General features: G+C 38.6%; 4 protein-coding genes across 7 annotated transcripts; 2 read left to right on the top strand and 2 right to left on the bottom strand.

The window, feature by feature from the left end:
* The first annotated feature begins 216,197 nt into the window (after nt 1-216,197).
* LOC145998703 (putative transporter YutK) lies at nt 216,198-393,185 on the top strand. 4 transcript variants are annotated; one of them, XM_083135187.1, is made up of 14 exons: nt 216,198-216,334; nt 219,710-219,746; nt 263,428-263,522; nt 307,352-307,456; nt 310,730-311,088; nt 318,927-319,080; nt 322,154-322,348; nt 325,260-325,421; nt 340,744-340,837; nt 352,640-352,799; nt 375,186-375,351; nt 385,747-385,905; nt 391,462-391,642; nt 393,074-393,185. In XM_083135187.1, the coding sequence occupies exons 3-14, from the start codon at nt 263,430-263,432 to the stop codon at nt 393,094-393,096; spliced, it is 1,851 nt and encodes a 616-aa protein (XP_082991313.1). In that variant the 5' UTR covers nt 216,198-216,334; nt 219,710-219,746; nt 263,428-263,429; the 3' UTR covers nt 393,097-393,185. The 4 variants fall into 4 exon arrangements, with proteins under 4 accessions (XP_082991313.1, XP_082991315.1, XP_082991314.1 ...); XM_083135189.1 differs by lacking the exons at nt 216,198-216,334; nt 219,710-219,746 and adding an exon at nt 255,582-255,691; XM_083135188.1 differs by lacking the exons at nt 216,198-216,334; nt 219,710-219,746 and adding an exon at nt 256,527-256,628.
* An 87-nt stretch (nt 393,186-393,272) lies between these two features.
* Nucleotides 393,273-507,032, bottom strand: LOC145998303 (cilia- and flagella-associated protein 221-like). Its single transcript, XM_083134706.1, has 10 exons — nt 506,767-507,032; nt 504,529-504,716; nt 502,718-502,914; nt 498,665-498,768; nt 498,133-498,292; nt 496,077-496,288; nt 493,506-493,708; nt 403,073-403,162; nt 396,897-397,036; nt 393,273-393,801 (listed from the first exon to the last, which is right to left on the bottom strand). Exons 1-10 carry the CDS (start codon nt 507,002-507,004, stop codon nt 393,741-393,743), a joined length of 1,593 nt encoding a protein of 530 aa, XP_082990832.1. The 5' UTR covers nt 507,005-507,032; the 3' UTR covers nt 393,273-393,740.
* A 3,954-nt stretch (nt 507,033-510,986) lies between these two features.
* Atg8a (GABA type A receptor-associated protein autophagy-related 8a) lies at nt 510,987-518,965 on the top strand. Its single transcript, XM_083134843.1, has 3 exons — nt 510,987-511,196; nt 516,262-516,459; nt 518,525-518,965. The coding sequence occupies exons 1-3, from the start codon at nt 511,107-511,109 to the stop codon at nt 518,591-518,593; spliced, it is 357 nt and encodes a 118-aa protein (XP_082990969.1). The 5' UTR covers nt 510,987-511,106; the 3' UTR covers nt 518,594-518,965.
* Nucleotides 518,966-532,911: 13,946 nt separating this feature from the next.
* Nucleotides 532,912-569,927, bottom strand: LOC145998702 (type-1 angiotensin II receptor-associated protein). The gene is made up of 7 exons (XM_083135186.1): nt 569,765-569,927; nt 564,605-564,715; nt 562,721-562,755; nt 556,632-556,743; nt 553,194-553,266; nt 547,537-547,677; nt 532,912-538,982 (listed from the first exon to the last, which is right to left on the bottom strand). Exons 2-7 carry the CDS (start codon nt 564,650-564,652, stop codon nt 538,840-538,842), a joined length of 552 nt encoding a protein of 183 aa, XP_082991312.1. The 5' UTR covers nt 564,653-564,715; nt 569,765-569,927; the 3' UTR covers nt 532,912-538,839.
* Nucleotides 569,928-576,716: the final 6,789 nt, after the last annotated feature.

Here is a 576,716-nt window from a genome sequence, read left to right as displayed (position 1 = left end):
TGTTGGGAATGATTCCGTAAAAGATGGATTTTGGTCAGTTGTTAGACCTCTACTAGAAGAAAAAAATCTCAAAAGTTCACGTCCTTCTCCCCTGTGCTTCCCCTCAAGCATCGGATTCACAGACTCTTAGTTACTGGCTTATATCTAAGCAGTTATTTTTCTATTAAACTTTTGATCCTCATTAGATAGACTGAAGAAAAGGTAATGTTTCGTTGTTCAATAATGCGTAACGATCTGTAGGATTTTATGTTTTGGTAATGAACGATACCCCTATAAGATTGTATCACATGTAAAGACGAATTCAAAGGAATTATTTTCCGGAGAGGGGCATCGTAACGATCTGTAGAATCTTTTAAATGTAACGTACAACAAACTCTAAAATCCCAGACATTTAGCCATCACCTTTCCAATCAGGAAATTGCTAGAACCATCATTAGGAATGAATGTCTTGTCAGACATTGCCGAGCTTCCTTGATCGCCATCGTTGCAAACAGGTGTAAACGATCGCAATCAAGGAAGAGTCTACAGATAACTGAGTCGGCATTACTGAGTAAATTCGATTGGAATAAATGTCTGGAAGGAGAGAGGTCAGTGGTCAGTTCTAAGTCAGTCAATCGAGGAGCGAGTACGAGGATTACGAAGAGAGATAAGAGGACGCCTTGGGGAGATCGTGTCGAGACGAGTCGCAAGTCAGACTCTTTGTATAGTCTCGAGCGTAACCTCTCATCGCATATCTTCAGTAGTGCAGAGACAAGTATACCCTTTCCAATAAGCCATGTTGATCCAGTCTTTGGGGGTTTAAAACTCAAGTGGTGTGTCTTGCCACACGTAGGGTTACCAGACGTCCGGTTTTTCCCGGACATGTCCTACATTTTAGCCTTATGTCCGGCGTCCGGGAGGAATTTGAAAAATATCATAAAAGTCCTACATTTTGAGCGTCACAAAATATTAATTAGGAAAATAGGTAACAGAAAGAAATCATGCAAGTTACAAGTCTATGGACTACGCTTCCAAACTCAATAGTGAAATTTATTTTGCTTCAGACATTGATGTCCGTGTGCACGAACGAAGATCAAATTTTAAACTCGGATCGGGAAAGGATCACTGGAAAATTCCATTGCACGAAGACGGTTCAACACTTTTTATCTTCTGATCGGCCATTCGCGACCGTTTTGGTGTGTGATCCTGGTTCACGATACTGACGCTTCGACTGCAGGCAGTTGTTTTTTAATATAAAAAGAGCGGAAAGGATATCGAGGGCGTGCAAACGCTAGAGATGTTGGATGTACAATGCTGATAATTCGAGAACTATGTAAACTAAAAACTGCCAAAATAATAATAATAATAATTTGTGGTTCTGTGGTGCAAAGTTGTAATGTTTATAAATACTGTACTTTCTATCCCAGAACACAAAACATATATAAATGTCATATATTACGTACAAGGTATATTAGAACACAGCAATGTTTACGATATTGCTACATGGTGTTGGAAATATGATTGTATAAATTTACGAAAATACATGTTACTGGCTATTTACACGACACGACAATATAAATATATAAGAATTAAGAAATGAAAAATTCAAATAGTTACCACAGTACAGTAATAATAGAAATAATAATAATAATATATCTCTATTGCGGTCGAGGTTCAGCGTACACTGTTCTCTCAAAATCGAATGTATTTCGTAAGGCATTAAAGTCCCGTAGAAGGTTCCATGCTTTCTCCTCATTTTGTGTTGTGCCATCAGTTCTTTTTTAATATCATTATTTCTTTACACTCCACTACATCCTTGTACATATTGACAAGGTTGATTAGTACATCTCTCAAATTCAGAGAAGTTTGCAGCCCGAATTATCTTCTTCTCCAACATGTTGATACTTTACCACATCACATTATTCTATGGGGTTCTTGGTTGTAATTTGTGTTAGCCAACCAATCAGGTATAGCCTTACAAATTAATCTCGGATCAGTTGAACGGAATCTCCTGAACGTCGTTTTTCGTTGGTGCAATGCAAATCCTTAAACCAAGTTCATTTATAGTGGATTTAAATTGATCTCGTTCATCTGAACTTCGAAATAATCGGCGTTGGTGAACGCGGCCATGAGTCATTGCCCTTCCCCCCCCCCCCAAAAAAAAAGTTTGTCCTGCTATTAAACAAACAGGAAAACGGAAGCACTTAATGAACAAAGTTTTGGGACCACTTTCTGATAACGTCACTGTTCAATGCCTGAGCAGAATTTCTTGCCTTAGGGTTTATACTGATGGAACAAGGTCTTGCCCATTCTGATTCAATATTCAATACAATTTGATTGTAAAGCAGGTGTATAGATAACAAAATTATTCATGGTGTCTGCCAGTCAAGAAAGTCATGGTAGTCAAGAAAAAGTAAATATATTAACAAGTAGGTCAAGAAGTCAATAAAAAGGCAATAAATTATTCTTGTGGTCAAGAATTTTTGCTATCATAATGACTGATTGGTTGATTTATTTTATTTTACTTCACTTTTTTCTGTCCCTTTGGCTAATCGCGAAGATGAGGATGAATGGTGGTAAGATAAGATGGATGAAGGGACAGTCACAAACATATAGGGACAACCGACACAAGCCCCACATAAGTTTATACTGGCTGTGAGTAGACGCCAAAGCCTCGCTTATCTGCCAAACACAGTTCAGGCTCTTTAGTAGGGTTTTCAATTAAATAAATATTTATTTTCTTAATTACTAATTTTCAACTTTACCTAAGTAGGGGTCGAATAAATAAACAATAATAAAAACGGAAAAAGGTATAGAAAAGTCCAGAAAAAGTCAAGAATTCTGGATGTGTTATTTTGGTAGACACCCTGGACACTACTCAAGATGAAACTTCTCGAACCATTTTCAATTACGGTAACTGCTGAATATTTGTTTGCCATTACAGGTCATAATTCAAATGTTGAGAGAGTACTTTCATTACCATCAGCACAACAGACTCACGAGAGAAATTATTTTTTCATGAAGTCTGTAAAATGTTTATTTGGTACTGGTCCCTATAATTTCAAAGAGTTTGACTGTCCACTCTAACATAAATATAGTTTGGCTAAACCTGAAATTTTGATAAAGATTGTCTCCTCTGAGAAGTACCGCTTAAATCATGTAGTGAGAGGTGCATTGATTAGTATGATTGCAAGTTTTGAAATTTTGCATTTAAAAATTAATTAAGAATTCATTTTTTTAAAACTGAAAAGTGTTACTTTTCAACTACTTTCTAAAGTGTTCTATAGAAATATCTATTATTTATTGAGAATGTTTTGTGTCCTACCTATATTTTGGGACAGCATGTCCTACATTTCCCTTACAGCGATCTGCTAACCCTAGCCACACGTATGTGGTTAGTCAGTACCACTTGCACCTTACCATCAGGTTTGCCATGAACAGCGAGTATGCCAATTGTTGGGGTGATGAATGAGCTACATTACCCGTAGTACGATCCCACGTGGTGATAGATGCGGGATATTCATTTATTTCAATTCGAAATAAATGAAAATTGGAAGGATAGGCAATGATACGAATGTAAGTGGTTTTCGCGTTATGTAAGAAATCATCTTTTAAAATAAAGACAAGTCTTGTCTTCCCCTGTAAAATGGACACAAGTCTTCCTGCACTTTTAGAATTTTCTCGATTGTAACTATCAAATAAATTATGCGACAGAAAATTATTTGGAATAAAAATTATAGCCTAATTTATAAGCGTTAAACTGATATAAGTTTTAATGTATTTAATCAAAGAATCGCCATAAGATGTGTCTCCAAATAGAGGACTCGTACCCACCATCGTGATCACTGTCCAGCGGCTAAGTCCCTAACGATTGACGAATTGTTACACTTTTTGATAAAAGCAAGAGACTTGGTAGTATAATTGTTATGCCATTTAAGGAATTTTCAGTCGAGGAGCCAATCGCTATGTGCGTGCCGATGCCTCCCATGTTCAAAATAGTCCACCGTATTAGATTTATTTTGGTTTGATATTTCTCGGGAACGGTGACGCCTATGAATGTCTGGTTTTCTCAGAAGTGCTCCAAATAGTATAAACTTTCACACTAAATCAATAAATCTATTTTTAAAAAATAAACGATTATTTTGTGAAATACTCATTTTTAAAGTATTTTGTGAGAATAACTGCATATTGAAAATTTTGTTGATGGTTATGTTCTTACATTTTCAGTCATATAAATTAGAGCTCATTCCAACATCTCGAATTGAGGTCTCAAGCAATAAAATGTTGTATAACTGTCATTTGTCCAGTAACTTTATAAATATAAAAATAGTATTTTAAGAGGAAATCATGCCCCTCGCCCGAGCGCGACCGTCTCCCCCTCCCTTTCCTAGAAAGACGAGTTTTCCCCGTTTATTTGTAAAAGAAGTAATCAATTCCAGTCCTCCGTAACTATTGGACTTACGACCTTCATATTTTTATGGGGCACTTTTTAAAGGTTTATTTCATAATCTATTCACTCAAATTCACTGTAGCAATAATGATTTCATACTTGATTTTAATTATATTGAGTTTGGTAACAGCGTACAATTGCCTCGCTAAATGGTCGGCTTCTCACTTTCCGATTTCGTTTTCTTCCTCATTTTCAGCGAGGGTAAACAAAACAGGTTTCGGGAATCGACGGGACTGAGCGGGCAGGTTTCTAGTGTTTCGCCCGATGGGAGGGATTGGGAGAGAGGGGAGGGGGGAGTGAACTGCCTCATCCAGAATAAATAGCCTCGGCCTTTTACCATAGCCATGGGCAGGGGCAGCGTGACAAAATTCGCAGCAGCTTCTATTCTCCACTTGCTTGTATCCATAGGAACACAGAGCAGATGGTAGGTTCTCAACCTTTTCGAGACCTCGGCCTAGTATTTTTTTATTTTATAGGACGATGCCCAATCCCAACGAACTTATTCGTAAATACTTTTCAATTTTTTTTATAGTTTATACTAACAATTGGAAAGTGTGGTATAATCATAAAGACTGAGAAATATAAATTTAAATTAGTTACCGACCAATGCAATATTATAGCATATAAATTCCTCAAGCCATCATCATTAAATTAATTTCTGTTCATTATTATTGACAAACCCCTTTCTGATAAAAAATATATAATATTATTCCGTATAAAATTGATTATTGTATTATTAAATTGATTGATTTTAATTGTGTAATTAAAACGGCGGAGTGCTTAGCACATCGCGCTACGACGACAGGGGTCCTGGGCTCGAATTCCGGCCTGGGCATGGATGTTTGTGAGTGTCCATTTATCAATTTCATCATATCATTCCTCATCACCATCCTCGCAAATTAGACAAAAATGGCACAAAAAGCGAAGTAAAAGAAAGCAAATCAAATCAATAATTTTAATTAAAACTGTACTCACTATAGAAGTCAATTAAGCAGGAAGCCAGCAGAAGAATGACAGCTTATCGGCGAAACCCTGTCCTATCATATACACACAACAAATATGTACATGCGAAAAATATGTAATTTAGTCAATAAACACTAGTTCAACACTAACACCAGGCTGTCCCAGAAGTCCTACACCATCAGCACACTGAGCCCCAAGAGATGAAGTTTGCGAGGGTAGGTGGCGCCACCGGTGAAAGGCTGTTGGCAGGCATAGAGGACAGGTTCGCGGGATCAAGTGAAGGCACGCGCAGCATGTGTAGCGAGTGTTCCTTTGAAATTAAAGTGCGCACGATGAGTGAGGACCAAATTGCACTTCGTGCAGTGCTAGTTATTTTATGGAAAAAATGTTTAACAGCAAAAGCGGCAGCGGAGGAAATTTGTCGTGTGGAGAACGAAGAAGTGGTGAATCGATGGACAGCTTCCCGTTAGTTTAAAAAAATCGCTTCGGGTGATCTACGCCTCGCGGACAAGGCCCGCACGGGGTGACCTCCGATGGACATTAACGAGTCTCTGCAGGATGCTGTGCATGCTACACCACAATCCAGCACACGTGTTAGCCAGAGTGGTTGGGGCATCCAAATCGACAGTAAAACTTCGCTTGCATGACATGGATTACACCAATAAACAGTATCGACAAAGTCCACACGAGCTGACAGAGGTGCAGGCCCAGCGCAGAGTTGCAATTTGACAGACATTGCTACAAAACCCGCATGATCTTCGTTTTTGGAGGAGAATTGTGACAGGAGACGAGAAGTGGGTGTTTCTGAAAACCCCGATACACGTAAACAGTGGGTGAAAAGAAGACAGGAGGCCATCGCCCATGTGAAACCGGACAGATTTGGGAAAAAGCTCATGCTGAGTGTGTGGTGGAATATTGACGGGATTGTCCATTATGAGTTTGTTCCAGAAGATGATGCTGTAACAGGTGAAATGTATTCTGAACAATTACGCCGAGTGTATGCCATTCTGGACCGGAAATACCCGGCATTAACGAGGAGGAAGAGGTTACTGCTGCAAAATGACAATGCTCCCAGTCACCGGTCTCGAAGAGTGACCAACACACTAGCTGAGCTTGACGGATTTGAGTTGTTACCTCATCCCGCCTATAGTCTGGAAGTTGCACCATCGGATTACGGTTTGTTTCGCTCTCTCTCATTTCCTGTGTGGTCGGCACTTCAGTTCATATGATGAGGTAAATTCTGCCTGTCGTGAGGTTTTCAATTCTAAACCTGCCACCTGGTATCGCCATCGGATTGAACTGTTGTCGCAGAGGTGGGTGAAGGTAATTGAACATGGAGGCCTGTACTTTGCTGAATAAAGTCTCTCTTTGTTTCTGATATTCTGTGTTTCGTTTTCGTTTTAGTATGGTGCAGGTCTTCTGGGACAGCCTGGTATTTTAGTTTGAATCTGCAAACTCGCTGAAAAAAATAGTTGGCTTATTATATTACAACTGAGCTTCTTTTTTTGTAAATTATTCTAGTGAAACTTTTGCTGCCGTTTTCTGTCCGCAAGTTTGTTAATTCAGGAATGAATTAAAGTGATATCGAAACGAAGACAGTCAAAAAATTGCAGGTTTTTACCTTGGAACACTAAAACACTTCTATCTTCATTTAACTTCTTGGATTCCATTTTCTAATATTCCTGTGAAGAGCATGTTCCAATGTCACTTCGGGTTCGGGCCTATTATAATAATTAATGCACTGTTACAGAAATTGAATTACATGTTTAAGAGATGATAATTAACCTATCGTTAATGTCCAGGTTGAAGAGGTCCTCCATTTCTTCTCTTGGGATCTCGTCAAAGAAGGCGTCATTAGAAATATTATGCTTATTTCTGTGCTTATGTCAGAAATTAGTTTTTAGATTATATTTAGTCCCGTCTTCACAGAATTGCTTCCACATAAAAAAAACATCCACTGTGAAATGAGATTTGAAAAGCCTCAATTGCGTACAATTTATACGAATCAACGTTTGAAAGACAAATTGAACGACAGCCAGACAGCGCAAATTTGTAATTTATATTTTCAACAGATAGTTTCTAATTTATATGATCAGCGATCAATATAAGTCGTGGGACAGGGACGGCGACAGGGGTGGGCACGGGTGGGCAAGCGCCCACCCAAAAATTCCTGTGCCCACCCGATTGCCCACCCAATCAAATTCAATAAGTACCTACATATACTTGATATGAATGGTTCGTTAAATAAGTGTATTCTGGTGTTCATAACATGTATATTTTACTTGTGAATATTATCTATGCTAGAAATGTTAACATATTATCAACCCATAAAAAGCCAATTTTGTCATTAGAAAGTGAAAGCAATTACTAGAGATATTGAAACAAAAACTGTGATCAAATGAATACTTCCATGTTTAAAAGCAGTTAGTAGGCTTAGGAGGCTCAAAATTATTATGCTGGGTATGATCAAGATTAGATCAGAATTTAGGGTGAACTTGAGGGCTGCAGCTCCGGGCCTCCACATACGTATATAAATCCCGGCCTGGGTATGGTTAAAATAATCTCCAAATAAACAAATAAAAACATCATCTTAGCGTTACTTCCTCCGGTAACACAATACATTATTTCAACTTTTTAATTATTATTATTATTATTATTAGAATAATTTAATCAAGAAGACTTAATTGGCCATGTGACACGAATGGTAGAGGAAAGAAGAGTTTATAGGATTCTTGTTGGGAAACCTGATGGTAAGAGACCATTAGGAAGACCAAGACGAAGATGGAGGAATGACGTTTAGATGGACTTAAAAGAAATCGACAAGGATGGGAAAGATTGGATTGATCTTGCTCCGAATAGAGGCAGATGGAAGGCTTGTGTTGCTGCAGCCACAAACCTTCGGGTTTAAGTATGCTAGAGAGTATAATATAGTTTTAATTAGCTCTGCATTGAAATTCCAGAAGTGTCCTTTTTATTTCATTACAATTTTTATATATCTGTTGTCTTCCAATATCAATATGGTATGCGAAATATCAACTTTATATATATTTATTCTACTAATAAGAAGGAATCACAATAATCACTACAATACTGAAGTGAATAAATTTTAATAAACAAGTTATGTATGGAAAAAGCTACAGAATTATTCAATTACTAATGAGTGGCTTATCCTATTTAGAAATCCTCGTCCCACACATAAATTTTGCCACATTAAACAGAATCTGTAGATACAGTTGAAGTAAAGAAAGAAAGTTATGTCACGAAGTATCCAGAAGACGATTTTGTTAGTTTTCGTTTTAAGCCTACTTTTATGCTCAGATAGGCTAATCGGGACTAAACCTACAGTTTAACGTGTAGTCTGAACCTGTGTGTATTGTGCTTCCACCAGAGGAGGGGGAAGTCGAACACAGGACCTCTTCATTATAATGCGACAGCGTTATGCCATTGGGGAAGAATATACAGAAAGAACTCGCACCAAACGTGGCATTTTATCACCACAGAAGATGCGTCCATTTTAAGAGGGTGATTGCCTGAGACAAATATTTGAGACTTTCGGAAAACAACGTCATTGTTCACGGAATTAGCTGCCTTGATCCACTAATGAAACGCTGTGCAATTGAAACTACCACCTCAACTTTCTAAGAGCTATGGCCTATTGAAATTCCATTTTTTGAAGAGTAAGTTCTGGTTGATTTGTTTTATTTAAAGCCATTTTTCTGTTAATTTTGATAATGGCGACGATAAGGTTCAATGGTAATTAGATGAAAATAACGAAGGGGCGAAAACAAACACATACTGACACTCAAAATACAAATCCTCATAAATTATTACTTTGACAGTGGTTCCAAGCGCTAGGGACTCGTTGCCCTGAAAGAATAAAGTTTCCAGGGTATGCTGCACAGGGTAGAGGTTGAAATTCTAGTGTGTTCGAAATGGTCACACCATACAACCCAAGCCATCTATGAAAAATAGATGAATTATTTCTGGCACGGTGATCAACTTCGATGAATTCCCTGTGTCCTAAATCATTTTGTTACCTCAAAAAATATGTTCATGTGACCATACGTGTATTGCTTCTCCCGCATTAGTAACATGACAGTTCAGAAAACGAATAGCAACTTAGGTAATGATCTATTCAATTCTGAACAGATTTTTCAATCTTACTTGTTTATTACTTATGAGTGATATTTTGTCAAAATAACCTTTCATTAGCCTAGGAATACTTCCATGGACAATGAACAAAGAATTTGTTCTCCGTGTGTGTTTTAAATCATTCCTAATAAGACGTTAATTTAATCCAAACATTCAGTGGCGGCGATTAGGAGAACCGGGAAGTGGGGATGCAGTTCCCCCGCCACATTTTGCCACTTTTGCCCCCGCACTATGGTCTCTTTATGCTAAGCCTTTTCTACCAAGAATAAGTATATTGTCCTTGCCCCTCAAATGTTGGCACCCAATCGCCGCTACTACAAACATTCAGATAGATTTCTCAGTTGTACAAACCTTGTAAGCTAAGAAAAGTGACCCCCAAGGAGTAAGAAACTCGTTCAGTCAAAAACTCATACGATGAAAATACTATGCTCAGGAACATGCATTTACATTACGAGAAACTTCACGATGGTCTACCATCGCACTTTCTGTCATAGTCGCCGAATACATAAAATCAAGTATGTGACTTGTATTTGCAACACAAGCTTAAACCTAATTCACATTTATTTCACTGTATTAACATGCATGAAAGAATGTGATTAGAATGTTTGGTTGGGGTATGGGTGCGCATGTGTAAACACTTCCTTGAAATAATTGTGTCCATCCGAGACAAAACGAAAGGAAATGGAACAAGATGCGAGAATAGATTAGAAAAGATAAAGAGGGAAAACAATAAAAGGAAAGGGAAAAGAAGTAAGAGGGAATTCGCGAGTTGTAGAGAGAGGGAGATACATACGTCTTACATACACATATATACTATATATGGTTTTACATTTATACTGCCCACCCTAATTTATCAATAAGGAGCTTCTGCCCACCCGGTCGAAAATTTCTGGCACCGCCCCTGATATACACTAATGAAATCTGTCCGAAAATCTTACTGATTCAAACATTAATAGAATTTTAAAGAAAACGTGTACATTACCCAGGGCGAAGTTCGAACCTGGAATCTTCGGCGGTGAGATTTTGAGTCGATAACTCAAATCATTTGGCCACAGAGGCTGTCCATTAAATGTAGAAAATATAGGTACGTGTATCAGTTTATACTTAATCACTCCGGATAAATTCAAAGATGGTACCATAATGGAGGCTCTTCCTCCCAGTTTCATATTTTTATTCCTCCATCTCGTCTTTCTTAATCTAATGATATAAAGAGCAATATATTTAAGTTTATTACACTTATATTCACCTCACCGTTAGATCAACTTTGATGGGAAAAAGTTTCAAGATAAAGTAAATTGAAAGAAAGCATACGAGGTCTTTATGGAAAACACAGTCCTATAATTCACATAAACTGACTGTATTTATTATTTTCGTTGCTTTTATAACTCTTAGTTTAATCGCGACGATGAGGATGATGAAGCGTATACAATACGATTTCTCTCTCCGTGTAAACAATAATTATAATTATAACCCATGGCGCAAAGGTCCAAGCAGGTCAAGATAATGCCGGCATCACTCCCACATGCCTCAGAAGAGGGAGATCATGCAACAGTGGCGCAACTACAGGGGGGCATTGCCCCCCACCCCAACCTTGGACGGAAATGAGTTTTGGGGGGGAAACATTGACGGCCAAGTGCATCTGCAAGGGGCAATTACCGCCCACAACTTCAAATTTTATGTAAATAAAAATGCTTTTCGTAAAATTTTCTTCCTCGCTTCGCTTGCAGTACCTGCTTTTCTTACTATTATCAAGTCCCGAAACATAGCTGGGGATGGCGAAAGTCGGCCTTGGGCGTCGAACGATCTAAATGAAAAGAGATGAATTGTGGTTTTAAGTCCACTTTATGCACAGAAAGGCTAATAGGGACTGGACATACAGTTTAAAGTGGGATCCGAAGCACTGTCATGTGCCTCCGCCGGGTATCAAGCCCGGGACTCCATCAAAAGGTGACGACGTTACCACTACACCATCGGGGAGGCTAAAAAGTTGTAAAAGAGAGAATTAGTTGGCGCCCCGTGAAATTATTTGCGCCCTATTAAATTAAAAAAAAATGGATCTAAAAATATTCTTGCTCGCAGGTTGTTTTCTGTAATGCATTGTAAATTACCAGAGAGAGAGTAACACTTTTATTAATTGATTTTGTTTTAAATGTATGAGAAATTGTTGAGGAAAAGGAGCGTGCACAATTTATGTAATTTTTGCTGTTGGTTTATTGTGAGATGGATGCATTTATTGTGTAATGTATTTAAATAATATATTATATTGTATATAATATGCATTAAAGAAACTTTGAATACGTACACAATTTAGTGTCCACGTCGCTCCATGTTGCATATGTGCGAAACATATATCGTGCATGAGTTATACATGTTAATGTAAAAGGGAATTATATTTGGAATGCATTTATCAAGCATTACTATCTTTCAAAAATAGTTTGAGTACTTGTTTTCCATTATTAATGTGAAATTGAACGTGTTGAAAAATAATTTAGATCGTTTGTTCGAAAACAAATGCTTTAGTACCAACTTCTACCCCTTTTTGCATAATTTACGAGGGTAATAACGTCTTTGATACTACTACTACTACTACCGCTACTACTACTACTACTACCAATAATAATAATAATAATAATAATAATAATAATAATAATGTTGGTCCCGGGTTCGAATCCCGGCTTGAGTGTCAATTCATCAATTTCATCATATCATTCATCCCCATCTTCGCAAATAAGTCAAAAGTGGCACAAGAAGCAAAGTAAAATAAAGAAAATCAATAATAATAACATTATTATTATTGGTACGTTTATTATGGTACTTGCCCCCCCCCCCAGACAAAAATTTAAAAAATTCGTGGTTCCGCCTCTGTCATGCTACCAGTTACGGGATGACGTGTGATTAGCACGACGAACCCTCAGTTGTTGTTATAGGTTTCCACGACCTGATTACGCTAATCGTTCGTAGCTCCCCAATTTGCTCACGATGGTGAGTGGCCTCCGGCCTCATACCCTGGCCAAAATTTTCGGGAGAAAAGTTGTTACTAAGTAGAAATATTTTCCAAGTATAATAAGTAAGAATTTGATATGGTTCTACTAGAAAGTTTGTATTACTAGGAAGCTAGCAAAAAGTCTATCACTGTTTTGCAATTGCAAGCCGAACGACACTGATTTTATATGACCAGGGGTCAATCTAGAATTTTACAGAAGTGTAAGGGTAAATTTAGAGCCGAAATAATCATAAATTTGACTTCAGTGAAAAATTTTAGGTGAGAGTTGAGAAATTTTGTAGTCGTTAGGGGTGCGTGGATAAATTTCTGTATAGGACGTCATTACTTTCACAGGTAAGGTAAAGCAAAGTTCCCCGTGCATATAGCACCGTGCCATAACACACATTTAGGGGATGTGAGGTAGGGCCCCACACATTCTCGGTCTCGGTCATGTGATCAGCACCACGATCCGGCCGCCTTTATCCCAAGGGTTGCCTCCAGATACACATTGATTAGAGGCTAGGTGAGCCTCAGAGCCGCTTTATGAGGGGACAATGCCCACCTCCAGAATCGAAACTGTGTCTCCCACGTGGCAGTCAGACGCCCTACCGAGTAGACTACCGAAGCCGTATTCTTTATTTTTATTTAATTTTGTCTTTATTTTTTTTATTTTTGGTGATCTGGTGTCCCTTGCTATCACTTCGCTTAAGAATGATTTAATACACAAGGATTCTCTGTTTATTTTTAATACACCAAATCGCCGACCTACATGACGCTGTGGTTAGCACTGTGCGCAACAATGCCAGGGATGCAAAGTTCGAAGCCAGGGCTTTGCATGGTTGTTCTTTGTGAGTGTCGGTTCATCAGAACATCAATCATCCTCATCTTCACGATTAGCTAAAAGTGGCAGAAAAGCAAATAAAATAAACCAATTCAATCAAACCACAAAATCGAAATTAAATATTTGTTTTTACCCGGACATGCAAACAATTTTCATTGTGAACTCAGCCGGCTCCCGTGGCGGAGTGGTTAGCACATTGCGCTCCAAACGCCAGGGGTCTCGGGTTCCCGGCCTGAGCATGGATGTTTGAGAGTGTCCATTCATCAATTTAATCATATAATCACTCATCCCCGTCTTCGCAAATTAGCCAAAAAGTGAACAAAAGTTGAAGTAAAAATAAAGCTAATAAAAAATATTGTGAAATTTTACGTAAATAAAAATACTTTTCGTAAAATTTTCTTCCTCGCTTCGCTAGCAGTACCTGATTTTCTTAGTATTATCAAGTTCCGAACCGTAGCTGGGGGTGGCGAGAGTCGGCCTTGGGCGCCGAACGATCTAAATGAAAAGAGAAGAATGGTGGTTTTTCCATTAATTCCGAAGAAGAGCACCCTGCCGAGATTTCTTCTTTGGAACCTTTGAATATGGTATTCTGCGCCTTTTCTCTCTTCGATCTTCCATTTCTTGAAGGTTTACTCTTCCAACGAAGGTTTGGCACTTGTTACAAATAACACAAACTCCCGTTGCTTCGTAAAACACACTGAAAGGAGGTTCATGCATTCCGTGGTCAAAAGCAGGCGGGCCATTAGCAGCACCCCTCCCTTCCTTCGAGGTCCTGCCGAAATGAGGGGGAAAAACTCCAACCGCCGGGAAAGACCCCGTTCCGTGTAAAGGGTCGATTTTGACTTCGCCTGTTTATGGCATTTGGAATGAACATTGACAAATTTAATGTAAATAAAACCAAATATCAAACCATTTGTGATAATGAAAATTTGAATGAATAGATTATGAAATAAACCTTTGAAAAGTGTCCCATAAAAATTTGAAGGTCGTAAGTCCAATAGTTACGGAGAAGTGGAATTGATTACTTCTTTCAGAAGTAAACGGGAAAAACTCGGGAGACGAACGCGCTCGAGCGAGGGGCATCATTTCTTCTTAAGTATTCAGTTAATCTAAAATTTAAATTAAAACTTCTAACAAACATTGCCCAATATTACAATATATATAATACTATCGTTTGATTCGGGAATATTTTTAAGACTGCTAACTAGTAGTGGTGATCGGCACAAGAAGAGAAGTAAAATAAAGTAAATCAATAATAACAATAATAATAATAATGTTACAATAACATTATTAGTAACATTATTATTAACATTATTATTATTATTATTGGTACGCTTATCCTGGTACTTGCCTCCCCCCCAGACAAAAATTCGTGTTTGCGCCTCTGGTCCCAACCAAGACAAAGCCTACATCACGCAGGATGTCACAGCACGGAGTTTGCGGGTTGTTTTTAAAGAAATCGTTGACGCACGACATCAAACTCTCTCCCCCAACCTTCCCTCGCTCAAGGACGACTGGTCCTCTATGCCTCCCAAGAAGACATCACTTCTGTCCCGCAGTCAAGTTACGTTGTGTTCTCTGCCCACTGCCTGAAGGTCCCCTTTTGCAGGGATATAAAACCTTTTTCGAGCAAGGCCTCATCCCCTTTTGCAAAGAGAATGAATGGGATTTTGTCAACCCTCGCGGTCTGAAAATTCTGTGACGTCATCGTCACATCGGCTCGAAGAACTTGCCTTCCTGTGATGTGTTCACGTGGAAGCGTATAGAAATATGAACATCAGTGGAGTGTACTGAGTGTACCGAGTTTAAGCCCATTCTTGAGCTTTGATTATATAATGGAAAATTTGGAGAGCGGTATTGGAGGTTTATCACGAATCTTTACAGTGTCGTTTGAGAACTTTCGATTTGTCTAAACCATGTAAGCTACCGCCATCGCAAAATTCAATTTTGCATTCCCGCTCCCCGCCCCCAAAAAAAAGTCACGCGGTGACTCTTGCCAGAATTGTGAAAATTCCTTGCCTCGTCGCATTGAGTCGTCGTTATTGCGAACGTTCTTCCCGGTATTGATTTCGTATCCCCTTGTGAACTCTCAAGTGGTACTGAATCTACATCTACATCAGTAAATAATGTTGATGAAGTGCTTTCTGAATAGCCTAGAAGTGATTAATGCGTTGCAATTTTTAAAAATTTACTTTTGAACGCAAAAATACTCAGTGGAATTTAGAAACATGTATTCTGGTGAGTTCCATAGGTAAAAAGGTAAAGTGTTCCCCTGTGCATAGCACCACGCCATAAAGGCGTATAGGGGGTGTGGGGGTAACGCCCCACACTTTCTTGATCTGGTCGTGAGTGGGGTGATGTGATCAGCATCACGCCCCTGACCGCCTTTACCCCCCAGGGTTTCCCCCAGGTACCCATGTTATTCGACGCTGGGTGGGCGCCGGGGCCGCTTCCATCCTTAGAAAAGTTCCCGGATTGGCCGGGGATCGAACCCGGGACCTTGAGCATGGTAGTCTGAGCCACCGCGGTTCCATAGGTAAAGGTAATGTAAATTTTCCCGTGCATATAACACCGTGCCCAGGGGCGCCGACTTGTCAAAATTATTGGGGTGGCTCTGATCACTGAAATAAATGAATGAATGACTCACTCCCTCCCTTTTTTAAAAATAAAAATTACGTCTTCGTGTAGCAGATTTAAGCAGCTAAGCAGTTATTCCTCATGCAAATGACATGTAACATGAAAAACGTGTGTCTGCTCATTTGTTTTTTAGATAACAATTAACATTTTTATTTAAAAGTAGGCTATGTATTTACATTAAGAGGCGAACATAACAGTTTTATGCCGGCCTCGGTAGCCGAGCGTGTTGGGTGGTCGGCTCAACTCGCTTTGATCCGGAGGTGTCGGATTCGAGTCCCGGCGAGGGCATGGGTGTGTTTTAATGTCCGCAACAGACTTGTAAAGAAAGGACATGTGACGGGTGCAAAGAACCTTAGTGTTGACGTACCCATAAAAATAGCGAATATTTACAATATTTAACAGTTTTATTTAACTATTTACATAAATGCTAACACAAATCGCAGGCAAATAGTTTTACTTTTTTGTTCTTGCTACAATATTTTACTTTTTAAATTTAATTTTGCAATAATAAATAAACACATAGCACGCCGTGCTTTAGCAATAATGCCTTTGATCATAGCCGTTCCCGCTTTCGCAATACAGACTTTTCATAAGCTTTCCTTGCGTATTTTACTGCAAGCGAGTGTTAAATAAACTCAAAGACTTTAGAATTATTTTCCCCTTATTCTTTGGACTAGATTTCGAGGACAACTAAATATCGTACATATCAATATTAGTAGTTATGTTCCCGGATATGGGTCGATAAATCAATTGATTGGAAAAGATCGATGAAAGATCAATTGATGATAAAGGGCAGTGGACAAGCAAGCATTGTTTGTATTTGGAGAGAGGCCAGAAATGGGCGGGGTTTGAGATATGGGGATGTGTTTTGATTGGTTTTTGGGGTATGGGGAGATGGTGGCGTGGGATGGTGAGTGAGAGTGTTGTTTGTGAAAGGTGAAAGGTTACAGATGAGCGGTTGGAATGACGAAATCAGGATGTGAGTGTGGGACTGTTGGGTGATATGGAAGTGGGGTAGAACAAAGGAGGTATTGTGGACGGTGTAAAGGTTGGAGATAAAGTTCGTTGTATGTTTCCGGGAGATGTTTTTGCGTGTTTATCGATAGTGGCGTGATTGTATGTGTGGTCGGTATAGGGTAACGACCGTATAGGGTAACGACCGATGGAGGGAGAAGTGAAAAAGGAAAAAGTTGTGGAGAAACAGGGAGTAAATAAAGTAAATAGAAAAAAAGTACAATTTGCGGAAGGGGATAGTGTGTATAGTATTCCGGGGTGGGAAGAGGATAGGAGGGGTACGTGGGCGTTGGACGCTTTGCGCGAGAGGATGCGCAGAGAAAATAGGTGCGTGATAAACAGGGAGGATGAGGTATATAAGGACGATTGATCTGTTTATGTTTACATCACAGTGAGCACCCTGTGTGACCATCGTCTTCTTCCAGAGATCCAGAGACTACCTTTCAGAGTCGATTTCGAAGTGATTTACCAGGTATATAACGGTATCCGGAGGTAAGTATAAAATGGGTATAGTATCGTGGATGATGAAATTTATTGGAGGAATGATCGGGATGACTTCATCTCCTGATCGATCAGAGAAACCGGTAACTAGACAGAATTCTCGTCCGTTACCGACTCCTCCACAATCACCACGATCATCGATACGGTCAGGAATGTTATCGAAAAAAGAGACATATGTGAATGTCCCTAAATATTTTACGGAGAATGAATTTCGAAAGTTGTGGGAAGAAAAGAACGCTGCCCAACACGGGTACGAAAAAATTAAACGTTATAGAAAGAACAGTATCGATGATGCTGGTGAATTGTCGAGGAAGAGAAAACGTGATATGTATAATGTAAAGTGTAATCCTATGTATGGGTATACAGAGTGTTCTCCCGAAAAGACTGTGTATCAGACATATCCTGTAACAGTTAATAGATCAAAGAAATTTAAAAGTTGTAAATCGGAAATATTTGGACATCAGAATACAAAATTGATTATTTTTGACGCCCCTGTAAGATTCAGAGAATCCTTTTTAATTACCGTCTACAATCAAAATTTAGTGTCTGAAACGTTTTTGGAAGTTGAAAATAACGGTTTTCCGATCAGTATGCGTTTTATTAATAATCGCAGAGCCGGTTTATGTGAGACACACTATCTGTTCGAAAGAGCACCTGTATACGGGCATTTGTCGTACGGTATATGGACGAGTCGTGTAGCTAGTGAAATAGCGACACACGGATACAATGCAGGACCTTTTATTTTAGTATCAGGGCTTTCCTCATTGGATTGCATCTGTATAGAAACAGAATCGGAATTAAATTCGGAGTATTTAGATACATCTGAGTTACATGCTCCTCCACGTTGCCGGGCAACAAAATATATCATCATGGCAAATGAAAGACTGAATTGCGACCGTACCGATGTCGAATTGACACGGTACGAAAATTTGGAAGATCTGCCGAATAACGAAATTCCTCAATTATATAGGGTCGGCTGCCACGGTAAGTATATGATGGTAGATCATTGCGATGTTGCAACGTTAATGCAGATATTTCGGAGAGAATACCGAGAATCTGTATTAACACTGGGGGAGATATTCCGGTGGTTTCGATACAGTGTGTCCCCTGAGGACCTGATAGGTGAAATATTAGGAGTAAAAGGCCCTACATTGGATCTGGAAGAATTATCGGATTATTGTTACAATCCATTACGACGAGATGATGTAAGAAATAAATATTTTTTTATTTCTAGCCTTCACAAAGTAGAAGAAAAATTTACCAGAACTTTGACCCCACCTCACCGTGAATTCCCTAACATCATCGAGGAGACCGATACATCAGAAGTGGAAGACGTGTAAAAATAAAAGGTAAGAAAAAATATTACCTATATTTATTGATAGATTATAAATCGCCGTCCTCTTCATCCGTGATATCTATAATTGAAGGCGTAACAGGAGGAGACGGTGACGCCACAGCAGGAGAAGGTGGCGTAGCAACACGAGGGACCGGCACAACAGCGGGAGGAACAGGCACAGCGGCAGGAGGGGGTGGCACAGCAGCAGGAGGAGGTGGTGCAACAGCACCATTCCGGACGAGTTCCAGGAGAGGCTCCGGCACCAACCCGAAGAACTGAACGCCTCGTTCTTCGTGAATACGACGGAGCCTGAAAAAAAGAAGGGAGTTAGAATAATAATATTTCATATTCACACATAAATCGGAAATTGTATAGATAGGGGTGATGATGTAATAGATATAATTGAAAAAATATATTACCATTCCTGGATCTCACCGATCTCTGCCTCCAACTCTCTCCTAAACTCTTCCCGCCTGGCTATGAATCCGTTGTTCGCGGTAACGGCACGTTGGAGTGTTTCCACCAAACGGTGTCCGATACCCTCTAATTCAGCGCCTAAACGGTCACCAGTTGTCTGCGCCTCCACATCGACTCCTGCCACTCTATCCGTGTACCGGCGAAATGCCCTCTGCATGTTTTGGATTTCTTCCTGCACATCGGCGTTGGCCATATACAGAAGGAAGGCCTCTAAAAGAGCCAACCCCCGATTGTTCTAAAACAAAAATGTATAACTGTAATCAAGGTGTACGTGCGATATATCTAACATATTTTCTTTATATTTTCAGATATGGCATCCCTACCATTTGAATTCAATGTATTGCATGGGAATCTTAAAGATGCAGAACATTCCGGGGAACGAAGGAATCTGTGGAGCAAGGTCCAAGCTCGCCAAGTGGAGAGACAGATCGCATGCTACATAGATTTCTGCGAGGAGAACGGGTTAGCAGAGAACCTGATGAAGAACCTGGAGGAGGTCTGCCGTGATATGGAAGTCCAAATCGACACGCTCACTAAAATGTTTAGTTACATATCAGAAAAAAAGAACACGTCCCCAGTATTTGGGGATTTTTTGGAAAATGTAAAACAGGCACAGTATGTGCCATCTCATTTATCCCTTCGTGTATGTTTCGAAATGATGGAGGTTTTCAAAAATATTAGAAAACAAAAAACTGAGGAGACAAAAAAGAACGATGAAAAGGAGATGGAGAGTAAAATGTCAGAACTTCTAAAGAAAAGAAAATTGGACAAATAAATACTAACACCACTAATACACTAACACTTTTGTCCGATTTTCGTTTGTCTACACCCGAAAAATTAAATGAGAAAGTGTATAGGTGATTTAGTAAATGAAATGTATATATTTTAAAATATAACTAGATGGATATGAAATGTTTGTAATAAAATATAATCAGAAAATATGTTATTTTTATATTAATATGAAATACCTGTATGTTAATTACGTTTTTCTCATAATACATTGGTGACATAGCTGTTTTATAATCAGAGTTCCGGATCTGCTATTCCATAAAAATGGTTCGAATCCGATTTTACTATGGTGACATGTCTCATAATTAAGGTCCCGGGTTCGACACCTGGTAAAAATACACAGTAATTCGAACTCTTGATTTTGATCGGTTGTTTAAAGTCCACTTTATGCACATTAAGGCTAATCGGAACTAGACCTACAGTTTAAAGTGGGATCCGAAATGTGCCTCCACCGGGAATCGAATCCGGGATCCTTGATTACAAGACGACGACGTTACCACTGTGTCATCGGGGAGGTCTAACAATTCGAACCCCGGTGTAAACTGGAGGTCTAGTTGTGATTAGTCTCTTTACATAAAATAAGTTAGAAACAGACAAACATGCAAATTACTTACCAAGTTTCCGTTCTCCATTTCTGTTCTGTTGCAGACGGTAAAATGTGAAGAAAGACTGCTATAAATATTCCATATATTGGCGGTATAGTTTGATCCAAATTTTGTAACATCCTCCGTGTATCATTTAAAGGTTAGCGGTCAAATTATAATTGGGAATCGGAAAACATATTTTACAAGTCGTTTTGACATTCTAAAGGTTATAAAGGTTACGTAGCAATTAGTGGGAAACATATTTCACAAGCTGTTTTGACGTTCTCTGAAAGTATCTCTATGTATCATTCTAAAGGTTAGAGGTTACGTAGCAATTAACAGTCTCGAGAAGAATTCCACAGTGATTCTCTGTTACATTTGAGAGTATTGAGAAATAATGAAGGAGTCGATAAACTCTCGAGTCTTTTTCATTCTCCGGTGTTTATAAATTCTGTGTTTCAATATGTCGGTAGATGTAATGTTTAAAAGTTAAGGATGAAATTGTAATCAACAGTTTTGAGATGAGGGTTAAAGGTTTACAAGAAGAATAAACCCTAAGGAGGTTATTTGCGGTCGATCTTTTACGAAACTACACAGAACAGACACTTTAAAAATATGGAACAGGGTTCTGTGTCAAATGATGTTTATTGAAAACCAGGGCCGGCCCGGACCCCCTAGGAAATGATGAATAACGATTCCTGAAGTTATCACTGCATGTTAAAACCAGGGCCGGTCCGGACCCTTAGGAAATGGTGAATAGCCATCGTAACGTTATTTCTGTATGTATATCGAAAACCAGGGCCGGCCCGGGCCCCCTAGGAAATAATGAATAACGATTGGTGAAGTTATCACTGCATGTTGAAAACCAGGGCCGGTCCGGACCCTTTGGAAAATGGTTAATAACCATCGTAATGTTATTTCTGTATGTATATCGAAAACCAGGGCCCGACCTGGGCCCCCTAGGAAATGATGAATAACGATTGGTGAAGTTATCACTGCATGTTGAAAACCAGGGCCAGCCCGGGCCCTAGGAAATGATGAATAACGTTTGGTGAAGTTATTACTGTATGTTAAAACCAGGGCCGGCCCGGGCCCTTTAAAAATGGTAAATAACCATCGTAACGTTATTTCTGTATGTATATCGAAAACCAGGGCCAGCCCGGGCCCTAGGAAATGATGAATAACGTTTGGTGAAGTTATTACTGTATGTTAAAACCAGGGCCGGCCCGGGTCCCTTGCAGAATGGTGAATAACCATCGTAACGTTATTTCTGTATGTATATCGAAAACCAGGGCCAGCCCGGGCCCCCTAGGAAATGATGAATAACGTTTGGTGAAGTTATTACTGTATGTTAAAACCAGGGCCGGCCCGGGCCCTTGAAAAATGGTGAATGACCTTTGACCCCAAACTTTGATTTTTTATTTTGAACCATCGTAATGTTATTTCTGTATGTATATCGAAAACCAGGGCCGACCTGGGCCCCCTAGGAAATGATGAATAAAGATTGGTGAAGTTATCACTGCATGTTGAAAACCAGGGCCAGCCCGGGCCCTAGGAAATGATGAATAACGTTTGGTGAAGTTATTACTGTATGTTAAAACCAGGGCCGGCCCGGGCCCTTGAAAAATGGTGAATGACCTTTGACCCCAAACTTTGATTTTTTATTTTGAACTTTTTTTTTTTTTTTTTTTTGAATTTTTGGCAAATTTCCAAATCGTTATATCTCCGTGCCTAATTGAGATAGAAGGATGATCGATAGGTCGTTGAACTCGGAATGAAGTCCTCTTTCTATTGGAAAAGGTTTCATCATTCTAGGATCAACAGTTTCTTACTTCCTTTATTACCAATCGAAGACTCCCCTTCCGACCACTCTACTAAAAGGTCTCGATGTGCAGATTCCGAATCTGTAACGGTTTTCAGGCTAACTCAATCAGCAACACGACTATGTCCCTTTGAAATGTTTAGGTTTTCTGAAATTTTGCCAAGTTTTAGGTTATCAGGCAATTCGACCTCTACAATTGTTGTTCTATTTATTAGAAATATCTTTTCATTATCGAAGACTTTAACCTTGTTTATTGATAAGAACCAGGAAACCGTTACACATTTCTAGAAAGTTTACAATACAACCAGGAAACCGTTAGATAAATCATTAAAACAAAAGGGGTCGTAGATACCGGAAAGATTGTTACTTATTTCCTGGAAACCTATAAATCAGACAGTAAAACCGTTAGAATCAGTATTGTGATGCTGAGGTATATAACATAGACACCCTCTTTCGTGAGTAGTTTCTGGAATACTATTATCCTCCTATTATGGACTTACAGTTATCTGCTGACGAATTGTTAGTGTTATATCGTAACGGGTATTACAAAACAGCTGACCAGTTACGAAAACTGCTGGCGTACATTGCACAAAGGATAATTGAAGGAGAGACTGTCTCTTTAGTTGAAGAGTATGATCAATTACTACGGGCAGTAACAACAACAACAACAACACCCGAACTTTTCGGAAAAGGAGTATCATCGCCACCGAATATTCACACATCCGATACTGCATCATCTCAAGGAACTTCAAGGAATGCCGTATCCAGACCAGACCCGGAACCTCTACCTGGACCGTCTTGGAGAGAGGACCCCTTACCGACAGTTGAACAGTCACCTCAGAATATTTCTGAATCACATAGAAGAGGTAAGAAAAGAAAACGTGATACAATACCTCGTGAACACATAGGAAATATATTGTTACACAATATTCAGGAACGTGAATATCCTAAATTTCGTTCCAAGGGACAACGTGTGGAATTCAGTTTCTCACATCCTCCAGAAAATGTTGACCCTCATAGTTGGATTCGTCAAGGTGTTGAAAACCTTCTCACCTATGTGAAAAAGAATGCTAAGGACGGAGATAAAATAGGTTTAACACTATCTAACATATCCGACCCAAATGTAAAAGATATTTATATCGGATGGCATAGAAGTGATCAGTTACATAGTGATATGGTATGGACTGTTATGCATAAAATACTACAAAGTGCAAAAACATTTTCAAGTACAGACCGTCTAATTTTACGGGCTGACCGTGTTGATATACCCGTCGGAGGAGGAGGAGACGGTAAGCGTGCCTATTGTTTACCAAATTATATCCTAAGTACACTGAAGAGAAGTGTTGTCAGTGTACCAAATAGAAAAAAACCTCTTTGTTTAGCTGAAGCTCTGGTTATAGGGAAAGCCCATGTAGATAAAGATCCATCGTATACACAATATAAAAGAAATAGAAATCTTCTTAGACCTGTTTTTGAACTAATGCGAAAGGCAGGTGTAAATCTAACAGACAATACGTGTGTCGGAAGTGGAATTCCTGAACTCAAAAAATTTCAACAAGTTCTTACAGAATATAAAATCACTGTGTACAATAACCTTCGTGATGTTAAAGATATTCTTTTTGAAGGAGAGGTCGAGAATGTCTCCAAATACATATATCTTCTATACGACAGTACTCGGCAGCATTACGATGTTATTGTGAACCGTGTTGGAGCTTTTGCAGCAAAACAGGAATGCCAGGGATGTAACGAACTTATATTTTGTAAACCACATATTCATCAGTGCAAACAAATGTGTTCCATGTGTCGCGCAATCCCTCCTTGCGTACCTGAAACGAGTTTATAAAACATGTCAAACATGTCACAGAATTTTCAAAAATGAGAAATGTTTTACAAATCATGTTTCTACACTATTTCGAAACGGTACAGTATGTAGTGAAATCCAACAGTGTCCTCGATGTTTTAGAATTGTTCTCACAAATAATTCGTATGAGAAAGTACATAGGTGTAACATGAAATACTGTACTGTCTGTAACTGTGTGAAACCTATAAATCATATGTGTTACATGTCCATTCCAAAAGCTAAACAGAATTCGAAATTTCTATTTGTGTTTTATGATTTCGAATGTTATACTGATATTCCGTACTGCGATAAAGAAAAAACTTTTCTTCATGTTCCGAATCTAATCGTGGTACAAACAGCCTGCCATGCATGTCATAACGAAGAGGATTTAACAGTTTCGTGTTCTGTCTGTGGTACAAGACAGTTTATATTCTGGGATGATCCTGTAGAAACATTTCTCTCCTATCTCGAACTGCAACATAAGTTTTCCAATATAACTATTTGTGCACACAATGCACGAGGTTATGATTGCACGTTTATATTGAGAAAAATGTTGGAAAAAGGGATGAAACCTCGTATAATCTTGGATGGAACCAAAATCATCAGTATGACGTACCAAAATCTCTACTTTATCGACAGTCTTAATTATGTTCAAACGAATCTTGCAGGGTTTTCAAAACTGTTCGGTCTTCCAGTGCAGAAAGGATATTATCCGCATTTGTGGAACACATACAAAAATCGAAATTACATAGGACCTACACCTCCTCCTTCTGCATACGGATATGAATATATGAAAACAATTGAAGATCAGACAAATTTCATGTCTTGGTATGATACTGAATGCAAAAAAAATATGCCTTTCAACAACAAAACAGAACTACTCCAATATTGTATTAAAGATGTTACTTTGTTAAGACAAGGATGTCTGAAACTGAGACAGAATTTTCTGGATATATGTAAAATAGATATTTTTAGGAATTGTATCACTATAGCATCAGCGTGTTCATTAATTTACAGACATAAATTTATGCCCGCTAACACTATAGGAATAATTCCTAAAGGAGGTTACCATCATGCAGATAAAATGTCAAAATTTGCGTTGAAATGGTTGACCTATGTTGAAGAACAAAATCACATAATACTTCTCCACGGCGGACGTACTCGTGAAAAATATGTTTTAGGAGGACGTTATAAAGTAGATGGATATCACGAGGAGACAAATACAGTGTACGAAGCGCTTGGTTGCTTCTGGCACGGCTGCAGACGATGCATATCAACAAACAGGGATATGTATCCTAAAGATATCACGGAAGATGAAAACACCCAGGAAAATGACGGTCAAACCAATAGTGACATGTTAAACACTGCAGCTTTTAGATACGAAACAACATGTCGTAAACTTGCAGCTTTACGTTCTGAAGGTTACCATGTTGTCACAATGTGGGAATGCGATTTTGATAGAATATTAAAAACTGATCCTGAACTCGATAGACATCTATCTACACACCCTATTGTCTGCTGTATTCCTTTAAATCCGAGAGATGCCTTATATGGCGGAAGAGTTGAAACAGTCAGAACTTATTACAGAATCAAGGAAAATGAGAAATTACAATACAACGATTTTACAAGTTTGTACCCTTATGTGAACAAATATTGTACCTATCCTGTAAGCCATCCTACCATATTTTTAGGAAATTCTATTCCTCCAGTCGATGAAGTTTTAAACATGGAAGGACTTGTTAAATGTACAATTCTACCCCCTACAACCCTTCTCCACCCTGTTTTACCCTCCAAAATAAATGGAAAACTGATGTTTGTATTATGTAAAGAATGTGCTATCACACTAAAATGTGAAGGTATTTGTGAACATTCAGATGAACAGCGTGCACTTTCAGGAACTTGGGTTATCGCAGAAGTACGTAAAGCTTGCAGTTTAGGTTACAGAATGTTGGAGATGTCGGAAGTGTGGAAATATGAAACATCTATGTACAATCCTGTTACACAAACTGGAGGACTGTTTGCTGAGTATGTCAACACATTTTTGAAAATAAAACAGGAAGCCAGTGGGTGGCCTACTTGGTGTCAAAACAGAATGGATAAAGAAAAATACCTACAGGACTACTTTGATAAAGAGGGGATTCTATTGGAGGAAGACAATATTGAGATCAATCCTGGAAAACGTACTTTGGCTAAACTTTGTCTTAATTCTTTATGGGGCAAATTTTGTCAACGAGATAACCTTTCCCAAACATCTATTATCAAGGAGTCGAAAGATTTCCTCGATAAAATGACCGATCCTAATATAATTATCGGAGGAGTTATATTTATCAATCAGGATACTGTTATAGTAAACTGGAAATATGTTGAAGAGGCAATCACCCTGAACAGAAAAGTAAACGTTCCTATTGCAGCTTTTACGACATGTCATGCTCGTTTGAAACTGTATGAACTTCTTGAAAAATTGGATGACAGGGTATGTTATTGTGACACAGATTCGGTGATTTACATAGATAGTCCTGAAATGGAATATCATCCCCGAACAGGTGATAAATTAGGGGATCTCACCGATGAATTAAGTGATTTCGGTCCCGATGCAATTTGTGAAGAGTTTGTCTCAACAGGACCAAAAAGTTACAGTATGAAAATTAAAAAACCTCTTTCTGAACCCCGATATATCTGTAAAGTTAAAGGGATCACTTTAAACACTTCCACATCAAAATTGGTCAACTTTGATACTATGTGTGATATGATGAACAATGAAAAATCTGACGTTACAGTAGAAAATATCTTTAGAATTAGAAGAACAAAACAGTTTCAAGTTATCAGTACAAATGAAAAGAAATTGTTTCAGCCAGTATTAATGAAACGTTTTTTTGACCACCGACATTTATCATTTCCTTTCGGATACCGTACAGATTAGGTTATAAATATGTCTGTAATCCTAATCTGTAATAGGTATTGTAATAGGTTTTAGGTCCAAAGTTCAAATTTTGTTTCAGTATTTTTTATATTGTATACTTGTATTATATAATCTTGTACAAAATAAATATAAAATGTAGTAATAGTCTGGTAAACCGTCATTTTCTTTCAAGTTCCTGGATACAAATCTGTAAAATTTTTGCTTAATATAAAATGTTTCCTAAACTTATCCATCCTTTTACAATGATGGTTTGTGGAGCATCAGGAAGTGGAAAAACTACTTTTGTAACAAAACTTGTCAATTCTATTTTTTCTTTTGTCGAAAAACCTGTTAAAAAAATAGTGTGGTGTTACGATCAGGAAAATAGTATCCCAAAAAATATTGGTGATGTGGAATATCATAAAGGAATTGTTAATTGGCAATCATGGAACGGAAAAACTCCTACCCTTATAGTGCTAGATGATCTTATGATGGTTGCTGAAGGAGAAAAAGTTGCAGATCTTTTTACGAAAGGTAGTCACCACAAAAATATTTCAGTTGTTTTTATAACACAGAATCTTTTTAACCAAGGAAAAAATTGTAGAGATATTTCTTTGAACGTAAAACATTTTGTTATATTTAAAAATCCACGAGATATGAACCAATTTACTGTTTTTGCACGACAACTTCAACCTCATCGCATGAAGGAACTTGAAAACGTATATATAGATGCAACAATAGAACCTCACAGTTATTTGTATATTGATCTTTCCCAGTCAACACCGGATCCTTTACGTTATCAAACAGATATTTTTAATACAGATCATTCAACCATATATCTTCCTCAGGAATGCCTGAAACCTCGAGATGAAGAAAACGAGGAAGAGACGTACCAACTTACGTTCTAAACAGAATATTTCTTTTAAAACACATTCACCTTTTTTGCACATATTGAAAAATTCCCCAACAAAAGTTCGTAAAACATTATTGAAAAGTGCTCCCAAAAAAACAATCCGTTTTATCAGTGAATGTTGTCTGAATGTTTTAAAAGGCAATATAAAACTTCGTCCGTCTGTAAAGAATCGTCTAACACCTTACAAAACTGTTTTACGTAGACTTGTAAAACCTAAAATAAATATCGAGAAACGAAGAAAAATTCTTGTTCAAAAAGGAGGGTTTTTACCCCTACTTTTAGGATCTCTATTATCAGGTCTTCTCGGAACTCTCATTCCACATTAAAAATGACACCTGTTTACAAAAAAATGATTGTTCTTTCACCAGAACAATTGACACGTATTCGCGGTTCCGAACAGTCTATAAATCAAAAATTATCTGTTCTGGATAAAAAAATGAACGAAATTTTTAAAATGAAAAATATACCAGATGACCAAAAATGGCGTCTTTATAGAAAAGAATTGGATGAGTATTTATGGTTGAGTCGAAAATCGAAAGAACCATTAGAGATTCCTATTATCCAGGATAATGGTGATTCTAGTATTTCACCAGGATCAACATATTTTCCTCCAAACCTGGTAGAAACATTACCACGTAATACAAGACAGCAGTTAGAAAATATTATTGATGAGTATCAATCTACAGCCCAACGTCTAATCGAAAAAGATCAGGAAAAAACGCTTCCGGAACCGAGATCTTTAAATTTTTCATCGTCATCATCACCAACGGGGGTTCCTGGTCCGTCTCGTAAACGAAAACCTGCGAAAAAAAAGAAGAAAAATGTTGTCTTACGTGTTTCCAGAAAAACTTCACCATTTTTGAGAACACCTGATGCATACAAACTCGTTCCTTTAAGAAAAAGTCGTAGACAGAGAGACCAATCATGGGAGTCCCTAAAGTAAAACATGATAAAATTCTTGCTAGAATATATTACGATCCTCAACACAGAGCCTCATTTTCATCTGTGGATCGTTTATGGAAAGCTGTACGAGATAGGAATATATCTCATGATACAGTAAAAAATTGGTTAATGCACCAGGAAACATACACTCTCCACAAAAGTGCACGAAAAAGGTTTCCTCGAAACCATTACAATGTATGGAACATAGATATGCTCTGGGAAGCCGATCTTAACGATATGACATCGATACAAAAACATAACGACGGATTTAAATATCTCCTAACAGTGATCGATGTATTTTCAAAATATGCTTATGCATTACCCCTAAAAAATAAAACAAGTAATTCTGTAACCGAAGCTTTCAGAACCATTTTTGAACAAAGCAAAAGAAAACCTGCCACATTACAGACAGATCAAGGAACAGAATTTACAAATTCTGTGTTCCAGAATTTTCTGAAAAATGAACAAGTAGACTTTTCGATCGCAATTAACCACCCTGTAAAAGCAAGTATAGTGGAACGTTTTAACCGAACGTTAAAAGAACGAATGTGGAAATATTTTACAGCAAAACAGACAAGACGTTACATAGATATTTTACCTCAACTTCTTGAAGGTTACAATACTGCGATCCATCGTTCCATAGGAATGGCACCTCAAGATGTAAACGAAACTAATGTTTACACAGTGTGGAAACATCTCAATAGACACAACAACCGTATCTCACACACAATTTCAGATTTGAAAGTTGGGGACATTGTGCGAATTTCTGTTGTTAAAGGACATTTCGAAAAAGGATACGAACAATCGTGGTCACGAGAACTTTTTAAGATTCATTCCGTCGTTCAACGGCAGCCGGTACCTGTTTACATATTGGACGACTTAAATGGTGAACCTGTAAAAGGAACATTTTACAAACAGGAGGTTCAGAAAGTATATTCGAATCCTGACGAAGAGTATAAAATTGATAAAATTTTAAAAACACGAGGTAAAGGTAAAAATTTAGAATACCTTGTTCGTTGGCTGGGTTATCCCTCCAGTTTTGATTCATGGATCAAGGCATCATCGCTGAAACCGATAGCAGACAACTAAACCTCAATATATATCGAAATATATCACCATTTCGAATCAGTGAGTTCTTCTTGTTCAGTCAGAATGGATGATAATTTCTACATCTACCTCCCATCGTCTTCATCAGAAAAATATTTTTCAAACAACACATTAACTCATTTTACTGTAAAATTGGCAAAACGTATCGATCTGCCTCCAGATTTGTGGGAAGTCGGTTTAGCAGAATTATGTCATTCAACTCTTTATGATAACGTTCTGGAAACAGATTCAGGACAACTATCATTTCCTGTTCGAACATACACAAATGTTGACGACTTGATTTCGTCGATCGTAACTTCCCTTCCCGATAATCGAGAAATACGAAAATCTGTGCTTTACAAATTCTGGCATCTTCTGGCTGACCCGCAATGGAGTTCATTCGAGTCATCTGTTTCTACAGATAACACACTATATATTAACGATCAACCGTTTTATTTTCCTGCAGCTACTTATACAATAGATGATCTTATTTTTTTCCTGAAAACCAACCCTGCAAATGTAGCTATTCCTACTCATCTTCGATTCTATTTTAAAGCTGCCGTATATAAACACTTGTCCGAAACAGGAATGCTCGACCCTGAACCCGATGCCTCTGTAGACAATACAATAACACCGATAGATTTAACAGACGACTATGCTAAATTTCGATATGATATATTAAAATCTATCTACTCTTCGCACGTAATATCTAATAACGTTGTCGATAAAAATCCTTACATATTTGTATATTCAGATATTGTAAAACAACAGTTGGTCGGTGAAGAAATGATACGTCTTTTACGTCTTACTCGAAAACAATGTTCAGAAGTAGATACCACATGTACGATACCTGTAGCTCATCACACATTCAATCCGATTCACTATGTTTCTCTGGATAAAAGTTCTTTTGAAACAATAGAAATTACTTTGAACGATCAAAAAGGAAACTTTTTACCTTTAAGAAACGGTTCCGTTCCTACTATCGCTGTTTTACATTTTCGTAAAAAAACAAAATCCTTTTAAAAAACCGACATAACACTATTTTCTCAGTCTATATTGGTAAACGAATGAGTCATCATGAATTCGCAAGCAGAATATTACACAACCCAAATACATGGAGGAATCGGACCCATTTTTCGTTCTAACAGAATTCAGAAAGGAAGAGGATTAGGTTCTCTTTTTGCTGGACTTTTCAGAATGGTGAAACCTCTTCTCTGGAGTGGTGCAAAAGCTATCGGAAAAGAAGCTTTAAAAACTGGTGCTAATATTGTTACAGATATTGCAACAAGTCAGCAAACCCCGAAAACTATTGTTCGTCAGCGAATACGTGAAGCTGGTCAGAATCTTAAAACTAGAGCACAACAAAAAATCGATTCTCTGACAGGTTCGGGTATAAGAAGAAGAATTGCAAGAAAAAATACCCATTCGGTGTTAAAACGTTCAGGTATCCGTGCTAGAACCTCGAGAATCAAGAAAAAACGTACATCCGTAAAACGTCGAAAAACATCATCGAAATCTAGGAAAACACGTAAAAGAAAAATCAGACAAAATATCAAAGTCAGAGATATTTTTACATCATGATACAGAACAGCACCTGGGTAATTTCACAGTTCGACCTTTTTCAGAAAAAACATACTATTCCGTACAAACCTATTGCTTCCTTCGATAACCAGAATGTAACTTCGTTTCTCGTACCTGTCTATCTTCGTTTACAGCGGCCGTCTGATAATTTTTTTTACTGGACTCTTCAGAATGATAAAACCTTTTCTCTGGAACGATACAAAAACTATCGAACAAAAAGCTTTAAAAACTGGTGCTAATATTGTTACCAAGATTGCAACAAGTCAGCAGACTCCGAAAACTATTGTTCATCAGCGAATACGTGAAGCTGGTCAGAATCTTAAAACTAGAGCACTACAAAAATCGATTCTCTGACAGGTTCGGGTATAAGAAGAAGAATTACAAGAAAAAATACTCATTCGATGTTAAAACATTCAGGTACCTGTGTTAGAACCTCGAGGATCAGAAAAATCAAAAAGAATATCAAAGTCAAAAATATTTTTACACAATGATGCAGGACAACACGTGTATGATTTCACAGTTCGATCTTTTTCGGAAAAAACCTATTCAACAAAATGTCGAAAAAACCTACACTGTTACCTACAAACCTATTGCATCCATCGATAACCAGAACGTGATACCATTTCTCATACCTGCAACAGCAACAGATTTTCTGGATCTTGCATCTGTTTATCTTCGTTTACAGGTGGAGATGGTCAAACAAGATGGGAGTCGTATGAGTGCTTTGCCGACCGATAATGCAACCACAAAAAATTGTGGGGTAGTAAATTATCTCCTCAATACTCTATTTTCACAATGTAACGTTGCTATCAACGGTATATCTGTAACAAATGCTGACAACAATTATGCATACAAATCGATTTTTGAGGTACTTCTCAATTACGGTACTGATGCTGCAAATACACATCTTACTAATGCTTTATGGTACCTGGACACACCTGGAAACCAAGATAAAATCACAACCAATAACGAAGGTTTCACCACCCGAAAAAATTTTTTCCAGTACGTTCCGTCATCAGGAAATCCTATGGAAGTAACAGCCGAAATGGAACTTATGGGAAAACTCCACATAGATTTTTTCAATCAGCCTAAATATCTACTCAATGGTGTGGAAGTACGTATCGAACTTATCAAGTCACGTGATGCTTTTTATATCTGGGGAGATCAAGATTCACCTAGCGTACAAATAAAAATTTTAAAAGCTGCTCTCGAAATAAATCACGTCATTCCTACTCCTAGTACCAGTTTGGCTATAGACAGAGCACTTTCTTACGCTCCTGCACATTATCCGTTCACAAGAAGTATTATCAAGGCATACTCTTACGTTGCAGGAACGCAACAGATTTCTATCGACAATGCTTTTCAAGGTCCTTTTCCGAATGTTATTCTTTTTACTATGGTATCCACCGCCAGCTTTCTCGGAGACAGTAAAAAAAATCCGTTCGACTTTAGAAGTTTTAACCTATCTTCTTTCCATCTTGTAAAAAATGGAGAGCTCACACCTTCTGAACCTTTACGAATCAGTACAGGAGGAAATGGCGGTTTAGTAACACGTGCCTACCAAACTCTCTTTTCCGGCACAGGTATCCATCACAATAATTATGGACATCAGATAACAAGGAAGATGTTTGAAAACGGATCATTTTTTCTGATTTACGACATTACACCAGATTTTTCAGGAAACGATACACACATGAGTCTACAGGAACAAGGTACCTTAGGAGTAGAAATGCAGTTTTCTCCACAACTGTCGGAAAATGTTACCTGTCTTCTCTATGCTGAATTCGAAGTGGCCTTGGATGTGACAAAAGACAGAGGTGTTATCCTTCACTAATAAACATAACAATTTTACTCTATAAATTTGATGTGTTCCTGTTTTCTGCCACAGAAACCTACCTGTATCGTAATAGAAAAAGACTACCGTGTTTGTGTACTTTATTATAAACGTATCCGACATGAACACATCACAGATCAGACATATTTTATCTCACAACTGTTCCACCAAAATAATTTTTTGTGGTGTTTACCCGAGAGATCTTCTGCCTCGAACGTTCTCCACCCCTGCTTTGATAATCGCAAACACGGATACTTCCGATTCCGAAGGAACACACTGGGTTGCTTTCTATTTCGACAAAAACAATAAGGCAGAATATTTTGATTCATACGGTTTCCACCCCTATTACCCAGAATTCATAACATTCTTGAACCGTCATTCCTCTATCTGGACTCACAATAATACCCCCTTACAAGGAATATTTGCTACAACTTGCGGACATTACTGTTGTGTATATGCTTATTATAAAGCGCATCACGTCACAACCAGGGATTTCATCCGGATATTCCCACCGGGTGTCAGTAAAGATGAATATATTTTACACCGTTTTCGTCAGATCTTCAAATGTTTACCGCATTCAAAGTGTCCTAAAGGAGCACAAGTGTGTCGTTCCATCAAACCTGTTCGGGAGTGTATAAGGTGATTTCTATATAAAATATGTATGATGATTCTGCTCACTCTCAGTATCATCTTGACACCTTTAGTGAAAACATCATGGAACCGGTCAAAAATTCTACAATGGAAAAACATGATCAACTTCTAGACCGTATTACTCATAAGGATGGTGTTTCTAGATGTAGAAAACGTAGACGTCTGCCCCCTACCAAAATTGAGATTCCTGTTATAAAAACTGAACCGATTGAGAGTGAACCGGATGTGACAAAGGATTGTGATTTCATGAAAATACGTCAAGAAAACAGTTCTTCCCAAAATAAAACCGAATGTTCGGAACTGCACAACATAGATGTCTGTTTGGATCTTTATCTTGCAAATATATACTTTCTGAACACAGAAAAAAACAAATATGTAGCAGTAGGATTCGAAAAACAAACACCTTTCAATCTGGTATGGGAGTTTTCGCAACAAGGAAGATTACCCGTACGAATTAATTCTTCACAGATTAGAGAATTGTGTGTTTTGAAATCTGATGTACTTGATTACATCGAAACAGGTCGACGATTTAATTATCTCGTCACAGGAAATATTACTGTCAGTGCTGTAAATTTTTTCGGAAAACGTTGTATTTCCATGTATCAACATTCCTCACCGGATGCTTTTATTTTTACACCCCCGGAACTACATTTATTTTTTTGTGAACTTTTCACACCCTTAAGAAAATTAACGAACGAACGTTATCATAAATTACAGCCACATATACAGACTTTTGTGCATTGTATCGAAAAGAATATGTTTTCAGAAAGAAAAGAAGTACCGGAAAACCTGATAAGCCATTTTCACGTTCTCTGGTACAACGAATTGATGATTGAAATATATCTTCAACACAATCTTGGACATTCATTGATATTATAAATAACTTTATTATCCATTATGTATTTTTTACTGTAAATGTATATCTTTATATGTATATTATTAAATTGTAAATAAAACATTTGAAAAAAGGTTATACAGTTTTTTATTTTTCTCTATTACAGTAGAAATGGTACATTTTCCAAACATTTTCAACTGCACAGGTTTTGTTCACATTTTTTGATTCACTATGTTCTCTACATTTCTTTTTCTCTACCGAAAGTTTCACACTCTCCAATTTTGGACACCCAAATTCTTCAATATTATCTACGGTTAACGTACTCATACGTTTTTCTCCGATACATTTTTCCAACCATTTAGTTTTTTCAGTACCTTTAACATACACATTTTCATTTACAAGTACAGAATATAAAAGATCTCCTAACTTCTCATACGGTACCCAACCATTTTCCCAGGAGAGTCCGTGTTTGTTTGCACGGAGCCAATAATTCACACGACGATATTTTTCGCTTAACAAATGTAGACCGTATGGAGGTTTTACTAAATAATCAAATGTACATTCAAAAGGAGACTTCAATATTCCGACTTCTTTCCACACAAATTCACCGTCTTTTCCTCGTAAACCTTGAACGTCCAAAAAACATACATCCATTGTTCAACAGGTAAAAACTGTCAATGTATTTTTAATAGATCCACGACATATAGCACACTTATCGAGTTGTGAGGCACAGGATCGACAACTGACAAAATGTCTGCACGGGAGAAACACTATATCGCAAACATTCAAAAAACAGATTTTACAAATCATTACAGAATCTGCATTTTTTTCAATAACTTTTTTTGCAGACTTTTCTCTATTAGCACAATATTTACATTCGACCTTATAATGTAGTAATGCAACACTTTGTATAAAACTACAATGGGGCACTGCTGCCAGATGTCTTATAACAGGACAATCTTCCGGTGTCCAATCACAAAATCCATAAAAACAATATGAACACAGTACTCTATCACCGTGGCCTGAATAGTAACATCCTGCAGTCACTAACTCTTCAGGTGTCTGTTGTAATCCTACAGGCCACTTTTCGTAAGTTTTGTATCGAGAATCGACTGATAGGTAGTTATTACAATGCCCCGAAAATCGGTAGCAGGGGTAACTGAACACTTTCATAAATCAGCCAAAGAAAAACAATCTGATACAATAGGTGATGGGGTTCCAGGTATTGGTGATAACGGTACCGGCACAGTATCTTCTACATCACTATCGAACAGGACTCTGGAAAAACCAAGACGATTCGAAGATACCGCTGGAAAACAGGGATGTCCTTCTAATTTACGTAGTAGAGAACGGTTGCAGGTAGTACACCACAAAATAGTTTTGTTCACTAACACGGCAAGCCACTCTTTCACTCTTTGTTTTAAAGCTTCAGCAATCTCATCTTCATCCTTCCTCTGAATGAGTTCACACGAACATTTGTGACTGGGAAATCCTGTTCTCCCATCCGTAAACTTTTTTCTTTCCACTATCTCCTTCAACGTCTCGCAGGAATGATGGACTGCTTCTCCCGATCTATTGAACAGGTAACATCCGCACCATGGAGCTTCACGTAGTGCTACGTACATAAACGGGAACTGTTTCAACACTCGCTGTACAGCCTCACGATCGGTATCGATATCGCCGCAGGATTCTATGACTTCCCAAAACTCTTCGTAACTTATCTCGTAGAAATTCAGAGCTTTCTCCGGAAACGTTATGTAATACTCTGCCATTGTGACACACTCTCGTTCTTTTTATACCGTCTACATATATATACCCTTCTTCCTATTACGTCATTTTCCTTAAACATGTCCAAATAAATACTTTTTGTATTCTTAAATTAATACAACGATCTTTGAATCAAATGAGTCAGCAACATTTTCCCGGCTTCTCAAAGACAGGTTGTCGACCTCTATACTGAATGCGTCATTAAATTCGAAAACCTAAATCAACCTCTGTACCGAAAAACAAACATAATAAAATAAAAAACAACAGTAAAACATTCCCATCCATTATCTATAACCTTTTAACCTCTATCTCAAACTCCACACATTTTTGGAACCCTGCCAAATAATAACATTGTCTGCTTGTTCACTCGAACATTAACCCGAGCCGGGAATTTCCGGTCACGTGACTTTCACGTGATTTTGGCGGGAAATTCTCAGAATCGACCCGAATCAACAATTTCCTATCACGTGATTTTCACGTGATTCACACAACATTTTCTAAACCTCAACCTCTTATCTATAACCTTTCACCTTTCTCAGACAACATTTTAATCATCATTCAACTGACTCAGTAATTTTCTGTTGAAATCAAACTCGGGAATTTCCCGTTCCGGGGTCAAAAAACTCTTCAACCAATCAAAACTCAAAACACCTATGACGTCATCATCTCCTCATCCAAACAACCAATCAAAACACATCCCCATATCTCAAACCCCGCCCATTTCTGGCCTCTCTCCAAATACAAACAATGCTTGCTTGTCCACTGCCCTTTATCATCAATTGATCTTTCATCGATCTTTTCCAATCAATTGATTTATCGACCCATATCCGGGAACATAACTACTATATTGCCTGAAAGTCGTGTTTACGACCTCAAATTGTTTGGAATTTACTAAACAAGAAACCTACTGGTATAATTGTCATATCACCTCGTTATTTTGAAACTCTTTTTAGTAAAAATGTTATCAATACTCATAATTATATACTTAGTATATAGTAATAAGTCATGTGTTTTGCTGTCTCCGTTCATAGCCCCCCCCCAAAGTTGATGGTTTAGCGGTCTCAGCCCCCGAATTTGACGGTCTAGAACATTTCAAATGTGTATTTTAAGTTAAGTTCATGTTGCACAATTCAGAGTACATTAACATTGGGGGGGGGGGCTCGAGCCCCTCCAAGCCCCATGGAGTCGGCTCCTATGACCGTGCCATGATGTCATATGCAAGGGTGGGGCCCACACATTCTCGATCTCGACCATTTTGGAGGTGATGTGATCACTACGCTCGGGCAGCCTTTACCACGTTGATTTACTCTCGGGTACCCATTGATATAAGGGTGGGTGAACCTTGGAGGCACAAGGCCGGAAAAGTACCAACCTTAGATAACCCATCCCGAGAATCAAAGCCAGAAAAACACCAGCTTTGGGCCTCTCTGCAGAGCTGATTAACGGAGTCCTTTATAAATCGTGCTTCATAATGTTTCCCACTAGTTTCCAGTATGCAAGATTTTTACTCACAAAGGAATCTAACGAGAAACCAACAACACCATTTTGTTGTGTTTTGCAAGAAAAATCGAATTAATTAAATAATAATGGTTACATATTATCTACGCTTTTATGATAAATTATGTAAAACTTTGTAATTTCTTTTTCTACTTGCTAAAACATGGGTCCCTTAGTCCACCACGGTTTCTATTTCCTTCAAAGGGCAGAGACTCTTGCATCACAACAGACAATGTTTGCCTCCTGGTTACGTTAATCATTTTGCAAAATGTTGTGTGAATTTTGTTATTTTATTGTTGAAATACATGTGCTTGACACCCAACAAACAATTTGGAATCCCTTGATTGATCAGTTACTTCTTGGATTACAGTGGCATCATTAATATTTCATATGAAGTTTCATAGAGAGAAATTTAATTAAAAGGGTGCAAATAATTTTACGGGGCTCCATGGCATTTTCTTTAACATTTTTTCCCCCACATAGATCATTTGGCTCCCAAGGCCGACTCCCGCCGCCCCATGGTATGGCTCTGAATTTGGACTATAAGTGCGAAGATATTGCGAGCGAAGCGATCAAGAAAATTTTACGAAATGTATTCTTATTTGTATAATATTTGAAATCCAGGGGGCAATTTCCACTCTGTGCCCTCCTGCAAGTGCCCTCGGCCGTCTGAAAGATAAATGCATGGAACACGTGAAAACTAATTCCATCTTGAGTATCCATTTGTCCTTGTTTTTCTTTCTTCCTCAATGTTTGCTTCCCCTAGAATGAACTCAATCCAAGGTCGGGAGGGGGGATGGACAATGCCCCCTTCACCCCTGTAGTTGTGGCACTGTTTGTGAGTGTCTCCTTATCAATTTCACGTCATCACTCATTTTTGCGATTAGCTAGAAGTTGCACAAAAGCAAAGCTAAGTAACAAAAATTAAATATCCACTCCCTCTCTCTACCATATGATTCATATGATATGAATCAATATTACCAAAAGGTAGACTTGGGAATCAAAAATTTAAGCAGTTCGAAGTTCATACCAACACATCAAAGAAAAACACATTAGGGAACTTTAATACAACACTACTCAAAATGCCACAACTGTTCTAGATATTGAAAATTGCGAAATCATTTCCCGAAGTCTGAATCTCGAAGAGAATCCCCCCTTGCATCAATGATTGTAAAATAGAACTAAAAATACACAATATTACAGACTGCAAACTTCTGATGTCTGCCTCTCTACACAACAAACACATTCATTTTTGCAAGAAGAAAATTGGAATTTTACAAATTTGAAAAATCGTCGATGTTATTTCCTAGCTTATTGTAAGTTCACATTTAAATATGTCATAGTTCGAGGAGGGGCATGCCCACCGTGGCCCCTCCCCTGGGTACGGGCCTGCCCATATTATATAATATTGCCTAAAATACCAATTTTTCTATTATTTCTTATTCATCTTTATTTCTTCAACTCAGGTTTAAGTACATTGTAAATGCATTTATGACCTAATACATGCAAGAAAATGCCCTATAAACTTAGAAAAATGACCTAAAAATTCTGAAAGATTTTTAAAACAAATTTATAAACTACCAAGAGAAATTCAAATTACAAATCAACGTTACAGTATCTATTACATGCTCATTGCGTATGGTGGTAGTACAAGTAAGAAAGTTCACTTTTTGTCATCTTTTACACTTTAAGTACTGAGTTGCAGTACACAACGCATGATTGTCGGTTTTTGGACAAGAGAGCCTTGTACACGGAAATTTTTTTCTCGACTTCCACCTACACAAGAGTAGCTTACTTGAAATGAACAATATCACTTCCTGTTAAGTCACTTTCAATTCCATAGAGTGCAAATTGCTCCCTGACAAAATATCCGATACAGAGTACAAAACTTTGTACCCTTTGTTTATTTACAATAATCCGTCTGGCGACAATATATTTACTGATATAGGGGAAATCACATTGTTTGAGCTGAATTGTTATACAACACCTTGTGTCAACAATCCTGCACAGAATTTCTTTGTTTCTTCAAACACAGTCATTCAGAACTGCGCTGAAGACAATGAGACGCGAGTCGGAAACCTCTCTCCTTCAAAGGGTTACATTTGCATGTAAAATGTCCCTTCTTTCACCAAAATGTAGAAAATTCATAAAATGACTTTAAAAAAGGCCGAAAAATGACAAACGGTTTAAAAAGTCTAAAAAATTACATTTACTTCAAAAAGGTTCAAAGAATTGCAAAAAAATGCCCAAACAATGGCGTTCCCATTTATTCACTTACGTGTAAAATACGTTCCTATCTACTTATGCAATGTTTCTGCCTTACCAAAAAAAATATGCATTTGCATCAAAATCCTAGCCCTAGTTATAACATTACAAAGGATGTAATATTATTGAAATTCCAATTTCTCACTACCAGAGTAAAGAACCGTGGATAGCTATTTAGTGACTCGGACAGAACGACACCAATCAGATGTCAGCCCACCCCTTCCTTTTTTTTTCAGCTCCACATTTATAGTAGTCAATCATTATTAACCAGACACACGGCCTGGGCATGGATGCTCATTGTGAATGTTCTCATATGAATTTCATCATATCATCACTCATCCTCATTGCCGTGATTAGCCAAAGTGGCAGAAAACGACGTAAATAACCTAATTCAATCAATTAAGCATTCAACACTTTCGAATCTGCCCCCCCCCCCACACAAATGCTTTGTGTGAGCCTGACATACGCCCCCCTTCTTCAAATCAACATGTTTTCGTTGCTGAAATGGCGACCCTCGGAAGAAGTTTCACCTACGTAGGTGACGTCACAGCAGGCCTGTAGCTATAGGGATTGGAGGGGCAACTGCCCCCCCCCCTGTAAAAAATACAGAATACATATCTACCTGGAATTCTCACTTATCTTTACAATTTGATCCTGTATTACTCTAGCAACATAACAAAGACATTTATTGATTTTGTGATTTATGAAGGTGTGTGGGATTCCGTATAATGTCGGATCAGGATTTGGGGAATAAAATCTCTTCCAGATTCAAACTTCGGGAAATGATTGATCAATTTTCAGTATGTAGAACAGTTGCGATATTTTGAGTAGTCTTGTATTAAAAGTGCCTAATGTATTTGGATGTTTTTCTTGGATATGTTGCTAAGAAGTTTGAACAGCATATTTTTTTGTTTCCCAAGTCTACCTTTTGGTAATAGCGATTCATGTGATAGAGAGAGGGAGTGACGTGAAATTGATGAAGAGACATTAACAAACAGTGCTGCAACCACAGGGGGTAGGGGCATTGTCCCCCCCCCCCCCAATCTTGAATGGAAGTCCAATCTGGGAGGGGGCAAACATTGAAGTAAAGAAACATGACTAGCAGAATCTAAGAATAGTAGAACAAAATGGATACTCAAGTTGAAATTAGTTTTCAAGTGTTTCTTGCTATTTTCCTCCAGACGGCTAAGGGCACTTGCAGGGGACAAAGAGGGGCAATTGCTCCCTCGATTTCAATTTTTTTTTTACAAATAAAAGTACATTTCGTAAAATTTTCTTGCTCGCTTCGCTCGCAAGGTCAATATCTGCTATTCTTATAGTCCCACGTTCAGAGCTATAGCTAGGGGGCGGCGGAAGTCAGCCCTGGGAGCCAAAACGATCTAAATAAAAAAAAAAAGGTTAAGGAGAGTGCCATGTTCCCCGTGAAATTTGTTGCGCCCTATTAAATAAATATTGTTTTCAGTTTGCAAATATTTGATCCTAAAGATTTTCCTGCTCGCTTCGATCCCAATATGATTATTTTCTGTAACGCATTCTAAATTACCCGAGAGAGAGGTAAGGCCAGATATATACTTCAGACTGTTGCTGCTTAAATGCATGAACAATTCTTTTGAGGAAATGGAGCGTTCACATTTGAGAGACAATTTGCCGGATGAATTGACCATGTAATGTATTTAAATTATATATATATATATTAAAGAAACTTTGAATACGTACACAATTTAGCGTTAACATGTTGCATATGTGTTTTCTTATTTTATGTCGCTCTATGTTACATATGTTTAAAATATATATTGTATACATGAGAGTTATACTTGTCATATGTACAAAATAATAATGTTCGTCATTATTCTGTCCTTGAAAAATACGGTTTGGTGCTTGTTTTCCATTATTAGCTAATATGAAATTGAACGTGTTGGAAAAATATTTCAAATAATTTGTTCAAACACAAATGCTTTAGCACCGACTTCTATCCCCTTTTGCATGATTTACGACGATAATAACGTCTTGTAATGCTACTATTATTACTACCATTACCACCACTATACTACTATTATTATTATTGGCACGTTTGTCCTGGTACTTGACCCCCTCTCCAGATAAAAAAGTGTGGTTTCGCCTCTGCTCACAAAGAAGACTCATGCCCAGGCTCGAACCTGGAACCCCTGGCTTCGCAGTGTGTTATGTAACCATCCCACCATGTAGGTCGGCTAGTGAATGTAGGACAGCTTACTGGCTCAAATTATTATCAAACACGATGAAAATGTGATAGTGTTTCACAATTATTATTTCGGTTAGAAAGCGATAAAATTTGTAGTTCGATAGGGTTACACTAAGCATCTTATGGAGTGTAAATATCAATTTCAAATCTTATGAATCATTTCTCTATGCAAACGCATCAAATATGGTAAGCAACATAGGTGTGTGTTATGATATCCATTTTATAAAGGAAAAGTTAAGTTTTAATCCTGACTGTTTGCATGATATCGTTTCAATAGCATGTTATATATTGCTCTCAGAATTTTAAACGGCAGTAAAAATAAATGACATTTGCAACTACGAAGCTTACAATGGGATTGCATCCATTAAGGACAGAAGATGCCTATTTTGATTGCTTGTAACATCGAAAGATGAATTAGAGGCGCAAATAGTGACTGAGAAAAGTTGCTTGCCTTGATGTCCTGCACACACTGTGAAAGTTGTCAATGTTATCAGGCGGCACCTTATGAATATAGGTTCAAGAAAATGACAAGTAGAAAAAAGCTGCAGTGAAATAAATACAATTGAAAATCTCTCAAATTACATTCTATTTATTTTCTTATATTTATAATAATAAATTGTGTCTGTAGCAGAAGTTGTCTGTTAAACCTACCTCAGGCACAACCTAATTTTTTGACAAATAATTATGTCAACTATTCTGCTATGTAGTGGATTCTCCTAATTTTATTCATATATCTTGAGCCATTGTGTGACTGGTAAAAGTTAGTATCAGAATAAAAATCCCTGATATTTGGGGTTTGTACTCTTCTGCTCAAAAAGTGGTGACGATAAGCTGCTCAGAGACTTCGTGCCGCGGAAATGGGGTAAAGCGAAGGAGGCCCCTTATATCTTTCGGTTTCGTATCATAGTCATTAAGGAAGGTATTTTTCAAAATGTAAAGAGGATACAGCATTTACCTCGATAAAACTTGATAAAACATGAAATATTAAAACTTGATAAAACATGAAATATTAATGATGACAGTGTAATCCAAGAAGTCGCTGATCAATCAAGGGATTCCTATTTGTTTGTCACGTGTCAACACAATATTTTGCAAAATGGTTAACGTAGGCAAAGATTGTCTGAAGTGATGCAAGAGTCTTTCATTTGAAGCAAATAGAATCCATGGTGGAGTAAGGGACCCATTTTAATGTTTTAGCAAGTAGGCATAAAATTTTTTAAATGTTTACACAATTCATCAAAGTGTAGATAATATGTAACCATTATTATATAATTAATTTTATTTTTCTTGCCTAACACAACACAATGATGTTCTTGGATTCTCGTTAGATTCCTTTGTGCGTAAAAATCTTGCATACTGGAAACTAGAGGAAAACATTATGAAGCACGATTTATAAACGTCTTCCTTAATCAGTTCTGCAGAGAAGCCCAAAGCTGTTGGTACATATTAATCGTCTATTAACATTATTGACCTGTAAATATAACGTAGATACAGTCCCGATTAGCCTATTTATGTTAAACTTTATCTTTGTATTCTTTGGTAGTCCGGAAAGGTCATTATCGAAATACTGTTATTTGATGTTGCTCGAACTTTTTTGTTCGTTGGAGTTTCAAGATATCATCCCTTTCCTGTTACTTATCACTTTTGGAGAAGGGGGAGGGGGACATCTTCCAATGCAACACAATATATTAAAAATTTGCCCCCTCTAGGATTGACTTCGCCCCCCTACTAAAAATTCCTGGCTACGGGCCTGCGTCACAGAGAAACTGGCTCTGGCGGGATTGTAAACACGAGAGTTGGGGGAAGAAAATGCCTGTAGGACCTTCAAAAGCGGGCCAAACCTGAATCAGATCCACGAGCAGTTTGGGCATCGGGGTAATGGTTGCGGTCCTAAACTTGGGAACATTATGACAGTGAGTGAATCCTAACTCAAGGTTACCCCCCCCCCCCCTCCTCCTCGAAGCCAATGCGTCGCTATTTTTCCACAGAAGATTTGAATCTGAAACCTGCGAAGATTGACATAACAGCTACTGAAGGGAGCCAAGAAAGCTCAATTGATCATGATAATTAGAGACAGTGGCGTAGTGGCCGCCCGGCAGTGCAGGGTGTGGCGAGGTGTAGAACCAGCCCCGCAATATTCTTTCTCTCTCTCTGCTTCTGAAATTTTATATAGCTTAGAAATTCAACAGGAAGTGTCGATTATGAAATAATTTAATTTACAAGACAGAAATCTGGTTTCCAGTAACATATGATACGACATCTTCGATAATAAGCAGGGGCGTTCTGGTTCGGCCAGAGGGGCCCGGCTAACTTAACATATGTGTCCCCTCCGAAATGCAGAATTAACTTCCTTGCTCGCAGGTGGACATCTATAGGAAAAATCCCATATCTCATAACTAGACCTCGGATTTTTAGATTCTAAAAATCCTGAAATAGGTCCTAAAAATCTTAAGTTAGGCTCAAAAAATCCTAAAATAGGTTCGAAAAAACCTAAAATAGGTTCTAAAAATCCTGAAATAGGTCCTAAAAATCTTAAGTTAGACTCGAAAAATCCTGAAGTAGGTTAAAAAAAACTTAAAATAGTTCAAAATTTCTGAATACTGCTGATTAGGTATAGTCACCGGCAATGAAAATGGGACACATATATCCTGAAATATGCACTATCTTGCATAACGTTATGTGTGTTGCCTAACCCTACGGTTATGGCAGAACTCAACATTGGAAATTTGCTATTAAAATCCACTCATCGCCGTATAGTTAGGCACCAATCTGTTTTCATGTTATCCACAGTAAAACTCCGCAATTTTGTCTGTGAGGATCATCTTATATTCTGAAAATCTTACAACAAAAATATAGTGAGTGGTGCAAACTTCAATGCTGAAATGTTAGTTTGCAAGGCGTGAATGCCACAAAGCATGGAAGTGACACCAAAGTGAGCAAGACCACACAGATCAGACCACTTTGTATTTCACAGGTAACAGTGGAACCTAAAATAGGTTCTAACAAGCAAAATAGGTTTTTAGGCACTAAAAAACTTTTCTTGCGTTTTTTAACGAAACGCTGACATAACTTATTATTTCTTGCATGAATCCAGTATAGAAAGATCCAGTTACTCAACCAGTCGTTGCTTTGTTGCTGCTCAATATAAAGAATTAAATTTGATAAATCATGAACTTTTATCACTAATTTTAATTTTACGTGTGGTATTTGAATGTAACTTCACATCAAATATTTTCAAGATGGCTCTAAGCCGTTTTATATTCAAATAAGAGCTGAAAAAAACTCTAAAATAGTTTACACCTGTTCCATGTTACTTCAAAGTGGTCCCAAAACTCAGTTTGATGTGGAGTCGAATTATCCCTTTGCCCTAAGGGTTCACAGCGTATGAGTTAAATGTTACCATTATTTGGGGGCATTTTGTGAAGTTCATTTTTCTTCCATATTGAAATTCTGTGGACATTTCCTTCTTTCCAGTGTGTTTTTATTTTATGATCTACAGTGCTCGAAGTGGAAACTCCTATAGCTGGTATGCTTGGTCGAGGAGGGTCTTTGTGTAGATCAGCATGGAGACAATGAAGAAGTGGGGGGATGCTTATGCAAATTATCCTAGCAGGAGGGGATGGTTAATGGAAATTTACATAACTGGGTGAAAAGTACCCCTCTGCACTCCTTCTCCACACCCACAACTCCAGCACTGATGATCTATTAATATAAAAAGGTTTTGTTTCATGAAATATATAAAAAAGAAATGCTATTGTTGAAATTATTATTAATAATGTCCACTATTATTAAAATTGAAATCCTTTTCGGAATTCAGTCTTTCCGATCGACTTTCATTGAGTGACGAATTTTCAGTGAATGAAGTCCCATCACCGCCCTATTACCCGTCTTTCAAGGCTGGAGTTCCGCCATATTTCCTTCTACTAGATTTCAATTGAACTTGTGATGCTGGGTTAACACTGGAAATCCAGAGGTCCAGTTCAACCCCCAAAACAGAAATGAGCACATTGTTGAATACATTAGTTACTATTAGTATTAGAAGGCTAATGTGAGGGGATTACTTTATATCATACATTTTAGTCCGATGAGAAGGTCCGTAAAAATGCAGATAGATACCTCAAAAATTTTTAGATCCAATTTGTGCAATTGAAAACAATATTGATTTATTAGTGCGCAATTAATTTCCCTGGACGCCATGGCATTCTCTCTTTCACAACTTTTTTTTAGATCATTCGTGCCCAATGGCTGGCTCCCGCCGCCCTTCTGAACTTGATGAAAACAAGAATAGCAGATAATGCGAGCGAAACAAGCAAGAACATTTTACAAAATGAATTTTTATTTGCATAAAATTTGAAATCGAAGGGGTAATTGCTCGCATTAGCCCCTGTCCCCCCCTGTAGTTGAGTCACTGTATAATGCAGACATATTTAAGCAATATATGTTTACTTTGGATACTTTAGGCTCACTGCCATTGTTAGTCAACCTTATTCTGCACAGTTGCTCGACTAACCTTGTGTTAATGCGAATACCACGCACCCTTCCCCCTTCCATCCAAACCGATTCTAAAGGCATAAGAGATAATGTTTTATTTCAACCCTATCGCCGCGATCACCCACAGGTAGGTAGAAAACCTATACATAATAACCAAAACTAAAAATCAATAACAAGTCAATCAAACGATAGTTTAAAGTGGGATCCGAATCACTATGTGCCTCCACCAGGTATCGAACCCGGGACTCCTTGATTGCAAGGCGAAAACGTATTCACGGCGCAATCGAGAAGGCAGTTATAAATATCTGATACATAAAAAATATCAAATAAATTCCCTTATATGTATTAAATACTAATGTATTTTTACATGTTTAGTAATTTACTTTTATATTTAATAACATTATAAATATTAATCATATAGGCTCTTTCTTCTCAGTTGCTTGGTAGAAAATTTGAAAAGTTTCATGCACATACATAATATATATGTATCTTTTTGTGTGTGTCTGTGTAGACCACAATCTTCTTGCGCCCCCCCCCCGAAAAAAAATCAATCTTCAATGATTTCGCGCCCTGGTAAGGTATGTAGCTGCCTGGCAAAGTCCTCATTCCGTAAATTCACGAACTGCATGAAATCAGAAAAAGACATATATTCCCCCCTCGTTTTCAGAAAACCTGTTTCACAACCCACCCCTGTCCTTTCTGTGGTGAAGGACACTCCAGTGGGACAATGAATCTCCCCCCCTATTTACTGCGAGCAGCAAAAGAAGACGGCCGCGCCATCTACTGGCCACCGATGGAAATGCAATTTCAAAGCACAGCGAGGTTTAAATGTAGCTTCCACTTCTATTCCCTAACTTTTCTATGATGAAATGTTCCATTTTCTCGTCTTCATGAATTTATTTCCATCCCTCTCTAACAACTTGGCTGTTTCCAAACTTAGCGTAGAAGCTGAAGCTCCCGTATCTGCAAATAATACAAAGCGTTTGTTGTTAATTTTACATTGAATGAGAGGTTCGAGGTCTTGCTGAAAACAGCCTTCTCCATTCAAAAAACGGCCTTTGTTTCTGCGTTTTCTCCCGGCGGGTGACAGAATGTTTATTTGGGGGCGCTGCTGACCCCCCTTTCCTGAGGGTTGGCTCCTTTTATTGGTCTGTTGACATTCCTGAAGTTTATGGCCCTCACAACGGCATCCCCAACAAATTAACTTTGCAGAATTTTTATTGGCCCCCGCTTGTCCAAAAGTTGCATCAAAAGAGGGCCTCCTTTGCCCTACGGTCGCGTCACCGCCAATGCCCCTTCTTGGTAAAACGGTTGTTTCACAGCACTTGATCCTTTTTCCTAAACCTGGATTGAGAGAGCATAAGGGTAGCTGGTCACTCTCGGTTCCACCTTTGCTTGTCCTCGCAGACAAAGCCAAATGTTTTACTCCTGTTCTTCGCGAGGTGTCCTCTTTAGTGTTGCAAACTTCCGAAAAAGATAATTCCGTCTCACCGGCGAGCGGTGAAAAATAAAGCCTTTCTGAATACAACCTTCTCTGAACAATGGCTGCTTCAGATTCCAACTCCTTCAAAGTCTGAAATTGCATTCCATACAAATGCCTTCGGAAACTAGGGTGTGCATGAGATAGAATATGTTCGATTACTTCACATTCGTCTGTCTCTTTCTGCCTCATAGAAAACAGCTTTCTCATTCGGCGAATAAACAATACAAGAGATTCTTCGCTCATTTGGAAACGATTCTGAATTAATCTGTCGATCTCATTCTTATAATCTACAGAATAATATTCTTCTAAAAAAGCATTTTTAAAGCTCTTGAAATCTTCAAACGGGCGTGAAAATCTAAACCAATCCCCTGCAGCCTTCCTTAGCGAAAACGGAAGAATCTTGTCAAACAATGCCCTCTCCGAAATGTCCATGACATCTTTATAATTCCGCAACTCCTGCAAATAATCATGCGGCGAAATCTTGTCATCGCTCCCTGTGAAGACTGGAATCGGTAAATTTGACTTATCGAGAATTTTCTGAACTTTTTTCTCCTCTTCCTTAGCACTCTGCTGTTCAGTGCGAGATAAAGCAAGATTATTTAATTCCCTAATAATTTCCTCCTGAGATTTATCCCTTATATCCTGATTACCCAATAGCTGTCCAAGCAAATCTCTATCAATTTGTACTGCCATTTTTTCTACTTTACTTTTTCCACTACGTAATAACATTCACTTCTGTACGATCTTCGTTGTAAAAATTTAAAAAAAATCTATCCGTCCGTCAGTCCGTCTATCTTTCAAAACTATAGACCTGACGACAATTTATACAACAAGATATATCCTGGACAATAGAGCCCCCATATGTGAAAGCTTCGGCCCCCCCTATCCCTTGCTTCTATCCGGCCCTCTGGACTACTTCCTTTTTATAGTCGGGGTAAACGTCCGTGGACGTGGACCCCGTAGCATTGGAAAATTCCACTACAACGGTCTCTTGAAAGACTGCTAGCTCCCCCAACCGGGGAGGTAAGAAACAGGGGAATCTAACATCCAGCAAAGCACAATTCAATAATATACACTTACATGCAATAATAACATAAAAGTACACTCATGGATACATATTACTTAACCCTACACCTTGTAGCTGGCCAGCAGTTAATTATTACAATATACCAAAACCAGTAATGGTCAATCCGACCGTTACAAAGTATGTGCCAGAATTAATAAAATGGACTCAGAAATGGAAAATAAAAATGAATCCAACAAAAAGCAACACCATTGTTTTTGCATCGAGTGGAGCTAGTGAGAAAATCAAACTCCAAATATTCCAGACGCCAGTCCCTACGGTCAATAAGATAAAGTACCTAGGAATAAGCCTTGATACAAGACTGACTTTTGGCCCACATCTAGATGAGGTGGCAAGAAGGGCAAAACAAGGAACAGGATACCTAATGCCTCTACTAAGATCACCAGCGTTGTCAATTGAAACAAGACTCCATCTGTATCAAATGATGATTAGACCTATATTATTACTATATGCCGGCCCTACATGGTTACAGGCCGCTAGAACACATTTACAGAAATTGCAATATGTACAAAACAGAGCACTCAGATACATTGGTCATTACCCGTTAGCGACACGTATACAACAACTCCACGAAGACATGGACCAGCCCAGGATTGAAGATTTACTACGTATTGCCCGGAATAACCTGTGGAGACGGATTACGATGCATCCAAACCCATCAGTGCAAGCTATAAGTCAAATAAAACCCAGAGTAGAGAGGGTTTAACTTCCCCTTCCATGACTGTTTATATGAACCAGATAAATGAAATGACAATCAAGTTAATGTAATGATTGTGATTGTGAATGTTCATATATATGTAGTAGTGAGTAGATTTGGGGGATTTTCTGGGAACATTGTATATTGTACTAACTCGACAGTTGCGTTAGTTTTTGTAAAATATTGATGTAAAGAAAAGTAATTATTGTAACAGTATTGTAAATTATTGTCGATTCCAGTTAATGTTAAATAAAGAATATGCTGGGATACACAAATCCTGACGTCAAATCCAAAAAAAAAAAAATCCCGGAGCTCAGTTGGGTACAAATACAGTAGTAAGATTAGTGATCGGTTAGTTCGTATGAACTTTCCAGCCTGATCATTACCAGTGCGTAGTTAGAGATCGGCTAGTTCATTGAACTCTCCAGCCTAATTATTGCCTATTTTTGTGGGAGCAGGAAAAGGTTTATTATCCGGAGCTCAGTTGGCTCCCGGATGTCAACTGGCAAACATCCTGGGAAAAACCGGCCATCCAGCCTAGGAGCCATCCCAGAAGGGAGGAAGAAAGAAGAGGAAGAGCCTAGCCGCAACCTATGTACCTGGTCCAATCGCTTCAGCTGATAGGTGCCAGGTTCTACCTGCCGTCCTTGTACAGAGGACACCGGTCGGCTTGCCGATTCCTCTAGCTAGCGCCGGAATAAGAATAAGAATAAGAAATTTTTAAGTTTTCCCGGCCCCCAAAGGACACGCCGGGGTGAGTGGGGCTCAGCACAGGTCTGCAGCAACGCTCGTCTTGTTTGCGTCCCCCTAAGGATCGGGGTTCTCTGAGTGAGTTCCCTTCCCCCTCGGGGCCCTCCAAAGCATGCTTGTTAGGGAATACCTAAGAAAGCACACCTAGTTGTGTATTTATCAAACGGTGTCTGCCTGGTGTGGCACTTACCGGAAATGTAATTATAGGCGAAAATGAAGGTGAAGATAGAAGAGAGGAAAGATACAAAGAGCTTTTTGCGTAATAGAGGAAAAAACCTGCCGCATGCATAAATTGGCAGTAAAAACCTCCTAGTTTAATTAATTCGCAACATTCGTGTGCGGGTATACTTTTAGATTAATTATTCCAGTAAAAACCTCCCGAAGAAGGGAGGAAAACCTGGGCGTGACAGTGACAGTGGCTTTATATTTGGATGGTATTATTTGGTTAGGTGGTGGTTTTTGGGTACCAGATTGTTTACCTCTGCGGGTTTCCCCTGGTAAGGATGGGTTGGGGTAGGTTTTGGTAGTGGAAGTATCCTATTTAAGAAAGATTCTAATTATTTCAAACTAATTTGGGCATGTTAGTGGGGAAATTTTTCTAACTACTTAACGTTGACTCGCCTGAAACTAAAGTATTATTAATTGGTTTGGTTAGGTTGGTATGGTATAATTTGGGATGGGTTAATGTAAATATGAGATAGACGTCTTTGTCGGAGTTAGAGGAGTCTGGGTCAGGTCAGTCTGGGTATTCGTACCCCTTCGGCGGACAGTCAGGAGTGACTGGGTGGTCCGCAGAGCTATCCCGACCAAGGCCGGCCTCTCCCGGAGACCAGTTGGGGTCGCCTCCCCTTCCCCCGACACCTCGCCTCAGTAAAACATCGGAGAAAAAGGGGACTTGCGCTCCTACCCGGGGGAACCACTAGTAGTGCCCATGTGCTTGCCTATACCCCTTGGACAATTTCCGATGAGGTCAGTAATTATCTTCCAAAATTTGGTCGACGCGGCGCGCACATGGTCCCCGTTGCCCCCCCCCCCAAAGAAGGCAGTAGGAGAGCGGTGCTGTTAGGGCTCACAGCTGGTTCACGGGTCGGCTGCTTTATTGCACGTGGAGAACCCCCCCAGGCCTTCCAGTGCTCACGACTAACGCCAACCCGGTCACCGCGTTCCTTCCGACTTCCCCGCTGAATCGGCCCATAGCCGCCCCTTGCTCAGCGTTCCCCGACTCTTCAGCGGGATGCGACCTCGAGGGCCGCGGACAGTATACTTTTTGGGTTTTCAGAGAGACAGCGGATTAGCTTCTGGGATCCCAACTCCAGAGAGCCGCACCGGCTTACGTCCCCCCAATCACCCGGGGTGCTTCTGAGTCAAGTATAGCTTTGCGCAGGACGACCAGGACTTCCTCGAACGGAGTCCTCTTCTGGAACAGGGGAGCTCCTCAGTTAAACTTTGGAAAGGTATCAGGTGTTGGCTTGGCTTCCCCTCCCGGCCCCCGGAAGGGCCGACCGAGGCCGATCTCACTCCGCGCGGTCCCCAGTCGGACCAAGCGGCCCTTCTAAGGACCACCAACTCACCCCGTGCAGGCTTGGTATAACACCGCAAGGTATCCACCTGCACGTGTAGGCTTGGTATAACACCGCAAGGTATCCACCTACACGCCCCTCCTAGCTGCCCAGTCTGGCTAAGCGGCTCGTTGTCTGGGTGTGTCGTCTGCTTCGGTCTCGTATCCTGGGTGTCTCTGGTCCGTCCTGGATCTCTCCCGACTGCCATCCAGCCCTTGCGATGCTCGCCGAAGACGGATCCACTGCTTACATCCCACGAGCCTGGTGAAGAGGGTTGAGATCGTTCCGCTTTGCCGTGAAGTCTGGTACTCGTTCGGTCATGTTCCCTAGACAACGATCTTGAAGAGAAAGTTGCCGTAGACAATTGCTCTTTTCTAATATGGCGCCGGTCGTTCTAAGAAGAACGCCCGGCGAGACCAGATGCTCTGAAAAGAACACCCAGTCAGACATTCCGTTCCTTCCTAAGATAGGGAGCATGTGCAGACCCGGCACGCGCAGCCACGAGCCCATCAGGTCCAGCTAGCGCCGGGGGTGTCGCGGCATCCTTTACCCAGCGTCCGCTTGTAGGAGGTGCCGGCTGGCTACGGCCAGTTCCCAGCTGTGGTTGGGGGTACCATGCACATGGTACTTTCTCTTACAGGGGAGCTCGTGACGTCGGCCGCGAACAACGCCCTAAATAAAATTAGGTCCCTATACTCCCCCTGGCGCCTCACTGCGAGGAATAAATTGAATGGTCCCTTCCCCCCTTTTGAATCCAGAATTGGTGAATGCACGTGTATGGTAAATGTAAATACACGATAGTAATAAAGGTTAAAGACTAGTGTGCTAACAAACTTTCTTTTGATAAGTTTATCATAAACATATATATATATATATACAGGGTGTCGCAAAACTCTTTCAACAACGTTTGGGAGCTGGTAGATATCATAAAAACAAGTAACTTTTCCCTATAAAGTTTACCTCGAAAGCGCTTAGTTTCTGTGCTATAAGCACTTAAAGTCTATCCTGTACGTATGCAACCCAACACAGCAAACGCTTGCTCTGACATAACTAGCAGGGACGCGTGGCAGGGTTGCCACTTGCGTTCCTCGTTAAGAGAGACGAGTCTTGCTTGAGCAAAATCCAAAACATTAATGATACTTGCGATGTTGTAAGAAGGATTCACAGTATTTATAAACTGACCAAAACAAATAATGGGCAGACTGAAATTCAAGATTACTCATTCTAAAATATCTCCATAATTGATTGATTGATTTGGTTTATTTTAATTCCTTTTTCTGCCACCTTTGGCTAATCGCGAAGATGAGGATGATATGAAATAACAAATGACACCAATGTCTAGACCAGGATTTAAACCCGAGACACCTGGCGCCGTAGCGAGCTGTGCTAACCACATCACCACGGAGTGTTTCGTGCATCATGCAATATCAACAATTGCAAGGGACACGTGATATAGGGGAAATCCACGAACGAACAAATGTAAGCATGATGTGTTTGCTGCCTCGTTTCGAACACGCAGACTGAAATGTAGAAATTTTCAGCGAAAAATGCAGGCTCGACCAGGACTCGAACCCGGGTTATTACAATTTATTTGAAAATTATTCATATCTGTAATAGCGTTTTTGCTAATCGTGTTTGTCTCATAAGGAAATAATTGCGAGGCTCTTTTAGTTTAATGATTGATTGATTCATTGCTTGATTGATTTGCTTTATTTTACTTAGCTGTTTGTGCCACTTTTGGCTAATTTACGAAGATGATGATGAGTGATGATATGATTAAATTGATGAATGTACACTCACAAACATACATGCCCAAGCCGGGATTCGAACCTAAGACCCCTAGCTTATTTTAGAAAACAGTGGCAACCTATAAATTTTACCGACAACTGATATGCATGTAAGAAAAATTATGTGTTTCAAAAATTGGTATCAAGAAAATTCCAAGGATTATTTGCAATACTAGGAACATGCGAATTAAAAACTTTCTCTCCCCCCTCTCTCTCTCTCTCTTTCTCTCTCTCTCTCTATCTCTCTCTTTCTCTCCACTCGAACTGGTTAATCTTGAATGCTCTATTAAAGAAGTTGTAGGAAGAAATTAATATTTCACTGAAAGGAATTACATTGAGTTCGGTGCATACTTACTGCCTGTACTAGTTTGTTCTGCACTTCACGATATCGTTTGATATTGGTACATCAAGAGAAATCCTCGTAATTTACACTCTTATCATGTGTGCGAATTAGTTTTCTCATTTTGTGTCTTTGCTTAGCACTCTTATCATGGAACGTGAAAAAAAAATAATCAAAAGGAAACCATTGAGTACACGTCATAAATTGTACATATTTATCATTCATTGTAGCAACTTGATATCAACATTGAAATGTAAGAGTAATATTTTCGGAAGGCACCAAAATTTCAACTTTTAGTTCACCCTGGAAACAACGTTTTTTAGCAAACGAGCGAGATTCTGACATCTAGATGAATTTCCGGAATAATTCGTGTGAATTTATATTATTCTCATTGTACGTAATTTTCCTACACTTTCGGGCAAATAGTAAATACGAAGACTTAAGATTCAGTGACATTTTTATCCAGGTCGAAACTCGTGTCCGGAACATTCGGTAGAGAGGGATCATGTGTTGATCACTAAACGTACTCAGTCACCGAAATGGCTCAAGAATATTCATCTGCCGGAGATTTTTGTTTCTTTTCAGCCTGCTTTTTATAACGAACTCGATTTGCAATAGCGCTAGTTCACTTTATTTGTAATAAATAAATTGTAATTACATTACAGTATGCGTGTTCGAAACGAGGCAGCAAACACATCATGCTTACATTTGTTCGTTCGTGGATTTCCCCTATATCACGTGTCCCTTGCAATTGTTGATATTGAATGATATACGAAACACTCCGTGGTGAAGTGGTTAGCACAGCTCGCTACGGCGCCAGGTGTCTCGGGTTTAAATCCTGGTCTAGACATTGATGTCATTTGTTATTTCATCATATCATCCTCATCTTCGCGATTAGCCAAAGGTGGCAGAAAAAGGAATTAAAATAAACCAAATCAATCAATCAATTATGGAGATATTTTAGAATGAGTAATCTTGAATTTCAGTCTGCCCATTATTTGTTTTGGTCAGTTTATAAATACTGTGAATCCTTCTTACAACATCGCAAGTATCATTAATGTTTTGGATTTTGCTCAAGCAAGACTCGTCTCTCTTAACGAGGAACGCAAGTGGCAACCCTGCCACGCGCCCCTGCTAGTTATGTCAGAGCAAGCGTTTGCTGTGTTGGGTTGCATACGTACAGGATAGACTTTAAGCGCTTTTAGCACAGAAACTAAGCGCTTTCGAGGTAAACTTTATAGGGAAAAGTTACTTGTTTTTATGAAATCTACCAGCTCCCAAACGTTGTTCAAAGAGTTTTGCGACACCCTGTATATACAGGGTGCTCGGAAATTCCCCTTACAAACTCCTAGGGCTAGTAGAGGGGACTGAGTAGACAATATTTGGAATAGGAACCCATGTCCGGAAACGTTCCGTTTCCGTGCTACAACCATGACAATGTGTCGGATGTGCCTGTGTTGGTATGCAACCGGGTAGGCAGTACAGATCACCTGATGACCTAAAGTGTAATCTTTTATTGCAACCATGTCAAATAAGGTGTTACGTAAGGTACAGAAGTAAATGACGTGCGACTCAGTCCATAATACAAGCAAATTTATGTGGTAACAATGCCAAGGAAACAAGAAATAAACGTACTATTCATTGCTCACAATAACACCTGTGTCGACCGTGGAACGCAACAACTTGTTTCTGTCTTCTGCACTAGATGTGTCGACCACGAACGTCGTTGCACACATTGTACCGACGAATCATGTTCCGGTACACTCGCTCCATCACACCTGGTGTCCCGTCAATCTCTTGTGCAGCGATCATAACTCCTGCCAGCAGTTCGTCCTCTGTGTCTACAAGAGTCTCCTACACCATACTCTTCAAACGACCCCACAAGAAATAGTTCAATGGCTTTTAAATCCGGCGATCGTGGGGGCCACACGGTTGGACCACCTTGGCCTATCCACCTTTGCCCGAATCTTCGGTTAAGATGTCTCCGAACATCACATGTAAAGTGAGGCGGTGCGACATCGTGCTGAAACCAAAGTTCCTGACGGACGTCACGTGCCATCAGGTGATCTTCTGACGTCATGTACTACCTACCCGGTTGCATACCAACATAGGCAATTCCGACACATTGTCATGGTTGTAGCACGGAAACGGAACGTTTCCGGACATGGGTTCCTATTCCAAATATTGTCTACTCAGTCCCCTCTACTAGCCCTAGGAGTTTGTAAGGGGAATTTCCGAGCACCCTGTATATATATATATATATATATATATATATATATATATATATATATATATATATATATATATATATATATATATATATATATATAAGCTCTTGTCCACGTTTTACCCAGCAAGCCCTGAGATATCTAGAGTCTGTGTCCACCGATTGAATTAAGGAAGTTAGCACTTATGGGTGCCTTTGCCGTCCTCCTAATTCAAGTGTGGCGATTACATGGTAGGACGTTGTAAAAGAAAAGCGGGAAAGCCGGCTCAGGGATGAAGCAGAGGTTTATTCAGAATTTTCTATGTGAGGAGTGTATGAGGATGAAAAGGTATACTTAGAGCCAATATGACCACAAATTTGTCCTTTTTAAAACATTGTGTGGGGTGTTAGGGCGGAGTTGCTGGATAAATCACTGGGGCCGAGACATTACAACTTGATATTTCATAATCCAAAAGTTGCAGAAAAGCGATGTTACGTACATACCAAAATGTAAATACAAATTAGAGAAAATGTACTACCATGCACAAGTTAAACTTAATTGATAAAAGTGACTTACCATGTCCAGGAAAGAAGCATTAACAAGACGCCAGGAAATACACAAAAAGCACACACACTGCACTGCGCACATGGACTTCCGCAGATTTTTTCCACTGAAGGACAAGCAAGGTATTTTTCCATTGGGCATATTACCCCGATAATGGTGTTGCCCCCTCAAAAAACACCTCTTGAATTTGAAATTATCGCATTCCTGCATCCCCATTATAATAATTTATGTAAATTATTATGACTGAAATCAAATTATACGTGTGAAAATGTACTTTTAGGTTGACATTCGGTGTCTAAGGGGAAATGTGGCCATCCTTACCCCCCTTGCATGGCAACCAAAGTAGTTCGATACCTAGTAGTGATGGGTCGTTCGTGAACGAGTCGTTCCTTTTGAACGACTCCCTCTTGGGAGCTGTGAACTGCCCGCTCCTTCGGGGTCGTGAGCTTTGCGTGTGTTGCCAGCCGCTCCGGCAGTTCCCGCTCCCAGTCGTTCACTCCCAAGTACCTGCGAGAGAGAGAGAGCGACCGTGTTTTGTTTCTGCTTGCTGTATTATTGTTGTGGCGGTTTTCCACAGAGAAATGCGCGCCACTCTATTTATAACAACAATACAGTAGCGGAACAACAAGGGAGTGGGGGATGGGCTGGTTATTCACTTTTAACATTTACTGTGACATGTTTTCGCAACGTGAGAATAACTGTAAAAGGAACTTCGCAGGTGGAAACAAGCTCCGATTAAACACACAGGGTTCCTTTTTTGTGCTCTTTTTTATTGAAATGTCTTTCAATCGGCAGAACGCCCCCAACTACTATCGTAAAGAAAAGGTGGGTCCGGGAGGACTGGGGAGAGCGTGTGAATTAAAGTGCTATTATTTGCAATCCAAGTATTAGCGTTGTGTCCTCCATTCTCTTATGGGTGTTTGTTTGACCGTTTGTCCAAATGCATGGACATCAGTAACTGGATGGGCAAGGGGGCGACGACCCCCTGGAAAATGATTTGCAAAATACAATTGTATTCAACAGCGGCGTGCATTCAGGATACGCAAGGTACTCACTGCGTACCCACAACACAGTAAGAAAAAATAAATATTTTTTCGTCTTCCCCGAACATGAAAATTCAACAATTATCGCTCCGAAAGCAGTTCCACTGCAAGAAATTCCGATTTCCGCACGAACACGCTGCTGCCTTCCTGAAGGCAGTCCCGAATGATCCCGATTGTGACCGACACTCACCCGATCCGCGTTCCTGCCGATTTCCGCAGAAAGACGCTGTTTCTTCTGCTTGGTACCCTAGAAATTCGGAAGGTAACCCCATTGGCTCATATCAGCCCGACCACGTGTTTGGGTCTGCCCGCGCTTCCCTCTCTCCCACTTCTTTCCAGGTTCTAAGCATCGCATTTTGACAGCGTATGCAGTGTTGACAGTAGTCAACATATTTTTTTCTGGAATGCTTAGCTTACTAGCATTTAGCAGCCACGCGTAGATAGATCACTGTTGGGTTGCAATAAAAATACATTATAAAAAGTGATACAGGAATCAGACAGGAGGACAAGAATATGTAGTGGTGGAAGATCATATTTAATATACGCGTAAACTATCACATATAAAATATTTATGTGAGGTTAAAGTTACACTAGCAAGTTTTTATTTTTTTTTCGTATAGGGAGGTGAGGACCAGAATGGACTGTCACTGTGTCGAGGGGAAAATATGTGAACAATTTGCAAGTTTCGCACAATTCTCAGAGTATCTCCTTTCGGGATCAACATTTCCTTTGAGTTCCATAGCATGGGTGTTGATTGTTGACCCAACGATATGAATGAATGATAAAAGAAAAACATAATAAAACACAATGCTTACAATGGGATTAGAATGAGCCCCCCCCCTTCTTCCGCCAGACATTGCAAAGTGATGTACGGTAGTTTAGCTTTTGAAGTGTTCTGGGATGTATGCTGACGTATTTTCTACTTGTCCTTAATTATCTCCCTTCTACAAAATACTTTGTCGACTGGCAACTCCGATTCATTCGTCCACAAGAACGCGTGATTTTCGGGCATAGCGGACCGGACACAACGTACAGTGGGAGGTTGACTTTTGCTTTCTTCTGTCGTGTGAAATTTGCAGCGAGTGTTTCGTTCATATTATTTACATTACAGGATCTCTATTGTTTGTCGGTGCTGTGAAGTGATAAAATAGGGGGACCGGGAGTTATTGATGACATACTGGAGAAGGGATTTTCGGAATTTACGAAAAAAGTGTAAACAATCCGAAATGGAAGGTCTGTTCCTGATTTGGAAAAATTGTTTCAGGCAGGAGTTGTGAAGGATGGTAAGCAGTATATTAGTCATTTTGATTTTTGAGAAGAAGAAAAAATATCTCTACAGAGTGATTGACTGAGTAGAAAAACAGTGAAACTTTATTGTTGGCCTTATTCGTTGGTTTCCTCTGCGAAAGATGTTGTGAAATAGTACAGGATACTGAGATTTATCAAATTTATTACATGAAATTTGAAAGGACGGAAAATGATTGAGCCATTTCCTTCCCGTTCAATGTTCATCGCACTGCATGAAGGAAATAATCAAAGTTGAATTGTTGGACTCTACGTAGCTACTATCAGAATATATTTGCGAATATAAAATATCATACATATATTTTACCTCGTTACATTTGGATATTGATACAAGGATGAGAAATTTCCCATTATAAAATTGTAGAAAAAAGTTATTTTCTGAATAACATGATGGCCAGGGAGGGGGGGGGGGTTCTGGCCCCCATAATTCATTTCGGTTGACCACTTGTTGCGTACCCTAGTTTAAATGTCACCGCACGCCACTGGTATTCAACACATATTATTTTATTTCAGTCGCAGTAACTTGTTCATTATTAGAATGGTGTAAAAGGAGCATGACGATTTCAAACTGAAGGACTGTTCCACTATTACGTGGATAAATATGACTCGTTTGCTTCCCTCCAGAAAAAGATACTGTGTACGTCCATGTTTAATTGTCACAGTTAATCTAACGGTACGAAAATGCATGTGACGCAACGTAAGCAACGAATCCAACCAGACACGTAGCCAGAAATTTCATTTCGGGGAGGGGTTCATCTCTTATCAGCAGCCGCCATCTAAAGGAGAAGATAGGGGGGTGTAGATGCTATGAAGATGTATTTCTCAGTATATTACAACTTATTATACAAGGTGTTTAATCTTGTGGGGTGTAAAATTAATTACCATAGTACACTAATTAAGTTACACATTTGTAGGATTTCGGGGGGGCTTCAGTCTCCCGAGCCCCTCCCCTAGCTACGTACCTGAATCCAACAAAGAAGACTCAGAACTTATCTAACACAAAAATATATATATATAAGTTGAAATACATTAAGATCTTCTTCCCCCCTCCCCATCAGTCTTCAATGATTTCGCACCCTGACCAGTACATTGTTTCCTTCCTGCTGTGTATGTTCTCTTCTTTTTTTTTTCATGTGGAGTAGTAGGCGAAGTTCCCTCCCTCTCTAATCCTTTTTCACTCAGAATAACTCCAGCAACAATCCTCTCCTCCCCCTTCGCTCAACTGCACGAAAAAATACCCTACTAGTGGTATCGGTCGTTCCATGGAACGACTCTCAGTGAGCAAGCTCCAGTGAACTGCCTCGCAAAAAAGGAGCTGCATCGTTCCTTTGAACGACTCCTCGTGAACGACTCCTTGCGGTGAGCGAGCTCCGGTGAACTGACTCCCTAAAAGGAACGGCCATAACCCATCACTAATACCTAGACGGCGGCAGCAGCACAGTCGCCTGCCTGTTCCTGATTGGCCAGTTTGTTTCAAAATTTCTGACATTCTCTCAAGCCGTCAAGCACGGATCTCCAGCGTGCATATATGCCAATCCCACTCAGTTCAGCATAGGCGATTTGATTCTCCTCTCCGATTGGCTAATTTTGCGGATGTGACGTCACACCAACACAAAACACAATTGAATGGATAATGCGAATTGATGAACAACGAAAATGTGTAACTGTGTGCTTTAAAAATAGATATGCTAGTAGAGTAGTGTCCCGGGTTCTGCAACCGAAAATGAGGCTCGGTGAGGCTCGCCTTAATGAATTTCTCTCGTAAGGCGAGAGCCTCATTTTCTTGCAGTGTTGCCAACTCCTCACACGAAAAAATCACCAAGGTTTTTTTTGGGTCTAACCTAACCTCAAGCAAGGAGCTGGCAACACTGCTTGAGGCTTGCTTTAATGGTCTGCTTTTGTAAGGCATAAGCTCTATTTTCTCGCAGTGTCACCAATACCTTACTCGAAAAAATCACCAAGGTTTTTATTTGGTCTAACCTAACCTAAAGCAAGGAGCTGGCAACACTGCTTGAGGCTTGTTCTGCAGTATTGCCAACATCTTACTTGAAAAGTCACCAAGGTTTTTATTTGGTCTAACCTAACTTAAAGAGTAGAGTAGTGTCCCGGGTTCTAAGCCCGAAAATGGGGCTCGATGGGGCTCGCAGTGTTACCAACTCCTCACACGAAAAAATCACCAAGGTTTTTGTTTTTGGGTATAACCTAACCTCAAGCAAGAAGCTGGCAACACTGCGAGAAAGCCTCAAGCAGTGTTGCCAACTCCTCACTCAAAAAATCACCAAGGTTTTTGTTTTTGGGTATAACCTAACCTCAAGCAAGAAGCTGGCAACACTGCTTGAGGCTTTCTCGCAGTGTGGCCAACTCCACACTTGAAAAAATCACCAAGGTTTGTTTTTGGGTCTAACCTAACCTAAAGCAAGGAGCTGGCAATACTGCTTGAGGCTCGCCTTGCAGCGTGGCCAACTCCTCACTCGAAAAAATCACCAAGGTTTGTTTTTGGGTCTAACCTAACCTAAAGCAAGGAGCTGGCAATACTGCTTGAGGCTTGTTCTGCAGTATTGCCAACATCTTACTCGAAAAAATCACCAAGGTTTTTGTTTGTGGGTCTAACCTAACCTAAAGCAAGGAGCTGGCAATACTGCTTGAGGTCTGCCTTACAGCGCATAAAGCAATTTGCCAACCTACTGGTTTGCCATAGCTTTTTTACAAAAAAAAGAGAGAGAGGAGAAAAAGAGAGAGAGGGAAGAGTTAAACAACCGACAGTATTACCAACACCTACCTACAGCCCCTTTTTTTTACTTGGCAAGGGCTATTTTGCTTGAGGCTTAGCCAATTTATACACTGGCGCAACATACACACACACTGGGCAATAGAGCCGGCAACAAATATATACTGCCGTAAAAGAGAGAGAGAGATGGATGGATGGCAACACAGTATGTGTGTGCGTGTGTGTGTATAATATGTAGCATTATTAACTAGAGTGTGTTGGCAACCCATCTACAACTAAAAAAAAAAAGATAGAGATACCAACATTGCCGTAAGATAAAGAAAGAGAGACCTATCGCGATTTTTGTAAACCTCTCTTGGGGGAAACACGATGTGCTATACACACGTGCGCGCTGGCGCCTCTCATTATTTTTCGTATTGTGAGGCAAACAAACAAATAAATAATTGTTGTTTTTTAGGATGCCTGGCCCCTATAACCCCGCCAGGGTGCGTGGTGCCCAACCCAAAAAGGTTCTAACGGCTGCGGCTGTAGATAACCGCACCTCTGTAGGGTTTCACGTGTTTTTTTTTTCTATCTACAATCATATTTTTCTTATATATTTTTTTTATTTTTTTATAGGGTTGATTAAAGCACATATTTGAGGAAGACAGCACTACCCATATATAAATAAACCCCTCAAACTAACACCAATTAGAATTAACTTACAAAATTTTTCTCATAAGGCATTTTTTGTTTTGTAAACACTCTACCACCAACAGATCACATATAAATAAACATACCCCGAAAAAAAATGCGCTCCATGAAAAGTTGCCCTGTGTGCAAAAAAAAACTATATCGAGCAAAAATTTTGCAAGACATTGTCGCACCTGCGTGCAAGGCAAGCATTTGGCTGCCACCGAACTGTGTTCCGGATGCAATAAACACATTACAATTGCATATGCCAAGAAGCATAAGCTTACTTGCCTAAGCAAAAATACATCTGGGGCTCAACCGTCGACCAGCTCAACCAAGAGGATGGCAGAAGCAGCCTCCATCAATGCACCACCTGCTAAACGCGTCAAGCCTGCGATAAAAGCAGACCGGTCTGCTTTCGGAGGAATATTAGAAGATTACGTCCAATTGTCGGATGGCTCTTGCGATGTTTGTAGCTTTTTAGAGGAGAAGCGAGCAGAGATAGTTTCTATTCTTAGTAATACATTGGCTACGCACTCCTCCACCAAATTCTACGCATCGCTACGTTGCTGGTACAAAAAGCCGTCTGATGAAATTTACAGCTTCTGCCACAACACCAAGGCGAAGACGCTGCATTTGGCGGATGTCGAAAACCTAGAGGACATCTACAGCAAGTTTGTCGAGGAGCTGCTGGCAAAGCAGGAGGAACATGAAGCTAAGGGCTCGGGGGGTTCGCTGTGTGGCGAGCCTCACGAACTGCGCGTCAAACTTTGCAAGTTTGTGCCTCTCTCCGCCTCCAGCTACGTCCCCTTACCAGAAGCGATTGTGGAAAAAAAGGCTGTCCTGAACATTCAGAACAGTGACGCCAAGTGTTTCGTTTGGTCTGTGCTTGCAGCGTTGCACCCTGTCGACCGGAAAAAACAACCACACCGAGTTAACCACTACCTACCCTACGAGCCAGAGCTGGAAGATGCGATGGCTGGGATTGACTATCCGGTGGAGGTCTCGGACATTTGCAAGTTTGAGGAACGTACACACAACCCTCGGTTGGCCATCAACGTTTATGGCCTCACTGACGAAAATGTGGTGTACCCTATCCGGGTGAGCGACGTAGACGATGATGGTGTGCAAGAAATTCATCTTCTGCTCATCAAGGACGAGACCCACCACCATTACACCCTCATCCGTTCCCTCTCTCGGCTTGTTTCGAGTCAGCTGAGCAAAGACAAAACCCACATAGAAGTTTGTCCCAGGTGCTTGTCTATATTTCGTAATCGAGAACGGCAGGATTACCAGCGCATCAGAGGTCGCAACATCGCTGCCGAGAAGCTCGCTAACCACAAGCTCTACTGCAAAGCCAACGAACCGGGGGTGGCAGACTTGCCCGAACCTGGCACCGTGGAGCGTTTCCACATGCACGGTGCCATGGTGGAGCACCCCGCTATCATCATCGCGGATTTCGAGGCCTTCCTCAAACCCCTGTCCACTTGCGATCCCGATCCCGAAGTTTCCTCCACCACCCCTTACCAACTCCACGAGGCATCCAGTTTCGCATACGTTGTGGTGCGACGGGACCAACACATTGCCCCCGAGCCCTACGTGTATCGCGGTCCCGACGCAGCCAAACACTTCCTCGAGAGGATGGTTGTCGAGGCCATCGAGATAGGGAAGGTGCTGTTGACTCCCAAGTCTATGCTCCCACTGTCCCCCGACGATCAACGTAGACACGAGGAGGCTACTACCTGTCCTGTGTGCACCTGTGAGTTTAGCATCAACAACCGTAAACACGATCACTTTAACGGTAGGTACGTTGGTCCTTGGTGTAATGATTGCAACCGTATGGCCCGGGACCCACGCTTCATCCCTGTGTTTTTTCACAACGGCTCGGGGTACGACTTTCACCACCTGATCAAACATCTTGGATACGACAATGCAAGAATCAATGTCCTGGCACAAAACGAGGAGCGTTACATCAGTGTGAGCAAGTGGGTGCCGATCCCCAACTCAAAAAGCAGGAGCATCGAGCTTCGCTTCCTCGACTCCCTGAGGTTCCTCCCGGCCAGCCTCGATGCTCTTGCAGGGAAGCTGAGCAACGAACAAATGCGCATCACCTCTGCAAATTTTCCAAACTTGGACGACGGTCTCTTCAGGCGTAAGGGGGTCTACCCCTACGAATACATCACAGACCCTACCAAGTTTGCGGAGACGTCGCTACCTCCCCAGGCGAAGTTCTACAGTCAGCTACGAGGCTCGAACATCACCGACGAAGAATATCATCATGCCCAGTCCATGTGGCACGAGCTGGGTTGTCGAACTCTCGGAGACTACCACGACGCCTACCTCAAACTTGATGTGACGCTCCTCGCCGACGTGTTCCGGACGTTCCGGGCGACCGCAATGAAAATCTACCACCTGGATCCCGCCTACTTCTATAGTCTCCCCGGACTGGCGTGGTCAGCCATGTTTCTGGTGACGAAGATCGAGCTGGAGCTTCTTTCGGACGTGGACATGATGCTGTTTGTAGAACGTGCCGTGCGGGGTGGAATGGTCCAGGTGTCGCAACGGTACGCGTGCGCCAACAACCATCACATGGCTACTGGCTACGACTCCACCCAACCGTCGAGCTACATCATGCACACGGACGTGAATAACTTGTACGGGCACTCCATGATGCAGCCACTCCCTTTTAGAGGGTTCGAGTGGGCTGATCCTTCCCAATTCGACATCGAAAGCTTCACCGATTCGGAACATGGGTTCTTCGCCGAGGTGGACCTTGAGTTCTCCGAGAAGCTGCAGGATTTGTTCTGCGATCTTCCCCCTGCACCCGAGTTCAAGTGTCCACCCGTTTCCAACCAGAAGAAGCTCGTCATGGATTTCGAACCCAAGAAGAATTACGTCCTACACTACCAGAATCTCCGGTGGTTGATGCAGCAAGGGGTCACGGTCCACGCAGTTCACCACATCCTCAAGTTCGAGCATTCTTCATGGTTGCACCCATATATCGAAGTCAACACCAAACACCGTACCGCAGCCACGTCCGAGCTTGATAAGGATTTCTTCAAGCTCATGAATAATGCAGTGTTTGGCAAGACCATGGAGAATGTACGGAATCGCGTGGACATAAAATTGGTGACGAGGAAAGAGCGATGTCGCCAGCTTGTCGCGAGTCCATTGTTCAAGTCTCGAACAATCTACCACGAGCAGCTGGCTCTGATTCACATGAAGCAAGGTGTGGTGAAACTCACCAAGCCCATCTACGTCGGAGCCACGGTTCTGGATCTGAGCAAGCTCCACATGTTCGAGACGTACTACGACATATTACGTCCACACTACGGCCACAACATCTCGCTTCTCTACACGGACACGGACAGCTTGGTGTACCACGTTCGCACAGCCGACGCATACGGGGATATAGCCACAGTTCCATCTTTGGTTAAACTCTTCGACACCTCGGGCTATCCCCAGCCCAACCGATACGATATTCTTGCCCGCAACAAGAAGGTGCCTGGCAAACTCAAAGACGAGAAGGACGGAGACGTGATTCTCGAGTTTGCAGGTCTTCGCGCCAAGGCCTATACCATCAAAGCCGAGGGTGGCGTTACCAACAAGGCCAAGGGTGTCGGCAGACAGGTGGTTCGTGAGCATCTCACATTCGAGGACTTCGTGGATTGCCTCAAGACCAGGTCGTCGGTTCTAAGAGCAGAACAGCGCATCCAGAGCGTCGACCATGTGTTGACCACCAACAAAGTGAGGAAGATTGCTCTGGATCCCATCGACGACAAGAGGTGCGTTCTCCAATGTGGAATCCACACACTGCCGTGGGGGCACTATCGCTTAGCAGAAAGCAAAACCTGCAACATGTGCCCATCTTCAACAGAAGATTCATAAAACAAAACAGAAAAAAAAACAAAAAAAAACAAAACAAAAAAATTATTTTGTTAGTTATTACAAAAAAAAAACACTGACTGTCATTACAAAAAAAACTTTGACCGTATTTTAAATAACCAGCATACCTATGAATCTTTTTGGTTTCCGAAAACAAACCAACATGGAGACTGTACACCGCGCGACGACAGATCATGAATTTCTACCTTCCATGTTAACTAAACTCAATGGTCTACTGATTGTTCACCTTAACAGCATTTGGACGAAATTGGATGACGATGTGGGCAAGATGTTTTACGTCTTCAACAACAATTTACATTTTTACAAAATTCCGATCGATGGAAAACTTCAAATCACCGTGAATCCGAAAAACGTAGGTGAAATCAAAATATCTACCGGCAAGAACATTTTTCGAATCAAGCACGACAAGATGCTTTCTAACATTACGTACGATGTTTCCGCAGGAGATTGTTTATACGTGGAACTCCTAGGAGATTACGACAAACTCATTCCTCTCTTCGTAGAATTACGAATCGTCTATCCTATTATAAATAACCGTTAACCAAAATGCCTAACGATATTTTCGGCCACACCAAACGTGTAGACCACGCAGAAGAGATTCTCATGTTGGACGTCAGAATTAAAAAGTTGAGGAGCGATTTGATCGCTTTGCAGGAGACCTTAAACAAAAGTTTAGAGTCGGAGATCGCTACGCTCCAAACGCAATGTCTCGACCCCATTCTGAAAATCGATTCCGAACTGAAAACGCTCATAAAAAATTATGTCGACGTACCTTCTTACGACAACGTTCAAAATATACAGTTGAGCGTGGATAAGCTTCAAAATGATTTGGCCAAATTACAACAATTTCAATCGAAAAATGAAGATTTGGAAAAATTGAAACTCGAAATCGAAGAACGAACTTCGGCAATCGAAAAGAATTTCTCTGAACTTCAAACCGTCGTGAAGGATATTGATGTAGAACGCTTGCATGTTGTTGTTTCCAAATTACAAGAAGAATTCGCCGGCACGTTGGAAGAAATTAAATCCAAGTTACAGACTTTGGAAGATACCATGACGAACCTACCATCGTCAGACGAACTGCAGGTCATCAGCAAAAGCGTCGCGAACATAAAAATTCAATTGGAGGCTTATCAAGATTTCGAACACATTCAAACCACCATCGCTACGCTTCAGGCGTCTCTGGAGTTGATCAACGAAGAAATTAAAAATATTCACGCTGAAGCCAGTGCGTTGACGAGCATACAAGACACGTTGAGCACGGTTCAGCAGAAGATCGAATATTTAGAAAATTTGAACATCGAAACAAATCTTGCTCATTTTCATCACGTACTGGACAACATACAGGGTGACTTGGAATCGTTACGGACAAGCGTACCTTCGAGCGAAGATTTGGAAAAATTGAAATCGGCGGTGAGGGCACTATCCGATTCGAGCGACATCAAAAGTTCATTGAGCGATCTCGAGAGTAGGGTGGCCAATCTCCCCACCTCAAAAGAATTACACGCTTTGAAAAGGAACATATCACGTATGCTGAAACGACTAGAAACAGAAACGGCGAACGTGGAACAGATTCGAGACGAACTTGCTTCGCTGGTGTCGACGCTGCCCACTTCGCAGAGCGTCGCCGACCTTCACACGCAGTTTACCGAAATGCGAAGCATCGTGAACGATCTTACCGAGAAGAGCTCGAAATTGAATCAAGTCGAGAACCTTCAGAACATCGTCGTCAACATCAGAGATCAAGTTGGAGTGCTGGAATCCACGCAGGAATCGACGCTGGCCTCTTTCGGTGCCAAGTTGCAAGAACTCAACGAAAGCTACAAGCAGTTGAACGTGGAAGTGAAAATCAAACCGTCATTTTCTACAGTAACGGATACCATAGTCGAATATTTGTTGCCCGTACAAAATACACTGGGACAGCTTCACAGCAACCTCGTTAGCGTCGATACTAAATTCGCTAAACTGCATTCTCTGCAAGCCATCGAAATTAACAGCGTTCCCAATCAACAGAGAATCTCCACGTTCGTCGAAGGTAACAAACTGTACATGTTACATCCTTATCATCCGTACTACAAGTTTCTCCTCGATGGTACAATTCAGATAAATGAATTTTCGTACTGGTCTCACGGCAGAAAAGCTAGCGTTCCCACCATGACCTTGATATCGAATCGTGGTGTCCAGAAAGCAGGAAACATTCCTCTGGCTCGTTGGAACGAAACGCGCAACATATATGAAATACACGAAGACGAAGATCTCACCGTTTTTGACGTGAGTGCCGGCGATAAGCTGATCATTCAAAACACGAGCGAAGTACCACCCTCTTTGAATCCCATCACGCTGGTGCTTCTCTTCAAACGTAATCTCTAAAAAATGTCTAGGCAAGCCATCGTCGAAGAATTGCATAAACCTGCACGCCGCAACTACGAACGTTTGGCGGTGGTGACCAAGGGCATCGACGACCTCGTGGAGATGAGTAGCGGCAATCTAAAAAATGTGCATAAATTGAACAAGGGCAACAAGTACCTCCTCACCGTCATAGACACGTTTTCGAAATTCGCATGGGCTCTACCTTTGAAAGCCAAAACAGGAACGTGCGTCACGGAAGCATTCAAGACAATTTTTCGCGAAAACGACAGACGACCTCGGTTTTTGCAAACGGACAAGGGGAAGGAATTTTACAATGCCGTATTCCAAAAGTTTATTCGGAAACACGACATTCGACATTACTCGACCTTCAGTCACATCAAAGCCAGCATCGTGGAAAGATTTAATCGAACCTTGAAAACACACATGTGGAAACGATTCACGCTTCGAGGAAATTACAAATGGGTCGACATACTGCCGGAACTCGTCGACACCTATAATAATACAGTACACAGAACGATAGGCATGAAGCCAGCTGACGTTACGAAATCTGACGAGCAGCGTTTAATTTCTACAGTTTACTGTCCAAAGTACACTCCCACGACTACCAAGAAATCAAAATTCAAAATTGGAGACCAGGTGAGGATCAGCAAATTCAAACGCACCTTCGAGAAGGGGTTCACAAAAAATTGGAGCACGGAACTTTTTACGGTGGTTCGAGTTTTACCCGGAAACCGACACACGTATATAATAAAAGATAGTAGCGGCGAGATTTTGAAAGGAAGATTTTACGAAGAGGAACTCTCTAAAACAAAACATCCCGACACATACGTCATCGAGAAAGTATTGCGTAGAAAAGGCAACAAACTGTTTGTCAAATGGCTGGGACTTCCGGAAAAAAGTTGGATCAACGCGAACGAAGTGATCTTGTAAGTACATGGAACGTGGTGAAACGTCTACCGGATTCGGAAAGTCAAACGAGAAAAAAGAACGGTGAGTTGCTTCCCGACAGCATCCGCTGTCTGATCGTAGGTCCTTCGGGGTATGGGAAAACAACACTGCTCGTGGACAATTTTCTCCTCGCACCGAATTGGTTAGATTGGAAGAACAGGCACCTCTACGTATTTTCGAAAAGTCTCGAACAAGCGAAATACAAGCAACTGATGAAACTGTACGATGGTCTGGACATTGCAACGTTCGCTTCGGAAATAAAGCCACTCGACGATTGTCGTGAAAATTCAGTCGTTGTGTTCGACGATGTCATCCTGGAAAATCAAAATGAAATTCGCAATTTTTTCACGCAAGGTCGTCACAAAGGAATAGATTGCTTCTTCCTAGCTCAAACGTTTTCCAAAATTCCAAAACAGTTAGTACGCGACAACGCTAATTTCATATGTTTGTTTCGTCAAGATCACACCAACCTCAAGCACGCGTACGATGACTACGTAGGCGGAGACATGAACTACAATCAATTTTCGGAACGCTGCTGCTCCCACTGTTGGAACAGTGACGATTTCGGATTCGCGACGATCGACATGACGAGGAAACCCAACGACGGAAAATACAGAAACAAAATCAACGACTTTCTAAACGTTGCAACGTTGTGAGAAACGACGTGTATAAATAACGTTATGACGAAACGAAAAATCGAAGACGAAAATCTCAAGCTTCGCGATTACCTCGCGAAACGCTTCAAAGGTTGGAAATCCGAGAATCGCGGATTCTACGAAGAGAAGAAACGTCAAGATCAACCTGTGATCGACGCCATCAGCGATCTAGGTAAAGAAATTAAAGGCGTCACGGAACAAAATAAAAATTTGATCAACGAACTCGTACCACTTGCAGCTAAAAGTTACACCGTACCCACGCCCATTTCGAGCATTCCTTCGACGCCGTTCGAACTAAGAGACGTACCGGCACGACGTCGAGCCATAGGTAGCACGTCGTCGTCTTTGGATAAGATCGAGTTGGGACCTTTGGCACGAGACTACCTGAGCACGGGAAAATTCGACAAAGATGAAGTGTTCGGATTGTATCCGAGCATGGAGAGCAACGAAGGCGGCGGTGTGGTTTGGAAGATTGGAAAATCGAAGGTGACCTTCGAAGGCAACGACATTAAAGTTAATTTAGGCGAGAAGGATAGTTGGAACAGGTACCCGGGTACGGTGGGACTGTGGGAACTTGTTGCCAAAAAGCAGCCGAAAGATTACACCGACGAAGATTACCAGAGTTACAAGGAAATTTTGATCATGACGGATGCCTTGTACCAAAACAACGACGCCTCGCAGAATAGGGTCAAATCCAGCAGCGGCGAGAAGTACAGAAATCTCATCAAGCCGATATGGAACCAGGTGAAAACAGGCAGCGGCGTCAAACTCTACAACACCCTGCCCAAAGAGTTTGTGTGGGTGGACGACATGCGCAAGCTCATAGACAGGTTGTTGGTTATTGCAGGAGAGGAGAATGCAGGCAATCGTAATTTCTACAACGAGAAGGTAGGAATTGTGGACATGATCAGCACAAAATTTTCCAACTTCATCGTGAACGACGACAAGGGCATAGGTTACCTCATTAAAATTATCAACACGCTGCCTCCGAGATTCTGGAACGTGGCCGAAGGAAAGGGACTTGTGAACGACATCATCAACAAGTTACCTTTCGAGATGCATTTACCCGGCTACCAGTACTGCGGACCAGGTACCAAACTCGAGAAAAGATTGAAGAGAGGAGACAAGGGTGTGAATCCGTTGGACGCCGCATGCAAAGATCACGACATCGCTTACAACACCACTCGCACCGATCTGGATGCACGTCACGAAGCAGACAGAAAGTTAGAGCACGCAGCTTTCGAAAGATTCGTCAGCAGAGACGCTTCGCTGGGAGAAAGAGTTGCAGCACTGGGCACCACCATCGCCATGAACACAAAACAAAAACTTGGGTGGGGTATATAAATAACATACAGTAAAAAAAACACATCATGTCTGGTATAACCAACTTGCCACACGAACTGCTGTGTAAAATATTCAAACATGCAGTAAACGGAGATTGTGAGGATATAAGAAAATTTTTGATCATAGCGAGATCAACGCCGGAATTTCGCATCCCTTGTGAAATGGCTGTTAAGGATTATCTTCGGGAAATTAGCGGCATGAGGTGCGGCGATCTCGACACTCTTTTTTCGGTCGCAGGGGAAAAATTAAACAATAGGTTAGATGAACTGCACGAGGCGAGGCTGGGGAGAAGACGATTCACAGATGATTGGCATAAGTCGAAACAAGAGACGGAAGATATCATCACGCACATTATCGCATTTTCCGAAGCACAAACTTTCTTCCTCTAACACAGACAAAAAAAATCTTCGATACAAAAATCTCGTGAAAAAAAATATATATAAAATAACACACATCGTGAAAAAAAAATAATCTTCAGTGTATATAAATAACACACATTGTGAAAAAAATTAAATTTCTCTAACACACACACTGAAAATTTCTCTTCAATATGACGACTGAAAAAATGAGTGACTTTCAAGCATTAAAACAAATGCTAAATTTGTCAGTAGAGTATGTAAAAATTCAGGAATTGGAAGTGGACAAACCTTACACGATAACTTCCGGTTCAATTGTTTCCACCCAGTATGGTCCCAAGGCGCGTTTGTTGCTCAACGCACAATACAGTCTATTTTTACCAGATCGATACGCTAACATGTTATCCGACGAGAAGCTAGCTATTTTAATCGAGAACAAAACTCAAATCGTGTACAAGGGTACAAATGAACTTCTTGGTAAGAAAACAAAGCACGTAATAGAATTTGTGTAACGGCTCTGCGCGGAGTATATCCTTGAAAAAAATTTACACAGAACAAAAAAAATCTCAGAACATTTATATATAAATAACATACCGAAAAAAATTACACAAAACAAAAAAAATCTCAAAACATATATATAAATAACATACCGTGAAGATAACATATAGAGCATCAACATGAAGCCCAAAGGTGTCGTGTACCAGATACCATACTCCAATCTGAAAAATCTAGGTACCCTCGATGGTTTACTCACCAAAAAACAACGCGAGAAGAAACGTTCTTGCTTGACGAAAGGACACGGAATGAAATTACTTCTCAGCACACCTCAATTGAGACGCTTGCAGCGTTCGCGGAAACAGCAAAAAATCGGAGGTTTCATATTCAGCATCCCAGCCATCCTGGCAGCATTGGGGGCCGTTGGAAGTGCCGCCATCGCGAAAACCGTCATCGACTCGAAGAAGAACAAAGCCGAGTTGGAAGAACAGAAACGTCACAACTTGGCCATGGAGAAGAAAGGGAAAGGTATAACCAAAAAACAAAAAAGCAACCTCGATGCTTTGAAGAAATATAAAAAAAAGAAAAAGCCCTGTCCAACTTCGATATTGAATCTCTAATCGAACTGTTGGGAATAAAAAACTTCAGGGGTGTTTTCATGTCCGATTCTCTACCCTCTGCTGTGAAGAAAAAGGAGTATGGCGTGGTCAACCTGGACAGTTACAAAAATCCTGGTACACATTGGATATGCTACCTCAAAATTGACGATAACAATGCATTTGTTTTCGATTCGTTCGGTGGCACACCGCCTGCCAGGTTGGTGAAGTATCTCAGTGTTGCCAACCTCTACTAAAATGACAAACGCATCCAGGGTTTCACCGATGTTAACTGCGGCCACCTATGCCTTTCAGTTCTCGCATACATGTCTAAAATAAATAACCCGTCGGTGGAACATTTTCAGAAAGCATTGTGGAACCTGAAACACGATGGGCGTGTTCCATCTCACGAGCGAATCTTCGATCCTGAAACTCACGCTGCACGACGACATCGTCTATCCTAAATCCGTAGCTCTGCGTGCATTCTACAGCATGTACCTCATACCTAACGTCACGCAGCACAATAATAAAATTAGTGTCGGAAGCGAACACATCGTCGTCACGCCAGGCCAATACAATCTTTCCACTTTGCAAGCTCAGTTACCCAAAGGCACGTACCTTTCTCAAAATTCGGTCACGCACAGAGTGGAAATCGTGTCGGCGACGGAGACCGTGGACCTGGGCACCATGGGAGAACTTTTAGGTTTCGAGAACGACACCAAACTCGAAGCTGGCATCAAACATACGGCAACCAACATTCCTAAATTTCTAACCATAGAAACTCTAAACGTTCACTGCAACGTGGCGGAAGGCATGATCACGAAATCTTCGGACGGATTGTTAGGAAGTCACAAGCAGACAGGAATCATAGCCACATTCAAACCCAGTTCCGAATTCATGGAACCGATCATCTACACACCCTCTTCGCCGATCTATTTTCCAGTATGCCGCAACCGCATAGACGACATAGAGTTGGTGGTGACAAACGAGAAAGGAGACGTGGTGGATTTCGCAGGTGCAACGACCACTGCCATCGTGGAGATCAACGTATAATAAATAACACGCATAGTAAAAATGGAGCAAATCGAAAGTTACGAATTGCAATCTTTCCCTCCCAACCGTCGCACGTTCGCCAATCTCAACGAAGCGAACAGGGAGATCGAATACGACGTGGACGTAGGCGACGGGTTTGTTCATCCTCACAGAGCGGACCTCTATCTTCAATTCGACGTGGTGAAGAAGGAAAGCGGAGACGCGTTTCCCGCAACAGCAAATTTGATACTCGTGGACAACTTCGTGCCTCACCTGTTCTCGCAGGTGGAGGTGAGGAAACACAACACCGTCATAGACAGAATAGATTATCCAGGCATCACGTCGACGGCAGTGGGAACATTGAAATTATCCAAAACTGACGCAGCATACTACCAGGCGGGAGGATTCGAAGCGGGGACCAAAATATCGACTAGAAGTCACACGGTGCTCTTTCCCATGCGTCTGCTGCCGGGATTCTTCTCGGACTACAAAGAGATCATGTGGAAGGGGGGATTGCGCGTCACGTTTCGAAGAGCGGCCAACGACAACGACGCACTGATGCGATACACCAACTTGAACGCCGACGGCACGCCGATAGCCAACACATTACCCGAAGCGGCCAAGTGCGTCATACGGAGCATGGAATTGAGAATGCCGATCGTGGAATACGAGACGAACTACGCCCTCAAGTACAAAGCAGAGATCTTGAAGAATCCGCAGGTGCCGATTCACTTTCACGGTTACCAGTGCGTGCAGAAGATGGCATCGGGAAGTCACATGGAATTCGACGTGACGACGCAGTTCAACAACATACAGTTCGACATGCCAGATTTCGTCGTAGTGTTCTTTCAAACCGGGCGCGATAACAACCAGGAAAAAGATTCCAGCAAGTTCGACGACTGCAAGATCAAGAACGTTTATCTCAAAAATGGACGCAACGAAGTGTTCCCGCGCGAGAATTACAACCTCGACATGACCAAAAACGATTACCTCAAACTTTACGAAGCTTACACCTCTTTTAAACGCGTGACCGAGGGAAGCATGGACATGTACTACACGCCCAGCGAATTCAAAACCCGCAGACCCATGTTCGTCATCAACACATCTAAGAGAAAGCAGGTGGTGGTCAACGATCGCACCAACATCAAGGTCGTCTGCGAGTTCCACGAAGCCTTGCCCGAGGACACCGTATGCAGTGTGATCCTGGTCGCCGAGAAGTCCTTCGTCCACGACGTGAAGAACGAGAGGGTCACAGAGCAGTTTTAACAAGTTTTTAACATTTTTTCTTGCACAATAAGAAATTTTTGTACTAGCACAATCAGTTTCAATGGCACAATACGAAAAATTTCACTAGTTCAAGATTAGTTACAATATCAATTTCATCACTTATCAGTTACAATATCTTTTTTTGCACTATAGCACGAGACAATCAGAAAATTTGCACAAAAAAATTTGTTGTTGTTTTTACACGAGAAAATTAACAATAAAATTTTTTTTTATCGTTTCAGATGCTGTCGAAACATCAAAAACACATACACATACAAACACACTAAAAAAATAAGCATGCAACTTTATTTGTAACACACACACATACATTCTCCATCTTCATCAAAAAAAATATTATAATAAACATAATTATTTTTATCTATCACACAATAAAACTCTATATCCAAAATATTACAACATCAAATAACACTAGAGTCATTAGTACACGTTGCATGCATTACGGAGGTCCTCTGTAGGGTTTTATGGAAGTTTGGGGGAAAAAAAAACACGTGAAACCCTACAGAGGTGCGGTTATCTACAGCCGCAGCCGTTAGAACCTTTTTGGGTTGGGCACCACGCACCCTGGCGGGGTTATAGGGGCCAGGCATCCTAAAAAACAACAATTATTTATTTGTTTGTTTGCCTCACAATACGAAAAATAATGAGAGGCGCCAGCGCGCACGTGTGTATAGCACATCGTGTTTCCCCCAAGAGAGGTTTACAAAAATCGCGATAGGTCTCTCTTTCTTTATCTTACGGCAATGTTGGTATCTCTATCTTTTTTTTTTAGTTGTAGATGGGTTGCCAACACACTCTAGTTAATAATGCTACATATTATACACACACACGCACACACATACTGTGTTGCCATCCATCCATCTCTCTCTCTCTTTTACGGCAGTATATATTTGTTGCCGGCTCTATTGCCCAGTGTGTGTGTATGTTGCGCCAGTGTATAAATTGGCTAAGCCTCAAGCAAAATAGCCCTTGCCAAGTAAAAAAAAGGGGCTGTAGGTAGGTGTTGGTAATACTGTCGGTTGTTTAACTCTTCCCTCTCTCTCTTTTTCTCCTCTCTCTCTTTTTTTTGTAAAAAAGCTATGGCAAACCAGTAGGTTGGCAAATTGCTTTATGCGCTGTAAGGCAGACCTCAAGCAGTATTGCCAGCTCCTTGCTTTAGGTTAGGTTAGACCCACAAACAAAAACCTTGGTGATTTTTTCGAGTAAGATGTTGGCAATACTGCAGAACAAGCCTCAAGCAGTATTGCCAGCTCCTTGCTTTAGGTTAGGTTAGACTCAAAAACAAACCTTGGTGATTTTTTCGAGTGAGGAGTTGGCCACGCTGCAAGGCGAGCCTCAAGCAGTATTGCCAGCTCCTTGCTTTAGGTTAGGTTAGACCCAAAAACAAACCTTGGTGATTTTTTCAAGTGTGGAGTTGGCCACACTGCGAGAAAGCCTCAAGCAGTGTTGCCAGCTTCTTGCTTGAGGTTAGGTTATACCCAAAAACAAAAACCTTGGTGATTTTTTGAGTGAGGAGTTGGCAACACTGCTTGAGGCTTTCTCGCAGTGTTGCCAGCTTCTTGCTTGAGGTTAGGTTATACCCAAAAACAAAAACCTTGGTGATTTTTTCGTGTGAGGAGTTGGTAACACTGCGAGCCCCATCGAGCCCCATTTTCGGGCTTAGAACCCGGGACACTACTCTACTCTTTAAGTTAGGTTAGACCAAATAAAAACCTTGGTGACTTTTCAAGTAAGATGTTGGCAATACTGCAGAACAAGCCTCAAGCAGTGTTGCCAGCTCCTTGCTTTAGGTTAGGTTAGACCAAATAAAAACCTTGGTGATTTTTTCGAGTAAGGTATTGGTGACACTGCGAGAAAATAGAGCTTATGCCTTACAAAAGCAGACCATTAAAGCAAGCCTCAAGCAGTGTTGCCAGCTCCTTGCTTGAGGTTAGGTTAGACCCAAAAAAAACCTTGGTGATTTTTTCGTGTGAGGAGTTGGCAACACTGCAAGAAAATGAGGCTCTCGCCTTACGAGAGAAATTCATTAAGGCGAGCCTCACCGAGCCTCATTTTCGGTTGCAGAACCCGGGACACTACTCTACTTATGCTATATATTATAATATTAATGTAACAACGGTGGAAATTGTGTGTAGTGTGTGTAAAAAAAGAGTCACTTTCGTACTGTAAACAGGAGATATTACAAACTATAGTGCTAGTTAAGAGCAAATCAAAGCGAGAAGGATATCTGTATGAATTTTTAACATAATTAGTTTACAATAATGAGAATAGGGAAAAATTGCAGCATATATCAGTTTTTTTTAAAAAATTCAACACAAGAGAAAACGTAGACATTTGAAGTGAACTATGAAATTCTTTATCACCTGCTAAATTTTCGTTTCGTACAGCAGAGAAATATTATAATGGTGTAATGTGCAGAAAATAAAACAACGTTGTTAAGTAGGAAGCAGTATTCTTGGTAACTTTAATTTTATCCTTTAAATAGTCTTTCGTGCTATTTTTACATTAAAATGCGTCTAAGTTTTGACTGTAGTCATTTTAACAATTTGTATAGAAGGGTGGAAAATGCATTTAGATATGCCGCGACTATTTTCACCAGGTGGTGAGAATAGTATATGAGGCTACTGTCACCAGGTTGTGAGGATAGCATGTGGAGCTATTTTCACCAGTTTCTGACTAGCATATGGGACAGTGGAAAGTGCTGAATACCACAAATCACATTATGATTATCAGGTATTGGAAGTATTTACAGAAGTATTTTTAACGCTAATAACTGTAAACCTGACTTGTCGAACCTAACAACAAAAGAATTTGGGAATGTGTTAAGTACACGTTTGTGCCTACGTCAAGTGACATATTAGCAGTAGCAGTCAATGTCGGAACACCTTGTGGTAATTTTTCGAAACCCATGGTGTGCAGAAGTAGTAGTACTTGTCACCCAAATGAAAATAAATGCAAACTGACGTAAGCTTGATTCATGCTAACAACTAAAGAGTGCACGTATACATATAACAGGCCAGGTTGGTAACAGTTTCATACATCGGAGACACATTTCTTCATTTTTACAGAAGAAACTACTCACAGAAATGAGTTTCTCTAAGGTTTCCAACGTTAGTTGAGGTATTTTCTTTCATCGTAGTATCTATTTGATCGGGAAATCATGTCAGCGTTTCCAATACCCTTTTTTTTTTAAACTATGCTTGCCTAACCTAACCTGACCTTATCGGAAATGGTTTGTGGGGCTATCCGTCAGCTACCTGTGCATTGTACAATTTGCACACCTGACGAACACGATAGTAGGTATTTTTCGGTGAAGAACATTGGAAACAATGATATTCGAAAACAAAAGAAGCGATATCGCACCGTTACGTGCGTTCGGTAGCACTTAGAAAAATGCATTATTTTAGTAGAAAAAGTTTTTGTTTTTGTGTAAAAAGCATAATGACACCTTGAACTATCTTCCGCAATACAGAATTGGTAAGTACGAACCATGTGATACACAAAATATCAGATTTTAATGTGTCTCCGATCTCTGAAACTGTTACCGGCCAGGTTAGATAGATTATGCACATGTGCAGTTTAGAAACCTGGTCACTTCATTTAGAATATTGGAAATGTGTGCAGAAGTAAGCTTCAAGTTTAGAAAAAGCAATTTGCAAATTTGTTCAGTATATGCCTATTTAACTGATAGGTGGTTTTAGCTTCAGTTCATGCATGCGTGTGGGGAGCTTTGTTATTTAATTCTAAGTAAAAAAAAATAATAATAAATAAACATCACTGTTGGGTTTTGATGTGAAAAAATTGTACATGGAAAGTTCTTCTGATACGCAGTGTAGCACACTATGTAGAAGTGTAGAATGGCTAGCCATGTGCGTGTGTTTATTTAATTTTGATGTAAGCTTGAAAAAGTTCTGGGAAAAATAAAAAAACACTAAAAAATGTTATATTATTATGCATAAACAATGCCCATTCATATTGTGTTCATGTCTACAATGTGAAACACCATGAAATGGTGCATAATAAGAGTTTTAAGATTAATGGTGCACTACCAAATCCCATTAGGAGAGTCGTTTCTTCCACTGTGGGCTGTGAAGCCAGGAATTCTTCCTTACAATTCTCAACAAATATAAGACATGATTGTTTATTGATGTGTGTTCATTGTGTATTTCAGTATTTAACATTTATTGGTCACAGTCACAATACAGATAGGGAACATAAATACATTGTAGTTTTATTTTTCTCACTTGACAATGATTTTCTGTCGATTTTGGCTAATAGTGGTGATGAAGATGAAATGGTGATCACATGAAATAGATTAAGGAATACAAAGTAACTTTCATCTGCAGGCTAGATCTCGAGCAAGGGAAGTTTGGTAGTGAGGCTGTAATTTGACTGCTCACCATGCATAGCCACCTAGGTGGTAGGAAATATAAAGTACAAAGTATAAAATAGGATGAAGGTTCAAACAGCATTCCATTCATTCCATAGCCATTGCCGCAAAGGATAAATTTATTACACACATACCAGTTCTATCCATTATCTGTTTTAACAGTGTCTGGTTAAATTTCTAAATTAGGCATTCTCTTAATTTTGAATATTATGGTTAAATATATCATACCAAACTAACATTAGAACAAGAATGGTATTTTGTTTACAAACGATGTCATAAATTGTGCAAATAAAAAAGCAGTCATACAATTTATTTTTAGCTAGTTAAAAGATTATTATAAGTGTTACCATTGGAAAAACTAATCTATTTCCAAAAATATTTATATATATATAAAAAAGAACTACATTTGACAGATCTCATTAAATCCACTCAATATTTTTAAATTAACAAAGACAAGAACTTTAATTTTCAATAAACTTCTGATTTAAACAGCAGTGGCGAACACTCCATATATCCAGGGTTAGTGTATGCTAACCTGGTGTAATGGTTGGGTGTTTAACATGTTGAGTGTGAAAACAATGATAATGTATTATGAGATGAATAGGCTTTCTCCCGGAACAGCTGGGAGTCTCCCAGAATTGAACTCTCTCTCCTGGTCTCCTTGACAAAATTTGTTATCTCTTAAAATGACGAGATGTAGTATTATATTTTTTATTATATATTCATTATTATCTTTTTAATTTCATTTGGTATGCATTTGCCGAGTGAAGAAATTCGTTATTGCAAACCAAACAATTAAACTTTACAATATGTGATAACAGGTATGTGTTTCCAGGAGTTTGTTTTTCTGTCATCCATATGTGTTTGTGGCGATCCCTTCATCGCTCTCATCTTATCATCATTCATCTCCACCTTCGTGATTAGCCAAAGTTGCTGATTAAAGTGTCGTAAAATAAACAAAGTGAAACCAAATCAAGAAATAAAGATAAGTCAGTTAAAGGGTTCCTTCTCGTGTTCTTTGGGTGTGTTAATTAGGATGGTCATTTGTCAAGGGGTGGATTAAAATATTTACATTTCAGCTGCTTTGGTGATTGTGTCTATGTCTGTTAGAATTTTAGTATAAGTGTATATCTAACTTAAAATGCTAATTTTTGTCACCTTGAAATTTCTTATGTTCACACTTTGCTAAATATAACCCAATAAAATAATTAATTCCCCATACCCTTATTCCAATTCACACTAACAAAAATAAAAAAACAACCAAAAATAAGTGCAACCTGAAGTGTGCTACTCTTGAGACTTTCACTTATGCATAAAATGTACGTACATCCACTCTTCTTAAACATTATAATATTTTTGGGGAAAAGTTTACTTAGTTCTACATCTTTTTGTTCTTTGCTTATATAGCATGTGGTCGCAGCTGGTAGATTTGTTACTAACGATACATATACATTACATGTACAGTCAATGGCAAAGATAATGGTAGGCAAATTGTCCACTGCCATTTTCATTACTTCTTTATTCTACATCCTGTGTTGTTTTAAGGAATGAAACTACGTTGGTTCGAAGCAGGCATTGTTCTCTGCTTATTGAAGTCATTATTTCAATTCGTCTTCATCACATTGTGTAATTCAGACCGAATGAAAATGGTGGTGGACAATTCGCCTACTGTTTCTTTCGCCGTTGGGTGTACATGTATATATGTGTTCTGTATAGGATGCCAAATTAGAAAATAAAAATAGGGAAAATATCATGAAAATAGTTATATTTCACATATATGTAAGCAGTAACATCTCCCATTTATGTATGAAAAACAATGTCGGGCATATACCCACCCCTACTGAGTATGCATGCATTTTTTATACTCTCCACAAAATTATTGATAACCCTCTCACAGATGTCTGTCCTGATGCCTCCAATCACCCGTATGATTTCCGCCTTCAGTTCCAAAAGGGTTTGTGGTTTGTTGGTGTACACCTGTGATTTCACAAACCCTCATAAGAAGAAATCACATGACTTTGCCGGCCATTCCTGGGCACCGTGCAAAGAGATCACTCGTTGCGGGAATTTTTCATGAAGTTCCATATCGTAACCAGAACAAACTAGTCAAAACAATTGAGGCTACATTAATCGGCATAACAACAGATACCAACATTGGTAAGAACAGGTCTGCCAACCTCGAAACAAAACAATAGCATTCGATTCAAATTCGGCATCCTATACGGAATACCCTTTATTACCTTCAAATTATTGTATTGTTATTTAATTTCTCTTCTTGTGTCATTTTGGCTAAAAATGATGAGGATAAGTGATTATTGGATGAAATTGATGAAGACACACCCATGAAGAACATCTATGAACAGGTTGGGACTCAAACCTGGGAATTTCAGTGACACTTTTGAAATGTGATCACCTAATATATTCAGCAATTGAATCAACTATAAATTGCCGTTTATTCCCATTCATAATAATTGTAATCATAGGAACAAAGATTGATGGAAAATAAGATAGAAAATATCTTGCCACTAGTGGTCCTCCCGAGTCTCCCTATCATTAATGCTTGAAGTGGAAATTCCTAGCTGGGCTGGTGGAATGCTTGGGGATAGAAGGGTGCTTGTATGAACCAACATGAAAACAATGCAGTGGGTGGGAAGATGCCTGTGCAAATTATACAAACTGAGGGATGCTTTATGGAAAATTTTCCATGTTACCCGCCACTTTGAGCACTTGTAACAAATATAGACACAAGTGATCCTGGATTAAATACACTCATGCAACAGTCTTGTTAGGTTGTAAATGAAAGTAGTGCAAATGATCCTCTTTTGTATTGAGTTAGAGAAACATGTGTTTTTCTTACTTAAGCATAATGCTTCAAATTTGAAACCAATGATGGATGCATACAAATCTAGAAAGTCCTTTACAATGCCATGTCATGAACAGGGCTTAAAGTGAGCTGGATCCGTTCTGGTAAATTACTTTTGTGCCAGAACTCAGTTCCTGCCGGTCATCCATTTTATTTATTTACTACACTACAAAAGTCTGTCCATTGTTACATTATTTTTTGCAAACAATAGATGAAGAGAAAGTTCTTGTACTAAATTTGTCTTTCGCCAGTGAGCAGTGCGGAAATTTTGAAAAAAATATTATACTTGGGCAAGTGCTCTCTTTTATAATCCAAATGACAACTTAAATTTTCTGAAGTAACAGATGTGATAGTTTGTTTCTATTTACTTTGTATGCAATAATAATAACAATACCAATCACCATTATTATTTTCATCATTAGTAGTAGTAGTACTCATGTTGATTCATTTGTGGTTGACATTCTGGCTATTGACTGAAACCACTTAAAGCACTGGTCATGAAGGGTCTACAAGCAGCACTAGAAATCAGTGCATTAAAAGAGCAAGCAGTTAAACAATACATAAGTTTGTAATACCAACAAATTGTATTTGGCATGCTGTTTCTTCTTGACGTTGTGGGCAAGAATATTCACGACTAGATGATGTGCTTTGAGATGGGCACTATGACCTTTTAGGTTACTGCCCTGTGGAAAAGGGCATTCAGGATGGATAGGCATTGTTCCTTGCGATGGAAGCTACGGACGGGTATGGGGAATTTATTTCAGAAAGGTTGTATTTTACATCACATATTAACACCATAAAAACAACCAAGACAAAGTTCGTTGTGACTTTGCATTGCTTGTTTTTTTAGGGATATTTTTTACACTGAAGCAACATGTGTCAATTGAGGATGAGACAATCCAATGGTGGCTTGTGCAGTGGATCAGTGTGAATTGTTGCTATTCATTCCAAGTGACACATCATTTTAGTGTGAAGTCTCTCTTTAGTTTCCATATGTGCCAATGTTTCAGAAACTGGTTCTGCTCCCATTTTCTGGGTAGTGTACTGTATTTGCTTCCATGTTGTCCCATGTAAGAGTGAGACAGAACCAGTCTCTGAAACATACGCACATACAAACACTAAAGCCAGTGGTTACATGTAGAAACAATTCAACATGCCACTCCTGACCACTTGACTGGAACGTTTGGTGGTGAGATCATGAGTCAACTTAATTTAGCCTCTTCATGAAGCAAAGTTAAGTCACATGTAAATATATGAAGAATGTATAATGAAGTTTATTGGTCTGTACAGCATGTTATCTCTTGAAGTTTCTTAATATAAAATCTTCTGTGCTCTCCATCCTCATGCCTTTTCTGCATGGCTTAGTATTTTCAAGAAGTTCATCATTAACACACACATTATATTACCATTGAAAAAATGCAATTTCTTTGCTATTTTCTTTTTTAAACTTTAGGTGGGGTTTTTCAGTTAATGAACAAGTGTAAAAAAGAAAATAGTAGTGAAGACAGCAGAACCACTTGAAGTATCACATTAAAATCAATCATTTTTATCCAAGATAAGAATCATTTCTAAGTTCACGTCTATGAAGCAGGATATTTTAATATTAACATTCGTTACCATTAGCATGCTTCTTTCCATGGTATTATTGGTCTCACTGCAGAACATGGGCTGCTTTTTTCCTCTAAATAGACGAACAAAATTTATATCCCCTGAAAGTACGTACCTTCTACTTCCATTTTCCGGTGTTACTTTTCCGATTACTATTATATTATTGAGCGTAAAAAATGTTTTCCTGCTACTAAAAGCAATGCATTTCTCCATTTGTTCGCGTCCATATTGTTTACGCACTCAAGCGTTGAGCGATAAGTGAGACCCTTCGTTTCGCGGCATTAGAGTTGATTTGTCGCTCTGGATTCCACCCACACACGTACAGTTTCTTTCATTATTTCAGTCGAGGAAAGTTTACAAGGTTAAGTTAGGCCTGTTAGGTTGGGTTCCAATATCGTAAATACAATGAAAAATGTTTTTCCTGCTACTAAAAGCAATGCATTTCTCCATTCGTTCGCGTCCATATTGTTTACGCACAGTTTCTTTCATTATTTCGACGAGGAATGCCTACAAGGTTAGGTTAGGCCTGTTAAGTTAGGTTTCACTAGCATAAAAACAATGACAAATTATTATTTAGGCTAAGAGAACTAAACCTAGCTACCTAACAACATAAACATTTTTTGCTTTCACTAGATTTGTGCAGGAATGTGCTTTTTCCTTCGTTGCTATGATTTCAATAGCACCCAACCTGGACACATATTTGTTTTTTTTTAAAGAAAAAAAGAATTTCCGCACCTTAAAATATACTTTTCCCGATTACTAACTACAAAACGTTACCAAAAAATTATGAACCACGTTCCTCCTAAGCAGCCCATATTCTGCAGTCTTACTGTATTATTTGTTCACCAAATAGATAAGACTCCATATCAGTTTTTTTATTTACGAACAAAAATTTATGAAGTGCGAAGGTAATAAACCTCCAGTACTAATGGACATTTTGAAATTATATAGTTGCAGTTGCAAACTAGAAATCAACAGTGGCATGTCAGACACACTGGAGAAACCATTCTCAAATCTTGGAATGTAAGGTAATGGTGTGTACAAATTCTGAATAAGAATTCGCTAAATAAACTTCATTAAATTTTAGGAACATTTTTATACAAGGTTTCTATAAATATTTTGAAGGGTACTACTTTACTATACCGGAGACACCTATCAATGATATATTTCACAATTTTTTACGTTGCTAACGTACTATTTTGCATTGCGGAACATTTTTTTAGGTGAAATAATGAATTTCTAACGAAAATTATGTCTATTTCTTACATTAACGAGTACTTACTCTTGTTCCTTATTTCCCACAAACCATCCACGGTTAGCGCCAAAAGCATTGACGTTAGCCCAAAAATTCACGATACCCCCACGAACCATCATGGGGACGAGGTATGCCTACTAGGTTAGGTTAGGCCTGTTAGGTTAGGTTCCATTAGCACTCCTTTCGTTCAATTTAGCATATACGGACAACATCGGTTTGTAGCAGCAGCAATAGCGCGTATTGTGCTCTCGTGCAGAAAGCAAATGGCGGCAGCAGCAATAGTGCGTCGGAAATAGATTTTCGTAGAAAACCACATGTATTCGCATTAAAATGGATCAAAACTACATTCCCGAACATCAACAACGCTACAGAAAATTATTTGCGTAATTACTTTCTCCTGTAAATTTGAAGAAATCCGTCTCCGGTATAGTAAAGTGTTACACAAACTTGTAATCAAGTTATTTCATTTATGTGTCTTGGCATGGGAATTACAAATTATTCAAATTTGCCAGAAGCAGGCATTATTCCAGTAATTTACAGTACTACTCATTGATAAAATATTCCAAGTATACCTATGTTGATATCTCTCTCGCAGATAGAAAAATGAAACTCAAATCAAAGAATTATTTTGCTTACAAAGCTTCACTAAGTTGGAAAATTTAAAGATTAATTTTACGATTTAAATGAATGGATTTTATTTTCTACTAGCTACAGTTACCTTCCGATGAACGCACCATCAGAATAAAAATACGTATTTTCATTATTTTTTTTAGAAAATAGTGTACATTTTACAATTCTCATTAGGCCATAGAGGACTCTATGATTAGGCTACATTTTCAACAAATACATCGTGTGGCAACATAATACGCAGGCCCGTAGCCAGGAATTCTTTGCAGGGGGGGCAAAGTCAATCCTAGAGGGGGCAAATTTTAAATATATTGTGTCACATTGGCAGATATAGCAGGGTACACAGAAAATTGATGATATCTTGAAACTGAAAAAAAAAACACCTACTTCGAGCAACATCAAAACATCAAATAGCAATATTTCGATGATGACCTTTGCAAATTGCTAAAGAATATAAAGTTTAACATAAATAGGCTAATAGGGACTGTATCTACTTGATATTTACAGATCGATAATGTTAAAAGATGATTAATATGTACCAACAGCTTTTGGCCTCTCTGCAGAACTGATTAAGGGAGCCCTTTATAAATCATGCTTCATAATGATTCCCTCTAGTTTCCAGTAGGCAAGATTTTTACGTACAAATGAATCTATCGAGAATAGTTGAAATACATGTTTTGACACCTGACAAACAAATAAGAATCCCTTGATAGATCAATGAGTTCTTGGATTACAATGTCATCATTAATATTTCATATTAAGTTTCATAGAAAGAAATTGTTTTAATAGGGCACAAATAATTTTACAGGATGCCATGGAGAACTTAAATTTCTTTTTTCATATAGATGGTTTGACTCCCAGGGCCGACTCCTGCTGCCCCATAGCTATGGCTCTGGACTTGGACTATAAGAATAGAAGGAAATGCGAGCGAAGCGAGCAAGAAAATTTTAGGAGATATATTTTTTTATTTGATTTGATTTAGTTTATTTTACTTCGCGTTTTGTGCCTCTTGGCTAATTTGCGAAGATGGGGATGAGTGATGAAATGATGAAATTGATGAATGGACATTCACAAACAACCAAGCCCGACCGGGATTCGAACCCGGGACCCTTGGCGTCGCAGCGCGATGTGCTAACCACTCGGCCACAGGGTCGGGCGAGATGTATTTTTTATTTGTATAAAATTTGAAATCGAGGGGGGGTGCAATTGTCCCTCTGTTCCCCTTGCAAGTGCCCTTTGCCGTCTGGAAGAAAAATGCAAGAAACACGTAAAAACTAATTTCATCATGAGTATCCAATTGTCTTGCTTTCTTAGATTCTCCTAGTCTTGTTATTTTACTTCAATGCTTGCTTCCCCTAGAATGGATTTCCGTCCAAGATCGGTGGGGGGGCAATGCCCCCTGCCCCCTGTGGTTGCGGCACTATTTATGAGTGTATCTTCATCAATTTCACGTCATCACTCATTGTTGCGATTAGCTACGTGGCAGAAAAGCAAAGAAAAGTAACAAAAATCAAATATCCACTCCCTCCTCTCTCTACCATATGAATCACTATTACCAAAAGGTAGACTTGGGAAACAAAAATTTAAGCAGTTCCAAGTTCATAGCAACACATCCAAGAAACACTTCCGAACACATTAGGCACCTTTAATACAAGACTACTCAAAATGTCACAACTGTTCTAGATACTGAAAATTGCGAAATCATTTCCCGAAGTTTAAATCTGGAAGTGAATTTTCCCCCCAATCCTGATACGACATTATACGGAATCCCATGCACCCTAATAATGATTGATTGATTTGGTGTTTTAAATCCACTTTATGCACAGTAAGGCTAATCGGGACTGGACCTACAGTTTAAAGTGGGATCCGAACCACTATGTGCCTCCACCAGGTATCGAACCCGGGACCCCTTGCTTACAAGGCGACGACGCTACCACTGTGCCATCGGGGAGATCTATATACACCCTAATAAATCACAAAACTAATAAGTGTCTTTGTTATGTTGCTAGAGTAACACATGATATAATTTTAAGGATTAGTGCGAATTCTAGGTAGGAATATGTTCTGCATTTTTCTCAGGGGGGGGGCAAGGCAGGCTCTCAAGGGGGGGGGGCAGTTGCCCCCCTCTAGCTACGGGCCTGATAATACGTGTGTTGCTTTCAAAATACCAGCAGAAGACAAGTGTTAGGTCACTTCCGCAAAGTCGGCCAATCAGGAGCAAGAATTGTTCCTCCTATGCTGAACTGAGTGGGATCCGCAAATATGCCTCCAGCGTTCGCAAAAAGCCCGCCTGCGCATGCGAACAAGTGCCGTTCAACGAAAGCAGACGACGAGAACGGGAACCGTCGCGTACAGCGCCAAAACCCCGATGCGCGGTAAAAGAAGGAAACTCTACATCCACACGATAACGACAGGCAGTGAAAGTACCGCGTCAACTAGCGTCGCCACGAGCACAAGCGGAAGAAAGAGAAACCACGCCGCCTGCAGCAAGACCCAAGACAAAGTGATGGGCATAATCAAATTATTTGAATAATCGAATTACAATTGATTGTTATATATGAATAATCGAACGATTTTTTGGAAATGAGTGATTTTGAAGCGAGTTATGGAATATGAATGATTTTAAAGCGATTATGGATGATGAATGATTCTTAGGCGATTATGGAATACGAGTGATTTTGAACTGAATGAATCGATTGTGCTTGCGCATGCGCAGTGATCGAAACTATATAAGGAGCGGATTGGTGGGATGAAATCAGAGAGAAATAACTCCCTATTCTTCTTCTTCTTCTTCTTTTTCTGACCCTATCAATGGTAGTCGATTTTAGTCATCTTCCTGAGTTTTTTTTTTTAAAGTATTTAGTTCGCTATTCACTTATATTTCACAAGAATGAAAAAAAAAACATCTATTGATATTTATTTATACTGTTTGTTAGATCGTCAAATTACATCTTCTTGCATATCCATAAAGAAGCCATATGGTGGGAGGAGTAGGGTCCGTGAGCAGGGCAGTAAGAGATGTAGGGAATGGAATTCTATTTCGACGTAAACCACTATATAATTTATCTCGTTCTCTGTCGAAATTGGGACATTGTAAAAAGAGATGTGTAGCATCTTGATTATCTTCTCCACATGCGCAGGCTTGTTTTGTTGTAATATGTAGTCGTGATAAATGATCATTAGTGCGAACATGACCTGTACGTAGACGTATTATAAAAGTAATAACTGATCTTGGAAAATTATATGGGTAGTACCAAGGTTTGTTTTGTGAATGTTCTGCAAACCATTTATATGTGTTGCCCGTGGATTGAAATTGTTCTATACACCACTGTTTCCATTTATCTTGAAGTTTATATTTAACTCTTGGAAGAAGGTCCGTGTATGGAAGTCTCGCAAGTGAGGTAGATTCCGATGATCGAGCGGCTTTGGCATATGTGTCCACACGTTCATTTCCCGTGTTTACTTGGTGAGCCTTTACGTAACTAAACTGGACGTTGATATTTCTTCCATTAGCATACTGAGTTTGTTGGATTATAAGTATGATGAATAAAGGATGTTTACAAATCTGAGGATATGAGGAACTCAGCGCCATTAATACGCTTAAAGCATCTGTTATGATGAGAATTTTTGTATAATTATTATGGATAGCGTAAGTGAGAGCTTTATATATTGCATAACTTTCTGCAGTGAAAATAGAAGTGTCAGGTGGTAAACGGAATTGTTTGTTTATATTTTGATCTGGAATGAAATAAGCACAACCCACACCTAGGCGGTCTTTGGATCCATCAGTATATATGATTAGGTGTGTTGGCCATTTCTCTTTATACATGATATGTCTTCCTAAATCCCTGAAATGGATATTGCATTGGGTATATAAGGGTATGTCTAATTGATAAATTAAAGGATGTTGGAAGGTAAAAGACTTTGCACGTGATTCCAGGTCTATGTATTGGCAATATACAAAATAAAAGAATGTGTGTTTAGGATCTATGGCTTTATTTTCTGTCCATTGTTTTTGTATTTCAAATAATTTATTGAATGGGTGCGTATGATTTTCCCAGGTTTTGAGCAGAAATTTTATTGTTAATTGGATCCGTCTATGTGTCAAACTAGTTTCTCTGCTTTCCATATATACACTGACATTAGGACAGGACTGCATGACACCTAAGCAGGTCCTCAAAGCTTTTCTCTGTAGTATGTCTATTTTGTCTAAGAGACTTAATTTTGCACCCCCATAACTAAAGGCTGCATACCAGTGGCGTATGCTGGTTTTAACTAGTGGGTAATCTCCGACACTTGATTCATCCACCCACTCCTGAAGTCTCCCTGCAAATTTACCTCAACATCCATACAGGATTTATGAATATATGTGTGAAAAATTTTACCTTATTGTTGCGACCACTGTCGAATAATTGTTGTGATTGCACTTGCAGTTAACCTACGTTTAGAATTTCAAATGATAAAACAAGAGAATATAATAAATCTATAAGAAAAAACCTGTAACAAAGAATATGAAAGGAATGCGGTAGTGAAATAAAAACCCTCAATATTAATTTAAGTGTAAAATTCAAGTTACCCCAGTACCCAGTCACTCGTGCATTCCCGATTTTTGTTTTTATACACGGAAGTTTAAGTTCAAGATCTATGGTACAAGAGATGCTACTGACCTACCTACATTAACTATTTGAAATTTCTCCGGAAAAGATCCCGTTCCAAATATTTTCGCACGCAAATATTGTATTATATCCATTCATTGCCTTTAACTTCAGTGAACACAGCACTAGCACAAATACTAAACCACTAACAGCTAAACAAATATTAAATTCTCGAATCGCTACAACACGCATTCAATTACCTGCGCCAATCTTCTATTGTGGTTCCTTCCTGCTTGACACAGAATTAAATTCCCTACGGATGTTGAAAAATTCCCTTTCCCAGCTTTATATTCCCTGCGATGCGCGAGGTTCTATAAGTTGGAATCATTGCGTTTTTTGTTTATATATTTTACATTCAAACATCTTTTATCATTATGATCATTGTTAATCTAAAGAGGGGGGAAAAGCAACTTAAATTACCTAATATATGTGTACATATATATATAATTTATTTCTGATAGCCACCCAGCGTCGAATAACATGGGTACCTGGGGGAAACCCTGGGGGGTAAAGGCGGTCAGGGGCGTGATGCTGATCACATCACCCCCACTCATGACCGGAACAAGAAAGTGTGGGGCGTTACCCCCACACCCCCTATACGCCTTCATGGCGTGGTGCTAAGCACAGGGGAACACTTTACCTTTTTTTTTTTTTAGCTTTCCCTTTTAAAAATTATTCATTTCTGTGAAAGAAGTACTCTCACTGGTTTTGAAGGCTACAAAGAAAGTAATCACGCATTTTAAAATACAAAAATGAAAAAAGTAAGCATATAAATAGTTTAATTACTTCATTAATCGATTGATTAAACTGTTATTTGACGTCGCTTTTCTGCCACTTTTGGCTAATCACTACGAGTGATGATATGACATTGATGAAGGGACATTTACAAAGAACACCCATGCCTAGACCGGTATTCGAACCCTGGAGCTCTGGTGTCGTAGGGAGCTGTGCTAACACTCCGCAATGGAGGTGGGTGTAATAGTTTTTTTTTTCCTTTGACAATATCTGTTGAAATAGCAGAGATCAGGAAGACAGAAGCAAACGTAAAATGAGAATTTTCATAGAATTGGTTCGCAAATGTTGTTCAGATTTCTCTGTTTCTCGCGCATTTTCAGATGTATTTTCTCTTCTTTCCTTTTCAGTACGTAATTTGTGAACCCAAAACCTGTTTCCTGATAAATTTCCCTGTCGTAAACAACACAGCTCATACGATACAAAGGCCATCGGGGAAGAATGGCAGAAGAGGGTGCCAGCCAAGGGAACGGCAAAGGCTCTGGGGTGGAGAGTGCGACCGATGGACTCTTTCCAGAAGGAGCTTACCCTTGCCACGGAATAACCGCGCCTGAGAAGCAGTGTTTCCTTCCCCTCCCGTCAAGGGTTTTAAAGGGAGCCGGTGGAATCTCACCCTGACGTCACCAGATTCCACCAGCTGGAGAAAAAGCCTCACGGACATTCCGCAGCAAACGGTTGAAAACATTCGCGCGCTGGAAGCAAAGAAATATGTGATTCAAAGATTGGTTCGGAAGAATATTGCGAAGAAATAAAAAACAATTTTTTAAAAAATTATAGCCGGGTCATCTCCGATTACCTAGGTGACCCAGAGTATACGCCGCTGCTGCATACTCAAAGTTTGATCGAAAACAATTCCTATAAAATAGCAGTAAGATTTTGGGGTGGCCACCCCATTTAATTGTTGTGATACTACGGAGTATATTTATTATTTTACGGCCTTTATTGATTAAATGCGTGATGTGTGTATTCCATGTGAATCGCCTGTCAAAATGTATACCTAAATATTTATGTGTTTCTATTACTGGGATATTAGAAATGTGTGGTATATTGTTAGGATGAGTATCCAATCGTTTATTATTAAAACAAATAATTTTTGATTTTGTTTCGCTGATGGATAATCCTTCTTTGAAAAACCACGCTCTTATGATGGCGATTAAATTCTGCATTGCTATTATACCTTGAGTAGCATCATCTGTAATGTTATAGAAACAGAAATCATCTGCATACTGAAGGGGATGAAATGGTAGAATTGGTAATGCATGTATCTCATTCGTATAGATATTAAATAAGAGAGGGCTCAGAGGTGAGCCTTGAGGTATGCCGATTGAAGTGGAACGAGGATCGCTTAGTTTGTCGGCGAACCATCCGAATATAATCCTGTTGGAATATAGATTCCACACAATTGTTGAAAGTTTTGGGTGTATATGAAGATTCTCTAATTTATGACAAAGATTATTTAAATTTATAGAATCATAAGCTTTTTCAATATCTATAAACAAACTGAAACAGTAGGAATGTGTAATTTTACTATTTTGAATTGCTGCTGTTAGAGTGGCTATAGCATCTTGACTACTAAGATTAGTTCGAAATCCAAATTGTGTGGAATGAAAAAAATTTTCACGTTCTAATAACCAGGATAGTCTATTTTTCATTGTGCGCTCAAATATTTTTTCCAAAACTGAAATTAGTACTATTGGTCTCTATGAGGATGCATGGTCCGGAGATTTGTTTGCTTTTAAAATTGGAACAACTACATGATTTTTCCATTCTAACGGAACTATGCCGGTTTGATATATATTGTTGTAATGTGAAACAAGAATATCTGTTCCGGTATTCGGTAAATGTGTTATGGCCTGGTACGGAATACCATCAAGACCTGGTGCTGTGTTTCTCACATTTTTAAGAATTGTTGTTAATTCCTCTCGGGTTACAGGTGGAAAATCTTTTTGTAAATTTTGAAGGGAGATTCTCGTTATTATCATAATGTAGGTGAACAGATGGTGGAGTTAATTGGGAGAGAAATTGATGTTGCCAACTGTCATCTATCGGTCTTTTTTGAGGAGAACGTGGTTTGCGTAAAGAATTGAATTTATGCCAAATATTTCGGGATGATTCCTGCATGTCTATCGAATTGCAGTAGTTAATCCATGCTTGTCGTTTGGTTTGTAAGTATATTTTTCGTGCTTGAGCTACGGACTTTTTCCATGATATGAGGTTTTCAGGATTGGGACATGAGGCATATTGTTTTTCTCTGATTTTTCTATTTGATTTTGCCTCTTCACATTCTGTCGTCCACCAATGTATCTTTGGAAACATTGTTTCACAATGAGTATTTTTCCGCGAGGTTAGTATATCTAAAGCTTTAGTAATATATTGAAGTAGCAGTGAATAAGATATAGGCTGGGAGGAAGTAAGATGTTTACTTAAAATAAAGGAATCTATTAATATTTTATATAATTCCCATTTTACATTGTTAGTTTTCCAGCGGAGAATTGGTAATTGGACGGGGGGAAAAAGTTGGCTTGGTAAAAATTGGGCACGAATATATATGGGAAAATGATCGCTACCATGGAGCTCATCCTCTATGAACCACTGAAATTGAGGGAATAATGAGTCCGATGTTATAGTTAGATCAATTGATGTTGGATTACTTCCATTTCGAGGTATATGTGTTGGTGATCCATCATTTAAAACGATGAAAGAGTTGTCGTCCATCCAATCCACTATACTAGTGTACGGACGCGATAAGAAGCGGCGTGCAATCAGAACGCAGAACGGCAGAACGTGACCAAATTCTGTCTCCTCGTTGGTTGCCATGTGGCTGGGGGATTTCTACGTTGCCACGTTCGCACAAACACACGGACAGGCTAGTCAGCTGTTGGCAAGCTCGGGCATTCTGGCAAGCATGAAACATTTTATCTTCCTGCTCTACACAGCAACCGAAAACCTTCACTGAAAGAACCTTTGTTGTGTTTTTATTATGGTACATTGCAAGCATCAGCTACCGGCATCTTTTTACTTATGTTGTATCGTATCACAATTACCAACAAAAGAAAATGCGTCTTGTGTTATGAACAACACTGTGGCAAATCGTTCTCCTTTGATTTCATGCCGCCTCTCTTTGCCTTCTTTATCACGCCGCGATTGTTGAAGCTTCAGAACGTACAAATGGAATGTATTTCTTGAAAATTAGGGCAAATTACGTATAAACAAATTACGTACAACTTCGTTTCGTTAACACGTTTTTAAATTATATTTTGAGGAACCTACAAAAATTCACCTCCAAAACAGAATTTTACAGAACTGAGTTACTGTATTAAGGAGAAGAATTTATCAAGAACAAATCAATTGTGTGTGAATTGATTGATTGAGTTGGTGTTTTAAAGTCCACTTTATGCACACTACGGCTAATCTGGAATGGACCTACAGTTGGAAGTTGGATCCGAACCACTATGTGCCTCGACAGGGTATCAAACCCAGGACTACTTGATTACAAGGCGCCCGACCCTGTGGCCGAGTGGTTAGCACATCGCGCTGCGACGCCAAGGGTCCCGGGTTCGAATTCCGGTCAGGCTTGGTTGTTTGTGAATGTCCATTCATCAATTTCATCATTTCATTACTCATCCCCATCTTCGCAAATTAGCCTAGAGGCACAAAACGCGAAGTAAAATAAACTAAATCAATCAAAAATCAATCAATTGATTACAAGGCGACAACACTTACCCTACCACTGTGCCATCGGGGAGGCACATGTGGGTGTGTGAAGTGAGATCATTTGGGAGCTATATGAGAATACAGGCTCTGGCAATGCAGAGTTCAATAAATTACAACGAAACGCTTGGCAATTGCTCGATTTCCTTAACATTAATGATACATTTGGTACATGTGTTATATTGCTTTGAGCTACCTGTATGTAAAAACATAAAAAAATGAATGAAAGAACAGAAGTAGTAGTTAAAGAATCAGTTGTTTTTGCTTACCGGCTACCATTGCAGTGGCGCTATCCCAAGATCATCTTCATTGTTGGTTGGTGAAGGAACATCTTCATCTGAGCTACTACTGTACTGATGTCTTCCCGCCCAAGTGAAATTACAAAATCCTCCATTTGCTGCTCTTCAACTCCCTCCTTTTCCCATGCTTCGGAAATAATCTTCCTTGTGTGTTCTATAGCCGAACGCCACCTATCTGCTGTCACATCCTCGATAGCCCGTTCTGTCAATTGCAAAATTTTAGACGGTGTAAAAGGTGGCAAAGTGTTCCTCTGTGCTACCAGCCCTTTGACCTGTGCCCAAATAAGTTCGATTGCATTGTACATACAATGATAATGCGGGAGACAGACCACCGTATGTCCCGCTTCTTCTGCAAGCTTGTCTATTCGATATATGGGGAACTGGGGTTTGTGTAACATAAGGAGCTGCAGTAGTTCAGCCTTCCTCATGTTTCTGTGGGCTCGCGAGAATCCTGAAGTAGGTAAATCCGGCAACAGCGCGTCGCTACCAGAGTGGGTGGTCCTACGCCGCTTGCTAGCGCGTCCCGACAATAGTGCCCATGGTGTAAAGACTAAAGAGGTGGATGCAAGCCGATCCTGAAAACTCTCCCTTCCGGCGCATGACGTCATCATCGTTGCAGAAGAGGACTGAAAGGAGTCCGTTCGCTTTACAGTGAAGCGTTCTTCGTGAGACAAATTTCAACTACAGACTCAATATAACTTCAAAACACGCGGAATAACCATAACCATGGTGTACTGAGCCAGGCACGTATCCAAGGAGAGGTCTTAGTGGGCTCGAGACCCCCCCCCCCCCGAAAGTTTTCGGTTTACACTAGAGAAAATGAGGTTTTTGGTTTCTTGTGGTGTGAAATAAGATAATGTGACGATAATTTAAGGAGAGAAATAATTATCGAGGCAATACGGAGAATGTTCTGTATCCTTGTTATTGTTAATAGTGCGTATCCAAGTTGGAAATCAAGGGGCTCAAGCTCCCCCCCCCCCGTAGGATTTTTTTCTGTTTATACTACATAAAATTAGGATTTAGGCTTCTTCAATAATGTGATGATAATTTGAGAGAAATAATTATCTAGAAAAGACGGAGAATGTTCTATAACCCTGTTATTGTTACTAACGCGTATCCAAGGTGGGGATCGGGTGGCTCGACCCCCCCCCCCCCCAGGAAATGTTTCAGTTTACACTAGATAAAATTAGGTTCTTGTCTTCTTGAATAATGTGATGATAATTTAAAGAGATACAATTATCGAGGCAAGACGAAGATTGTTCTATAACCCTGTTATTGTTAATATTGTTAATATAGTTAATATTGTTAATTCCAAGGTGGGAATCAGGGGGCTCGAGCCCCCCCCCCACACACACACACCTTCAGGAAATATCTCTGTTTACATTAGATAAAACTAGGATTTTTGGTTTTTGAATAATGTGACGATAATTTAAGGGGAGAAATACTTATCAAGGCAAGACAGAGAATGTTCTATAACCCTGTTGTTGATAATATTGCACGTAAACTTTTCTTGAGCTTTCAGTATTGTCGCAGCAAACTTGAGCACTATGTAGAGACTTGTCAGCATTTGGAAGCTGCACAGCAAAGGTATCGCCACACGTAGAGAGATTCGTTGTAATTTTTAATCTCTGGAAGGCGCGAGAGGGAATGTTCTTCAATAAGTGGAGTCGAACTACTGGCAATATTTATAAATCATTTATCTGCGCAACGTTCTAGAATATACTGAGGATATAAATGCGCGTTAATTAGAACCATTCCTAAATAGAAATTCTTTGACCGAACCTTGGATCCAAGAGAAAAATGGCGTTGTCTCTGACATCATTTCCTTTTAAGCGTTCAATTCAAGGACTTGTTCATGATTCATTTGATCGTGTTAAAGGTGCATTACTTCAGTCTGTAATACGAAATTATAAAACTTTCTGGTGAGTTGTTTTTAAAAATGTGTCCGAGATAAAGAGTGGCGTGCCAACGATTTTCGGCAGGGAGAGGGGTTACGCATACTATTTTTGGTGGTCAGTCCTCATTTTGCCATATTTTCCTGTTTTTGACGTTCTTTTTTTTAAGGACTGTGTCAAATGGGGTAATGACCCCACCAACCCTCCCTTGGGCACGTCACTGGAGATACCTAAATGAGTAAGCATTTGATCATATTGGGAGAAGAAACATTAGATGTGTTGGGAACGGAAGGGTTTTCACTGTGCAATAATTGTTTCGCGATCCAGCTGTATTCTATAGAAGACTTCTTTCCACGGGGGAGGGGGGAAGGCTGCCGGAGCGTGGTAGGGATTACATCACCTCCTACAGGGTCTGTATTTTAAGTAATGAGAATATTTTTTCTGCCGCGACTAGACGTCAGAGCCCGCTGGGACCGGTTGGAGTTGGTAGTGGGGTGTGTGACCTTGAAAACGCTCCAAGCGGCAGTTGCCTGCTGGCGTCCGTTGAGGCATGATCACGCGTGGCGTGGACGTCTGCAAAGTAGTGTGTGCAAGAGCAAAATGCAGCAAAGCATGGAACAGCGGTACGCGATCAAATTTTGTGTGCGCCTTGGAAAATCTGGTGCAGCAACGCTGGAAATGATTCGGAAAGCGTACGGCAGTGACAGTTTATCACAAGCGCAAGTGTTTCGGTGGCACAAAATGTTCAAAGAAGGCCAGGAGAGCGTGGAGAACCCCGCGCAGGGCGCCCGTCAACCTCAAGAACCAGAGACAACGAACAACGTGTGCGAGATTTGCTGAACGCGGACAGACGTGTCAGTGTGCGGTTTATCGCGGATACGCTAGGACTCGATAAAATGGTTGTTCTCAAAATCATCACCGAGGATCTTGGGATGAGAAAAATTTGCACCAAGCTCGTCCCGAAAGTTTTGACGAACGAGCAATTGCACAACCGCTCGGTTCAGACAGGTCAACCGAGTGCGACCAGAAATTTCCGCTGATTGGAAGTTCCATCATGACAATGCGCCATGTCACACGTGCTTCGTGGTTAGAGAGTTCCTGACGAAATCTGGCATCACAACGATTCCTCAGCCTCTCTACAGCCCGAACCTTGCCCCTGCAGATTTTTTCCTCTTTCCCAGAGTGAAAACAGCCCTCAAAGGACACCACCACTAGTGTTGCCCACGAGACGAGACTTTGGCCTGTCTCGTCTCGTGGAGTCTCGTGTAAATGCTGTCTCGTCTCGAAAATATTCGTTTGTCTTATGGCACATGGTCAATCTCGTCTCGTCTCGAATTTTTAAAAGCCTGTCCCGTCTCGTCCCGTGGGCAACACTGACCACCACGGAACCCTGGATGCTGTCAAAGCGGTTTGCACGCGTGCTCTGAAGGCTGTTTTAGTTGCTGGCTTACAGGGAGCGTACGACGCGTGGAAAACTCGCCTGCAGAAGTGTGTTGACGCTCAAGGGGCATACTTTGAAGACTACTAAAGATTTGTAGCGATATCTGTAATAAATTTTGTTTTCTGGATTTATTCTCATTACTTAAAATACAGACCCTGTAAATGGCCGAGATCTAGAATGTGTGGGTCCCTACACCTAAAACCTCTAAAATGTGCCTTCATGGTACGGTACTATATGCACGAGGAACTTAGAAATAAATTTGAGGCACGAAAGAGCATATAACACAGACTGCATTAATAACCCTATATATACACATATGTATAGTACGTATAATACATATACGTAAATATACACACACCCAAGACTGCATATATACGTGAGTCGCTTCGGTGACTGAGGGCGCCCGGTTCTTGACTCGCGATATTGCCACGGAAGTTACCGGGTTCGAATCCTGAATTGGGTAAGAGTATTTGTGTTGGGCAATCAGCCCAAGTAGGCAGAAAAGCAACGTAAAATGTGATACGTGAAAGCACACAATACATGCACATATATATTATATGTATGTGTATATATATATATATATAAAGAGAGAGAGATATATAAAATTGTTTATTTTGTTCTTCCGCCTGCAAGCCAATACCCATTCGTAACAAAATTCTTCTTTTTTAACTGGAAACCCGAAATACTTGATATTCGTTTCTTTCGTCTTTTTGTAATGATTGCTACAGCCGTAAAAGGCACAGTTAGGCATATTTTCTTTCGCAATGCACTTAGATTCTTCTCACTAGAAGTGAAACGAAGACAACAAAAAAGAAACACCAGTTCAATGGTCTACAGAAAAGAACAAACCCGGAAACTCCCTTGTTACCCTCTGAAAAGCACCCCCTTTCCTGGCTGTGGCCACTATGTTGACGTCAGAGCTGTGACGTATGGCTGAGAGCCATGCGCGTGCATCCACCTGTTTGTCATTCCATCATGACTAGTGCCAAGTCTATCTGCTGTATGCATACCCCAAGCATCGTGATGCCCATTAAAGTCCCCGACAATTAAATAAGGACTGGGTATGTTGAATGTTAAAGCTTGTAAATCAGTTTGTTTTATATTTTGAGAATTGTAATTGGAAGGAATATACACATTGATTATCGTAATTTTATATCCTGCTATGTAAATTTGGATTGCTCTTGCTTCTACTTTATAATTCTGGAATAGTTTTTTATGTTTATATAATTGTATTTCCTGGTAGGCTACCTTTTCATGGACATATATACCAATTCCCCGTTCCGTATCTTTGTATGGAGGTCCTATACAATGATAATGGGAAATTCTATATATTTCTTGCTGACGACCCTTAGTTTCTTGGTAACATAGTATTAAAGGGTGTCTTTCCGTCACTAGTTTTAGTAGATCTGGTTTACGTGCAGAGAAACTATTGACATTCCATTGAAGTAATAATGTCATATTAGTCAACTTTTATATAATTGATTTATTATGAGGTGAGATTCTGTAAAACGGCCAGCAGGTTTGTAGATAGGGTATTAATATGTTGTAAAAGAAGTTTCTGTTGCTGTAATTCTTTTATTTGCACAAGAGTAGACCATAGAAGCGGTATTGTCTTTAATAATGAGGTGTAAACCTCTTGAATATTTTCAGATGGGAGATAAGAGGATGATTGTTCTAAGTTTTTATCTATTGAATTAGCATGCTGTACCCTTGAGGAGCTAGAATTAGAATAAGCATTTTGTGCTATATTTAAAGAGGTCTTGGGTTCTGACTCAGCAGAAGAAGTATCTGTAATTGATGGTGTGGAAGGGTTGGAATGAGTATGTATCCTTGGTTTCCTAGGATGTTTCCTTTTTTCTTTTGGTGTCACTCTGATATTTTTATGTACTTCTACCGTCTTCCCTGATGTATGTGGAATAGGATGATGAAACGTTAAAGCAACTGGAGTTAAATTTGATCCAACAGAATGATTTTGCCATTTATTAATGTTGGGGCTGTGATTTGCAATTATGATAGGTTTAGATGTAAGGGTAGGTTGTGCATTATGATTTGGAATTTTTGAGCCTCTAGGTGAAGTATTTAGTCGGGCACGAAACTGAATAGGAGGAAAATCTGTTTTGTTTACAATGGGATTCAGAATTTCCTCTATAGATGGTGGTTGTATATATGTGCCTTCAATAATTTCTCTAACCTCACGGTAAGAGAGATTATCGTTCGCCATTCGCTCCTGTATTTGTTGTTCTCTTTGCCACATTGGACAATTTTTATCAAGAGCTGAATGAGCTCCTTGGCAATTAGAGCATTTTGCTGGTAGGTTACAGGAGGAACCATGCTTATTGTCTCCGCAGGTTGCGCATTTTGGTTGGGAACGGCACTGAGTTGCCGTGTGTGCATATCTGAAACATTGTCTGCACTGAAGAACAGCTTTTTGCCTTGGATTAACTTCATATTTCATGCTATTTATGATTATTTTTTGGGGAATTATACGCCCCAAAAATGTCAGACATATAAGTTTTGTATCTCGTAGCAAAAATGTTCTATCATTTTTCCACAACTTCTTTTTCATGCGTTTGACTTCAGTGACTGGGATAGGCGATTGAACGCCATCAAGTACATCCTGCTCGCTAACATCATATTCTATCCCGTAAACTAGTCCTTCTCGTTGAAGTAAAGATTGCGGTATACGAGATTTGATCGAGAGCTCAGCTTGAAATTTTGTATTTTTGACGAATTTGTTTGCCTCCAGAGCAGATTTAAACGTAATTCTAACTCTATTACGACCACATTGATCAATATGTTTCACTGGTATTTCTGCCTTCCTAAATTTATTTCCTAGGCTTCCCCCAGCTAGATTTCCAATATTTTTCCCTATACCCTCTATCAAGACAATGTATGGGCCAGAGCTGTTGAGTTCATATAAATTCTGATAGGAGATCCTTCTGTTCTGAGATTTGATACAATTTTCTGTGTTTTGAGACATTGATCCTTCTTGTGAATTATTACATTGATACTCCTCACTATTGATGTTATCCACTTCGATATATTGCGCCGGAGAAGGAGGAACATCGGGATCCACATAACTAACTTGAACACTAGCATTTTCATGCATTAATGCAGCATTATGACAATCGTTTGAGTCTTCTTCCATTTGGACTCTGTTTGTAGACTTTAAACGGCCTTTTACTTTACTTCTTACTTATATTATATTCTTATATATCGCTCGAAGATCACACACGCTTAATTGACACAAATTAAACACAATTTCAATCAAGAACATTCGCCTTGTGCAGCAAACAGTCTGCGCAACAATGGGCGCCTCCAGGATCACTCAGCAACCCAACATTGTTGAGTAGCAAGAACCCTGGAGGCGCTTGCTACCTGGTTGTTGAGAAGGAGCGACCGCGGCTTCACTAAACATAAAATTCTCTCGCTGCCTGCGGTCAACTGTCGTCTGCAAGTCTGTGGTAGTCTGCTTTGCAACATGGCGCGGCGGAACTCAGATGCGTGGAGTGAAAAGTATATACTTGCAAGTTTGATTATGTAGCCCAAGTGCACCTGTAGGTCGCGCATCCGATAGATTTAAATAGTAATAACTATTTCGCCACTATATTCTCGGAGAATGAGTCATCTGTCAACGGATAATTATGCACTGGCTTCACCTGAGGTATATTTAAAAATTCCAACCGAATAACGCAGTTAAAAAAAGTAATAAGTCCAAGTAATGAACATTAAGTTTTTTGGCAAAACGGGTGAGCATGCTCTTGCAAACACGTGTCCAGCTTGAAGTCGAGAGCACCTTTTATATCGCTACCTAAGTTCAGGATTCGAGTTCCGGTATAAACATGGATGTTATTTGATTGATTTAATTCATTTTACTTTGCATTTTTGCCACTTTTGGCCAATCACGAAGATGATAATGAGTGATGATATAGTGAAGGAACAGAATGCCCAGGCCGGGATTCGAATCGGATCCCTTGGCAACAAGTATCGAGGCTATTTCCTACGTGAAATATATACTTTTTAAGGAAGCGTGATATCAAGAAATGCATCGTTTAGGAAGTGTGATATTTGAAAATCCATTGGAAGGAGGGTGGTATTAAAAGTGAAAAAAGTAAAATGCTCCCCTGTGCATAGCACCACGCCATGAAGGCGTATAGGGGGTGTGGGGGTAACGCCCCACACTTTCTTGATCCGGTCGCGAGTGGGGGTGATGTGATCAGCACCACGCCCCTGACCGCCTTTACCCCCCAGGGTTTCCCCCAGGTACCCATGTTATTCGACGCTGGGTGGGCGCCGAGGCCACTTCCATCGTTAGAAAAGTTCCCGGATTTGAACCGGCCGGGGATCGAACCCGGGACCTTTAGCATGGTAGTCAGACGCGTTACCGACTGAGCCACCGCGGTGATATTACAATAACTTAAACGATGATCATGCAAAGTTAATCACCAATACAACTAAACATATTGTGGCATATTCATGTATAAACGCCAGTTCGTACCTGTTTATTTATATTGCTTTAATTTACATTTTCTTTTGCAGCTACGAAAGCATAATCAGTAATTCATAATTTAAACTATATCAAACATTATTGCGTGAAAACAACGTGATTTCTTATGGACACAACATCGTTATACAATTTTGCACACATTTTGCAACTTATACTCACTGTTTAACATTTCTGTTCGCAAGCCGACCTCCGTGGCTACCACGCCAGGGTCACAGGTTTGAATCCCAGCCTGGGCGTTCTTTGTGAGTGTCCTTTCATCAATTTCATCATATCATCACTCGTCCTCATCTTCGCGATTAGCCAAAAGTGGCAGAAAAGCGACGATAAAAAACAAAATTACTGTTCTTAAATCATATTTATTATTGTCCTATTAACAATGGCAGATTGATTGATTTGTTTTATTTTACTTCGCTTTCGTGCCAGTTTTGGTTAATTTGCAAAGATGGGAATGAGTGATGATGATATGATGAAATTGATGAAAGGACACTCGCAAACATTCATGCCAACCACGGGGGCCTATTAGCAATGGTATGAAACTATTTAAGGAATAATGATCTAATTTAAAAGCACATTCTCGAAATTAATCTTTCTTTCACTTATAGTGTAGCGTATGTTATAAGTGTTTTAACAAAGGTTTACAACCAATAAGGTCACACGCACACAAAAAAGCAGAGTATTGTGTCGAACTTGCGCTCCTACACGAAAATAATCTTTAATTTAATGTTGTAAGCCCGTTTTACCTGGGCTCTGAGGTCACAGGGAAGTTTCATTTAAACATTTAGGTAGAGCTTAATAATGTTTGATGGCTGAACCTGCTCCGTAGGAGGGTAGAGATATGGAAGTTGGTGTAAAAGGTTATTCACGCTTGTTCATACCTGGTAGATGTGTGTGTTGTCTTGTCCTAATGCTTCTCGCAGACCGAATCGTGACAGTTCCAAGGTTCTATCCAGCGACCCTCAGTTCACCAAGCCAAGCGATCCCTTGCGCCTTGTAGCATGCTAGGCAGCGGTAACTCCGTGTTCCATCGTCGTAGTTAGCAGTGTAACGTGTTGTAAAGTAATCGGACTAGTTATCCATGTAGCGTCGATGAGTGTCAGAATCAAAAGAGAGCTCACTCCGGGTAGGAGCTTGCTTTTATCATTCTAGGCGTCGAAAGGTTGTTAAACCTTTCAAACGCGGTAGATCCAGTTTAGATCCACGCGTTTGCCTTTCCAGTTCCTGGTTTTTACGGAAGTTACAAGTTAGCGCATTCTTGGGATCACTCGCTGGTCGGACAAGTTCAGGAAATAAACAAGTGTGAATATTAACATGACGAGGTTTTCTCGGTCTAATGGTCTCCATATCTCTACATTCCCCTTGTTGAAATAATCGAACCACTCTGTGATGGTCGACTACCTCGTCCGGAGTAGGTTATATTTAAAAATTATGATTTATTAACATATCAAAACTCGGAGAAATCAATACAGCAAACCAATCAGTAGAAAAATCGCATCACCGTAAAAAAAAATTGAAATCACCAGAATAGTCATATCATATCGTGGCACCAAACACCGTTGAGAAAAAAAATATAAAAACACGTAGAATAATAAAAAAAAAATGAAAACTGTAGGTTATAGCCTCATATAAACTCAAAAAGTACGAGCACAATAACTAAGTCTTGAGGCATGGAGAAAAATAATTACATAAGTGTGACACTGAACTAGTTTTGGTTGAGTGATGACAGCACAATAATAATAAAAAACACATGTCAGCACAGTGTGAAGAAACGCCGGAAACCGCAAGCGGTTGTATTTACTGTTTGCTGAGTTCAAAGTACACTCGGCGGAACATACACGATGCTGGGTGAAGCCTTGAGGTATATTACCTATGGCAACTCTGTAAACTGCATGCCGCCATAGGCTGGACGTGCTGTGCAACTGACGATAAAAAAAAAACACAAAAGAAAGAGACGTATCTCTAATCCAATATGGGTAGTACCCATGGGCACTAACTTTGGCACTGTAAATGACATATGTTTGTGCACTAATTGCGTGTGCCTTACGGTACTTGAAGCAGCTGAGCACCGGAACACTTTGAGCCGATGAAAAATAACAATAAGGATCATGTGTCGTCAGTAAACAAGAGCAGGATGCACTCAGTGGGCGGGGCCTGTCGATGAAGATCGCCGTGACGTCAGCGAAGTTGAGTCTGGAAGTCAAATTTGCGATGGCGCTTTGGGTCAAGAGACGTCCTGGGTAAAGCGCTCCACGTCTGGGTCGCGGCGTGGGAGATGGAAAAATCAGCCATGGGTCCAGACGGGAACGAGTCCTTGTTGGTGCTGGAACTCCACAAGATCGTTGTTGGTCTCCGCGATGAGCCTAGGCCTGTCGCTCGATGGTACAAGCCGGTGGTGTCATGGGTCCAGTAACATCCGTGGCGATGAGAATGAAACAAGCGTAAAGGGAAAAATTAGGAAAAAGCAAAAGGTAGTGGAGCAGAGTTACAATAAATGATGACGGGTTATAAAATCGATTGAAAAGGGACTTTCAGTTAAAACTGGTGAATTATTTTGGGGGGGAGGGGAGGTAATATCTGATTTGAATGACGGCGAAGGGGCGTTCTTACTTATATGATATACATACTTATATATCCTTAAATAAAATTGGCCACAACCTTTCTACACTCAATGTCACTCCTCCATTGCCACTACGTATTATTTTGGTCGGAGAAAGAAAATTGTAACCACAGAGAATCTGTTGTAGCTAACCAAAGTTCTCAAATCAGGAATATCAAATTTCCCCCCAATTGTATCTCTAGTCACAGATCTAGATCTACTCATGCTTTACTTCGAGATATACCACACACGTTCATTTGGAAAATAGCATCCGATATATATGTCATCATCCATTCATAATCCATGAATAGTGGCACTGTATTCAACAGCCCAATACGTCCTGCCATTTTCGCTGCAGACGCCACAAGGCAACGCAATGCGATTTTCGATTGTTATCGGCTGGAACGTCGCTACTTCTCAACTCTGCATCCAGGAAAGGCCATAAAACTGTGTGACGTAGCAGGTCAACATTTGCTACCATGTTGAGCGATCCTGGAGGCGCCCAATGATGTACCCAGGGCTGTTTCAGTCTTATGGGGGATTGGTTGACCGTAGTTAGTATTCTGTGTTTCTACTGTTCCTCGCGAACCGGCTGAAGTCAAATTCGTGTCCATATTCACGAACCGTTTCTTCTACTAAATTTTATTGTGAGAATGTGAGTAGAATACGTGTAATATTTACAAATAGTACCAGCAATGTACGTATTCTACAACTCTTTCATTTACACAATATTTAATTTCTAATTTGGATAAGTAGTTTCATCCGGTCGATCTGCTTCCGTAAATTTTGAATTTCTGTCGTCTGATACTTGTGAATATGTTTGTGGAGATACGGTAAGTTTTACCTAATGTAGTTAATGTGAACGTAATTATCATATACACTGTATGAAATCAGTGCGTAAAATCACAACATTTTTCAAAAGAAATATCGCCAACCAAATTCCGTTCATTTCGTATATCAGCACAGACTGGTTTTCAATATCGAAAACGAACTTTGTAAATAACTGTAAACCATTCGTTGTTTAAAGATAATAATATTATGAACTGTTCAGTGTCGTCGTTTTGTAAGACCCAAGTTCCATGTGTATAAGTTAATCTGCGATGTTATGTTTTCTCGTATTAGATTAGGTAGGTCAGGTTTGGTTCTCTTACTTTTATACTTATACACACGCGAGGAAATAATAAGATAATTAAACCTAATGATTCTAACCTACTTAAAACGTATAAAAATTAAGTGTATGCTCAGGGGGCACTAATTTCAATGTTGTTTTTTTTATGTACATATAATACTTAGGATCACTTGAGGTAAATGCAACTTTGTATTGAAAGCAGCATATTTTCAGTTACTATTTTCACCAAGTGGTCAACCTCGTTTTTGTGCTATTTTCACCTAAATTCATGATTCCTCACAATGTGGGAATTATTGTATACACATTCACGTTCTCTTGTAAGATTTTGTTTTGCATTGCTTGTTAGGTTCTATGTCTCAAAAAATAATCATCTGTACCATGTGATGGTAAAAATTTGATATTCCCCGGACACCTATAACTTCTTCGTTTTGTCAATTTTTGACATTTGTACTTACCTATCTGCTTCACGGAGCATTCTTTAACGTGTATTCACGTTTTTTGATCAAAGTAATTGCATTTTTTTGGTAAAAATCTGATATTCCCCGGACACCTATGACTTCTTAGTTTTGTCAATTTTTGACATTTGAACTTACCTATCTGCTTCGCGGAACATTCTTTAACGTATATTCACGTTTTTTTGATCAAAGTAATTGCATTTTTTTTTTTAAAAAAAATGTTGTAACTGAAGAAGGTACGTTTCTGCAAATGGTTTGTGAGGCTATGTGTCAATGGTTCGTGGGGCTATGCGAGAATGGTGTGTGGGGCTACGCATATTTTTTCTAAACAAATTTTTAACTATTGTAACCTATACGTGACCCAACCTAACCTAATCTTACCAGAAATGGTTCGTGGGGCTATGCGTTAATGGTTGAATTTGCGCTATGAAACATTCCCACTTCACACAAAATACCTTCCAGATGTTAGACAATGCTACAGGAACTTATTACCGTAAGTAGTTTCTTCTGTAAAAATGAAGAAATCTGTGCGGGGAATATCAGATTAGTACCCATGTGGTATGACTGCTCTCTCTAAAAAGTGGTAATAATAATCATCATTTTTAATTTGTGTTAAGCTCTAATATGGTTAGTTGAGTGATTTAACTTGCAAAAAATGACAATGTGTGAAATGTAATAGCATTTGTACTTAATAATAAAAAAAAACTGGTGAAAATAACTTGTTCTGCTAGTCTCAACACTTCATGAATGTAGTTGCACATTTTTTTTTATTTTCAGAATAATTACTGAAAATCATGGTTCCCATTGTGTGATTCTTTTTTAGAAGCTATACGAGAGAATGATAAGGTGGTTTCAGTATTGCAAACAACTGTGAGAATAACTTTGCAGTTCGGAGAAACCTTTCTGTGGAAAAAAAACAACGCTTCAAAGTATGATCATTTCCACAATTTATCTATTTCAAGATGATCATTTTTGTATTGAGTAACATGCATGTATCATGATACACAAAGTACAGTAGTTACTGATATAACAGGTTAATCAAGTCCAGTGAGAAGTATGAAAGTAAGTAGTCTATGCTGCACACTGTTTATGCTGTACTTCATTATATACTAGTTGATCATGTTATAAAACTATGCGTAATAACTACAGAAAGGAGGTATGGAGTAGCAAGGTCCAATATGAATTTTTCATTTTTGTAATGGTGCTCGTATGTCCTTAGGATAAAGCAACCAAAGTTGATAATGAAGACTTGCATTTCTTAAAGTGAGTACATTAAGTACATAATTTTTGTTTGCCATAGCTTCGGTCGACTTTATTTTTGCAAAGTGTACTCTCATTTATGTGGTGAGCACTCTAGCATGTTGGCTACTGAAATGTTAGTGTCATCAGGGAAACAATGTTACCTATTGGGCAGTTCCTAGTAGATATTTTTTTTAATAGTATTTGAACATGAAAATGCAAGAATATTAATCCCACTGTACATATTTGGAATGAAAGGAGTAGTATTTTTTTATACATAATAGAGCATTTATTTAATTTCTAGGAATTATCCACCTGTGTGCATGTTTCATGCACGCATCAAGATAGAAGAGATACAAATGCAAAGTCCGGTATGGGACTTGGACGTGGGAAGTGAAATAAATATGGCACTTCTCTGTTTAAGTCTTGTATCAGCTGGCACAAAGTTCATCGTGGCGAGGGAAATAAATCAACATTTCTTCATTCATGTTCAGCTATTTAGTTAATGATGAGTATTTGGTTTTTAAATAAGCTGTTTTATGTAAGAGATATTGTAGATATTATTTTTAACATTTTCTGTGTATTATTAAAGTAGAAATATTAATTTTCAATATTAGGGGTTTTAATTCTTTCAATTGCTTTAAATGCTGAAAGAAGTCTTCAAGGAAAAACAATCAATTTTCCAAAATTCATACTTTTCTGTCAGTATAAAAAGCATATATGTATAGTAGGTGCTGCTGCACTTGATAAAATAAGATATGAAATTTCACTTCAACTTAATGGTCAGTGTCATGACAGTAAATTTGTGTTAAAGGCTGAACCTTTTCGTAGCATTCAACCTAGTACTTCTTATTTATTTGATTTTTTAGAAAACTTCCGAGCATTCTCTTAGTAATTATTATATTTTTTCTATACAGACTAACCTATTTCTAATAAGTGCCTTAAGGTATGTGATCTGATCAGTGGCGTGCCCAGGATTTCCGAAAGGAGGGGGTTAGGTATACATTTTTTAGTAGTCAGCACTCATTTTGCCATTTTTTCCTGCATTTGATGTTCTTTTTTTTAGGAATACTGGGCCAAAGGGTTTTTTTTAACCCCCACCAACCCCCCCCCCCCCTTGGTCACGCCACTGGATCTGATCCCTGACAGTATTGGAATTTTTATTATCGAATGGAGCGTAGTTGCTGTACGCAGTCATTTTTTTCCGTTTTAATGTGTGGCAAAGAAAATATTTTTTATTCATCTGTGTAAAATCTTGCAATACAATCCTGTATAGCCGAAGGATCAATCAGGAACATATTTTTTTTGCAAATATGGATTAACATGACATAAATCATTCTGAATTCTTGTATACTTATTTCATTCCATTTCTCCACCCAAGAAAAAAAAGTTACCTATTTTAAGACTGTCATTTTCGTATGATGTAGATTTTTTTTAAAAAAAATGCTTTTAGAGGATATTATATATTTCCGCTCAAAGTAATAATGCAATTTCAGGAAGTTTTGGTAATACTACGTTTTCCATATAATTTTCGTATACTTTTATTTTTGTTTGATAGAAATCAATTTTAATGCGAAAAGTTTGTAAATAAACGAAAGCATTGCATATAATTAATTTCCGCCACTTCTAACTACGTTTAGTCAATTTGCGCGTATAATTTATTATACGCGCAAATCGGCTGAACGCGGTTAGAAAGTATCGGAACGCGAATGGTACGGAACACGATAGTGTTTTGTCGTTTCGAGCAATCCGCGGGTCCTTGCGCATAGCGTTCGTCTTCTGTTTTTTCCCCGACGGTGCTGCCGTCGGTGGTCGCGAGGAAACGACCTTCCAGTGCCGCCATACTGTCAACCATTTTTAACCCGCAGCTGTAACATCTTGTAGTAGTATGTCTATGGATGTACCAATCAACTCCCTATGCTCACAATGGAAAGGTTTTAGCAGACGGCTTGGATGACGTCAGAAATTTTAAAACGAACCGACCAATCAGGAACAGGCAGAGAGACGTGTGCTGCCGCCGCCGACTAGGTACCGAACTACATCGGTTGCCATAGCAACGCGGGTAGCTACGCACAGACGCCCATAACGTGAAAGTACTTGCCGAACTTTGGTACTTAAGAGATTGATGGCCGCGTGCACCAACGCCGATTATTTCGAAGTTCAGATGAACGAGATCAATTTGAATCCACTCTAAATGAACTTGGTTTAAAGATTTGCATTGCACCAACGAAAAACGACGTTCACGAGATTCCGTTCAAATGATCCGAGATTAATTTGTAAGGCTATACCTGATTGGTTGTCTAAAACAAATGACAATCGAGAACCCCACCGAGTAGTGTAGTGTGTTAAAGTATCAACGTGTAAGAAAAGAAAGTAATTCGGGCCGCAAACTTATCTGAATTTGAGAAATGTACTAATCAACCTTGTCGACGAGTACAAGGATGTAGTAGAGTGTAAAGAAATAATAATCTTAAAAAAGAACTGACGGCACAAGACAAAAGGATAAGGAGAAAGCATGGAACCTTCTTCTACGGGACTTCAATGCCTTACGAAATGCATTCGCGAGAGAACAGCGTACGCTGAAACTCGCCCGCTCAATAAAGATATATTATTATTATTACTGTATTGTGGTAAGTATTTGAATTTTTCATTTCTCAATTCTTATATATTTATATTCTCGTGTCGTGTAAATAGCCAGTAACATATATTTTCGTAAATTTATACAATCATATTTCCAACACCATGTAGCAATATTGTAATATTGCTCTGTTCTAATTTACCTTGCACTTGCACATGTTTTGTGTTCTGGGATAGAAAGTACAGTATTTAGAAACATTTCGACTTTGCACCACAGAACCACAAATTATTATTATTATTTTGCCAGTTTTCAGTTTACTTTACACATTTGTCGAATTATCAACATTGTACATCCAACATCTCTAGCGTTTGCACGCCCTCGATATCACTTTCCGCTCTTTTTATATTCAAAAACAACTGCCTGCAGTCGAAGCATCAGTATTGTGAACCAGGATCAGACACCAAAACGGTGGCGAATGGCCGATCAGAAGATAAACTCGTTTTGATGTTCCTAGATCGCGATCAAGTGTTGAACCGTCTTCGTGCAATGGAATTTTCCAGTGATCCTTTCCCGATCCGAGTTTAATATTTGATCTTCGTTCGTGCACACGGCCATGAAATTCGCAAAGTTTAAGTCTGTTCGGCAATGCAAATTACATACGGACTTAAATATGTTGCTCAATAATAAAAGAAAAATTATCAATGCAGCGCATTAAAAAGAAAAAAAAACGTAATTATGATAACTTTCAAATTTTGAGTAAAAGGAATTTTGCTGCTGTTTGGGAATTTTTAAGGGAGAAGGGAGTAAAATTAGTCCAGTTTAGGAGTTTGTTTTACTTCGGGCGATAATTCGAGTGGGCAATCTGTTATTTGTGCTTTCTTAATGCTGTAACCACTATTATATTACGTAAAACATGGAATATTTTAATTTTCATTATCGCTCCCGCAAAGAGCCTAAATTTTTTTCTGCGTCCAGTGTAGCCATACAACCGCTACTGCAACAAGATTGGCACAAATATAATTCTAAGAATTTTCCGATAAAAAAAAGTCCATACAGCAATATGCATGCTGGAACTCATGTCCCCTTTCTTTCAGTTGTGTAAAATATCCGAGCACTACACAAAGTAAGAAAAGTAGGAAGTACAAAAAAACAGGTGTACTACCACAATTGTATAAGCTTTTCTTTGCTCTGTGACAGTGGCGGCGATTGGGGGGGGGGGGGCTGTTACAACCCACCTTTTTGCCGCGTTTGCCCCCGCACTATGCTAAACCTTATCTACAAAGGGAAATATACTGCCTGCCCTTCCAGTTTTGGAACCCAATCGCCGCCACTGTCTATGAGCAATTACATTAGTTTGATGTAAATATAAGTTAACGCTAGTTTTTGCAAAAGAACATTTATTCCAAATTGAGATTTGGAGAAACAAAACTTGGCAAATTCCTGAGAAAGTGTGTAAATATAATCTCTATCTATCAATTACTAATTTCACCTGACCAAATAAATATTTGCAGTAAAATTCAATGATTTGTTGCACCTGAGGTATCTTTTTCCATGACACTATTTTCCTGTGTGTCATAATATTTACAAACAAAATATTGAAGATAAACAGAAATAATAGCCTGGACTTACCTGGGACTCGTGGTTTTGCAGTGCATCGTACTTCGATCTTACGGAATTTTTAACAGATTTTCAGTACATTGGCAAACACATATTACGTCTTACCTGTGGCACATATCATGAGACTGATGAGAGAAACCAAATCACTGCTCAAGTAAAATACTGATACTTACAATTTCTAAATTTACATCTCCAGCCAACCTCCATGGTAGAGTGGTTAGTACAGTGTGCTACCTTCCCAAGGGTTCCAGGTTTGAATCCCTGCTTGGGTGTTCTTTGTGAGTGTACCTTCATCGATTTCATCATATCATTTCTCATCCTCACTTTCGTGATTAGTTAAATGTGGCAGAAAAGCAAAATAAATAAATGCAATCAATCAATCACTTACATCTCCAGGAAAAATGAAAATGGTTGGTAGAACCATTTACTGATTTACTGTATGAAAGAAATGTTTATGTACTTAATGTGGTGCCCCGCTTTGTTTCAATGACACATGAGCAGAAACATCATCCCACCCAAATTGGACAAGTACAGAAAAATCCCCTTTCATATCCAACGGCTTGTGTTACACAGACAATTAGTAAAAACTTGACATGCAAATTGCACACACATACTGTATGGAGAAGAATGACAAATAAGATTTTTTAGTCTTTCCTGGTGACATATGATGCAAAGAATTTAATCAGATATCAACATTTTGAATTCAATATACATTTTCGATATCAACATTTTGAATTGAATATACATTTTCAAGCTTTACAAGCTGGTGACACTGACAAGTTCAAAGAATCCGCTTCCAAACCTTGGAATATTTAATCTAACTTCTTTTGCCAATGTCTTAAGAAAACCGCTTCATCAAGAATAACCAATGAATTATTCCTGGTGAAGATACAAATATCAGTACTGTCTTCCTAAGCCAAGAAGCCTAAATTTCATTTCAAAAAATGAGCTGATTACAATTTGTCTTTAAATAAAATTTAGGAAGGCATGGAACTGTGATCGTTTTACGATTTCCTAAATTTAGTTTCAATAAAATCCAAGCCAAACCTATTTTGCTCATTTTTTGAGTTTTTTTATTCTTAGCTGGGCAGATTATAGAAATGTCTAGTTACCATGTGTTGATGTTCATGTTGAGTGTTCTGGATATGAAAGAAAGTACCAATGCTAATATTATTAGACTTCAATTTCAGTTGGTTGTCCGTTAAAAGAAATCAATATTTTAAAAATACATTCTTTTTAATGATGAAAAACCAAGCTTGCATCCATTGCCACATGACAATGTGGACCAAATGTATCATTCTTTCATTCATTACCACAGTACACTCAACCTGACAGCAACACTATATGAGAGAAGGCTTCTGACAAGCACTTCTTTAGCAGATAAAGGCAACTAAAGAACAGGAATATTATAAAGAAAAATAAAAATGTAAAAAGTCATTATTTTTCTAAATTATACAGTACTAAAAATATGTTGAAGGTAACAATGTAAATCTCAACTACACAAATTTAATTTCTCTTAACAAAACACCACTTCAGCTGATTTGAAGATTCCATTAGGAGTTTAATAATTAAGCACGCACTTCAAATCATACCAACATTTCTTTCTATCTATGTACAAGCATTGTCATTTTACAGTAGTAACGTTTCCTGTTGGCAGTTTCAACTAAAACACACTACTAGAAAGTTGTTTCTGAAAATTGCAAGAACACAAAATGGATACACATATTATGATGATGTGCTCTTCGGTATTCAAACGATAAGTACTATGCTTGACATATGTACAATGTACCAAACATATATAGCAATATAATGTATAAAATCCCTTCTTATTTGGTACATACTTTTTATTCTTTCTCTTATAACATGTCACAAAATTCTTTCCTCCACTCTATCTACGTCTGTTGACCTAAAAGCAGGGGTAGACAAATACAGGGCATCTGAACTTTCCAAATTAGTACTAAAAAATATGTTATTACTATTTTTAGTTCATTATAGAAATATTCATTGCTTGTTATAAAACAATTAGCGAGTGCAGTACATGTTTTTGTTATCCAGTGCATTTCTGAATCTGGGTGAAAAATCAAATGCACACACACACACACAGTGCAGTTTCTTGAGGATTACAGAGCTGACTGATGGCTATTTGGACAAGTGTCTAAAAAAATACATATTTTCAATCCAATCTGGTTTTACTTAAAAAATTAGATGATTTAAGACCACTTTCAAAATTTGTAGCTTTATCTTACATGCAGAGGGTAAGGCTTGGGAAACAAATTGGTACCCTATAGGTATTGGTAAAAAAAGTAAAGTGTTCCCCTGTGCATAGCATCACGCCATGAAGGCATATAGGGGGTGTGGGGGTAACGCCTCACACTTTCTTGATCCGGTCTTGAGTGGGGGTGATGTGATCAGCACCACACCCCTGACCGCCTTTACCCCCAGGTACCCATGTTATTAGAGGCTGGGTGGGCGCCGACAGAGTGTTATTTGTAGGGGGCATGAGGGGGATTTCCCCTTCTCTGGTTACTTGTGTCCCCCGTCTGCTTGCTAAATTTTATGCATGGGAGGATATGTTATATGGCATGAAGTCATTAGCCCCGTCTACTTGGCTGCACTTTTTGACACTCGGTGCAGTGCAGGTGTATCCAGTGTCAATGGTGGTGCAAGGAAATGACGTTCAATCAAATAGACTGAAAGCGGTGTTCAAGTACAGAAGATTCAACAAATGCCTGTCTGCTGCTTTAAACGGTCATTTGATTAGTTAGTACGCACCACGTGACCATACACCAGTCCGGAAGGTAGTGCAGACACCAATTACACTACTTGACTCCAAATCAATGAACTAGATGATTCGGTGTTGCACCGTGCAACCAACTAGACGCTTTGGTGCAAAGAGAGTCAACAAGTGCAGCAAACTAAATGGGGCTATTATCTCATGCTGTCCCTGGACAGTCAGTAGAATTTCCCCCCACTTGAAATTTCTTAAATACCACACTGGGTATTGACATGCCAAGGCACTATCATGCACTAGCCACCATTTCCGAGAAAAGGTAATTAATTGACCTTTGAATATTCTAGTGGAGTTGAGGGCAAGTGTATTTTGAGGGACATGTTCAACCACCACAATCTATCTGTGCTCTTGGGGGTTTATAATTTCAGATTACTTTTTTTTTTGGTAAAATCTTTTGATATTATTTTTCAACATGGCTCAACAGATCTACAATTGTCCATCTGGACACAAAGTTCTTGTTTGTATGCAATTATTATTATTTGAAGTATGTTTACAGTTAAGCTTACCAATTGTATTACATTGGCTGTAACTATAAAAACTGCTTTTTGCTGTGTATATATAATTTCCTGCCTTGATTTTAGCACCTCTAATATGTAAGGAAATTCTCCCTACATATAATGAAACTCAGTACCAATGAAAATCCTTGAGATTAAGTGGGGGGGGGGAAAGAATCATGGAGTTGACTAGAAATGGAAATACAACCTTCTTCCTTTTTTGGTCCAGAATTAAGTGATTCACCCTTGTGAAGCATATACATAATATTGCAACAAAAATAATCATTATCACATAAAACTGTGTGGAATAGAAAAATTGACTTTATATTTGAATTCAATATATTGACCAATGATACCTCACCCTCACCATTGGCAATTGAGTATGACTAATTTCAAATTCAAAGATGATATATTATTCCAACTATGGATGTGACTAACAATAATGTGTAATTATATCCAGCAGGCAAAAAGTGGTTTTTGATTTCTTACTTTCATGAAGGGATTTTATACATAAATATCATCAAAAAAGTGTGAAAGCAGTTGCCTTCATTGAATTATCGTGGAATTGCCATCAAGGACTGACACTATTTTGCAGAATGCACAGAATTCTTTGTGCACTGATCTGTACATAAAATGTCGCAAACAAATGAAGAAACTTTCTAAAGTTCTCCAGAGCGTTTCACATGTAATCTTACTTCTATACAAACACACTACGATGCAAAATAATATAATACAGTTATTTTAGTTGTTTTTTTTATTTCGCCTGCAACATTCCGTACCAGTTTCCCAGAACTTTCTCAAGCAGACACAAAGATAAATGCACACACGACACAGCCTTGCATCACTAGTCATTCTACACTTCTTAATGTGTGTTTATCTTGGTGGAAGCTTGAGAAAGTTTTGGGACACCAAAATGAATCGTCGCAGGAAAAAAAACACTTAAAATAACTATATTATATTACTTTACAACAAAAAGTGGTTAGGCAAACCTTTAACAACAACACACACACATATACTACTAAATCTTTTCATAAATTACAACACTTCTGAAAAACTTATTCCAAAAATATTAGTGCAATATAGCTCAATGGTGGAAGAAAAAATATGTTGACATGCAAATGGTAAAAATATAGATACTAGGGTCACTAAAGCAGGAAGTTCAACATAACAACCAATGCTATAATAATTTCTCCTCTACATTGTACCTTTGCAAACACCTAAAACAGGACCGGACCATAACGCACTCTGTGATTACATAGTCCAGTGGTTCCCAAAATGTGCACCACAGCACCCTGGTGCTGGGTTACACGGGCAACACAAAATCTTCCATTATTTTCACTGAAATGATATGATTGTTCCAAATATTTGCTTATTAAGTACTTTTTACATGTAAAATGTTTCTGTATTTGAAATGTGTGAATATTTTTTAACTTAAGGCAAACAACCTAACCACAGTAACTGAGTAATGCAAGTGTTAGATAGGCCCACATTCTGACTAGGGCGCTGTGGAAAAATCTTGAAACACTATGGGCACCCTGAAAGAAAAAAGTTCGGGAACCCCTGACATAGTGTGTAACAAAACATGGAAAAAAATAGTCTGACCCTTTAATATCTTTTATATGCATACATGCAGCCTAAAGGCTGTTGTGGTAAGACTGCAGAATATGGGCGGCTTAGGAGGAACGCGGTTCATAATTTTTTGGTAATGTGGGCGCTCTTGGAAGAAAAAAGTGATATGGTGGCGCACATTACTGCACAAATCTAGTGAGAGCAAAAAATTCCTACGTTGTTAGTTCTCTTATACTGAATAATAATTTGTCATTGTATTTATGCTAATGAAACCTAACCTAACCTTGTAGGCATTGCTCATCGAAATAATGAAAGTAACTGTGCGTAAACAATATGGACGCGAATGAATAGAGAAATGCATTGCTTTTTGTAGCAGGAAAAACATTTTTCATTGTATTTATGCTAATGGAACCTAACTGGCCTAACTTAACCTCTTAGGCATTCCTTGTCTGACGTCGGAAAACAAGGTAGCAAAACCCTGGTGCGGAGAGGAAGACCCCGAAACAAATGACAGCAACTGTGCGTAAACAATATGGACGCGAACGAATAGAGAAATGCATTGCTTTTAGTAGCAGGAAAAACATTTTTTATGTGCAATAATATAATAGTAATCGGAAAAGTAACACCGGAAAATGGAAGTAGAAGGTACGTACTTTCAGGGGATATAAATTTTGTTTGTCTATTTAGAGGGAAAAAGCAGTCAATGTTCTGCAGTGAGACTGCTGTTGTTTATAGTATTTGCATTCAAATTTTAAATTACGTGCCATGTTCAGCATTAGGTTCCTTATTATTACGAAAGAAATTTTGACAGCCTAGATGTCATCACATTCACAATTATTTAAGCATCTATCAATGTAAACCACACACACCACCCAAAACAATATAATAAATTAAAAAAACCAAAAAATAAAACAAAATAAAAACAACAAACCATAAAGAAGTCTTACTTCAACAAACCATAAAAACAACAACAAACAAAAACAAGACAAAACAAAACTTCACTGGTTAAAAATGTTTCACATGCTTTAGCTGCCTCGACTGACCCCTTTTGTGTGCTGTCCTCTTGATTTCCTCATTTATATCTTTTACACACTTATATATAAACATTTAACAAAAACACCAATTAAGTAGTGTTTTATGTTATGGCAAGTATGACCCTCCAACCATGGATTTAGGATGGAGGAAAGGATGGTGTACAATGTCCTGCCAATACCTTCTTGCTTTAGCACATGATCTGATTGTTGTGGCTTTGTAGAAAATTCATTAATAGTGTCACACAGAGCCAATGGTGGATACTTTAACTGGCAACTTTCATATTCCTTAAAATCTATTAACATTCCCTTAACAAGTAAATCATCTTTAGGGCCTGTTAATAACTGGAGACAAGTAGGGCATTCCTTAGTGATTGCTACTGCTTTGTGCACAAGGTATCCAGCAATATACACTATGGCATTTTGTTCTGGTAGACTGCGATCAACGTCAGATACAGGAGGGATATCTACAAAGATGTCTTGGCAAAATCCTGTCTCAGAATTAGCACCATTGGCAGCAGTTTCATCAATCACTCCTGCTCTTTGAGCATTGGGAACCAAAGAACCTGCAACCTTATGAACCTCATTCTGACACATGGAGGCCAAAAGGACATCTGATTCAGCCTCGCAGTTTGATGAATCAGAATGTCTCAACAAATTGTGTGCAACAGCAGCCCTCATGGAGTACTGAAACTGCAAACAATCAGGATTGTCATTGTTTCCACCTTTTCTTCTTAAAGAAGAAAAAGTGTTTTCAAGACAATCTTGATTGAGACGTTTTGTCATCAAGAACTTGAGGCCTTCACTTCTCAAGCCCTCCCATAACTGAATGACAGCATTCAAAGTCAACAACCAGCCTTTTTTACAAGGTGGAGTTAATTTACTGCCATCTGCTTTAACAAACTGCCAAGATTGTATCCATTCTAACTTTGTCACTGCCCTTCCCAAAATTTTGACATTGCTCAAAGCAAAGTTTTAATGAGTCCCACAAATCGTCCATTTCTGCACAAAATTCAGCCATAAAGGCAACTTCTGAGGCAGTTGGCCAATGGATGTCAGCAGACACAGACCTGCTGCCACAGAATGACTGAAGACCTGTGCCGTCAAGGAGACACGCATTGCCACAAACCCACTGACATCTATATGGCGCTTTGAAAGCTTAGGACAAGTGCGATATTTTAGCTTTGAGTCTACTTCATAGAGTTTCCTAATGAAACTCCATGTAGCAGACTTCTCTTGTCTCCCGCCAAAAAGTACTTTGTACTTTTGGAGATTGTTTCTTACAGATTTCAGCAGGTGTGGGGGATCATGCATGGCAAAAAATTTTCGACCCTCATACTCAAAAAATGGGCGATCTGGAGACACATTTAAATCTCTAAATAGCCCTTGATTGTGAACACCTTGATCACAGACAACAGCCACTAATGTTAATCCAGCTTCAGCAATCTTTGAGCATGCCTCCTTCAAAAGGGCTTGCAGAACTGAAGCGGGAGCACCATTACCACTGAAGAAATAGCCTATAGGTTGCTTCCAGTTACTACAAAGGACTCTTGACCATGAACACAAGTGCATTGGATGCTAACTTTGGTTCATGATCAGACTTTACAGATGGGCCATAATTTTCATATCCATCTATAACATCATACTTCTGATTATATACAACACTGGTTTTAATGGCCATTTCATCAAAGGACAGCACACATAATCTGTCTCTCTGAGGCAATTTCTTTGCAACTATTGACATTGTTTTCAGAAGTACTGGGTAAAAACCGGGACGTTGAGTCAGTCGATACATCGATTTAATTAGTGTTTGCTTACTGGGCAGTGTAATGATCTTTCTTAAAGCTTTGTATGCAGCAGGACCATGAAGGTAAATACTTAAAGCAACTGATTTGTCTTTTATGGTCCACCTTCGACCACGAGGTGATCGATTGCATACCCTTAATTGATTTTCAATAAAGGTATACAAATTCACTGGGACAAGTTTTTTCAACTCCTCCAATACAAATGTTTTACTGTTTGCTTTGGGTACCGTAGCATTTAATAATTTTTTCTTCGGCTTGCTTACGGTAACCCTGAGCCGCCTGATTCTCTTTGTTTTCGGAGTCACTTCTATTGTTTTCACTGGGGTAGTGGTGATGTCTGCCTGGCAGACACCACCTCCGCAAACACTGGGATCTTTCACTGGTGATTTGGTGATGTCTGCCTGGCAGACACCACCTCCGCAAACACTGGGATGTATCACTGGTGATTTGGTGATGTCTGCCTGGCAGACACCACCTTCACTGGTCTTTCGACGTTTCACTGGATGAGGCACTGCCGACACGATGAGTCGTTTGTGAAATGTTGAGGTGAAGCACCAGTCCTGGAAATGTAGTGCACATATACGATATTTATCGCTACTGTGCACATCCAGGCCTGGTCTCCTAACTATGCTTAGCCACTGGGAACATCTGTAAAATGAAAGCAGAAGTTAGGGGAAGTGTACTTTCAGAATTAATCATTGCACATTACATACTACATTCTACATGCACAACCACAAATATATTTGCCAAATCTAAAAAAATGTCTGCACGTTTAATTTAAAATCTGTATATATAAAAAATTTAAATTTATTTGTATGATTTTTTACAGGGCTTGAATTGAATATTGTAATCTTATACTAAATTATTACAAGAAATTTTAGATTATTAGGTAGCATTATAATGCCTTACATTCTTCTATACTTTTCAGGAATTGGAGTGCAGCCAGGCAACACAATGTGAGAATATTTACTGATTTTATCTATAGGATGCCATTATTATATGGCCGCGACTATTTTCACCAGGTGGTGAGAATAGCATGTAGGGAGGGCTATTTTCACCAGGTGCTGAGAAACAGCATATGTGTGCACCAGCAAAAGTAATTACCTAAATCATACCATGACATTGTATTTTATCTTATTTTATTACATTCATTGGCAGTGTTGCGGAACTTACGCCTAAGAAGTTATTTTAAATTGAAAATGAGTGCGTCACCAGGTAGAGAGAATATCCTAAAGTGCTCAACCAGAAATTATATGATCAGGTGTTGGTAAGTATTTACAGAAGTAATGTTAATGCTAATTGCCATCAACCTGACCTGACTAACCTAACAATGAAAGCAAATGCACATCAATGTAAGCTTCATACACATCAGCAATTAAAGAATACACACATCCATTTAGTAGGCCAGGGCAGATTGTAGATGATGCACATGCTTAATGTCTACCAGTCAAGAAATCAACAGGTACCAAGAAAAAGTCACGAAATTATGCATGTGGTCAAGAATTTTTGCTATTTTTTACACTACAGTGAATTTACATTGACATAGGTAGGTATACCTCTACTGGTGTTTATGATAAAATTGAAAATCTAAAATTGCCTTGAGTTGTGGTTTTTTTCGATTTGTTTCTTAAGAATTACATTGTTGCATGCTTAAAGGTTTGTAAAAATATTTTAAAGTAATGTGGCCATTCCCCATCCAGGATGAAATCTGAAGCATTAATATTTACATGCATTAATAACTAAAGCAAGTCTAAATCTCTTGTTAAAGTACGGCTTCAGTTTTCATCTTAACCAGCCTCGTGGTAGACGTTTTTCATTGAATAAAAATATGGAGCGATTTTACAATACCGGGAATTTCTCCATTTTGTTTGAAATTCGGAATACTCACTAATTTTGGCCCCCTAATCACGAATCTGCAGTTAATATTTGGCGCTCACACGTGGAAATAGCAAAATAATCTAAATTAAGTTCTTATTTCTACACCCTCGATTTCCAAATTTCCCACCGATTCCGGGCTCTGCCCCTGGGGTAATTGACCTACCGCCCCCAACCGCTAACATGGCCCCGCCTCCGCTCCGGCTCCCTCTATAGAGTCCCTGTTTAAGGCATGTTAGACATTGACCGGATTCACTGCCCCCAAATAAGCACCAAATTTTAAGTGCATATTTGTGATTACGAGTACCAAATTAGTAAGTATCCCAAATTTCAAACAAACTGGATAAATTCCCTGTATTCTTAAATTATACCAAAAATATCTACTTTTCTTAATTTCCAACCATACGTAAGTAGGGGGTGATTAAATACATGCTAAGAAAAAGGGAAAAAAGGTCAACAATTTTGGATTTGTTATTTTGGTAGACACCCACCCTGACTTGTAGCTTAAAATCTGGTGAAAATAGTCACTCCGTTATTATAAATACCAATAAAACTGAAAAAGTTGAAAGAACAGCAACATTTTTTATATCTGGTGGGTGAGAGAGGTGAAGCATCCAGGATACAGATGCTAATAATTATTGTTGATGAAATATGCAAATTATATGCATTAACCAACATTAAAATCTTAATGCAATTGATACTAATCAGATATTCCCCGGACAGATTTCTTCATTTTTACAGAAGAAACTACTTGCGGTAATAAGTTCCTGTAACATTGTCTAACATCTGGAAGGTGTTTTGTGTGATGTGGGAATGTTTCATAGCGGAAATTCATGTTCTTTGTTGAAAATTAATACTCCGACCCACGAACCATTGACATGTGGTTAGGTTAGTTTCGGTTAGGGTAGGCAAACATAGTTAAAATTTTGTGTCATGGTAGTATCAGGATCTAGAAATTGCAAAATGGTAAAAATTTACTATCCTTCGGACACCTCTAATTTTTTCGTTTCGTCAATTTTTGACATTCGTACTTACGTATCTGCTTCGCGGAATATTCCTGAAGGTGTATCAACGTTGTTTTGATGAAATTTGAACTATGTTTCCTAACCTAACAGAACTAACCTAACCACGCGCCAATGGTTCGTGGGGCTAGCGCCAATGGTTCGCAATTATTTCCAATTTCTAGATCCTGATACTAACACGACACCAAATTTTAACTATGTTTCCTAACCTATCCACGCGCCAATAGTTCGTGGGGCTAGCTATTCTCCATCAGAGAATTAATTTTCAACGAACAACATTAATTTCAGCTATGAAACATTCCCACATCACACAAAACACCTTCCCTATGTTCGACAATGCTACAGGAACTTATTACGGTAAGTAGTTTCTTCTGTAAAAATAAATAAATGTGTCCGAAGGATAGTAAACAAGTACCTGCAAAATAATTGTTAACCATTGACGCTAGCCTCACGAACCATTGATGTGTGGTTAGGTTAGTTATGGTTAGGTTAGCCAAACATAGTTAAAATTATGTGAAAAATTGCAGCATGAGTTTACAATACCGGACCACTCTCCAATTTCTATAAAATTTCGCCTACTTACTAATTTCGCTGTCCTGATGACGTATCTGTAGTTCATATTTGGCGGTCACTTGTTAAAATTGTACATTTACGTGTAGAACTTGTAAAATAACCTTGCGATTTACCACGTTGATTGTCCATACACAGCAATTCGGAACCATCTTTTTTCGCAATTCATTAATGGTCTTCCTTTACGCACAACAATCTTGCAACCTTGAATATTGACGTTAGACGAGTAATGTCTATGAGGTTAGGTTAGGTTCCATTAGCAAAAATACAAAGAAAAATTAATATTTTGGCTAAGAGAACTATACCTTGACTTGCCTAACATGAAAAAGCTCTCTCCCGTGACGTCAGAACACACTGTTGCTAAAGTGTTGTGCGATAAGTGACACCCATTCGGGGGAAATGGCATGTTCCGTGGAGCTACTGTTCTTATGGTAGGTTACGTTACGTGAAGAAAACCTAGTTTATTTAGTTTTTTTCTCGATTTCCATACTCGACCGCCAATTATTACATGCAGATTCGTGATTAGGAGGTCTCAATTAGTGAGTAAGCGAAATTCATAGCAATTGGAGAGTGGTCCGGTATTGTAAACTCGTTCCAAAATTGCAATTACTTTGATCAAAAAAACGTGAATACACCTTAAAGAATGTTCCGCGAAGCAGATAGGTAAGTACAAATGTCAAAAATTGACAAAACGAAGAAGTTATACTACGTGTCCGGGGAATATCAGATTTTTACCATGCAATTATCTCCAGATTGATTAATTTTGTTATTTATAGGGTAGGATCATTTTTCGTTGAATGGCCCACTATCGCATACGAGAGGTGCTGGCCAAAGAAACAGCTGCTTCTTAGTTAATGCCAGTGAACATCACACTTTCACGTTGTGAAAAATGCGGTATGAAAACCGAATTAGGACGTATGCATCATGCAATCATACTGTTCCCTTCCAAACTATACATACATTCATTTACAGCCGTTTCAAGATTAAATGCGGAGATCCGTGCCGTGATACAGTAGTTAAGATAACGTGTAACGAAGTCAGTGATTCTAGTTTCGAATCCTGGGTGAGGCATGGATGTGTCGCAGACACACATCCTTTTAATTAATAAAAAAAAATCTTTCATATGGTCACTAGGTAATTTCTAACAACACTGCTCGTTGCAGGCTTTTAAATAATGTTTACACTCACACACAACTTTGTCAATTATTGCACTGGTGTTACTGTACGTACCTGTTTGGTTCCTTCGGAAAATTAAAAAACGAAACTCCTAAGTCTCGCTGACTTCTCCCACAAACCAAACACAGTCGACGTTCACTATTGCTCTTGCGAGGCATATTTAATTCTTCCTTTGAAGCTAAGAGAAGAACTAGCACAACACGCCTTACAAAAAAACCACAACGCAACCGCCAAGAACAACCCGCGCGCGTTCCAAACAGTGTTGCCACAATATGAGGGCACAATTTCCCTTCCCATGGGGCAAAATTTACCTTTTTGGAATAATTTTTCCCTTCACCTAAGCAAATTATGTAATAATAATAAGTAGTAGTAGTAGTCATGGACGTCCGCAGGATTTTTTCCAGGGAGGGGCAAGGAAGATATTTTTTCCAGGGGGGGCCAACATGGCATATTTTCCCCAATAATAGTGTTCATCCCTCAAAAAACATTGCTTAAATTTGAATTTATCATGTTCGTGCAATAATTAACACACATTATTGTGGCTGAAATTAAATTATATGTGTGAAATATGTAATTTTAGGTTGACTTTCATTTTCCAGGGGGGGGCCACGGCCCCCCCTTGCCCCCCCTTCCGGACGCCCATGGTAGTAGTAGTAGCAGCAGCAGCATTATTAGTGGTGGTGGTGGAAGCGGTAGTAGTACGTAGTAAAGTATTCCTTTGAATTCGATATTCTTTTGAATAATTATTTTTTTAAAAAATCACATTTCAGTTTCATCACTTCCTGACCAGATGTCCCAGGTTTGAATCCTGGTCAGGAATCCATTTAATCGTTAATTATCATCGTTACTATTTATCCAAAAATGCATAAAAGCAACGTACATTAAACTTAAAGGAGCAGAAAGAAGTAGGAATAGCAAAATGAAAAAAAAAACATGAACATTTGGATATGAAATTCGAAATTAACACAAATTGTAATAATGTAGTCAGATGACCTGAAAATTTCCCTGCAATTGTGGCATTTTTCATCGAAATTCTCTTTTTCCCTTTTGGCTTAAATTTCGGTCCGAATTTCCCTGCAAAAGGGAAATTTCCCTTTATGTGGCAACACTGGTTCCAAACGACAGTTAACTTCAAATTCGAAATTTGACGCATATCGCATTCATTTGTCAACTGTAGAGCGCTTGTTAGTTTACTGAGGGGGTGCTTTCCGGCTTCCCGCGCTACGGCAGCACGTAAAGGTCTTCTGCTTGAGTGACGTCAAAAAGGGGACCCCTCAGCTGCGGGCCGCTTAATAACATGTAAAGTCATACAAGTTTATCGCCTCATAGAGGCGATTATAACTCTTGGGGAGCAATGTTTATAACATGTAGTTCTTCACTGCTTTCCCGTACCTTTTCAAGTTAACTGAGGATGTAATAATAACAAGTTCATGCTGAATTCACCAAAAAGGGAATCCATGTCTTTGGTTTTTTAACACTATCTTTCTACACGCAGCAATAAAGTTGGTTGGTTGGTTGATTGGTTGATTTGGTGTTTTAAGTCCACTTTATGCACAGTAAGGCTAATCGGGACTGGACCTACAGGTTAAAGTGGAATCCGAACCACCATGTGCCTTCACCGGGTATCGACCCCGGGACCCCTTGATTACGAGACACAGCAATGAAGTTAAATGATTATTAGATGAGAGTCTCACCTTGAGACGAGCACGATAGATAGAACACCCGAAAAATCGTAAAGTGAAACAATTTAAAATGCTTGTGTGTGCTGGGGAAGGGGTAGTCTCTCGTGCGCATATTTTCATGCAAATAGATTACTAACTTAATTAATTATAGCATGGACATAACTGCAACAGGATCGAGAGAGTAAGATTGAACGGAAAGGATTAAGTAAGTCCCCCTACATGTATACCGGTCTCCATGACAGCATAACGCTTTAGGAAGCCAGAGGCCCCAATTTGAACCATAGTAAGGCCTATAGCAATGTTTGTCTCATTCTCCACTCATTAGTTCATCATTCATCCTCATAGTAGCGATCAACCCAGTAGAAATTCGTCTTTAAATGAACGACACATACATACAGTACATATTGATTTGTTATTATTTCGCTTTTCTGCTACTTCTGGCTAATCGCGAAGATGAGTATGAATGGTGATAAGATGAGGCGGATGAAGGGACAATCATAAACATGTAAGGACAACACAATACGAGCTCCGCCAAGGATTATACTGGCCACGAGTCCAGACGCCAGAGCCTCGCCAGTCACTAGTACGCAAAATGCAGTCCAGGGTGTACTACGTGGAAATTAATACAATTGGGCTGTCCTCATACCTGTGTGTGTATAACGACCCTATTTAGGTGTTTTGTAGTCTTTGGTATGAGTCTTGTCGAGTTGCATCCACGGGAAGCTCCGAAATTTCGGTGTTGTGTGCGTGTGAGTAAAACTATTATTATTATGAAGTTACAGTTACGCAATAATAAACTTCTAAGCCGTATGAATGCAAATATTGCCATCAGTTTCAATAATACGAATGCCTATAACAGTATCCTTCTTACATTTAATTTTTATTTAACACGTAGTGTTCTCTTTTTTTTTTGATACGGAAGAAACATGCATCAAATTATGTCAATATATTGTACATATACAGTGTTGTATTTTAAAAATTTCCAGCAGTAGAATTTCAGCAACTTCTTTGCAGGGGTGACTTATTGTTGACAAGAATTAATTGAAGTTACTGAACATAATAAGTACGAGTATATTGCAAAATCATAGAGAAAATGCAGTGGGTGGGGGATGTGTATGCAAATTATCCTAGTGGGGGAATTTTCTTTAAGAGGATTTTCTTAACTAGAGAGAGAGCATTCCAAAACCTTTCCCTCTTTGAGTACTGCTGCCTCTCCTGTGAAAAAATCTTGCGGGCGTCCTTGTCAAATTGCGTCATTACGAAGCAAATATTTTTTTCTTATTTTTAGGTTGCTTTCCTGTAACTTTTGCCTAATTGGAAGGCGAGGATGAGTAAGGAATAGATGAAATTGATGGACACCCGCAAAGGGACACAATGTCCAGGCGGGACTCGAGCCTTAAACTTTCGCTGGGCAGCGAGATCGTTACTGAACCAATTAACGTTTTCATCTATTTCTATTTTGAGGGCCTCCCCGATGGCATAGTGGTGACGTCATCGCGTTATAATCAAGGGATCCCGGGTTTGATACCCGGTGGAGGCACATAGTGGTTCGGATCCCACTTTAAACTGTAGGTCCAGTCCCAATTAGCCTCAATGTGCATAAACTGGACTTAAAACGCCAATTCAATCAATCAATCAATCTGTTTTACTATTTCACGTCGCTTTTTGACCTATAGAGCAAACTAGGGCAATGAAATGAAAATGAAAGATGGAATAGATAAGACACACAATGATACACACCCATGCCTCAACCAGGGTTCGCTTCTGAGTTCATAGAGCGTTACGCTAGCGATTCCTTCAGGTAAGGGATATACGATAGACGATTTGACGTACACCGAGGGGGTTCATACCTGCAGTTGGGAACATTCAAATGGCAAGTAATTGCTTCCAGTTTCCGAAAGCGACATGGCTTTCATTGTTCGGTATAAGCCAACTTCGAGGCACAGATTTCTCCCAGATGTCAGAAAAATCTGCAGGTCCAGTTACAGTAGAAGCGTTCCGGTATTCGTTTACAGAAGTGCTTGTGCTGTTTGTCTTGAATATTGAAAGCGAGTAATTTTAGGTCGTATTACGTTTTTTCGGTGTCTGTACCATGAATAAGCGTGCCAAAGGTAAACATTCTTGTGCTGTTGCAGAGTGTACCAATTGGGGCTTTAAAGAATCTGGTACCACATACCATACGTTTCCAAAAAATGAAGAGTTGAAGCGCGTGTGGATTTCTCGCTGTAAACGATCTGATGAATTTAATGTAAATAATACTCGAGTGTGCTCTAAACATTTTCTTACTAGTGATTATGAAAGGGATATGAAAAACGAACTACTTGGTTTACCGACAAGGCAATTTCTGCGTTCAGATGCTGTGCCATCTCAATGTATTCCAAATTGGCACGGAGATGCCTCTGCATGTTCAAGCTCAAGTGGAAACACGAATCAGGTACGTGAGTTTTTTAGAGTACTATACACTTGTTTAACTGATAAATTGCTATTTTTTTAAAGACGATTTTTCTCTCCTGCTCTTCTGTAAATTGAACGCGAGAACAGTATGACAAAAAATCACATTCATCAACATTATTTTGGATACTTTAGTATTTCACTCAAATATTACTGATATATCATATCAACACTATCTCTCAATACCTCTTCTGGGTGTTATGGTCATGGACGTCTGGAAGGGGGGAGGGAAGCCACGGCCCCGCCCTGAAAAATTAACGTAAGCATACAATTATATATTTCACACATATAATTTCATTTCGGTCACAGTAATTTATGTTAATTATGGAAAGAGTATTACCGGAACATGATAACTTCAAACTGAAGGGGCGTTTTTGAGGATGCTTGCTTGAGCCCGTCCCTGTTTATGCAATTTGTAGTGATTATCCGACTTGGTACTCATTTACCTGTCTGCAAATAAAAAAAATCTCTCTAGGAAATGAAATCACTTAAAGGGATGTATTAAATTGTCTGTAACTATTCATATTACACTAATGCTGGGAGCTCTGCTTCGATTGACCAATTTAAGTCAAATAAATTGCGAGACCAATACTTCAAGGTAAGGAAAGTAGACTTCAAGTATCTGCCGCACTAAAAGTTTCAGCAAAAAGTATCTACATTTACTGAAGTGATATGGCAGTCAGAATATTTATGACTTGGTTCCGTGGCCGTGCGGTCTAAGGGGCTGATCTTTGGGCTCCGACTGCGAGACGGCATGGGTGCGATTCCGCCTGGGTTCAGTCTCTGAGTTTTCGGCCTGTGTATAGGACCGGTGGCAACCCAACATCGTGAGGAAATTGAGGAGCTACGAGTGAGTAGCGTAACCCGGTTTCAGAAATCTCCTATAACAGCTGAGGGCGGCTCGACGTGCTGACCCCATTACCGGTTGAAGAACTCCAAACCTCTAGGCAAGATTGTGGGAGGGAGACTGGCAGTCGGGAGATCTGCCTAGACCCTTCAAGGGCTGTAGAGCAAAGGTTAATTTTTTTTTCGCACTTTCTAAATAATGAATTATGATTTTTTTTTTTTTTTTTTGCAGAAAAGTGTTCTAAAATTAGTATGAGTTAAATTCTTTATGCTCAGACAAATTTTGATACATACACACATACATACATATACGCTGGCTGCCTCTGTTGACAGGTCAGCGTCACTCGCTGAAAACCAGAGATGCCAGGTAAGGAACTGGGTTAAAGCATATATCGAACATTTTGTTTGTTCTGTCATATATTTCATCTGTTTGAACTGATCAACATTCATCCTCATCGTTGCGGTTAGCCCGAGAGCTGTAACAGCGACGAAAAATAACCAGCATACACACATCCAAATCTGTCGAGACGAAACAGACCCGTGTACAATCGAGACTACACAATATTCGGCGTGTTAATCTCTTGATATCGTTGTCGTTATAGTTGAGACTTCAGTACACGAAAATATATACGTATGTGCGACTTATTCACATGTTGTCTTGGCGCAACAAGAGTGTACTTGGTCATGTCCTTCAAGACGAAACGGGTGTGATAAAGGTTTAAATAATAAGTCGTTGTACAGATTTCTAATTCTTTGAATTCGTTTCTCGAAATAGCGACGAGTTTGACTCGTAATCATTGCTCAGACCCTCTCACCCTTGAATTTACGGGGTGATCCGGACGCAACCCGAGAAGGTCGATGGCAGGTAAAGGATGTTCAGACTCCCGAACCTCCGCTAGTTACGCATATGCCTTTAACTGATTTGGTATTGGACTGTATTTTTATCAGTTAACCCGGAACAAATAGCGATTATTCCTTTGACGTCTAATGAAACTACCATCCAGCCATACGTCTAAATCTTAACTATAAATCATCAATTAACATACGAATAAAAAGGCCGTCAAAAATTAAGCAATCACCATTAGAAACGACTTCTGAAACAAACTATAAACATTCAATAATCCAGCTGGCAGCAGTTGGGAAAACTACCTATATATCCACTCCTACGAGATAGATTGATTGATTTGCTTTATTTTATTTCACTGTTTGTGCCACTTTTGGCTAATTTACTAAGATGGGGATGAGTGATGACATGAAGAAATTAATGAATGGAGGCTCACAAACATCCATGCCCAGGCCTGGATTCGAACCCGCGACCCCTGGCCTCGTAGCGCGATGTGCTAACCCCTCCGCCACGGGAGCCGGCCTGCTCCTGCGAGAGAATAAGACGATGGACAATAGCGTTCTGTAGTTCTTTAAAAAAAAAAAAGCATAAGAAAATGAAGAATTAAAATCGCTTTAATCTGAGGGTATTGTGTACTTCGGCTATAGTTTTCCAAAAAAAAAAAAAAAAAAGTAATTGTAATGCGTAGTTTGCAATGGGAGTTGAGGCCAAATCACAAATATTTTGACTACGTTAATAGCCAAAATTTTAAGCTGAATTTTTACAGAAGCTACATACCTTAGAGGACTGGTCTATATTTGTATCTTTCACGCCGCCTTTCTGAATCCTTTTGTTAACCCTAGCTTACCCGTACCGGGCGAGAAGCTACATAGAGGGAGGGGGTATGGGCTCACATGCAAACAACTCTTCTTGCCATAAAAATTCAAGAAATCTTTTTCTTATGGAATCAGTACTTTCTTTGTTGATATATATATATATGCAGTTATTTATTAATTATAATAATTACAAATATTACCATAATTAATCTGAGGGTATTACTTCGTATATAAGCCTTCACGGACGGTGCTATACGCACGGGGAGCTTTTCCTGTTACCATAAATAATAATAATAATAATTAAAAAATAATAACAACAAATTTTTGCATGAGTCACACACATATTTTACCAATCACTAGAACTCACAAAGACCAAAATAATTCCCATTAGTGCATTTTATGTTTATAGAGGTGGAATTGTTTATTAAGTATAATAATTACAATAATTACCATCATTACCAGCCAATTGTACACTGTCACTGACATGAGTGTCTCGAATTACACGCATGCAAGGATGCGCCTGATTGGCGTACCAAGTGCATTTTGCTTACACTTATACATTACATGTATGCTTTTACGAACAAAAGTAATACAGAAATATTGGCAACACTCAGTGAACAATAATGTAATTTAGTTTCAATTCTTTATAAAAAAATCACATTTGAAAAATAGAGGTAGTGGGCCTGACAATTCCCCCCCTCCCCTTCGGTAAGCTAGGATTAAACTTAACAATAATGATGAGGAAGATTATCTGAGGTATAATTCATGTTTCCACAAACATCCATCACATTGCTGATGAACGCTTCATTGGTTTGTTTGTGCGTCCTTAGTAAATATACTAAGAGTCTAAATGCGATTTTAAAGTGCCACCTAATCAACATCAAAGCAATATTTTCACTTGAGCCCTCGCATTAACGACCGATAGAGATTGAAGATTATATACCTATCTGGCCATTAATTGGTTTCATTTGAATGTTGTATTTCTTGCTTATATGCTGTGTACAAATGTAGCGTTTCTTTGTCTTCTACAGGACTCCTGTGCTCGACAAAGACGTAAGGAAGCTAGGAATGTTAGGAAAAGGGCATTGTCAAATATAAATACCTTGTCCCCTAAAAAAGAAAGGTTGATCAGCAGACTAATACTGTCCCGTATTTAGACGACAAGGATGAAGAAATAGCGAAACTTAGAAAAGAAATTGAGCTGCTTAAAAAGAAAAATGTCACCAACTTAGCTGCTCTACGACGGAAAGAAATTGCGTTAAGAATCGCTAGGGACACAAACTTGTTGTGCTAAATCAGCCTAAGATAAAACATACAATTGTTAAAGAAAAAGTAAGAAAAGTGCTTTCAAAATGCTTCACACCAGGCCAAGTTCGACGCCTTTTGGAAGGCAATAAGAGGGTGAAATGGTCCTCTGAAGACATTGCAAATGCCTTAACATTAAGAGCAGGCTGCCTCCACTCTTCGAAAATGGACAAGAAATTTTAAGTGCAAGCGCGGCATCATTAAAGAAGTTCTCTGCTTACTCAAGGCTAGGGCCACTAACTTTGATTCCCGCGACAAAGTAGCAGTGCTCTCTTTCGACGAAATGAATATTGATGGTCGGATTTGCTTTGATTCTTCGGAGGATGCCATACTGGGGCCACATAGCAATGTGCAGGTCGTGATGGTGAGAGGCTTGTTTTCCTAGTGGAAGCAGCCTATCTATTATGATTTTGATGTGACAATGACAGCAGAATTGTTAAAGGACATCATAAGTGAAATTGAAAATTGCGGTATTCATGTAGTGGCTGTTGTTTGTGACATGGGGGAAAGAATTCCAAAGTGTGGAGGGAGTTGGGCGTGAATACTGAAAAAACTTTCTTTGTGAATCCCGTTCTAAAGTTTGGGTTTTTAATGATGTGCCTCATCTCCTAAAGTTATTGAGGAACCATTTTCTCGACGAGGGTCTGTTCCTTCAAAACGGCACAGAACTTAGGAAGGATATGATACTTCAAATGCTAGACCATCAAAGAGGAGATTTGTCAGTGACATATCACATCAATGAGGCCCATGTCAGTGTAAGCGGACGATCACGACAAAATGTAAGAATGGCCGCCCAGTTGTTTTCTCGGCGCACAGGACTTGCATTGAATCACATACTGAAGCGTCAAAGAGAAGCCAATTTATTCCTATTGGTAAATGACGTATTTGACGTATTAAATTCGCGAATACCAAAAGACGAGAAAACTCCCCTCCGAAGTGGATATGGCATGAATGAAAAAAGCCAAAAAAATACTCTGAAAAGGTTTCTTGAGGTAATAAAAGAATTAAGAGTGGGGAATAAGAAAGGTTTAATGCCTTTTCAGAAAGGCTTCATTATGTCCATAAAGTCTCTCTCTTGGACTTATATGAGGCCATGAAAGGAATGCATGGTGTGAAATACATTCTAACTGCCAGGCTGAACCAGGACTGCCTGGAAAACTTTTTTTCGTGTATTCGCGGATTAGGGGCTTTCTATAACAACCCCACCCCCTTTGAAGTACGAAATATGATTCGCCTATTGTTGCTAACCAGGAACATAGACGACATCCCCTTGTCTGGAGGTGTCTCTGTGGTTCAAGAAGGCAACAATATTTCTCAGGGTGATGTAGAGAAAATGCAAGCAGCTGATGGGGACAACTTGATGGAATTTGTAACGAACCAGTTATGCATTGATGTAACAACCACGGTCATGCACATCCAAGAAGAAGATTATCTACTCGACACGCAGATTTCAGATCGTTCTGTTAGTGATAATGACGTATCGCAAGATGCAATTAAATACTTGGCTGGGTACGTGGCCTTTAAATGCCGTCAAGTTGAAGAAACTTTAGGTGTTAGAGGGGGAAATTAGATATTCCAGAACATTGCAGCGATGACTGGATATCAATCATATCAAAAGGGGGGCTTACCCATCCAACACAGGAGTGGATGGAAAAAGTTATTCAATTTGAGATTGTGTTTGCATCCTTCCATGGGTCAACTGTTTCCAAGCAACCTAAAGTTATGGACACTCTAAAGACAGTACTGCAGTCAAAATTTCCTGAAGTTAACGAAATGATTATTTCCCTTTACGTCAGAACAAGAACTTTTATTAGAATTCGACATTTGAATAAACTAATGAAACTCAAGTCCATGGAAGCAAGTGCAGTCAGAAAAAGACGACAGTGGGTAGCATCGTCTTCAAAATCATAAGTCTCCAGGAAGGGTAAGTTGTAATGATTTTTTATTCTTACTGATATTTATTTCCGCCTCGGCCTCCACCGTATAGTGATTAACAAATCACATTGCTAAACCAAGACAGAGGCCAGACCTGTTGTTCATGTATTTGTTATTTGACGTCGCTTTTTACCACTTTTGGTTAATCGCGGCGATGAGTGATGATCACATGAATTTGATGAAAGGGCAGGCACAAAGAACATCAATGCCCACGACGTGACTCGAAGTCGGGAACTTCAGTGACGGGATTTAAAGTCGAACACGCCGTTAACCAGATTCCCCATCGAGCTGGCACGAGTTTCTTTGAATTTATTAAGGGATTACGCTTTCCCACGACATTGCATTTTATCCATTTATTATTTATTTATTAATTTCTAAAAAAACATATTTTGATGTTACGGGTTTTTAAACACAAATCAGTGTGGGTAGAATATTTATGCAATTTTACCATAGTGTAAACTTTAATGTAAGCGAAAGCATGTGTGCATCACTAGTTAAAGATTCTCACGTCTACAAAAAAAAAAAAAAAATCCAAAACCCATTTCCACCTCACTGAAGGATTATGTTAATTCAATTCAAATTGTACAAATATTTACAGCTGAATATGAACGCGGGTTCAGGGCCATGAATCTAACCTTTACTGAACAGAATTATATTGGTTCATAGAATGTATCGCCGAAAATCAATTTCGCTGATATCCCGTTGTCGCTGTTCTATTTTCATTAGATGCGAGCTCCAATTACCATTTTAATCCTTCGTTTTAAAAGTTATTCAAACACAAAAATAGTTATCGGGGTTCATTTTAAGGTCTTATTTTTACTTCATTACTGTCTTCATTTGATTTTTTTATTTTCTAAGAATTTCGGCGGGCTGCAGCCCCTTAAGCCCCTCCTGCGTACACCAGTGCTTGCCACACTCATCTAACCTACGCTCCCATCAAATTTATCATTTCATCATTCATTTTTATTGTTGCGGTTACCCTAAATACGTAGGAAAGCGACGTCATATAACAACAGCGACAGCGACATCATTATATAAATTATAATGAACAAATTATTAATAACAAACATCTGTGAAAATTTGAAGGTATGAAGGATAATAAGTATTGGTGTGGTAGCGAAATATTTAATACGTAAAATTGTATTTATTTACCCATACGCAACTTCAGATTTCAATGTAGCGGTGATATAAGAGGATAGTCGTGATTACTTTTTGTTTAATTTGTATAACGCCATTTATTGTAATTGCGTGCTGTAAACTTCTTCATGTTATTGCCTAGGTCTTATTCCTTGCGTTTTGCTTATTATTTTGCTGCAAATGGTTAATAGAACCAAGATATGGACAATTAAAAATGAAAATATTTCCCGTAAGCTTCCATTGCTACGCGAGCCTCGCCACTTGACAGATCCCCTTGGTCACGTCAGAGCTCGTTGCGGCTTCTGGCCAATGGGAGAGCTCCGTGTCTCGGATATTCCTTGCGTTGCGAGTCGAGTGGAAGCTCTTGTACTTATAAGAGCATGCCGCTTACAAGTGTGACAGCTGTACCGTGCTGTTACTTACTGAAACGTCGCCTCAGTGGTCGAGTCCAGTCACACGTGTGGATGTTCCCCACAATCTGTAAATCAGTTCAATGTAATCATCCTCGTCGTCACAATTGACCTAAACGGAGCAAAACGACGTAAAGTAGATAACATTAATGGACCCAGCGGCGGCGATTAGGACAGTTTCTCCCACTCTTTGGTCCCGCACCGTGGCCTCAAGCCTTGAACACCAAGAGAAAGTGAACTGTCATTGACCCCACCCCCCAGTGTTTGCATCCAATCACCGCTACTGACAAGACCCATATGCCCATAGTATTGAAATCATATCGTATATTGCCTCTTGATTTTTTTATATGACCATGTACCACAGTGATAGCGCGACCAAAAAAAAAAAGCTAGGGGGCAAATTGGCGATGAATTCTGGTAGTGTCAGTAGGATCTTCGTTCATAGCTTCGGGACTTAATTCTACATGTGTATGCCTTGACGAGTTACAGAATCACGACTACAAGAAAGTGAAAAAGTACTTTTTCTTTAAAAAAATTTATTAGCCAACTACCCCCCCCCCTCCCCAATTGATGTTCTTCGGTTGAAAAGCGTTAAAATAAAACAATTCCGCCTTACTCCATCGTAATATAGATTACAGAATCACAGAGCAATGCCAGTACTAGTCTACAATCCCACCCACGCATGCAAAAGACAACAGTAATCCTTCCCACGTAAATTGCGACGAGGAGCACAAAAGAACCAGAGGAGAGCACACCGCGTAGCAACCCACACGCACCTCTAGTTCAACCTCAATTAACTGAAAGATAATCGTTCACAAACATTTAACCGCTGTCATTTCTCTCCTTAACTGCATGGAAAATGAACCTTATGTACCATATAGATTTGAACCATACGATTTCACACATTCAAATCACTCGATTCGGTAACTGAATGAATCGGATACTCTTTCTTTGCTGTAGCCGATTAAGGTGAACCGATTAATATGTTACAATTCGGCTACGGGCAGTTTGAAATGTTCTCAGAATAATCGCGAGAAAGATAGAATATCTCGAAGTATTGAAATAATCCAATTTTAATCGATTATGCGCATCACTAGCAAGACAGTACACGCCTGATGAAGCCACCAGACGGGTGGCGAAATCGATGGCGAACAAAAATTACGCGGAAAAATGAAAAGTAAGCTTATCTGAGTTAATTACCTATCTCCGTGTAACCATAGTGTAACCGACAAACAAATATCTTTACATACAATGTAGAAAGCTAAGTCAATGAAAGACATAGTACAATGAATAAAAAATAGCACACACACACGCACACACATATCAACTCAAACACTACACACCAGTCATTCCAAAAAAAGAGCACACACATTCACACACAATGCATTTATTTACTTATTATGTATGTGGTGATTTAATCAAAAAGCAAGCATTGTTATGGAAATCTCACAATATGAAATTTGTACTAAATAGACAATCGTTTGCATAAACTGTCATGTCATGATAGCAAGTAGATCTATTTTTGTAAGTTCTATTATATCTCTACTAAGCACATCATTACAAAATAGATCGACGAGGCATTACTTGTGGTTTTCTTACCTGAGACCCCATTAATAGAGGAGAGAGCGTCATTAATGTTGGCTTAGGATGCTTGGTTTTGCATACAAAGCTTACTGCCAGGCCTACAAAGAAAGTAGTTACGATGGCAATGAGGGAGTACCATAGGAAGGACACTTGGTACAAAGCGAAAGCTTACACCCTGAAAAATCAAAATCAGATACTTTACTATGTGTTGCATTTATTGAACAATTAATATAATCACATTAAGATTAATGACTTTCAATTTGTTGAATAATCTTGGCCAAATAAGCTGTGACATTGAAAGTAAACCTTTGTTAGACTCAACTACGTATATTGGAGTTACATATGTATTAAATAATATGTTAAGAGTGTGTAAATGTTATTGTTTAGGTGTAATATTTAAATATATGTTCAGATTTTCTCTACTTTTCTTTTTATTGAGTTTCAAATGCTCTTTGTACTATCCATCATTTATTGGTGCGGTTATCAACTCCTTAAAGAAATTTTACAAATAAATAAATAAATAAATAAAAATTAAAGCATATTGTTGTTTATGTTCAGACGTTTTACCATGAAAACCTTTTATTATCTAGTTGTCACGCGCGCTTTTTAATAATATTTTCTAGACATTTGAGACCTTTAAGACAGAAAAATCATTTGATATTTTTAGCCCTGCACTTATTTCCATACGTAATCTCTTAAACCGTTTCACTCCCACGCGAGAAATCCGTGTTCGATTCCCGGGGCAACGATTCGTAAGTCGGCCCTAAGGTTCATTTCACTTCCAAACAATGGTGCCTGGTGACGGGGAAGGCAGCTGGAGCATAGTGTTGGCCACAACACCTCATGGCACAGTGCCGTCCATGCTGGAGAGATTTGAACTTTTTGCTCTAAGGGTGTGCATTAGACAATATAGATAAATAGATAAACAATTGAATTCTCAGTCGTAAGAAGTTACGTCCGGGACCAGAGTTTCCATCGCAAGAATGGGTGCAACCGATTGCTGCTCGAAGTGGGGCATGTGATCAGTGGCGAAGCGTGATGTCGCTGTAAGTAATTGGTAGGCACAGGCATGATACTAAGAGACATGGTAGGCTCATGCGCATCGCCGGGACCGCTGTGACGTCAACTGGTGAGCAACTCGAGATTTCGCCCGCTACATCTGGCAGTGAATCTTTGTCTCTCGCTAACAAATAGACGTTTCTTTTTTTTAGTGAGAGTTTTCTTCAAAATGGCTTGTACTGTGTTCCGATGTAATCACTACAACCGTAAGACTAAAGAAGAAGCTGTTAGGTATTTTAGATTTCCGAGAGATGAAAATGTACGAAAACAGTGGATTTGGCTTCGTAGAAGCGTGTGTACTTCACACATATATGTATACCTAGGTAAAATGTGGAGCATGGGGAATTCCATTTTAGACGCGAATATAGTTTTTTTAATGCAAAATTTGCCTAAATAATTTTTATTTATTTATTTATTATTATTTAGCTTTTACAATTTATGACTATTTCAAAACAGGTTTCAAGACCAGATAACAATTCCAAAACATATAAAGTTCTGGAGCTTATTCTGAGCTCATTTTGAATTTAATGGGATGGAAAATCAGCAGTTTGTAATATGAAAATTGCGAGCAAAGTTACATGTATTCATTTTAATGCAGATTGCTATATAAAGGGGGTGAGGAGCATTCCCCCTCCTCTAACTTGATTCATCCCAAATCAGGAATAATCATTTCCCACCCACTGAATATGAAAATCATATTTTTAAATATATCGTACTTTTAGAACCCCATAGCTATATATAAAATATCATTAAACTAATTTTTGACAGATATGTACCGTATGCAGTGCCCTTTAGAAGCCATGTATTCGGTATTTTCTCAGACTTCTAGAAGGTGTTTTACAAGTACTTTTCTATCAAATACGAAAACTTTGACGTATGTTAACAACACTTTTCGAACGCTTGTTGACAGCTATAGCGTTGTCTTGCCTTTTTTAAAAAAAATACTGAATCGAGATGATTCCCGATCAACTCGCAACAGGTCTAACTTTGAAGTATTTGTAAAACATTTGACATAGTAATTATTTGTAATGTAATTAGCTGTACCTTAATTTGTTCTTCAAACGCTGAAAGTACTATCATTGCATATGCTAAACCGAAATCCTTCATATCTCAGAGCAAGCAAAGTTAGAGGAAAACCATACGCTTGAAATATTTTTTTCAATGGTTAGTGGACAATATGAAGAGCCGGTTTCAAAAGCTAGGTTTACTTTCGGGTGTAGTCGTATTAAATGCAGATACATATGTGTGTTTTATGGTGACATGTTAATTCCTCCTTTATATCAAAAAGTGAACTTTAATGTAAGCGAAAGCATGTACGCGTCACCAGTCGAAGATTTTCGCATCTACAAAGAAAATTCAATAGACATTCCCACCTCACTCAAAGACCTTGTGAATCCAATCCAAATTGTACCAATATCGACAGCTGAGTGTGAAAGCGGGGTCAGTGCCATGAACTTTACCTTAACTGATTAGAGAAATCATTTAGAAGTTTAAACCTGATTTTTCTTTCAATACTTGTAGACTCCCAGTGCATTGTTTTAATGCAGAAAAATTTACAACAAGATGGATCAAGTAGCAAGCATTACAGTGTCCTTGACAAGCCAACTGGCAAATCATCGAACCTGCAGTGTCTCATTAATTTCGTGCATTCAACTGAATAATGTAATTTTCTTACAGTTTGACTTTAGAATTTAACTTGAAATGGTGTTGTGTTTCTGTTGCATTCAATATCAAAATGAGATTTTAAGCAATTTATGTCCAATTCTAAGCATATCTAATTCATAGGTAATGTCTCCTTCTGATAAAATCACAAATCGCACCCTGTTTTAATGTCTAGGAAATATCGTACTTTTCTATCAAATACGAAAACTTTGACGTATGTTAACAACACTTTTCGAACGCTTGTTGACAGCTATACCGGGTAAAGCATTTCTGTTACTTGCCTTTGCGAAATATAGAAGAAAAAAGCAACAGCCATGGTGAAAATGCGAAAATATTATCACATTGTCCAAACACAAGGATCAATGCAACATGTGTTAACTTGAGATACAGACGAAAAAGCGACTAAATTAGCTACAGATTTTCTTCCGTATTCTCCTCCCCTAAGCTATTGTAGAGATATGGAGACCATTAAACCGAGAAAACCTCGTCATGTTAATATTCACACTTGTTTATTTCCTGAACTTGTCCGACCAGCGAGTGATCCCAAGAATGCGCTAGCTTGTAACTTCCGTAAAACAAGGAACTGGAAAGGCAAACGCGTGGATCTAAACAGGATCTACCGCGTTTGAAAGGTTTAACAACCTTTCGAGGCCTAGAATGATAAAAGCAAGCTCCTACCCGGAGCTAGCTCTCTTTTGGATTCTGACACTCATCGACGCTACATGGATACTAGTCCGATTACTTAAACAACACTTTACACTGCTGAACTACGACGATGGAACACGGAGTTACCGCTGCCTAGCATGCTACAAGGCGCAAGGGATCGCTTGGCTTGGTGAACTGAGGGTCGCTGGATAGAACCTTGGAACTTTCACGATTCGGTCTGCGAGAAGCATTAGGACAAGACACCACACACACCTACCAGGTATGAACAAGCGTGAATAACCTTTTACACCAACTTTCCATATCTCTACCCTCCTACGGAGCAGGTTCAGCCATCAAACATTATTAAGCTCTACCTAAATGTTTAAATGAAACTTCCCTGTACCTCAGAGCCCAGGTAAAACGGGCTTACAACATGGTGGAGGTGCGGGGCAACGGGGGGGGGGGGGGGGGGGCGGAGTTTGAATAGTCGGCTTAGCCGGGAATGAAATGAGAAAAGAAAGGGGAATTCAGCGATAATAGAACGAACTAAGTGATTACGAGACATTTCCTTCTGTAATATGTGTAAATGTCGTTTATAAAAGCAATTGCAAGAATTTTACGTGTCTTGTGGACAAAGGTTTAAGCGCCTTCGATTCGCTGCTAATAAAAAAAAAATGAAAAAGAAAGAGTAAGTAATAGATTTGTGTAATAGTTCATTGAAAAATAGAGTAGGTTTTTAATGTCATGGGATATGAGCTATACCATGTTGTATGCTATCAATATTTGAACTCTAAAATTAAAGAAGAGAGTGGGAACATTTGCCTATATGTATTATATGCTTTATTAACATATTTAGTGCATTGCAGCTTTCAAAGAAGCAGTTCGCGGTACACCTGAGCGTAAATAAAAAAAAATTGCTATGGCCAAAAAGCCAATTGTTCAAGCAAGTTCTACGCAGTTCATTTGTTCTTTAAATCATTGATCTTGTTCTATCTTAGTTCATTCGTTCTTTATTTCTTTGTACTTTTTTCTTCATTTGAGCGTATATGTACCAGCAAATGGGGAAAAAAAATATTTGCTAGTTCGGATCATAAACACACTAAGTACTTATTAGTCAAATCAGCTAAGTGATATGTTCTGACTATTACTATGCGTTTAAACGCAAAATATAAAATAACATTAAAATATCTGTAAAAAATTAATTATTAGGCAAGAGATGTATTATAAATGTTCCGACGATTGAGATAGCATTCTGTAATCCTGATCTTGTTAAAAATAAAAATAACCTTGTTGTATTAAAAATAAAATGAGTTCGTTCTAACGCAGAAATGCAGTGCGAGGACGGGAAGTGGAAAGAGGGGGGGGGGGGTCGATGAGCGTGAGAAAATGCTGGATCATGGTATGCTAGCATGTGCAATGTACGCAACGAGGAGCGAGGAGGCTAAAGAGGAGGCTAAAGCGAGTGACAACGGAATGGTGTGTTAATGAATGCTAGTGGGGTTATCATGGCACTAGTCGTAGCGGGCTTTGAGTCTAGAAATAGTAATAGTATCAGTCTTTTGTTTATTCCTGCCGTCGATGAAAGTTACTTCGTAGGAATTCTCGTTAACTTTGCGAAGAATAGTTCCTTTGTACTTATAAGAGGACGTAAAGGCTTTTGACACGCCTGGAGTTGGAGTGGCATCTAGAATCCATACATGTTGTCCTGGTGAGTATTGTATTTTCCTAGAAGTGCTGTCTACGTACTTTTTCTGCTGTTCGTAACGCTTGTTCAAGTTGTCGTGTGCTGTCTTACGTATGGAGGTCAGGAGTTCAAGTCTCTGTGCGTTCGTCTGGGAAACATTGTCGGGGTTCGAAGGAAGGACAGCGTCAGCTAAGATCCTTGGGTTGTAGCCAAATAAAGTAAAATACGGGCTCTGGAGGGATCCAGAATGGATTGTAACGTTGTGGCTAAACGCTGCGCTAGCTAAATAGTCACACCACGAAGCTTTCTTTTCTAACATAAAGACTCTCATAACTTTCTTTAAGTAACTAAATGAACTCTCAACTAATCCATTCGTGAAATGGGCACAAGTATCTACATATTTTAGTTGTACACCTGTAATATTAGCTAACTCTCGTAAGAGTAAACTTGAATTGGGCGTTGAACGATCTAAATAGATCATTTCCGGGATGCCATGAACTAAAAAGACTTTCTCAACTAGGGCTGTTGCTATGTTTTGTGCATCGTGATTAGCCAAAGGAGCTGTAATTACATACCTTGTACAACTATCAACTACCGATAGGAAATATTTGTATTTGTGCGTTTTTGAAGAGACTAAAGGACCACATACGTCAATATGAATTCGTTGGAAAGGGATTTGGGCTGGTTGAAATGTTTGCAGCGTATGCGGTTTAGAACCTTGTGGTTTCTTTGAAATCTGACAAGGGATGCAATGTCTAACCTTATCGTACACAAATTTCTTCATATTGGGGAAAAAGTAGCGCATAAGCATTAAATTATATGTCTTTTGTGCACCTTGATGACTTCCATTCATTTTGTGTGCATGAATAAGGTCGAAAACTTGATTTCTTAATGCATGAGGAATACAAAGTCTATCCCTATTACCAGTTTTGATTTTATTAGTCCTGTATAAGACTCCATTTTTGAGTACATAAGAATACGAAAGCTTTTCTAGTTTAGGGTCACTAGCTTTATCTTTGTTTTCTAATACATCAATAATGTCTCTGAAATAGGGGTCTTTACGTTGTTCTGAACTAATATCAAAATCTGCTGCTTGTGCATGAAATACTTGATGAAAAAATAAGTCATCATCATCATCATCATCTTTCTTGTCATGATTAGTCTTGTCAAGCGGTAAACTTGCACGGGAGAGTGCATCCGCAAGTTCATTTTTACTAGCGCTGACATGCCTTATTTCGAAATCAAAATTCTGAAAATAAAGGGCTCTTCTTCCTAAAATAGAACTATGGTGTTTAGTTGAACGAAGATAGGATAAGGCTTTGTTGTCTGTGAGAACCACAAAATGTTGATTCATAAGAAAAAATTTGAAAGTTTTCAATACATAATATGCACCTGCAATTTCGAGTGAAAATGTGTCAGCTCTTTTCTCTGTGTCTGTTAAGGCTCGTGAACAATAGGCACATGGATGTAAATTTCCTTCGTCATCAGGCTGTAACAAGGCTCCTCCAATGCCAATTCCGCTCGCATCAATGTATACATATGAGGGGCGTTTAGGGTCATAAGGGCGGAGGATAGGGGCGGACGTGATCATTTCTTTCAGTGTTTCGAAGCTCTTCTGGTGTTCATCAGTCCATTGAAACTTAACATTCTTTTTAAGAAGCTTAAATAAACATTCTGTTGGTCCTGCAAAACCTTGCACAAATCGTCGAATGAAATTTACAAGTCCTAGAAAACTACGAAGCTTGCGTTTGGTGGTAGGGGTGGGATATTCCAAAATAGCTTTAAGAATGTGTTCTGAAATCTTAACTCCCTTTTGAGATACCAAATTACCAAGGACTTTTACTTCGGTAAAAGCTAGCCTACACTTAGAGGGTGATAATTTAAGGGATGCTGTTCGTAACTTTTGAAACACTCTGTCCAGTATGTTAAGCATGTGTGGGAGATTTGAACTGTAAATAATAATATCATCAGTGTAAACAGAAAGTTCTGAACTGTCTATTCCGCTAAGGGCAAGTTCGCTTACGCGATTCATTACACCGGGGGATGTTTTCAATCCCTGGCATAACCTAGCATATCTAAAACTACCAAGATTGTTAATAGAAAAGGCGGTAATGTCTTTAGAACGTTCTGTTAATGCAACCTGAAAAAATGCACTGGACATATCTAAAATTGAGTAATATTTCTTTCCAGCCATCTCTGTCATGATGGTTTTTATGTCTGGGGATTGTAAGGAAATCGGAGCTATTATTCTGTTAAGGTCGCGGAGGTCAGAGATAAAACGGTAAGTCCCATTGGGTTTCTTAACTAATAGGACTGGGTGTCGATAGGGACTCCCTTCACAGCGCTCTATAACACCTTGGTCTAGTAATTTCTGAACTTCCTGTTTCATGGGTTCTCGGTAATGAAAAGGAATAGGGTAGGTTTTGGCATACACTGGGGTGTCATCTGTCAGTTTGATATCATACTCCAAAACATTAGTTTTAGTCAATTTATCCCCTGGCCAGAGAAAAATATCTGCATACGTGTATGCGAGCTTTAGGATTTTTTCTCTTTCTTCTCGGGGAATATCAGGGTTAACTGTGAGGAGGGAGGGGTCAAATTTCTTTTGACTTTCACTAAGTTGTTGCTTTACTGTAGTATTTTCAATACAAGAGTATGAAAATGCAACATCTTCACTTTTATGTTCCCAAACGGAAGTAACGTCAGTTAAAATTTCACAGGTCGATATTTCGCCTAATATTGTGTCACTTTCCAAAGTGATTGTGGTTTCCGTAGGGTTATGTATGTGAATGACAGGTGACTGCGGGTTTACTGCAGCATTGGGAAGGACTACTGGATGCTGGCTCATAAGGGAAGCAGATGATGTAAAAAGTACAGGCTTATGGGTATTAGGTGTCGTAGTGGTAATGTTCAAATTGATATAAGTCTTGGATCGTGGACTTAACTGAACTGTGTTTGAAAGGGTAGCTTTTCCCTCATACACATTTGCATTTTCAATCTGGGTAAATATGTCATGGGACAGTTGGTGAGTCTTGTACTTTGATCTTAAAATACTATAATTAGGAGTACGTCCTAAATGACAAAGAGTTATTGTGTTGTCTTTCAACGACATTTCGCACCTCTGCGTTCGTAAAAAGTCATTTCCTAAAAGAGGAGGGACGTTAGTTGAATCTACTATTCTAAATGGGTGCGAATATTTACGCTTTCCAATTATGATAGGAAGAACTACAATTTCAGACACACTCAGTTTCGATCCGGACACACCTTGGATTGTGGATTGTACTTTGTATGTTTTTCTTTCAGTAGGGAGAGGATGGGAAGGATAAATTGAGATTTGGGAACCCACGTCAATAAGTAAATCTACCTGTTTTCCTTGTATGCTACTATTAATAAAGTATAGGCCATTTCTCTCAATTATAGGAACTTTATCTAATCTGGTATTATCTTCGATTTCGTTCCTGCAAGTCGAAGACGATTTTAGTTTAAAACACTGTCTCGTTGTGGCTTGTAAAAGCAGTTGTCGCTCTCGTGATTATAACGACCACAGAACTTACAGGCTGAGGTATTTGCATCGTCGCGATTAGCCTGATCTCGACGTTGAAACCTCTTGTTACTATTGCCTCTGAACTGGCCTCGTGAGTTCGATCTATAATTACCTCTGTGATTAGCTCTAGAATTATTATTATTTCTGTAGGAAGAGGACTTATTATTCCCCTTGTTGAAACCTCTGTTATGTGCGTTTTGATTAGCCGTTTTCGCAAATTCCAGCACATTTGAGCAAAGATTGAAGAGAGAACTTGTGTTTATCTCTTCGGTTGAGTGCAGAGCTAACGTCGAGATTTGTGACGAAAGTTTGTTTATTTCGTCACCAGAGGTAGCACTTGGAGCGTGTTCTACTCTGGGTACGGCTTGTGTCGCCGCGCAGCGGGCACTATCAGAACTCGGTATATGATACATTCCTTGATACACTGTGTGGGAATTATTTACGAGAGCCGGATTGGACTGTAGACTTTGGACTTGATGTGTCAATGGTGGGAGAAAAGGAGATGGACACTGGTTGTATGACACAAACTGCTGAGCTGGGTTGTGTGCACTACTGGGGAGGGGGGAATAGACCTGTGCATGCGAACAGCTGTGAAGTGGTGACGGGGTGAATGTCTGGGGCAATCTCGCCTGAGCGACTGCCTGATCAATTTCCAATTTCTCTTCCAACATACGGGAATTAATTAATGACTGCTGGCGTTCGAAATTCTGTAGGTGGGCAATTAATTCTTCTGTTCTAGCAAAATGCTTGTTGGTTAAACAGCCAATGTATTTGGCTCGCAGTCCCGTGATGATGTAAGAGAGAGTTTGTTCTTCAGTGGCGTTCGGGAAGTATTGCTGGACTAATGCTTTTTTAGCAATAACGTAGGTGTGAATGGGTTCGGTTACCACCTGTTTTCTTTGGAGTATTATCTGTACAGGATCTGCTGACAAGTATGATCCCTTGAATAGCGTACTTAGCTCGTCTTTGATATGGGTGTATGTCAAGTCTACAAAATTGGGTCGTTTCTGTATGTCATGAAAATAAGTTAAAGCGGTGTCCGTCAAAAATAAAGGTAACATCTCTTTACGCTTAGCTTCCGTCAATCCTGCGGCGTGTGCTACATTTTGAAACTTAAGGAAAAATGAATCAATGTGCTTAGGGTCATTTCCGCTAAATGGTGCCGGGTATAACGCAGTTGGAATTGAGGTGGCCATGTTAGTCGTGGGAATTTCTACAGTTACGTTACCAGAACAATTAATAGTGTTAGAGGAAGTTGAAACGGGAGCCGGGGTACTCGCTAAGGGTTGGGGTCGGTTTCTGTCTACACTATATTCATTCCTACTTTTACTGACTTTGTGCACAAAGAAATACCAGTCCTTTTAAGCAGTAAATAAGGTTTTAAACCTTCCCCGGAAAACTTCATTCAATGAAAAAGAACCCCTGCTATGCGTTTTCTACCCGCTGGCTGCGACATTTGCTCACCAGATGACGTAATGCGCTGGAAGGAACGAAAGTCGTCCGCCGGATGAGCCAACCTACTAGTCTTAGAACCATGGGCACAGGCGTGTGAGTTCGTGTTGTTATGGGTGCGACTTTTTTAAAATATGAAAAATATAATCTTAAAGTTATTTTTCAAAATGTAACAACATATTCTTGCATCTATCAACGTACCTGAATAGTAACGCTTGATGTGTGCTAACTCGTAAATCGTATTTCTTGATTTTATTGTAAATTGATGCTTTAGATGTCATTCGAGTGGCAGTCCTCAATGTTCCGATGCACCTTCTTTCTTCCTATGCCCGGTAATAGGCTTTTATGCTTGTTTTTGCAGCAATTCAGAGTAATACAAGTCATTATTCCCCTTGCTCACTTCACTCTCACAACAATTAAAGCCGGCCCCCGTGGCGGAGTGGTTAGCACATCGCGCTACGACGCCAGGGGTCCTGGGTTGGAATCCCGGCCTGGGCATGGATGTTTCTGACTGTCCGTTCATCAATTTCATTATATCATCACTCATCCCGATCTTCGCAAATTAACCAAAAGTGGCACAAAAAGCGAAGTGAAATAAAAAACCAAATCAATCAAGCAACAATAAATAAAAAAAAATGAACGAAAAGAAAAATATAAAATATAGCAATAAAACAACAACCACAACGCAACAGGAGGAAATCGAGAAACTAACGAAAACGCAGAACACTATGATAGAAACATTTTTCCGCCCTCGGAACAAGTTGTCTTTGACTTTCTACCCTCACCTTCCTTCCTGGACAAGAAACAGATGTGAAGCCCAGTTTGTACCGTGTGTCCAGCGTTGCCAACCTCCCAATCAGGAAAAGTGTGCTGATTAAACTCTTAAATTTTGCTAAATGTAACTAAATTGTGCTCGGATGACTTAGGTCTTAAGTTCATTTTATGCAGCTATTTTGGGGGGAGTTGTGATGTGAACATGCGTTGTTGATTAGTTAAACAATATTGGTAATTTCCCCCATTAAATCAATTACAATGGTTTAACCAATATAATTGGTTCATTATAACGCTTGAAAAAGTTTGAGAAAATTCGACGACTACAAAAGGCGGCGGCTTGTTTTATCTGTGACCCCAACTTTCTACCAATTTCCTTCAATAAAATGTTCGTCGTGAACTAAGTAATGAAAGACAAAGAAAAGACGAAAATAAGACGGTGGACCAGATGTGGCTGGATCGGCATGCTACGTTTTGTTTGAAACAATAAGATCTGAGATTTTTTTTATTGATTTATTGAGTTGAGTTGGATTGAGTTGGTGTTTTAAGTCCACTTTATGCACAGTAAGGCTAATCGGGACTGGACCTACAGTTTAAAGTGGGATCCGAACCACTTGTGCCTCCACCGGGTATCGAACCCGGAACCCCTTGATTACAAGGCGGCGACGCTACCACTGCGCCATCAAGGAGGCCATATTGATTTATTGATTTTTTTTTTCAAAATATATTCCTCTGAATTCAATTTATCTGTCTCCCAGGAACGCATGTTTGTAGATGATGCTATATTTTACCATTATGTCAAACCCAGGGTGCTATAGTCGTTTTCACGTTCAGAAGACACAATGGGCTCTTATGGACAATGCTTTTCTTATGGGAAATACGAGCACGCTGTTGTGAAATTTCTGCATTTACAAATTTAGCTTAAGTAAAATCGGTACCTGCAGTTTTGCAGGAAATTTTGTAGAGAATACGATGGTGAGCACAAAAAAGTGGTAACTTGTTTACATATTTTTAGATAAATTAAAAACTCAAATTTTCTGTGAAAACAAAATTTTTACATTGTTTTCATTCCTAACGTTGAAACATGCCGTAAAATTGAAGCATTCATTATTAAAAAAATTGACACTGTTTTTTAATTGTCATAGGTGACGGTGGTACTCAGAATTTATCAATACTTTAAAGCATATTTGCATTAAAAAATATTCAAATAAAGTATGTGGAGATTTTTTATATTCGTGCAGTAGAAAATGTCGTCGCTGGCCATTTTTTGTTCTGTAATTCCAAGTAAAAACTTCCAGCGACAAAGTTGTGAAGAAAATAATGAAATTATTTTTTATAACCACTCAAAGGTTCCCAGAAATATTACTTCCATGCATTTGGAGTTTCTTTTTAACCCGAACCGCGCGCGAAGTAAGGAGACGTTGTCTGGCCATCTTGAGCCGACTCATCGCAGCATTCCGGCTAATCACCACCAAGTTTTCGAGTTGTTATTTTATTTCCATTCAGTAAAAATATTAACTTCATTCAGTTTGTTATAATAGAATTGCAATTACTTTAATTTAATAATTGACAATTATTTCCAATGCTGCTGTTGTGAGCAACATTAGTGCTGTAGCAAATACACGTTGTTTTTGTTTACATTACTGTCGACATTAATACTGAAATGAAGATCACCTTTCAGTTTCCAACGTACACATAAATTCATAGACAATAATGAATTTATATATATATATGTATGTAACACATTACCATATCTCAATGTTATTCTATGAAATAATTACAGAGAAAGGCGAATGAATATTAAATGTGCCTGTGTATTAAATTAAATCTAATGGGAAAATGAGATGCTAATGAACTGTAATGTTCACAGTATAATATTAATATTAATAATTACATATAATTATCATTATATATATAAAATATGTAACACCTACATTGTGAAGGAAGCTCATCATTTCCCGGCGACATGAGCTAGCGCTGTATTGGCAACACTGTACGGTTTCTCCATAAGCACCGTTGTGTCTTCTGAACGTGAAAACGACTTTAGGTACCAACAAAGTTCAAATTGTACTACGTTTAGCACAATTATGCTTGGGTTGGCACCACTGCGTGAGGCCGGACTCATTGTGTCCATTTCGGGCGAACGCGCCCCTAGAATTATACTTTCCCGCATGAATTACATAGAATGTTATGGGACCAGCTGAGGCCCTCGGAGAAGTGACTCGACATGTGACGGTAGAGCCCCTGGCAGGGATGGAAATTTGTGGAAATTATCGTAAGGCCTAGAATTTTAGTTTTTTTGAATTAAGGCGTCGTTTAATGAAATTGTAAGTAATAAAATAATCCGTAATAGCCAAATATATTAGGGTAGGCCCGGCCTCCGGTCATCTTATGACGCTTCGCCACTGCATGTGATATCCACAACTAGGAAAAAATACGCAAAATTTTCAAAGGGTAGGCATACGCTTTCGTGAAACATTAAACGGAGACCGTGTTTCCATCAACTTTTTATTATGTTACAATTAAATATATGGATGAAATCATTTAACTAGTGGTAGAATACTGATGATAACGATATTTTATTTATTCATGTATTTATTTACCAGAGAATTCCAAATACAGCTTTAGCGATTTTACATCGGAATACAAAAACAATGCGTTAGCCATTTTACATTGGAATACAAAAATAATGTAAAATAACAGCAAGAATAACAACAAAGTAAATTACATATATGTGATAAAGTGATGTACATATTATTACACAATAACCTTCTAAAACGTGCCTGGTTTCCACAAATGTCTATTCGGTTTGCTAAAGCGTTGTTTTGGTTGGGTAGTCTGTGGAAGAGAGAACGCTGGATGAGGCTTAATCTTGGTTTCTGATAAGTGAAAAGCTGAATGCTCCTTGTGGTGGGAGACTGCACTCGAAAGTGAATTTACTCGAGAAGTCACTTCTAATGTTCCCATTGGTTATTTTATGGAGGAATATATGGTCTGTAAGTTTGTGTCTATCGTGAGGAGTACAGCGCCTTGAATACGTAGTGTGGAAAACGACCCAAGAAACAGGTTTTCGAGACGGATGACAACATAGATGGCAGTGCGATCAGTATCGCGACTAATTTTCTTATGAAAGTAATGCGGCTAAGTTAGTTGGAATATAAGTTTGGAATATATTGTGTAGATTTGTTTGTCTTGAAAGGCGGTAAGTGAATTGATGGAAACAGTTATATTTGTGGAGTGATTTGCAGTCACGAAATGGGATTAATTTGGAAAGAAAAGTAAAATAAAATTAATAAATAAATAGCATGCGTAACACAAGAACAAACATCGCAATGTGATTCCAGACGTCAGGTGTTGGATTGTGTACTAGAGTGTATTTTTCTTATTTTTCTATGTTATTAGAAAAAATAGTATCCTGAGAGATATTTCATACCAAGGCGACAAACCACAAGTGTCGCTTGGAAGCGAGCAGTCGGTAATCAATGCAGCCTTTTGGAACCGTAGGGACACAAGCTCTGACTGCACCGTTTCTTCAAGGATACATTAGACCAAAGCGGAACGCGACAAACGATACGGGAATTTCACACCAAAGCGACACGGGAAGGTAGCTTTCAGATCGAAACGACACGCGACACATGTCGCTTGGAAACGAGCCAATCAAGATCAACGTTTCACACCGTAGCGGCATGACGGGCAGCACAGGCCAGCCTTCGGTTGGTGAAATCCTCAAGCGATGTGTCACGTGCCGCTTGTCGTTTTGGTGTGCAATCTCCCTAAAGCAAGACACTCATTGCATCGCGCATGCGCGAACAATAGTGTTGCCCACGAGACGAGACTTTGGCCTGTCTCGTCTCGTGGAGTCTCGTGGAAATGCTGTCTCGTCTCGAAAATATTCGTTTGTCTTATGACACATGGTCAATCTCGTCTCGTCTCGAATTTTTAAAAGCCTGTCCCGTCTCGTCCCGTGGGCAACACTAGCGAACAACAAACCACGGTAACACGTTGCAAGCTATTGAGGAAATGGCCCAGTTTGAGCGACACGTGCAGTTTATCGTGTCGCCTAGATCTGTTGTTCTAACGTGTGGTTTATCGTGTCTTTGTTGTTCGCACAATTAGCAGCAAACGCTTGCTAATAGACTGAAGGCACCAGTTGTGAACTTGTGACACGTCGCTTCGATCTGAGTACCCTTCCTTTAAGGAGCTTTCCGACCGAAGTAACAAGTAGCACGCGAATACGACATATGGAAATGTGCTGAACGTGTCTTTTGCTGAACGGTTTGCTGTTTGGACCTTCATGCGCAATGAATGCTATTTTACAGTCTGGAAGTGTCTGTGTCACTAGTCACATCAGTGTGAACATCCCGTGTCGCTTGCCCCATTGGTCTGAAAGTTTCCTTACACTCATGTATATAGATGGCACTAAGGAAGTTTTGTTGGTTTCGGTTTGTCGTTTCATGCAATCATCAGTTATCATCATCGCCGCGATTAGTTTCAAGTGGAAGAAAAGAGACAGTAAATATCAAAAATACAAATGCTTCAGTGCGTATATCTTTAAAGGAAATGATGATTATGATAATAATAATAATAATAAAAATCAGGGTGCGAAATCATTTAAGACTGGTTGGGGAGAAAGATCTTAATCTACAAACCCTCCTCCCCACAAACATACATATTTAAATTATGCGATAGCTATACATATTTTTAATGTTATTAACAGTAAAAATAAATTACTAAGTTAAATTACTAACCTGAAATAAATAAATTTGTTACTTTTAAATATCCTACTTTGAAGGTGAATATGTAAACGTAGCCTTATGTTTTATCATAACAGTGGCACAATGCCGGGAACTTTTTGACCGCCACTTGAAGTTACCTTACACTACACATACGTTGCTTCTTCTTCACTACGTTACACATGACGACGAGATGAATGGTGAATTCAGTGACGACGCCAGAGGGGGTAGGAGGGGCGGGCGCCCCCCAGTCAGACACTTCGCCTTCCCCCCGGTCCGACCCCCAACTAAAGTTAATGAAATATCGAATAATAAGAGAGTTCATTTCTAAGAGTATGACGATTTTCACTATTTCCAAGTGGTGTGCATGATATCACTTTTCCTGCTTATAATACCAACTTGACTAACAAATATTAATTTGTTTTAGTATATATATAATATATATATGTGTGTGTGGGAGGGGGTCATTGTGACTTTCGTTAAAGATTAGAGTACCAACCTGGCCGTAGGCCATTTCTCATTCATTTATGTCCTGTAATCGTCGCGATTAATCTAAGTTTTAACCAGTTCTAAGAACTGGAAAAAAGCGTTGAATGTGGATGGTTTTAAAACATCACGAACATACTGAGGCAAATTATTCTAATCGTGGGTCGTTAGTGACAACGCTATTTAGTAAAATACAGTAAAACAGTCTGCTTCTATCTTGCTCAGACTTTTTCCAAAATCCCCAAGCAGCTACTCCGAGACAATGCTAATTTCATTTGTTTGTTTCGTCAAGACTACACCAATTTAAAACACGCTTACGATGATTATGTAGGTGGGGACATAAACTACAATCAGTTTTCCAAATTTTGCTCTTTATGCTGGAACCAAGATGATTTCGGATTTGTCACAATAGACATGACGAGGAAACCCAATAACGGAAAATACAGAAACAAAATTAATAATTTTCTGAACGTTGCAACGTTACAAAAAACGTCTTGACCTATTATAAATAACTACATACAATAAAAAAAAAATGAAACGCAAACTTGCAGACGACAACCTGAAGCTGCGTAGCTACCTGGCAAAACGGTTTAAGGGGTGGAAATCCGAGAATCGCGGAATTTACGAAGAGAAAAAGCGTCAGGACCAACCTATCATCGATGTCATCAGTGGACTTGGTAAAGAAATCAAAGATGTCACCGAGCAAAACAAAGAGTTAATCAATGAGCTTGTGCCACTCACTGCTCGAAATTATACCATACCCACACCGATATCCAGCATTCACACTACTCCGTTCGAACTTGCTCCGGCTCCGAGACGTCAGCGAGCTGGGTCCGTTAGCGAGGGATTACCTAAGCACTGGTAAATTCGAAAAAGACGAGGTATTCGGATTGTACCCGATCATGGAACCCAACGAGGGTGTGGTTTGGAAAATTGGAAAATCGAAAGTCACGTTCGAGGGCGACGTTGTAAAAGTTAATTTGGCCGAGAAGAACAGCTGGACTAGGTATCCCGGCACCGTGGGACTGTGTGAACTTATCACTAAGAAGCAACCTAAAGATTATACAGACGAGGATTACCAAAGTTACACAGAAATTTTGATCATGACGGACGCCCTGTACCAAAACAACGATGCAACACAGAATCGCGTGAAATCTAGCAGTGGAGAAAAGTACAGGAACCTCATCAAGCCAATATGGGCCCAGCTCAAGACTGGCAGCGGTGTCAAACTCTACAATACCCTACCTAAAGAGTTTGTTTGGGTAGACGACGTAAGGAAGCTTGTGGACCGTTTGCTGGTTATCGCAGGCAAAGAAAATGCAGGCAATCGCAACTTCCACAACGAGAAGGTGGGCATCTTGGACATGATTAGCACCAAGCTTAGCAACTTTATTGTCAACGACAGCAAAGGCATAGGGTACCTCATCAAAATCATCAACACCCTGCCTCCTAAATTCTGGAATGTAGCCGGGGGTCGAGGTTTGGTGAACGACATTATCAACAAGCTGCCCTTCGAGATGCACCTGCCGGGTTACCAGTACTGCGGCCCCGGTACCAAACTCGAACACCGACTGGAAAGAGGAGACAAGGGTGTGAACCCCCTGGATGCTGCATGCAAGGATCACGACATTGCCTACAATACTCACACCGATCTTGACGAACGTCACGATGCCGACAGGAAGTTGGAGCATGCAGCTTTCGGGAGACTCGTCAGCAGAGATGCCTCGCTAGGTGAACGGGTTGCCGCATTGGGTACGACCATCGCCATGAACACAAAACAAAAATTATGGTGGGGATTGTAACTAAATAACCCTTGTGAAAAAAAGCAACTTGTATAACCAACCTATTATCACTTTATTGCATTAGAGGGCAAAGCCTTACCCTCTCACGATATATAAATAACATACTATCACCATGAAGCCCAAAGGTGTTGTTTACCAAATACCCTACGCAAACCTCAAGTCTCTCGGAGCTCTTGATGGACTGCTCACCAAAAAGCAGCGCGAGAAGAAACATTCCTGCCTGGCAAAAGGTCATGGAATAAAATTGCTGCTTAGCATTCCTCACTTGAGGAGGTTACAAGGTTCGCGAAAGCAGCAGAAGACTGGAGGTTTCATATTCAGCATCCCGGCTATCTTGGCAGCTTTGGGTGCTGTAGGCAGCTTGGCAGGAGGCAGTGCCGCCATTGCCAAGACCGTCATCGATGCGAAGAAGAACAAAGCCGAGTTAGAAGAGCAAAAACGCCACAACGTGGCTATGGAGAAGAAGGGGAAAGCTGTGACCAAAAAGCGAATGAACAACCTCGAAGCTTTGAAAAAGTTTTTAAAAAAGAAGAGTCCCTGTCCAACTTCGATATTGAATCTTTGATCGATCCGTTGGGGGTCAAGCACTTCACGGGCGTTTTCATGTTTTCGTTCTCTACCCTCTGTTGTGAAGAAGAAAGAGTGTGGTGTGGTTAACCTAGACAGTTACGAAAATCCAGGTACACATTGGATATGCTACCTCAAAGCCAACAACAAAGCATTTGTTTTCGATTCATTCGGAGGCATGCCACCTGCTGGGTTGGTAAAGTATCTCAGTGTTGCCAACCTCTACTACAATGACGAACGCATACAGGGTTTCAGCGGTGTGAACTGTGGCCATCTCTGCGTTTCCATGCTTGTCTTCCTCTCGCAATTAAATAACCCAACAATCAAGGATTTCCAGACAGCATTGTGCCACCTGAAGCACTATGGGGGTATTCCATCTCACAAGCGAGACTTCGCTTCTGAAACTCGCATTGCATGACGATATCATCCATCCTAAATCTATTGCTCTTCGTGCATTCTACAGCACGTACCTGATACCTAATGTGACGGTACAGAACAATACCATCAAAATTGGCAGCGAAAAAATCAGCATCACCCCTGGCCAGTACAATCTGTCTACCTTGCAGGCTCAACTGCCAAGAAGTGTGCTGCTGTCGCAAAATTCTGTAACTCACAGGGTGGAACTGGTGTCTGCCACGGAAACCGTAGACCTGGGTACCATCGGAGAGCTTTTGGGATTCGAGAACAACACAAAGCTCGAACCTGGCGTCAAGCACATCGGTGCTAACATTCCTAATTTTCTAGCCATCGAGACTCTTAACATACATTGCAATGTGGCAGAAGATATTATCACCAAATCTTCGGACGGCATCCCAGGGAGTCACAAGCAGACAGGTATTATCGCTACGTTCAAACCAAACTCTGAGTTCATGAAGCCAATTATCTACACACCCTCCCCACCGATATATTTTCCTGTATCCCGTAATCGCATAGACAACATAGAATTAGCAATTACCAACGAGAAGGGAGAGGTGGTTGATTTTGCAGGAGCCACGACCACTGCCGTCGTGGAGATTAGCATATAATAAATAACCATCATGGAGCAAATCGAAAGTTACGAGTTTGCAGTCCTTCCCTCCCAATCGTCGCACGTTTGCCAACCTTAACGAAGCGAATCGAGAGATAGAATACGACGTGGACGTCGGGGATGGATTCATTCACCCTCACAGAGCTGATTTGTATATCAAGTTTGATGTTGTGAAGAGAGACAACGGCGAAGCATTTCTTGCCAATGCAAATTTAAGACTTGTAGATAATTTTGTGCCGTACCTATTCTCGCAGGTGGAAGTTAGAAAGCATGGCACCGTCATCGATACGGTTGACTATCCCGGGATTACCTCTACAGCAGTGGGAACACTGAAACTCTCCAGGACCGATGCAGCATACTACCAGGCAGGGGGATTCGAAGCAGGTACAAAAATCAAAACTCAAAGTCACACAGTACTGTTTCCCATGCGCCTGCTTCCTGGCTTCTTCTCCGACTACACAAAGATTATGTGGAAGGATGGTTTGGGCGTCACTTTTCGCAGAAGCGCCAACGACAACGATGCGCTGATGCGTTACAGCACCTTGAGTGCAGACGGTTCAGCACTTCCCAACACACTACCTGATCCTGCAAAGTGCATCATCCAGTCCATGGAGCTGCGCATGCCCGTAGTGGAATATGAAACTAACTACGCTCTCAAGTACAAAGCAGATTTTTTGAAGAATCCCCAAGTACCCATCCAATTTTACGGTTACCAGTGCGTGCAGAAACCTGCTTCCGGCAACCATTTTGAATTTGACGTGACCACACAGTTTAACAGCATCCGGTACGATATGCCAGAGTTTGTGGTCGTGCTCTTCCAGACGGGGGAGAACAACAACCAAGAAAAAGATTCGACCCAGTTCGACAACTGCAAGATCAAGAACATCTACCTCAAAAATGGCAGGAACGAGATATTCCCGCGTGAGAACTACAACCTGAACATTGCAAACAACGACTACCTGAAACTGTACGAGGCATACACACCTTACAAGAGAGTGACCTCCGGCAACGTGGACGTGTACTACAACCCCAATGAGTTCATAGCTCGCAGACCCATGTTCGTCATTAACACATCGAAGAGAAAGCAGGTGGTTGTTAACGATCGCACCAACATCAAGATTGTCTGTGAGTTCCACGATGCCTTGCCCGCCAACACCCTGTGTATGATGTCAAGAATGAAAGATTGACCGAAAAGTTTTAAGTACAAGAAAAAAATCGCATAATTCTATAAAAATTATACTGACCGTAGGTTCAAACATTAGATTTTTTTGTTAACCTGCAACGCAGTGTCCAGGATGTACTGCGAAGAGTGGAGGTTGATAATTGAGCATACTTCGTTGAACATCTTCTTACATTTGTGGAGAACATTTTTTGAGAATAATCTGAAAATAATAATAATAATTTTGATGCATTTTAGAAATAATCACACTTGAGCGCTCAAAAGAAACTTCCTCTTTTGGCCCTGCGTGTGCCCCTTTTTCGCCCCGTAGGACACTGCAGGGAGTTAGTTCCGTAACAAAATAATCCCAAACCTCCACCTGTTTGCATTTGAAGATAAACACTATTGTTCTAGTATCTTGGCTATATTAAATTGGAACTTCTGTTACATGAGTTTTTTTTTTTTCATACATACTATCTACTACATTTGAGGCATGTCTTACTAGTTTTTAGACGATGGTGGCCCCACGGGAGCGTGTGAATCCCACATTTCAGAACACACCTCTTGTCGTTGTGTGCGTCCAGGGCAACCTTTCTCACCTCGTTGGTTGTCAACACATGGTCGACACTCTTGATGCGCTGCTCCACTCCTAGAATTGGCGTCCTAGTTTGAAGAGTCTCGACGTAATCCTCGAACTTGAGGTGCTCTTGGACGACCTGCCTGCCCACACCCTTAGCTTTTTTTGTGATGGAACCCTCTGCCCGAATAGCATAGGCTTTGGCGCGAAGACCGGCAAACTCAAAAATTACATCTCCGTCCTTCTCGTCTTTAAGTTTGCCAGGCACCTTCTTGTTGCAAGCCAGGATTTTGTATAGGTTCGGCTGGGAATACCCTGACGTGTCAAAAGGTTCACAAAAGTTGGTACAGTGGCTATATCCCTATATGCGTCGTCCGTGCGAACGTGGTACACCAAACTATCTGTGTCCGTGTAGAGTAGGCTGATATTGTCGTTATAGTGCCGGCGTAGTATCCCATAATATATTTGAAACATGAGCAGGTTGCTCAGGTCTAATACTGAAGCACCAACATAGATTGGCTTGTTGAGCATCACCTCGCTCTTCCTCATATGCACCAGAGCAAGCTGCTCATTGTAAATAGTACGTAAATAACGGGCTTGCTACAAGCTTGAGACATTGTGCTTCTTTTGATATTAGCCTCACATCCACACGATTTCCACATTCTCCATGGTTTTCCCAAACACTGCATTGTTCATTAACTTGAAGAAATCGCGATCGAAATCAGAAGTGGCGACTGTGCGGTGTTCGGTGTTGAGCTTGATGTATGGCCTCTCAACCATAGAGAATGCTCGAACATAAGAACTCGATGTACTGTGCGGACGGTAACCCCTTGCTTCATCAAACACCAGAGGTTTTGGTAGTGCAGAACATAACGCTCTTTGGGCTTGAAGTCCATGACGAGTTTTGGTTGGTTCGAGCCAGGCGGACATTTGAATTCCGGGACTGGCGGAAGGTCGCAGAACAAATCCTGCAGCTTCTCGGAGAACTCAAGGTCCACCTCGGCAAAAAATCCGCATTCCACATCGGCGAAACCTTCAACGTCAAATTTGGAGGGAGGGTAGTGGTAGCATCATGGAGTGTCCGTAGAGGTTGTTGACGTCTGTGTACATGATGTAGCTGGACGGTTGGGAGGGATCGTAACCGGAGGCCATGTGGTGATTGTTGGCGTGCGAGTGTCGCTGCGACACCTGAACCATTCCACCCCGGACGGCACGTTCTACAAACAGCATCATGTCCACGTCCGAAAGAAGCTCAAGCCTGACTTTTGTAACAAAAAGCATGGCCGACCATGCCAGTCCAGGAAGACTGTAGAAGTATACAGGGTCCAGCTTGTAGATGGTCTTCGCAGTTGCACGAAACGCCTGGATCACATCAGCGAGGAGCGTCACATCGAGTTTTAGGTAGGCATCGTGGTAGTCCACAAGTTTTTGGCAATCCAGCTCGCGCCACATGGACTGAGCATGGTTGTAGTCGTCCTCAGAGATGCCCGAGCCTCGCAGCTTGCTGTAGAACTTCGCTCGAGGAGGCAGCGACTTTTCCGCAAACTTGGTAGAGTCGGTGATGTATTCGTAGGGGTAGACCCCCTTACGCCTGAAGAGACCGGCGTCCAAGTTCGGAAAGATGGCAGAGGTGATGAGCATTTGTTCGTGGCCGAGCTTTTTCGCCAGGGCATCGAGGCTGGCCGGGAGGAACCTCAGGGAGTCGAGGATACGAAGTTCGATGCGAGAGCCTAATTCTGGGGTTCGCATCCACTTGCTGAAGCTAATATAACGCTCCTCGTTCTGCGCCAGGACGTTGATTTGCATGTCGTCGTACCCAAGATGTGGCACCAGATGGTGGAAGTCGTACCCCGAGCCATTGTGGAAAAACACGGGGATGAAGCGTGGGTCCCGGGCCAACAAATTACACCGGTTGCACCAAGGATCAATGTATTTGCCGTTGAAGTGATCATGGTGTTGAACTTTACGGTTGTTGGTGCTAAACTCCCGGGTGCACACAGGACAGGTAGTAGCCTCCTCGTGCTCGATTTCGTCGTCAGGAGACAGCGATTCTATAGACTTGGGGGTCAACAGGAAGTCCCCTATCTCGTTGGCTTCCACAACCATCCTTTCTAGAAAATGTTTGACTGCGTCGGGACCGCGATACACATAGGACTCGGGGTCAACAAGTTGGTCTCGCCACACCACAACATAAGCAAAACTCGAGGCCTCGTGGAGTTGGTAAGGGGTAGTAGAGGAAACTTCGGGATTGGGAACGCATGTGGACATAGGTTTGAGGAAGGCCTCGAAATCGGCGATGATGATAGCAGGGTGTTCTACCATGGCACTGTGCATGTGAAATGTTTCTACAGTGCCAGGTTTGGGCAAAACTGCCACCCCTATCTCGTTGTTACTGCAGTAGAGCTTGTGGCGAGCGAGCTTCTCGGCAGCGATGTTGGAGCCTCGAACATGTTGGTAACTGCGTTGATCCTGTCCGTCGAACATTGACAAGCACCTGCGACATACCTCGACGTGGTGACTATCACTGCTCCGTTGGCTCGAAACAAGTCTGGAGAGAGAGCGAATAAGAATGTAGTGATGGCGAGTTTCATCCTTGGTGAGTAAAAGATGGATTTCCCGCGCACCATCGTTGTCTACATCACTTACCCGAATAGGGTACACCACATTTTTCTCAGTGAGGCCATAAACATTGATGGCCAATTGCGGGTTGTGTGTACGGGCCTCGAACTTGCGAATATCCGAGACCACCACCGGGTAGTCGATCCCAACCATCGCATCTTTCAGCTCTGACTCGTACTGCTTGTAGTGGTTAACTCGGTGTGGTTGTTTTTTCTAGTGGACAGGGTGCAACGCTGCAAGCACCGACCAAAGAAAGCACTTGGCGTCACTGTTCTGAATATTCAGGACAGCCTTTTTTGTCGCAATGGTACGTGGTAAGGGGACGTAGCTGGACGCGAAGAGAGGCACAAACTTGTTAAGTTTGATACACAGTTCGTGAGATTCACCACACAGCGAACCTCCTGAGCCCATAGCTTGATGTTCCTCCTGCTTGGCCACCAGCTCCTCGGCAAACTCGTTGTAGATGGCCTTTAGGTTGTCGACATCCGCCAGATGCAGCGTCTTCGCCTTGGTATTGTGGTAGAAGCTATACATTTCATCAGACGGCTTCTTGTATTGGCAGCATAGCGATGCGTAGAATTTGGTGGAGTGCGTTGCAAGCGCATCGCTGAGGATGGAAATAATTTTGGCTTGCTCGTTCTCCAAAAAGCTACGCACGTCACATGAGCCCTCCGAAGTGAGGACAAAGTTCTCTAACAAACGCTCGAAAGCAGACTGGTTTGCTTTCGCCACAGGCTTGACACATTTGGCGGATGGTGACGAGTCGGCTTTCGCTTTTCTCTTGGTCGAGCTGGTCGACGGTTGTGGGACAGGTGCTCCGACGACTTTGCATGTTGTTATATGTCTTTTCAGATTACCAATAGTAATATGTTTATCGCACCTGGGACATGGTTCTGTAGCGGTCACATGCTTACCAGGTACACAGGTACGGCGGTGTCTTTCGAAATTTTTACTTGAAATACTAGTTTCACACGTAGGGCAAATTTTCACAGATTGCATCTTGTTGAAAATATTTGTGGGGTATGTTATTTTTATATATTTAGTGGAGTGTCACAAAATAAATACTTTGCAATAATAAAAACCTTGGAAGGCTAATTCACAATGGTGCTGGTTTGGTGCGTGTTATTTATGTATATGCTATTCTTGCTCCTTAATCAATCCTGTAAATAAATTTAAAAAAAAATTATGTTTGTGTATAGAAAACACAAAAAATATTATGTGTACATAATTCTATTTAAGTTTTTTCTACCAAACAATCTCTTTTTCTAACCCTCAGTCCTCTTGGCGTATGAAGTATAAATCATAATTTCAGAAAACAGAATTATTTCCGGTCGCCATTTTTTTTAAATCAAACCATAAGCATTATTTATGTTTATAGTATTCGTCGAGCAATAGCAGATAAAACAAGAATCGTTTTCCTACAACCCATAGTTTATGAATTACAAGACATCTTAGAAATTACATCTTGAAATTTTAATCCAAAATAACTCGAAAACAGCAGGCACTAGTCATCATCCCTCCAATAGGTTGTAGAGTACTTCTAATTTTTTATCGAATGCTATTAAAATTTTCGAATTAGGGTAAAAACAGCCAGCAAATCAAGTTTCTCAAAAAAAAAAAAAAAAAAATTGTCTGTATTTCCGAAACTTGAGGGGGTAGAATCGATTTTATTTGCTAGTCGAATAGTTCTCGTCGAATCCTATCCAACAAACCTAAAATCATCATCCTAGCTCAATTAGGAGCCAAGAAAATCAATATCTTGGAAAACGTCTTAAGATATTTGTCTTAAGAAAATTTTCTTGACAGACCGGAAGTAACATCTTGAAATACCGGAAGTCGACTTTCTTAAAGATTAAGATATTTGTCTGAAGACGTTTTCCAAGACATTGATTTTCTTGGTTAGTCAGTGTTGCCAACTCCTATTTGTAGGTTAGCTTCGCCTGTAAAATATCATATGGTGAAATTTTCTTGGGGTGGGTTGGCAACACTGAGACCCACTTGAAGTTTGTCAACCGGGTTTTTACCATTACTCATGACAGGATTGTTAAGTATCGAAAGAGGTATTCCACACGCTATAAATGTCCTTGCTGTCTCACTGAAAAATTCATTTGTATTTCTGGAACTCGAAGATGCAAGCGCCTCACCAATGAATTGCTGTCGCTTCCCACCTTTACCATCTCGTAGTTCTTTATTCCTGATGTGCTTCCCACTTTGTAGATGCTGCACAACCCGAATGCGTTGGTGTTTGTCATCAACAGCAATAGAAATATCACACCTCAGAACAGATCCATCACTCTGAATGCCGTCACCGCTAAACTGTTTAACAATGTCCTGCAGTTCCCCAACATTTACTTTATGTTTTGGCATGGTGAACAAGCAAATCCGATACATCGATCAGTCGATCACAGACTCCAGTTACCTTGCTCGCTGAGACGGGAGAAGGAAACGAAAACAAAACAGCTTTCCTACAACAATTCGTAAAAAATACAGCATAGGACAAAAAAGAGCAATTGTAACGCGTCATTGTTGGCACTGTTTAAAGTCCGCGCGATTACTACATTAACGTCCAAGACCTGAAGAAAGCCGATTCATTGTTTATTTATTTATTTATTTATTTACTCAGAGTTTCAGATACAGTCTTATTTGGCCATTTTACACTGAAACAACATAAAGTAGAAATAAAAAATAACAAAAGATAAAAACAATAACAAGATGGGATAGATTTACACGTTCTTCGTCAGTAATATACAAAAATTACGTTCAGGAAGGAATATATCTACATTCAGGGGAAGTTTGTTGTAGATTTCTGGGAGCCTGTAAAACAAGGAGCGTTGTAGAAGGGATAGCCTAGTGGTTGGGTTATGGAGGAGTTGCAGGTTGCGCGTTAGCTTTTGGGGTACCCTAAGTGAGAATTCACTGATTAGGAGATCTGTTCTGATTTTGCCATTTATTATTTTGTATAAAAATTTCATGTCAGCTAGATCACGACGAAAGGATGGAGTGTGAATATTCAGAGCAGCCATGGTGTCTGATTTGGATACATGTCGAAAGGAAGGTATTCTATGGCGAACAATTGCAAGAAAGAAACTGAGAACTGAATCTATTCTGGTGAGATTAGTTTTTGAGGCCATTGCCCAAATTGGGGAACAGTATTCGAGGATGGGCGAGATGAAAGATTTAAAGAATAAAGCAAGAGATGATGGGTTTTGAATTTCGCTAAATCTGTATAGAAGACCGAGAAGGCGCATGGCTTTTTTAGTGGTAGCAATAATATGATAATTAAAAGTGAGTTTTTCATCCATGATAATACCTAGGTCCTTTTGGGTGGAAACGTTTTGGATTGGATTGTTTTCAATAGAATAAGTAGACACCACTTTGTTCTTTTTTAGGGAATAAGTAAGGAAAGAGCATTTCTGAGGGTTTAGTTCTAAATTCCACTGACGACACCACTTAACAAGTTCTGTGAGAGCATTTTGAAGAATCATCATGTCATGAATCGATGAGATCTCCTTAAAGAGTTTACAATCATCCGCAAACAAAAGTATATTGATAGGGAGGGAGGATAGTTTTTCAGGGAGGTCATCCATGTACAGAAGGAATAGGAGCGGCCCTAAGACACTCCCCTGGGGAACTCCAGACAAAACGGGAAGAAAGTTAGAAGAGGTACCTGAAAGAACAACACGTTGTTCACGCTCATGGAGGTAGTCCTGGAGTAAAGAGAGAAATTTGCCATGGATGTTAAATCTGGATGATAATTTATGAAGGAGAAATTTATGATTAATTTTGTCAAAGGCTTTCGAAATGTCCAAATATATAGTGTCAAGTTGGGAGTTATTATCAATAGCTCTGGCAGCATGCGAAAGTAAGACGGAAAGATTTGTTAGGCAAGAGCTGCCTGGAAGAAAACCATGTTGTGCTGTGTTGATATATGGTGACGTAAACTGTAGTAACCTGTTTTTGATGATTTTTTCACAAATAATTGATAGTGGCGATAGAAGTGAGATTGGTCTATAGGATTTTACACATTTTTTATCTCCAGTTTTGTGAATGAGCACAATGTTGGCCCGTTTGAAGTTTTTAGGAAACACACCCTTAGAGAAACATTTGTTGAATAAGGCAGACAGAGGAAGAGCCAAGGAGTCGGCAGTTTTACGAAGGAATATTGTGGCGATTTCATCTGGACCTAGGGACCGGTGGAGGGGCAATGAAGCGAGAAGGTATTTTACTTCCTCGGGGGATGTTTTGATTGAAGATAGTGTGTGAGGACAGACAGCATTTAAGTGGGGGAGAGGGTCGGAAACTGAGGGATGTGAGATAAACAAGAATCGTGTGCCAAGAAGCCGTGCCTCGAATGTGTGTGGGGGGGGGGGGGGTTAAATAGGGCGCGAGTTGTATTAAAAAAAATGATAAAGATGCAAAAAGGGCGAAAACGTGCAAAAGTTTCTGAGATTGTGAAAAAGGTGGAAAAGGTTCTGAGATTGTGAAAAAGGTGCAAAAAGGTGATACCGAAACACCATGAGAAGAGTTCAATACGTGTTTATTTTGGGGATGGGTCACTTTTTTACCCATTTTAACACAAAAAAATGTAAGGTGCAGCACCTAAAATTCCTGTAACTGATAGGCAAAATTTATGTGTGGAACTAGGATTTCTAAATAGAATTAGCCACCCATTATCAATTCAATAATGCTGTTGCTTTTTCCAAACCCACATAACTGTTACATCAAAATTAATATACCTCGGTATTGTAGTGGCTATTTTGATTGCTTCTTATTAATATTTATTAGTAGAACGAATAAAAATTGTTATTTTGTATACTATGTAGATATTTGAAAATGACAGGTATGTAAAATATAAATATAAACATTGTAATTGAATAAAGAAAGAGACACTTCTGGAATTTCAATGTAGACCTAATGAAAAAGTCGAAATAATTTATTGTGTTGCTGGAGGAAGCAACGCTGAGGTTTTTATTTGTTTATTTAGAGAATATTTTCATCATACGCAGGCCGGGATTTATATATGTGAAGACCCGGAGCTTACAACACCAAGACCCCACCCCAATCCCCTCCACAGTTTGTTATAACTTCTCGCCAAGCTACATGAGGTGGTTAGTTATACGTATATCTACATTTTTTCATCACATCCCAAGTACGTATTTTTTTTATGTGGTACTTCTCAAAGCAGAGTTTGTTCCTCAGTGAAGGCCTGGAGCTGCAGCCCTCAAGCTCACCCTAAATCGTGATCTCATTTTGACCATACCCTGCATAATTTTGCGCCTCCTAAACCCACTAGCTGCTTCTAATCATAGAAGTATTCAATTAGTCACAGTTTTCTTGTTTCTAGATCTCTAGTAATTCCTTTTGCTTTAATGACAAGGTTAAATCAGCTTTTTATGGGATGATGATATGTGAACATTTCTAGTATAGATAATATTCATTATTAGTAAAATATACATGTAATGAACACCAGAATACACTTATTTATTGCAACATTCACATACCTGTAAGTATATGTACTTAGTGAATTTGATTGGGTGGGCAATCGGGTGGGCACAGGAATTTTTGGGTGGGCGCTTGCCCACCCGTGCCCACCCCTGTCGCCATCCCTGTTCTAAACACTTACCGGTACTTAGATTTCTGCTCACAAACAAGATGAACAAATCTAATAGCTGCTGTTCATGTTCATGTTCTGTGAATTTATCCTTCGCGAACTTGTGAACAAAATAATATATGCTATCTACATTTTCACTCTTCACCTCATAGTTTTGCCTAATGTGAAGGGGGCTGGCGGCAGTGCTAGGGGGGCTGAGCCCCCCCCTGGCCCCTGCCTGGCTACGGGCCTAGCCTCAATGAAAGTTTTAGAATGGAAAACGTAAATTTCTACTTTTTAAGTTTTCGGTCGAAATGCATATACCATTACACAAAAATCTAGTGGGCTACACGAGGGACTGAGACCAGCTTTGGGGGGCTTCAGCCCCCCCCCAACCCCCCTGTAGCGCCGTCCGTGTCAGGATACCTTACACTAGGAAACTAGCCCCACGCCGGGGAAGCTACTGATTTTAGCGTTTTAATAAATTCATAAAAACCATTTCAGGATATACTATGTGGAATAACTTTTGTTATTAACGCTTAATTGTAACATATTTTTCTAGGAAGTGTGACAGTATCAGTATGATATTTCTCTATCATGTCGGTTTATAACTGAACAATTCACTCTCTTTTTCCGACCAAATAAAACTGCTTCATGTATTTCCGGCGCCCTTCGAAAGGTGGTAGCGTCATGCGCCAGACTGAACCTGCCACCTACCGCTAAGTGGCTGAACTACGTCAAGAAAGTGAGATCGACCACAAGGAAAAAAACCTTGGGACGGAAAGTCCCCGCGCAGCTTTTCCTTCTTCCCTCCACCTCGGGCCATAAGGAAGCATGGTCCACCCTCCCCCTCCCCTACTCGCGGGGTACGGTGCACAGGAGTCGCGGGCCTGCGCAGGTTGTTTTGCTCGTGGTTCCACTATATCTAGTGCTTTCCTTGGACTCACCATCCCGTCACTCAAAGTTCTTGGTTCGAATATTGGCCAAAGCTTTTCCTTGATTTTTTTTATGTAATCATAATTTGTCTCCATCCTTGCGATTGTTTACTTCTTCTAGTATTTTTTTTTAAAAAAATACTTAACTTATGCATTTGAAAATGCAGTACAGCACACATAATTACACTTTTGTTTGTTACAGTTATATAGACTGCATCAAAATGCAGTCCTTTCTGGAAATTGTTTGGAAAGGAGCGTATTAGCTACAAAACAATTCTGCATCTGTGGTCTCTTACGAGACTTTTCAAGGAGAATGCTAGTGAGAGGTAAGAAAAGAAGCCTAAGCATTCATCAAGTAATCCAAGTTTAATGACAATGTGTAACATTTTAAAAGACATGTATTATACTAAAATTTATTTCAGAAAGAATTAATAAAGTTTCGAAGGTTTAATATTTATAACAATATAGAGCTATTTTTAACTTGTACATGATGTCCAGCGCCACACTACATCCATTTGGCTAAACGTTAAAGAATTTACGTATAAAATAAAATAAAATAAAATGTTTCGCATTGACGTAAGATTCTTCTCCTTCTCCTATGGCGCTGCAGCCCGATATCGAGCCCTGGCCTCCTTAATAGAGCCCCTCCATGCTTCTCTGTCCAAAGCTTTTCTTCTCCAATTTCTCATTCCTAACATTCCTTTCACATCTTCCTCCACCGCCTCCATCCATCTTCTCCTGGGTTTCCCTACAGATCTTCTACCTCCTATTTACTATAAGCCACTATCTTGGGTATCCATTCTTTGGACATGTCCTGCCCACTCTAGTCTTTTAAATTTAATATAGTGGGATATACATAATTCTTTGTATAGATGGCACAATTCGTTGTTATATCTTAGTCTCCATCCATCTCTGTCTCTTACTGGTCCCCATATTCTTCTCATAATTTTCATTTCAAAAGCATCCAGGACCATCTCGGATTTCTTATTGAACATCCAGCTCTCGCTTCCATAGTACAATGTTGGTCTGATTATAGATTTATATAGTTTGGCCTTAGTTACTCTGTGTACTTCCCTGGTTTTGAATATCAGCAATAGGGAAAAATAAACTTTGTTTCCCTGATTCATTCTTCTTTTGATTTCATAGCTTTCATTTCCATCTTTATGTATTTTTGCTCCCAAACATACAAATTCTTCTACTAGGTCAATATCGTCATTACCTACTGATATTGTTTTTCTTGCATCATATGCCTTGGTCTTTCGACTCTGGATCATCATTTTTGTTTTATTTAAGTTTATTTGTAGGCTAACTGTTTTAGCTGCTTTTTAAATTGAGTATATGTTTCTTCTGCTGCAACCATTGTTCTTGAATTGACGTAAGATTAACATGAAATATCTCCAAGTTGTTCATAATCTAAGAGTGTCTGTGACTGACTTCTAACATATAAAAATAAACCTTATTGTTTAAGGATAATAACCATTATTTCGTCAAGTTTTCGAATTTCAGAAAAGCGAGCAGAGTCATCTGGGGGAATTTTGTGAAACTAGAAGAAAGTGCATTCGCGTTTTCGCAGATCAGTGAAGACGCGGAACCAAGGTGTGGTCCTTAGGGAAGATTTCCTTTTCCATCTGTATAAACCACTGTCCAATATTAACAATCACCAAACTTTTCTATATTTTTCAAATTTCTTCGGCTAAGTTGAGATCCATGATTGGATGAATGGAATTAATATTTTGGGTGCATCAGCATTTATTGTATGGGACCAAGCACCCCTACCACAACTATGTCAACACGTCTGTTTGAGGACTACACAGACGCACATCCACGAATTTTTGTGTGGGGGGGGGTCAAGTACCAGGATAAACGTACCAATAATAATAATAACAACAACAATAATAATAACCCACAGCTCTACAGCACCTTGAAGGGCCTTGGCTTACCTACCGACTGCTGGTCTCCCTCCCACACTGTTCCGCCGTCACCTTGTTGGAGCGTGGAGTTCTTAGACCAGTAAAGGGGGACGGGTGATCAGCCCGACGAACCCCCAGCCGTTTACTGTAGGTCTTCTCGACCGGGTTACGCTCACTCACTCGGAGCTTCCCAATTTCCTCACGATGGTGGGTTGCCACCGGCCCTATACGTAGGCCGAATAAATTCCGACCAGAGCCGGATTCGAACCTACGCCGTCCCGCAGCGAACGATCTCAAGACGAGTGAACGCCTTAACCCGCTCGACTACGGAGGAGGACTAACAACAACAATAACATTATTATTATTAGCAGTAGTAGTAGTAGTAGTATCAAGGACGTTATTATCGTAAATTACGCAAAAAAGGGGTTAAGGTCTGTGCTGAAGCATTTGTGGTAGAACAAACGATTTGATTTTTTTTTTCAAAACGTTCAATTTCACATTAATAATGGAAAACAAGCACACAAAACTGTTGTATTTTTGAAATGCAGGAAATGCATGATAAATCCATTCCGAATATAATTCTTCTTTAACCTTCTCATGTAGAGCATATGTTTTACACATATGCAACATGGAGCGACGTAAAATAAGAAAATGCATATGCAACTTTCTAACAATACATTGTGTACGTATTCAAAGTTTCCTTGACACTATATATTATTTAAAATCATTACATAATCGATTCATCCACCTCATAATAAACCAACAGCAATCAATGAAGAGAAGTCTTTCCTCTCTATCTGGTAATTCACAATGGTTACAGAATAGAATCATATATTGCGAGCGAAGCGATCAAGAAATTTTTTGCAAACTAAAAACAATATTGATTTAAAAGGGTGCAAATAATTTCACGGGGAACGACGGCATTCTCTCTTTCACATTTTTTTTAAATTTAGATAATCGTTTCTCAACCTATGGTTCTGGTGGGATGCAAAGTTGGGCTCGAAAATGTATTTACTGTGTCTTAAAAACGTATTGTCGGGCTTAGAAAATTTAGATCGTTCAGCGACCAGGCCCTACCCCCACCGTCCAGTAACTATACCTCTGAACTTCATAACACTGAGAAAAGAAGGAATTGCAAGCGAAGGGAGCAAGAAAATTTTAGAAATGTATATCTATTTGCATAAAATTTGTAATCGAGGGGGGCAATTGGCCCTCTTGTATTCCGTAGGTGGAAAAAAGTCAAATATACCTCATTGGAAAGCTTCAAGTGTCTATTTTTTAATAAGCGTCATCTGAAAATTATTCTTCATTGCATTTTCTTTTTATAATGAAACATTTACTAAAAAGTGTAGTTTTTTCTTCCATTTTGCAAGAACGGGGAACTTAACAAGTAGATAGTAAATGTGACTCCCACTGCAACTTTGATTTCTTGACCAAACGACCACAAAAACCTCAAAAACTCACTTTCTCTCCCCGTTTCGCGCCTCATTTATTACGCTGACGATGTTTCACGGCGCAGAAAAGCAGTGATGAGTGAAAGATGAGCTCTCATCCTCTCATCCTCTCATCCTCTCATCCTCTCATCCTCTCATCCCCTTATTCTTGAAGTATGAATGCATCTTATCGTAATCTTCCAAGTCTCGGGGACACCAATGTTTGTATATCGTGACCTTTGTAAACCTCTCTCGGGAACGATGTGCCACACGCGCGCGCGCGCCTCATTTATTACGCTGACGATGTTTCACGGCGCAGAAAAGCAGTGATGAGTGAAAGATGCACTCTCATCCTCTCATCCTCTCATCCTCTCATCCTCTCATTCTCTCATCCTCTCATCTTCTCATTCTCTCATTCTCTCATCTTCTCATCCTCTCATTCTTCAAGTATGAATGCACCTTATCGCAATTTTCCAAGTCCCGGGGACCAAAGTTTATATATCGTGACCTTTGTAAACCTCTCTCGGGAACGATGTGCCACACACGCGCGCGTGCTTATTTATTGCGCTGACGATGTTTCGCAGCAAAGAAAACAGCGCCAAAACATCAAAAATTCATTTTACTCATTTGGCGTTCACCAAAACCTCAAAAGTCCTAGTCAAATGTTTATATATCGTGACCTTTGTAAACCTCTCTCGGGAACGATGTGCCACACACACACGCGCGCGCCTCTTATTATTTTCGTATTATAACACAAACAAAACAAATAATAATTATTGTTTTTAGGATGCCTGGCCCCTAACCCCGCCAGGGTGCGTGGTGCCCAACCAAAAAGGTTCTAATGGCTGCGGTTCTAGATAGCCGCACCTCTGTAGAGTTTCACGTGTTTTTTTTTTCCCCCAAACTTCCATGAAACCCTACAGAGGACCTCCGTAATGCATGCAACGTGTACTAACGACTCTAGTGTTATTTTGATGTTGTAATATTTTTGGATATAGAGTTTTATTGTGAGATATAGATAAAAATAATTATGTTTATTATAATATTTTCTTGATGAAGATGGAGAATGTATGTGTGTGTGTTACAAATAAAGTTGCATGCTTATTTTTTAGTGTGTGTGTATGTGTATGTGTTTTGATGTTCGACAGCATCTGAAACGATAAAAAAAATTTTATTGTTAATTTTCTCATGTAAAAACAACAACAACAAAATTTTTGTGCAAATTTTCTGATTGTTTTGTGCTATAGTGCAAAAAGATATTGTAACTGATAAGTGATGAAATTGATATTGTAATTGATCTTGAATTAGTGAAATTTTCGTATTGTGCCATTGAAACTGATTGTGCTAGTACAAAAATTTCTTATTGTGCAAGAAAAAATGTAAAAAACTTGTTAAAACTGCTCTGTGACCCTCTCGTTCTTCACGTCGTGGACGAAGGACTTCTCGGCGACCAGGATCACACTGCATACGGTGTCCTCGGGCAACGGACTGTTGAACTCGCAGACGACCTTGATGTTGGTTCGATCGTTGACCACCACCTGCTTCCTCTTCGTGGTATTGATGACGAACATGGGTCTGCGGGTTTTGAATTCGCTGGGCGTGTAGTACATGTCCATGCTTCCCTCGGTCACGCGTTTGAAAGAGGTGTAAGCTTCGTAAAGTTTGAGGTAATCGTCTTTGGTCATGTCGAGGTTGTAATTCTCGCGCGGGAAGACTTCGTTGCGTCCATTCTTCAGATAAATGTTCTTGATCTTGCAGTCGTCGAATTTGCTGGAATCTTTTTCCTGGTTGTTATCGCGACCGGTTTGAAAGAGCACTACGACGAAATCTGGCATGTCGAACTGTATGTTGTTGAACTGTGTCGTCACGTCGAATTCCATGTGACTCCCCGATGCCATTTTCTGCACGCACTGGTAACCGTGAAAGTGAATCGGTACCTGCGGACTCTTCAAGATCTCCGCTTTGTACTTGAGGGCGTAGTTTGTTTCGTATTCCACGATCGGCATTCTCAATTCCATGCTCCGGATGACGCACTTGGCTGCTTCAGGTAATGTGTTGGCTATCGGCGTGCTGTCGGCGTTCAAGTTGGTGTATCGCATCAGTGCGTCGTTGTCGTTGGCCGCTCTTCGAAACGTGACGCGCAATCCTCCCTTCCACATGATCTCCTTGTAGTCCGAGAAGAATCCCGGCAGCAGACGCATGGGAAAAAGCACCGTGTGACTTCTAGTCGATATTTTGGTCCCCGCTTCGAATCCTCCCGCCTGGTAGTATGCTGCGTCCGTTTTGGATAATTTCAATGTTCCCACTGCCGTCGACGTGATGCCTGGATAGTCTATTCTGTCTATGACGGTGTTGTGTTTCCTCACCTCCACCTGCGAGAATAGGTGAGGCACGAAGTTGTCCACGAGTATCAAATTTGCATTGGGCGGAAACGCGTCTCCGCTTTCTTTCTTCACCACGTCGAATTGAAGGTAGAGGTCCGCTCTGTGAGGATGAACGAACCCGTCGCCTACGTCCACGTCGTATTCGATCTCCCTGTTCGCTTCGTTGAGATTGGCGAACGTGCGACGGTTGGGAGGGAAAGATTGCAATTCGTAACTTTCGATTTGCTCCATTTTTCTCTATGCGTGTTATTTATTATACGTTGATCTCCACGATGGCCGTCGTAGTGGCACCTGCGAAATCCACCACGTCTCCTTTCTCGTTTGTCACCACCAACTCTATGTCGTCTATGCGGTTGCGGCATACTGGAAAATAGATTGGCGAAGAGGGTGTGTAGATGATCGGTTCCATGAATTCGGAACTTGGTTTGAACGTGGCTATGATTCCCGTCTGCTTGTGACTTCCCAGCAACCCCCCGTCCGAAGATTTCGTGATCATGCCTTCTGCCACGTTGCAGTGAACGTTTAGAGTTTCTATGGCTAGAAATTTAGGAATGTTTGCTGCCGTGTGCTTGATGCCAGCTTCGAGTTTTGTGTCGTTCTCGAAACCTAAAAGTTCTCCCATGGTGCCCAGGTCCACGGTCTCCGTCGCCGACAGGATTTCCACCCTGTGCGTGACCGAATTTTGAGAAAGGTACGTGCCTTTGGGTAATTGAGCTTGCAAAGTGGAAAGATTGTATTGGCCTGGCGTGACGACGATGTGTTCGCTTCCGACGCTAATTTTGTTGTTGTGCTGCGTGACGTTAGGTATGAGGTACATGCTGTAGAATGCACGCAGAGCTACGGATTTAGGATAGACGATGTCGTCGTGCAGCGTGAGTTTCAAGATCGAAGATTCGCTCGTGAGATGGAACACACCCATCGTATTTAAGATTCCACAATGCTTTCTGAAAATGTTCCACCGACGGGTTATTTATTTTAGACATGTATGCGAGAACGGAAAGGCATAGGTGGCCGCAGTTAACATCGGTGAAACCCTGGATGCGTTTGTCATTGTAGTAGAGGTTGGCAACACTGAGATACTTCACCAACCTGGCAGGTGGTGTGCCACCGAACGAATCGAAAACAAATGCATTGTTATCGTCAATTTTGAGGTAGCATATCCAATGTGTACCAGGATTTTTGTAACTGTCTAGGTTGACCACGCCATACTCCTTTTTCTTCACAGCAGAGGGTAGAGAATCGGACATGAAAACACCCCTGAAGTTCTTTATTCCCAACAGTTCGATCAGAGATTCAATATCGAAGTTGGACAGGGCTTCTTCTTTTTTTTATATTTCTTTAAAGCATCGAGGTTGCTTTTTTGTTTTTTGGTTATACCTTTCCCCTTCTTCTCCATAGCCAGGTTGTGACGTTTTTGTTCTTCCAATTCTGCTTTGTTCTTCTTCGAGTCGATGACGGTTTTCGCGATGGCGGCACTTCCGCCGGCCAAACTTCCAACGGCCCCCAATGCTGCCAGGATGGCTGGGATGCTGAATATGAAACCTCCGATCTTTTGCTGTTTCCGCGAACGCTGCAAGCGTCTCAATTGAGGTGTGCTGAGAAGTAATTTCATTCCGTGTCCTTTCGTCAAGCAAGAACGTTTCTTCTCGCGTTGTTTCTTGGTGAGTAACCCATCGAGGGCACCTAGATTTTTCAGATTGGAGTATGGTATCTGGTACACGACACCCTTGGGCTTCATGTTGATGCTCTATATGTTATTTTCACGATATGTTATTTATATATATGTTCTGAGATTTTTTTTGTTTTGTGTAATTTTTTTCGGTATGTTATTTATATATAAATGTTCTGAGATTTTTTTGTTCCGTGTAATTTTTTTTCAAGGATATACTTCACGCAGAGCCGTTACACAAATTCTATTACGTGCTTTGTTTTTTTACCAAGAAGTTCCTTTGTACCCTTGTACATGATTTGACTTTTGATCTCGATTAAAATAGCTAGTTTCTCGTCGGATAACATGTTAGCGTATCGATCTGGTAAAAATAGACTGTATTGTGCGTTGAGCAACAGACGCGCCTTGGGACCATACTGGGTAGAAACAATTGAACCGGAAGTTATCGTGTAAGGTTTGTCTACTTCCAATTCCTGAATTTTTACATATTCGACTGATGAATTTAGCATTTGTTTTAATGCTTGGGCGTCTAGTGATTGTTTACTCATTTTTTATAAGATGGCAAACACAACTGGGGTTTTTTTTTTTACGTAGTGTTATTTATATACCGAAGAAATTTTTTTCACGGTTCGAGAAATTTTTTTATTTCTACACACCCCATCCAAATTTTTGTTTCGTGTTCATGGCGATGGTGGTGCCCAGTGCTGCAACTCTTTCTCCCAGCGAAGCGTCTCTGCTAACGAATCTTTCGAAAGCTGCGTGCTCTAACTTTCTGTCTGCTTCGTGACGTGCATTCAGATCGGTGCGAGTGGTGTTGTAGGCGATGTCGTGATCTTTGCATGCGGCGTCCAACGGATTCACACCCTTGTCTCCTCTCTCCAATCTTTTCTCGAGTTTGGTACCCGGTCCGCAGAACTGGTAGCCGGGTAAATGCATCTCGAAAGGTAACTTGTTGATGATGTCGTTCACGAGTCCCTTTCCTTCGGCCACGTTCCAGAATCTCGGAGGCAGCGTGTTGATAATTTTAATGAGGTAACCTATGCCCTTGTCGTTGTTCACGATGAAGTTGGAAAGTTTTGTGCTGATCATGTCCACAATTCCTACCTTCTCGTTGTAGAAATTACGATTGCCTGCATTCTCCTCTCCTGCAATAACCAACAATCGGTCTATGAGCTTGCGCACGTCGTCCACCCACACAAACTCTTTGGGCAGGGTGTTGTAGAGTTTGACGCCGCTGCCTGTTTTCACCTGGTTCCAAATCGGTTTGATGAGATTTCTGTACTTCTCGCCGCTGCTCGATTTCACCCTATTCTGCGAGGCGTCGTTGTTCTGGTACAAGGCATCCGTCATGATCAAAATTTCCTTGTAACTCTGGTAATCTTCGTCAGTGTAATCTTTCGGCTGCTTTTTGGCAACGAGTTCCCACAGTCCCACCGTACCCGGATACCTGTTCCAACTATCCTTCTCGCCTAAATTAACTTTAATGTCGTTGCCTTCGAAGCTCACCTTCGATTTTCCAATCTTCCAAACCACACCGCCGCCTTCGTTGCTCTCCATGCTCGGATACAATCCGAACACTTCATCTTTGTCGAATTTTCCCGTGCTCAGGTAGTCTCGTGCCAAAGGTCCTAACTCAATCTTATCCAAAGACGACGGCGTGCTACCTATGGCTCGACGTCGTGCCGGTACGTCCTTCAGTTCGAACGGCGTCGAAGGAATGCTCGAAATGGGCGTGGGTACGGTGTAACTTTTAGCTGCAAGTGGTACGAGTTCGTTGATCAAATTTTTATTTTGTTCCGTGACGCCTTTAATTTCTTTACCTAGATCGCTGATGGCGTCGATCACAGGTTGATCTTGACGTTTCTTCTCTTCGTAGAATCCGCGATTTTCGGATTTCCAACCTTTGAAGCGTTTCGCGAGGTAATCGCGAAGCTTGAGATTTTCGTCTTCGATTTTTCGTTTCGTCATAGCGTTATTTATACACGTCGTTTCTCACAACGTTGCAACGTTTAGAAAGTCGTTGATTTTGTTTCTGTATTTTCCGTCGTTGGGTTTTCTCGTCATGTCGATCGTCGCGAATCCGAAATCGTCACTGTTCCAACAGTGGGAGCAGCAGCGTTCCGAAAATTGATTGTAGTTCATGTCTCCGCCTACGTAGTCATCGTACGCGTGCTTGAGGTTGGTGTGATCTTGACGAAACAAACATATGAAATTAGCGTTGTCGCGTACTAACTGTTTTGGAATTTTGGAAAACGTTTGAGCTAGGAAGAAGCAATCTATTCCTTTGTGACGACCTTGCGTGAAAAAATTGCGAATTTCATTTTGATTTTCCAGGATAACATCGTCGAACACAACAACTGAATTTTCACGACAATCGTCGAGTGGTTTTATTTCCGAAGAGAACGTTGCAATGTCCAGACCATCGTACAGTTTCATCAGTTGCTGGTATTTCGCTTGCTCCAAACTTTTCGAAAATACGTAGAGGTGCCTGTTCTTCCAATCTAACCAATTCGGTGCGAGGAGAAAATTGTCCACGAGCAGTGTTGTTTTTCCACACCCCGAAGGACCTACGATCAGACAGCGGATGCTGTCGGGAAGCAACTCGCCGTTCCTTTTGTTCTTTCGATTTTCCGAATCAGGTAGACGTTTCACGACATTCCACGCACTCATAGAATCACTTCGTTTGAATCGATCCAACTCGTGTCCGGAAGTCCTAGCCATTTCACCAAAAGTTTGTCGTCTCTCTTACGCAAAACTTTTTCGATAAGGTATGTGTCGGGGTATTTCGTTTTAGAGAGTTCCTCCTCGTAGAAGCGCCCCAATAAAATTTCACCGCCACTGTCCTTTATTATATACGTGTGACGGTTTCCGGGTAGAACTCGAACCACGGTAAAAAGTTCCGTGCTCCAGTTTCGTGTGAAACCCCTGTCGAACGTTCGCTTCAATTTACTGACCCTCACCTGGTCTCCAATTTTATATTTAGGTTTTTTTGTCGTGGGCGTGTACTTTGGACAGTAAACGCTGGAAATTAATCGCTGCTCGTCGGACTTGGTAACGTCAGCTGGCTTCATGCCTATTGTTCTGTGTACCGTGTGATTATAGTCGTTAACGAGTTTCGGAAGAATGGTGACCCACTTGTAGCTTCCCTGAAGCGTGAAGCGTGACCACATGCGCGATTTCAGAGTGCGATTAAATCTTTCCACGATGCTGGCTTTGATGTGACTGAAAGTTGAATAATGTCGAATGTCATGTTTTTGAATAAATTTTTGGAATACGGCATTGTAAAATTCCTTCCCGTTGTCTGTTTGCAAAAACCGAGGTCGTCTGTCGCTTTCGCGAAAAATTGTCTTGAATGCTTCCGTGACGCACGTTCCTGTTTTGGCTTTCAAAGGTAGAGCCCATGCGAATTTCGAAAACGTGTCTATGACGGTGAGGAGGTACTTGTTGCCCTTGTTCAATTTATGTACATTTTTTAGATTGCCGCTACTCATCTCCACGAGGTCACTTTGCCAGAGGTCATCGATTCTCTTGGTTACCACAGCTAAACGCTCGTAGTTGCGGCGTGCGGGTTTATGCAATTCTTCGACAATAGCTTGCCTAGACATTTTTTTTTTAGAGATTACGTTTGAAGAGAAGCACCAGCGTGATGGGATTCAAAGAGGGTGGCACTTCGCTCGTGTTTTGAATGATCAGCTTATCGCCGGCACTCACGTCAAAAACGGTAAGATCTTCGTCTTCGTGTATTTCATATATGTTGCGCGTTTTGTTCCAACGTGCCAGAGGAATGTTTCCTGCTTTCTGGACACCACGATTCGATATCAAGGTCATGGTGGGAACGCTAGCTTTTCTACCGTGAGACCAGTACGAAAATTCATTTATCTGAATCGTGCCATCGAGGAGAAACTTGTAGTACGGATGATAAGGATGTAACATGTACAGTTTGTTACCTTCGACGAACGTGGAGATTCTCTGTTGATTGGGTACGCTGTTAATTTCGATGGCTTGCAGAGAATGCAGTTTAGCGAATTTAGTATCGACGCTAACGAGGTTGCTGTGAAGCTGTCCCAGTGTATTTTGTACGGGCAACAAATATTCGACTATGGTATCCGTTACTGTAGAAAATGACGGTTTGATTTTCACTTCCACGTTCAACTGCTTGTAGCTTTCGTTGAGTTCTTGCAACTTGGCACCGAAAGAGGCCAGCGTCGATTCCTGCGTGGATTCCAGCACTCCAACTTGATCTCTGATGTTGACGACGATGTTCTGAAGGTTCTCGACTTGATTCAATTTCGAGCTCTTCTCGGTAAGATCGTTCACGATGCTTCGCATTTCGGTAAACTGCGTGTGAAGGTCGGCGACGCTCTGCGAAGTGGGCAGCGTCGACACCAGCGAAGTAAGTTCGTCTCGAATCTGTTCCACGTTCGCCGTTTCCGTTTCCAGTCGTTTCAGCATAGGTGATATGTTCCTTTTCAAAGCGTGCAATTCTTTTGAGGTGGGGAGATTGGCCACCCTACTCTCGAGATCGCTCAATGAACTTTTGATGTCGCTCGAATCGGATAGTGCCGTCACCGCCGATTTCAATTTTTCCAAATCTTCGCTCGAAGGTACGCTTGTCCGTAACGATTCCAAGTCACCCTGTATGTTGTCCAGTACGTGATGAAAATGAGCAAGATTCGTTTCGACGTTCAAAGTTTCTAAATATTCGATCTTCTGCTGAACCGTGCTCAACGTGTCTTGTATGCTCGTCAACGCACTGGCTTCAGCGTGAATATTTTTAATTTCTTCGTTGATCAACTCCAGAGACGCCTGAAGCGTAGCGATGGTGGTTTGAATGTGTTCGAAATCTTTATAAGCCTCCAATTGAATTTTTATGTTCGCGACGCTTTTGCTGATGACCTGCAGTTCGTCTGACGATGGTAGGTTCGTCATGGTATCTTCCAAAGTCTGTAACTTGGATTTAATTTCTTCCAACGTGCCGGCGAATTCTTCTTGTAATTTGGAAACAACAACATGCAAGCGTTCTACATCAATATCCTTCACGACGGTTTGAAGTTCAGAGAAATTCTTTTCGATTGCCGAAGTTCGTTCTTCGATTTCGAGTTTCAATTTTTCCAAATCTTCATTTTTCGATTGAAATTGTTGTAATTTGGCCAAATCATTTTGAAGCTTATCCACGCTCAACTGTATATTTTGAACGTTGTCGTAAGAAGGTACGTCGACATAATTTTTTATGAGCGTTTTCAGTTCGGAATCGATTTTCAGAATGGGGTCGAGACATTGCGTTTGGAGCGTAGCGATCTCCGACTCTAAACTTTTGTTTAAGGTCTCCTGCAAAGCGATCAAATCGCTCCTCAACTTTTTAATTCGGACGTCGAGCATGAGAATCTCTTCTGCGTGGTCTACACGCTTGGTGTTGCCGAAAATGTCGTTAGGCATTTTGGTTAACGGTTATTTATAATAGGATGGACGATTCGTAATTCTACGAAGAGAGGAATGAGTTTGTCGTAATCTCCTAGGAGTTGAACGTAAAGATAATCTCCTGCTGAAACATCGTACGTAATGTTAGAAAGCATCTTGTCGTGCTTGATTCGAAAAATGTTCTTGCCGGTAGATATTTTGATTTCGCCTACGTTTTCCGGATTCACGGTGATTTGAAGTTTTCCATCGATCGGAATTTTGTAAAAATGTAAATTGTTGTTGAAGACGTAAAACATCTTGCCCACATCGTCATCCAGTTTTGTCCAAATGCTGTTAAGGTGAACGATGAGTAGACCATTGAGTTTAGTTAACACGGAAGGTAAGAGGTTATTGGAATTTATTGGTGCAGTTTCCATAATGGTCTGTTTGCGAAAACCGAAAAGATTCATTGTTCCTGTTATTTAAATTAAATTTCTACATGCTGTGCCCCTTCATAGATCGAATAAAGAGAAGAGAAGAGAAGATTTTATCTGCGGCGATGCAATTCAAAAGGCTCGAGAACATGTAATTATGAAGAAGAAAAAGTAAGAGTTGAATTTAATGAGCCTCGTGTTTAGAGCGAGCCTTAACGACATAATTACAACTTGCAACTTTTCATCGCCCGAGGGCCCCTCTTTTCCTCCGTCTGTTTTTGAAGAATGGCAAAAGACACACAGCGGACTTCATGGCCATGGGGTTACAGTTAACACACGTCACATTTATCGCTTCCATTGCAGTGGCCCCACTCTCTCGTGTGGATTTGACAATCGAGAACACGTAACTTGTTGTCTCTGCCATCCAATGCGACCTTGGTTACACGCGTCGTGTACAATTCGTGTAATTTATTCGCAATGCGATGATCGGTGCTGAGTTTTCTTTTATCTTGAAACAGACATTCTTTGTAGTCTTTCATGGTAAATTTACTGGTACTAATTTTTCCCACCCCCTTCGCTTTCTTGATCTCTTTCTTATCTGCAATCTTGACGCAGTACATTTTGGCACGAAGCCCCGCAAATTCGCTGATGTAATTACCACCCGCTTCGTCTTTGAACTTTCCTATGGTCATTTTATTTTCCGTCGAATGCAAGTGATGGCCTGATGGTAAGTTGCTAAAATCAAAAAGATGCTTCATCTTAGCCAGATCATGTTCGAGGCTTGGTGTGTTTTGGATTAGAAAAATGAAGCTATCCGTGTCAATGTAACATATTTGGATGTTATCTCCATAAAAAGGTTGAAACTGATCGTAGTACGATTGGTACATGTGCAATTTTGATAGTTCAAGGACTGTGGCACCTATGGCAATCGGCTTGTTGAGCATCACTTGCTTCTTGTTCTTCTCGACGAATACCAGATTCTCGTCGAAAATGGTGAAGTTTTTGAAGTAGGGTGAGGCGACAATCTTTTCGAATTTCTTTTCGTCCGTGACCAACGTTGCGTCGATGTAATTACGCACGTTCTCCATCGTCTTGCCGTAGATGGCGTTATTGAACAGTTTGTACAGATCCTTGTCCGCAGGCGATGTCGATTGCGCTCTGCGTCGCGTGTTCTCGGCTATGTACGGTTCCAGCCACCTGCTCTGCCTAAATTTCAATCCTCTGTGTACTTTCTTCAGCTGCAAGCCGTGACGCACGTAGAATTGGAGGAGCCGGTAGTGCAGAACGTAATTTCTCTTGTTCTCCATGCTTAGTATGAGTTTTGGCTCCGATGATCCTCCAGGTGGCTTCTCTTTGGTGGGGGCCAGGGCCAATCCGTGGTGTTTCTCGTGCAGCGTTTCGGGATAATCGAGATCCACTTCCAAGAAACAGCTCCATTCGCTATCTTCGCTCCAGTTGAGAAAATCATCCTCGCAGGAGAGTTCCTCTTCGGTCATCCACGCGTAGTCGCCGATGGGAAGACACTGGGACATGGAGTGGCCATACAGGTTGTTGACATCCCAGTAGACGATGTAGGTGTTGGACTTCGATGCATCGTAACCAGGCGTATGAGGATTGTTTGCCTGCGCATGCCTTCGGGGACATTGGACGATGCCACCGCGTATCGCACTCTCCATGAAGGCATACTGTTCCTTCTCTGCGATGAGTCCCAGTTCCACGTTGGTGTATTTCATCATGGATTCCCAAGTCAATCCCGGCGTCGTGAAGAAATACGCAGGATCCAACTTGTAGATCGAGATGCATCTCTTGCGAAACGACTCGAAAATGTCCATGAGGAGAGTCACGTCCAATTTCAAATACAGGTCGTGATAATCACGAAAAGTTTGGCAATTGAAGGCCGTCCACACACTACGAGCGTGTTCGTAGTCCTCTTCGGAACAGACGTCCTCCGTGAGATGGGAATAAAATGCCTCCCGGGGTGGAAGTTCCGTCTCGTCAAATTTGTCAAAATCTTTGACGTACTCGTAGGGGTAGACGCCCTTGCGACGCAACAGATTCAAATTCTCATCTCTCCCCGAAGAACACTTTTGCTTGGTGGCCACAAGATCTTCGTCGCCAAGTTGAGCTGCAAGGGAGGCCAGGCTGGAGGACAGGAAATTATAAGAATCCAGGATTCTAACTTCCACACTTCCTCCTTCTTCGAGAGGGATCCACACTCTCACGGCGATGTACTTCTCGCTCGTTCTCGGGATGATGCTGATTCGAGAAGTTATGTTGTAGAGCTCTTTGACGAAGAGATGCGTATCGTACTTCTCGGTGTAGTGCAGAAACACGACAACGAAATGCGACTCCTTAATCCCAAGATTGCACGAATTACAGATTGTGCTCAGGAATAATCCATTCTGGTGGTCATGGTGTATGACCTTGTGATTTTTGGGGGTGAAAGCCTGCTCACACTCCGCGCATCTTGTCGCCGTGTCATGTCTCCGCTGTTGTTCCGTCGTGAGAGCAGGTGGAGAAACATAAGAACCTTTCAGGCTGGGTGCAAGTTCTCTCGCACATTCCGCTATCTTCTTAACAAAATGTTTTGCCGCATCAGGTCCGCAATACAAGATGACATCATTCAATTTTTCTCCGTAGATGGAGAAACTGCAAGGCTCGTGGTGAAAAATTTGGATCGTGCTTGAGGTAGAGGGATCAGGGTTGCAAGACGTCATGGGAACTTGGAAGCTTTCAAAGTCGGCATAAAGGACAGCGGGATGGTGGAGAAGAGCCTGGTGTTTCTGAAATTTCATCTTGGTTCCGGGTTCCGGCATGACATCTTCGGGTTCTGCATTCACGGAGCCAAAACACTTGTGCTGTTCTTTCGTCTTCTTTCCCACGCGAAAAACTCTCAAGCATCGATCGCAAATGTCGATCTTATCGCGATTCTTGCTCATCTGTCTTCCTACTAATCGAGAAAAATTCCGTATCAAACTGTAACAGCCATCTACGAGCAAGAGTCGAATTACATTTTTCTGGCTTCTCGCAGGTCTTAACACACGAATGTTGTCGCAATCGTCAACCCCAAACACGGAAATATCGATATCTTCTCCTTTTTCCTCTCTATAGTTTTTTTCAAATTGATTGATCTCATTCAGGGGCACAGGATAGGAAATTCCTCGCATGATATTCTTGTATCCCCCCTCATATCCTCTGTAATTGGACAGGCGTTCGGGGTTAACATTATTAGCTGGGTGTAATGCGGCGATGACAGACCATAGGAAACTCTTCGCATCATTACTTTTTATGTTCAACACTGCATTTTGCTTTTTTTTTGTTTTTTTGTTTTTTTGAGCGCTGCGTAACGGTTTGAAATTGCAGACTCGAAGCTGTAACATGTGGCTGCGACCGCAAAGACTCCATCCACTTCCACGACCTTCAAACTCTTCTTGTTTTTGTCCCAAGTGCTCGAATAGCCGTGTCACAATTTCCTCCAGATCGTCGTGATTGCTCTCATGTAAACCTTCGCACCCTACATAAAAGCTGAAAGTGCTTGACTCGGACGAGACAACTTTCTCATACAGCAGGGTCAAGACGAGATGAATTTTAATTGCAACATTAACGAGGCAATCCCGTAATTGATCGACTATCGGAGATTTCACATTGTCGAGGAAGGTGCTCGAGTCACATTTTTCGTCAGCTCCAGATTTATACGTCATAATGCGTGCACTTTTATTCAAAGCACCGCCGCATTCATGCCCATCAGTGCGAGATTTCTTTGCCGGAGGGACTACGACATCATGTTCCGGTAGACGACATTTTTTCAAATGCCTAGCAATATTAGGTTTAGAAATTAATTTTCCACAGTTGCGACATGCCACTTTCCCGCAAAGACCGGAGGGACCTGGTTGCGGTTCCATTTTTCCTCTGTTATTTATATATACAGATAAATTTTTGGGGGGGGGGGGTTGGTAGGGGAAAGCACACTGAAACAGAAGGAAAAAAGTTGAAAAAAATGCTAGACATTTTTTTTTTCCTTCCACATATATATATTATTGGCGAGCCCAACTTAAGAGTTCAGTATGGGGCTTATGGCAACAGCGTTGCCGCATGGTGTGCAGTAGAAGAAAGCTCCAGCGCACATCGAGCGTCTGCTGTGGTACACGCAACAACAAAAGTTAGTGGTCAACGGGGCTGTTCACTGCCAAACTTTTCCTCTAGAGGCGCCAGCCCTGTTTGTCCCTAAATAATTTCGTTCGTCATCTGGTTGCTCTAAGCTTTACATTGGAGTGCGATAGGATGGCTATTCAAACGTTATTTTCAACGAAGGTAAGAACTTCTTGTGTAAATCGATAACAAAAATTGTTTACCAAAGCTTTAGGATTATGTAGCAAGTCATAAATTTCTGAAAATTACGTTGTCCTGAACCTAAGAATTAATATATTAAAGCGCAACGACAGGGTAGCTCAGACGGGCTAAATATAGTATATTTATGCACAAAGAGCACTAAACTAGACGTTATTTTGGTCGTCCCTAGCTGCTATGGGTCTATAATTTTAAAAAAAAATAGATTTCTGCACTACGGTTTTATGTTTCCTCTTGTTGCAACTTGCGAGTATGTGCAATTCAACGGCGGGAGTAGGAATCGGGAAAACTACCTAAATTACAAAAATAAAATGTATTAAGTGGATAAGCGCATAATATTTATTATTATACACTATGCCCTATCCTATAACTTAATATTAACATATGTTTTCTTTGTATGAAGCAGACATTTCCCCCTCGTATTTTCGTCCTTTTAAGATTATAATTCCTGTAAATAAGAAAATCCTAGAGGTTGCGAGATATGAAACAGAATGTAACATATTTCTTGTAATAACTATTCTTCTCAATAAATATGTATGTATAAAATAGAGAACTATATTTACTAGCTATGAGGAAAAGTATGATATCACGATAAAAAATAAGTCGGGTATTAATAACAACTAGCTATAAAAAAAGTGCAGTCGCGTGGAATTATTATGTATTATTCTTTACCAGATTCACAAGAATAAAACACTTAAATTGTGAAAATTCAAAGTGACGTAAACAAGTGCTGTGCAAATTTAATGCTATTTTTAGATCCGATATCTTTTCTGTTATTAACGATCGTCTTATTAAAATTCTTAGTTTCACAACACTGATGTTCCGATATAATTTCCGATGTTAAGATGAAATTAAACTTGCAATTTAATGTAATAGCAGCACGTTCAGCATCAAATCCCCCTTATATTTAAATATGGGAGAACAATTGCCTATCAAAAGCGTGGGGTCACAACATGGGTGCTGGCACCTACAATAGTTTGCTTTGACTGGAACATACAAGAATGCATGACTTGGTGGGAAGCTGGTCATTCTTGCAGCTGTTGGTCCACAATAATGACGGTCCGTGGAGGAAGATTTGAAAATAACTGTTTCCGAATATACTTTTTATACGTCTTGCTCTCTATTTTATCACAGTGTTTTTCTTTCCTTTATGCACATAAAGGCGACAACGTTACCACTGCTCTATCGGGGAGGCCTCTTTCACATTTTTCGGTGCACTGTCTCATTTGAAACGGAACAGTGTTCATTATAATACCGGCATACACCAAAGGACCCCGGTCGTCGCATTTTAATTAAGGGATTAGGGTTCTATACCCTGTGGAGGCATTTAAAGGTTCGTATCTCACATAAAACCGTAAGTCCGTCCAGTCCCAATTAACATATCTGTGCAGAAAAGTGAATTTAAAACTCAATTAATCAAAAACTAGAGGTGTGAAATAGATAAAGTTCTGTTGTATTTGTGTAATAGAAAAAAAAGACAGACATTGGAAATATTCAATCTAAAATGCTCTCGCTTTGTGTCCATCAGTTAACGTTATTGCCTTTCAAACAACAAGTTCCGGATTAAATTTACTTAGGTATCTCATAAATCTATTCCCTATTTATGCATTTGCGTCAAACTTTACTATCTGGAAAAGAACTGCTCGATCATTTTATGTTCTTTTAATATAATGCTATCTAACTTTTTTATAATAGTTAGTCATCCTTTGGGAAGAGCGAGTGAACCGGGGGTATTCCCGCTAGATCCACCAATGCATACAATATGCCTGTTTTCAGAGAAAAATTCCCCAAAACAAGAAAGCCCACACACAAATAATAAATTTCTTGACCTGGCCCCAAGACGGAAGCCTATTCACGAACTTTTGCCTGGCCATTCCCCACCCCCTTCCCTCTTCCCAACACGTGTTTGCAGCAAGTGGCAACAGGCGAATGGCTGTTATTTTTGACTCCCCAAATCGCGCTTAACATAAGAAAGGAAAGCACATTTTTTGAATGTTCTGAATTGTAATAGAAGGTATAGAGCATCAAAACCTTACATTTCCTCTCCTTTTTGCATATTTATTATTTTCTCTTCGCATGTTAATGACTTTTGTTTCTGGCAGAATGGGGATGGGGATCTCAAAAGTAAAAGCCCATAACGGCCCATACTGAACTCTTAACTTGGGCTCCTCTATAGACGCGAACAGTATGTGTGTGTGTGTGTGTGTGCACTGTTGTAGGAGGTAAAAAATATGCGACATGTAAGTGTGTGTGTCAATTTTTTTATGACTCCTCTTGAATATGTGTGTGTCAGACGCAAAACAAAATATAAATATATCATGAAAAAAATAAAAACTTACCTTTCAAGAGAGATAGAGAGACTTCAAAAAACTTGTAGCTCACTAAAAAAAACTTCCACGATGATATGTATGTATGTATACTGCCAGACAAACAAATTAAAAAATACTGAACTGCGACGATTGACGTTCACCTTTCAAGAGAGATAGAGAGACTTGAAAATAAACTTGTAGCTCACTAAAAAAACTTCCACGATGATATGTATGTATGTATACTGCCAGACAAACAAATTAAAGAATACTGAACTGCCACGATTGACGTTCACTATGATAGGAAGAAAACTGCTACGTTATATAGGAATCCCCACCCCACAGGACCACCCCTCCTTTGGTGGGGTGATGACCTGCAATCGCTTCGAGGCACGAAGCACGCAGCAGGCCGGCCGGATGATGATATCTCGCTTCTCGCAAGCGGTCACCTTCCGGAGCAGAGCGGGGGGGGGGGGGGGGGGAATTTCCACGCAGGCCGGCGGCTGATGACCTGCAGTCGCTTCGAGGCACGAAGCACGCAGCAGGCCGGCCGGATGATGATATCTCGCTTCTCGCAAGCGGTCACCTTCCGGAGCAGAGCGGGGGGGGAATTTCCACGCAGGCCGGCGGCTGATGACCTGCAGTCGCTTCGAGGCTCGAAGCACGCAGTAAACTAAAACACAATAAGCGCTATAGTCAATGTCCTAGCAATAACCCCCCCCCCCTTCCCCGTTTGTGGTACAAACAAACAATACTATACTTTTTTCAACAAAAAACTTTTCAATGCGCACAATATTTTGTGGGGGACAAATAGCAAATAAACAGGCGTTGACAGTTCCACCCATACTTTCGTCGTCCCAAGGCCGACGTATACAGCAGGTTGTTAACATCAGCTCTGGCAATTGTTGAGAAATAGTGACGTCAGTTTGACTGGGACTTTTGAGGTTTTGGTGAACGCCAAATGAGTAAAATGAATTTTTGATGTTTTGGCGCTGTTTTCTTTGCTGCGAAACATCGTCAGCGCAATAAATAAGCACGCGCGCGTGTGTGGCACATCGTTCCCGAGAGAGGTTTACAAAGGTCACGATATATAAACTTTGGTCCCCGGGACTTGGAAAATTGCGATAAGGTGCATTCATACTTGAAGGATGAGAGGATGAGAAGATGAGAGAATGAGAGAATGAGAAGATGAGAAGATGAGAGGATGAGAGGATGAGAGGATGAGAGGATGAGAGGATGAGAGGATGAGAGGATGAGAGGATGAGAGTGCATCTTTCACTCATCACTGCTTTTCTGCGCCGTGAAACATCGTCAGCGTAATAAATGAGGCGCGCGCGCGCGTGTGGCACATCGTTCCCGAGAGAGGTTTACAAAGGTCACGATATACAAACATTGGTGTCCCCGAGACTTGGAAGATTACGATAAGATGCATTCATACTTCAAGAATAAGGGGATGAGAGGATGAGAGGATGAGAGGATGAGAGGATGAGAGGATGAGAAGATGAGAAGATGAGAGGATGAGAGGATGAGAGGATGAGAGCTCATCTTTCACTCATCACTGCTTTTCTGCGCCGTGAAACATCGTCAGCGTAATAAATGAGGCGCGAAACGGGGAGAGAAAGTGAGTTTTTGAGGTTTTTGTGGTCGTTTGGTCAAGAAATCAAAGTTGCAGTGGGAGTCACATTTACTATCTACTTTAACATCATACAGTTCATAATCAACTATTGATATAAAATTGAGATTTTTTTGTACTTAAGGACTGATTATCTTGGCACCTCTGTGGAAAAAGTCAAATGAAGATCTTCACTAGATTCTTCAAAAATTGAAATTTTAGGCAAACGTGCAATCTTGAAATGCATAATTGCAAATTTAATGAAATTGTTTGTAAAAAGCCGTTCATATGACATATTTGGTCCAAATCCAGAAGTTTAACGTGTGCATCTCAAGTATGACCCCAGATGTAAATTATTATTGACTATTCCTAATATGGAAAACGCGCGGATGACGTATGGCGAGATGCGGCCAATCAGAATCAGCGGGCTTCAGGTGACTTGCACAGCGTTGCCGCCTCGCTACACAGCCTGCGGGAATATTCGAAGTGCGTTCCGTTGGTCCGATCCAACATTGTAGCAGTGTTAAATAATGAATAAACAATTTGTCATATTATGAATGAAAGACATTTTCTTTGTATACTTTAGTTTTTGTTACATTTTCTAGATTTTTTCCAGTCTTTATACGAACGTCATTTTCTCCGTATCTGTATCATTTTATGTCGCTCATTTCAATAGGGCAAGTGCAACGAAGAGCACGATTTGATGAAGGCGATAAAAGATCCTAACAAATATTCGAACCCATGACTTCTGGCTTCGCAGTCTCCTCTGTATAAAAAAAATAACGTGCCTGCGATGTATAGCAACTTCATAACAAAGGAAAACAGGAAAGAAAAAAAGCATGTAAGGGATCTTATGTATGTGTGCGAGATCAGGCAATAATTAATTCATGGTTAGAACACAAGAGTGATAAAAGAAAATTTGCATTCGTCAATTACAGTATCTGAACAATGTTTCCCTGTGCACAACAATTCGCTTTGTAACCAAAACTTTCGGTTTACTTTCCGTGTCAAAGCTGCTGGCTAAACGCAGAGATTAAAGGACTGCCGGTGGAGTGTGGCAACAAAGCGCACTTCGTCGTAGCAACGAGAAGGAAAACGCGCGAGCCGGTTGCCAAGAAGAACAATTCTGTCTGTCGCTTTCAATTCGCAGAATATGAAAAGATAAGGCATGGAAATTTTATTTTCATTCCATGCTCATCATTTGGATACGCTTTGCATCGTCATTGGGCTAACCGTTACCGAGATTGCAACACTGTTATTAAACATTAATTGTGGCTGTTCCACAAATGATAGCAACATTATGTATGGCTGAGATATTTCCACATAAACAAGCTTCAATCACAAGAAATGTCATATTTTTACGACTGGTTTACAAGAAGCTACACACAATTGAATTCGACTTACATAAAAAACACGAAAAAACTACACTTTTATGAACATTTTTGAATAGAGAACAGACAGAGCTAAAATCAATTTGTCTTACTTTTGTCTAAAAGCAGACGCTTCTGGCTTTCCAATGAGATTTATTTGCCTTCTTTCCTCCCACGGAGTACAATTTTAGAAGCAGGTAAACAGAGGGCTCAATATTTTTGTCACGGATAGTAGAATGGATTTCCGTCCAAGTTTGGAGGCAATGCCCCTACACCCCTGTGATTGCGATTGCGCCACTGGGAATACACTCTCCATGCCTTTAATAAAACAGTCTGTAAAGCACATGAATAGTTATCGCTAGAGACCATATTTTAAAGGGAAGTCCTTGTTTATTTTTCAATACGGATCATGGAATAAATAACAACAGTGTGGTTAATTACCTTCCACCAACAACATTGCATGGTTTTGACTTCCCTTTCTTCAGCCCATATTCCCTTTTTCCCCCTTCATTAAGAAAAAAACATCTTCCTTGGTCCAATTATTAACAAGATATCAAATATTTTGTACGATTCTATTCTCCCTCAACAAAACATTCAACAATTGTCCATTTGGTGTACTTTGGAGGAAAGAAAGAACAAGCTCCTTCTACCTTCCCTACATGAGTGTTGATGTTGTAGCGATTCTTGTAACAAAGCGATCCAGCAACAAACGCATTGTAAGCGGCATGCCTGCTAGTTTGAAAGTAAAGTTACCAGCTAGATTTGCATTTTCATCCTGAAGTTTTTTAGAATAGTTTTAACTTTACTCTGTGACAGTGACGACAGTATTGAGTGTCAGTGAAATGGCGAAGCCAGGTACAAGTAGCAGCAAGCTATGGAATGCGGTAAGTTGTTGCAAGGAAGATTTCATCGAAATGGATAGTAAGATTATTCGCTGTACTTCCAAAAAAGGAAACAAAAAGGACTATATTCTTCCACTCCACCAAAAATACTATTTTAAATGAAAGCACAATATATGCCATTCATCTATAAAAAAGGATACATTAATACCATATTAAATGTACCCTTTTTAACAGAGCGCGAAATCACTGCAGATTGGTGGGGGGAAGGAGCAGACTAGACACACACACACACACACACCACTATATATATAAAATATGTCATAAAATATGTGTCAATTATTAAATAATCAAATTATATTATAAAATATACAATATATTATATCGACCGTTATTCATTCAAAATGTAATTGCAAATTGAAGATTTTAATGTACGCGTACTACCTGCTACTGACGCTATAAACAATGATTTGCCTTAGGGGGGAGGGACAAAAATTAAGAGACATTAAGAAGATAATAGTTTCCTGTATAAAATTTATGTATTAATACCTATATTTATATACTTTGCGGATGCTAACGAAAGGCGATGAGAAATGGAGAAGAAATAACAGGTCAGTCAGTCTAATTTCTGTGTTCTGGGGATTGCTGGGTTCAGTGTCAGAGATGAGGCTCTTTGCAGTCCGTCCTTTTTGTATGTTTTCAATACTATTCCGGTCAAGTATATTCGAATACAAAACTAATTGTTTGTTTGTTGTTAAAACAACAAATTTCAGGACAAAGTCATTGGTGGGGCAATGGCGGCGATTTGGGAGGGGTGCGAGGGGGTGCAGTTGCCCCCCTACTTTTTTGCCACTTTTGCACCCCGCACTATGCTAAACCTTATCTACGAGGGGAAAAAACTGTCTTTGGCCCCCCCCCCCCAGTTTTGGCACCTTCCCCCCTAGTTTTGGAACCCAATCGCCGCCACTGGGTGGGGGGAATTCTCCCCTGCGCCCCCCGGGATTTTGCACCCTGATAATAATGAACCTAATTCATACACAAAAATGTAGTTACCAAGAGCATTTCACGCGTATAGTTTTTCCCGTATTATTAATGAAAGTTACAATAACAGGACGTGATCGACTGTCTAGAATGTTCGTTAATATCACGAATACCACTTAGTAGGGCCGACACCAGCGCCTTTAGCGGTATCATATTCGAGAGGAACCCGCCAGAGAACGAGCGGCTAGGGACAGCATTACCAACTTCGAAATACATGCTAGCAACACCAAACCCGACCTGCCTAACTATCCACGTTATAATAGCTTAAATAGACAAAATTTAACTGCCTAACGTATTTACATGCTTATTACAGCTATTATATGCCTGCGTTGATAGGTTAGGCAGGTCATGTTTGGTTCTGTTAGCATGTATTTGGAAGTTGCTAATGCTATCCCTAGCTGCTCGTCGCCAGAGAGCCCAGAACAGTGCCGTTTTCCACACTACGTATTCAAGGCGCTGTAGTGAGGAGTATGGATATTTAACATTTTCAGAAGGTTGGAATTTTAGCAAGTGTTTTGTGGATGGAATTCGGTGACGAAAAATGTCCAAGAACAAATTTAGAACAGAATGTATGTAATATATCCTCCCAATGTGAGGGGCATGCCATAGACCAGTCCGGGGAGAATTTTAACTTTCGGAGGGGATTCCCCCGAGCCACTTCTTGAATTCATCACTGATTGAAAGGTCGACTCAAATTTAACCACACCAAAGACTCCGGCAGGGGCGGCACCAGAGGGGGGGGGGCGCGAGGGGATGCTTGCGCACCCCTTAATTTTTTTCGTCAGCATTGTTGTTATGAATTTTTTCTTCTTTTGTTTCTTCAAGTGATCTGTTCGTGGTTTTCGATAATTGCCTACACCTTAATGTGAGTTTTTTAATTTTTTTTTCCATTGGTGATAAACTGTTTATTTTCCGCCTAATTGTTCTTCCTCACACTGGAGCAAAAATTTCAGCTGCTTTCAAGGAATCACAAAGTCCTGCTCGGGAAATTATTTAATGCGAGTTGTGACGTGGAGGGTAGTTTTGCTGTTAATACGTTCTGTGTATTCGTTCCACGTTAACATGTCTAGTAAACGTACCATTTCAAGCTTTTTCAAAGTCCGTTAGAAAGAGGCCCAATGTTCACGAAGAAATTTTACAGTTCGTTGTTGGGGGTAGTGCGGCAGAAGGGATTTTAACGAAGACAAAGTTGCTGTGCACTTCGCGTTTTGTCCTGAAGTGGCCGACGGAAGGTATAATGTACTATGTATTTTGTACTCCATTGGTTACACTGAAAAGGTTCAAAAATTGTGTTTTTAAAGACAAAGATAATTTCAGTTTGTATTTCACTACATAGTTCAATAAGACTGCGACGTGTATCTGAATGTTCACACTGTATGACCACTTTCTTGGAGTATGAGACTTAATACATTTCATCATGGACGACCATGGGGCACAGCCTCCGTGGAAAATGAATGTCAATCTAAAGTTATTATATTTCGCACATACAATTTCATTTCAGTCAGCAATTTATGTTAATCAGTGGCGGCGATTGGGGGTGCGGTTGCTCCCCGCTTTTTTTGCCCCCACACTATGCTAAACCTTATCTACCAAGGAAAAGTAAACTGTCCTTGAGCCCCTTCGTTATGGCACTTTGCTCCCCCAGTTTTGAAAGGTTGCATGCGTGTTTCATGTTTTCCTTATTTCCAGCATCGCATCCCCGACATTTCTTTCCGCAACCCCTCAGCACCCCTAGATGATTAATCCTGGCGCCGACGCTGGACTCCGGGCTCGAGTTCTGGTCTCGTCATGTATATTCAGAGAGAGAGAGAGAGAGAGAGAAAGAGAGATTGAACTTTCTAATCCCCAAAATAAAATTAAAAAAAAAAAACATTGGTATATGAGTTGCATAGACAAGCAGGCTTTGACACATTTCGTAATCTGCATTTACTTGAGCCATAGCCATGTGCATTCTTCCATGGCTGTACATCATTCAACTGCGGTCCTTGAACTTAAAAATAACAGCTGCAGAATGGGAAGCTATGCATGGCACCAGTGAGGTAACAATGGAAATCCTGCCAAACGAATTCCGAAGAGGTTGGTACGTGATAAGGAAAAAGCACGCGTGTCTACGCTTCCTTCTGGACGACTCATGGTTGTTTTGCAAAAGTCGACGGATGCACGTGGATCTGCATTTCCGGCACCAGAGACGTTATTATGTAATCAATATCATGAGGTGGAGACCATAGGCGTAGCTAGAACTTTATATTTGGGTGTGCACAAAGAAAAAATGAGGTCTTGTACCTTTTTAATAGCATATTTTGCAACACAATCACTTGGCTCTTTAATTGCACTGATGTAAAGGAATATAAATTCACTAAATGACAGTGTTGAAAATTTCTGAATATATGTAGTAGAAAAAATCAAATTGCATAGAAATTACACACACAAAATGCTCATAAATGTTACAAACAAATACATCAAAATACACGTCATCTATAACAATAGATGTCCCTCAAAAGGTACAATGTTCTTAAACTCATCAATAACTTCATTTACATCAATAGACGAAGCTTTTTCCTGTTCCACAAATAGCAAGAGCAGGGTTTCCAATCTATCCTGCTTCTGAGTTGCTCTTAATTTAGTTTTGGGTAAGCTTGGAGAAAGTTCTCTCACACGTGCAGCTTGTGACAGGTATAGAAGAAAGGCGGTGTAGTATAGAGTAGAATGCAGTAAATATATTCTTTCTCCAATGACATCAAAAAATCGAAAATCTATAGACACCCATTTCATCAGCGATAATGCACACGTTTGTACCAAGTAATGACATTTTTAACTTCTTACAAACTGCCGCTCTTATTGAAATATCTGTCTTTAATTCTCTTTGATAAAGCAGCCCATTAGGGTGTGCCTAGGCACACCCGGCACACCCCGTAGCTACGCCTATGGTGGAGACAGCAACATCTGGTGCAAGGTCGTTGTGCAGAACCACCATAATCGAACCTTGTAAATATTTCCAATCATGCTCACGAGGACCGTTCTTCTTTGTCGAGAAGAATTCAATGACGAGCTGAAACGTATTTTCTTTTGTTCGTGTGCCGATTAACTTCAATTTTATGTCATTTTGGACATTTATTGTTACATCGTCCAACTGTTATATCGCCAATGATAGTGTGTAGCTTCAAAAAAGGATGTTGTAGCATCCTCCCCAAAGTTTGATGTCCATTTTAAGAATATGTAGACTAATTGGGACTGGGCCTACAGTTTAAAGTATCCGAACAACTGTGTAATGTGGGTCCAACCGAGTATCGAACCCGAGTCCCCTTGATTACGAGGCGACGACGATATCACTAAAAAGTATTCATAGCATTATATTACAATACAACGAAGAAAGAAGGAAATTAATTTTTGAGCAATTCTTTTCCAGGTGGTAAATAATGAAACAAAGTCTAGCACTTTAATCAGGGCTATGATAGATTTATTAGACATTTAAATAAGTCAACAACGGAAATCGAATCCGGGACTTGTAAATTATAAGACAATAACGTTAACTGATGGGAAGAAAAAAAAGTATTTTTGATAAAATATTTCAGAAGATTGTGACAGTTTTCCCTGAAAAAATGAAATCTCAACTAGCTCATATCTTTCTTTCAGAAAATCCAGTCCTGGTTAGTTTATCTGGTCACAAACTGGGCTTAAACGAACCCTTGTAGTTATTTTGATGTGAATATTATGAGGCTTTCTTAATATCTAGAAAAAATATGTACCTCTTATAAGCTTAGCAGTGCTCTGTGCCCCTCCCAAGAAAAAGTTCTACATACGCATATGTAAAGCTTGACAAAGAATAGAAACTCTCTCTGGTGCTGTTATATTTTCAACCGTAATCGAGAGGAGGAAGTTTGCACTTTTATTCTTCAGTTGCCCCTGGGTTTTCTCCTGTTGGCCAAGGTCTACTGTGACGCACCATTCGAGAGGGCTTCATGTGACGCCCACCCGCCATGTATGCAGCCAATTTTATTTGTCGTTCGTAAGGAAATACCTGCCACGTAGCGTTCGTTACAACGGCAACAACTACACGTTTGTTTCATATAATCCGAATTTCTCAATAATTCTCATAGTACAATCTATTGGAAACAAGATGTAGCTTTCGTGGTGGTATTGAGTTCTGTGTGATCGAATTCTGCTTTCGTGTAGGGAGAGGTGCTCGCAAAGCCCGGCCCTCCCGCCTCACACGCCCTCTGCCTCCGAGCTCCACATCTGCCTCCCACCTCACACGGCCTCAGCCTCTGAACTCCATCTCGGCTTCGGCCTCACACGGCCTCAGCCTCGCAAGGCTCTTGGACATGATGGATACCACTGATTACTCAATACTGATGAAATGATGGTCAACACTGATGACATGATGGTCATCGTTATTTACTCATCACTTTTGGCATGGTCATCATCGATGACTTGGTGACGGTCATCACTAGGGGACGGATTTTAGCATATTTGCATGGGTTTTTTTTCCTTAAGGAGAATTCATATGCTCTCAACGGATTTATCGATTTCACTTGGTGTGGATTACTCTGGTAATGTTATATAGTGCATATACCTAAATAATGCATATTTGGGACGTTAGTGCATATTTTAGTTCAACGTGCATATAATTTGCATATATTGGGTGTAATTTTCGTGTAATTGTTAGTTACAAGTTTGTCTGCTTCATTATTTTCCGTTCTTTGTGTCAACATTAAAAAATAGCCTACTTCTGTCTGGCCATGGGCACTAGTTGGGTCAAGGACATTCCAAAACTCAATCTTGTAGCATTGCAGGTGGTCTGGTTGCGAAGATAGAGAAAACCCACCCTCTCATTAACCCAAGACCTTTCAGAGATGTGAGTCACATTTCCAAATTCCAAGAACATTACTGGGGTCGCGTTATTTGAGGATTATCTGTTAATGTGACATCTTGATAAATTGCGTGTTTGTGTGGTGTGTGTGTGTGTGTGTGTGTGTGTGTGTGTGTGTGTGTGTGTGTGTGTGTGTGTGTGTGTGTGTGTGTGTGTGATGGTGTGTGTGTGTGTGTGTGATGGTGTGTGTGTGTGCGTGCTGCAGAAGTGACAATAAATGCCGAAGGAGAGAAGAAGTAACAGCATATTGCTCCAACAGTGGGTAGAAGGCGACTATGCCTTTACCACTGCCAGCAGAGCAATTTATTGTCAAGTGTGCTCTAAATATGTAATACATTTCAGGTATTTAGAGCAGATTTTGGTAGCTTAAATGGAAATTTGCCAAAATGCAAATTTACCGTGCTCAAACAGACCTTTCATTTTTGGTAGCAAAAACATTTTTTAGCCTGCGTAGGCCTGGACAATGATTTTTATAAACTTATGTTAATTTTTATGGACAATGCTGCTGTGTAGAACCTAGTGAAGGATCAATCTGTTATTTGAGTACAAAATAACAAGCCAGTAGAAACTGAGGGAATGATGGTCAGATGATGAAGATATGCACTGTGAGCGTATTTTATTCTTAAATTAGACATAATAAAAATACAATAACTTTTTGCGATTATGTCTGTCGATGGATTTCAGCTAAATATTCAAACATCCTACTGGTGAGGATTAAACATGATTTTTGGTGATTTTCTTCACGAAAGTAGTAGTGATTTGGAGTGGTAATTTTATTATTAAAGTAATTGGAAGGAGAAAGATGGCAGTCCTACAGAAACTGAAATAGTATCAGTGGGTTTTGTGTACTTATTGATATATCTAATGCCGTTATTATGGACGTAAAACACGGTTCCTGGTTTTGATAAGAAAAATTGTCACAATTATATAACCTGCATCACAATTTATGTTTAAAAATTATGCTTTTCGTATTCTTTGGTCTATTGTTGTGCATTATTTTCCATTAAATCTCGCGCGACAAATAGCGTTTGTTCGACTTCCATGTTACGGTAGGTGCGAACCACAGCTTCGTAGTGCCTGAGTTCAATATCTATCTATAATACGTTTATTTTGGTGTGAACTCTATTGCCACCAGAACCGCACGTTAAATGCAGCAATCCAGCATTAAAGAATGACAGTTAAGGTGATTGATTCACATTTTGCAGGTTGAATCTCCGCACCATAGGCCATCCAGACCATTGTGGTACCGATATGTCTGTAGTTGTACCATGTTCATCATTTACGATTGTGTTTTTAATTTGAATGAAAATGCAGTTAATCTGAATCTTAAATTAAGTATTAAAAGTATGGTAAAATTTCGTTGATAGTTTTGTGCATCCATATTGTTCAAAAGAATATAATACCGGGTGTTTCAACAGAAATGCCATGACTTCAAATGGCATTTTAAAATATTTATGATAACTACTCAAAAAAAAAATTACATAATCTCATAGAGAAAATGCAAAAGTTTAATGGAAAACATGTTCGAAATGTCCACCTTGACAATTTATCACTTCTTGCACCTGGTTGCACATGTTGCCAAATATCTGACCAAAGGTTGCACGACTAACTTGTGCAGTACAGAGTTCGATGTTTGCTTTAAAATCATCTAGTAATCGCAGTCCTCGTTTGAAAACTCCCTGCTTTAGGAAACCCCACAAGAAATAGTCTCACGGGTTTAAATCAGGGCTAGTTGGAGGCCACTCTAAACCATTTTGAAATAAATGTATGTAGCGATTGTCAGGACAGGTTCAGTTGTATGCGGCCTAGCTCCGTCTTGCTGGAACCATTGCTGACGAATTGGACAACGTTTCCGTCGAAGACCAGGAATGAAGTATTCCTGCAGCATTTTACAAAAAAGAAAGGTCCAATCAAGCCACGTTTCGATACACCACCATACCAAAACCTTTTGTGTGTACAGAGGTGTCTCCTTCGTTCATGTGGATTGTAGGTTGCCAAAAATTAAATTTTAGACTTTTGTCAATCATAACATATACAAATTATTACTGTGAATATAATAAATATTTTTTTAGGGTCATTTGAAATCACGGCGTTTCTGTTTAAACACCCGGTACTAGGAGAAGTTGAGATAGCTGAATTGGAGAAGTAGTTAGCAATAGCTTCCAGAAACCCAAGTTTGCAGATCCTGGGACGGCTGATTTCGGTGTTGCAGGGGGAACCTGTCCAGGATTTGCCTGGGTAATCCACAACTGAAATTTATTTATTTATTTATTAGAAATTTCTGAATACAGAAAAATCCATTTTACATCAGGATATCAACGCAAGAAATGAAACGAACAAATACTGTCCAGTGCCATCTTGTGAAATGGAAAGAACATTTTCAAAATACAAAGACTTACTTTCTCACAGTCGCAAGAGTCTGATATCCGAAAACATCGATAATAACGTCTAGGGTATTGAACTGCTAATGTAAGAGAATAAGATATTGATTAATGCAACGAAAAGAGCATAGTGTTTCCAACAAGATACGTATATTATTATAATTGCAATATTGCAGTTTTTAGAGTGAGCCTCCAGACAAAGGAATGCATGTAATGTAATAATGTTGTTACATGAAACTAAAAACATTTGTAAATTAGTATTTTTGGTGATCCTAAATAGCACAGTCTATCATGCTTTCATTTCTATAATTGCGTTCAGTGAGTTACTGATACATTTGCTTTGCATGAAAGTTGTACAGATCCTTAAAATTGGTTGTCTTGAAAAATTTTAGTGCATATTTTAAGTGCATATTTCGGCCTTTTTTAGTGCATATTTGCATGCATATCTTGTTTTTTTAGAGCATATAAATCTACTCTCTAGTCATCACTAATGAATTGGTGCTAGGGCCCGGGACTTTATGTTATAATATATTTTTTTATTTGCAATCAGATCGAATACAGTGGTGAGATCTTTACATATCTGATGAAAATCAGCCCAAATAGACGAACTTGATAGGGCATATTTTGACATATTTTACGAATTTCGCATTTTTACAACATATGACTTTAATTCTCTCGTAATAATTTCGTAATTGTATTGTCTATAATCTGTTATTGTATGTATTCTGCGTATATTTAGCTCAACTGATAGTTAATATTATCGATGGAAGGATAAGGAAATTACGAAAACATAAATTAAAAGAGAAGTCGTCTTTTCTTATCAACTAATACAGAACAATAATACCCCCTTTCTTTTTTTATCCCGACGACTTTTGTAGCCATGCAAACATTATCGAGGGAAAATGTTCTGTTTCATTGTTGTGATGGCACGAGAATCGCCGGGCAGGAAGTAAACAAGTTTTAATTATTCTCATTTCTTTACCTTTTTTGCAAGTTATGTGAAACCGGGGAAGGATGTTAGAAGAGATCTTCAGTATTGCAGCATGTAGACACGGCGAAACACCAAAATCTGCCTAAAGAAGATGTGTTTGTGTACTGATTGCTTAGATTTACCAGAACTGAAGCGAGCTGCCAATTATGATTTAGTTTCCACAAATGTGTAAATCTGACATAAATGTAAATGAAACTTGGATAATTGCAGTGAACCGTACAATATTTTAAGTACTTCTCCACTACATTCTTCGGTTAAAGGGATTCTGACTTCATTTAATACCCGATCTTCCCTGGAAGATACTCACATCCCGTATAATGAGAAATTCGAAAGTACAGTTGTGTATATTTTTGGATTTATTGGGAATACTTCTGCCTTTTTCTGGCATATTTTTAATTTTCATGACATATTTTTAATCTTCAAGACATATTTTTCAATTTTTATGACATAATTACATACATATTTTACAGATTTATAGGACATGAAGTCCCAGGCTCTGGTCATCACTAATGAATTGGTGAAGGTCATCACTAATGACATGGCAAAGGTCATCAAATCACTGATAATATGGCAAAGGTCATGTCATGATGATATGACGATGTTCATCACTGATGTGATGAGATGACGAGAACGAGAAAGGTATTTGCACCTTGAGACAGGAAGGAGATGGACATTTACAGTTCGAGGCGCGTTGCTTCTGTACTGAGCATGGCCAAAAAGCCACGCAGAGATCGTGGTAATCTACGGAGATGGTGGATTAAATTCTAACCCGGATTTCATCCAAATAGGAAATATTAAAATTGGTATCAGTCATAGTGACGTAAGTATTCATGATACCGAATTTCTTGACGTTGTTTATTTTATGATACGTGGTTAGGATATGATGGAAAGGTTGATATACTGCAAAGTGATTCTCTTTTGTCTGCAATCACTAGATCATTTTATAGATGTGATAAGCGCAAGGAGTGAAAACACAAGCTAACTACGCAGAATCGTTCTCAAATACTCTTGATAACAAGTGCATTATTGTCCGATAAGATCTGATTATTGTCATTTGTTCTCTAAGTTTTTGACTTAATTAAGACCAAGTCTTGTTCCTTGAACCTGGTCTGGCAAACTGACGCAGGATTTTTATTCCGGGGGTTCTGGAATTGTAAAGGTGGATAGTACCATAGTACATAGTTCCTTTCTAGGCGGGTTGCATACACTTTTAGATATTTCGTATTCTTAGAACTTTCCCCTCTCAAAAATGGCAATTGGAGCGAAGGTTTGCATTTACCACTTGGTTTTCCCCGAGTTCTTCAGTGCTTTTATTTGAAAATGTTGATTTTCCCAAACTTTCGGAGGGGGGTGTAGCTCAATCAGCCCCCCCCTCCACCTTCGCGTACGCCAGTTGCTGACGTATAAACTCGGCAGCTAATAAAATTCAGAACCAGTGTTCGGACCCCCCCCGTTTTTTCTTACTTATTTTTCCCTTCACCTTTTTATTTGTAACTCCTTTCTGTTTTTCACTTTCTTGTATTTCCACTTCAGTGGTGCCCATAGGGGGAAGGGGGATAATGGCGCGGACTGTGCAATCAAAATTTAGAAGAGGGTTCAACGTGTGTATTTTTTCTAAAATATATGTAAAAAAAGTTTACACCCTGGCACCATGCTGTAATATGTGGGATGAGACGGAGGGAATCAGGATATATTTCCTTAGGAATTAATTTACTTTAGCTACTCCGAAGTCAGTTTTCCTACTATATTTAATCAGGCTTACAGCGACGCCGCAAAAATGTTCCAATATTTTTATTGAAATGACACTTACTTAATAGTCCACACGTGGTTTTAGAATCGAACCATCGCATCAATTCAAATATGTGCTTATTTAGTACTTTTTCATACTATAAAATGTTTCTGAATTTGAAATATGTGTTTATTTTTTAACTTAAAGCAATTAACCTAACCACACTAACAGATCGTTGCAAGTGTTAGATAGGGCAAAATATTGACTTGGGTTCCGCGGAGGCGCCGTGAAACGAAAACGTTTGGGAACCCGGCCCTGAGTTAGATGACGAAAAGAAAGGATTCGGGGCCAGATAAAGTGTTCATTAAAGCTTCAAAAAGTTACTTTCAGTAGAGGAAAAGGTCTAAATATGGGCCCCCCTTTCTATTGTGTCATTTTCGGAGAAAAAAAAATTATCAAGCACCTGCCTTTAAAATGCATATCAATGAAATATATACTTAAATGTAGAGAAGGTCTCCATTTTTTTTAAAAAAAAAAAACAATTTCCAAAAAATGGTAAAATGATGTATTTCAAAATTGTGGTCTAAATATGGGCTACTAGTGGCAATATCACAAAAAGCAATTAAAATTTAAAAATACAGTCATTTATCGCTAAAACATTATAAAATTCATATTTATGAATAATCTGTTGTTTTGAAAATCACGCGGAATGGGAAAAATCGAAATTAAGAAAAATATCCAAATATTTGTTGAAAATGTGATCTCAACATTAGACCTCATGTTGCAACGTCCCCCGGTTGGACACCAGTCATCACAAAGTTAGTCCGCTACTCCTTTAGTCGGGAACATGAGAATCTTTGCAAATCATCAGGGCTTGCTGGGCCGAAAAGAAACACAACACAGTATTCAAAGTTAAACGTAGTTTTATAAGCACTTATATTTCCTATCATATGTGTACTTACAAGCAAGAGACAGATTTGCTTACGTTTCTGCCTGACGAGGAACAATTCTATATCATATTAAATCACATCACAATCACTACAGACACTTGCATATAGAATTAACGTTGGACAAGACAAACATAAATACACGAAAGTTTCTGTACTTAATTATTATTTCGAGTATAGCCAGAATGAAACGAAAATAGTTACCAATTACATTATTCCGGCATTCTATTAACTGTTACCACGTTCTTGTTAATCCTTCACCTTCACCTGTTTTCCAAACTCAGTCTGTCGTCAGGTGAGAAACATTCAGGTGTGTTCACTTCCTCTGCTGAGATAAGAAAGTGACGTCAACACGAACAGATTATGACGTATTTATAAACATCTACACAAATTCCAAACACAACTATATCAATCTAACTATAATTATCTGTGACAACTTGAACATTATTTGAAGTAACAAACATTTTAAAAATCTTAACGTCTTACAAATATAAAACCTTAAACTGGATTGAGTCTGTGGTTACAGATGTGATTGTGTAAGTGATTTGTTGCAAAGATAATTTTGTGTTCTAAGTTAGAATTTGAGACTTTATAGTTTACTGTTTGAATATTAGTGTCGTTCTAAATATATGTGCGACAATGTGAACATTAATTCATGAAAAAATCTAAAGGCCGTAAAGCCAAATTTGCTGGTACAAAACCAGCTGAATCCAACATGGACACGCACATTAGTGCCATGGAACTTTCCAGCAACGTGGAAATCATAACTTCTGTAGAAGAAGTTAATAAGTTGAATTCTCAGTGTAATAATATAGATTACACCCAACAAATTAGTAAATCAAGTTCCAAAAAAGTTTATGAGCAACAGGTATTGAAGTACAGAAGTAATCATTTAGGTCCGTATGAAATATTTGTGAAATCTAAACATCAGGATGCCTCAGGTGGAAATGGCAAAGGAAACATTGGTCAACTTCACATTTTAAAATTAGGCCAAATAGTCAGCAAAGAAAATATTAGAGGTTTGAAAGAGATAGATAGCCTTGGGAAAAATCTAGCTAGACTTACATTTACGACATCTAATTATGCAAATGATTTCCTTTCGAATCCATTACTGTTACAGAATAATTGGGAAGGTTTTGTTCCATCACACCGAGTACGAAGAATGGGAATTATGAAAGATGTACACCAGTCAATAAGTGAAGATGAAATTTTGCAAAATATAAATTCATCAACAGCCAAAGTAATAAAGGTAAAACGCATTGTGAAGTATAAGTACGAGGAGGGTACTCGCGTTGCTGTTCCAACTCGAACGGTAATTGTAACATTTGACTCGCAATATGTCACACTGTCACACTGTTTTGATATTGATAGGTACATTCCCTTGATTAAACAGTGCACTAATTGTTTTTATTATGGGCACTTCAGGGCTAATTGCAAAAGTAAATTAAAATGCAAACGCTGTGGTGAGAATCACGAATCGTCCTCTTGCACAAATAAGATCAAGTGTTTCCATTGTAATCAGGAGCACACTGCAATTGACAAAAAACTGTCCTGAAAAACAACGCCAAAAGGAAATAATCAAAATTATGACAGTTCAGAATGTTACGTTTAACGAAGCTATGAAGAAAGTCCCAAAAATGAACTATATGTATGGATATGAACAGACATCTACTGGCCATGTTCAGGAAATAGAAAAGACAGTAATGCCATTTACATATGCTTCGATATCTAACAATTCGAGTAGCATCTCATATCATAATAATATAATACAAGATCAATACAGTGTATCTAATAAAAGGCCATTGTACAGTTCAAAGAAAGCTGGAAAATATTTGGAAGAGACTGAGTCTTCTCAAGGAAAACGCCAGAAATCTTCTCAAACATTGAAACCATTTGGACAAAATGAGTATAAAAAGAGAATGACAAACCCTGATTATTCTTTGTCAGGATCTCGAAAAGACAATGCTCCGGATTTGTCGACAACATGCCAACAAAATAAATTATTTGTTCTTGCAGAGGCGGCTCAAGCTATCCAGCCAAATCGGGCACAAGAACAAAATTCTACAAAATTCCTAAATAATTTTTCCTTATTTATAGAACAATTGTGTAGCCTAGCAGGGACTTCGACATTGAACGTTAACCAGGACTGGACTTGCATTGCTACAAGTATTTTGCAATACTTATTTCAACAACCAGCATGCCAGACAAAGTCTTGAAAATATTACAATGGAATATACGAAGTTTAATTCCTAATAGACATAATTTACAACATATTTTATCTTATTTTTCTGCAGATGTCCTTCTTATACAAGAAACGTGGTTGAAAACTGACTCAACATTGAAGTTTAAAGGTTACAATTGGATAAGAGATGATCGTTTAGATGGATACGGTGGTTCAGCTATAGGTGTTAAAAGAAATATACAGTATGACATTATTTTGTTTCAAAATATAAACAGTCAAATTCAGATTACAGGTGTTCGGATTGCTGATACGTCTTATGTATCAATTTACTGCCCTCCCACAGTGCACCTCCCTGTTACAGTGTGGCAGAATATCGTTGGGCAGCTTCCACCAAACACTTCATTTGTGCTGGCAGGGGACATTAATGCACACCACCCTATGTGGGGCTGTTCTCTAACTGATCGATCAGGTAAAGATTTGTATAATTACTTGCAAGATTCCTCAGCTGTATTACTCAACGACGGAACACCTACAATAATCTCAAGACCTAATGAACAGCCGAGTGCTCCAGACATAACTATTACCTCAAATGATATAGCTTCAAAAATCCATTGGAGTGTATTAGAAAAGTGTTACAACAGTAATCACATGCCAATTATGATAACCTTTCAACATAATAAAAATACAACGTGGTTTACTATGCGCTCTGAACAAAACAATAGTCAATATATATCAAGAAGGGTTGAATGGCAGAAATTCTCCGGAAATGTAAACAATGCAATAAAGAATGAATTGTTGAAACAAGAAGTATCGTATGACACATTGGTGTCTCTCATTCGACAAGAACAAATAAATGCAACAGTATCTAATTTTGGATCTAGAAGAAAAGTGACTCCGTGGTGGACAACGGATTGCCAGAAATGGGTAAACGAACGACAAAAAGCATACATAAATTATAAGGAGAATCCTACCATCAATCATTTTATTAGATATAAAGAAATTGCAGCAAAAACTCAGAGGTTCCTAAAGAAATCAAAATCATACTTTTGGAAGTCATTTTGCTCTACATTAACTAAAGATTCTTCTATTTCAGTGACTTGGAAAATAATAAGAAGTATGTCCAATAATAATACTTGTCATTATTTTGGAGGAGATATCAATTCAGCCTGTATAAAAGAATTTCACCGCAAGTTGACACCAGATACGGTTGAAACTAATCTTTGTCAATTGTTAAACTCTATGAAATATCCAGAAACATCCACGTTAGAATCGCTATTCACTATGGATGAATTAGAATATGTTGTTCATAAACGAAAGGAAACGTCTCCGGGTTTAGATGGTATTACATACGAATGTATTCAACACTGGCCTTTGAATGGATATGAAATTTTACTAAATACATACAATTCAATATGGAATAGTGGAGAAATTCCATCACAGTGGAAAGAAGTGGTGATAATGCCCATATTAAAACAATCAGGAATACATACGAACTATAGACCTATCGCAATGTCATCATGCCTTGCTAAATTATATGAACATTTAACATTGAACAAACTCACATGGTGGGTCGAATATAATCAGAAATTACCGAAACATCAGATGGGACTTAGGAAAGGAACTGGAACAGTAGATGTATTAGCGACACTAATTTTAGATATATGGCTATCTTTCATACGGCGGGAATTTTGTATCGTAGTTTTTCTCGATCTAAGTAGCGCCTATAATTCTGTCCTTCCACATATACTGTTACAAAAATTGGAGAAAATGAACGTTCCACGCAATTTTATAAAAAGTATTCTTGGATTATTATTGGCACGTAAGTTGTACATTCGATATGGAGGACAGTTATCCACCGCACGTTATACACATAAAGGTCTACCACAAGGCGCAGTTCTGAGTCCTATGCTATTTAATATGTACACGGCAGATTTAGGCTCAAAAATTCTTCAACACACTCGTCTATTACAATATGCAGATGATATTGTTATATACACTAGTAGTAAAAATATTCAAGAAGGGGCTCAAAAAATTCAAAAATCTCTGGATGAATTATCATCATGGTGTGATATCAATGGAATTGAAGTAAATCCAGGTAAGTCTTCGGTGGTAGTTTTTAATAAGAAGAGATCTCATTCATGCATATCAATAAATATAAACGGAAAAACTATTAGTCAACAAAGAAGTCATAAATTTTTGGGACTTATATTAGATGAAAAACTTAAATGGAAGTCACAAGTAGAACTGGCACAATGTAAGGGATCTCAAGTGTTTAACATAATAAAAATGTTGACAGTTAAGAAAAAGTGGGGTGCTGATCCTAAATTATTACATCAGATCCATAAACAGATGCTAAACTCAAGACTAGAGTATGGTTCCTTTATGTACAATGATAATTTAAGTTGGGCTTTTGACACGCTATCTTCTATCCAATATAGCAGTTTATCCAGGATTTATGGCCTTTGGAAAGGAACTCCAAAACAAGCAACTTTCGTAGAAGTGGGAGATCCACCATACAAACTTAGAGTTAAATATCTTGCGAGCAAATTTTTACTTAAGAAAATTGCCAACACGACATCTCCGATCATACCAAAACTTCAATTGTTGTTAGACTCTTTGATGCTCAACAGACGTACAGCAAAATATAAATCCAGATTACCTATACTATATTATGCTTATAAGGACATTAATAAATTTCAAGCTAATATTATTCGTTTACCTAATGCACCATGTTTCATGACAGACTACTTTAATATGATATCTCCCATGAGGATTCATTTTCCTGCCTACCCAAGTAGAGTTTTCAGGAAGACAATCCCTACAATTTCAAATAATATATATCAGGACTACATACATTCAAAATTACAATGTGAATATCACATATATACAGATAAATCAACGTCTGGAAAAACAGGAGCAGCATTTTACTGTGATAATTCTGCAGAATTCAAAATTTTTCCTTTGCCATTGTATCTGTCCATTTACACTGCAGAAGCTTTTGCAATACGACAGGCATTGCTTTATGTACAAAAGAAGAAGTTAAATTCAGTTCTAATTGCAACCGATTCAGCCTCTGTGCTAAATTCTTTACAGTTTGCATCATGGTCATGTCATACGGAATGGTACATTGTTAACATAAGAATACTCACATTGAAATTAACGAGATTGGGATATGATATCAACTTTATTTGGACACCTGGACATTCTTTAATAGAAGGGAACAATATAGCAGATACTTTGGCAAAATATGCAGCGAATCAAACAATCCAACGGCCGCTTTCAATAAAGATTCCGTCCGTAGTTTTGGAATCACACACTAGAAAAATACTATTTACTGACTGGCAAAGCTTGTGGACAAATACTGGCACTCAATGCGGTAAGGCCTACTATTCTATACAAGAAAGAATTCCAAAGGAATGTTGGTGTAAGCAGATTAAACTCTCCCGGAGTTCCCTCACAACTATAATGCGCTGCAGGTTAAATCACACTATCGCCGCAGCTCACCTGTACAAGAAGAATTTAGTGACTTCACCAGTTTGTTTGTGCAATGAATATACTGCAACTCCAAACCATATTATATTTCAATGCAAACTTTATGAAACTTACAGAGAACCATTTTTACAGGAATTGTACAGAAGTGGACATCAAGCGCCACTGACACTGCCTTGTTTACTGACTTCACCTTCATCCTCGGTAATCTATATTCTTACAAAATATATTAATAAGTCTAATATAATTCTGTAAAAGTTTAATGAAATTTGGTAACTATTTATTATGAAAGGAATAATTGTGAGTAAATATTATGTGCATACATGTATATAATACCAATTGATAAATTGTTAACTGGTGCATGGATTTTGTCCACAACCAATAAATATTTTATAAAAAAAAACAAAAAAAAAACAACCTTAAACTCTCAGGTTCGTTACAATGTCATAGCCCATATTTAGACCATCACGCTATTTTTCTTCTTTAATATATTTTCGCTCTCTGTGGTACATATTTCACAAACAAATCATGGCATTATAAAAGCCCACATTTGTTTTATGCACCGGTAATATCATAACCTATACAAAGCAGATGAGAATTCAGAAAACGCTGAGTTAAAACATACCTCCAAAAAGTTTTCGGAGGTAGGAATTCTATAACAGCGTCCAAGGCCGAAACTAACCACCAATTTCTCTTGCGAATTGGCGCCGCAACCTTTGTGCTTGACAGATAACCAATTTCAATAGCTTCTGCCAGGTTGCAGCACCCGGGAGCGCTGATAACTCCAAAACCCATATTTAAACCTTCGGGCATCTATAGACCTTCTCCTCTAGGATAGTAGGAGACACACTGTCGTAGTTAAATACTTTCTGTGAATTATGATATGATATTTTGACACCGCAATACCCCTGAATAAAAATGTGGACAATAGGCAGATTAATTCGTTTTTAATCGAATTGTAAGTATACTTTGCATTTAGAGGTCCAAGTTCAATACGCTTCCGAATAATATCGCCGTATTTTGAAATTTACTTCAAGACGTTCAAGAAATTACCTCTGTTAAGGCTTACCTCAGTCCCATCACCTCGAATAGCAAGCCCTTCAATAGCAATATAGCACAATACACCCACAACTGACATGTAGTGTCGGTTTTCTTGAACCACCTTTGAATATCCTTCACTAATTAACGTTGCCACGTTAACTATTAGATTTTTTTTTTCCGTGCTACTCATTACGTCCTCAGAATTTCCATCCGCATTTAACCCTTTACTCCAGCTCTTAAAACTGGTTAAAACTTAGGTTAATCGCTATGGTTACAATGAAAAAAAATCACCTGTGCCAAGATGGACGCTGGAATCTTGAACGAGTCTAGTCTAGGACGATATATCATCCAGACGATATATTGCGATATTAAAAATATATCGTCCAGGCGATATCAACTAGACGATATATCGTCACGATATTTTGGTGATATATATCATGTCGGCAATATATGGTCACGTTATTTGGCGATATACAGGGTGCTTCCGGGCTGATGATACAAACTTTCAGGGACGAGACACCTGTCGAGACTGAAGAGGGTCTCCTGGAAAGAATTCTTGCTGTCTGTGACATTCTTCGAACGACCCCGGGATTGTTCCAAGGGGTCCGCCAGAACTTTGTGCCCGCAGCGAAGCTGGGGGGCGCCGCTTTGAACAACTGTTGTGAATGTAATCGCTTGTGAAACTTGTGCAGGTAATAAAAGAATTACATCTTCATACACCGATTTTCGTTTATAACTTTCCACTAAGTCGTTTCCGTACCAGTGTTCCTTATCTCAAATTGATTGATGTCCTCTTCACCATCATCCCTGAAAGTTTGTATCATCAGCCCGGAAACACCCTGTATATCGTCACGATATTTGGCGATATATATCGTGTCGGCGATATATCGTCACGATATTTGACGTTATATCACCGATATCACGATACGGAAAAATATCTTACCGTATCGTCTGAGACAATATATTCTTGACGATATATCGCGATATTAAATTTCCGATATCGTCCATCCCTAAATGAATCATATACACATAATTGTTGTGTGTCACATTGGTATTATGAGAATATAAAGTGATAATATGCAGGATACGCCAATTGGGGGGTGGGGGCGTCTGTGAGGGCGGCCGCCCTTCTGCCTCCTCTGGCGATGTCGCTGCAGGATGTGCTCGTTCGGCGGCGCAGATCGTATGCGCAGTTGTGTCCGTGGATGCATTACGTCATCGTCGAAACGCTCGGCACGGAAAAGGCTGGTTCCTTATGCAAATATAGAGATATTTGACAACGAATATCTTCTAAAATATAGTAGCAGGGGAAAAGATACAACTTTTACTGTTAAGATTCATCCTTTCTAATCAATTTATCACAAAGTTGATTCAAATGTGTAAAATGGTTTTGAAGAAATTGTGTTACAAAGGAACCCCTGTTTTGTTCTCTCCAGGCTTCGAATGTAAGGGAGTTTTAAAGCGCTTTGGATTTCTTTTTGCTCTATGTTTTGAAATAAGATTATTTTGTTCTTGTCAACTGAAATCATGCCTAAATGCTATGGAAAGCTGTGAAAACTATTATCAGAAAAATAACGGAAGGAATCTAAAATATCACAGCTTGATTGATATAAAAAATGCGGGGTTGGCAATTTTTGTGAAAAAGGCATTGTGCGAGATCTAAAAGCAGAACTTTATAATATTGTATGTAAATGTAAGGGTGTAATAACGTGACTGCTTCCCGTAAAATATCACTGCACTCTCCACGTTTCTCTTCTGTCTTTTCTTTGGCGCCGTCAATAGCTTCAACACGTTGTTTTTTTAATATATATATTTGTCACATATTTGTTTCAATTAGTATTCTGCTCGTTCTGCCACCTGAACGCAGTAGCTAGGGCTCAAAGGGCAGTGCAGTTACACCGAAGGAAGGCTCGGAAATGGCAGGCTTCAGAAGTTAACTCATCCAAGTTAAATTAAACAGGTATGTGCTCTCTCTAAATTTAAATCATAGTTCACAAATAATTTGATTAAAAGTTTTAAAAGTATATGTTTTTTTTAATAACGTATTAATTGGTGCATTCTTCTCCAGCATAGCTAGAGGTAGTGATCACACTACAGGGGGGAGGGGCAGGAACGCCCCCTATTCTCGTTCGACAATTTCTCTCTCTCTCTCTATCTGCCCACAGTAAAACGACAAAAATAAATAAATGAATGAATGCTCTATTAGCCAAAATATGCATTTTTTGTGTCGTATGTAACAGAATAATAAACATGATTGCCCCGAAGAAATTTGATTTACCCCTCCATCTTTCCTATTGCGCCGTCACTAGCTACAACATATTTTGATTTCTATTGTTCCCACATATTTATTCTAATTTTAGTATTGTGAATCATATTCCACTGTGTTACCTCACGTAGCCACCCCCCCCCCCCCCCCACACACACGTACGATTTCAGTTGTAAGTTTTAGACTAAACTTGTCAAATGTCCACGTATATCTTTGTATTCTTGAGCCATTTAAAAAAAATCATTTCGCCCCTTCTTCTGGACTATTTCATAGCAATGTTTTTTTCACTGAAAGCCCCTTTGCAGATCGAGATCCGTAGCTATAGCCTTCCCAAGCCACCGTCCGCTCCAAATACTATCCTGGCCTCATGAAAGAAAAATATATGTATTTATACGAAATATTAATTTGACTTGGCAGTTTCTTTTTTTGAACAGGAATAAGTTTTAAATTTTAATAGCTTATAAATTTACACTAGCAATTTTGAGTAAAGGTTTTGCTTAACCCTAAAAGTACATTTAGAGACTGCAAGGTCAACAAATTATTTGTTACTTCAATAACCTCCTCGCAAATGTTTCTCGCATATTGAAACATAGATGCCATAATATGATTGTCATTTTCTGTTTATTTCCTTGTAATGCTGACCTCCGTGGTCACAACGCTTTACGATGCCACGGGCCCCCAGGTTCGAATCCCCGCCCGGGCATGGGTCTACTTTCCTTTCATCAATTTCATCATATCACGCATCCTCATCTTTGCAATTAGCCATATGTGACAGATAAGCGAAGTATAATAAACTAAGTCTATTAATCAATTATTTTGTTAAACTCTTTAATTCTTCTTTAGCATGCCACGTTTTTGTTAAAATTACATTACGACTTGTAAAATGACAAAATTCTAAAGGAGAACACGCAACTTTCTTTGTAGCGCATCGGTCAGAAAGTTTCAGGAATATGGATTTTCAAAATACATTTTTTCACATGTACTTTTAAAAGTAGCGCGTTTTCAATTATGTTACTAATCATTAAAAGGATGCCTCAATACCATCTTGGAGGATGACAATTGATATTTTCCCCCTCCTAAAAGTAATAATATACTTTCGCTCTCTGAATCTCCCATATAAATGCTAGGGGCCGTCTGCTTCAGCCGAGTTCACTGCTTCTTCGGTGAGGTCACGCGTTCGTGCAAGATCGGCAATCTTCGGATGGCTTAACCTAATCTCTATGTACCTTGATGTCGCTGGACATTCTCCTGTCTTGATGTATGCCGGATCTCATGAGAATAAATGAACGCATTCAGAAATCACCAAAGCGCCTGTAGCACTGACCGTTTTTAACAGTACTTTGGCATTCCTCGTTCTCATTCAGAAGATGTAGCGCTAACGTGCGTTCGCAAGGTTCATGATGATACAACAGAGCTTGCGAAAAGGCGAACCACCTGTGGGTTTCCACGCGAAACTCTTGCAAATCCCCTGAGGCGAAGTTCATAAAACACGTTCTCATCAATTACGACACACTTTCCCCTACTTTAGTGAAGTTATTAAAGTTGTAGAAAAAAACAGGTGGGACAAAATGTAGTGTTCCAAGGAACCTCGCCCAGTAAATAAATAAATTATTATTATTATTATTATTATTTGTTTCTCTCGCCTAGGCATCAGTTTCTGCACTTCCGTTCTTCGTACTCCCGGTGCAATGACGAAACAGGATTCCTACACCAACGCCAGTTTTGATAAGAGCACAGTAGAAGCGGTGTCGTGAGGTGAGACGGTGCTCGTCTTGTTATGTGACGTGTAACGTTATATTTTCTGTCTGTGCGCAACTGAAGCAACAAGTTAAACCTCATATGAGGCTGTATTTTAAATAATTTATTAAAAATATGTTCGTTAGTGAATTTTTGAAACTATTGCGTCCATAGATGCATATAAGCCTCAAGTGAGTTTTTTTTAACCTTTCATGGTTCGTCGCTAGATGGCTGGTGCTGCTTCTTTCTTGTGTTCTCCAAGGTCAAGCTGGTGAGTCTTTGTTTATGAGTAGGCATCATGTGCTGCAGTTGCTGAAGCTAGTTGTAGGTGATATAAGGACGATCAAAAGGTAAGAAAATTATTTTATGGGTGGAATTAATCCTAGATTAGCATTCAATTCTTATTTTCCCGCCATATTCAAGAAAAAGCACTTTTTATTGTAATAAATGTTGTAACCTCATATGAGGTTTCTATGCATCTGGGGTTGTTCTGAGCATAGGAAGGAATTTTCCGAAGTGTGTTTTGCACATGCTGTGAAATTTATTTTGGCGTGACAATAACATCTTTGAAAATGAAAAGAACTTGAGAGGAATGTGTGCTCAGTTGTAAAGTGAATTACTTTAGATTTCCCGTTATGTTATGGTAGCCTCAGGGTTGGATGTAGGGGAGGGGTGGTCATTGCCCCTCCCACAAATTGGAGAAAATACGAAGTAATCCAGTGAATTTTTTTGTATTTCGCTTCAAATCCTACCCCCCAAAAATGCATATTTCTCTAGGTTGCAACAGCACAACTTGAAAGGCGAAATAGGGATGTGGTATGAATATGATTGCATAGTAAAGAGCTTATCATTGTATATAATGTTTTTACACAACTTAGCACCTAAATAAAAAATAAATTTGTTGAGAACAGGTTACAAAACATAGTTACAATATTTTTAACTTGTTACTTTTTGCATTTTGCATGACAATCTATAAAATGATATAAATTTGTTTTCGCCGCGATGGCTCAGTCGGTATCGCGTCTGACTACAATGCTAAAGGTCCCGGGTTCGATCCCCGGCCGGTTCAAATCCGGGAACTTTTCTAACGTTGGAAGCGCCCCCGGCGCCCACCCAGCGTCGAATAACATGGGTACCTGGGGAAACCTGGGGGGTAAAGGCGGTCAGGGGCGTGTTGCTGATCACATCACCCCCACTCACGACCGGATCAAGAAAGTGTGGGGCGTTACCCCCACACACCCTATACGCCTTCATGGCGTGGTGCTAAGCACAGAGGAACACTTTACTTTTTTCATTTCCTTGTTTTTAGATAATTGCAGTATTAATTTGCTTTTTCTTTGTATATTTCAGTTTTCAAAATGCCTAAGAAGCTGATGACTTCGATGGAGATCCAAATGCTACTCGACTATCCTTCAGGATCTGAAGATGGGTTCGAAACTGATGACAGTGACCTTGACAAGACCTTTCATCCTGAATCTGAAGTATCAAGTAGTGATGAAAGCAACTCCAATGAATTATTACAAATGATCAACAATTCCCCGTCAAATGATGAGAGAGAAGCTAGCAATGGGCAAAATGTTACGGTGTCTAAAAAGAAGCCTCCAAAACGTGATACAGTGTGGTATAGTATGAAGGAAAATTCTCATGCAAGGAACCCTCCCCCATTTACCGCAGCAGTAACAACTAGTGTTCAGGGTGATACTCCAATTGATTACTTTACTGCTTTAGTTCCAGATGAATTGTTATGTGACATTGTGTATCAGAGCAATTTATATGCCACACAGAAAGGAAAAGAAAATTTCAATCTAACTTTGAGTGAACTGAAACAATTTATTGGCATAAATTTCGTTATGACTTATATCAAATACCCCAGAATTAGACAATACTGGTCTTCAGACTCAGGACTTCGTTTATCTATGGTAGCTGATCACATGTCAATCAACAGATTTGAAGAAATAAGAAGATTTCTGCATTTTTCGGATAATAATCAAGTATCCGGAGACAATACTGATCGTCTTACAAAAATCAGACCTGTAATTGACAAATTACACGAAACTTTCCACAAAGCTCGGACTCCAGAAGAATCTCATTCCGTAGATGAGATGATGATTCCATTCAAGGGACGGTCATCATTGAAGCAATATATAAAATCAAAACCTCGAAAGTGGGGATTCAAAGTGTGGGCAAGAGCAGGAGTGTCCGGATATGTATATTGCTTTGAAGTCTATCAAGGTTCCGTTGCAGGAAGAGAAAATTCTAGTGAATTTGGCGTTACAGGGGACGTCGTTCTCCGTCTGTGTCATGACATAACAGGGCGAAATCACAAGGTATATTTTGACAATCTCTTTACGTCGGTGCCATTAGTCTTGGAGTTAGAAAAGCAAGGCATATATGTGATTGGTACATGCAGGTCAAACAGACTTCAAGGAGCTGAAGCAAAGCTTTTGTCAGACAAGGAAATGAAAAAGATGAGCAGGGGATCAATGTGTGTAGCTACATCTAGGGAAAACATAACAGTAACCAAGTGGAATGACAGAAATATTGTTCGCGTTGTTTCTTCATTTGCTGGCATAGAGCCACAAGATTCTGCCAAACGTAGGAGCAAAGCAACAAATAGTAACATTGAAATACCAAGACCTTTTGCAATACAGCTATATAATAAGCATATGGGAGGAGTAGACCTCATGGACTTCCTTGTTGCATTATATCCTCACACATTGAAGAATAAAAGATGGTACATGCGCATTTTTCATCACATGCTAAATGTGGCTGTCGTCAATGCTTGGTTGTTATGGAAATTTAATCAACAAAGAAATATGGATCTCTTGGAATTCAAAAGCTTCATTGCATCATCACTGATTTATGCTGGGGATGCAGACAACATGCACAGAAAAAGAGGCAGGCCCAGTACACCACAGGAAACAACAAAGAAGAGAAACACTCAGCATGTTCCAGAAACACTAAGATACGATGGAGGACATCATTTTCCCAAAAAGACAGAAGGAAAGTTTGCACTTGCTTGCAAATATAATGTGTGCAAGAGAAAAACAAGATATCTTTGTGGTCGTTGTAATGTTCATTTGTGTCCTGAGTGCTTTGGGAATTATCATACAAAGTGATGAGTAGAACTCTGATGTTGAACCCATTTTGCATGGAAACCTCATATGAGGTGACAATAAATTTTAACTCTATTCTATATTCAATATGTGAGAAAAAATTTATCACTTTGAATAGTCATTTGTATACACACTGTATCACATATATTTTTCCATATTTACATTGAAGTTTTAACCCATTTTGCATGGAAACCTCATATGAGGTGGCAATAAATTTTCACTGTATTCTGTATTCAATATGTGAAAAAAATAAATTTATCACTTTGAATAGTCATTTCTATACACAATGTATCACATATATTTTTTCCATATATAAAATCAAGTTTCAACTTAATTCATGCATGAAAGGGTTAACACCACACCTTCTACCCTACGAGGAGCGTATAAACAAGTGAGTGTTGTTTGTTTATATTTAAGTACTAATTCGACCACTGTCGTATAAGCAATGAGTCATGGGTAGGAGTTTTTCCTTGTTTGAACTTACTGTTAGTTAGGTTGTACTGTACACTCTACAGAAAACTGACCATAACTGTTTCCAATCTCTTCTTATACTATATCTTGCATTGTTTGAAGGAATGCAATCTGTTGATGCTTAATGATGTTTTCATTTCGATTCATCATCATCACTAGAGCCCAGAAGTTTGGCAAAAATGACTATTTTTTCCTGCTGCATTTATTGATACAATTTTTTTTTCATATACATTTTTTATGTTGTTGCTAATGTTTTATAACCTTCTTCATTCTGCCTATTTTGTATCCTACTGCTTATTTTTAATTTTAGCGGCCCCTTTTGCCATTTTCAATGATATATTAGAATGATTTTTTTAAAATTGTATTTATTATATTTTATTATTAAATTATTTTTCTTTCAAAAACGTTGTTTATTAGCATATTATGGTGTTGCTAGAGACAATTGGAAAAAAGCGGCGAAACTCTTATAGCATCCATATGATAGTCTTCAAAGATTCGGTGCAGCACCTGATGAAAATGCCAGGGGGAAGGGGGGGGGGGTTAGCTAAGAGTGTAATGAGTGCAAATGTGGAATTGAAAGATTGAAAACAATTTGTGATATTCTTAAAAGTGGGGATTATTTTCTTGATGATATGAATCCGATTAGAATAGCCTGTTTGATGCATGCTACAATTATTACGTGTGTCGAAGTAGAGAGATAATTTTCTGTTATGAAAAAGCACCCCCCCCCCCCCCCCCCCGGGCTCTGTCCTTACTTTGTTGTTTCATTATTTATAGATATATATCTTTAGATAGGTCCTCCTCCGTAGTCGAGCGGGTTAAGGCGTTCACTCGTCTTTAGATCGTTCGCTGCGGGACGGCGTAGGTTCGAATCCGGCTCTGGTCGTAATTTATTCGGCCTACGTATAGGGTGGCAACCCACCATCGTGAGGAAATTGGGAAGCTCCGAGTGAGTGACCGTAACCTGGTCAAGAAGACCTACAACAACGGCTGGGGGTTCGTCGGGCTGATCACCCGTCACCCCACTACTGGTCTAAGATCTCCACGCGATACTAGGTGACGGAGGAACAGTGTGGGAGGGAGACCAGCAGTCGGTAGGTAAGCCAAGGCTCTTCAGAGAGCTGTAGCGCTGTGGGTTATTATTATCTTTAGATATAATTAGTCCCTTTACAATACTCCTGAATAAATCATACAGGGAAGTAGAAAAATTGTATGTACATTAAAATTATTGAACACGATATTCAATATAAAACTATGCATTATTTGTAGATACAGGGTATGACAAAAGTCGCCGACCATCCAAATATCTTAAATTTCCATTTGATTTGCTTCATTTCACTTCGCTCTTCTGCACCTTTGCCTAATCGCGAAGATGTGGATGGGTGGTGATATGATGAAACTGATGAAGGGACACTCACAAGCAAAGCTCCTGTCCATGCAGGGATTCGAACTCGGGACCCTTGACGTCGTAGCACGCAGTGATAACTACTCTGCCACGCAGGTCGACTAATTTATATTTCAGTTATTTTACGTCTTATTAAAAGACCATTACAAATATGACAAGTTCTGTATGGTTTTTTTTTTCTTTTGGTCTCTAACATAATACCGAAGAATTTTCAATTGTGCACGTTGGACTTAAATACTTGTTTACGTTTAGTGGACTCTATCCGGATCAATTTCTTTTCCTCAGTTCAATATTGCCACGTCATGGAATACTGGGTGTTGCTCCTGATTACGAAAGCATCAACACGTATTATCGATTTTTAATATATATAATAAGTTTAAGGCAGTTCTTATCAGCAAAATGGCCACTTGATGAACGACTGGCAACAATATAATTTGAAGTGGTTTTGAAGATAATTAATCTGCTTTACATCATCACACTTGTTGAATGAAAACGCACAATCGGAGTAACCTCAAGCATTGACCTTATGGAGTACCACGTGACTTGTCGAGTAGTTTGTCGTGACACTGATGTTTCAAGTGTACGATAGGTAGTTCACACGACTGCTGTTCATTGAAGCACGTGAGCATAATAGGTGCCAGGAGGTGTGTGTGAAGAGACTTCCACACCCCCAGATTTTCTCTCAATAATTTTAATAACAAGAGTCCAAAAATTATCCGTACTTTCGCCATAACTTTCTTCAGGTTGGCAGCACTGCCTTCAGCGCTCGCTTGCTAAAAGGTGGTAGGTATTCTTGTGGTTACGTTGAGGTTTGATTCGTTTTTCATTCTTTTGTTACAGAGTAGACATGGCCGCTTCACTGACAGTGTGAACCAAGGAGGAACACAGAGAGATCAGTGATCCTATTTCTCTGGTCTAAAGGTGTGTCGGGGGATGAAATTCATCGCAGGCTTTCAGTATAATAGGTTCGTCAGAATCATCTCCCGAGGTTGTTGAATCTTCCCGTCAGTGCTGGATAGGGGTGTGCTTGATACCGAAAAGTTGGGACCGGGATCGGGAAAGAAATTTCCCGTCCAGATCCCGACTTCTGGAAATGACTTCCCGACTTTTCGGGATCCCGAGGAGTCGGGAAATACCGAATGGTCATTTTATAAAGTCGCTAATTCTCGACGTTTAATGCATTGTAAGTTTCTGGAACTTATCGGAAATAGTTAGTTTTTGTTCCAGAAATGCAAAAACAATCGCTTAAAGTGAAACGACGTGTAGAATTCGAGATTTTCAGAGTTTCGGGAAATTTCGAAAATTTCCTGTCTCGAAAATTTCCCGACTTTGTCGGGAAATTGCGAATCTTTCCCGTCCCGAATGTCGGGATTTAAAAAAAATTCCCGTCCCTATCCCGTCCCGACCCAAAAAATTCTGTCCCGCACACCCCTAGTGGGGGATGTTGATGGGCGTCCTACTCCCGTTTCATGCTTCCCGCTTGTCCGACCATTTTTAAACCTCTCGATCCACTTCTACGCGGTAGAGCGCTGTTCCTGTATTGCACTGAAAGCCTGCAGTGAATTTCAGCCCCGGACACACCTTCATATCAGAGAAATCGGATCACAGATCTCTGTTCTTCCTTGGTGAACACTGTCAGTGAAGCGGTCATGTTTACTCTGTAACAAAAGAAAGAAACCACTTTTAACACTCGAGCGCTCAAAGTAGTGCGGCCAACCTTAAGAAAGTTATGGCGAAAGTGTAGATAATTTTTTACTTACCCTCGTAAATAGAAGAGGAGGAACCGACGACCATTGATCTCATTTATAAGCACTTATTGTCTTGCCCCTTAAACCAACAACATTTGGTTAAGCTGACGCATTCGTTGTTACAAGTTGATATTTATTTATTTGCTATCAACAGGGAATGTATACATTCTCATATTACTGACGCAGGGATATGTAATAACAAAGAACACAGGTTCAATAGAATGTCACATATTACACAATACAGTATAGACACAGTAATTTTCTTCTGGGAAAAAAAGGTTGCGGTACTCTTCCCGTATTCGGTTTGTTATTGTTATTGAGTTCATAAGAACTATTGTGTTGTGTTCATATATGGTCGTGTGTCCATGTAGTTACACAGGTTAGTCTTATTCTCACCTACAAAAAGGTGCAGATACGGCGTACCGCCAGAAAAAAACACTGGATACTGGATAAACATATAAACATGCATGTACGTACACATACTCATGTACAACACGCGCGCGCGCTAATAAATAGGAGAGAGATCTAAAGTGTGTCCCGTCAGATTGGCTTTTTGACAACAAAAGAGCGGACAATGAAAGACCGGACACGGAAAACACCGAGACAGCAAAATACCGGACAAGGAAAGACTGATCAATATCGACAAGGAAAAGTGGGCACTGAAACCAGAGACGGACTTAGGGAAAAGCCCCGCGCCAGATAAAAATAATTGTCTGTGTACGGTTTATTACGAGTTTAAAAGACACTCGGGCTTCCAACTAAACTGATTTCACCTGATTTCACGGATTTCGACAGACTTTAGAATATCCGAAATTACTTTAATCATATTCTAAATAATGCACTACATAAAAATCGTGTTCAAATATTTCCATCAAAAATAGTTAATATGCACTATTCATTTAATTATGTAGAGTGAAGTCATGAAGGGACGATATTATTTCACATGAAGTAATGTAAATTCAGTACAATCAAAATTGAATGGAAAGTACACAAAAGAGGATTATGATAGAGAATATTTTGTAATTAAATATATAATGAAGTAGGATCGGCAGTGAAGAAACAATAGTTTAGCAACTTGCATGTGAAAATTAGTTGTTTAGTTGTTTAATAATTGTAATAATGTTTATATAATGATTTTTTTGGACACCTGCGCTTCAGCCTAAGGAATAAAAATCTGATTTTATCAAACCTCTGAAAAAGTTTTGGCTATAAGCCCCGCATCGACCTAGGCAGTGACCTAAACACCGGACACGAAAAGACAAAAGTTAGAGCGATATAGGGAGGTAAAGGTACCGTACCATGAAGTTAGATAACATGGGTGTGGAGGTAGGGCCACACATATTCTCTATCTCGGCCATTTTTTATGTGATGTGATCAGCACCACGCTCTGGCCGCCATTTCTCACAGGGTTGACCTCAGGTCTCCGCTTTATGTAGGGCCGAGGCAAAATTCCGACCTTGGATTACACACTACGGGAATCGAAACCCCGCGTGGGAGTCGGATATAAAAAGACAGGGACACCAAAAGATCGGAAACGAAAAGATCGGAAACGAAAAGATCGGCACGCAAAATAAAAACGAATCTAAACTGACAGAATTGCACTCGATCGAAACCAACCCAACCCGGCCCGTATCACTCGACTCGTCGATATCAAACTGCACAGTACGCACGACCCACTATATTACATATGTATGTATGCAGTGTGCGAATGAAACTGAGGGAAAAGAACCTCTATGATTAATAACTAGGGCTCGGAAGTTGAAGACCTATAAATTGCCCCCAAAAAAACCTATAAAAAGATCTAAAAATATAAAAAAGGACCTAAAAACGGAAAAAAGGACGTATAAATGTGATCCAAATTAATTAATAACTTCAGTTTTAATTACATATTTAATGAATAAAGAAAAGACAAAATTCTGGTGGTATGGAACACACAGTGCGAAAATACTATATGAATGAAATGCATCTTCTTCCAGACATTATATATTTTTTTAGATTAACATAATTTGGAAAATCATATTTGAAGAATCATATTTGGCCTAACCACACTAGGGTTACAGAAATAGGATTACAGAAGAAGGTGAAGTTACAAAAAAAAAAAAAAAAAAAAAGCCGTTAAGACCTTTAAAAAAGCCTAAAAAAGGACCAATAAGACGAAAAAGGCAAAAAAGGACAAATAAAACCCACCTTTTTCTGGCCTACAATGACCCAAAATTATATATTATGTTGGGCCTCGTCTTCGGACACTAGGAAATAAAAAGGATTTTTCCTCAACTTCCGAGCGCTATTAATAACCATTGAAGAAATATACAGTATAACTAACCCTATAAAAATTAAAGATATTCAATCAAATATTATTGTTATAGAACTATTTAGATTAACAATATTCCTCTCAATAAAAATTGTAATATTTTAATTAAAAGTAATATTCCTAATCAAAATGAAATTAAGACAACTAATTCACAATATAGTTGAACTTACAATGGTAATAGAAAAACCATGGATTTAAGGACTGTAAATCACCACTAAGCTCACAACTTAGTATTCTACTTAAACTACTTGTATGTTACGCCCTCCCTTGCCCGGGAAAACAAATGCAACCACTACCTAGATAGAGGCGGCAAAATCTCCCTCGGACAAGCGAAATAGCGTTACGGTCCAGGTTAAGTTCGTGTGTAGGAACCGGTGACCGACAGTGCATAGTGATAAGCCATATCGAATAAAAACAAAGACATATGTACTTTCAAATTACCACCTCTTTACCTGTAGCCGGGAAGCGGCTAGCTGCATACCTGAAAATCACGGGTAGCGACATGCTACAAAAATGATATAGCCCAAAATTAACATGAAAATAAAAAGTATATTCTATTCATCACCAACAAAAAATGGAATTATTACAGGTCCCCACACTTGCACTCTCACATTCTCTCTCAGATTCAATCCTCATGGGGTCATCGACACAAGAAATTATACATGACATGTACAGGTTTTATCACGACAAGCCCTAATTATTGCATTCTCAATTAATTTTATCTTACTTTTTGTCTAATCAGGTCATTTGTGATTTTGCTCCAGTGCTACTTAAATCCTAGCCAGCCCTTACTTAAGTTCACCTTTTGTTTTTAAAAAAGAAACTAGTCGGCGCGGTGTCCATACATTACTTGACCAGTATAAACAAAGGAGTCTCAACGGCAATTACATTCACATGGGCGGACGTTTTCCTTTTACAAGACCTCACGTGGTTCAAACATAACAAATAACCTCCGTTGAGTGACGCAAACCTATACTCGCTAGCAGGCGGGACTTAAACACTTCGCCGCGACGAGCAATTCACATTACCAGGCAAATACTTTTACTAAATAATCACACATGCGGCCTGACATAGCTAGCATTGACACATAAAAAATGAACAAACATCCAGTAGATTAAACAATTAAGTGGGCGGCGCTTTCTCTAATAGTACGCACTTTAAACAAATACAAAGGAGCACAAACGACAATAAATTTAAGACCATTAAAAAAATATCACAAGGAATAAGAAAAATTGACCTGAGACGAATAAATTACAAATGACAAGCGCGACGGGAGTTTGGTATGAAGTTCGAGTTGAGTGGGCGTTTTCTAAATGTCGACGAATTTCAAGGGCGTTCTCTAAATCAATCGGGCCGTCACGTGTTAAGGTTCACACAGATGAATACTTTACCATCTCTCAGCTTCCTAGGGTGCATCCTGGCGTCTTTATGGGCGATTGAAAACACATAGTATCCACGCGAAAGGTTTCTTTGGTCGCGACGATGAAGATGCGAAAAGGATTCAAACACCTAGTTCCCCGGCTCCTCTTCCTCTCGGGATCGGTGGATCTCCGTGGTATGGCGCGGTTCGGACGTCGCATCTGAGCGGTCGTTGTAGGCGTCGTCGGCGTTGTCGGGGCGTCAACATCTCTCTCTACGTCTCTCTGTCGCGGCTGGTAGGCGTCGTCGGCGTCGTCGGGGCGTCAACGTGGCGGATGGTAGGCGTCGTCGGCGTCGTCAGGGCGTCAACGTGGCGGATGGTAGGCGTCGTCGGCGTATCAATAGGGCGGCGTTCGACGTTCTCTCTCTCTCCATGGCGGCGGATAGGCATCATCGGCGTAGTTTCTTCTGACGTCGGGCGAATCGACGTAACGCCCTCATCTCCTTTCTTCCCCTAGCCCGCCATAGTTTCCGGTGTTCCTTGTTTCTCAAAAATTATAAATGGCGTAAGGTAATCACGGAAACACGGTTTCGCTTCAACTTCCCCCAGCGGTTGAGGTAGGCGCACTCGTGTAGACTTACTGCCTATCACACACACTGGTGTTCGCACAACACAACAAAGTCCACTGTACACGAAAGGTAGCGCGAAGGTGCTCTCGTTCCAAGAATCGCGGCAAAACTGTATATGGAGAGTTAGCACGGAGCTGCTCTCACTACAAGGATCGCGGTAAGACTGTGTATCGAAAAACCATGTCCTTCGTTTTATTTGGATTTTGAAAAAGGACGCTAGGCGCACGTTGGAGCGACGCTTCAGGAGAGGTTATTCCACCACCAGTGTTGCCAACAGCATGAGAGAAAAACGGGCTAAATCGCACCCAAAATGGGGCTAAAATTCACATCCAAGGGGCTAGATTTACAAAGTTGCGGCTGCGTACTGAAAAATAAATCTGGTTCTTAATTCTCTGGTGTTTTGGTGCAAAATTTCTGAAACTCAAGCACACACGAACTAGTCTCTGGTCGAGCCTCACGGTAAGAGTCTAGTTTACGTCCTTTTCATAAGGAATACGTGTGATATATCGTTGGAAAGGTTACTGTATAAGGAATTCAACAAACTAAATCCCAAGGCGAGGAAAAATTTCCTGGAGGAGAAAATCGAGAAAAACCTATGTTGTCCGGATATGCGTGATTGAACGTACTGAGGACATTTTTTGATGAAGCACATATTTAGGGGTGAAATGAGTGCTAATGGAACCTAACCTAACAGGCCTAACCTAACCTCGTAGGCATACCTCGTTCCCGTGAATGGTTAGTGACAGAAAGTGTAAAAAGAAAAACTTACTTACCGTACGGGGGCCGGAGCGCCGGCTGTCTGCTAGCACGGTTTTGTAAACGGGCTAGAAGGAGTGCGCAAGAAGGACGTAAACGGGCAAGAAGGACGTAAACTAGACTCTAGCCAGCCTCACTGTTACGAACGATTCGTCGATTCCGCACCGCATTTCTGTGAACTTTCAAGGACCAGATGCAATGCAACTGAACAAAGATTCGCATTTCCTGGAATCGACGCTATCCGTAATTCGCCTCAGGCTACACAGCATACCAAAACCAGAAACAAGGGGATAAAGTGACAATGTGCACTTGCTTGCTACCTGCTCCCCAGGAGGGGTCGCAGGATGAGCTTGCAGGTGCAGAGGGGGGTCGGTTACTTGAATTCTTCTTTGTGTGTTGCAATGGTTCTTATTCAGCTGAAAATATGAGTTTACTTTACTGAAAATGACAAAAAACATTTCATTACTGAAAGGGCTAGATTTGTAGCAAGATTTCTCTCTGCAGGGCTGAAAAGCCCCTTGGGGCTTTTGCTGAATTTTGGGGCTGAGTACGCACTCAAAAGGGCCAGTTCTGGCCCCAAAAGGGCCAACTTGGCAACACTGTCCACCACGCTCTATTGTCTCCAAACTAGAACGGACCGTGTCCGAAGTTTACTCAGACGGATTAAGCTTCCGCCTGGCTGTCGCCCATAGCTCAATTGCAATCGCTGTCCACAAACTGATCAATTAGAACCGATTTGATCTGGCGTCCGTAATTGTCGCTTGATCGTGACGAAACTCCACACATCTGTCCTTCCACACATGCCGCTGCGCTGGTATAAGTTTCACATGAATCTGACCGTTGGAAACCGAGATATTTAAATGTTTGTCATTACGGTCGAATTTCCTAAGCTTTACACGCATAGCGTGACCCTTCAGGTGCTCACCCTTAACACAAGCGAATGTCTCGTTCCTCCCGTCGGCTTGGCAAAAATCAAATATGTAATCTTACAAATTAAAACACTTAACACTTTGAATCAACACGTCTTTTTACCGCTACATACATGAATAATAATGATAATAATAATGACGGTAAATCTGACTGTCACATACTTAAATTATTAAATTCAATAAAATACAGGGGAACGAAAACAATTAAAAAATTTAATGGAAGTAAATGGCAAAATAATAATAAATATTCACGAATATTACCAGATCAACAAGAAAACATACCAGAATAATACACACACACAGAGAAAATTTTATCCCGGCATAGGAAAATTATATTTTATTTTCTGCCAGGGATGTTTTAATCTCCTTCAAAAAATGGAACTGAAAGCATATATAGTATACATAAGTTAACTTTGTAACCAACACAATTGAAAAATCATTCTTGTCCATTAATGGTCCAGTCATCAAAGATTCCCCTGCCGAAAAGGATGCAGCCTTGTGGATTAAAGAATGACACCATTCTGAATCTGACCAACCTCACCGAGCCAAGAACACGTAAGAAACTTGTAGGTAAGAGGGTTAGATTTCATCACGTTTTCGGTGTTATTAGTGCAATAGCTCTTTTTGTGTAAGAGTTTGGTTTCCTTAGAATGTAAATATACTGTTTATAAATTTCGTGAATATGTTATATAAATTACCTTGGTTAGAAGCCAAGTTCTAAGGAACAGCCAGGCAATAGTTTGGTTTACTTGCTGGTAACATGAACACATTTGCATACCTCCCAAAATCACAAATGTGCCCCCCCCCCCCCAAAGCAAACAGCTTAATTCGCACAGTTGATGTATGCATGTGAGTGTGGGAGGAGGGCGGTAGACCAATCTGTAGGGCGTCTGACTACACGCGGGAAACCCGGATTCTATTACCGAGGTGGGGTCTTTTCCAGCAGTGTCCTCCTTGCAAGCAGCGGCTTTGGGATTCATCCAGCCTTTCGAAAATGAGTACTGGGGGTGCGGTAAAGGCCGCCGGAGCTTGGTGCTGAACACACCACCCCCTCAAATAACCTACGCGTAAGTGCGAAATCTACCTCCATATCCTCCCTGGTATTTTGCAATGTGCACATGCATACACAGACACACACACACACATATGCTGTATACCAGGGTACTGCATGTGAACCACTTTTGCTCGCTAGCTCGCGTACTCGTTCGAGTCTCCTACCCTCGAGTGTATACAATAAAATAGCACAATCATCGTAGACACACATATGTAACGTACCAGCCCTGCTAGCTCATAATCATAGATTTCATTTTCATATATCACCGTCAAAAATGTATTTAGGGGGAGTCCGGATCCACCCCCTCCCGAAATAACTACTAAGTACTAAAATTAAATAATGAAATAAAATAACTAAAATTAAACAATGAAAATACAGGGTGTGTCAAAAGTAATATCGCAAACTGACACAGGTGAAAGTGCACGATAATATAAGCAAAAATGTCTCAGTAAACATGGATCCGCAAACTAGCCGTTTTCGAGATAATTACGAATGTGTGGTTACAAGCCGCCACTGACTTCATTGTTTGTAAACGTCGTCCTAGTTGGTAAAATGCTAATAATACAGTAAGAACAGTCATTGGAGATCTCATTGCATGTACAATTCTCTGTACTGATTGTATCCATCCTGTTTGATTACAACGCCACCACTCGGAAATGTTCTGTTTTGTAAACAAGAAGCAAACCTCGGATCGCGCAAGGAGTAAAGCACTCGGTGTTTACAAAATGCAATCAATGACGGCTTCTAATCACACATTCGCACACATGATTAGCATTTTACCAACTAGGACGACGTTTACAAACAATTAAGACAGTGGCGGCTTGTACACATTCGCGATTATCTCGAAAACGGCTCGTTTGCAGACCCATGTTTACTGAGACATTTTTGCTTCTTTCATCGTGTACTTTCACCTGTGTCAGTTTGCGCTATTACTTATGAGACACCCTGTATACTTTTTGTTTAATAGAGGATTTTTTATTTCCGCCGAACTTATTTCAAGGCAAGGATGATATTGGGATCATACGACTGTGAATGACAGTAATTAACATATAATAATATGCGTAAAATATTACCAGGAACTTTACTTTTCGTCAACAGGATCTAACATAATTTTTTTGATATTCAATGAATATTCAATTCTTTATCTATTTGACATTAATTTTCTTGCCTAGGATGGTGTCTCCTTGTTTAAAAATTTTGCCGACCTTAACTATACATAGATAATGAATACGTGATGTTATATCACTATCCTTATACAGTCCTTTTACCTATTCATGTAAATTTTAATATTTTAATTAATACTTTTGATTTGATTTGATTTAGTTTATTTTACTTCGCGTTTTGTGCCTCTTGGCTAATTTTCGAAGATGGGGATGAGTGATGAAATTGATGAATGGACATTCACAAACAACCAAGCCCGAGCGGGATTCGAACCCAGGACTCTTGGCGCGATGTGCTAACCACTTTTTTTTTATTATTTACCATTTTTCTTTCATACAGTAATTTTACAGGTTTTGGATAACAATAGTTCTTTTAACATTCCATCAGCACTTTTAAAAAATGTGCAAATAATATTGTTATTTTATCTTGAGACACTTTATGATATTCCTGTTTAACATGTATTTAAAATTGATCATGAAAATCTATACCTTTATATATGCAGACAAACAATATATAATGTCCAACCAACCATTGTACACTTACGCAATTTAGTACATGGAAAATACGAAAACGTAGGTAACATTATGTTATGCACAGTAAACGCATTGGGATGGGTGCGACAAATTTTTCCTAATAACACACATAGATATTTCCATGTTTCACGTGTCCGTATGCATTCACTTACCCAGTGTGAAATCGAACCATTTTTTTTACACCTACCACATAGTGGGTCTTGTAACAGTTTTAATTTATGTAATTTCTCTTCCGTCACCACTATATCCTGTACCACACAGTACCACGCAGATTTTACCAAGGGCGATACATGTGGTGCGTGAACATTGTTCCATATTTTGTGCCAGGGATGGGTTGGTTGATTAATCATTATCTTGCAGCTAGGCAATGTTGCCAAACAACGTGACTGGTATAATTGAGATACTTTTGGTATTTCAAGAGGTTTCGCTGAAAGTAGTATATCACAAATTTCTAGCACTGATTCTTGTAAATATTTATACTGCGGTGGCACCGTTGATAGCGATCGGAGACTGCAATGGTATGGTGTCCAAAATCTGCTTAAGTATCACACCCGTTAAACTGTCTGGGAAGTTTACTAACGTTGACATATCTGCTTGTACTCGGAGAGCTTGGCTTTTTAAATCCACGTAAATCAAGCCAAGTCCCCCGCACCGTACAGGCAGACATACATTCTCGTGACTCATCCGCAACATTCGGTGTGCCCAGACAAACCAGTTTATCGCACTACTTATCTGTACAAAATCCAATTTCCTCATCGGAAGCACTCGTGCCACAAACCAGAGCTTTGAACTCGCATAAATATTTACAAAGGCTACCCTGGCAACCAAGCTGAGAGCACGAAGTTTGTTTTGTTTAAGCACACTTTTCAGGCCAGCAATACATATTGAATAATTTTGAGCAATCATTTCTTGTAAAGAGTGGGTAAAATTATTCGAAGTATTTTCAGTGCATTTACTTTTTGAATTTTATCGTTTTGATACGAGTGGTTTGTAGCATCTAAGTGCATCCAATGAGTTTTATTATAGTTAATCTTTAGTCCAGCCACCGAGCTGTACTTTTCTATCATATTTTCAAGTATTTCCATATCTGTCGGCAAATTCACAAACACCGTGACATCATCAGCATAACCTAATAATTTTATCGTTGTTGAGTGAATATTTAACCCCTGCAATTGCATTTCAAGTACCTTTAAAAATGGCATTAACGCTACACAAAAACTTATCATAGACATGGGATCACCTTGTCTGACACCCCTTTGTATAGGAAATGTCTTAGTTAAGAACCCATTGATTTTTACACACGATTTGGCATCAGTATATAAACTCTTAATCGTATTTACAAATTTTGGACTACAACCCATCCTTAAAATTACAGCATATAAAAATTCGTGCTGTACAGTATCAAAAGCATTTTGAAAATCCAATGCCACTATACCATGGTGACCTTGTATGGTCGTATGTCTATAACTAGTTATAACATCACGAATTGTCTGTAAAACAGTAAATATCGATCTATTATTACCATAACAGTATTGATGGACACCGATCATTCTTTCCATATAAGGCAAAAGACGACGAAGTAAACATCTTGCAAAAATTTTATAATCCGTGCACAACAAAGATATAGGTCTATAGTGTTTTTACTATCGTAGGGTTAGGAACTTTGGGAACCAGGACGATTACACCTGTATTGCTCGTCCTACCCAAGCAGTGTTGATTATATACTTCATTTATCCAGTCTGTCACAATATTACCTACAAGTGACCAAAACCTTTTATAAAATTCTATGGGAATACCATCTATTCCTGGCGATGAGTTATTCTTGATTCCTAGAATCGCTTCGTACACCTGAGCAGCTGTAAAGGACTTTTCAATCCGCAAGTTGTCATTAACAGAAAAAAATTTCCGGAACTTGTAAAAATATTTGTTCCTGAGCTGGATCATAACTTGTTCCTTGAAATCTGGAGTGATATGCGCGGTAAAAAATTTCCTTTATGTTAGTCACATTACTATGTTCCGAATTATCTTCGTCTATTATCTTATGTATCGTTTGGCGTTTTCCACGATTACGTTCTTGTAGAACATGACTAATATTTGCCATTTCAAGAGGGTCAAAAGGTAAAAGTTTACTACGTATTTTGCACCCACTTCTTTTTTGCGCGTGTAATTGCAACAATAGTGCCTGTACTTGTCTACTGTTCTTTTGCACTTTTCCCCCTCTTACCCCTTCATCAGTTAGCTCTCTCAACACTTTATAATAAAAATTGTATTTATTATTCCAATCCTGGTTCCGTTCCCTACTATATTGTCTACAAAATCGTTTGGCTTTAGATATTCATCCCACCACTTAATTATATTTATTTGTTTCGCTCTTAATCGTTCCCAATATTTCCATTTCTCTTGGAATTTGTCAGCAAAAAGTGGATCATCAAATAACGATATATTCATTTTCCAATATCCATACCCATATTGTATATTTGGCAGTTGCATATTTACCGCCATTATAATTGCACTATGATCTGAGAAGCAAGTTGGCACCATATTAACATTAGTGATATTAGGGATAATTGATGGTGAAACATAAAATCTATCTAACCGTGAAGCACCCCCATCCTTTACATATGTGAAGCCTGCGCTAGTTGGGTGCAAAGTGTCCCATGCATCTATCCATTGAAACCCAGTTACCAACTGTTGCAGCGCATTGGATGTATTAAATCCAGGGCGCTGGTCTTTTGGCAACAACACACAATTAAAATCGCCCCCACAAATAATATGTTGCTTATTACCTTGAAGTTCCGTCGCTACTTCAGTTGCGAAAAATTCATTGCGTTGCTGCCTTTGATTACTACCAGAAGGCGCATACAGATTACATATCCACAGATTTTCCACTTGTACAGTTGTAATTCTACCACTCGGATGGTATTCCACATTTGATACAGGTATATTGTCTCTAACTAGTACAGCTGTTCCTTGCGCTGAATATGTGGAATTATTATACACAATATAATTAGAGGGTAACTCATAATTAGTTATTGCTACTTCTTGAATGAGAGCAATATCTATAGCTGACTGAATTAGAAAGTCCTCCAATGCAATTTGTTTTGTTTTGCTTTGTAGTTTGTTTATGTTTATACTAGCAAGCCTAATGGTGGTAAGCATCACTATGTATATGTAAACACTTGATTTTACAATACTGTTAAATATATACATCCAATAGCCGAAAACAGTACCACATCAAGGAAATGGAACAGAGTGGTACCAATCGTTGATCTTCTTTACACACAAAGAAAAAAGAAGGAGGAAACTTATATATCAAGAAAAAAATACTCAATCACTCTATCATACCTATCAGTCCCCTATCAAAAGCCACCACAATCATTACACTCTTACAAAAATTACTTAACCTCCTCAACATTTTCCCAACTAACCTGTTTATAATCGTGATTAGTGTTGTCAGTATCTACTCCACTCTCTCGAGGAAATATTATAGAATGTATACCTGCAGTATTTTTCTTATTTTTTCTATGACGCGCACGACAAATAACGTTGGACACTACACTAGGGGTGGTACCTCCTTCCTTTCTTCTGTTAGTGCAGATACCCATGGATATTGACTCAGGGCTCCCCAGGTACCTGCGGATGTTGAGGCAGAGCTCCCCCGGGTTTTTACTTCTTGCTTATTGGCGGGACGAATCGTGGTCTGGATCGCTTGTGTCTTGAAGAGCGTCGTTGTCCTTTATCCGTGTTAATTGCCGGAAATTCATCCTCTGTTTTCGATTCATCCCCGGATCCATCTTCTGTGCCTATTTCTACTTTCTGGACTTCTATCTTCTTGTCTACTTCATTTCGGAGTTGTGAGGGAATTCCTGAGGTGTGTTGTCCCTTGTGAGGTCTGTCTAGTGTTGTTAAGGGGTTGGAGTTGGAGCTGGGCAGTTGGCTACTCTCTTCTTTTTCACCTTGTTGTGTATTTTGTCTTTGTCGGTGCTCTTCTTTTGGCTTGGGTTGTTTGGTGTTAACTGAATTTGAGGCTCTGGTTCCGTGGCGGGTGTCTCTGTTGTTTCATTTGTGAAATGGGGGTTGGATCTATGGCAATTGACATCTTCGCTTGATGTTGTATTCGAGTTTTGGGGTCTTCTCGGTACTTGAAGTACTGTAGGTTGGTATACCATAAGGGTCGTTCCAGTGGTCAAATTTACAGGGACTCTTCCAGTTCTATTAACGCGGGGTCGTCGCGAGGGGCATTCTGAGAAGTTGTGTCCCTCCAAATCACACCCGCTGCACGTACGTACTTGACCAGAATAAGTTACCCAGTACCTGTCTCCTTGTATGGTAATGTACGAAGGGATTGCTTTCCACAGGGCCATTTTAAACACAATGCGCCCCGTTCGTGTTCTATAAATATGTTCTTCTGAATACTTATCTTCCTTTACGTTCAGCACTTCACCGTATTCACTAATTACATTACGAATCGCATCGTGGCTTATTTCGTCTGGCACTACATGCACACTTACAAAAACACTCTGCTGGTCAGCCCATTCCCCATCTATTTTATGCCGTCCGTCTGCATCATAATAGGGCACTTCAGCTCCATAATCATTTAATAATCGCTCACCCACAACTTTCGTTACAAATTTCACAAATACACAGTGTTTCGATAGTAATCAATTTCAAAGCTTTGAACTTGGTTCGATGTCACACCGTACGTGTTATGAAACCACTTATGTAAATCGAGCGAAGTAGGTCTAGATTTTACACTACGAAAAATAAATTTCAACGTATTTTGTCTCTGTACCGGCATGTTTGTCTTCCTTCTAGTTTTTCTCACTTAGCATGTACGTACTCCAAAACAGAGCTTGCTCTATTCAACTCAAGAGTATTTTGCCTTACCTGCCACACGAAAAACAGCGAACGCGAAAACACGATCTGCACGCTGCCGCGTGTGCAACTAGGGCCAATCGGCCACAGGTTCCGGCTTTAATTAATACTATTTCAATTAATTATTATTATTATAATACACTTGATTCGGACCCCCCGTCCCAGAAATCCATATTTGAGGGCCCACTACCATAGACAAATTACGATTTCTCGTATTCTGTTCGTTTTGCCTGTTCGAGCAAAGAAGCTCACAGTCAATTCCGTAAGCTATCTAGCAAAATCCTCCCCCTGAAGCATTCTACTGTGTATGTATATGATTTCAGTATTTGGAAACAATAGTTGAAGCCGAATTCATTCAGTGATAGGCTAATCGGGAACTGGATCGAATTGCGTCTGTCGATGGGCAACCTGTGCTTTGGTAAGGCTCATTTCCAGTCTTACGGCGGACGCTCTATATGCTGGTAAGGGAAGTAGGGTGCAGTGAAGCGACCAATCCAGCGCGATAAGAAACGCAGCAGTCTGTAGAACGAGGTGCACGTAGTAGTTCCTCCCCTCGACGTCGTAACTCTCGGCGCCACCGCTGTTGTCTGGTTGGTCTGGTGCGTTTTCCCCGCTCCCCACTTCCCTTGCCAGCATATAGAGCGCCCGCCGTAAGAGCAGAAAAGACCTATAGTTCACACTGGCTCCTGTTTCCAGTTACACTTCTTCTCCACTTAATTTGCACATTCATGCCTTGAGTTATGTTTCTTACGGTTGCACAAGATAATCAAGAGGAGAGAAGATGTTTACTTATATTACGAGCCAACACTGCTGAGGTACACGCTTATAAACACTGCTTTTCTACTTGATTAAGTGTTATCTTATTTTATATTTTCGACTTTGCATCCAAGAGAAAAGGTCTATGCGAGAAGTGTTTGTCGCCAACCGAGCAAATAGTTCTTCAGTCTAGATAGCACTTTATTAAAGTCCCAGTACTCTACTACGTTTATCGATTCAACGATACGAATGTTAATATAAGTGCTCTGGTTTTAACTCTCGTACTCTTGCACAGTAATGATTAGGGAACGGATTTTAAGGTGCAAAATTATGGTCGAGAAAGGGGGGGGGGGGTGAAGGTTCTGAAAATGTTTTCAAAAAGGTGCTGAAAAAATGCCGTTATTCAGGTCTAAACCAGTTACATTAACATTCTTTATTCAACACTGTAGCAAATAACATAATTAGTAGTTAGCTAAATATAATTTATACTATACCATTTTACAGCTCTCGTTCTGCTCTACAAAATGAGACTATAGGATTTTATGTAGCTGCTCAAGAGATTTATTTTTCTGTCCATTTTTTTTAACCAAACCAGAAAAAAAGGGAAAGAAAAGAGTGTTGAAGCATCAAGAGGGGGTAAAAAGAGAGAGTGGATAAATGTGCTAATTTCACTAAGAAGATACAAAAAGGTGCAACTAGGTGTATCCATTTTACTCTAACGATCGGTGTGAAAATAGCTATATTTTTGGAAAGGTGCTGGACCTTAAAATACGTTCCCTACACACCCAAAGCTATGGTTAAAACTAAGTCAAACATTGCAGCTCCTTCACACGCATAGTTGAAGTCCTGATTCGAAAGCCAGTGGGCTTCTTTGACATAGTTCGAGAGGAAGCGCTGTTGCTGGAAAGCTGGAAAGCGCTGTTGCCATTTTTACTTGCAGTGTTTGGACATCCATTCATTCACTGCGACGTTATACTTCCAAGGTCTCTACATTGTCAAAAAAAAATATCACAACAATAACACAACCTAGCAAAGATAACGCAACCGCAACCTCACGTTAAGAAATCTGTAAAGAAAGTAATTTGGCGACATCTGATTTACTCCACGTGGACTTGACAAGAGCTGTCAGTTCCTAAAACGGACGCTATTGGTGGGACAGGTTTGAGGGGAGGATTCACTGGCCTCCACGCGGACGTGACGGATGGCTGTTTACTTCTGTTACAGAAGAAACTGGTTTTTCGGAACTTTCTTTGAAGTAAAGTGGCGATCGAGTCCGGACGTCAACTTCACTGTTCTTGTGTCTATTCAAGTCCACACATGAAGACATTGCCATAAGCTTTTCATTTTGATACGTTTACAACCCAAAGCTCTGGACTTGGAACATCAAAATTCTATTCGCCCTCAGCAGATGGTGCTGTGTGCGAATTATACATCTCAATTTAATTAATTGAGTGTATTTTATTTCGCTTGTCTGGCACTCTTTGATAATCGCGAAAATGAGGACGATATGATGACATTACTGAAGGGACGACACTCACAGAGAATACCCATGTCCAGGCCGAGACTCCAACCCGGGACCTCTGGCGTCGTAGCGTGTTGTAATAGCCCCGCACTTAGTGGATGTCTGTGTTTGCAAGATACGTATCTACGAGTAGGTAAACGGACGAATGAATACACCTAACATATAGTCTTTTGCTGTCAATGAGGAGACAGGTGAGTGGAGAAGGTTAAACAATTTAGATCTACATAATTTGTATTCATGTCCAGATATTATTAGAATGATTAAATCAAGAAGACTTAGGTGGGAAGGCCGTGTGGCATGAATGGGAAAGGAAAGAAGAGTTTACGGGATTCTTGCTGGGAAACCTGATGGTAAGAGACCTGTAGGAAGGCCAAGACGAAGATGGAGAGCTAACGTTGAGATGGACTTAAAGGAAATCGGTAAGGACGGAAAAGATCGGATTGGTCTTGCCCGGGATAGGGACAGATGGAAGGCTTGTATTGGTGCAACCATACGCCTTCGGGTTTAAGAAGGCTAGAGAGTTAGTTAGCTTTTGCTGTCTTCTTTTTATGTCGCAGTTTGGCCTTTGAGGATCCGTGAGAAGTTCTGATGTAGATGGAACATTAAGTTATTTCTCATGATGAGGAAAAAACACTTACTTTCTCCTTCTTGTGACGAGAAAGATGACAGGTCGGAAACCAACAATTTGGTGACTCGACGTAATTATCCTTTCAAAGATGATGTATGCCGTTTCTAACCTTGATGGCGCGAAATTCTTCCTTTCTCTTGTAGCAGCAGCTGTAGGTTCCGAGTGCGAACGTGCTGTCCTGTTGATATCCCTTTTGGTCGAGGAGTCTCAGGATAGAGGCACCTTACGCCAGCGTGCGAATTAACGGGGGAAAAGGCGGGGATTTCCCCCCCACAAACAATTTCATCACCGGCAAAAGAAAATGATTTTTATCCATGCCAGGGATGTTTTTACCCCCTCAATGAAAATGGAATTGAAGGCATTTCTTAACTATGGTATGAACACAATTGAAAAATCATTCTTGTTCATTAATGTTCCAGTCATCAAAGATTTCCCCTGCCGAGAAGTATGCAGCCTTGTGGATTAAAGGACACCATTCTGCAACTGAACAACCTCACCGAGCCAACAGCAGGTTGTTTTCCACTTAGGTTTTAATTGCATAGTGCTGATAGTTTACGTGTATTAAGGCGAGGAGGGACAATTACGCACTAGAGTGCGCGTCAAATCTCCTGCATATGGCGATAGCCAATAGCAGCGAACTGCAGCGGTGCCATGTCGAAATCTCACACGGAAAAGAGACAGCGTGGTTGAACGAAACGCCTTGTCACGGAACAAGGAAACGCCGCACGTCTGTGATTCGCTGGTGCTGTTCAGCCGTCCCATGTATTCCTTATAGGAAATCAACTTGAAGTTACGGCTAATCAAATGGGAGTTTCGACTTTTCCTACTACTATGACACAAGGGCGCCGACTTTCCAAAATTTCTGTGGGTGCATATCAATGGCGGTTAGATCTGTAATTATCAAGTATTCTATACTTTAAACAACTTAAATGCACAATGATTGCAAGAGGCAATGATATTATCAACACGTTACTAAAAGAAAATACCACATTCATACAAATGAAAATGAAAAATTCTTCATAAATGCAAATAATTTTAATTGTATTGCAGAAAGAACTATGCAAGGATTTTGTTGTGAACAGAAACTACAAAATTACTAACTTTATGTACCAAATAATAATAATAATAATCATGACATGTTAACTTTCAATATAAAACACATTCCTTCTTACGTCATTTGCACTTATGAATTTGTTTGCAATTTTGGTAATGTCAATATTTTTAGTCATTTCTTTATGAACATGCAAAATTGCCAAATCATTCAATCTTTTTTGGGTCATTGTTGACCACAAAAACGTTTCCAATCGTCTAAGTGCTGAAAATGACCGCTCAGAGGTACAAGAAGTAACAGGTATAGTTAAAATCACCCGTACAAACTTCACAAATTCTGTGAGCATTTCACGCATGGGACCACTGTTTTCTCTACTTAAAATATTTGTAATGTCTGACAAGTTGGCCACTTTTTCCTTGTTCGTTCTGCACACATCTAGAAACATGTCCCTGTGCAATGTTAGCTTGTCTATATCAAAATCTGTCCCATAGAACTGCAGAATTCGATCAGCACCAATTTGACCGATAGCGTCTCGCACATAACTGATACCTTGCATCGCATCTTGCACTATCAAATTCAAATTATGCGCATAACAATGAACAAATATAGCTCTCAGCTCCAACTGAGTAATCCTACTTTGTAATCCTGTTGAATGTCCACTGACATTACTCGCCCCATCATAACATTGACCACGACAGTATTTTATGTCGAGAGATAAACGTCTTATGACATCCTGGACGACTTCAAACAATGTCCTAGAACTTGTTGAAGCTACTTCATAGAAGCCCATAAACACTTCTTCAACTTGCAGATTTTCATCGACAAATCTGAAGCATATGGATATTTGTTCCTTCACTGATATGTCGGAAGTCTCATCTACAATGAGAGAAAAATATTGTGTCGCCTTAATAGATTTCACAATATTTTGCTGTACATCGCTGGATAATAAAGAGACAATTTCATTCAATATATCGTGAGAAACCCACTTATATGTAGTTCGCTGCAGCCAAGATTTCAACTCAGGAGCATCTTCTGCTCTAAGCAGCAGCAACTGATGAATATTTGATGCTTCATCGGTGTGACCCCGAATTGCTATTCCTTGCTGACTTAAAAATTGGAGGTACGTTATTATTTTTAAAATCGCCTTGCGTGCATTTTTCATATCTCCTAATTTATGTGTTGAGATAAGAGATTACACATTGGTTCCTTGTTTCGTAGTTGCCAGAGCAGTCACGGACGAACGATGAAGTGTACAATTTTCGTGAACCCTGAAACGTTCAATTGCCTTTTGCCACTGGGAAAATCCATTTCGAACAAATGCATTACACGAATCCCTGTCTGCAGAAGTAGCAGTTGCCGACGGAAGCACTATACTGGAATCAAAAGCGTTTTTACACACACTACAGAACACTTTGTCGTAATAAATCCAAGGAAATGTCTTTTTCCATCCTTCATGGTATGACCTGCCTGACGATTTCTTGACACTTGTTGCTAATGTACTACAGGAACTGGAAGAAGACACATTCTCGGGTTCCTTATTTTTTTGACTGAACATGCTTTTCACTATGTTCAGTGTCAGTAATATCCACCTGTGATGACGACGACAAACGTATGACGAATTTATCCATAGCGACTAGCAAACCTACTGTTCGAATTCGAAAGTATGTAAAGAAGCAATACTCAATATTGTGTTTCAGCTTTCCACACGCGTCCCGTGCCACGTTTGAAAATTGCGAAAATTTTGGCCCGGGGAAGAGCTTTTGCTCCACGCATCCGGTCAGTAGACCCTCTTATTTGTACTCACTATTAACACGGTAACACCCCTTTTTTCTGAAAATGAGAACTTCCCAGTCTACAGTCTAAGCTCCCGCGTCCTTACAAGCCACTGTCTCTCGGAGAACAAACAAAACTATAAAAATCCAGATTACATGAAAACAACTGCACCGAAATAGTAAACCACGCCGCTCTTATCTGATTGAAACAAACAAAAGAAGAAAAATCAACTATTGTGGTAGTCGGTCACAATCGGCTTCCTTGTGTTTCGGTTTATTCTTTATTAGTGCTCAATATCGGCAAGTAGTTATTTTAAAACAATTGTTGACGAATGGAGTGGGCGTATTGTAGCGTGTCACTTGTAAGGACACATCAAAGCAAGCCGAAAAGACGGGATTCTATTCAATACAATTTAGTTCCATTGTTATTGTGGGGACTGCCTTTGACTTGGCCAGAGACAGGCAAGGAAGGGGGAAATGTGTTGCTTGGTTGCCTTTGCACAAACACTTTTGAAACAATTATGTTTTAGAGGTTAGAAATTTTAACTTCCATCTCAATGTTTTAATTGCTTATTATTTTTTGATAATGGCAAGTGAGAAATATTTATTTTATTTTGTTTTTATCAAACTAAAAATCTTGTGGGTGCAGCGCACCCACAAGATTATTTATGTGGGTGCTCGAGCCCCGGAACACCCACGTAGTCGGCGCGCATGCAAGTTGAACGAAACGCCTTGTCACGGAACAAGGAAACGCCGCACGTCTGTGATTCACTGGTGCTGTTCAGCCGTCCCATGTATTCCTTATAGGAAATCAACTTGAAGTTACGGCTAATCAAATGGGAGTTTCGACTTTTCCTACTACTATGACATAGTTCAACCTTTTCTTTCTTCCGTCTATGTATTTTTCTACGTCATTTGATGTTTGATATTCCCGAGAGAACGAATAAAATAATGGTCCCATAAACCTAATGCATTTCTCTACAGCGCCTAGAATAACGTAGTGTGGAAAACGGCATGGTTCTGCGCTCTCTGGCTGGTTCCACTCGAAAATGATCCGCTAGAGGCGCTGGTGTCGACCCCGGTGCTTGGTGTTCGACTGCTTATAATGGAAGTAAATGGAGTTTTCGCTGCAACGTCTGATTCTTTTACATGAAGCATTTCTATGAATGTGATAATTGCTATGATATTTAGTACAGTGGTCGCGAAGATATTAACGAACATTCTAGACAGTCGACCACGTCCTGTTATCGTCATACTTTCGTTAATAATACGGGAGAAAAAATACGCGTGGAATGTTCTTGGCAACTAAATTTTTGTGTATGAATTAGATTCATTATTATCATCATCATCATCATCATTTCTTTTAAAGATATACACACTGAAGCATTTGTACTTTTGATATTTACTGTCTCTTTTTCTTCCGCTTTAAACTAATCGCGGCGATGATGATAATGATGATTGCATGAAACGACAAGGGGAACCCCACAAAACTTTCTTAGTGCCATCGACATGAGTGTAAGGCAACTTTCAAACCAATGGGACAAGCGACACGGGATGTTCACACTGTCGCACTAGTGACACACACTTCCAGACTGTAAAATAGCATTCATTGCACATGAGGGTCCAAACAGCAAACGACACGTTCATATGGCGTATTCGCGTACTACTTGTTACTTCGGTCGGAAAGCTCCTTAAAGGAAGGGTGCTGAGACCGAAGCGACGCGCTACAGGGGGAGTTCCCAACTAAGTGACAAGCGACATGGTGCCTTCAGTCTATTAGTAAGCGTTGTTTGCGAACAACAGATAGGCGACACGATAAACCGCACATTACAACAACAGATCTAGGCGACACGATAAGCCACACGTGTCGCTTTGTCGCTTCTGCGTCGCTCAAACTGGGCCATTTCCTCAATAGCTTGCAACATGTTGCCGTGGTTTGTTGTTCGCGCATACGCGATGCAATGAGTGTCTTGCTTTAGTGAGATTGCGCACCAAAGCGACAAGCAGCACGCGACATTTATCGCTTGAGGATTTCACCAACCGAACGCTGGCCTGTGCTTCCCGTCATGCCGCTACGATGTGAAATGTTGCTCTTGATTGGCTCGTTTCCAAGCAACATGTGTCACTTCGGTATGAAAGTTGCCTTGGACCGAATGACCCGTGTCGCTTTGGTGTGAAATCCTCGTATCGTTTGTCGCGTGTCGCTTTGGTGTGAAATCCTCGTATCGTTTGTCGCGTGTCGCTTTGGTGTAAAATCTCCTTGAGGAAACGGTGCTGTCAGAGCTTTTGTCCCTACGGTTCGAAAGGCTGCATTGATTTCCGACTGCTCGCTTTCAAGCGACACTTGTGGTTTGTCGCCTCGGTATGAAATATCTCTCAGGATACTTTTTATATTCTAATAATTCTAATAACATAGAAAAATAAACTCTAATACACAGTCCAAGACTTGACGTCCGGAATCACATTGCGATGTTTCTTCGTGTGTTGCGCATGCTATTTATTTATTAATTTTATTTTACTTTTCTTTCCAAATTAATGCCATTTCGTGACTGCAAATCACTCCACAAATATAACTGTTTCCATCAATTCACTTACCGTCTTTCTAGAGAAACAAATCTACACGATATATTCCAAAAACTAACTAAGCCGCATTACTTTGATAACAAAATTAGCACCTGGGTCGATCGCACTGCCATCTACTTGTCATCGTCTCGGGGAACCAGTTTCTTGGGTCGTTTTCAACACTACGTTATTCAAGGCGCTATAATTTCTCCTTGCCTCATACGGCCACCCTGGCAGTGTTGCCAAACCTGATGTGCATAAAAGAGCTGCATTTCACCAGTAATAGAGCTAAAGATGACTTTGAAGGAGCTAGATTAACGAAGGCTGCATAAAGTGCCTCCGGCCCGACCCTGTGGCCGAGTGGTTAGCACATCGCGCTGCGACGCCAAGGGTCCCGGGTTCGAATCCCGGTCGGGCTTGGTTGTTTGTGAATGTCCATTCATCAATTTCATCATTTCATCACTCATCCCCATCTTCGCAAATTAGCCAAGAGGCACAAAACGCTAAGTAAAATAAACTAAATCAAATAAAAAAAAAAAAAAATGAAGTGCCTCCTAGGGTAATTTTAGGTGTCAGAGGGGTGGGGGTGCTGCTATTACCGTTAGCTTTAAAGTGATGGCAATTTATTCTTAGTTTTCACCGCCTAGATTTGGCGGCATCACCTATCTCAATAATCCAAGGATGTTCATATGAAATCGAAAATAAAGGATTCCCGGATGATAATATTGTCATCTTCACCTTAGCCACAGCGCTATATATAACAAAACGGGGGAGGAAAGATGGGGGGGGGGGGTGACGCAGCCTCTATATGAATATCACGTCACGTGCAAAATGTACACTCGTGGCAAAGGTTGGTCTTTATGGGCCGGAGCCAGTGGTGGCATCATGGTGGGGCAGAGGGCGGGTGCCACAGTTCACAGTCAAATGAGTGCACGAAAGAGTGAGATCTGGCTCCAAAAGATCGAAGTTGGCAACAGTGATCGGCAGCTGCTCCAGCGAGAAAGACCTAGGGGAAATTGTCCCTCCTCGCCTTAAAGTGTTCAGAAGAAACTTGTAAGTAGGTTGTTTAGACATTAAGTTTGAGCGTGCCAATAGAAACTTCGTCAAGTTTTCGTGTTACTAGTTCGATGGCTGGTTTTGTGTATGAGTTGAGATTTTATTAGGATGTAAATAGCCTAAATCTTTATAAATTACATTTAAATGTTATCATAAGATTTAATGATGTACCTTAGGACCAATGTTCTGAGATACTTAGAACCGCAAGTCAATAGTTGAGATTACTGATTGGTAACACATACAAATTTGATTATTTTTTTAAAAAAAGAAGCAAAATGAAATCCCAAATACGCCCCCCCCCCCAAAGCAAAAAGCTTAATTCAGTGCCCTACGCTATGGTTCGGACCTAACTTCAAACTTTAGACCCAGTCACGATTAGCATACCATGAGCATAAAGTGGATTTTAAACAAATTTTGACATCCATTTTGAACCCATGTTACAAAGAATAAATTTTGGCGTGCTCAACAGATCATAATTTATTTGTGTTAAAAAGTTACAATAAGTTAGTTAATAAATAAAATAAAATTCCAACAAAAATTAAAGGACAGAATGTATACAGTTCATATCTACATATCGTATCAGTTCTTATGTACACTTCGCAACATCTTATTTGACCTGAAAAATTTCAAAGTCCGGAATTCTTAAATTTGGCAGCAACTTCAGAGCCAACTAAGAGTAGCCAACTTTGCAACATTTCTTCTTCCTGAATGAAAACGCTCGTGATTTATTTTTCATTCTTTCACATTCCATAAAGTAAAGATACCCTAAAGCAGTAATAAAATATATGAGTAGACAAAAATGTTAAGTAGAAATAAGAATGTTGAAAATATTTCAAGATTCTTCGTTCTGAATTTGAAAATAGAAAAATGTATGTGCATTGTGAGTCCTCCTCCGTAGTCGAGCGGGTTAAGGCGTTCACTCGTCTTGAGATCGTTCGCTGCGGGACGGCGTAGGTTCGAATCCGGCTCTGGTCGCAATTTATTCGGCCTACGTATAGGGCCGGTGGCAACCCACCATCGTGAGGAAATTGGGAAGCTCCGAGTGAGTGAGCGCAACCTGGTCAAGAAGACCTACAACAAAGGCTGGGGGTTCGTCGGGCTGATCACCCGTCACCCCAATGCTGGTCTGAGACCTCCACGCTATAACAGGTGACGGAGAAACAGTGTGGGTAGGTACCAGCAGTCGGTAGGTAAGCCAAGGGCTGTAGCGCTGTGGGTTATGTTATGTGCATCGTGAAACACTGAACAGGTTCTCATCCACCTGGAAAGAATTGCGGTCACATTTGAATTCAAGAAGGCAAATTTATGATGATTTTATGCGATATGTTTAGTAAAGATACCTTGCACAACACCAAACGTTCTTGGCGAAAAATGGTTCGAAACTCCGGCACAATGTTGCTTCAACTGAGATTAACGTGTTTTACCGAGCTTTCTGTTAGCAATCTCCTGGAGTAGTTGGTTAGATGACAGCACTTTCGTTTTTTTACTGTTTTCGTCAAGATCGAAACATCGTAGGTTCAAATCCCACCCTTTCCTTATTATTTTTTCCTTTTGATTTACCGAGTACGAAGTGTTCTAATAACGTAATATAATATTATATGATATTACTGTAAATATTTATGCGATGCATGCTCAGTGGGAGCGATTGGGTTTCAAAACTGATGGGGCAAGGTGGGGGAGGGGGGCAAGGACAGTTTCTTTCCCTTGGTAGATAATGTTTAGCATAGTGCGGGGTCATCTGCCCCTCCACACTCCATAATCGTCGCCACTGTGCATGCCTCAAGTAATGCTTCTACTAATGTTTTTAATCTCTCAGTGATTGGCAGGATTTTAGGAAATACCTTTCTTTCATTCAGCTGTTATAAGTTAACACATATTAAGAACTTACATGTCAACTTTCTGCATCCGGAAATGCTGGACATAAATCGCATAAATGTCAACGGAAATATCCAAGAATCGTAGATAAGGATTCTCGTCCAAAACCGTTTACTTCCCGAAAAATATTTTGCAAAGAAGTAGGTTTGAACCCATGACCTTCCATTCCATAAGCAAACGATCCCCCTACACCACACGGTTCAAGTTATTTTATGCACTCGGTTCGGATCCCACTTTAAACTGTAGTTCCAGTCCCGATTGGCCATACTATGCATAAAGTTGACTTAAAACACCAAATCAACCAATTCATCTCCTTTCAGAGTGGGCCTTCTATGATACTGTAGTCGGCCAGCATCCGAAAATACAGTTCTGCTTCGCGTATACCAGAGTGGAATTGCATTTAATATTGTGACTAATTTTACTTTAAAACTACAGATTAAAGCGATAATAGTGTCTAGAAAAAGAACCTCAAAGTAGATCTTCACACAAAGTATTTTAATCCATTGCCAAACATTTCAGTTAAGAATAACTTTATGCTTTTCCTTTGACCGTATTTTCGATTCATGGTGAATTTGCTAAAAGTACCATGTTAAGAAATCTAAATATGTAAGTTTTACTAGTGAATGCATTTAAAATGCACGAAACAACAGGGGAGGAGAAAAATAAACGTCAAAAATAAGTAAAAATGCAACAAAAACTGTTAAGAATACTGACAAATAAACTAAAAGCCAAAAAAGGCCGAAAAATTAACTTCATCAACTTCCGGATTCTAATTAGTAATTATGACCATTAAAAAAGTTGGAGGTAGCTTAATTAAAATTTTCTTGCTGATGGATCGTATCGTCCCATATCTCCACTTCATAATAAAGAAAAACATCAAGTTCATATTTCGAAAATGACTTGGAGTTTTCAACCACGAAAATATGTTTTTCATAGTTTGAAGTTCGTTAGTATTATCTTTCAAGGTTTCCATTGTTTTAATTTCACACATATTTTATATTTCATAAGTTCCTCTCTCTTTTCATACAGTCTTTGGAAAAAAAGCTGAAGTTTCTTGTCAAACATGGTCTGGTTCAAATGACTCCTTTTCGCTCTCCTGTTCCTACTTTAAACAAACAACAAAATACTTCGTAACTAAACGATTTCTTGTTCAAAACACGGAATTTTTACACAATTTACAAAATATGACAAAACGCCAATAGACATGTTCATCATTTTTCCCTTTCAGCGTTTCTCGATTTTATCTGAATTAGTTTCCTCATGTCACTCGTCTTGAGATCGTTCGCTGCGGGACGGCGTAGGTTCGAATCCGGCTCTGGTCGCAATTTATTCGGCCTACGTATAGGGCCGGTGGCAACCCACCATCGTGAGGAAATTGGGAAGCTCCGAGTGAGTGAGCGTAACCCGGTCAAGAAGACCTACAATAACGGCTGGGTGTTCCTCGGGCTGATCACCCGTCACCCCAACACTGGTCTGAGAGCTCCACGCTATAACAGGTGACGGAGGAACAGTGTGGGAGGGAGACCAGCAGTCGGTAGGTAAGCCAAGGCCCTTCAAAGGGCTGTAGCGCTGTGGGTTTAGTTTAGTTTTTTTTAGTTTCCTCATGAAAATTGCCATGAGGAAATTATAGATATGACATTATGTGTGAATTGGTTTCTTCAAACTGGTAACAAATTTTAACGAGCTACCTGGAGAAGAGGTAGCGTGCTTGATTCTTACGAGGGAGATCGTAGGTTCGATTCTCCACATAGGCAGGTTTTTTTCAGGAGTATATCGTTGGGTGTAAAGTTTATCGGAAATAGTAAGAGAAAGTTATTTCCATGATAGGAGGAAGTCACATGCCACGTGGAATGCGCAGAATCAAGTTACATAGAGCTAAGTCTGTAATGGTGGTTTCGAATATTGGAAAGTTTGTTATATCTGATACTCGTACTTTCTGTTCAAAGAAGACAAACATTTTAGATACAAAGCAGTGAGGAATTAGCGATCATTATGAGGTTTTGAATTTTTTGTTTGTCACTCACTATATAAATACTTATTAGTAGTTTCTTAATGAATCGGCCTCCGTCGCAATAACAATTTACTTATGTTAATTAGCGATTTACTATTACATAAAATTACCAATCTTAGCAATTTGAACTCATTAAACGCTCTCCTTTGTTACAGTACTGCACTACATCACTACTTAACATAACTGTATATCTGTTTTTAGTATATCGAAATCAAATAATCAATATTTTAGGTGTCAGTGAAGAACAAACAATACATAGCTTAAATAACATTACATTTTGCATCCTGAATACATATACAGGGTGGGAAATAACCTTTTGCTAGGGGTCCACAGTAAAAAGTAACAACAATTAAGAAATTATGGTAATACCAAATGTTTACTACGACAATTGTGGTTACAAAAACAAAATTAAAAGTTAGTATGGCCGCAGTTTGCTTCTCTCACAGCACGAAGACGATCAGGGTAGGAGCTCAGAAGATTCGCAAACAGTCCGTATTCCATTCCATGTCACGGAGGACTTGTTCCAGATGTGCAAGGAGTGTTGGCCGGGAATAGCGGTCCGGTCCGCGTTCCACTATCATCAAGGACTCAACTGCGTCCTTCAGAATAGCCCCAAAGTGCTCCGCTGCATTCAGGTCCGGTGATGCACCCGGCCATTCAGAACTGCTGACGAAATCAATGCCACTTCGCCGAAGAAGGTCTTGGTTTTGGCATTTGCCTTGAAGCACAGTGGTCTGTCGTGAACTGACTTTTAATTTTGTTTTTGTAACCACAATTGTCGTAGTAAACATTTGGTATTACCATAATTTCTTAATTGTTGTTACTTTTTCCTGCAGACCCCTAGCAAAAGGTTATTTCCCACCCTGTATGTGATTTGTGAATTGATCATGATGTGTGTGTTAACACAACATATGAACAATAACTAAAAAGAAAAGTTTTAACTTTAAATCCTCGAAATCTCCAACTTGTAAGGGGAAATATGCGCAGAAGGGACGTTCCTCAAGTGTGCATCGGATTGTTTTTTTAAATACTCTAATATCAACGGTATCTGTTCAGCAAACAAAAAAAAAGGAAAGAGGAGAGGGTGGGATTTGAACCCGCGACCTTTCACGCTTGATAAAGAATAAGGATAGCAGCTCCTAACCAACAGCTCTACGTTAACTTAATAACGTTATACTCTTAAAAACATGTTGACGTTTATGAAGACTCCCACCTTCCTGTGTTTCAAGCACATTTTCTCGACAAGTCGTGAAAAATATATGTTTTTGAGAACTGTTCGATATTATGCAAGGTATTGTAAACAAAATGTATCATAAACTCCTCAAAAATTTGCTTCTTTCTGCACAAACTTGATGGCAATTTCCTCCAGGTGGAGAAAAACTCTATTCAGTGTTTCAAACTCCCCAAATTTCAAGTCGAGCAAGCAGAATCGTAAATATCCTTCAAGGTTCTTTTTCCAATTTATTATTTCTGTTTGATTGTGTATTATAATAGATGTTTATAGACTCTAAGTTCATGGAAAATGTTAAATTGAAAACCTATCACCGCAGCGTTTTTCGTCTAGTGGAAGGACCTACTCAAAGTTGGCTACTCTCACCTGGAGCTGAAGTGCAATGTTGCTAAGTTTACGATTTCGGGACTTAGAATTCTTTCGGGGCGGTCAAATAAGATGTTGCGAAGTGTACACAACGTGCTTAACGTTGAAACAGTGATCTGATAAAGCAAACTTGGAAACGTCATTTTAAACACGGAGGCTCAAATACACACTTGCACCAGTTAGCAGTATTTTCCCCCCATTGGAAGCCTGAAAGCTTGAAATTGTTCTCTAAATGAAAATTCACTGTTTCTGAGCACCTGAAAATATTCAGTGTTTGGAAGTAACTGGTTACACGTTTGAAGAATTCTAATTTTAACTAGTTATTTTTAAAAGTAATTAACTGTATCCGAGTTACTTTCTTGCAATATAAGTAACGTTATCAAGAATTTAAGTGTCGTAAAGTAACTGTTAACTTGAAAATTTGTGGCGCTAAATTTGGCAACTCTGTTTCCACCTGTGTGTCTTTTCTGGATCCTAAGGTGAAAGGAGTTTCGTGAACTCGCTTAAGGCATGCAACCTAGGCTTCTTTCCATGTTAAATTTAGAACATACATGCTTTATTACAATTCGTCAGGTTTTATTGCACTTGAAGACTCAATCCGAGATTTTGTAGTAATGATATCAATGCAAGAAGACATATTACGAGGCACCGAGACATATATATATATATATATATGTGTGTGTGTGTGTGTGTGTGTGTGTGTGTTGTGTGGGGGGGAGGGGGTTTGGGTGTGTGTGTGTGAGTGTGTGTGTGTGTGGGTGGGTGGGTGCGTTTGTAGGTGTGTGTGTGAAGACATCATAAATAAATGTTTTCTAAATGTTCAGTTTGTCTTTAGAATGTCTTACACTAAACTATTTTACTAAGTCTTCAATCACACAATTACAGTTATTTTCAGTTGATAATGATGTTCCTGCTGATTAAGATATGGCCAAATTAAACACAGCACTCTGAACGTCAGAACGTCAATTCTTGCAATTATTTGCTTTACACGGGAGCAATGAGGGCTATCGTATCTGGCCGGAGCGGCAAGTGCCTTTCTTCTTACCACGGCATCTGTTGACATTATTGAATAGGTGGGTTTCATGTGACGTCAGGATGCGCACAGCCGCCATGTTTGCGACCAATTTAATTTGTCGTTTGCAAGGAAATATCCACAACGTAGCCTTTGTTACATCTGCACCAACTACACGTTTGTTTAAAATCACGAATTCTTGTGTTAGTATCTCCCGCCCGCCCGCTTAAATTCCGTTTGCTTAAAAGAACTGTCCTCGATCATGGCTGCTCGAAGCCACAATACAACAGTTGTGACGTAGGTGAAACACACCTATACTAGAACCACAACAAGCTAGCCACTTTGATTAACATTTGAATAGGTTAAATTTCGCCGCGCGTATGTACTATTATTTTGTATTTGTAAGCATTGCTTACGATGCTTAAATGGGCAAGCTGCTAAATATTATATTTTGCCGAGATGCTGCATGGTAGCAAGTTCAGCAGAAACTAGTCATTCTGTATCAACTGGAAATGTTATTAAATTATGTTCATATTGTGGAAGTAGATAAATATTCTGCGTTAGAATATAGTCTCGTTGTGGGTTCTCAACAGAGAGGAGGCGTGTGATGATGCAGTGAGTGTGTGTCAAGGTTTACGACATAATACGTGAAGTATTTAGTCTCTTTCCCACTGCCATTAACTACAAGGAAAACTTAAGCAGACTCTCCTGTGTATTCCAAGCAACCAGTCGATGGCGTCATCGATAACAAAATACATCAAACGAATTAAATTAACACTCAGCGTTGAGAAGCAACGTTCTTTTAGTTTGGTGTTGTTATATTTTTCGTTTTTTTTTTTTTGTATCATTCGTATTGTTATTCAGGGTTGTTAAAGTTCTAATGGGTTCTATTGAGTTCCGCAACAGGACCGGAACCTTTTTTCTCGCACAATTTAATTTCGGTCCAAGTTGGGTATTATTTCATTTCAAAACGGAACTTGGACCGTATTGAAATTGATTCGAAAAAAAGGTCCCTAGACCCTATTTAAATTCATCTGGAAAAAAAGGTTCCTGGACCGTAGTTAAATTGATCCAGAAAAGGTTCCTGGACCAAATTGAAATACTTTACAAATTAAAAGGTTCTTTACAGTCCAGAACCCATTTATGCTTGCTGATCTTGTCCCCTGGACCGGAATTGAATTTATTTAAAATTCCAGGACCTTTATAAGAACTCTGGTTTGTTGCAAGAGAGCGAGCCACGAAAACGAAGAGGGGATCCTTTGCAGACACCCACAATTCAACCTCACTTCCACATAGTGCACCTTTGATTGTATTGTTGCAGACTAGCGAGGTTCTGGCGACTTAGTCACGGTCAGCATAATTCTCCGCCGGATTCGTGTCGTCTCGTTCATCTAAATGTTTGTGATTCCATTGCTTCACCATTCATTCTAATCTTCGGAAATAGCCAAAACGAAGAAAAAGAATGGTTCTGTGTCATTGACTCTTTATTAGCATGCAATCTTAACTGGGCATTATCACTCGTGCGCCTTTTCCTTCCTTGTCTATTCTAAGACTACTTTTTCTAAGATAGTGACATAGCTAGAATTTCAACATTGTTTATCAAACAGAAGTAATCAAATAAAATCTAGCAATTAGAACACAAATAAATACCAGTTATCCTCATTATATGTGCACCACTGCACTGGTTTTGCTTATAAATGTAGATATCCCCACGCCAAATAATGAAGTATATGAACGAGGAATAAAGGATCATTGGGAAGATTCATAAAAAATTAGTACATTGGATTGTCTTGCTTCGTGGCTCCTGTACAGTTACTAAGATAGATTAGTACACACTCATTTATAAAACTATTTGTCAGATGAAGATGAAGAAACATGACTTTCTTTCCAATGATGATAAATCTTTTCCGTTTCTAGTCACTAGCAGGAATGGTTAATGGGGCATAGAACCAGGAAAAACAAGATAGATGATGATATCAATTACATCCTACGCTGACATGGAGATTTCAGACCGAAGCGACACAGGATACATGTCGTTGGCAACGAGCCAATCAAGAACTATATTTCACACCGTAGCAGCGTGGTAAGCCTCACAAGCCTGCGTTCGATTGGTGAAATCCTCAAGCGATATGTGTCGCTTCGGTGTGAAAGATCCCAAAAGAAGTTTTCAGGCCGAAGCGACACTGAAAATTCACACCAAAGCTACAAGTGACACGAGCCCATTCAGTCCTACAGTAAAACATTCACTGCGCGTGCGCGAACAATCGACCGAGGCGACACGTGCAGCTTGTTGTGTTTAGTCGGTTCGAAAGATTGCATTGATAACTGAGAGTCAACCTCCGCCAGCGGCCCCGGGTTCGAATGACGGACTGCGCTTGGATATTCTTAGTGAGTGTCCTTTTACTCATCCTCATCTACGACATTAGCCGAAAATGGCAGAAAAGCGTAGTAAAATAAACCAAATCAAATCATTTATTGAGGGTTCGCTTGAAAGCGACACGTGTCTCACAACATGAACAATTATGCCAGCAATTACTTTAATTTTTATTGCACTACTAATACTACGCCTGTTGTATCTAACTCACTCACTCTAGCCTTCTTAAACGCGAAGGTTTATGTCTGCAGCAACACAAACCTTCCATCTATCCCTATCCTGGGCAAGATCCATCCAGTCTTTTCCGTCCTTACCTATTTCCTTTAGGTCTATCTTCGTCTTGGTCTTCCTACAGGTCTCTTACCATCAGGTTTTCCAACAAGAATCCTGTAAACTCTTCTCTCCTCTACCATTCGTATCTTCGGTTTGAAATCTTCCTGAAGTACAAGATCTAAAAACAAGGAGGTTACCGAAAAGGCAACGATGAATGAATGAAAATATCGCTAGAACCGAGGTTCAACCTTCGATTCCTGGTTCTACACTGAAAGCTTCTTGGCGAAGATTGAGTCTCCGGAAAGAAGAAAGTTCTGCGTCGATGACTGAAAGTTGGCGGGGAAGGGAGGACGTGTAACTGCATGATCTTCCTCGCAGATGAGATACGTATGTTCGGTGCAAGGCAAGAATGGCAAGCGAATTTAGGTCATTGTCAATACGACCTTGTTTACAGCCAGGTGGTTGAAGTGATACGCACCACAAGGCGCTGCTCATGATTCCCCCCAGCCAGGCAAAATCCGGTCGAGCTTTTCTGTTATCTCAAAGTGCACGCTTCACGTTTGTTTGACGTAATATTTTGATAGCATTAGCGGAGGAAAACCTGGAAACGAAATCGTAAGTACTTCCTTTCTTGTTTCTACCTACTGCTTATCGCAAGAGGAAATTTTAGAATAGTTTCGTTAGCAGTTTCGCCAAAATGTATGTAATATCGAGGTCACCACTTCAGGACATTATATTTATTGATTGTGGCTTGAGCACCATTTCAGCCTTTCCTCACATGAAGTGTTTCCAACTACTGAATCATTGTTTAAGTTTGCTTTATGAACAGTTAGGCTAATCGCGACTGGTTTACAGTTTAAAGTGGGACCGAATCACTGTGTTCCTCCACCGGGGATCCAACCCGGGACCCCTTGATTACAGCAAAAACTAACGAAAAACTAAGAATTTGAGCCAAGATTTTAAGAGTTAATGTGACGAAATTGTTATCACAGCGCGCTACGACACTAGGGGTCCTGGGTTCGAATCCTGGCCTAGGCATGTGTGTTCTTTGAGCGTATCCCTTCATGATCGTCATCCCCCGAAATGGCAGAAAACCGAAATACAATAAACCAGATCAATCAAAAATTTTGGGGGGTCACATTCTAAAAGAAACGCTATTGACATTGTTATTACGTATACGTGATCCCAACAAGGATTTATTGTCCAATATTATTGTCCAATTTGGAAAGTCAAGGCTGAGTGCCTCTTAGATACATAACTATATATTCGAAATCAAATTAAGATAGTGTTGAGGGGTTTTGCTCCTTATCAGCTGATGGCAGCAGATAACGCATGTGCTGACGCACCGACATTAATCGTATCATGCACCGGCGAAGCTATCCAATCAGCTTATCTTCAACTCAAACACTCCTGCTTATCCAGTAAGAATTAGTGGATATTTTGTAGAATGTTACGGTTATTTGTGAAGTGGGTGTTCCTCATTTGTCGTTCAGAGATGGAAATATCTTGGATTCAGGATTTTGATATTCACTCGGTGCGGTTATAAAGACGTGTGAGTATTGCCGTATCATAAAATTCTTGCAGTCTTAAACACTTCTTTTTCGATTCGTTTTCCTTTTCCATCCCTATATTGTCCTCTTCATCAGTGGTGCAAGAAGGTCTCTGATTTGCGGGAGGTAAAAATGTCACCTTATTACACATATATATTTGTGTGTGTGTGTGTGTGTGTGTGTGTGTGTGTGTGTGTGTGTGTGTGTGTGTGTGTGTGTGTGTGTGCATTGGCGTACGCAGGTGAGGGGCTGATGGGGCTACAGCTCCTCCCGAAATTTATGAAAATCATAATTTTCGAATGAAATCATTAAAGAACTCGGGAAAATGAAAGTGATAATGCTGATTTTCCTTAAAATGACCCCTATTATCACTTTTGTCTTCGAACAACGTTTAAATCGAAAGTTAATTGTGGTTACGAAATATGACGCAACTATGTAATGTACATCTTTTAAATCCAAGCCCCCTCCGAAATAAAATCCTGCGTACGCCAGTGTGTGTGTGTGTATGTGTACATTTATTACAGGTGTCTCATCCTGTGTCATTACTAGGGCCCTGATTCTCAGGTTTTAACCTATTTTATTCCTTATTTCGTAACGTCACTATTCTAACATATATTTTCGTTTTAGCCATTTCTTAATGAAATACATGAATCATATAGGTCCTAAAAATGGCTAAGAGGAGTTAAGATCCTTAAAAAGTCTAAATTGAACTTTTCAGCTAAATAAATGTAAAAAAAAAATGCTGAAACCTTGTTTTGTTTCATCAGAGTAAACACATTGTTAACTGTACGGCAATATGAAAACGTATTCTCTCTGCCCCCATCCCCCCCTCTCTCCTTCTCTCTCTCTCTCTCTCTCTCTCTCTCTCTCTCTCTCTCTCACACACACACACACACACACAGAAGGGGGGATGGAAATGAGAGAAAGAAAAGAGCATTAGAAAGAAAAGGGAAGCAAAGTTGGCATTACAAAGAAATAGCTTAACAATGACAAGTTTTAAATTTTTATTATTTTCTGTATTTTCTGAAAACTGTGTTTTTTGTATGTTTTAAGTTTAGTAAACATGTAATATGTGCAGTAATGATGCTCATGTAAATGCAAAGATTTGTAATTGATTTCAATAAAAATACGGTAGGGAAAAAATCCTAAAAAGGGCTAAATCATCTCTTTATCAAGCCTAAAGTGATGTCTATGAAATCCTAAAAGTCCGGGCCATAGTCATTACACGCAATTTTTCTTCATAACACATGGTTTTAAACTGAATTACATAACTTTTGGACCTGTAAATAAATAAAAATATTTTAAAAAAACTGTTAAAATTACAAATTAACATTTAGAGGTGCAAATCTTCCGGCCTTAAATTTTAGCATATTTTGTCATTATCTTACATTCATTTTTGAACATAATTTTGCCCTCTTAATTATTTTGCAACAGCACGGAACAACTGTTCTATCCAATACCACAATGTAGTAGCCTAGAGCAGTGTTTCTCAAACGCCAGGCCGTGAGAGGTTTCTACTTTCAACCAAAGCAGGCAACCACCTGGAAATATCATTCGTTCGGGATTCACCAGCGATAAATATAAAATCTTTTCTCGCCAGTGAGAAATCACAGCCGCTGGGAGGGGACTGTACCACGCGCAGCGTTCAAATTTGAATTACAACCGTGGGGTCAATCTCGAGTTAGGGCCGGAAGTTCAAGCGAATTGCAGCCCGAGTTAGCAGCACCTGGAAAGATGACATGGATGTCTATCATCACATCACTCATCCTCATCGTCGCGATTAGCCAAACGTGTCAGAAAAGCAACGCCAAATAACAAAAATTAAATCAAACAAACTGTAAGCACTTAGAGGCAACTTTCCAGGGTTTAAAATGTGAACTGTGGGCTATATGGGGGTCTTAAAATTTGAGGGGCCACAATTACCCTTGTACCCCTGTTCCTGGAGCAAGGGCGTCGGGAGAAAGGAAGGGGGAATGGAATAGGTCAGTAGACTCCTCCCCTGGAAATTGGCATCGTTCATTACAAAAGTTACAAAAAAGGAGAACGTTTGTTATATTTATTGTTAATAACATAAATATAAAGTTCAGTTAGTTATTGGAACAGAATAACGAAAGTAAAAACTGTGTTAGATTGAAAAGTTAGTAATAATTTAGATCAACTAATCATTTCAATACACTAACTGTATGAAATATAATAATAATAATAATAACAAAAACATGGTGGATCAAGTGGATGAGTCTCCCCAAGGATATAATAATAGCAATAATAATAATAGTAATAATAGTAAATTAGAAATAAAATTTGTTTATATTTAGTTTATAATTATTATTATTGTTATTATTTGAACTATTCAAATTTTATCAATGGCCTGACCCCGTCCCCCCCTACAAAAATTTCTGGCGACGCCCATGTCCTGCACAACTGAATACAGCCACAATAGTTCCTCACGTGGCAACCAGCCCATTCTATGCCTGACCCGGAAGCATGTCAAAGTGTCGTCGTATTGAAGAACATCAGCTGGAAGATGTGAAGAAACACTCGATTCATTGTTGGAGCTATGTCTTTTATCGTCCACATTCTCTTCAGCCCAATTCAAGGTTATGCGAAATAATGACACCGTGGGGAACAGGATGAGGTGTTTGGTATTAATATAGATAGCAGGAATGACAAATATTCAAGTGAGGATGTATGCACTCTCCATTCGATTGTCTTTTATCTCCTTTATCGTTGAATCAATACGTGTGGTCAGATCGTATTCATATCTTGCAGAGAATATGACACTGTTTCCACCGACACTTCTTTATTATCATGCTTGTGCCATTGGTTTATGCGTGGTATGTAGCTTGTGCGTATGTGTGCGTGTGTAGTAGTAAGTAATCTGTGCAGTAATATTATATGTATTCGTTTACACTGGGTACTTCCTTGCTTGATTCAAGATTTCCCACTAGTTTGACCTCTCAATACCACTGTTTCTATCTCATTGTAGATTGTAATAGAATAAATATATTCATCATTAAGCATTTTACATGCAATACATGTCGTCAATCAAGAGCGCCCGCAGTTAATTAAATTCGAATGGTGAAATTGTATCGATATTTTACAACAAAATATATTATTTTCTGTGACTTACAGACCACAAGTTATATCAATTATTATTATTATTATTATTATTATTACTACTACTACTACTACATTTAAGCTTATAGTCTACTAGCTGATTGGCCGGCGTTGCCCGGGTATTAAGTTATCCCAATCATCTATTATACAGGAAAATAATGAATTCTAACTATAGTGCAAAATGAACTTGAAATTGAACGGCAATAGGAGTGTCACTATTCATCTTAGCGACCCCGAAAACTATGGATTCCACACTAATATCGGTCGTTTTCGAATATTTTTACATGTCACCCACCCACACCCCTAGGGGTGCCAGGGTTGTCTTACCCCCACAGTATTTCTTTCGAGATTGCAAGTGATACGTGTACCAAGTTTGGTTGAAATCGCTCCAGGCGTTGGAGAGTTATGCTGGAACAAACACATATAGACACATACATACATCCATTTTTATATATTAGAAAAAAAAATTACACTGATTTAATTATAACAAAAACAGCCTTTTGTCCAGCAAGAATTAATGTTAACTATTCAGTTATACAAATTATATACAGATATACAGAACATGAAAATTTCAAATGTATGTATTTTTTTTAAAACAAAGTAGTAGTAACAATATAATAATAATAATAATATTAATAATAATAATAAAAGTTTGTATGACGCTGACCCTCAGAGAAAATATCCTGCAGGCGCCCTTGTCGTCAATGATTATACCGGGTGTTGGGTTCAAATCTCCCTAATTTCAATTAATCGTAGCAAATAAAGTATGAAAGAGTAATGAAATTTCAGACAATTGAAGAAAAACTCATAAATTTTATTTTCCACACACTAATACACCTCCATGTGCCCCATTTGTAGCACGAACAATATCCAGTCTGTATTCAACTTCTTGCCATGTTTCCTCCAACATGTTCCCTGTTACTGTTGCAATCCTATCACGTATGCGGGTTTGTAACTCTGGGATGTTATTCACTGGAGTCGCAAACACACGATCCTTGACGTAACGTTAGAGGAAGAAGTCCAGCGGATTGAGGTCAGGTCGAATTTATTCCACCTTTTCCTCCGACACACGACGGCGATCTCCACCAGATTGTTATAGGGCACTGCCGGTTGTTAGAAACTTACCAAACCACAACCTAATTGATTTAGCATCAGGTGCAACTCCTCCGCAGTGGCGTGCCGAGAATGTTCGGAAGTGAGGGATTACCTACATTTTGTTTTATTAATGACTCCTCATTCCTTTTCTAGGAATAATGGGCAAAAGTGGGGTTATGATCCCCACCAACCCTTCCCCCCTTGGGCACGCCACTGCTCCTCCGTACACTCGTCTGAAATTTCATTGCGTTGCAATCACAGATTTTGTCTCGGCATACCACACCACTGCCTGCGCGTTGTTGAACTGTCGCCATTTTTATTTATGCGACCGTGGCGTTGCGTAGTGAGCAAACGGACAACTTCGAGTCATGAAAACAAAACTTGAAGATCTGGCCTTTCATTTGGTGTTACAGTTATTTCACAATTCAGCGTACTTCGTTCAGAGTAATTAATTGAAATTAGGGAGATTTGAACGGAACACACTGTATATGATTACATTCTCAGGTTACCTATTCAATACAGTACACTTACAATCATTAAACCCACACAAGTTAAGATTGGGCTCCCCGATGGCGCAGTGGTAGCGTCTTCGCCTTGTAATCAAGGGGTCCCGGGTTCGATACCCGGTGGAGGCACAAGTGGTTCGGATCCCACTTTAAACTGTAGGTCCAGTTCCGATTAGCCTTACTGTGCATAAAGTGGACTTAAAACAACAAATCAACCAACCAACCAACAAGTTAAGATTAAATAGAATAGAGGCAATATATTGGTCAATAGGATCCGGACTTTTATGCAATTACATATTATTTCCTTTGTACGTAATAATAATCCTATAGCGCTACAGCCCAATATTGGGCCCTGGCTTACCTACCGACTGCTGGCCTCCCTCCCTGGGCCAGCAGCCAGACAAGGGGGACGGTAGGTCGGGGACGCTCACTCACTCGGAGCTCACAAATTTCCTCACGATGGTGGGTTGCCACCGGCCTTATACACAGGCCGAAAATTCCCGGAGACTGAACGCAGCCGCAGCACAAAGCAAGATGCCTTAGACCGCACGGCCACGGAGGAGGACTTCCTTTGTATGTAGGGAAGGAAAAATTGTAAATGTCGGCGAATTACGATGTTAGGAAAGATATTTGTGAATTTTGTGTTATATATTTGGAGGTTTATTTACATATTCTCCGCTCTGCACAAAATGTATTATTTGGACCATCTGTCTGGTTTCTGATTAATTGATCCATTTGATTATTTTACTTCGCTTTACTGCCGCTCTTGGCTAATTTCGAAAATGAAGATGAGTCATGACACGATGATTTTGATGAAGGGCAGCCCCGTAGCTTAGCTGGATATTTTTGCGCCCTAGGCACGATTATTGTTTGTTGATTTTTATCAAATTTGTGAATCCGCATGCATGCTCTAGCAAAACAGTATACACATTTTCAAAATACTGGTTAAGCTCCTGAACAAATTAGACACGTTCTCGCTTCATTTGGCGCTGTCTTTTGTTTATCTTCCAAATGAGCCTACAACGTGTACTAGCTTCACGCGTTTGAAAATTAAGATGTCCTGAAATCTCTCTTACAAAAATCACTGCAATGAAAATATGTCAGACTTCTCTTTTTTCGATTGGTTTCATTTGGTTTACTTTTACTTCGCTTTTCTGCCATTTTTGGATAATTGCGAAGATGAAGATGAGTGATGAAATTAATGAAGGGACGGCCAGCAACAAAAACAGGCAGGGAGTCGAACTCGGGACCCCTGGCGTCGTAGCGCTCTGTGCGGGGATTTTGTCGAATCGAAGTGGACAATTTTCAGAAAAATCCGTTCACGGGGGGGGGGGGGGGGGGGGTTGAACATGTCCGTCGGAACCTCCCCCCCACACCCTGGAAATTGCCATCGTTTATTACAAGTTACAAAAAAATAAGAAACCTAGTAATTTTTGTAGTAACTAACGGAAATAAAAAGTTCTACAAGTTATTATTCGAACAGAATAACAAAGTAAAAATGGTGTTAAGTCGAAAAGATTTAGTGCAAAATACATGAAAGGGTTTTGTTTTCATATCCTACCATTTAAAACAGAAAATAAATTGTTTTAAATTATCAGAATTCCAAAATTATATTTTTATGTGGACTATATAAACACTAATTATGACTAAAATTTCTTACTAACGTTTAAAGCTTTCTCTTGAACAAGGTGTGTAAAATGTAATAAAATATGCTTTTCCGTACACTAACTATATGATATGTCCAAAATAAGAAAGTTCTGTAGGATATTCACTCATCTGATGGATCGAATAGAAATGTTCCCCAAGAATATAATAATAATAATTATTATTATTATTATTATTATTATTTTAAATAAAATGGGTTTGTTTTTTATAATAGGTATTATTATATAATAATAACCGTAAGCATGATAATAACAATTATTTTTATTATTTACATTATTCAAGTTTTAACCATGGCTTGCCCCCCACTCCTACAAACATTTCTGGCGACGCCCAAGTTTACAACTGTTTGCTCACTCTTGATTTCAGTTCAATACATGTTTCCTTCCTTAATTGTATATGCTCTTGAACTTTCTTGCAGGTATGGAAAACAAAGCATTCACCCCAGATGGTGGCGAAGAGGAGCCAGATGATGGGAATCCAAATTCTACGCCTCAGGAAAAAGGAATAAAACTTGTGAGTACATTCTCAATTCCTATATCGTCCTTATAATCTGTTGGGAGTGTTATTTACACTCAGTGGCGGTGTTTTGACACCTTTCCCCACCCTAGTTTTGGATCCCAATCGCCGCCACTGTCATTTAAAAGTAACTTACTTCATTCATACTCCCCCAACACAAGGGTTCTGAAACATACTTTTAGAAGTGACAGTTACTTGGTTCAAAAAGTAACTGAGTTACAGTTACTTGGTTCAAAAAGTAACTGAGTTAAAGTTCCTTGGTTCAACAAGTAACTGAATTAAAGTTCCTTGGTTCAAAAAGTAACCGAGTTACGGTTGCTTGGTTCAAAAAATAACAATTACAGTTACTTGGTTAAAAAAGTAACAGTTACAGTAACTTGGTTCAAAAATTAATTGAGTTAGAGTTACTCATTTTAAAAATAACTAGTTACTAGTATTTGAAAAGTAACTGAAACTTACTCTTAGTTATTTTCTGCTGTACATTTTCTTTCAAATTACATACAAATCAATGATTATTAATTGTAGTAAAATATATATATGGAGACTTACATAAGACTTGCAGTTGTTTTATTTATGTTTCTGGTACATAATATAAAATCTTCACATATTTATATTATACGTACAAGTAACTGATGGAACATGGAGTGAGTTTTATTTAAGTTATCATCGTTTTTACTTCTCTCTATAAACGGGGAAGTCGCCCAAAACGGGGACGGCGGGTCAAATGGGAACGTTTCGTTTCTCACTGATTAATGCTGCTACCTTGGATCGAATGTGGTACGTTGCTTAAAAGTTGCTTATTGTTACATTGAAAAAAGATTCCTGGACCGTATTTTAATTGTTCCTGAAAAAATATTCCTGGACAGTATTTAAATTGATGCGGGAAAAAAGGTTCTTGGAGCGAATGGAAATTCTTCCGGGAAAAAATATTCCTGGACCGAATTGAAATTCATTCTGAGTAGATGTGATCCGACTGAACGTCGGTCGGTGTTTAATATTCATAATTCATTTACATGTATTTAGAATTCATTTACATGTATTTAGAATTCAGTTGCATAATTTAGAATAAATGTGCATATCATTAGAATAATTTATATTTATGTATATGCATATTTATAACTTTTATGAATTTTTATTTCTTTAATTTTATGAAAAATATGTATATATTAGTAGTACTAAACGCTATGCACATGATTTTATGTTAATTACTGTAAAGTATATAATGTGTAAAACGATAATAATTAATGTTTATAATATAATTTTGAAAATAAGATTTTATGGTTTATTAAACGCTAGGAATGGTGGTAATGGGTGTTGATCAAGTCACAATTACGATTTGGGACGGTCCCGGTCAGTGGCGTACGCAAGGGGGGGGTTACGGGGTTTAAACCCCCCCCCCCTTGAGCTTGTGAAATATTATGAAAAATGCTGTGGAAAAAATTAAATGGACAATTTTTCACAGTCAAAGATCTGGGACAATAATATTACTATTACTACTTCTTCTACTACTACTACTACTACTACTACTACTAATAATAATAATAATAATAATAATAATAATAATAATTTGAATTATTATTTCCATGCAGCATGGAGAAAAGCACAGCATTCCAAACACACGCGTCTTTCAGAGTGATGCCTTGAAAATAAACACGAGTTTCTGAGGTTAGGTTAGGGTAACTATGATTTAAAAGAGAAAAAAGTTGTTTTGTATCTCAGTTGCAACAATGTTCAATACACTGGCGTACGCAGGATTTTTTTTTCGGGAGGGCTGGAATAGTAAATGTGGATAGCACATGGCTTCGTTTTGGAGGGCAGGATGCATAATAAAATATTTCGTATTTTTGGAGCTTTTCAGTCTATTAAAATTGTATTCAAAGACAAAAATGGTAATCAGGATTCACTTTAAAAGAGGTTTCGCATTTACACATTTTGATTTTTTAAAGCTCTTAACGGATTTTTATTTGAAAATTCTGATTTTCTCAAAATTTCGGTAGGGACTGGAACACCATCGGCCACCCCTCTACGTACGCCAGTGTTCAACGAACATGTATTTTTTTGTGTGTGAACAATGAGAATTAACAAAATAAAGTTATTGGTACGTTGTAAGAGGCTAATGTATAGACAAAGGCTAGGCGGACAAGAATACAGTCACCAATTCGCATTCCCATTATATTGTTTACCGCAGCACGTTTGAATGTCTCTCTTTAAAATGTCTCACCTTGTTGACTAGACAAGGTTAACTATTGTAAAATGTTCTGTTGGTAAGAACAGCGAGATAATCCAAATGTGAATTATCGGGGACATTATGCAGGGAAAAGGTCGGAAAAATTTCAACGAATTTCGGGAATCGAATCCGGATCTCCCGCGTGATATCACTTGTCAGACTCTACCGACCAGATCACCGCAGCTCCTTGGATGAGTTCCATACTTTGACTATTTCAATTTATCTTAATATATTTTCTTGTATTTATGGATCTTCTTCACCCTTGAAATGTTTCACCTCGTTGACCAGACAATTATTTCGTAACAAAGAAACAAAAAAATGCTCCCAGGATTTGCTAAAAATCGAATGACTAGAAAGTAATTTCGTTCTAATGTTTTCATAAATACTATATTTATGTATATCTCTACTACTTAATAGTAGTAGTAGTATTAGTAGTAGTATTATTAGTATTAATTCAGCTAATTAATTAATTATAAGTATTATTAATTAATTGTGATTATTATTATTTAATTAAAGTATAATAAAACAATGGTAATGTGAATTTGGAAAAAAGTTTTAGAAATAACACCCCCCTTGATGAAATCCTGCGTACGCTACTGGTCCCGGTACTCGAACCCACGAACTTCGCCATCCAAAACAAGGAATAAATAAAATAGTGTACTATGTAATAATGTTATATGTTATAAAATACGGTGGTCTGAGACGCTACACAGGAGACGGTGATCTCCGCGCAGGTAGACGACAGAGGAATTTGGGGTATGTGCGGTCAAGGTCAAATTACGTCAGAACGCCAGAACAAAGAAAGAACCCGATTGACCAATTAGAAAACGCGTCCGTAGACTTTAAGAACCGGTTTTTTAAAGGTTAACTAGAACTCAAGAACAGGCGAAAGGTATACAACGCCGTAGCACAGGACAAGGAAGGGATTGAACCATACAACAAAGGATGTCTGGGACTGCGCGGTCAAGGTCAAATCTCTGAAGCTATGCGTCGCTTGTAGAACCGGTTTTAGCGAATTAATATTCTGCTCAGCGTTGCCTCCAGGGCACTGAATGCTGTAGCGTGGGGATTAGGGTAGAACACTTGCTTGTTAGAATATGTTTCTGTCAAAGTAGCCCAAGGTTACCCAAAACACAAGAAAAAAAGGATTTTGGGATATCCAATAAGATTGGAGCGAGAAATTTACCCTGAACAACGAGAACGAAGCGTAAGGATTTTATTTGAACTAGGAAAAAAAAAGAATGCTATCTGGTACTGGGCCTATAATTTAAAGTGAATTCGATGCACTATTTACCTTTATCACGGGGTATTGAACCTCGGACCCTTTTATTATTGATTTAGGTAGTAACTTTATGTTACTGCATGTTTTTTAACATAATATTTGATTATAACACCATGAAGACTTGTTTCCTTGATATGAAAAACTCAATATGCAAATTAAACGTAACGTTTCAACCTTCTAGCAAGGTCTTCTTCAGACTCTGTACCAAGTACAAATGTAACAAGGTACAAAACAGGACGATAAATATACACAAACATTGCTCCCCTCCAGACTATTAGAAGGTTATTCTGGAACATTCTAGCAGGTGGCTTTCCCTTGTTAACTGTACTTTCACCTGAAAGTGAATGTGGTTTGACTCTTTATCTCACGCTCTATTTCCTTCATTCTTCTTCCTTCTTCTCTCCTCTTTCTCTCTTGTCCTTTCCACTCTTTCTAACACATTTTTCCATTCTTTGTTTATCATCAGTCCCCCATTCCAGAATAACTTTCTAATAGTCTGGAGGGGAGTATTTTAGTGTATATATATCGTCCTGTTTTGTACCTTGTTACATTTGTACCTTCTATTTACATCTACTATTCTGGAAAAAAGGTTCCTGGACCGAATTAAAATTCTTCCGCAAAAAGAGGTTCCTTGGCCATATTTAAATTAATCCGGAAAAAGGTTCCTGGACTGAATTGAAATGCTTTAAATATGAAAAGGTTCTACACTGTCTAGAACTCATTTACGTTCGCTGATTTCCTCTTCCACTACGGGATTGAATTTAATTACAATTCCTGGATCAAAAGTTGCCTTCTAAAAATGTCCGCGAGCACGTTTTACATTGGAATGTCACACTGCGGTTGTAGAAAACGTAGCGAAGGGAATAAACCAAAACGCTGTTGTTCTCTCGTGGACCAGGTTCAAAAACTCCCTTGTCGAAGAGTTACTGTACATGACGCAATGGACTATATTAGTGTGGGGTCAACAAACCCGTCACGTGTTGCACTGGCATCCGATCCAGGAACAGTAGCCAATAGGAGCCGCCGATGAGGTAACGTGAGGCTGCTGTGTTCCCAGCAGATATCACAACAGGGACGGGCAGTGCTGGTAGAGGGAGAATATTTCCATAACATCTTTGGCTGTTATGCATTTGAAGCTTCGGAACGAGTTACGACTCTCGAAGCAGCCAATCAACGAAGCGAGCCAATGACGTCATCTCATCCCAGAACCTATCGCTAAGCCCCTGCTCAGGCTCTACACGCCCAATAGGCTCACTAGTCAGACTCGCGTAGTCCGCTGGAGATGTTCCGAAAGTAATTCGACTCTACAACCAAGTGAAGGAACGCGCGCGAGAGAATGGGACTACATGGAGAGGGGCAACGTGACTGCAGCGTTTGCGTTTCGCCCATTTCTACCTTGTACCCTAGATTTTCGAGACAGCAAGCACCTGGATTAGTCTTTCATGCTCACAAGTGGATAATTGTTTATCGTGAGGTCCGTATTGGATCCAAGTTGCGTATTGTTTCATTTCAATACGCAACTTGGACCCTATTTAAACTGATTCGAGAAAAAGAAGGTTCCTGGACTGAATTTAAATTGGTTCGGAAAAAAGGTTCCCGGACTGTATTTAAATTTATCCTGAAAAAAGGTTCCTGGACCGTATTTAAACTCATTCAGGAAAAAAGGTTCCTGGACCGTATTTATATTGATCGGGAAAAAGGTTCCTGGGCCGAATTGAATTACTTTAGAGATAAAAAAAGTTATTTACGGTCCAGAACCCATTTACGCTTGCTGATTTTCTCTTCTGGACCGGAATTGAATTTATTTAAAATTCCTGGACCTTTAACAACCCTGGTTTTGAACGCCACCGACCAAGCACTGCACATTATACACTTTCTCATATCGAGAAATTTATCCTCACAGCAAGGTTAACAGTACAATGATTCGACAGCTTCCTTGGACGATATTTCTTAGTTTTCACTGTTTTTATTATTTTGGGTCCTGTTGGCTTTTAGCAATTTCTAGTAAAGGTTAATGAAGATGCACTACCAAACCCATCCCAATTATTCTCATTTGGGTAGATGTCTTTCATTAGAATTGTGGCACTTCGCTTACGTAAATTTTGATTATTGTAGGCATTTAAGTTAGTCTCTCGCATACAAAGGACTTATCGTGGATAATTTACAACAGACTGGAAATCAAACGTCGTCTGCACTACATAGAGGAATACTGGCGCCACAGAATATTCCAGACCGGTTTCTTGCTTCATGAGCTTCATTCTAGGTACTGCATAGGTCGGTTATCTCTGAAATTTCTACCAACTGGTTTTTACGAGCACTTGGCATTATTAACCCCAAGGGACCTTATTACCGATAACCTGATATCAATGTTAATGGCTTAGTTCGTTCGTTCTTTGCTGTTTTGGGAGGCCTGTCGTGCAATGGTCAGTTAGCAACCAAGTACCTTGCCATTGATTACACGGAATTTCTTGTTCGTCGGAAGCGTCGTTTTCAAAGATGTATATTTCACCTATATCCAGCCGGGTGTCTACATGCTCATCATATCCACACAACTGCGAGGTAGAGTCCAGCACAGATATTTCTGCCGTGCGATGCGCGACAGAACTAAAGAAGCAGTGTTGCTAATGGAGCAGATAGAAAAATCCCTGCAGTGCGCCGATGTACAGCTGTTACGTACAACAAGGAAATTAGAGAATTCAGGTCTATCTAACGTTGAGTTTTAAACGTCATGCATTATACCAGGACTAGGATTAATATGTACTAACAAGTGGCTTTGTATGTAGCTACATACATATGAACTAAAAATTCGCAAAATATGAACTAACACATACGTAAAATTACCAAAAATGCTGCAAAGAAGACTTCTTCATACGATTCCTTATTTGAGTGATTTCAAACAAAATAAAAAAATATTATTTTTCATTGCATTAATGCACTGGTGGCGTTCTAACTGTTCACTCCCAAAACCCATATACACTGGTACGGAACTGCAACGGCAGGTAACAACATGCCAACGTGTTAAACCGCGACAATTGGACCACAACACTCCTCCTCAAGCAGTATTATTATTTCCTCTCTGTGATCGGCGAAAGTCGGTTGTCTTTGTTCTACATTTACTAAGGATGCCGGCTTCCACAACAATAACAAGTACATATACTGCCACTAGACGATAAGCCGCGCGGCTTTTTCTTTTGCTATGAACCAGGGCTGGCGCTAGTCATTTTGCCTCCCTGGGCGGTGGCGGCAGATGCCGCTCCATTTCGAGCCCCCCCCCGCCATTACGCAGCAACGGGAAATTGAAAATCAATATATTCCTAAGTAAAAAATCAAAATATAAAATAAGTAATGAGACTTCTTATGCTATTTCAATACTAAGTATTAAGCGCAAAAGAATATCTCGCTCGACCACAGTTTTCAATAGGCTTATTTTTTTCTTCTCTTCAAATTTTGCCCCCCTGGCCGGTGTCACGGTTCGCCCTCCCCTTCCGCCGGCCCTGCTATGAACTTGGTCACCCATCAAAGCATGGCAATTTTAACACAGAAAACAATATGCATCGCATTAAGCAGCAAAAATGACAGCCTCCTCTTCCTCCACCTAAATCCCATCTTTCGCAGCAAACGTCGCAAACTCTCTTGACTTCCCGCAAAATGTATGTCCGCCTGTAATTTGACATGCAATTTTTTCAATGTCGGCACTTCATTTTCACGCAGAGCGTAGTCGTATATGCGCCTACGGATAACGTTTTCATCGAAAGCGTCCACTGACGATTTGGTCGCTGGTCTTTGTCGTTCTTTCCCGGGAGTGTGGAATGATGTGGAGGGGCCTTCTGACATCTCAAGAGATTGTCTTTCGTTCATGATAGCCCTGATTGTTCGTTCAGGAACTCCAGTCGCAGCCGCTGCTCTCTTGCCAAAATGCTGTATTGGGATGCTAACACCTTCACTGCCTTCCTCCTTCATGAACTCGTGCACGTTGCTTAGAATTTCCCGAGCTTGGCTATGCAAGGTTTTTGATTTCAACTTTGACAGAACTGGAGGCATTATGGAATTTAACGTTAATTAACAAACGCACACGCAATACACGTACACAACGTCAAACCGGTAAAATACTTAGTATACAATAAAAATATGGTGCTTCCAATCCAACAAAACTCACCGTCATTTTACCTGCCTTTCCCCTTCCGTGACAGCAATAGTGCTTCATTATTACAGTTGGCAACACTAGTTACTAGCTAGCCAATGAACATGCACTGCATAAAAGAAGCAACCACTACGCCGTGCTATATTGCCACATTACCGTCCCTGCCGAACGGTGTGAACCGCGAGCTGGAGCGCTATTAAATTGTTTTCAATGATGTTTGCGCGAGTGTGTTCATGAAAGGAATCAAGGTACATAGAGATTAGGTAAAGCCATCCGAAGATTGCCGATCTTGCACGAACGCGTGACGTCACTGGAGAAGCAGTGAGCTCGGCTGAAGCAGACGGCCCCTAGCATTTAGATGGGATATTCAGAGAGCGAAAGTATATTATTACTTTTAGGAGGGGGAAAATATTAATTGTCATCCTCCAAGATGGTATTGAGGCATCCTTTTAATGATTAGTAACATAATTGAAAACGCACTACTTTTAGAAGGGGGCAAAGTACATGTGAAAAAATGTATTTTGAAAATCCATATTCCTGAAACTTTCTGACCGATGCGCTACAAAGAAAGTTGCGTGTTCTCCTTTAGAATTTCGTCATTTTACAAATTGTAATATAATTTTAACAAAAACGTTGCATGCTGAAGAAGAATTAAAGAGTTTAACAAAATAATTGATTAATATACTTAGTTTATTTTACTTCGCTTATCTGTCACCTAATCGCAAAGATGAGGATGCGTGATGATATAATGAAATTGAAGAAAGGAAAGTACACCCATGCCCGGGCGGGGATTCGAACATGGGGGCCCTTGGCATCGTAAAGCGTTGTGCTAACCACTTCGCCACGGAGGTCAACATTACAAGGAAATAAACAGAAAATGGCATATATGTTTTAATATGCGAGAAACATTTGCGAGGAGGTTATTGAAGTAACAAATAATTATATGTACAAGACGTTGTGATGAAAATTATTAATATATCTGAAATGTCGAGAGTTGACCTTGCAGTCTCTAAATGTACTTTTAGGGTTACGCAAAACCTTTACTCAAAATTGCTAGTGTACATTTATAAGCTATTAAAATTTAAAACTTATTCCTGTTCGAAAAAAGAAACTGCCAAGTCAAATTAATATTTCGTATAAATACATATATTTTTCTTTCATGATGGCCAGGACAGTATTTGGAGGGGGCGGTGGCTTGGGAAGGCTATAGCCCCGGATCTCGATCTGCAAAGGGGCTTCCAGTGGGAAAACATTGCTATGAAATAGTCCAGAAGAAGGGGCGAAATTATTTTTTTAAAAATGGCTCAAGAATACAAATATATATGTGGACATTTGACAAGCTAAGTCTAAGACTTACAACTGAAATCGTACGTGTGTGTGTGGGGGGGGGGGGGGGTGGCTACGTGAGGTAACACAGTGGAATATGATTCACAATACTAAAATTAAAATAAAGATGTGGGAACAATAGAAATCAAAATATGTTGTAGCTAGTGACGGCGCAATAGAAAAGATGGAGGGGTAAATCATATTTTCCCGGGGCAATCATGTTTATTATTCCGTTACATACGACACAAAAATGCATACTTTGGCTAATAGAGCATTCATTCATTTATTTATTTTTGTCGTTTTACTGGGGGCAGATAAGAGAGAGAGAGAGAGAGATAGAAATTGTCGAACGAGAATAGGAGGCGTTCCTGCCTCCCCCCTGTAGTGTGGTCACTGCCTATAGCTATGCTGGAGAAGAATGCACCAATTAATACACTATTAAATAAAACAGATACTTTTAAAACTTTTAATCAAATTATTTGTGAACTATGATTTAAATTTAGAGTGAGCACATTTAATTTGGATGAGTTAACTTCCTGCCATTTCCGAGCCTTCTTCCGGTGTAACTGCACTGCCCTTTGAGCCCTAGCTGCTGCGACAGGTGGCGGAATAAGCAGAATACTAATTAAAACAAATATGTGACAAATATATATATATATATATATATAAACAACGTGTTGAAGCTATTGACGGCGTCAAAGAAAAGACAGAAGAGAAATGTGGAGAGTGCAGTGATATTTTACGGGAAGCAGCAGGCACGTATCCAGGGATTCCTTTCGGGGGGAGGCTGAACACCATTTTTTAAAGGGGTATCACAATTGTATGTTTAAGGCCAGTGGTGGCAATTGAGTTCCAAAATGTGGGGGGGGGGGGGGGTGGACAACGAGACAAGAATTAAGAGGCCATAGTGTGATAGTGTGGAGGCAAAAGAATGGGGAGCAACTATCTCCTAAATCGTCGCCACTGTTTAAGGCTGTCATTTTAATCAGAACGTGAAATCGGGACATTTTCTATCACTCAACTCCTCTGTTTCCATGCATTAACATTGTGTGCCGGAACCATCTCAGTATGTATGTTTGTCCATTTCTTCTCATTAGGCATCAAAACATCTATGTACCAGAAGTATTTTTACGAAGGTGTTACACATGCACGGAATGCACAATCCACTCGATAACTCGAGATTCAAACTGTGTGCTGGGAACTGGACGCAGACAGTTCACGAATATTTCTCTCTCATTCGAGCCTGAACACCACTAATGTGTCTTGTCCTCCCATGTTTGCAGCTCTTATAAAAGCCGAAACCCACCAAATTGTTCATATTCAGGCCTAAGCACTCGCAAGTGTCCAAAATTGTCTGAGTGTGTGTCGAACCCAGTAGCCTTAAACAAAAGTATTTTTTATGCCATGAAATTCTCGGACTGCATACACAAAATTTGGTCCTGGCACAACCAAATCATCACTCAAAACTTTGATTTTCAGTTGATCTGTGCAGCTTATTTCTTTTTTAATAAATCGCTCCAATGCCCAGCCCGATACTGCCGAAATATTCACTTTAGAGAGAGAGACCTTCGATCTCTTCGTCTTTCGACCCGAACTACTCGTAGCACTACTCGAAGTTCCGCTATCGTCAATGTCTTTCGCTTTGGGACCGAAATGGAACTAGTAGTAGACTTCGTTACTTTACGGTATTTAGTCCATTTCATTTTCGAATCACTAGAACTTATAAAGCAACCAATGGACACTGACTGATCACTAATTGACTGTATGAATTGTCATACTTACCTCTGAAGTCTCCACCTATTCTGTTGTACAGATCAACCGGGAAATTGAAGCCGCGTATTAATATCCTCATTATATTCTAGAACGTTCCGCAGATAAAACGATTCGTAAATATGGCCAGTAGTTCGACTCCTTCTCTTTTTCAAGAACGTTCCCTCTCGCGCTTTCCAGAGATCAAAAAATTACAATGAATCCGAATCGCCCTACGTGTGGCGCTACCTTTGTTGTGCAGCTTGCAAATGCTGAAAAGTCTCTACATAGAGTTCAAGTTTGCTACGACAACACCGAAAGCGTAAGAAAAGTTTACGTGCAATATTATCAACAGCAGGGTTATAGAACATTCTCCGTCTAGCCTTGATAAGTATTTCTCTCCTAAAATTATCGTCACATTATTCAAGAAGACAACAACCTAATTTTATCTAGTGTAAACTGAAAAATTTCCTGGTGGGGGTGGGGGCACGAGTTACGATCCCCACCTTGGATACGCGCTATAAACAATAACAGGGTTATAGAACATTCTCCGTCTTGCCTCGATAATTGTTTATCTCCTTAAATTATCGTCACATTATTGGAGAAGACAAAAACCTAATTTTATCTCGTGTAAACTGAAAAATTTCCTGGGGGAGGGGGCTCGAGACACCTGATGCCCACCTTATATACGCACTATTAACAATAACAGGGTTATAGAACATTCTCCATCTTGTCTCGATAATTATTCGTCTCCTTAAATTATCGTCACATTATTCAATAAGTCAAAAACCTAATTTTATCAGTGTAAACTGAAAAAATTCCTTCAGGATCGGGGGTGCCTCGAGCCACCTGATCTTTACCTTGGATACGCGCTATACAATAACAGGCTTATAGAACATTCTCCGTCTTGCCTAGATAATTATCTCTCAAATTATCACCATACGTATTATTTAAGAAGCCAAAAACCTAATTTAATCTAGCGTAAACTGAAAATTTTCTAAAGGGGGGTTTGAGCCCCCTGATTCCCACCTTGGATACGAGCTGTAGCAATAACAGGGTTATGGAATATTCTCCGTCTTGCCTCGATAATTATTTATCTCCTTAAATTAACGTCACATTATTTTATTTGACACCACTAGAAACAAAAAATCTCATTTTATCTAGTGTAAACCGAAAACTTTTGGGGGGCTCGAGCCCCCTAAGCCCCCCCTTGGATACGTGCCTGGGAAGCAGTCACGTTTATTATACCCTTACATTTATATACAATATTAAAACGTTCTGCTGTTAGATCTCGCACAATGCCTTTTTCACAAAAATGGGCAATCCCGCATTTTTTATATCAGTCAAGCTGTGATATTTTAGATTTATTCCGTTAGTTTTCTGATAATAGTTTTCACAGCTTTCCATAGCATTTAGGCATGATTTCAGTTGACAAGAACAAAATAATCTTATTTCAAAACATAGAGCAAATAGAAATCCAAAGCGCTTAAGTTAAAACTCCCTTACATTGGAAGCCTGGAGAGAACAAAACAGGGGTTCCTTCGTAACACGATTTCTTGAAAACCGTTTTACAACATTTGAATCAACTTTGTGATAAATTGATTAGAAAGGATGAATCTTAACAGTAAAAGTTGTAACTTTTCCCCTGCTACTATATTTTAGAAGATATCCGTTGACAAATATCTCAATATTTGCATAAGGAACCAGCCTTTTCCGTGCCGAGTGTTTCGATGATGACGTCATGCATCCACGGACAACTGCGCATACGATCTGCGCCGCCGAACAATATGGCAACAATAGCGAAGGTTTTCGAGCAGTGTAGAACATGTGATACTAAAAGAGAGGGAGACGAAACGAAAATTGGTATCCACGCAACGGCAAATTTATGTGTGTTGTACTCTACGTGCGTTTTCGTGCTGTTTACTTATACAGAGTGTCCGAAAAGTCACGCAACCCGGTGTTTACGACCGTATAACGGAATAGCGAAACGGAATGAAAAGAAACGCTTTCTGCCAAGAGAATGCCCTGTATATTGGGAAAATTTAGAGAGACAAACATATGTAAGAACATGCATGTTTTAATAACAAATAAGCAAAGTGTTGCCAAAGGCGGAAAAAAAATATTTGCAAATCGTGTATATTGATGCACAGAACTCACTGAGGTAAATTATTGCAACATTTCACAATACCAACGAACAATTTGGATGGCCATCTAATGAATTTGACAGAAAAAGAACTTTGACGACGTTTCAAAAACATTGCAGAAGGGAATAAATGGGCTGTTCCAAAAATCGATGTTTTCACAATATTACGCAGGACACTGGCAACACTGTTGCTGTCACGTGTCACTAACAGATGTGTTTCACCTCAGGCTATCACACTAAGGCACTTTTAACGACAAAGGAGATAGTTGGTTATTCTCGAACATATGCAATAAATTACATACACCTTGCAACCCTGAAATGTGGTTTCAATTGGATAGGTATGTATGTCAACAGCCAAAATTCCAGGCATTGGTCGACAGAAAACCCACATCAGTTGCATGAACTACCCTTGCACTCTCCGAAAATCGGTGTATGGTGTGGAATATCGCGACGTCGTATTGTGGGACCGTTATTCTTTGAGACAACAGTGGATACCGCTGTGTACGGGGATCTCATAATGCAATTCGTTGCTCTACTGGAAGAAGACGAACGTGATGTTTGGCTACAACAAGATGGAGCAACTTGCCATACATCTAATGAATCTCTTCGTATGCTGAGAGAATTTTTTGGTGATCGTCTAATATCCAAGGATTTATGGCCCAGTCGCTCGCCCGATTTAACATCTGGAGATTTTTTTTCTGTGGGGTTACTTAAAGGGGAAAGTATACCAAACGGGACCCAGAACATTGGAGGAGCTGAAACGAAACATTACACAGGAAATTAATAATATCGGTGCTGCAACCCTCAGGAAGGTATCTGAGAACATGATCAAGCGAACCAACTTACGTATCCAAGAAAATGGCGGACACTTCAAACATTTTCTTTAATTTTTAGTGATACCCACATTTTAGGGTTGCAAGGTGTATGTAATTTATTGCATATGTTCGAGAATAACCAACTTTCTCCTTTGTCGTTAAAAGTGCCTTAGTGTGATATCCTGAGGTGAAACACATCTGTTAGTGACACGTGACAGCAACAGTGTTGCCAGTGTCCTGCGTAATATTGTGAAAACATCGATTTTTGGAACAGCCCATTTATTCCCTTCTGCAATGTTTTTGAAACTTCGTCAAAGTTCTTTTTCTGTCAAATTCATTAGATGGCCATCCAAATTGTTCGTTGGTATTGTGAAATGTTGCAATAATTTACCTCAGTGAGTTCTGTGCATCAATATACACGATTTGCAAATATTTTTTTTCCGCCTTTGGCAACACTTTGCTTATTTGTTATTAAAACATGCATGTTCTTACATATGTTTGTCTCTCTAAATTTTCCCAATATACAGGGCATTATCTTGGCAGAAAGCGTTTCTTTTCATTCCGTTTCGCTATTCCGTTATACGGTCGTAAACACCGGGTTGCGTGACTTTTCGGACACTCTGTATAATACGTTCAATAGCGCCAATGTTTGAGAGGTGTGTGTAGTGTACATATGGTAGACACGTGGAAGTCGATATAACCAGAACATCAATGAACGTGATCATTTCGGAGGATGTGGGATCCTTGCAAGGACGCCCGAAGGATTTTTCTCAGGGGGGGAGAGAGTCATAGAAATGTATTATTATTATTGTTATTATTATTCCTATTATTTTCGTTATTATTATTATTATTATTACTACTACTACTAATGTTTCCTTTTAAATTTCATATCTTTGTAATTTCCATATTTTATATATCTATATACAATTTGCATAACTGTAAACTTAACATATTAATTCATGTAGGACAAAACGATGTTTTTTATAGTTACATAATTATCTATTCAGTATAATCAATGTAAAATAGCCAGGGTTCGAAATTCCTGGGGGGACGGAGGCGAATTTCCCCCACCAACAATCTTGACCTGAAATTTTCCCCCCACCAAATTCTTCCGTGGGGGAGAGTTTTTGTTTTAACAACAAACGTAAACAATTAATTTGGGATTCGAATATACTTGACTAGAATAATATCGAAAACATACCAAAAAAAAAAAACCGGACAACAAAGAGCCTCATCTCTTAGGACACTGAACCCAGCAATCCCCAGAACACAAGACAAGTTAGACCTACTTGTTATTTCTTCTCCATTTCTCATCGCCTTTCGTTAGGAACCACGAAGTATATACATATATTAATAAAAGACGTAAGAGCATTTATATGTGAATTTTATACAGGAAACAATTATCTTCTTCATGTCTGTTAATTTTGCCCCTCCTCCCTTACGCAAATCATTGCTCATAGCATCAATAGTACAGGGTGTTCCAAAATGAATATCGGGGTTTCAATGAAGTGTATCTTCTATTACATATACATTACAGAAATGAAACATACCTTAAAAGGAAAGCTAACTCAAACAGTTTATGTTTCTACTTCGCATGTGATGTTTCGTAACTCCGCCGCAGCACGGCGCTAGTAGTAAAGATGGAGAGGACTCCTGAGCGTAAAGCCTTCTGTATCTTGGAATTCGCAAGGTGTAACTCAGCAATTGGAGTGCAACGTGCTTTTCGGCGGGAATATGGATGTGATCCCCCATCGGATAACAACATCCGAAGATGGTACGTACAACCAATTTAAGAATACGGGATGCCTGTGCAAAAGTTCTCCGGAAGACCACGTCTACCAGATGAGCAAGTGGAACAGGTCAGAGTAAGTTTCGGTCGGAAATCTGTAAGGCGGGCGAGTCGAGAACTGTCAATGCCGTCCACGACTGTTTGGACGGTGTTACAAAAGAGACTGCACATGAGGCTGTAACGTCTACATCTGTTACAGGCCCTAAAGCCTGAAGATAATGTGACCCGTGCCAACTTCTACGAAAATGTGCTGGACATGGAAGATGATTTTCTTACACGTGTGATCTTTAGTTGATACGCCTTGTCTATTTTGGCGATATGTAATATGTTATTTGTTTTCTGTTAATTTCACAGAAATCTGTTTGATTTATTTGTTAGTTTCAATGCTGTTGTTTGTGTTGTTTTAAATTTGTAGTTTTTGCTGTATATTTGTTACACGCAATATCGGAAGCAGAAGTCATTTCCGGTTTATAAGCATTTGTAGAACTGTCCAATCTTTTATTGATTCCGTTGCCGGGACAACAGTGCGTGAAAAGGAAAAAGTAAGTTGAGTTGCATGAGATGATGTTTATTTTGTGAAAAACACTGTTTTAAAGGAAAAGCCGCAACTTAATTCAAATGTGATTGCGTTTGTGAATATTGTTGTTATTTTGCAGTGATTGTTTAAAGGTAAAATGGGTTATTAAATTTGTAAAATAGCAAGAAGCTATTTTTTTGTTCAAATCGTTTCGTCCTGAGAATGCTGTGTAGCATAATATTAAGGAGAGTCTCATAACTCCGCCGCACAAGGAGATTGGGTAGTTACCGTGACGTAGTGATCCGTGATCCATCGGCGAACACCAGAAAGGAACGTCACATAGTGATGAAGCCTCATTTCATCTTAGTGGACGAGTGCATACGCATAATGTGCGTATTTGGGGGTCTGAAAATCCACACCAAACAGTGCAGCACATGAGGGATTCGCCAAAAGTGAATGCCTTTTGTGCTCTATCCAAAGAACAAGTGTATGGACCTTTCTTCTTTGTGGAAAACACTGTCACTGGTACAGTTTATTTGGACATGCTCCAGCAATGGTTCTACCCTCAACTGGATCGTGAGCAAAAAAGGAACATCATCTGATTCCCTCACTTTCATCGTGAAGTACGGAATTGGATGAATGCTGTTTTTCCCCAACGATGGATCGGTCGTCATTGTGAGGATTACGTGGCTCTTCTGCAATGGGCCCCAAGATCTCCCGACCTCACCCCCTGCGATATCTTTTTGTGGGGGTATGAAAAGGATAGTGTATACGTGCCACCGCTACCTGCCGACCTCCCTGAATTGCGACGCCGGATTGATGCAGCTGTGGAATCTGTTACACCAGACATGCTAGCTTCAGTGTGGGAAGAAATTGCCTACAGACTAGATGTGTGCCGTGTCACAAGGGGATCCCACATTGAACACTTGTAACTTGTGAGAAAAAACTGTTTGAGTTACCCTTCCTTTTAAGGTATGTTTCATTTCTGTATTGTATATGTAATAGAATATACACTAAATTAAAACCCCGATATTCATTTTGGAACACCCTGTACATTCAAATCTTCACTTTGCAATTACATTTTGAATGGAAGACAGTCGATATAATATATTGTATATTTTATAATATAATTTGATTATTTAATAATTGACATATATTTAATGACATTATATATATATATATATATATATATATATTGTTTGTGTGTCTGTCTGTCTTCTGCTCCTTCCCCACCACCAATCTGCAGTGATTTCGCACCCTGCTGTAAGCTTAAATGTAAACCTACCTAATGACAATAATAAAAATAACCATAGGTAATAGCTGCTGTAACTTACGGTCTGTAAGTCACAGAAAACAATACTTATTGTTATCGCTTTAATTTCACCATTCCAATTATATAAACTTTTTCCAGAAATCTAAGGGGGGCAAGTGCCCCCCTGCCCCCTCCCTGCGTACGCCCTTGCATCCTTGTGTGGGCTGTCGTACACCTCTCCAAGTCTTTGCTAGGGGTCACTGGCCAGATATATATGGATGTGAATATCCTACAATACGTCCGTCTATTCAGGGGTGTAATGGGACTTCCTTTCCTGCTTATGGACGATAATGCACGTAGTACCCATAAAGCGGACCTTGTCAACGAGTCCCTGGAATCAAAGGTTATCCGCCGCATAGACTGGCCGGCGAGTTCCTCCGATGTTAACCCAATAGAACACGCGTGGGATATGCTCAGGGGACGCAATCTCCCCTCCTCGCCCCTCCAGAGGTGCGTACAGAATTGTCGCAGGAGTGGGACGCTGTTTCTCAAGAACAGCTCAATACTCCTTCCCGCAGTTTGCCACATCGTTGTACGGTATGGTTTGCTGACTGGGGACACCATATTCGCTATTAACATTCCTGTGGAGCATTTAAATTTGCCTTTGTGTGTACACGTACCAATCATCCTGTGAGTCTAGATTTCCTTTTTTCCCTTTTTACAATTGGTTTCCGTCACGATTGTCTGTTTCTCGTGTTCTATTTTCGTTTTCAATTGTATTTCACACATGTAAACCAAATTAATGCACGTTAGATAGCTGTATGTGTGATGTGCCACGATCATAGGTGCCGACTTGCGGGGGGAGGGGAGGCACTTTCTGCACCCAAATTTCACGTAGAGGTAGGCTACAGCTATTTTATATATATTTACATACACATGTATAAAAAATATTGTTGATTCCAACCTTGCCCTTCCCCAGGTTTATTTTAATTTGGAGCCTCTACCACGATCCTTAATTTAGGGGCATGATACACAAATAACTTCCAAAGACTTCGAGCCATTCACAAGGTATAAATGATGGCTTTGTCCTTATTGGTTTCTGTAGGAGATAATCTTTCCAGCGTTGCCAAATGTAGCAGCACAGAAGTCACCCGCTTCATAAAGGCATTCATTCCGATCCTTTCACGAATAGCCGTCCCCCGTGGGAGGGTTTTGGGGTATATTCAGATTCGAAGGGGGCCTAATAGGGTTGGGGTTTGTGGTATTTTCCGGCCGGCGAATTAGTTATAGTTAGAACATGGCACTACGACGCCAGGGGTCACGGGTTCGAATCCCGGCCTGGGCATGGATGTTTCTCAATTCATCTGTTTCATTATATCATCACTCATCCCCATCTTCGCAAATTAGCCAAAGTGGCACAAAAAGCGAGGTAAAATAAAGCATATCAATCAATCAATCAACCTTTCACGAATAAATGTTGTAAAGGCTCAAGGGCTTTGCTTCAACGAGAGGAGGTTTGGTTTGATACTGTTACTGTTAACAAAGGTCGCTTTAAAACGTTTTCTTTGGAATAGCAAAATAAAAAGGGCCTTGGTGCTCTAGCGAGGAGCTGGTGAAGCAACAGCGCTCCGCATCCAATCCATGAGAAAATAATAAATGAAAATTGGGGGGCGTTACATGCAATTTATAGGAATTTCCATGTATTGGAAAAAATTACCATCACTTGTGAATCACTCGTGTCATTGCTACATATTACTCTCTTCTCTCTCTACAAATTTGTTGCACTATACTCAAAATATAATCTATTACTGTCAGTGAAATTACTTCAACATTTCATGCCCAGAGATCGTAATGTAAACAGTACCACCTACTCCATCCTTTTGCGCGAAAAACTGCCATTCTGCAGAGACGACGTGGTCTGGTGTCCACTGGTGTGCTTTTGCTCCATGACAATGCGAGACCACACACTGCCAATGTCACATTGTCTACCATCGAGGACCTAAAGTTTGAGTGCTTACCCCACCCTCCATATTCGCCCGATCTCGCACCTTCCGATTTCTACACCCATTGAAAGATGCACTAAGTGGATCGAGGAATCAGTGCCCTTATCAAGCGCTGGCGTAGGTGCATTGAACTAGGGGGGAGGGGACTATGTTGAAACATAATACTGTAGGTATTTTGGTGCTTGTAATAAATATTTGTTACAACATATTTCCGGTTATATATTGAATGAGCCTTGTACAACTTCGATTGATTGATTTGTTTCATATTACTTCACCTTTCTGCACCTTTTGGCTAATCACGAAGATAAAGTGAATGGATAATTACAAATACACGTAGACAGCACACAATACAAGCCCCAAAGGATTATACTGGCCGTGGATCCAGGCGCCAGAGCATCGTTGGCCTGCAAGAATCAGTTACAGGGTTGCATTATACCCTGTCCCAGCTAACTGTGGAACAGGGCCGCGCATAGCGGTAGAGGAGGAGGAGGGAAATCGTGTGGTGAAAGCGCAGTGTTGCCAACCGTACGGTCCAGACTGTACATGTACGGAAATTTTATGGCATGTACGGACGTACGGTCCAGACCTTACTTAGTCCGTATGCTAAATGTACGGCTTATCCAAATTTGCACTTGCTGCTCTAACCCTAATATTTCCCAAGCGTACGGACGTGGAGACAAAAATACGGTCCGTTACCCATGTGCGTACGATATTGTCGCTTTCAAAAGTTTGCAACGCTTACAGAGCGAATCAGGGAAATCGGGTAACTCCCGTCACCCATTACGCAATCCCGTTTCTCTCACTGTTCATTGGTGGAGCCGTCTCGCGTCACTGTTTGCGCAGAGACTTGTTCTCGTTCGCCTGGTCTACAGTTAGCTGGTACAGGGTATATGTGGAAGTTTTTTTTAATTAAGTTTTTTGGGTGCGTCAGCACTGAGGCTATTTTGCACCCGTCACACTATACGGGGTCCAGCCCCTTATCATAACAAAAATAAAAGCGTGTCTAAAAACTAAAATTTCCTTACCTTGCTTAAAAGTTGTGGCTAAAAAGGTCGCTCAGCACATATAAGGACAAAACACAGGACGACACAGAATTATACTGGCCATGGGGCCAGTCGCCAGAGCCTCGTTAGTCTGCAGTCCAGGGTGTACTACGTGGAAGTGAGGTTGACTATTGGGTGCACGACGTGGAAAGAGCACCCCTTACACCCCTGGAAGTGATGTTGACGTCACCCCTATCCTAATAACATGACCACCACAAATAAACAGTATAGCGGGTGACAGAATCCACTCTGGCTTCCCTCGTAATCAGGGACGGCGACAGGGGTGGGCACGGGTGGGCAAGCTCCCACCCAAAAAATCCTGTGCCCACCCGATTGTCCACCCAATCAAATTCACTAAGTACATACACTTGGGGATATGTGAATGTTTCAATAAATAAGTATATTCTGGTATTCATTACATGTATATTTTACTCATGAATATTATCTATACTAGAAATGTTCATATATCATCATCCCATAAAAAGCTGTCTTAACTTTGTCGTTAGAAAGCAAAAAGAATTACTACAGAACTTGAAACAAAATAAACTGTCATCAATTGAATACTTCTACGATTAGAAGCAGCGAGTAGGCTTGGGAGATGCAAAATTATGCAGGTTATGGTCAAGATGAGATCAGAATTTAAGGTGACCTCGAGGGCTGCAGCTCTGGCCTTCACCGGGGGAAATTGCTTGGAAAAGTACTGCATAAAGAAAAGAAGGAAGTACTTCGGATGTGATGACAAAATGTAGAAATAAGTATAACTAACCACCTCATGTAGATTAGCGAGAAGTTATAACTGAAACTGTGGAGGGGTTGGGGTGGGTTCTTGGTGTTGTAAACTCCGGGCCTTCACATATATAAATCCCGGCCTGCGCATGATTAAAATAATCTCTAAATAAACAAATAAAAAAACTATCTTAGCGTTGCTTCCTCCAGCAACACAATAAATTATATCGACTTTTTAATTAGGTCTACATTGAAATTCCAGAAGTGTCTCTTTCTTTATTTCATTACAATTTTACATACATGTCATCTTCAAATATCTAGTGGTATACAAACAACAACTTTGTATTCGTATTTGTACTAATAAGAAGTAATCACAATAATCACTACAATACCGAGGTGTATAAGTTTTGATGTAACAGTTATGTGGGTTTGGAAAAAGCTACAGAATTATTGAATTAATAATAGCCTATCAGTTACGTATTGATGCGATTTTTTTTTGTGATTAACTTACGTAGAATTAGAAGAAGAAAGGGGTTGGTAGGAAAGCTTTGTTTTGAGGGCGTCAGAGAACTAATCAATCACGATGAGAATGGTTTAAACTTTAGAAGCGTCAGAGCTTCAGCAGAAAAGGTCAACAAAATATGTAGATGCATGCAGATGAAGTAAAGAAAATAGGTGTCACGAAGTATCCATTAGAAAATTTTGTTTCTTTGTTTTTAAATCCACTTTTATGCTCAGATAGGCTAATCGTGACTAAACCTACAGTTTAAAGTGGAGTCTTAACCAGTGTGCCTTGTGCTTCCACCAGGGGAGGGGTTAATAGAAGCCAAAACCTCTTCATTATAAGGCGACAACATTATGCCATTCAAAAAATAAATATACAGAAATAACTCACAGGAAACGTGTTATTTTATCACCACAGAAGATGTGTGATATTAAGAGCTTGTGTTGGCCTAGACAAATATTTGAGACTTTCGGAAAACAACGTTATTGTTCACGGAGTTAGCTGCCTTGATCCAAGAATGAAACAATGTGAAATTGAAACTTCCACCTCAACTTTCGAAGGGTATGAACTAATGAAACTCCACTTTTGAAAGAGTAAGTTGTTGCTGATTCGACTGATTTTTTCTATGTGAAGTCACTTTTCTGCTAATTTGGCTAATAACGACGATGAGGTTCAATGGTGATTAGGTGAAAGTGACGAAGGACAAAATAAATACACGCAGACACTGAACATACAATCCACCAAAAATTATTATTTTGACTGTGGTTCCAGGCGCCAGAGATTCGTTCACCTGCAAGATTAAAGTTTCCAGGGTATGCTGGGCAGGATAGAGGTTGACATTTGAACGCTTTCGGAGAGGTCGCGCCATACAACCCAAGTCATCTGTGAAAAAGAGATAAAATACCGGGTATGGTGATCAATTTCGATGAATTCCTTGTCCAAAATCACGTTCTACAAAAAGTAAACTATTTGTTACCTCAGTGCATGTGTTCATCTAACGATACGTGTGTTACTTCTCCCGTATGAGTAACGAAGACTAACTTCAGAAAACGAATAGCAACTTAGCAAATAATCTCTTCAATTGTTAAGAGATTTTTAATATTATTTGATTATTACTTTTTGGCGATGTTTTGTCAAAATAGCCTTTCATAAGCCTTGGGATACTTTATGCAGAATGAAGAAAGAATTGATTTTTTTCCGCGCGCGAGTGTGTGTACATTCCCAATAAGACATTAATTTTAATCCAAATATCCAGCGGCGGCGATTAGGAGGAACAAGGGGTTAAAGTTCCCCCACGCCACATTTTGCCACTTGTTGCATCCGCACTATGGCCTCTTAATGTTAAGATTTATTTTACCAAAAAGTAAACTGTCCTTGCCCTCAAGTTTTGGCACCCGATCGCCGTTACTGCAAACATACATTCAGATACATTTATCAGTTGCAATAACCCTGTAAGCCAAGAAAAGTGATCATTAACCCCAAAGTTTCAGCCAAAAATTCATATGATGAGGAACATGCATTTAAATTACGAGAAGGTAATTTAATTCTTCACCATTGTCTATCACACTTTCTATCTCTGTTGCCGGATAGCTATATAAAATTGAGTATGTGCCTTGTATTTTTTGCACTTGAAGGACAAAATGTGATGCAACCGATTCACATTTATTTCACTACATTGGCATGAATGATAGAATGTGATTAGAACGTATGGCTGCGCACACACAAACACTTCCTTTAAATCATTGTGTCCATCGGAAACAAAAAAGTGGAACAAGATGCGAGAATAGATTAGAAAAGAAAGAGGAAAGACACCAAACACACACATATTTGTGTGTGCCAGTTAAGAGAAACAGTTGAAGAATGGAACGAGAGAAAGTGAAAAGCAGAAAGAGGTAACAAGCAGAGAGATATAAGAAGGCTTTAAAGAGTAAAAAAGAAAAGATTAAAAGTAAAGGGAAAAGAAGTGTAGGGAAATCGGGAGCGTAAGAGAGGAGAGGAGGGATACATATGCAAACGATATATGTCATACATATATATATAACCAGTGGCGCAGGAACGGGAGGGTACAGGGGTACATTGTACCCCCCTAAATTTTTGAAGGGGGGGTACTGTACCCCCCTAAATCCGTAAATCGAGTTGTACCCCCTGTACCCCTCTTGCTAATTTGACAGCAGACGCAAGATGAAAGAACCTATTTTAAGTTCACCCAATAAAAAAAGTGTATATTGTTTATAACTTATAGGCCTAAACATTATCTTCCTTACCACAGAAATTCAAACCATTCTAAACTTATTCTACTACATTGTGATTGCTACTAGTTAGTTCATTGACCTAAGTTCTTGGAAACCTCTTTAAGGAGATGAAAATTGTTTAAAATGTGTGTGGAACGATGGAATCAGATTTGCTCTCAGACAATCACTCTGGAGACGAATGCTCCTTTGCGTAAGGGGGGTACACTTTTCTAAGGAAATGGTCGCGTCGATTCGAAGATAAGATACAAATCTTCATCAGAAGAGTATATGACTGATCCCATTTTCTTATTTTCTTTTGAATATTTAAAATGGAATTTTCCAAAACGAAATACTTACACGAAAGAGACGAGACACTACAGACTAACTTGTTGGGGGGGGGGGTTACAATGTACTGCTGTACCTCACCCATATTTTTCATAATTTTGTAAGGGGTGTTCGGAAAACTACCTGTATACTTAAACCTACTATATATTAAGAGATTTTGAAAATAGAGTCCCGATTAGCCTATCTGAGCATGAAGTGAATCTAGAATAAGTTTTAATAACTTCAGTGGAAACCGAAACAAAAATAAACACAAACATGAACGAGAAGGACCTCGCCACACAGGAGATGAGATGAGGCTGTGACAATTCTCGACTCATCGCATCGCGATATCATTCCTAGATGAAATGAAATTTTTCCTAGACATTTAAACAGTGTTAAATTTGCGATATTATCAGAGGAGGGGGAGGGAATTAATTTTACCTATGTATTAGGTATACTTATAATTCGACAATAATTACTTAAAATCTAATTTTGGTATCGAATGCAACACGAACACAACGCCATTTTTAAGTTATACCCTAAAGTTAAACTGTAAGAAAATTACATTAGTCATATGAATGCACGAGATAGATGAAACTCACTGCAGGTTCTATTTGTAGATTTTGGATTGGATTCGCAAGGTCTTTGAGTAAGATGGGAATGTTTGATTGCTTTATTTGGTTTATTTTACTTCGCATTTCTGTCACTTTTGGCTAATTGCGAAGATGAGAATGGGTGATGATATGATGAAATTGATGAACACTCACATGCCCAACCTGGGACCTCTGGCGTCAAAGCGCGCTATGCTAACCCCTCCGCTACGGAGACCGGCGAGGCGGGAATATGTTTTGGATTTTCCTTAACTGTGACGTGCACATGCTTTTGCTTACATTAAAGTTTACCTTTTCACATAAACGAGAAATTGACATGTCACCCTAAAACACACGCATGTATCTCCATTTAATACTACTCTATACGAAAAGAAACCTTGGGCGGTTCTTCATATTGTCCACCAAAGATTGAAAAAAAAAAAAAAAAAAAACCCTTTTGAGCGTATGCCTTTCCTTGCTTCCTCTGACATCTGAAGGATTTCTGTTTTGTATATGTAATGATAGTACTTTCAGTGCTCGAAAAGTGTCATTAGGTACAGCTAATTATATAACAAATAAATGCTTTGTCAAATGTTTCACAAATATTTCAAAGTTAGACTTTTTACGATTTGATCGGGAACCATCTGAACTCAGTTTTTTTTCTTTTTTTAATACAACGCCCTACAGATGTCTGAGTAAATACCAAATACATGGCTTCTAAAAGACATTGGATGTGGTATCTGCCATAAATTGTTTAAAGATATTTTTATGCGTAGCTATGGGAATTTAAAATTAGAATGAACTGAAGTAGAACTCTATAAGTATGATATATTCAATAATGTGGTTTCTACAGTGGGAGATGATTATTCCTGGTTGGGGATGCTCAAGATCCTCCTCACCCCCTTTAATCTCAACCTGCATTAAAATGAATAGATGTATCGTTCGCAATTTTCACATTTCAAACTCCTGATTTTCTCCGTTAAATTCAAATTAGCCCAGAACGAAGTCCAGAGCTATATATGTTTCATAATTGTTATCTGGTTTTTAAATCTGTTTAAAAAAATATAAATTCTAAGAAAAACAAAGAAAAAATAGTTATCCAAATTTTTCATTAAATAACAGGACATTCATGTGTGCTGTTCTAAAATAGAATATTTCCCATGCCTTCACATTATACCTAAGTATCTAGGACGTATTTAGGAGGGGTTCGGACACTTCCCCGAAAGACTTACCAAGTAGTAATGGTAAATGATCAAAATATAATTGTTTAGCATTTGTTATATAATCGATGGTTATTTGCACTGAACTTATTGGAAGGCAAGGAATCTAGCACATACGGCTTTGAAAGGTTCCAAAGATTTATGCACACAACTAATGATAACATTCAGAAAATATTAATCAGAAACTTTACTTTTCGTTAATTGGATCTAACTTTTGTTTGTTATTCAATAAATATTCAATTATTTTTCTATTTGACATTAAATTCCTTGCCAGGGCAGTTGTTTTTATGCAAATCTTGGCGATCTTCACTACATGGAAGCTAGATGCTGTTACATCTCTATTCTTTTACTATATTTTACCTATTCACGTAATAACAACAATACAATATTAATTAACTTACATATTTAATTTATATTTTAATTTAATTCAATATAATTATTATTATTATTATTATTATTGCAACACTTGGTTGGACCCCCCGAAATGTATTTCTAGGTGCAATAGTATGTGTGTTTATATATATGAGATGCTGAATTTTGTACCCCCCCAAATGAAAAACGTTCCTGCGCCACTGTATATAACCTTATATTTATACCTGCCCACCCTAATCAGCTTCTGCCCACCCGATGAAAAATTTCTGGCGCCGCCCCTGCTCGTAATTAATTTACAAACATTCCTGCATGACGAGCGTCACGTTCATCGGAACGTAAATTATACTGCAATAGATCCTAATTATGTCAGTGTAACGCAATAAGAACCATAAATGCATCTACTACCAATAACGTCATATTAAAGTTAATGGCTTAGTTCGTTCATGCTTTGCCATTTCGGGGAAGTACCGTTTTCTTCTCGCTGCCATGCAATGACCAGTTAGCAGCTAAGTATCTTGCCATCGATTGCACGACGTTGCTTATTCGTCGATGTGGAGCGCAAGCGTTGTATTCGAAGATGCATACTTCACCTAAATACAGCCCCGTGTCTACATGCTCATATACAAATAACTGCAAGGTATGTACGTGTGTTTTCGTGTTGTTTACTTGTAATAAGTCCAGTAGCGCCAATTTTTTTAGAAATATTGGGTGGGCTGAACCCGGACGTTTCATTTCATAATTTTATAAAATATGTCATAAGTAGGGAGCGGAAGTTGATGAAATGTCATCATTTTTCTGACATCTCTGACACGATACCCATTAAATATACCCAATATTACACTTCGTCTAGAAACCAAAAAAGGTAATTTTAAAGTGTATTTTTTTTGCATTTTTGCCAATTTTCAGGTTTAAGTCATGTTCCCAGATTTTCGGCATTTTTCCGACATTTTTCGCAATATTCGGTGTATTGTTTCATCATATTTTGTCACTTCTTTCATTTTGGTAATATTCTTGAGTCTTTTCACAAAGGTGAACATAGGCCTATATATATCTCGCAGGATTGGAATTTACGAACAAACAAAAATTATCTTACGTGGATCGTGATAATTTATTTTCCTTACAGTGCCACAGAAATACACCACACTACATCACCAGGCAAAGATGCGGGAAATTAATGCATTTTACACCAATTCATTCAGTGTATACGACTTTTCATTTAAATTGCTTTAAAATTATTCGGTCGCTTCCATTGGAAATCCTCGTTGCATATTTTAATTGAATGTGCATGTCGTATCATTTGGTTCTTTTTTTTTTAAAAGCAAGATTGCATTTTGTTTAATTTCCTTTTCATTTCAATTTTTAACCTGAAACTCACACATTTAATGGTAATTTTTTGCATTTTTACGTCATTTTTTTCCCCATTTTTTAAGACATTCTATAGGTCATCATCAACTTCCGCTACCCTAGTCATAAGTATGTAGAGGATTTTCTCCCAAATGCCTTTTCTTGTTCCATGCCCAAAAAATTTAACTTTACGTTTAAAAACCGTTTCAGGCCATCAATTTTATAGTGGTTGTTTTGGCCTATTTTAGTCGTAAATGCCTATTTCGAATGTAACTGCTTTTTCAGTGCTTAATCCGGAAATGATAAAATTATATCGATGTTTATCACTTTTAGGGTTTATTTTGTATGTTTCGGTGTTTTTTGTGCCTATTTTGAGAGAGTTAGTGCCTGTCGATTCCTTGCTAAGCCCTTATCCTAATAACTATGTGACCACGGGAAGTGCAAGCAATATACGACAATGAAAAAAGTACTATATTGTAGATGCAATGAATTTTTATGAAATATTTTGATAACACTCGGCTAGTAAATAAGTTGTGAGAATCTCCCATGAAAGTATAATGATGAAACGTTTTGTTTTCTTAAGTGCGGGGACAGGCACGTATCCAAGGTGGTTTACTTGGCTCGAGCCCCCCTCCCCCCCAAAGTTTTCGTTTACACTAGATAAAATGAGGTTTTTGGTTTCTTGTGGTGTGAAATAAAATAATGTGAGGATAATTTAAGGAGAGAAATAATTATCGAGGAAAGATGGAGAATGTTCTGTAACCCTGTTATTGATAATAGAACATATTCAAGATGGGGATCAGGGGGCTCGAGCCCCCTCCCCTCTCCCTGTAAATTTGTCAGTTTACACTAGATAAAATTAGGCTATTGGCTTCTTGAATAATGTGACGATAATTTAAGGAGATAAATAATTATCGAGGCAAGACGGAGAATGTTCTATAACCTTGTTATTGTTAATAGCATGTATCCAAGGTGGAGGTCAGGGGCTTGAGCCCGCTCCAGGAAATTGTTCAGTTTACTCTACATAAAATTGTTTTTGTCTTCTTGAATAATGTGACTATAATTTAAGGAGATACATAATTATAAAGACAAGACGGAGAATGTTCTATAACCCTGTTATTGTCAAGAGCATGTATCCAAGGTTGGGATCAGGGGGCTTGAGCGCCCCCCCCCCCCCATACACACACAAACAGGACATTTTCAGTTTACACTACATAAAATTATGTCTTTGTCTTCTTGAATAATGTGACGATAATTTAAGGAGATACATAATTATAAAGACAAGACGGAGAATGTTCGATAACCCTTTTGTTGATAATATTGCACAGAAACTTTCCTTGCTCTTTCGGTGTTGTCACAGCAAACCATTTTTGGAAGCTGCACAACAAAGGTAGCGCCACAAGTAGGACGATTCGTTGAAATTTTTAATCTCTGGAAAGCGCGGGAAGGAACGTTCTTGAATAAGAGAAGGAGTCGAACTATTGGCAAATTAACGAATCGTTTTATCTGCGGAACGTTCTAGAATATAATGAGGATATAAATATGCGGCTTCAATTTACCGGTTGATACGTACAACAAAATCGGTTAATAAGACTTCAGAGTATGACAATTCATACAGTCGATTAGTGATCAGTCAGTGTAGTGCTAGTTCAGGTCGAAGGTCGAAGAGATCGAAGGTCTCTCTCTTTCTAAAGTGAATATTTCAGCGGTTTATTAAAAAGAAATAAGCTTCACAGATCAACTGAAAATCAAAGTTTTGAAAGTTTGAAAGTTGTGCACAAACAAAATTTCATGTATGCAGTCCGAGAACTTCATGGCATAAAAAAAATACTTCTGTTTAAGCCTACTGGGTTCGCACTCACAACTACCATGAAGAAACATCCGAAAATTTTATGAATGTCGAGAAGAGAAAGCAAGAAGATGTTGCATATGTAGTTATTTTAGCGGAAATTGCAGGCTCTACCAGGACCCGAATCAGGGCTCTGGCATACCATGCTATTGCTCAACCAACTGAGCCACAGAGCCACCCTTGATTTCGACTGATTTTGCGCTAAAATGTATACATAGTATCATATGTCAATTCGTAAGATGTTGCCGGTTTAATTAACAAGCGCAGAAAATATAGGAGATAGAAGAAAACTGAGGGGCATTACCACCGGTTGAGGAGACATTTTACTTCTGTAGTCAACACGAGCTGCCGCTTCGAGATGACGATGACAGTGGCCTACTAAGGGAGATTTCACACCGTGTCGCCTGAGCAGAAATCTTCCTAAGACTTGAAGATGCAAATCACAAGGATGGAAAATTATGACTTTATTAAGGTTAGGTCCGAAGGCAGGCGACAGCACCCTAAAGGATAATATCCAAACCTGCAGAAAGAACGCATCTTACTTATGTCTTCAATACATACGAAATGATAAAAACTTCTGGTGAGTTAATTTTAAAAAATGTATCCGAGATAAAAGAGTGGCGTACCCAGGATTATCGGATGGGAGACGGGTTTACTAATACTACGTATTTTTGGTAGTCAGTCCTCATTTTGCCATCTTTTCCTGTCTTTGGCGTTCTTTTTTTAAGGAATACTGGATCAAATGGGGTTATAACCCACCAATCCTCCCTTGGGCACTTCACTAGAAATAAATGAGTAAGCATTTGATCATATTGGGAGACGAAACATTAGATGTAAACATGAACAGTTTGGTGGGTTTCGACTCTTATAAGAGCTCCAAACATGGGAGGACAAGACATATTAGTGGTGTTCAGGCTCGAATCAGAGAGAAATATTCGAGAACTCTCTGCATCCTGTTCGCAGCCCACAGCTTGAATCTCGCATTGTCGAGTGGATTGTCCATCCCGTGCATGTGTAACAGCTTCGTAAAACCACTCAAGACACCATAAATATTTTGATGCCCCCTGATGAGAAGAAATGGACAAACACACATACTCTGGTTCCGGCACACAATGTTAATGCATGGAAACAGGGGAGTCGAGTGGTAAAAAACGTTCCAATTTCACGTCCTGATTAAAATGGCAGCCTTAAACAGTGGCATCGATTTAGGGGATAGTTGTTACCCATTTTTTTGCCTCGTAGTCCTAGGCCTTGTCTACCAAGAGAAAGTAAACTTTCCTTGCACCCCCCCCTTTCCCGTTTTGAAACCCAATGGCCACCACTGGCCTTAAACATACAATTGTGAGGTTCTATCTGTACCCCTTAAAACGATGATGGTCAGCCCCCCCCCCCCGAAAGAAATTCCTGGATACGTGCCTGCGCGGGGACTTTTATTTCTAAAATATAATAAGAGGCAAATTATTGAGTGGGTTCGAGCCTTACAGGTTCATTTCTACCGCTATGTAGGTCACTGAGTGAAAGATGGACTGTGATCGATAATATGGGAACCCACGACTTCCCATTTGACTGCTGGTTGTGATGTTAGAATCCATATGTAGTGTTCGTGTGAAGAAGGTAGTTAGTTACATGTGCGCCTGCGTGATGGTTATTTTGCCAGTCATGTGTGCAATAAAAGTTCGATCGCAACTCGCCAGCATGGGGGTGAGAGGGTGTCCACCACACGGTGGCTTGGATCTTTTAAAAGCGAAAGTGTGCGCTTAAGAAATATGAGTGTGATGCTTTTAGAACTTTTGCAGATTGGTTTTCTAGGCGTTCTACACAATGTCCCCTCCGCAGGATTTTTTATCAGGGGGGGACCAGCAGTGCTTAAAGTTAAGAGCATTCCCAGCACCAGGATAATTTTCTTAGGCACTTAATCTGCTGTTTTTCACGGCACTTCACATCCATGTTTTCACGCTACGATTTCAAAATTTGAATTATGTGAAGCCTTTCCAGATATCTCAGGGAGGGAAAGTGCCCACCCTCCCCTGCGGTGGACGCCCTTGGGAACCCATAAGAAGTGCTAGGATCTTGAATGTAAATTCTATAGCCTCTAATCAAGTGCAGCTGCAACATATTGTTGTATTTAATGTGCAGGCGTGTGTGTGTGTTCATCACTTCCTCCTTCTTCTGGAAGAAGAAAATTAGGTTGAAATGTTTCTTTTTCCTTCTTTAGAGCAGGGGTGGTGGGCAGGAGGGTGCTTTACAAAGAGCAAAAAAAGAGAGAAGGTGGCCGCCCATATTCTATTTCCCGATTGTCATGGATGTCCGGAAGCATGGGCGTCCGCAGGATTTTTTCCGGGGAGGAGCAAGCAATTTTAATTTTTCCCATGGGCGGGACAAAGGAATCATATTTTTCCTCCATGATAGTGACATGGACGTCCGCAGGATTTTTTCCAGGGTGGGGCAAGGAAGGATTTTTTCCAGAGGGGGGGGCAAACAAGGCACATTTTCTCCAACAATAGTGTTGTTCCCTAAAAAAATATTGTTTAAATTTGAATTTATGGTGTTCATGCAATAATTCACTCATATTATTGTGGCTAAAATGAAATTATATGTGTGAAATACATAATTTTTGGTTGACTTTCATTTCCCAGGGGGGCCACGGCCCCCCTTGCCCCCCTTCCGGACGCCCATGGATAGTGATGTCCCCTTAAAACACACTGCTTCAGTCTGAAATTTTCATGTTATTTGAACGCCCTTATAATAATTAACATAAATTACTGTGAATGAAATTAAATATATATACTTTTTAGGTGAACATTCATTTACAGGGGGTGTCGTGGCCGCCCTTGCCCCCTTTCCGGACGTCCATGCGGATGGAGAGGGACATAATATTCATTAGATTAGAATTTTTCTAGTTTTCAGAAATAAGAAATACACGAATAGAATGTCAAACGATATCTGCATATTATATGTGTATATTCTAAGAGTTGGTCAGCATTCCTTGCTGACCAACGTGCACGAGCTGCTTCTTTAAGCAATTTCTAGCCAAAAGTGCCGAACATAGACGTGCGCACGGGGAAGGGGGAGGGGGGGCAAGAGGGACAGTTCTCCCCCAAATACTCTCACGTAGAAAGTTTGTGTAGAGGAATCTTATCACCCTTATTTAAAAAAATATTATACCCGTAAAAAAAGTATTTTGAAGCCGACGAAAGTTCAAAGCAGCTACGAAGGGGGAAGAAGGTGCATTATTTTCCATGAAGGACGTATTTAGGGAGTCCGGACCCACCCCCTCCACCCGAAAGACTTACCAAGTACTAAATAAAATATTGAAAATGTACTTTTCAGCATTTGTTGTACTATAAATATTTATTTCCTATGTGGGATCATACTGCTTTGAAGGACAGTACCAAAGAAGATTTATGCACATCACTACTTATGACAATATGCATAAAATATTAATAAGGACATCCTTTTCTATTATTCAATAAATATTCAATTCTTTATCTATATGATATTAATTTCCTTGTTTTTATATAAATTTGGCTATCTTAAGTACACACAAGCTAGATAATAAATATGTGGTTATATTTATATTCTTATACCATCTTCTTAAGTATTCATGTAATAATAAAAATGAATAAATTTACATATTTTAATTAATATTTAATTTATTTATAATTTAATTGATTTAATTTAAACATTATTATTATTATTACTATTATTATTATTATTATTAATTCTGGGACACTTGGTTCAGACCCTCCAGAAATACATTTCCAGATACGTCCCTGTTTCCCATGTAGTTGAACTATCCAACTTCATTCTCTAGCAGATTTCTTGTTATTAACATTCTTACATACTTTATTTGTTAGTTGTGTTATGTCTTCAGATTACAATGCTCGTACGTTGGAAATGAATAAATTTTGTATGTGTAGTTCTTTTGAATTTGCTGTGCGAAACCATGATTATATGTAAACTGCTCTCTGAACCAGATACAGGGGAAATAAAGGAGGCCAGAGAAGGTTGGTGCCACGGAATTTTGAGTTCTTCTAATACAGTGGTTTTCCGCGTGTCTGGACAAACTCTATATACGTCCCTCTTCCATGCCAATCAATAAAATAAACGGTGTGATGGAACAAAGTTTTTCATTCTCTGATTGAAATTTCATCAAAGTTTTTGACCCCCTAATCAGAGGACCTGCCCACGGCTACTGCCGAATACTGATTTCATGTTTATGTTCTTGTTCCAAACACAGTAATCTGTTAGCTTAATCACACTTTCCTCAGGAAATTACATTCTCCATTGTAACTTATTCAATTTTCTTCACCTTTCTGTTCCTAAAGTATAGTGAGGTTTTATGATCTTATATTGATTTGATTGTTCTATACGACGCACGCTTTTAGAAGCGGTATCGGGTGGGGCCACGCAGAGGGTGTGCGTGGCGATCAACCAATGGCAGGAGTGCAACATTGTACAGTTAGGAGACTGCGGCGCGGAAGTTAAAAGCCGTGTTCTGTAGTTTTCTTGCGCGCAAGAAGTTTTTATAAAACTCGTCACTTTAAGGTTCATCATAAGATGGGGAAAGACATTTTGAACCTGACTGTCCAAATCCCATGAATTTCCGTCGCCTACAGCCGGAGTTATCGTTCCTTGAAGAAACAGGGGAAACACCTTTCATTTCCTTCAGCCTGTTTTTTTTTCGTTGCCACCGTGTTGACGTAGCTGAGTTGTGTCTAGGGAAAACTGTGGGTGTTAAATTCGCCTCGATATAAACAATGACCCTTCATTGTTCTGGGCGTTCTCGAACATTGAAAGCCTGGGTCTGTTTGAGTTCAGCGTTTTCGTAGCAAGGGCGGTGTAAAATTATTCGCTTATCGTTCGTTCACTCGTGTGCCACAAAGAACAGTTTATTAAAATATTAAATACATCCCTTTCGTGCGATAGTGTGTGTTCCGTGTGTTCTTTTTATTTTAAATAAATGTCACTCTCAAAACTTAGCGCCAGTAGTACAGGCACCAAGGGTGCAAAACCTAAACATTAACCTCCAGGAGAGTGACTCGGAAATGAGTGAAATCAGTGACACGGAGACCCATGGGCGTCCGGGAGGGGGGGACAAGGGGGGGCCGTGGTCCCCCTGAAAAATGAAAGTCAACCAAAAATTATATATTTTTCACATATCATTTCATTACAGCCACAATAATATGTGTTAATTATTGCATGAATATGATATTCAAATGTAAGCAATGTTTTTGAGGGAACAACACTATTATGGAGGAAAATATACCTTGTTTGCCCCCTCCTGCAAAAAAACACCTTCCTTGCCCCTCCCTGGAAAAATCCTGCGGACGTCCATACGAAGACCGAGGAATACGACGAGAGCGGTGATGAATAAATAAATACCTTCAAGCTTCTTTCAGGTATGGGTTTCTCGTATATGCTACAGTGATATGATATTATAATCTTGTGTAGAAACATTCACTATATTATTTCACTGTACTCATATATACCGTGCATGCATTATCAAAAATAATGGACACATCGCTAATTTTCTGTCCTTCCCTTGCGCTAGCAGTTAGTTTGGCAACAGCGCAGTAGCACTGGCTGGGTATTGGCCGAACTCATGTTCCTTCTAAAAGCGTGCGCCGTATAGGGGTTATGAGTATTCATGAGCTAACTATACAGGAAGGAAGAAATCAACATTGATTTCCATGGCAGTGGGACTGCGGTGACGACAGAGAGATAGACCACTGTGGAGATAGAAAAGGGGGCAACCCCTGAAAACGCCCAAAGCTCCAACCGCATACATTCAGGGGTAGGCCGGCCCCCGTGACGGAGTGATTAGCACATCGCGCTACGACGCCAGGGGTCCCGGGTTCGAATCCCAACCTGGGCATGGATGTTTGTGATTGTCTATTCATCAATTTCATTTATAACACCATTAAGCCTTGTTTCCATGATTATGAAAAACTAAATATGCTGACCAAGGCAGTAATTTATTTTATTAAAAACATAAACTAAAAACGTAACGTTTCAACCTTCTAGCAAGGTCTTCATCAGACTCTGTATCAAGTACAAAAGTTTGTACTTGATACAGAGTCTGATGAAGACCTTGCTAGAAGGTTGAAACGTTACGTTTTTAGTTTATGTTTTTAATAAAATAAATTACTGCCTTGGTCAGCATATTTAGTTTTTCATAATCAATTTCATATCATCACTCATCCCGATCTTCGCAAATTAGCCAAAAGTGGCACAAAAAGCGAAGTAAAATAAAGCAAATCAATCAATCAATATGCAGGGGAAGGCGCTAAATGCCCTGGTGCCTTTAAAATAAACCAGGGTGTCAAATCCGCGGAATTTCGGTTCCCCTGTTTTCCTTTTCCTCTTTTATTGATGGTTTCAACTAAGAGGTAACCGCAAAATGTGAAGAATTAAAAAGTTGTTTCAATAAAATAACAACATTGTTAAATACGTTGACCAATAGAGTTGCCGTCGAGTAGATATTGCAGAGGACATTTTTTCTGCAGCCGACAGAAGCGAAGAGGGAGGCCGGTTTCCCTACCCTGAAGAGGTAACAAGAGGAGAGGGCGCCAATGCAAGGGGAGAGCAGGGGAAGACTTTGGGTACAGCGCCTAGAATAACGTAGTGTGGAAAACGGCATGCTTCTGCGCTCTCTGGATGGTTCCACTCGAAAATGATCCGCTAGAGGCGCTGGTGTTGACCCCGGTGCTTGGTGTTCGACTGCTTATAATGGAAGTAAATGGAGTTTTCGTTGCAACGTCTGATTCTTTTACATGAAGCATTTCTATGAATGTGATAATTGCTATGATATTTGGTACAGTGATCGAGAAGATGTTAACGAACATTCTAGACAGTCGACCACGTCCTGTTATGGTCATAATTTCGTTCATAATACGGGAGAAAAAATACGCGTGGAATGCTCTTGGCAACTAAATTTTTGTGTATGAATTAGGTTCGTTATTATTATCATCATCATTTCTTTTAAAGATATACACACTGAAGCATTTGTATTTTGGATATTTACTGTCTCTTTTCTTCCGCTTTAAACTAATCGCGGCGATGATGATAATGATAATTGCATGAAACGACAAGAGGAAGGAACCCCACAAAACTTTCTTAGTGCCATCGACATGATTGTAAGGCAACTTTCAAACCAATGGGACAAGCGACACGGGATGTTCACACTATCACACTAGTGACACACACTTCCACACTGTAAAATAGCATTCATTGCACATGAGGATCCAAACAGCAAACGACACGTTCATATGGCGTATTCGCGTGCTACGTTGCTTGCGAACAACAGATAGGCGACACGATAAATCGCACATTACAACTACAGATCTAGGCGACACGATAAGCAACACTTGTCGCTTTGTCGCTTCTGCGTCGCTCAAACTGGGCTATTTCCTCAATAGCTTGCAACCTGTTGCCGTGGTTTGTTGTTCGCGCATACGCGATGCAATGAGTGTCTTGCTTTAGTGAGATTGCGCACCAAAGCGACAAGTGGCACGCGACACTTATCGCTTGAGGATTTCACCAACCGAACGCTGGCCTGTGCTTCCCGTCATGCCGCTACGATGTGAAATGTTGCTCTTGATTGTCTCGTTTCCTAGCAACATGTGTCGCTTCGGTGTGAAAGTTGCCTTGGACCGAAGGACCGGTGTCGCTTTGGTGTGAAATCCTCGTATCGTTTGTCGCGTGTCGCTTTGGTGTAAAATCTCCTTGAGGAAACGTTGCAGTCAGAGCTTGTGTCCCTACGGTTCGAAAGGCTGCATTGATTTCCGACTGCTCGCTTTCAAGCGACATTTGTGGTTTGTCGCCTCGGTATGAAATATCTCTCAGGATACTATTTATATTCTAATAACATAGAAAAATAATCTTTAATACACAGTCCAAGACCTGACGTCCGAAATCACATTGCGATGTTTCTTCTTGTGTTACGCATGCTATTTATTTATTCATTTTATTTTACTTTTCATTCCAAATTAATGCCATTTCGTGACTGCAAATCACTCCACAAATATAACTGTTTCCATCAATTCGCTTACCGCCTTTCTAGAGAAACAAATCTACACAATATATTCCAAAAACTAACTAAGCCGCATTACTTTCATAACAAAATTAGCACCTGGGTCGATCGCACTGCCATCTACTTGTCATCGTCTCGGGGAACCAGTTTCTTGGGTCGTTTTCCACACTACGTTATTCAAGGCGCTGTACTTTGGGGGCAAAGTGTGCTACGGGGTTATTCATATGCCTGTTTAGGGGCCCAGTTACCGGTCAGGCCTGCCGGTACGGGCAAGTGTTGTCACATTGGATTGTCAGAAAAGAACTAAATCCCGCCTAAAATGGGGATCCTGTTTCTTGGAAGCAACTAGAGCTAGATTGCAAAGCCAAGGCTGGATTGAACTACAACTGAAGCCGGTCGGATAATAGACGGTATGAGACGTTAGAGCCAGATCTGGTTAACGTCACATTGTAATCAAGGGGTCCCGGGTTCGATACCCGATGTAGGCACACAGTGGTTCGGATCCCACGTTTAACTGTAGGTCCATTCCCGATTAGCCTATATGTACATAAAGCGGGCTTAAAACAAAAACTCAAATATGGTAAACCAAGATTATTCTGGAGTTTCAGGAACAAGCTTGCTTTACAGGTAATCTCTTCTGTACTAGTAATTGAGTAGCGACATCTGTATGTCGTCATGTGTTAGGACAAGGTGGTGAAAAGAGTGTTATTTCGTGAAGGTTTTTTTAATTAGTTAAATCTATGTGAAGACACACAAATTTCACCCTACGCTCCACAGCCAGTATAATCCTCTTTGGGATACGTGTTTAGCCCAGTTCATGTGTGTTCCTGGTCACCCTCTCATCAAATTTCATCTTATGTTCGTGATTTGCCAAAAGTAGAAGAAAATCTACGAAATATAAATCAATCAGTCGAACGTGAACTACTGTTTATATATTGCTATCCCTGTAGAAAATCAGACACACATCATTCTATTACAATAGGTAATATAACACAACTTCTGTTGTCTGCTTCTATTGAAATCAAATGGTGTCACGACCACTACAGGAAACGCGCGGAACCGAAGCGAGGAATTTCCGTGCCAGGAGTCTGCAGTTTATGTTAAATGTTATCGCCCACTGAGACGCCGGAAACACGTCTGTTGCCGCGTTTCTCCGCGTCTCAGCGGGCGTTAAGCTTGTTAGATATCATGTGAGTTGGCACCTGGCAATATTGTTTACTATGTATTCTGGGCAATAGCGTGTGCAGTAATTTTGTTTGTTCTATGCTGTGTTATATTTTTTACTACCCCGGGCAAAAAGTATGAAGATTGTCATGTTTTTTTTAGTGTGTTGTGCACATGTTCTTGAAAATATAGTCAAAAGGATAGTTGCAGCGAGTCTTTTATTTCTCGATCCAACAAAGCTTAACTGCTCGCGATGTAATGAGAAGGAACAATGACGTTTATTTTTCTAACGCCACATCAATTACGCTGGTTGACAAGTAACAACTTTCCATACTCAACACAATGGAAATACAATAAGCATTTCTCTCGGAACCTCCACGCTAAAAATATTATTCTTGCACCAAGTCTCAAGGTCAACTGTTTGTGTAAGAATTAGGTATTTCGTGAAGAGTTTCGGAACGCTGTGCTTCCATGGGTGCCCGCACTGAATTTTGTAAGTAGTCAAAATCGAGTTGTTCTCGGGTTGGATGAATCGTTACCATGTTTATTCTCCATCTGTAGATACAGCTTAACATAGACAAGAAATCAATTTATTCAAAGACAAAAATGGTTAAGGGGGTTATTTTAAAGAGGGGTTACACTTACCACTTTGGGTTTTCCCGACTTCTTTATTCCTTTAATTTTTTTTTTATTTTCTGCAAATTTCGGGGGGTCTGTAGCCCCTTCAGCCCCTCCTCTGCGTACGCCAGTGAACGCGAAACACAACTGTATTTTCAGATGCTGACCAGCAACAGTTTGAAACGATGTGAATGACTCACACAGAAAAACCTTGTAGTGAAAATAAAGAAAGCTACATTAGCTCTTCAATTCCTTATTCCCTTTGAAACCACCAAACAACGGGTTTTATCTAATTATTCAACCACCCTCCTGTCATTTATGAAAAATCAAGCTTTCATTTTAAGAGCAAAAAATATTTTCAAGTAGGGACGTGAAGTTTTCGTTTTAACGATAACACCAAAAAGTCGAGGAAAGCAAAATAAAGTATTTAAAATGTATTTGGGTAGATTAAGGAGGAAAGTTTTCGGTGTTTCGGAATCGCGAAATAACGTGAATTATGCCATTTTTCAGAATAACACCGAATGTCACACTTTAACGCCAAAAACACCGCGAAATATGCAATATAAACTCGGGATAACACTTCTTCTGTTCAAAAACAACTACCTGAAGCGCTATTAGGTAGTTCTGTCATTTGAAGTCTAGCTGGTGATAGTTCGATTGAAAAGAGATTGTCACGCATAACCAGGCGCGGTTGGCCCTATAGCGCACAGGATCAGTGAACCCCCAGTAATATACGATAATCACCTTGAGAATGAACAATAAACAATGTCTTTACATTTCCACATTATTTCGCTAAAAATTCTACACAATAAGTCATGTATTTGTGCCCGTAATACGGCGAACTCTTTTGCTGAGAAGAAGAAACCGCGAATCGGCCGCCCTGATACAGACCCTCAGTTGAACCCCCACAGGACAGCTCTTGCCATTGTGAAAGCTTCGTGCGGGAGCAGAAGCTCGAGGAGGGTATAGGACAAAATACATGGAAGATGAGATTGCAGAACCTATGTCTCCACCCAACGGTCATGCGCAGTTCGTTCTCTCGCAGAAGGCGCGGGACAAGGCTCCGATCTCGCTGCTTCCTCCCTTCCAGTGTTGCTGTGTGCGGTTCAAGTTTGAAGCGCACACATTACATATTCAATATTCTCTTTGTATCATTTTTGCACCGAACTTCTTGGAATAAATGCAAGATTGTGGCAGAGATGGATGCGTGGAAACAAATAAATGCTGGAATTAGATGCGATGAATTAAAATAAAGGAGATACATTACCAAAATAGCTCGTGCATGCATTCAGATGTTTTTCCTTAAAGGTGGAAACACTTCGGGTTCGCGAAAGAGAAAGAATGGCGCGAAGACGTGACTCGCTGTCGCTCGGTGTCAATCGTCTCAAGTTTGTTAGTTTTTGAAGTGCATGGATACTTGTTGGAAAGTATTAAGTGATGCTGCGAGTGAAGCGAGGGATGGACTTTACCTAGGTTATGTCATTTCATGCAGTGTAGGCGTTGTTGTCCGCGCAGGTAAGAAATGACCGATAGAAGTGCACATAATTAACTTAAACAAACTTCCTTGTCCACTGAAAAAAAGCGTGTGCTGGTCGACCAGCCCCAAATTTGAACAAAGCTGTCGCGTATCAATGAAAAGGGTCTCAGGTTTGATTTCTATAATGCACATGCCATTAGTTGCCATTTCCCTTTAATAAATGTAGGACCAGTTCTGATTAGTCGGTATGGACATCCGGAAGGGGAAAAGGGGGCCGCCCCCCATGGAAATCGAATGTAAACCAAAAATTATATATTACACGCATATAATTTAATTTCAGTCACAGTAATTTTTGGTAATTATTATAAAAGCGTTGCAGTAACTTCAGACTGAAGGAGTGTTTTTTGCTCCTCCTGGGGAAAAAATAGAGTAAGGTGGGGTAAGACTGCGCGGCGGGTAAGACTGCGCACCGGTTTTTCGAGGTGAAAATCACACACAGTTGGCACCACTGCGCCACCGTTACTTCGTCCAACATGGTAGCTAGCTGTGGACAGTGGTGAAGATACGTTTGAGATTCGTTGTGCTGAGAGAGATAAGTGAAAAGGTTTTGAGGATGTTTGCTATTTATTTTGGTACTACGTGTTTTGAGTACTACGTCACTGTGAATGTACACAATATTACGATGTTGATGGATAGAAGCAGCTGTGTTAATGCCGAGTCCACCTGTGTATTAGTTTTCATTGCTTTCTGCAATGGCTGGGCAGCATCACGTGATTTGTTCAGGAATGCAGCACGGGGCACGACTGCGCACGTTCACAGTTTTACCCCACAAGTGTGTGGCTTGCAGGTGCAAGTGTGTGGCTTGCAGGTGGAAGTGTGTGGCTTGCAAGGCCCAGCCATTAGATAGATCATTTTTTGGTCCACTGAAGTCGTTATATTCATCTGAGTGTGATAAGTGGATGAGTAACCATCCGGGTCGCCCAATCACAGTTTTCCAAGTGGCATCCATTTTTACAAAGGCATATGGGAAGGCAGCTACAGTTGGGAATGCCATGAAGGGTTTTGAAGTGACTGGATTATGCCCTTTCAATCAAGACATCTTCACTGAGGACGAGTTTCTTCCCTCTACTGTGACAAATGTATCAGCTCCAACTCCAGGTGAGCAGCCTTCAACAAGTGGGGTTAACAATACTGGACCATCCACCAATGACGTGCCACAGCAGGCAAATGTGGCTCATGCATCAGCTGGCACTCCAGGTGAGCAGCCTTCAACAAGTGGAGTTAACAATACTGGATCATACGGGTACATTTCCGTTAACCAGATATCACCACTTCCACGTGCAGAGCATATTCAGCACAGCCGACGAAAGGGAAGGCAGTCTCAGGTGTTAACTGGATCTCCATTCAAAGTCAACTTGGAAGCCTTGTTGTCTGAGAAGAGTAAGAAGAAAGTTCAGGGGAAACAGAAACGGAACATCGTTGTTGAAGATGATGTAGCAAGCAGAAAACGCCAGAAGAAAGAGTACAATTGCCCAGGTTGTAATGAGAAGTACAGCGATCTTCCAGTAGAGGATTGGATCCAGTGTTCCACATGTGACGAGTGGTGGTATGAAAATTGCACCTCGTATGAAACAGGAACCGTTATTTGTGATTTGTGTTAGCGATTCCAAACCCAAGTGCAGGACGGGATTCACTGTGCCTACTGTGAGAATGCCACGAGAAATGTATCCCATATGATAGAAGAACTTTTTAAGGTGATTTGTGTTTCTTTTTATACAAATGTGACTCTGTGTAGAAAGTGCGCATTCTTACCCGAACTTGATCGCAGTCTTACCCCGCGGTGCGGGTAAGACTACGCATTTGCATGGTCACGGTTTTGTAATTGTTTCATGCAGAAATATTGTTCATTCAGCTTTTCGGAAATTTACTGTGAGTCAGCAAAGGATAGTGCAATGTGTATTGCATTTTTCATGTGTGTCTGTAGTTTCATAGCTTGAATATAAAATTATGAACTCAAACTGCGGAGTCTTGCCCCACCTTACTCTATATTACTTGCCCCTACTTGAGGACGTCCATGACATTCCAACAAAACTCAACTTTTTTCATAAAGGCACAATTTATTGTAGTTTCAGCCCTAAATTTATTCGCACACCCCTAATACAAAACCTTATACCTACTCCCAGGTAAAAAAAAATTCTGGACAAATCTTTTAAGCCCTCCCCCCATCCTTTTGTTAGGCGAAGGAAGTCTATTTTGCGGAAACTGAATATATGTCACATGACTTCAGTGAACCCCCGGGTAAATAATGCACGAGCCGCGCCTGCGCATAACTTATTGCAGTTTGGCGCAAACATGACTGACAGTGTTTAACCTCGTTCTGAAATAGAATTTGCTTGGGGGGGGGGGGGAATCTTGCAGAAGGGAAATTTCGTAGGAAGGGGAAATTTTTCATGGAGAAGCAGCTGTTGTGTTTCGGAAGGGTTCACGTGTGTAGATTGTGTTCAAAGATTTGGGTGTTATCATTGAATAAACATTTCATATTTAGTGGCTGATGAGATTAAATAGTTTTTAAAATGGAAGAAATTTGTTCATTTCTCACAATGCTAAGCCTTATTTTTTTTGTCGTTAAAACTAAAATTTGTCTCTCTTTTCCAGAACTAAAGCAAGTGAAAATTTTAAGCATAGAAGGAACAGGAAAAACGCATGTAAAAATAACATCTATTTTAAATTAATAACACGAATTTTTCCCTAAACCGCGAAAAATAACATCAAAATGTAGGGAAAAATAAAACTGAAACTTCACGACCCTATATATAGGTCTTTTTTTTACCATTTTAGGTCATTTTTAAACAATTTTAAGGTCATTCTATGGGTCTTTTTTTTTTTAGATTTTTTAGGTCATCAACTTCCGAGACCTAGAAGCAACATAAGTAACAATAAAGATGAAACTCCTTCATATACAATTATAACTTTCTGGTTCATTTAAGCTATTGAACCCAGTAATCTTGAATAGAATAACTGATGAGGTTAGTAAATGAACATCCTTATTATTGTTTTATGGTTATTTTTTTTTTAATGATTCAGGATCACCTGATTGCTGTAGAACCAAACAAAAAGGACGGACATGTATTCGAAGAAGCAGAAGGTCAGGAATTTGTCCACGAAAATGGAATTGAAGACAAGAAGAAAGTAAGTAAATGAACTAAAGTTCCAAACATTTTTTCAGGTACATAACACTGGTCTACGTCCATTTTGCTGACTGGAGGGTGATGGTTGTTCTTTAGTAATTCGAGGGTGTTAAATCCAAAACCGAAATCCGTTTTTTTCTATCACGTCAGGTTTCGGAGGAAAATAGAAAATTATCTAATATTAGGGATGTATATTTAGAGCAATGAAACAACGTAGTCCGTAAAGAGGTCACAAGATGGCAGCACATGGAATATTATAATGAATATTATTTCAATCAGTTATTCGAACATTGTTAACCCCAAAACAAAGGACAAATATTACTGACTTTGTAAGGAAAGCATATAGTGCATATTTCGGAATTAAATTGGGTGACCAAGATAAATCCTGGGCACCTCATAAAGTATGCATGACCTGTGTAGACTTAAGGAAAGAAATATGTTAGCGTCTGGAACAACCTTCATGTATCGCGACAGAGAGAGGCATCTATTAAGATATTTTCAAAGGGAAGAAAAACTGGTCTATTGTACAGATGTGAAGGGACTAATTGAAGCTATGGTATGTACTTATAATGCAGAAGAGTGGAGGCTTTTTATTTATAGCTCGAAGAGGATTTTGAAGTGTGTGTTGCTGCATAATGAATAAGTTAGCATTCATTCCTGTTGGCCACTCCGTACATTTGAAGGAAAGCTACGAAACAATGAAAGAACGGTTTCGAAAGATAAAGTATGCAAATGACAGTTGGCTTGTGTGCGGAGATCTTAAGGTCATTTCACTGTTACTTGATCAACAAGCAGGTTTCACGAAATATCCATGCTTTTTGTGTTTATGGGACAGTCGAGCAAGGAACGAACATTGGGTACGAAGACTGTGGCCTGCCAGGAAAAGCTTTGAAGTCGGGGCGAAAAACATCCAGAACAAGCTGCTTGTTGATCCTAAGAAAGTGTTACTTCCTCCACTACACATTAAGTTGGGATTAATGAAGCAGTATGTAAAAGCTCTGGATAAGAATGGGGCTTGCTTTAAATACATTTGCTCAAAATTTCCTGCATTGACGCATGAGAAAATAAAAGCAGGTATTTTTGATGGTCCTCAGATAAGGATGCTAATGAAAGATGAAGAATTCTTACAAACAATGAAAGAAAGATGCATGGTGTGCCTTTTCTGATGTCATTACAAACTTTCTTGGAAACTTCAGGGCGCACAACTACAAGGTTCTAGTTGAAAATTTATTGGTACCTTTTCAAAAGTTAGGAGTAAATATGAGTGCCAAGCTTCACATCCTGCACAGCCACTTAGATGTTTTTCCGTCCAATCTTGGTGCCGTAAGTGAAGAACAGGGCGAACGCTTCCACCAAGACATAAAAACCATGGAGCACCGATATCAGGGGAGATGGAACGAAAACATGATGGCCAACTATTGCTGGTGCTTGCAGCGTGGCGTTCCTGAGGCCACCTACTCCAGAAAATGAAAGAAACGAAAATGTTTGCCTAAGTAGGTATGCATGTTGTGCTATTCTGTGGTGTATGTTAAGTTTAGCGTAAGTACAGGCATCAGGTGTTGAGTGTATGTGCTAGTGAAACAAATTGATGAATTTGCCGGAATTTCCTAAACGTTTTGTCCATTAAGAACTCCCTATTGAGAAAATAGAAACGTATGTTTGTTAAACAACGTGACGTGATACTCTGCATGGACATCTGACTACGTCGCATTCTCTTTGAAAGTGCTGTTGGAATGTAGCCGGATATAATTTTCTGAAAATTTTGAAATGTGACTTCTGAAACAATGCAACTTAATGACTGTTATCAGCTACGCCACCTATGTATAGTCCTATAATTTCATTATGTGCAGATATCTATATGGAAAATTGGAGTTTAGCCCAGTATTATAATATTGTGAAAATTTTCAAATGTGATTTGTGAAAAATTGTGACGTGATACACGTTTTCTGACTACATATTTGGAATCAGCGACCTCAAATTGTATAGAATCAGTTAAAATATCTAAGTCAGCAGAAAAAGAAATTTCATTATGTGCAGATATCTATATGGAAAATTGTTGGAGTTTAACCCAGTATTATAATATAGTAAAAATTTTCAAATGTGATTTGTGAAAAATTGTGACGTGATACACGTTTTCTGACTACATATTTGGAATCAGCGACCTCAAATTATATAGAATCAGTTAAAATATCTAAGTCAGCAGAAAAAAATATTTCATATGTAGACCAGTGTAATCAGTCAGAATGGGAAAAAACAATGGGGATGGTAGATCAATGATAGAATTGTGATAGAGACAGGGTGGGCACTAATCTTGCATTATGAGTTTGCTTTTAAGTTCATTCTATGTACTAAAAGGCTAATCGGGACTGGGCTTACTGTTTAATGTGGGATTAGAACCACTATGTGCCTCCACAGGAACTGAACCCAGGATCCCTTCGTTACAAGGCGATGCTCGCATGTTGAAACTTCATACCGTCCTCTTGAGAAAATGCTTTTGCATACCGTCAAAAAGATTTTCTCTGGACTGGAAATAAATTATAAACCCTTAATATATTTGCTTATGGAATAGCCATACTACCATTATAGAACTGCTATGCTCATTACACACCCAGTTGCTGTGTTCAATCCCCCCCAAGTTGCAATGTTTTACATTATTACATTAGTTTAGTTTGTACTACTGCATGTGGAAAGTGGCACACAACATAATGCAATTCCAGTTTGTCATTATTTCAAGGTATGAACTTTTCCGCCATTCAAAATCAATATCAACTGCATTTTTCAAATCAAAATTTGGAAAGTATTTACATGTAGGCAAGAATCTCTTCAACAATCCTACTCTTGTCCCTCCCCGCTAGCATAGTAGTTACGTCATTGCCTTGTAATCAAGGAGTTCCAGATTAGATAGCCTGTGGAGGCACACAGTAGTTCATATCCCAACTTTAAACTGTGAGTCCAGTCTCAATTAGCCTCTCTGAGCAAAAAGTGGACCTAAAAACGTCTCCGGTTTCTTCTAATCACCTGCTGAATAAATGCACTGTCACATTGTCACTAAAATGTGCAGTGGCTTCATAATCACTCTGCATTTCAGGTTCACTCACTTCAAGCACTAATCCATCAGTTTGCCATGTCTTAAAATCTTTCATTACAAGAATGCCCCATCAGTTATTTTTATGGCGTTTTGTATCTCTTCGTCACACTGCTATAAAGGTCCTTTGGATGTTTATTTTCTGAGAAGTTGGATGCTCAGAAATCTTATTCTTTCTCCTTTTTTAAGGGCTACAGTGAAGCGAATGAAGAAGGAAACCAAATAGGGAGATATATCTCGGACTTTTGGGCATTTGTGGGTGAGAAACGGAAAGAGTACAGCAAAGGCATCAGGGTCTTCATTTACTCGGTGCTCAATGTCGCTTACATCGCTTATTTCATTGGCGCCCTGGTTGTTTGGAGGCAAGGAGAGGACCCAGATGGAAACATCAACTGGTGCAATGGTATTGGGTTTCTTATCATTTGCACAGTCCTCGTATACGGTTGCCTTCTCTACTTCCAAATAATCAAGAGGTTCTTTGGAAGATGGCTGCACCAAAACTGCTTAGTACCAATCAGTAAAGGTGTGAAGAGATTGTGGAAGTTCCTGTAAGTACACTCACTCACTCTCTCTCTCTCTCTCTCTCTCTCTCTCTCTCTCTCTCTCTCTCTCTCTCTCTCTCTCTCTCTCTCTCTCTCTCTCTCTCAAATGTCATCGTGAATGTCACCAATTAGCTTAGCGACTCTGAAAGCTATGGATTAGACACTAATGTAGGTCATTTTCTACATTTTTCACCCCCTCTCACCCCCATGCCGACAGGTGAAGAACTTGGAGTCGAACGGCATTGGGAGTGTCACTATTCATCTTACCGAACCCGAAAACTATGGATTCTATACTAATATCGGTCGTTTTCGATTATTTTTATATGTCACCCCTTCCCACCCCCACCTCTAGGGGTGCCAGGGGTGTCTTACCTCCACGGTATTTATTTCCAGATTGCAAGTGATACGTGTACCAAGTTTGGTTGAAATCGATCCAGGCGTTCGATATATATATATATATATATATATATATATATATATATATATATATATATATATATATATATATACAGGGTGACTGGTAATTAGATGTATTCCCTGAAAGGGGTTAAAGTAGAGACAATTTGCAATAAATTTGACCATATGATACCCCGTCCGAAAATTAGTAGTTTTCGAGATAATCGAGTTTCTATTGTTTTTTCTAAAAATGACAATTTTCCACATAAAAAGATGAATTGAGAAAAAACTGATAATTGTAGGGAACTTATTTAAGCGTTTTCTGATAGCTAACAAATAAGTGGTTCGTTTAAAAAAAAGTTTTTTCCAAATAACAATCACATGTAAGTACCGGGTGGGTCTAAACTTACAAGTGATGATAAAAAAATGCACTCTTAGTTTACTTGGCAACGTATTAATAACAAAAATGGTATGACACGAACCGTACAAATTACTTAAATTACTTCCTTGAGTCATCAGCTATCCAACAAGGTACAAATGTTGCTAACATTTACATTTGTGTACAAGAAATAATACTTCATTCATCTTCATGTGTATGGAATCAATGAACAATACAATTAAAGAACATTACACGTCTTGCTCAAAGTGGGCACCTCCGTTACGAATGCAGGCACGTAAGTTTTTACGGGTCATTTGGTCTCTTAACTCGTGATGTGATGGTGGCCTTGACGTGTTGACCAGCTGTTAAGATCCTCTCCCTGAGCTCTTCTTGCGAGTTTACCGGTGCCTTGTCATGTGGCTCCAAATGTAAAAGTCGCAAGGCGTCAAATCGATCGGGGGATCGAGCTGGGCAGTCATCATGTCACGTCTTGTAGCTAGAGGCACATCCTCCAACAACATTGCCATGCCGTTCCGCAAAAAATGTTCATAAGTGATGCCATTTAAGATTTGGGGCAGGAAAAATGGCTCGATGAAATGATTGTTGATTACGCCCATCCATACTTCTGCCTGGGCGTGCGACAGTGGCTGGATGAAAAGTACCCAAAGAAATGGATTGGCCGAGGCGGACCGATTCCCTGGCCGGCTCGATCCCCCGATTTGACGCCTTGCGACTTTTACATTTGGAGCCACATGACAAGGCACCGGTAAACTCGCAAGAAGAGCTCAGGGAGAGGATCTTAACAGCTGGTCAACACGTCAAGGCCACCATCACATCACGAGTTAAGAGACCAAATGACCCGTAAAAACTTACGTGCCTGCATTCGTAACGGAGGTGCCCACTTTGAGCAAGACGTGTAATGTTCTTTAATTGTATTGTTCATTGATTCCATACACATGAAGATGAATGAAGTATTATTTCTTGTACACATATGTAAATGTTAGCAACATTTGTACCTTGTTGGATAGCTGATGACCCAAGGAAGTAATTTAAGTAATTTGTACGGTTCGTGTCATACCATTTTTGTTATTAATACGTTGCCAAGTAAACTAAGAGTGCATTTTTTTATCATCACTTGTAAGTTTAGACCCACCCGGTACTTACATGTGATTGTTATTTGGAAAAAACTTTTTTCTAAACGAACCACTTGTTTGTTAGCTATCAGAAAACGCTTAAATAAGTTCCCTACAATTATCAGTTTTTTCTCAATTCATCTTTTTATGTGGAAAATTGTCATTTTTAGAAAAAACAATAGAAACTCGATTATCTCGAAAACTACTAATTTTCGGACGGGGTATCATATGGTCAAATTTATTGCAAATTGTCTCTACTTTAACCCCTTTCAGGGAATACATCTAATTACCAGTCACCCTGTATATACAGGGTGTCATTTTAATGGCGCCCACGGAACACAGATTCGTGTAGAGGACATCAGAACAAACAACTTTTCTCAGTAACATTTTTCACGTTGGTGCGTAAATTCGACGCTGCAGCCGTTCAAAAAAGACCGTTTTACCGCCTGGATGCTGGCAACCCAACAATACATTAGATCGTATCTGTGACGTCATTTCCTGCGGCGAAACAGCGCACGGCAGGATTGCAAGGAACACACAAATTTTGTGAAAAATGACAAACTACCCTACATTATTGGCTGTAAAACGAAGCGAGAAACGCGTCCAGTAAACCGAACATCATAGCCTACCAGCCAGAATATCAGCAGTCATCTCAGGGGAAGGGGGAAGTGAACCAACGATATGAGAAATGGTAAAAACCGTATTCAAAATGAAGTGTCAATATCGGATTTTGTCTCAGCCTACATGTCAAATATCAACAACAATAAATTTTATTGTACTTACAACTTACATGTGGCTGTTTACGCCCAGCTACATGTAAATTATATTTGCAAATCTCGTTGCAAGGTTGATACCTACAGGTTTGTGTCCAGATGCCTTGTGGTACTTTGTGCAGATAAGGGAAGTATCTGAGGTTCACGTTGTTACATTACGGCTAAAATACGTACAACCACAGTAACAATCTAATGATGAATCAGTAGCGAATATACTGCCCTGTTCAGAGTTGCAAACTATTACATGTGTATCCGGTGCGTAGATAAACACAGTCGTCGGAGAGTTTGTTTTACTACTATTTATAAACAGGGTGTCATTTTAATGGCGCCAACGAACCACGGAAACGTATAGAAGACATCAAAACAAACAACTTTTCTCAGTAACATTTTTCTCGTTGGAGCGTCGTTTCGGCGCTACAGTCGTTCAAAAAATCCCGTTTTGCCGCCTGAATGCTGGCAACCCAACACAACATTTGATAGCATTTGTGACGTCATATCCCGTCGTGAAGCGATGCGTTACAGGGTTGCCAGGAATACACATATTCTGTGAAAAATGACATAGCTACAATCAGCCACATTATATACCGTAAAACAAAACGAGAAAACACGTTCTGTAACCTAACAGGAAGTAAACAAACGATACGAAAAATGGTAGAAAGAAAATACAATTCAAGTGGAAGTGGTCACTGTATCGAATTTTGTCTCAGCAAGTTGGCATCTACAATTTAGTCTATCCACTTCGTTCTTCTGATACCAGTTGTCTGTGACACACTGAACACATGACAAAATAGAAATGAAAGAACTCAAAATTTCAAAGATAATCAACGCATAATATAATGTATATTCAGGGCATTGTGAGGCAAGTAGCAAAAATGGTTGAAAATACAGCGATATAAGTAGTAGTAACACAAACTCTCCGACGACTGTGTTTATCTACACACCGGATACACATGTAATAGTTTGCAACTGTGAACAGGGCAGTATATTCGTTACTGATTCGTCATTACGTTGTTACTGTGGTTGTACGTATTTTTAGCCGTAATGATACTTCCGTTATCAGCACAAAAGTACCACAAGGCATCTGGACACAAATCTGTAGATATCAAATTTGCAACGAGATTTGCAAATATTTGACATTTAGCTGGGCGTAAACAGTCACATGTAAGCTGCAAGTCCAATAAAATTTATTGTTGTTGATATTTGACATGTAGGCTGAGACAAAATCCGATATTGACACGTCATTTTGAATACGGTTTTTACCATTTCTCATATCGTTGGTTCACTTCCCCCTTCCCCTGAGATGACTGCTGATCTTCTGGCTGGTAGGCTATGATGTTCGGTCTTCTGGATGCGTTTCTCGCTTTGTTTTACAGCTTATAATGTAGTAGGTAGTTCGTCATTTTTCACAAAATTTGTGTGTTCCTTGCAATCCTGCCGTGCGCTGTTTCACCGCAGGGAATGACGTCACAGATACGATCTAATGTATTGTTGGGTTGCCAGCATCCAGGCGGTAAAACGTTTTTTTTTTTTTTGAACGGCTGCAGCGTCGAATCGACGCCTCGACGAGAAAAATGTTACTGAGAAAAGTTGTTTGTTCTGATGTCCTCTATACGAATCTGTGTTCCGTGGGCGCCATTAAAATGACACCCTGTGTGTATATATGTATATATGTATATATATATATATATATATATATATATATATATATATATATATATATATAAATGGATGTATGTGTGTGGGTGTGTATATTTGTTTGTTCCGGCATAACTCTCGAACACCTGGAGCAATTTCAACCAAACTTGATACCAGTGCCGGCCGAGTGAGGCAGTTGTTCCCCCAATTTTCGCCACTTTTGTCCCCGAACTATGCTAAATCTTATCTACAAAGGGAAATATACTGTCTTTGCCCCCCGAGTTTTTGGCACCTTTACCCCCCCCCCCCCCCAGTTTTGGGACCCAATCGCCGCCGGCGCCACTGCTTGATACACGTATCACTTGCAAGCTAGAAAGAATACTTTTGGGGTAACACACTCCTGGCACCCCTAGGAGTGGGGTGGGAAGGGGTGACATGTAAAAATAATTCAAAACGACAGATATTAAATTCCGCACAGACATCCGTGACTATGAAATCCCGCACAACGATAGTGTTTCTCGGGTTGTTTAACATTCAGGCTGATTTGATTTTGTGTTGTGTAAAGGTGTGGAATCCATAGTTTTCGTGACACTCCCAATGCGGTTCAACTTCAAGTTCATCACCTATCAGCATGGGGGGTGAGAGGGGGTGAAAAATAAAATGCCACAAATGACCTACACTAGTGTCGAATCCATAGTTTTCGGAGTCTCTAAGCTACAACATTGGTGACATTCACGATGAAATAAAATTAGTTACATTTTACACTATAGTTAGAATTCATTATTTTCCTGGTTAATAGAAGATTGGGATAACTATATACCCGGGCAACGCCAGGTATTCAGCTAGTATATAGATAAACCTTATGAGTAAAATATCAACAGATCAACTATAGATCAAATTTTTCACATCAAACAGACAGAAAAGAAAAAGTGGGAATATAATCAAAATGTCCAATATCCATTGCTTTTTAAAAAATAAGCATATGATTCGGTTAAAATGGACAAAGTATGTAATATATTAGTAGAGTTGGGAATACCTAATAAGCTTGTTTATATGATAAAATTATGCACTAATGAAGCAAAGCAAAATTCGTGAGAGTGTTTAATATGTCTGACAAATGTACATTTCATGACTGGTTAAGACAGGGAGATGTATTATCTCCATTGCTGTTTAATTTTGCCTTAGAATGTGTTGTTAAGAAGGTAAAAGAAACTAATAAAAATACTAAAATTAAATGTACTGACTCAGTTGTTAGCATATGCAGATTGTGTAGAATTACTAGGGAATGGCATAAATACAATTAAAAATAATGAAGCAGCTAAAGAGATAGGGTTGGAAGTTAGCAAAGATAAAACTATGCTTACAGACTGAAACCAAGTGTTAGGCAATAATCAAAATTTAACTGTTGATAACAACTCGTTTGAATTAATTTCTAAATTCAAGTACTTGGGGGTAATACCAACAAATGAAAATTATATTAATAGGAAATGAAAAGAAGACTTAATTCAGCAAATGCATGTTACTTTTCTTTTCAAAAATTTTTATCTTCACATATAATATCTAAGAAACTAAAAGTTAATATATACGAAACAGTAATTTTGCCTGTAGTATTATATGGATGTGAAACTTGGTCTATTACATTAAAAGAGGAACATAAATTAAGAGTATTTGAAAATAAAATCCTTAGAAAAATATGTGGACTTAAAAGGGGATGAGTCAAGTGAGTGGAGAAGGTTACATAATTTAGAACTGCACAATGTGCATTCTGTCCAGACATTATTAGAATTATTAAATGAAGAAGACGTAGGTGGGAAGTCCATGTGGCATGAATGAGAGAGGAAAGAAGAGTACAGGATTCTTGTTGGGAAACCTGATGATAAGAGACCTGCTGGAAGATGAAGGGATAACGTTGAGATGGACCTCAAGAAAATTGGTAAGGATGGAAAAGATTGGATTCATCTTGCCCAGGATAGGGACAGATGGAAGGCTTGTGTTGCTGGAGCCATAAACCTGCAGGTTGATGTGTAAATTGAGGATTGCTAGGAATGAAAGTGCCCAATTTTCAGTTGCATATCCAGGTAATGGTTCTCACTGGATCAGGATATTTTCAGAACCAGGTAACATTGATCCGAAAACTTCAGGTTTAAGAAGGCTAGAGAGTTAGTTATTTAGTTAGAGTAAAATATACCCCTAACTTTTACAGCTTTTTCTTGAATTAGGTATGCAAAAATTAATATCAAAATATGGCTGTGAATTTCAGTACATTAATGGTATTATATGTAAACAAAAAGTATGAAATAACAATTGTTCTGGATTTGATTTTCTGTTTGATTAAATAGTACTAAATTCTCTGTTTATATAATAACAAAATAATTATGATAATAATTTGGAATAAAATTGATTTATTCTATAACATTTATTATTGTATAAAAATTATATTTTTAATTTTTATCTATTTGTATTATTGCTGTTATTATTTATACTATTCAAGTTTCATCATTGGCCTGATCCCCCTTGCAATAATTTCTGGTAACACTCATGATTCTCTTCCTAGGTCTGCTTCTTTTTTCAATCTTGGCATCTCTTTCTACTCTTTCCCTTTCTTCCTGATCATTTCTTTTTCCCCTCCCATGTTCTGTTTCATCTGCTTTGTTCTGCCTCTCTCTATTTGAATACAATTTCTGTCATTCTTTATCAATTCGATCCTTTCCAAAACATCGGTCTGTGTTCCAGAGGCGATTCCTCTATGTAGGTAGTGAGGCACTTCCTACAGTTCATTTATACTTGCTTGAAGTTCTCTGCTTTTTGGAAGTTTCATAATAATGCACATTATAAAATGATGAGCTCAATGTATGAACAATTGACTAGGTTAGCTACTCTCAAGAGACTTGACTGCTGTCTCTCGCTCAAGCCGCAACCCAAAGACGATGGACACACACGCTTTGCTGCCCCTCCTGAGGAACCTCGCTGGTATCAATACGAACAGATGGGTGAGGAGTGGAAAAGGGGCAGGGGGAAGGTTGCGGTTTTAAAGCATCCAGCGAGAAAGCATCGAGGGTTTCCTCAATCAGTGATGCCAACCCCAGCAAAATGCTTCTCAACCTAGCACAGTTTGATTTTACTTGGCACCTAGCACCCTACTTTTGGTAAAATATAGCATAAAATTGCAAACCTGAGTCTCCCACCGAACTTAAAAGTCCAAGATCTTTCAGTCAACTTGAATTCTTGTATGGTTCGCCGAACTAGGAATGAGTTGAAATTTTGTGATGCTGGTTGTTAATGAAAAATATGGGAGAAATAGAATGTCAATGCGGGAACCAGGAGGACAAATAAATAAGAAAAAATTAAAAAAACTAATACAGGAAATCCTGGGAAATACGGGAGTGTTGTTTACCCTTGTCCTCATGGACTTGATATTTGGATATGACACCACTTTTTAGCCAACTCCTTTGCTTTCTGATATGAAATCAAATACGACATTGACTTTGGCTTTGATGAAATTTATGAGTATGCAAAATTTCATTGCAGAACGTTCAAGATAGCTGTGTGTGTCATAATTGTGGGTGGATTCATTGCTTTCCTAGTGGTGGATACTAAAGGCGAAAGACATAGGTTGATCTCCTTCCTTGGAATAGTGGTGCTTATTTTACTTGGAGCTATATTTTCACGGCATCCAGGGCAGGTAAGAGTTATGGAATATATTTTCTACATTACTACTCTCTTAGGTACACATCTCAATCGCTATTTGTAATTGAACTTCACTGTACATGGTAGCTAGGATAATCACTTTTAACCATACGATTCTGTATTATGATTATACAGTGGTCGGAAGTAGCGCGCTACTTGTAGCATCGCTACTGTAGCTAGCTACAAAATTTGTAGTGGTAGCTGTAGCGGCACTACATTTTTAAATTGTAGTTGTAGCGGTAGCGAAGCTACAAAATTCCTGTAGTTGTAGCGAAAATTTCGCTACAGCTACATTTTTCTCAGCATTTTGAGGTAATTTTTGAATGTGGCAACGGCGTCAAAAATAAAGGACAGTATTGCTTACTTTTGCAAGAGACTCAAAAAGACAAAGTCCATTACATGCAAATACAGATAATCTAGATTATAAATATCTGCGTAATTTATTTCATTAGCATCTGAATAATTCTAATATCCTGATAACTAACTGGCATATATGAATATATTCCGGCTAATAGCCATTTATTTTAGCTGCATCGCTATTTTGGGGAGAATCATGCCGCATTTGCTACATCGCCCCGTTTGTGCCACCCCTGGAACAAATCCTGTGGATATCGATGGCGTAACAGACTGCAAAATATCGATAATTACTGTGTAAAACACAACATACAGTGCAAAAACGGGCGATCCATTTTCTACTAATCTGACAAAGCAATAGTGCCAGCAATCAATGGTTCAGTACGTTAACAGCATTGATCATTGCAAGTGTATAGGATCACACCGGCAAGAAATTATTGTTACAAGAACGATAGTGTTTCTGGAATTACAATTATTTTGGTCATAATGTTTGTTCGCAAATTTTAAAATTACAATATGTTTAGAACACTCGGGTTTACACATCGGTTTCCTCGATATATTTTATCATATTGCAAAAAAACGTACAAGTTATTGACTTTCCTGCAGAAATGACATTTTTTTGTTAAATTACACAGTTTTCAAATTTATGTATTTTTCCTACTTTTGCGTCCCTTTTCTTTAACTTTTTCTAATCATGGCAATGAGGATGCATTGTTTATTTAGTTATTTTCTTATCTATGGCCGTTTTCTGCCACTTTAGGTTAATTGTGAGAATGAGAAAGAATGATGAATGATGAGCAGTGTGGGGAATGGAGGAGCAGGAGGATCCCATCTTCCCAACTAGGAGTCATTCCTAGTGTTTGTTTTGAGTCCACTTTATGCACAAATCAGCTGATCGAGACTAAAACGAACCACCATGTGCCCTCCGCCCCGTATCAAACCTGGGGCCCTTTGAATACAAGGTGACAATTACTGTGTCTTCGGGGAAGCATTTCCAACAGAAAAACTTACGTAAAGCATTGCTCCATCTGTTTCTCATTTATACCACTAGAAGCAGCACCCAGCTATCCTCAAGGATCGAGCAAATATCCGCCATCCCCCCAAATAACATTCTGTTTAAGTGAAGAAGATTAAATTGCTAAATATCACATTTTTATCTTATTCCTATTTTGTGCAACACGTTCTAGTTAATTTCGATACATGTGATATTCTTCCAATTAATTTTTAAAAAAAGTCTGTCACATAAATATTTTTTCAAATGACAATAAGGACATAACGGATACATGTAAGACCTAGTTTTTTAAATTGATATGCCACTTACAAAGGTACTTTATTCTCAAACACTTTATTCAAAATATATAACTGAAGTAACACTGCTATAAAAATTATAGAATGAAGGGAATCATGGTAATAAATAACAGAATATATTTTTCAGTACGTACAACTATCATACTAGGGCTTCTTTTGAATAGCCATATTGCTGTTTTAAGTTTTTAATACAGAAGTAGCGAGTAGCGAACAGGAGTAGCGTAGCGAGCTACTTTTTGGTAAATGTAGTTGTAGCTGTAGCGAAGCTACATTTTGGAAGAGTAGCTGTAGTTGTAGCGAAGCTACTTATAAAATGTAGCGTTCTGATCACTGTGATTATAGTACATACTTTTGTCTCTTTCCCACAGATATAATATATGTCAGTGACAACCATGAATCTGTCTTGTGTCATTGCATGACACAGCATACAAAATGCAAATTTTCAAGGATTCGGAACATCAAAACAAGCAAATGTCAGTAGCTTGAAATTTGCTTTTAACGTCAACTTTATGCGCAGATGGACTAATCAGTCCTAGATCTGCAGTTTAAAATGGAATCTGAATCACTATGTGCCTCCACCAAGTGTCAAACTTGGGGCTCCTTGATTATAAGGCAACGATGTTACCACGATGTTACCACAATGTTACCACTATGCCATTGGAGAGGCTCCAAAATAAACATCATTAAGAAAAGTTAATTGTCTTCATGTCCATATACTGCTTTACTTAATATATCATACAAAAATGAATATTCAGACTTAAATAATAATAATAATAATAAAATCGTCTTTATTAGAGCGGGCGTGCATTTACTCGTATTTAATATTTTTTTATTGTTTGCTGGGGACTGATAGGGGAGGCACCTGGTTCTTCCTTTGGTGCTGTTACTGCTTCTACATTGTGTGAAAGTTTCTTGTTTATGTATGGTGACACCAAAATAAATAATACTTTACACCTAATTGTTAAATTGTTACTCGCACATGGACAAAAGTCGCATAAGAACTCTTTGTATGTATTTCAAAGATATCAGTAGGTTATCATAATACTCACTGTGGATATTCTATTATTGTCAAATGTGTGGCCGGCTCCCATGGCAGAGTGGTTAGCACATCGTGCTATGATGCCAGGGGTACCAGATTCGAATCCTGGCCTGGACATGGATGTTTGTGAGTGTCCATTCATCAATTTCATCATATCACCACTCATCCCCATCTTCACAAATTAGCCAAAAGTAGCACAAGAAGCAAAGTAAAATAAAGCAAATCAATCAATCAATCAAATGTGTGCATTAGTAATTCTAATATTATGGTTGTCTTATGTCACAAAAAGTAAATTCTTTTCACATAAGAATATGTAAGCATAGGAGTGTTTCCATGGTTGTAATAGCTCATGATTTGTTTCTTTTAGATTAAATGGAGGCCTGTAATACTAGGTCTGATAATGCAATTACTGTTTGGCCTCTTCACCCTCCGTTGGGAAGTTGGGAGGCAGATATTCGAGTGTCTGGGAGACAAGGTTGCAGGATTCCTTGCGTTTGCCGACAAGGGATCATCTTTTATTTATGGTGTTCTTGTGACAGACTATCAGTTGTTTGCCTTCAAGGTAAGTTTGGGACTAAAACTGGAAAAAATTACAACTGTGCCAAAATTAGAGATATTTCATCTCTTCTAAATTTGAACATGACCCATAGATTAGCCTTCAGATATAGTAACACTAAATTCCAGTCTAAGTTTCTTTGTAGCTAATATACTATCCAAAAAATGCCTATTTGAAACAACTTTATAGATTATCACCAAGCACTTGACACAGATTGAAATATGTAAATGCCATATTTATTTTAAATAGTAAATAGAGGTTCTTGGTGGACCTTTTCAGTTAGTACCTTCAAACATTGCAAAGCACTGAATATTTTCACTATTATAAATCCTATGGAAGCTTAATTGTGCTTTATGCACTAACCATAGGTGTGCACACAGGGGGCAAAGGGGCAGTTCCCCCCTAATCATGGATGTCCAGAGGGACAAGCAAGGTACAATCATAAATTGCACATGGTAAAACTACAGACATACCACAATGATCTGGATAGCCTAGTGTGGGGATTCAACCTGCAAACACTACAAATGTGAATCCATCACCTTAACCATCAATTCAAAAGAAGCAATGCTGGATTGCTACATTTAACGTGTGGTTCTAATGGCGATAGAGTTCACACAGAGATAATGTATTATAGGCAGATATTGAATTCAGGCAGCAAACAGTCTGCACTGTGAATCTGTGGTTAGCACCTACCGTAACATGGGAGTCAAACAAACACTCTTTGTCATGTGAGATTTAATGGAGAGTAATGCACAGCGACATTCAGTCTTTGTCCACATAACAGCAGCTTTAGACCAAAGAATAAGAAAAGCATAAATTTTTAAACATAAATTGTGCTGCAGGTTATATGCGAGATATAATTCTGACAATTTTCCTTATCAAAACCAGGGACCGTGTTATACGCCCATAAAAATGGCATTAAATATATCAATATGTGCACAAATCCTATGAATGCTCAGTTTCTATCGAACTGCTATCTTTCTCCTTCCAATTACTTTAATAGTAAAATTAGCACTTCAAATCACTACTACTTTCGTAAAGGAAATCACCCAAAAATCATGTTTGATCCTCACCAGTATGTTGTTTCAATATTTAGCTGCAATTAATTGACAGACATAATTGCAAAAAGTTATTGCATTTTTATTATGTATAATTTAAGAATAAAATATGCTCATAGTGTATATCTTCATCATGTGACCATCATTTCCTTAGTTTCTACTTCCTTCTTATTTTGTACTCAAATAACAGAATGATCCTTCACTAGGTTATACAGCATCAGTGTGTGCAAAAGTTAACATATGTTTATAAAAATCACATTGTTCTGGCCTATGCAGGCAACAAATGTGTTCTGTTATGAAAGCTGGGTTTGAGCATGGTAAATTTGTATTTTGTATTTCAGCAAATTTCCATTCAAGCTGCAAAAAAACTACTCTAAATACCTGAAATGTATTAAATGTTTAGAGCATACTTGGCAATAAATAACTCTGCTGACAGTGGTAAATGCATCGTTACCTTCTACCCACTGTTGGAGCAATATGCTGTTGCAAATAAGCAAAAATCCACCCCTTAGTAATAACTACTAAGTTCTTCAGACTCTTGCTGTTAAACAGTTTTGTCTTAAATGCATGAACACAATTGTTTGGAAGAAAAGGAGTGCTGCACATTTCAGAAACAATTTATTTGTTCGTTATGGTGCCTCTATGTTTCTGCATTATATATATATATATACGTGTGTGTGTGTGTGTGTAGGTATATATCAAGGCTTTTGCCCCCTAATCAGAGGGTCTGCTCATGCCTATGGCACTAACATCATCATCATTAAGGTTCTTAAAGAGTTATATGAATTGACAAAAATAATGTTAAAGCAAAAAAATAGAAGTAGAATTAATTCAAGTTTCAAAAATATTGTCTTTCTGTTCATAAACTGTTAACTATACATAACAGAATCTAAAGATTACAATACACGAAACAGTAAATTTACTTGTAGTGTTATATGGATGTGAAACCCCATGCCCTAAAACAAAGTTTTTAAAACAAAATTCTTAGAAAGGTATTTGGAACTAATTGAAACGAAGAAAAAGGTTAGTGCAGAAGCTATAATAACACAGGACTACATAACTCAGATGTGACTTCAAAAGCAAGCAGCATAGTTCTATGGTGTTGGATTATATGAACTATATGCTATGACATGTTTGAATCTGGCTGGAGACTATGTTGAAAAATATAGCAAAGATGAGGTTTTAAGTTCTAAAAAAAAAAAAAAAAAACGTTTAGGAAGACAGAGTGTTAATTGTTTGTATCACTATAGTGTATGTTCAGTGCAACAGAGAAACATTTCGATTGCTCGAATTGGTTTATTTTACTTCGCTTTTCTGCCACTTTTAGGTAATTGTGAAGATAAAGAAGAGTGATGTTATGATGAAATTGATGAACGGACACTCAACTATGCTCAGACTGGGATTCGATCCTGGGGCCCCTGGCAAGTGACATGCCCAAGGGAAGGGGGGTTGATGGTGTCATAGTCTCCCCCTCTTTTGGCCAAGTATTACTAAAAAAAGAATGTCAAAGGCAGTAAAAGATGGCAAAAAGTGAGGGCTGACTACTAAAAAAAGTAAATCCCTGGCATCGTAGCATGCTGTGCTAAACATTCCACCATGGAAGTCAGCACAACCTGAAAATTATTTTCTCAGCATTATATTTTTCTTAATCTTTGGTACTACTTACCATACTTATTTATTATTTTAAGATTTTAAGATTACAATGGAAATAAATAGCATGGCTAAATGCTGAAGTAGGTATTCTATTAGAAACACTATTTCTAGCAATATTCATGGATGAAGTGTTCTATTTTACTGGAGATGTGATATTCTCGTCACACACATTTCATACTTTAATATGTTCTTCTTTTTTTTTTCAGACACTGTCTGTGATATTTTTCTTCAGCTTCATGATTCAGATATTGTACTATTATGGAGCGATGCAATGGATAGTGACAAAAATTGGTTGGTTCTTGCAGTCTATTCTTGGGACGACGATGTGCGAGTCTGTGAACACTGCTGCCAGCATATTTGTGGGCATGGTAAGTTACGACTCGAAATCATGTTCTGGTTAGTAGTGTGCAATGTGTATGACCGTACAGTCATTTCATCTTGAAAGACAATGGATATCTAATAATTCTCAGAATGTTACTGAGAATGGTTCTATATTAGCATGCAATGTGAATTGGACATTATCCATTGTCTAGGAAAAGGGCACCATGGAGAAGTTGGTTAGACCAATGGATTGGTAGTAAAAATTACAGGTCTGTCATAGTTTGATACCCACCACCAGCAGAAAGAAATTTGTTCACCTGAAGATGAGAGAAGAGATGCTCTCTCGAAATGTAGTGTTAAGCGCTAGACAATGAATAGGATAATGGCCGATTAACGTTGCATGCTAAGACAATGAGACATATGAATGAATTGAGGATGCAGCATACAGGCAATATAAGTCCGCACTCAAATCAAACTTGCAGTCAGTGCGTGATTATTTCGAAGAATACCACATTCTTCGGAATCGGTGCACGCAGGAAATACGAAAGAGAAAGTTTTCCTTTGCCAGGCAACTCTTAAACTATAGATCGCAACCGAAATCGCTGTGGAACAAACTTAAAATGTTCGGCGTTGGGAAAAAACGTGATAGAAATGAAATAATTGGCATTTCCACTGAAGAACTAAATGGTCATTTTCAGAACTCATCAGACATAAATCCTAAAATTAAGAAACGTACGATCGACTCCATAAGTGTTCACAAAACAAAAACAAAAATAGTTTTGATTTTTCTTTTATAACTCATGCTAAGGTCCAAACTGCAATTAATAAAATAAAATCCAATGCAACCGGAGCAGATGAAATTTCTATAAACATGTTAAAATGTATCGCTTCCCACATCTCATTTGCAATTGCAGACGTTTTCAACACATCCCTGTATACTGGCACATTCCCAAATATTTGGAAACTCGCTCACATACGCCCCCTGGCTAAAATCACCAACCCAGTATGCGCACAAGATTTTCGACCGATCAGTATTCTCCCCACTTTGTCAAAAGTATTTGAACACATCGTGCACGAGCAAATTTTTAATTATGTACAATCGAAAAATATGTTAAACCCCTTCCAGTCCGGTTTTCACCCACAACACAGCACCAGCACAGCACTCATTAAAGTGGTGGATTACGTAAGGTCAGCGATGGATAAGAGATATCTGACAATGCTGGTTCTCCTCGATTACAGCAAAGCCTTCCAAACCGTCGACCACGATATCCTGCTGGCAAAATTGTCATTGCATTTCAACTTCTCCCAACCCGCTGTTGACTTGACTCGCTCATTCTTAGCAGCCAGACAGCAATGCACATTAGTTTCTGAAAATAAGTTGTCATGGCTGCCGATAAATTGCGGTGTTCCCCAAGGAAGCGTTTTGTCTCCGCTACTGTTCCCCATGTACATAAATGACATATCGGAAACATTTCAATCAACAAATTACCATCTGTAGGCTGATGACGTCCAATATTACTTATCGTTCCCTAAAACAAACATCAATGTGGCCATCAAAGCTCTAAATGCTGATATTATGAACGTCTGCAAGTGGTCTCAGGCAAACGGTCTACGAGTAAATGCTGAGAAAACTAAATGTATTTTAATTGGCTCACGACACCTCATATCCACAACAGCGAAGTCCTCCATCCCGGACATTCTTGTAGACGGAAAACCCATTTCACTATCACTTTCGGTCAAAGACCTGGGAATTGTTGTGGACGAAAACCTCACCTGGAGTGACCATGTGAAGGCCATATGCAAAAAATCTTACGCAGCATTACACTCACTGTACTGCCTAAAAAACATCTTACCACAAGAGCTAAAGAAAACACTTGTGGAATCACTAGTTTTGTCGCAAATAGACTACTGCGACTTGACGTATGTTGACCTCAGTGGTGAACTAGCAAGACGTCTACAGCGAATACAGAATGCATGTGTACGTTTTATTTATAACATCAAACATTTTGACCACCTTACCCCGGCTTTCAAAGACCTAGGCTGGTTTGACCTTTCAACACGCCGTCGCTTCCACGCTCTTACAGCGCTCTACAAAATAGTGCATTCAAGAGAACCCCCTTACCTATTTTCACGATTTCAACCCCTAAGTGCAGCACACACCTTTGCTACCCGTTCACGAAACAACTCCCTGCTCACCATCCCCTCCCACAAGACAGCGTTTTACGGAAATTCCTTCACGGTCACTGCCACCAGAGCGTGGAACGACCTCCCCCAATGGCATAAGAAACTCTTCTTCTCACGGCAATTTCAAATCAAAATTAAGAAAGCATCTTCTGGAGGCAACTTATCAGTACTGAAAACAAGGAAAGAAAATAGAATGAAACTTTTCTTGATCTAAATTTGCAGGCCAAACACCGACCAACTTTTCTGTATTTTAAGTACAAGGTGGTTATAATTAAAGTGACGGTGTTCAGAGTGGTACAGCACGGGCTGTAATGAGAGTAGCAGTCTGAAACTTCGTAGATATGCTAATGAAGCAATGCGCTCGCGAATTATGCAAAAAAAAAAAAATAGTTCCAATTCTCGCCACCAGGGTAAAAAATGGCGCTGTAAGCAGTCAAAACGTGGTATAGTTACAGGAAAAAGGCAGGAAAGATCAAACACATGAGAACAATGGCTCTGGCATGTTTATTAGGAACTATGGTTACAAGAACTGTTCAATATGGCCTCCCAATTCAGCAACATGCTGCATTCGTAACACGGCATGGTCGACAGTTGCTCGCAGCATGTCTGGTGAAATCTGAGCGACATGTCGTTGTATGCTAGCCTTCAGATCAGGCAGAGACCGGACATGTCCCTGATAGACACGATCTTTTAAATATCCCCACAGCCAGAAGTCACATGGATTAAGGTCGGGGGATCTGGAAGGCCAATCATCTGGAAACTGCCTAGAGATGATGCGGTCATTAGTGAAGGTTTCTCGCAGCAAATCTTTCACGTGGCGAGCGACATGTGGTGTTGCCCCATCTTGCATGAAAATGGTGGTGTGTTCACAGTTCCGTTCTTGCAAAGCTGGAATCACGTGTTGCACAAGGAGGTCCCTATAACGTGCAGATGTCACTGTACACCTAACAGGCCCTCGAGGTGTCATCTCCTCAAAGAAAAACGGACCAAGAATGAAGGAGCTAGTGAACCCACACCATGCAGTCACGTAAACTGAGTGCAATGGTTGTTCCTGCACAACATGTGGACGAGTGGAACCCCATATGCGACAGTTCTGAGTATTCACTGTACCGACCAGAGTAAAATGCACCTCGTCAGTCCACAGAATATTCCCCGGCCACATGTCATCCACTTCCATGCGTGCCAAAAACCGATGGGCAAACTCACGGCGTTGTGGAATATCTTGGGGTTTCAATTGGTGCACAATTTGAATCTTGTAGGGATACCAGTGTAAAATGCACCGCAATACCTTGCGAACTGTTGACCAGGGGAGTGACAATTCACGTGCCACAGCTCTAGCACTGGTTGCAGAAGTTGAGGCGTGTGCTGCACGGTCAGCTACAGCTACAGCAACTTCGTCCACAACTTCCACGGGGATGGGCCGCCTTCCTCTCCCTGGTGCAACACCCAATTCACCTGTTTCCTCGAATTTCTTCATCATCTTCTTCAGCCCATTAATTGACATGGGCCCTCTTCTCAGCCCTTTCTGTTGGCGATATTTCCGCAGTGCAGCGTTACTATTGCTCCCATTCTGGTAAAACAACTTCACTAGCAGTGCACGGTCTTTCTTCGCAGTAGCCATTGCTTTTTACACGGGAAAAATCAAACTTTTAATGTTCGGTGAACATTCACATCACTAAAGGAAAAAAAAAGCAACAAGCGTCACCAACAACAACCAGGGAGCTCACACAATGGTTAGGCAATGTCACCGACTTTGACGTCAGAGTTACGGAAAATTCCACGTTTTGACTGCTTACAGCGCCATTTTTTACCCTGGTGGCGAGAATTGGAACTTTATGTGTGTGTTCATGCTGTACGTGCATTTTTTACGTTTCTTACAGCATATATGTGTATTTTTGTGTTTTGTCTTTTTGTGTTTTTTTCTTTTTTGTTTTTTCTTTTTTGTGTTTTTTCTTCTTTCTTTTTGTGTTTTTCTTTTTGTGTTTTTTTTATTTTCTTTGGTATTTTGATCTTTTATATTTCGTAAACTGTTAGATATTTCAACTAAATTTGTAAAATGTGAAGTAGAGATGGTTAAGTGTAAGAAAAGGCTTGTTCCATTAACTTCGCCATCCAAAAGAAGTAAATAAATAAATAAATAAATAGATTATGAAATTTAGAGTCTAAAGTGTTATGAAAATTCCACCTAATGGAAAACCATAACCAGTGCAATATTTTTAAAATGTTGTTAAGTATCATTTTGAAACTTGAAGTGATACTGTATTTTTCTATGAGAGCAAGATGAAAACTAGACAGAGTGTCATAGTACAAGACAAGAACAAGACAGACCTACTTCATGAGACAAGACCGAGAGAGACATTTGCAACATAAGACAAAGCCAAGATTGAGCCTGCCTCATGGCTAAAACACATTGCATTGTTTACTTACAATCCTAGCTACTGAACTTGGGGATGTGTGCAGTGGTACAAGAACAGGATGCACTCCACTCCCTCAAACAATTTTACAGATGAAAGATGACACCATTCAAAGAGCCTAATGTTTAGTAGCTAAATGCAAAAATCTTTTGTCCACATTATTTCTCTATCCAAAAGAATTCAAACCACCATGAATCCTTGTTTGTTTATTTGAATTGTTGTTTTAAGTCCACTTTATGCACAGAAATGCTAATTGGGACTAGACCTACAGTTTAAAGTGGGATCCATACCACTATGTGCCTCCACCTGGTATTGAACCCTGGGACCCCTTGATTACAAGGCAACAACTACCACTACGCCATCGAAGAGGCCCCACCATGAATCTATTGTGGGATTAGTTACCTCATATGATCACTCCTCTCGGAAAACTTTATGAGGAAGTTAAAAATGATTAAAATGAGTGCAAATCAATGGAATGAGACCTAGAACATCATCTGTTCTGGAAATGTACTGTGGTTTCTCTCTTCTTTTCCCAAAGTCAAACCAAGTACGTTTTCTTAAAAACCTGTTAAAAACGATCTTCAGAATGGTTATAAAATTTAAGAAGATTAAAAAATAATGTGAATATTGCCTTTTTTATCACCAGCACAAGGTTATGTAAATTTCACTTTAATAATTTAAAGCTGGAGAGAGAGAAAGAGAGAGAAAAGGGGGAGGAGGGAGAGTCATTAAAATTCTACCTGCAGATCACAGAAACAGACATTATATTATATATATAAAATATCGACAAATTCTCAAAGTACATATTTTTTTGTATTTGAGTAAAGCGAACAGAGAGAATTAGCAGCTTTGATCATGTACACTTCGCAACTTCTTATTTGACCGCCCTGAAAAATTTCAAAGTCCGGAATTCGTAAATTTGGCAGCATAGCGCTTCAGAGCCAACTAAGAGTAGCCAACTTTGCAACATTTCTTCTTCCTGAATGAAAACGCTCGTGAATTTTTTTTTCATTCTTTCACATTCCATAAAGTAAAGATACCCTAAAGCACTAATAAAATACATGAGTAGACAAAAAAATGTTAAGTAGAAATACGAATGTTGAAAATATTTCAAGATTCCTCGCTCTGAATTTGAAAAGAGGTAAATTTATGTGCATTTTGAAACACTGAACAAGTTCTCATCCACTTGGAAAGAATTGCCGTCACATTTGAATGCAAGGAGGCAAATTCATGATGATTTTATACGAATTTTTTATGAAAGATACCTTGCACAACACCAAACGATTCTGCAAAGTGTGTCTTTTCCTTGGTTATTGGCGAAAAATGGTTCGAAACTCCGGCACAATGTTTCTTCAACTGAGATCAACGTGCTTTACTGAGGTTTTCGTTAGAAATCTCCTGGAGTAGTTGGTTAGATGACAACACTTTTCATTTTTTACTGTTTTCGTCAAGATCAAAACATCGTAGGTTCAAATCCCACCCCTTCCTGATTATGTTTTCTTTTTTATTTACCGAATACGAAGTGTTGTAATAACGTAATATAAGATTATATGATATTACTGTAAATATTTATGCGATGCATACTCAGTGGCAGCGATTGAGTTCCAAAACTGATGGGGCAAGGTGTCAAAACTGGGGGTTTCCCTTGGGAGATAAGGTTTAGCATAGTGGGAGGGCAACTGTTCCTCTACCCCTCCCCCCCCCCCCCCCCCCGTCTAATCGTTGCCACTGTGCATGCCTCAAGTAATATTTCTACTAATGTTCTTAAACTTTCAGTGATTGGCAGGATGTAGGAAAAACTTATCCTTTCATTCAGCTGTCATAAGTTATGTTAACACATACGCGTATTTAAGAACTTATATGTCATTAATATCTGTTCTTAAACAGGATGTTGTAATCAAGGGGTCCCGGGCTCAACACCCGGTGGAGGCACGTTGCTTCGGATTCTAGTTTAAAATATAGATCCAGTACCGAATAGTCTGTCTGTGCAGCAAGTAGACTTAAAACAACAATAGAGAAACATATACAAATCAGCGGCGTATACTCTGGGTCATCTAGGTAATAGCAGATGACCCGGCTGTATTTCTTTTTTTTAAAAAAAAAAAATGTATATATATACACATTTCTTCCCAATTTTCTTCCAAACCAATTTCGATGCATACATTTCCTTTCTTCCAGCGCGCGAATACTTCCAATCGTTTGCCGCCGAATGTCCGGGAACCTTTCTCCAGCCGGTGGAATGTCTACAGGGAATCTCACCCTGACGTCATTCCTCCCGCTTCCCTTGCAACCCTTGGCGAGGAGGGAGGAGAAAGGAAAGAGGGGGAGGAAACATTGCTTTTCAGGCGCGGTGATTCCGTGCCCAGGGTAAGCTCCTTCTTGTGAGAGTCCACCGGTCGCACTCTCAACCTTCAGAGCCTCTCCATTCCCTCCGCTGAATAGGGAAAACATACCCGGTAGAGTGCGAAGAACAGGAAAACTGAATAACATGGGCAAACCAATTCTACGCTAATTTTCACTTTACATTTGCTTCTGTCTTGCTGATTTCTGTTATTTGAACATAAATTTATCAAAAGGGAAAAACTTAAATATTGAAGATGAAGCAAACTGAATTAAAATTCAAAGCTTAAGAAATTAAAGCACCTATTTGCTGACTCCCCCCAATCCTTGTATTTACAAAAATAGTGATTGTTTCTCCTCTCTAATCTTCAAAAGCAGCGAGAATACTTCTTTCACGGAACTGAATATTTTTTAAAGGGAAAGATATGAAAAATAAATTATATATATTAGTTAATTTAAGTTGCTATATTCAGCCTGTTTAGATTAATAGTGATGAAGATGAACGAATTAAACATAAACGAAAAAAACACATCAGGCACGTAACCAGGTGGAGGACTCGGGGGGGCTGAAACCCCCCCTCCCCGAAATCCTACAAATATCTAATTTAAAAAGTGTATAGTGATAATTAATTTTACTTCATTAGCAGGATTAAACACTTTGCATAATACGTTGTAATAATCTGAGATTCATCTTCAGGACTTCTAACCCCACTGTTTCAACTTTATGTGGCGGCTGCTAATAAGGGATGATCCCCATCCCGAAATAAAATTCTGGCTCTGATCTGCAATGATTCGAACTTTTAAAAACCTGTCATTTCGAGCTCGGAAAGGGATTTTTTTTTATCATTCATAGGGAATTTCTTTCTGAGCCAGGAGCACAACAACAGAAGTTTGGCGCGTGAAACTGAATGCGTGTAGTCGTTGGCTTCATGTTTATTATTTATTAAGGTGTTAGTGTTTGTCATGATAGTGCTGTATTAAAGGGTAATGGATGTGATACAAGATTTGCTGGTGAAACCTTTTGGAACAAGATCTTTTCAGGAGAAGTTGCAAATTGTTAATACAGGTAGGCCAGTGTCATCGCTTGAACTTATTTCTACACACAAAGACAAAAATCGGGAATATGTGAGGCATATTCGCAAGCAAATTATGACAAAACACCATGGTTGACAGGAAGTATAAGTGTTAATAAGCTTTGCATTTTTGTTGGCCGTGCTTACTTTTCGGGGCTGAAAAGAATGTATGGACGCGTGGCTGATACTGTAATCTTTGCAACACTTGTGTCAAACATGAAAAATCCAAAAGTCACATAACTTCCTTTGTTAAGCTGCAATCTTTCGCAAAGACACGTATTGACGTGAACTGGACAAACAGCGTGCTTTGGATGTGGTACGGCACAAGTGATCGGGTCCTGGAGTAAGTTGAATTTTGCACTTAAATTAATATTGCGGGTTTTTATTTCACTAGTGCACGTCTTTCATTTTATATTTCACAGGCTGTTTTTTATAGCTTTATAATACTGTCTTGTTTTATTATTTGAAATTCTACACGTATAGTAAACTGCAATAACGAGAATTAATTGATTGTGATCGTAGCAATAAGACAAATATTCCGACACAATATTCCTAAATCCAATATGGAGCTTGACATAAATTGCACGGAAACTTTTGGAGTTTGAGGATCAAAAGGTCGGAGATTACCCACTCGTTAGAACCAGCATACACCACTGATACAAATAGAATGTTCTTTGCTTGGAAGTTACGAGTGAGTAGCGTAACCCGGTCATAAAAATCTTCTATAACGGCTGAGGGCTCGACGTGCTGACCCCACGTCACCTCATACCAGTTGAAGAACTCACACCTCTAGGTAGAATTGTGGGAAGGAGACTGGCAGTCGGGAGATAGGCCAAGGCCCTATATGCTCGTCAATACTCGTCAGAAATTCAATCAAATTCATTCAGCTGTGCATCATAAGTTGTGTTAACACACATTATGAGTCAATAATAATAAGTTAAGAAATTGACAAGACGTTTCTGTACTGAAGGTAACTAGAGGTTGTTTTCTTGTAACGTCGTTACTGTGTCCAGCTCGGCATTGTGATTAAAATTACTCTATCTGCATGTTCACTTTCCTCTTACATAAGTTTTCCTTTCGCGAAAACATCGTTCCATAGTTTCCAGTTTCTCAATATATTTTTCTATGAAGTGTTGAATATAATTCTAGCCTGCTTTCCACAAGCTACACAAGTTCTTCCTCTCTCTCTCTCTCTCTCTCTCTCTCTCTCTCTCTCTCTCTCTCTGTCTCTCTCTCTCTCTCTCTCTCTCTCTCTCTCTCTCTCTCTCTCTCTCTCTCTCTCTCTCTCTCTCTCTCTCTCTCTCTCACTCAGAGGTGCAATGTAACATAATTTAAGAAGGCCATTGTTGCACAAACGATAAACGAACATGTGTTAAATTCGGTAAGATCAGCAGGTAAGGGAAGCTCGATTTTAGCTGCAAATCAGTGCCTTCGTTACAGGAAAATCCCCAACAAAGCAAGGAAATAACTAATGAATGGTTATGCTTTACGATCTTTAGGGTTAAAAATAGGTGATCTAAATCTTTAAAAGAAAACCGTTTTCCAGATAGAATAGGTGTATGCATGAATAGAAAACAAAAATTAAGATATTGTATTAGCTGTGGAGTTCATTCTGTTGTAGCTTTGTGGCACATCCGGTAAAGGCACCCATTTCCAGTTCCACTTGTGTCTTTGATTAGGGTTCGAGCCTCACTTCATCTGGATATTTTTATTTATATTGAGGCCTGTAAGACAATAATATATGAAAGGTTCCAAATTATTTCTTACACGAGTGTATTTTTTTTTTAATTTGTTAGTCCTGAAAAGGACTGTTTGGGAAAATTGAACATTTATTTAATATCTTGTCCAGTAGCCACCTGCATCTATGACATGTCTCAGGCGTCGAGGAACGGATTGCACAAGATGTCGAATATACCTGTGCGAAGTGCACACTTCATTCCAGGCATTGTTGACGTGGTCATATAGTTCATCACTTCTGCGAGGTGGTGGATCGGGCCAGCTTTCTTTCAAACATCGAACGACCTCGGCCCACATATTTTCAATTGGGTTGATGTCGCATCCCATGGGTGGCCAGTCAATTAGATGTATGTCGTTTCGTTCAGAAAACCAACGCTGAACGATGGCTGAATCATGGATGGAGGAGTGGTCTTGCTGGAAGTCAATATTTCCCTCGGGATACAAAGCTCGCACGCCAGGAACCATAACATGCTCCAAAATGTGCACATACTGTATCCCGTTGAGACGTCCTTCTATGTGGTGTAGGTCACCTCCGCCACCGAGAGATATCCAACCCCAGACAGGCACGCTCACGCGTCCACGCTGACGTGAGTTAGCAAAAAAATGGGGATCAAATCGTTGTCCTTGACGCCGGTAGACCAGAACCGGACCATCATTTGCAGTAGAAAATACTTTCTCGTCTGAGAAGATTACTCTATCCCAAATCCTATCAATATTTTCTTCAGCAAATGCTAGCCTATCAGTTCTGTGTGCATCCGTCAAGACCTCCTTCTTTGCTGCCCTTCGTGCCCGTAAACCAGAAGCAGCCAGCCTCCGCCGAACTGTCTGTGGGCAACCAGGAAAATCGGCCCTTGCCTTGAGTTGAGTGGCTGCTTGAGTTGAGTACTGCTCGCCAGCTAAACCAGGTGACAATCCAGCTCCCTCGATCAAACCGATCACTCTTTCTCTTGTGGATTTGTTGTAGTGCTCCATTCTTCGCGAGGTTGAAGAAAGAAATGTTGCATGCCTCTGTTTAGAGCGTAGTTCAAAGGAAATAAGGTCTTCTATTGGTATAGTTAATCACGTGATGCTGCAGTTGGTTCAAAGACGACTTCCAATTACATTCAGCCATGAAAAGTTTCGTACGAATTCATACCAGAAAAGGATGTCAAGAATAATAAAATAAATTTAACCATTATTTACAATTACATTACTTTCATTTAACAAATAAATAAAGAATAATTATGACAAATGTGCTACAACGAGTGCTCTTTACATCCATGTGTAAAAGTATTTGGTATTACTAAACACGCACACACGTTCGGAACATCTGTAGCGTAGTTGTAACGTTTCAGACAAGCATACATCTTCTTACGTTCATCTTTTCTCTTTGAGGTATTGGTTCAAACCCGGCTCTGCTTTCACGTTTTTTTTTATGTAATACTTAGTAAAGTTTTTGTCACAATTTTTTCGTCCACAAAAAAAACAATAAAAACAATAATTAAACGATCTTCTCCCCAAAACAATAATTGCAACATCATATTTATTCACATAATAAATCTATTCCACTCATAAAATTGATTCCTTCGGGTCTTAATGCAACATCACCGAAACATTCAAGTTTCAATGTTCATGTTGGAAATTGAACAATAAACAGTTTTGGGGACACATTGCTTTATATAAAACCTCATGTTATTATAGAAATATACACAAGACGTCGAATGAAAGTATGCGTAAGGAATACTCTTGAAACTCTAGAGTTGTAATCATGCGATTTGTTTTTCATAGAGTAATCTGTTATATTCAAGGTTAATTATTTCAAATTTTTTGTATTCAGTAAATATCGTACTTCTGTGTTCACTTCAACAGAAAAGAAATTGAGCGGCTAGGATTTGAACCTGTGATCTTTCATTTTAGATAAAAAAAATACACGTCTTACCAACTGTTCTACAAGGAAATAGACAAAAAGTTTCCTAACATGGTTGCGGCAACAACCACCTGCCAGTGCTCCAAACATGTCTTTGCCACAGATTGTGGATAAGTTCCTCTCTACACAAATGCCCGGTATTTTGCAGTGTATTTTAGCTCAAATTTTGCCTAAACTCATGCGAACTTTGATGAAGAGGATTTACCGGTTTATCAACGAGGTTATTTCTGGATAGGCTTCCGAGGTTTCGAGAGCTCTTTTATCTTCAGGGATTGAAGGGATGACGGATAACGTGCTTGTTACTGGCAAGCGTGGTCGTAACTGCGATTTCTCATGCTGCCGTATGTTATTTTCGGAAGGAGTATGGCATCGGACGTAAAATATATATATACTGTTCTTGGATGATCTCTCTGTGTATATCAGGAGGTGGCAGTAATGATGAAGCGTTTAGAATTTTCGGAAACCATTTCAATTATATTACTGAATCACGTGCCACGTGGAATGGCAGAATCAAGTAACGTATAAGCAAGTCTGAGGGTGGCTGTTTTGAATATTGCGAATTTGGTGGAAAGTTCGTTAGATATACTTTCTGTTGAAATAACAGTATTATTTTGTTGAAATTAGACAAGTATTTTGGATATAAAGCAGTGCCGAATTAATGATCATTCTCAAGTTTTGCATTTATTAGATGTCACGTAATATATAAATAGTTATTAGTAGATTTTTATCGCATCGGCCTCGGTCGCAAAAGGTATTTACTTACGTTTATTGGGGATTTATTATTAGATTTAGATGCATTGGAAGATCGAAGTGAGGGGAACAAGAACAGTCATTACTAAATAAACGACATCACATAACCAATCTTAGCGAATTGAATACATTAAACTCTCCCGTTCGTTACAAAAATTCAATACATCAATGTAGTGGATTATTTCCTATTATAATTGTGTGTGTTTGTGTGTTAGTATTTTGAAATAATTAATATTTTAGTTGTGGAGTGAAGAGCGTACACAATACTTATCTTAAATTCCATTACTTGATTGATGATTTGGTTTAATTTACTTCGCCTTTGTGACGTTTTTGGTTCATCGCGAAGATGAGAATGGGTGATGGGATGATGAAATTGATGAAGGAACACTTACAAAGAACACCCATGCCTGACCAGGATTCGAACCCAGGATTCAATACCATTACCTACAGCATCCTGAATGCATATATATTATATGTAAATTAGTCATAATGTGTGTTAACTCAGCTTATGACGAATAGCTAAAATACAAAAAGTTTTAACCTTAAATCCTGGCAAGCAACTGAATAAGCATTAACCTTCTTAGGGAGAAAATGTGCAGAAGAGACATCCCTTGAAGTGTGCATCGGATATTTTACAGTGTTGAAATATCAATTGTCTCTGTTTAGCACACACACACACACACACACACACACACACACACACACACACACACACACACACACACACACACACAAAAAAAAAAAAATAGAGGGTGGGATTTGAACTCGCGACCTTTCAAGTATGTTGAAAAATATGGATACCAGCGTCTAACCAACTGCTCTACGTTAACTTAATGACAACATTCCCTTACAAACACGTAGATGTTTATGATAAAATCGATCTTCCTGTGTTCCAGCATGTTTTCTCTACAAGTCGTGAAATAAATGATTTCTTTTAGATCTGTTCGATATTGTGCAGGGCATTGTAAATAAAATGTCGCATAAACTCCTCAGAAATTTGCCTCTTTCTACTCAAACTTGATGGCGATTTACTCCAGGTGGAGAAAACCCCTGTTCAGTGTTTCAAACCTATGTGATATCAAGTCGAGCACGCAGAATTGTTACAATTTCGCACGATTCTCATTCTTATTCTTATTTCAATTTACTATTTCAGTTTCAGTGTGTATTATATTAGCGATTGATAGTTTATAAGTTCATGGAATGTGCGAAATTGGAATCCTTTCACCGCAGCGTTTTTCGTCTAGTTGAATGACGAACTCAAAGTTGGCTACTCTCAGCTGGCGCGAAGTGCAATGTTGCTAAGTTTACGATTTTCGGACTTAGAATTCTTTCGGGGCGGTCAAATAAGAAGTTGAGAAGTGTACAGTGCAGCATCCGTCACAAGTAAAAGCACGTCGTCATGTTGAACACCCTCAGGCCACAACAAATTCATCGATCTATCAAAGAACTTACTGGATTGTGGAGAAATGAACTTTCTCCATTTGTTCACAGTTGACGAGAAAAAAATTACCAGGGTCACGTTCTTCCATCACACCAACTACAATATTCACAACATAACATCCCATAGAATGACTGGTTTTGTCCATGGACACCCAGATTTTCTTCCCTCGCACATTTTTTGTGATTTCTTTCATAGTGTTTTCATACAGACGCTTTACATAGTTTTTTCTTAGTGTAGAAGAGTCTGGTATTGATTTTCCCATATACTTCTCTAAAAATGCACGTAACTTTGAGTTGCTAATCTTGTATAGATGAATGTCAGCACAAACAAAAGCTTCACACAAATCTTGAAAAACTGTGAATCATTTAAAGACGAGCTACTCTGTCCAAGAAGCATTTGATGTACATTTTTACCCTCGCTGTGCCTAGCAAGCCCACGTTTGTGTTTTTCCCTGTTCACATGCTGTTCCACTAAATTTTTTTATCTGCAGCCACTTTCAAATCACAGATTTTATAATATGAAATTGTTCCATCAGTAGTGAACACACCGTCACCATACTGAGTAACAAAGCGTTGTAATTTTTGTGTAACACTTTCTTTGATTTTTGATTTGAAAGCAGATAAAGTCAATGATAAAATGCAATACACAAGAAAACTATCTGCAGGAAATGAACTCAATGAAGCTACATGTGCACTACAATCTTAAGAGAATATGTTCTATCCCTGTTCTCTCTAAGTACTCATGCATGTGCAACAAAGCTACAATACCATCCTTCAAAGGCATGGCAACTACAGTTGTCTAGTAAGCATGACAGCTCGCAAGCCTGCTTTCAGCCTGCACCCTTCCCCACCTAGTCTGACCTCGCCCACAAGTTTTCGCCTCTGCACATCGCTACTCGAGATAATTCGTTTGGCGACAATGTATTTACTGATAGAGGGGAAAATCACATTGCTTCAACAATACTGCACGGTATTGCTTTTTTTCTTCAAACACGGTCATTCAGAACTGTGCTGAGGCAATGAAATGAGAATCGGGAACCTCTCTCCTTCAAAGGGTTACATTTGTATTTAAAGTGCCCCTTATTTCACCAAAATGTAGAAAAATGCATAAGATGACTTTTAAAGAGGCCGAAAAATGACTTAAATGGTTTAGAAAGTTTAAAAAATGACCTTTACTCCAAAAAAGGGTCAAAAAATGCAAAGAAATGCCCTAACAAAGGCATCCCAACTTATTCACTTACATGTAAAATACATTCCTATCTGTTTATGCAACGTTTCTGCCTTACCAAAAAAAAAGATGCATTTGCATCAAAATCCTAGCCCTAGACATAAGTATCGAGGAAAGACTCCAAAGAGTAACAATCTGTTAACTTTGCCAAACTGTCTGTTTTTTCATTTCTGATTTAAAATGCTAAATCGATAACTTTTTTCTTTTAAAGTGACAAATTGTCTCCAAATAGTTATTTAACATGTGGCTAAATATAAATATAAGGGAAATAATGAAGGTTATTTAAAATTCTCTTCAGACTGAATCACCACTTCTTATCCAGCCGTACCTTCCACTGCTCACGAAGTCTGAAATCCATGCGATTATGACAGGAGGATTTGCTACCATCTCAGGTAATGAAAAAATAATTCCGGAACAATGTTTAGAAACTAATAAGGATTGCCATCCTTCAAAGTTATTTAATTCTGTGCATGAGTGAGGCCCCACCAGGCCTGAAAAGTCCAGGCCCAACAACAATACATTACAACATTTTAAATTAATTCAGTAAATAGCATTGTATTGTTAAAACAAATTTCAATTAAACAGTAAGTGGAGGCTGACCTTACTGCGTAACCACCCATATGCTTCATGTATACCATCAGAAATTGGTAAATAAATGTTCCATTGGTTTACACTTTCATCAATCATGAAATCATTGCCATTTCCTGCCTCTGGTTGGGTAAGCATAGAAGTCAAACCTCTCCATTTTCTTCTGGTCTTCCACCACTCGTCTCTTTCCACGATGTTCCAACCTTGTCCTCTTCTCCAAACACTCTCCACTATCTACTCTTTCCACTGACATCTTGGTCTCCCCCTTGGCTTTATTCCCACTCCTTGTGCATTGTAAGCTCTTACTGGTAGTCTTTCTGCATCCATCCTCTTCATGTGTCCCAACCATCTCATCTGTGCCCGATCTATCTTGTTTTGAAGCTTTACCACCCCAATTGTCTGTTGGATCTCCTCATTCCTTATTCTATCCCTTCTAGTCTTCCCGTCATGTCCGCCATCTTGAATTCAACTTCAGATTTTAAATGGGAAGGGGGTGATATATCAAATCAGGCTAGAATTTCATGAGAAATGCAATGGTGAAGGTTTTTTGATGTATCTTTAACCTGTAAAAAGTTATGTCTGAATTATTGTACCAATTTGTTCGTTTTCGAGGTGTTAGAAAAATACCTTAAAATTTGTTTAGCACATCGGTAATGCATCAAGATCAAAGTGACATCTAGGGAGAGAAGTTCGCATGTCACTGCACAAGACTTTAATTGGATACATCCATGAAGAGCTACGCATTATAAATGGTTGTTGCGAACAATTACCAGTGTGACGCTTCCATTAAATGAAAAGTCCTTCACAGTTTAAAGGCTAATGTTTATGTTCATAAGGAAGTTCATAAACAGAATATTCGATGCTTTTTATCTGATAACCCATTTTCGACAGATCAAAGCTGAATGGTTAGGTTAGGTTAGGTTATATGTCTGGAACATGATTGGTTAGTCAATTTTCCATCAACGGAACCTTAAATGCTTAGGGCTACTTGGATTTGTTAAATAAACAGGTTTTTTCAACCTTGCTTATGGAAGAAGGTACTTTTTACAGAGTTTTTTCAATAGGGAGGAACACCAGAACACTTATGGGAACGTTGTGAAGCAGTTTTTGTCCAAAGTTAGTTATCAGATGACAAGGGTCACATATTGTGTTTATGAACTTCCTTATGAACATAAACATTAGCCTTGTCACTGTGAAGGACTTTTAATTCAATGGAAGCGTCACACTGTAAATTGTTCACGACAACCATTCATAATGTGCAGCTCTTCATAGATGTATCCGATTAAAATCATGTGTAATGGCATGCAAACTTCTCTCCCTAGACATCACTTTGATCTCGATGCATTACCGATGCGCTAAACAAATTTTAAGGCATTTTTCTAACACCTCGATAAGGAACAAATTGGTACAAGAATTCAGTCATAACTTTTTACTGGTTAAAGAAACGTCGAAAAAACCTTCACCATTGCATTTCTCGTGAAATTCTAGCCTGATTTGATATATCATATCACCCCCTTCCCATTTAAAATTCTGAAGTTGAATTCAAGATGGCGGACATCAAGATAGCCGCCGACCGTGTGGGTGGCGTCAATGTGGTTCCCCCTTGGCCTGATAACGATTGGTCATCACCATTTCCATGTTGCTCACTGCAGTGTCCTTGTACCGAGGGCGTTAAGTGACTTTTTGAGCCACCCTGTATATTACCCTCTTGCATTTCATACATACGTACATCCTTGTTCCATATTAATCTTCTAACGCTTTGATAGAGTCCACCTCCCATTTGTCTTCTTCTGTTTACCTCCTCATCTATTCTTCCACTTCTCTCAATTATGCTTCCTAGATATTTGAAGCTCTTCACTACCCTCAACTCTACTGTGTCGATCTTTATTCTTCGTTCATTTCTGGCTCTGTTTCTTCTTGTTATTAGCACCTCGCTCTTCTCTGCACTGAATTTATTCTTTCTCTTCTGATTTCCTCATTTGAACTATCAAGCTGTCTCTGTACTACTTCTTCCCTGTTTCCCCATATTACTAAGTCGTCAGCGTACAACGGGGCCTTCATCTCTTCTTCCCCACTTCTTTGTTAATTGCATCCACTGTAATTACGAAGAGCAGTGGGGATAGAGCACTTTTAGTCCATTACTTATACTGATCCACTCCGTTCTACCCACTTGTGTTTTCACACAGCTCTGGTTGGCCTTGTATGTGCTCTGCACTCTACACACTCTCTCTTCCTTGACTCCTTTCTCTCTTAGAGCTTTCCAAATCTTTGTTCTGTCTATCCTATCATATGCCTTTTCTATATCTAAGAATGCCATAATCAAATCATTTTCATACTCATAGTGCCTTTCCTGTAATTGCCTTATGGTGAATATCACATCTACTGTTGATCTGCCTCTTCTAAATCCATACTGCTCCTCTCTCATGTTCAGCTCTGTCACTTCCCTTATTCTTTTCTCTAATATTTTCTCATACACCTTTGCTGAGAGGCACATTAGTGTTATTCCTCTGTAGTTTTTATATTCCTTTCTGTCCCCTTTCTTGAAATGGGAACTATTAGTCCCTTTGTCCAATCTCTTGGCACTTCTCTCTCTTGCCACACTGTTTTCAACTCTCTGTACAGCCACTACACACCAATCACTCCTGCTCCTAGTATGATTTCCACTGGCACTTCATCTACTCCAGGTGCTCTACCTCTCTTCATTCGCCTCAGTGCTTCCTTCACTTTTTTCCATGACAGATTCATTTTTTCCCTTCCTGTCTTCTTTTTCCTTCACTTCCTCATGTTCATTTCCTTTTTTCACGTTCAGCAATTTCTTGAAATGATTTCTCCACCTTCTCTTTATATCTTCATCCTCTTCTATAATGTTTCCCCTTTCATCCCTTAGCTTGCAGCTGTTTCCTCTTTCTCTTCTTCTTCCTCTCACTAATCCATACAATACTATCTTGTTCCCATACACATCTTCTTCTAGCACATTGGCCTATTCTTCCATCCACTTTCTTCTTTCCTCCTTTAATACTGTCTCGTCTCTTTCTTGTTTTCCATGTACTCTTTTCATGCATTTTGTGATTTAACTTTAGACCATTTTTTAAATGCATCATTTTTTTTCAATGCCTCTCGAGATCTTTCATTCCATCATGGTGTTTTTTTCTTCCTTCTTTTCTTGCTTGTCCTTCAACATACCTTTTCGGCTGCCTCTGTTCTGTCCTAAATCTTATCCATTCTGTTTCTACTCCTTTGGGTTCATCTCTTGGCACTTTTGTTCTCAATATTTCTTGATATTTCTCTGTTACAATTTCATTAATGTATTTGCCAAATGTACATAAATTGTCCTTTGCTCCTTCCCCCCTCCCCCCAATTAGAATCTGCTTCAGTGGAGATGGAAACTTATAACAGAGAAGCACTCACCACTACACCACTAGCAAGGTTCATTCACTCAATGAGTTTGTAGAACCAATTGAAAATTTCTTATCCACTTGGCTTTGCATCTGGTGGATATTGGAGATGATTGAACATTCGAATAGGGAGTTTGGGAGACAATTTTAAAAAAATGCTTCCTTCAAGTTTCTGTTCCCAATTCCTTCATCAGTATGTGTCTTGCATCAAGTTAACTGTTAAGAGTCTTTTAAACTAATCACAATTTGAATAGTTTTGGAGTAATACAAATTTTTCTATTGTTAAATTTTGATTATTACAGACAGATGGATCAAATGAAATTGTTTATGTCATGTTATACCATCATTTGTTAGAACCTGAGTTTCAGAAAATTTTGGACAAGAACCAGTGGTGTCTTGTGGCCTCAAATTTGGCCGGGGCTTATTTTTTAAAGAATTTAAAATATAATGACAATTCACATGAATTACAAAAAAATAGGTATTTTTTCTTCTAGGCTACAAAACTGGACTTACTTTTTTGAAAGAATTTAAAATGTAATGACAAATTACATGAATTACAAAAAAACTGGTATTTATCTTCTAAACTACAAAACTGGACTTATTATGTTTTAAAGAATTTAAAATATAATGACAATTCACATGATTACAAAAGAAACAGGTATTGTTGTGAAACATGCCTTTCAACGAACGTTGACTCCTGTTCTTCTGCTCAGCAAATTTTGTTATTACTTTTTCGTTGAAGCCCTCTATGTTTGAAATGTATTCTATCTCTATTGTAAACAAGTTCCAAGGCATTTGGTCTGTCTTGTCCCATTGCATTTCTTAAGCAGGTATTAATATGCTTCAATGTGCTGAAACATCGGTCAGATTCAGCTGTTGCCACTGGAGTTATTAAAACCATGTTTGTCATTTTTACTGTTTTTGAAAAGGTACCCTCTAAATAATTTTATATAAAAAATGAATGTAATCTACTGATAGAGTTTATGTTTTTCAACTCTTCACTACAATAAAGAACACGAAGTTACCTCTTCTATGAAGGGATAATAAATCTGGGAAGATGCCTCTGTTAAAGATTCTTCTCTTTCATTATGTCCTCATAGAGTAAGTTCATGTCGACCACAGAATTTTAAGCAATCAATAATTCTATTTAATATATGCCTATTTTTCTGGACAAATTCATTGTGTCTTGTAATTGACAGCCTATGTCCTTCATCAATTTGTGTTCGAACATCAACCCTGCCAAACTCACTCAAACAAAGCGAATGAAAGCCACCAAAACACTACAGAACAACACGCGAGATTGAACGCGATGCAACGGAACTAGCCCCGAATCAGCACTCAAATCCATTGGACTCTCCCCTCCTCTCTCTGCTAGCACGTGACCTTCACTGTAGCATAGATGGGTGTAGGCCACGCCTTCCTTTGCGACGTGCCCCGGAAAGCGATAATTGACATCAATGCCGCTAGGAGCGCTGTCGTATCCATTGCAACAGACGATGAATTTACGTGGGTAAAAATCACCTTTTAAAAGACTGTGTGATAGTTATGCGTTATGGTGATTGATAATTACGTGAATACGTCCGTTTTTCTTTAGGCGCTAAGCCCCGGAAGCCCCAAGGGACGAGATGCCACTGACAAGAACATTGTTCCTCTTTGATTATTATTTCTGTAACCAGGATTTATTGTTAGAGTGACCCATGAGGCTAAATATGTCTCAAGGTACAGACCTTTCCAATTACTATGTCTGTCCTGACCTGATAATTGGTTTGTTGAATTGAGTTATAACTTGCTAGATGGATGGCCATGAAATTAGGCAGGTGGCAGAAATTTGCGCCATTGTCACGTTGAAGCACAAGCTCTTGTGTTCGGAGGTTTAAGGGAATGAAAGATCTCGTTCTAGAGTTTGTCTTTGTAATCCATGTGATACAAACTTACAGTGTTTGCTTGAAAGGTCAGAGGTGACAACTGTATGCCTCGAAGAAAGGTCAGCCTGTTGCCTGAACTAGGCAATGCAGCCTGGTTGATGTTGCCACATAGTGCGTGGGAAACACAGAGAGAGAGAGAGAGAGAGAGAGAGAGAGAGAGAGAGAGAGAGAGAGAGAGAGAGAGAGAGAGAGAGAGAGAGAGGAGAGAGACAAAGTAATGGAAGGAAGCACACAAGTGTCCTTTTCCAGAATTGCTGTTTGACAAAATACTCATTTTTGGACACACATACTAGGAATTCAAAATGGGTTTATTATGTACAGTTAGATACATTCTCATGTTATTCTAATTATTTCACTAGCATCAAGACTTACTTTTCTTGTTGTTTATAATAAGTGTGTCTTTTTCCACCTTGTAGATTTCATCTTCTGAAGCAATGTTCCACACAACTATGAAGAGGCAACCTAACTTTGCTTCCACAGAAGTCACATAAGAAAAACAAAAATACAGAACATTTTGTGAATATTTTGGAGGAACACTTATTGCACACTTACAATTAGACCAAACCACAGAAATTCCTGTATGTGATAATTGACTGATGATGGCACTGAGACAAGACTGAGGCTTTAAAAATCCAAATGAGAACAAGACTAGACACTTCAAAACTTGTTGAGACATGACCAAGGAAAGACCTCTGCAAAATCGAAACAAGATCTAAACTTAGTATTCAAGACTCTGTCTCCGAACTTGGGTAAATTACATATACAGTGCATTTTGAAAAGCAAAATTACTTTAGTTTGCAACTAATTTAGGCATACCAAGCAAATACTTGAGTACTTATAGGCCATGCATTTTATTCATAATAAATGGGGAAAAAAAACTAAGTTGCTGACCAAGGAAGTTTATTAAGATATTTTTAGTTTAGTTCCTCGTCTGAGGAAGACCCTGATACAGAGTTGAAACGTTACGTGTTAAGTGTTTTTATATCTCAATAAACTGCCTTGGTCAGCAACTTAGTGTTTTTAATGTGGAAACAAGGCTTAATTATACTATAATAAATGGAAAGTTAATCCATGAGTGGCAACTGTGGACCTCTACAGCATGATTGCAGGATAAAATTCAGTTTTCTGAGGGTTCATAGTGTCTAAACAAAATATCAAACAGAAGTTAGCTATGAGAGTCCAATGAAAACCTTAAAAGTCGAATAAAATTGTAGGACAGACTATATACAGCCCAAATTTACATGAGGTATCAATCAACTATTATTTACAAAATGACCTCAAGGCTTCAATACTAATCAAGTGTGCTTCAAAATGTCATTTTAAAGATGGCGCCTCCTATATACACTTGCACCAGTGAAGGGAGTGGTTTCTTGCACTCTGACAGCCTAAAAATTACAGAAATTTCTTCGCAAATGAAATTTCAATATCTCTGTGCAGGCTTACCACACCAGCAAGTTTACTAATGGAGGAGAAAGTTTAATTTAGTTTTAGTTAATTTAATTTAGTTCTTCGTCTGAGGAAGATCCTCATACAGTTTGCAGGCGGATGGGTGGAAAGGTCTTCACAGTGGCACATCACTCATCAGTGACTGCACGTGGACCTCAAAGACTTATTCTTCTTAAGGTATACAGGCAGGCCCGTACCCAGGATTTTTTTTGAAGGGGGGGGGGGGGCAGACCCACAGGTGAATTTGAAATGAATTTTCTCTCATATTATACACTGTAGAGAAATTTGCCCATTTTGTTACGAAATGTTCAGACAATTTTTATAATGTACACAGTATTCTACAGAAAGTCCTACATAACCAGTACAATGTCTGTAGTGGCGCAAAAGTCCTTCTTCCCTTATAGCACGTAGTGTCAGAGCCGAGGCGAAAAGGTCGGGACATGGATTAAAAGGAATGGACTGTCCCGACTAAATCGGAACATCGGATAGCCTTGCATTAATGGTTATAGAACTAAAATAGCCCAATATTGCAGACTGCAGACTTGTAGAGCCTGTCTCTGTCCAGAAACAACCTATTCATTTGTGCAAGAACAAATTCGAAATTCATGCACAATTTGAAATACCGTCAACATAATTTTTCTATGTTCAAATTAAAAATTTTCATGGTTCAAGGCAGGGGCTGCTGCTCCCCCCTTTGGGTACGGGCCTGTATACAGGCTCTAACACAAAGTTGAAAATATATGTAGATGAGCAATAAGTCTGTGTTAAAATGCAGAAAACTTGTACAACCCTACATACATAAATCTACTAGACAAGAAACAAAGACAAATTAAGGTTTTGGCTCTCCCTTGTATTTTCCTTGATGACTTGCATATGCTGATTAAGTTTGTATGGTGACACTTTGTGTGTGTGTGCATGTATTGCTTAAACTAGCCTTGATACACAGTGGCGTATGCTGGTTTCAAAACCTGGGATCTCTCTTCATATCATAATGTTCAAATGGGAGGCTCCTCTTCGTTCAATTTCTTGGATTTTGAAGTGATGTGACATGCACATACCTTACAATTTACAAATATAAGTATAAAAAATGTCAGTTTCATTAATATAGAAACAGTAAGGAAAGGATTTAAAATATTTCATGCTTATTTATAAAATAGGCCCATGTTATGAAATATTTAAGTAGGCTTACATGCAAGAATAAAATACATAATAAACTTCTTACCTTGAATATTTCATTTGAACAGAAACTCCATTCTTATCTTACCGACCTTTGTGGTCAAATGATTATTAGTACAGCATACTACAATGCCAGGGCTCCCGGGTTCAAATCCAGGCCTGGGCATGGATATTCTTTGTGAATGTCCCTTCATGAAATTCATTGTATTGTCATCATCCTCTTTGTTGTGATTAACTAATGTGGCAGAAAAGCGACACTAAATAACAAAACTAAATCAAATCCATTCTTCTCTTCTTTGGGATGCCAGAGGCCTGCACATCTTCACGATTTGAAGCTTATTCTCACACAAAAGCCAAGTAAATTGTTTCATCAATAGTTTGTTAATTATATCATTCATTTTCGTTCACTACATGACACACCCCAGATCATTCAAAACATATACACTAGCGGCAGAAAGTTTAGACTCACCTGTAAAAATTTGTAATTCACTGAAAGTAAAGTTTAAAATGTGACAACAGGTGACACTACTGTGCTGGAATTTCACTATTGATATTTATAGAATGTTTTTAAAGCTGTTTTGATATGTCTTGGAAATTTTAATCTATTTATCGAATGATGTTTATGTAATATCAGTGTGCAGTCCTCTTCTATAAACTTTTTACTCTGTTATCAGTATGCTGTTAACAAGTTCTCACTATCTTTTAATACATTCTTGCTCTATATTAATCTTCAACGTTGCAATGATATTACTGATTGTGTGAGTTACTGACCAGTTATTGTGGGGTCAGTGGTACTTATACCAGAAGTGATTGTGTGTAATTTTAACCTACAGTACCTGCTATTGTCGTGCTATGTGTATTTGAACCTTGTGAAGTATTAGTGCCCAATTGGACGTAAAGGCGGGAACAAGTTCACATTTACCAGCAACTATGGGGGAAAAGGCTAATATAAGCCAAGAAATTAGGGCCAAGGCATGTGCATATAAGGAAATTGAATGGTCAAACCGACAAATAGCAAAACAATTAAACATTTACGAATGCAGTGTCTGTAGAGCAGTTATACGAAGAGAGGAAACTGGCAGTCATGATGATCGGCCATGCTGTGGGCGTCGAAGGAAGATGTCTATCATCGAGAACAACCACATTGTCATCCTCAGTAAGCGTGACAGAAGGCATTCGGCAGTGGACATATGCGCAGAAATAAATAAAGCCAGAGAGCAACCAGTGTCTGTTACAACAGTGAAAAATCGTCTGCGTGCAGCTGGATTATTTGGTCGAGTAGCAGTTCGTAAACCATTGTTGAAAGCCATACACAAGGCTAGAGTGGGCCAAAGATCATGCTAACTGGACCATCGAACAATGGAAACAAGTACTTTGGACGGATGAATCAAAATATGAAAAATTTGGTTCTAACATTTGCCAATACATTCATCGCCACCCTGGAGAAAGAGTTTTGGAAGCTTGTATTATTCCAACAATGAAGCATGGAGGAGGAAGTGTCATGGTATGGGGATGTTTTGATAACAATATGGTTGGTGCAAGGAACACTGGAACAGAAACAGTATCATCGTATTCTTTCACGCAATGCTGTACCATCCGGGACAAGATTAATTGGTCGAGGATTTGTTCTACAACAGGATAATGATCCTAAACACACATCAAAATTGTGTAAGCAATATGCCGCAGGAAAGGAAGCCGAAGGAGCATTGCAGTCAATGATTTGGCCTTCCCAATCACCTGATTTGTCACCAATTGAGCTATTGTGGGAGGAACTTGACAGGACGGCAAAAGCAAGGACCCCAAGCTTTGTGGAGGAGCTGTGGCAGTGTCAACTGGAAGCCTGGGAAGGTATGAAAACAGAGAAATTAGAAAAACTCACAGCAAGAATACCACGCATATGTAAAGCTGTGATCAAATCAAGGGAAGGACACATTTACGAACAGGCAGTGTGATGAATGCATTTTGATGCCTTTTTTTAACATTTTTAACTTTTTGTGAAAAATTGATGTCTTCTATACAGTGTTATATGTAGGTTGGTGTGTAACATACCGATACAATTTCAAATATATGCACTATGAAGAATTTATTATTATTATTATTATTATTATTATTACAGCATTATATTTTCATTTAAACAAAAAATTTCATAGGTGAGTCTAAACTTTCTGCCGCTAGTGTATAATTAAATCACTCAGTACAGTAAATAAAATCCATGCAAAACGGATTCAATGTGATTTCCCACTCGCAAATGGGCCTGGCCTTTGTCATCTCCAGTCATAAATAAAGCAGTCGAATGTTTCAAAACCTCTTGGTTGGTTGGAAAGTGAGGTCAGCCAGCGGCCTCTCGCTTCTGCATGTGTTCAATGGGACAGTGTTGTTCTTGCCCTAGAGGAAATTTCCCTGTCACATGCGACCCTTTTCCCATTCCTCCGATTGTAGTTTCATTTCAAATTTCCCTTTCCTGGGAAAAATCCCTTGCTGGTTAGTGATTTGGCATCTCTGTAAGGCTTTATCTCCATGGTAAAATGAAGACTTCTCTGTCCAGCGCTTTGGCTAAAACCACCGCTAATACATCACGTGTTGCCTCCAGGTGCTGGTCGGAGAAGAATCTAAAAGAAGAAGCCTGGTGATAGCTTAACGTAAAGGTGCCCATAAATTATTGTTTTCACCATGGTCATTATTTGCTAGTCGATTATTTGCTGTACTTAGTCTGGCCTTCGGAGATACCCTATCTAGCCTAGAACATATGTGCCTGTTGATACAAGACTGGAGCTTGCTGGCCTCTGTGGTGGAGTGCTATGCATCACATGCTTTGAAGCCCAATGTCCCAAATTCGAACCTTGGTTAACCCCTTAAGCGGGGAGCACGAATTGTGCTCGGGCTTTTGAATTTGGCGGCTTTTTGTGCTTTTCAGATCCAGTCAATGTTCAAGTAGAGGGGAATTATTTTATTTAAATGGATATACAGTAGTACATACATAGATACATTTCGTTTTGTACAGTTTTGTACAGTTTGCTTGAATGTCTGTGTGTTCATTCACCTTTCTCTCATTTACAAGACATGTAATGTTATAATGTTATAATGTTGTCCAAAGCCATGTGCCCTCTTGTACAGGCCCAGACTCTCGGCTCGCTGAACTGGATACTAAGATTCAACACACGATTTACTTTAAATTATGTGTGCAGTAGTTTCAATTCAAATTTAGGTTTAAGTTACACACACACTCTCACTCACTCACTCTCTCTCTCTCCCCTTGACAATGTAGTGAGAAAGTTAACTTTAAATTATATGTGCAGTAGTTTCAATTCAAATTTAGGTTTAAATTACTCTCTTTCTCTCTCTCTGTCTCCCCCTTTTACAATGTAGTGAGACAGCTTTCTTTAAATTGTGGGTGTAGTAGATTCAGTTCTCATTTAGGTTTAAGTTACTCTCACTCACTCACTCTCACTCTCTCTCTCTCTCTCTCTCTCTCTCTCTCTCTCTCTCTCTCTCTCTCTCTCTCTCTCTCTCTCTCTCTCTCTCTCACACACACACACACACACACACACACACACACACACACACACACACACACACACACACACACACACAAACAAACAAACAAACAAAAGTTGTAGGACTCGAATTAATGAATGTTCAACCCTTTACTGTTTCATTCTTTCAGGGTCTGTGATGGCAGCGTACATAAATTTCAATGTTCCTCCTGCTCATCTCCTCACAGCATCTGTGATGTCAGCACCTGCTGCCCTTTGCTATGCAAAGCTCTTTTACCCAGAAACAGAAGAATCAAAAACAAAGAAAGAAAATATTTCCATAGGAGGAGGGTAAGTTTTAATAAACTGGAAACGAAATTTACACACCCTAACAAATTTCTCTCTAGTAAGTATGTCAGTTGATTCTTATTAGATAAATACAACCATGTTGAAGTGATCTAAGTTTGGCCAGGCACATTTTAGGGTGGGGTGGAGCAAGTATGTCGGAACATTTTTCAGTCAATGTCATCTTTTCATATGAGGTATTGTGAATATTAAGGGCATAGTCAACAAAAGTTTATATTATTTTTTTGTTGTTGTGTCATATACAATGAAGAAGGAAGTCGTGCAATGTCTGACGGGTGTTTGCTCTGGCTCTAAAACAGTAGAACCTTGAATTTACGTTTTTCAGAGGACCAAGTTGAAAGATCTTAAAATGTAAAATCTGGGAAAATTTTACAGCCTTATGCCCTATTGGAACAATGAAGATTGAATGTATAATGCAGGAAAATGTATACTGTACTGCCGGCGTTTTAGGACCTTGTTATATAAATATGTATATTCCACTTGATGTAGAGCGACATTCATGCTGAACTTATTGAAACAATTGTACATAAAAGTTTTAGGTATTATGTCAGAATTTAAGGTGTACAGTGGTGGAAAAAAGTTCTTCCCCATAAGACTTTAATGGCAGTAAATAATGCAGGATGGTAGGCAACACACATTGCACCTTTAGGTGATCGGGTGATTCTGTCTGTCTCATGAACAACTCGTCTTTCATGCAAAAGCCAACAGGCCCAGGAAATGCAGGAAAGTCACGTGACTTGTCAGGTGAAATGTTGTTCGTCAGAAAATCGCCTCTTCTCAAGCCAAGTCGCAGAACCAAGCAGAGATACAATTTATATGTCAAAAAATTATTCGCCTAAATACATAGAACGAAACGCTAAAATAACTCGCCTTAATTACAAAGGCTATTATACTATATGTGCCGTGGTAGCTCAGTCGTTAGGGTGGGTGTTTGATGCCATGCGAGAGATCTGGGTTCGATCCCGACGAGGGAGAATCGGGAATTTGTTCACCTGTTCAAGCGGTTCCGGCGCTCACCAAGCGTCATATAAAGTGAGTAACTTTGTAACGCACTCTGGAAATGAAGTTTTTTTTTACATTTGAACTGACATTCATAATATTTATTAACGATCTCAATGTTGACTAAAGAATAATTAGTTGTTCTGCTACTTTTGATTCTTCATTAGCATAGTCACCGTAACTCTCTCTCTCTTAGACTTCCCGATGGCTCAGTAGTATCGGCGTTGCCTTGTAATCAAGGAGTCCTGGGTTCGATACCCGGTGGGAGGCACATAGTGGTTCGGGTCCCACTTTAAACTGTAGATGCAGTTCCGTTTAGCCTTACTGTGCATAAAGTGGTCTTAAAACACCAAATAAAAATAAAAATAGAATTCTCCGGTTCGAAACCTGTCGATGCTTAAATGTAGCATAGCATTTGTATCATGTTCATCGTCGCGATTACAGCAAGAGGTAAAAATGCGATGCAAAATAACCCAAACAGAAGCTTGAAATCAGCACATATGGGAGACGAAATTTGAGCTTATTATCTAAAAGTCGCAGAGAGGCGTTACCCTGCTCCGCGGATTTTGACATCTTATTGCGTTCTTATTAAGCTCGCACAATTGGAAATTTTTCACGCACATAATTGCACATGTATAGCACATATGGCACGCAAAGTCTCGACTCATTCGGTGATGGTCACGAAGGGGGGTAAACATGGACGTCCGCAGGATTTTTTCCAGGGAGGGACAAGCAAGGTATTTTTTTTCCAGGGGGGGGCAAAGGACACATATTTTCCTCCAAAATAGTGATGCCCTCTCAAAAAACACTATTTCATGTTTCTTCAACGAATGTATAATAATTGACATAAATGACTGGGATTGAAATGAAATTATGTGTGAAATATATACTTTTTAGGTACACATTCATTTTCCAGGGGGAGCCGTGGCCCCCCTTGTCCCCCCTTCTGGACGCCCATCGGGGTAAAGAAGCTCTTTTCTTCACCTCAATGGGAATATATCTTTCTTGCACAGAAGGGACTGTCCGGAGCAGTGGCGTGCGGTGCTAAATGAGGCAGGGAACAGGTGACCTGCACTGTCCCTCTCCCCTCCCATACTTTTCGTAATATAATACAGTAGACCAAGTAAAATTCAACCCTTGTTGAAATGAACCAAATGAACATACGATACATATGTTACAAATTGTCAGAAGTTACATACATGAAGCACGTTAAAATTATTACAATACCAATGTTAAAGCAAATATGATATAATGTAAAGAAAACATTAAAAACAAAATTGTTGATGCGCAACAAAGAAAAATTAATAAAAGCTATTTATGAGTGATAAGAGGAAAAAAATGTTTTGTCAAAACTTGTTTCATCTCTTAAGTAGATTTTTTTTCGTACAGTTGAGCGTGCATTCTTGTAATTCAAACGTCCTCAATGCAATAATGGCAATCAGATGGCCAAGTTTTTTCATGACGTCCACTAGATTTGTAGAATTGTGACAAAACCCGAACTGTTCAAACTCCCTTCTCGGGAACAAACAAGGACAACAATAATTTGCCACTGGAAGAGTATCCAGTTAATCATTTTACAGAGTTGTAGTAACTTGTTTGAATATGCATTGTGTACGATTTCGTTTTTAATTCGGTTAGGATAAGTGTTGGTTTACTGTCATTTCTGTAAAGTTCAATGAACTAAAAGCTTTCGTCTTCAGTGGTCGATCATGCAACATTCGCTACCCTACGCTCGCAACATTCGCTTTCTTGTCCTTCGCCTGCCGCTGAGTGCATCTTGGGGCTGTTGGAACAGGTTGACGTGAGCTGTTCCCTCGGAAGCTATTTCGCAGCGTTTAGCCAAGGCATTTAGCAGACGCTTAGACTGTAGAACATTTTTCCAGTTCGTTATGAATGGCAGATGCAATTTGGAATGAGATTAGGAAACTAGACTTAATACACTCAAAACTATCACTACGACGCAATTAAACTTTAGCACATAGCAAAAACTCGAAGGAAAACGAATTCGCTATGTCTCTCATAGGGAACAGCTAGAGAGTTCAGCTTCCGTGGTGGTGGGAGGTGGCACCATGAGAATCGTTTACCTTCGCGCGTGGTCGGAAATGCTCGGCGTCAGACAGCAGAGGGTGGGACGACAAGGGTAGGTGAAGTAAACAAACGTCCAGTCACTGTGAAAGTTTTTCTTTGGCGTGTTGATTTCGGAAGAATGAAGTGTTCTTATTATGTTAATATAAAGTGCGTCCATTTCGATCTGCAGCCGAGAGATCGGGAGAAACGTGGCGGGCGGCGCTGACGGAGATACCGACATTTGAGGCCTGTAATGCCCGCTTATTTTTGTGGACATCTTGCAAAACGAGCACTAACCTGTGTTATAACATGCAAAAGTTCTTCTGTAATTCTTCCAAGTTCCACCCTTATATACATAAATAAATAAGCTTTAGAAATTATATTAAGAGCCACAGATAATACTCTGTAAAACATTTTAATCATAGTTTTGACCAGTAACGTCCTGCTTAAGTTTATATCCTTGAAAGAGTTTTGTGTCGATGGGGATCGTTTGGAGGTTTCGAATGTGCAACACTGTATCAAGATTACGTTGCAGACGAACCGTTAAAAGCTAATGGTGTTCGTGAGCTTCCTTGCAATCCGAAATCTCCTAGCTCTAAGTTTTTTGTTCCTTCGCGACTACAGAGCTGTGAATATAGTGGCAGGCAGATGTAAACCAAGAGCGTGTTAATTTCGTACTGTGCGTAAGAGTGTTATTCTTGGTTACTTGCCGTTACTTGTTTGTGTTATTGCAGTGTGTATGTGTGTTGTGTCAGTCAGACGATTGGAATGACAGCCGCAAGGTTCACGTTAGAACAAAGAATTTTTATGTATGACACTTACATGAAAACAGACTCGTGTCGAGACGTGTGTAGGCAATTTGTACAGAAATTCCCAGGCGTTTCACCTCCACATAGAGATACGGTTAGACGTCTTGTCCTTAAATTACGAGAAACTGGATCGTTAAATTTTAAAACACCTAAGCAAAAACGACGGATTCTAACCGAAGCAAAACTCGATGAAATTGGTGCAGCGTAAGAACATTCTCCAAACAAACCTCTACGCCGTGTTTCACAGGAGATGGGCGTGTCAAAATCATCAGCACATACAGCCACTAAGCTACTAAAATTAAAACCATACAGAGTTTCTATAGTGCAAGAATTACGGCCCCCTGACAACGTAAGTAGAGTAAATTTCTGTAATTGGGTTTTGCAGAATATTGTAGATGGTATTGTTGATCCACAGTTAATATTTTTTTCGGATGAGGCATGGTTTCACTTGCGTGGTCATGTTTGTTCACAGAACAATAGATACTGGAGCACTGAAAATCCCCGAATAATACACGAAGTTCCGTTACACGATGCAAAAATTAGTGTGTGGTGTGCTGTAAGTGCCAAAAGAATAATAGGGCCTATATTTTTTGAAGACACAATAAATTCAGAGAGCTACCGCACACAAATACTCGCGCCGTTTTTTCAGTTGTTATCAGATAATGAGAGACAATATGGGTATTTTCAACAAGATTCGGCCACAGCCCATACCGCCGCTGATTCTTTGGACGCTATAATGGAGGTGTTTGATGACAGAATAATTTGAAGAGGTTTATGGCCTTCACGTTCGCCAGATCTTACCGTATGTGACTATTATTTGTGGGGAACCTTGAAAAATAGAGTCTACCGAAATAACCCTCATAGCATCGACGAACTAAAAGACAATATAAGGGTAGAACTAGGAAGAATTACGGAAGAAGAACTTTTGCGTGTGAATCAAAATTTCATCAAACGATGCCAGGAATGTGTGAATGTAGGTGGACATCACTTTGAACAACTCTTATAACACAGGTTAGTGCTAGTTTTGCAATATTTATATAAATGTCTGCATATGTCCATAAAAATATGCGGGCATTACAGGCTGCAAATGTCGGCACCTCCATCAGCGCCGCCCGCCACGTTTCTCCCGATCTCTCGGCTGCAGATCGAAATGGACGCACGGTAGATAATTTAAATAGCTAAAAAGGGCTATAAGTAGAAGGGAACAGCCTGTTCCCTCTGTTCCATGGAGGGACCGCCACTGGTCCTGAGGTAACTTCAAGGCCACGACGAGAAAGTGTTCTACAGAACCAAAACATACGTCTCTAGTTTGATATGAAAGCTGCGTTCCTCCTCATTGATAACAGGAACACGTGACATGGTCTGCTAGTTTGGTAGAGCAGACGCTTCCTTGCCACCCTTTAGTTCAGTGACCTTCGCCCGTAGTTAGTAAGATACCAGATACTCACCAGATACCTGTTGCTTGTGAGCCTATACAAGAATAGTTATTTCGTTAGTACCTGTAAGTATTGTTTCATCTGCAGTTATATCAGTTAACGTTTGAATAGTTTCCTAATGGTTATGCTTTTTATAAATTGGTTCTCGAGAGTGAGCCTTCTATCTATTTTCACGGAGGGATTTTTATACAGCCTGCATATATTATTTTTCCTGAAACAAGAAGAAATTCAAAGACATAGAAAGAGTCGTATAAAAGTAGTTAACAAAAATAAACAAGAAAAAAAAACTATAATGTCAATCTTGATATACATTATGGTAAGAATCGAGTGAATAACATTTTGTCACGGAGCCTCCTCGATGGCGTAGTGATAACGTCGTCGCCTTGTAATCGAGCATCCCGTGTTCGATACATGGTAGAGGCACGTAGTGGTTCGTATCCTACTTTATACGGAAGGTCCAGTACAGATTATCTTATGTGTGCACAAAACAAAAACTAAAAAAAAAAGATGTCACAGTGTAAGAAAATTTCATGTTCAATATGAAGCAGGTTATTCCAGGTTGAAGTTCGCATCTGTAGCATCTAACCACACTAATATGAATCACTACATATTTTCTCAGATTGATTTTAATTATACATGTATGATAAAATAACAGAAGTAGAGGAAAGAGAAAGCCACGCGAAACACGGATGTATTCTCCAGAATTTCAAATATCTTAAAATAAGGTTCTGGGATGGAGTCCCGGGCAGGCATGACTTTCTTATTCTTGCCTTTTTATCTGGTTTATTTGATCATAAATCGTTGTTATGATTTACTTACAGAGGAAGAATAATGATAATAATTGCCAATAACAAACAGAACAACTCGATTAGGGAGGTGTCAAGAAGAAACGAGACTTGTCAGTGTCTTGGTGTCTCGGTTTCTCGAAGTGAAAATTCTCTCCCATTCTCGGTCTCAACTAGTTAAATATAGAAATCAAAAACGTGTGTTAAGATACATATATTTCATATATTCCGGTTTTGTAGGAGATTTCGTGAGAGATTAAATAAGTACTCTTCCATTATGTTTACATTTATAATTTTTGTTACGTAACATCACTTTTCTTTCCTGTTCACTGATGGCGACGATAAGGACGAGCCTGCTAAATTGTGATTGTGTCAGGTAATTCGTAATAACTGGCAAAATCCCATATTCATTATCATTTGTTTCATAATTTATCCTATTGTTGTGATTAACCTAAACTCAAGGAATTCGTTGAAAGGAAAAAAAGCACGAGTGTTGTCTCTAATGTTACTTCGTTCCAAATAATATGACGTGATGTAATGACATGAATATGTATTAATAATAATATGCCTGGTCATTCCATTGATTGATCCCAATTGATCACACAAAGTATGGTATAATATCCACTAGTATCAGACCTCCGTGGTGGAGTGGTTAACACATCGCGTTACGACGGCTTGGGACCCTGGTTCGAATCTCAGCTTAGGCATGGGTTTTCTTGGTGAGTGTCCCTTCATCAATTTCATCATATCATCACTCATCACTCATGTTTATCGTCACGATTTGCCAAATGTGAAAGAATAGCAACACCAAATAACAAACATCCAAGCAAATCGAACACCCCCACCGATTTAGTTCCATACCATACCAAAATCCCACCTTATTACTGCATCTTACTCATTTTACAGCATCTAAATTGTTTTCCGATTCGAAAACAATTGGAATGTTGTTTGGTGCAGTCAATTGATTGATTTGGTGTTTTAAGTCCACTTTATGCACAGAAAGGCTAATCGGGACTAGACCTAGAGTTTAAAGTGGGATCGAGCCACTATGTGCCTCCACCGGATATCGAACCCAGGACCCCTTGATTGTAAGGCGACGACATGATGCAGTTGATTGTGTATTGTTTCGTTGTTTGGATGTTGTAATTAACATTGCATTGATTAGTATTAGACCAATCGTGACAGAGCGAAGCGAGACAACAAAGGAAGGGAAAAGACAAGGGAGACACAGTGGCTCTCTTTAAAGGTATCATCAGTAAATGCAACTGAAGTGACTGCAGAATATTAAGGATAAAAGTTGTCTCGCTTTTTCCGTTTATTTATGTTTCAGTTATGTTTCTTCCCTTTATTCTACCACTCGCGGTAATTGTGTCGGTGAGGAGGAATTATAAACTCGTGAAACGAAAGATGGGACAAAAAAATCTATGCTTCTCCCACGGTTCGAACCTGTGACCACAAAATATTGTCTTATCTTAAAATTTACGGCCAAATATGGTAAAACTTTACGGCGAAATATGGTTTGTCACGTCGCAATTTTCGCTCGTATCTTTTTCAAGGCGTTCTATTGCCTCTCCGAAAGCGTAATCGTAACGTCTTTGCCATGTAATCAAAGGATTCCCAGTTCAATACCAGATAGAGGAACACATGATTCGGATCCCACTTTAATCTGTAGGTCCAGTGCATACATTGGACTTAAACAACTCATTTTGTTTATTAGCGTGTGGTCTGTGGTGAGAACTCGACCTTCTTGACATCGACCCTAATATCAGTCAGTATATTTCCTTATGAGTAGCTGTTGTTAAGAAACCAAGTTCTTGACATTTTCTTCTGGAGGCCTCGTAGCACCCAGCTGTTTGTTGTGACTGGTGCATGAATCATGTGACTCATGCTATCAAAGCTTCATCCTTCCCAAGAACTCATCTCCACCAGGCAAACTTAAGCAAATATTTTGTTATTTGGGTTGCATACACAACAGGCTTTAAGATGTTACGAGATTCTAGGTCCCGTGGCCCAGGTAATTTTTTCTCCGACTGTGCTAAAAGAAACAATTATTTATAAAAAATCTGTTTACTAATAAAATTGAAATTTTCATATTATATATTATCTCTAAATATTTTAAAAGTAGAGTAACCAGATTCCTTCAAATTCATACTTTTTACGAGGCCTATTATTTTTATTAATGTAACCACAATGGAAAACCTATTTTGACGATGTTTTTGTCGATTTTATAGTATTGCAACTCTGTGTTTTTTCATCTCATACTTGGTACGAGTGTCATAATTTCTTTCGAGTTAAAGTATGTAACACCTACACCCACCCATACTCACGCACACCCATGCACACCCACGCATACCCACGCACACCCACACTTGGTACTTGGTACGAAGCCTACTATTTTTATTAATTTAAGCACAGTGGTGAACCTATTTTGACGATGTTTTTGTCGATTTTATAGTATTGCATCTCTGTGATTTTTTCATCTCGTATTTCCTATGAGTGTCACAATTTCTTTCGAGTTAAATTACGTAACATTACATAACATTGTGATGGCTTGTTAGGGTAAATTATTGCATCATGTTATGCAAAAAGTTATTACGCAACATTGCGATGGCCTGTAAGGGTAAATTATTGCATCATGTTGTGCAACAAGTTATTATGCAACATTGGGATGGCTTGTAAGGGTAAATTATTGCATCATATTATGCAACAAGTTATTATGCAATATTATGATGACCCGTATCTAATGTGTTGTTTTCTGATTGGTTGGATTATGACGTAATGCGATGATGTGGTGCAGTGGCGGAGCGTGACCTTTCCAACAGTGTAAGCCTAGTATGATGAAGGTTATTTCCCGTTGTGCTTATTTTTGGGCTGACATGGTTAGTGATTTATCCACACACATCGACCCCCCCCCCCAATTTTTCAGAACATTTCCCTGGAATTTTTCACCAAATCAAAAATGCTGGATATCTGATAATTAAGTCAGTGTTATTCCTATCACAATGAGTAACGTATCGATAAAAATATGCAAAGTTAGATAAAATGAATAATAATAATAATAATAAACAGAAGGAAACAGAGAAGTGCTGAATACTTTTTACAACCGCATAACCAAGTATCAGCTCCGTATCATGAATCGCAAAATCGGCGCACTTTATTTTTCGTTTCTGTTACTATGTCTGCTAGAGAAGGAAGGGGTGGGCCTACCTATGTCCACAAGTTTCTTCTTGGCAGCAAAATCCTTGCTGGACAACGGCGTCTTCAACAAGTTCTCCACCCCACCGCACAATCACACTCATTTTATTCCATAATGCACTTCACTACTGTATCACACCACAGTACAGGGACGACATTCCCCTTTTCAATAGATGGAATTCGCAAAAGCAATACCTCGAGACTTTAACAAACACACAGCAAGAAGGGGGAAACAAAAAGAAACCAGATCCAAAATCGGTCACTGCTCAAAGCAGTGATCTTTCGGACTGTGAAGGGAATATCCCTTTCGGATATAAATAAATTCCCTCTCTTGCCTTAAAATCCCCTATATTTAGTAAAAAAAAATATAAAATATAAAAGAAATGCTCACAAATTGTAGGGATATATCCAGAAATTTCTATCAAAGGACATGTAAGTGCTTTCTTAGGATACTGTAAAAGCAAATCTAGCACCTAAAAGATCATAAACAGGCTTTTCGTACGTTGTTCGAAGAGTGTTTGAGTCACGGTGTATGTAATTAATAATATTTGGTTCACATTTGACATGAAATTTGTAAAATTGCTTCAATCTTCAGTTTTCATTAACATTTATTTATTTATTTACTTATTTATTTCACTTTTTAGCTCAATTATTACCAGCTGAGTTCATACATAAACGGAAAACAGAGATCTTAATATGTCTAATGTTTATGCTCTCCTACAAGCGAAAAACAGAAACAACAAGAATTTAGCACATCAATGTGTATCTAATTTTCCCGTATCCCGCTCATTTCTAGGTTTCTTCTTTTCTCCCTTCATGTTAGTTTTTTGCTTCAGAATTCCCTGTTCCTGGAAAAAAAAAAAAAACCTCCTTGAAGCACCACCGGCTCAAATTTCCTTTGCAGTCAACCATTCATACCCGACAACGCTGGAGCCCCTCCTCTTGCACGACCTGTGTCTCGCTGGCGTGTATTCAGTGAAGCCAACCCAAGCATAATGGTGCTAAATCTCGCACAAATTTAAAAAGTCGTTTGTAAGTTGGAGATATAAATAAAACAACAGGGCCACTTTTCGTTCTGGTTGAATTTTCTCAAACTTTTCACATAACGTGGAACCCATGCCGTTGGTTGAACCATTCGAATTTATATTTGTTTTTGTTATAAATTAATATTTATAATATGAAAATCCCAGAACAATTTAGTAGTATGTAGTATAATTTCGGAGTTTAAACGACACCATGGATGTCCAGAAGGGGCAAGGCAAGAAGACACTTCCTAAAATAAGAATGTCAACCATTTTCACACATACAATTTCATTTCAGTCACATCAAATTGTTAATTATTGTAAGGGCGTTGCAAAAAAATGTTAACTTCAAATTGAATTAGTATATTTTGAGAAGGGAAATATACCTAGTTTACCCCAATCCCTGAAAAAGAAATACTTTGCTTAATCCTCCCTGGTGGAAAGAAATACTGCGGACATCCATGAACAACACTTTTTCTAAACATGAGGTTTGCAACGCTGCTGTAAGCCTCTGCCCGTAGGTTTACACACCTAGGGTTTCGACGCGCTCTTCTCTCTATATTCCTCGCTCTTCTCCTTCCAGATACGGTGGGCGACGGTATAGGCACTGCTCCTTCGCGGTCAGAAATTTGTAAGGCAACATTCAGACGGCTTACAACTTTACCAAAGCAAAAGGCGGGAGTTCTCATGTGCCATCTGGTGCTGAAGTGTTGCAATCTAACAAACAGGATCTCGAAGACTGGTATCGGGCCGAGATGAACTTTGAAGTTTTTACGAATTTTGCCATATAATTACATACATTTTACTAGAACTAATAAAGTGTAAGCCCGGCTTACACGGCTTACATGGACGCTCCGCGCCTGATGTGGTGTCTTCTGATTGGCTCACTGTTTCGGATGTTTTCAACACGGTCTGCGCTTAGGTTACTTAAAGGGTTTTCGCATTACAGATCAGTCAGTATCCTGAGAGTGTTTGAAGAGTATGGATGTGTTGTTGCAGTTCTCCTCAGTAGTCAGAAAGGGGGTACGAGCAAACATCCCCCCCAAAATCTAACAATTTCATAGTGATCTCTCTTAGTGTAATTTAACTGAAAATCATGATTTTAGCTGATTTTCCAAGTGTAAAAAACTGAAAATTTGTTTTACGCAAGAGCTTAAATTCCAATTTTATTGTATAAAGTTTTTTTTTTATAGTTGCAGAAGTTCAAAAAACACAGTTCTACTGCACTTGCCTGGTGCTGGGATGCACCTGCACTCCACAATATGTCTAAAAGTGTAGTGAACTAGACGGAGCTAATAATTTCTTAATTGCAATTAATTTTCCATAGAAACTTCTGCAACACACAAATGTTAGCAAGAATTGTTATGTAACCTAGTTGTTTTTACTCAGACAAAATCAATAGTTTTGCATTCCAAACATCCTCCGAGTGTGTGTGCCTGTGTGTAGACGTGATGTTGACTTGTTAAGAATGTCACGTCAATAATACTAGCTTGGGAATGTCACGACCTTCTTTTTTTATTTAAAAAAAGAGAGAGGGTCATGTAACTTGCTTGGCTAAGGGGAATTTCCTGAGAATTCTTTCCATTCTAAACATTCCTGTATGTGTGTATGTGAGTGTATGTATGTAGAGATTGATGCACTTATGTATGTGTGTGTAAACATTAAGTCATTGACCTGTTAAGAATGTTACATCGATAATACTGTCTTGGGAATGTTATGTCCTTCCATTTTCTTTATAAAAAAGAGAGAGAGAGGGTCATGTGATTTGAGCTGAATGGTTGGCTAAGGGGAATTTTCCAATTATTTGTTTTCTTACAAGAATTCTTTGCATTCCAAACATTCCTAAGTGTCTGCGTAGAGATTGATGCACTTACAGCTATGTGTGGGCATTAACCTGTTAATAACGTTACATCAATAATACTAGCTCAGGAATGTCATGACCCCTCCCCTCTTTCTCTATAGGAGGTTATTTGAATGTGCTGATTGGTTGACTAAGGGGAATTTCCAAATTAGTAAATTGAGGTTATAAATATAAAGGTTTTGCTAATATGGAATGCAAAAGCTCAGTACTTGGCTCCCTCAGGGATTCGAATCCTGTTAGGTTAAACAGCATAAAAATTTCACAGCAAGAATTCTCATATTTACAGATGATTTTTTTTTAACAGACTTAATAATGAGTTATAACCTGTGTTGTGATGCCACTATAAACTGTATACAAAATATGCAGTCCCTAGAATGAGATGGATGAGGCTTATGAACCTCGACCTATACAGGTGTATAATCTGGCAATGAATGGATGTTTCTTTTTTATTAAGCATAGCAGTGTGTTTTCGCTTATTTTAATATCAGGCAACAATGTTAGAAAGTGTGTGCATGGCCCCCAAGAATACAATTTAAAATCACTAATGTGATATGAACTTGTGTGTATTTGAATATGCGAAAATAAGGTACTTTGAATAATTGAGGAGAACAATCACAAATAAGCTTGCAACGGTATTGGGAGGGGTCAGGAGTTCAAACTTCAGACGATTTCTGTTAATCTGCTAAGGCCCAGGGTGTACGGATATCAGTACAAAAATTTGTAAAAAAGAAGAGGCAATTTTGACTAAAGGCAACGATGAGGATGAATAATGATAATTATGATGAAATTGATGTGTGGCACTTAGAAAACAAAACTTCAAAGTGTATTGCACCAACAGCTACAATTGTCCCCCCTACCCCCATACAAGGCAGTTAAGAGAGGTGTACTTTTGTTGGTTTACGACTCTGAGGGCTTAAGTTACTATGTTCACCTATAGCTCTACATATTAAAAAAAAGAAATGACCTGTGCAATAAAATATAACAATACCGATTCTAACCTTTTGTCGGATGACATAGTGGTAACGTTGTTGCAATCACACCTCTGATGGTGTATATACTTATATGTTTTGCATAACATGAAATACTGTTAATGGAAATGTGTTGTTTCTAATATTCCATATAGAAAGCAGATAACAAGAAAAAGAAGAAAAGAAATGTTTTGGTCAGATACGAAGCTTCAACCCAAACACATATATGATCAGACAGTGTGTGAACGATGCATTTATAACTAACATGTGATTATTCAAAATTCAAATAGTGCAGTGGGAAACAACTAACTAATTCTCTAGACTTCTTAAACCCGAAGAGAGCAAATACAAGCACAAGTGTAAATAATTAAATAAGTTACAAGGGGCTGAGACATGGTTCGAATCTTTTGATCTAGGTATGGATGCAGACAGACATTGAGTTTTGTGTGTGGACACAATTGATAATGGAAAAATCTCCTTCAACACAATAACATAGTGGTAATGTTGGTCTTGCCTTGTTCCCATCGATAACATAGTGGTTACATGAAAGAAAGAAATAATAAAAAAAAACACTGTCCCCTATTAAGAAATACTTCTCGAAATTTTTCAACCACTTTTTTTTCTCTTCCTATCTTCGTAACTAAAAAAATGTTTTGTCAAACGTTTGGATGATTATGAAAATATTGAAACATATGATGTAATAATAAAACGTTGTTGTATTGTAATCAAATGAATTCATTGAATGTGTAGAATATGGTAGGATATATCTTAAAATTTTAGAAGCTATTTGTTATGGTATTCTCTCTCTCTCTTTCTCTCTCTCTCTCTACTCTTTCTTAAATTCTCATCCTCATAGTTAAAATTAATCCAAGAGAAAATATATATTTTGTGTTGACATGGGAAACATGCAATAAAAATGCATGATCAATAGTTAAGGTCAAAAGCTGAATAAACAGTGAGGGTGATACACGCAAGCTTCCTGGCATGTGATTTGCACAGAATTAAATGCAAAATTGAGAGATGGAAGGCTCTTGTTGCTAAACCTTAGGGTTTAAGAAGGCAAGAGAATTAGTTGGTTAATATGGAGCTAATTAGAAACTGCCATCCTCGAGGCTTCATGATGCAAGCCTTGCCTTCTACAAGTTTATTTTCGACATGATTCTTGCTCTTCTTATGCTTTTTACAGATAACATCAAAAGCTGTGATATGCGATTTTCTGGCTCTTCTACTTACAACACAGACACTCATGTTTCTTTTTACATTGCAACGATGAGGATAGTTAGTATTATATGGTTTTGGCGAGTCTCATACGTCCAGGAAAAATAAACTCCTGTAGGATATTTTGTGTAGTAGTGAGACATGCTAGCACCGTAAATTGAACAGCACATAATTTAGATTTTATTGAAAAGCAAGCAAAAGCCATTGGAAGCAGTTTCAAGACTGAAATGGCTATGCAAGGACACTTATTATAATGTTAATATTTTAGTATAATGTTTCAACAACGTTTGAAACGTTTGTATGAGAACGATGGAACGTTCTGTCATCCTCATCTTCACGATTAGTCAAACGTAGCATTCATTCACTGTTCATCTTTTTCGTCCTTAAATTCTAATAATTATGTATTTTATCTAACAATGGATTAAAGTAAATACCAAACATTATTCAGAAGTAATTCTCAAAACATTATACTAAAATATTAACATTATAATAAGTGTCCTTGCATAGACATTTCAGTCTTCATACTGCTTCCAACAGCTTCTGCTTGATTTTCAATAAAATCTAAGTTATGTGCTGTTCAATTTACGGTGCTAGCATGTCTCATGTATTTGCTCTCTTCGGGTTTAAGAAGTCTAGAGAGTTAGTTAGTTAGTTGTTTCCCACTGCACTATTTGAATTTTGAATAATCACATGTTAGTTATAAATGCATCGTTCACACACTGTCTGATCATATATGTGTTTGGGTTGAAGCTTCGTATCTGACCAAAACATTTCTTTTCTTCTTTTTCTTGTTATCTGCTTTCTATATGGAATATTAGAAACAACACATTTCCATTAACAGTATTTCATGTTATGCAAAACATATAAGTTTATACACCATCAGAGGTGTGATTGCAACAACATTACCACTATGTCATCCGACAAAAGGTTAGAATCGGTATTGTTATATTTTATTGCACAGGTCATTTCTTTTTTTTAATATGTAGAGCTATAGGTGAACATAGTAACTTAAGCCCTCAGAGTCGTAAACCAACAAAAGTACACCTCTCTTAACTGCCTTGTATGGGGGTAGGGGGGACAATTGTAGCTGTTGGTGCAATACACTTTGAAGTTTTGTTTTCTAAGTGCCACACATCAATTTCATCATAATTATCATTATTCATCCTCATCGTTGCCTTTAGTCAAAATTGCCTCTTCTTTTTTACAAATTTTTGTACTGATATCCGTACACCCTGGGCCTTAGCAGATTAACAGAAATCGTCTGAAGTTTGAACTCCTGACCCCTCCCAATACCGTTGCAAGCTTATTTGTGATTGTTCTCCTCAATTATTCAAAGTACCTTATTTTCGCATATTCAAATACACACAAGTTCATATCACATTAGTGATTTTAAATTGTATTCTTGGGGGCCATGCACACACTTTCTAACATTGTTGCCTGATATTAAAATAAGCGAAAACACACTGCTATGCTTAATAAAAAAGAAACATCCATTCATTGCCAGATTATACACCTGTATAGGTCGAGGTTCATAAGCCTCATCCATCTCATTCTAGGGACTGCATATTTTGTATACAGTTTATAGTGGCATCACAACACAGGTTATAACTCATTATTAAGTCTGTTAAAAAAAAATCATCTGTAAATATGAGAATTCTTGCTGTGAAATTTTTATGCTGTTTAACCTAACAGGATTCGAATCCCTGAGGGAGCCAAGTACTGAGCTTTTGCATTCCATATTAGCAAAACCTTTATATTTATAACCTCAATTTACTAATTTGGAAATTCCCCTTAGTCAACCAATCAGCACATTCAAATAACCTCCTATAGAGAAAGAGGGGAGGGGTCATGACATTCCTGAGCTAGTATTATTGATGTAACGTTATTAACAGGTTAATGCCCACACATAGCTGTAAGTGCATCAATCTCTACGCAGACACTTAGGAATGTTTGGAATGCAAAGAATTCTTGTAAGAAAACAAATAATTGGAAAATTCCCCTTAGCCAACCATTCAGCTCAAATCACATGACCCTCTCTCTCTCTTTTTTATAAAGAAAATGGAAGGACATAACATTCCCAAGACAGTATTATCGATGTAACATTCTTAACAGGTCAATGACTTAATGTTTACACACACATACATAAGTGCATCAATCTCTACATACATACACTCACATACACACATACAGGAATGTTTAGAATGGAAAGAATTCTCAGGAAATTCCCCTTAGCCAAGCAAGTTACATGACCCTCTCTCTTTTTTTAAATAAAAAAAGAAGGTCGTGACATTCCCAAGCTAGTATTATTGACGTGACATTCTTAACAAGTCAACATCACGTCTACACACAGGCACACACACTCGGAGGATGTTTGGAATGCAAAACTATTGATTTTGTCTGAGTAAAAACAACTAGGTTACATAACAATTCTTGCTAACATTTGTGTGTTGCAGAAGTTTCTATGGAAAATTAATTGCAATTAAGAAATTATTAGCTCCGTCTAGTTCACTACACTTTTAGACATATTGTGGAGTGCAGGTGCATCCCAGCACCAGGCAAGTGCAGTAGAACTGTGTTTTTTGAACTTCTGCAACTATAAAAAAAAAACTTTATACAATAAAATTGGAATTTAAGCTCTTGCGTAAAACAAATTTTCAGTTTTTTACACTTGGAAAATCAGCTAAAATCATGATTTTCAGTTAAATTACACTAAGAGAGATCACTATGAAATTGTTAGATTTTGGGGGGGATGTTTGCTCGTAACCCCCTTTCTGACTACTGAGGAGAACTGCAACAACACATCCATACTTTTCAAACACTCTCAGGATACTGACTGATCTGTAATGCGAAAACCCTTTAAGTAACCTAAGCGCAGACCGTGTTGAAAACATCCGAAACAGTGAGCCAATCAGAAGACACCACATCATCGCATTACGTCATAATCCAACCAATCAGAAAACAACACATTAGATACGGGTCATCATAATATTGCATAATAACTTGTTGCATAATATGATGCAATAATTTACCCTTACAAGCCATCCCAATGTTGCATAATAACTTGTTGCACAACATGATGCAATAATTTACCCTTACAGGCCATCGCAATGTTGCGTAATAACTTTTTGCATAACATGATGCAATAATTTACCCTAACAATCCATCACAATGTTATGTAATGTTACGTATTTAACTCGAAAGAAATTGTGACACTCATAGGAAATACGAGATGAAAAAATCACAGAGATGCAATACTATAAAATCGACAAAAACATCGTCAAAATAGGTTCACCACTGTGCTTAAATTAATAAAAATAGTAGGCTTCGTACCAAGTACAGTGGGATCCATGAGTTTTACCTTGCAAATTGTCCATCGCTATGTTCGTGCAATTTATTTGACCCAATAAGAGCTTCAAGAATTAAAAGAAAACTCAAAACAAGCTGTTGACAACTTCTGAACCAGCATACATAACAATCCATCGCTTAAAAACACAGGATGGAAGAGAAAAATTAATGAAAATAGTCATGGACAATTTGCAGGTTAATACTCATGGATCCCACTGTACCAAGTGTGGGTGTGCGTGGGTGTGCATGGGTGTGCATGAGTATGGGTGGGTTTAGGTGTTACATACTTTAACTCGAAAGAAATTATGACACTCGTACCAAGTATGAGATGAAAAAACACAGATTTGCAATAGTATAAAATCGACAAAAACATCATCAAAATAGGTTTTCCATTGTGGTTAAATTAATAAAAATAATAGGCCTCGTAGCAAGTATGAATTTGAAGGAATCTGATTACTCTACTTTTAAATACTTTTTAAAATAATAATGATTTTTTAAAATGGAATGAAGATCATAGTTTTCTATTTTCTTCCACTAAATGTTATAGTAAGCATAATGTAGTGATAGATACTAAGTAGTGCAAGGATGAATAATTTAATAAGCATCCGAATACCGGGCAATTTTCAACATGGTTGCAACAGGATAAATTCAAGTAGGGGTACAAGGACTTGTCAGGCATACTGCATATGACTGAAATGATATACAGGGACCCTCAAGGTAACAGACCCAGGCCTTCACATATTTCTGGGTAGGGTGACCAGACAAATACATTCAAAAAAGAGGACAGAGCATGGCGATAAAGGAGGACAAAGTCATAAAACAGAGGACATTGCAAAAAATGGCAACACCCATTTGCCATTATTCATAATTTAATTAATATAAACAATCTTACTAACACTTTGCTCACCAATGATTTTTTCAGTAGTTTCCTCTTACCTTTAAGCAAAGAAAACAATCCCCTAATCTATTATTTAACACTTTCAACGTCCTCCAGTTGGACCCTAGTCTTTACAAAGTTAATCAGCTGCTCTTTGTGTTGGGAATATGAGACCCTTTGTAACTCATCAGGTGTAACGTTCAAATTCGCAAGGTGCTTTTATTTTACAGTTGTGACTGGGATTAATCGTTATTCTACTACCTCAAAGCACCTTGTGGAAGTTAAAAAATCAATTGGGTGGAGGTTATTATCGCGTTTTTCACGGCACCTCAAAGTTGCCTGTGAACTTCGCTATACTTAACTCCAATTCAGGGACAAACACAATAATATTGGCGTTTACGAGCTGATTCCGAAAACAAAGGAAAGTAGTACTGCCACCAATTTCCAAAATGCATTATAAGCTACAATAAGGCTTATGTCTTTCTAGATTTGTTTACCTTCACCAATAACTACAATTGTTTCTAGCTACAAATGCCTCTTTTACTATTCATTTTCTATCATCTAAGCATGTAGTGATTAAGGAAAAATTCAGCGTAAATGAAGTCAAACGCAGATGTCCAATTTTTTTAACAATTCAACAACGTCATTTATTCCACATTAAAGGTTAACAACAAGGTGAACATAATCTCTTTATAATTACTGCAACAAGATTACATCAAGAGAACCATTAACAACATTCTTCATAACATTTAGGATAATATTTGCAAATTTAAATCGAACAACAACTTACGTCCTTCTTGACGCTGACTAGGTACAACCTTTGAACAATAATTTTGCCGCATTTATCACTATGCTTATATTTTGTAGTTCAAATAGTCTTAATCAATCATTCAACATAAGAGGTTCAAAAATTTGGAAATCAGCTAAATTGAGTAATCTACAATTTGTTAACTTACTTTCCTATCTAGGCTTCAACCATTTTTTAGTGATATAGGCTAAATCAAAATGATTTTACTCTTTTAAATAACCGTCGGTATTGTGATTATAGATTCATAAACTGTAAAAAGCCCATACTTAGAAATATGCAGCAAATTTACACAAACCCTTTTATTCTTTTTTGTAGAAGAGACCCTAGATGCTCATTCGGAGTTAAGTAATTGAATTACTTCGCACAATTTGCCAGTAAATTGACGGAATCAAAAAGGGGGGAAAAGGGGGGAATCGTGTTGTTGAAAGACTTCGTCGCGATTACTTCAAGTATGTGTTTGCGATGTGTTTCACAAAACCCAACAAGTCTTTCCAAAAAAAAAAATGAACACGTTATAGAACTGCAAATATCAAACAGTTTTTTTGGACACGCGTGTTCTGATCACCATTTTAACTTTCGTCTATATGTTCAAAACTGGGCGAGTATATCACAAGCACGTGACATGCCATTAATTTAACGACGTGCTGCATTCAAATTGTGGCTTCGTGATATTTTACAAATGTCAATGCTATCATTTATCTAGCAAACACGTATGTATTTATGTACGATGTAAGATAGAACTTTGTCGCTGACAAAATTAGTTATTTTCACAACTTGATGCAAATCTTACGTAATTTGCGTAGTTCCTTGTCAAGTAAAAATCGGTATTTTCCACTCGCACTACAATTCACCAAAAACATCAATATACATTTGCCTACCTTCGTTTTACGTGCGGTAAAGTTCCAGCTTCTGAAAGGGGACGACTTCCTTCATTTTTGTAGACGAATCCACATGGGTGAGTGTATCTCTGAGTGTATCTCGTGGTTAGAATCTGAAGTAGCTCATTCGCCCATTTCCAATATCACTCCTGCTGCTAACCGTTAAATGCCGCGTTCCATTCCATGCATCAATTAGGCAACTGGTACCATATTTGAAATGTTGCGACGCGTATTTTACATCGAAGGCTCATGATTTGCATTCAACAAACCTAGCCAATTCATCGCGAATTGTAAAGAACGAGTCCAGACGATAAAGTTCAAACTGCGTCCCCGAGAAACATTTGCAGTGGAGCACGTGAAAACAAAAAACTGTTGGAGATATCAAGCACAAGACGCAACTGACTTGTGCACATGCACATACCCCCACTCTTTCACTTCCTGGTTACGTCATGTTTTAGATGGCGTGATTACGACGAGATATCTCGCAAATGGCCAGTGGTGCCATTTGTCGAAAGTTCAGGGAATTAAATAATGAGAGATTTTATCACTTATTTGAGCGGAGCAAATTTCCAACACGCAGAGTTGGAAGTTGTCGATTTTGGGATCTGAATTGCAATAAAACGCTACACAGGGTAACAATTAACACAACACGGTTTTATAACTTATATCTCCTATAGTATAAAGACTTACAAGCAATGTACAGATTTACACGCGTTTCTTTAGTTTTGTTATTTGATGCCTGAAGAGCCGAAAAGAACAATTCTTACAGCATTTCAAATCACATTCACTACCACACAACTTTATATAGTATTTACGTTGGACAAAAGAAACGAAAAGACACGAAAGTTTCTGCACATAATTATTATTTCAGCGTATTGCAAAAAAGAAACTAAATTAATGCAAACCAATAACACTATTCTGGCATTCCATTTTCAGTTACTACGTTCTTGTTGATTCCTCCTCTTCTTTTGTTTCTCCGACACAACCCATCGTTAGTTGAAATATTCATTCACTTTCTTTGCCGAGATGGGAAAGTAACGTCAACACGAACAGATTACGACATATTTCAACAACATCTTTACCTAACTATAGTTGTCAGTGATAATCTGAACATGTTTGAAATATCAAACCTTAAATACTCATGTTTGTTACACACTTGGCAATCATAACTAAGAATATCTATAATTAGAAGCATAGCTTTTTTTCTCCTTTCCAATTCTTTGATATCCCCATAAGTGAATGCAAATGTAACAAACGAGCTTTGCTTAACTTATTTTCACAAACTGAATTAAAATTTTAGGTAGTTCAGATTGGGTAGGGAAATATGATTATAATGCCATGAACATTTCTAACACTCTTTCAACAGCAGGGGAAAGTGAGAGCCACCTTAACTCATATTTGTTTCTTCCAAGCTTTAAAAGTTGGATATTTTCTTGTGAGATAATTGTTGAATTTACACTTTCGATTCATTATTTCATAAAAGTAAATAATACATAATAATCAAAACTGGCAGTACGCGCTTCCATATTGCATATGTATGACTCAAAGAGAAACTGGCCGACCTTCGTTGGAAAATTCAAATTTTCTTTATTGAAGGTGAGGTTCAGCCTATGGCTGTTCTCCCACATAACCCTAAATAATTTAAATTAATCAATCAATCCAAAAGGAACTGCACAGACTACGTGCATTCCAGTCTGGGACGTGCTCAAAGGGGAAGCAATGAGTTACAATAATACTCATGACTCAGTCTGGCAAAGTAATTGTGTCCAGCTCCCAGATGCTAGGTGAGCATTGCTCGAATACTTAATACGCCCCAAGTGATGCCTTAAATGATGACCGTTGTGTGTGGAAGCATTCTCTATGCAGTCCATTTACTATGGTCGATGCTGTACTCTTTCCAAAAAAGGAGGACATTTACCTAAAAAAGGAGGACATGTCTGGATAAAAGAGGACATCTGGTCACCATATTCCTGGGTTCCCATTATTTTGATAAAAAAAAATAATAGTTAATCTCACTCAAATAATAATGTCAGAGAGGGTATTGTAAAATTGAAAATGGCCTACTTCCCAGATTCCTGCAATATAAAAATTTGTATCCCACAGGGTTGCAGTCAACGCACTTGATGCAGCTTCTCGAGGAGCAAGTGAAGCAACCCAACTTGTCCTTGGGATCATAGCGAACGTCATCGCTTTTGTGGCATGTGTGGAATTTATGAACAACACTGTTCAGTGGTTAGGGACACTTGTTGGAGCAGACCTAACGATCCAGGTTAGTACACGATAGTTTAAGAGCAAATCAGAACACTGGCATATGCAGGAGGGGAGCTAATGGTGTTATAGGGTATCCCTCCCCTACCCAGAATGCAGGTGATGTGATATCCAATTTTACAATTCCAGCTCCATCCTGAAAAAAAAATTCTGCATCTACCAATGATTAAGACCAGGCATGTATCAACTAAGTTTCTCACATAATAATAATAATAATAATAATAACAATAATGAATTTATAGAAACAAGCATGGAGCCCCTCCAACTGCATACATTCAGCAGTATGCACTTGTTTCCCTGGTATCTAAAAATTTAAATCCAGGACATCATCTCTTTAGAATTAAGGTTCTCCCATTTAAAATGCTACCTTATTTAAATATTTTTACTTGCGTTCTTACAATATTTTTGTAATTAGCTAAAAGTTTAAATATTTTATGATTAATATGGTTTGCTTGTCATTCATGTTCTGGGTTCCAGTACAGTACAATTATTTTTAATTGCAAGTACATATTTGCAATATATGTATAATGTTTTACAATGACCATATACATTTATTTTATTTATTTATTTACCAAAAGTTTCAGATACAGTACAGACCATTTTGAAGTGAAACTGTTAAAATGTTTTGATTCAAAAGATTCTCATACCCAAATATGTTCATGTAAATTTTTCATAATGTGATATATTCTGTGAAGAATTTTTTTTTTTTACGTTTAGATTGTCCTGTAGCCTAGAAGAGGAGAGAAATAAAACTTCTTATTTCCAGTTTAGTTCGTTTGAATAATGGCTTAAAAGTTAACATGCAGTATCAGGTTTGAATTATGGCTTCTTAAAATTTAACAGGTTATGGGCCCAGCCCAGGTGTTCATGAACTGTGCTGCGATGTACTTTGGAGTTGCTTCATCACAGTGAAAATTTTATCGTAAATTTTTTGTGATGTACTCATGACTGATCACATGTTTTGATAATGCATGTAGTGCTTGTGAAGCTTTGAATCGAACTTTGTGCAATGTAATTTTTTTTGTACGAAAATTGAAACAAATTCGATACTACAATGACGACTCCAGTCGTGATTAATAGTGGACAGCCAAACATTGAAAAACTGGAAGGTGTTAAGAATTACGCCACGTGGAAGTTCGTAATGAAATTAACTCTGATCGATAGTGGTTTATGGGACTGTATCGAAGCTGCTACTCCAGTGGATCCAGTTCGAGACCAGAAAGCGTATGCCAAGATTTGTTTGTGCGTGCATTCTTCTTGCTACCCACATGTTAGAAATGCTGCAAGTGCAAAGGCAGCATGGAATAATCTGAAGGCAGCTTACGAAAATCAAGGTATAAGTAGGCGCTTAGCAATTAAAAGAAGACTGGCCAGAGTGCGTTATGAAGATTTTCCTTCAATGGACTTGTACCTTGGTGAAATCATTTCATTACAACAAGAGTTGGCGGACGTGGGTTGCAGTATTGATGATGAAGAAATAGCCGAAATTATGTTGATTGGATTGCCTGAAGAGTTTAATCCTTTGGTAATGGGTATTGAAGGAACACAGACGAAACTTACCAGCGAGTTTGTGAAGTCACGGCTCATGCAGGGTGATTTTCGATGAAGTGAAAATGTTTCCAAGGATTCTGCATATTTAGCTTCAGATAAGAAGAAGGGTCCATTTGTACCTATTTGCCATCATTGCAAGAAGGAAGGCCACATAAAGCCTAGATGTCCTCAACTTCAGAAGTCTAAGAAGCGGATGAAGAAACCTACAGTTACGAAGCAAGGACCAAGTTCTTCGCAAAACAATAATTCGTTTTTGTTGACTACACACAGTGCTTATGCCAGTAAAATATTTAATGATGATGACTGGTTATTAGATTCAGGGTGTACTTCACACATGAGTAAACGTAAAGATTGGTTTGATAATTATTCAAATTCTAAATCATCTGAAATTACCATTGCAAATAATCAAAAGGTGATCAGTAATGGAATTGGTGATGTGAAAGTAAAACTCAAAAATAATGTGCAGAAGTTAATATCTGAAGTGATGTATGTTCCAGATATTACTGCTAATTTGTTGTCTGTTAACAAAGTTACTGAAAAAGGTTATGTTATACTTTTCGATGACAAACGGTGTAGTGGTTACAATGTATCTGATATTGAGATTAAGGCTACTCCAAAATTTACAGCAACAAAGGTAGGTGGCATTTATAAGTTAGACCAGGCTGAAAATTTGTCCATGATGAATTTAAACAATACTACTGTAAATTCTCTTGAAAATTGTGAAGAGACAGTAGCTATGTTGTCAGTTAATGCTTCACAAGATGTATGGCATAAACGTTTAGGTCACTTGAATCTAAAAGGAATGATATCTTTGAGAGATAATTTAGCTGATGGAGTATGTTTTCATCATGACACCCCAAAACAATGTATCCCTTGCATTGAGGGGAAGCAGAAAACTGCATCCTTTCCCAAGGGAGTGGCAAAAAGAGCTAAAGAAAAACTAGAGTTAATACATTCTGATGTTTGTGGACCAATGTCCGAATCAAGTTGGGGTGGTGCACGATATTTTGTTACTTTTACTGATGATTATACTCGCAAGAGTTTTGTATATTTTCTTAAATTTAAGCATGAAGTATTTGAAAAATTTGTAGAGTTCAAAGCTTTTGTAGAAAATCAGTGTAATTTAAAAATTAAGAAACTTAGATCAGATAATGGTACAGAATACTGTAACAAGAAATTTTCTGCATTTCTCAGTGAACATGGTATAATCCATGAGACAAGTGTTCCATATACTCCGCAACAAAATGGAGTTGCCGAGAGACTAAACAGAACAGTTGTAGAAAAAGCTAGAACCATGCTTCATGATGCTAATCTCAGTAAGAGATATTGGGCTGAAGCAATTTCAACAGGTGTATACCTGAAGAATGTTTGTCCTACAGTTGCAATTAAAGATGCTACTCCAGAGGAAATGTGGACAGGACGTAGAGTTAATCTAAGTCATCTTCGTGTATTTGGTTGTACAGCATATGTTTTGACACCAGACTATAAACGAAAAAAGATGGATAGTAAGTCGAAACCATACATTATGGTAGGTTACTGTGAGTTTACAAAAGGTTATAGATTAGCTTCTAATTCTGGTAAGGTTATTAAAGCAAGAAGTGTTATATTCCTGGAAAATGTTGCAGGGTCATGTGTCGATAAGACAGATGTCAACACTGACATGTCTTCTGATGTAATTTTACCTCTGACTGTACAGATAACCATTTAGTGGATCACAAGTTAAAAACAATGACAGTCAAAATATTGTAGGTGCTAGACAGAAATCTGAAGAAAAGTCAAGTGACACTTGTGTTGATAGTAATGTCGGCGAATTATCAGAAGTAACAAATTCAGAAACTGCTGAATGTTCTAATGTAGGTAGTGATTTTTCTCAAAATGTAGAACAAGAAAATGGTAGACCTGTTAGAAATAAGCAATTACCAATTTGGATGGGTGATTATGATTTATCCGACACATCCTTTATGAGTTTTGAGGAACCTGTAAGTTTTGAAGATGCCACAACATGCAAAGAAAATTCCAAATGGAAGAGAGCGATGGATGATGAATATAAATCACTCTTGAAGAATGAAGTTTGGGAATTAGTAGATCGTCCAAAAGAGCAGAGTGTAGTTAAATGTAAATGGGTATATAAAGTAAAACAAGATGTAAATGGGGATGTAGATAGATACAAAGCTAGATTAGTAGCACGGGGCTTTACGCAACGATACGGTATCGATTATGAAGAGACGTTTGCACCTGTTGTAAGACACTCTACTCTCAGACTTTTGTTTGCTATTGGTGTGGAATACAATATGGACATAGATCATATTGATATAAGTACTGCATTCCTGAATGGTGATTTAAATGAGACAATTTATATGGAACAACCACAAGGTTATCAGGTTGATAATAAAGTGTGTCTACTCAAAAAGAGTTTGTATGGTCTAAAACAAGCAAGTAGAGCTTGGAATCAGAAAATACATGATGTATTAATCAAAATGAAATATGATCAATCAAAATGTGAACCTTGTGTTTATACAAAATGTATAAAGGGTAAAAAGATGATTGTAGCATTGTATGTTGATGATATTTTTGTATTTAGTGAAGATGCATGTGAAAAACAATTGTTGATCCATGTACTGAAAGAACATTTTGATGTTAAAATTATTGGGACCAGTAAGACATTGTCTAGGAATGGAGGTTGACAGGAATAAGAAATTGAATACTCTAACTTTATCTCAAAAGCAGTATACTAAACAGTTACTTACACGTTTTGGTATGAATAATTGCAAAACTGTTTCAACTCCCATGGAGCTAAATGTAAAATTAGAAAAAGCTGAGAAATGTGAAACCAAATTTCCCTATCAGCAATTGGTAGGTAGTCTCATGTATCTAGCAGTTTGTACGCGACCAGATATTGCTTTTGCTTGTAGTAAACTCAGTCAATTCAATAATTGTTATGATGTAAGACATTGGGTTGCAGCAAATAGAGTCTTAAGATATTTGGCAGGTACACTAGATTATAAACTTAAATTTCAAAAAGGTGGAAATGAAGTAAAAGTGTACACAGATGCTGACTGGGCTAATGATTTGGTAGATCGTAAGTCATACAGTGGTTTAGTTGTAAAATTTGGAGGCTCAATTGTAAATTGGGAATCAAGGAAGCAACGAACAGTTGCATACTCAAGTACTGAGGCAGAGTATTATAGTTTGGGTGATGCTGCCAAAGAGGCACAATTCATGAAAAATTTGTTATCAGAGATAATTGATATTAAGGTGACAATTACAATTTTTAATGATAATTTAAGTGCTCATAAAATTGTTGAAAATTCTCAGCACCATAGGCGTACAAAGCACATTGATGTACGACATCATTATATTAGGGATGCTGTTCAACAAGGAGATTTTCATTTGGTTTATCAACCAACAAATGATAAGATAGCAGATTTGTTAACAAAACCTGTATCAAAAATTGTGCATGACAATTATGTATCACAGTTAGGTATGAAATAATTATAGTCACATGTATGTAAAGTATACATATTTGAGTAAGGGGAAGTGTTAAAATGTTTTGATTCAAAAGATTCTCATACCCAAATATGTTCATGTAAATTTTTCATAATGTGATATATTCTGTGAAGAATTTTTTTTTTTACGTTTAGATTGTCCTGTAGCCTAGAAGAGGAGAGAAATAAAACTTCTTATTTCCAGTTTAGTTCGTTTGAATAATGGCTTAAAAGTTAACATGCAGTATCAGGTTTGAATTATGGCTTCTTAAAATTTAACAGAAACAGTTACAGGAGATAAACAGCAATAATAACAAAACAATAGAGTACAAGATGGCACAGAAAAAATTTAAGATTACACATTCATTGTTAACAATTTTCTGAAATTGTGCTCTGGTAAAAATATGTCAACATTTGAAGGTAGGTTATATACAAGCAAGGAAGCTTGTAGAAAAGAGTAGAAAAGAGACCGCTGTAGAAGTGGGACTGTGAAAGAGCTTTATGTTGCGGGTTGGCCATGTGGGGACTCGTAGATTAAATTTGTTGAGCAGAAATTCAGATTTAATTTTGCCGTTCATGTTTTTATGCAAGAATTTCATGTCTATTAATTCACGATGTGTGGGTGTGTGTGGTGCTTGAATATTCAAGACAGACATAATATGTGTTTTATGAAGGTACCTCAGAGAAGGTATTCTATGGCGAGCAATGGCAAGGAAAAAGTTGAGAACAGAATCAATCCAGGAGAGATTAGTTTTTGAACCCATGGTCCAGATAGGAGAGCAGTATTCAAGAATAGGAATAAGAGATTTGTAAAATATGCTGATGGATGATTGGTGTTTGATTTCAGTGAATCTGTACAGAAGGCCGAGAAGACACATTGCTCTTTTAGTACTGTTTCTAATGTGCTTATTAAGTCTAGTTTTTCATCAATGATAACTCCAAGATCTTTTTGTGAGAAAACTTATTTGATGGGATTGTTTTCAAGAGAATAAGGAAAATTGAGTTTGTTCCTTTTTAGGGAAATGGTGAAAGGGGAGCATTTCTGGGCATTCAATTCCATCTAGGACTAAGGACCGGTGCAATGGCAAAAAGGTGGGGAGAGATTTTACTTCTTCAGGAGATTCGAATATTGTGTGTGTGAGCTGACAGACTGTCTCCGAAGAGAATTTTTTATGAAAAACACATTGAAAAGTTGTACTCTCTCATCTTCTATGGTGGTGGTAGAATTGTACACAATTTCCATCGGCACACGAGGGTTCTACTTTCTTGAATTTACTAGTGAAAAGAACTTGTTTAGATCAGTCGTACACTCTGCTGTTAAGTTATTTACATAATCAATATACATATTTTTGAATAAATATTTTGAGTGCCTCTGAATATCACACAATATTTTATAAGTATATTCATTGGGGTACTGTTTCCAAAAGTTCCAAGCCTGTTTTTTTTTTATTTTTCAAAATAAGAATAAGTTCACTATCAAAACAAATTGGGTATTTCACAGAGCATGCTTTCTTGGTGGGAACAAAGTCATTTATTGCAGCATGCAGAGCTTCCACAAACATCTCCATTGTGTCGTTGACCTCTTCCTGTTCCAGCAGAAACCAGTGGTAGGCATCTAGAGCTTGGCGGATGTCATTTCATGGGGCATTTTGCCACAGGCAGCATGGTCCATTCTGGGGTGGGGAGTTTTCACCTTCTCAGTGAAGGGGAGGCGAACAGCGACATTGAGAGAGGCATTGTCAGACGGTAGCAAATTCATTGGAGGTGCTGTCTCTAGTTCACACAGTGTTGCCAGCACATAATCCAAAGAGCTTTCTCTGCTTGTTTTGTGCATTTTATGCTGCTTCAACCCATACCATGTATGAAAGTGTCTATAAACCACTGGTCGTTTGAACAATTTACACATCCAGTGGTTGGATTTTCTCAGTCAGTGGAGAGACTGAAGTCACCACACAAAACGACATTTCCACACTTCATAGCTGCCAACACCAAATCCCTGCAAGCTTAAAGGATACGTAGGGGAGAGTTTTTGTGCGGACGATAATAGGAGACAGAAGAAGTTTTTTGCCATTTACAGTATTAAGTTTCACCCAAATAATTTCACAAGCCTGACTAAGATCCCCGCAAACTTTACTGTTCTATTTCGTGTTAAACAAATTATAACGCCATCAACACATTGATTTAGATGGTCATTTCTAAAGATGTTAAAATGCTTGGTAAATGGTAATTCAGCATCAGTTACAGAATCATTTAGCCAGGTCTCAGTATAAACTAAACAGTCATATTGAATTAACTCAGTTAAGTTGATAGCACACTCAATATTGAGTTAACTCAGTTAAGTTGATAGCACACTCAGAAAGTTTGCTTTAGATGCTTTGTAAATTCTGCTAGTACACAGAAAAAAACAGTACACAGAAAAAACAGTTTTGTTTTGTTTTGAGGGACCAGGGCTCTGGTGAATGGATGTCACTACACATGAGCACGAGGCAGAGCAGTTGAAAGTGGCAGGTGATGATAGGCTTACCTCGTGGTTGCTCCCCTTGGGTCGGTGACTGCGACATGGCTGTGGAAAGTCCAGGAACACATCCAGCTGCAGGAAATAGAAAGGTCTGATTTCCAAGATTCCATTCATCAGACAGTCACTTCTCAACAAGGATAAACCAGAAAACTGATCTGAACGTTGAAACGCACAAATGTAACAAAGCACTATCAGAAAAATCACACTGTTAGCAGAGAGAAGAAACATGCTCCAACCACGATCTGCCATTTTGAACGATTTGTAATGATTTAAGTTGGATGAAAAGTGACAGAATCTGGCCCAGAAATTTATCTGTCCTGAAATTGTACATATTTTTAAAACCTAATAAGAACTATCTTTAAAATCGCCATACAATTTTAAGGATATTACTTTCTTTATTGGTAGTACAAGGTAATGCATAAACTCATACACACAACTTCATACGTATCCATAGGAATGTGTGTAAATTAGAGTGCACGTGTGCGGAGGTTCGACGCTTTACACCTCCTCTCCCCTTGAAGATCAAAGATCCAACTGCGTTACTGTACACATACTGGGTGATTTTTTTAACCTGAATCATTTGAATATCTTGAAAAAATATCATCCTACAAAAAAAATGTTCCAAATAAAAAGTTGATAGTTTGGAGGGGGAAGTTTAGTGGTGCAACAGAAGAACACCCCCTCCCCCTCTTGTAGGTGGGGCGGGGGTCAACTTTGAAATTTCAAACAGAAACCCCTATTTTTTATTACAGATTCGGATTTTACGGGGAAAAATACATAAGTTTTGTCTGAAACATTTTTTTCGATTCGTGATAGATGGTGCTAGAATCGACAAATTTTCATTTCTTGAATGTTTACACTTTAAAACCAATATATTTCATTTTGCAATTCATCTAAATTCAAAAAATAAAATATTCTCGTGCATGAACTTTGTACTAATTCTTGACAAATCTTTTGAGATTTCATTAAGCTGGTAATTCACCTATTTACAACATTTAAAAGTTAGATTCGATATTTGTTTAATTTTTTTATTGTTGTGTCAAAGATGCTTAACAAAGCTACAACAGAAAAAAAAATTAAAAAATAAAACAATGTCAAGAAACAGTTCCTTTTTAGACTTTTCCTGTGAAATCATTGTTTGTTTATCATTGTTTTTTAGATCACAACAATGCTCCGAGCGATTAATTTGACTAAGCTGTTGATACTTTTTAATATCAATGGATGTATTAACTGTAGAAGAGAAAATTGAAATGGTTCTCGTGTATGGAGAATCTGGCAGGAATCTCCATCAAGCTGTCGTTGTTTATGCTCAGAGTTTTCCAGACAGGGTGCGTTCTTTCGCTTCGTTTCAATGTACAGTCAATCAATTTACTACTGAAGAAAGTGTTAAACCTAAACAAAGGACCCGTCGAAGAACAGTTACTGGAGAAGAAAATGAAATTAATGTGTTAGCTGCTGTGGCCCATGATCCTCATGTCAGCTCGCGAGAAGTAGCTCGAAGTTCTGGATTGTCCCAGAGCAGTGTTTTGAAGATTTTACAGCGTCATAAATATCATCCATATCATGTGTCATTGCATCAAGATCTTCATGGCGATGATTTTCAAAATCGAGTGACGTTTTGTCAGTGGGCACGTGAACAAATACAAATACACCCAAATTTCTTTCGTCTGGTATTGTTCTCTGATGAGTCATCTTTTACAAACCACGGAATGGTCAATCGGCATAATATGCATTACTGGAGTGTCGAAAATCCGCACTGGCTGCGCCAAGTTGAGCATCAGCTTCCATGGACTATAAACGTGTGGTGTGGAATTATTGATGACAAACTCATCGGACCCTACTTCATTGATGGAAATTTGAATGGTCAACAGTACCGCGACATTCTTCAAAATGAACTGCCAATATTACTTGAAGATCTTAACCTGGAACTGAGACAGAACATGTGGTTTCAGCAGGATGGATGTCCAGCGCACTATTCGAGAGCAGCACGTGAAGTACTCGACCGTGACTTCAATGGCCGATGGATCGGCAGAGCTGGTCCTGTAAATTGGCCTGCCAGATCACCAGATCTTACTTCACCAGATTTCTTTTTGTGGGGCTACCTAAAAGATAAAGTGTATCGAGAATTGCCAACTACTCGTGAAAATATGATAGAGCGAATCCAAAACGCTTGTGCCATTATTGAACCAGAGGTACTTTTCAGTTGTGTACATTCATTCGAAGCTCGGATCAATAAATGTATTGAAGGTCAACATTTTGAACACTTAATGTAATTGAGAAGTGAATGTAGTTTACTAGCCATCGAGATATCTAGAGCTAAGAATTGTCGAGTAATTTTGAATTTTCAAAATAAATTTATTTGTTTTACAACAATTTCAAGTTCTGGAACAAAAATGTTTTTATTTTTTGAATTTAGATGAATTGCAAAATGAAATACATTGGTTTTAAAGTGTAAACATTCAAGAAATGAAAATTTGTCGATTCTAGCACCATCTATCACGAATCGAAAAAAATGTTTCAGACAAAACTTATGTATTTTTTCCCGTAAAATCCGAATCTGTAATAAAAAAATAGGGGTTTCTATTTGAAATTTCAAAGTTGCCCCCCACCCCACCTACAAGAGGGGGAGGGGGTGTTCTTCTGTTGCACCACTAAACTTTTCCCTCCAAACTATCAACTTTTTATTTGGAACATTTTTTTTGTAGGATGATATTTTTTCAAGACATTCAAATGATTCAGGTTAAAAAAATCACCCAGTATATTCAAGATTCTATAAAGTTATTTTGTATCTTTGTGTTCGGCTCCTAGTTTGAGTGTGAATGCTTTTATTTTTCTTCAACAGAGAATTATATCCTGGGTCTTCATTCCTTTAACATGGTTGATGGGAGTCTCATGGGATGAATGTGACAAGGTGGCGTGGCTGGTGGGAGTGAAAACAATTATAAATGAATTCGTTGCCTATGATGAACTGGGAAAATATATAAAGCAGAACGCAATATCTGTAAGTAAACCCTGTTTGTGTTATCATGTTAACTATATTATTCTTGCGAAAACTTATCTCTAGCTTACTTTTCATGTTACAAAGAGCAACTATTGTTATTGCATCACATATAGTTAAGGTGCATTGATACATTGGTGGATTTAGTGAGAGGGGCATGTACCCCTCCTAAAGGAATGACTTAAGTAAGTAATGATTAGAGACTGGATTTTAAAGTGAGAAACTTTACTATAAAAAAGACAAAAAAAGGTGAAATTATGGCCAAAAAAAAGGAAATGAAAAAGGACTATAGTTTATTTTTGCACTTCACCATAAATATTATATTAAATAAAATCACAGTGTATATACCATTCATATATAAAAAGTGATACATTAGATTAGATTTATTTCCATCCACTTGATCATATGGGTACAAATAGCACTATGATATGGGATAGGTCAATTACATGTATAATTTTGAGTACAAAGGAATTAACACATTCTTAAGCATATTAAAAAGTATAAAAGGGTATAAAATAACATAACATTAAAAATAGAAGAAAAATCAAAGGTTATGTCTATTAATGAGAATAAAAATTGAAGGTTATGTCTGTTAATGAAAAATATGATCTAAGTACTCCTCTGTTCTGTAAAACAAATACTTCATTAGCAAGCTCTTTACTGTCATTTTAAATTTAGTTGGATTATGATTTTTTAATTCCTCTGGCAGTTTCTTATAAAGTTTTACACCTTGAAATCCATTATGTGTTTTGGATGTGCGGACAGTAGAAAGGTGGAGGGAGTCATGTATATGTGTATGTCTAGATTTTTTGAGAAGATTTCAGAATTTCTATGAATAAAGTACAATGTTTCTAATATGTATAAACATGTAAGAGGTAATATTTTAAATTCATTGAAAATTTGTTTTGTTGGGCTTGAGAGGGATACATTTTTCATAATTTTCAATATCCGTTTTTGCCAAATAAAAATTTTCTGCATTTTGGGTGAACTGCCCCAGAAAGAAATACCATATGTAACTACAGGTTGAATCTGTCCAAAATATACTGTCCTTAACACATTCGGATCTGGACTCATAATACGGCATTTTTACCTCTGGTCTGCGGTTTTTGGTAGTTTTTCAAAAAATTATAGAAAAAATATTTTTAATTTGTTTTTATTTACCACATATTTCTTAAATCTACAAAACGTCCTCTTTTCAATGAACAAAAATTTGTTAAATTTTCTTTTCATTTTCAGACATTTTTTAATATTTTTCTCAGCAATGTTTTGTGAAGAAAAAAAAGTACAACATTGTAACAAATGTTAATATAGAGATATTTTAAGTTCGTAATCTGGAAATTTCAATAATTAACTACATAAACTATCAATACATCTTTTGAATCTTGCATAAGAATACTTCTTATGTGCACATAACAAAAAATAATTACAAATTACAAGTAATTATCTTTTGTATGAAAAAGTGGCTGCAGGACAGGACCAGACAATGTATCAGTTGGTTCTGCGTCATCTGTAAAAATTAAACAAACAAATAAATAAACTAAATAAATAAAATAAATTTTCATTTGACATACACTATACAAAATAATAAATGGAAAAACTAAAAATACATCAGTGCATGTAGGAGAATCAAGCAAGAGGCAAGATGAATAGATCCAAAAAAATTACCTCTTCTCACTTCATTCATAAAATACTAGAGTTTACAACACTGTTTATATTGTCGACAATAATTATTACGAATATAACCTACATTCCAAATCTTCAAATTCATCTGCATCATCAAAATCGTCGCTAACTTCAAACTCTGATATGGAATTCTCATGCAGAATTTCCGCTATGCAGTCCGGATCTAACGACGCCATTCTAAACAATTCACAGTACATCAACTCGACAACAAACAGTCATAGGTGCGAGATAAAAACAGCACATGAGTCACCTTGCGGTCGGAATTTCAACAGAGGGGCTTGAATGAACACGCGCATGAGACGAAGTACGAGCATAGCCCGTCGTTCAATCGGAAAGCGATTGCATACCGCAGGACTGCTTATGTCCGTCGTTCATCCACATTGACTTTGTGAATTAAGTGCACTGTGGGCTATGCCCGTCGTGAGACCCCAATGTGTTAAATCATTTTAGGATAAAACATTTCTCAGGATTCTCATCATGTAGGGGAGAGTGGGGAAATAAGAAACACATGGGGTAATAAGAAACATAAAAAAATTAACATAGCCAACAATTTTAAATTTCTAGCATTGATAATTTTTTCTTGCATAGTTGGTAACCCAATGAACCCAGAAAAAAATAATGAGCTCAATTGTGCAATAAAACGAGCACACAAAAATTATAAAATAATTGCCAATTCTTTTCACCTTGGGTAATAAGAAGCAAGCTGTGTATTTTAATGCATTCTATCTATTAAACTGGCTGGAGCAAAAAGATACACTCAACATGTGTATCTTATTTACCCATATAATTTTGGTGCATATTTTTTTAAATATTTTTTTACTACAAAGGAATGAAAATGCTACAAAATAAATGTAATGGCAAAAGTTTTGATACAGCTCTATATTTTCAAAGCAAAAGCAACTGACATCTTCAAATGCTTATTTCTAATAGTTTTTATGGTAAATTAACAAAGAAAATCATATTTGTTACTTTATAATGTCATTTTTCTTCTCTGCAGATAGTGGTTTGATTGTAACTAGGTCTGAGCGGCTTGAAGTAAATGGTCCATTTCCGTTTCAAGATATAGGGCCACACAAGATAATTTATTTATGTACACTTTGTATGTCGTCATAAGAAGGCCAACTAAAAGTACCCAAATATTATTTGAGGAACTTGATTATGCAGCTGTCTTCTTGAACTTTAGTAACTCGTCCCACATACCAGCTGATGCCATAGTAAATGGCATAGTATCGTTCTTGCATAATAGTATCTGTTTCACTATCTTTTTGATCTTCATGAGATGACTTCTGATTGCCATGATGAGAAATCAAAGTGTTATTGATTATTGCCCAAAGCAAGGGGTAATAAACATCTGTATCTTACTACCCCATTTGCTTTTCATATTTGGGGTAATAAGATACATGACAATAATCACTCTCTATTTTTGTGACAGAAAATGAAGAAAATAAGACCAGAAAGTCCTATCTTTTGTCCACAGAATCACATAAAAATTATCAAGAATGTATAATCTGGATTTACTATAGAAAATAATATTAGTGTGAAAACGCTACTTTCTGATGGAAAAGTTTCACACAAGCATAAACAAATGATGGAATAATCTTAAACATAACCACAATCTTCTTGATTTTTTTACAGTGATAGACAATGAATGAGGCTAGCTTGTGATTTTTTTTTCAAATTTTTACTTTCACAAATAATGAAAATAAAAAATAAGTTTCTATTACCCCTGTTTCTTATTCCCCCACTTTCCCCTAGTAAAGTAAAAAATGGAAGAAATTTAATGTATCCCTTTTTATATATAAATAGTGTTTATTGTGCTTTAATTTAAAATAATATTTTTAATGAAGTGCAAAAATAAACTAGAGTCCTCTTCCATTTCCTTTTTCTGAAGGTAAAGTACAGCAAATAATCTTACCATCAGTTTTGATGAAATCTTCATTGAAACAGCTTACCTCATTCCATAGCTTGTTGTCACTTGTGCCTGGGTCATTCTCAAAAAAAGGGATACAAATAAGGAGATGTTTTAACAAAAAATTAAAATTGTTGAAAATTTGTAAATATAATGATATATTCTGTACTTCAAGAAACTATTCAAATGCTAAGCTTGACCAAGATCATTTGCTCCTAGTTCATTTGAAAAATAAAATTGCAATTTTTTCTAGTCCACGGAATGGGCATAATTGGGAGCTTTCATTTCCATAAAGTAGATTTTAAAGTCCTTGGAATGTTATCTGCATTTTTTTCCCCTTTTAAGCAACCAAACATTTTCTGTACATAATATTTTCCTTGGTGAAAAGTAGACAACTTTATTTCTTTTTCATCTCCGTGAGCATCTCTGTCCATGGAGGGGACATTTGTTTTTCTTTTTATTGTATTACTCCATGGAAATACAAGTTAAGCAAACATACATTTTCAGGTGAGTTCTGCACATAATGTTTATCACAAAATTCATAATCATAAATGATTGGCAAAATTTCTTACCTTACAAATGATCTCTACAAAGTTCTGATATCAGAACTTAATTCCAAATATCTCACAGAAAGGACAAGACAAGTATCTTTAACTGTCCCTTGAAATCACAATGGCTTCCATTCCATACAATTTCCTGATGTGGGAGTGAACAGTCTTGCACTTTGTGGATTTTTATAGGAACTTTTAACCAGTATCCACAGAGTGGACAGTTTTCCCTGGAACATTACATTTTGATATTTTACTCAACTAAGATTTCCATAATATTATTTTTTGATGTTCATAGGAGATTCTAAGGTGATTAATTAGTTAATTGCAATATATTAAATCTTAAATTGTCTAAAGAAAAAACTATCAAAATAATCTACATCCATAATTTTTGATTGCGGACAGTCCACAGAGTGAAAAATTGACATATTCTGTGTAAAATTCTGAAAACAGGAAAAATTATTTCTGGAAGAAATTAAGCTGATGAATCTCAAAACTAATGGCTAAATTAACTCCTATTAAAATAATATTGTAAATTTATTTGAAACATTTTGTGTGACTGCTGGACAAGGTTTCTACCTCCTTTATTTTTTAGAATGACCCACTTGGCTTCACCATTTCACTGACACTCAATACTCTCGTCACTGTCACACAGTTGAATAAAGTTAAAATTGTTCTAAAAAACTTAACAATAAAAGTACTTTCAATTCCTCTAAGCTGCACCAAATAGACAATTGTTGAATGTCTTGTTTACGGAAAATACAGTCGTACAAAATATTTGATTTCTTATTTTGATATTTGATTTCACACCAGACATGTAGCCAGGCGGAGGGCTCAGGGGGCTGAAGCCTCACCCAAAATCCTACAAATACATATATAATTTAAATGGTGTAAAGTGGTAATTAATTTTACTTCCATTAAACATCTTGTGTAATAACTTGATGAAATATACTGAGAAATTCGATGTTTAAGGTGATGTGATCAGCACCATGCTCCAGCTGCCTTTACCCCCTCCCCCCAGGGTTGCCCTCAGGTACCCACTTACTTAAGGCTGGATGAGCCACAGAGCCACTCGATGCAGGTACAAGGCCAGAAAAATTCCGACCTTAGATCACCCTCCCTGGGAATCGAACCTGGGTCCCGCACATGGCAGTCAGATGTCTACCGACTAGACCACCATGGCTGATGAATTGATTGAATTTATGTCTATTGGGCCTAGCGTTAAATCAGACCCCGTGCATGTACATACATGCTACAATCATTGCATTCATCTGTCACCACATTTTCAAATTTTTCATGAGTACTTTCTATTTTGCGTTGCATGTTAGTTCAACTTTTTTTTTTGCATGCAAGATTTTAATTTTTCATTAGTGCTATTTTGTGTATTTTTTATTTATGTGTATTAACTTTCCACTTCAGGATAGATCAAAAGCGATTGCAACATATGCCTTATGTGGCTTTTCGAATCCCGGATCAATTGGAATCATGATTGCTGCATTGTCTGCAATGTCACCTACAAGGAGGTCTGACATAGCGGAAGTCGCCTTCCGTGCCTTCATATCAGGGTGTGCTGCTTGCTTCTTAACTGCGTGTGTGGCTGGTAAGAAACTAGCTTTAAAATATAGTTATAAATTATTGGGAAGCCAAAATTCTTATTTGTGACAGATGCCCAGAAATACTTATTTTGACTACAGCTAATTTTCATAAAAATCACAGGAGTAAATGGAGACAATTGTGGCTGTGTGTATATTAACACAAACATATGCAGGTACAAATTATCATCATCATCATCCTATTTTATCATGCAATCCATCACCGAGCAACTGTGTAATACTTGCACTTCTGTACTTAATACACAAATGTTATTTAATCAGTACAATGGTTGTTAAAAAAATTGAGTGTTTTGTAAATATTATCTCCTTATATTAATACGTCATAATAATTATTTGTAATATTTAGAAAGAAAATGAAAGTCGATGATGGTATGGTATTTTAATATTTGATTTTTGTTATCTAGTGCCAGTTTTTCATGAGGATGTTTGCCAATGCCTCTAATCATAAGAACATATCTAAAAATGAGATAGGTAGTTGACAGTAACAGCATTTTTTAAATCTAGCACTCCCAAAAATATATGGGCTGTGCATATAACATATTAGAATTAGATTCTCACACATGACCATGGATTTTCTCATATTTGCCTAATTCCAGTGGTTCCCTTTGGAAATTACTCCATTTCCTAACTTAGTTTTCTTTCATTATTGTGTCTTGATTAACACACTTTAACTTAAATATCATGATTGAAGTGCACATATAGGGTGGTCCAAAAACGACTTTACAACTTTGAAACTCGATAAAAATTTATTCTGAAAACTTACAGGAGTTGTTGTGGTGTCATTTTGTAAGGAAATACATCAAGTTTGACTAAGGTTGTGGAATAATACTGAATTCCATCACCGCAAGTGTCAACAGCAGTTTCATTATAAATGGTTGCTTTCACAGGTCAAGAGCAAGCTTGCTGTGTGCATTGATTTGAAGAAAGGAAGTCTGCGATAACTGTGCATGGAATTTCCATACCCACTGTGGGAAAGATCCTCCCAGTAGGCCTACCATTTATTCGTGCCATCAGAGTTTTGTTGGGACTGGTTGTTCTGTTTGACATAACAAATTCCCAGGATGTCCGCAAGTTTCCAATGCTATTGTTGAGCAAGTGAGGGAAAGCTTTGTTGGTATTCCTACACAAGTCAACCTGACATGAATCTCGTTTTCTCATGAGACCGACATTCCACATACAACCCTTTGGTGTGTGTTGAGAAAACTTTGACTTCAGATGGGATGTCTGCCATATTACCAATGGGAGCCGCTTGATGTATTTCCTTACAAAATGACACCACCACGAGTTCTGTAACTTTTCCAAATAAATTTTTATACATTTACAAAGTTGTAAAGTCCTTTTTGGGACACCCTGTATATATATTAAATGTTGTAGAATTTCCTGGTGCATTGTCTGATATTAAATGTTTATCTTTCCAGGTATGTTGATAAATGATAAATGAACAAATGTATGATAATGAAGAACACATCGAACATCGTTCTAGCTTGTATTTTAATTTGTACATCTTTTATATAAAATAAAAATCTTATAAATTTATATATTTCATTGATTGTAGTGATAAAAATTAATTCCCTGAGTATCTAAATAAAAAAAATTATGATGAAGATAAATTTCCTTCCAAAAATGTCTTCTGTACATGCACAAGTAATTTCAAATTATGTTGTCTCATGAACACTATGGCTACAGGTGAATCATAAAAGTGTGTAACAACCCAAATATCTATAACAAATATTGAGACAGATTAATCTTGTCCTACATTAATTGTTATCTTTTGTGCTCCAAGTGAAAATTGTTCACTGTGGGATGTCCTATGTCAACATGGGGACAATATGACAGCTTTGGGGAGTGGGCTGCTTTGCATAATTCTTCTGGGGAGATACCTCCACTTCGAGCGCTGGTGAACTTACATGGTGGTTACAATTAAGACTACAATTAAAAAGTTATTTTTAAAGATAAAAATTTATGAAATACTCGAAATATGATTTATTCAACCAAATACCTAGCTGTGCTTTTTGTTTCCAGCTAAACATTTTCACTTATTTTCACCCTTGTAATTTTCTGCATTATCCGCTTACTTTTTTTTTCTCACTTAATTTCTTCTTCTTCCACAGGAGGTTCATCAAACTTCCCTTCTTTAAATGCTTTCCTACATTATGAAGGAAGAACACCAATGGTCATTAAATAATATGAATACTTAATCTGAGAGTAGAATGTATCTTTAGAGTCTACAGCTACTGCTGTTTAAAACTATTTTTTAACTTACTTTTTAATGACCTGCCCATGTGTAGTAATCAAAGAGTTGTCACCAAGACTTAAGTAAAATATTTATAATCATGTAGAAAATAATAATATCTTGAAACTCAGTTTGTGGGTTTGTATATTCATATATTGTCAGATTTTAAGATTGTGATGAATGCTGTTAATGAAAAGTGGAATATCATTAACATGTTTATCATTTTTTGTCCAATAATGTGTTGCAAGCTAAAGGACGCTAGGGACAAACTGCTCTTCCAGTCAACATAAAGGCTGCCCACAGGAGTGTGATATACCTCCAGGCAAAACTGTGAGTGCAGGATGTATTTTTTACATTGGACCTGGCATGGATTAGTATCAATTTAAAGCATCCCCCTTGTTCATATTTCTTAAGTCAATGGTATTCTTAACTACAGCTTGACCAAGAAGTGTCAACCTCAAGTAAGTGGAGAGAGTGTGTACGATGCAATCATGGATGTCCGAAAGGTGGGGGGGGGGGGGGGGGCAAGGGGGTCAATGGGCCTGGTCAAAGCAAACTATTGTAGGTGGCAGCACCACTGTTGTGTCCCTATGCTATTTGATCGGCAATTGTTCTCCCATTTAAATACATGGGGAATTAGATGCTGAACGTGCTTCTATTACATTAAATTGAAAGTTCAATTTCATATTAAGCTCAGAAATTATTTTGGAACATGATAGATAACACTATGTGACAATGAAAATTGCCGCAGAACAAAAACATGTGATTCCTATGGAGTTCAGTGCCCTGATGACGATAGTGAAAACCGTTTTTCGCTATCACCTAAACTTTTCTCTGGAAACACAATTTTGTCAGCGCACGACTGCATGTTATTGTTGTCGTGGCACTTATCAGCACGGCTTGTTACTAGGGCTCAACAGTGCATAGGGGGAGGGGATGGAGAGAGAGAAGGGTTAGATAGCCTATTGGTTGAGATATAGTAAGGTATAATGGAGTTGCAGTTATTTGCATCAGTCAGTTACTAGTGGGATCACGCAGTGTCTGTTTCTGCAGTGTGTGTCATGCAAAACCCCTAACGTGAAGAATACTGTTTGTGCGTGTTTTTCGTGTTTCTTGTGTTCAGCGATGGCTAGGAAGTGTGTTAATTTACCAAACCTTTTCTGTTATGTGTGTGGTGAGTTTACAACAAAGTCCCAAAGACATCCCATTTCCCCGCTCTTCAAAAGGCGTACGAGTTGTATTTTGAATCAAAGGTAGATGAAGATAAGTGTTGGGCACCACAGAACTCTTTCTCACGTTGCTCCCGCTATTTAAGAGGCTGGTTGCATGGAACCCACCCATCTATGCCATTTGCCATACCACAGTTGTGGAGGGAACCTAGAGACCACATAACAGATTGCTACTATTGTTTAATGAAACTAACTGGAATCTCAAGTATATCAAAACACACAGTTTCATATCCAAATTTTGAAACTGCAATGCGGCCAGTTCCGCATTCCGATTCTCTCCCAGTTCCAAAACACCAACGGAATGGACACTGGAAGATGAAACAGACGATGGTAGTGACCAACCAATAGATCACGAAGATCTTGATTACACGCCATCTACATCACAGGCCCGACCACAGCCATTGTCCCAGGCCGAATTGGCATGAACCCGTTGTTGACAAAGACAGTGTGCTGTTACCACCGCTCCATCTGAAATTGGGCTTCATGAAGAATTTTGTGAAAGCAATGGACAAAGATGGCGGGGTTTTAAATTTTTACTGTCCAAATTTCCTGCGATTGGTACTGCAAAAATTAAAGAAGGTATTTTCATTGGTCCTCAGATTCGTGACTTGATGAATGACATAACCTTTGAAGAGTTGCTGACATATACTGAGAAGGCAGCTTGGCTTGCCTTCAAAGATGTATGCAACAATTTCTTTGGTAACGTCAGGTCTGACAATTAGAGGGAACTGACGGAACACATGCTGGACTGTTACAAGGCTATGGGGTGCAACATGTCTTTGAAAATACATTTCCTGCATTCTCATTTGGATTTTTTCCCACCTAATCTCGGAGATGTGAGTCACGAACATGGTGAGCGATTTCACCAAGATATCGCAGCCATGGAAAGACGATATAAGGGAAGATGGTCACCAAACCTTTTGGCAGATTACTGCTGGACGCTCCTACAAGAAGTTTCACCATCCACCCACAAACAGAAAGTTTCCAGGACATGTGTCTAACTTATAAATACATTTCAAGCTTTTTGCATCTTTCTCGTACCTTTTTTATGTTTTGTAATACAAACAATTAATTTTGTTCCATGATCTGTATTTTATCCAGCTACAGGTTCTTCCTGTACTGTAATGGAGTCGTTTCCAAGTGTGGCGAAAGTTGCTACTTTATTTTTCATGAATTACGATATATTGCTTACTACTCCCTCTGTCCCATAATTATTGTACGGCACACCTTTGTTTGTTGTCTCGTAATAATTGCCCGATATTCAAACTGTGACATTGGTGTATACAGAAGAAGAACATGAAACAAGGAAATGAGTCATACAACTTTACTACTCAAGGATCAGTACAAATTGGGCTTTCCATCTGCCTCTTCGTCTGTCATTCCTGTACTACCATTTTGGCATACCGGACTATAATTATGAGACAGAGGGAGTATATGAAATATAGGCTAAGTAGTACATGTAACATATCTTTTCCAGAAAAATTGGTACGTGATGGAACATTTCTGATTTCATTTTCGTAATCAGCGTATTTGATTTAGTAAAGAACACCTTCTTTCATCACGCGGCAAGACACAAAGTTCAAATTTGTTGCACTGTGTAATCAGTGTTGTGAAACTAAGAATTTTAGTAAGATGATTGTCAACAACAGAAAAGATATCGGAACTCAAAAAAGCCTTAAAATTTGCACAGCACTGCATCCAAATGCATCAAATAAATATGACATTTACTGTACTGTGACAATTCAGAGAGATATTTTAAAATATTAAGTAGAGACTTACATGATTAGCTTGAACCTCCTCAGCAGTCGACGACGAATTATTACTGTTCGTGCAGCATTGATGAATTTGCAAAGAACTTGATATCTTACAAACCACATGTCGTTCAAGATGGGATCAAATGTAGGTGTAATTGTACATACCTGAAAGATTAAGACCATTAATAAATGTGTGAAACTTTTATAAAATAGTACATTGCATGTACGTACAGTACATATTATTAGTGAGCACACAGAATGAACGCAAGAAAATGTATACAATTGCAGGATTTCCCCAAATGTTAGAGCTCAAATGCTCAGTACATATCCTTGAATCTTAAAAAATGTTTAAAAAATCCATTTCCAAAGTACTTCTACATATACTGTTCAAGTCACAATCCATTTTGACATTTATCACCTCAGTGGGAGTGCACTTTGAAGGCTTGATTCACAACCTTTGTGTTGAAAATTCTGAGTGCAACTTCTATAGGCTTTGGGGGAAAGGGGGGGAGGGTCATAAAATCTAATCAAGATTCATCTTCACAACATGCAAATGAGACATAGAATAAGAAAATACAAAAGATAACAATATTTTACTCAGCTCCCCTCATGATTTTCATGATAAGTAATGTAACAATATTTTACTCAGCTCCCCTCATGATTTTCATGATAAGTAATGAATTACTTATCATGATGCAACTGCATTTAAATGTGTGGTTGTCATACAATAAAAGAATTGCTGCAGGCCTTCATGGCAGGGTACTTAGCACAGCACACTACAATACCACTGGTCCTAGGTTCGAATTACAGCCTGGGCATGGGTAGCAATCCTTCATCAATTTCATCATATGATCACTCATCCTCATCTTCGAAATTTACCAAGTGACAGAAATGTGAAGTAAAATAAACCAAATCAATCAATCAAATGCTGATATGACAAGTAATAAATTTAACTGGGAGAACCAGCATTATTCACATAATTTAAAATGGTTCATTGCAAAAATAAGTTAAGATAATTGAATCCTTCTTAACCCTATCTACATTCTGATGTTGGTCGTGTAAGTTTTAATAAAAATTTGTAGAGGCTTAGGAAAACTTAATATTCTATTTCTTTCATATGGTTTGGTGGGATCCTCTTCCACCACACATTCTGGTAAAATCACGCTCACTAGCTGTCACAGTCTCAGTGTGTTCCAATTTCCTGGCACAACCTATTAGTATCGAAGAGTAGATTTCATGTGTCTAAAATCCCTATAAAATTAATGCAAGAATGTAAAAGTTTCCACTTTATAACAAGCATATTTTAGTTGTTTCAGTGTATGAGAAAACTTATGAATGAATTTCTTTGTTGAGTAGAAAATGTATTGTACACTCACTGGCACAAGTACTAATAGGAGACGAATTGTGCATAAGTTCATTCACTGTTTTCTACAATGTGATGATCGGGAATTGAAAAAAAAATCAATAAACAGAGGGCATATTTGTTTCAAACGAAGAGAATTTGAGTTATAATCAAGGGATCCTGGGTTTGATACCCGGTGGAGGCACTTAGTAGTTCAGATCCCACTTAAAACTGTAGGCCCAATCCTGATTAGCCTATCTGTGCACAATGTTGAGTTAAACTCAAGAATTTCTTAAAACAATGCAGGATGTAGAACAAAAAGGAATAGCTAGTGGTAACATCGTCGCTTTGTAATCAAGGGGTCCCTGGTTTGATATCTTTGGAGGCACATTGCACAGTGATTCAGATTCCACTTTAAACTGTAGGTCCAGTTTTGATTAGCCTCTCTGTGCATAAAGTAGATTTAAAACAAGAATTCTAACAAAAAGGAATAAAATTAATGATGGACAAGTTGTCCACTATTATCTTTGACATTGGCATCTAAAATATGTTGCATTTGAAATGGTTCACATTTCAATACTAACATCTGTTATGTTCGTTTTGGCTCAAACATGCAAAGCAAACCTAGGACTCGATATCTTGCAAATTAAGTTGCATAGGAGTCATTCCATGCCGAAATCAACACAGCCCTCAACCTGACCATCTCCGATTTTCATGAAATTTGGGGAGTTGAAACTATGCATGGAACTTAGTAACTATGGAAATTTTTAGTTTCGTTTGTCTTGTAATTGTTAAATTATTCAAGGTCAAAGTTCGCAAAAATTGCTCTTTTTGAGCCCGTTTATCTGTACTAAATGTGCTGTAACTCCGCCCCTATTTCGCCTAGGAAGCTCAAATAAAGCTTATTGTACAGGGAATTGAACATGCTTTCCATTGATATATAACAAGCCTACCTGTGGATAAAAATATAATTTTGTCACGTGATCTTGGCCTTTGACCTTGAATATCTCAAAACATGTCATCATCAAAAATCATGAAAAAAATATATTTGGTCCCTCATGCCATACTCTAAAACATATCAAAATATGATTCTGGGACTGCAATGGGATCAGAAGATACAAAATAATATGTGTAACTATATGACTGATAAAACCCTCATTACATGAACTATGACGAGTCAAATTTCCCTTAACACCCCCCTACAAAATGTAAGGGAGTTATCCTGGGTATAATTGGTCATGAAAGAAATAGGTTAGGCACAGGGAGATCCCTAGCCGTGTGTGTCAAGCGCAAGTCCGGCATATTGTTGACCGCCATATTGAATTCAACGCAAAAATTTCAAAGGAAAGGGGGTGATTTGATATATAAAAATCAGGCTAGAATTTCATGAGAAATGACTTTACTTCTTGTACACAAATGTGAATGTTAGCAACATTTGTATCTTGTTGGATAGCTGATGACTCAAGGAAGTAATATAAGTAATTTGTACGCTTCGTGTCATACCATTTTTGTTAATAATACATTTCCTAGTAAACTAAGTGTGTATTTTTTTTATCACCACTTGTAAGTTTAGACTCACCCGTTACTTACATGTGATTGTTATTTGGGAGAAAGTTTTTTTTTCAACGAACCACTTATTTGTAAGCTATCAGAAAATGCTGAAATATGTGCCATGCAATGAGCAGTTTTTCTCAATTCTTCTTTTTATGTGGAAAATTGTTATTCTTTTTTAAAAAATAGAAATTTTCGGACAGGGTATCATATAGTCAAAATTATTGCAAATTGCCTCTACTTTAACCCCTTTCAGAGGGAATACATCTAATAAGTCACCTAATATACAAGGGTCGTTCAAGGTTGACCAAGACTTTTATTTCTAGACAGGAAATATACATACATAGAAGCACCAAACTATGTCAGTTTTTCAAAGTATTCCCCCTGAACATCCAGACACCGTCGCCATCGTTGTGGAAGTTCCTTGATGCCTTTGGCGTACAAATAAGTAGGTTGGTGTCGTAACCAATGCAGGACAGCGTTCTTGAGTTCCTTATCTGTCTGGAATTGCGTCCCGCCCAAATGCTCTTTAAGAGCCCCAAACCAGTGGAAATCACTGGGGGATAAATCTGGACTGTAAGGACTGTGTGGTAAAACCTCCCAGTGCAAGTTGGCCAGTGTTGTTTGACTCAAATGGGCCGTATGTGGCCTGGCATTGTCATGGAGAAGAATGACATGTTTCGACAACATTCCAGGTCTTTTCTTCCAAACGGCCCCACGTACAGTACCGTGAAGCAGTGTTGAGTAATACTGGGCATTAATTGTGCCACCCTTCTCCAAAAAATCCACATGGAAAACACCTTTCATGTCCCAGAAGACAGTTCCCAAAGTCTTACTGGCAGACGGCAGACTCCCGCCCTTCACTGAACTGTTGACACCATTCGTACACTCTTGCCCTTGACAGTGTTTGTTCACCATACTGTGCTTGTAGTCTACGCCAAATTGCAGCAGGTTTCACCTTCTCCTTCACGAGAAATTTCATTATACGCCGCTGTTCCACAGCAAGAGATACACAACTTGCCGCCATCTTTGTTTACACTACTGCGCATGCTTCAAATGCGTCGCAAAGGATCATGGTTACTCGCAAGGAATTATGATCTGTCCTGCCGAAGTAATGCAGCGCTACATTGATTCATTAATATTTTACTCACGAAAGTCTTGGTCAACCTTGAACAACCCTTGTATATAGGCCTATAGTGTGTGTGTGCGCGTGCGCGATTTGTAATTAATACACTTACAAGGGAGATTATCTAAGTGTCCCCCTCCGATTTCCATGTGCATAAAGTGAACTTAAAACACCAAATCAATCCAAATCCAATGTATCAGCTAAAAAACTGTTTTAGGGGGCAACCCCCCCTTCTAATGTCAAGATGAGGAGAAATTGAAGTGAGGATCTGACCCCGAAACCCCGTAAATATGGCATAGGGCCCCTCTATACACCTGCCAAAATCGGAGGGGGACACAGGGGTCAAATGCCCACTTCAATTTGTCCACAATTTGACATTTGAGAGGGGGTTTGCCCCCTAAAACCGTTTTTTAGGTGAAACAAAAAACACGTATTTCATCCTTTGGGCCCCTTTATAAACCTGCCAAGTTTCATGGAAATCGGAGGGGGACACAGGAGTCAGATCCCCACTTCAATTTGTCCTCCTCTTGACATTTGAGGGGGTTTTGCCCCCTAAAACCGTTTTTTAGCTGAAACAAAAAGACACGTATTTCTTCCATTGGGCCCCACTATACACCTACCAAGTTTCATGGAAATCGGAAGGGAACACTTAGATAACCTCCCATGTTAGTCTTACACTTTGTAATTATATAACACTGCATATATTATAATGTTTTATTTTAATTTTTAAAACTGTAGCTGTAGAACAATTGTGTAATTTTTGTATAACATTTCTATCTTGTTAAATGTGTTAAAGGTTTCATCCTGGAATGGAATGTCTCACATTTATGTGTGTTTCCATATCCATTACATTCAAATGAATACATATTCGTTTCAATGGCATTTACAAAATCACTTCTGACATTTTATGTTAAACAAGTAAGATTAGTTTTGTGCACGAGTGTGTTAGCCGATGCGTAACAAAGTATTTTAGGAACAACACTTGAAAAAAAATCTTGTAGGACTAATTAATGAAAAATTTCTTTGTAATCGAAGATCATAATACCTTATAAGGTGTGATAATATTATAATGGGATTGAGATACGAAACTCTCGGATCCGGATTTTCGGATCCGAATCCAGATCCAAAACTTTTGGATCCGGATCTAAACGGATCCGGATCCGTTTGGCCATCCCTAGTCCAGGGGTCCCGACCCCCGGAAAGACTTACCAAGTACTAAAATTAAGTAATGAAAATATTAGCATGTGTTGCATAATCGATGGTTATTAATTTCTTCTGAACTTTTTAAAAGGCAAAGATTATATTGGGATCATTGAATGACATTACAAAGAAGATTTATGTACACTACTACTCAAAATAATATGCATAAAATGTTAATCAGAAACTTACTTTTCTCCAATTACACGATGTTACATCATTTTTGTTATTCGATAAATATTCAATTATTCATCTGTTTGACATTAATTTCATTGCCAGGGCACTTGTTTTTATATAAATTATTCCGATCTTAACTACAGGTAAGCTACGTAATGAATGTGCGCTGTTATCTTATATCTCTATTCTTATACAGTCTTTTTACCTATTCGTGTACTAATAATATAATATTAATGTATATATTGTAATTAGTATTTATTTGATTTAATAGAATTATTTTAATTTAAACATTATTATTATTATTATTATTATTTCTGAGACACTTGATTCGGATCCCCACCCCCACCGAAACATATTTCTAGATACGTGCCTGCACACTGCCTACTAGGTGCACCAATTTTAATCAGTTAAAAGAATGAAAGGAAGAATTTAAGGAGCAGATCAAGTAAATTGTTTGGTAAAACTAAAAAAAAAACTTTAAGTAATACGATAGTAGTTGATACGCTGTCTCAATTAAATACTTTATGGGGATTATGATATGATCTGGGGATGTACCATTGGATTTGAGGGGATGGGCACCACTGCTCCAGGCCCTCGTCAGCTTGCAAAATGGCAGCTCAGGATATACTACAGGAAGGCTGACATTTGAGCGCCTTAAAAGAAGGTCACGCCTGTAGAAAGCCATTCAACACATCAAGACGAAGTTAAGAAATCAAGTAAAAACCAAGTCAAAAGCTAATCATTCCTGCCCTGTAAGAATACAACCTCAGGAGCTTGGAATTTGAGTGAAGGACTGAAACTCACTCACCTCTTGAGCTGATCTGACCGTCCTTCTCCGTTGCAGCACTGGTTGAAAATTACCGTAGAGATCTTTACCAGAAGACACGTCCAGCGACACCTGAAATTGTACAAACAGTATTAACCTTCTTATGGCAAGTTTACATATGGAACTGTTCTAGTTGCAATTGAAGAAATCAGAGAATTTGATCCTCCTCTATACATTTTCTTTTCAAACTTCTATACTTAAAATTAATTCCTGATCGGGATTGGAATACATATTGTTGCTTAGTTATTTTCTTATTATTTGTCAAGAATTTGCAATATTAAAGTTATGAGGGGCGAAAGCTATATTTGTACCCAGCAGGCACATATCTCGAAATATATTTCGGGGGGTCCAAACCAAGTCTCGAAAATAATAACAATATAAATGAGTAGGTAAATTAAAATAACCCCATTAAATTAAATTAATGGCATTAATTAAATGTAAATTAATTAATAATGTATTGTTATTATTACGTAAATAGGTAAAAAGACTGTATAGGAATAGAAATATAACAACACAAACTCCCTATCTAGCTTAAATGTAGTTAATATCTCAAAACATTGTGTAAAAACAACAATCCTGAAAAAAGGTTCCTGGACCGTATTTAAATTAATCCGGAAAAAAGTTCCTGGACCGTATTTAAATTCATCCTGAGAAAAGGTTCCTGGACCGAATTTATATTCATCCTCGGAAAAGGTTCCTTGACGGTATTTAAATTCATCCGGAAGAAAGGTTCCTGGACCGAATTTAAATATTTTACAGATAAAAGGTTCTTTACGGTTCAGAACCAATTTACATTTGCTGATTTTCTCTCCTGGACCGGAATTGAAATTATTTAAAATTTCTGGACCTTTAAAAACCCTGTCTCAGGGGTTCAGTCCCGATTAGTCCTATTTGTGCATTAAAGTGGACTTAATCTGGGAAAAACATTAGATTCCTCTAGTATTGATCTATTTGTGTATTTAATTCGCTTTTCTGCTACTTTTGGCTAATTGCGACGCTGGTGATGAGATGGATGAAGGGGAAAACATATGAGAACGCAACGACACGCACAAGCCTCACAGGAATGTGGGTCCAGACCCCAGAGCATTGTTAGCCTGCAAATTGCGGCCCAGTATGTGTTACGGGAAGAAACGCACATCTTCATTTCCTTTTCAGCGCAGCCACCCATCCAATTACAAAGCACGGACTGATTTATAGACACTGATTTCTATGCAAAAGTACTTTGCACTTCTCCAGTGTGTTTAAATACCTATATTTGAAGGGCTCGGGTGTAAAACATGGTAAGTGACATTTTGGCCATTTCTGAGTTAATTAAGAAAAAGTTATTAGAAGCTATACTGTAGATAAATTGTTTTCGTGTTGTGTTTACCAATTTCAGAAGGCTTCATTGAGTTCAATCTAAATTGTACTTGTAGGTATATTACGATCTTACGTGATATAACTTAACCTATTCATTTTTTTTACACGAGAGCCTCTACGTGCTTTGACCTACTTTAGAGTAGTCCCAAAAAGACAGTTCACAAACCGAAAGTGAGGTTCGGTGAGGCTCGCCTTAATGGTTTTCTCTTGTAAGGCATAAGCCTAATTTTCTCGCAGTGTTGCCAACATCTTACTCGATCACGATCTTACGTGACCTATTCTTTTTTTTACGATCTTCAGTGATATAACTTAACCTATCATTTTTTTTATTTGCGCATCGAACTAACTTACATTATATTTTATATAACCTAAAAAATATGTTAATTTTCTTTAGTATGTGGCAATTTTTTTACGAATTTTTTTAAAACTGTTCCGTCACCCTCTCGTTCTTCACGTCGTACGCGAAGGACTTCTCGGCGACCAGGATGACGCTGCACACGGTGTCCTCGGGCAATGGACTGTTGAACTCGCAAACGATCTTGATGTTGGTTCGATCGTTGATAGGGGTAAAAAGACAATTCTATGATGCGTTTTTTGCAACCTTAACGGAAAATATCGTAAAGGCAAACGCGAAAGTGATAAGATAACTCTGTTTCCGGTCGCCATTTTGGATTTCCGAGCATAGGTTCTATCCATACTTTTTCTCACGTATAGGTGTACATAACGAATCCGCAAACAGATTTTTTCTAAGTCTTACCGTTTCCAAGATAACTCCACTTCCGGTCGCCATTTTGGATTTCCGAACATAGGTTCTATTCATACTTTTTCTCACGTATAGGTGGTGTACATGACGAATCCGCAAACAGATTTTTTCTAAGTCTTGCCGTTTCCAAGATAACCCCACTTCCGGTCGCCATTTTGGATTTCCGAGCATAGGTTCTATTCATACTTTTTCTCACGTATAGGTGTACGTGATGAATCACCAAACAGATTTTTCCTAAGTCTTACCGTTTCCAAGATGACCCCACTTCCGGTCGCCATTTTGGATTTCCGAGCATAGGTTCTATTCATACTTTTTCTCACGTATAGGCGTACGTGATGAATCCGCAAACAGATTTTTCCTAAGTCTTACCGTTTCCAAGATAACCCCACTTCCGGTCGCCATTTTGGATTTCCGAACATAAGTTCTATTCATACTTTTTCTCACGTTTAGGTGTACATGACAAATCCGCAAACAGATTTTTTGTAAGTCTTACCGTTTCCAAGATAACCCCACTTCCGGTCGCTATTTTCGATTTCCGAACATAGGTTAGTAGTACAGTAAATATGCCTTCTACCGCTACCCTGATTTTTTGACCCCACGACCACCAAAACCTCAAAAACTCACTTTCTCTCCACGTTCCGCGCCTCATTTATTGCGCTGACGATGTTTCACAGCGAAGAAAAGCAGTGATGAGTGAAATGCACTTTCTCATCATCTCATCCTTGAAGGATGAATGCACCTTATCGTAATTTTCCTAGTCCGGGACCATGTTTATATATCGTGACCTTTGTAAACCTCTCGGGAACGATGTGCCACACACACACACACGAGCGCGTGCCTCTCATTATTTCTGTATTGTGACGCAAACAAACAAATAATAATTGTTTTTTTTTTTTAGGATTCCTGGCCCCTATAACCCCGCCAGGGTGCGTGGTGCCCAACCCAAAAAGGTTCTAACGGCTGCGGTTAGATAACCACACCTCTGTAGACTTTCACGTTTGTTTTTTTTTTCTCAAAGGTCCTATGGGACACCTCTGTTTGTCAAAAATTCGAGATATTAGCAATTTAACGCAGGACTTGGAAAATTTTCGGAAAATTTTTGGTTCCATGACGACCTATGTTCATTTTGGTATGGGAGGACAGAGGACACCGAGACTCGACCAACGCACTAAACTCGACCTTTCTACGACTATTCGTTCAAAAGTTAGGAGTGATCAAAGTTTTGGAGAGTGGGTGGGTTAACTTTTTACCTCTTGACCTCAGGACCACCAAAACTTGGTACACGTATTCTACACCTCCAAAATCGACAGGGGGTATCTAACGATACCGGATGGGGGTGTTTTTCGATATATTTTTTCGATAACTCTTACTATTTTCGAGATATTTGCAATTTAATATTTTTTTTTAACGCTATATAAAATAACATACCTGAAAATTGTATCGCTATATACTAGACTTTTTGATTTCTGTGATTTTGGAGAAAGCAATGGCATCCACCACCAGTTTTAATCGTAAAAATGATAAAACTGAATGTGTTACTTGTGGGAAGCTAATCTCAAGGAACAATTTAACGGTACACAGGGCAAGATGTAACGAAACAGCTTCGAGTTTAAATCGTTCGTTACCTTCTAAGCTTTGTGCTCGATGCGGAAAGATGATCAGCATTGGAAATTTAAGTAAACACCTGAAAATTTGCAAACCATCGACCGAACAAGGAACATTGAAAAGAAAAATCGATGATCCAGGAACCGAAGCTTCTACTTCCAAACAAGTAAAATTATCCGATGAACGAAAACCAATTAGATCTGCATTTAACCGTCATATTCAGGATTTATTTTTTACTTCGGAACCAGGCTGCGACATTCTTAGTTTCTTGCGTGAAACGAAAACATCCGTGATAAATATTCTAAAAAATAAATTGGAAAATAATTCCATAAAAGTATACGTTGATCTATTTTTCGAATATGAAAAAGTCGATGGTACAGTGTCTCTCAAAAGTTTTAGGACAACGACATTTTAAACTAGGCAACCCAATTTACACAAGGCGTTGGTGGGTTGCGTGTAGAGTTAGGCTCAATTTCAGGGTTGCCACATGCACAATAGATATTTATAAAATACGCGAAAGAAATAAAAACAAAGACGTGAGAGAAAACGAAAGGTGACAAAAGAGAGGAAAAAGAGAGAGCGAAAGGAGAAGAGGAAAAGTAGAGGAGAGAAGAAAGAGAGGATAGACGAGGAGAGGAGATGTAGTGAGGAAAATGGAAAAAAGATTCTAGGAGAGATGAGGAAAATGGAGCAAAGATGAGAGATGAGGAGAGTGGAGAGTAAAGTAAATGAGAGAAAAAGATAAGAACGAAAAGAAGAGGAGAGTGGAGAGTAAAGTAAAGGAGAGAAAAAGAGAAGAACGAAAAGAAGAGGAGAAGAGTGCAGTGGAGTCGGAAATCTAAGACAGGAGAGGAGATACGAGGTGGAGATGAGTGGGATGGAGATAAGATGCGAGAAAAGTAGGGAAGGCGATATGAGATAAAAGCAGAGCGAGCAGAAGGAGGGGAGAGGAGAAGGAGAAGAGAAGAACAGAAGGGACTGAAGAGAAGAGGTAGTTGCAGAAAATATCGTCTCAGCGTCAAGAATTGATGCATTGGTCAAATTATCGACATGAAACATTCAATAACATTTTGAAATGTATTAGATCGGTTCGAAATGCCTTTTGGCTTAGTTCAGAGCAAGGTAAAATCTTCCATGTAAGATCTTTGATTTTACCTGCGATTATACCACTAAAAACATGAATGTAATTTGAATATTTATAAGAATTATCCAATTTTTGTCCAATTCTCGGTTCGTTGAAATGGAGACTTTGCAATTTAATATTTCCCCTCCCCCCATCGTTAATTCCAAACTGAATCATTCCGTTTCACACGGCGTGGACAATGAACACAATGGGATAGGTCTAAAACTTACGAAAATTTTCTGCCACCGGAAGGGTTTGAACCTACGACCATCAGATTGACAGTCCTGGACGGTAAACACTACCCTACAAGCTTTCGCTCCCAGAAGTAAGTAGAAGGAGCTGACCAATGTGAAATGTAGATGCAACTCTCCTCCTACATGTAATGTGCAAACAATACTTGTTTGTAACAAAGAAAACGAAGGTACTACGACTCGGCGAAAACATTTAATGGAGAATTGCACATGATGAAAACTTTTCAATCGATATTTGCGGAAGTATCCTTGCATTGAACTCATGTGGGAAAGGGGTAAAATTAGTATGTCCTGAATTGCCACAAATATAAATAGTTATTTCATTAATATTTGTCAATGTCTTTGAAACAGTACACAATTATAGAGTATCATAATTCACGATCTTATACATGAAAATATCCCTTTTAATGTGTGTTAATTCATTTATTTGTTTATTTTTTATAAATTCCATATGCAGAACAATGTAGCCACTAAGACAAAAGACAAAAATGGTAATCGGTTGTCATTTTATGGGTGGGATATAACCATAGGCGTAGCTAGAACTTTATATTTGGGTGTGCACAAAGAAAAAAAATGAGGTCTTGTACCTTCTTAATAGCATATTTTGCAACACAATCACTTGGCTCTTAAACTGCACTGATGTTTGTAAAGGAATATAAATTCACTAAATGACTGTTAAAAATTTCTGAATATATGTAGTAGAAAAAAATCAAATTGCATAGAAATTACACACACACAAAATGTTCATCAATGTTACAAACAAATACATCAAAATACACGTCATCTATAACAAGAGACGTCTGTCAAACGGTACAATGTTCTTAAACTCATCAATAACTTCATTTACATCAATAGACTAAGCTTTTTCCTGTTCCACAAATAGCAAGAGCAGGGCTTCCAATCTATCCTGCTTCTGAGTTGCTCTTAATTTAGTTTTAACTTGGGTAATCTTGGAGAAAGCTCTCTCTCACACGTCTTGTGACAAGTATAGAAGAAAGCGCTGTAGTACAAAGTATAATTCAGTAAATATCTTCTTTCTCCAATGACATAAAAAATCGAAAATCTATAGACACTCGATTCATCAGCGATAATGCACACGTTTGTACCAAGTAATGACATTTTCAACTTCTTACAAACTGCTGCTTATTTTCTCTCTTATTAAAATTTCTGTATTTAATTCTCTTCTCTTTGATAAAGCAGCCCATTAGGGTGTGCCTAGGCACACCCGGCACACCCCGTAGCTACGCCTATGGATATAACACTAATAAGCCTTGTTCTCATGTTATAAAAAAGACACTACGGTTGCTGACCAGGGCAGTTTTATTATACACTCACTTGATTTGGTTTCTGTTATTTAACGTCGCTTTTCTGTCTTGTTGGCCAATCGCGATCATGAGGATGAGTGATTATATGATGAAACTAGTAGATGTTATAACACTAACCAGCTGTTCGCTTTTTTGTGTTTAGAACTAAATTACAATATTTAGAACTAACTTGTATATATTTAGAACTAACTTGTATATATTTAGAACTAATTTATAATATTTAGAACTAAATAATCTATTTATATTAATAATTTATGAGTTATAGAAGGGATGGGGAAACAGGTGAGTGGAGAAGGTTACGCAATTTAGAACTGCATAATTTGTATTCATGTCCAGTTATTATAAGAATAATTAAATCTAGAAGACTTAGGTGGGCAGGCCTTGTGGCACGAATGGGAGAGGAGACAAGAATTTACAGAATTTTTCTTGGGAAACCTGATGGTAAGAGACCTGTAGGAAGACCAAAACGAAGATAGACCTAAAGGAAATAGGTAAGGACGGAAAAGATTGGATGGATCTTGCCCAGGATAGGGACAGATGGAGGCTTACGCTGCTGCAGCCATAAACCTTCGGGTTTTATGAATGCTAGAGCGTTAGTTTCTTTCTGTTATTTACGCACATTGTAAATTGCTTTTTCAGTGTTATTTTCCACGAACACTCTTTTTTTCTTTCAGAAAAGGAAGGCCCCACCCGAAAAGAAGTTCCTGGTTACTCCCCTGTCTTGCCAGTCGAGAGGAGTGAAAGCACATGCTGGACAGCAATTACGAAGCTTACCTTCAATGCAAAAGCATACGGTAAGTGACACGTGTATTGTGTGTATAATTATAAACGCACATTGTGAGGGGAAGATTCAACCTGGCGTATATGTGTTTACCCTTACCTTACCCAGGGCCTCCCCGATGGCGCAGTGGTAGCGTCGTCGCCTTGTAATCAAGGGGTCCCGGGTTCGATACCCGGTGGAGGCACAAGTGGTTCGGATCCCACTTTAAACTGTAGGTCCAGTCCCGATTAGCCTTACTGTGCATAAAGTGAACTTAAAACACCACCTTACCTTACCCATGCCGTACGTTAAACTTACTTACCTGAAGGTGAGGGGTCACAGGCCCACCCTTTTTTACATCACTAAAACTAAAGAAACATATTTTATCTAATCACTGTTCTTTTCTCCTTTATAAGTTTATTTAATTATTAATTATACCTAACTATTACAAAAATTACCATAATTAATAAAAATTAATAACAAATTATTGAATGAGTGTCACACACATATTTTACCATTCACTAACTCGTAAAAACAATATAAATTTTTCATCAGAGCTTTTTTTGTTTATTTAGGTGCAGTTACATATTAATTATAATAATTACAAAAAATACTACCATTGTCTCGAATGACAATTATTCAAAGATGGCCACTGATAGGCCCAACAAAAGCATTTTGCCTCCGAGCTCCTCTATATCAACAAAACTAATACAGAATACTGAGAACACCCTAGGAAACGATGTAATTTATTTTAAATTTTTTACGAAAATTTTCAGTTGAAAAATCTAAAATCTAGAGGTGATGGGCGTGACAATCCCCCTTCCCCCTCGGGTAAGCTAGGGTAAAGTGAAAGTGTTTCATAGCATGTTAATATAATATCCGACTGAGAAATATAGAGCCTCCTCGATGCCATAGTGGTAACGTCGTGTCCTAAACAAGAGGCATCTGGTTCGATTCCCGGCGGAGGCACATTGCACCGTGGCTTGGTCTCCACTCTTAACACTCTAAGCAGTTGCGATTAGCCTATATGAGCATAAAGTGGACCCCAAACAAATTATGATCTTGGCAGCGAAGTGTGAAAGTGGCAACCCTGATTCAGTAATGCGTGGTTCCATACATGCAGGATAAACAGGTCCTCAACGATCAAGACTATATTCAGAAAGGAGAAGGAGAGAGAGAGAGAGAGAGAGAGAGACAGAGAGAGAGAGAGAGAAAGAAAGAAAGTGAGTGAACAGGGGCAACTCAAGGTAACATTTTTACCCGGGCGAGGTGGAGTTTTAGCGCCCACTACTTTCCACCCTGGTCCCCTTCCCCTAATTTCCAATAAAACATGACCATGCCAGACATTTACAGTTTTAATGACGAAAAATTGTAGGTTTGTTTCTTTAAATAGTTCAAGTGTTACTAATAAAGAACACATTAATTCAGGCGTGTCGTCTGATAATGTTCGCATGAGCACGTGAACACTCCTGTATTTGTCTTAAATTACGTACTACATATTAAATGCACACACCCATACATACGTTTATTTATTCGAAAAAATACTGTTTGATGTACGAGTATATACACACAATTTACTCTGACAAGACTTCTTTCACGTCTGGTAACTTTTTTAGATAGTTGGTAACACTGACTCTCACGGTGTTCCACGGAGGGTGTTGAACACAATTGCTGTGCGTGTTGCATAGAGCTGACAGCTAAGAGACTGTTGGCCTCTATACCCCGAAGATGTTCACTTGACTGTGCGAACACTGATGCAAGCGACAATACTTCTTACATTCGGCACCAGAGTGCAGCATATACAAGGCATGTCAAGGGGGACTCGAAAAGGTCTGTGCTACATAGTTGCAAACTTTAGCGACAATTCGCTAAACCTGGCGGATTTTAATGGGGAGAAGGACAATTTCTCCTAGGTCCTTCTTGTATTACTTCAAATATAGCGTGATTTTGGGGGGAAAATTGTTGAAAGTAAATGGAACTGTTATGAGGAGTAAATCTGCATTCAGTACAAAACCATTATTGTGAATACTCGTATGCGAAGTGCACGCGACGCCACTGCATTAATTGCAGGTATGTGTTTATTTAGTGGCTATATAATGAAATCAAAATAACAGCAATCTCTTAGCTTATATTGCTACATGTTTTAGCATTTACTTAGTATATTATGCAGCAGTACTTCAAATAATTTTTGTCTACACAAATGCAACTGTTTCTAAAAGAAACAGCCACGCTTTTGTAATCAGAAATAATGTTTTGGCGCTACTGAAGGGGGATACCCAGGATTGGCGCGCCCCTTAGGCTCCTTGAACCGCCGCTGTGCGTGAGTGTGTATATTTTTCATTGTTAGCGAATTTCCAGTATTCGTAAACGATGGTTCTTTTCGGCTGTAGAGTATGACCAAATTGCGTATTTTATATTTGAATAGCGAAATATATGTTGGAACTTCGTACATGCGAATTGTTAAAAACCGGGACGTTTTCCACCTGTTTAAGCGGCTCCGGCGACCACCCAGCGTGAGTGCCTGGAGGATACTCTGGGCGGTTAAGACGGCCAGGGGCGTGGTGCTGATCACATCACCCCAGCTCGGCCGAGACCCCCCTATACGCTTTCATGGAGTGGTGCAAAGCACAGGGGAGCACTATACTTTTTTTTTTACTGTTTACCATGCACCAAACACTACATACGTTTGCAACATGGACGCCACCAGAAATTCTTTCGGGGGGGGGGACTCAGGGAAAAGCAGCCTGTAGAAATTTGACTGGAGAAGTGACGAACTAAAATTCTTCGTTTTTACTTTTGGGCAGGGAGTGTGCCCTGGACGCTTTTTATTTTTTTAAATTTTATTATTATTATTATTTTGAAAATTTAGTTGCACCTTGGATTCGATGTCGTTCAAGTACCGTTAAAAATATGATCTTGACCGTTTTTAAAATAGTAAGGGCCATGATATAATGCAATTTGAATGATTCAGTTTTAAACAACATATTTATGGCATAACTAAGTGTAATTTATAATCATTATTTATCTCTATGCATAATAAAATATTCAAATTGAATAAAAAACCGGTTGTGTACTGTTTTCTAAACTAAGAAGCAGGCTGTTAAATTTTTAACGGTAGAAGATTACCACGCACTAGACGAGCCATATGAAAGCGGCTGACCTTGAACAAGCCTCGATGCGCAGTAGCAAAAGGAGGTGGTGGAGACTGCCGTGCAAAACGCGCGATGTCGTTCTTTTGTTTTATGAGCGGCAAGAATCGGTTTGGTTTTCGTTGTGACTGTTCGTGTTTCTTCAGTGTGATCTCAAAAATTTGTCAATATACGTGTGCAAGATGGCTACAGAAACACCTAAGCGTCGTATTCTACACAAAAAAGCGCGAGATATGGTGTACAAAGTGTATCAGTTCTTCCAAAGTGAATCTCGCAGTGCAGACAGTGCCTCGTGTTCGTCAGGGAGCAGTGCTGCCAAATGTCAGGAGCGTACAGCGGTTGCATGTGGGATAGGTCTGCGTACAGTTCAGACGATTGCGATGGAAGCCAGGTCGTCGATCGGCGATACAGGGTCGGTTTCTTTTCGCTCGCCTGGCAAACGTCGTAATCGACGAAAGAATGTTACGCACTTGGACGATTTTGATAAAGGGGTATTGCGTAATATTATATTTGATATGTACGCAAATGGCGAATTTCCTACTGCAGTGAAACTTAGGGCTAAATTGAAGGAAGCTATCGGGTTTGCAGGCAGTACGTGGTCAGTGTTAAAAATTTTGAAAAACATTGGGTTCATATATAGGAAAGGCAACGACGGGAGGAAATTTTTAATGGAGAGGGGTGATGTTGTAGCTGCGAGAGTGATCTTCCTCAGAACCATGCACGAAATCAGGAAAGCTGGTACTGCAAATATATACTATTTAGATGAAACCTGGGTCAACCAGAATCACACGAAGACGAGCTGCTGGAGAATGAGTGATGGTTCTGGTGGGTTAAAGGTGCCATTAGGAAAAGGTGCTCGTCTTATAGTGTGTCATGCTGGTTCAGCTGCTACAGGCTTTGTGCCCAAAGTAAATTGGTTTTCCGCTCCAAAACAAGCAGTACTGACTATCATTCAGAAATGACGTCTGCCGTGTTTCGAAAGTGGTTTTGCGAGCAGTTCTTGCCGTTTCTCGCTCCCGAATCCGTGATTGTAATGGACAACGCGAGCATACATTCCTTGCAAGTGGATAAAACGCCTTGTTCGAATACAAGGAAGGCGGATATTATGGCATGGCTCTGTAACAAGAACATTCCCCACACAAGCACGCAAACCCGAGCAGAATTGTTGCAGTTGGTGAAACATCATACACCAACTCACAAAAGTTACGAAATCGATATAATAGCAAGAGAATATGGTCACAGAGTTGTTCGTCTCCCACCTTATCATTGTCAGTACAACCCGATTGAAATGATTTGGGCCCAGGTGAACGGGTACGTAGCTGACAAGAACAAGACTTTCAAAATTGCCGACGTACAGAAACTGACTCACGAAGCAATAGACAGAATAGGTGTTTCCGAGTGGGCAGATTGTGTGGCTCACGCAGAAAAAAATACAAGAAGATGACTTCCAGCGTGAAATAGTCAGAGATGATGTCATCGAGAAGGTCATTATAAATTTGCAAGACACGGATTCCGAAGAACTTGAATCAAGTGACGAGGTTGACAGCAGTACGGAATGAGCGTTATGTAAGTAAATGGCATTTTATTTTTTTATTTTCAGTTCATGTTATGCATGCCAGACAGTTGTTTTGTTATTGCGAGTGGCACAAGACTGGCGCATGATATCTGCGGCAAACGAAGTTGCCTTTGCCGCGCCGCGAAAGAATGAATCAAGTTCTTCTCTCGTTTTCTCAGTAACCAAATAACATATCGCTGTAAATATTATACGAACTTAAAATTTGGAGTTTTCTTTGTAACTTTCTCACTGGAAGTTATTTAAAATCTAATTTAATAAAAATCGGCTCGCAAGAGAACTTTTTCTCTATATAATAATGGTCAATAAAATATTTAATTTCTTTCACGTACTTTCAAGATTCTACACATTTAATTTACAGCACAATACGATTGTCTAAATCTTTCTGGTAATACTCGTGCAGGATTGGTATCGATTGTTGCAATAATAGCCGTGCAGCGGCAATTTACAATTGTTCGAATGTAAGCCATTGTTTTTTTTATTTTGAAAGAATGGCGAGAACCTCGAACGGTGAGTAGGTGGCAACAGCGGAAATGTATCTCCCTCTCTCTCTGCGCAGACTTGTCAAGGTCAGCCGCTTTCATATCGCTCGTCGACTAGGCAACAAATGCCGTTCATGCGATAGCAAACGATCCAGGTTGAGTTCGGGTTCTGGACAGTTATGGTACTCTTTCAATGCGGGGGCGGGGATATAATACCTTGAAATATATTACCTTAATTTTACCTGACACCTGTCGATACACAAAAATAATAACAGATAGCATCGTACCTGACACACCTAGCACCTGTAAACATCAAATGATAACTCGTATAAACGGTAAAAATATATGTATTGGAATCTGATATATACAAAATAAAACACAGTATAACTCCCCCTGAAGCATTTGACCATTCACTCACTCATTCATTTTCATGGGGCATATCAACATAAAAGTATACATGCAAGGCTCGTAATTTAATCAAATTACCCTTTATTTTGTTTAACATGAACTTATTGTATTGGGTCGTTAATCTCTGCTCCTGTGCTCTTTACAATTAGATATGTACCAGAAAAATTTATCAAAATTAACGGTCGGCGTGATTAAACCTTTCGTTCTACATGAACATTAGCGTCTAGGCAGCAAGTATCAAATTTACCAATTCTCTTGGACGGGGGTAATTACACAAGCCCTCTCGCGTTCTTTCAAGCAATTACAACTTCGCTGCGTGACGCAATTCACAATTAAACTCTAGCTGCCGGGATATCTCAATTAGCCTTCGGCGCGAGCAAAAATTACATTACAACTCTATAACAAAGGCAAATATCACTTGCACGACCTGGGAAATTTTAACACATATTATTCAACAAACAAAAGACTAAACAGTCAACCCTCGATTAGCTATTCAAACGAATGGGCGTCGATTTACTTTACCGTGGAGCACACTTTGACAAGTTACCATAGAATTTAATGCAATAAAGGAGCTTTATATTTAAATGTTGACCATTAAAAACAAACACAAAAAACGAGCTATATTATAACAGTACTCAATTTCAAGACACGAAAGTTAGGTTTGGGCGTTCCGAATCAGGTCGAAAATCGCGAATCAATATGGCTTTAGTTCTTGAGGTAGCGCGATGAGCGAAAACAATGCGTTCATATGTGGATATGATACGACAGAAGAATACTCTACCACTCTGCTACGTCATCGGGTGGTCCATCTTTCCTAGGTACGGGAATTCACACTAGGTTCCATTGTGACGAAAAAACGTTCCTTCGGATGTCAACCTCGACGATGAGCGGTGGTGATGATATTTGGCACTTTCACTTCCTCTCGACGTAGCGTATCTCTCCTTCGCTCTGACATCGTTCTCCGACGGCTGGCGTTTCCCGGCTCGTCGCTATCATGTGGCGGGCATCCCTCAAACATCGGCTTTAGTTCCTTCCTCTCGAGCGTTGGGCGGCTCTACGTCGTTTCGGCTGGGCATTCTCATCTCAGACATCGGCTGGGCATTCTCATCTCAGACGTCGAGTGACTCTCCATCGTTACTGCTGGGCGTTGGCTGGTTGGGTGATAGCAACTGATGGTGTTGGCGGCGTCGTTGGCTCGTTTCCACGGTATGGTACGTCAATGGTGTTGGTGTCGGCTGGTTTGCTTGTAGCGTCGCGCCGGATGGTAGTGGCGGCGTCGTTAGGGAATTGGGAACCCGACGTCCCCCTCTTCTCTTATCCTTTTAGCCAGCCATGGTTTTTGATGTTCCTCGTTTCACAAAACTATAAACTGCGTGAGATTATAACAGGACCACAGTCTGGCTTCGACTTCCTCCAGCGATTGAGATAAGCACACTCGTATGAACTCACTGGCAATCACACGCTGATATTCGCAAAAAAACTTAGTCCACGATACACGGAGGTGCTCTGACTACAAGAATCGCGGTAAACGGTGTCGATGTTTCAAATTACCATGGTTTTATACCTCTTTTGAAAATTTGGCTGGAATATCGTTAAAGGTAATTTCGCATCCTTCCCCGGCAAGGTTGTTCAACTCGGCTGCATTTTATCCTCATCCTCACCCGGCCCAGCGCGTGTCCTCAGGTACGTATGGGAGGATTAACTTTCCGCCCTCCTGACTCCAGCATTTCAGATTTGTAGGTGGTCCATGATTTGTCCTTTTATAACCAATTCGATCTTGTGTCCTTGATATTCAGTTGATCATCTTGAAATTAAATCCAGGTGTATTTTATAACATGCCGCTTCGGTTGTCCAAATTTCAGGCATATTTGCCGACTGGAAACGAAGATATTCAATAAGGCCCATTTTCGTACAGGTGGGACGTAAAGAATGAACCTTGGGGACCACCGTCACCGTGACCCTGAACTCTCGCCCCTAACTTTCGTTGTCTCGCTAAAATTTCATTTTGCCGACAGATACCTATGAACTTTTAAATACAAAAACTCAAATCTCACGGCTCACAACCGTAGTATATTAATTGACATAATCAAAAATATTGAACAGGGATTTACATGTCCTAAAATACCGTGATAAGATTGTAAATGTCACTGTAACTTCTAACACTGAAGCAGGTAGGTTTCATTTGTGAAACACTAAACACAAAGCTGAATATGAATTTAATTAAGATATATTTTAGTATTTATGGAAGATACTACTTAATATTTTGATTTTCTGCAAAACTAATTTTAGAGATTCTTTTGTGAGGTTAAGTTACCAGCTGTTTCCATTCGGTTCAGAGCTTCACAATAACTAATTTGAACATTTGCACATTTTACCACTTAGTTTTACCAAATGTCCTCAGAAAAGATAATACAATTTGTAAATACATTTTTACATAATTCGAATTTAGAATTCTTAATACTTTGTTCGAAGTGGAAATTCCTGTTGAGGATGAGGGCTGGTTTTATGCACGTTACTTACCATATGAAACTCCATTCAACATTTACCCAGCCCCAAATGTCACACGTACCTCATAAAACTTCTATAGTGAAAGAGAAAAGACACGGTACACACTGTGAGATTGGAGCTAAGAAAAAACATGTTTTTATTTTTCTGATTAGGCAGAAAATCAAGTCTGGGTGACCAATTAAATGCCTTCTAAAAAGAGAAGGGAAATGAAAATACGACAAATAATATAACCCCGGAGCTCTTACTTCAAGGAAGAATTAGAAAAGGGAATACATGAAATGAAGAAAGAAGATGTAGCTCATCTTCGACAAATAATATAACTCCGGAGCTCATACTTCAAGGAAGAATTAGAAAATAGATAATGTAATTGATTGATTTGGTGTTTTAAGTCCACTTTGTGCACAGTAAGGCTAATTGGGACTAGACCTACAGTTTAAAGTGGGATCCGAATCACTATGTACCTCCACCGGATATCGAACTTAGGACCCCTTGATTACAAGGCGAAGACGCTACCACTGCACCATCGGGGAGGCCCAGATAATGTAATTTTATACTAAAGAAATATTAATAGGAGTATTAATGGAATTTCAAGTCGTCGTAGGAACGTGAATGAAAAATTAAATTACTCCAAAACTGGGACAATAAAACTGACACACTTTTTTACATTTATTTAGTGATTTTAATTGCAATAAATGTTGCAAAAATTATTTTGCAATGTTATTAATAAGCCTTATTAATTGAAAGTGTTTGTAACCCCATCTCTTGACAAAATTCGAACTAAATGTACGGAGGAAGTTCTATGTTACTTGAAAGCTCATTATTAAATAAGAAAAGTAAAAGATACAAATACATACAAGAAATCAAACTTATACGTTTCTATTTAGTAGTTACACAATATTAGTATCTTATATACATATATTTAGATACATTGAGTAGTTAGTTATATGTTAATGTGAAAGTTTAAACGTTTACTGTCCTATTCTGGTCTCCAGAACATACCAAGTTTTGAGAATTATATAAATTTGAATGTATCAATGAAATGAAATATTTTATTATGATGCTTAATGTTTAGGTTGTTGTTATATTGCTTCGTGGTTGTCATTATATTTCTGGTTATGTTTATGAAAAATGTTTTTGACTAAGATCGATTATGTATTGTATATATTTAATAGGGGGAATGTTCTATGAATTATACTGTTTAACGAAATGTATGGTTATTTAATTTAGTTGACATATTAATCTTTATCTCTTTGAATGACTAAGTTTGAGTATTGTTTAGTTAATGAGTAAAGACATGTTCTGGTTTTGAAAACAGTGTCCATGTTTGCCAACCTTGTTTAGAATTAGAAATTATTTATTCATGGGCAAAGTTCAGCCTGTGGCTGTGAGAGTTACAAAATACGTATTACTTAGTGTTTATGTTGTATTAAGGAGTATTATTCCATGGTGTTATATCGACAATCTATTCTATTTTCTTGTAGTATCAATGTAATAAAGAATAAAAATGCCAAGTTGACACCGAGAAAGTAGATTATATACGAGGGTGAGTCAAATGAAAACCTTAAAAGTGCTGTAAAAATATATGTATTCAGTGCAAGTGAATAATCCCCTCCACGTTGAATGCAAGTTTTCCATCCTTTACAAAGTGCTTGTATGCCTCGGAAAAAAAAGTGTTTTGGTTGGTTGCGTAACGACGTCTCTTTGACCTCGTCATCAGAACGGAACTTCTGTCCTCCTAGGGCCTCTCTAATGGTCCAAACAAGTGGTAAGCACTTGGGGCCAAATCTGGGGAGTAAGGAGGATGGGGTAGGTACTCAAAATGAAAGTCGTTAATTGTCGCAACAGTCATTCGGACAATATGTGGCTGCTGCAAATTGACACATGACGACAGCAGTCCGCGTCGCTTTGACCTTATTGCATGTTTCAGGTGGTTCTTCATGAGATCACAATATGAAGCACTAATTACTGTGTGTCTCCTAGGCGTGTAGTGCTCCAGAATAACGCCTTTTGGTCCCAGAAAAGGGTCAGCATGACCTTACCGGCAGATGCTTGTGAATGACACTGTTTGGGTTTAGGGGAAGCTGAATGGAGTCATTCCATGCTTGTTTTCTTACATTCTTTCTGGAATGTAATAATGCACCCATGTTTTATCTCCAGTTATAAGTGTCTTAAAAAAGTCATTACCCTCTTGTTTGGAGCGCCGCAAAAGTTCCTCACACGCATCAACACGTCGAATTTTCAGCTCGTCTGTCAGATGACGTGGCACCCACCTGGCCAACACTTTACGAAACAGGAGCACGTCATAAATGATATTATGTGCTGAACCATGACTAATACCGCTACTTCATCCACAGTCACTCGGCGATTATCCCGTAGAACGGCCTCAACAGCCGCTATATTCTCCAGCGTCACAACTCGATGTGCTTTTCCTGGGCGAGGAGCAACTGCAACAGATGTCACACCACTTCTGAATTTCCTACTCTACTCATATACCTGTTGCCAGGCCCATATCCAAGGGGGGTGCCATGCACCCCCCCCCCTCGAGCCATGAAAAATTTTAATTTGAACTTATAAAAACCTACAAAAATTACTTTGATGGTTTTTCAAATTGTGCATGAATTTCGATTTTGTCCTTGCACAAATGAATAGGATGTTTCTGGTCAGAGGCAGGCTCTAGAACAGTGACGACTTGCGGAATGTTTGGGGTGTAGGAAGTTATGGTAAACAGACCGAGAAAAGTTTTCGAAAATGCGATAAACTACAGTGATATCCATTGGATTTGAGTAGTAGAGAGAATGCTTCGTTTGTAAACATTTATTTTGTATTTTTTCATTTTACCACGACTTTAGCTAATTTTCCAAGGGGAAAATATTTGAAAAATCCAAATTTTACCATTTTTATAGAATAAAAAATAATTATGTTTTTTTATTAAAGTTCGATTATTTAATTTTTACTTCGTTATGTTTTGGAACATTTATTTTGTATTTATTCATTTTACCCCGATTTCAGCTAATTTTCCAAAGGGAAAATATTTTAAAAAAAATCCAAATTTTACTATTTTTATAGCATAAAAATAATTGTTTTTTTTATTAAAGTTCAACGACTCATTTTTATACGGCAAAATTCATTTTACGAGTCTAAATCAGTATAATTTAAGCATATATTTACAATTATCTAGATTTTAAAAGAAAAATAGATGTGTTGATAGTGATTTTGAGTTATTTTACAGTGCAGTACAGTGCAGTGTGTATATATACATAATTATTTCTCAAATGTGTATTCTGATTAATTTACGTCTGAAATGTGTAGATACTAATTTAAGTTATTAGAAGTGCAGTATATATAAATATTTTCCCAAATATATATATTCTAATTAATTTACGTCTGAAATGTACATGTGTATTTTTTTAGAAGAAAAGCTATATATAAAAATATATATGTATGCACCTTGGATGTAAAGCATTTAAAATTGTGTGTAGTAATGAAGTTAATTTTTATAAATATATATATATATATATATATATATATATATATATATATATATATATATATATATGTATGTATTGAAATATAAGCAAATTACAAAGCAATTAGTATTAGTGCATCAAAATTGTTTCTCTTTAAAATATCAAATTTATGTGCTAGTAATATATCAAAGCTACCTTGAAGAGGTACAGCTTTATGCGATGCTGACAAAAAGCTATGATAGACACTCAATTGCCTCTAATAGAGACTTAACTGCTCTGATGGAGCAAGTTGCTGAAGCTCCGAACTGTCTCTGTCATATATAATTTTTTAACATGCATTTCTGAGTTATAGTGAGCATATCTGCTCAAGAGTGCATACCAAAATGAAATAACCGAGTAGGCATATGCGAATACCTTTATACTAACGGACACAATAAAAAAACGGGGTTTCTCCCTTTAAAAAAGCTCTCTCATTAGCTGCTCATGATGTGAAGAGAAGGTCAAAAATATACGTCTTTCTGCACGGTGTTAACTAACTTTCTGACGCGGGTTTTGTGCAATCAATAGTTAACGGGGTGAATGCTCCTTTACTGAGAAGGTCAACTAACTTTGTGGTAGGTGCCAGTAAGTCTGGAAAATAACCTGCAGTGAATATCACATTCTAATCAATACTTGTCACACGAAACAGTGCATTGTGTGACATACAAAGAGATTGAAGATATCTCGGAACATGGTAGTGTGTGACATGCAAACAAGTTGAACTCTGAACATGGGGAATATGTAAACATGAAAAGATTATTATCTGCTATTGCATGCTATGAAGAGAAGCATTATGCGCTAGATTCCCGTATCTTCTATTTTGATCTTTTAAATTATTAAAACGCTTATATCTCAAGAACCAAGTAAAGTAGAAAGGTGCGGTTTTTTGCATTGGTTTTGTTTTGATATTCTCTATAATTTGATACCAAACTCGATAATAAAATACCCAATGGAAATAATGCCCATGAATGTGTTTGGTTTTAAAAAGCATATTCAGCAAATAGAAAAAATTCAAGTAAACATGGATATTATTAGGAATGTTCATCGTAAACTCAGAGGTCTGGTTATTATTCATCTAAATAGTATCTGGTATCAAGTGGTTGAGGATACGGGTAAACAATTACATGTATTCAACAATAATTTATCGTCTTATAAAATTCCCGTCACAGGGAAAATTCAAATATCTGTTTCTCCCTCTGTCTTGTTTGAAAAGGGGAGGGGGCAATTGTACACATAGGACGAAATTTGTACAGGATTAAACACAATAATGTGATTCCGAACACAACAGACGAGGTAGAAAAAGGGGATTTTCTATATGCTGAAATAATTGGGTAGTATGCTAAATTAATTCCTCTCTTCATCGAAATAAGAATAATTATTCTCTCATGAGTATATAAAAATACCAAACAAAAAATAAAACAAATTAAAAATAAAAATAAATAAATAAAACAATGGATATATTTGGAAATAGGAGGCAACAAGAGATACCAGATAATTCCAGCGACATCGCCAGATTAGACGAGCGTCTTAAGAAATTCAAATCAGATTTATTAATTTTACAAAATTTACTAAATTTAAATATACAAGCTGAAATTACAAATCTCCAAACTGAATTAATTAATCCCATAGTGAAAATTGATGGCGAACTGAAATCCCTACTCCAAAAATATACCAACTTAACCTCAATTGAAAATGTTTAAAAGTTGGAAGAGAATATAGCTAAGTTGAAAAATGAACTTAATAAATTCCGACAACTCCAAACAAGAACTTCAGAGCAACTAAAACAAGAATTAAACAATCAAGTAAATACTATTCGTACCGAACTGCTTCCTATTATTCAAAATATCAAAACGCAAGAGCAGTACGAACAGGTTAATGCTAGTATTATCTAATTACGAGAACATTTTCTATCTTTTGAATTTCCTACACTAGAAAATATTAAAACTTAATTAGAAACAGATCAGTTACACAGGGCCATAACAGAAGTTCAAGCCAAACTGCAAACGTTGGAAGATTTTATCAATAATTTACCTTCATCTTCTGAATTAAATGCCATCGCACGCAGTGTTGCCGGTATCAAATTACAGTTAGAGACTTATGAAGATTTCGGGAAGATACAGGGTACCATAGCTCATATTGAAGACACTTTCACAACCTTGAGAAATGAATTGACAAATGTACAGGAAACTCTGGAATTTAAGTTGCCAAGCATAACCGAATCTTTAAACATTATTGAAGAACAGATTACCAAATTTGAAAATCTGAATACCGAATCTGAACTATCCCATTTTCATCATCTGATTGATGACATACAGAACAAATTAGAAAGCCTGCAACAATCTACGCCTACACAAAATGACATACAACAACTTAAAAATGCGTTGAGCAATGTTGCAGATGCTACGGAGTTGGATGCTGTCAAACAAGCTTTGACCACACTTCAAAATATTGTAGCTAATTTACCCACTTCCCAGGAGTTAAGATCTGTACAAAGAGCAGTAAATCGAATACTCAAGTCAGAGGGTATCAAGAACATTCAAGCGGAAATTGCTGTAATTCAAGACACCATCGCTACTTTGCCTACCAACCAGATAGTCAACGAACTTCATGCATTGTTTGAAGAAATCAGAAGGCAGGTAGGTACACGATCTTACGAGGCAGAATACTAAATTGAAACTTGTAGAAAGTTTATAGATTATTTCTAACATTAACCTACAAATTAGTTCCCTCGAAACAAGTCATGAATCTGCTTTATCAAGTTTTACCTCGCAACTTCATGATCTCAAAGAACAATTTAAACAATTGTATGTCGATGTGAAAATCAAACCCAGCTACGATGAAGTGGTACGCACCATAAACGAATATCAAGAATCAGTATTAAGCAGATTAGACGATCTTGAATTACATCAATTTTTCACTGTTGAGATAGTTAGACTCGAGAGTGTAGCTAATGTACGAGGGCCCTGGACTTATGTTAATGCAGGTAATGTTTACAAATTGTATCCCTACCTCAGTCTCATGATTTTTTCTTGATTGTAATATTAGGTTTTTAAAATTTGGCTATGTGAAGAAGGGAAAACATAGAAGTACCAAATTTCACCATACAGAGAAAAGATGGTGTTTACAGAGCACTTCAAATACCTATTGCATATTGGGATGAATCTGCAAAGAAATATAAAAAACATGAGGATGAACAATTATCTAGTTTTTATGTGGAAGCTTATTTGAAGTGAAACAATTATACCCTGAAAATAATCCATTTTATGTCATATTTTCTTATAGCACCCGATGTCAAGACAAGATATAGTTAGTAAATTACACAGACCAGCTCGTCGTAACTACAAACGATTGAGTGTGGTAACGAAAAATATAGACGATTTGTTTCAAACTGATCTGATAGAAATGAGCACAGGAACTTTAAAAAATTTACATAAGATAAATCATGGTTACAAATATATGCTCACTGTTATTGATACATTCAGTAAATATGCGTGGGCTATTCCTCTAAAATCCAAGACAGGTACTTGTGTTACCGAGGCTTTAAAGTCCATATTTAATGAGGGTAGGATACCAACATATTTACAAACAGATAGAGGAAAAGAATTTTACAATTCCACATTTACCAAGTTAATGAATCAACATAATATTAAACATTATTCTACATACAGTGTAACTATAAATGGGTACAAATTTTACCCGAGCTAGTTCATAATTATAATAATTCAGTGCACAGAACTATTCACATGAAAACTGCTGGATAACCAAATCTTATGAGTCTAGGTTGATTTCTAATATTTATTGTCAAAAATATAAATACACTACCAAGAAACCAAAATACAAAATAGGAGAGCAGGTGAGAGTCAGTAAATTTAAATATTTATTTGAAAAGGGATTCACCAAAAATTGGAGTACAGAGTTATTAGGTGTAGTTCAAGTTTTACCAGTAAATAGAAATACATATATCATAAAAGATAATTATAATATAATATTGAAGGGGAGATTCTATGAACTTAGTAAAACAAAATATCCAGATACATATTTAATTGAGAAAATATTACGTAAGAAAAATAATAAATTGTATGTTAAATGGCTAGGATTGCCAGAAAGAAGTTGGGTAGAAGCAAACCAGGTGATTCTTTAACACAAACATGGAATGTGGTACAGCGTTTACCAGATTTAGTAGAAACTAGTAAAAAAAAATGGGGAGTTGTTACCTGATAATATAAGATGCCTCATTGTAGGTCCCTCTCGTTGTGGAAAAACACTCTGCTGGTAGATAATTTCCTGCTTGCCCCTGATTGGTTAGATTGGGAAAATAGACACCTGTACGTATTCTCTAAAAGTTTAGAACAACCGAAATATCAACAACTCATGAAGTTGTACGAGGGACTTAACATAGCTACATTTGCATCAAAAGTAAAACCTCTCAATGATTGTTTGAAAAATTCTGTTGTAGTTTTTGATGATGTCATTCTAGAAAATCAAAACGAAATCCAAAATTTTTTTACACAGGATCGTCACAAAGAAATAGACTGCTTTTATTAAGCTCAAACTTATTCCAAAATTCCTAAAGAATTTCTACGAGATAATACAAACCTAATTTGTTTGTTTCGTCAAGATCACACTAATCTTAAACATGTATATGTAGATTACGTGGGGGTGACTTAAATTATAACGAATTTTCAAAATTCTGTTCATCTTGTTGGAACAGTGATGATTTTGGATTTGTTACCATCGACATGACTAGAAAACCTAACAATGGAAAATTTAGCAATAAAATCAATGACTTTTTGAACGTTGAAACGATATAAAATAACCTCTAATCAAAAAATAAATATGTCAAAACATAAAATTGAAGATAACTTGAAATTACGTGATTGCCTGACCAAACGTCTCAAAGGTTGGAAATCAGAGAACCGAGGATACTATGAACAACACAAACGTCAAGACCAACGAATTATCGATGCAATCAGTGGTCTCGGTAAAGAGATTAAGGATGTCACAGAACAAAATAAAAATCTCATAGATGAATTGGTACCTCTTACTGCTAAAAACTATGCAGATTTTCCACCTACGGCTTTATCCAGCAGTCACACACCTCTGACACTCAAGGGAGCACCTAAAGCAGCCATAGAAGAACCAGAGAAAATCGAGTTGGGTCCCTTGGCAAGAGATTACCTGAGTACTGAAAAATTTGAAAAAGATGAAGTGTTTGGATTGTATCCGACCATGGAGTCAAACGAGGGTGTGGTATGGAAAATTGGGAAATCTAGAGTAACATTTGAAGGGGACAACATAAAAATCAATTTGGGTGGGAAAAACAGCTGGTCCTGATATCTAGGTACTCCTGAATTATGGGAGCTCATCACCAAGAAACAACCAAAGAATTTTACAGAAGAAGATTATCAGAGTTACTCAGATATTTTGATACGATCTGATGCCTTATATCAAAATAACGATGCCAGTCAGAATAGAGTTAATTCGAGCAGTGGGGACAAATACAAGAATCTTATTAAACCTATCTGGAACCAACTCAAAACTGGTAGTGGTATCAAACAATACAATACTTTACCTAAAGAATTTGTGTGGGTAGATGAAGTGAGAAAACTCATAGATAGATTGCTGGTTATAGCAGGGGAGGAAAATGCGGGAAACAGTAATTTTTACAACGAGTATTGTGGACATGATTAGCAATAAACTAGCTCATTTTATTGTAAATGATCATAAAGGTATAGGATACTTAATTAAAATTATCAATACTTTACCTCCTAAATTCTGGAATGTATCAAAGGGTCGAGGTTTGGGTAATGATATTAATAATAAGCTCCCATTTAAGTTACATGTACCTGGTTACCAATACTGTGGTCCTGGGACAAAACTTGAGAAAGGATTAAAAAGAGGGGACAGGGGGATCAATCCACTCGATGCAGCTTGTAAAGAACATGACATTGCATACAGCACACACGCAGATCTGGATGCTCGTCATGTGGCTGATCAAAAATTGGAAGAGATTGCATTTGGAAGATTAACCAGCAGAGATGCTTCTTTTGCTGAACGAATAACAGCATTGGGTACAACCATTGCTATGAATACAAAACAAAAATTAGGATGGGGTCTGTAATATATATAAATATAAATACCCTAAATAATAATAATAATAATAAAACATGAAACCTAAAGGAATTGTGTACCAAATTCCATATCAGGATCTTAAAAATTTAAGAATTAATCCAATTTTAACTAAAAAAACAACATGAAAAGAAGAGACAATGTATAGCCAAAGGAAATGGAATGAAATTGTTACTTAGTACACCACAATTAAAACGTTTGCAAAATACAAGAAAAAAAATCACATAGTGGGGGATTTATATTCAGCATTCCAGCCATCCTGGCAGCTTTAGGGGCAGTGGCAAGTTTAGCTGGGAGAAGCGCGGCTATTGCCAAAACTGTAATTGATTCAAAAAAGAATGAGGCAAAACTAGAAGAGCAGAAGCGTCATAATCTTGCCATGGAAAGAAAATTAGGTAGAGGTGTGAAGTCCAGAGCACTCAGAAAATTAAAAAAAGAAGAAGCGCTCATAAACCAAGACATTGAATTTAGTTAAAATATTTAAAATTCGACATTTCAGGGGGGTTTTTATGTCTGATTCTCTCCCTAAAGATAGTCCCCCTTTTTCACGAGAATGTGGCATGGTGAATTCAGATAAGTCCGAAAATATTGGTACCCACTGGATATGCTATTATAAACAAAATAACAATTCTTTTATTTTCGATTCTTTCGGAGGGGTACCGCCTACAGAATTAATTTATTATTTTAAACAAGTTAAGATTTATTACAACGACGAACGTATTAAAGATTTCGATCAAATTATATGTGGTCATGTTTGCATTACAATGCTTAGAATATTAAATAAAATACATAACATCAAATTACAAGATTTTCAAAAAGCAGTGTGGAATATTAAATATGGGAATTTTTCATCTCTCCAGCGAGACTTCGGTCTTGAAACTAACATCTCCACGATGATATTATCTATCCAAAATCCATAGCTCTGAGAGATTTCTACAGCATGTATCTGATTCCAAATGTAACTACCTACAACAATTCCACCAAAGAAACAGTAGACCTATCTACCATGGGCAAACTTCTAGGTTTCCCCAACAATAGCAAATTAGAAGCAGGTATTAGGCACATAGGTACATTTATACCAAAATTCTTAGCTATAGAAACATTGAATATTCACTGCAGCATTGTTAAGGAATGATTATCAAAGCTGAAGAAAATTACCAAGGAGACAAGTATCATTGCTACATTTAAGCCAAATTCAGAATTTATGGAACCTATCATCTATTCCCCAATCCCACCAGTCTATTTCCCTGTTTCTCTTAATAAAGTTAATTACATAGAGATAACAATTACAAATGAGAAAATGAGATCATCGATTTTGCCGGTGCTAATACCACTGCAATAATAGCAATTAATATTTAAAATAAATAAATAAATACCAATGGAAAATATCGAGAGTTATGAGTTGCAGTCATTACCTCCAAACAGGAGGACATTTGTTAACCTCAATGAACCGAATAAAGATATTCAATTTGGCATTACAATAGGGGACGGTTTTATTCATCCACATAGATCGGATCTGTATATAAAATTTGACATCGTCAAGAAAAGTAATGGTGAAGAATATCCAGCTACTGCTAATGTAAAACTTATAGATAATTTTGTTCCATTCTTATTCTCACAAATTGAAATCAGAAAGCATGGTACAGTCATAGACAGAATTGATTATCCTGGAATTACATCCACTACAGTGGGGACATTAAAATTATCCAAATCGGAGAGTGTATATTATAAAGTTGGTGGATTCGAGGCTGGAACAAAAATTCAAGCAAAAAGTCACACAGTATTGTTCCCCATGAGATTGCTATTTGACTTTTTCTCTGATTATAAAGAAATTATGTGGAAAAGTGGTTTAAGTATCATATTTCGCAGATCACCGAATGATCATAATTCCATAATGAGGTACAAAACTTTGAATCCAGATGGAACAGCCGATGATGCTAGTTTACCCGAAGCTGCAGAATGTGTAATTCAGTCTATGGAGTTACGCATGCCTATAGTTGAATATGAATCGAATTATGCTCTCAAATACAAAGCCAACATTTTGAAAAATCCTCAAATTCCGATACAATTTTATACATATCAATGCATACAGAGGGCAGTGGAGGGTAAATTCTTTGGATTCGATATTACTAATCAGTTTGAATCTTTACAATACGATATGCCAGAGTTTGTAGCTGTATTGATTCAGACAGGGAGAGATGACAATCAGGAAAAAGATAGCAGCCAGTTTGATAATTGTAAAATTAAAAATGTATATCTGAAGAATGGTCGAAATGAGGTATTCCCACGTGAAAATTAGAATTTAAACATTGCAGATCAAGATTATTTGAAGTTATATGAAGCATTTAGTGCATTTAAGAGGGTAACTGAAGGAAATATTGATATGTATTATAATCCAGACGAGTATATAATTCACAGAACAATGTTTTTAATAAATACATCAAAAAGAAAATTGGTCGTTATTAATGATCGCACAAATATTAAGTTAATATGTGAATTTCATGAAACTTTACCTGAAAATACCATATGCAATGCAATTTTAATTGTAGAGAAATCATATATAGATGATGTAAAAAATGAAAGAGTGATAGAACAATTTTAATGTTTATACTATTTAATACTAATATATATTTTTATTTATTTTTAATTTTAGAGCACAATTTAGCCTTAGGGCTACTCTACCACCACCTAACTCTGCAAATAGATAATACAATAAATAAGAAAAATGTTAAAAAATATAACATTAATATTTATATTTATATTAATATTTTAAGAAAACATTTATTACATTGTTTATTTGTGTTATAGTGTCCATATTCTGTAGTATGGACATTGCAATCTAATATTTGCAATTTATTATCATTGCCATCAAGAGCTATTTTATTTTTAAATGTAGTATAGACACCAGGTAATTTGCTAGACAGATGATATGCAGACCTCTTTCTGGTTTTCTTTTTAAATAAACATTCGTTAAAATCTTCCATTGTAAGATTTCTTATATATGGTCGACTTATACCCTTAGCTTTTTTAATTTCTTTTTTGCCATCAATATTTATGCAATACATTTTTGGTCTTAGACCAGCAAATTCTGTTATTATAGACCCTGCTGCCTCATCTTTCATTTTCCCAGGGATCATCTGGTTTTCGAGATTGTGCAATAAATTATTTTCTGGATAATTACTAAAATCAAAATATTCTTTCATAGAAAGCAAATCACTGTATAAATCAGGTGTTTCTATTTCATATATAAAACTATCAGTATCCATGTATGCTATTTCAATTTTATCTTTGTATCTAGGTTTCATAACATCAAGATCAAATTTATACATTTCCAATTTAGCTAATTCAAGAACTGCAACATCCACAGCTGTTGGTGCATCACACATTACATTGGTATTGGATCTTTCAATGAGAGTCAGATCATCAGTAATTCTTGTAAAACCTTTGTATGTGGGATCGGCAATAAGTTTCTGAAGTTTTTTTCGATCGAACACATAATTACACCTTACTCGATTTCCTTTGTTCTCTATACATTTTCCAAATATGGAGTTACTCCTTAATTTATAATATTTTTTTCAACTTTCGAATTTGTTTGTATTCGATTGTTTGTATTTTTCTCAATATATTGAGCTAATCATTTTTCTTGGTCAAATTTTAACCCCTTATGGATTTTTATTAATTTCATACAATGTTCCAAATAAAATTGTAACAGTCGATAATGAAGCACATAATTTTTTTTTGTTTTCAAATGATAATATCAATTTTGTTTCCTTTGTGCAGTGTCTCTCAAAAGTTTTAGGACAACGACATTTTAAACTAGGCAACCCAATTTACACAAGCCGTTGGTGGGTTGCGTACAGAGTTAGGCTCAATTTCAGGGTTGCCACGTGCACAATAGATATTTATAAAATACGCGAAAGAAATATAAACAATTATTATTGTATAAAATTATTAAAAATATCACTATTATATCGCAAATGACAAAATTCTTTGTGATAGAAAAAAATAGGTTTCTAGTATTTCATCGCTGATGAGTCTACAGTAAGGAAAAGAGGTGAGAGGAAACGAAAGGTTACAAAGGAGAGGAGAAAGAGAAAGCGAAAGGAGAAGAGGAAAGGTAGATGAGAGAAGAAAGATAGGATACACGAGGAGAGGAGATGTAGTGAGGAGAATGGAAAAAGATTCGAGGAGAGATGAGGAAAAAGAACAAAGAAGAGAAAAGAGGAGGAAAACGAGAGGAGAGGAGGAGACGAGAAGAGGGAAGTGGAGAGTAGAGTAAAGGAGAGAAAAAGAGAAGAACGAAAAAAGAGAGTGCAGTGGAGTCGGAAATCTAAGACAGGAAAGGAGATAAGAGGAGTGGAGAAGAGTGGGATGAAGATAAGATGCGAGAAAAGTAGGGAAGGCGATATGAGATAAAAGCAGAACAGAAAGAGGGAAGAGAAGAGGTAGTTGCAGAAAATATCGTCTTAGCGTCAAGAATGGATGCATTGGTCAAATTATCGACATGAAACATTCAATAACATTTTGAAATGTATTGGAGAATATATTAGATCGGTGCGAAATGCCTTTTGGCTGAGTTCAGAGCAAATTAAAAATCTTCCATGTAAGATCTTTGATTTTACCTGCGATTGCACCACTAAACAAATGAACGTAAGTAGTATAGTGGCACGGGTTCGACGCCCGAAAATGGGGCTCCGTGGGGCTCGCCTTAATGGATTTCTCTCGTAAGGCGAGCCCCATTTTCTTGCAGTGTTGCCAGCTTCTTGGGTCTAACCTAACCTCAAGCAAGGAGCTCGCAACACTGCTTGAGGCTTGTTTTGCAGTGTTGCCAACATCTTACTCGAAAAAATCACCAAGGTTTTTATCTTGGTCTAACCTAACCTAAAACAAAAAGCTGGCAATACTGCTTGAGGCTTGTCTTACAGTATTGCCAACATCTTACTTAAAAAGTCACCAAGGTTTTTATTTTGGTCTAACCTAACCTAAAGCAAGGAGCTGGCAACACTGCTTGAGGTTTGCCTTACAGTGCATAAAGCAATTTGCCAACCTACTGGTATTTTTGCCATAGTTTTTTACAAAAAAAAGAGGAGAAAAAGAGAGAGAGGGAAGAGTTAAACAACCGACAGTATTACCAACACCTACCTACAGTTTTTTTTTCTTACTTGGCAAGGGCTATCTTGCTTGAGGCTTAACTAATTTATATACTGACGTAACATACATATACTGGGCAAGGAGAACCGGCAACAAACACACACAGCCGTAAAAGAGAGAGGGATGGATGGATGGATGGCAACACAGTATGTGTGTGCGTGTGTGTGTATAATATGTAGCATTATTAACTAGATTGTGTTGGCAACCCACCTACAACTAAAAAAAGATAGAGATACCAATATTGCTGTAAGATGAAGAGAGAGACCTAGAGCTGGCAACAGTGGTGAGCGAATATGTATTATTTCCAAGTCCCGGGCGCCAATGTATATTGTGATTTTTGTAAACCTCTCTTGCGGGAATGATGTGCTGCACATGTACACACACGTACGTATTTTTTTTTTATTTCTGTATTGTGATGCAAACACATCTAGAAAAAAAACTGTAATTTTGTTCCCTCTCCTCTCTACGTGTGCTATCAATGTTGACGCAATGGCACAAATTCAACAATACATAGGCTTTGGGACGATGGGAGTTAATTTTCTGCTCTACTGATGTATACAATACACATGATGCTATTTGTACAGCAGGTTGTTAACAAATTCAACAATACGTAGGTTTTGGGGCTACTGCTACCTATGCTGCTAACTGATGTTACTATTTCTCAACAATTGCCAGAGCTGATGTTATCCCTATTTCAAATGTAGCTCTTATGCTATCTTGTTTTTTAACCTATTTTTGAAATGACTTACAATATTTTCCTATAAGGCTGCTGTCTCCTCTTATTGTAAGGTTCCTCAGTGTAATCTACTATGACCTGCTAATAGGCTTCTGCTCTCAGCGTAATTTGTTTTTACGGGACTAAACTAACCTACAATGAGAGAAAAGTGGATAGAAAGAAGCTCTGGTATTATTTTTTTAGCTATTTTTTACCTCCTGCAATTTTTGCTCTTATGCTAACCTTGTTTTTTGACCTATTTTTGAAACGACTTACGATATTTTCCTATAAAACTGTCTCCTCTTATGGTAAGGCAGCGATTGTTTTTCTTACTGTAATCTACTATGACCTAATAGGCTTCTGCTCTCAGTGTAATCTGCTACGAGCTAATACGATGTTTTTTTAAAACTCATGTGTGATCTTCTACAATGTGCCCCTACTGCTACGACCTAATGCGACCTCTCCTATGATGTTTTGGGCCCCTGCTACGATGTTTTTCTATAAAAATTGCTCCTCATGATCCAAAAATTGTATTGTAGTGGTATTTGAAATCGACTGTGGTGTGTGAAGGGGAAAAAATCTTCGTGTTTAGTGACCTATTTTTGAAATGACTTATGATATTTTCCTATAAGGCTGTTTTTTTTTTTTTACGATGTTTTCGTGTAAGGCAGAGATCGTCTGTCAATGGGCTCTTAGTGTAATTTACTACGACCTAATACTAATTTTCTCTCTATGTTCCGTGCCTTATTTATTGTGCTGACGATGTTTCACAGCGTAGAAAAAAAGCTGGTACGAGTAAATGTATTTTTCTGTTTCAACGTCATCAAGTGGGGTTCAGTGTTGCCAACCTACCCCAAGAAAATTTTATTTTTACAGATGAAGCTATCCTACAATTAGGAGTTGGCAACACTGACTAGTTGCTTCACAAACCTCTTGTTTTTTAAACATATGATATTTCACAAGCGAGGCTAACCTACAAGTTACAAGTTGACGGTGTAATCTTCTATAAGATGATAAGTATGCAATAAGATGAAGAAGACGCTAACTGGCAATAGCGGTGTTAATGTTTCCAGCTCTCTACCCCCCTCTCACTGGGCCTCCTCCCCTATGGTGCAGTGGTAACCTTGTATTCAAGGGTTCGATACTCGCACAGGTGGTTTTTGAAACTGTAGGTCCAGCCCTGATTAGTTTTACTTACAGGGGGCTCTTGTAACGCCACGGGGGCGAAAAAAACATGCATACTTCTGTTTTTCCACATGTATGTATGTATGTAATGCGATTTGTGTGGGGGGCAAAATTTTGAACTTACGGCTTAATTAATCTGCATGAATGCTTAATGTTTGATTTTTTTATTTTTAGTTCGACATGAGATACACACAATTTTTATTTTTTTTGAAGTACAGTTAATATTACCTAGTTCGGGTTAAGCTGTAACATACAACTAGCGATCGACACGAGCACCTGACACACAGACAGAGAGAGTGTGAGCAAATTCAAAGTGTGATCTATTGTGAACTAAACTAACCTCACTCACCCACCCACATATAGTTTTACAGGTAATTCAAAAAGCAGAAAGTAGTACATAGCATGACAGGTCGATCTATCGTAAACTAAACTAACCTCACTTGCCCACTCACATATAGTCTTACAGGTGACTCAAAGGCAGAAAGGCAGCTATATCACTTGTAAGGGCCAACACGCAAGATCTATTGCAAACTAAAATTAACCTACGACATAAGCCATGGACATATTTTCCAGATAGGGTATAAGCAACTCACCTCTTGCAATTGTATAATGGGGAAAATTAACCTACAGCTGGCAACACTGTTTGAGTTGCTTTCGACGAGCCAAACTTATATTTTGCAAATAGCCTAAAGCTAATCTTCTACAGCTAAAAGCTTGAAACATATACCGTTGCAGATTATGCCAACTTACCTCATGTAAAAATATTACCTAGTACGGTTAAGCTGTGACATACAACTAACGATCGACACGACCACCTGACACACATATGGAGAGAGTGAGACAGCTTATACGCAATATATTCCTATGCATGTACTGGGTTTTAAAAGGTAACTTGCAACAACTATTTCACTCACTCCCTATCAAAATCTCCTAACCACATGTTTTTGATACTTGCTGCCAGAACATGGTGGTTTTAGACTGTAAATTCAACCCGATTATTCTATTTGTGCATGATGCCTGCATTTTGGAATATTTAATTCTTGGCATACGGTATTTTTTGCGTGCTCCACTAACCTTGCGCTCGATTCACGGAAGCTATGACGTGTATTTCCTGTTTCGCCAACATGCGAGAATTTTTCACAATAGATAATATATTGCAAGAGCGAGTTGTTTGTGTATATAAATCTAGTTTTGGAAATGGACATGAATATAATGTCAAAAATTATTGCATAACTTAAAAATATTGATATTTATTGCACTAGCAAAGGTAAATGTGGAATGCCCTGCCCCCCTCAGCTGTTAGGTTAAACACCATAAAAATTTTATTACTGATAGCAAGCATTCTCATATCGACAAAACAGATCTAGTAATGAGCTGTCTTGCAAGTCTCCCGAGTGAAGGAATATGAATTTGAATTTAAAATTTTGGGAGCGTCAGCACTTAGGCTAATTTGCTCTTGTCATATTATACGGGGTCCAGCCTCTTACTATTACAAATTACAACTCAAATGTTGCATAACTAAAAATTTTAAAATCTTAAAATGTTCTGACTTGTTAAAAGCTGAGGCTGTAAACGTGCACTCAGCACACACAAGGACATAAAACAGGACAACACACACAAAATTATACTGGCAATAGCGCCAGTCGCCAGAGCCTTGTTAGTTTCTTGTCCAGGGTGCACTACGTGGAAGTGAGGTTGATTTTTGGGTGCACTACGTGGAAGCAGCACCTCTTACACCCCGAGTGAAGGAATATGATGCCACTATAAACTGTAAACAAGATATGCAGTCCCTCGCATGAGATGTACGAGGCTTATGAACCTCGACCTATAGAGTTGTACAATGGATGTTTTTTTTTTTTTTTTAAGCATAGCGGTGTGTTTTCGCTTATTTCAATGTCATCGAGCGGGCATGTAAAGAAGGGGAGAGAAAAAAAAGAGGAGGAGGGGTTATAACGGATAATTCATATTTCGATTTCAATATTTTTGCTAGTCACGATTCACCTGCTATCTAGAAGGACACTGGATGATGGCTAAAAGCGAGTGAAGGAGAGAAATGTTATTTTTTTTTTGATTGTGTGTGATGAAATAGTTTTAGATAATAATAGTAGGCTAATAGAATTGTAGAAAACGGCTGTATCGTGATGCGAGGCTAAAAGCAATTTCGAAAGCAGTCTCGGGCATCTTCGCGTTCAGCCAACAAGAAAAATACACATGGAGGGTGCAACGGTATTGTTCATGGATGGTTTTTCTGAATAAACATACATATCAGTTTTTGCAGTCTCCAGATGGGGCCGGAGCTTTTGTTTTGGTTGGACAAGGGGGTTCAGATAAATGCATGGACATCAAAATAAAAGAAAAAAAAATTACTCCACTGCTCACATGTATTGAGTCTTCCAATAACACACCTCGCGGGGACGTACCTACATGTATGCAAAATATAGTTAATGTCTTATTTCTCGAACCTGCGGTCTGTAGATTTGTTTTTGTTGGCAACAGAAACAGAAAAAATGGCACCATGTTATTGTATACTGATATGGGTGTACTGTAATCATAACAATTTTCTAGTTAAAAATCTATGTCGAAAAGCAATGTTGGGTGACTTGTCTGTGTTGGGTCTTATTAACAACTTCACAGCTGTACCTGCACAACTCATCGACTACAAGGCAACAATGTTAGGAAATGTGTGCATGGCTCCGAGAATACAATTTAAAATCACTAATGTGGCATGAACCTCCTCCACTTGTGTGTATTTGAATATGCGAAAATTAGATATTTTGAATAATCGAGGAGAACAATCACAAAAACAGGTTGCACCTGTATGACGTGTTCAAACTTCAGACGATTTTTGTTAATCTACAAAAGCCAAGTGCGAACGGAGATCACTACGAAAATTGGGAAAAAAGAAAGAAGCGAGGCTATTTCGGCTAATGGCAACGATGAGGATGAATAATGGTTGTTTTGATAAAATTGACGAAGTCAATATGCCTAGCCTAAAATAAAATTCGACAATTAATGTTAAATATTTACCACTCTGAAATGGCGACGGCTATCATCATAACATCACTTGTTTCTGACCTGTCCATATTGGCCTTCTCTCTGCCCCTCCATAAATTCGATTCGAAAGGCACAATTATTCCAGTTCTTGAATAAGACTCGCATATACCCTCAGAAAAAAAAAACAAGAGAAGAAATAAATAAATCAAGTCATGTATATTCTTCATCCCCGAATTTTCTTCCACAACACTACACGAAGCCTCGAGTTTCGGATATTGTTGTTGTGCGACAGGATAGGATAGATGAACCGTATGTTTACCGAGGACCAGACGTAATCAAATATTTTTTTTTTTGAAAAGATAGTTGAAGAGGTTGATACTATTGGCAGCTTCTTATGTGAATCGAAACCAAATGCTCTTATTATCCAGCGATGAACTTCAATCTCACAATAACATTGAAACGTGTCTGGTGTGCGATCAAAGGTTTCACCGACGAGAACCGGAAAGTAATTTCATCATAATTATTTCACCGGAAACTACATCGGTGGAATCTGTAACATAATGTATTCATGTATGTGTTTGACAATCATATATCACTTACTAGAACAATTTTCATATTGTTTTCACTACGTGAGATGATATTTTATTTATATTTATGATAAAATAGAGGTTTGGGTGTAATAACAGTTTTTATTAATTAATTTAGAGATGTATTTTTTATTTGTTGAGTTAATGATTAGGTTAATTTGTTATTTCTCGCGAAAAAAGAGGGAACCACAGCTGAAAGAAAATACACAACTTGTATTATTGAGGTCAAGAGTTTGTTTTAACATCATTTTTTGCACACATAGGCTAATCACGACTCGGGATATGTTTAAAATGGAATCTGAAATATTGATTATGCGACCTGACTGGAACTCGGAATAGGACACACTGATTACAAGACGTCGATATATTACCACTTGGTAAGAAATTGTAGTGTTTCAATTCACACACATACACTCACAATTTAAAACAACTAAACTGATCGCAGGCCCAACTGGTGGCTGGCATACACAACTATCCATCCACCGGTCGTCTTCTGGGGCGTGTGTCTCGATGAGTGTCAACAACCTCTATTGTGAAGTAAAATCTGTAGGGGTAACATCACTCTCCAATTACAATGTTGGCAAACTTTCCAACTTCATCGTGAACGACGACAAAGGTATCGGCTACCTGATCAAAATTATCAACATGCTGCCTCCGAGATTCTGGAATGTTGCCGAAGGAAAGGGACTCGTGAACGACATCATCAACAAGTTATTTTTCGAGATGTATTTACTTGGCTACCAATACTGCGGACCGGGTACCAAACTCGAGAAAAGATTGGAGAGAGCAGACAAGGGTGTGAATCTGTTGGACGCGGCATGCAAAAATTACGATATTGCTTACAACATGCACACGAATTTGGATGCACGTCACGAAGCAGACAAGAAATTGGAGCATGCTGCTTTCAGGAGGGTCATGAGCAGAGATGCTTTTTTGCGAGAAAAAGTTGCAGCATTGGGCACCACCATCGCCATGAACACGAAACAAAAATTTGGATGGGGAATCCTACCTAGAGTTATTTTTAACTGACAACGAGGTGATCTTGGTCAGCATGACGAACCCTCAGCCGTTATAGAAGATATCTGAAACCAGCTTACACCAGTCACTCATAGCTCCCCCAATTTTCTCACGATGGTGGGTTGCTACCGGCCCTATACGTAGGCCGAATAAATTCCGACCAGAGCCGGATTCGAACCTATGCCGTCTCGCAGCGAACAATCTCAAGACGAGTGAACGCCGTAACTCGCTCAGCTACGGAGGACGACTCTCTCTCTCTCTCTCTCTACTTTTTCTCTAATTTTCATCATCATTGTTAAAATTAATCCAAGAGAAAATATATATTTTGTGTTGACATGGGAAATATGCAATAAAAATGCATGATCAATAGTTAAGGTCAAAATCTGAATAAACAGTGAGGGTGATACACGCAAGCTTCCAGGCATGTGATTTGCACAGAATTAAATATAAAATGAGAGATGGAAGGTTTTTGTTTCAACGTTTTGGTAAACGTTCTTATACGTTCTTAAACGTTTCAACGTTTATATAAGAACGATAAAAAACGTACTGTAATACTCATCTTCACGATTAGTCAAACGTAGTATTCATTCGCTGTACATATTTTCCGTCCTTAAATTCTAATAGTAACAAAAACCTTCCATCTCTCATTTTATATTTAATTCTGTGCAAATCACATGCCTGGAAGCTTGCGTGTATCACCCTCACTGTTTATTCAGATTTTGACCTTAACTATTGATCATGCATTTTTTATTGCATATTTCCCATGTCAACACAAAATATATATTTTCTCTTGGATTAATTTTAACAATGATGATGAAAATTAGAGAAAAAGTAGAGAGAGAGAGAGAGAGAGAGTCGTCCTCCGTAGCTGAGCGAGTTACGGCGTTCACTCGTCTTGAGATTGTTCGCTGCGAGACGGCATAGGTTCGAATCCGGCTCTGGTCGGAATTTATTCGGCCTACGTATAGGGCCGGTAGCAACCCACCATCGTGAGAAAATTGGGGGAGCTATGAGTGACTGGTGTAAGCTGGTTTCAGATATCTTCTATAACGGCTGAGGGTTCGTCATGCTGACCAAGATCACCTCGTTGTCAGTTAAAAATAACTCTAGGTAGGATTCCCCATCCAAATTTTTGTTTCGTGTTCATGGCGATGGTGGTGCCCAATGCTGCAACTTTTTCTCGCAAAAAAGCATCTCTGCTCATGACCCTCCTGAAAGCAGCATGCTCCAATTTCTTGTCTGCTTCGTGACGTGCATCCAAATTCGTGTGCATGTTGTAAGCAATATCGTAATTTTTGCATGCCGCGTCCAACAGATTCACACCCTTGTCTGCTCTCTCCAATCTTTTCTCGAGTTTGGTACCCGGTCCGCAGTATTGGTAGCCAAGTAAATACATCTCGAAAAATAACTTGTTGATGATGTCGTTCACGAGTCCCTTTCCTTCGGCAACATTCCAGAATCTCGGAGGCAGCATGTTGATAATTTTGATCAGGTAGCCGATACCTTTGTCGTCGTTCACGATGAAGTTGGAAAGTTTGCCAACATTGTAATTGGAGAGTGATGTTACCCCTACAGATTTTACTTCACAATAGAGGTTGTTGACACTCATCGAGACACACGCCCCAGAAGACGACCGGTGGATGGATAGTTGTGTATGCCAGCCACCAGTTGGGCCTGCGATCAGTTTAGTTGTTTTAAATTGTGAGTGTATGTGTGTGAATTGAAACACTACAATTTCTTACCAAGTGGTAATATATCGACGTCTTGTAATCAGTGTGTCCTATTCCGAGTTCCAGTCAGGTCGCATAATCAATATTTCAGATTCCATTTTAAACATATCCCGAGTCGTGATTAGCCTATGTGTGCAAAAAATGATGTTAAAACAAACTCTTGACCTCAATAATACAAGTTGTGTATTTTCTTTCAGCTGTGGTTCCCTCTTTTTTCGCGAGAAATAACAAATTAACCTAATCATTAACTCAACAAATAAAAAATACATCTCTAAATTAATTAATAAAAACTGTTATTACACCCAAACCTCTATTTTATCATAAATATAAATAAAATATCATCTCACGTAGTGAAAACAATATGAAAATTGTTCTAGTAAGTGATATATGATTGTCAAACACATACATGAATACATTATGTTACAGATTCCACCGATGTAGTTTCCGGTGAAATAATTATGATGAAATTACTTTCCGGTTCTCGTCGGTGAAACCTTTGATCGCACACCAGACACGTTTCAATGTTATTGTGAGATTGAAGTTCATCGCTGGATAATAAGAGCATTTGGTTTCGATTCACATAAGAAGCTGCCAATAGTATCAACCTCTTCAACTATCTTTTCAAAAAAAAAAATATTTGATTACGTCTGGTCCTCGGTAAACATACGGTTCATCTATCCTATCCTGTCGCACAACAACAATATCCGAAACTCGAGGCTTCGTGTAGTGTTGTGGAAGAAAATTCGGGGATGAAGAATATACATGACTTGATTTATTTATTTCTTCTCTTGTTTTTTTTTTCTGAGGGTATATGCGAGTCTTATTCAAGAACTGGAATAATTGTGCCTTTCGAATCGAATTTATGGAGGGGCAGAGAGAAGGCCAATATGGACAGGTCAGAAACAAGTGATGTTATGATGATAGCCGTCGCCATTTCAGAGTGGTAAATATTTAACATTAATTGTCGAATTTTATTTTAGGCTAGGCATATTGACTTCGTCAATTTTATCAAAACAACCATTATTCATCCTCATCGTTGCCATTAGCCGAAATAGCCTCGCTTCTTTCTTTTTTCCCAATTTTCGTAGTGATCTCCGTTCGCACTTGGCTTTTGTAGATTAACAAAAATCGTCTGAAGTTTGAACACGTCATACAGGTGCAACCTGTTTTTGTGATTGTTCTCCTCGATTATTCAAAATATCTAATTTTCGCATATTCAAATACACACAAGTGGAGGAGGTTCATGCCACATTAGTGATTTTAAATTGTATTCTCGGAGCCATGCACACATTTCCTAACATTGTTGCCTTGTAGTCGATGAGTTGTGCAGGTACAGCTGTGAAGTTGTTAATAAGACCCAACACAGACAAGTCACCCAACATTGCTTTTCGACATAGATTTTTAACTAGAAAATTGTTATGATTACAGTACACCCATATCAGTATACAATAACATGGTGCCATTTTTTCTGTTTCTGTTGCCAACAAAAACAAATCTACAGACCGCAGGTTCGAGAAATAAGACATTAACTATATTTTGCATACATGTAGGTACGTCCCCGCGAGGTGTGTTATTGGAAGACTCAATACATGTGAGCAGTGGAGTAATTTTTTTTTCTTTTATTTTGATGTCCATGCATTTATCTGAACCCCCTTGTCCAACCAAAACAAAAGCTCCGGCCCCATCTGGAGACTGCAAAAACTGATATGTATGTTTATTCAGAAAAACCATCCATGAACAATACCGTTGCACCCTCCATGTGTATTTTTCTTGTTGGCTGAACGCGAAGATGCCCGAGACTGCTTTCGAAATTGCTTTCAGCCTCGCATCACGATACAGCCGTTTTCTACAATTCTATTAGCCTACTATTATTATCTAAAACTATTTCATCACACACAATCAAAAAAAAAATAACATTTCTCTCCTTCACTCGCTTTTAGCCATCATCCAGTGTCCTTCTAGATAGCAGGTGAATCGTGACTAGCAAAAATATTGAAATCGAAATATGAATTATCCGTTATAACCCCTCCTCCTCTTTTTTTTCTCTCCCCTTCTTTACATGCCCGCTCGATGACATTGAAATAAGCGAAAACACACCGCTATGCTTAAAAAAAAAAAACATCCATTGTACAACTCTATAGGTCGAGGTTCATAAGCCTCGTACATCTCATGCGAGGGACTGCATATCTTGTTTACAGTTTATAGTGGCATCATATTCCTTCACTCGGGGTGTAAGAGGTGCTGCTTCCACGTAGTGCACCCAAAAATCAACCTCACTTCCACGTAGTGCACCCTGGACAAGAAACTAACAAGGCTCTGGCGACTGGCGCTATTGCCAGTATAATTTTGTGTGTGTTGTCCTGTTTTATGTCCTTGTGTGTGCTGAGTGCACGTTTACAGCCTCAGCTTTTAACAAGTCAGAACATTTTAAGATTTTAAAATTTTTAGTTATGCAACATTTGAGTTGTAATTTGTAATAGTAAGAGGCTGGACCCCGTATAATATGACAGGGCCAAATTAGCCTAAGTGCTGACGCTCCCAAAATTTTAAATTCAAATTCATATTCCTTCACTCGGGAGACTTGCAAGACAGCTCATTACTAGATCTGTTTTGTCGATATGAGAATGCTTGCTATCAGTAATAAAATTTTTATGGTGTTTAACCTAACAGCTGAGGGGGCAGGGCATTCCACATTTACCTTTGCTAGTGCAATAAATATCAATATTTTTAAGTTATGCAATAATTTTTGACATTATATTCATGTCCATTTCCAAAACTAGATTTATATACACAAACAACTCGCTCTTGCAATATATTATCTATTGTGAAAAATTCTCGCATGTTGGCGAAACAGGAAATACACGTCATAGCTTCCGTGAATCGAGCGCAAGGTTAGTGGAGCACGCAAAAAATACCGTATGCCAAGAATTAAATATTCCAAAATGCAGGCATCATGCACAAATAGAATAATCGGGTTGAATTTACAGTCTAAAACCACCATGTTCTGGCAGCAAGTATCAAAAACATGTGGTTAGGAGATTTTGATAGGGAGTGAGTGAAATAGTTGTTGCAAGTTACCTTTTAAAACCCAGTACATGCATAGGAATATATTGCGTATAAGCTGTCTCACTCTCTCCATATGTGTGTCAGGTGGTCGTGTCGATCGTTAGTTGTATGTCACAGCTTAACCGTACTAGGTAATATTTTTACATGAGGTAAGTTGGCATAATCTGCAACGGTATATGTTTCAAGCTTTTAGCTGTAGAAGATTAGCTTTAGGCTATTTGCAAAATATAAGTTTGGCTCGTCGAAAGCAACTCAAACAGTGTTGCCAGCTGTAGGTTAATTTTCCCCATTATACAATTGCAAGAGGTGAGTTGCTTATACCCTATCTGGAAAATATGTCCATGGCTTATGTCGTAGGTTAATTTTAGTTTGCAATAGATCTTGCGTGTTGGCCCTTACAAGTGATATAGCTGCCTTTCTGCCTTTGAGTCACCTGTAAGACTATATGTGAGTGGGCAAGTGAGGTTAGTTTAGTTTACGATAGATCGACCTGTCATGCTATGTACTACTTTCTGCTTTTTGAATTACCTGTAAAACTATATGTGGGTGGGTGAGTGAGGTTAGTTTAGTTCACAATAGATCACACTTTGAATTTGCTCACACTCTCTCTGTCTGTGTGTCAGGTGCTCGTGTCGATCGCTAGTTGTATGTTACAGCTTAACCCGAACTAGGTAATATTAACTGTACTTCAAAAAAAATAAAAATTGTGTGTATCTCATGTCGAACTAAAAATAAAAAAATCAAACATTAAGCATTCATGCAGATTAATTAAGCCGTAAGTTCAAAATTTTGCCCCCCACACAAATCGCATTACATACATACATACATGTGGAAAAACAGAAGTATGCATGTTTTTTTCGCCCCCGTGGCGTTACAAGAGCCCCCTGTAAGTAAAACTAATCAGGGCTGGACCTACAGTTTCAAAAACCACCTGTGCGAGTATCGAACCCTTGAATACAAGATTACCACTGCACCATAGGGGAGGAGGCCCAGTGAGAGGGGGGTAGAGAGCTGGAAACATTGACACCGCTATTGCCAGTTAGCGTCTTCTTCATCTTATTGCATACTTATCATCTTATAGAAGATTACACCGTCAACTTGTAACTTGTAGGTTAGCCTCGCTTGTGAAATATCATATGTTTAAAAAACAAGAGGTTTGTGAAGCAACTAGTCAGTGTTGCCAACTCCTAATTGTAGGATAGCTTCGCCTATAAAAAATAAAATTTTCTTGGGGTAGGTTGGCAACACTGAACCCCACTTGATGACGTTGAAACAGAAAAATACATTTACTCGTACCAGCTTTTTTTCTGCACTGTGAAACATCGTCAGCACAATAAATAAGACACGGAACATAGAGAGAAAATTAGTATTAGGTCGTAGTAAATTACACTGAGGGCCCATTGACAGACGATCTCTGTCTTACACGAAAACATCGTAAAAAAAAAAAAAAAAAACAGCCTTATAGGAAAATATCATAAGTCATTTCAAAAATAGGTCACTGAACACGAAGATTTTTTCCCCTTCACACACCACAGTCGATTTCAAATACCACTACAATACAATTTTTGGATCATGAGGAGCAATTTTTACAGAAAAACATCGTAGCAGGGGCCCAAAACATCATAGGAGAGGTCGCATTAGGTCGTAGCAGTAGGGGCACATTGTAGAAGATCACACATGAGTTTTAAAAAAACATCATATTAGCTCGTAGCAGATTACACTGAGAGCAGAAGCCTATTAGGTCATAGTAGATTACAGTAAGAAAAACAATCGCTGCCTTACCATAAGAGGAGACAGTCTTATAGGAAAATATCGTAAGTCGTTTCAAAAATAGGTCAAAAAACAAGGTTAGCATAAGAGCAAAAATTGCAGGAGGTAAAAAATAGCTAAAAAAATAATACCAGAGCTTCTTTCTATCCACTTTTCTCTCATTGTAGGTTAGTTTAGTCCCGTAAAAACAGATTACGCTGAGAGCAGAAGCCTATTAGCAGGTCATAGTAGATTACACTGAGGAACCTTACAATAAGAGAAGACAGCAGCCTTATAGGAAAATATTGTAAGTCATTTCAAAAATAGGTTAAAAAACAAGATAGCATAAGAGCTACATTTGAAATAGGGATAACATCAGCTCTGGCAATTGTTGAGAAATAGTAACATCAGTTAGCAGCATAGGTAGCAGTAGCCCCAAAACCTACGTATTGTTGAATTTGTTAACAACCTGCTGTACAAATAGCATCATGTGTATTGTATACATCAGTAGAGCAGAAAATTAACTCCCATCGTCCCAAAACCTATGTATTGTTGAATTTGTGCCATTGCGTCAACATTGATAGCACACGTAGAGAGGAGAGGGAACAAAATTACAGTTTTTTTTCTAGATGTGTTTGCATCACAATACAGAAATAAAAAAAAATACGTACGTGTGTGTACATGTGCAGCACATCATTCCCGCAAGAGAGGTTTACAAAAATCACAATATACATTGGCGCCCGGGACTTGGAAATAATACATATTCGCTCACCACTGTTGCCAGCTCTAGGTCTCTCTCTTCATCTTACAGCAATATTGGTATCTCTATCTTTTTTTAGTTGTAGGTGGGTTGCCAACACAATCTAGTTAATAATGCTACATATTATACACACACACGCACACACATACTGTGTTGCCATCCATCCATCCATCCCTCTCTCTTTTACGGCTGTGTGTGTTTGTTGCCGGTTCTCCTTGCCCAGTATATGTATGTTACGTCAGTATATAAATTAGTTAAGCCTCAAGCAAGATAGCCCTTGCCAAGTAAGAAAAAAAAACTGTAGGTAGGTGTTGGTAATACTGTCGGTTGTTTAACTCTTCCCTCTCTCTCTTTTTCTCCTCTTTTTTTTTGTAAAAAGCTATGGCAAAAATACCAGTAGGTTGGCAAATTGCTTTATGCACTGTAAGACAAACCTCAAGCAGTGTTGCCAGCTCCTTGCTTTAGGTTAGGTTAGACCAAAATAAAAACCTTGGTGACTTTTTAAGTAAGATGTTGGCAATACTGTAAGACAAGCCTCAAGCAGTATTGCCAGCTTTTTGTTTTAGGTTAGGTTAGACCAAGATAAAAACCTTGGTGATTTTTTCGAGTAAGATGTTGGCAACGCTGCAAAACAAGCCTCAAGCAGTGTTGCCAGCTCCTTGCTTGAGGTTAGGTTAGACCCAAGAAGCTGGCAACACTGCAAGAAAATGGGGCTCGCCTTACGAGAGAAATCCATTAAGGCGAGCCCCACGGAGCCCCATTTTCGGGCGTCGAACCCGTGCCACTATACTTATATAATATTTATAAGAATTATTCATTTTTTCTCTACTTCTCGGTTCGTTGAAATTGAGATTTTGCAATTCAATATTTCCCCTCCCCCCATCGTTAATTCCAAACTGAATCATTCCGTTTCACACGGCGTGGTCAATCCACCGGAAGGGTTTGAACCTACGACCATCAGATTGACAATCCTGAACTGTAGCCACTACCCTACAAGCTTTCGTTCCTTAAACCAGGTAGAAGAACCGCTACACCACGCCTTTACCTTCGAATGAAACAACATTTTTCTATTTCAAGTATTCTGTCCCTTTAATATTGTAAATGTCGTTTGGAATACGTGTAGTTGAACTTTTACTTTAATTTTGATTTGCTTTCTTGTAGTATAACCGATATCTTCGAGAAATAATTTTCGAAGTAATATAAACGAGAATATTGGTAGTTGTGAAAATGCGAGTTATTTCTTCTAACTTATTATTGTGATTAGACATTACTAATGGAAAATATCTAGAGGCTTGAACATTACAGGACGAACATCTCTTTTCCTGTGATACTGTAACAGACAAAATGCTTGTTTACTGATGCAAGTATTGTGTCCAGAACAGTCTTATGAAATGTATTTGCTGTTGCGTAAGGTAACACGAAATAATTACATCGTGTGCGAACTACCAAATCTGAGGAACGTTATACGTAAACAGGCGGAAAATTTTATTCATAAAATCATGTCACATTTGACAGTATTAGTCAAGAGAGACTCGTGGGACACTGTGTTAAGGTGCTGGACTAAATCCTTCTAATTTTTCTTACTAGAAGAACAACAATTTCTAAGGAAGAGCAACAGTGATGATCTTTCTTATTTCTTTTAAATGCTTACACTTTCCTTTAATTGGGTTAAAAATAAATAAGAATATTGCTTGTATTTCTGTCATTGGCGTAGACCAGAGAGAGAGACAGACAGATGTTACAAAATAGTTCAAATAGTGCGAGCGCCATTAAAAAGTCATGATAATTCTATGTTGCGTACTTAGAATTATTCATACAATAAAGAACATGTCTAATTGTGAGTTAACAAAAAAACAATAATAAAGAGACATTTTCGCATCACGATTGCAGTTCGAAAAAGTCGGGACAGGGATTGAAAGTAACGCACTGTCCTGACTAAATCGGTAAATCGGACGTCTGCTAGCCTTGCATCAATGATTATAAAACTAAAACCACCCAATATTGCAGCTTGAAGACTTTTGCGCAAGAAACAGATTCATTTATGCAAGAGCAAAATTGAAATTTTTACACATTTCAAAAATCGACGATGTTATTTTCGTATTTATTTATTTATAGGTTCACATTTAAATATTTTAGGGTTCGAGGGGGAGCATGGCCCACATGGACCCTCCCCTGGGTACTGACCTTACGTAGACAGTGGAAGAGAAATTTTGAGAACCTTTCTATTAATTTTAGTATTTACATTCACCTTATGCTCAGATAGATTAAACCGTTTATTGACAAATCGTGAACTTTTCGTTTAATAGATAATATTTGGTTTTAGACGACGGGAGAACATTGGTCGAATTTCCTTTCTTGCTCTTTTGAGAGAATATATACTTCTACAATAGCACTTATTCTTCTTCTTCTTCTTGATTATGTCCCTTATCACCTGAACTAAGGCGATCTTGGACAACGGTGCAACAATAGCAATCGCGTTCGGAAACCGTGAAAAAAAATGACTTGGTTTTCAAAGGCAGACAAGCTTGGAAGTCTAGCTTGCTCGCGATCAAAGTGACTCACTCACGCTATTCAAGGCCGCTTCTTATCGAAAAAACAGTGTGGTTCGATGCACAGTGTCTGCACCCAGCACGTTACAAGTGACCAGAGTCGAATTTTAAAGAGAATCTGAAGAATGATAGATTTCATCAGAGGCGGCTAGGTAGGCACCAGCTCAACATGCAATAGTTTAAGTGATAATTCCTGACAAACAAAAAACCGTATTGAATAATTATTGGGATAGTAATACGTGCATCCGCTCCTTTTTAACAATGTAACCTCGAAGACAATCTGTATTCCATTTGTTTATATTGGCAACTTGGTCAACCGGAGGTTATTTTATCGCCTTCGATGATCGAATTGTCTGATCTATTATTTTTTGTTTACCCAGGAACATGCCCCATAGGAGATTTCCGAGACCGGGTTACGCTACTCACTCGTAGCTCCCCAATTTCTTCACGATGGTGGGTTTCTACCGGTCCCATACACAGGCCGAGAACCTAGAGAGTGAGCATATGCGGACTCGAATCCATGCCGTCCTGCAGTCCGAGTCCAAAGCACAGCTCCTTTGACCGCACGGTCACGGAGGAGGACTTTTCTTATCTTACCTTTGGCTAATCGCGACGATGAGGATGAATTATGAATAGAAAAATAAAGAATGTCACGCACAAAGTAGAGGACGATCTTCAACCTCTTGGGATGACGAGTTCAAGCCCTTAATATGAGGATTTCAACCTTAGACGACCTCAATTTCAAAATTATAAACAAAATGCCTACTTACACTAAACTTCTCATCAAGGCCAAAATAGTTTGTAACTGTGAAACTACCCCTGAATACAAATTGACATTTTTTTTCCATGTGAGTAACAATTCAATGTGTGGCATACAGACATAGATGATACCTTTTGAGAAACAATTAACTGTACCCTGTCCCAGGATCTCTGGAGCAAAGCCGCGCATAGCGGAAGAGAAGTGGGGAGAGGGGATCGAGTGGACAGAGCGAATCAGTGCACGCTGCTGGGAAGGCTGGTAACTGCAGTGGTTTTCCTCCCTCCACGCAATCCCATTCCTCTCTCACGTGTTCATCGCTGCTCAGATACTTTTTTTCGTTCACCTGCTCCAGAGATAAGTGGGACGGAGTGTAGTTCGCATACATGTAGCAAGTAACGTATCCCAGAATGAAAATTCCACGTAGTTTTAAAAAGTTTGTTTAAGGAATGAATGACTGGAAACGGATCACACATAATTCCCTTGCCAAAATCTAGTGGTCGAAAATTAATTTCAAGACATTTCATATCTATTCACCATATTCCAAGTTATAAGGAACTATTTCGTAGATGTTCATGAAACCGTTATAAAATTACAAATAAAATATATTCACAAGCTTAGATATACCAATACGAAGAAAGAAATTCAGAGTTAAATTTCAAATGCATGTGTATAAAGTAATTCTAGAAGTACAGAGCTTTATCTGAGTATTTAACTTCTTTTTTGCAGATAACGTTTAAAATATTGAGGCGACAGAATAATTAGGAACTGTAGCTCCAAGAAAACAAAGGGCGTAGTGTATTGCTTAGAGTTCTTGAAAGCATTGCTGTCCCACGTTCGATCCTCCATACTAGATGTTCCTTAAAAAAGAATCCCTTCCATTAAACAAGAGCATGGTAACATTATTTGTAAGAGCAGTATATAGTGGCCGCATTGTTCTGCATATGAAATTTATAAAAAAAATAATAAACAAATAAATGAATTGACACACGTTCAACGGGATATTTTTATATATAAGATCGTGAATTATGATACTCTAACGATAATTGTGTACTGCTTCAAAGACATTGACAAATATTAATGAAATAACTATTTATATGTATGGCAATTCAGGACATGCTAATTTTACCCCTTTTCTCACTTGAGTTCAATGCAAGGATACCTCCGCAAATATCGAATGAAAAGTTCTCACCATGTGCAATTCTCCGAGTGTTTTCGCCGAGTCTTACTACTTTCGTTTTCTTTGTTACAAACAATACTTGTTTGCACGTTACATGCAGGAGAGTTGCATCTACATTTCACATTGGTCAGCTCCTTCTACCTGGCTTAAGGAGCGAAAGCTTGTAGGGTAGTGGCTACCGTTCAAGATTGTCAATCTGATGGTCGTAGGTTCAAACCCTTCCGGTGGCAGAAAATTTTCGTAAGTTTTAGACATATCCCATTGTGTTCATTGTCCACGCCGTGTGAAACGGAATGATTCAGTTTGGAATTAACGATGGGGGGAGGGGAAATATTGAATTAGAAAATCTCAATTTCAACGAACCGAGAAGTGGAGAAAAATTGAATAATTCTTATAAATATTAAAAATTACGTTCATTTGTTTAGTGGTGTAATCGCAGGTAAAATCAAAGATCTTACATGGAAGATTTTTAATTTGCTCTGAACTCAGCCAAAAGGCATTTCGCACCGATCTAATATATTCTCCAATACATTTCAAAATGTTATTGAATGTTTCATGTCGATAATTTGACCAATGCATCCATTCTTGACGCTAAGACGATATTTTCTGCAACTACCTCTTCTCTCCCCTCTTTCTGTTCTGCTTTTATCTCATATCGCCTTCCCTACTTTCCTCGCATCTTATCTTCATCCCACTCTTCTCCACTCCTCTTATCTCCTTTCCTGTCTTAGATTTCCGACTCCACTGCACTCTCTTTTTTCGTTCTTCTCTTTTTCTCTCCTTTACTCTACTCTCCACTTCCCTCTTCTCGTCTCCTCCTCTCCTCTCGTTTTCCTCCTCTTTTCTCTTCTTTGTTCTTTTTCCTCATCTCTCCTCGAATCTTTTTCCATTCTCCTCACTACATCTCCTCTCCTCGTGTATCCTATCTTTCTTCTCTCCTCTACCTTTCCTCTTCTCCTTTCGCTTTCTCTTTCTCCTCTCCTTTGTAACCTTTCGTTTCCTCTCGCCTCTTTTCCTTACTGTAGACTCATCAGCGATGAAATACTAGAAACCTATTTTTTTCTTTCAGAAAGAATTTTGTCATTTGCGATATAATAGTGATATTTTTAATAATTTTATACAATAATAATTGTTTATATTTCTTTCGCGTATTTTATAAATATCTATTGTGCACGTGGCAACCCTGAAATTGAGCCTAACTCTGTACGCAACCCACCAACGGCTTGTGTAAATTGGGTTGCCTAGTTTAAAATGTCGTTGTCCTAAAACCTTTGAGAGACACTGTACCTGGCACCTTCTGAGAAACTGGTGCCATAGCTAATCCGTGATGTTCGTGATGGAGATTTGATGGATATTCCAAATCAACTTCCAGTAGACAACCTTTTCCTTGATCTTCAAACCAGTTTAAGAAATCTCTGTTTTCAAGTTATTTTTTTGCTCATCCATTCTTAATTGCCGTTTGGGAGTGATTGAGTCATGACTTGCGCATATAAACTGTTCATATCCATATATATCAGGTCATCTGCAAAAAGCAATTTGTGAGAATTTTCAAATGAATCAGGCAAATCGTTAATAAGTAATGTGAAAAGAAGTGGCCCAAAGTTAGACCCCTGAGGTATTCCAGAGGCGACTCTTATCTCTGAAGATGTGTGGCCTTTATACGTCACATACTGCTTACCGTTCTGCAAGTAGGAAGCGAACAATTGACGCAGTGGTTCAGAAATATTGAAGCATGCTAATTTACTTAATAAGATATCGTGGTTAACCAAGTCGAACGCTTTGCAGAAGTCTGTATATATTGCATCAACTTGACCAACTTGACCTCCTTCGTCCAAGGTTGAACTTATAAAATTGGTAATATCGGAGAGATTGGTCAACACTGATCTACGTGGTACAAAGTCATGTTGAAAAGATGATATTACAGGATTTACATGAGTAAATATGTAACAGTGCATGATTTTTTCGAATATTTTTGCTGGGGTTGATAATATACTTATTGGTCGGTAGTCTTGTACGTTATTAGTGTTATTGGTTCTGGGAAGTGGGCAAATTGCCATGGCTTTCCATTATTCAGGGAATTTGTGCTTTGCAAGAATTAAATTGAAAATTAGATATAATGGGTATTTCAACACATCACTGCAACCTTTAACTACATAGGGCGGTATCTTGTCCGGCCCGGCTGTTTTCTTAGGTTTTAAATTTTTAATGGCTTTTTCTATGTCTTCAACTCCTATCTCTGTAATATTAAGATTATCCAAAGTTTCATATTGTTTATGGTTAGGCAATACTTTCATGTATTAGTTAGTAGGGGAGACCGGGGTAATTAGAACATGGGGTTATTGGAACATGTTAATGTAGAATAATTTAAAACGAAAAGACTGGTGTAATAACATTTCATACCTATGTACCTACACTAAACCTACATGCAGAAAATTTGTTATTGGAATAACTACACAAAAGTAAGTTTTATTTGACTTTTATTATACACCTGCAAAAAATGATATGACGCATGTTTGGTGTTTCTCTGCTTCTGCATATACTGGATGTGAATGAAAGAACCCTTGCAAAATTTTCTTCACCCCTATAATAAAACATAAGGGCACACATCTTTTCATGTGAGTTTGGTTGTCTATGGGCAATTTGCCTGGTTTTTATAAGCAAAGTTCTTATTACCCCAAAAATTTCTGCAAAGGGGTTATTAGAACATTGCGTAATTTGCTTGATTTTGCTTGGGGTAATTAGAACAGTCATGGGGTAATAAGAACATCATCTTGAAATACCATGAATATGACAATAAAAATAATACATTGTCATAACAACATTTGAAAATGGTTAGGCTAAGTTCAAAGTTCCATATTTGTGCAATATTTATAATAATTTAGTCATAACAGTTATTTTTGACTGGCAATATGAAAAACAAATATCTTCAATCATATGTGTTTTTCAAGACAAGAAAGATATGATACATTCAAATTTATAATTAAATTTATTGAAATTGTGTACATTTGCATTGGCATCAAGGTTTATATACAAAGGTCAACTCTTTAAAATTGTTCAATGTATAATATGATGTCATACTTGGTATTTTGTATCAACATTCAAAAAATGGTAATTGTAATCATTAGATAAGTATATTGTGATATTCATAGTAAAATAGCTGTAACAGAGCAAATATGTACATTTACTACACAAACATTCAAGCTGTTAAGCACTTATGGGCAAAAATATAAAACAAAAACAATTGAAGATTGCACATACTAAAAGATCTGGCTTGAACTAGTTGCTCTGATACTAGTTGTCTGTGACTTGAAAAAATAAAAGAAGCTGAAGATGGAACAAAGAAAAGGACAGATATAGCAATATGGGATGGTGATATATTTGTACAATAATTGTTGCTTTTTCTCTGTTTTAAGTGTGAATAGTCAATGATGGTTCGTAAAAGACAACGCACCACCAACCGCTGCAGTTATTCGCAGCAAGCCATGCTTGATGCAATCGAAAGTGTCAGAAGTGGTCGTTTGACACAGGTCTTAGCAGCAGCAAGATTTCACGTACCCAGAGGAACTCTGGCAAAAAAACTTACTGGACATTCTTCTATGCTATCCCATGGCGCGGGGCGACCTACAGAATTGAAACCAGACTGTGAGAAGCAGCTCATCACGTATTTAAAAACATGCGCTAGTTACAGTGATGGTTTGACAAAGACTGAGGTACTTGAATTAGTCAAAAGTTACTGTTTGTCAGCCAACATTAAAACCCGCTGGACAGATGGAAGGCCAGGCGAAGACACCCAGAACTCACTATCAGGAAAGGTGAATTGCTTTCAACAAGAAGACTGAAAAGTGTGGACCCATTCGTTGTGTCAGCTTTTTTGAGGATCTGAGAAACCTGTATATCACTGAGAATATCAACTCTGCTGATTTGGTGTACAACTGTGATGAAACAGCATTTCTACATGACCCAAAAGATGTTCGTGTAGTTGCTGAACGAGGAAAGAAACGTGTTTCAATGAATGTCACAGGAAGTGGTAAAGAGTGTACAACAGTCCTCGCTTGTGGAAATGCTAAAGGTGACTTGATAGCACCATTCATAGTGTTTAAGGGGAAGCACATTATGAAAGCTTGGATTGAAGATCATGAAGAAGTGTATCCTGGAACTGGTTATTCAGCTTCTGAAAAGGGGTGGATGGAAACAAACCTGTTTACCAAATGGTTTGAAACAATATTTCTGCAAGGCATTCCATCAAAGGAGAATAGAAATGGGCAGAAGATAGTTCTTTTGTTCGATGGGTACAGATCACATATCAGCTACGATCTTGTAAAGCTAGCACTCGACCATGATATAATTCTAGTGAAGCTACCGCCCAATCTAACACACATTATCCAGCCATTAGACAAAACATGTTTTCGACCAATTAAAGTAGCTTGGAACAACCTGCTTTTAGACTGGAACAGAACCAATCCTGGTGCTCGTTTGCCGAAGTCTGTCTTTGCTCAGTACATAGGGAGAGTGTGGTCTAGGAGTTTCAAGAAATCATACCTAGTGTCGGGATTTAAAACTACTGGTCTGTTTCCACTGGATGAATCCATGTTTCCAAGTGAAGAATTTGACCCCCTTGCCCTAGCACGATTTCGTAATCAAAGTCAAGAAGACATACAACCTGGATCAACAGTTGTTGCTGATGTTCAGATGACTCAGAATTCACCAAATACAACTGCCTCCACTGACATCCCACCAGGAGCAGTTCAAGATCCAGTAAACATTCACACTGCCAGCCAACCAACCACTCCTTCCTCTTCCATTACTTCAACAGCAATGCCAATGCCTTCAGATGTTGAAAATGTTCTGAATAGAAGTACTACACCACCATCCCAGTATCTGTCTTTTGAACAATTCATCAGAGAATCTCTTAGTAAACAACACAGACCAAGCGGACAAAATCCAAGAACAATGTCTAGTGGTAATCTATCAAGAGTACGCCTTTCTGATCAGTATGGCGAAATTCTAACAACTGAAGATGCTATGCAGCGACTGAAAGAAATGTCTAATAGGCCTACCAGTGCCAAAAAAAGAAATCGCCCTACTCAGAAAAAATTCCCACAGGAAAGACCAAAAAAGACAAGAAAAGAATGTCCCTTCAATCCAGCTCTACTTCTTCAGAAAGTGAAATAGACCTATCTCTCAATCAATCAAACAATCAAGTTTCTGGAGGAAAAAGAAACTGGCAAGTTCGATTGGCCACGAAGACCTGATGTTGAGGAAATTGATAGGAAGTTTATATTTTACGGACCTTTGGAGTTAAATGGAATCGGTCCATTTACCCTTCCATTGTATGACATCATTAAGAGCAAGTATGAAGCTTTCAAAAAAGAAATCAAACATTCAAATCAGTAGATCTACTGGTGCCAAACTGACAAATGTTAATATGGGTCAAGTGTTCTTTGGTGTAGCTTTTGTCATGTAGCCTATATTTTATGGTTTCATATATAATTGTTTTTTGAGACTGATAAGCTTAATTTCTGTATATATTAGTTTTTCACGACAGTTAAACCTGTTAATGTAAGTTATCTTAAGTGTTTTCATAAGTATTAGCACTACTTGTTACAAATTGGAGTAAGTTTTCCTCCAAAAAAGATGGTTTTTTTTACTTTTTCTAATTGATATACTAGATTGTACATGTAACTATTAGAAGTTTTTTCTTTACTACATTGTAGAATGGCCTGTAACCTTTCAAATAAATCATAGAACACTGATTTTCATTCACACATGTTTGCTTCACAGCTGGGAAATTGAACTTTATGAAAAAAAGACATTAACTTGGGATTTTATTTAAACAAGCATTGATAACTCCAGAAGAAGTAGAGCTATTGTGTTCAAATTTGCAGGATAAATGAGACATTTATATATGATGTTTGTATTACCCCAACAGCAATCTAAAGCTATTCAGTTGAAATTTCTAACTTATGTTCCATTAACCCCAAATGGGGTAATTGGAACAATTTTATGGTGTCATGACATTTTTTTTTTTTTGGACGAGTATTTGCAATGCAGGTATGGTCATTATTTTTTTCAAAAATATACAAAAGATGCCCTTTTAAATGGTAGAAATTTTTAAAAAATCCATCAGTAACTTTCTGAGTAATTTACAGTGGAACTTCTACAGGCTGTTTCCTGTTCTAATTACCCCGGTCTCCCCTAGTTGTTATGTGCTTGTATGTGGGTTTGTCTTGTGTAGTAGCTGTGCTGTCTAGTGTGGTTGTGTTTATCTTGTGTAGTAGTTGTGCTGTCTAATGTGTTTCTGTTTGTCTTGTGTAGTATCGGTGGTGTGTATGTATGTGTCTTGTGTTGTAGTTGTGCTGTCTAGTTTGTTTTGTCTTGCGTAGTAGTTGTGCTGTCTAATTTGTTTGTGTTTGTCTTTTGTAGTAGTTGTGGTGTGTTTGTGTTTATATTGTGTTATAGTTGTGATGTGTTTGTGTGTGTCTTGTGTAGTAGTTGTGCTGTCTAATGTGTTTGTGTTTGTCTTCTGTAGTAGTTCCTCCATTCATATTGGGGGATAGGCGTAGAGCTGACAACTCTGCACTGTAAAAAAGCCATGTCAAGAATCAGCAATATAAGGCCATGGATGTTCCCAAGGTAAAATATTCCGGAGGTAAAATAGTCCCCCGTTCGGATCTCCGGGTGGGGACTACTTTGGGAGGTCCCTGGACTAAGGATAAGATCTACGTTAGGAATAAGGATATTAAATTAGGCACCTGGAATGTTCTGAGCCTTTACCGGCCTGGGGCATTTCAGTGTACAGTTAATGAGATAGTTAGGTAGAAATTAGATGTAGTAGCTGTCCAGGAAGTTAGGTGGCCAGGAGAAGGGAATTGTAAAACTAAAAATTATACTTTTTTCTATGGTGGTACTGAAAATCATAATTTTGGAACAGGCTTTTTCATAAATAATAGAATTATCTCGGCTCTTAAAACAGTAGAATTTATTAATGATAGGATATCATATGCAGTTTTATAGGGTAGGTGGTGTAAAATTATTTTAATCAACATACATGCACCAACGGAAGATAAAGATGATTTTTATACAGAGTTAGAACAGGTCTTTGATAAATTTTCTCAGTATGATATGAAGATTCTGTTAGGTGACTGTAATGCACAGATTGGCAAAGAAGAGACATTTAAACCCACGATTGGTAAAGAAAGTCTTCATGAATTAAGTAACGATAATGGTATAAGATTGATTACTTTTGCAACCTCAAAGAATTTAATTGTGAGAAGTACCACTTTTAAACATAAAGATATCCATAAATATACCTGGTCTTCTCCAGATGGTAAAACTCATAATCAGATAGATCATATTCTCATTGATAAGAGAAGACATACTAGTATAATTGACGTTCGTACACATAGAGGTGTTGACTGTGCCAGTGACCATTATTTAGTAATTGCTAAATTAAGAGAAAGACTCTCAGTGATAAATCATAAACAACAAAATCTAAAAGTTCTAAAATTTGATACAGGAAAGTTTACTGATGAAAGAATTAAGAAAGATTACCAAATTAAACTGTCAAATAGATTTGATGTTTTGCAGGATTTAAATGATGATGAAATTATAAATGAAACAGACATAAATAAGAATTGGGAGCACATACGTAATGCAATAGAATCAGCAGCTAAAGAAAGTATAGGATACCATAAACCGATAAAAGTAAGCCATGGTTTGATAATGAATGCCATAATCTAATAGAAATTAGAAATCAGGCTAGACTTAGGTGGTTAAATAACTCTGAAGATACAAATCTAAACAATTATAATAGAATAAAGCGAGAAGGTAACCGCACGTTTAGAAGTAAAAAAAGAGATTACTTGAAAAGCAAAATTAACGAAATTGAAACAAACAGCAAAAATAAAAATATCAGAGATTTATATAAAGGTGTAAATGAGTTTAGAAAGGGGTGGCAACCTAAAGTAAATTTGATAAAAGATAAAGACGGTAATTTTCTAGCTGACCCAAGCGATATTCTTGTGACAGTCAGATTTACCGACGTCATTATTATTATTATTATTGTCCATAGCGGTAAAAAATGTGCTGATTCAAAGCGTTGAGAGTTTAATTTGTAAGAATACATATTTGATTTTTGCCAAGCCGACGGGAGGAACGAGACGTTCGCGTGTCTTAAGGGTGAGCACCTGAAGGGTCACGTTATGCGTCTAAAGCTTAGGAAATTCGACCGTAGTGACAAACATTTAAATATCTCGGTTTCCAGCGGTCAGATTCATGTGAAACTTATACCAGCGCAGCAGCATGTGTGCAAGGACGGATGTGTGGAGTTTCGTCGCAATCAAGCAACAATTACGGACGCCAGATCAAATCGGTTGTAATTGATCAGTTTGTGGACACCGGTTGCAATTGAGCTATGGGCGACAGCGAGGCTGAGGCTTAATCCGCTGAAACTCAACTTCGAGCACGGCTCGTCCCAGTTGGGAGACAATAGAGCAAAGTGGAATGACCTCTTCGGAAGCGTCACTTCAACGAACGCCTAGCGTCTTTTTTCAAAATCTAAATAAAACGAAGGACATGGTTTTTCGATATACAGTCTTACCGCGATCCTTGTAGCGAGAGCAGCTCCATACTACCTCTCCGTGTACAGTTTTGCCGCGATTCTTGTAACGAGAGCACCTTCGTGCTACCTCTGCGTGTACAGTGGACTTTGTTGTGTTTTACGAACACCAGTGTGTGTGATAGACAGTAAGTCTACACGAGTGCGCCTACCTCCACCGTTGGGAGAAGTTAGAGCGAGACCGTGTTTCCGTGATTACCTTACGCCGTTTATAATTTTTGAGAAACGAGGAACACCGCAAAATATGGCGGGCTAGAGGAAGAAGAGAGGTAAGGGCGTTACCGTCGATTCGCCCGATGTCAGAAGAGACTACGCCGATGATGCCTACCAGCCGCCGCGGAGAGAGAGAGAGAAACGACGAGCCACGCCGATGATGCCTATCCGCCGCCGCGGAGAGAGAGAGAGAGAGACGTCGAGCGCCGCCCTGTCGACACTCCGACGACGCCTACCAGCCGCCACGTTGACGTCCCGACGCCCAGACCACGGAGATGTTCACCGATCCCGAGGGGAAGAGAAACCGAGGAACCAGAAGTATGAACACTTTTCGCATCTTCATCGTCGCGACCAAGGAAACCTTTCGCGTGAATACTATGTGTTTTCAATCACCCATAAAGACGCCAGGATGCGCCTCGGAAGCTGAGAGATGGTAATGTATTCATCTGTGTGATGGTCAGCACGTGACGGCCCGATTGATTTAGAGAACGCCCTTGAAATTCGTCAACATTTTTGAAAACGCCCACTCAACTCGAGACTTCATATCAAACTCCCGTCGCGCTTGTCATTTGTAGTTTATTCGTCTCAGGTCAATTTTTCTTATTCCTTGTGATATTTTTTTAATGATCTTAAATTCATTGTTGTTTGTGCTCCTTTGTATTTGTTTAAAGTGCGTACCATTAGAGTAAAGCGCCGCCCACTTAATTGTTTAATCTACTTGAGGTTTGTTCATTTTTATGTGTCAGTGCTGTGTCGCTGCTAGCTATGTCAGGTCGCATACGTGATTATTTGTTAAAAGTATTTGCCTGGTAATATGAATTGCTCGTCGCGGCGAAGTGTTTAAGTCCCGCCTGCTAGAGAGTATATGTTTGCGTCACTCAACGGAGGTTATTTGTTATGTTTGAACCACGTGAGGTCTTGTAAAAGGAAAACGTCCGCCCACGTGAATGTAATTGCCGTTGAGACGCCTTTGTTTATGCTGGTCAAATAATGTATTGTCACCGCGCCGACTAGTTTCTTTTAAAAGGGTGAACTTAAGTAAGGGCTGGCTAGGATTTGAGTAGCACTGGAGCAAAATCACAAATGACCTGATTAGACAAAAAGTAAGGTAAAATTAATTGAGAATGCAATAATTAGGGCTTATCGTCATAACACCTGTACATGTCATGTATCATTCTTTGTGTCGATGACCCCGTGAGGATTGATTCTGTGAGTGAAAGTGAGAGTGAAAGAGGGGGAGATGTAGTAAATTGATCTTTGTTGATTATGAATAGAATATACTTTTTATTTTCGTGTTAATTTTGGGCTATATCATTTCGTACGCATGTCGCTACCCGTGATTTTCAGGTATGCAGCTAGCCGCTTCCCGGCTACAGGTAAAGAGGTGGTTATTTGAAAGTACATATGTCTTTGTTTTTATTCGATATGGCTTATCACTATGCACTGTCGGTCACCGGTTCCTACACACGAACTTAACCTGGACCGTAACGCTATTTCGATTGTCCAAGGGAGATTTTGCCGCCTCTATCTTGGTAGTGGTAGCATTTGTTTTCCTGGGCAAGGGAGGGCGTTTCACATTTTTGGCGCCGCGAACACAGGGACCGGTATATGTTAAATCGAAAGCACCCTCAGTGCAGAGGTATATGTCGTTTTTGTAAGGGCTACGTCAAGCGTATTTTGGTGTCATGTAACTCTGTTTCGTTGTGAGATTTTATTGTTTTATTTTTGACGTGAGGTGGTAATGGAGATATTAAGCGTTTTTTTGTCAAGGTAGTAGGGCAGCTACTTAAGGCGTTAGGCATTTTAAAATTTTTGTTTGGCATATGGCATTAGGCGTTAAGTTGAGTTCTGGCAAAGGGGGAATCGACCGCCCTTATCTTTTTTCGTTGTGAATTGTTTAAATAAATATATATATATATTGGTATATATTGTGAGCGCTCACGTTTACGCTTGTCAGCGAGCATTGAGAATCGACCGAGGGTTGAATATTTGATTTCATGAAATTGCGCAACCGCCGCATCGAGAACTTAAACATGAGTGACGTAAGGGTGATTTGCGATGTCTGCAGCGAGGAGTTCCCAGAAAGTGAAAACGTCGGCACAGCTAGGCAGGTTTGTTCCCGGTGCGATGTCCCATTAAGTCCACGTGAAGAAACCAGTCTACGGAACAGCGGGGGGCAAGCCAATGAGACCAGCGCGCAACAGGTATCTCTGGGAGAAGCAGAACGGGTCAACGAAGCAGCTAGTCTCAGTGGTACCAACTCCCAACAGATCATCGAGATGCTACTGCGGATGGAAGCCAAGATGGAAGCCACGCGAAGCGGAATCGAAGCCAAGATGGAGGCTACGCGAAGCGGAATCGAAGCCTCGCTAGAATCAAAGATGGAAGCTACGCGAAGCGGAATCCAAGCCTCGCTAAAATCAAAGATGGAAGCCACCCAAAGAAAGATAGAGGCCATCAGCACCCAGATGCGAGTGACGGAAGACCGCCTCCAGGAGACCATCCGTACTTCCGGTGAGGCGATTACGCAGGAACTCGTCACGCTGGTACAGGAATGCGAATCCCGGGTCGAAGCCAAGATCGCCGGAATCAACGTGCGGATCGACCGGCAAGAAAACCAGATGGCAACACTGTTTCAGAGCGTGCGCGACCAAGAGGAAGGTATGTAGCAGATGGCCCGACAATGCGTGCAGCTGGAAGCGACATGTGACCGTGGCATAGACACCCTGGGGCGACAAGTGAGAGAAATTTCAGGTCAAGCTGAAGGAAATTCCGAACGGATTGAGGACCTGGAGATGAAAGTGCGTCAACTGAGCATAACTAGGAGCGGGGAAAGCGACCAGCGAGCTCCAGAAACGCCCCGCCCCCTTCGAAGAGAAAACACTGCGTCACCACGGTTGAGTCCGCGCCGCGAGCAGAGGGACGAGGATTTACAGTTAGACCCACTGGTCGCCAGGAGGGCTCTGTTTCCGCCCGAATACCGGAAGCACTTCAAAAAATTTTCGGGTGCTGACAGAATTCTTCCTTCCACGTACCTCGAGGAATTTAATTCTACCGCCCGAGAGTTAGGTCTGACGGACGAGGATAGGCTTCTAGTTCTGAAAGGTTTAATGCAGGACCGGGCTAAGAACTGGATGGACAGGAACGAGGGGAACTTCAATTCATATGAAGAGTTCAAAGAAGCGTTTCTCACTTATTTTTAACGTCCCCTGCAGGTAGAGAGGATGCTAATGCAGGTGAGAAACGAACGATACGACAGGGGCGGAGGACTCACGTATGCCCAGTACTTTTGGAAACGGTACAATGAGTTCAAGTCTCTGCAACCCCAAATGACCACGGCGGAGATAATAGCCGCTCTGGTGTACCATTTCCCACACGAGATTCGTCGTCATCTCAATGGAGCATCCGTGTTTGACGCCGACGCGATGTCCCTCACACTGGAAAACCTGTTTCAGTGCGAGGAGGAGAGGCAGAAAACCAGAGGTGAGAAGTTTAGCAAGCGGCGCCGACCGGAAGATGATTCGTCGCACCGGAATAGACACCCGCGCGTTCATCTAGTCCAGCAGGGATGGAGAGGACAGCGCCACGCTCCAGGCGCTGAAAGGAACCGCCAGCTGCAAGATCCACCTTCACCGCAACGAAGACGCCCGTTCAGAGGCAGGAGACGGCGTGGAGGTCCGACTCGTGCGTCGCCAAGGAGGAACGACAGCTTCTTTCAGAACGGCCAAGTCCGAGATGGCTTTTATCAGCGCCACGCGGATAGCAGGTCGGTCAGCCCGGAGTCAGATCGGGGAGATGCAGGACGCCGTGGAGCGAGGACGCAACGGAGCCCAGCGAGAGAAGTGACCAGACCGAATTCCAGACGCGGTTCGCCCAGGCCAGGACCGTCGGGATACCAGCATCCGGGAAACTAATAAAAGTCTCGCGTCAGGGCTCGGATGCGGGGTAGACTACACCTGATCCACCTTCGCTTGAGCCGAACCACCCGAATGTAACAAAGACCACGCCGATCAGAATTCGTGCTGCTTGGCTGGACGAGGAGATTCACGCCGACGAGGAAGCCGAGGAAAGTCACGAGGACCGCTGGCCTTCGAAATCGCCACATGTACAACTGCGAGTGGGCGATGAAATTGTGATGGGGCTCCTAGGCACAGGAAGTGAGGCAAGCTTATGCTCGGAGGCAACTTGGCGGCGCGTGACAAAGGGAGTGCGCAGGCCACAACTTCGGCACGTACGAGACTTTAGACTCATCGATTTCTCGGGCAAAGCGAGAGAGAGGCCTCTCGGTCACACCATTCTGCAGGCAACGCTGGATGAACATCATGTTGAGGTTGAGGTTCTGGTGGTCCAGTCATTGTCCGTGGACCTGCTGCTAGGAATGGATTTCCTGAGCCGGTATGCGTCTGTGCTTAACATCGGTCGACACTTTGTAACCTTGAATAATCGCGACGAAGAGTTTAACGTCGAATTCTGGAGGTCATGCGCAGGAGAAGGCGAGTTCCAGCCCGTCGTCGCTTTATGTTCAGAGGTCAACCGCGACGAGAGTGCTGCTCCGTAAACTTACGGAAAATTACTTTGTTCACCTCGGAACTCCGCGCTACATTCTCACGGACCGCGGAGCTCAGTTCACAAGTAGCCTCTGGAGGGACACTTTGGAAGCATACGCAGTGAAGCCCATATGGACCCCGAGCTACAGGCCGCAGGCAAACAAGGTCGAACGCATGCACTGTGAAATGAACCGCCTGTTGAGATTATTTTGCCATAAACAGCATCAGGAATGGAGCAAGCACGTCACCTCGATTGTACTCCTCCTAAACAACACAGAATCCGACACCCTTGGGTTCACACCAGCAGAACTACAATTCGGCAGCACACCTCGGAGAGACGTAATTCGTCACTTTGGGTTGAAGGAGGACAACCGCGACCCAACTGTCAAACAAAAGATCCTGATGGCCGTCAAACGGACGAGAGAAACCAGGAAGAAGGCCAATGAAAGACAGGCAAGAGACGGCGCCGAGATTCGAACTGGAGACCTCGCATTTGTAAAAAATCACGGACTTAGCTCTCAAATCGAAGGAAAAATCAAGAAGCTCTTTTTCATGTACGATGGTCCGTATTTCTGCAAGAGCAAGCTCGCCGCCAATATTCTGGAGTTAGTGGACTGCACGTCTGGGAAGACCATAGCACCCCAGCATATAGAGAACTGCAAGAGGTGGAACTGTTCCGATGAGAAGCGCAGCGAGTGGACAGTACTGTGCGAGAGTAAGAGCGACGTAAGAGTGCAAGCTGACACGTAAATGCTCGCATCTTGTTCTTGTTTCGTATATATAATCTTCATATTATGTTTATATACCGGGTGTTCATGTATTTGCTTGTCAATTTTTATATACAGGGTGTTAATGTATTTGTTTGTCAATTTATATACAGAGTGTTAATGTATTTGTTTGTCAATTTATATACAGGGTGTTAATGTATTTGTTTGTCAATTTATATACAGGGTGTTAATGTATTTGTTTGTCAATTTATATACAGGGTGTTAATGTATTTTTTGTCAATTTATATACAGGGTGTTAATGTATTTGTTTGTCAATTTATATACAGGGTGTTAATGTATTTGTTTGTCAATTTATATACAGAGTGTTCATATATTTGTTGGTCAATTTTATATACAGTGCGTTCAAGGATTTGTAACAAAAAAAGAATCTGTCCCTGCGTAGAGCGAATTTTTCACGCTTACGAAATCCTTGGAAGAAGAAAGGGGGCGAGGTTGTGACAGTCAGATTTACCGACGTCATTATTATTATTATTATTATTGTCCATAGCGGTAAAAAATGTGCTGATTCAAAGCGTTGAGAGTTTAATTTGTAAGAATACATATTTGATTTTTGCCAAGCCGACGGGAGGAACGAGACGTTCGCGTGTCTTAAGGGTGAGCACCTGAAGGGTCACGTTATGCGTCTAAAGCTTAGGAAATTCGACCGTAGTGACAAACATTTAAATATCTCGGTTTCCAGCGGTCAGATTCATGTGAAACTTATACCAGCGCAGCAGCATGTGTGCAAGGACGGATGTGTGGAGTTTCGTCGCAATCAAGCAACAATTACTGACGCCAGATCAAATCGGTTGTAATTGATCAGTTTGTGGACACCGGTTGCAATTGAGCTATGGGCGACAGCGAGGCTGAGGCTTAATCCGCTGAAACTCAACTTCGAGCACGGCTCGTCCCAGTTGGGAGACAATAGAGCAAAGTGGAATGACCTCTTCGGAAGCGTCACTTCAACGAACGCCTAGCGTCTTTTTTCAAAATCTAAATAAAACGAAGGACATGGTTTTTCGATATACAGTCTTACCGCGATCCTTGTAGCGAGAGCAGCTCCATACTACCTCTCCGTGTACAGTTTTGCCGCGATTCTTGTAACGAGAGCACCTTCGTGCTACCTCTGCGTGTACAGTGGACTTTGTTGTGTTTTACGAACACCAGTGTGTGTGTGATAGACAGTAAGTCTACACGAGTGCGCCTACCTCAACCGCTGGGAGAAGTTGGAGCGAGACCGTGTTTCCGTGATTACCTTACGCCGTTAATAATTTTTGAGAAACGAGGAACACCGGAAACTATGGCGGGCTAGAGGAAGAAGAGAGGTAAGGGCGTTACCGTCGATTCGCCCGATGTCAGAAGAGACTATGCCGATGATGCCTACCAGCCGCCGCGGAGAGAGAGAGAGAAACGACGAGCCACGCCGATGATGCCTATCCGCCACCGCGGAGAGAGAGAGAGAGACGTCGAGCGCCGCCTTGTCGACACTCCGACGACGCCTACCAGCCGCCACGTTGACGTCCCGACGCCCAGACCACGGAGATGTTCACCGATCCCGAGGGGAAGAGAAACCGAGGAACCAGAAGTATGAACACTTTTCGCATCTTCATCGTCGCGACCAAGGAAACCTTTCGCGTGAATACTATGTGTTTTCAATCATCCATACAGACGCCAGGATGCGCCTCGGAAGCTGAGAGATGGTAATGTATTCATCTGTGTGATGGTCAGCACGTGACGGCCCGATTGATTTAGAGAACGCCCTTGAAATTCGTCAACATTTTTGAAAACGCCCACTCAACTCGAGACTTCATATCAAACTCCCGTCGCGCTTGTCATTTGTAGTTTATTCGTCTCAGGTCAATTTTTCTTATTCCTTGTGATATTTTTTTTAATGATCTTAAATTCATTGTTGTTTGTGCTCCTTTGTATTTGTTTAAAGTGCGTACCATTAGAGTAAAGCGCCGCCCACTTAATTGTTTAATCTACTTGAGGTTTGTTCATTTTTATGTGTCAGTGCTGTGTCGCTGCTAGCTATGTCAGGTCGCATACGTGATTATTTGTTAAAAGTATTTGCCTGGTAATATGAATTGCTCGTCGCGGCGAAGTGTTTAAGTCCCGCCTGCTAGAGAGTATATTTTTGCGTCACTCAACGGAGGTTATTTGTTATGTTTGAACCACGTGAGGTCTTGTAAAAGGAAAACGTCCGCCCACGTGAATGTAATTGCCGTTGAGACGCCTTTGTTTATGCTGGTCAAATAATGTATTGTCACCGCGCCGACTAGTTTCTTTTAAAAGGGTGAACTTAAGTAAGGGCTGGCTAGGATTTGAGTAGCACTGGAGCAAAATCACAAATGACCTGATTAGACAAAAAGTAAGGTAAAATTAATTGAGAATGCAATAATTAGGGCTTATCGTCATAACACCTGTACATGTCATGTATCATTCTTTGTGTCGATGACCCCGTGAGGATTGATTCTGTGAGTGAAAGTGAGAGTGAAAGAGGGGGAGATGTAGTAAATTGATCTTTGTTGATTATGAATAGAATATACTTTTTATTTTCGTGTTAATTTTGGGCTATATCATTTCGTACGCATGTCGCTACCCGTGATTTTCAGGTATGCAGCTAGACGCTTCCCGGCTACAGGTAAAGAGGTGGTTATTTGAAAGTACATATGTCTTTGTTTTTATTCGATATGGCTTATCACTATGCACTGTCGGTCACCGGTTCCTACACACGAACTTAACCTGGACCGTAACCCTATTTCGCTTGTCCGAGGGAGATTTTGCCGCCTCTATCTTGGTAGTGGTAGCATTTGTTTTCCTGGGCAAGGGAGGGTGTTTCAATTTCTAAATAGATGGAAGAACTACTTTAATGACCTTTTAAATGTCCATGTAGGAGATAAATCAGAAGTGAATGAAGTACACACAGCAGAACCTTTAGTTCCAGAACCTAACTTGACTGAAGTTAAAGATGCTATTAAAAGGCTAAAGAATAACAAAGCACCTGGCATTGATTTAATACCAGCTGAGTTAATTAAATATGGTGGAAATTCATTAATATGTCAAATTCATAAATTAATTTGTTTAATATGGAATAAAGAAGAAATCCCTCAACAGTGGAAAGAATCCATAATTGTTCCTGTGTTTAAAAAAGGTGATAAAATGAACTGCAATAATTACCGTGGAATTTCTCTACTCTCAACAACATATAAAATATTATCTAATATTCTTTTAATATGACTAACCCCATATGCTAATGAACTTATAGGTGATGATCAACTACAGATCAAATTTTTCACATCAGACAGACACTAGAAAAAAAGTGGGAATATAATCAAAATGTCCATCAGCTATTCATTGATTTCAAAAAAGCATATGATTCGGTCAAAAGAGATAAATTATATAATATATTAGTAAAGTTTGGAATACCTAAGAAGCTTGTTAATATGATAAAAATATGCACCAATGAAACAGAAAGTAAAATTCGTGTGGGTATTAATGTGTCTGACAAATTTACAATTCATGATGGGTTAAAACAAGGAGATGCATTATCTCCATTGCTCTTTAATTTTGCCTTAGAATATGCTGTTAGGAAGGTAAAAGAAACTAAAGAAGGACTAAAATTAAATGGTGTGACTCAGTTGTTAGCATATGCAGATGATGTAGACTTACTGGGGGATGATGTGAATACAATTAAGAATAATGCTAAAATATTTTTCAAAACTGCTAAAGAGATAGGTTTGGAAGTTAACAAAGAGAAAACTAAATATATACTTACAGGCCGAAACCAAGTGTTAGGTAATAATCAAAATCTAATTATTAATAACAACTCGTTTGAACCAGTTTCCGAATTCAAATACTTAGGAGTAATATTAACAAATGAAAATTATATTAAAGAGGAAATAAAAAGTAGGCTTAATTCAGGAAATGCATGTTACTTCTGTCTTCATAAACTTTTGTCTTCTCGTTTAATATCTAAGAAACTAAAAGTTAAAATATACAAAACAGTAATTTTGCCTGTAGTATTATATGGGTGTGAAACTTGGTCCCTTACATTGAAAGAAGAACATAAATTGAGAGTATTTGAAAATAGGATCCTTAGGAAAATCTTTGGACCTAAAAGGGATGAGGAGACAGGTGAGTGGAGAAGGTTACATAATTTAGAACTACATAATTTGTATTCATGTCCAGATATTATTAGAATAATTAAATCAAGAAGACTTAGGTGGGCAGGCCATGTGGCACGAATGGGAGAGGAAAGAGGAGTTCACAGTATTCTTGTTGGGAAACCTGATGGTAAGAGACCTGTAGGAAGGCCAAGACGAAGATGGAGGGACAACGTTGAGATGGACCTAAGGGAAATCGGTAGGGATGGAAAAGAGTATATAGATCTTGCTCAAAATAGGGACAGATGGAAGGCCTGTGTTGCTGCAGCCATGAACCTTCGGGTTTAAGAAGGCTAGAGAGTTAGTTAGTTAGTTAGTTAGTTAATTAGTCATATCCATATAAAATATGTATTTTGATGGTTGTAGATGATCGTATCTAGGTAAATATTTATTGTTTGCTTTTGCATATCTTAAAGGACACTGGACTATACCAACACGTTTAGCAGATTCAACAAACATAAGCTGGTCGATATCGTTGCTGAGAACAATTTCAACTTTTGTATTTAAAAGCATACCCTGCCAGGATAAACCAGGTGTTGTGTACATAAATACAGGATCTAGTTCATATAATTTAAAACAACGTTCTCGAAAAGTTTCGAACACATCAGCCAACAAGAGAACATTTAGAAACAAGTACTTGTCATGATAAACCCCCATTGTTTTGCAATTTAGTGTTTCCAGATTCTTTGTGCATATTGATAATCTAACTCGCTACATTCTTCATCCTGAAGTTTGTTATAAAATTTATCTCTCGATGGTAACTGTGTCTCATTGAATTTTTCAAAATTATCCATGTAATCATATGGGTAGACCCCTTTTCTCCTTAGCAATTCTATTTTATCAACACCAAAATATTATTTTGTGTGAACAAATTCTTCGTTGGTTAATTGACTCACCAGAGTAGCTAAACTGCTAGATAAAAATTGATATGAATCCAGGAAATTTTGTGAATTGTGAATTGTGAATGAATACTGGAATGAAGTTAGGTTTCTGTATTTGCAAATTACATGAATTACAAATTTTATGAATATATTCTCCATTAAAATGTTTGTGGTGTTTCTTTTTTTCACTATCAGAAATAAAATATCTATTACATTAGTAGACATTTGACACCAGCCACTCAAAGAATGACGATAGAGAGAGAGAGAGAGCGATAAAAGAGGGGAATATAGAGAGATAGAGAGAATAAAGACAGTGAGAGATCATAGATGATGAACAGGAGAAAAAGAGAAGTGGAGAGTGAGAGATCATAGGTGAGGAACAGGAGAAAGAGAATGAGAAATGAGAGAGAGAGAGAGAGAGAGAGAGAGAGAGTGTGTGTGTGCGTGTGAGAGAGAGAGAGAGAGAGAGAGCGAGTTGAATAAGTGCTAGTTGATAGAAGAATATTCACACGACACAGAGAGAGAGAGAAAATAAGAAAGAGGGAGAGAGAGAAAGAAAGAGAAAAATGAGAGAGAGGGAGAGAGAGAGGGAGAGTTGAGTAAATGGTAATTGATGGAAGAATACTCACACAAAACATGCTTTTTTTGGGAGTCGAGCCCGGTGGTCAGTTTGAAGGCGAGAATGAAACCAAAGATGATTATTGAGAATGTAGGAAGAATCAGCAAGAAAGTTGATCCCCCGTGGAACTGTTGTTGTGTCCTGAATTTTTCCAAACAAGGAAATGCCCGATGTTTTCAAAATGCTAGAATAGGACTGTGACACCCTTTCTCCAGTACATTAACTGGTTTCTAACAGGAAGGTTTTTCAAAGATACCGTAATGGCACACTTTCTTGGATCTATGACCGTTCATTGACAAGAAGTGTATTTTCTATTTTGATGTTGATTGTCTGTTAATATCCTTAAGTGTTAACGGGAGACGCACTATTTCGGAAGATTGACTTCCCCAAATTTGGTGTCGTCTGATTAATAATGGGGACAAACATGTACAATGTGTTTGCGGAAAATTTTGTGCACTGATGACGTTGAAGTAGCCACTGTATCGACAACAGTATAAAATTAGATGATTGTCACCAGCTTTCACATTTCCGAAAGAAGCTCAAGAAGACGTAAGCTGTATTTGCCGACTTGTATCTCTAAATTAATAACAGGTAAGACTGCAGTAAATTGTTACAATGTTTACTGATTAATATTGAATTGTGTATTTGAGATAAAAGTTTAATGCGAATTTTGTGCATTTTGTTAACTTTTTATTAGACTAATCGCGATGATGATGATGATTATGACAATTTTAATTTTAAAAATAATATTATGTTCGGATAGCTTAATCAGGACTGTGTCTATATTTTAAATTAAGATCCGAACCAGTGCTGTTTCTAGACCGATATTTTAATATAAGACATCGGTCGCAGTGAGGGTCCACGAGTGGGAAACGCCACAAAGATGCGAACTTGGAACTTTTTGACACTGTATTATGTTAACCAACCGCTACGATTCGGAGAATGGTAGCAAGACATCTGAATGTCTTTCAAAATAAAATTTGTTGTGATTTTATTGATTGATTGATTGATTTGTTGTTTTAAGTCCACTTTATGTACAGGAAGGCTAATCGGGATTGGACCTACAGTTTAAAGTGGGATCCGAACCACTGTGCCATGTGCCTCAACCGGGTATCGAACCCGGGACCCCTTGATTACAAGGCGACGACGTTACCACTACGCCATCGGGGAGGCCTGTTGTGATTTTAGTTTAGAGCAAAGATGAATTGAAAAATTTACCGAAAACACTAATATTATTTTTTTTTTCTTTTCAGATTAGCACTGCAGAATCGCCCTTCTATTTTGTGTGAAGCATATTTGAAAATAAAAAATCGGTAAATAAATTTTAAAAGAACACTATTTTATTTTAATTAATGATTCAGTGAACATTGCAATGAATATATTTATATTATTTCTATGCATTCATTACTGCTAAGTTGAAAAAACGAGTCAGTATGCAATATTTTTCTACACAGAGAATTCCTTGAATACATCGCGACGATGAGGCTGAATGTTGACAAGATTAAAACTGTTTTATTAAGTTTATTTTATGCTCGCATAGGATAATTGTGACTGGATCTATATATATATTAAATGTAGATTGTATATAGTGTGTGCAATGTTTCTACACCAAGACACACAACACAACTATCACTGTATCATCGAGTATCAAGAGTCAAACATAAAATAGGATTTAAACTTAGATTCTTTTGGCATTGTAGCACGCAAACTATTTTTAACGATTTTCATTTTCATTGGTTGATTGATTTGCTTTATTTTACTTTGTGTTTTGTGCTTTTTGGCTAATTTATGATGATGGGGATGAGTGATGATGGGATGAAAAATTGATGAATGGACATTCACAAACATTTATGCCCAAGCGGGACTCCTAGCGTCGGAGCGCGATGTGTTAACCACTCGACCACGGGGTCCGACATTTTTAACGATCTTGAATTCTATGCTTTGTAGCTAACTTCCCCGCCTGGAAGAATGTTGGCAATGCATGTAAATAATTTTCAAATACAATTTGTTGCATACGATAATCTGTTTACATTTATTAGAGTTTTGATTAATTGAACAATGTGCCGAAAACACTAATATTATTTTTTCTTTTCAGATTACTCGTGCGGATCCTGTTTTCTATTTTGTTTGAAGTGCATTTGATAATACGAAGCGGTAAGTAATTTTTAAACAAGAACAATATTTTTGTTTTATTTTTAATAGTTTCAGTTACAGCGTAGTGCATATAATTATTTTATTACTATGAAAACTAGTGATGTTGCTTCGGAGGTTACTGCTGAGCGTATTGAGGGGCGGTGGAAGATGAAATGTGTTAATTACATTCACAATAGAACAGTTTGTATTACAGTGAGGATTTTTTCTTTACTACCCAAGAAGCTAGCGTTATTTGAAAGAGATAGGTATTTGTATTTAGCAAAACAAAGAAATTTGAAGAAAATTGCACATTTACGATTCGAACCTAAGATTATTTATTTTGATGTGTACCAAGATTTTTTTTTAATTTCATGTTAGTTTTCTGCCACCTTTGGCTAAACGCGACGATGAGTGATGATGTGATGAAGGGATATTTACAATTATTATTTTTACCCAATTCGGGATTCGAACAAGGGACCCCTTTGGCGCGCCAGCGTTGTTAAAAAATAACTTTTGTAATCTAATGTCGTTTCTTTCTACCGTTGGGTAACCGCGACGGTGAGGATAAGTGATGATATGATGCAATTGATGAAAGAACAAAAATACAAAAACCGGGAATTGAACCCAGGATCCCTGTGCTAATCATTTCACCAAACGGCAAGATATTTGGGAATCTTGTCTTCTGGCACAAGGTTATGTGCATCGGAATATAATATTGTGTCAACCATGTAAATGTATGTACCTTCACGGAAATTTCGAAGAGGGCGCCCCCTTGCGGAAATTTTCGTGAGTATTTCTAAGCGTGTGTGGCGCTGTGGTTTCAATTTGCTTGCAAATTGAAACCATATCGCCACACACGCATCGGGCACGGATTTAATATTGCGTGGATAAATATTTTTTTGGGGGGAGGGGGTAGTTGACTAAATGCAAATTACAGTGGGGGAAAAATATTGATAGCAATTCTATTATATATAGTAAATTTATAAAATAAGAAAAAAAAATACTTTGAGACTTATCCAGATTTAATTTTTCAGGGAAATGGCCACCAATGCAAACAATGTAATTGAGAATCCCGAGCAGGCAAGCGAGAGGCAACTTTTGGAAGCTCTGTTTCTGCTATCCAGGGCCGTGCGCGAAGAGGAGCGTGTGGGGGTCTCCCAGGAAGCGGTGAGTAACTTTTTGAAATTTATTGCCCGGAAATTCCATTCAAGACCACGTCAAGTTTTAGATCATTGTTGTTCGTCCTTGTTTATTTTAGATTTGTATATGGCTGGCTGGAATGTTTCGTGATGAGAAATATCACTTTGAAGCATTCTGGAAATATATGGAACTAAATATTGAACGGGATGAAACTAGAGACCGCCGCCGCGAAGAGGATATAGAGAAATTTAGGAACATCGGACACAATGATGATGATGATGAAAGGAATGGAAATGGTAACAACATGGTAGCAGCAGAGTTGTTTAACTTGGATCGCGACTTTCCAAATTTACCACCCCCACGCTCTGCTGTTGGTGCTGTGGAAAATCGAACACCAGATGCATCAGGATTTGAACCCAGGTCACCAATCTATGACATACCCTCTGACGATGAAATGTTAGAGTGGTTAAAACAAGCTGTTGTGCCACCATCTCCCATTCTGTCCGATGAAGACGATGTTTTAATCGAAGCGATGGAACTGTACGAAGGTCAATCCAACCAACGGTCGGATGCTAGATCACCTTCTCCACAGCCTGGCCCTTCCAATGTCTGTTTCAAAGTTCCGCAACACGGTTCTGGTGCCCAAACCGAGGGTGGCGAAACAGACAGTGGTAGGTTTGAAATTGTAGGTGAAGAGGCGCACTACTTTCCAAAGTTTTCTACGGAAGGTAGGATAGTAGTGGTAAAGCCGAGGAACTATCGTTTTGATGATCCTCGGGAATATGTCAATTCCCTTTTCCAATTTGTGCTCGAGGAGGTCTTAAGTGGCGTAGTCCCTGAGTCACATGTCGGTCTGCAAATTGAGTCGTCCGCCAGCATAATTCAAAGACCTCTTTTCATTCCTATGCAGAGGCTCAAGAATCTCAACACCGAGATTATGTTCAGGCACATTGAAAAAGTTCTCAATTCTAACGAGAACTTTCTTGTAGCCGACAGGGTCACCTTTAATATTTGTATTGTTGATCCTCAGTTAGGAAAAGGGAGAGCCCGTGCCTTAATAAAGTATGCGCCTTTGAATCAAATATTCGATGGTATGAAACACCAAAAGTGCTTGTTTAACATTAAAGAGGAAGATGTATACTGTCTTCCAAGAGCTCTGGTCATAGCAAAGGCGCAGGCAGATAAAGATTTGAATTTACTTAAAAACCTTAAAAACCCAGGCAGAAAAACACAAAAGAACAGGGCCATCGAATTAAGCAGGCTTGCAGGTGTAGAGGTTGATGCGCAAAACGGTTGTACTCTGGAGGATGTGGCGAAATTTCAGACTTACTTTGCTCCATAGTACCAAATTGTAGTGTACAAACAAAGCGAACACACAAGAACTTTTGAGATTATTTTTCAGGGAAACTATGCTCCAAAACAGTTGTTTATTCTTTTCGAGAGTAAACATTATTCTCCGATCCTGGCTATAAAGTCATTTTTAAATTTTAGATATTATTGTCCAATGTGCTTGGATGGTTACAATTCCAAAGAATCGCACAAGTGTAAGTATAATTGTACTTATTGCGAACAAATTCACGAACCACCCGTCGAAACCACAGAAAACCACTGTAGCGAGTGCAATAGAAATTTTCCTTTGTTGAAATGTTACAATCAACATAAGACTGCTTCTTCGCGTGGGAAATCTGTATGTGAGCAACTGAAACTTTGCACCGATTGTTTTGTTCTGGTAGACAAAAGAAAACGCAAGAATGTTCAACACCGATGTGATGAGCATTTTTGCAAAATGTGTTGTGTGCATGTTGGTCCAGAGCACGAATGTTTTGTCCAAAAGGAAAACTTAAAACACATTGAGAGATATCTTTATATTGTATATGATGTGGAGACAATGCTTCAACCTCCCAATGAAAAAGGAGAACGTGAGCATGTTGTCAACATGGTCATAGCGATGCAAAGATGTCATGCTTGTAAGGATTCCGATGACATTACATTCTGTACAGAATGCAAGCAACGTACCCATGAATTTAATAGTATGGAGGGATTTATTGAATATGTTTTACAGCCGAGAGAGAAGTTTCAGAAAATTATTGTTCTCTCTCACAACGGGTCGAAATTCGACAATATATTTGCGGCTAGGGCGTTGCTCGAGAAACAAAAAATAATTCCCTCAGTTATAACACAGGGACATCAGATTGTTGAGATGAAAGCTACACCAAAAATTACTTTTAGAGATACTTATTTATTTTTAGGGGTCAAATTATCCAAACTCCCAAAAACCCTAGGCCTGAAAAAATGCATGAAGAAGGGCGAGTTTCCGTATCTCTTTAATACGCCCGACCATGAAGACTATGTAGGTGCGTTCCCGGATCTTGAATATTTTGATCCTGACAGTCGAAACCCCGATGATCGGGAAGAGCTTATTAAATGGCACCAAGAGTGTGTCTCACAAAACAGAGAGTTCGATTTTCAAAAAGAACTGAGGGAATATTGCAAAAACGATGTAGAAATTTTGACAGCCGCAGTTATTAAGTTTTCCAATTTGATTGAAGAGGAAACTAGCGGATTGCAACCTTTCATTGTAGCCCCCACAATTGCAAGTCTTGCAATTAGAGTTTACAGAACTCATTATTTACAGGAAAACAAAATCGCCATCATGCCTCCATATGGCTACAGGGAACGTGACAATCAAAGTATTAAAGCTCTTCGTTGGCTTAGCTATATGGAAAAAGTGTGTGGGCGCAATATTTCTCATAGTGCTAATGGTGGTGAAAAATGGGTCGGGCGTAAGAAGGTTGACGGGTTTGAAAAAGGTACACAAAATTTGTTATCGTTTAATGGGTGCTACTTTCGCGGTTGTCCGAAATGTTACAGAGAGCAACGCCATCGTTCCTTGGATGATAGTGGTGATTCCATGGAACGAAGATATGAGTGTACCATGGCCCGCAAAAAGTACTTGGAATTACGCGGGTATACCGTCAACGAGAAATGGGAATGTGATTGGGACAGAGAAGTAAAAGAGAATAAACAAATTCAGCAATTCATCAGAGACCACTGTCTAAATTTAAAAACACCTCTGATCCCAAAAGATTGTTATCGAGGTGGCAGAATTGAAGTTTTCAAATCCCTCCAAGAATGTGACAACCATGACACTTTTATATCTTATTTGGATGTAACAAGCTTGTACCCATATGTTATGAGTACCAAACCGCTGCCTGTCAAAACCCCCAAGATACATATGGGTCCATTTCCTGATGTGGAAAACGCACATGGAATTGTCAAATGCAAAGTTTTGCCTCCAACCAATCTGCATATTCCCATTCTACCACACTCAAGTAATGGGCGGCTTATGTTCGGTTTATGTCGCACCTGCATGGATGAACTGAGTGAAAACGATTGCTCACATTCTGAGGACCAACGCGCATTGCACGGAACATTCTGCACCCCAGAGCTACATTTGGCATTGCAATTTGGGTATAAAATTATAAAAATTGAGGAATTTTGGGAATTTGAAATTCTAAAACCTGAACCTGGAGTCTCTGAGGGTCTTTTTGAAAAATATGTTAGAAATTTTCTTAGAATAAAACAAGAGAATTCAGGTTTTCCGTCTTCGTGTCAAACGGATGCGGAACGCCTAAATTACATTGCGGAATATAAGCGTCATGAACTTATCGAGCTGAGAGAAGACAAAATTCAGCATAACCCTGGTTTAAGATTTATTGCAAAATTATTCTTGAATTCTTTGTATGGAAAATTTGGGCAGAGAACAGACTTAGCAAAAAGTGTTATTGTTAAAGACAGTAAAACATTTTTCAGTTACCTTTACTCTACTCAGTTCGAAGTTCAAACGGTTATACCTATCGGGCAGAGTGCACTTTTACTCACATACAAAGATATTCAAAACAAAAACACCCCAAACCAGTTTTCAAACATAATTCTAGCAGCATTTATAACATCCTGGGCTCGTGTAAAATTATGGACGCTGCTAAAGAAAATAGAGCCCGACCGCTTACTGTACACCGACACTGACAGTTTGCTTATGACGGTGGACAGAAACAGGGAGCCCCCTTTGCAATGTGGTCCCTTCCTTGGCGATCTAACCGACGAAGTTGATGCGGGGTGGTAAATTGTAAGTTTTATAGGACTTGGTCCCAAGAACTATGCCTACAAATTGCGGAATCTTACCAGCGGGGAATTGCGATATGTTTACAAAATTAGGGGGTCTCACTAAATCACAGAGCAAGATTAATTGTCAATTATGAGCATTTTTATAATTTAGTAAAAGGCACATTGTCTAAGGAAGTCTTGGAGGAACCAAGGAAGATAGCACGACTTGATGGGTTCCGCATAGTAAGTCGCGCCGAGAAAAAAACACATCAAGTTGTGAAAAGTAAGCGGCGAAAACTGGACCCGATCGCGGAGAAGGAGTCTTGGATGACCGTGCCCTATGGATATGTGAAACAGTGAGAGAACATACAGGGGCCGTTTGTGTGTGTGTGTGTGTGTGTGTGTGTGTGTGTGTGTGTGTGTGTGTGAGATAGAGAGAGAGAGAGGGGTATTTGATTGGCTTGCATGAACAATTTTTGGTCGTCAGTTGTATAAAAAGGCAATGATTTTTGTTGTATTTGCTCAGTGGTTAATAATGCTTCCGTTCAATCACCCGTGTACCATTATTATCAGTGGTCCGTCCAGGGCCGGAAAAACACAATTCACACATAAGTTGTTATCAAATTGTAATTCAATGTTCACACAAAAATTTAACGAAATTATATGGTGCTATGGTGCTGTGATTCCGAAATTAACAAACAGTCAAAATATACGGTTCCATCCAGGAATTCCCAATATGGATAGCTTTGAAATTCAAAACAATAGTCTAATTATTCTTGACGACCTCATGGGTGAAACAAATGATGATGTGGCTAATCTCTTCACAAAATACGCTCATCATAAAAGTTTAACTGTTATTTTTATTTTGCAAAATTTGTTCCCAAAAAGTAAGCGAGCAAGAGATATTAGTCTAAATGCACATTATGTTATTTGCTTCAAAAATCCTAGGGATAAATTACAAATTCAATATCTTGCCCGTCAGATTATGCCACATCTTAGCAAATCTGTGGTTCAAGCATTTGAAGATGCTACGCGTGATCCTCACACATATTTACTATTCGATATGACGCAATCTACCCCTGATGCCTTGCGAATACGCAAAAATATTTTCCCGGGAGAAACTATGCATGTATATGCCCAACAAAAAGACATGTTCAAAGCCTTTAATATTCAGTTCTAGTAAAAATGCAGAAGTTGAAACATCACTTCCATGTGCTTCGCGCACTTTGTAAATGTAAACCCAAAAAACGTAAAGTTATGCTACAACAGGCATCTGGAGATGTCATACGTACTATCTCTCAAGTTGCTAACAACACTATAAAAGGAAATGTTAAATTATCGGATCGTCAGAAACATAGATTGCGAAGACATAAAAACATCTTGCGTGCTTTAGCCCAAAAACGTGTGTCTCTGAAAAAGAAACGTAATCTATTACTGCGTAAAGGTGCTGGTTTTTTACCTTTCTTGCTTGGACCTTTTATTAGCGCTATTGCAAGTGCCGTCGCCGGTGGTGGTGGTGGATCATGAGTTCGCAATTAAGGAAACTTATACTTGTACCAGAAGATGTAGTCGGTCAAGTTCAAGCTTCTGTCCAATCAGTACAAAATTTTCAATCACTTCTCGATTCTGAAATGCACCATGTATTATCTAGAAACGATATAAATATTCATGAAAAATGGAAATTGTACCAACAAGCACTGGACAAATATTTAAAATCTGTACCTCATGCACAAAAACCTTTAGAAATACCTATTGTTGAACACGAAGCGGTTGAAACAAAGGAATACCAACCTATAAAAAGCAATCCCGGTACATTACCAATTTCTGAAATTATTGAAACAGTTCCAATAATGCTTCGAAAAAATACAGAGCTATTGCTAAAAAAAGTTTTAAGTTCACACAATATATCTTGGGATACAACGGGCACCGTAATTATGTACGGTAAAATATATCCCAATTCCAATATTGTAGATTTAGTGAATGATGTGGTTAGGCAACGAAGAAAAAGTCAAAATCCTGTTGGACTTGATCAGTTTGTCAGAATCCTTCGTTCAATGAACATTGCACACCAGTTTCTTGGACCTGCAGCACTATCGAAACTATCACCAAAAAGAAGGGAAGCTTTGTCACCATTATCTTTTTTTGAAAAGTGGAAAGAATATAAATATTAGTAGTAAACATGAAATTACATCAACTCTATTATGTGTATACAAATCCAGCTTCATTATCAAATGCGTCTAAATTGTATAAAGCAGCCAAAGAAAAAATTTCCAAAGCTAAAATAAAACATTGGTTACAATCTCAAGATGCTTATACCTTGCATGCTCCTGCATATAAAAAGTTTCCCAGAAAACAATATTATGCTAGTGGTCCTTTCGAAACTGTGCAAATGGATTTAGCCGATATGCAGAATGTTGCAAAATTCAATCGTGGTTATAGATATATTTTGTGTGCTATAGACATATTTTCCAGACTAGCATTTTGCATTCCGGTAAAGAACAAAACTGGTCCCGTTATAGCAAAAGCAGTGGAGAAAGCTTTGCACATGTACAAAAATGTTCCGTTAAATTGTCAGACAGATTTCGGCAAAGAGTTTTACAATAAACATGTTAAAACTATATTTAAAAAATACAATGTAAATCACTACAGTGTTTATTCGGAAATGAAAGCTGCGATATGCGAACGGTTTATTCGTACAATAAAAGAAAAAATTTATAAGTATTTTACAGCAAATCATAGTTACAAATATATTCATATTTTGCAAGATTTAGTTCAAAGTTACAATAATTCTAAACATTCAACTATCAAAGTTGCACCAGCACAAGTTAGCGATGAAAATATGAATCAAGTATGGTATACATTATACGGATCAAAGAAAAACTTTCGAAAAAGTAGCAAATTTAAGCCGGGCGATTATGTGCGAATATCAAAAACTAAAATGAAATTTGAGAAAGGTTATTTAGCAAAATGGTCTCGGGAAATTTTTATTGTAGACAAATGCATAAAATCAAATCCGGTAACATATCACATTAAAGATTGGAACGGTGAAATGGTCAAAGGTATTTTTTACGAACAAGAGTTACAGAAAATTAACGTAAATAAAAATACTGTCCATAGAATCGAGAAAATTTTACGTAGAAAAGGTAATTGGCTCTATGTAAAATGGTTCGGTTACTCAAATATCTTCAATTCTTGGGTTAAAAAGAGTGACACATTGTGTTTGTAGTTCATTAGCTTTGTGATGGAGCGTGTGAATGAATTTTATCTCTCGCTCCCGTCTAATGCAAGCTCCGATATTTGCCAAAATAACACCACGACTTGTTATACAACAAAATTAGCTCACCCTATTGATCTCACTGATTCTAAATGGGTGGTCGGTCTTGCCGAATGTAGTTGTACATGGAGTTTTTATAATGTGCCAACAGATCAACAGATTATTATCAAAGCGGTGCGCGCAGACAACTCGGAAGTTATTCAAGAAAGAGTTGAAATTCCTGCTGGTTTTTATGCATCTATTCAACATATTCTGAATTGTGTTCCAGAAAAAATGAAACAATTCATACATTATGACGAGTACATAAACCGTGTATTTGTTAAAACTGACACGTCTATTCAGCAAATCATGATAGGTGTAACACCTGCTTTAATGTGTATTTTCGGATATGCTCAAAATATACCAAAAACAGAAGAACCTGTGGTGGTTGCGGTGAATCACGAACCCTTATTTTACAAAGAAGCACCTTATGTTTGTAATTTGAATTATTTTCTCCCCCAAGAGATTAATGTTTGCGTAGACATTGTAAAACCTCAACTGCATGGTCATATATTACGAAAAATCGGAATCAATCATTATACCTATGGTCGAAATAAGAACTTTGCATTCGATATACCACGATATATCAAAGTCGAAAAACACTACTTTGACACAATCGAGATAGACTTAAAGGGACATACATGGGAAAATCTACCATTTCGGTTCGGTTCATCGTACATTAAGCTACATTTCAAGCAAACAGGAAAATGATCAGTGAAGGCACAGAAAATGATTTTTACATTACTCTTACTTCGAATGGCTCGCACAAACATTTCCCTCACAACACAACATCACATTTCGTGAATATGGTGGAAAGCGAAGTTCGTCTCAAACAGTCTGATTGGAAAATTGCATTAGCCGAAATTCAAATACCCAATACATGTTATAATATTACCGAAGATCAAAATATCATCTGGTATAATTTGCGTCTCGAAGAAAATCTCTATGAGGCCCACAAATTCAAAATTCCGTCTGGGTATTATCACACTGTAGATAGTGTGCTGGAACAAATCAATAAAAAAACAGATCTTTTTCGATTCACATATCGCAAATTATCAAACAATATACACTGTAGTCACGATTTCCGTGTAGAATCAATTAAATTTTCACCAGTTTTGAGTCTACAGTTGGGATATGAACCGTACACTAACATCACAAAATACATCAATGGATCGCGAAGTCCATACTTGAATATTGGATATCCTCAGCAGGTGTTTGTGTACACCGATATTATACAGTATCAACTGGTTGGAGACAGTAAAGTTCCATTATTGCGTATAGCCAGCATAGAAAATGTTAACTATGGTCGAACATACTCTGTTTGTTTCAATCCTATGCATTATTTACCATTGTCAAAATTTTGTTTCAATACAATAGAAATACTTTTAAAGGACCATGCAGATCGATATTTATCATTTCAATCTGGTACAGTGAACATAACACTTCATTTTCAACGGTCATGAAACATCGACAAACAGGTCGTGGAATACCCTATTTTGCTGGTCCTGTGTACCAACAGGGTCATGGTCTTGGGGGATTTTTTCGCTGTCTTTTTAGATATGCTCTACCTATATTAAAACCTGTTGCTAAAACTGTGGGACGTCAGGTATTGCGTACCGGAATGCAAGTTGCTGGTGACATGTTGGAAAATAAACCTATCAAGGAATCAGTTCGTGTAAGAATAAAACAGGCCAAAGAAAATTTACGTGACAAAGCAGAACAAAAAATTAACCAGTTGTTATCAGGTAATGGAAAAACAAAAAGAAAAAAAACAGTCAAAAGAAAAGCTATAAAAATAGGGCCTCCTTCGCTACAGTCACACTCGGCTAAACGTCGTAGACATAGAAAGGACATATTTGATTGAGCGACCATGTCTAACATTCATCCTTGCAGTCAACCATGTTGCACAAGCGATTTTGATTTGTTTTCAGTTCCTATGACACAAACCATAATTGAGCATACAGATAATGTAGAGTATCGACCTATATCTACTTTAACTTCAGGGGGACCTATAGAATTTCATATTCTAGGTGAAACTGGTGAATTTATTCATCCTGGATACCTTTATCTTTACGTAAAGTGTAAAATTACAAAATCTGATGGTGAGGATCTTGACGATTCAGACAATGTTGCACCTGTCAATAATTTTTTGCATTCTCTTTTCAATCAAGTTGATATTTCACTTAATGACAAACTGATCACATCGTCTTCAGGTTCATACCCCTACAGAGCATATTTTGAAACTTTATTGAATTTTTCTAATGACGCCAAAAAAACACATTTAACATCTTCGCTCTGGTTCAAAGATACACCTGGACAGTTTAACACTCTGGGAAATGGAAATACCGGATATACATCTCGTGCCCAGTTCGCTAAAAACAGTGCTACTTTTGACATGTATGGAAGAATACATGCAGATATTGTAGGACTGGACCGTGTTTTGCCCAATAAAGTGGGAATGCGCGTGAAACTTCATAGAAGTAAAGATTCCTTTTGTTTAATGAATGCTGAAAATTCGTCTTATCTTGTGCATTTAGAAGATGTGACTTTATGGGTTCGGAGAATAACTGTTTCTCCCGATATTGGAATGGAACTCAGTACTAGAATGGAGCGTGAAACAGCTAAATTACCTATAACAAGAGTAGAAACTCTTACTCACACCATTCCTCAAAATATAACTTCTTATAACATAGATAATCTATTTTTGGGTAATGTTCCAAAAGCTCTTGTTGTTGGCTTTGTTTCGAATGCTGCATACAATGGAAAAAACAACTTGAATCCATTTCATTTTGAACATTTCAACATTAACCGGCTACAGCTACAAGTCGGCTCCAAATTTTATCCCTCCACCCCTCTAACACCAAATTTTTCAAAAAATACCTACATTCAAAGCTACTATACATTGTTTTCTGGAACTGGAATGTATTATTGTAATAGTGGAAATTGTATTGCTAGAAAAGATTATCCTCTAGGCTATACCCTCTTCGCGTTTATTCTTTCGCCTACAAACTCTTTGAATGACAATACATGGGACATGGTACGTGACTCGCCTGTTACTCTCAAAATACAATTTGCAAATTCTTTGACGTCATCTGTCACATGTGTTATTTACGCACAATTTGATTCGCTATTTCAGGTGGACAAAAACAGAAATATATATCCCGACTTTACAAAATAGATTTTAGTATCTTTGTGAGTGTTTGCCGGGATGAGATTTGTTATTCATTTCACTGCCTTCCAGGGCAATCAAAGTGAAATTATAGTCAAGGAGCTTGCACTTGTCAATATTGATAACTTTAGTTCGGACTCCTGGATATTTTTACCACCATTTCCGTACGGTGAATTAGAATCGACCTCTACCCAGTTAAACAATTATGCATCTCAAAATTCACATGGTCTTGAATGGAATCATGGGTATATAAAATACAATCAAATAGCCAACATACTGACATCCTACACAGAACATGCTACGGCGTTGTATGCTCATGGCATCGAGCGCTGTACCTTCCTGGGAGACCTTCTACATCGCACCATCATCAATTTAGAAGACTTGCTTTGTCCGAAGGCTTGCCTGCTTGGATTTCCAGCTGAAAATTGTTGTCATCCATCGCATAGATTCGTCGAATTTCGCTGTGCAGCAAAAGAGTGCAAAGTGTATGCCAAGTACATTCGTTGCTACGAACTAAGAGGGTACCAGTCAGGTGTCATTTCACCATATATACCAACGCATAGTTTGAATAATATTTATTCAGATATACATACAGTTTGTTCCAGCGAAAAAACGCAAGAGCAAAAATATGTGGACTGACGACATAATTTATATTATACTTCAAGATTGTAAAACTGCTGTTCAATTCGTTGGTGTGTATGCTGATAACCAGTTACCGGTATCAGTAAAATTTCCAGCAGATTTAATTATTAATACAAGCACAAGTGAAAATATTGATGGTCATTGGGTTGCTGTGTACATTAACAAAAATGGAATTGGTATATATTTCGACTCCTTTGGAGAAGCACCCTCCGAAAATGTAAAACGTTTTCTCAACAGAAATACTTACCGTTGGATTTGGAACAATCAACAGATTCAACATTCAGAATCAGTGTTTTGTGGTGTATTTTGTATAATGTTTCTTTACTACTCTACCAATAATTACACAATATTGGATTTTGTCAATTTGTTCAGTAAAACAAACTTTGTAATCAACGACAACATTGTTTTAAATCAACTGAAAATATTGTTATCTTAAAATATCTACATTTTTGTATATATTATTTTGGTGTTGTATGTACAATTGTAAATATATATATATATATATATATATATATATATAGTAGAATAATAAAAATTATACTTTATATTTTGTCTTTGTTTTCATTTCCATATGGTGTAAATATATATACAAAAATAATAAAAATTATATTTCACATATTTGTTTTTGATTTTATACTTTAAAATATTCTTGGAATGAAACAACAAAATTCACAATTAAACTTTATTTTGCATTCATTAATATATACATAAAATTCATTTGCATAAAATCTCAACATATCTGATATTTGTTATTTCATATTGAACCAAGTAACAAGTCTTTGAACATTTCTAAAAGCACAGCCTGATTGAGAAAATGGTTTGTTTGATGTATGGTAACTACAACATCCACCCTGATACATAACAAGATTTTTTAATGATGGTCAGCGCCTTGTATCGAGATCGACAATATTGTCAATATTTAATACATTTTGAATCAACTTTGATTTTTCCAAGCCTTTACAGTAAAATATTGTATTTTCCCTCTTTAGCTCACTAAAAAACACCTTCACATGTTTGATGTCATAACCTTTCGGTTCTGCAAATAACAAACCATGGTGGTTATATGTTAACCACTTACATTGTTTGTAATCTAAGTCAAACTTTCCAATATCAACAAAAGCATGATATACAATTGTTAAATCTGTTGAGCAAACACAAATTTCACGAATTAGAAAACTATTGTCTTTACTTCTAAAACCTTGCACATCAATTATAAAAGCCATTTTTTTTCTTTAATGCAACTACTCACAGCAGAAATTGTCCCCGTGATGTATCTCGTTTTGATGTATACACCGAACTAAATTGTGAATCAAATCTCTCTCATCACTTAGAGTCCAAAGCAGCAAATAAGCGTCCGACTCTGTTTCAAGATCGTATTCAATCTCAGGGTGAGTATCCATAAAATGGTAGAAAATGTGATAAAAATTATCCGGCTCCCTAAGATAAGTTTTTAGGTTGGAAATCTTCCATGTAAAACAGCGTTCGCGTTCGTCAGCACTTTCAGCACTATCACACTCCAAATAATGCTTACTCAAGCACTGGTGAGCCAGTTGATTTGGTGCATTCGTAAAACAACCATCACAAATAACAGCATACTTAGGTACATAAGTATGTAGTCTTTTCAACAGACAATACTTGTCAATGAAGCCAGAAAAGCATCCACAACTTTCGAAAATAATATGTTCGATATCTTCTGTGTCAGCCAGAGCTGATGCGTTCTGTATGTTCTGACTTGCCATAGTGATATAGTGGACATCTCACATCTTTTATATATATATACACACTAGGAACTTTCCACATAACTGTCTGTCACAAATAACTTTCCAAGAAGAGAAAATTTTCAGGTCAATAAGCTCCCAACACCGTTACAAGTTGTCACAAATAACCTCCCAACACCATTACAACCTGAACTTTACCAAAAGTTCTCATCACTTGCTCAGTTTAGAAGTGATAACCTCCACACATACATCGCGAAAAAATAGTCCCAACTCACATTTCACTCTTTCACTTAAAAATTCAACACAATTATCAAATATCGGCAGTTCATGTCGCTCTACTTGATCTTTTATATTGGTAATATCCTGACAATTATGATCATTTGAATTATTAGTACAACCATAACAAGTATCTTTAATTGATCCAACACATAATGAAATATAAGACTCGTAATATTCACGTATTTGGGTCTGATATTCACAATACATTTTAGTTATCTTAGATATGCAATCAGACAATCGTAAAAGCTCTGTCCAGGTAGTTAACATCATTGTCATTGGTATTTCCGAATCAAAAATATCCACAAACTGAATAACTTTCTTATTGTACAATTTGCCAAAAGAAAGCATGTATTTTTCACCTAGCAACGCAGGCGACAAAACCAACTCTTCTTCACTAGATAAATAATTAGATATATTTCCCCCCAACTCCATCAGTGTACACCATTCTTCCATACACAACACAATTCCTTGGCTGTTGTGGCGAACAATACGCACACACACAGAAAAATCGTTCTCCACATCAAATCCAACCGTCGCACTCTTGAATGCAGTTTTACTCAAAGGGTAACATACCTCCAACAGGTATTGCTTCCGTGGTTTCCATGTGGAAGAGGACTGGGCACCATTTTCCTCCATGCTGGTTCCAGAGAGCTGTTTTTGCATATTTAACTGCTGCTGCACATAACTATTCCCTTGAAAATTAAGTTTTCTTTTCGCATTCCAAACCTTTCCTCCCTGTAGAGATGCAGGTGCTACAGCTGACGTTGCAGTAACTCCTCCCGAACGTGTTGTTGCAGATTTGGACACTACAGATACTTCGGCACCACCAGATCTTTGCACTCTTCTTGACTTGGCAGAACCGCTTTTCTCCATCTTGCTCTTCTCTTTCCTGCTACTTCACGATGAACACACTAACTGTACAGAACATGTGGTACTTTATATACACCAACCCACATAACTCCCATCAACGTCATAGATTTTTAAATAGCACATAACGGAACATCTTGAGCAGGAAATCTCTCTCTCTCTCTCTCGCTCTCTCTCTCTGTGTGTTCTCTCTTTCGTATGTCCTCTTTCTCCCTCTCTCTCTCTCTTCCTATCTCTGTCTATCTCCGTCTGTTTCTCTCTCTCTCTCTGCCTCTTCCTCTTTCTCTCTCTCTCTCTCTCTCTCTCTCTCTCTCTGTGTGTGTGTGTGTGTGTGTGTGTGTGTTCTCTCTTTCTCATATCCTCTTTCTCTCTCTCTCTCTCTCTTCCCATCTCTATCTCCGTCTATTTCCCTCTCTTCCTCTTTCTCATTTTTCTTTCTCTCTCTCTTCTCTTTCTTTGAGTGGCTGGTGTCAAATCTCTACTTACATTATTTACATCGTATGGTATTATCATGTTCCTGTTGTTGTTGTGGTGTAAGATCCTTCATTGGTATTTCTTTATGTAAGATTGGGGCAAGAATATTAAGCCACTCTCGAAGTGTTTGAATAATTTTTTGGGCTGCAGCTTTGCCTCGATAAATATATGGAGGTGGATTATTTTTTCCATAAGTGTTTACTAATTTTAATCCAAAGCTACAAGCTTCATGCTTAGCTGTATGTGTTGTACTTGATACATTCGAATCTGGGATACATGTTTCTATTGGTTCTTGTATTGTTTCGAAATAAGTTCCATACAATGAGCAGTTTTTTCTCAATTCATCTTTTTATGCGGAAAATTGTCATTTTTTAAAAAAAACAATAGAAATTCGATCATGTCGAAAACTACTAATTTTCGGATGGGGTATCATATGGTCAAATTTATGCAAATTGTCTCTACTTTAACTCCTTTCAGGGAATACATCTAATTACCAGTCACCATGTATGTTGCTTTTCGTAGGTTATTTGAATTGTTTGCATTATGCACACATGTAGTCTACCCGTATCATACACTTTTTTTTCGCTGTCTGACAGATACAAATAAATGTCTGTGTCAACTGCAAATATTTGTCACGTGGTTGCACAGATATAGGTTAGACAATGCTGTTCAACATTTCGTAACAAAATCAGCAAATTTCTTTAGCCACCCTCTCCTATACACCCACCACATTACATATATATATATATATATATATATATATATATATATATATATATATATAATACATATACAGTGTATACTATGAGAGAAAATTTATGAAAATTCGCCTATGGGTCTGCCTCCCACCCCCTCAAAAAAATCCTGGGTACGGTCCTGCATGTTGCTGTGACACACAAGCTTCACTATACTGCACCTTCATTCTACGATGAATACCCATATGTTTAATACCCTCACTCGTCAAAAATCTGATCACAGAACCCTGTTCTTCCTTGGTGCATGTTGTTAGTGGGGAGGCCATCTTGAAAAGTAAAGTACTAGCAACAGCACCACCAAATCTCATCACTATAGCATAAATATTAAACATTTTATGACACTTTTAAGGTTTTAATTTACTCCTCCTCGTATAATAACACTAATTGGTCGTGGTTCTTTAAAATTTCTCATAGACTAAAGGCGGAGTTTAAAAAATGTTAACTCGATATTTTATGGTACTGATTGTGTAAGTTGCGTCTGAACCTCAGTCCTCCTGGTTTCATGATGAAATGCAATAAAACTATCAAGAAGTTCTAAATTGTTAGTACTTTAACTAATTTTACTTTCATTACACTGTAAAAGTGTCCTGGAAAAATAACGGTCTAAAACCGTCAATTTACGCATCCATCAAACTATCGTAAAAATGTTCATGACTTTTTTTTCAGTATTACATAGGTAATATAAGTAATGTAATGTTAATCGCTGAGTTTTTAAAAATATATTTATGGCACTAGCAAAGATAATGTATATTCATTATGTACATTAATGCGTGATGTGTATACAGTGGCGTGTTCAGAGAGAGGGTTGGTGGGGTCATATGCCCCAAATTTGGCCCATTACTCCTCAAAAAAATGTCAAAAGCAGGAAGCATGGCAAAATGAGGACTGACTACGTATACGTAAACCCCACCTCCCTTGTCGAAAATCCTGGAGACGCCACTGTATGTATATTTCTAATTTTTGTCTTGTTTCTATTTGAGAAAATTCCACGTGTTAACATCTAAAACTGCGCGAAGATTGAAACATCAGCCAATCCGAGACTTCCGTGGGAGAGAATTGTATCCAAACACACCACAGAATGTGCAAAGCCTACATTCCAAGAGAAGCATGGATCTGTAGAGGAAGAAACTATGAAGATATACGTCCAATGTGCACATGTACTTCTTGGATAATACATGTTAAATTAGAAATAATGTCAGATATATTTTCTTTCAATGGTTATACGAGGGTCGTTCCGAAACTAAAAGCTCCGGATACGCGATCGGGAGGCCATGTAAACTTAAACGAACATTTGCATCTTTCTTCTTAAGCGTTTAGTAGACGTGGACACTGAGAAGTGTGTTTTAAGTCCATTTTATGGTCAGATAGACTAATCGGACTTCACGTACAGTTCCATGTGGGTTCTGAACAACCAACTGTCCTATGTACCTCCAATGGGAATTAAACCCGGGGTCACGTGATACAAGGCGACAGTGAACACAGAAGCCATCTCACTCTGACGTGCAGAGTATTTGATATTTAATTATTGTAGCACTGCCACAGATTACAGCCCAAGAATTGAACAGTTCTCACTTGGCAAAACATTAGTGTTTGAAGGTAATCAGCAGAGGCGGCGATTAGGGGGGGGGGGCAAGGGGTGCAGTCCACCCCACTTTTCGCAACTTTTGCCCCCGCACTATGCTAAATCTTATCTACGAAGGGACTTATATACTGTCTTGCCCTCCCATTTTTGCTCCCTTGCACCCCCCCCCCTGGTTTTGGAACCCAATCACTTATGTATTTCGAGTAACTATATCTACTAGTAGTTCCCCGTGTGCATTAGTACTTTACACCGTGCCATGAAGGCGCATTTAGGGCTCAAGAACGTAGTACAAACGGTGCAGACACCAAATAAACTACTTGGCACCAAATCGACAAGTCGGTGTTGTACCGTGTAACGAAGTAGACGGTTCAGTGCAAAGAGGGTCAAAAAGTGCAGCGAACTAGCATGTACGGTGAAAAAAAAAAAACTGCGCATCACTCGCTGTGGTCTCGAGAGTGGTTACTTAAAAGGTGTAAGTTCTCAAATGTAAATTTTCTCCGTGAATTACGGTAAGGACATAAGGACATGAGGATAGGCATAATTAATTTGGTATGAATGTAGACACACCTGCAAATTATTAACACTAGTAAAGTAACCCCATAAAATTGAAAAACAAGACATTACTCATCTAACATCAACGAGACGCGGCGCAAAATTATGCGAAGTTTGACCGTTTTATTTGAAAACAAAGCTGTAGCTCATCCGTCGACTACAAGAGAAATAATTCTAAGCAAGCAATGCGTACATACAAGAAACATTAGTGATTCCATGTACGTACAGTACAAACGTAACTTGGGGATATCGCCACCATTTTAAGGTTTATCAAAATTTACGTTACGGGTAATTTCCCCCGAAACACACACGTAATAGAACGTATTCACAACTTATGGCGCAGTCCCTGTTCCTTTTTGCTCCTTAGTAACCTCAAAACCTAGTTGTTAGCGGCCAAGGAACATTTGGAACAGAAGTACATTGAAAAAGACATATGTACATACCTCACAGCAGTAACCGGAGCGTATTCACACACACGCACTCACTAACGAACCGTTCCGAAATATGTTCACTAATATTCCACTACCACACGAACGCGCACACATTAATTCAGACCCACTACAACTAGCGTCGGCACACCGCACGGTCTGTGCACCTGGGATGCAGCTCCCAAACGAGCATGGATGTGGCCCAGAGCGGACGATGTAACACCTTCGCGAAGCGGGTTTACTGAAAGCACGCTTGTCCACCACCTTTCTTGCTCAAAACCAACCCTTCGTCTTGTGACGTAATCATTGCATGCATTCGTTGTTAAGTTACGCATGTTAGCTTTAGGGCTCTTAGCAATAACGTCACAAGTCGAAGGGCGGGGCTAGACCAAAAAGGTGCTTGAGAATTATTGCCCGATAAGTGAGACCTGAAAAGAAGCGAAATGACCTTCTCACAGCAGAAATAGAGGATTAAATTGCTCATTTTACAAAACATTGAACCGCCCCTTCTCGATAATACATGAGTTATCGAGTTACAATAATGCAGAGATCTTTGACTTTACGATGGCATTGCTCAATGCATTTGCCAACAATTAGTAATAATGCTACTTTAATTTCCTTTTGTTTGCATTGTATTGTTCAAATGTAAACATTGTATAGTAAGCTGCGTATTGTAAGCAGTCATTGCCGGCCTCCGTGGCGTAGTGATTAGCATATTGCGCTACGACGCCAGGGATCTCGGGTTCGAATCCCAACCTAGGCATGGGTGTTATTTGTGAGCGTTCCTTAATACATTAGATCATATCATCACTCATTCTCATCTTCGCAATTAGCCAAAAGTATCAGAAATGCAACGTAACCATTCCACCACGAAGGTCGGCACATAGTATTATGAACAGACCTATAAATTACATTAAACGTATTAATTTAAACATTTATAATATTATTATTTCTGAGACATTTGTTTCGGAACTCCTACCCCCAGAAATATATTTCTAGATACGTGCATGGCTTCACCGACAATCTATAAACTCTATAATAATCGTATGCTAACTATACTATTATTACCTTATATGTTTCCAAGTGGCACTCCCTAGCATTTAGTATTTCTTGAGTTCCATTGCCCTCGTTCTGGTCCCATCCAAGAACTGGCCTTTGAGTCTTCGTAACCTTTTCTTCCAGATCTTTCTGCATGTTCAGCTTACGTAGAAATTCATACTCTTTCATTTTCCTTATTTCAGCGTCTTCTTCCACGTATCTTCCCATTGGTCCTGTAATTGTAAGGAAACTTGCTTATTCTGCGATTTCTTAAGAATGTTTAATAACCTATTTTGCACCCTCTTCTAATAATATGACAACCCTCACATCTACTTAAAAGGATGCGGAAAGAAGGGCGCCGTGAAACGAAAAAGTTTTGGAACGCCTGGACTAACACATCTGTAAAATTGGCATTCCCTAAGCAGGACGAAATAGGCTAGGCAAACGTTTCGCTCTTTCCGGTGTTCCGCTTCACTGTGAGTGCCGGAGAACTTACAAATCCAGCCACCTGAGGGCGTGTGCAACGCTTTGGCGCTGCTAAATTTCAAGGTTTTGCTAAATATAAAGAGATGCAGCAAAAACAAGCACCTAATCACGCATCCGCTTGTATGTTTATGTATCTATGTCGCAATGTTTTACAAAAGTTGATATCAGTGTGGTAAGATAGATTGAGAATTGTGCGAAGAAACAATGTGGTCAGACACGTTCTTTGGGAACATCTGTTTCAGAGTGTCTGTGCATTAAATTTACGAACTTCATTGAAGTGCGACTTTAAGAGCACTTGCTCATTTTTATTAATACTTCACAATTAAAACACGGATTTTCACACATCCATGAAAATGTGCAGTCTGAATCAATATGTGCTCAAGCTGTCAACACACAATATCGTGCATAATTAAATATAAAAATTACATAAGTAAATTTGATTTTGATACTTTTTCCAATGCATAACGTTTATTCCTTATAAAATTGAGAAGAAAATTTGCACAAGGGAAACGAGTTGTTAAATTTCTATTGCAGCTAAGATAGGTAGATTGATTGATTTGGTTTATTTTACTTCGCTTTTCTGCCACTTTTGGCTAATTGCGAAGATGAGGATGAAAGATGATATCATGAAATTGATGAAGGGACACTCGCCCATGCGCAGATCGGGATTGGAACCTGGGAACCCTGGCGTCGTAGCGCACTGTGCTAACCACTCCACCACAGCTAAGAAATAGACTAATGAAGTATTTTATGTGGAGTGAGGATAAGCTACTAGAGGCTGTAGAAATGTGGCTGTGGCGAAAGTGTACGTGTGAAATGGACAGACAAAGCAAGATTTAGCACTGTGTTGGAAAGAGTTGGTGAAAGAAGAGCAATACTGAAAGCGAAGAATAATAACTTAAGTGGTGACATGACAGGCATACATGACGCTTAAGGTCAAGATAGGATTCGTTGGAAAGTAAAGCCATTGTCACAATCATAATGTAGGTCTGCAATTCTGCTTCTTTAAAAATCCATCAGAAGAGCGAGTCAACGCGACAACAGAGGCTATAACATAGTGTTGATCACATAACCAAGATCGATAATATGTGGAGCCCAGGAACGTAGTATATTCTAGGCTAGCTAGACTATCTGCGAAGCCTGAAGTCTAGAGAATAAAATAGAAGGATAAAAATCGATCACAAATTGAAAATAATATTATTCATATCAGTGAGATGATGATGCTGATTCTGGAGTTCGCAACCTGATTTCTTATGAGTTGGTAACCTGATATCCTATGAGTTGGTAACCTGATTTCCTATGAGTTGGCAACCTGCTTTCTTATGAGTTGGCAACCTGCTTTCTTATGAGTTGGCAACCTGATTTCTTATGAGTTGGCAACCTGATGTCCTATGAGTTGGCAACCTGATTTCTTATGAGTTGGCAACCTGATTTCTTATGAGTTGGCAACCTGATGTCCTATGAGTTGGCAACCTGATTTCTTATGAGTTGGCAACCTGATTTCTTAGGAGTTGGTAAATTTATTTTTAATCATATATAGCCTAGGACCACGTAACATAGTGAGATGGCCCAGATCTTGGACTCAATATACGCCACTGGTGGAGCCCCACCTCTACACGCCCCCTGTGTGTCATGGCACGATACAATGCACGTGGGGGGTACCACAGCGCGCTGCAACGTCAAGGGTCCCGGGCATGGATGTCCGCAGGGAGGGGAAAGCAAGGTATTTTTTTTTCCAGGAGGGAACACTAGGCATATTTTCTCCCATAAAAATATTGTCCCCTAAAAAAAATATTGTTTCAATTTTGAAGTTGTCATGTTCACAATGCCCTTGAAATAACATATATTACTGGGACTGGAATGAAATCATATGTGTGAAATATGTATGTTTTGGTTGACTTCCATTTTCAAGGGGGGCCGTGGCAACCCCCTTCCGGACGTCCAAAGTCTCGGGTTCGAATCCCGGCGGCCTGGGCATTGGTGTCATTTGTGAGTGTCCATCAATTTCATCATATCATCACTCACCTCATCTTCGCGATTGGCAAAAAATTGCAAACAGCGACGCTAAATAAGATTTTTTTAAAAAATCGAACAATGCACGTTACAATATCTTACCTATAAGATCATGAGGTGACTTTCGCCCTGTTAATTTGCGGCCAAAGAACGTTGAGATCCCATATAAGGAGTTGAGTGGCACTTCTGCCTTCTCTGGTTGTTCATGGGACACCTTTGGCTTCAGCGCCTTCTTTGAGGTTGGAGCTTCTGCTTTCGAAGCAAACTTTTGTTTATTAACTTCGATTTCTCTATGTTCTTCCAGTAATATCTCCCTTTGTAAAGAGATCAACAAATTCACATAACATTAGAAATAATACAGGAACTCCCAACACACACAACTTCTTCTTTCTAACATTATTTAAACTGTATCTAACAGGGATTTGGGGATTAGTTTATTTCACGTCGCTTTTCTGCCACTTATGGCTAATCGCAATAATAAGGATGAATGGTGATAAGACGAGACTGAATGAATGAGTGGGTCAATTAGTTTCGGGCACAGCGGAGGGTCCACTCGTTGCAGCAAATGACGATGTGTGATACGACTGTGTCCAATAGGAAGCCGAGTTAAAATTACCTCGCCAGGAATGGTTAGCACAGCGCGCTACGAAACAAGGGGTGACAGTTTCGAATCCCAGCCTGAGCATGGGTGTTCCGTGTGAGATAAGCGACACAACACAAGCTGTCTGTGAGTCCAGTCGCCAGAGCCTCATTAACCTGTATTTTGCGACCCATGGAGTACTACGTAATGGAAAGTGACATTTGGAAGGTCACCCCTCACACACAACAGCTAAAATTAACGAACAGTGAAGGTATTCCCACAAAATTAATCCAACAGTATATTGGCTCAACTTGTCCCTTAAGGCTCGGCTGAACCTTTGGCATGCGAATAAGCGATTTCTTTCAAATAAATTTTCCTCTCCATTCGATAGACTTACGTAATCACGAAACTATTGATAATAAGTAGACAACAGTGAGAGGAAACTATACGAAAATTCACGTCAATGCTCTAGAAGGAATTCTAAGCGTATGTAGTTTTTCATATTTTGAAATATCCAAGAGGTTTTCGAATGGAGAGGAAAACTTGAAAAAAAATCGCCCATTCGCATGCCAAAGGTCCAGCCGAGCCGGGCATGCGATACAGTTTCCATGGAAGTCTTCCCAAGCTCTTCCGTCCTTGGCAGTGTGCCAACTTAGCTCTCTTAGAGCCAGGTCTGGCTCTTTCGTGCACTCGTTCGACTGTGAACTGGGACGCCCACCCCCGTGCTTCACTGTCATGCCATCACTGGTTCCGGCTCACATAGACCAACTTTTGTCATAATTATACATTTTGGACGTGACGTGATATTGTTATATTGGCTGCATCGCTCCACTCCCTCTTACCTCCCCAGCTACTTCTTTATAGCGCAATCCTTGACGTGAAATTGACATAATATTGTTATCAGGGAATTCTTTATTTTCGATTTCATACGACCATCGGTGGATTATTGAGATGGGCGATGCCGCCGGATCTAGATGTTGAAAACTAAGAATAAATTGTCATCAATTTAGAGTTAACGATAATAGCAGTGACCCACCCCTTTGACAATTAACATTACCCTAGAAGGCACTTTTTCCAGCCTTCGTAAATCTAGCTCCATGAAAGTCAGTTTTAACTCCATTTAATGTGAAATGTATTTCTATTATGCGCATCAGGTGTGGCAACACTGCCAGGATGCAAGGAGAAAATCATTGATCATATGGGAGTGTGATTTCATTCGTTCTCTTTGGAATATAAAACTTCCGATGGAATAGAAAAAGATGTCAACGGGAAGAGGACAGTTTGAAGATGAATTTCACCAGCGGAAAAGTCAAAACTTCCATTTGATTAGCCGTAACTCGATTTTGAAGTTGATTCCCCATAAGGAATACAAGGGATTCCGAAAATTCTTATTCATCATATTTTTCAAACATCGTGTCCAGCTTAATAATCAACATAAAAAACGCTTCCACTTGCAACATGGAGAGAAATTCATGGTCTTGGATACGCCCAGGGTTTTTTTCGGGCGATATTGAAATAAATGCACAATTGGTGCGTAACTGTATCTCCTGCCCTTAAAATAAATTGCAAGGAACTCACCTCAGCATTCCAGGCTTACAGGTTGCTGTTACCATAACAACATACGGAGTCTCCACAAGCTGCGGTAGGTAGACATATATCGGCAAAACATACGTGCAGTATCTCGTTGGAGTGAAAGCTATATCAATATTGAGAGGAGGGTGGTATTCCTTGATGATGCCTGCAATTAAAAAGTAAATCTTTACATAAGAAATATGTATAAATTTTCAAAGGTGTTTATAAAAGCATGCCAGGAGACCCAGGTTCGAATCCCGACCTAGGCATGGATCAGTTCATAACCGCCCCTGTGCACAATATTCCTAAAAAAAAAAGAACGTCAAAACCCAAGAAAATGTGAAAAATAAGGGCTGACTACTAAAGAAAGTATACGAATGCCCCCTTTTCGAAAATCCTTTGCACGTCACTGGTAAGGGTGTTCTTTGCGAGTGTCACTTGATCAGTCTCATCACATCATCACTCATCCTCATCTTCGCGATTAACCAAATCAATCAATCAAACATACATGTGTGTTTGTGTAAGAAAAGATTCTTACCTTCTAAAGGGCCAACCTCGAAGTCGAAATTCTGTTGAGGAAGAAAAACACGGAAGAAAACGTTCATCCTTGGAGTCGGTCGCAAAACAAAAGATCTCGTTACCCTGAAATCAATTAAAATTTCACAATAATAATAATAATAATAATAATAATAATAAATCTATTATCTTGCGCAGAAGGTTAGGAGCATCAGAGAAATGATATTTCAAATTTCAAACTAAGTTCCAATGTAAAGAGTAAAACATCTAATGGTAGCAGTTTTCTATTTTCCTGATAGTCAGGTGGAAATTTCTCCGACAGTATCTCCACATAAAGTGGCTCTCGGGATCACCCAATCTCTAATCATTGTGTGTGAATATGGCGGAAATCCTGGTACCTGGAGTGTAATGCTGATTACACTACATCGTTGTGGCAGAGATCGTGAATGGGTGGGGTCCTCTGTAAGTATGTGCCTTCATGGCGCTGTAGAAGTGCTATTCAATTGAAATCACATTAAGTCCTAAGAAATACCTACATGTTGTTTCATAATTCCATTCGGGATTTCGGAAGCCCGTTCCTCAGAGGCCAACTCACTCACAAGAATAAGAACATGGCAGGAAAGAGAGTAAATATCCAAGTTTTTTTTTATCCACTTTATAAATGTTCCATATGTCCTCCCTTGGTGACTCGACAAACGAAAAACGAACAGGTAGGCCGGGATCATCGCCTGAGACTGTGGACCGCATGCGAGCAAGATTACAGAATTGACCTCTGTCGAGCAACCGAATTTCGGAATCACGGACGAAATTATGAAACGCCCTGTATTTAAGTTACTGGGAGTAGATAATCAATCACAAATGTCAAATACAAACACATAGGGCATACATTCCGCAGAAAATTGATAGATGTATTTAGTTCATTTTACATTCCTTATCTGCCACTTTTGGCTAATTGGAAAGATGAGGTTGAATGGTGATGAGATGAGATGGATGAAAGGACAATCACAAACATACATGGACAACACAACAAGAGCCCCACAGACATGGCCGTAGGCAGGAAAAAATTTCGGGGGGGGGGGGTTCAATCATAATTGTTCCCATGGGCGTCGCCAGAAATTTGAATAATAGAAATAATAACAATAATTGTACAATAATAATTAAAATTTCATAATAATAATACTAATAATAATTATTATTATATTATTGTCATATCCTTGAGGGGGTTTACTCAATCCAGCAGATGAGTGAATATCCAGCACAACTTTCTTTTTTTTTTTTACGTTTCATACAGTGTGTACTGAAATGCACAATTATTATACTTCGTCATTAAACTTTAGATACCTTCAAGAAAAAGCTTTAAATGTTAGATGGAAATTTTAATGATAAAGTTTTTGTTGTTTGACTTTAAAATTATTTTTTTGGAATTTTGAAAAGTGTGGAACCAGTTATTATTTTTAAAAACTTAGACTGGTGCATGGATTGTAACCTCAATCGCGAACGTAATGGGCTAAGAAACTGGAGATCCTAGGTTTGAACTCCTATCAAGGGGGATTTTCGACTTTTTCGGACAGGGAATTTAAAAGCTGGAAAGGGAATTTTGGGACAATCATAAGGGAATCTTCAGTCTATATTTCTTGTGACGCAGGAACAACACTGGAAAGATAACAGCAGAAGTGAAAATGGAGCGGTCGCGGGTGGGCTATAGTTTCAACATTGTCTCCTTGTATTTTTGTGATGTTTCGAAAAAAAAAAAAAAATTGAAAATTTGTTACACATTTTGGTTTCTGAACTTCCATTAATCCAACATGTCGGAAGTTTCGGGGGGGTTTGAACCCTAGAAACCCCCCTCTAAATACGGCCATGTCCACAGAGGATTATACTGGCTGTGAGTCCAGACGCCAGAGCCTCGCTAGTCTGCAAAATGCAGCCCAGGGTGCACTACGTGGAAGGTAGGTTGACGTTTGGGTATCTTCAGAAAGGGTCGCCCCTTACTCCACCGCACAAAATAATTTCAAGAAACCTGGGTTTAATAAATCAACAGTATCTTTGCATGGACAAAACGCATCAATGGATTGGAATATTTTGTGGAATTGATACAGATCCCGAACCTATCACTCAGTGGCGTGCCCAAGATTTTTGAACGGGGGGGGGGGGGTTACGTACACTATAGTGTTGTTTTAATGTTTTGCCATTTTTTCTTGCCTTTGAAGTTATTTTGTTTAGGAAAAATGGGTCAAAAGGGGGAGTTATAACCTCCACCAATCAATTTTCGGCACGCCATTGCTGTCACTAATAAACTTAAGCTAAATATTAATGAGAGTGATCGCTTTTGATTACTGATGAACCTAGGGTTTGATCCAGAGAAAATTAGAAAATTCAAAAGATAAAATTTCAAGTGAAGCAAAATTCTTGTATTCGGTTTGGTTTCAGTATAAGATGGCACGAACATTTCCTATTGCATTTGATCAGTAATAAAATGTCAAGGATGTCAGGAAATTGTAAACACTCACGGAAATACACCAATACTCTTAATCTTCGGAGACTTAAAGGGGGTGTTCACACACATGCAGTGGCGCAACCACAGGGAAGCATTGCCCCCCCCCCCCCAACCTTGGAAGGAAATCAATTCTAGGGGGCAAACATTGACGACCAAGGGCACCTTCAGGGGGGCACAGAGGAAATATTGCCCCCTCGCTTTCAAATGTTCTGCAAATAAAAATACATTTTGTAAAATGTTCTTTCTCCTTCTTTTCTTACTCTTATCAAGTTCAGGGCCGTAGTTAGTGGGAGCCGAACGATGTAAATGAAAAAAGTTGTAAAAAGAGAGAATGCCATGGCGTCCCGTGAAATTATTTGCGGCCAGTGGCGCAACCACAGGGGATCTTGGAAGGAAGCCAATTCTAGGGGACTAGTGTTGCCCACGGGACGGGACGGGACAGGCTTTTAAAAAATCGAGACGAGACGAGATTGACCATGTGTCATAAGACAAACGAATATTTTCGAGACGAGACAGCATTTCCACGAGATTCCACGAGACGAGACAGGCCAAAATCCTGTCTCGTGGGCAACACTATAGGGGACAAACATTGAAAAAAGAAAAGCATGGCTAGCAGAATCGAAGAGTAGCAGGACAAAATTATACTCAAGATGAAATTAGTTTTTATATATTTCTTTGCATTTTTCTTCCAGACGGCCAAGAGCACCTGCAGGGGGGCACAGAGGGGCAATTGCCCCCTCGATTTCAAATTTTATGCAAATAAAAATACGTTTCGTAAAATTGTCTTGTTCGCTTTGCTCGCATTTTCTGCTTTTCTACAGTCTCATCAAGTTCAGAGCCATAGCTAGGGGGCGGCAGGAGTCGGACCTGGTCACCGAACGATCTAAAAGCTGTAAAAGAGAGAATGCCATGGCGCCCCGTGAAATTATTTGCGCCCTATTGAATCAATATTGTCTTGAGTTTGCAAAAATTGGATCTGTAAATTTACTTACTCGCTTCGCTCGCAACATGATTCTTCTCTATAATGCATTGTAAATTACTAGAGAGAGAAGTAAGACCAACTGTGTACTTCATACTGTTGTTGCTAAACATTTTTGTATTAAACGTATGAACAATCGTTTTGAGGAAAAGGAGCACACACATGTGAGAGACAATTTATATCATTTTTGCTGTTGGTTTGTTATGAGGTGGATGAATTGATTATGTAATGTATTTAAATAATATACTTATTTGTATTAAAAGAAACATTGAATACGTGCACAATTTTGTGTTAACATGTTGCATATGTATTTTCTTATGTCACGTCGCTCCATGTCGCATGTGTAAAATATATGTTCTACATGAAAGTTACACATGTCATATAATACCAGAAATGCCAATAGTAATAGTAATAATAATAATGCCATTATTATTATTATTATTCCTAATATTATCATTATTATTATTATTATTGGCACGTTTATCCTCCTGGTACTTGACCCCCCCAGAAAAAAAATTCTTGGTTGCGCCTCTGCACACATGCAAATTAACGACATTTTAATTTTCATTTTTCTTAAACTGCAAAATAACTGAATTTACCTCTGACCCAAAGGTATTAATCCAAAGTTTATTCGTGCTGGAATCTGTTGCTTTGGTATTGAAGGAGCAGCTTCAAGAGAAATCATCAGATTGCTGTCCCCTGCGGAAACTATCCTAAGCCAATCCTTGTAAGCCCTGAGGTCTTGTGGGTAGCAGGTGATATTAATCACTAAACACATTCCGACTGGGATCCAATTCTAAGGAATAAGAAATGTTTTATAAATGTAACATCGTCTATGAACCCAGCATTTCTTCAGTATTTTGGTTATTCTAATTATGCGTAACTACTTCGTTTATCTACGTCATCGGTTAATTCATTGTTCTTTGTGATTGTCTCTTCATCAGTATAACCACTCATCCTCATCTTCGCGATTTGCCAAATGTGGGAGAAAAGTGAAGAAAAATAAACCAAATCAATCAATCGTTGTTGATCATTTCTATTTTACGTCGCTTTTATGCCATATTTTGGCTAATCGCGACGATGGAGATGAATTGTGATAAATGAGATGCGTCCACAGCGAATCCCCACAGGGTCCAGGCTTCAGAGCCTCGTTAGCCTGCGAAAATGCAACCCAGAGTGGAAGAGAGGTTGACATTTGAATGCCTCAAGCGTAGATCGCCATTTTTATCAAATAGGGCGACGATGGTAAGTTAAGTGTTTAAACTGAAGGAGAAATCAGTGACCCTATCATTTTTATATATTCTATTTCGCATGTTCCATATTTCTAAATCCACTGATTTATCAAGATACACACCCTAACTCCCCTAAAATTGTTCACAAAGGCTCAATCTATTGTTACTTTGTCTCTAAATTTTTACTTACACCCAGTGGCGTGCCCAAGGGGGGTTTGGTGGGGGCTATAACCCCCCCCCCCCTTTGGCTCAGTATTCCTAAAAGAAAAGAACATCAAATGCAGGAAAAGATGGCAAAATGAGGGCTGACTACTAAAAATGAATACCCAACCCCCCCCTTTCGAAAATCCTGGGCACGGCACTGCTTACACCCCCTTAAATACGAACTTACACCCCCCTCCCCCAGATGAATATTTCTAGAAAAAAAAAACTGTCTAAATTCAATCCGGAACGATGCCACTCTTTGTGAAAATATACGAGATGCAGTCAAAAAGTATCTTTATCTTATTTCTCATGAACTAGTTTTCTCTGTCCGTTATGAGCTTTCGAGAGAAATGGCCTTGCACTTTTACACGGCTCATGTTGCTTTTGACGGAAAGATCTTCATTCTCAAACATCTGACAAAAGAGAAAAAGGACCACCAGGTTGTTTCGCGTTCTACATTGGAGCAAGAACTTCCTGAAACAAGACAAATTATTGAGTTGGCTGATTGACTGAGTTGGTTTACATTACTTCGCTTCTTGCCACTTTTGCCTAATCGCAATGTTGTGGATGAGTGATGATATGATGCAATTGATGAAGGGGCATTCACAAAGAACGTCCATGCCCAGACCGGGATTCGAACTCGGAAGTGAGATCAGCAACATGTAACAATTACGCACATAAAAATATTTAATAAGTATAAATATCAGTGTGAACTCATTGTGCAAAGTAAATTGCATTTGACTGATAGTCGTGAGGCGTATAGCGAAACTAAAATTTTAAATTCACACGAGGGAAGTAAAAGTTTTAACAATGTACCACAGAAGTTGATCTCAGTGTTTTGAGAAAGTACTTATCTCTGGTAAGAAATGTAAATGGCTATTTTCCATCTTGATTTAGTTTATTAGTGCTGCTATGCTTATAACTACACGGACAATATGTAAAGATCTACAGGAATAAGAATGTTGTACACTTACCTTCGCTTCATACTTGGCGTCGAAGAATATACTCAGCGGAGGAAGAATGTAAACCTTTTGTGTAGTACCTGAGATGTTGTATACAAACAGCTTCTCGGTTACTGGCGTTAAATCATCTTGATACACAACCTTTAAGGTTGGCGGTTCTACCTTTATCACGGAATTAAGGTTAGCTTTCTTGAAAGTTTCTGGAAAGAAAAGAATAAACGAAATGAATGTAGTCACCTATTGGCGTGCCTTGGCTTTTCTGTTTTGTCACCAAGGGCGTATTTAAGGGCGGGTTCAGGGGGTCAGAACCCCCCTTCCCCTCACACACACACACACACACACACACCGAAAGACTTGCTGAGAACTAGAATTAAATAATGAATATATACGTACTTGTTTAGCATGTGCAATCGATGGTATTTCCTCTGAACTTATTAGAAGACAAGGATTATATTCAGATAATACGGCTTTGAAGGACCAGTATTTATGATAATATACTCGTACATAAAATATTAATCAGGAACTTTACTTTTCGCCAACCGGATCTGACATACTTTTTATGTCAATAAATATTCAATTCTTCGTCAATTTGACATGAATTTCTTTGTCAAAAAACTTGTTTTTCATGCAAATAATGCCGATCTTAACTACAGGTAAACTAGATCATGAATATGTGCTGTTTTGTTATATATCTATTCTTAAACCGTCCTTTTACCTATTTATGTAATAACAACATTATAATGTTAATCAATTTATGTATTTTAATTAGTATACATTTTATAAAATATAATTATTTTATTGATTGATTGAGTTTGTGTCTTTTAAGTCCAATCTGGACTGGACTTACAGTTTAAAATGAGATCCGAACCACTATGTGCTTCCACCGTATAATTATTTTAATTTAAACATTATTAGCTATTATTATATTACTATTCCTGAAACACTTGGTTCGGACGGGGAGCCCCCGAAATATATTTCGTGTTTGGTAGTCAGAGCTATATTTTACCACGTATCTTGCTGTATTTTACGTGTTTTGTTTTAGGAAATCCTTGTGCAAAAGTTGGAGTTGGAGGTGGAGGGGACATAATTCCACCAATCCACTCCTGTCTATAAATTTGTATTTAAATATCTTTGAACTTCATCACGATGACGCCACTAAAAAATGTCCTCTGTTACTTTCCAGTTCCTTCATAACATTATATACATGACATTATTTTTATAATGCCATGCCTCCTCGATGGCGTAGTGGTAGCGTCGTCGCCTTGTAATCAAGGGGTCACGGTTCGATTTCCGGTGGAGGCACATAGTGGTGGGGATTCCAATTTATACTGTAGGTCCAGTCTCGATACTTACTGTGCATAAATGGACTTAAAACAACAAATCAATCAATTAATCATTTTATAATGCCGATTCTTCTGCATTAAATATATACACAATATTTTCGACAATTACTGTTTGCTACAATTTTTGTATCGACGTCCTTCTTTTGTGGAGAGGAATATATACATATAAAGTACATATTAAATCTCTGAGAAATTTTGTAGGATGAACTTCGAAAGTTCTACTTGTCTAAGAGTAAGTTCGGGAGGATTTTATTCGAATGTTCATAAGTTGGTATTAATGAAAATTAATTTACTTTTTAAGTTTATCTGTTCACTCTCTCCGTGCGGTTTTCTATGTAAATTCCTTCGCTAATCTCAACAGTAACAATAAAAGCGTATAGGTATTAGGTTACACATAAATTTGAAACTCACGATCTGATATTGCTGATGTAAATTACAGAACAGATCCTTTTGCATAACATTGTATATTATTATCATTATTAGAGCCTGGATTTTTAGGCACTAATACGCAGGCAAAAGGCACTAAAATTGAAAAATAGACAGTAAAACTACAAAGGAAATATGATATAGCTAACAGGGAATTTCAAATAGCACAATAATGAGAAACGTTGCATTTAACTCAATCATCCACAATTTAATACGTACAAATAATCCAAACATGATATTTTTATGTGAGAAGAAATACAACGTAAACTTTATGACTTCCCCCCAAATTTTGAACGAGGTGTGTGTGTGTGTCAGAGAGAATAAACGCATGGAAAATGTATTCTACAGGAAAGCGTGCTTACTGAGCAACAGTATTATGTGACATGACAGAATTTTTCGTACATTACAATTTATTAGCAATGCGCTGACATTAAAATATAATATTATTATTAGTTAGAAAAATATACATAAAAATACTTACTGTTACTAAATACATTTGCCCAAATACGTCTGTGTTTTTGAACTGCTTCATGTGAAGATTTTGGAAGAGGAATGTCTTCCGAGAAGAGCTCATCTTCGTAGTCTTCCTCGAAAGTTGTAGAACTTAAAGGTGAAACCGAATATTTCTCAACTATATCATTTAAATCGGAAGTCACGAGATCCTCATTTGAAAAATCACCGAAATGCAAATCGAAATCCGAAGTTTCTTCTGGATCCATTGTAATTCGATAATATCCAAGATGCTAACGTGATGTCCCATACAAGGAAGATTGCTTCAAAGAATTTAAGAGTATCGGTCGAGTCGAATCAACTGCGATCTCATGACGTATTCTTGGCGTAAGAAGACCATGCCTTCTTATACAGTATGTAACATTGTTATTCGTACACATAGAATTTCCGAGGAAAAAATGTCATATCTACTAGTAAATATAATCATTTTCATATGTACCTGGAAATTAATGTTAATGAAGGTTTCACCAACAAATGTCAATAAAAATGTATGTTCAAAGTATATAAACAGAGCATATAATTTGTGTGAAAAGAGAAAAACACGCTGTTTCATGCAACATTGTTATTCGTACAGGCAAGAGTTTCAATCTCCCTCGCATACAGCGCCACCGCTATTCGGGCGATTTCGTGCAGTTTGGAACTTCGTAACAAGTTTGAACATGCAGGCGCGCTCCCCGTCAAGCGGAATGCTGGCGTAGGTATTGTTGTAGGCCTATCATCTATCTATCAGCGTGTTCGAAATGGGCAAAGTGAAGGAACTTAGTTCCGATGTGAAGGATGTTATTATAAATTTGGCTCTTAGAGGTTATTCGTTAAGAAAAATTGGAAAAACAGTCAATAAATCACATTCCACAGTTCAATACATAGTAAACAAATTTAGAGAGGAAGGTTCAACACAGAATGCGCCGAGAAAACCAAAAGAGAGACGGTTCAATAAACGTGATGAACGCTTTATTTTAAAAAGAGTGCGAGAAAACCCCCGACTAAGTGTTCCTCAGTTACGACCGTTAGTAGAAAATGTTGCTGGCAAGATGATGTCCGATCAAACTGTCCGACGTGCCTTGTGGAAGCATGGATATCATGGCAGAATACAACGAAAGAGGCCGTATGTAAATAAGGTGAATCGCAGGAATAGACTTTCATTCGCGAAAGAGGACCAGCAATTTTGGGATAATGTCATATGGTCAGACGAGTCCAAGATTAATATATACGGGTCCAAGATTAATATATACGGGTCAGATGGGATAAATAGGGTCTGGAGAAAATCAAATAAAGACAATAATCCAAGATTAATATATACGGGTCAGATGGGATAAATAGGGTCTGGAGAAAATCAAATAAAGACAATAATCACATTAACACAGTTCCAACAGTTAAACACGGTGGTGGGTCATTAATGATTTGGGGCTGTATGTCGTCCAAAGGGTTGGTACCATCCAGTTTATTGTCTATTTGGAAATATTGAAGAACAATGTAAAGCAAAGTGCCCAAAAAATGGACATGCTGCCTATCTACAGATTCCAACAAGACAATGACAATAAGCATAAGGCGTGAGTTAACATGAATTGGCTAATATGGAATGTGCCCAAACTACTACAAACACCAGCTCAAAGTCCAGACTTAAATCCCATTGAGCATTTATGGGTAATTTTGAAGAGGCGAGTCCATAAAGCAAGCGTCAAGTCCAAACAAGAGTTGAAAACTGTTGTGCAAGCCGAGTGGAATAAAGTAAGATCTGAAACATGTCGGAAACTGGTTAATTCTATGAAGAACAGGTGCCAAGCAGTAATTAAAGCCAAAGAATACGCATCAAAGTATTAGAACTGTCACTCAATTTGCTCTGAATATACTTTTTTCTTTTATATTATTAAGTGTACGAATAGAAAAGTTGTACAAAAAATGGCATGTTTCTCTTTCAATTTCATTTAATTTATTATTGTCATTGGTTATACAGAATTTGGGTAAGATTTTATGTTCCTAATGATATTAGTTATTGAATTGTAAAGAAACAATTTCAAAAGAGTGTATTTCCTTTCAGATATTAAAGCATTTTCTTTGAAAATCCTTGTGTACGAATAAGAATGTTACATACTGTAAATATTTCTCAGAAGATGGTGGTAAGACGAACTTACAAATAAAAACTAGTATACATATCTATGCGTTAGTATTGTACTATGCAGTTATCAAGAATGTTACAAATGAAATGAATGATTATCTGTGTTTGGAAGTAACTAACAAGTAAGAGTTAACTCTTTTCGAGGAATTAACTGTGACAGGTTTACTTTCTTCATTAAAAGTAGCGTTTTCAACAGTTACTTACTGTTACTTTACCTTGATTGATTTGGTTTATTTTACTTCGCTTATCTGCCACTTTTGGCTAATCGTGAAGATGGAAATGATTGATATGATGAAATTGATGAAGGGACACTCACAAAGAACACCCATGCCCAGGGATTGGAACCCGGGACCCCTGGCACAGTAACGCGATGTGATAACCACTCCGCCACGGTGGTTGGCTGTTAACTTGAAAATTTGTAACGGGGGGTAAGTGATAAATTTGGCAACACTGTTTCCAACTAGCTACTTGTCTTCTCTGGATGCTAAGGTGAATGGATTTTCGTGAAATCTTCAAAGGAAAAGAAGCTAAGCCTTGTTCCCTGCTAGGTTTAGAACACGTACGGTTTATTGCAATTCATCATTGCTAATTGCATGAAAACTTCAGTATTTTGGGTGGATTATGGCATTCATTTGGACCGTAGTATTCGAGCAGGCACTTAGCCAGGGGTGGGCTTGGAAAATGTTGTAGACCACTGCACTGAGATTTACTTGATTTGATTAGTTGTGTTAAGTCCACTTTAAGCACAGTAAGACTAATCGGGACTGGACCTACAGTTTAAAGTGGGATCCGAACCACTTGTGCCTCCACCGGGTGTCGAACCCTGGACCCCTTCATTACAAGGCGAAGACTCTACCTCTGCGCCATCGGGAGGCCCGCACTGAGATTTACATTGGAACGTAATACGTAATTCCATTCAAACTTATATTTTCCTAAACGAAGAGTTTCTTGCCTATCGATAATAAAAATGTGTTTTGTAAATCCTTTAGATAATGTACGTACAGTGGGATCCATGAGTATTAACGTGAAAATTGTCCATGAGTATTATCATTACTTTTTCTCTTACATCCTGTGTGTTTTAAAGCAATGGATTTTTATGTATACTGGTGCAGAAGTTGTCAACAGCTTGTTTTGAGTTTTCTTTTAATTCTTGAAGCTCTTATGGGTCAAATAGAGTGCACGAACATGGTGATGGACAATTTGCACGGTAATACTCATTGATCCCACTACATAGTCATCATATGTTTCAGAAAATGACATGCTTGTGAAACTAACAATTAATATATTAAATTACAACGGCAGGTTAGTTCAAATGAGCTAAATAGCATTGCACAAAGATCAATTTACTTATCCTCTCGAAGATAAATTCCGAGTTACGTCCATGTTCAATTTTTTTTTGTTTCCATGATCTCGGATTCCCGCACACCCTTTCTCTATATACTAGTTCTCAAAAAGAACTATGACAATTGTGTAACCTATTTTACCTAATAGTTCATAATTTATTATGCACATCAGCTGAACTCTCTCCAGTGTGGCGTGCCCAAGGGGGGGTTGGTGGGGCTCATTTCCTACCTCCTTTGGCCCAGTATTCCTAAAAAAAGAACGTCAAATGTAGGAAAAGAAAAATGCAAAATGAGGAATGACTACCAAAAATAGTGTACGTAACGCCTTCCTTTCGAAAATCCTGGGCACGCCACTGACTCTCTCATCAAAACAAATCTTCTTTAACACCGAGTTGTTTGCCATGTTCGTTGTGTGTGTTTGCTACCTTTCTGACCACCGGATAAAGTCTAACGTTCTGGAGTGCAAAACTGCCCTGCCGATACGCTTAACCGAACTTCGTGTTCGACCTTGTGTTATGCGAGGAGTGATACAAATCACGTGCTTATTTGTAGTCTGTGATAATGGGCGTTGAGTCATTAAAAGAATTTCACAAATTTGAAAGATATAATATACAGACATTATAAGTAAGACTACATAAAAAGTATTTAGAAATTTTGCGACATAGAAGTTTGAAAAGTACGCTGTGTACTATTATTTCGTGGACTATTTTCTATGGCGTAACTTAAAAATATGTTGTGAAGTGCGCATACGCAGGAGAAATTGATTGTTATTGTTAGTTCACCTTCTGCTTTTTCGTGGGGTGAAAAGTATCACAATTTTTGACGGCTGGTGGAATATTATATGTGTTGAAAATGAAGTTCCAGTACAAGGAGGAACACCCGTTCGAGAAGAGAAAGGCTGAAGGGGAGAAAATAAGGAGGAAGTATCCTGATCGTGTTCCTGTAAGTAGGACTGTATGTTCTACAAGAATCGAACTTTTGTTATGGAAGTTAACGTAGGCAATTTCGAGAGAGTGATTATATTGTATTATCTGGTTGTAAACAAGCCAAACTTAAAACGCCATGTATGTACGTCGATTGTACAGAAATAATTATTCAAACTAAATGTAATATATTGGTTGACATTTTAAGTGTACTTATAAATATTATTGACAATGATTCTTGAACGTCAGTTGTTTGTTTATAATCGGATATGGCACGAAGTAATGTCATTGTCGTCATTTTGAACTTTCAACATCTTGCGCAATTATTTACAGTACGCATATTATATGATTCGTTATATTGTGTAGTACGTATCAACTTTCGACTTAATTTGCATTTGCATCCAGACTGTTTTCTACAATTAGTACAATTAGAGCGATTTTACAATACAGGGAATTTCTCCATTTTGTTTGAAATTCGGCATACTCACTAATTTTGGCCCCCTAATCACGAATCTGCAGTCAAAATTTGGCGCTCACACGTGGAAATAGCAAAATAATCGAAATTAAGTTCTTATTTCCACACCCTCGATTTCCAAATTTCCCGCCGGTTCCGGGCTCCGCCCCTGGGGTAATCGACCTACCGCCCCCAACCGCTATCGCGGCCCCGCCTCCGCTCCGCTACGGCTTCCCGCCTATATCTATAGACTCCCTGTTAAGGGCATGTTAGAAATTGGCCGGATTCACCTGCCCCCAAATAAGCGCCAAATTTATACGTGAGCGCCAAATTTTAAGTGCAGATTCGTGATTAGGAGACCCAAATTAGTAAGTAACCGAAAATTCAAACAAATTGGAGAAATTCCCTGTATTGTTAAATTATACCGTAGGGTCACTTATCAAAGTTCGAATGTTCTTCCTTTTGTCTGCTGTATGAATTGCGACTTTAATAACAGCAGTGCGTGAATGTTCAATATTTAAAGTTCATTAATTAAATAGTTTTGTTCTAAGAGATTTCAATCCTTCTATGTCCTCTTACTTACTTATGTATGTTGTGAATCAGATACACTATCTTGTGAAAACACGATCTGACTGCACTGTGTGAGGAGCATTAGAGAAATATCAGATCCTTAAAATAATTAGCAAACTAATAAATTATAACAAATCACTAATAAACTAATATTCTAGTTAGCAATATTATCTAGTATAACAACTATCAGCTATGGTAACAGTTCCGTAGGGTGGGTGAAGGTAAAAATGAGACAGTGAAATATTGCACTAACACAGTGTTTCAAACTTTGAATAAAAATCAACAAAAGTTGCCTAGGATCTTGTCTTTCATTATATGTATATTACAGTGTTCTGAAAAAAGTCATTTACTGGGAAAAAATTCCTTGTTTTATTTCAAAAAAAACTTTCAAATTACGACGGCAAACTTTAGCTGTACGCAGCCATCTATTACTTGGCTCGGGTACCCTTTTCTACACCCTCGATTTTTCGCACATTTAAAATATTCTCGTTACGAAAATTAGTTCTTCATAAGAAACGATGTTTCTAAATAGCGCGGAAAGTAATTTTTTTAGTTCTACGTGCTAGGAAACTTACGTTTTTCAATATTTAGATTCCTTATGTAACGTCGAAACGGTTTTGCAGAGATTTCATCATGGCGCATCTTGGATTCATGTCACAGGCGCACGTCTGAACATTTTCTTTTTCTTCTTATCTTTGACTTGTGCAATTGGATAATTTGCAATTTCTTCTTGTTATGAATGACTTGTGCAATGGGATAATTTGCGATTTCAATATATTATTTATGTAATTTATTGGCGTATTGGATATTTGAGACATTGCAATTGTTTTGTGCGACTTTAGACATTGGAATTGATTTGTGTGACATTGAATTAATACAAAAGGACTAAATATGAGATTGACACACGTTCAACGGATGAAGGACATAGAGGGCTTTGTTCGACGAGACATACGGGACATTGTACTTGACTTACAGGGAGATGGTCTGCTGCCCCACGAACCATTGGCGCTAGGCCCACGAACCATTGGCGCTAGGCCCACGAACCATTGGCGCTAGCCCCACGAACCATTGACGCTAGCCCCACGAACCATTGGCGCTAGGCCCACGAACCATTGGCGCTAGCCCCACGAACCATTGGCGCTAGCCCCACGAACCATTGACGCTAGCCCCACGAACCATTGGCGCTAGCCCCACGAACCATTGGCGCGTGGATAGGTTAGTTCAGTTAGGTTGAGATCGATAGTTAAAATTTGGTGTCGTGTTAGTATCACGATCTAGAAATTGGAAATAATTGCGAACCATTTCAAACGACAAAATTTCAACTTTAAACGGCTGTACAGTCGTAAATACTTCTTTCCGCGCTCCAATTTTTTTTTATTCACAAATAGGATCACATAACCTTCATAATGAAAGAAAAAAAATTTCAAAATTCGAAGGTGTAGAATAGGGTACCCGACCCTATTACTTTAGGAGCAAAATTGAAACCATAACTCATTGAAGGTTTAACTTTAGAGTACATCAATGCAAACAAAACGTAAAAAGTGTCCTTGTGACATGCGTTATGTCACTTTTCAATTTAGGTGACAAAATTAGACACATGAAGATAAAAGTGAGACAGCAGATATTTACCTCGCCTATCTTCTTCTTTTCCTTTTATGTATTTACGATTATGTTAAAGATGTCTTAACATAAAGAAAGTAAAATTGACAATCAAGTCCAGTGGAAAGCACAGAAAACCTTCAATGTGGTGACTACATATTGGTTCGCTTCAGAGGTGGTAAAATAAAATGTACTGAATTTCGGTACATGTGTATTGTGCAAGAAGTTCTTGATAAAAACGATATCCAGATAATGGGAATGAGACATTCAGGAACAAAAGACACTTTTCTTGTAGACGAGAATGATATATCAGTCACAAGCCTTTCCAATATCATTGGCAAGTTGGAGGTTCCAAAAACTGTGCTTTTTGGGGACAGAGTGAAATATCGATTCTCACAGCCAATTGATGTGTTTGAAACATAGCCTAGTTTTGTTAATTGCCAGCGTGTATTTCAGTTTCTTGAGTTACCATATTGTTTGGTACCATGTTTCAATTACCTATTTTCCTTGTTTATTTAGGTATTCATGAGCTGTATTGAAATGTTAATACCAGTATAGAATGTTCGTTTTTTATTTTTTTGGCAAGACCCGTAGGCCTAAACTTTTTGTACAATTGATGTTTTAATTTTTTTCAATGTTTGTGTTAATGAATAAAGTAGCTTACTGAGGAGGCCTAACATTTCATATTTTCTTCTGGCCTAACATTTCATATTTTCTTCTATCAGTAGTAGCTACACAATTTTAGTTTGCTTTATTTCTATGTTTATGGCAAGACATAACTGCTTTACACTGTAAAATGTAAATGTGGCCACGGTGGCTCAGTCGGTAACGCGTCTGACTACCATGCTAAAGGTCCCGGGTTCGATCCCCGGCCGGTTCAAATCCGGGAACTTTTCTAACGGTGGAAGCGGCCCCGGCGCCTACCCAGCGTCGAATAACATGGCTACCTGGGGGAAACCCTGGGGGGTAAAGGCGGTCAGGGGCGTGATGCTGATCACATCACCCCCACTCACGACCGGATCAAGAAAGTGTGGGGCGTTACCCCCACACCCCCTATACGCCTTCATGGCGTGGTGCTATGGACAGGGGAGCACTTTACTTTTTTTACCTTTTTTACACTGTAAAATGTAGGCTAGGCTATGTTACTTTGCCTATTTCATTCATTTTTTTATTTAATGTGTAGCATATAGGCCTATACAGTATTCATTATGTATCCTTATGTTCCTACAGGCCTCCTCATTTCTAAGGATTTCTTGGAGCTTTAATTCTAGAAGCCATAACTCTGTCAGTTTTCACGTTACAAAAATATATATATATATATATACCAAGTGACTCATATTTTCATGCTCTGTCATTATTTCATTCCTACTGTTCCACAGTGCATGGCCATTGAGATATAAGCATGTCTCATTCTTACCTTCATGGTGTCTCATATTTTACCTTTTTTGAGGTTAGAAATGAGACAGTGTTTTTCATTTTTTTTTTTTTACTTTTGGGTAAACATAATCATAACAAGCCAACAAAAATGTAAGTATAACCTGAATTGTGTTTTTATATCTTTGGTTTCATCACAATATACGAGTTCTAGACAAACTTCCTATATCAGAAACACGCTAAAATCGGATATTTTGTTTTTCGCAATTTTGTGTTACAAATTGTGTATTGCGGAACATAGTTCAAGGTGCCATTATGCTTTTTACACGAAAACAAACACAATTTCTCACATACAGAGTGATTTTTTTGGTTCCTTTCTTTGCTTCCTTAACACACAATATGGCGGTCACATCTTGACTCACGTTGTGGTTATGCAGTGTTTCCAACACTCTTCACCGAAAAATACCTACTATTGTGTTTGTCACAAGTGGAAATTGTACATTATGCATGGGTAGCTGACAGATAGCTCCACAAACCATTTTCGATAAGGTTAGGTAAGGATAGTGAAAAAAAAAGGGGTTGGAAACACTGACAGGGGCTTACATCATCAAACGTACGCAGGATGCAGTTCACGTAGCGAAAGCAATGGCAATTGTGCATCGTTGAGTTATTTTTCTTGAAAAATACATGATTTCCTGGTTAAATAGATTCCACTATGAAAGAAAACACCTCAACGAATGTTAGAATGTTTGCAGAAACTCATTTCAGTAAGTAGTTTCTTCTGTAAAAATGAAGAAATGTGTTTCCGATATACGGAACTGTTACCTCAGCTATAACCTACCACAAGTTTGTTGTGATTTCTAATTGATTTCAGCCACTATTTGTCCTCCCTTATATATATATATATATATATATATTTACCGATGTAAAACAGTCGGAATCTTCGAATGCTATGAATCCTATCTCATAGCTATAATAATGTCAGTATGATGATGGACAATATGTAAAAATAACATTTTTGGTGCAGCTTGTAAACTATGTTGCTGATTGCCAAAATAGCGGGATGATTATTTTTTCTTTCTTTTAGGTTATAGTTGAGAAAGCACCAAAGGCTAGAATTGGTGACTTGGATAAGAAGAAGTATCTTGTACCATCTGATCTGACTGTAGGACAGTTCTATTTCCTTATCCGGAAAAGAATCCACCTGCGACCAGAAGATGCTCTCTTCTTCTTTGTGAACAACGTGATACCTCCTACGAGTGCAACAATGGGATCTCTGTACCAGGTAAAGCAATGAAACCTTTTTTTTTTTTTTTTGTTATTGTATTCTGCATAATTTTTAAACCAAAGCGGACTGTAGTAGTGATGATGATGAATGGTGTGTATTCATGACACAAATGAAGGAACAAACACAACAAAATGTCCAGTAATTGAACCTAACATCTCCGGTAGTCCAAGTTCTGGTTATTTCCAAACTAATCATATTGCCACATAAAGTTTTTCTTTTTACAGTATCCAGAAATTTTGAAGATTTCTAAATCAGTGGGGATATACATTTCCTTGCGAGATCGAGAGAAGTGTGGCGGGCGGCGCTAGCGGAGATGCTGACATTTTCGACCAGTAACGTCCCGCTTATTATTATGGACATACCTTTAGCATGTAGATATTTATACTAATATTGCAAAACAAGCACTAACCTGTGTTATAAGAGTTGTTCAAAGTGATGTCCACCCACATTCCTGGCATCGTGTGATGAAATTTTGATTCACATGCATATGTTCTTTTTCCAGTTTCTCGTAATGTAAGGACAAGACATCTAACCATCTCTCTACATGGAGGTGAAATGCCAGGTAATTTCTGTGCAAATTGCATACACACATCTCGACACGAGTCTGTTTTTACGTAAGTGTCATACATAAAAATTCTTTGTTCTAACGTGAACTTTGCAGCTGGCATTTCAATCGCCTCACTTACACACAACACACACACACACACACACTGCAATTACACAAAGAAGTAGCACAGCAAGTAACCAAAAACCACACTCTTTCACACAATACGAAATTAACATGCTCTTGGCTCACTCCATTGCTTGATACAGTGTTGCACATTCGAAACCTCCGAATGATTTCGAACGAAGCAAAATGCTTTAATCCATGAACATCAGCGGAACGTTACTGGTCGAAAATGTCTGCATCTCCGCTACCGCCGTCCACCACACTTTTCCTGATGTCTCGGCCTTGCAAGGAAATGGACGCACGGTAGTAGGTGTTACCCATCTTAAGTGGAAGGATTTTTTATAAAAAATTACCATTAGATCTACTTGCATTAACACCTGAGCATGAAAATTGAAAAAAAAAGCAAAATGAATCTGGCATAAGTAAAACATAGTGTAAAAAGTGAACTCCTTTCACTCTTTCAGGCCATGCGTGTAAAAATTAAAACTAAGTTAATGAGGAGAAATACTGGCAGCAGCTAAATTCTCAAGACAGTTAATCCACATTTTCTTTCCTCGAGAATAACTGCCCAAAATAAAAGAGTGCAAAATGTAATACCAGACTTTACAAAAATCAGGTCAATGTGCTGCATTTGGGTTGCTTCCGGCAAACAGAAATAAAAGTAAAAGTTTGTTACTGTAAATTTATAATGCAAAGAGAGAGAGAGACATTCACACAAACTTTCTCCAGAATGTTTGCTTTACAAAGATTTGACAGCAGTTCTCTCTTGCCACTTCACCAGGACAGAACAAGTTTTAAAGATTTTTTGTGAGCTCATTTTGTGGTTGAAAGGTTTAAAACAGGTGAAATTTAGGGATAAAAAAGTACTTATCTTAAAATTAGGGCGAGGTTGTTGCCCTGTCAAGTTGTTTTGTATTCAAGTAAACGTGTTGATAACCCCAATTTCCGTATCTTTACTTCGATTACCAATTTGTGTTTACTTCAACTTCAAAATGCTAACTTTCCAGCACAAAAAAAAGACATCACACCAGAAAATTATTATCATATTGAGTTGAATTTCACGGGCTAAATGGGAAATAAATTGGACTTATACTTTTGAAAATCAGGAGTAAATAATGTCAGGAGTAATTAATGGTAGGACATCTGACTGCCACGCGGGAGACTCAGGTTCGATTCCCAGGGTTGGTGGATCTAAGCTCTGGGGCTTACTCAGCTTCAAATGTATGGGTATCCAGGGTGAGGAGTAAAGGTGGCTGGAGCATTTTGCTGACCACATCCCCTAAATGTGCCTTCATAGCACATGCATGGGGACCTTACCTTTATATTGTTGCATATAGTCACAAGCGTAGGTGTTATGTTTACATTGTTTAATGAAGTGACTCTTTCTTCCAGGAGCATCATGAAGAGGATTTCTTCCTGTATATTGCTTACAGTGACGAGAATGTATATGGTGGCAAGTAACCATTCTATTTGATGTCATCCCCCTCCCCCCATTTTGGACTTGATGCTAACCATTTTGAAGTGACAGCATCCTTTGAGGTGCTTCTGTAATTATATGCAGGAAATTATTGTTTATAATGTAAAATTTTTGATTTATTTCATAGCAACTTATGCTAAATGGGTAGTAATAGTATTATGGTTAAACACTGTATAACTTAATGAGAACAGTATTTTTATTGAGTACCGCACAGATGGGTTTGGTTCAGTACAGGTCTACATGAATTAAGTTTCTTTTTTTTCCCCTCAAGGAAATGCTTTCCAGTGCATAATTTACTTTCATTGTATATACAATGTACACATATAATTGAGATTTAAATAAAAAATTCAAAAGTATGAGATTTTTTTAAATGATAATATAGAATTAATATTCATTTTGTGGGAAATGAAAGATATGGTAGAAATTGCTGACTTATCCGTGAAACTTTATTGTTTTATTGATTTTCAAAACCACTGCTACCATCTTCTCGGAAAACTTGTACCATTTCTTATTATTGGTACAACCTTCTACAGTAGATGGTTCCAGGTGTGGGAAGTGTTAAATGGCCTTTTGGTCTTGTTAGGTGGTGCTGGATATTTTTGTTAATGGATCTACCGATATAATGTGCCTTTCTCTCACACACTGCATAATATACAGCTGGGTTATCAGGGGGGAAGGGCAGAGGAAATGTTTGTGCTTGGTGAGTTTTTGGTCTGGTTAGAGGGGTTTAGTTATGTGATTGAATATATTGGTTATCTGCAACTGTGGTTACGAGTTTCTTGTCTCTTTGGGTAATGGTAAAGTTTAAAACGTTGATTTTGTCTTGGTTTTTAAGATGTATTGTGAACTTGAGTCTGGGGAAGATGTTGCAAAGTTTCTCTATCAGGAGTTGTTCTTTGCGAGTTTGCTGAAAGAAATCATCCTCAAATTGAAAACAATTGTATTTGAGGTAGATTTCTAGAAGCTTGTAATATCCATTACTTCTAAGGGTGAATTCGCATTGAAGCGACAGGCAACATTTATTGCTTGGAAACGAGCCAATCATTAACAGCAAAGTTTCACACCCTAGCAGCATGACAGTGTGTGTGGCACTGTTGGTTTAGAGTAAGTTACCAGGTCTTTAGTGTTGGCATTGAACAAAAATTTGAGGTACTGCTGATCACACTGCCAACCACTGTAGTGGAGTGATTAGCACAGTGCACTACAATGCCAGGGGTCCCTGGTTCAAATCCTAGCCTATGCATGGGTGTTCTTGGCGAGTGTCCTTTCATCATATTACTCCTCTTCGTGATTAGCCAAAAGTGGCGGAAATGCGAAGTAAAATAAACAAAATCAGTCAATCAAAACCTGCTGAAAGTTGTGCACTTTCCATGTGATTTACGTTTCAATATGGTTCTGAGAGGAGCATACTTTTCAGTAGGTTAGAGGACATTTGACTCCTGGGCCTGACCCTGTGATAATATTGTAGACCCCTCAAATGCAATGCTATTCATAACATGCACTAGAATATCAATTAGACCTATTTAAATATTTTTTTGCAGGACTGTACATTAGAAAAGCAGCATGCTGTTGTACATTTTTGAGGCTTCCTGTAAAGGTTATTCATGAGTAGAGCCCGGAAGTTCAGGCATTTATTTTCGTTAAAATAGGCAGGCAAAAAGGCATTTATAATGTGGAAAATAGGCACTAAAAATGGGAAAAAAGGCAAAATAAACTGAAAAAGGCACATTTGAAAGTCACTTACTTTTATCTATAATTTCTGGCAAAATGTTAATGAAGCATACATAAAACAAGCAAATGTAGCTGGACTCATTTCGATAACAGCATTTTCACCTTTTAGAATATCACAAATTGTTTTCAATTTGTTTGTTTCAAGTCATCATTTGCACTCACTACCCATTTGCACTTTTCCACAACAGCTGACCCCTTTTCTCCTGACACTTCCATCATCTGCTGCATAGATTCCTCGAAGATTTTCATGGATGCTACAAGAGTCTCACCTCTTTTTTCTAGCTTTAATGCTACAAGAGTCTCACCTCTTTTTTCTACCATAATGTGCAAAAATAAACGACAGTTCATTCTTCAGTTCTGAATAGCACAGGAGTTTTTTCACTTCACGAATTGAAGCCGCTTCATTTTCTGGAAGAGCATCGATCACCTCACTGATTTTTTCAAGGTGGTTAGCATAATATATAGCTGCTGATATCAAGGTTCCCCATCTCGTCAAGACTGGTTGCGGAGGTAAACTCAGCTCAGGTGCAACTTCCTCAAATGTTCGGGTTCGAGAGGGAGATTTCAGAAATATCTTCTTTGTGTTCGAAATCAACCTGTCCACTTCTGGGTGCAACACTAACTTTTTCGGTGATTCTGTGCATTGCTTGGGCTACACATGTGATATGAAGCATGTTCGGGAAGAGAATTTTCAATGCTATGGCAGCCTTCTTTATATAGGGAGCTGCATCACTGATAAAAGTAGCATGTCATCATGATGTACACCATCTGGCCAGAGCAGAAGTAGCGAATTTGAGAATAACTGAGCTATTGACGAACCATTGGCTCTCTCTAGCTGTTCTGACGTGAGAAGAAATGACGAGGATTCTCCGCATGTTGGTTCCATAGTTCATATGAAACTTTGGCTATTCAGCGTCCCATAGAGTCACTACTTTCATCTGTTTTAATCCAAACCTTCTTTCCACCAACTTCAGCACGAATTCTTTGCAGAGCTTCTTCGTAGCAGATGCTTAAATATGTTTTCCTCAGCGTAGATTCCGACGGCACCGTTTCTTTAGTGTATTTCTCCAGGAATTTCCTCAGTGACTTGTTTTCCACTTTCCAGAAAGGTATCCCTGCTTCCATGAAAGCTTTGCACAGTTCAAGAGAAAACTGAGATTGCCTGTTGGATGAAGTGCCCACTGTTGAAATTAGGGATATCTTCTTCTGTCCAACCTTTTTGGCAACTGCAGATTTATGTTTTGCTGTTGACACATGCTGAGATATAAAGTATTTTTTCTCATGGTTGATTGTTTCCTCACATATTTTGCAGAGAAGAATAGTACCGTCTGTCAAAAATGTGCTTTCACCAAATTCACGCACGTAACCATGTAACTTACCACTTAATGGCACACTAAATTTCGGCATGATGACAACTACACGATCCTTTCCCTCCAAAGTGCAGAACTAAACTAAAGATAGAGAACTTGATTTTGGAATCCATGCAAAGGCCCTTGGGCATTAGTGCTGTTTCTTGTCAATATCCTCCTGACACGGACGCTGGACGTGATGACGTAATTGTGCAGGTGTTCTGCAACAGGTTTTCAGCAGTCAATCATTCACAATGACATGTTAACGGAAAGGCAATATCTTAACTCAGCATGAAATACTATTTTTTTTAAACACACTTTTCTCCTTCAGCAATGTTGAAACATACGCGAGTTCAATATTACTTAAATAAGGCGAAAATTATTCACATAATAAACGGAAGAAAAATAAATGCCAACAACGTTTTTTGGGAGAAAAATAATTTATTTACACATTTTTTTAAAAAAATGTTCAAATTTCATTGAAAAGGGCAAAAAAAGGCATTATAATTAAAAATTGGCAAAATGAAAAGGCTTCTAAAATATTCGAAACAACATAAAAAACGTATATCCGGAAAAATTTTATCAATATATGCAGTAGATAAAAAAGAGGCATTTTGCCAAACTTCCGGGCTCTATTCATGAGGAAATGTTTACGGTGAGCAGCGTTGGTGCCGTAAAGCAGTGCAAAACTGGGTCAATAAATTCTTGCAAGGATGGTTAAAAGTTAATGAAGACCGACCTGGTCATCCTGTTCAGATTGTGACAGAACCAACAGTGCTGCAGGTGGAGGAGATGATCCGAGCCGACAGGTGAGTGACGATAAATAGCATGGTAACTGCTGTAGGGTGTCATGGTTTAGCATGATCCTTTGAATTTCCGAAAAGTGTGCGCACAGTGACAACCGACTGAGGAACACCGAAGGTTAGGTGCGCCTGTGGCTGTGTCAGCAGCCCAAACTTTTATGCAGCAGGTTTTGGGGGGACTGATACAGCGATTGGATAAGTGTAATGTTGGTGGAGATTATGTCGAAAAATTGAAAAAAAATTTCACTTAGTATTTTTCAAAAATGCTAATGATGTGCTTACCGACATACCCTTGTAATAAGGCTTTTTATAAATTTCATTTGAATGGGAGACAATATCAAAGCTACAAATATTTTGAAGTTACCATCTCACGTTAGTAATAACAGCTGTGTATGTTGATTGTTCATTACTATAATGTCTGATTTTAAAAGGTAAAATATTAAATATTCAAAAGTGACCTGTAAATATTCATAGGTTACATTCTGAATAGGTTCTTGTACTACATGTCCAGAAAATAACTATGTGGTTGATGGAGGCGTTGCAAGAGAAAATTCCAATATAAAAAAGTTTAAGGTCAAATGTGTGCCTGAACACAGCATTGAAAGTGAATTAATATATTTTCTGGAAGTTGTGTCCCAATAATCTATTACAGAAGGATTTCCGTGGGTGGCAGAAGGTAAAAAATCTTAAATTTCTTATAAGGAATTACTACTTTATCTACCAAGGGGAAACCAAACGCTCTTAGGGAGATTTCAGACCAAAGTGACAGGCGACACCTACACGTGTCGCTTAGAAGCGAATCTTCATTGATAAATGCAACATTTTGAACTGAAGACATGGAACAAGACCTCTTGTCACTAGCACTGGGATGTTTTCTCAATATTATGTATCGTGTCATCTTGGTCTGTTGTTCCATGCATGTGCAGTTATGTTTAGCTTTGTACTGGAGGGGCTCATGTCACTTGCCACTTTGGTATGAATTCTCCATGTTGCTTGCTGCTCAGTGTTGAATACAGGCAATTTTCTCTGAGGGGTGACACTGAACTTCACCAGGGAGGGTGTCTGGCATCAAATTATAATACTAATAAAGAAATAATAATATATTTATATTGCCCCTTACCTCTGATGTAATTAAATTAAGTGTAATTATGTATGCAATTATCATTTTATACTTCATTTGGGATGACTTTATGAACAATGAGAAAGAGTCTTCTTCAATATCCCATCTTTCCTCAGATAAGGAAGAAAATAATGTTTGTTGTTTAGACATTGTATTTCTGTAATGCTAACACAGTAACACTTCTTTCAATAAAACTGCAGAAGCACTTCCCCAATACTCCGCAGTAAACTTACCAAAGGAACAATTTCGATACAATGTCGCTTGGAAATGAACCCTCAGAAATAAATGTAACTTTTTGTACCGAAGTGACACGACAAGCTACGCGTGTTGCTTGTACTGGACTGTTTTCTCAGCATGCTTAGTGTCATCTGAGTGGTGGTGAGTTAATTCTCTTTCCAAGTCTTGAGGTGCCTCATCACTTTGGTCTGAAAGCTGCATCATAGATGAAGCCTGCTGGCAGATCAGCTGAAAGTATATGCTATTTTGGTCTCTTATATATTTAACTGCAGATAGTTCATATTTTTAACATTTCTGCGCAGACAAAAAACCATGGTAAGTTTTTTTTATATCCTTGTCTAAGTAAATATTACAATTGGTACTATTATAGTATGGGGGGGAAACACCTATAAATCATATATTTCCCACTTTTTTACATTGCTAAAGTACTATTTTGTAATGTGGAACATTCCTAAGGTGGAATAATGCATTTCTAACTAAGATAATGTGTATTTCTTACATTTACGAGTACTTACTGTTACTTGTTATTTCGATTGTTACAATTATGGCAGGTGATAGCGTACTGGTTCAGGGTGCGTTGTGGGAGTGTTTTGTCAATTTATGCAGTGTTGCAACCTCGTTCACTGGAAAATACCTACTTTCGTGCCCGGATTTGAAATTATGCTAATACCTCGCAAACCATTGACGTTAGCCTCCAAACCATTGACGTTAAGCACCACAAACCATTCATGTTAGCCCCAAAAACAATTTTCCGTAAGGTTAGGTTAGGCAAGCATAGTTAAAAAAAATTAAAAATACTAGACACGTCATGTTCTAGTGAAAACACGGCGAGTTTGAAACACTGACTATGGGGTTACATCATCTTAACACACGGAACATTGTGCTCTCGTGCAGAAAGCAAATGGCGGCAAAGAAACAGCATGTTGAACCGAGATTTTAGCAGAAAACAACATGTATTTGCATTAAAATGGATGAAAACTACATTCATGAACTTCCACAATGCTACAGAAAATGATTTCCCTAAGTACTTTCTCCTGTAAATTTGAAGAAATCAGTCTCCCCTATACTATGTTACCTTACAATTTTTCTGCAATCTAGGCTGTTGGAATCAAATGTATATTTATTCTTTTAATGTTGATTGGAGATATTCCTTATGCCATTGTCTATTATTCATATAAAAATATACATTTTGAAACGGATTATGTTTACATCTTAACCATTCTGAACAACTTGTATTAAATAATAATAATGCATTTGATTCTGTTTCTTGCAACATACGTTTGACATGTATAATGTGTGGAAATGACCGCTTGCCACGAAGTTATTAACAATTCTTACATTAACCTTTGTATCTATATACATGAATAAACATACATGCACCAACGGAAGATAAAGATGACAATACTAAAGATGATTTTTATACAGAGTTAGAACAGGTCTTTGATAAATGTTCTCAGTATGATATGAAAATTCTGTTAGGTGACTGTATTGCACAGATTGGCAAAGAAGAGACATTTAAACCCACGATTGGTAAAGAAAGTCTTCATGAATTAAGTAATGATAATGGTATAAGATTGATTACTTTTGCAACCTCAAAGAATTTAATTGTGAAAAGTACCACTTTTAAACATAAAGATATCCATAAATATACCTGGTCTTTTCCAGATGGTAAAACTCATAATCAGATAGATCATATTCTCATTGATAAGAGAAGGCATACTAGTATAATTGACGTTCGTACACATAGAGGTGCTGACTGTGCCAGTGACCATTATTTAGTAATTGCTAAATTAAGAGAAAGACTCTCAGTGATAAATCATAAGCAACAAAATCTAAAAGTTCTAAAATTTGATACAGGAAAGTTTACTGATGAAAGAATTAAGAAAGATTACCAAATTAAACTGTCAAATAGATTTGATGTTTTGCAGGATTTAAATGATGATGAAAATATAAATGAAACAGACGTAAATAAGAATTGGGAGCACATACGTAATGCAATAGAATCAGCAGCTAAAGAAAGTATAGGATACCATAAACCGAGAAAATGTAAGCCATGGTTTCATAATGAATGTCATAATCTAATAGAAATAAGAAATCAGGCTAGACTTAGGTGGTTAAATAACTCTGATGATACAAATCTAAACAATAACAGAATAAAGCGAGAAGTTAACCTCATGTTTAGAAGTAAAAAAAAGAGATTACTTGAAAAGCAAAATTAACAAAATTGAAACAAACAGCAAAAATAAAAATATCAGATTTATATAAAGGTGTAAATGAGTTTAGAAAAGGGTGGCAACCTAAAGTAAACTGGATAAAAGATAAAGACTGTGATTCTAGCTGACCCAAGCGATATTCTAAATAGATGGAAGAACTACTTTAATGACCTTTTAAATGTTCATGTAGGAGATAAATCAGAAGTAAATGAAGTACACACAGCAGAACCTTTACTTCCAGAACCTAACTTCACTGAAGTTAATGATGCTATTAAAAGGTTAAAGAATAACAAAGCCCCTGGCATTGATTTAATACCAGCTGAGTTAATTAAATATGGTGGAAATTCATTAATATGTCAAATTCATAAATTAATTTGTTTAATATGGAATAAAGAAGAAATCCCTCAACAGTGGAAATAATCCACAATTGTTCCTGTGTTTAAAAAAGGTGATAAAATGAACTGCAATAATTACCGTGGAATTTCTCTACTCTCAATAACATATAAAATATTATCTAACATTCTTTTAACAAGACTAACCCCATATGTTAATGAAATTATAGGTGATTATCAATGTGGATTTAAACGTAACAGATCAACTACAGATCAAATTTTTCACATCAGACAGACACTTGAAAAAAAGTGGGAATATAATCAAAATGTCCATCAGCTATTCATTGATTTCAAAAAAGCATATGATTCGGTGAAAAGAGATAAATTATATAATATATTAGTAGAGTTTGGAATACCTAAGAAGCTTGTTAGTATGATAAAAATATGCACCAGTGAAACAGAAAGTAAAATTCGTGTGGGTATTAATGTGTCTGACAAATTTACAATTCATGATGGGTTAAAACAAGGAGATGCATTATCTCCATTGCTCTTTAATTTTGCCTTAGAATATGCTGTTAGGAAGGTAAAAGAAACTAAAGAAGGACTAAAATTAAATGGTATGACTCAGTTGTTAGCATATGCAGATGATGTAGACTTATTAGGGGATGATATAAATACAATTAAGAATAATGCTAAAATATTGTTCAAAACTGCTAAAGAGATAGGTTTGGAAGTTAACAAAGAGAAAACTAAATATATGCTTACAGGCCGAAACCAAGTGTTAGGTAATAATCAAAATCTAATTACTGATAACAACTCGTTTGAACCAGTTTCCAAATTCAAATACTTAGGAGTAATATTAACAAATGAAAATTATGCAAGTTACTTCTCTCTTCATAAACTTTTGTCTTCTCGTTTAATATCTAAGAAACTAAAAGTTAAAATATACAAAACAGTAATTTTGCCTGTAGTATTATATGGATGTGAAACTTGGTCCCTTCAATTGAAAGAGGAACATGAATTGAGAGTATTTGAAAATAAGATCCTTAGGAAAATCTTTGGACCTAAAAGGGATGAGGAGACAGGTGAGTGGAGAAGGTTACATAATTTGTATTCATGTCCAGATATTATTAGAATAATTAAATCAAGAAGACTTAGGTGGGCAGGCCATGTGGTACGAATGGGAGAGGAAAGAGGAGTTTACAGGGAAACCTGATGGTGGAGGGACCAGTAGGAAGGCCAAGACGAAGATAGAGGGACAAGGTTGAGATGGACCTAAGGGAAATCGGTAGGGATGGAAAAGAGTATATAGATCTTGCTCAAGATAGGGAAAGATGGAAGGCCTGTGTTGCTGCAGCCATGAACCTTAGTTATCTATATACATATGAATTTAGAGACGAGATTTTACAGTATATATAAATCAGTAAATTAAGCTACACACTTGACATTTGCTCATGTCCTCACAACTTTATTAAAGTTATCTTGCAATTTGAGTTATAAAATAGACATTTATGCTCGAATATGCACAGAGTTACTTTAGTTAGCATAGTTAAAAAAAAAAAAACTACTGTAAGGGGGGAGGATTTGGACCAGGCACCTTCATGTGATGGTCAGGTATCATATTGACTGGCCCACACCATCCTTCTTGCCCTGCTTACATACTCTTACCCATTTATAGTTGTGTTGAAATCATATTACACTATTCTATCTGCTCTTCATAGAAAGTACATATTTCAGACAGTAATCATTTGCATATTGCATTTAAATTGGTGGTTTTTGAAGGTAGGAAGCACTATGTTTTCTTATTAACTCTACATATTGAAGATGAGTGAATCTATGAATTCAGACAGACAGGATAGCCCATGTCTGTGATTCAACAATCTAAGTACACAAGACTGAGCTGATCTACAGTTTGCAAGCCTCATGATCTTTCTCAGCAGTTATGTCATCATCCTTAGTTCATTTTCAGTGGTCCCCCTAGGAACTTGCATAGGAGGGATATGAACATAATGGGCTGTTATGGCTTATAAATAGTTACTCATATTTTACCTTCAGCTGGGCTACACAGGGTTGTGATATTCACCAATATCTCTGTCCACGCTATTGCTCTCTCTAGGAACTAATTTAATAGCATGGAAAAACATCTCAAGTGATATCAGTGAGTAATTAGATTTGCCAAAAGAATAGTTTCTATATTCTTTCTCTTATAAATGTCTTCATTAAATCTACATCTCAAAGGAAAAAAAAACAAGTGGGGGGGGGGGCAGCAGCTTACCATTTTCACGCAAACTTTGTTAACCTACCTGCCGTTTCTTTTACAACCTGGAATAGACTTTGATTTCACCACAGCCAACATGCATTTACATTCTGGACATATAGTACTTCAAGGCAGCATTAACACACAATATTAATTATTATTGATAAGTAGAGGCCAGATTTTAAAGGGAAGTCCTTTTTTTTATTTTTCAACACAGATCATGGAGTAAATAACAAGTGTTAATGATCTTCCACCAACAAAATTACATGGTTTTGACTTCCTCTTTTTCAGCCCACATCCCCCCTTTTCCCTTTTTTAAAATATTTTCCTTTCTGGTCCCTTTATTGGCTAGTTTTTCCCCCCCTTTTTAAAAAAAACATCTTCCTTGGTCTCTTTATTGACAAGATATCAAATATTTTGTAAGACTTTATTTCCCCTAAACAAAACATTTAACAATTGTCTATTTGGTGCAGCTTAGAGGAAAAAAAGTACTTTCTACCTTACCTTCTCTCCACGAGTGTTGGGAGTACGTTGCACCTTCTCAACATGTATGTTGGGAGTACGTTGAAACAATGCAATCTGGGCGTACGCACAAACACATTATAAGCGTTTGCCTGTTGGGTTCAAAGTGTACTTATCTGCTAGATTTAGACTTTTATTGGGAAGTTTTTTAGAATAGTTTTAACTTTACTCTGTGACAGTGACGACAGTATTGAGTGTAAGTGAAATGGCGAAGCCAGGTACAAGTGGCAGCAAGCTATGGAATGCGGTAAGCTGTTGCAAGGAAGATTTCATCGAAATGGATAATAAGATTATTCGCTGCACTTTACCTTCGAAGAAAGGAAATGAAAAATGAATATAGTTTATTTTTGCACTCCACTAAAAATATGATTTTAAATGAAAGCCCAATATATTCCATCTAATCTAATATATAAAAATGAATGTGTGTGTGTTTTGTTACGTACCCACGTTGGGTGCCAATTATTAATATTGCCTCTATTTGTGCAATGTGCATAACCTTAATATTAAACCACAGCTAGAATATCTTCAGGATAGGGTTCTTGTTGGAGAACGAAACCAGAAAGTAAGCCTTCCAATGGAGAAGTTTAAACAATTATATTATTTGGACAAGGATAAATGGCTTTATATATTTAGATAATGAGATACGTATTGCTCAGATTCTAATTCAATTTGTATGCTTTTACGGATTTAATTCTTCTTTCTAATGTGTATAATCTTCTGGACTTCCTTTTTTTGGGGGAATTTGGATTTGGACTTCCTTCTTAGCTTCTTTCTTTGTTGGAATCTGGATCTGGACTTCCTTCTGGACTCTTATGTAATCCCTGGAACGTGCATCCTTTATTCCAATTCCTCTGGTATTTTCATACATAGGTTTTCCCTCTTCATTAAGTTGTTTTTTCACAAACTGGTAGCACCTCACTTTATCTTCATTCACGCCAAGTCCTAGAGGGTTGCGAGTTCAAGTATGAGGGTTGATGTCTACTCTGCCTATTTCTACCCTCCTCCCTTGAGGCAACGACTGAAACGCGCCAACACTAAATTAAATAAGTCCAACAAAGTGTATACTTGGTGCCAGACGATTGAAACGTGCCTCCAAGTAGGTGCAACGGCTGGGACACGCAACCAAAGGTAATGTGGTTCGCAACTGGAACACGCTGCCACTGGTATAAAATTTCCACCAAGGGGATGGTAAATCAAGCTAACAGATTCGAAGATCTGTTAAAAGACACAAACTCGTATCAGTGTTTTCACTTCTTTAGATTTCTGATCTATTTACATATGAGCACCAATTTAAATTATTAAGTATTTACATTAATTTATTGCTTTTATATCTTTTCTTCATCTTCTTATAATGGATTCTATTATTTTTCATCTTTCCAAATTACTTTGCGCTTATTTACACTGCCATCTCTATTCCACCTTGGCAAACTATTTACATGAGTTGGTCCCATTGGATACGTAACTGTTTGTTCCAGCATAACTCTCGAACACCTGGAGCAATATCAACCAAATCACTTCCAATCTCAAAAGAAATACTGTGGGGATAAGACACCTCTGGCACCACTAGGGATGGAGGTGGGAAGAGGGTGGCATACTAGTGTGGAATCCATAGTTTTCGGGGTCACTAAGATGAATAATGACTCCCAATTCCATTCAACTCCAAGACCCCTAGGGGTGGGGGGTGGGAAGGGGTGACGTAAAACGACCGATATTAATGTGGAATCCATAGTTTTCAGGGTCGCTACGATGAATGGTGACACTCCCAATGGTGTTCAACTCCAAGACACCGCTGGCACCCCTAGGTTTGGGGGTGGGAAGGGGGTGACTAGTAAAAATAATCGAAAACGTCCGATATTAGTGTGAAATCCATAGTTTTCGGGATCGCTAAGATGAATAGTGACACTCCCAATGCCGTTCAACTCCAGGACACCTCTGGCACCGCTAGGGGTGGGGGTGGGAAGGGGTTGACATGTAAAACGACCGATATTAATGTGGAATCCATAGTTTACGGAGTCACTACGATGAATAGTGACACTCCCAATTCCGTTCAACTCCAAGTTCATTTTACAGTATAGTTAGAATTCATTATTTTCCTGCCTAATAGAAGATTGGTATAAATAAATACCCGGGCAATGCCAGGTCATCAGCTGGTATATACAGTAAAACCTCGTTAATCTGGACCCCGATAAGCCGGACTTTGTTTAATCTGGACAGGCCCCCCAAAAAAAATGCAAGGTTTTAAATGTGACTAGAAGTCAACAAGAGAGCTTCCCAAAGAAAAGGCAGTCAACCATTGATGACATCTTGTTTCCCGCAGACTTTGGACTGTAATGTATAGTGTATTTAGGCCTATGCCCTTTAAATACACCATAATAAACGTGCTTTGTTGCTATAAATGGAGTTTTAATGCACTTTCTACTGTTCTTTTAGGTTATTTCAGTTAATCCGGACTTTCATTAAACCAGTCACTTATCCCCCCCATTAGTCCGGATTAATGAGGTTTTGCTGTATTGTACTTTTATTTAAAATAGTATTTTTAGTGGAGTGGAAGAAAACTATATTCCTTTCCCCCCCCTTTTTTTGGCAATAATTTTCCCTTATTTTGTCCTTTTTAGAGGATTTTTTCCCCTTTCCTATTAATAATACAATAATTCACATAATAAGAACAGTGAAAATATTGTAATATGGGTTAACTCGAGGATTTCTTTCTATATAGCTCAAATGAGTATTTTCTTTGCTCCTAGAATGAAAAGAAACCTGTGCTTATGGTGAAAGAAGCACTGAAGCTTGCTTTTTTTTTTGTTTGTTTGGCTCTGGCACCTTCATATGTTTCACTGAATTTTACCATAGTACATATTTTTTAGATTCTTGTAACTGAAATGAATTAATCAATGTAACAATCACATAATAATGATTTTAATGACATTAACAGATAAAGAATTTACATTTCTGAAAATTAAAAAGTATATAATTACCTTAACAAATGTTTCTTCAACTCCTGTAAATAACAGTTAGGCTACATAAACTTACGAAAATAGCAACTTTACCGGTAAATGAATTGGTCCCATTCTTTATTTAAAACAAAGAACTGTCCATAAATTTAAAACTAATGTTAACAAAATTTAATGTCATGGAAAGTAAGTAATACAGAACTTTCCGAGACCACATATTAAGTTCATAACAAAATATTGGAATCATCAAGAACAACAGTAACAAGAAAATACGTTTGATAGCACAAAAAAGCTAAAATTAAAAAAATAAGTGCAATTTAAGCAGACAAGCATGGAAACTTAATTACTACTTCATAACAAAATATTAGCAGAAGCTGCTTACTGAATCAGATAAAAAATTACACAGCACAAGTTGTATTAAAAACTTAATACTTTCCTTCAAGCTGTGGACAGAAGGCATTTGTTACTGTGAGGATATTACAAATTGTCTGCAATTTTTTTTTTTCACTTTGCGCAGCTTACACTCATCCATTACAAACCACACATCCATCCTGTGCCTTATTATTGTTCCCATATTCTTTGGAAGCCTGCATTAATAGCATTGCATGGGTGGAATGAAACTGCTGTGGCACTTTGTCATGACTAGCTGGTCACGGTCCCATATTTCTTGACCAGAAAATGGGGTCTCAATTTGAATTCATTCAGAGCATAAAAACATATTTGGCTTAATTGTACTAATGATTTTCAATACAACAGTCTTCACGTCAAGAATGTGGAATTTTTTATAAAAAATCTTAACAAGTTACATTATGGACTACATAGTATTATGTACTGTAATAAAATGAACCGGAATTTGAGATAAATACTGCGTTGTGAACTGTGCACATTTAGGCAACTTATTATATACACAGTAAGAAAGTCTGAAAGAGGCCTCTAATCATTACAATTAACAGGTGTAGGTTCTAAATAATTTAATGTATTTTGATAATGCTTATGCATACTTGAAGTTATTCTGATTTTCTTTTCACATGTTAGGGGTGTGCAATGACATGCATAGTTGATGCAAATGTTTCTGCATGGAGAAAAGTAGTAATCTGCAATTAATGGTCATATTGCCTCTAACCCCGTAATGGTACAACAGTTTTATCAAACATAACCATGCACTGGAGTACACAGGATTTTTTTTTTATTTTTTTACGAGAGATGGAATTTTAAAGGTGTATAGTATGCATAGCTGCTTTCTAAGGGGGCATACACAATAAGATATTTCGTATATTAAGACATGTCCACTGTCGAAAATGACAATTGGGAGTCATTTTAAGGGGAGTTTGCATTTAATACTCGAGCCCCATCAGCCCCACGCTGCATATGCCTGCGTAAGCACGTGGAAAAAATGGCATGCATTTCATGGAGCTGGGTAAGTATAATGACAGTGCAGCAAAAGTTTTGTACAGTCTATCTCCATTGTTACAACTATCGGAGCCAGTACACATGCACTACCTGGACGGGTTCAGTGGCAAAATGGGGTGATGGCTGCACACATGGCAGCTTCCATGAACATCATTCTTGTTCCACTTTCAAAGGGTCTGCTACTACACTGCTCTCCATAAATTAAGCAACAAATGGTGATCATCCAATAGAATGAAACACAAGGCCGGAGGGTGTACATATTTTATTTGTAACGAAAGTGACCGTTGTCTGACACTAATAAGGGATATGATCCCTAACGCATTCGTTGCTTTCTTTCAGCGTGCCCACCACTCTTCTTCTCTTTTCTCCAACTGTTTTCTCTTGTACCTCACATTTTCTTGTTGTTGCTTAATTTCTGGAGGGCAGTGTAGTTGCAACAGCCATCACAAACATGAAGTTAGTCGTAATAAAGAATCGAACGTGTACAAACAAAACACTGAACTGAAACTCACAGCATTGTTTGGTATGTTTTTCTACCTTCCTCATTCACGGTTCGATTTATCCACTTGGGCTAAGCATGTCCTCCCTGGACAAACACAAAAGTTGAAAAATAAACTGCAAATATGTTTTCCTAAGCTGAAGATGCAATTTGTAGGAACCTGATTATTTTCAATGGTGAAACAGAACCATAATTATTGTTTTACCTAACTCAGAAAAAGAGAAATCATTAATGTTTTCTTCTCTCACTACTCAATGGCATGGAAATTACATAATCATATCACTACAGTTTCTCATTACACAGATTTTGTGTTCCTTCAGTTCCCTTGAAACACTGCAGCAAGTTCGATAATAATAATAAATATAATTGTAAATCACGAAAGCAATTCAAAATAAGATGTTAATGATTTTTCTTTACTTTGTAATTAAATAATTTATAAGATGTACCTTGTTTCAAACTATATGCTAAACTATAGTGTCCTCAAGAATAAAATTACAAAACTATTCACTGTGTAATCTATTCAACCTATAAAATAGGTTTTGGTAATGGCACAATAAGTAAGCCAATGAGCACAATTATAACTTCACACTATCCACTGTGTATTTACCATTTGCTTAATGGACATTTCCACTCAATTTTTTTAACAGCAATTTTAAAAACTACACCCTGGAAAAATGATCCCTGCAAGTTCTCGTGTTTCTCTGCGTTCAGCATAAGGCAAAAACAAGACTTCCAAAGTTACAAGGCTAGAGTTGCGCTCAAAAAGATGTCCCGCCACGTTAGTACGTCACTACTTAGAGAGAGCTCATTTGTCGTCTGCTTCGAGCGTCCAGTTTACTGGGGGTAGCCATGGAGAGCCAACGTGTGCAGCAGTTTTACAAATCTGTAGCTACAGATTTAAATAATTTAAGAAGGAGCGATAGCGGGAGGGAAAGCTATGCGTTGTAATGAGTATACTTCTATTAAATATCCCTGTTGCTCACATGCAAGATAAATGAAAAGGTTCAGCTGCGTGCGTGTTCTCAGGTCATGTGAAAAATTTTGCTTGTAAAATTGGTTACTGACCAAATTTTCAAAAAAATATTTTAAACTTATTTATCAGAATTTACCGTCAACTATGTACTGCGAAATAAGAATTTTCACATTCTTCACTTTATTTATAGAGCCTATTTTACTTTCTCTTCCATAAAGCAATTTCAGTTTGTGTTTCATTTCTGTTGCGCAAATTATGGTCAAATATTTTTGTGAAGATAAGCAAAAATACACTTGAGAAGATTACATCAGTTGCACAGTACATATCAATACTTGGTTTATGTATAATTATTAAATTATTAGAAGGAAATAATGTGTATAACATTATATCCCATATTGAAATGGTACGACTACGATACATTATGAATTTTGTACTGCGAAAAAAAGCCTCCTCATCTCTTTACCCGGAACACATTAATAGGTTGGTTCACAACATCACCACTAAGGATTCTATCGAGACGAGAGTTGTAAATGTCTGTCTCGTGTTTACTTGTAAATGTCTCATTGACAGTCTTGTCTCAATTTATAAACATGCGTCCCGTTCTCGTCTCGGTTTCGGAGGACAATCCTCGTTCTTGTCTCAAGTCTTGAAAAATATAGAATTTACAACGTTTGCAAAGGGTTATCGTATGAACTTTCACAATGCATAGGGATTATAAAGACAAAAACTTTTCTTAATGATTTTTTTTTGTTTGTTTGTTTGACTCCTTGTTTCGATGCTAAGAGCCATCAAAAACTGGATATTATCCTGCTTATATATGCAAACCAAACTGCCAATTCAGAATTACCACGAATGAACTGGTAAACTCAATGAACACAAAATTCACGATTTATCTGAGGAAGTCGCATGATCCAGGTTTGACTCTCGACCTGGGCATGACTCTTCCTTTGTGAATGTCCTTTCATTGAAGTGGAAATTGTTACGTTGGGGGATGTTTCTTAGAGACTTTAAAGACAGTTAGGGGATGCTTTTATTGTTAACGTTAGTGTTGCTCACAAGGCGAGACATTTCATCTCATAAAAGGAGACGGGACAAGCGAATGTGTTTGAAATGCGACGGGATAGGCCAAAAGTTTCATCTTGTATCATGGGTAGGTTTGGTGATTGGGTGATACTTAGATTGTGCTGGTTGGTGGTGGTGGTGGTGGTAGTGTGTGTGGGGAGGGAGGAAACTGCTTATAGTCATTCATCTTCATTGTTGCGATTAGCCAAAAGTAGGAAGGAATGTGACGTTAGAGAAAATACATACTCAATTAACCATGCGTTCTCATCGTTGCGGTTAAACAAAGTGACGGAAAAGCGACGTAAAAGTAGGACAAATACATAAATTTGCAATATATATATTAACTGAAGAAAAGTGTCGTTTACTGCAGGAAATTTAAAAACTCCACGTACCTTTTTATACTGTATCACCTCTTATATTGCAGAAATTGGCTTGTAAACCTGACTGTTCTAAATATATTGTTTTTTTTTAAATTTGTGAAGAAAATACTACGAAAATAATTGTAATTCCAGAAAAGGCATTCTTGTAACAATCAGTTCTTGCCAGTCAGAAAAAACCTATGTATTGGAAATGAACAAAGCTGTTCATGTGTTCAGCCATTGACTGTTACCAATTTTGCTTTGTCAGCCTAATGGGAAAACCCTCTACCGAGCAGCTGAATTATAGTAAATACTACTATACTGTTAGAACATAATTCATATCCAAGAAATGGAGCACACATTTTTGCACTGGAAGTTATAATATAGGGTTTTACACAATAACAAATTACTTTTTGCTGTCGCTTTCACGGCCCATGCTAGGTTTACGGGACAAGCAGAAGCCCTGTCTGCACGCATATCTGAAGTGATGACGTCAGAGGACCTCCAGTCTGTGCAGAGGACGTTTGCAAATCAGTAACGTAGGAGGTGAATTTCAGCGGTGTTTGAAGGTGTGTTTCTCGAGAACATCTCATTTTTGAGTTATTATCTGTGAAATGAATGGATTTAAAATGTTTTTCATGTCAAAGTGGAAATGTCCATTGGTAACTCTTGCAAATTGTTACTCTTGACTACAATTTGTTTTGAATCCTTCCCCTTTTTGAATTTTAGTTTACAAGTTATTGGGTCATTCCATGTCAAATCTACAAGGTCCTCAACTTTACACTTTTTTTTTTATTCATTTGAAAATTGTCATACTGAAAGGGCCACCTCAGGTAGGAACCTACGCAAAGTTTTCTATTTCTGAAATTGCAGGGGTGCAAAATGTGCAATTTCACCATCTTGTTAATTTTAAATAATGAGGCCAAATATATAGAAGTGATTCAGATCCCATTGGAAAGTTGGAGAAGAGCTCTTTTGCAGAAGAGCTATATCAGGGCAAAAAATTTTGAGGGTGGTGCAATCAAAATTTGGAAAGCAATTTTTCAAAAAATATATGCGTCATGTGTACCCTAGTACTCAATAACTACCCAAAATTAGAAAATTCCGCTTCATTTGTTGATTTCATTTGGAATGACCCCATTTTCACTTTTCTGGACTTGTCTCTATCACACTACGAGAACCAAATAATTATTCACACTTAAATTTATCCAATAGTTAACATCTTGTGTACAAATATGTACAAACAGAGCAAATATATAAAAGCTTATCACATGGATACACGAAACTGAAAAAATATACATTTCATATCAAATTGTATGTTGAAACACAAAAGCACTAGTTTACAATACACATATCGTGACTTAAATCATTTACATCGTCACTATTAACATAATATATTATATATAATACATATATTATTATGTATATATATTCAATTAAAAAGTACAAAATGTATTCATTACATTAATTACACAACATAAAATTTGCAGTCACATTACCTGATATTGAATTCAGTCTTCTATGAAGCTTTCACAACAGATTAGTTTCAAACTTTATGTATTGGAATGCACATACACATTGCTGCTGGGAATATTGTACTTATACAAATAGCTACATATAACCTGAAGCATGTTTTAAGTGTGGTATTTCCTGTAGAGCCCCTCCCCCAACCTTCCACAACTAAGGGAGGGAATTTGAAATACTTGAGAGCATTGCTTAGTGGGCAGATAATTTCTAATGGCACACTGAACGAATACAATTTTTACAACTGTAGCCAGAGCATGAGCTTTAAAAAGTTAAAATTAAAAATTGTTTGCACATAGACAAACTACAAAGAAATAATCTTAATTTATCTTGCAATAACTTCATGGCAAAAGTAATTGCATAATTTTCAAAAAAAAGAAAAAAAAGTAAGATATTAAAATTAGCCTGCATTCATTGTAGTCCCCTTTTAAAATCACAACACCCAATGAAAAATCACAGTTCAAACATACTGTATACATAAAATAAAACAAAAAAAATCACAAAAATTGTTTGAAATTAAGACCTTTCAATGAGGTGCCACCTGACCCATGTCTACCATTAAAATTCCCCCCTCCCAAGCTCATTCATCCCTTAAGGCTTCTGTGATGATTATTGTAACTTTTGTTCGTGTAATGTTCATAATTCCTTTTTCAAATCTAATTTTGAAATAGATACCAATTTTTTTAATGAAATTTATATTTGGAATTCATATATATGTCAGCATTACTGACAAAAATCAATGGATATTGCCGAACCCTTGACAAGAATATTGCTTTTGCTATTTGTATAAATACACACTTTCATGGCAATGGTTTGCAGGATTAATGCACTGGGTGTATTTGCCATTTGGGTTTCCAGGGAAGTAAAGCTTCTAAGCTATCTGTACAATTACTGATAGGGAGGCGACATTTTTTCACTTGTGTGAACACCTGGGTATGGAGCTGTGTTTCCAATATCACCAGCTGCACGTGGTACACTGTGCACTGTGTTATCTATGTCCTCATAAGGGCTCCTTTGCTGCCTTGCACCACCTAAAAGATCAACAATAAACAAAAGCTATAAATGCAGAACATTATTCACACCGTTATACCAGGTGGCTACTTTTACTGCTCAGAGCCCATTAGAAGCATTGGATTGCAGTTGAAGTTGGTATAGGCACTATGGAGATCCATGGGGAAGCGAATGCCGATGAAAAAAAAAATAGTTCAAATTTTTGCCACCAGGTGGAAATGTGGCGCTGAACAACAACCAGGAGGCAGGAATGCAAAACTTTGTTTTGAATTTATGTCAGTACAGCAGAGTACAGCAGTGTCCAAAAATGTCAACGTGAATGATCCTTTGGAAGAATAAGATACGTGGGTTGTAAATAAAGTAGTAGCAACACTGTGCATGTGCTATCAGGCAGTGAGCAATGTCAGTTTGGGCCCATGTCGATGTGTGGAGTGCCAAAAGTGGTCCGTACAGCAAGTGCTGTGGTGTATGTAGGATGTTGAAATGAACACCATTTTCTGTACTGCCCTAAAACATGTTTACAAAGGTAGAACAAAGGGGAATGGTGATAGGTGCTATCCAGACCATGTTGGCACATACAAGGCCGAACTTCCACCCTCCTACGGTGTCATAGGCATGACCCTAACATGTGAAGTAATTTTATGCAGTCATTACAGAGCAGAAAGTCAGTGGCACATTGGGAGGAGCAACTGGGGCACTTACCTGAGGTCCCATGCCAGATAACAATAATTGCTTGTGTACAGTTTATTACAAGATTATACACGATGATGGTACTTCGAATTAAGCAACTAATCTCAAGCCTCATTTCTTCACAGATTATTTTGACATACTTAAAAATATCTAAAATTACTGAGATCATATTCAAAACAAAGTACTACATAAAAATCATGTTCAAATATTTCAAAATAGTTAAAATACACAATTATAATGAAGTGAAAATATTATTTTAAATTCACGAGAGCATAAAATTAAATAAAAAGTTTAAAAAGGCCAATTATGAAAAAGAGGATTATTGGATATGATTAAAAATTGCCACTTTGATAAAATAGTAGTTTCATATTGAACGCTTCCAGTTTTGTAATTAAATATACTGAACATCACAGCAATGGCACACCAGAAAAAATAAGAAATACTAATACAGGAACTTTTATTAGCCTTCCACAATTCTTATTTTTAACTTTTAACATTCTGCTTATTGCTCTCAAGTAATAATAACAAATATATAAATTGTTTTTCTTTAATTGTAATGATGTTTATATTGTGATTATGTAGGACATCTGTACTTCAGAATAAGGAACAAAAAAGTCTTAAGAGTTTTCAGACCTGACTATATTGTATGGTCCAGGGCTGGCCCTGGTGGTGCAACATGTTTGCCAAGTCGGGGGAAGGGTTCCTGCCTGGAAATTGACACTGCAAAGGCTACACCATGAAGGAGTGTTACCGGGGACTAGCGGAAGTCTGTGGAGCTGCATCACCATATACATTGTGTCCCAAAAGTAACTTTGCACACACATTTCACTGTTCAGAAATTGTCATGGAACATGGAATCCAGAAAATGTCAATGTACCGTGACGGGTAAGGTTGCGGTGATTAGTGGAAATGACGATCAGCGACCTGCAAGCAGGTTTGGACATGATGCTGCATGTTCGTAAAAACAAAGTTGAGGGTTTCCTGAGTGATGTTCTGTATTGTGGTGGAGATTGCATGTTGCAGATCATCAAGTGTATTTGCATTGTGAATATAAACATTCCCTTGAGAAAAATTTCTACCCACCTACCCTGTTATTATCATTATTATTATTCAATAATAGACACATCGCAAATATGTACGATGGTCCAACTGCAAAGAGACTTTTGGGACACCTGGGTGCATGCCTTACAAGTGGGGATGTGAAACAGATGTGCAACGGGTCTACGCCTGGGTGACCTGCCATTACAGATGTGCAAGTGGGGGCCATTTCTGCCTTGCCGGTGGATGATTGGCATTGGATAGCTCATGAGATCAACTGTGAAACTACTCGCTCACACGACCATCCTGAAAATGTTGAAGCAGTGGCTATACACGCAGAAGATTGTGACATGATGAGTTCTGGGCAGTGAGGACATCTGTGACATCAACATATCTGGGGCTGCTGCGGGCATCATGAAGCTACCACACTGATGACAAAAGGTCATACTGGAGGCTATATTGAGGGACTGTGAAAGTGATTCTGTGCTTTCTGTGCTATGCCTTTCATGTACTTACATGTAGCCACTGTGATCACTATTAAATTTTTAACTCACATAGATAGATCAATATTTTTCAAGTTCTTTCCAATTGGCCACATGTTACCACATTGAGCAGTGATTTATAATAAATGAATTTATATTGGTGCAGTTTATGCAAAGCCACTAAATATTTCGACTAATAAATTTCAGTCTTCAGCAGGAACCATTAATCCATGAAATCTGTGGAGCAGAAGGCTGGTAACAGCAGTCGTTTTTCCCCTACATGCAATCCTGTTCCCTCTTACATGTTCACTGGCAGAGCCTCTTGCGTCACTAGTTGAACAGAGACCTGTTTACGTTCACTTACTCCAGAGATAGCCAGGACATCACAAGGCTCACAAAAGTGTTAAAATGATCAGGTTAAAAAACACTCTTGACCTCAACAGTTTAGCACCCTTCCTCAGAATGGTCTCTGAATCACATGTAAATTTGCAGATTTACTACCAAAAAAGGATGGTGATTTCAGTTCTAAGTCCACTTTTATGCACAGGCAAGCTAATAAGCTTAATAAGCTGAATCTATGGCTTAACCCTTTCCCTGCGGCGACCTTGAAGGGAAGTGAGTCCAAAAAGAAATCGTCTATATATAGATGCAACCGCAAATTCACTTCATCGTAAATAATGCAAACAAACCATCACTGAGGCAGGATGATGACCTCTGAGGATCCGTGGCATGTTTTCACAAGCTTTCTGGGATGTTGAGGCATAAACACGGTCGTTTTGACGATTGTAAGACTCTTCAATCGTGAAGACTTTTACGTCCGTGAAAAGGATCCATCCTCCTGTGGCCACCATTTGCGCAATGCTGAAGGAGTCTTTTTCTTTTCTGCTCCTTCTAGACCTTAACACTAGAACCGCGGAAGCGGTCATTTTGACCACTGTTGAATTTCAAATTGCTGTTAAGACGTTAACATCTCTTCGAATCATCTGAAATTCCTTGACTTTTGTTCTTTTTACGTTGAGAATATATTTTTGATTTAAAAATTTTAAAAAATAAATTTATTATGTAGTTATTCATCGAAACACCTCCAACTGCTGTGCATTACCCTCCATTGTTTATGTAAAGATAAACAGAAAAATGCAAACCTCCTTTTGGGAGATGTATTACAAAATTCGCCTTCAAGCTACTGCCACCTGGTGTGTCATTTATTAGATTTATCACTAGGTGGCAGCAGCTTACAGGTGAATGTTCAATCTCTTTGTTTGAGCCGGATAGGGAGTTGCGAAACTTTGCAAGCACTGTCTTTGTTTGTCGTCTGTTCTTGATATTTGTTTCTCGCACACGTGAGTGATTATTGTGCTCTAAAAATGGCTGAACGTGGACTATCAGCTGAAGATATATCAAAGTATTTAGACTCAATTCAGGACATAGATGCTGACAATTTCGATGCAGGTGAAAGTGAAGAGGATCCCGATTTTGTTCCACTAGAACAAGACATTGAATCGAACCATTCGTCAGAAGATGAAGAAAACGAAGCAGCACCTGTTTCTACAGTTCAACGGAGAGCAAAAAAGAAACGCCACAGTGTCTCTAGGTGAGTCTCCTTTTCTATCTGGAATGAAATACAGTGCTAAAGATGGAAGCGAATGGACTGTAATTGATGCTTATGTAAATGTTCCTGGTAGACGTCCAACACATAATGTTTTACAAGAAAAGCCTGGCCCGTCAGCATTTACTAAACGAAATATCCTTGAAGGAAAGGTTTCAAGTGCATGGTGTCTTTTTATGAATGAGAGGATGCTTCGTCACATAAAATCCTGCACTGAAGAAGAAGCTCATCGTCAAACTGGAGGAAATGACTGGTCTGTTACATTACAGGAACTTGATTCATTTATCTCAAATTTGTATGCTCGTGGAACACATTGTGCGAAAAGTCTTGAATTAGTCAGTTTGTGGGACAGTACATGGGCACCATTTTTTCGTGAAACCATCTAGGGACAGATTTCATGAAATAATGTGATTTCTGCGCTTTGATCATAAAACAACAAGGTCCAAACACATAAAAAATGACAAGCTTGCGCATGTGTCTGAAATATGGAATTGTTTCATTGAAAATTGTGGCAGAAATTACATACCAGGAGCATACATCACTGTAGATGAACAGCTATTTCCTACAAAAGTTAGGTGTAGATTTTTGCAATACATGGCAAATAAACCAGACAAGTTCGGCATTAAATTCTGGTTTGCAGTTGATATCGACAGTACCTGATAAATGGTTTCCCTTATTTGGGTAAAGATGAAGATCGCCCAGCAGATCAGCCTGTTGCAGAATATGTTGTACTTCACTTGATGGAACCCTTTGTCACAACAGATACTTTCTTCACATCAAGGAAACTCGCTGAAACCCTGAAAGCTAAGAACACTACCTTGGTAGGAACAATGAGACGTTCAAGAAAAGAAGTGCCTCAGCAGGTAAAATCATCTCATCTAGAACAGTATTCTAGAGTTCTTCTGAGTTGTGATGACAGCACACTCACTGTGTACCAAGAAAAAATAAACAAAAACGTTCAAATTCTCAGTTCCATGCATTCAAGCATGTGTATTGGTGGTGGTGTAAAGAAACTCCCTGAAACTGTCAGCTTTTACAACAGCACAAAGTTTGGTGTAGATGTAGTCGATCAGATGGCTCGTAAATTTTCCGTAAAAGCAGCATCGCGAAGATGGCCAGTTCATGTATTCTACAACATTTTGGACCTAGCCGCTCTCAATGCATATATTTTGTACAAGAGTACAACTGACAAAAATTTTGGTCGTCACTTGTTCCTGATGAAACTTTCTGAAGAACTCCGAGAAGGGAGCAACAGAATCCCACAGCCAACAGATTGTCTCCTATGAGCCTCCAGCAAAACGACAAGTGTCGACAGTGCCAAACATCCAAATGCAGAAACAACACAGGAGACTTATGTGAGCAGTGTGGAAAAGCAGTATGTGGAAAATGTGTAAAAATTTTTAAAAAATACTGCACCAATTGCATTGCAGATGATGCCAAATAAGTAAATTTATTGTTATTGCATGAAATAATTTTAATTTTTATTTGTATTCATGTTTGTGAAACAAAGAACGGGGTCATGTATTCATTTCTGTGAAATTAAAGATGTGTACTGAAACAATAACAAAAAATATTAACAAACAAAACTATAAATATAACCCACTTTTCCATGGTGGTCAATTTGAACGCTGTCGCGATTCTAGTTATAAAAAAAAGCCTGTGGTTCTAGTGTTAAGCTGTGGAGTGAGGAAGTGACCAGTACTTTGCCGATAAGCACCGAGTCCAAGGTCACTTCAGAGCACACGCGACACCAACATTTTCGATATGTTCAGCTCTCAAGCCATCACTGGTTGTTTCCCGACAGGATTTTGTCAAATCCACGCCGCCACTGCTTTCACGAGCCTTTGGCTCCTTACGCTGCAAGGTCTACCTGTCCTGGGGCAGTCGTCAATTCTCCCTGTGTCACAGTATCTGTTGATGCACAAGCATCCTGCTGATATTCAGCTTTATCAGGGTGTTGAAAATGTCCGATGGTGATTTGCCAACTTTGTGCATTGCGATTACTGCCATGTGGTTCTCGTATACACCCACCCCACTCCATTTGATGCGCAGTGAAATAGACTCTACCGCAAATAAACATTCCATACTAAGTAAGGTAAAAGGTAAAGTTCCCCCTGCATACAGCACCATACCATGAAGGCACATTTAGGGTATTTGGGGATAGGGCCCCACAACATATTTTCGATCTCGGACAAATTAGAGGTGATGTTATCAGCACCATGCTTAGGCTGCCTTTATCCTCCAGGGTTTCCCCCAAGTATCCATTTAAGGCTGGGTGAGCCCCAGAGTCACTTTATGCATGTACAAGGCTGGTAAAATTCTGACCTTAGAACACCCACCCCAAGAATCAAACCTGGGTCTCCCAAATGGTAGGTAGACACCCTATCAACTAGATCACCATGGCTCTAAGGCCATATTGCAAAAAATATTTTTCAGAGACTGACAAAGCATCAACAATGGATTATTTGATTGCCAATAGCTCACATAGACTACTAAAAGCACAAAAATTTGGTGTCTATAAAAATGACTTGCTGCAATACAAGAACCATTAATTTTGAAATATCATGTATATATTGGGTTGGCTCATAAGTTTTAGCGTTTTTTTTAAAGTGAAAATTTTGCGTGGAAAATAAAATGTGTTGCCAATGTGTTTTATGTTATTCGATAGAGAATTATGTGCTCTACAAAATAGTGTGTTTAGTTTTTTTTATGCTGATATACTTTTTGTTCTTTTCAGGTCATTATAATGGAGTGTCAAGTCGACAAAAAAGAGCATTTTCGACACCTTCTGCTTTTTGCATTTAATCGAGGTGCCAAAGCCACAGAAGCTGCTCGAGAGATTTGTGAAGTGTATGGCGAAGAAGTGATGCCTCTTAGGATGGCTCAAAATTGGTTTAAGCGATTCAAAGACGGCAATTTCGACCTCAAAGACATGCATCGCACCGGACGCTCAGTTCAGTTCGATGAGGAGCGACTGAATCAGCTTATTCACGAAGATCCACGTGAAACGACGAGGGAATTGGCAGAGATAATGGAATGCTCCCACAGTACCATAGAGCGTCACTTTCACTCGATGGGAAAGGTTCAAAAGTTTGGTGCATGGGTTCTGCATGCTTTGAACGACAACAACAAAAATCGACGAGCCACGATCTCCGCCGGTTTGCTTGCCCGTCATCGGTCAACTCATGGACACAAGCAGCGATTCCTCTACCGAATTGTTACCTGCGAGGCATCGCTTCTTCGTCACACTTCACAAATCTCTCGAGCAGCTTCTGTGGCTTTGGCACCTCGATTAAACGCAAAAAGCAGAAGGTGTCGAAAATGCTCTTTTTTGTCGACTTGACACTACATTATAATGACCTGAAAAGAACAAAAAGAATATCAGCATAAAAAAACTAAACACACTATTTTGTAGAGCACATAATTCTCTATCGAATAACATAAAACACATTGGCAACACATTTTATTTTTCACGCAAAATTTTCACTTAAAAAAAATGCCAGAACTTATGGGCCAACCCAATATATGGACGCTCCACAAAAAAGGCTCATTTTTAGAGTCTACATATAGCTCCAGCGCAGTTAATGGGTTAAAGTGGGATCCACCAGGTATTCAACCCAGGATCATTGACCAAACAGCTCTGGACCAAGGAGTCTTCCATAGAGAGTTGATACATTTCTATTGTCTTCTGTCATATATCTGAGGTCCATAAATGATAAAATTTTGAAAGTGAGATATTTGATAAAATTGTTGAATATTTTAATGCAAAAGCACAGACAGAATATATTCTTCAAATAAAAAAAAATATTTAAACAGTAGCTTACTCACCACACCCCATTTCTTTGTGATTTCAACATTTTGATTATTTCACACTGTCCTATTGTACACTTCTTAAGCACGGTCGCCATTTTTGATAGTGCGCAGGACATATCTAAAATCTGCTACCTAACCTACATAACCATTATCATCTATGCCATGTGTTTTTGATATGTTACTTGACTTTCCAGTGTATAAATTTCTAACATTCGATTTATTTTCTTAGACAAAATACATCACATACATTCAATGAGCAGTTGAAAGACCTATTGTGATTTTTCATGAAATATTTGGCAATTTTACTGGTGCTTTATGGCATGTATAATCTCCAGTCCTATTATACATGGTGACCCTAAAAGAAATAGACAGATTAAACACTTCATAAATCGAAAACTGTTTGTTTTATCAGGAAGCATTTACTACTGTTTTGTAGAGAAAGTTTTCAAGTTTAAGACCTCCACTTTTCATTTGTTTTCGTGGCGTCAGCTTCACGTGAGCGCCCTTGATGTCAGTCGATCAATATGGTCACTAGCCAGGCAGAAAAGGCTTTCTGTGTGCTTGAATTTGCAAAAACAAATTCTCTTACTGTCGTACAGTGTTGTTTTAGAACACGGTATGGCAAACAACCACCTACAAGTGTGAACGATCTTAAACAACCCATCACAACAGATGCTGCGACTGTTGACATGGACATGCTGAGATATGTTTGGGGAGAACTTGACTATTGCATTGATATACATCGTGTTACAAAATGGTCACACATAGAACATTTTGACTTAACAATGTGAGTATTTCAGCCATGTTATTAAAACTTGCTTCTGTAAAACTTTGAAACTGCCTATTTCTTTCAGGCTCACCCTGTATATTATTTTGATTACACTTTATGTCCATACATAAATGCAAGAATATCTTTTCTAAATGCAATTAATGAACAAAACTCACCAAATATATGACCAATGTTTCCTGGGAACGTTCCATATACACCAGCTCGTTCTTGAAATATTCGATACAACATCACTGTTGTGACTGGACGAATTACTAAATTAAGAATTGCCATTCCAACGCTGAATCGTTCACTGCTTGCTATACAAATACAAAAATAAAATATACATGTAGAATTTAACACTGTTATCCACTACATGTCCAGAATGTAAATGCACGGTAGCTATGACCAAATTTGGAACTAACAACGGAATGAAAAGTTGTTTGGAACATAATGACAATTAGCATTTACAATACATGAGATATGCCACATTAGAGTAGATAGGAGAGAATAAGTTACCACAGATGTCTAGTTCTGAGTTGAAGACCTCAAAGTGCATTTCAGCTTGTAAAATAAACTAGCGAGAAACTGAGATACAGCAGGTAGAAAAATAAAGTTGTCAAGATTGTTAACAACTGTTCAAGACAAAATTTCAACTTAGTTTATTCGACAGAAAATAAAGAAGAGGTAAAGAGCTGGCACAGCTGTCTAAATATTGCATGTTGAAATCACTTATATAACTTATTTTTTTCCTTTTTTTTAGATGAAGTAGATTTAATGTATTGTCAACATTTATAAGAAACAAAACATGAAAACTATTCTTCAGACAAATTTAATTACTCATCGATGTCACTGCTTTTCCCTATAGTTTCTTCAGAAAGTAATAGGTGGGCAGAGACATATTAGAGAATATTGTAGCCCTCTGCATATAAAATAAGAGTTGAAAAAAAAAAAACAAGCTGTAACAGCCCTTCAGATTCCAAGGGGTTCTACTTTAAATGAACTAAGGATGCTGAGAGAACCTTTGTGTTGACTGTGTGAATTGTGGTCTCGGACAGAATCGTGAAGTTTCCAACCTTAGATCTGCACATGCTCAGTTCACAGTCTTCTGCAGGAAGATTGCTGAATCACAAATAGACATGGGCTATTCTGTCTGTGCCTGAATTCTTAGATTGACTCATTTTCAAAATGTAGAGTTAACAAGAAAACATAGTGTTCCCTACCTTCAAAAAACACCAATTAATTGCAATATGCAAAGGACTACCGTCTGAAATGCTTTCTATCAATAACATACAACACTATGTTGATATATGCAACTTGGTTTCAAAATAATTATAAATGGGTATAAATGGTAATTATAAATCTCCACGTACAGTAGTTTTTTCTAAATATTTTACTGTAGAATCTAATTTAACTCTGTGATTTTTCTAAATTTTTCAATAAAAATTGCAAAAAATTCTAAAACTGCTCAACCAAACCACTTTATTAAAGTTAGTGGATCATGAGTTTACTGAAATGAATATATAGATGTAAACGTCATTTCAAGAAAGCTAAACTTTGATTTAATTTACACTATACACTGTCAATGTTGCAAGAAACGCAGACAGAAAATAGAGAATTAAATTACATTATTACCACAAGCTGTCCAAAGTTGTTTAAGATGTTAACATAACCTGTTTGAAAATCTGTAACTTTCTGATGAATAATATACAATGACAAAGAATATCTCAGATCAACATCGCCCCAGATTATCTTACAGTATTTGTAATACTGTTTTGAAAAACAATAAATATTCGATTGATTCCAACATCCAGGATTCCAAAATAATTCTAATAGTAAGATTTATTTACACAAACATATCATGTTTATGTATGCAAAACGTTAAAAACATAAACTTATAGGAACAACTAGAAATCATCTTTAGTTAAATACACAGAGACCGAAATAGCATATGCCTTCAGCTGCTGTGACAGCAGGATTCATATAAGGCAGCTTTCAGACCAAAGAGATGGATAAAAAGTGAAACGGGCAACTCCAACTTCTAAGAAAATAATTCACTGAGCATGCGCAACCACAAAACTGAAGTGATATGATGCAGACTGTTCAGAAAATGGTCCAGTATGTGTGACGACTACCAAGTGACAAATGAAGTTTGTAATGTTGCTTCGGTATGAAAGGTTGTATTTATTGTTGAGAGTTTGTTTTCAAGTGGCACATGTCACTTTGGTCTTATAACTCACCACGATTGTTTGGTTTCCGCTCGGTAGACATAGGATGATATTCTAAAATATAGTAATTCTTTATCACAAGAAATTTAAGATGTTTTACAAATGTATGCAACATGGAAAATCACTGATTAAACAATGATACAAATAACTCCTGCATTAGATATTCAAGGAACTTTACAGTTACAGAAAAAAAGGTATTTGTCAGAGTGCGAGTTCGAACACACACATCTTTGAGATCTTATTGGGAAGAGAGAAAAAAAATCCTTGCAGGGAGCCCTAACACACATCATTCCGATCACCTATAGCTCCTTCTTTATATGGCTCTCCTTTCGAATAACCGCTACGATATTCCAAAATCTGAAAAAAAATGTTCGCTTAGAATTCCTTCTAGTGCATCCATGTGAATCTTCATGTAGGTTGCACTTGCTGTTGTCTAGACATTCTCAATAGTTTAATAGACTTACGTCACAAAACTATATTGAGAATATCTAGATAACAGCAAAGGGAAACCACACAAAAATTTACGTCAATGCTCTGGAAGAAATTATAAACTGGCATAATTTTTCAATTTTGGAATACCACAGCAGTTTTTCGAAAGGAGATAAACATTTCTAAACAGCTGCTCTGGCGGCAGCCAAAGGTCTAGCCCAGCCTTAAGAAGGGTATTTTTTGTCCATCTTTCAGATATGCTAATTTTAAGAATGCTGTAACTTATTAGCTTCCGCTGCCTATGGAAATCTTTCAGGCACACATAATTTAGACATCACCTCTAGAAAAAACAATACAAGCAAGAACATGACATGTGTATTTCACACGATTTAGTCTTAAAAACAAGCAAGAACATGACATGTGTAATTTCATACGATTTAGTCTTAAAATTCTTCATATTTGAATTTGCTCTCACAATGACATCATCAACCGAGCATATACTTTCTGGACAGATAGTACTTCGTTATTATTATAAAACCTACCTAACACTGACATAACTATTTTTAAATCATAAAATTTAAATGATACACACAAGAACATGCAGCAGATTAAATAATATTCATCCATACTTATGAAAGAAGTATACTACCTCTTAAGATAATATTTGCGTTTGGCACAATGTGGATTGTATTTTTATTTTTTACGTCACTTTTCTGCCACTTTAGGATAACCATGCAATGAGGATGAATGATGATCTGATGAATAGACAATCACAAAGAAACACCTGAGACCAGGTTGGGACTCAATCCCAGAACTTTTGGTGGCAAGATTGTAAGTCAGGTGCTCAATGCACTTGGTCACAGAGATGGCACTTGGCACAATGCAAGAGCAATAACACGTGTTTACAAAAATCATGTGGAAATAGTGATTAAAGGTATGTACACTGGTGCAAGTAATCATCGATTAGAACCAACTATATTTTAGTAGAAAGTTATGAGAAAATTGTGGTTCAAAAGTCATAAAAAAATTTCACAACACACGTCCTATTTTCTAAACTACTTTTGGTACTATGTACAGGGTGGTCCAAAAGTCCCTTACCACCCCTTGTAAAAATCGTTTTAGTGGAAATTGATGAATAACAACCATGTGTGACCACATTAGGCCTAGGGTGAAGTCATAAGGTGGGGGTGCCCTTGACGGTGGCCATCTTGAAAGCCGCCATCTTGGATACAAGTCCAGTTTTGTAAATGGGAAGGTAGGCATGCGATACATGATTTTAGGCTAGAATTTGATAAGGAAAACAATGGTGAAGTCGTAATGTTGAAATCTTCATTTGTTAAAAAGTTACAGGCATTCAAATGTTGGAATCACACCTTCATTTTTTATTTGTTGCAGGTGCCTAAATCATGCCACTAACCACAGAGGAGAGGAAAGAGTTAATAAGGGCATGGGGTGGAAGGAGTGCAAGGGTTGTAGCAGCTGAATTTAATGAACAGCACCCAGATCGACATCCTGTGTCTCATGTGAGTGTTGCCAACCTCTTACAGAAATTCATGGATACTGGTTCAGTAGCGGACAAACCCAGGTCTGGAAGACCCACTACTGCAACAGACGAAGTCACAACCATAGCAGTGTTGGCATCTGTTGCAACATCACCACACCGCAGTACTCGTCACCTCTCAGCGGCATGTGGTGTCAGCCGTACATCCAACAGACGCATCCTAAAGAAAAACAATTAGCATCCGTACAAATTGCAACTTCAACATTATTTATCAGAAGACGACCCAGATCGACGCCTGGAATTCTGTGACTGGGCAGTTGCCCAACTTGAAGCAGATCCCACATTCGCCTCAAAAATCCTGTTTTCTGACGAAGCGAATTTTTATGTGCAAGGAGAGGTCAACAAACAAAACTGTCGCTATTGGTCCGCTACCAATCCTCACTGGGTTGACCCCTGTAAATTGGTAGGAGCTGGTAAAGTTATGGTGTGGTGCGGCCTATGGGGTACCAAACTAATTGGTCCATTCATCATTCCTGGTAACCTTAATGCTGATCATTATTTGGCAATGTTGCGTGATCTCATCCTGCCGTCCGTGTTGTCCGAGGATGGCACATTTCCCTTATTTTTCCAACAGGATGGTGCACCTCCCCATTATGGATTAAACGTCCATGATTATCTGCATGAACAATTTCCTGGACGGTGGATCGGGCGTCGTGGTCCCATTGAGTGGCCGGCACATTCACCCGATCTGACTCCATTGGATTTTTATTTGTGGGGTCATTTAAAGGCCAAGGTATACGCCGAGAAGATCAGGAATGTTGCTCACCTGGAAGAAAGGATCTTTGCAGCCTGTGCTGATATTTTACCTGACACACTTAGCAGGGTCATGGACAATTGGGGTGAACGACTACACACGTGCCTGGCGCTGGAGGGCGCTCACGTAGAGCACCATATGTAAAAGTGTGATTCCAACATTTGAATGCCTGTAACTTTTTAACAAATGAAGATTTCAACATTAAGACTTCACCATTGTTTTCCTTATCAAATTCTAGCCTAAAATCATGTATCGCATGCCTACCTTCCCATTTACAAAACTGGACTTGTATCCAAGATGGCGGATTTCAAGATGGCCACCGTCAAGGGCACCCCCACCTTATGACTTCCCCCTAGGCCTAATGGGGTCACACGTGGTTGTTATTCATCAATTTCCACTAAAACGATTTTTACAAGGGGTGGTAAGGGACTTTTGGCCCACCCTGTACATTCACATGTTTCTTTAATTTCAATATGTATTATGTATGAGGAAGAAAAAAGTCTTATTCATTAACAACTGTTTGTTGATTTGTGTGTGTTTGAAGTCAACTTTATACATAGTATGGCTAATCGGGACTGGACCTACAGTTTATAGTGGGATCCAAACCACTATGTGCCTCCACCAGGTATCAAACCCGGGACCCCTTGATTATAAGGTGATGATGTTACTACCATTATGCCATCCGGGAGGCAGATTGTTTGTTTGTATTTAGCTATATCTGATTTCTCTCTGTTGATTACATAACCACTAATTTCATCATCACAGGTAATTACTACCACATGAATGCGGACAAACTAAAAATCAAATTTTCAGAAAAATATAAAAACAAGTTAATAAATTATATAATTTTCTATTGGTACTCACCATAACTTGAAGGAAAATAGGTACACAGTACAATGATGTCAAACAATATGCAACACAGATTCACAAGAACAGCCTGAAATAAAACAAATTAATTATAAAATGCAGATTTACATTTGCATAATTCTAATCTGAATGTAACAAAATATATATATAATTCAGTTTATATACCTATGTATTTGCAATGCTCTATGTAACTATTTTGCAACTTTATGGTCATCACAAAACCCCCTCAGGCATTGACTACGATCAAAACGTAGAATGTTTGTTGTGAGATCACAGCCACAGAAATGGCATATACGATACAGAAGTGCCATGCCTTCATTATTAGAATTATTTTTGCACTACAAAGCAGTTCATAGATTCTAAACTTCTTTTAGAATTGGATGTAATCATTAAAACTATAATGAAATTCACAAACTCTAACACAGTCTTAGGGAGGTTTCACACTGAAGCCACAAACAACATGGGCTAGTTCAGTCTAAAGGAAAGTATTCACCATGAATGCACGAACAACAGAATGAATGTCTTCTTTTACCAGGACGTCTTCTTTTTTCAGGCCCTAAAAATGGTCCGGGCAGGTTTTTAGGAAAATGGGGATATGTCCTCTTTTTTGGGGTACAGACAGTTGCTTTAACAAAATTTTATATTTGTAAATAATTGTTAATATTGTTTTCGTATACAAGTTAAGTTTAAGAAATAAAATTGTGAGAATATTGATACACAACTCAAAAATTCAGAGTCTTGTTTTGTGTTCATTTTTTTAAAAATAATTACTGAAATACTGAATCTTTAAATAACAGGTGATGGAATACTACATGTGTAAATTTTAATTGCAAATTATGCAATAGATGTTGACCTGAAACATCTTGTACTTTTGTAATCGGTAATGTAAGAGTTTAGTTGTATAAATTATATTTTCCCGCTATGCCATTAAGTGAGTTGTCGAGTAGTGTATCACTTCTGTGAAAACTAAAAATGTCCTCTTTTTTAAAGTTTGTCACATGGTAACCCTAGGTGACTTGATGGACGATATTGAGAACATACAGTCTAAGCAACAAATGCAGCTTGTCTTGTCACTTTGGTTCGAAAAGCTGCACTTTATTTCTGAAGGTTCAAACATTAGCAAGGAACATGTCACATGTTGCTTGCATCTGAAATGGTACTTTGGTCTGAAAGCTCCCTTCAAGTTACTTTTTGAAAGTAATTGTTACTTACTTTTACAGTAACTTTATTCTAGATGACACGTAACTTGTATAACATGTTTGATAGTGTCCCTATTTCATCACTAACAAACCATCTGAAAGTTAAATTACAAATACTCTCGAATGTTTAAACATGAAAATATAGAGGTATGAAAATTCAAGACATCTAAAATTGTCTCTCTCATTAAAACACAAAATAACTTACTTTTGTTACTCATTACTTGACAAAAGTAACTATTACTTCCAAAGACTGTTCTAATCTAGTTATAATCAAAAATGCATTATTACAAATGTGTAACATGTAGCAGTGTCCACGTTATAAGAATATATAAACTCAATATATTTTAATTTTTTTATGTATCTATACTTCTATATATTAATGGCTGATTACCTAGTAATGTGGAACACAACTCGTATATAAACTTACATCCTGGTGTTAATATAAGTTTCAAGAGTTTCTTTCTTTCTGCCAGCAAGCTGAGATGGAAGTTGTTATAGGTGACAGCAATGCAGGAAAGCTATCGCTATTGTGTAAGAGCCAAGCAGACACGATCTTATGAAAACGTCACGGGGAAAAAGACGAAAGATTAGGCTGTCTTTCCCACTCTATATCTGTCGTGTCCCTTGGTGGACAGTAATTAGATTTATATCATAATAATCCCTAATTCTTTAGCTGCAAGACAGTATTTTCAGAATTTAGCTACGTGGACACAAAAGAAAGTTATGCCAGTGCAAAAGAAAACCTGTATATTTTATTTTATTCAACATTTTTCAAGTTGTATAATTTTTTTTGTTTGTTGGCTTATCACATGGCTGTTGCGGGGAGAGAGGGGAGTTGAAAGAAGCCACACTCCCTGGTCAAATTAAATACTGAGTGTAACATTTAAAATTCCATTGTATATTTATGAATCACAGAAGGGTAAAAGTGATAATTCATACATGTAGCTAATTATGTTTCTCATTGATACCTTATTGATTTGTATTTTATTGTGAGGTAATATTTGTGTAAAGATAAAAGTTTGTAAATCCATCACAGCACCGAGAAATCAGATATAAGCAGCGAAGCTTGGTGGCCCGTGCCCTTTTGTATTCAAACCTCTGATAAATGCGAACTCATACAACCGTCTTTTCTTTCAACGCTCGAACTTCTGCCTTTACATCCACTTCGATCTTAGAAATTAGTTCATTCTGGGATTACCTTAGGACAGTTACTTAGCTCTTGTGGTCAGAAGGCGTGTATTCTCTCTGTTCTATGCTCCTGATCAGGAGATACAATTGAGAGAGTTGTGATTGTCATGTGATATGCTGGAATTCGGGATCTGCCGATAAGACTGTTGGTAGTCAACGTTTGTAACCCTGGTCAGGGTACAACTTTTCTTATTCTGTGGTCACGGAAGAATCTTCGGTTCTCTGGTCAGAGGCTGGGGAGAGAAAAGGAAGTTGGATCCTTAACTGGATATCGACAGAAGCTAGTGCGAAGAAGGATTGTTGACTGCTTGTAGGATCTTGGTCAAGATCTATAAGTAGATTGAGAACCTTTGACCCAGAATTACGACGGACCTTTCATCGAGAACTGAAACAGTCAGATTAACCCGAACCTTGAGCCTAGGAGACTCAAGCCAAGAAGAGTTACTGAGTTACTGGCTCAATAGACCCATCAACCAAGTAACGATCTAGGGGCGGATCTTACAAATGTTCTATGAAATTAATCTCTTTCATCATTTTCACAACATATGCAACATCAATTTTCATTTAATGATTATGTTCAACTTCTTGGTCATTGCATAAAACTAGATGCTAATCCTGATCATGATGATAAATGGTGAAGCAATGAAAAATGAAAGAACATCCACATCTCACTAGGATTCATCCACATCTCACTAGAATTCATCCCACTCTCTTGTAAGCCATCTTTAAATTTTTAATTATTTGTCATCATTCCTGGTAATCTGGCTGAGAAACTTGCATTGTTAAATTACTACGGAAGCACAAATAGGAAAACTCGATTCTACATATTATTAGAATGACAATGTTTGGTTTCATTAATTAAGTCGATGTACAAAAAACCTTAAATTTTCATTAAGAACATGGATATACTGAGTGATTATTTTTTCCACATTGGGAACAGTATTATCAAGCATGATTGTTTAAATGGCTATGTTCGTTTCACATTTACACGTATGCTATTGTAAGGTGGACTACACTAACTGTTACTAATGAAATAGTGGGCACATACCAATTGCACTGGTTCATCAGAGTCCTTATGTAGAAGTCCCCAGAAGATGATGAAAAAGAATATTAGATTGTAGTATGTGTAGGATGATGGACTCCAGTATCCTTGAACACCCCTGAAAAAGAATTTAAAAATAGAAATTAAAAACCACATGTGTAACATCTGGGGTAAAATAGCAAATGGATATTGATTTTACGATAACAAATGTTCAAATAGTTTGTTCTGAAATTCATATTACACTGCTTAATCAATTTACATTTCTGCAGCGTGGTTTTTATCTTTTACTTAAGGAAAAAAATACAATTAGGACCTCATTTAAGACTAAGTAGCAGTACAGGATATCTATAAAAGAACTCCTGGGTTTTAAACAATCATAGTGCGCAAACGGTATTAGATAACTCAGGTTAGTTAATTACTTTGAAATCAGTAGCTCATCAAGTTTTATTCACGCCATTTGGAATTTATTCCAACAAAGGTTCAAAATGCTGCACAGCATTGACCTTGAAGTGGCCGAGCCGAACACAGTCAGTGCAGTTCAGTGCAATGGCAACACCACAACAGAATGCGTAGTGTGTGATATGGCTTGCAGAAACTGGATCTGTTATTACTGTACAGCGGAACTTTCGACGCGAGTATGGCGGTGCTGCGCCTTTGGACAAAACAATTTGTCAATGGCTTAAGGCATTCAAGAAACTGGAAGTGTTCTAAAACAAAAGTCACCAGATAGGCTGTGTGTTTCTGACGACAAAGATCATACCAAGATCGACTGTTACTAAGATCACAGTTTGCAGTTTCTATGCTGAACAAGATTGAAGAAAACAATGATTTTCTAAACAATGTTATTTTTACCGATGAGGCCACTTTTCATGTCAGTGGTACCGTTAACAGACACATTTTCTCGCATTTGGGGCTCATAGCCGCCTCATGAGTTCATTAAGCATCAATGTGACTCGCCCAAGTTGAATGTTTGGTGCGGTCTTATGCATGACCGTGTTATTGGACCTTTCATTTTTGCCAAAAGAACCATCAATGGTGATGTGTACTGTGACATGCTCTATGTTTTCCTCAGTTGGGTGATATTGAGGCGGAGAAGGGGCACGTCTACTATCAGCAAGATGGAGCTCCACCCCCACTTCAGCTTGCGTGTGCGAGAAGCACTCAACAATCGATTCAGCGACAGGTGGATTGGAAAGAAAGGGCTTATTCCATGGCCTCCAAGAAGTCTGGACCTTACTCCCTTAGACTTTTTCCTATGGGGACATGTGAAGAACATGGTTTATGCGGAGAAAATGCAAGATGTCAACCATCTAAGGCAAAGAATTATCGCATCTGTGGCAACCATCACCCCAGACATGCTGGCAAGGACGTGGCAAGAAGTTGATTATCGTTTGGATGTGTGTCAAGAAGTTGATTATCGTTTGGATGTGTGTCGTGCTACAAACGGGGCACACATTGAAATTTACTAAATTGTAAACAAAACTTGATAACATTACCTTCAAAAACATGTATTTACTTTTTCCTGAGTTTGAGTTTTTAATAAAATATTTAGCTTCAAAACCCCAGAGTTCTGTTATAGGCACCCTGTATATCTACAAAATGATTTGGCAAGTTCTTAAGGTGAAGGACTTGCATTTGGAACCGCACAGGTTCAAATCTAGTGGCCTACCATCCTGGCTGAGAGTTCTGTATTAATCTATTTAACATTCATAATTGATTCTGGAACAACATTAGTTAAGTATATGGAAATATTCTTCACCTAATAAGAAAAATTATAAAGGGTTTCCCCTTGCTTAACACACAGGAAAATAATTATGCTTATCCCTTTCTGAAGTACAGTGCCTTCATTTGTTCACTGTGCCACTCGAACACTAGTAACTAGGGAACAGATTTTTAGGTGCTAAAAAAGAGGAATTTAGGACTTTTAGGTGCTTACAATAAATTAGTAGGCAATACTATTCTTTGATTATAAAAAATATACAATTTATCTAATGTAAAACCTTTATATCATATTTTGAAGTACTGCACCACCATATGCTTTTGAATGTTCTAGGTGGTGAAGTTCTTCCAGTCAACCATGAGTGGGAGCTTGTACAGTCACGGACATTTCTGGATCATAATAATCCCATTAACTTTCAATGTGATCGTTACAACCAAGAAGCATTCATGGACAACCTTCTCTCCACGCTGCAGGAAGCTATTGGTGCAAAACTTCATAATTGTAACTGCTGCTTATTCCCAAGGGACTTGGTTTTCTCCGAGGCATAGTGGTAACGTTGTCACCTTGTAACGAAGAGGTCGTAGGTTCGATATCCGTTGGAGGCACATAGTGGTTCGGATCCCACTTTAAACTGTAGGTCAAGTCCCACTGTGCGTAAAGTATGCTAAAAGAACTCGACCTCAAAACTAAAACCACAGGCAGGTTCGCAGTGGTCCTCTCCCCTTGATAAACAGCTTGTACACCAGTGGTTCCCAAAGCGTGTGCCGAAGCACCCTGGGGCACCATGGCTAGCTTACAGGGGCATCGCGAAATATCCCAATATTTTCACTGAAATTCAATCAATGATGTGATTGTTCCAAATATGTGCTTATTTGGTACTTTTTACACATAAAATGTTTCTGAATTTAAAATATGTTTATTTTTTAACTTTAGGTGAATAACCTAACCTAACAGAGCGTTGCAAGTGTTTGATAGGCCTACATTCTGACTTGGGTGCCGTGGAAAAATCTTGAAACACTAAGGGCGCCGTTAAACGTAAAAGTTTGGGACCCCTGCTCTACACTATACTCTGTCCCAATTATCTCTGGAGGAAGGCCTCACCTAGCAGCATAGAAGGGAGAGGTCGAGTGGACAGAGTGAAGAAGTAGACGCTGCTGCGAAGGCTGGTAACTGCAGTTGATTCCCCCCTCCATGCAATCCACTTTGCTCTCACGTGTTCATTTGTGGAGCCATCTCACGTCACTACTAGCGCAGAGAATTGTTTTCATTTGCTATCTCCAGAGATACCCGAGACAGATTATAGAGCAGTTGTAGTTTCTGGAACAAACTCTTCCCTTTCACCTAACTGTTGTGTCAATGGGTTAATAGGAAACATGATTAGTCACTTGCAGGATTGCCTTTCTTACTCGCAACAGCACACACTCAAAACAGTCAATCAGATGGAGGTACTCTTGGAATCTTCCCGCGCTCTTGCAATGTAGGAGGCTGGGAATAATGCCGGCCCTGTTTTAACAACTGAATGATTTTGTAGCTTGGATTCAGCCTCAAAACAGCCCACATTTTTGTTTGGTATGCTACACCTACGGTCCCTTGCTGTTGCACTGCTTCTTTTGCCGCTTGGATTCATTCAAGGTCTCAAAGGTCAAGGGTCCCAAGCCTTTGTGGTGGAAATAAAGGGTCGTTCTTAATAAAAGTTACTTTTAAAGTTAAGCGAATGGTTTTAAAAAGGCATTTTTCCAAGTCAAAATAGGACTTTTAGGCATTTATAGGAATTATTAGTTAATTTAGACATTTTTTAGGTCCTTTAGAATTTCAGAATTTCGTCTGACTACCATGCGAGAGACCCGGGGGAAAACCGGGACTCTTTCAACCTGTTCAAGCAGCTCCGGTAACCACCCAGCATCGTATAAATTGGGTACCTGGAGGAAACTGTGGGGGGTAAAGGCAGTCAGGGGCATGGTGCTGATCACGTTACCCCCAGCTGGGCAGAGATCAAGAAAGTGCGGGGGCCCTAACCCCACACACCCTATATGCCTTCATGGCATGGTGCAAAGCACAGGGAAGCACTTTACTTTTTTACTTTATAGAATTCTAGTAGAGGGGTGCTGTGTACATGAAACACAAAGATCTCTAAACAGCATATGTCTACGACGTAGCAAAAAAAAAAATCGGTATGGACATTGAAATCCGTTCCCTACTAATAACACACAGGGCAGCTGAGCACCTTGTATTTATCAAGCCTTGCCCTTATCCAATGTTTGGATGCTGGGTGACCCCAGGGATTCTGTCAGAAAAATTTCCATGTGCAATCCCCCAGGGTGGCCACTCTAGGACCATGATAAAATTCAAGTATAATTTGTGGTTTTCAAGGAGACTTTTCAAAAATTCAAGGATAAAAGATGTTTTCTCTATTTCAACCATGCATATTGCCGCCTCTTAACACACACACAAATATATTAACAATATAAATGGTTTGTGTGATTCCAATGTATCCAAACATTCTAATACAATTCAATTAAACAGTATATACATTTAAAATATTTCATTTAACCCTTTTGAGGCAGATAATGAAATATTCGTTATGCATGGAAACTACCCAAGGACGGGGCTCATTTTAAGCAAAATGTAACATGTTGGAAAATGTTTTTTTAAAAAAGATGTAATAACACGATAAATGCCAATGAGGGCTCATTATATTCAGAATTTCCAAGGCTTTCGTTCGGTAAAGTAAACACGTCGATGTGTACCCATTTTTGGAAGCAACAGACAGAGGAATTTCATCCCCCCCCCCCCCCCCCAAAGTTTGGTAGCTCCCATCCAGTAGCACTCATCGATCTGGGCAAACCACCACTTGTTGCTGATTGCCCCAAGTTATGTAATGGCGAATACATAGTATCAAAATGATAATACAAATAGCAATTTTTTTAAAAAAAAAAAGAAGAAGAAAACTCAAGGTCAAGGAGAATGTTTATCACAACTGACCGGAAACTCCATCAGAAATTTGCCCATCGATCCGAACTGAAAGCATGAAAAGGAGTAGGATTGTTCGCAAGGGCACGAACTCTTACACCTGGCTGTCCAGAGAAAGGAAGAACATTTGCCCCTCCCCCCATTGTCTATCACTCCCTTCACTTCTTCCCACTACACTGCACTCACCACTATCTTCAGTCTCCTCTAATTCTTCTTCATCTTCCCCCCTTTCCTCTTCTGTTTCTTCTCAATCATCTTCTGGCACACCCTGTATATCATCTTCTGAACCACCCTGTATATCTTCAACTTCTGTTTCATTAACCGTGTCAAACCCCTCCTCCAACAAGTCACGAATTTCTCCTGGAAGGAAGAGATGCCATCACAAAAGCACTCACGTTCATAGCCCGATAACTAGAGAATGATTTGTGCAGCCAAACTCCTTGCCTGCAAGTGCGTATTACGTTTCACCCATGCCTCTCCCCTCCCCCAAAATCCGTAGCCACCTGTGCTGCACAGATGCCGCGAAGAGCACTCTCGAATAACGCTATACTCTCACTTCCCTGCCTGTTGCTAAGTGGAAAACACAGGACAAACAAAGCTCTAATCCCTTTCTTCCTTCCAGAGCCAAATTTACTGCGTAGAAATGACGCTTGTTTAGAACTTGAAAGACTGAGCCCTTTAACTTAAAAAACCTTGAAAAAACACGTGGGCTTTTGTTGTTTATTTTAACAATCTGCCTGGCGACACCACAATGACATCAGAGTCTACCCAGCGATTACAGCAGATGTGAGGTGGATGCTTGTAGATTAAAGCGAAAAAGATTTCCGTGTTTTTTTTATTCATTTTCCTGTTTATTGAACATTTATTATGAAGATATGTGTTTGCCGAAACATTCGTCAATCGTCCTTCAGTTACTTTTGTCATCTGGAGGCTCCGCCTCGAAAGGGTTGGTTAAGAATTTGTAAGAATTTCAAACTCAAATTTCCCTAATCAACTTCAAGATATTTTACCTTCCGTCTATCAGATAAACTGTCCTGCAAAGGACACTAACAAAGGATTGAGTTATTTTACATGCACTCTTATTTTCCTTCCTCGGTAAAAATTTAAATTAAGCTGTGAAGAACTTGCCTCAGGGCATTTATAAATATGAATAAATTTAATGGGATTTGCATTAATAAAAGTTGCAATTTTTCACATCTATGGAGAAAAATTCACGCATAACTCTCGGAGCCAATAATTCACACATAATTCCCATAATTGAATGAATTCCCGTGGAGTAGCCTCCCTGAATCCCCCATCCTGAGAACTGAACCTCGGTCTCTGCAAGGAAAAAAGATGTTATACCAACTAGACCACCACAGACCAAAGGCAAAAAAATAGAAAAATGAACAAACAATTAACTTACCATGTGGATAAAAGAAAATGCACCAGGAATACTATCTGAAAATAAAACAAAATTCATTGTAAATGTCTACACCACTTATCTCAAGTGGAATATAAAATAACTACTGATTTTAATGCTTCTGAACACTGAATGTTTGAACACTTCAAACTTTCTTCAGACATATTTCTCACATTACAAAAACATTTTACTTAATTTGTTCCATCATCAGCATCCATGTACACTTACTAGGGATGATACAAATACAATTAAGAATAATGCCATTTTTTTTAATTTTTTTTAGCATTTTAGGAAGGCCAAGACGAAGATTGAGGGATAACGTTCAGATGGACCTAAAGGAAATTGATAAGGATGGAAAAGATTGGATTGATCTTGCCGAGGATAGGGACAGATGGAAGGCTGGTGTTGCTGCAGTCATAACAAGACTAGGGAGTTAGTTAGTTATCAGAATTCATGAATTCTTGTGTACTGCTTCAAATAGACTCAAATAACTTAAAATGTGTGTACTAGAGCAAGTTTCAATTTCTTATCCACCATGAATGCAATTATATCTCTAAAACTCTAAATGTATTAATATCTAGTAACATCATAAACCGGCACATGAGGTGGGGGGTGGGAACTACACACACACTTAAAGGCAGACTTGAAATGAAGAAGAAGCAGCAGCCTCTGGTCTTGAAGGCCAGCAACTACCAGTGATGTGACTCAATGCGCTGACCATACGTCACCCAATGAAAAGCCATTTAGCCAGCCAGCTTGTTGAGTGTCAGTTTCCAGAAAGCCCTGCAAACTTTGGCTACATGGTTGCACTCTACCATGTTCTGGATACTTCCAAAATTTGCTCTGTTCTGGTATGATGCATGGATCACAAGAGACACACAAATACAATATATACAAATACACAATGGACTCTTACAATATACTGTGATGTACTGGATAATACAACCACTAATTCTACTGTCAGAGTACTTGGAACCGTACACGAGTGTCACTGTTCTTAACATGAAGACTTTCTGCTGATGACTGCTTGTCAAGGCCCAAGTGTTCATGCGAGCTCAGCTTTCGGGAGGTTTCCGAACTTCACATATGTGAGTGTAAAAGTTTCCATTCTTGAAGTCCACGGGAGAATCTGTAGATTTCTAGCCCCATACAAATATAAAATCATTTTACACTAAATATAGACTGAATAATAAAAAGAAAGAAAATAATAAAACATTCTCGATACATAAACATAACAACCAAGTTTAATGATATGAACAAGTGACGTTCTGAATTTGTTGCGCTGTCTGCAGTATTGCCACACCAATCCTTCGTTACTTGCAGAGCATTAGTTGTTGCTTCGTTGAAGCATGGCATTGCGGACTTTGATTAGAGGTAGGTTTGGCAACGGTGTTCGAGCATTCTTCTAGAAAAATGGCATTTTGCGGAGTGAGGAAGCTCGTGCTACAAAACTTACACTTTGTGAAAATATGTGCTCATTTGGAAACGATTTAACTGATATCCCCACAAAACTACTTCCGGTAAGGTTAGGATAAGAAAGTATCTTGATTTTCGTTAATATCTGGTAGATTAACTAATTTTTGCCTTCTGATTGGTACATTATGAACGGGTAGCCCCACGAACCATTTCCTGTAAGGTTAGGTTAGGCAAGCTCAGCTGAAATTTTGTTCGTAAAACAATGCGATTCAGCTTAAAAATAAAAATACTCAACTTACATCAGCGTTTTTCATGATTTCCAGACATGACCCCCAAATTTTAACAACAGATTCGTGATTAGAAGGCCAAATTTAGTTAGTATACCAAATATTAACGAAATTGGAAAAATTCTCTATATTCTGAATTTGCTCCTAATTTTTTTTCACATATGAAGAAAAATATATGTCATACCTTAAGAGGTAATGCTGAAACATTACTGAACTCCATCTTCTGCACCATAAAATAATAAAGTGGCGATTTTATTGAGTTTCCAGTTTTCGCCTCAAGGAGTTAGTTTTGAAACTGTAAAAGAAAAAAATATTATGAAAAATGTGTAACATACAATGACACACAGACAACATTGTATGACCTTCATATCTACATACCACCAAACCGATGTGGTATTAGGTTAGAAAAATACCATTCAAATGTTAGAAGCTCTAGTCTCCTGCATGTTATTCCACAACATTGAATCCATGGTAGAATTCTATTGCTTAGAAAAAACTGCCTACTTTTTATTACTGTGCAAATCAATTCATCGGTATTTTAGTGTAAAACCAGCACCATAAGATTTCAATATTTATGTGTGTATTATTATGGGGCTTCCCTAATAGTGCAGTTGTTGCCTTGTAATCCAGCGGTTCTGGGTTCAATACCCTGTGGAGGCACATAGTGTTTTGGATCCCACTTTAAACTGTAAGTCCAGTCCGGTTAGCCTATATGTACAAAAAGTGGACCTAAAACAAAAACTCACATGTGTATTTTACCGTATAAGTACCACTGCGAAATTTCTCACAAAAGCACAGATGTATCTACAGTATTTGGAAAGGGTAGTTACCTAGCACTATTGTATTGAAGTGGCTTTATAGAGAGTGCAGTCATACCAGGTTTCCGATACGTTACCTCTAATCTCAGAACCTTCAGGTTTAGTGTAAACTTTAGTGTTTACTTTCTCTGTTCAAGTGTTACCATATCGTTTCTGATTGTGGACTGGAAGGGGGTTTGCCAAGTTCTTCCTGTGATTTTAATTTTATTTTCTTGTAAAGAATTAATTTTAAATATGTCCCTATGACAAATCCCTTCTGTTGGCAAAGCCTCTGGAAATTTTGGGTGTCATAAATAAGTACTAAATGAGAAAAGAAATTAGTTATTTGTATTTTTAACCACTGCACTTGTTCATATATACACCAACACCAACGATTCAAAATCGTTCTGTCTGTGTTGTAGACAGTAGTTGAAATGTTATCATTGAAAATATTTAAGACCCAAGTTCCATTTGTTTTATTGCGATTTTATCATGCTACGAATGCAATTTTTACATGGTTCGATTTCGATGTATGTCTGTTAACACATACTGCGGAGTTTTAGCGATTACTTAGGGTTTTGTTCAATATACGCATTCGTGGTTAGGTTCAGCAGGTTCAGTTTGGTTTCCTTAGCATTAAAATAAAGTCCCTAAATGCCTTCTACTAAGGTTCCGATTTACTTCTACATTCATTCCAACGCTTCTACGATATTTACTGTCGCTTGTCGACGGAGAATATCTTGTTCATGAGAAGTGCGTAAGGTAATTTTTAAGTTGTTTCTATCAACATAAATAACTTTTTTCGAGTCGAAACAGTGCTCATTACATTAAGAAAGGTTCAAATTTCTTATGACAATGATTTCCAAAATTCTACGATAATTAGTCTTTGTGCTAAGAGAAATCATTTAATTCTGCACATTGTCATTGTGGACACACGACTTATTTAGGTCTATAACGATTCAAAATTATTAATGTATCTATGAAACGACACCAAACTTAAAAACATCGTGTGCTCCTACCAACAGTAAAATTTTCATACCCGTCAAACATATTTCTTCAATTTTACAGGAGAAAGTACTTACCGAAATTAGTTTCTGTATACTTTACGAAGGTTTTGGAAGTGTTTTTTCCCCTCACTTAATTTATTTTGCCGGTAAATCATGTATTTTTCAACATTAATGTCTCTCCGATGCACGACAGCTGTTCCCTTGATGTCCTTCTACTACGTGAACCAAATGTTGCATGCGTTTGATGACGTAACAACTGGTCAGTTGCGGTTTTGAAACTGTGAAATGAATTATCTTGCACTTTTCTGTTAAATAACCATTTTAACTATGTTTGCCTTACATAACCTAACCTTGTCGTGCATGGTTCGTGGGGTTTTCGAACCCGGAAAAAAAATACAAAATCCGTAAATATGCGATATGGCCCGAACAGATTTCTTCAAATTTACAGGAGAAACTACTTACTGAAATCAGTTTCTGTAGCATTGTCGAAGTTCTTCGAGGTATTTTCTTTCACGGAAACTGAAAGCTTCACCATTAAATGCTGCAGAATACGAAATAATCACTTTTATGTAAGGAACTTGCTGTAAAGCCACAACATTATGCCGTTGTTTCCATTATGTACCTGCAGATGGCGCGAGTGTCGAATGTCATGCGGTCTCGCCAGTGTTTCCAAACATGCCTTTTTATAAGAGAATTTTTTTGCTTTTGTAACTATGCTTACCTAACCTGATCCAACCTAACCTTGCCGGAAATGGTCCGTGGGGCTATCGTGAATGGTTTTTGGGGCTATCCGTTAATAGTTTGTGGGGCCATCGTGAATGTTTTTTTGGGGCTATCCGTCAATGGTTTGTGACGACATAATGAACACGAAAGTAGGTATTTTTCGGTTAAGAAAATTGAAACACTGCATACCCACTCCAAATCGACAAAACACAAGCACGACGCACGATGATCTGTGACGAGTGCATGCCATATTGTCTGTTACCCAAGCGGAACAAGGAAGACAAATAATGGCTCGTAACATGAAAAGTTGACACTATTTTATGGAAAAAGGCATAACTTCACCTTAAAGAATCTTCTGCAATGCAGAATAGGTAAGTATCAATGCTAAAATGAACGAAATAAACGAGTGAGAGGTGTTCAGGCTATATCGCATAATTACCACAAAATCAGGTAAATTTTGGTTAATAAGGTTGGAAACACTGCACAGCCACTGATCATAGACAACGCTAGTCAAGATTTGCCTGCCATATTGTGTAACGCAACCCAAAAACGAACGAACAATAATTACTCGGTATGTTGAAAATTGAAATTATTGTCGTGAAAAAAACGAAATGCCACCTTCAAGAATCCTTAACCCGAGAAAGCCCAATGTTACCTGTAGGTGACAGTTTTTTAATATTTTTTTTTTATTGTATGTTGTGGCCGGACATATATTTTTCTATGTCAAACTGTTCATTCACTTTTTCTCAACTGAATTGTTGCAGTTTTAAACTGAGGGACATCTTGTAGAACTTTCTGAAACTATTTAAGTAAAGATGGCTGCCCTTAGGAAGGACGACATATCACCTGCTCCTGGAGAAGGACATTCAAAAACATCAAAATGGTAAGATGATTAGAAGTTATTACTTTTACTTACTCTTAAAGGTTTAAGGTTTATGTCTGGTAAATATAAATTTTCTCCCTAAACAATAAGTTGGTGTAATTGTTGAATAAATTTGAAGTGTCACCTGTAGGTGAAATTGGGCTTTGGAAGTCATAAATGTATAAAGGACTAGAACATAATTGCATTTTAGCGTTAATTTTAATAACTATAATTGTAGTAATAATATAATTACAATATAATAATGTAACAATGATGTAAAAATAATAATAATAAAATATAATTTTAATAATTTTAGTCCTCCAGTGAGTAATGATTTATAATTATTGTAAAAACAAGAATAAAAACATTGAGACTTGAAAAATAAACACAAAGAAAATGCTTTCCTGATCAATAATAATGACAAATCTTGGGGGCAAAACAAGGCTATAGTATCTTATTCTGATATACACTGTAATGTTGTGGTATGTGTATTACAGTCTAGTACTAATAATAAATAATACACATTTTTGAACTTGGAATCTACTATCATTTCAGGTTGAATTTGGATGAAGCATTACAACTTATTTAAGAAAATGATGATGACATTGATGAAGTTCTTTTCCCACCTGATGATGATGCATTCACAGATAAAGACAGTGGGGATGAGAATTGCACAGATGTCAATCGCCTTCCAGCAATTCTCCTCGCCGAGGCGGAAGTTGTCACAAGAAAATATCATGATTCACAAGAGACCGCAACAACTGAAGAGACAACAATTGATGCTAGTGGAATCGGGAGGGCATGTTCATGGGTGGGCATCGATCGTTCCGACCGGAACATTCACTCCTTGTGGGTCAGTTTCAGGGGTAAAAAGTGGTGGTTCTCCTTGTTTGCCTTTGGAATATATGCAGCATGCCACAATGCATGCTTAATTTTCAAGAAAGTGAATGGCAAAAATGTGACATATTGTGATTTCCGACGATCACTGGTGGAATCGTACTGCTGTTTACATGGAAACCCTCCTTATAGAAGTCCCCAAATTGGTTCTGTGTCCTTGCGTGTACCAAATGAAGTCACACAAGACATCAACATTGTAGAACATGTGCAGATAGTGTGTTCCCAAAGATGTGCATACTGCCACAAGAGGACACGGATAATATGTATGAGGTGCGGTGTAGCATTACACATACACTGTTGGTATGAATTTCATGCACATACATGAACAGGAAAAAGTGTAAAGTGTTATGTCAAGTTCTGACATTGTTAATATCATCTGTGGTACATAAAAATGAGAAGGGAGGTATCAAACAGAGATGTTCCATGGTATAAGTTTCACGTTATGTTCATATTGTTACCTTGAATGCCCAATGTCACCTACAGGTGTTACCCCTGTATTTTCGAGCAGGATAACAAAATCTTTATTTTTTCTTCCTTCATTTTATTCCATTTTGTTGCAAAACCAATAAACCCTGTTAATATGATCACAAAACTCACAGAAATAAAGTCATGGGGTTAACAAAAGTACCCAGTGGCGCGCCCAAGGGGGGGTTGGTGGGGGAATAACCACCCCCCTCCCCCTTTGGTCCAGCTTTCCTAAAAGAAAGAACGTCAAAGGTAGGCAAATATGACAAAATGAAGGCTGACTATCAAGAAAAACTACACATAACCCCTCCCTTTCGAAAATCCTGGGCACGCTACTGAAAGTACCAATGTGAAAAAGAAGAAAAGAAAGGAATTCCGGACGTTTGGCGCTTACTGAAATTTTAATCATTGTAAATGGGAAAATATGAAGATAAGTACATAAATGCTTATTCACTTCTCTTGCGATAATATTTTCACAACACGTATCGTCCGTCCGATATCTCTATCTCAGAGAATGTGCGTCAAGACACAATTTACGAAGGAAAGGCTACATCTAAAATTATATCTACTGTGTTAATACATAGTAAGCTTACCTAGCTTCTTCTTCACGTTCAATTTAACTATTATCAAGCAATGAGCTGCTATCAAGTACTTCACAATCTTCAATCACATAGCAGACACCTGCGCAAAAGTTGTTTTTATTTTGTCATGTGATCCGCTTTGTTACATATTTTTATACAACGTAATTGACATCAGCACTTTAGTATTTCTCATCTTTTGTGAAGGAACGAGAACAAGGAAGAACCAAACTGCCGATGAGGCATGCGACATGCGACAGTAACTTTTCGAACCGAAGACACAAGGCCAGCTGCACGAGTCGCCATTACATTCAAAACAAAGCAAGTATTTGAAGCTGGCCAGCAAAAGTCCACACTCCGTAAATTCACAAACTGCATGAAATCAGAAAACGAAAATATACTTCCCCCTCGACCTTGTTCTCAGAAAACCGGATAACACTTTACTATAGGGATGACGGATTTCTTACTTTTTAATTAGAATAGATAAAATAAAATAAAGGAAGCCTACATTAGCAATACAGCTGCATATAATTAACGTAATTAAACAAGGTAAACAAACGTTTCCATTTCCCTTTAATAATAATTGTAGGACTAGTTCTCAGTAGTTGTTTTCTAATTACAGGCAAGAACGTACTAAAGGAGAAAAGGGGCCAATCCCATCCTTGAAAATTAATGTAAACCTAACACTGTTTATTACAAATATATTATTTCATTTCAGTCACAGTAATTTGTGGTAATTATTGTAGAGGCGTTGCAGTGACATGGTAAGTCCCTGAAGGAGTGTTTTTTTGAGGCAACATCACTATTACAAGGGAAAATGTGCCTTTTGTCCCCCATGGAAAAATGATCTTGCTTACCCCTCCCCTGGAACAAATTCTGGGGACTTCCATGATTTTCCAACAAAACCCCAAATTTCTTTAATACAAGCACAATTTATTGTAGTTAGTTTATCCATAAATTTATTCGCACACCCCTAGTATGGAACCTTAATCTCCCAGGTGAAAAAATATTTTAAGCCCACATACCATGCCCGTACCCTTTCGATCCTTTTGTTTGGCGAATAAGTCTATTTGCGGAAAGTGAATATGTGTCATGACCTTGGGGTCTCGGGTTCGAATGACATGGGAATGGGTGTTTTTTCAATCAATTTCAGTAATAAGCATATCATCAATTATCTTAATCTTCACGATTAGCCGAAAGTGTCAGAAAAGCGATGTAAAATAGTTCAATCATTAAGGCGAGGAGATACAGTAACGCACCATGTGTGCATTTATTTGAATATCGTCGGAATGGGCAATGCTACTGAATAAAAACGTGGGGGTACAACAGACTGAATTTCTCCACATGTGGCAGGTCGAAGCGTTTTTCAAAGTTGATTATTAAGCTAGATACGATCTGTAAAAAATATGACGAATAAGAAATTTCTGAATCCCATGTATTCCTTGAATCAATTTCAACATCAAGTTTCGGATAATCAAATGGTAGTTTCGACTTTTCTGCTGGGCAATCACTTCTTCAAACTGACCTCTTCCCGTTGATATCATTTTCTATTCCATCGGAAGTTTGATATTCCTAAGATAACAAATACAACAAATACTCCCATAGAGGGTTGGCATGTTTAAAACAAAAGTGTTTAAAACATTTTGTTTTAAATTTTTAAAACAAACGGCTTTATTTTTCACAAATGTTTTAAACGTTTAAAACGATGTGTTTTAAACATGTTTTTTAGAAGTGTTTAAAACACATTTTGGTACTTGATATTTTATAGTCTGTGATATTTTTTTTTGTTTGGCATCTCTGTATTTTCATTGAATCTGTGTCAATTAATCCATGCTTTACGGGTCTCACTTATCGCACAACACTTGAGCAACCTTTTGTTAGGTTGGAATTAGTACCACAACACTTTTTCCTTGTCTTCTTCTAATACGTAGCGTAAAAGGTAGGCATGCGCATGTGCTAGAGCAACGTCATAACAATGACGTCAGACTTGAACTTAAATGTGGATCTTGAATCTTAAGGGCCAAACAACACGATTCAAAAGCTCTTGTTTTAAATGGCGGCGTATCAAACATCATTACTTAAAAACTTGAACGAAGAAAGAAGTCATTTATTGTGAAAGACTGCCCTCAAAAATAGGCACAATAAAATTGGAAATAATTAATTTAAAACTAAAGATTGCCTCACATTCGGTACATTTTAATATTTTATCAGAATTCTTAGGTGACATTAATCAACACACTTGAGCAACAAACTGTTGTGGCAGCAATACATTCAAACCTCTCCTGCAACGAACTGTTGTGGCAGCAATACATTCAAACCTCTCCTGCAACAAAGTGTTGTGGCAGCAATACATTCAAACCTCTCCTGCAACGAAGTGTTGTGGCAGCAATACATATCCGTTTCGTATCATTCCCACGAAATGCTTGCCACATGTGGAGAAATATTCATTTTAAACTTTATTTCTACATATTTTCAAGGAGTTCTGCCATTATTTTGTGAAATAATGGTTAATTTTTTAAGAGCGTCTCCCTCCAACCCAGAGTGTTGTGGCAGCAATGCATACTCGTTTGTTATCTTTCCACAACATATATGCCATACGTTTTGAAATATATCTGGTTTAAATTTCGTATCTACACTCTTCAATGATTTCCGTCATTTCTTTTATTTTTTTTGTCGGATAAAATTTAATTTTTAAAACGTCTTCCTTCAACCCGCTCCTACAATGAAGTGTTGTGGCAGCAATACCCTACCCGTTTCGTATCTTTCAAAACTAAATGCATGCCACATGAAGAAAATATTTTATTTGAACATTATGTCTGCTTTTAAATGGATTTTCTCAAGGAATTATGCCATCAATTTGTGGAATAACGAATATTTACAAAGAGCGGCTTCCTTCAGACCACTTCAGCAACAAACTGTTGTGGCAGCAATACATTCAAACCTCTCCTGCAACAAAGTGTTGTGGCAGCAATACATTCAAACCTCTCCTGCAACAAAGTGTTGTGGCAGCAATACATTCAAACCTCTCCTGCAACGAAGTGTTGTGGCAGCAATACATATCCGTTTCCTATCATTCCCACGAAATGCTTGCCACATGTGGAGAAATATTCATTTTAAACTTTATTTCTACATATTTTCAAGGAGTTCTGCCATTATTTTGTGAAATAATGGTTAATTTTTTAAGAGCGTCTCCCTTCAACCCAGAGTGTTGTGGCAGCAATGCATACTCGTTTGTTATCTTTTCCACAACATATATGCCATACGTTTTGAAATATATCTGGTTTAAATTTCGTATCTACACTCTTCAATGATTTCCGTCATTTCTTTTATTTTTTTTGTCGGATAAAATTTAATTTTTAAAACGTCTTCCTTCAACCCGCTCCTACAATGAAGTGTTGTGGCAGCAATACCCTACCCGTTTCGTATCTTTCAAAACTAAATGCATGCCACATGAAGAAAATATTTTATTTGAACATTATGTCTGCTTTTAAATGGATTTTCTCAAGGAATTATGCCATCAATTTGTGGAATAACGAATATTTACAAAGAGCGGCTTCCTTCAGACCACTTCAGCAACAAACTGTTGTGGCAGCAATACATTCAAACCTCTCCTGCAACGAACTGTTGTGGCAGCAATACATTCAAACCTCTCCTGCAACAAAGTGTTGTGGCAGCAATACATTCAAACCTCTCCTGCAACGAAGTGTTGTGGCAGCAATACATATCCGTTTCCTATCATTCCCACTAAATGCTTGCCACATGTGGAGAAATATTCATTTTAAACTTTATTTCTACATATTTTCAAGGAGTTCTGCCATTATTTTGTGAAATAATGGTTAATTTTTAAAGAGCGTCTCCCTTCAACCCAAAGTGTTGTGGCAGCAATGCATACTCGTTTCTTATCTTTTCCACAACATATATGCCATACGTTTTGAAATATATCTGGTTTAAATTTCATATCTACACTCTTCAATGATTTCCGTCATTTCTTTTTTTTTGTCGGATAAAATTTAATTTTTGAAACGTCTTCCTTCAACCCGCTCCTACAATGAAGTGTTGTGGCAGCAATACCCTACCCGTTTCGTATCTTTCAAAACTAAATGCATGCCACATGAAGAAAATATTTTATTTGAACATTATGTTTGCTTTTAAATGGATTTTCTCAAGGAATTATGCCATCAATTTGTGGAATAACGAATATTTACAAAGAGCGGCTTCCTTCAGACCACTTCAGCAACAAACTGTTGTGGCAGCAATACATTCAAACCTCTCCTGCAACGAACTGTTGTGGCAGCAATACATTCAAACCTCTCCTGCAACAAAGTGTTGTGGCAGCAATACATATCCGTTTCTTAGCTTTTCCACTAAATGCATGCCACATGGGCAGAAATATTTTATTTAAACTTCATTTCTACATCTCTTAAGGGATTCCTCAAGGAATTCCATAACTATTTTGTGTAATAATGGTAAATTTTATAAAGTTCCTTCCTTCAACCCGAAGTGTTGTGGCAGCAGGTGCATATTTGTCACTTTTCTTTCCCACTGCATGCTTGACGTATGTGAAGAAACCTCTAATTTAATTGTCATTTCTATGCTTTCTAAGCATTTTCACAAAGAATTCTGTCATTATTCTAATGGAATAATGAATATATGTTAAGAAGCATCTTTCTTGAAAGAATTCTGTCATTATTCTCATGGAATAATGAATAGATGTTAAGAAGCATCTTTCTTGAAACCACTCCACCAACAAAGTGTTGTGTCAGCAGTTTATAACCATGTCTTACCATTCCCATTGCTGAAATTCCACAAAGCCTCATCGAAATGTAATTTCTATCATTACAAAAGATTCTGTCATTATTTTATTGAGTGATTAATGTTTTTAAAAAGTGTCTTCTTTCAAATATGGGTAACATCTATTTTAATAGATATTAGAATGAGCAGCCTAAAAAAAAAAATCTAGCATATTTTGTATTGCTTTTTGACACTGTTAGCTAGTCATGAAACTAAAGTCTATACTCAGGGCAAGATTTGAAGCAAAAAACTGTAACAACCGCCATATTAGCCAATTTCATTCATGAAGTTAATGTAGTGCGTGTATTGTCATGAAATAATTACTTATCACTGTCAATTCTTAATCCGTGCAAATATGCATGTAATCTGTGTGAACAGGTACTAAAATTTTGGACATGTTAATTTAATTTGGATTGATGTGTGCAATTACTGTCGGATTAAAAATTATAGATACTCGAGTTTCGACTCCAATTAAAAATTATCCAGTAGACCTACATAAAAATTAGTTACATCAAAATTTAGCTTATTCAATTCTGTGTTAATATATGCTAACCACTTTTTTTTCTTCAAGTATGCCTTACATTCTTAATCGTCGTGAGAACAAATAAAGTGCATTTTTTTGTTTTGCAAACCATTGCTGTCTTTGAAATTGTATAAATAATCGTGATGAAAATTTAGTACGGTGTAGGCAGAAAGGTTTTAAACAAAATTCTTAATATCAATTTCGAAAGTTTGTAAAAATAATATTCTTATCAATTTGGCGAAACAACTTTTTCTTAGTAGTAGTTGTACAAAGACAATATTGATCTCATTTGAAGTTGTTAACATCTGTTTTTAAAATCCATTATCATTGTCAATTGACACTGCAAAACTGATTTCATACAGTTTTTATTCGTTAAATTAGGCACACACAGGAGATGTACTACGTAAATTTTTGGACGAAAGATGCATGCTTGACCAGGACTCAAACCCGGGTCTCTGGCATACTGTGCCATTGCTCTACAACTGAGCTACGAAGCCAACCTGATTTATCGCTGTTTCTGTTTTGCCTGTGTACAGTGTTTCAAAGGCAACAGATCCCGTTGCAGTAGCTCTTGCAAAGACGAGTACACACAGGTAAAACAGCAAAAAATCAGGTGATGCCAGGCCGGTAGAGCAATTGCATGGTATGCCGGAGACAGGATTGTTCAAGTCCTGCCTTTTTCACTGAAAAATCTACGTAATTTTTATTCAAGATGTAGTCATGGACACTGCCGGTGTGTAACAATTCCATTGAAAGTCAATGTATTCATTACAAGTCAGCAGTATCCGTGACTGTACATGTAACATTGTAACACCGCTCACAGTGACCCCCACAGTTTTAACAACCCAATCTATAATGGCACCAAGGCAGCCAAACACAAACATAGAACTTATTGTGGACATACCTAGGTAGCACATGAAATGTAAACTCCGTTAAATTATCCAGTTACACCCCCTCTCACTTAATCTTGATGAATGTACAGAACCACTAAGGTTTCTTGGCAATTATATTCTTATATGACAGAAAATTTAATGATGTTTATAATTGAACTTTTGTAAGAGGTGCGCATCATTCTTTTCCCTTTTGCATAAATTATAATCTACTGTGCTGTCATTCATTGTTAATAATGTGCAGTAAACTTGTGCATGAAACAGTATGTAATTGAGATATTTGTTGAAAATATGTGCATTTGTCACTATTTAAAAAAATATTAATTAAGTACTTACATACATGACTGAAATGTGCCACTTATCAAGTTACACAAACAAGCTCCTGTGACCAAGTATTTCCCTGCAGAGGCCTTCACAAAGATTAGCCTTTGTCAGAAAAGTAACAGGATTGACTTTTTTTTCAAACTATGATACTGAAAGATGCACAATGGATGTTATTTAGTCCCCGTATAGGTGTTGTGAATATAAATGAGCTTGGAAGTGACTCTGCATTTACAATGCCTTTGGCGAGTTTGGCTTTAATGACTTCAAATTCCATATTTGTATATAAGAATTGGTGTTGCTCGTATAAAAATATCAACACAATGTCTCTGTAAAATTCATGATATTACATTTTGATTTGATCAAGTTAAGAGAGTTTCTCTGCTCACAAGTATAACTTTAAAAATAAAAGCTGATTAGTATTCATCAAGATATTCCATCA

The sequence above is a fragment of the Lepisma saccharinum genome, chromosome 14, assembly GCF_977018435.1.
Source record: "Lepisma saccharinum chromosome 14, izLepSacc3.1, whole genome shotgun sequence".
Classification (NCBI taxonomy): Eukaryota; Metazoa; Arthropoda; class Insecta; order Zygentoma; family Lepismatidae; genus Lepisma; species Lepisma saccharinum.
This window is presented reverse-complemented; position numbering and strand designations above follow the sequence as displayed.

What these genes read in the sequence shown, in the direction of transcription:
- Atg8a (XM_083134843.1), top strand. Translation starts at nt 511,107, where the DNA reads ATGAAGTTCCAGTACAAGGAGGAACACCCGTTCGAGAAGAGAAAGGCT. An exon ending in AGTATCCTGATCGTGTTCCT is followed by an intron (nt 511,197 to 516,261) that starts GTAAGTAGGACT and finishes TCTTTCTTTTAG; the next exon opens with GTTATAGTTGAGAAAGCACC. An exon ending in CAATGGGATCTCTGTACCAG is followed by an intron (nt 516,460 to 518,524) that starts GTAAAGCAATGA and finishes TCTTTCTTCCAG; the next exon opens with GAGCATCATGAAGAGGATTT.
- LOC145998703 (XM_083135187.1), top strand. Translation starts at nt 263,430, where the DNA reads ATGGAAAACAAAGCATTCACCCCAGATGGTGGCGAAGAGGAGCCAGAT. An exon ending in AAGAGATTGTGGAAGTTCCT is followed by an intron (nt 311,089 to 318,926) that starts GTAAGTACACTC and finishes ATTTCATTGCAG; the next exon opens with AACGTTCAAGATAGCTGTGT. An exon ending in TAAAGCAGAACGCAATATCT is followed by an intron (nt 385,906 to 391,461) that starts GTAAGTAAACCC and finishes TTTCCACTTCAG; the next exon opens with GATAGATCAAAAGCGATTGC.
- LOC145998303 (XM_083134706.1), bottom strand. Translation starts at nt 507,004, where the DNA reads ATGGATCCAGAAGAAACTTCGGATTTCGATTTGCATTTCGGTGATTTT. An exon ending in GGCAAATGTATTTAGTAACA is followed by an intron (nt 504,717 to 506,766) that starts GTAAGTATTTTT and finishes TTTTCTTTCCAG; the next exon opens with AAACTTTCAAGAAAGCTAAC. An exon ending in GTCACCTCATGATCTTATAG is followed by an intron (nt 493,709 to 496,076) that starts GTAAGATATTGT and finishes TTACAATTACAG; the next exon opens with GACCAATGGGAAGATACGTG.
- LOC145998702 (XM_083135186.1), bottom strand. Translation starts at nt 564,652, where the DNA reads ATGGTGCAGAAGATGGAGTTCAGTAATGTTTCAGCATTACCTCTTAAG. An exon ending in TTTCAGCATTACCTCTTAAG is followed by an intron (nt 562,756 to 564,604) that starts GTATGACATATA and finishes TTTTATTTTCAG; the next exon opens with ATAGTATTCCTGGTGCATTT. An exon ending in CATTTTCTTTTATCCACATG is followed by an intron (nt 556,744 to 562,720) that starts GTAAGTTAATTG and finishes ATTCTTTTTCAG; the next exon opens with GGGTGTTCAAGGATACTGGA.